This window comes from Plecotus auritus (assembly GCF_963455305.1).
Source record: "Plecotus auritus genome assembly, chromosome: 9".
NCBI classification, from domain to species: Eukaryota; Metazoa; Chordata; class Mammalia; order Chiroptera; family Vespertilionidae; genus Plecotus; species Plecotus auritus.
This window is the reverse complement of record NC_137783.1, coordinates 107,629,530-108,198,175: the sequence shown is the minus strand read 5'-3', so window position 1 is coordinate 108,198,175 and position 568,646 is coordinate 107,629,530. Positions and strand designations below refer to the sequence as shown.

The 568,646-nt window shown below is 49.0% G+C and overlaps 11 protein-coding genes and 2 pseudogenes across 14 annotated transcripts in view; 6 read left to right on the top strand and 7 right to left on the bottom strand.

Annotated features, from left to right (window-relative positions):
• Positions 1-65,912: 65,912 nt before the first annotated feature.
• On the bottom strand, positions 65,913-69,229 carry LOC308233637 (RNA transcription, translation and transport factor protein-like; the record flags this gene model as incomplete). Its single annotated transcript, XM_080640622.1, is given in 4 exon segments — positions 65,913-66,469; positions 66,472-66,631; positions 68,679-68,823; positions 69,174-69,229. Coding segments are annotated over 4 exon segments (918 nt in total).
• Positions 69,230-82,456: 13,227 nt separating this feature from the next.
• LRRC32 (leucine rich repeat containing 32) lies at positions 82,457-96,554 on the bottom strand. Its single transcript, XM_080640892.1, has 3 exons — positions 96,408-96,554; positions 91,770-91,860; positions 82,457-86,439 (listed from the first exon to the last, which is right to left on the bottom strand). Exons 2-3 carry the CDS (start codon positions 91,854-91,856, stop codon positions 84,547-84,549), a joined length of 1,980 nt encoding a protein of 659 aa, XP_080497018.1. The 5' UTR covers positions 91,857-91,860; positions 96,408-96,554; the 3' UTR covers positions 82,457-84,546.
• A 16,562-nt stretch (positions 96,555-113,116) lies between these two features.
• Positions 113,117-144,321, bottom strand: LOC308233636 (guanylate cyclase D-like; the record flags this gene model as incomplete). Its single annotated transcript, XM_080640621.1, has 19 exons — positions 113,117-113,307; positions 117,195-117,280; positions 118,933-119,027; positions 119,858-119,956; positions 120,794-120,968; positions 125,525-125,717; positions 126,158-126,321; positions 127,895-128,043; positions 131,585-131,734; positions 132,020-132,176; positions 132,419-132,595; positions 135,783-135,863; positions 136,301-136,426; positions 136,511-136,607; positions 137,259-137,343; positions 138,187-138,538; positions 140,320-140,615; positions 143,339-144,088; positions 144,312-144,321. 19 exons carry the CDS (start codon positions 144,319-144,321, stop codon positions 113,211-113,213), a joined length of 3,339 nt encoding a protein of 1,112 aa, XP_080496747.1. The 3' UTR covers positions 113,117-113,210.
• Positions 144,322-155,983: 11,662 nt separating this feature from the next.
• Positions 155,984-157,049, top strand: LOC308233302 (sodium/potassium-transporting ATPase subunit beta-3-like; the record flags this gene model as incomplete). Its single annotated transcript, XM_080640224.1, has 1 exon — positions 155,984-157,049. One exon carries the CDS (start codon positions 155,984-155,986, stop codon positions 156,827-156,829), a length of 846 nt encoding a protein of 281 aa, XP_080496350.1. The 3' UTR covers positions 156,830-157,049.
• Positions 157,050-200,726: 43,677 nt separating this feature from the next.
• Positions 200,727-217,611, top strand: TSKU (tsukushi, small leucine rich proteoglycan). The gene is made up of 2 exons (XM_080641241.1): positions 200,727-200,835; positions 213,306-217,611. Exon 2 carries the CDS (start codon positions 213,314-213,316, stop codon positions 214,394-214,396), a length of 1,083 nt encoding a protein of 360 aa, XP_080497367.1. The 5' UTR covers positions 200,727-200,835; positions 213,306-213,313; the 3' UTR covers positions 214,397-217,611.
• A 28,102-nt stretch (positions 217,612-245,713) lies between these two features.
• On the bottom strand, positions 245,714-248,191 carry LOC308233635 (craniofacial development protein 1-like; annotated as a pseudogene). The gene is made up of 2 exons: positions 248,188-248,191; positions 245,714-246,309 (listed from the first exon to the last, which is right to left on the bottom strand). The product of its transcript is annotated as a craniofacial development protein 1-like (transcript).
• An 8,051-nt stretch (positions 248,192-256,242) lies between these two features.
• Positions 256,243-391,956, top strand: ACER3 (alkaline ceramidase 3). 2 transcript variants are annotated; one of them, XM_080641913.1, is made up of 11 exons: positions 256,243-256,446; positions 307,027-307,137; positions 318,593-318,645; positions 329,446-329,498; positions 332,907-332,988; positions 335,298-335,333; positions 342,176-342,234; positions 345,062-345,163; positions 347,847-347,951; positions 352,365-352,410; positions 352,914-357,115. In XM_080641913.1, the coding sequence occupies exons 1-11, from the start codon at positions 256,344-256,346 to the stop codon at positions 352,965-352,967; spliced, it is 804 nt and encodes a 267-aa protein (XP_080498039.1). In that variant the 5' UTR covers positions 256,243-256,343; the 3' UTR covers positions 352,968-357,115. The 2 variants fall into 2 exon arrangements, with proteins under 2 accessions (XP_080498039.1, XP_080498040.1); XM_080641914.1 differs by lacking the exon at positions 352,914-357,115 and adding an exon at positions 391,836-391,956 and having other exon boundaries at positions 256,253-256,446.
• Positions 297,098-297,864, bottom strand: LOC308234069 (N-alpha-acetyltransferase 10-like; the record flags this gene model as incomplete). The annotated part of the gene is made up of 1 exon (XM_080641267.1): positions 297,098-297,864. One exon carries the CDS (start codon positions 297,862-297,864, stop codon positions 297,157-297,159), a length of 708 nt encoding a protein of 235 aa, XP_080497393.1. The 3' UTR covers positions 297,098-297,156.
• Positions 379,330-432,949, top strand: CAPN5 (calpain 5). Its single transcript, XM_080641912.1, has 13 exons — positions 379,330-379,482; positions 397,176-397,411; positions 404,929-405,060; positions 420,098-420,306; positions 420,917-421,109; positions 421,696-421,889; positions 422,504-422,581; positions 425,410-425,605; positions 426,257-426,379; positions 427,485-427,681; positions 428,552-428,667; positions 429,206-429,342; positions 430,247-432,949. Exons 2-13 carry the CDS (start codon positions 397,247-397,249, stop codon positions 430,427-430,429), a joined length of 1,923 nt encoding a protein of 640 aa, XP_080498038.1. The 5' UTR covers positions 379,330-379,482; positions 397,176-397,246; the 3' UTR covers positions 430,430-432,949.
• Positions 392,029-396,237, bottom strand: LOC308233634 (ubiquitin-fold modifier 1-like; annotated as a pseudogene). The gene is made up of 3 exons: positions 396,217-396,237; positions 396,010-396,111; positions 392,029-392,333 (listed from the first exon to the last, which is right to left on the bottom strand). The product of its transcript is annotated as a ubiquitin-fold modifier 1-like (transcript).
• OMP (olfactory marker protein) lies at positions 410,501-410,992 on the top strand (the record flags this gene model as incomplete). Its single annotated transcript, XM_080641350.1, has 1 exon — positions 410,501-410,992. One exon carries the CDS (start codon positions 410,501-410,503, stop codon positions 410,990-410,992), a length of 492 nt encoding a protein of 163 aa, XP_080497476.1.
• A 4,475-nt stretch (positions 432,950-437,424) lies between the features above and the next one.
• On the top strand, positions 437,425-521,859 carry MYO7A (myosin VIIA). Its single transcript, XM_080643048.1, has 49 exons — positions 437,425-437,439; positions 439,406-439,469; positions 455,094-455,207; positions 460,157-460,309; positions 468,213-468,397; positions 468,912-469,033; positions 469,114-469,256; positions 469,515-469,628; positions 470,719-470,872; positions 472,284-472,360; positions 472,937-473,056; positions 473,784-473,926; positions 474,913-475,123; positions 475,640-475,775; positions 478,382-478,488; positions 486,276-486,413; positions 487,678-487,836; positions 488,478-488,570; positions 490,657-490,751; positions 491,875-491,959; positions 492,475-492,693; positions 493,069-493,176; positions 494,011-494,220; positions 494,559-494,762; positions 495,000-495,176; positions 495,665-495,754; positions 497,052-497,179; positions 499,258-499,384; positions 499,774-499,893; positions 501,543-501,716; positions 502,503-502,730; positions 504,004-504,174; positions 505,300-505,417; positions 506,131-506,257; positions 507,348-507,517; positions 508,416-508,606; positions 509,237-509,361; positions 510,353-510,510; positions 511,414-511,567; positions 512,778-512,933; positions 513,440-513,545; positions 514,715-514,828; positions 515,838-515,925; positions 516,110-516,216; positions 518,389-518,574; positions 519,026-519,142; positions 519,590-519,673; positions 520,591-520,710; positions 521,232-521,859. The coding sequence occupies exons 2-49, from the start codon at positions 439,452-439,454 to the stop codon at positions 521,319-521,321; spliced, it is 6,534 nt and encodes a 2,177-aa protein (XP_080499174.1). The 5' UTR covers positions 437,425-437,439; positions 439,406-439,451; the 3' UTR covers positions 521,322-521,859.
• An 11,015-nt stretch (positions 521,860-532,874) lies between these two features.
• Positions 532,875-568,646, bottom strand: part of GDPD4 (glycerophosphodiester phosphodiesterase domain containing 4) — a gene marked incomplete at both ends in the record, with an annotated part of 150,580 nt that continues 114,808 nt past the window's right edge. The window contains 3 exons of the mRNA XM_080640620.1: positions 532,875-533,031; positions 561,381-561,535; positions 562,401-562,622. Of these exons, the coding sequence (XP_080496746.1) occupies positions 532,875-533,031; positions 561,381-561,535; positions 562,401-562,622 (534 nt within the window). The remainder of the gene's footprint in view (positions 533,032-561,380; positions 561,536-562,400; positions 562,623-568,646) is intronic.

The following is a 568,646-nucleotide window of genomic DNA, read 5'->3' as shown; positions in this document are numbered from 1 at the left end:
GTCATTTGGTCGCTTAGGCTTTAATATATATAGACGACTAGAGGCCCGATGCACAAAATTCTTACAGCTGCAGCGGCTTTCTTTGCAGCCCTGGCTTTGTCTAGAACAGGGGTGGGCAAACTTTTTGACTCGAGGGCCACAATGGGTTCTTAAACTGGACAGGAGGGCCGAAACAAAAGCATGGATGGAGTGTTTGTGTGAACTAATATAAATTCAAAGTAAAGGAGCGAGGGGACAGCAAGAGAACCCTCCGCTCTTTAAGCTCTGCGGGCCGGATAGAACAGCCGAACGGGCCGGATCCGGCCCACGGGCCGTAGTTTGCCCATGGCTGGTCTAGAAGGATGTTTGGCTGTCCGGTCTAATTAGCATATTACACTTTTATTATTATAGATACCTGATAGGAATTCCTTATGTACACTATCACAATGTGAGGGTTCCTATGTAATTCCCCACAATGTGCCTGTCAGTGAGTCCTTGAAATTCAACATGCTAGGGAGTTACTCTAAAAAATTCTTTCAGTCTAAAGTGAGAGGTGCTGAGTTTCTCTATTTTTTTATGCCCTTGCATCTCATGGTTTAATATTCAAGATGGTTAGAATTTAGTGAGATCATTGATGATCTTGGTAGGTAGGATTCACTCTCATTCAGTCAACAACATTATATTCGGCTCTGCATGGGATCAGCTGCTTTTCATCTGATGATAGAGTTCACCTGGTTTGTGCTCAACCTACATCCCTCTTACTCTCTGCAGTGTTCCTGAAGCTATCATTCATACTATGGCTTTAACCTCCACCTGTAAATGGGTTAAATCATTGTCTGTATATTTGTTGAACAGTTATTCTGTTCCAGGAACTGTTCTAGCTACTAGGATAGCCAGCAGCAAACAAAATCGGGGTTGTGGGGGGGGGGGGGGGGGGCGGGATTCTGCCCTATGTAGTTTACATTCCAAATGGGCTATAAATATGCATTTAAAAATATATAGTATCTTGGTGAAAATAATGAGAAAAAATAGAGAAGGAGAATATGAAATTTCAGGGTCTTATCTATGTGTGTGTGAAATTTTAGATAGGATAAACAGGGAAGTACTCACGTGAAGGTGACTTGAAAAAAATCTGAAGGAAATGAGCAAGTCAGCCAGGCTGATGTCTCTAGGAAGAGTGTTTGAGGTGGAGGAACAGCAAGTGAAAAGGCCCTGAGATGTGTATCTGCCATGTTCAAAGAACAGTAAGTAAATGGGTTGGTTTTCTTACGTTGAACTATTCTTGCATTCCTGTTATAAATCCCATATGGTTTTGTTGTATAATCCTCTTAATACGCCGTTGGATTCAATTAGCTAGTATTTTGTTGAGCATTCTTGTATCTATATTTATGAAGGATATTGGTCTATAATTTTCTTGTTACGTCTTTGGTATCAGGGTAATGCTGGTCTCATCAAGTGAGTTAAGAAATGTTTCCTCTTATTTTTTGAAAGAATATGTGAAGGATTGGTGTTAATTCTTTAAATGGTGGAATTCACCAGTAAAGCTATCTGGTCCTGGTAATTTTCTTTGTTGGGAGGTTTTGGATTAGTGATTCAATCTTTTTTCTTGTTATAGGTGTGTTGAGATTTTCTATTCTTTTTAAGCCAGTTTAGATAATAGGTATATTTCTAGGAATTTGTCCATTTAGTCTCCATGATCTGATTTGTTGGTGTATAATTGTGTATAGTGTTCTTATAATTTTATTTCTTAAGGAAGCAGTCATATCCCTGCTATGATTTCTGATTTTAGTTATTTGCACCATTTCTCTGTTTTCTTTATCAGTAGCTAGTAGCTAAAGGATTGTCAATTTTATTGATATTTTCCAAGAACTGATTTTTTGTTTCATTGATACTCTATTGTTTTTCTCTTCTCTATTTAATCTATCTCCATTCTATTACTTATTATTTTCTTTCTTTTGCTAGTTTTGGGTTTAGTTTTTCTACTAGTTACTCAAAGTATAAAATTAAGTTATCGATTTGAGATCTTCTTTTCCACTGTAGGTATTTATGCCTATAAATTTCCCTCTGAGCACTGCTTTTTCTGCATTCTATAAATTTAGGTATATTGTGGTTGTAGTTTTTTTCTTTTATCTTAAGATATTTTCTAGTTTCTCTTGTGATTTCTTCTATCTTTGCTTAAGAGTGTCTTACTTAATTTCCACATATTTGTGAATTTTCCAGTTGTACTTCTATTAGTAATTTATATCTTCATTCCATTGTGGATATTCTATCTATAATTGAAAGTGGTATACTGAAGTCTTCACAAGTCTCCACTATATTTCTCCCTTCAATTCTGTTACTATTTGCCCCAAATGTTTTGGGACTCTATTTGGTGCATATATGTTTATAATTGTTACATTTCTTGATGATTTAATTCCTTTTTTTATTGTTCTTCTTTGTCTCCAGTAACAATTTTTGACTTTAAGTATATTTTGTCTGATATTAATACAGTTACCTCAGCTCTCTTTTGGTTACCATTTGCATGGAATGTATTTTTTCATATCTTTACTTGCAACCTGTTTATGTCTTTACATCTAAAATCTCATGGATAGATATTGTATTTTTCATTTTATTTTTAGAATTCAGTCTGCCAACCTCTGCTTTTTTATTAGAGTTTAATTTGTTTACATTTAGTGTAATTACTAATAAAGAAGGATTTACTTCTGCCATTTGGTATTTGTTTTACATACACCTTATAAATTTTTTTAAACCCCATTACAACATTTTTTTGTGTTTAGTTTATTTTTTATTTTTTGTAGTGAAATGTTTTGATCCCCTTCACATTTTCTTAGTGTACATTTTTTAGATATTTAGATATTTTCTTTGTGGCTACCAAAGAGATTACATTGAACATCTTAAATTTATATAAGTCTAGTTTGAATGATACCAACTTAACTTCAATAGCATACAAAACTCTGCTTTTATACAGCTTTGTCCTGTCTTTATGTTGCTGTCATCACAAATTACATATTTAAAGATTATGTGTCCAATAACATAAATTTTATAATTATTTTATGGATTTGTCTTTTAAATTACAAAGGAAATAAAAAGTGGAGTTACAAACCAATGATATGGACTTTTATATTTGTCCATGTAGCTGCCTTTACCTTGAGATCTTTATTTCTTCATGTAGCTTCATAATTTTCTTCAAGGGCTCGCTTTGGCTCTTATTTTAGGCACTATCTACCGGTAGGGAACTTCCTGAGTTTTTGTTTATCTGGGAATGTCTTAATTTCTCCCTCATTTTCAAAGGACAGTTTTGCCAGGTATTGGATTATTGATTGACAATTTTTCTTTCTTTTAGCACTTTAAATATGTCACCCCAGTGCTTTTTGGGCTTTATGGATTCTGGTGAGAGATGGGCTGTTAATCTTTTTGAGGAGTGCTTGTACATGACAAGTTGCTGCCCTCTTGCTTCTTTCACGATTCTCTGTCTTGTCTTGACAGTTTAACTATAATGTGTCTTAGTGTGGATCTTTGAGTTTATTTTAGTTGGAGTTCTTTGAACATCTTGAATGTGTAGAGTCATGTCTTTCCTCAAACTTGGGAGATTTTCAGTTATTATTAAAATATTTCTTTGATGATGTCCCACAGGCTCTATTCATGTTTCTTAATTTTTTTTTCTGCTTCTTAGACTGGATAATTTCAGTTGTCCTATCTTCAAGATCACTGATTCTGTCTTCTGCATGCTCAAATTTTAATTAAATCCCTCATGAGTTTTTAAAATTTTTATTTACCAATATTTCCCATTTCCCCAGCCTCTGGCAACTACCATTTTATTCTTTGCTTCCATGAGTTCAACTTTCTTAGATTTCACCTATATGTGATATCATGCAGTATTTGTCTTTCTGTGTCTAGCTTATTTTACTTATCATGATGTCCTCCAGTTTCATCCATGTTGTTCCAAATGATAGGATTTACTTTTTTAAAAAGGCTGAATAATTGTGTGTGTGTGTGTGTTTCACATTTTTATCCATTCATCTTTGACAGACACTTAGGTTGTTTCCATATCTTAGCTATTGTGAATATTGCTGCTATGAACATGGGAGTGCAGTTATTTCTTTGAGATATTGATCTAATTTTCTTTGGATATACCCAGAAGAGGGATTGCTGGATCCTATGGCATTCTATTTTTAATTTTTTGAGGAAATCCTATACTGGTTTGCCAAGAAATTTTTATTTCAATAATTTTACTTTTCATCTCCAGAATTGCTATTTGGTTCCTTCTTATATTTTATCTTTCACGACATTCTCATTTAGTTCATACATCACTTTCCTTATTCGATTTATCCCTGTTATCCTTTAGTTCTTTATGCATATTTAGGAGTTACTTTAAAGTCTTTCTGTAGAAAGTCCAATGTCTGGGTTTTCTTGGGGACTGTTTCAGTCAATTAATTTTGATCCTTTGAATGGGCCATACTTTTCTGTTTGTTTATGAATTTTTATTGTTGTTGAAAAGTGAAACATTTGAATATTAATGATGTGGTAACTCTGAAAATTAGATTTTCCCTTCCCCTCAGTGTTTGCTGGGGTTAGGTTTTGTTTGGTTGGTTTGGTGTCCTTTGTTTTTTTATATTGTTTAAGGATATAGTGATTTACTAGTATTTGTCTAGTGACTTCTCTTAACTATTTTTTTCCAGAGACTATATTACTTTTCGTGTGTGATCATTGAAGTCTCTGTTCCTCAGCATGCTTTCAGCTATTGTTTTGACAGAGATTTTCTTGAACCTCATAAGTTAACCAAACAAATGAACAAACACACTTTTCATCTTTACAGATTTGCTTTGTGCTATGGCTCTTCTTTAACACTTACCCAGATTTCCACTAAACCTAGGGACCAACCTAAGCTGAAAGCTTGAGGTTATCTTAGTTCTTTTCTAAGCATGTATGTGGCTTTCGAAATTCCTCCTTATACTAGTATATAGGTCCTTTTGAATTCCCCAGTTTCCCGGAGAAACTCCTCAGATTCTCTTCCCAGGCCACCACCTCCTCCTCTTCCCCCTCCTCCCCTCCTCCCCCTCATCCCCTTCCTCTCCCTCTCCCTCCCCCTCTTCTCCTCCTCCTCCTCTTCCTCCACTTCCCCCTCCTCCCCCTCCTCCCTCTCCCCCTCCCCCTCCTCCTCCCCTTCCTCCTCCTCCTCCTCCTCCTTCTCCTTCTTCTTCATTATATATCTTAACCATAATTTTTTACCTCAGGTGTCTGAGGATTGTTAGCCTTACCATGTTTTCAAGAAATGTCTGCTGCTTCTCCATCCTGGGTGAATTCTGATTTAGGTAAGACAAAGACAAGTGCCTTGCATTAGTTCTTCAAATGGCCCTGAGACAGGTTAGAGCAGATGGACACAATAATTTGCAATTAAGGTCTACTATGCTTCTTCCAGAACCAGGGAATAGACCTCACACTGGTGACATGGGCTAACATGTTCAAGACTGTTGACAAGCAGGGTAGGGCAAAGGCTAGTAAAAAATGCCACAAAGCTTTCCTAGTTTTTTCTGTCTCATTTTTTATTGTGATAAAATATACATAGCATAAGATTTACCATTTTAATCATTTTAAGTATACAGTTCAGTGGCATTATGTATATTCATGTTGTTGTACAACTATCACCACTATCCATCTCCAAAACTTTTCATCATTCCAAATTGAAACTCTGTACCTGTTATAAATAGCCTCCATTTCCATCTCCCCCAGCCCCTGTTAACCACCTTACACTTTGGAAGTTTCCATTTTCTTAATTCAACATTTGGTTGTTGCTGTAAACATTTGGAAATGTTCCAGAATTCTGACAAAGTGGATTCTGACAGTTTCTGCTTGTTTTTCAATATTTCTGTGGGAGGATAGGAGCTTGGGGCTGCCTCCACTGCAATTTGTTGACAACACTCGCAACACCAAGGTTTTGTCCTGAGCAACTTAGAAGATTAGAATGGCCATTAACTGAGGTCGGGAAAACTGTGGTAAAAATATAATTCTGAAGGAGGATATCAAGGGCTCAGTTTAGGGTAAATTAAATTCAAGATGCCTATTAGACATCAGGTGGAGAAGTCAAGTAGGTAGGTAGAAAAGAAAAGCGGTCCAAGGTCTCATCCCTGGGCAGGAGTCAGGAAGATGAAGCAGAACCAGAAAAGATGCCGAGAAGGAGTAGCCAGAAGGATGGGAGGTGAAGCTGGAGATTAAGATTGTAGTATCTTGGAAATACTTAAAGAAAGCTACTAAGTAAGATGAAGACTATGGAGTTAGTCAAGTGAAGTCATTGGTGACCCTGGGAAGAGCAGTTTTGGTGGAGTTGGGGACAAAAGCTAGAGGAGAATGTGAGGAGGGAATTGGAGACTGAATACAGATTATCCAATGAGTGGCTGTAAAGAGGAGCAGAGATGTGGAATAGTTGCTGGAAAGGCAAGTGAGATCAAGATGTTTCTGGCCTTTTAAAAAATCATTTAAAGAAATGGGGATTCCCAGAGGCATTGATCCAAAGGAGAGAATAAATTTTACAATGCAGGAGAGGAGAATGCTGGTGCACTGTTTTTGAGTAATGGTATGTATGTGTGTGGAGGGGGGAGGGGGAGCACAAGATTGTGGAAGTGCTGGGTTCATCCACTATAATAGAAGAGAAAGAAGATATGCAGGAGCAGAAGTAGGTAAGTGGTAGAACATTTGCTTCAATTTTATGATGAGTCTCAAATCCATATGTATAATCATTATCTCTCCCCTGACCCAAATCCCACTGCTTGGGACATCTTACTAGTACAAATACTGGATTTCCTACAAGTACTTCAGCTTCAAGTTGTCCCAAACCAAGATCAACTCCTTTTCTTCTAATTCATGCTTTCTACTGTATTACTACCTGTCCATAGTGAGGAGAGGAAGAATCAGGTTTTGAGTGGTGTGGAGGCCTCAAAAAAAGGCAGTCCCAGAGCTGAAGCTGGAAGACCAGTAGACCTCTTTCATGAGCAAGGGGGCAGAAGAATGAAATAGAGTGCCCAAAGATGGGGTGGGGAACTGGGCTTGGGTGTGGGGTGAATAGGGAGCAATGAGCTCAGAGCAGTCACCTGAAAGCTGTTACACACCTAGAGGCCAACAAAGCATTCTGACAGGTCCATGAGTTATCCATAGTTTTATTTTTTTTTTTATTGTTTAAAGTATTACATATAGTAGTACATATATCTCCTTTTTTTCCTCCCATTGACCTTCCCCCAGTCTCCCCTACCCCCTGTCACATGCCTATCCATAGTTTTTGACATGATCCAAAAAGGGCTACTTATCTTGAGTTTTTCTTCCATAGCATTAGATTGTTGTCCTGCTAGAAGAAGAACACTCACAAGCCCTTTCTGTTTCCAAACCTTGCACAGGTTGTTCTCATAGCTCTGTTTATTGACCAAACCCCCTTTCACCCTTCATCTCCAAAGTTACCTCCTGGGATGCTTTCTCAGACTCTTTCCTCCTTATCTCCCATTATGGCTCCCAATTTTTTTCTCCATGAGGGTTTTGCCCTAAGAGTTGGATTCATCTCCATGTTTTTAGAACAGGACTTTCTATGGAGGAAGCATTAACAAACAAGTTTGCTGATCAACTTCAGACCATCCTGGTCCCGGGGCTCTGCCCATAGGTGCACAGATGCTTGTTAACTAAAATGCACAAGCAAATCCCAGAAATAGCCTCCTTATTGCAGGTTATTTTTGGATGAGGATGTTATTGTTGTGAGATGTTTGTGTATCAGCCATTCTAGACTTAGGGGGCAGTGCCCATCTCTGCTGTCATTCTGTCACTTCAAAGTGCAGGAAAGCCATGGGAGGTGATTTTAGAATCTTATTTAAGACCTTTAGGGAATGAGTCATTTTGCACTGACAACTTTTCCGGATTAACATGGTACAAATCAATTAAGCAATAGGATATTGTTGTTATTGTTAATTTGAATCATTTTAGATGATAAACTTCAGAAATTCATTATGCTTTCTTGAACATGATTCTACCATTTCTTATTTCTTTACCATTATTATGGGCATAGTTATAATAACTTCCCAGCTCAGGAATGAAAATACAGAATCTTGCTAAAGGAATAAGAACAGGTTAGTTCATGCTCAGTTTCTCCCCAGAGCAGATCTGGATAAGAGTCCAAAATCTAAAATGGAGGCAGCTGAGCTGTTCCAGGGGCAAGTGAGGAAAAAGAGGCAGGCCCTGACCCCACTGATGGGATCAGTGAGTCTCCAGCTTCAGTGTGCATTCACATCACCAGGGCATTTTGTTAAAATGCAGATTCCAATTCAGTAGATTTGGATTCAATTTTGAGCTGGGATTTGAGTTTTGCATTTTTAACAAGATCCCAGAAGATGCTGGTGCTGCTGGACCACAGACCCTATTTTCAATATCAAGTCTTAGTTGATCTCCTAGAGGCTTTCTTGTGATTGTGCATCAGTTTTATTGGGAAGCTTATCTTTAGCAACTTTCTCTGGGGCGTCTTACAAATACCAGGCCTCTAGTAGGAATAATCCTCCATGTGCACAGTGCTGTGAAGTTTATAGAGAGGTCTCACATTCCCGTTTCTCCTCATTCTCACAATAGTCCTAGGAGGTAAGTTAGCACCATGTTACCTACTGAAAAACCAATTCTTGACATCCCACAGCTCACGAAGGGGCCAAACCCACGCCCATGGTTCCACACTTAGTGTTCTTTTCACTGCTCCTTCCAGTCTCCTCCATCTCTATGTGCTATACACAGCTCTGTGAACTCTTAGTGGTGTGAGAATGCTGGGGGAAATGGTTGCATGTGCATGCTTGTGTGAAAATGAAAGGTGGAGCTGTACAGCTATAGCACATGGGGTCTATGCAGTCTCACATAGGACACCCCGACTGAGAATAACATCTCTCTCCTCAAATCTCCACCCTTAGATGATGTTGCCTGATGTTGTATAGACTAAATAGTGGATCCATCGAAAAGAGAAACATCGATTGGCTGCCTCTTGCACATTCCTTACTGGGAACTGAGCCTGCAACCCAGCATGTGCCCTGGTGACCTCCTGGTTCATGGATTGATGCTCAACCACTGAGCAACACCAGCTGGGCTTACATTTTTAATCCATTTTTAGTTTATTTTAGTGTATGGTGTAAGAAGGTGATCTAGTTTCTTTTTTTTTTTTAATGCATTTTTGTCCTATTTTCCCAACACCATTTGTTGAATAGACTATCTTTACCCCATTGTATGTTCTTGCCTCCTTTGTCAAATATTAATTGACCATAAGGCATGGGTTTATTTCTGGGCTCTCTATTCTGTTCCATTGATCTACATGTCTGTTTTTATGCCAGTACTATGCTGTTTTGATTACTATGGATAGTATGGACATTTTAATTTTTTTTATACTCATCCGAGGGTAAATTTATTTACGAGAGAGAGAGAGAGAGAGAGAGAGAGAGAGAGAGAGAGAGAGAAACATCAATGTGAGAGAGAAACATTGATCGGTTGCATCTCATACACATCCCAACCAGGGATCAAACTAGCAACCTAGGTGTGTGCCCTGATCTGGAATCTAACCCACAACCTTTTGGTGCACAGGACGATGCTCCAACTAACTGAACCACCCACCAGAGCAATAGTATGGATATTTTAATTATGTTAATTCTTCCTATCCATGAACACTGTGTATGCTTCCACTTATTTGTATCTTCTTTCTTCAGTGTCTTATAATTTTCTGAGTACAGGTCTTTTACATCCTTGGTTAAATTTATTTCTATGTATTATTTTTTATGCAGTTGTAAATGGGATTGTTTTCTTAGTTTCCCTTTCTGATAGTTCATTATCCTATCTAATAAAGAGGGAATATGCAAATTGACCATCACAAATATGGCGGTTCCCATAGCCACAAGATGGTGGCACCCAGTCCCCTCAGCCCCGCCACAGCCCCCAGTCCTTTCAGCCCCGCCGACGGGGTGGCAGGTGTGCAGTGTGGCCGGACCTGCCCTCAGCTCCCCCAGACGCCCAGGGCTGACCTGAGACGCAGGCAAGCCTCAGATGTCAGCTGCCCAGCCACCCTGGGTGGGCCTGAAGCACAGGCAAGCCTTGGATGGTGGCTGTCAAGCCGCCCAGGGCTGCCTGAGGCTCAGGTAACCAGGGCCAGCAGAGGCTTGCACTGCTGGCAGTGGCAGCAGCAGAGGTGTGATGGCACGTTGCCTTCCCCTGATTGCCAGGTCACCTCCCACCCCTGAAGGCTCCCGGACTGTGAGAGGGGGCAGGCTGGGCTGAGGGACCACCCCCTCCAGTGCATGAATTTTCATGCACCGGGCCTCTAGTTGATGTATAAAAATGCAACTGATTTCTGGACATTTATTTTGTGTCCTGCTACTTTACTTAATTCATTTATCAGTTCTAGTAGTTTTTTGGTGGAATCTTTGAGGTTCTCTATATACAGTTTAATGTCACCTACCTTCACTCTTTAAAATGCCTTTTGGTGAACAGAAAATCTCTGTGCTTGAACTCTATCATTTACTCTATTTATACTTAATTTAAAAACAGATATATTGAATTTATATCATTTATTTGAACTCTGTTTATTCCATTATTTTTATGTCTGTCACCCCTTTATGCAAATTATTTGGTTCCATTTCATTTCCCCCTCTATTAGTCTGAAAGATATACTCTCTGTTTTTATCTTTTTAGTGATTTCTTTAGAAATTAAAAGATCATCCTGAATTTACCAAAACTCAATGTAGTTAATATGTTTACCCTCTTCTTGAATAATAAAAGTACCATAGGATATAATGTACCTTCCACTCCTGACTTACATGTTATTGTTGTGTATTTTAATGCTATTTTAAAAAAACACACAACCCTTTTTCTTCAGTATAATATAACGCAGGACACTGTACCTTGCAAACATGATGATTCAATAAATTTTCACAAACTGAACACCTCCATGTAAGCAGAACTCAGACCAAGAAAGAGAAGATTGTCAGTACCTTGAAATCCAGCTTGTGCTGCTGCCAGTCATTACCATCCCTTGCCAAAAGTTAATTACTATCTTGATTTCTAACAACATAGTTTTGCCTGCTTTTGTACGTTACAAGAATGGAATCAGACAGTATATACATGTCTGTACCTGGCTTCTTTTGCTCAACATTATGTTGTGAGAGTCATGAAGATTATTGCTGCAGATTATTGCCTTGATCAGATATCTGCTTTGTCTGATATTAATATGACCACTCCATCTTTCTTTTGATTAACGCTTTCATGGTGCACTCTTTTCCATTCTTTTTCTTTTAACCTGTCAGTATCTTTACATTTAGAGTGGGTTTCTTGTAGAAAATGTGTTATTGTCTGGCTTTTTTAATGCAATCTGACAGTTTCTGTCTTCTAATTGGTGTATATAGAACATCAACATTTAATGTAATATATATGCACAGGTGGGATCCAACCAGAGGGAGGGGCCGCAGGTGGTTGGCCGGGCAGCCCTGCCCGCCCCCCATCGAACTCCCGGTGGAGGGGACAATTTGCATATTAGGCTTTTATTATATAGGATGATAGAGTTGAATTTAAATCTACCATCTTGTTATTAGTTTTCTGTTTGTTCCATCTTTTCTTTGTTTCACTTCTCCCTTTTCTGCCTTCATTTGGATTTAGTGTTTTTTAAAATTCAATTTCGACTCTATTATTATTATTACACTTGTTTTTAAAATTTAAATCCTTAGTGGTTTTCCTAGATTTTAAAAATATGTGCTTTAATTTTCCATAGCCTACCCTCAAATAATAAATATTACACGATTTCACCTAAGGTGTAAGAACTTTATAATGGTACTAGAGGCCCAGTACATGAATTCATGCATGAGTGGGGTCCCTTTGGGTGGCCTGCGGAAATCAGGCCCCAGCTCATGCCCCCAGCCTCACAGCCCCGCAGCCCCACCACCCCGCCTGGCACCCCACCTTGGCCTGGCACCACCCCCTCACCTGCTCCACCATCCCGCCTGAGGGGTAATTGATTGGAGCAGGCTACCCCCAAACCCCTCCCCCCATCTGGCTTCCTCAGTGCCTGGGAGCCGGGTGGCGCCCCCCCCCCCCCCACTGGTCGCCATCTGCGGGTGATCGTCGGGGCGATTGGGCCCCCACTCACACCCGCCTTGGCCTGGTGCCACCCACTCACCTGCTCCACCATCCCACCGCGGTCCTGCTCTCATTGGGGCCCATCGGGGCCCGCAGTGCTTCCACTGCTGCCTGCTGCCAGCGCCACATCGCTGATGCCCACCATGTTCCGTGCTGCTCCCTGGTGGTCAGTGAACATCATAGCAAGCAGTCAAACTCCTTGTCTAACTCCCGGTTGAACTACCACCCAAGGGGACAATTTGCATATTAGGCTGCTATTATGTAGGATTCTTTCAATTCCTCTTGCCCATACTTAGTGCTATTATTATCATACATTTTGTTTTTATTTATATCACAAACCCCACAATCCATTATTATTATGTTTGTGGTACACAATTATTTTTAGAGCAATTAAAAATATTTTTATTTTAAAAATATTTCAAGGTACTCATTTTTTTGTATTTATCTAAATTTTTTCCTGGTATCATATTCCTTGTACTTGAACTTCTTTGAACATTTTTTATAGTGTAGGTCTTCTGGCAATAGTGTCTCTCAGCTTTTATTTGTGTGAAAAGCCTTTATTTTGACTTCATTTTTGAAATATATTTTTTACTGGCAAGACTTCTGGGTAACAGTTATTGTTTTCTATTTCAGTGCTTTAAAGGTATTTCTTAATTGCCTTCTGACTTGCATAGTTTCATACAAGAAGTCTGCTGTAGTTCTAATCTTTGTGCCTCTAAATCAGGGGTGGGCAAACTTTTTGACTCGAGGGCCACAATGGGTTCTTAAACTGGACCGGAGGGCGGAACAAAAGCATGGATGGAGTGTTTGTGTGAACTAATATAAATTCAAAGTAAAGGAGCGGAGGGGAGAGCAAGAGAACCCTCCGCTCTTTCGGCTCCACGGGCCGGATAGAACAGTTGAACGGGCCGGATCCGGCCCGCGGGCCGTAGTTTGCCCACGGCTGCTCTAAATAATGTGTATTTACCCCTTCTGGTGTTCTTCAAGATTTTCTATTTATATTTAGTTTTGAATATGATGTATCTAGGGTCTCTGTTTTGTTTTATATTTATTCTTCTCAATTCTATCTTACCTTCTTAGATCTGTGGGTTCATGTGTGGGCTATTGAGGTTATAATTTTTTTCTTTTTTATATAATATTTATTTTCCAATTACAATTGACATACAATATTATATTAGTTTCAGGTGTGCAACCCAGTGAGTAGACATTTATAACTTATGAAATGATTTACCCATCTGACACCATACAGTTATTGCAATGTTATTGACTATGTTTTCTATGCTATACTATTCTATAACTGCCAATGTGTACTTATTTTTTAAAAAATTGTTTTTATTAAATTTAGAGAGAGAGAGAGAGAGAGAGAGAAGCATCAATGTGAGAGAAACATCAATCAGTAGTCTCCCATGTGCACTCCGACTAGGGACCAATCCCATAACCTGGGCATTGAACCAGCAAACTTTCAGTATATGGGACGAGCAATACTCAACTAACTGAGCCACACTTGCCAGGGCCCAATTTGTACTTCTTAACACCTTCACTTTTTCACCCATCCCCCCCAAATCCCTCCCATCTGGCAACCATCAAAATCCTATATAATAAAGAGGTAATATGCAAATTGACCCTCATGCCCTCGCACAAGATGACCGCCCCCATGTGGTCAAATATGGCCACCACAAGATGGCCAACAGGGGAGGGTAGTTGTGGGGGACCAGGCTGGCAGGGGAGGGCAGTTGGGGGTGACCAGGCCAGCAGGGGAGGGCAGTTGGGGGTGACCGGGCCAGCAGGGGAGGGCAGTTGGGGGCAATCAGGCCGGCAGAGGAGCAGTTAGGCATCGATCAGGCTGGCAGGGGAGTGGTTAGGGGGTGATCAGGCTGTCAGGCAGGCGAGCGGTTGGGAGCCAGCAGTCCCAGATTGTGAGAGGGATCCCAGATTGGAGAGGGTGCAGGCTGGGCTGAGGGACACCCCCTCCCCCCCGCAGTGCATGAATTTCGTGCACTGGGCCTCTAGTATATCATAAGTCTGTTTCTATTCTGCTTGTTTCTTTATTTTGCTTTTAAGATTCTACATATAAGTAAAATCATATGGTATTTTGTCTTTCTCTGTCTGACTTATTTCACTCAGCACAATACCCTCTAGGTCCATCCATGTTATTTCAAGTGGCAAGATTTCATTCTTTTTATGGCTGAGTCATATTCCATTGTGTTTATGTACCACTTCTTCTTTATCCATTTATCTATTGATGGACACTTAAGTTTTTTTCCATATCTTGGCTATTGTAAATAATGCTGTAATGAACATATGAATGCATATATCTTTTCAATTTAGCGTTTCTTTGGATAAATACCCAGAAGTGGAATTGCTGGGTGCTTGTCTCTTTTTATAGCCTTTGCTTTAAAGTCTATTTTGTCTGGTATAGATATTGCTACCCCAGCTTTTATTTTCATTTCCATAAAATATATTTTTCCAATCCTTTTACTTTCAGTCTATGTGTGTCTTTCAATTTGAAGTGAATCTCTTGTAGGTGGCATATGTAATGGTCTTGTTTTTCTTATCCATTCATCCACACTATGTCTTTTTAAATAATTTGTTAAATTTTTAATTTTTTAAAATTAGTTTACATTCAGTATTATTTGTATTAGTTTCAGGTGTACAGCATAACACCTTATTTCGTTTGATTGGAACATTTAATCCATTTAAATTTCAAGTAATTGTTTATATGTAATTATTACCATTTTATTATTCATATTTGGACTTCTTTTCTTCTTCGTAAAGATAACTCTTTAACATTTTTTGTAATACTGGTTTGGTGGTGATGAACTTCTTTAGCTTTTACTTGTCTTGGAAACACTTTATCTGTCTTACAATTTTAAATAAATGATAGCTTTGCTGAGTAGGCCTTGCTTTTTATTATTTTGAATATTTTGTACCAATCCTTTCTGGCCTGCAAAGTTTCTGTTGAGAAATCAGCTGACAGTCTTATGGGAATTCCCTTGTAGGTAACTATCTTTCTCTTTCTACTTTTAAGATTCTCTCTTGTCTTTAAACTTTGCTATTTTAACTATGATGTGTCTTGGTGTGGGCCTCTTTGGGTTCATTTTATTTGGGACTCTCTGTACTTCCTGGACTTGTGTGTCTATTTCCTTCACCAGGTTAGGGAAGTTTTCAGTCATTATTTCCTCAAATAAATTTTCAATTCCTTGCTCTCTCTCTCTTCTCCTTCTGAAACCCTATGATTTGGATATTATTACACTTGATGTTGTCCTAGTGGTCCTTTAAACATTTTAAAATTCTTTTTTGTTGTTGTTATTGTTCTGATTGTTTTCTGCTACCTCGTCTTTTAAATTGCTGATTTGATCCTCTGCTTTATTTAATCTACTGTTAATGCCTTTGAGTGTATTCTTTATTTCTAACTGGTTCTTTTTAATGGCTTCTATGTCCTTTTTTATGCTTTTGAAATTCTCATTAAGTTCCTTGAGCATCCTTATAACTATTGTTTTGAGCTCTGTATCTGGTAGTTTGCTTGCCTCCATTTCATTTAGTTCTTTTTCTGGAGGTTTCTCCTGTTCTTTCATTTGGTACTTATTGTTTTGTCTTCCTATTTTGGCTGCCTTTCTGTGTTTGTTTTTATGTGTTAGGTAGATTTGCCATGTCTTTCAGTCTTGGTAGGTTGGCCTTATATAGTAGATTTCTTATAGGGCCTAGTGCAGGGGTGGGCAAACTTTTTGACTCGAGGGCCACAATGGGTTCTTAAACTGGACCGGAGGGCCGGAACAAAAGCAGGGATGGAGCTTTTGTGTGAACTAATATAAATTCAAAGTAAAGGAGCGGAGGGGAGAGCAAGAGAACCCTCTGCTCTTTCGGCTCTGCGGGCCGGATAGAACAGCCGAACGGGCCGGATCCAGCCCGCGGGCTGTAGTTTGCCCATGGCTGGCCTAGTGGCACAGCCTCCCTAATTACCAGAGCCAGGAGTTCCAGGTGTAACCCCTGATTTGGGTTGTGTATACCCTCCTAGATTGAGCCTTGATTGCTGTTGGCACATCAGTGGGATAGATTGACCTCCAGGCTGATTGGCTATGAGGACCAGCCATGACTATAGCAGAAGAGTTGCTCTGCAGGGGCTGACCACAAGGAGCAAAACTCGCTTCAGTGGGGTTCTAGTGCCTGCCTAGTCTTCCTCCTGAGTGTGTTGCTTGTGAGGTGGTTGGGCGATACTCCAACATGGTCTGAAACTGGCCACCAGGTGTGCTGGCACTGGGGCCTTCCAGGAGATGCAGGCCAAGGTCCTCTGCCATCTGTGCCCTGCCTTGGACCAGCCGGCATGAGCTACAAAGCAATCTGAAGATGGCTGCTACTTGTGCTGGGCTTGGAAGTGCCTGGGAGAGGCCAAGCTTCAAACTGAGTCTGGCTGCCACTAGTGCTGGGCCTGGGGCCATGTACGTACACCAAGTCCAGATGCTGTTTGTTTGGGGTTTATAGACCTTTGAGATAATTTAGGAATGAAGATGGGCCATTTGTATGGAAAAGCCACTAGAAGCTGCTTGGGTGGGCTTCCAAATTGAGTGGGGTAGGGTCTCAGGGAATCATCAGAGTGGGGTGACCAGTGTTAGCCAGGCTGATCAAGACTCAGATACAGCACCTGCCTGTGCCTGCCAGGGAAGGGCTCAGCAAAGGAACAACAGCTTCTGCCAGCACTTCTGTCTGGGAGAAAGCTGTCCCTCTAGCCCTCACTCCAAAGCCAGATGATTCAAAACTCCCCTCACCCCACCAAACATGTCTCTAGACCAGGGGTGGGCAAACTTTTTGACTCGAGGGCCACAATGGGTTCTTAAACTGGACCGGAGGGCCAGAACAAAAGCAGGGATGGAGTGTTTGTGTGAACTAATATAAATTCAAAGTAAACATCATTACATAAAAGGGTATGGTCTTTTTTTTTATTTCAATAGTTTTATTCATTTCAAACATTTTAACAAGAAGAATGTAAACACTAATTATTATAATTTGAAACTTCAAAAAATGGAGGAATCATAGCACAATAACATACCTTATATTGAAGATGGCAAAGGCAAAATAAAATTGCCTAACAAAGGAAAGGTACAAAAGCCTTTCAAATTAAACTTAAATATAATAAAATAATTTAAAACTAAAACAAATAGAAAAGAACAAAATGTGTAAACAGTAAATTAAACATTTTCTTTAGTGCAACTTCCAAATTATGCCCGGGACGTAGATGTAGATGGCAATGTAGACTGGGTTGAAAGGTTTTTGGTCTTTAAAACATCAACTTCAGTGGGAACAGTGTTGTTGGTCTCCTTTTTAGCTAATGCTCTGATACTGTGCTCTCCAGGGGTGTGTCTCCCTCCATCACCACGATAACGTGTCTACGCATTCCCAGGGTGATGTCGGGGGACGCGTCTGCGGGCATTACAAGGAGCCTCTGGAAGATTGAGAGGTGGTTCTTTCTACTGAATGGGCGGATATAAATCCGCCCACTCAGAAGAAGGAGCTGTGGCCGTGTTTCCCATGTTAATACTGCTGCTGGTGAAGGAGCGGAGGGGAGAGCAAGAGAACCCTCTGCTCTTTCGGCTCCGCGGGCCGGATAGAACAGCCGGACGGGCCAGATCCGGCCCATGGGCCGTAGTTTGCCCACGGCTGGTCTAGACCTTTCGGGCAGCTGCCCAGTGCTGGAGCTCAGAGTGTGGAGTCTGTCAGAGAGTCTACTAATGAGCCATAAAAGGAATTCTTCATTTTTAGTACTGTAATTTTTATTTCTAGGATGTCCATTAGACTCAGTCTTATAGTTTCATTCCTTTGCTGAAACTCCATCTGCTTTTGATATTGTCCATCTTTTCCACTAGATTCTAAAACATACCGCTTTTAGTTGTTTTAAAGTTCCCTTCTGATAGTTTCAACATCTGGATTATTTCTGATTCTGGTTTTATTGATTGCTTTGTCTCTGACAATGGGCCATTTGTTTCTTGCTTTTTTGATGTCTCTTGTATTTTTTATTGACTATCAGACATTATCTGTAGAACAGTAGAGACTGAGATGAATACAATGTACACCTGAAAACAGGCATATCTCTGGTTCTGTGGAACCTTTAGTGTGTGGGATTGAATTGGGAGTTGGCCGGGGTTTGTTGTTATCGTGGTTACCTTCAGCACATCATAGTTTTCAAGTTCCTCTGGAGTTGCCTTGTGCTTAGGATTGGAACTAGGATGCTGTCGGATTTTTCTCAGGAATTTCTTCTTTTCCTTTAACCATCCTCTTACTCCTTCCCCACAGAAGGACTCACTGTCCACATTCTTGCTCCTCCCCAGTAGTAGACTGACGACTCAGTGCTGTGAGACTCACCAAAGGCGCAGGGAGGTGTTCTTTTTGTTGTGTTCCAGCCTTGGTCTTAGGCTAGCACTGTGCCTGGCCCTCACAGGTGGGAATTTTTCCGCATTCCTGCCCCTCCTTCCCAGGGAAGCCAATGTCTGCCTTCTGTCTGTGGTGCACCTTGCAGCAGATGGGATTTCCTTCCCTCTTCCAGTGGAAAGAGCCCTCTAGTCATCTTAGTTTAGGATGTTGGGCCTGGGACAGTTTCTTGTTCTCTACCAGAATAGAGATATTTTTCTTTTATCCTTCTGTCATCAAGCAGTGGGGTTTTGCCTGTGCCCTTGGGGGCAATAAGGTATGATGCTCTGCCCAAGTAGCTGAAGGGTTTTGTTCCCTATGAGAGAAGGGTCTTGGCAGGCTGACAGTGCTGTGTGCCTTTCCTCTAGTAGTTGCTGAACCTTCCTGCATATCTGAACTCCTGAAGGTGACTCCCAATAGTCTCTCACCCTTCTCCCCATCTTTCTCGTGGCTACCTGGTAGAGGTGCATGAAAGAGAACCTAATGGTGTGTTAAAACTCTATTGAGTCTGAAGCTCTATACTACCATGCTAGGCAACACTTGCCTGTAGGCAGTTATTAAACTCCTAGCTGTTTTCTTCTTGTCTGTGTGAATGGTGGCCAGTGGCTCTTCCTCCTGGGCTCTGTCACAGGTGACCCAACCCCTGGTTTCATCTCTCTTTGGAGGTGCCTGTCCCTCCTGTGGATTCAGGGTACTTAATTGTCCTCCAACCTCAGATTTCTGATGGGTACAAAATCTGGTTTGCAGTTTTCCTGGCCCTTTGTTGTGAGGATGGGAGCAACACTGTTTCTAGTGTTCTATATCTTGGGCAGTAGTGAAAACTCCCTCCTTCATTCTTTTTTTTTTTTTAATTTTCTTTTATATTTTATTGATTTTTTACAGAGAGGAAGGGAGAGGGATAGAGAGTTAGAAACATCGTTGAGAGAGAAACATCGATCAGCTGCCTCCTGCACACCCCCTACTAGGGATGTGCCCGCAACCAAGGTACATGCCCTTGACCGGAATTGAACCCGGGACCTTTCAGTCTGCAGGCCGATGCTCTATCCACTGAGCCAAACTGGTTAGGGCCACTCCTTCATTCTTAATAAAATATATCTCTTTGCTAAATCTTTCCCCTTCCCTGCTGCCCTTCGATTCCGTTCTTCTCTGCATACCCTCCAACTCCATTCTCCAAAGTAAAAGATTATACCTGGCAGTGCAAGACCCTCCTTAGAGGGTAAGGATGGGAAGAAACTGAAGGAGAAAGGCAGAGTCTTGTTAGTGGGCAGGGCTTAGGAGAAGCCTTTCATACTCATCTACACTAATAAAAGAGTAAGATGCAAATTGACCACACATTTGCGATGCCCACCAGCCAATCAGGAGTGAGTATGCAAATTAATCCAACAAAGATGGTGGGTTAATTCGCATACGTAGGCACCAAGTGGCTGGGGGCGGGGCGGAACACAGGTGTTCTGCTCCACCCCAGCTGCTCTGGGCCTCTGGGCAGCGTGGGAAGGTAGAAAGGTGGCTCTGGCTGGAGCGAAGGTGGTGCCAGCAGCCAGGGGAAGGAAGGCCCATTCTTGCATGAATCTTCATGCATTGGGCCTCTAGTATGTTAATAATTTTGTCCTGCCACAGATTTAAAAAGAGTTGTTACTGGGATGGACACAGGTCACTATGCAGGGTCCCTGCCTGCCAAAGGGAATCCTGTGAGTTTCTCCCCTTACCTTCCTCATCGCTGGACGATGGACTAAGTTGATTCACATACTAAAGTACTGAGGAGGAGGGAAGATGAGAAAAAGCTGAATAGTATGGGGTTGGAGGAGTTTTCAGGGTGTTGGAGGAGAGAGAAGCCAAACCAGGCACAGGGTGGATGTGGCTCGGAGAAGGAAGTGGCTCCTGAGAGCTCTGCATAAACTCTGGATTCACATTTCTCATCAAGAACATCAGGTACAGAACGGGTTATTCTATGGCCTTGTCTGTGGAGGTGCACTTCTTAAATGCAATGCCGTGCTGAGACTGAACCACAAGTGCCCGTGGCTTCCCAAGGGTTACACTGCAAGCTGCCTGCACAGGTACCAGCTATGTTAACACTTTATAGATGAAGAACTGGAAGGTCAGAGATGATAGGTGACTTGTCCCAGTCACACAACTAAGAAATGTCAGAGCTTGGACAGAAATCCAGGCAGCTCTGGCTTTTAACCTGAGGTCTTTCAGTCTTGCTGCTCAGTTTTCCTCTGATTAGCCACTGACCCTGAGCGTGTCCCTGCCCCTCTCACACTCCCTGACCCCCAGTCCACAGGACTAGCTAGGCTTTGCCTCAGGGCCGGCCGGCCTGAGCCTGCGCCCTACTCAGCTCTGGCAATTTCAGCCTCTAGAAGCATCTCCCCTGCCCCCATCAGTGAGAAGGAAAGTTCTTTGCTTCCTGACACTCTCCAGACAGCCAGGCCCCAGGGGTTGCAGCCAAGCGGAACCCCTCTGGGTGCCCCCAGCCTGGGCTCAGGGTGTGTTCCCTGTCACAGGCCAGGAATGTGGACATCCAAGCAGCAGCATCAGACACGCTGGCTGTCAGCCGAGCCAGGGCCTCTGATAACTGACAGGAGTGCAAAGAACCACTAGAGAGGAAGGCTGGGTCGAGGGAGCACAGTTCAGAGTCGTCTGAGGTGTGCAGAACTGAGAAGGGCAGCGGGGGATGACAGCCTCGGGTAGTCTACTGTCTAACAGGCCTCAGTTTCCCCATAAGTAGAATGGGGTGAGATTTCTTGTCCTGCCTGCCTCATCAGGCAGCTGTGCGGAAAGCGAATGTGGTTGCTTGTCCTGCCCAGCCCAGTCCACCTCAGAGAACTGCAGGGAAGCCAGGGTCCCGGGAGCACAGCTTACACCTCCAGCTGGTAACAGAGCTGGGAACGGATTCCAGGCCCCTGCCCCCCAACAGGGCCCTCTGCCCCAGTTTCAGTGCTTTCTGTCCTAAACACACCCAGAGAGGGGGGACAGCTTCCTGAGTGGAGGGCCAGGATGAGGCAGAGTTAGTCTAAGGATGGCTCCGGGAGTGCTGGACCCCGGCTCAGTGCCGCCGCTGACTCACTGGGCAGTCCCTCCTTTTGGGGCCTCGGTCCCTGGCGTTGCCGCACACGGCACTTCTCAGACTTTCACGTGCTTGTGAAGCACGGGGTCTTGTTAGTAGGCAGATTCTGAGTTAGCAGGTCTGGAGCAGGGCCTGAGGCTCTGCGTTTCTGACGAGCTTCCAGACTCTGCTGATGCTGCTGGCCCTGGGACCACATTTTCAGAAGAAGGGCCTGGAGGAGCCCTAAGAGCTTCCAGGTCTGGCCCTTGCAGGCTGCTGGGCTCTGGGATGCCTCCTTTTCCTCATCCCAGGGCTGTCCAGAGGTTCTCAAAACCCCTCCTTGGGGGTGTTTCCTCCTCCTCTGGGATTCCCCCCACCACCTGCTCCTGCTCCACCTCCAGGATCCAGAGGTCTCAGGTAGCTCCTTCCTCCTGCTGGGACTTGCTCAGGAACACCCTCCTCCAATTTGCAGGAGACACAGTCCCATCTCCACTGGGGATGCGGGGAGCTCATTGCACAGTTACCCAGCCCCTCAGCACAGGCCAGGGGAGCAGGAGAGAGCAGGGCTCCCAAGAGCCTCCCAGCCCGGGGCCTGGCCCACTGGCTGCTGGGCCCCTGGGCTTCCTGCCCCCCCCCCCCACACCCACCCAACAGCAGCAGCTGCTGGAATGAGATTTATGTGGATGCCATTGGGATTTTGTAAAGAAAAGAGGGTGTGTGTTCATAAGGAAGGAAGAAAACCAACATTTATTAAGGTTCTATTGTGTGGCAGACACATTTGCAAACATCACTTCCACCCAACTCTTAGCCCTGGAAGGAACACTTGCCTTGAAGGTCATGGTGAGGATGAACTAAGACGAAGCCTGTGAAACTCCTGGGTGACTCGTCAATGATTTGAGGAGCAGACAGAGGCCAGCCTGGCTTCAGAGCACAAAGAAAGAGTAGGCTGGGTGAGCAGATGAGGGGTTGTCCAGCTCTGGCGGGGCCTGCAGCCCTCAGGTGCAATTAGACTCTTTGGAGGAGTAGTGCGAGTCTGATAAAGAATTGGGCAAGTTTTGGGCCAAATCAGATTGTCCAGAAGTACAGTTTGGCCATTGAGAGGAGGTGGACAGAAGGGGCACGGCTTGATGTGAGGAGGCTTATGGGGGTCCGAGGAACCTCCCGTGAGGTCCTGTCCACCTCTGGGACCTTGAGCTGGACAGGCTGTGTGGAAGTCTGTTGTTTGTCTATACCCTCAATATATCTTCAGCACATTTGTATCCACTGTTTGAGTGGCCCTGTCAGAATCCCAGACGGGGACAGCCCGACCTCCCCTTTGGCAGATAAGGTCTAAGGAGCACCAAAGGCTTCCTCAAGATCACCCTGGATGAGTCACTGGCTGGGGGTGGAACCAGGCTCCCGTAGGCTGCATTGCTGCCAGGACTATGGGGCCTGGGAGGGAGAGAGGCCGGAAGGCCGGGGTCCAGCCTGGGTCAGCCAGCGTCCATCACCAGGAGCATCACTTGGCTGGCCTGGCTCAAAATAGCTCTCCAGACACAAGGAAATATTTTATCTTACTCTGTTTTCCCACCAAAAAAAATAAATAATAAATAAACATTTCCAAATCTCAATGGGGCCAGACTCCAAAGAGGGGGAAAGGGAACAAGAACATGCCCGGCCCCCCACTGAGAAGTTCTGTTTCTGTCCTTTTAGTTCCTTTCTTGCGGGTCAAGACTTCGCTTCATGACATGAGTGAGGAGACTCCCACGGCTTTCCCAGTGGTGACTGGCTTTCTGTTGGTGTCGGGCTGTCCTTTCCCAGAGGTCAATCATGTCAGACACGGTGCTGCTGGCGGGGCCACTGAGGAGAAATGAAGTACATGACACAGCCCTGCCCTCAAGGGGCTTCCGAGCTCCTGGGTAGCAGGGCTGGGCTTCCCCTCTCCCTGAGAAGCCCTTAGAAACGGGAGGAGAGGACACGAATATTCACTGAGAGCCAACCATGCCTGGTACATTCCAGACACTTCCATAAACATCATTCCATTTGAGCTTCACAACAAGCCTCGAGGTCTATACGATCACTCTCCGGGAGACGAACACTCTCACACCTCAAGAAATGAATGTTTTTCTAATATAATCAAATATCCAATGCGTTGTTTCCCTGGTTGTCTTTTTAATGCGTTTGCTTGAATAAGGATCCAAAACAAGATGCAGGCATTGCCTTTGATTGTTTCTTAAAATTCTTCTTAATTTCGAAACAATCACAAACGCGAAAAGTTGCAAGTACATTACAAAGAACCCTCCTTCCTGTGAACCTTTTGAGAGTGAGCTGCGGTCCCGGTTTCCCATCACCCCCGAATCTGTAACATTTCCTACAAACGAGGACTGTCTTCTCTATAACGACAGTACGACCATGAAAACCAGCAGGTTAACAGAGAGTCATTGCTATCATCTACTCCTTGGACCCCATTCAAGGGGTCAATTGTCCTAATAATGTCTTTTATAGCCTCAGCATCCAATTTCAGACACACGTACTGTATTTAGTTATGGCTCTTTAGATTCCTTCAGTTGGGAAAAGTTTATCAACTTTAACTTGAAAAATATTTTTAATTAAATGTATTGGGGTGACATCGGTTAATAAGATTACATAGGTTTCAAGTGTACAGTTCTATAATACATCATCTGTATATTGCATTGTGTGCTCACCACCTTACTTGACTTTTTAAAGTTTAACAATTTGGAAGTTATTTCGTAGCTAGCTCTCCCTCATTTCGCGTCTGTGTGACGTTTTGGCGTGATGACCCGTCTTTGGCAGGAATATCACGGGAGTGACCCTGAGCTTTCCTTGTTGCCTCAGGCGGTGTTTGATTTTGATCTGCCCCATTGCTGGTGATGATTAAGGTGATGTCTGCCAGTCTTCTCCGTGTGAAATTCTCCTTTTCTCCTTTGTGATTTTACAGAGAGAGTCTTTGAAATGCTGCAAATACACCATTCCTCATCAGACTTTCAATTTATTTATTTGTTTATATCAGTATGAACTTATGGTTTTGTTTTATTCAGTGGGAGTCACTTCAAGCTGGCTCCTGTATCCTTTTGAAAAGCCCCCATCATTCTTTGACTACTTCCTTACTTTCTGGCATAACAAGATGTTCTTGGACATTTCCTGTCCCTATCCTGTAATCAGGCATCTCTAAGGAAATGTAAAATAGTGATATTCTAATTCTATTCTTTGTTTATTAGCTAGAATTCCTTTATTCAAAACAAAAACTTCCCTTGCAGCAAGTACACTGGTTCATTTTCGTGAGGCACAATTTAATTAGGAAGTCAGGATAAATGTCTGAGTCTTTCCTTTGACTTGCCAGTTTTCAGAATAATGAGCTAGTTTCCTAGCATCCTCTAAATGTGATCAAGAAGGGTTTTTAAATTATTATTATGAGCTTATCACTTTTTATGCTTTAAATCTATTTGTTATTATTGTTGTTGATTTTCAAATGATCCCGTCTTTGGTCAATGGGAGCCTGTCTTGGACCTTTTCCTTCCATATGAATCTAAGCATGAGGAAACAGTGAGAAAGGTCATTGGGCATTTTGTTTGAGATTGCACTGAGTCTTCAGATTAATTTGGAGAGAATTGGCGTCTTCAGGATAGTGAGCCTTCCTATTCATGAGAGTGGTGGGCCTCTCTGTTCCTTTAGGTCTCCTCTAATGCCTTCCATTGATGTTTTATTATCAATCTTGCACATCTTTTGTTAGACTTATTAAAATATATTGTGTATTTTTATTGCTAGCACAAATTACCTTTTAAAAGTACAGTTTTCTAATGGAAAAAAATGGAAAAATGGTGGTATATAGAAGTGCAATTGGCTTTTGCATGTTGATTTTACATCAGACAAATTGCTAAACTCTCTAAAATCTAATAGTTTGTAGATTATTTTGCTTTTCTATGTAAAAATTACATTAAATCATAATACAAATCATAACACAGTTTTGTTTCTCCCTTTTCAGTCCTTATAAGTTTATTTCTCTCTCTTTTTTAAAATATATTTTTTTATTGATTTCAGAGAGGAAGGGAGAAGGAGAGAGAGAAAGAAACATCAATGATTAGAGAATCATTGATCGGCTGCTTCGATGCCTTGCCCCTACTGGGATGGAGCCCACAACCTGGGCATGTGCCCTTGACCGGAATTGAACCAGGGGCCCTTCAGTCCATAGGTGGATGCTCTATCCACTGAGACAAACCGGCTAGGGAAAGTTTATTTCTCTTTTGTCTCATTCAATTTTCTGGAGTCACTAGTACCGTGTTGAATAGAAATGGCAATAGCAGGCATCCTTATCCTATTCCTGTTTTTAAAATAAATATTTTTAACATTTCAGATTTTTGTTTTTGTAGATATCAGGTTTAGAATGTTGGTTTATATTACTAATTTGCTAGGAGTTGCATTTTTAACCATGGATGGATATGTTGAATTTTATGTTTTCTATATATTTATTGAAAAAATTCTATTTTTTTCTCTCTTAATCTGTTAATAAGGAGCAGTTCATTGATAGATTTGTTTAATGTTGAGCCCTGTGGTCAGAGAACATGGTTTGTGATGAAACAGAGTCTTTGGAATTTGTCGATACTTGCTTTATAGCGCAGTGTAGTGTCAGTGTGCAAAGGCTGTCCACATGTGCTTCACGCTGGGTTTATTCTTCAGTCATTGGATGCAGGGTTCTGGGTCCATGCATTAGGTCTCTAAAGTCTTACCGATGCTTTTGTGTTTTTTACATAATCTATCAAATCCTGATAGATTTCCTACTAAATATATTATATATGTATATATTACATGTATATATTATACATCTATTATATCTATTAAGTTATGTTATTATGTGCAAATGAGTTAAACAGTTTTATATCTTCCTGGTGAATTGAATCTAATCATTTTGTAATGGCTTAATTTATCTCCAGTAATGCTTTGGTCTTCAAGCCTGTCTTGTCTGATATTAATCTGGCTAGTCCAGATTCCTTTTGGTTAATATTTGTCTGTCCCATCTTTTGACTTTCAACTTTTCTGTGCTCTTTGAGCTAAAGTTTTTACTTACTTTAACAATCTTCTTATTATTGTGATTACTGATGTATTCAATTTATTTCTACCTATAGCACATAGTAAGTGCTTAGGAAATCAGCGATTGTCAACCCTTGGTCTCTTAGAGGCCTGCTGGGTTAGGGGGTAGGATAGAGTAGTGGGGCCTCTTCTCACTATTACCCCTTAGCCTGGGAGACCAACAGGACATGGTTTTTCCTGAGAAAAGCATGGCGTTTCCAGAAAGACTTCACTGAGAAAACCCCAACCTAGTCTGAGGCCACATACCTGTTTCCTAGAAACTAGATGTGAGTGAAACTCGGCCGGTGCCCGAGTCACAGCATTCGTTTCCTGTTTTTCATCCACGAGCTAATAAAGTTATTTCCTTCGTATGCTGCACTGCTGAGCGGGAAGGTCCCGCTGCCTCAGGCTTGAGGCCAGCGTTATCCACCACTCGGCTCCAAGCAGAGGGAGGAAGTGGCCTGGGCTTCCTCTCCGTCAGGATTGTCAACTCTTCTCCCACAGGTGCTTCGAAGGGATGGGGAACCATCTCTACCCTGGCAGTCTCCAAGGCTCTGTCCCCTGGAGCCCTTTGGGATCACCTGACCCATCTGTCTGGTCCTCCTGGAAGTCCCCAGGATGCCCGACCAGCACCTCAAATCCCACATGTCCCACACAGACCCCCTCTTGGCTCCCCATGTTCTTCTGGGTGTTCTCCTGTTCCCCATTTCTGTGGTGCTATCACCGTCCACCTGGCTGCTCAGTCACAGGGCATCACTGTGCCCCCTGCCCAGTCCCTGTAGCCCGTCAGCCAGCCGTCTTGGTCTGGGCTCCCAGCCCATTCACAGCAGTAGGGGACGGGGGGTGGGGGAGAGGCTCTTGTCTGGCCCAGTTCCATCTCCCGCTTACTGGAGGATTCTCCAGGACAGGGGTAGGGTGGATTCATCTCTGTGCCCCAGCATGCAGCACAGAGCGTGGCATGGGAAGACTGCTCAGCAAAGTTTATTGAACAAATGGATGAATAAATGGGCAGACCCCTCTGCAGTCTTCTGTAGGATAACTCCAGGCTACTCCACCTCCCCCAGCCATCCTTCCTGGTTGTGGTTTCCAGAGCCCTTTACCTCCTGCCCCTTCCTCTGAATCTGCTTCCGGCCTCCACTTTCTGCCCCACCTGTGGAATCCAGCTGCGGACACTATCCTGGCCACTGCTCGGGCTTCCTGGCTCCAGCTCTGGGGTGGCATGGTCCTGCACAGCCAATGCTGGCTGTAGATGCCAGGGCTGTTTGACTGAGTCATTTATTCTTTTCTTTTTAAAGTATGTTTTTATTGCTTTTTAGAGAGAGAGGAAAGGAGAGGGAGAGACAGAAACATCGATCGGCTGCCTCATGCTCACCCCCCGCCGAGGACCAAGCCCGCAACCTGGGCAGGTGCCCTGACCAGGAATCGAACCAGTGACCTCCTGGTGCATAGATCAATGCTCCACCACTGAGCAACATTGGCTGGGCCATTTATTCTTATTCATGCAAATGTTCGTGGAGCCCTGAGCATGTGCCATGCACAGTGGATACAGCGCAACAAAGGCAGACAAGGCCACTCCCTTTTTGAGGTTTACTCACCAGAGTGGGGAGCAGAGGACCCAGCAGTATCCAGGCACTAGCGATGTCCAGGTGAGCTGGGCACCTACAGGTGGGTGGCCTCATGGTAATGGGACAGCAGGGCTGTGGGAAGCTTGTGCAGGTAACAGCCCAGGCAGCTGGCCAAGTTGCAGGGCTGAATCTGGCTCCCAGAATGAAGTGTGGCAGAAGGATGGAGGGCAGTGGCCTAGGGGGGCAGGGTCGGCTGCAGACAACCCAAACAGATGGTGGAGTGGGGTGGTCATGGTTTGGGAGTTACGCAGCCCTGACACACTGCGGGAGCTGCTCTCTGAGCCCCAGTTTCCTTTTCTGTGGAATGATGTTAATAATCCTCCCCTCACTAGGGGATGAAATAAATGCAAACCAGGAAGGGCATTTAGCTCCTGGCACTTATGAGGAACTCAAGCCAGAGCCTGGGCAGGTGGGGAGCCATAGTCAGTCCTGGAGCATGGGGCTGGGACCCGCCTTCCCGCCTCTGTTCAGGGGTGGAGGGGGAGGAGTTCAAGAGGATTAGGGTGAGCCCTGTCTGGGTGGCTCAGTTAGTTGGAGCATCATCCCATACACCAAACGGTTATGGGTTCGATTCCCAGTCAGGGCTCATACCTAGATTGCGGGTTTGATCCTCAGTGGGGTCTTGCATGGGAGGCAACTGATTGATGTTTCTCTCTCACATCGATGTTTCTCTCTCTCCCTTCTTCCCTCTCTCTCTAAAAAATCAATAAAAACATATCCTTGGGTGAGGATATTTTTTTTTAAAGAGGATTAAGGTGAGGGTAAGGGGCAGAGGGCGCTGGAAAGATTCAGTTCTGAGCTGGGCAATTTATGGGTATGAATGACATCCTCACAAGCCTAAGGTAGAGCTTGTCTCTTCCCAGGAAACCAAGGCTCTAAGAGGAAGGGACCTGCCACAGGGGAATGGCAGAGCTGGGCTCAAATCCAGGTTTGCAGACCCCTGCTCTCATGCCCCTGGTCTTGCACTGAGGTTGGGGGCTTCTTCAAGGCCCGCACATCCTTTCTCAGAGATTTATGGCCCTGGGTGGGCTGATCTGGTCCTCCCTGCCCTGTCCTGTGCTGCTGCATTTTTTTTTTTTTTTTTACCATTTTATTCATTCCTGACCTGTTCATCTTTGTTTCCCAGGTCAAGTGTGATGCACCCAAAAGTTGCTGGTATTGCTCCCGCATTGGCACAGGCCAGCAGCTCCAGGACACTTCCTAAAGAGCAGTATTGCATGATCAGGAGAATTACAGCACAGCCATAAGAGCAAGATGTTGAGGAGAGGACTCCGACCAGTGGGGAGCGGGGAGAGGGGAGGCCAGGCCTCTAAACCTGCTCTGCTGTGAACTAGCTGCGTGGCCTGGCCAAGTTCTTGCCCCTTCTGGGCCTTGGCTCCCTCCTTGTACAAAACGACACAAAGGGACACAAAGGGACACTTTCTCCCACAGTTCCAAGGCCCCTTCTGTTATCAGCCTCAGCCCTCACCTCCCTGAGCCAGGAGGCTGGGTGAGCAGTTCCCCGTGCTGAGGAGGGGAAGCAGTGCTTCCCAAGGCCCTCTGCTCCCTGAACATTTTGTCTTCTTGTCCACCAGACCCTGAAAGATAGGGCTCCTGGCTTTCTCTCATTCATTCACTCATTCATTCATTCACTCACTCATTCACTCACTCTTGTACTTAATGAGCCCTAGTCTGTGCCAGGCCCTGTGCTGGGCTGGGGACCTGCCTTCCAGGGGCTCCCAGTCTGGTGAACAGTCAAAGCCAGGTAGACGTGGTGGCACCTCGCTGGGCCTGCAGGGACCAGATGAGATCCGGAGCCCTCTGCCCTGCAGAGGGGTGGGGTGGGGTGGGGTGGGGAGTGGCCTGTGGTGTGGACAAGCTGTGGCAAGTGCTCCTCTCCTTCCAGCTCTGTCTCCTCATCTGCAAAGCAGGCGTGGATAACAGCAGCCGCCCCATCGGGCTGTTGCGAGGAGCCAGGGAGGAGGTGCATGTAAAGGACCGAGCACAGCTGCTCAGCAGACTCGGTCTCCTGTGAACAGCTGGGTGGAGTGGCCCCTGCTGGGAAGTGCTGCACTTACGTCCGTCCATCCTGCAGCTGCAGGCTTCCCAGCACCTTTCAGGGGCAAGCACATTTCAGGTGTGGCCTTGCACCCGAATGGGCTGCTCAGTGCTGCGAGGCACTTCTTGAGAACCTGGAGAGATGCTTATCTCCACCGGGCTGCGGTTCTCAGAAGGACCTACTGTTGCTTGAGCATAAACCTTGGGTCGGGGACACAGAACAAGACCCAGGCCCCTCCCCCCAGATCCTTGGTGTCATGGGAAGGAGACAGGTGTGAAACTGCAAGTGTGACCCCAGGGCCATGTCTCCAGCAAGGGTGGGAGGTGCAGAGCTGTGGGAGTGATTCAGTTCATGGATGGAAAAGATTGAAACTGAGGTAACACACTGTTATGGCCAGTTCTGATGTTTATTCTCCCAATACCACCACCGCCACACACACACACATCACATGCACACACACTCACACACACAAACAGGGTTTAGGCATTGTGTCTACAATCCCCATTTTACAGATGTGGAAGCTGAGACTTAGAATAAGTTTTCCACTTGCCAAAGATCCCACTGTTGGTAGGTGGCAAGATCAGGATTTGAATGCCCGTATGTGTGAGCTCAGAGGCCACCACACTCCACTCCACAGTCTTTCTCTCTCCCCTTCTGGGGACAGGCCCTCCCCTCCTTCCCTTTTCACCAGCTCATTCTCTGACCCCCTCTAGGTTTGGCCTGAGGCTCCCTCCCCTTCCCTGTCACAGGCCTCAGGCAGGGACTTCCTGGGCATAATCCCCAGGAACGCGGTAACTTTGTAATCCCCGCTCCTCCCACAGCCACAGCCTGGGAAGGTCTTCCTGCTCAGGTACAGCCCAGGTACACAGGCTCCACCCTGGGGTGTGGGTGGGACAAAGCCTCTTTGTTCCATTGTCTGCCACAGAGGTCCCACCCTGAGCAGCCTGGATTTGGGGAGGGCCAGGGCAGCTGTGCCAGCCGAGCAAGGGTTTGCTGATGAGGCAGTGGAGTCCATGAACCCAGATTTAGTACCAAGATCCTCATCCCACCTTCAAAAATCCCCATGCCGGGGCCGCACCCCAGGCCAGTTCAACCAGGATCATGGGTGGGGCCTGGGCACCAGCATTCTATGAAAGCTCCTCTGGGATTCCATGTGCAGCCAGGTCCATTTTAGTGGCTGTACGTTGGTCCCCACGGTCTGGCGGGGCGCAGAGCCTGGATAGTATTGTGCATGGACCCTCAAACCTGCCCACCACACTGGTTTTGTATTACCTCGTGTTATGGTTGAGTTTTGTCTCCCGCAAATGCCTATGGAGTCTCGATCTGTAGCCCCTCAGAATATGACCTTATGTGGAGACTGGTTGTTTGCGTGGTAGTCAAGGTAAAATGAGCTCATTGGGGTGGGTCCTAATCCAGCATGACTGGTGTCTTTACATAAAGGGAGAATTTGGACCTAGACTTGCACAGGGAAATGCCATGTGAAGATGGAGGCAGAGGCTAAGATGATGCTTCTACGTGCCAAGGACACCAAAGGTTGCCAGCAAGCCACCGGAAGCGAGAGGAGAGGCACGGACCAGATTTGATATATTAGGTTAAACAAATGTGTTATTAAAATTAAGTTCACCTGGTGTGTTTTTCACTCTCATCCTGTGGCAACCGGGGAAATAGAACATAGTCTGTGGCTCACATGGTACTTGATTGGACAGCACTGCTCTGGAACTCAGAAAGGCCATTCCCAGGACATGTTCCTCCTGGTGGCTCCCAGGAAAAGCAGCTTTGGAATTCGCCCTGAATTCCTCTCCACCTCAGCCCCTGAGGAATGTCTGCCTGCAGATGACCTCGGGTTCCGGACCCACAGAGGGAATTCACTCACTTCTCCCCAATTCCCCGCGTGTCACGCAGCCTCCCAGGAAGCTGCCCCAGACAAGGGGCCTGTGTCATCGCGGAAGGGCAGCCGCGAAGCCTGCAGCACCCTGCTCAGCCTGGAGCTGCCCAGCTGGTTAGAACCTCAAGGCTGTGTGGGAACTTCCATGGTGTCACTTTCTCCGTCCCCGCAGGCCCCAGGGATGTGGCTTTTCCTGGACCCAGGCCCTGAGTCAGCTCCAAGGAATCCCCTCTTCTCTCAAGAGGGCTTCGAGGGTGAAGAGCAGGGTCATGTGACACTTAAGAGCATGGCTTTCGGAGCCAGAGAAATCTGGACATGAAACCAGGCTCTGTGTCACACTAGCCACACAGGCAAGTCCCCTCTTCTCTGCACCTCAGTTTCTTCATTTATGAAATGGGCATCACCATTGCACCTGCCTCCCAGAGTTGTTGGGGACTCATGTCATCATCAGCGCACGGTCCCCAGCCCAGCTCCTGGTTTGGAGTGAGTGGGGGTTGTTAGAGGACAGGGAAGTGTGAGGGATGTGGCTTTTGGACACAGCTCTCCTCAGCTAGCCACAGAGAGGAGGCAGGTGCCAAGGGGGCAGGGCCCGGGGTGGGAAGGAGGTGGTTGGACTGTATGTAGTTCCCTTTAGATCTTGGGCTGTATGAAGCCCAGCTGGCCATTTCCAGATGAGGAGATCGAGGCTTAGGAGGTAAAGTGACTTGCGAGGGCGGGTGCTTTGGCTGCCTGTCTCCGAAGCCAGTGCTCTGCCTACCACGCCGCATCATGAAGGCTGAGGCGGTCTCTGGGGGAAGTGGACTCAAGGGATTTTGAGAAGAAATAAGCCAATTGTGGCCCCTTTCCCACTGGTGGTGCTGAGCCTTTGAAAGAAAGTGTTCACAAATCCCATCCTCAAGTGGGTTCCCGAAGCAGACCCTGAGCCACGGACCGAGGTGCAGGTGCTTCATTCGGGAGGTGACCCCAGGAAGCAGGGAGGGAGAGAACCCAAGAAAGAGTGCTTCGATGGGCAGGTCACTGCTGTGGGCACCCTCTGAGCTGGTGTACAGACATGCACCAGGCCTTTAAAGCCGGGAGGCAGGAGCCTGGGGTGTTTGTCCAGCCTCCACCCCTGTGGGTCCAGGATCTCAGGCACAAGTCCTCTGCTGCTGACAGGAGCTCTTGGATAGAGAGAGGGAGGAGAGAAGCTGAGGCTGGGCTGCTATGGGAGAGGCCGTCCACGGGTCAGCCTCAGCCCCCTCCCCAACCCCAGCTGGGGGAGGGGCTCTTTGAAAAAACTTTCAAACTATGTGATGATGCTCATGACAGTTTCAAAAGTATAGATATAGATGACATAGATATATAGATATAGATATAGACATAGATATAGGTATAGGTATACGTATAGGTATAGGTATAGGTATAGGTATAGGTATAGATAGATAGATATGGATGTTAAGAAGTAACCTGAATATCCAGCAAGGGGGGTTGGCTTAGTAAATTATGATGCATCAACACAATAGACTATTCTGCAGCCAATATGAAAAAGTGTTTGGGAGGGGATGGTGAGGAACAAGGGCTAGTGCACACAGTCCCATGTCGATGGTACATCAGTTAGGGGCCCATCCGAGAAGCAGAGCCACAAGTGATGAACATTGAGAGAAGATTGCAAGGAAATGGCTTATAGAGTGTGGGGCTGGCTTGGCAAGTCGGAAGGACTCAGTTTTGGACCAGTCTGAGCTTACCTGAGGCCATGGAGCTGCATCAAGCTGGTACCACTCTAGCCTAAGGCTTGATCCTTTCAGAGCTCCCCCTCCGTCACCTCCTGTGACAACAGACCTCAGGTGGCCAGGGTGGGGGCCACTGTCGCTCCTCTTTTCCACATCCATCACTTCTGGGCTCAGAGCCTGGACTGACACACCGCAGTCCTCTCCCCGGCTCACTCCCAAGCTGGGGCTGGGTGGGAAGGGCTGGGGGGGAGATAAGGCCTGAACACATGGGTCCCATCAGTGACCTCACTCTGACTAGCCATCACTAGACTTTCCCTGGCCTTCAAAGGTCTGGCTGAGGCTGCCCTCACCCCAGATGTGGGATTTATAGAGTCTCCAGTCCCGCCCACCCAGGATGGACCGACGCCAAATAGAAAGTGAGTCAGGCTATGATTGCTTGTGTTACCTTGGGCAAGTCTCTGTCCTTCTCTGGGCTCTCTGGCCGTCCCGAACTCTAACATGGGAAATGTGTGATTATGTCAGCCTCTGTTCGTCTTGGGGTCAGTGTCCAGAGTTGAACTTCCCAAAGCAGAGCTGTGTGGACATAGAGGTTGGGCAGAGAGATACAAGCTGGGGCAAGCTAGCCTGGGGCAGGGGCATTTAGGCCTGCAGTCTGATCTGTCCCTGGCTGCCCCACACCTGTACCTTGTCCTAGGCTGAGCCCACCAGATCCAGGGACCCTGTGGGATCTACCTCTTAGGCATCAGTGCCAAACCCAGGGTTGGCACAAAGGGGGCACTCAGTGAGTAGGGAAGAGAGAGAGGGGGAAAGGAATGGAGAAAGGAAGGGAGGGAATAATGGAGTTAAAAGGGAAAGAGAAAAGAGTAAGACAGAAAAGGGAAAGGAAAGAAGGCATGAAGGAAGGAAGGGAAGGAAAAGGAGAGGAAGTGAGGGAGAAGACGAGGGCGGGAGGGAGTGATCGAGTGGGTGGGAGAAGAGGCCGTGTCCTGAGTCCGTCGTCTGTGTAGTCCAGTTTTGCTGCTGGCTCAGAACACAGAGCTGGAGGGGCAAGCCCAGCCCTTTCCACAGATGCAGGAGGGGAGGGAGGGTGCATGAGGTTGTGTGGTGAACAGAGGCAGGGACAGGACCAAGGCTCATGTCCTGTGCTCCTCCTACCTCCCAGGACCACCGCAGAGAAATGGTTTCCTGGAGCCTGTGGGAAGGTGATTGGGGAGGAGGGGCCAGGGGCTCTAAGGCCCGGTTCCAGAAGGGAGGCAAGAGGAAGGGTGTCCTTGGTAGGTTGTGCAAGGCAGGGGCTGGGCTCTGAAAGGTCAGTGGGCAAGAGCCAGCGTCTCCCTGTGTGACCGTGGCTGCCCCAGGACTGGCTGCAGTGCGATCTGGGCTCGGGAGCTCCCGCTGCTCCGAGACGTCCCATGTCCTGCCAGCCTCCCAGCTCCTCCGGCCTGGCATTTTCTCAGCCTTGTTCTATGCCTGTTGAGGCTGCCCCTCTCCATCCCCTCCTCCTCGCTCCCTCTCTTGCTCTCCTTTGCCATCTCTCCTTCCTCTGTCGAGTCTCCCCAGCTCTCTGCTCCCTCCCAGGGTCCACCCCTCAATGCCTGTCTCTCCCAGCCTGCTCTCTGTCTGTCACTGCATTCGACTGCCTCCCGCTGTCACATCTGCTTTAACTCATTCTGTCTTGCCCCCGCTCTGTCTCAGTGTCTCCCTCTGTCTCTCTGTCACCCTCTGTCTCATACCCCTCTTCCAAGTCACCAAAGGCCCCGCTGGCTGCTGTGAGCCGTGCTCCAGCCCTTCCCCTCGCCTCCCTCCCTGGACTTGCCCACCTCTGGTAACAATTACTCTGGGCTGGAATGGAATCCTTCAGTGCCCTAGACAGACCCACAGGCAGCACATGGGGACCAGATGGCGACAGATTCCTCAAAAAACTAACCACTTTGGGCAAGGGAGCAGGCTCAGGGGAGGCCAAGCCAGCCAAAAAAACAAAGGCCCACAGTCCTGCCAAACCCCACCCAGGAGCCTCTTGGGCTGCGCTAGCCACTAGATCAGGAGGCACAGGGTGGTGGTGGTGCCCAGGGCATGACACCAGGAGCAGCCAAAGGCGGAGGAGCAGAGCCACCAGAATCACGTGGTCCTGCTGCCAACTTCACAGGTCACAGACAACATACCCCTAGGCCCAGCTCCACCTCTTCCTGGCTGTGTGACCTTGAGTAAGTCATTGAACCTCTCAGTGTCTTCACCTGTAAATCAGAAATAATAGTAGTACCTGTCACAAAGGGTTAATGGGAAAATTAATGAGTTAATACATATAATGTACTAGCACAGGGCCTGGCCAGAGCAAAGGTTCAATCAATGGTAAATAATAAATAACCTATAATAATAAAAGTGTAATATGCTAATTAGACCAGATGACCTTCTGGATGAAGCCAGGGCTGCAAAGGAAGCCCAGGTCCCAGGTGCCAGAGGGAAGCCGGTGCTGGCAGCCAGGGGAAGGAAGGCCTACTCTTGCATGAATTTCATGCATTGGGCCTCTAGTCCTATCTAATAAAAGAGTAATATGCAAATTGACCATCACTCCAACACACAAGATGGCCACCCTCATGTAGTCAAAGATGGCTGTCCCCATGTGGACACAAGATGGCTGCCACAAGATGGGAGGGCAGTTGCGGGCGACCAGGCCTGCAGGGGAGGGCAGTTAGGAGGGACCAGGCCTGCAGCGGGGGGGGGGGGGGGGGGGGCAGTTGGGAGGGACCAGGCCTGTAGAGAAGGGCAGTTGGGGGTGATCAGGCCTGCAAGGGAGGGCAGTTGGGGGTGACCATGCTGTTAGGGGAGGGCAGTTGGGGGTGACCGGGCCAGCAGGGTAGGACAGTTGGGGGTGACCAGGCCAGCAGGGGAGGGCAGTTAGGGGTGACCAGGACGGCAGGGGAGGGCAGTTAGGGGCGACCAGTCTGGTAATGGAGTGGTTAGGGGATGATCAGGCTGGCAGGCAGAAGCTGTTAGGGGCAATCAGGCAGGCAGACAGGTGAGCAGTTGGGAGCCAGCAGTCCTGGATTATGAGAGGGATGTCCGACTGCCCGTTTAGGCCCGATTTCACCAGGACATCCCTCAAGGGGTCCCAGATTGGAGAGGGTGCAGGCTGGGCTGAGGGACAGCCCCCCCCCCATGCATGAATTTCATGCACAGGGCCTCTAGTATAATATAATAATAAATAGTAATTATTAATCTTTCTAAAGCATAGCTCAACTCAAACCACTTGCTGTTCAGAAACCTACTATGCCCCCAGTGTCTCCTGTATAAGTCTAAGCCCGCTCCAAAGATCCATTTTCTTCCCTCATCTTCTTCAGCTGAGCACAGCTGGTCTCACCCTCTTAGATCTAAGGCGTTTTGTTCACTGGCCCCTGTGTCTCTGCCCACCCTGGAGCAGCTAATTTTCCCTCTCCTGCTGAGAACTCCTGACCATTACCATCCACCCCCTCAGTGTGGCCTTGCTGCAGGCTCTTTCCATCCAACTCGCTTGGCCATCTCAGGCGGCCATGGCTCTCAGTGTGGCCAGATCCCACGGACGCCCACGTGCAAATCTCCAGGCTGGACCTCTCTCTCGGGCTCCTCACCATCTCCAACTAGTGAACCCCTTGACTTGCACACTTAGCTTGTCTGAACCAAAACTTGTGATGTTCTCTCCAAACTTTATTCTTTTCTGTCTCCCACGGCCCATTGCCCAGACCAGGAACCTTGCAGTCAGTCATTCTTTAGCCCTCACTGTTTCTCACACCCCACATGCAAATGTCAGCAAGTCCAATCAGCTCAGCCTTCAGAAACGCACTCTGATCTGAGCCACAACCCTGCTCTGGGCCACCACCATCTCTCACTGTGGCTCTTTTAACAGCCTCTCGCTGATCCCCACCGAGGCCACCTCTGCCTCCTCCAGGCTCATCTCAACTCAGCAGCCTGTATGACCCCTTTCAGAACTGTACTCTAGAAAGGGTGTCTTTTACTGGGTGTAAATTAGGTATTAATGCTAAAAGAAATGGTACAAAGAAGCAAATGGACCACATCACTCCTCTGCACAAACTTTCCCAATGACTCCCATCTCACTCTTTACAATGGTCTAACTCTATAGGGACCATGTCCGTGTTCTGCAAACTGTGGGCCATGACCCTTTCCTAGGTCAGGAAATCAATTTAAGGATCATGACCAGCATTACTTTATTTATATAAAATAAAATAGAGTGTATACCCATAGTAACTAGGTATGTTTCATGAAATGATTACTTTGGTGTGTTGTTGTTTTTTTTGTATATGTATGTTTGTACTGAATTGCAATATCAGATTTATTTCTTACTGTGGATTATAATCAACAAAATTAAGACACTCCTCAGCCCTGGTACCCTCTTGTTGTATCTCTTTCTTTCCTGCCTCCTCACACTGCTGCAGCCTCACTGACGTTTTTGGCTGTTCCCGTGTCGCTCCTGGCGCCATCCTGCCCCAGGGCCTTTGCTGCAGCTGTTTTCTCTCTCTGGCCTATTCCTCCTCCAGATATTCCCATGGATCTCTCCCACGTCCTCCTGGTCTTGACTCCAATGTCAACCTCCAGAGACAGGCCTTTCAGACTGGCTTTTTAAAAATAGACTCGATTCCAGTGTCCCCGTCATTCCCTCGTCTCACTCTTTTCCTTCATAGCACTTAGGACTACCTGGAATATTTTATTGATTTCTCGACTTCTTTCTGCTGGAAGGTCAGTTCCATGAGGGCAGGGACTGTGTCAGTTTTATCCCGGTGCCTAGAACAGTGCTTGGCACACAGGGGACACTGATTGGCTAAGTTACCACTGAATAATTGCTATCTTTGCCCTGAGGAATACAGTGTGGTTTAGACAGCCTCTCACAGTTCTGTTTAAATGGTAAAGTTCCTGGAAGTCGCCTCCAATCCCTACTGAAAGGAGAGAGGGCCCACCTGAGGATTCACTGGGGTTCAAGGCCTGGGGACACTGCACCGCCTCTGGCCTCCCCGGAACCTCAGTGGGAAGTGGCACCCTCTCCAAGCTCCAGAGCCCCTCTGCTGGAATTCCCTCCCGTCCTGCCGAGATCCCGGTGGCCTGTGCAGAGCCCTTGGGCCTGGGCCCTGCTGAAGTCAACAACATGGAAATGCTGTGGTTGGGATGTTTCCTCCCAGTTGGCAAGCCTGTGGGCTGAGTGCTCCAGCCGAGACAAAACAGAGAAACCTGAACCAGATGGATGGTGAGAGAGCGGCCTCCTCGCGTGGGAGGCTGCCTCGCTGGATTGGAAACCAGCCTCACCATAGCGCCTGTCCCCCAGCCGGCAGCCAGAGAACCCCCCGGGGAGCCCACACCTGCCCCCAGGAGTCCGGCTTTGTGGAGAGGAAGGGGGAAGAGGAGAGGACCAAACCTCCAATAGCTGAGGGACAGAGCCAGTTCTCTCTACCAAAATGAGGGTGAATCACAGGCTCAGAATGCCAGGAGGGTGCATAATCCACTTCTCCATTTCACAGGCAGGGAAACTGAGGGCAGTTAGGGGAGCAACAGCCCCAAAGTCACACAGCAAGCTGAGGCTAGAATCTGCACCCTGCCACCTTCAGCCTGGAGGTTTTAAACGGAGCAGTTGTAGGGTGGGCAGGCCGGCGGGGTGGGGGTTGGGGGGGGGAGGCTGGGGGCAGAGCACTCCCCTGAGCCCATGGCATCGGAAGGCCTCAGGGCCCACGTGGCATTTGAACGAACTCTCTATAGATTTACCGGATTTCAACATATAACACAGGCATTCCTTGGGAGTGGGGGTCAGAGGGGAGGCTGGGTTAAGCCCAGTTTCAGAGGCTCAGAGGTGGGAAGCTCATTTGGGATCCATGTGGAATAGTGTGGCTCATGTCCAGATTGCGTAAGGGTGGGGAGTGGTTGGAGCGGAGGCTCCAGGCCTTGTTTGGCAATCAGTTAGCCTACGAGCACTGGAAGAATTAGGGGCCAAGGACTTCAAGCTTGGAAGAATGAGGGGCCAAGGGAATACAGGGTGTACTACCTGGGAGTTTTCCTTTACCCCTCTCCCCCCTACTCCCATCACTGTCCCTACAGGTGGCTGTCTCTCCTTGCCAAGTACTGGTGCTATTTTAAGATTCGGAACCTGCCAGTTGAGAGGGGCCTGGGCTTGGGGCCCCAGCTCCTGCAGAGAGGCCAAGGGTCTGGGAAGCAGGCGCAGGGCCTGGGAAAACAGGCCATCAAAGCAGCCTGGGCAATTCCCTCTGGCCATGGAGAAGGGAGGGCTGCAGGGTCACAGCGGACGGCTAAATATAGGGACACTAGGAGGTGGAAGTGGTTCCTGCCAGCCGCAGGGGGCCGTGCAGTTCCTTCTCACAGGAGCAGGGATGAGGCTGGCAGGAATGGTGTTTGTGAGAACGAGCTCGGAGAGACAGGCCAGCCTGTGGTGAACTCAGGCTCTTGAAGGACCTCAGTCTGGATTTGGTGTCAAATCTTCGCCCACGGCTGGAGTAGTGACAAGGGTTACCCGCCTGCATAATTACCCTTTCATTCCAACCATTATCCATTGGGCTCCTATTCTGGGCTAGGACTTGTGCTTGGAGCTCAGGCTCAGAAACCTTGCTCTTAGGAGCAAACACTTTTGTGGGCAGACAAACTTGTAAATGGCCAACCACCTTGTGGGTAAATGAAATAAGGACTGACCCTAGAACATCAACCTCTTTCCCACTAGAATGTGAGCGTCCAGAAGGAGGGATTCTTATCTGTTTGGCTCACTGCTATATTCCCAGCAACCCCTAGGTCAGTCCCTGGCATATAGTAGATGCTCACTAAATAGGTGATGAGTAGCTGAATGAATGACTCTACCCAGACAATAAGAACAGGCTTTATGGAGGGGTGGCCTGGGGGTTGGCTCTTGAAGAAATAATAGGTTTTAAAGCCAGTCCACTAGAGATGGGCATATCAGGCAAAAAGACTTGCATTAGAAAGACACAAAAATGTGTGATGTACTCAGGAACATTGGATCTAGTTTTATGTGGGACCCAGGCAGGTGGGAGGAACAGAACCTGACGGGCTGTGAGCATGGCCAACCACCCTGTTGAACAGTCCAGAAGTGTCCAAAATGGGGTGCACAAGGGATCCGTTCATGTAGAAAAAACATTCTAGAACTTTTATTTAGATTTATTTTTATCTTTTTTAAGGAAGGAAGGAAAATTTAAGCTCTACTAATCTACACTAATAAAAGAGAAAGATGCAAATTGACCATACCTTCGCGACACCCACTGGCCAATCAGGAGTGAGTTGCAAATTAACCCAACAAATATGGCGGGTTAATTTGCATACACAGGTGGGCAAGATGCAGGCGTTTCGCATCGTCCCAGCCACTCCGGGCCTCTGGGCAGCGTGGGAAGTCGGAAAGGCGGCTCTGGGCTGGAGCAAAGGCTGTGCCCGCAGCCAGGGTAAGGAAGGCCCATGCTGCATGAATCTTCATGCATCGGGCGTCTAGTTTATATATATAAAAGCCCAGCGACCAGAACGGTGGAATGACCGAATGACCAGTGGTTATGACACACACTGTGGCAGCCAACCAGCCTGATTGCACCCCCACCCCAAGGCTGGCCTGGCTCCCGATCAGCCCCCGACATCCTGATCAGGGGCAGGGCTGGCTGGCCAACCGCCCACGGACCCTCCCCACAGCCAGCCCGGCCAGACCCCACCTCTAGTATTTAATAAATAGACTGACATCAGTGCCCTCACCTTGTCCACACCATGGTAGGTCCTGTGTCCCACATCCCAGGTCTCCTGAGGAAAGAAGCGTGGGTTCCTCCCTGTGGGCTTGGTTGACAACAGTTCCCCCCAACTGCCACCCGCCCTCACCCCCTCCCCTCCCGTGAGGCCTTCAGTTAGCCTGCCACAGGGTTCATCCAGGCACTTTCATTCTATAAAAACAAAGTCTTCAAATGGAGCATTTTTACAAAACTTACTATTGATAGAGGTAGGAGCACATCAATCTTTTTTTTTTTTTTTTTGGTACCATGTAGAAATTTGCTGGTTATAGCTAAATCCTTAAAAGAGTTACCACCTTAAACATGAGTTTTACCTTTTTCTTTTATGAAAAAACAAATGACCCAAACATGCTGACTCTTTCTGTGACAAGGATAACTATCTAGCAGATGCTAAAAAAGGTCGTATAGGTAAAGATGTTGTTTTAAGCTTGAGTAAGAAAGTACTGTTGTGGTTCAGTGGTTGAGCATTGACCAGGAGGTCACAGTTCAATTCCCAGTCAGGGCACATGCCTGGGTTTTGGGATCATTCCCCAGAGCGGGGGCGTGCAGGAGGCAGCCAATCAATGATTCTTCTCATCATTGATGTTTCTATCTCTCCCTCTCCCTTCTTCTTGGAAATCAATAAAAATGTATGTGTGTGTATATATATATGTATGTATGTGTGTATGTATGTGTGTATATATATATATAGTAACCACCTTGGAAAGGAACTCATGTGATAGAGACAGATGTTTTGGAATTATTTTATCACTGAAGTGATTGTTAGAACAACCTGTTACAACTAAACATTTAATAAAATTTTATAACCTTTTAAAAAATCTACATACAGACATGCTCTACTTAACATCATGGCTAAGTTCTGAAAAATGCGTCATTAGGTGATTTCATCATTGAGTGAACATCATAGAGTGCACTGACACAAACCTAGATGGTACTGCCTCACACCTAGGCTAGATGGTATAGCCCATTGCTCCTAGGCTACATACAGGTCTGTACAGCGTGTTAGCGTACCAAACAACATGAGATTAAATCAAGTACAAGAGAAAATGGTGCAATCAGGAGAAGTGGCAAACAGATGTGTGAGACTGCTGCTGGTATAACAGGGCACAGTTTTTTTCTTTGTTTGTTTTGTTTTTTTTATCCTCACCTGAGGAAATTTTCCCATTGATTTTTAAAGAGAGTGGAAGAGACAGGGAATGACAGGGAGAAAGATTGATGTGAGAGAAACACATTGATTGGTTGCCTCCTGCACGCGCCCTGCACCGGGCCGGAGAGGAACCTGCAACCATAGTACGTGCCCTTGACTGGAATTGAACCCAGGACCCTTCAGTCTGCAGACCAACACTCTATCCACTGAGCAACACTGGCTAGGGCAAGGGAATACTGTTTTATAGCAAACTTTTTTTATAAGTAGAAAGAGCAGACTCTAAGAGGATAAAAGTATAGTAAATATATAAACCAGTGACGTAGTTGTTTATCATCATCAAGTCCTACGTACTGTACAGAACTGCATGTGCTGTACTTTTATACAACTGCAGCACAGTAAGTTTGTTCACACCAGCTCCCCCCAAACATGTGAGTAATATGTGCACTATGACATGATGACTCCGACATCACTGGGCAATAGGGGTTTTTCAGCTTCATTATGATGTATGGCACCACCTTCATATAGGCGGTCTGTTGTTAACTGGAAAATCGTTATGAGGCACATGTCTGTAAAGAGTTTAAGTGGGTTTTGAACTCACCTGTCAAAATTATTTTTAAAATAACACTTTCTAATTAGTTTCCAATAACAACTGAGAGAGAGAGAGAGAGAGAGAGAGAGAGAGAGAGAGAGAGATTTGTTGTTTCACTTATTTATGCATTCATTGGTTGCTTTCTTGTATGTGCCCTGACTGGGATTGAACCCTCAACCTTGATATATTGGGACAATGCTCTAACCAAATGAGCTACCCGGCCAGGGTTTGTGAGGTATATTTTCCAACTACAACAGACATTAAATCAGGTGAAAAGGTAAATGGAATTTAGTACCAGATTCTCAAATAAGTGTACCGCATCACTAAAACAAAATTTTATTTAAAAATAAGACATACTTAATCACAATTTTCAGTAATAATGTATTTAGTTAGAGAAAGAAACCTTTTTAAGGACATTTAATAAAAAGAAAACAAACCTTTAAATATAATATTATTTACTCTTTCATTCTTTCTTCAGGTTGTATTTTTGGTATGTATTTTATAATTTATTCAAAATACTTGTATGATGGCATATGTATATAATTTATAAATAAATTCATATATTGGTTGGATTGCATGAACTTTGCTTTTACTGGAGGGAAGGCGAGATTCATTCGTGACTGACGGTGGTGAAGAAGCTGGGGAGGGATTTCCGAGGGAGGGGCTGGATCCATGTGAGGCCACTTTGGAAACTGAAGACCTGAGGTTTCTAGAGGGGAGCCTGGGTCGTGATCCAGGCTGGGCTCAGGAGGGAGCCCGAGCTGGACCTGGGGCTGAGGGCAGGGAGGACTGGGGAGGGGAGAAAGCCAGAGGTTTGGGAGAGGGCAGAGGCTCAGGCTGTGGTGATGGATGGGATGAGGGGGTGAGAAAAGCTCGGGAGGTACCCATGCTGCTGCCTGGGACTCTGGTCCATGTGATGAGGTGGCCATGTAGGGTCCCTGCTGGAGAAATCAGGAGACCAGGACCCAGGGAGAGAGAGCAAAGCCAAGGAATCTACTTCCTCTGCTCTCCCCCAGGCTGAGCCGCCCAAAGGCCCAGACAGGGCCTCCGCCTGCCTTATTCTCCCTCATAGCCTCCCTGAGCCAGGGAGGGCTGCTCCCTAAGTGTCTGTGCCAGCAGCCAGTGGGGAGAGGCCCAAGCACTAGATCCCAGACCACCAGGTCTGGAGGTTGCCCTGGCAACAAGCACTTTGTGATGCTACACAGAGCCAGTGGCCTGTTAGTCAGAGCCATGCAGGAAGGTCCCCTCTACCCCTGGCAGGTCTGGCAGGTCGAATCTGGACACGCCTAGATGTGGTCCCAGGACTGACCATTGTCTGGTTTGGCCCTGGCTATCAGGCCAGGGTAAGAGTAGGGCTCAAAAATCAATCCAGCAGGGATCAGGGCTCAAAAATCAATCTACTGTCCATTAACAAACTGTACTCAGCTAGCAGGCACATCAGGCCCTACCTTGATGGGGGTGGAGGGTCCCTGTGTATCATCTGAGATGGGGTATCAGAGATGCCACCAGCACAGCTAGGACACTGTCTACCGAAGAGACCTCACCCCTTGAAGCAGCCCCCTTGGGAATTTACTGCGCTTATGCCAATGATGTGCCTGGGGTGCCCGCATTTCAGAATTCCCCATGGGGACCACTTCAGAGCCACAGGGAAAAGGCAACCCACTTCAGACTGGGGTGCAATATCAATGTTCTAGTATAGCCTTCCCCTAGGCCTCCGTTTCCCCATGGTACGTCAGCAGGTTGCCCAGGAGACCTGCCCCCTCTCCCTCCTCAGAGCCCAGCTCCCTCACTTGGCCCCTGCAAGCCCCCACTTCATCCCCACTGAGCTTTGCCCGTGTCACTCAGGTCTCCCTGCCACATCACTGTGCACCCTGTTCCAGTTTGCCGCTCTGGCTGTGGGGTCTGTGTTGAAGAGAGAGGCCTTGGCCCAGCCACCTCCCACCCTTTCCTCCCTCCCAAGAACTAGGTTAAAGTGCCCAGGCAGTGGTTGCTTTCCTGCTGTGCTCACGCCCCACCCCTCACAACACACTCACAAATGCCCCCACCTCCACGTCGTTGTCGGAGCAGAGGATCCTAATGACTGGCCTCAGCGGAGCCACTTCCCTCCTGAGTCTCAGTTTCCTCATCGGTGGAGAGAGGGTGGTGAGCGTGACCTCACAGGGAGGCGTGCCTCGGCCGTCAGCGCCCATGCTTCTGATCACATTTAAGGAATTGTTATTTTTATTATTGACGTGGGTGTCTCCTGTTGGCTTTTTTTGGGGCCGTTGGATGAATAATTCAGGCGTGGGTCAGACCCACTTCCCTTGACCCTTCTGTGGGTCGCTTGGGACTGCGAGGGTGGTGTGTGGGAGGCCACGTGCCCTGGGAACCTGCCCCTCAACATGCGGGTCAGGAAGCTGTGTCAACAACAGAGCAGACCTGAATCACTCGGCCCTCCCCGTCCCTCGGGAGCTCTGAGAATAGATCCAGAGCTCTTCCCAGAAGCAGCTAGGACACCAGAAGGGCTGGCCAGCCCCAGCTGGAATCCTGCCTCTGCAGGTGTCTCTGAGCAGGTCACCTGAGCTCCCCGCCACATCCTCATCCCCATCCTCACCTCCCTGGTCTTCCCACCATGAATCTCACCATCCTATGGCAACTATCTTTGTGGGCCTGATGGTTTCCCACTGCCATATTCTTGCTCAAGATGTTCTCTCTACCTGGACTGTCGTCATTCTTCTGGGCCCAGCCAATGCCTCCAGGAAGTACTCCCAGGTTCCTTTGCCTGGAAGGGGTCTTTTGTCAGCACCTTGTAGACGTCATCACTTTAAAGGCCCCAAACAGGAGCTCCACCTTCACACCCAGCTGCTCTCCTTCCTCTATGTTACAGATGAGGAAACTGAGGCTTGGAAAGGTTGAGTGACTTGCCCTGGATAATTTGCATTTAGGATTCAAAGCAAGGTGACATGGCAGACCCTGTCCTCCCCTCACCTCCCCACGTCTACTCTCTTGGTCTTTACTAGACAAAGGAAATCTAAATTAACCCAAAGTGACTCTCCAGTTAACCAGCGACTCCCCCCAGTTCTTTTTCCTCCAATATAGTTCCTAGAACAAAACGCTCCCAGCGAACTCAAAGACGGGGTGGGATGTGAAGTCAGTGTCTTAATTCAGCCCAAATGCTGGAGGTCTGGGTCTTTATGAGCCTGGATCTGTCTAATCACAGAGATGCTCAGCAACTCCTGTGGGGCCCAGCTGACAGCTTCCCCAGCACTGAGGACAGTAATACTAACCACGTTCACACCAGGCTGAGAGGGCCAAGTCTTTGACTCATTTCACCCTCACAACAACCCAGCTATGTGTTATTGTCCTGTGTCACGAGTTGGGGGGACACTGAGGCCCAGAGAGGTTCGTGGTAACTCCGACAGATTTGTCTTCCCCAAAGTTCATGTTCCTCACCCGCAAACTGGGGACCCCGTTGCCCTTCTTTTCCCAGGATAGCCCTTCCAACTGTGGCCAGGGACCTCTGCCTGGGGGACGAATTAGGTATCTTGCCAGGGGGCCTGCCCTGGAGGGCCTTTCCTGGGGCTTTCCCTCCTCCCAAAGGCCATAGAGGTGGGCTGACCCCCAGCACCTGCTGCTCGGGGCCTGCCCCATCATAGTGTCTTTGAAAGCAGCTATTGAAGAGAGAGTCCCAACTCAAGTTAGGAGCCTGGGGTTTGAACTTTTGCTCTGCCACTTATTTGCCTGGGCAACTTCGGGGTTCATCTTGTTCCTCCCAGGGGTAGAAGGAAGAAAGAGCTTTCCCCTTTGGAATGTGCCCTCCCCCTCTCCCAGGCCGCAAGACCCAGACCTCCAGCATTTGGGCTGAATTAAGAGCCTCAGACGTCAGCTGCCTCTGAATCACAGGCTCCTCACAGCCCAGCCGGGGGAGCACGTAGGATCCCATCCCAGATGGTGATTTTCACATTGTGTTCAGCAGGCTCTGGAGGACCTTTGGGGCGCCCAGGAGAGGGGGGCTCTTGGCCCTGCCCTGCCTCTCTCACAGCAGCTCCCTTTATCTGCCTTATCTATTGGGTTCCTCTCATTTCAAGTGAAGAGAGAGTTCTGCATCCAAAGAGAGAAAGGAAGTAAAGCACTCATACTAGTCTATCCGATGGTCTGGCTTTAGAGTCTGGAAAAGTCCCACAGCCAGACAGTGTGAGGGTAGGACCTGCACCCTATTTGCCAGGCTCATTCATTCATGCATGTGCGCCTTCATTACAAATTATTTCAACAAGCAGGTATCGAATGCCCTCCCTGTGCCAGGCCTGAGGATTCCGTGGAAAACAAAATAGGCAGGCTTCCTGTCTTCATGGAGCTTAAAGTATAAGGAGATGACAATGATTTATAAGATCTCATGCATTTACCACCTGCCGTGTACTTTACACATTACCAACTCTGGTGACAAATCTGTGAGGTAAGTAAATCCCCCAGGTGTAGATGAGGAAATTGAGGTACGGAGAAGTGAAACAATAAACCAGGCAGCTAGGATGTGGCAGAGCTGAGACTTGCACCTCAGCTGTCTGGCTTCAGAGTGTGAGCTCATGACTACTACATCATACAGATAAACATAGCTGTTTTACATATACAGTAAGGAGAGGGTCTGCAAAGGCTTCCCCGAGGAAGTGATGCGTGAGCTGAGATGGACGAATGGCATTTACAGGCGATCAGTTTTGACAATGGTGCCACGGACACGCCATGAGAGAGAGGATAGTCTTCTCAACCAGTGGTGCTGGGACAAGTGGATATCCACATGCAGAAGAGTGAAGTTGACCGCTTACCTCACACCATAAACAAAAATTAACTCAAAACTGATCAAAGACCTCAATATAAAAAAATAAAGCTATAAAACTCTTAGAGGAAAACATAGCTGTATATATTTTTGACCTTGGATTAAGCAATGATGTCTTGGAAAAGACACCAAAAGCATTAGCAACAAAAAGAAAATTAGAAATACCAGATATCATCAAAATTAAAAACTTTTATGCTTCAAATAACACAATGAAGAATGGGAAAACATTTCAAATCATATATCTGATGAGGGATTTGTATCTAGGATATAAAAAGAATTCTTATAAATCAATACTATAAAGATAACCCAATTTTAAAGTGGGCATGTCTCTAAAGAAGGTCTACAAATAGCCCGCAAGTCCATGGAAAGATATTCCGACATTTTAACCATCAGAGAAATGCAACTCAAAGCTACAGTGAGATACCACTTTATACTCACTACAATGGCTATTAAGAAAAAAAGATAGCAAAAAGCATTGATGAGGATGTGGAGAGATTACAACCCTAAAACGCTGCTAGTTGCTATGAAAAAGAGGCAGCCTCTGTGGAAAACAGTCTGGCAGTCCCTGGAAAGGTTAAACATAGAGAAACTATGTCACCCAGAAATTTCACTTCTAGAAATAAATATATTCAAGAGAAATGAAAGCACATGTGCACAAAAAAATCTGTACATGAATGTTCACAGGAGCATTATTCATATTAGCTAAAAAGTGAACACAATCCAAATGTCCATCAACTGATGGATGGATAAATAAAATGTGGTATTGTCCATGCGATGGAATATTGCTCAGCAATGAAAAGGAATGAAGTACATATATACAGGCTACAACACGGATGAACTTTGAAAACATCATGCTAAGGAAAAGAAGCCAGTCACAGAAGACCATATATTGTATGATTCTATTTACATGAAATGTCCAGAATAGGCAAATCCATAGAAACAGAAATTAGGTGATTGCCAAATTGGGGGCGGGGCAGTACTCTGATGAGTACAGGTTTTGGGGGGCAGGTGATGCAAATGTTCTAAAATGATTCTGTTATAGTTACCCCTGTGGAGAGTGGCTATAGGTTTGGACAGGTTCAAGCCTCAGACTAATGAGAGGGCGCAGTCCTCTCATAGCAAAGCCACGTGCAAGTCCCAGCTTGGAGGGCAAAGCCCTCCCAGCACAATTATAGCCAAAGGCTATGGTTGTAAGCTTGACCTTATGGTCCGAACCTGTAGTCCCACGTGCTGCCAAAACAAAGCTTGATGGAGTTCAGGTGCATGTAATTGAGTAAATATGAAACCCACAAGAACATTGTAAACATCTTGACCACACCCTTACTTTGCCTCGTGGAATCTGGCTATAAAATAAAGACTTAGGTTGCAGGTTGTGGCACTGTCTCTCCATCCGAGAGCTCCAGCTTTATTCTCTTGTCTGTCTTCTTTAATCCTTCACCGCCCCCTACCCCCCCACACCCCCCGTCAGGTTCACCCCTGGCCGTGCTGAGCACAGCACAACCTCAATCTGTAGATGCACCGAAACCATTGAATTATATACTTTAAACAGGTGTATTGTATGATATATGAATTGTATCTTAGTAAGTCTGTTATGTTTAAAAGATGGAAGGATAAAGAGGCATTACCTATGGATGTGGAAGAGGCTGGGGATTGAAGCATGCCTTCTAAACTAAGGGAACTACCATGCAAAGGCCCTGTGGCTGGGACCCTGGTATGTTTAAGGAAGTAAAGAAGACCTTGTAGCAGGAACCTATAGAACAAAAAGGGAAGAGGGCAGAGAAGCGGCTGGAGGGCCAGTGAGGCCAGGCTACCCAGGGACTTAAGGGCCATAGCAGGGCCTCCAATCCATGTAGCGGCAGAGCAGGGTGAAGCTCTCACCTGGTGCAGGTGATGGCATGAGGCTCACCAAGCTCATGCCATCCTGTCCTGCCCCTCTTCTTGGTCTCTCTCATCTGCCTGGGGGAACCCTCAGACAGCATGTGACTTCTGGAGAAACTGGGGAAATCAAGAGTCAGAAGTCTCTGTGGAGGACAGGCTCTGTGGCACAGTCAAGATGAAATCCCAGCTTTGTTCCTCGCTGTGTGACTCTGGGCCAGTTACTTCCTCCCTCTCAGAGCCTGGATTTCTGTGTCTGTACAGCAGTGGCTCTCCCTGTTCTCCCGTCCTCACAGGGCCATGGTGTGTGTGTGTGTGGAGTGGGGGGGCGGGGGGGGGGGGGCGGGAGGTGGTCCATGTGATGGTATCCAGCGATTTGCAAAGAAAACTAAAAAACCCAGATGAAGGTCATTATCTCTCTGCCACCAGCTGCCTTCTCTCTGAATTCCGGGGTCTGTTGAGAGCCGCCACACCCCCGCTCTGGGGATGATGAGGTTTTACTGAGGAGCTGACTCTAATCCTGAGATTGGAAGGAAATCCTTGGGCCTGCAGGCAGCTCCTCCCAGCTCCAGGGTACTCAGGGGGTCAGGGAGTGGGAGAGCTGGGGGCAGACGGCTGTGTCCTTAGCTTTGGAGCTGACTAATTGAGGGCAGAGGGGCCGGTGAGGCAGGGCTGAGGGTAGATTCCTTAGAGAGGAGCAAAGTCTGGGGCCTTGGTAGCTGGATCTGCTTGCTTCTCTTTGGACAAACATTGAGGCCTTCTGTGCAACCTTAGAGTTCTGGTCTAATACAGGCTCTGGATCTGTGGGGGTGGCTAAGGCCAAGAGTGGAGGAAGCCTTACATAAGGCCATATGGGCAATAAGGGGAAGAGGAAAATGAAAAATCCAGGAAAAGTCAGAAAGAGGAGGAAGAGGCTTGGAGGTCTTCTGGTCCAACCCCCCACACTGCATACACAGAACAGAAGCCCATTGAGCTCACATTGGTAGGCAGTTAGATAGACATGAGCAGAGTAGGGACAATGGGCCAGGTACAGAAGGTCACCCTCGTATGCTAGCAAAGGACAATTGTAGGGTGGGACCTCATCCTCAGAGAGGAGCAAAGGATGATCTTGCCTCCCCTAGCATATCACTGGTCTTGCAGTTTGGACCCCTTAACCTTTCCTCCCTAAAGGCCTCAGCTTCAGGCCCAGAAAAGCAGCAAAACCAGACAAGCGAGGCCACGGCTGACCTCAGGACCAGCTGCATTGAATAATGACCCCCTGCCTTGGTGCTGACCAATCGATCAGTGGAGACCCTGACCCTGAAAGGACACCCCTGGAAAGCTGCTGAATGTTCTATTGAGATCTTCCCCTGGGACCTCCCCTAAAATCTTAAACCCTTAGGAGGGAGGACCCAGGGCACTCTTCCTCCCAGGAGCACACCTGTGCCTTTCTCTTCTGCCGCCCCTCCTTCCAGATGTATTACCATCACCTTCCTCACTGAGGGCCCTTCCTTTATGTTTATAACTTGTTTCTTAAGCCCATTTCTTCTACAAATTACTTCTAACTCTATGATTTCCCAAATGTTCTCTTATAGTTTGAGTCTTGGCTCTGAATTCTTCCCTACCCAGGACTCAAATATTGAGGTTGTTAAACCCAGATTCAGTCTGGCCCCTCTGGTCTAGCACCTGGTGCGGTTCCTGCTGCTCTCAACCAAATCATCCACAGTTGTAGGGACAGGCCAGCCTACAGACAGGGATGGGCCCAGGGACTCATCCTGCTCACGAGATGTCTGTTGCCCCCACCTCTGTGGCCTCTTCTCCTGACACCTTCGAGGGGGACTCCTTGGTATCTTCACAAAGCCTTCCCTACCGTCTCCCCACCCCTGCCTCCCACTTGGGTGCCTGGAGGCTGTGTTCCCATGGTCAGAGCTGAGCCCAGGATGTGGCACCATAGAGCCACACTTTGTGTGTCCCAAACAGAACCTGTCACTGGGCCTGAGGACAACTCCTCACCTTCTAGTTTCTGTCAGTGATGGACACCATCATGTACATTGTGCCCAGGAGAGCCAGACCCCTGAGGTCACCTGCCTCCCTCTTTCCCCTGACAATCACTCGTGTCCCAAGGCCATCCCTTCATCTTTGAAATAGACCCTCCCCACCCACTGCCCTTGACTGGTTTCAGCCTCCTTTTCTCTTACCTGCATCTCCAGACTTGCAACCCCAGTGGCCTCTCAGCCTCTCACCCATGTCCCCACTGCAGTCCAATCTCCCCACAGCAGCTGGAGACACATTTTGAGCACATAGTTCTGATCACACACTTCCTGTCCTCAAACCCTTCCAGGCTCCATAGCACCCTCAAGGGAAAGCCCACGCTCCTCAGCCTGCTGCTCAAGACCCTTCTTCATGTTCCTGCTGTGAGCCCCATGTCCCAGCCAACCCCACAGGAGGCAGACTTCTGGGCTCCCACCTCTGAGCTTCAATCCCCAGCCCCCTCTGCCTAGGGCTCTCTTCTCCTTCTCCCTCTGATCTGCCTGGCAAATACCTACCCATTCTTCAAGGATCACATCCCTTAAAGATTTTCCTACAAGGTTCTCCCTCCTCCACTCCCCTCCTGTACCCGGTCAAACCTTGATCTGAACCCCTGTGACACCAAACATACAGCCTCCTGCCCAGCTTGGGAGCCCCTTAGCCCAGGGAACAGATCTTGGGTTCAGGGAAAAGTTTGAAAGGAAGTCAGAGATGATGGGGAAAGGAAGGAATTTATTTCAGGTGTCAGTTCAATGCCTCCTTCTCTGGGAAGGCCCACAGATGGCTGCATCTCCCTATCACGGCTACCCATGCCCCTTGCTTGCATCTCTGCTGGTGCAGTCTCAGTTACTGGTGTTCACACAGGGTCTGGAATGTCAGCCGAACTCACGGCTGATCATTTAGGACACACCTTGTTTTACAGATGGGGAAATGAGGCGCTACTGAGCATCACTCCACCAGATGGGAGCAGAGCCAGGATTTAAACTGTCCATCTGACCCCCAAACCCCTGCTCTTTCCCTGCTCCCCGCTGCCTGATGTTGACACCTCTGGATCCCAGGTGCATGTCATTGTGAAGGGGCCACAGCAAGACTGGGAGCTCAAAGCCACAGGCCCTGGCACAGCTGGGCAGGCAGGGGGTGAGTAGGGTGGGGGGAAGGGTATGAGGAGGAAGGCAGCAGGGACAGCCTTGGGCTCTGACCCCTTTCTCTCCCTTGTCCTGTCCCAGCTCACTCTAGCTCAGCCAGGAGAGACTGACTGGTCATGAATGGAGCCCTCATCACAGCTCTCTTCATGACTCCAGGGAATCAGGCCTCTCGGTCTTGAATCCCAGCTCTGGGACTTGTGCGTCCCCTCCCTGTGCCTTGGCTTCCTCCTCTGTGAAGGGGAAATATTATCAATGTTACACCACGGGGCTGTGTGGACTTAAACGAGTTTATATGTGTAAATCACTCAGAACCGTGCCTGGTGTGTAGTAAGCGCTCAAAAACAAACTTGTGATTGTTATTATGATTGTTACCTGTTTGTCCATCTTGCCCACCAGACAGTGAACTCCAGAGGGCTGTGCTTTCGGGGTCCCTCTGTACCCCAGTGCCCAGCCCTGTGCCTGGCCCAGCAGGGGCTTCAGTGCACATCCCTGTGAGTGAGGAGAGCCTGTTGGTCATGTGGAGGGACTTGCTCAAGGCCACACAGGCACATCAGCCTGCAGGCCCTGCTTCTCCGTGCTGGGCTCACCCGGGGCATGTTGGCCAACATGACCTTAATAGAAAGGGCTCCTTGAGGCCCCTCCAAACCCAAGTGTGACTTGAAGGGAAAAAACGCCATCCAGTTGTTAGAGGACCCGCAGCCGGTGGTGTCCTGCCGTGTGAAACTGGTGTCCCACGTTACCCACTTGCAGTGCTGCAGGGAGAGAATGGGGGACTGGGGAGAAGGCGCTGACCCCTGCACGTCTGCTTTATGTCACCCTGTGTCTGGCGCATCAGGCGCGTTTACATTCCCGAGTAGTCCAGACAACGGCAGCTGATAAGGACGTCTCTGGTCTGGGAGCCTCTGCAGCGGCTTTATCTCCCTAGTTAGAGCTGGCTGGCCCTGTCTGAACAGGGAGAGTGGCCTGGGTTTCTGAGAATCCATCCTCAGGTGTGGCTGAGCCCTCCTGGCTCTGGTGTGGTTCCCTCTCCCCCTCACCTCTAGCTCCTGCCTGCAGTGCTCTCCACTCCTCCCCTCTGCCCCCTCCGCATTCACCTTTCACTGGGTCCTGCCAGGGCCTGTCCAGTCCCACTCCTCCTGTTCCCATGTCTCAGGTCAATGTGAGAGCAATCTGGGGCCCCACCTGGTCTGCACAGAGCTGGGCTTCTCACACTCAGTGTCCACCAGACCCATCGCTCCCCAGGCTCCCTGAAACCCAGTCCTCCCCTTTCCCTTGACTAAGTCAGAGGCTGGGCCACATCTTTGACCTCTTCCTTTCTCTCCAGTGTCGCCCCCCGCATCCACCTAGGAAGTACTCACTATGTGCCAGGCACTTTACTTCACGAATCCCCAGACTCCTGAGAGGCACTATCAGAACTCCCATTTGGCACAGAGGAAACTGAGAAGCGACAGAGCTGGGCTTTGAACCAGGGCTGTGCAGGTTGGCCTGGAAGGCTCAGCAGTGGACAGAGGGCTGACTCCAGGTTATGCCTGTGGGAGTGGGAGTGGGACACAGGGTGGAGCTTATCCCTACCTGGCTGGGTGACTCAGAGGGCTGCGGGGGAAGGAGGGCTGTTCCTGCTACCTAGAATTATGTACCAAAAACTAAGTGCTTAAAGACATTTGTTTTGTTCTCAAATATGCATTTGGGCAGGACTCAGAGGGGATAGTTCATTCTCTTCCACTTGACACTACCTGGGGTGGTTTGCAGTTTGGGAACTAAAATTATTTAAAGAGTTGTTCATGCATATATCCAGAGGTTGAAGCTGACTATTGGCTGTTGGCCAAAGCACCTACTGTGGTCTCTCCTTATGGCTTGGGCTTCCTCACAATATGGCTGCTGGATTCCAGAGAGAGACAGAGACAGAGAGATAGAGAGACAGGTAGACAGGTGGAAGCTGTATCACCTTTATAGATTTAGCCTGGGAAGTTGTGTAATGTCACGTCGGCCACATTCTGTTCATTGAAGCAGTCACAAAGTTCTGTACAAGTTCACAGGTAGGAGCGATAGACTCATCTCTTGGTGAAGAATGACAAGGTTTCAGTATGTGGACCTGAAAATACTCCTGAGGCCATTTTTTGAAAATATGCCCTATCACAGGGCCTCCCTCTCCTGACCTCTCATCAATAGTTCCACTTCCATGACCTGGCAAGACACTTCCAGAGGCTCAACCAACACTGCCCCTCCCACCCCAACTTTGGAAGCATGGTACTAAGTGGTGGGAGGGGGAGAGACAGTGAATGGCCATTTACTGAGTCCCTCTTGCATGCCAGGCCCTACCCTGGATGTGGCGAGCTGGCACAGCCATGGCATACTCAGCCTCAGGGCGCCTTATGTGCTGCGCCAACTCAGCCAGGTTTGGTGGGCCTGAGAGAGGGCAGTGAAGGACTGAGAAAAGACAGACAAGAGAATAAAAGCTGGGTCTGGGTGGGACGCTGTCCTCTCTAATGGAGAGCTAGCAACAGCGCCATGGACTATAAGCCGTGTCTATTTTATAGCCAGATTCCACGAGGCAAAGTAAGGGCACGGTTGAGATGTTTACAACATTCTCGTGGGTTTCAATCCTACTCAATTACATGCACCTGAACTCTATCAAGCCTACATCACTCAGACACGTGGGGCCATGTGTTCGGACCATAGGTTCAAGCTTACAACTACAGCTCTTGGCTATAATTGTGCTGGGAGGGCTTTGCCCTCCATGCTGGGACTTGCATGTGGCAATGAGAAGACTGTGCCCTCTCATTAGTCCGAGGCTTGAACCTGTGCAAACACTGGAGCCGCTCTCCACACTTGGACACTTCCATGCCTTGTTTCATTCAATCCCCACCATGATCCTATATATGGAAATGAGGCCCCTATGATGTGGGTGAGGAAACTGAGACTGAGAGACATAAGGACTTACCAAGGCCACAAGGAGTCACTAGAGAGGCTAGGATCTGAAGCCAATGTGGTTCTAAAGGTCCTGCTCTCACCTCTGCACCAGCTGTCCCCAGGGTCAAGATAAGGAAGGGATGAGGTATTAACAACGTGGACCTTGGATCAGAACAATTTGGGTTCTGACTGAAGCTCCTTGACCTTAGGCAGGCCACAGGAACCTTGATTTTCATGTCTGTCTAATGGGACATCACAGACTTTAAGAAGCAAACCGATGAAATAAGATAATCTCTGTTACAAGGTTGGCACAGCCTCTAGCGCAGTGGTTCTCAACCTTTCTAATGCCGCGACCCTTTAATACAGTTCCTCATGTTGTGGTGACCCCCAACCATAAAATTATTTTCATTGCTACTTCATAACTGTAATTTTGCTACTGTTATGAATCGTAATGTAAATATCTGTGTTTTCCGATGGTCTTAGGCCAGTGGTCAGCAAACTCATTAGTCAACAGAGCCAAATATCAACAGTACAACGATTGAAATTTCTTTTGAGAGCCAAATTTTTTAAACTTAAACTTCTTCTAACGCCACTTCTTCAAAATAGACTCGCCCAGGCCATGGTATTTTGTGGAAGAGCCACACTCAAGTGTCCAAAGAGCCGCATGTGGCTCACGAGCCACCGTTTGCCCACCACAGTCTTAGGCGACCCTGCTAGCGGTTCTCAACCTGTGGGTTGCGACCCACAGGTTGAGAACTGCTGCTGTAGAGCCTAAGACCATCGGAAAACACAGATATTTACATTACGATTCATAACAGTAGCAAAATTACAGTTATGAAGTAGCAACGAAAATAATTTTATGGTTGGGGTCACCACAACATGAGGAACTGTATTAAAGGGTCGTGGCATTAGAAAGATTGAGAACCACTGCTCTAGTGCATCACACTTGGTACCCAGACCACCAGTCTTCCCTGGACAGGATTTGCTCATCTGTGAGGCAAAGCAAGTCCCTGGGCCTTTTGCCACTCACCAAGGGGGAGCCCCGGTCTCCTATTGGCTATTTTTAGGCTTGTGTGGGCAACCACAGAACCACATGTGGGGTTACCACGGGATGGCCAAGCCTGGAAGAATAAAAAAGTGCTTCCAATGACAGAGGGTGGGCATCTGAGGTTGGGATGGGCCCAGTCTTTCCCAGCATCTCCAGATTGACTTCACACAAATTCAGAAAGCCTCTCCCGGTCTCAGTTTCTGCACCTGTATAATGGGGATAATTGTAAGCACAATAGCCCACATTTGGGGCTGCTTACAGTGAGCCAGCTTCGAATGGAACACCTTCAGGTGTTGATTCATGTGACCTCACATGAAGAGGCCGTGAGAGTAGCTGATGGGATAGAAGTTGCTCACGTAGAAGAGGAGGCAGGAGTGGAGCCAGGACCATTCCTTTGCTCTGTTCTGCTTCCAGCTCTTCCAAACAGACTGGAAGAAGTTCATGAGGATTAGCTGGGATTATGGATGTGGGTATGTTTTTCAAACTACAAACTAGAATGTAAACGGAAAAGGTTCAGGAGCAGTGTAGGCTCAGAGCTTAGAACTATATTCCATGGAGACCCCTCCTACCCCTCCCAACCCCAGCCTTAAGCAGCAGCATTTCCCACTTATTCATCTGCTTTCCATGGAAGGATCCTTAAGATTTTATTTTGGCTCTACTACCAAAAAAAAAAAAAAAAAAAAAAAAAAAAGTTTGGAAACCACTGAGGCATGGACCGAAGACTGGAGGTGACAGTGACATTCCGCAGGGCACACAGTGAGGTCAGAGGCCCCTGATGGCCCAAGCCCTCCACCAGCCTGGTCCACAGCAGTGGACTTGGGATGTCCACACAATTCTCAGAGGAGCCCAAGCCTCAGGCCACCCCGCTTCCTCACTCACATGGGGTTTCAGATGTTCTTACTTTTCAGATCCAGGAAGTCATGTTCCTGGAAGAACCACCAGCCACTGTAGAACTCAGAAGCCCTGTCATTCCCCAAGAGAAAAATAAAGGGCAAGAAGGATGTGCTTCTGTGTGTACATGCCTGCAACCATATGCATCATTCACACTACACATATCTTGTATGTGCACATACATACTTCACACACAGACTGCACACATTTGTAGATCTCCATGCACATGTGTCCACAGGTACCTTACATACATCTCATACCATATTCTTACATTAATATGCGCCTACAGAGAACACAGACACCTTACACCAACATGCACACATATTCTATACACTCATGGATTAACATAAATGCACAACATGTATTTATGCAAAAAACTTAAATGCATATTTACAGTTACACAAATATATACACTTCCACAGATGAAACAGGGACATATACTCAATGTACTTGCATTATGAAAGCTTGTATACAAATGGATGTATACACACATGCCTATACAAACATAAGTATGCATATATACTTCATTTACACATTTACATACATAATAGCAATAAACACGGTCCATAGGTATCTGCATATTCATAACAAAACTGCACATCACAGCTGTTCACACTTGCATGTGGAAACATGTGCACACACCTGTGCATGCACACAAGTTCAGCAATGCTGCACATTGCCAGGACACACTGCCTTTTCCGGCTCCATTGTTGCTGAGCAATCCTACAAAGGTGCAGAAGCACGAACACCTAGTTCCGCTTCACCTGAAAACCCCCAGCCCCTGGGTGTGTGGGAGGGTGAACCAGACGCCCTCCCTGCAGGGGGGACAGTGGAAAGTATGACCCAAGTTGACTTTTGCAATAAGAGCAAAGGTGAGGGGTTTTTCCACCCTGTTACCTCCAAACCTTGAGGACATTCAGGTCTAACATCAGTCTACTACACAATTGACTACCAACGTCTGATCCCACTGTGTGCCAGGTGCTGGGCCAAGGTTAGGGGCAAAGAGGGCAGCAGGACCTGGGCCTGCCCACGGGACTCACAGTCGGGAGGAGGGGTGAAGGATGGATCAGTGAGAAGCTCTTACTCAAGTTTCTAAAAATATATTCCCTTGATGGCCAATTTGCCAAGTGATTAATCTTCAAATGACTGATATGCCAAACATACCAAATTTACCAATTTACTGTTAATTTTTTCTTCCAGTTCAAAAGTATACTGCAGTTTTATTGAATGGATTGAAATTTGTTTTCATTTTGTCTTCATAACAGCATTTTAAGGAATTTCAGATTGTCAAAAGCTAAGGGTTGGGGTGGTTTAGTTTAATAAAGGCACTTAATATTTTTAACTGGAGAGAGATTTCCTGGGGACATCCATCAGGAGCAGGGCATTCTGGGAGTCCTGCCGCATGACAGGCTTTCTGGACTGTTGACCCCAGGTGCCATGTGACCTGTACCTGGGGCTGACTTGTGATCTTGGCCTTGTCCCTTCTCCTCTCTGGGCCTCAGATTCCTCACGGACAAAGAGCTCATGTTCAGGGCCTTGCAGATATTTAATGAGCCCCCCTGGAACTTCCCGTGACCTCAGTCTCCAAGTGTGGCCAGGGGCTGGGCCATGGGCATTGGAGAGGGCACTGACTCTGTTGGGGGCAGCCCTGTTCGGAAATCAAAGTTGTAGCAGCCAACACTCACCCATATTGTGTTGGTGTCTCTCTCTGAACTGTGACATTTCTGGGTCCTGTTCCCAGGCTCAGGCAGAGGGGCCCTGCATGCTCTGAGGGGGGAGCATGGGGCTGCAGAAGGTGGGGCCCAGCTAACTTTCCTTTCCTGGTAACACGCTTGCTAACCTCATTTCCTTTTTCTGAAGGGAAATGCCATTGACATCACATAACTGGATTGTTAGCAAGGCCAGATGAGAACTCATGATCTTGAAGGCAAAAAGGATGCATGCATGGGCTGGGCACAAATCCGTCCGGTGATAGATTTGGGGAACTTCTGATCTGAGGCTCCTACCCCTTGTTCTGAGGTCGGACCCCTCAGTCAGAAAGAGGCAAAGACATGCCCTGGGGTCCGCAGCCAGACAGCAGAGCAGGGGCAGAACCCAGGCCCCTGCCTCCCAGCCAGGGCTCTACATGAAGGGGCGTAACTTGCTCCTCCAACCCTGTCTTCATAATGGCACCAACATCCACCAAACTGCCCAGAAACTGCCCAGCATGGTTGCCTCTCTCACCAGCACTTCCACATCACAGCTACCCATCTCATTCAGTCTCCCGCACGGCATGCTCCAGCTCTGGCCTCCTCGTCTCTCTCCAGAACCCCTGCCCAGGTTCTGCTGAGGTCTCCTCACACCCATCCAAATCTCTGCCTCCAACCTGTCCAGCTGACTGGGTGACATTGCTAAAACACACAGCCTTTAGGGGCTCCTGCCTGGGCAATCGAGGCCCTCAAAGATACTCCCCATCTTATTCTCAGCCACCACCCTGATATGCCCCTTTGTTCACTCAGTGTAGAGATTTTGCCATCCCCAGATGTGGAACTTTCTTACACTTACTCTTCCCTCTACTGGAAACTCCTACCTCTACATGTACATTCCTATCTAAATTCACTCCCAACCAAGGCCCCCTCACTACCTTAGAGGGAACTGGTCTCTTTGGTTGATATGTCTAAGTCCTTCTTCCCACCTCCTTGAGAGCAACAACAACATTCTATTGTGGAAATTTTCAAGCATACAAAAACAAAAAACAAAACAAACAAACAAACAAAAAACCCAGGACAGTACAAAGAACCCTGCATATTCCTCCCCCAGCTTCAGCCTTCACCGACTGAAGCCACTCTTGTTTCACTTACATCCCCCAACTTCTCCTCACTGGGTTATTTGGAGCAACTCCAAAACAGCAAACCATTTTATCCATAAATATTGTTATATGTATTTCTAAAAGATAAAGGCATGACTGGAATACCATTATCATACTTATATTTTAATAATATTTTTATCATCAAATATCCAGTAATGTTGAAATTTCTCCATAATTATCTCATAGATGGTCTTTTTAAAGTTGGTTTGTTCAAAATGAAGATCCAAACAAGATCCATACATTTCACTTAGTTGTTAGCTCTTTTATGTCTCTTTTATTCTATAAGTTTCTCCTTCTCTTTTTATCCCACTATTCATTGAATAAACCGTGTTATTTGTCCCCTGTACTATTCCACTTTCTGGGCTTCTCCTATGGTGTCCCCCATGGTGTTGTTTGACATAGGCTTTGATCCCTTGCCTTTCCTAGAAATTAGTAGTTAGATCTGATTAAATTCAGATTCAAAATTTTGGCAAGAATACTTTATAAGAGGTGTGTGTACTTTCCTCAAAAGGCCCCTAAGGCTTAGTTGTCTGATTTTTGCACTTTTAGAAGCCTTTGAAAACCATTACCTAGACCCACTATTTTGTTGGAGATTTTCAACACAATAATATTTTAATTTTATCACTCCTTCTTCATTTATAGCTGGAATCAGCTATTTCTCCAAGGAGGTATTTAGATACCACAAAACTGAATGCTAGGTGTGCTCAGTGCTATTTGAAAAGCATTTAGGCTTTTCAATGTACAGATCTGGGAAATACTTTCTTTAAAAAAATACCTATACATATATCAGGAGTTCATAGTGATATTTTAAGTAAAAGCTAAGATATAGGGATTTTACTTAAGTTCTTTGATTATATATTTGTATATCTTTTCTCTAATACTGAAAATCTTGCTTCCTAACAATGATGACTGATTTGTTTCCTCGGACTTTCTCTAAACCTCAGAATAACAATACTACCGGTAGTAGTATTTCTAAACATATATGATTGAAAACATTTTACTATTTACTTGCAGATTTTTTGTCTTTAGAATCTACATCCTATGAATGATGTGCAGTCCAGTCACCAGGTTTCTAAATCACTCCAAATAACTCCACTGTGCATGGTGAAGCCATGAAGTCAAAAAACAGATTGAATTATTTAATTTTGCTTTTGCTTTCTTGGGGATTGCTTCTGACTTTTATTTGGGTTTAACTTAGTTTTATTTTTATGTAAAGCATTTACCTGGTTCTAAAATTAATCTACAAAACAAGGTATATTCAGAGAAGTCTAGCTTCTACCCCCATTCCCTTTACCCTATTTCCTCCCTTCTCCAATAGATAACAATTTCAAAGTTTTATTTTTTAAATTTTAACTGACTTCTTAAAATTAAAGAAAATATGTATTCCCTTTCCTTAATAAATGACAGTGCACTATATATATTTTTATTCCACTTTGCTTTTTTATATAACATTGTACCCTGGAAATGATGTCATCACAGCATCTAGATATACTTTTCCTTTTCTATCTGCAAAGTCATCCCTTGTGTGGGCAACTAATCCCCATTGATGGACATTTGAGTGGTTTCTAGGTTTTTTTTTTACTATTACAGATGGTGCTTCCATGAATAGCTTTATGCATACATCTTGTCTTATTTTTGCAGATCAGGATCTTAGAAGTGGGATTGCTGGATCAAAGGGTAAACACATATGTAATTTTCTAGAATTTACTAAATTTCCCTCCACAATTTTGTATTCCCATCAAACAATGTACAAGAGGGCCTGTTTTCCCACAGTCTTGCCAATAGAGTGCATTGTTAAATTTTGGGGTTTCTGCCAAACTGATAGATGAGATATGGGATTGTGGCTCAGTTTTAATTGGGATTTCTCTGGTTTCAAACAAGGTTAAACATCTTTTTATTTGTTTAGATTCTGATTAACTTTTGGATCCATAGTCCTCAGCTGGCACAGATGAGGTCCTTAGGAAAGAGTTCTAGAATGAAGGAAGGAACATATATGAACAAGCAAATTGAGTCTTGAAAGGATGACTGACTTGTTCAAGGCCACATGTCCAGTTGTCAACAGAGTTGGAACTAGAATTGTTCTTTCTCACTGTTGTCTAATTTTTTCCAACTATAAAATAAACAAGTTCATAGTAGACTTTTTCTTTTTGTAATGCTTAGTATAGGTTTTATGGTTTGGGTTTATTTTTTTAAAAAAATCTTTATTGTTGAGAGTATTACAGATGTCCCCTTTTTCCTGCCCCCCCCTTATGCCCCTCCACCCAGTTCCCACCCCACCCACAGATCATCACCACCCTTTTGTTTGTGTCCATGGGTAATGCATATGTGCACATGTTCTTTGGTTAATCTCTTCTCGCCCCCTCCCCTTCCCTCTGAGATTTGTCAGTCTGCTCCATGTATTCATGCCTCTTGGTCTATTTTATTCATCAGTTTATTTGCTCATTAGATTCCTTGTTTGTTTATTTTGATTTTTAGATTCAATTGTTGATAGCTATGTATTTATTGCCATTTTATTGTTCATAATTCTTCTTCTTCCCGAAGCCCCAGGCCTGGCCTGGTTCTCAGAGTCTGTTATCTTGAGTAGAGATACAGTCACACCTAAGTCAGATTGGCAGATGAACTCAGTTGGGTGGGATGGAACCCATGAAGAATCAGACTCTCCTATCATTTGCCCCTGTGGTCTTTGCCCTCACAGGGCTATGGACAGACAACTTGGAACCAACAAGAGGAAACTGCACAGGAGCAAGGTCACATCTGGTGAAGGGTGCTGGCAGGCAGTGATGCTGAGTGGATATTATCCCTGCTTTGGAAGCCCTTTTCATCCAGTGAAGCAGACAGCTGGGATCAGACCCTCCCATCCTAAGAAAGGTTCCGTGATAAACTCAGACACAGTGCCATTCACAGAAGGAGGGACCTGAGAAAGCTGACGGGAGGAGGCATCAATTGAGTTAGTAAGGAATATAGGTCTTACGTGACAGCTGATGTTGGGCAGTGGCCAATCATGAGGGGCCCTTAAGCGAGGTTAGGGATCCTGGATCTTGTCCTATAGGTGATGAAGCAGGTGAGACGGAATTGGGTTGGTATTAAGGACAAGCCTCTGGCTGCTGTGTCAGGAGCAGGATTGCAGATGGGAATTGGACAGACTTTTAGAATGAGGCCAACACCCAGGCAAGAGACCATGAAGCCCGAATCAGAGCAGTGGCCATAGGGATGGAAAAGGAGGATCAAGACAAGAGACACCTAGAATCAGTCCCTAATCAGCGCAGAAAAAGTCATGTCAATTTATGACCTTCTTGTCGTATATGGGAAAGAGTCCTGGACTGGGAGTCAAGGTACCGGGGTTCTAGTCCCAGCTCCATGTGACCCAGGGCAAGCCTTTGCCTACACTGGGCCTCAGTTTTCATTTTAGTACACCAAGGAGGTTGTACTAAATCATCTTCAAGGGCCCTTATGTTCTGAAACCTGTAATCTTAAGACTGCAAAGAGACTAAGGTCCATGTGGGGAGAGAATGGAGAAAAAAAAAAACAGGCTGAGCAAAGAATGCATCTGGGGCTGGGGCCTCAAAAGTCCAGGCTCTCTGTCTCCCTGCCCCATCAATCTTGCAGCATTAATGTCAGTGGGGTGACCTGGGCCCAGGCCAGAGACCAGTTGTGGAAAGGGAGGAATTGTCTGGTTCGAGAAACACAGGAAAGAATGCAGAGCTTCCAAAAAGCTGTGAACAAGTCATCAGCTCTGGCCTGGTGCCCAGAGGTTTCGCAACTGTCCTCCCAGCTTGAATATCAAGAGTGGGCCAACGTGGGGAGGTCAACCCCTGCTCTTCTGTGCATCAGAAACTGCAAGATGACAAGGGGCACTAAAGATACCTTTGGCTGCTAGTAAGAGAACACCCTGGCTCCGATGTCTAAATAAAACAAGGAACTGAATCATCTCCCACCACTGCCTGTCCAGAGTGTGTGTCTCCAGCACCTCCAGCGGGCCCTGCTGTCGTCAGGAACACAGACTTTTCTATTTTTCTCTTGTCTGCAGCTGGTTCCCTTGTGGCCCCATGATGGCTGTCTCTCTCCTCAGGAATGGAAGTCAGCTGCCAGTCAGTGGCAATGGGAGCTACAGGCTTCCATGTGAACAACTGGCGGGTGAGTGCAAGAGAGGACTTCTCTCCCAACCCCAGACTGTAAGCCTTTTGCTTTGGTTCAAATAGGATGACTTGAGTGTTTCCAAACAAAAACAGCCTCTGAGGGGATGCCATGTGCTTACTCGCTAAGACCCCGTGTTAAACCTGGGGGTAGGGAGGATGAGCAGAATTGGGATCCTCTGAGGAAGGAAGAGGTGAACAGATGCTGGATGAGCAGCCAGCATATCCACATGACCATGAGCCTCCATCTCCCATCAGCTCATTGAATCCCCACCCAGCCCTGGGTCAGCGGGACAGCTGTCATCTCTAAATGACCACTGAGGTCGTTGAGGCATCAAGTGGGGTGGCCTGCTTGGGTCACACAGTAGGTAAGTGGCAGAGCCTAAATTGAGAAAAATAAAAACACAGCAGACAGACTGAGCAGGCCTCAAGCTGCCAGCCCTCCAGTCAAGTTCCACCCTCAGGCAGGGGGCCTGCTGTTTCCTCTGGGCTTCCACAGTGCCTGCCCTGCTAGCGGCCCTCTGTCAGAATCACCTGGCAGTGGTGGATGGCCATCTCCCTCTGCAGCCTTAACATGCACTCATTCATTCATCCAACGAGGCTGTCCAAGAGCTTCAGGATAAAGGCCAGGGATGTGGGTTTGAATCCTGACTTTGAGCTTCTGTGTTCTCCTCTGTGAGATGGAACCATGAATCCCACCTTTACCTCTTTTTTTTCCCCGTTTTCTCAAACTTTATTAAAGAAAAAGCAATGATGGTAAATCTCTAGAACAGAGTCAGTTTTCTGGGATTCTTCCCTTGAAAATGTGATGTTTGATTTTGAGATACATACCAGGGTATGCATGGTTCCCAACTGTACTAAATAAGCAAGAAGCTGAAATCCTAAAAGGTTCATCTTCCAACTTTCCCCAGTCTCTGGTCTGTCTTTGGGTCAGCAATAATTGCCTGAACAACTACTATGGTTTCATTAATTTTTCTTTGTAGCTCCCTGAGCTCTTCTATCTGCAGCAATTGCAGAATTTGAGCAGCTTTATTAAGAACTGCATCTCCTGTGTCAAAACCAAGAATATGCTTGTCTAAAGTAACAGGCAATCCCTTTTTTGCTTGATTTGCTTTAGCAACTGCATCCTGTGTCAGGCGCTCCTGGACCAAAATGCAAATTGCCTTAAGCATTACCAGGTAATCATCATGACGTTGAATCTGAAGATGGTTAACCAAAGCCATTGTACCAGCCTTAAAATCAGGATTATTAACAACCAAATTGATCAATGGCTCTGCATTTTTAGCTGCATTGTCAGCATTTTTTGTATTGTCAGATACCGAGTCCTTGTATTTTCCAGCGTTATCTCCATATTCAAGTCCAATGGCTAAACCAAGAAGCCAGTCAATTGCTTCTTGTGGATCTTGAATCTTGAAAGGACAGCTAATATCTGTGACATACTTTTCAAGAACTTGGGCCAGTCATTGCTGTGGATGTTTCTGAAATTACCTCTGTCTTCAATCTTGTAGTGTCTGAGTTTCTGGTCCTCAAGCCAAACAATAAAGTTTCTAAATTCTGTTTCATCTTTGCAGTTGAAGCCAGCTGGACTGTGGTAATCGAGGGCCGTTAGCTTGTGTCAGAACACGGCCCTGGCTTCCCGCGCTGTCCCCTGGGCTTCGGCAGGGAGAGGAGAAGCGAGGAGCGTCTGGCTCCCGGTGATGGGTGAGGGGGCCCCCCACCTTTACCTCTTGATATAACTTGGGGGTTCAAATGAAATGAGGAGATGGAGCTTTACTGATTGTGAAGTGCTGTGGAGCCATCAGGTTTCCCTTCTCCTGGTGGGAAACAGTCATTCCATGAGCCTTATTGGCACTGGATGACTTCAGGCCACAGGCAGCCAGAGGGATCAATGAAACAGCCAGATATAGAGCCATTCAGCTGCAAATGCATAGTTCAAATCCATCAGCTGACAGATGCGGAGATATGTCCTGAGAAGGTCAGTGACATGCTCAAGGTCCCACAAGACTAGAACCCAGTCCCCTGGCTCCCAGCCCTGTCCTCACAGCACCAGGCCACAGGGGTCAACTGAGGTCCACTGCCGGGCCTGAGGGTGGGTGCAGCTGCAACACCACCCGTGCCCGCCTGCACGTCCCCACGTTTCTCGGGGGCCATTCTTTAGGGGTTCACTGAGGCGAGGCCACACTTCCCCTCGGGCGGCTTCCTGTTTTGGCCAAACAATAACTCTCACCGGGACCTGGTGCCAGCTGGCTGCAGCTGTTGCCAAGGCCTTGACTTCTTACATGCAAAGAGGGAGATCCTGGCCCCAGGGATCTGTTGCTGGCTTCCCTGGGTCATGAACCCCACACTCAGATATAGCCTTTGGGCTCCACTGAATTCAGTAATCCTTTTATGGACCGATTACACACATGGGAGCCCCTTCTGTTTGCCAGGCTTGGTCTGAGTACCCAAAACACATTCTACGTTTATCCTCTATGAGGAGGAGACTGTGCTAGGTACCAGTGATGCAGATATGAGTAAGATACACCCTGTAAACTCGCTGCCTGATTCATGGTTTGTCCTCCCAGTGCATTGCAAGAATTTGGAGTTGCTTGTACATGCTCGTTAGTGATCCAGCTCTTTCCTGAGGAACATCTCAGGGCACATGGGGAATGGGTACTAAAGGATGTGGGTAAAAATCATAAAGATGAAAATTTTTTATGGTGACTTTTTAAATAGGTGAGTAAATCAAGATTCAGATATGTAAAGGGAGGGTATGGAGCTGACCCAGGTCCTCAAACTCCAAGCACTGCACACCAAGATGCTGCAAAAGGCATCGAATCCCATGTGAACATTCGAGTGCTGTGGGCGTGCCTATGTGTACATGGGGTGGGGCTGCCTGCTGCTGCATAAAATACATGGGAGTGACAATGAGAGGGAAATACTGAGTAGCTAGCCAGCTAGCCTGTTGTTATTTTCACTCTACAGATGAGGACAATGAAGACGTGACAAAACTCCTTGAACGTCTGGAAAGCAGTGTAGCTGGCACTTTCACCCAGATCCCACAGGGAGCTGCTGTTCTGTCTGTCCTCTGTCCTCTGTCCCCTCTGTGTCCTGAAAGGCTGACTTCTGTGAACCTTTCTGTTAGGTTCAGCCAACAAGAGGCTGTGGCAGGAGACCAGCAAGAGAGGAGAGGTCAAAGCATTTGGTTCCCCTGCTCCTCTCTGTGGGGCCACAGTGCTGGCAGCTGCTACATTCTGATGTTACGGCTCCAAGGGCCAGCCTGGCTCCAGAATGAGCACACCACTGCTGCCTCGGGACCCTGCAGACTTAGGAAGGTAACTGTGTCCTGCTGTTGCCAATGGCGTGTTCCTACCCTTCTGTTGGTTCCCTGCACCGTGCCCCTCTTTTCATTCAGCCCATCACCTCGAGTGGTTCTGTTTCCTGCCGGAATCCTAGCCAGGACTGAGCTGGACCCTCTCCCATCTTGCTGCCTTGCTCTCCATATCCACTGGGATGTCCTCCCCCCACCTCATCCACTCCCGCCAGAGGTAGGGCTGTGACTTGGCAAAGTCCGCTTCCCCCTGGGCCTCCTGAATTGTTTGGGAACTGGTACTGCTGTGAAGACAATGAGAGGGAGGTTTCCAAAGTCTGGGACTGGGTCCCTCCACATCTCCCACCTCCTGGAACAGGCTGGACCTCCCTGGCCCAGGGCCTAGAAGTAGCACAGTGTCCTGCTTGGAAAGGGGGTGGTAGGCCTTGGAAGAGTAGTGGTCTGGACTCGGCTTGTCTGCTTCCACCTCCAAGCTGAGGGTGAAGAAGGTACTGAAGTCAGGGGAGAAGAAGCAGCTGAGGCTCTTCCTGCTGAGCTGCAGGACCCTGAGGTCACCCAAAGCAACCCTCTTGGTTCAGCAGCAGAAATAGGCCCTACTAAGGTCACTAGGTAGATGCCTCTGCTTCAAGCCCAACTGCCCTCCTGAGCACCACACACAGACCTCCACATGCTCCAGAGACCTTTGTAAACCATGAGAGCTGATACCCAACATGTCCCCTTCCTCCCTACTCTTTCCCATGTCCCCTCCATCAGGGAAAGACACCAGAATCCTGGAGTCTGCCCTGACGCTCTCTCTCCCACCTCTCTCGGCCTCCAAACCCTGACTTATCCAGGTTCTCACCAAGTCCTGCAGTTCCACTTTCTGAACTGCCCTGGGTCATCTTCTCTCCAGGCCATCGCCATTTCCCTAGTTGGGGCCTCCAATCTACACTCAGTTATGACAATGGTCTCCTGATTGATCTCCCTGACCCTAGTATAGCTCTGGCCAATCCATCCTCCATTCAGCAGCCCAAGTGGCCCTTCAGAAATACAAATCCAAGCATGTCTCTTCTGTGTTTAAATAGAGCCCAAACTTGCCAACCTCTGAGATATGCCCAGGCCTCCTTCTCCAACTTCACCTCTAAAGCAAGACCCTATTCAATGGTCCATAACCCATTCGGTTTTGCTGGCCTCTTCATGTTTGGCTCTGAGTCCATTCAGAATGGCCTCCTTGGGAAGGGTTCCTCCTCATTCCCACTAGGGCCTGCATTGCTCTCTTAGGGTGGGTTCCTCCAAAAACAGCATGACAAGGCCTTGGTGCAAGTAGTTTACTGAGGAGGTGACTCCAGGAAGGGGAGTAAGGGAATGGGTAGAGTGAGTCATGGAAAAAAGAAAAGCCCATGCCAGGGTGTCTCCACAGCGGGCGGGAGACAGGGTCTTACATCCCACCAGGACCCTGCACACACCTCAAGGAAGCACCCACTTGCAGGATGGGAGACTAGAAGTCCATCTGCTGACTCCCGCCCATCCGGTGAGGGCCTTTACACCTCTTGGCTGCGTTGCCCACCCAGCCAAGCTCTTGTGATGCCGAAGAGCCTGCAGCCCACACAGAAACTCACGGCTCAAGCTTGGGGTAAAGCCCTGGCCATGGGCAGTGACCTGTGGTGAAATCAGATGTGAGTCAATGGATGTGACAATGGCTTCTGAGGCGGTGGCACGGAAACATTCCTTAATCCTTCAGTACATGAGGTGCCCCAAGCTACTGAAGAGGTGGTCAGAGTGCCCCTGAGGAGCTCTGGAAGGAGTTTTGCTGTCAGATTTTCTGAGTCCACATCCCGCTTCGGTTGGTACCTACTGGGGGACCTCGAAGAAGACACATCACCCTTGGCCCACCATGTGACACTCAGCAGTAAAAGAGGGACAATAATTTCTACCATACAAGATGTTTCTGAGAATCAAATGTGCCCTCAGAAATGAATACATATGGAAGTCTGATGCCAAATGCAATGTTATGTCTCCTTCTTTCTTCCTTCACAAAGCTGCTGCTCGAGTCTCCTCCTCGCTCTGCTCCCTCGGGCAGGATTGCCTCATCTCCTCCGTGCTGTGAGGTTTAGCCCATGTGACCCAGGAGCCCTGGCCTCCTGCGGGCAGTGCTGGTTTGACCTTGCCCTGGCTTTGGGCCAGCACACCTGCAATCCCCTCCCCTACTCCACTGTATAGAGCAGAGGTAGCTTTCGTAGGAACACAGAAGATTTAACAGTGCATATCACACAGAGATAGCTTATCTTTTCAAATCCCATGAGCTGCTTCTACGTTTTCCCCGATCCCTCTTCTGACCCAGCTGCCTTCCTCACATGGGTGAATTTAGCTTGAGCCAGCGCCTCCAGTTCTAGCCTTCCATGCTCATCCGTGTCCTTTGGGTTCTGGCCTCTACTCACCTGCTATCGGTTGAGTTTTGTACTTCCCCTGCCCCCACCAAAAAGAAAATTCATATGTTGAAGTCCAAACCACCAGCACCTCAGAGTATGACCTGATTTGGAAATGGGGTGGTGGCAGATGTTAATTAGTTAAGAGGAGATTATACTGAAGTAGGAGGGACCCCTAATCCAACATGATTGGTGCCCTAATAAAAAGGGGCAATTACACAGAGACATATACACAGGAACAACTCCCTGTGAAGACTGGAATTGTGTTGCACAAGCCAGGGAACCTCTAGAGCTAGGAGAAAGGCCAAGAACAGACCCTTCCCTCACACCTTCGGAGGGAGTACAGCCATCCCGACACTTTGACCTTGAACTTCCAGCTTCCAGCAGGAAGACAATATATCTCTATATTTTTAAGCTCTCCACCTCTACCTCAGTTTGTGGTATTTTGTTCTGGCAGCCCTAGCAAACTAATATACCACCTACAGAAGCAACTTTTTAAACTTGTTGCTGCAAATAGCATCTTTCTAGCCTTCCCTTGTAACTCAACCTTTGTGTCCTTGTTTATGTGTGTATATTTCTTCACAGCCTGATGGACTGCGAACCCCTTGGAGACAAGGCCCAAGTCACTCTCACTGTTGTCTCTTCAGGGCTCGGCACAGCACCTAGCCCATAGGAGCCACTCAGCAAAGGTTTGCGGAAGACTTCTTAAAAGAGGTCACTTTGATGCTTGCCTCTGAAGGGTGGTCCAGGTCTGAACAGGCAGAGCTATCAGGGGAAGGCCTTCCGGGGAGGAGAGCGGCATGGACAAAGGCACCTACGCCAGAAAGGGCAATGCGGGGGTGAATGAGCACCCACGGTTGGCTAGGGTGTGAGATACTGGTAGGGGCAGAGGCAGGGTGGGACCTGAGGGTGGGGAAACTTGAATGTTGTCAGTGTTTCAGGGAACGTATTTACCTGGGAGGCAATGGGGCAGTGGGGAGTCTTGAGAAGGAAACAGAACAACAGGTTCTGGGAAGATTCTTCAGCCACAGAACAGCCTGAAGACAGGGAGGCCAAGAAGCCTGTGGTGGAGGCCACAATCAGGTGAGAGCTGAACCCTCAGGGCCATGAGGCTGGAGAGATGAGAGGCATTTAGGAGGAAGAAACACCAGCCCTTAGGAGGAAGAAACGCCAGCCCGGTAACTGAGTTGGAGGTATTTTCCCCTTTGAGGTGCCGGCCTCCAAGCTCCTCCTCCTTCTGAAGATGCCACACTGAGAATTTCCATGATGTCTGCAGTGACATATAAGTCCTCCCGCCCCCAGCCCTCTCTGACAGCTGTCAGTCTTGGTGAAAGAGCAAAAAACAAAAACAAAAAAGAGCCCCCAGGCTACGGAGGTTTCTGGTCACAATTCAAAATGTCAATTCATGGAAGCAGATGACTTTTCACCTTTTTAAATATCATTTATTTTATTTTCAGTCACAAATCATATACATTGGCTGTATAAAAACTCTGAAAATACAGTGTCATTGGATCTCATAAATAAGTGAAAATTGCATTCAGTAAAAAAATGACCCTAGATAATCCCTTTGCTGGGAGGACCTGGGATATTAGGAATTCAAAAGACAGAGATTCCATTGTGTAATATTCTTTACCTTTTGACTGTGACCTCCTTCTCCCTGGAGCACCGAAGGCCAGGGTCTAGTTTAAGTGGGTAAGAGGGCAGAGTTTGGAGGTGGTGGGTGACTGGATTAAATGCTTGCTGGGTAAAGGCCACTCTATGCATAAATCAAAGGAGAAAGTAAAATCCCCTGACATCCTCCCAACTCTATTTTTAGGTGAATATCCTCCTTCCAGTGTATTCCCCCCCCCCCCACACACACACACATACACCCCCAAATGCATGTTAAAAGCTATTCTCAGTGGAGTATGAAGAACTCCTGATGTGGTGATCTGAGAAAGACCCCACATCTGTGGTATTTCTGTCAAAAAAAGGCAGAACCTGCCAGAGGAAATATCAGACAAACTCAGATTGAAAACCAGTTCACAAAACAGGCGCAGACTCATCTAAAGTGTCAATGTCATACAAGACAAGGAGAGACTAGGCACCGTCCCCAACAAAAGAAGACTGGAGACATGATCCTGGAGTGGATCCTGGATCAGGGGGAAACTGCTGTAAAGGACACTGTTGAAGCATTTCAACAATGAAATTTGGATCTGGCCTGAGGACTAGATAATAACAATGTTATTTTCCTGAACTGATAACCCTACTATGGTGTGTGAGAGAATGTCTTTTTTCCCCCTTAGGAAATACATGTTGAAATAGTTGGGTAATGATGCAACATATTCTCAAATAGTTTGGGGGGAAAGTGTGTATATCTAGAGACAGAAGGTGACAACACAAAATGTTAACAATTGCTAACAGTTGGTGAGTCTGGGTGAAGGATATATGGGAGTTATTGTACTATTTTCACAATTCTTCTGACAGTTTGAAATTATTTCAAAACTAGAAGTTTAAAAAAAATCCAGCTGAATTCAAAGAAAACTTCAGTCTCTGGAAAATATATTTGCAAAAGACATATCTGATAAAGGACTGCTCTCACATTGATGTTTCTCTCCCTTCCTCCCTCCCTTCCTCTCTTCTTCTTACTCTCTCTAATAATAATAATAATAATAATAATAATAATAATATCAATGGAAAAAGTATCCTCAGGTGAGGATTAACAACATCAAAATCTTTAGTCTCCTATGAAATGGATGAAAAACAACAATATCAATACCAAGTGTTGGTGAGGATGAGGAGCAACTGGAACTCTTGTACTTTGCTGATGGGAATTAAAAAATGGAGCAATAGCTTTGGACAACAGTTTGGCAGTGTCTTTGAAAGTTAAATGTACACCTGCCACAAGACCCAACACTCCCATTGCCAGGTATTGACCCAAGACTTATGTCAACACCAAAACTTACATGTGAACGTTTTAGCAGTTTTATTTATAATTCCAGCCAAAAAACAACTCAGATGTTTTTCCGTAGGTGACTGTTGAACGAACTGTGGAACATCCACTCAATGGACTACTACTCAGTAATAGGAAGGAGTCATACTGTCAAGTGCATTACACTAAGGGAAAGAGCCCAGACTGAAAAGTCTACGTGCTGTGGGATTTCAGTTACATGGCATTCTGCGAAAGGAAAAAATATAGCGGAAAAACGATTGCTAAGGACTGGGGACAGACAATGGAGTTGACAATAGAGGTTGCGCAAGAGAACTTTTCAGGTGTGGAAACGTTTTACATCTTGACTGTGACGGTGGGTACACAGCTGTATGTGTTTATCAAAACACAGAACTGTACATGAGGGGGGGACTTTACCAAATGGAAATTACATCTCAATTACACAAACAAACCGAGTTTCTCAGAGCTTCTCTTCCCCCACGGCTCTCAGCCAGACGCAGTGCAGAAGCCTGTGGCAGGGAGAGCAAGGATTGTTTGTCTCTCCTTGGGTCTGCGTCCATGTCTTTGATTCAGGCTCAGGGTTCAGTGGGGCTTGGGGAAGGTAAAGGAAAGTGACAGGTCTGTTTGGAGCGGAATCATTGTAAACTGGCATTAGACACCTCTGGGTGACAGATGCCCAAACTCCGGCCCTTGCTCTCATGAGGCAGGCATTTTGGGGTTGTGGAGCCTTCTTTGCGGTCTCATCCTGCTGGTTCCTGGGCTCAGGGGACACACTCCTGGCTGACCACCTGTGCCTGACCCCTCCACTCCAACTGAGAAGTGCTTCCGTAGGCAAAAGGCAGACTGCTTGGACAGGAATCTTTTGGGATGGCTCCTGACCAGGGACCTGGCACTGTGTCCAACTGGTCCTCCTTTGGAAACATTCTTTCCTTTTGCTGCCAAGCTCGCTCTGGAAGCACAGGACGCTCTCACAGCCATCCCTCCCCACCTCGGCTCTCACCACGGCAGCTCCCGCCATCCTCTCATTTTCAGGTCTTTCCATGGGACAAGTGGGCTCAGGCTCTGTGTCCTCTAAGCTCCAGGTCCCTTGGCTTGAGCCGCGTAGGGTGACGCGCAGCGCTTGGACAACTCTCCCCACGGAAAGCCTCAGCACCCATCCTCCTTTGCCAGGTCAGTGCCTGCTTGAGGCTGGAGGCAGGTGACGGGGTGAAGATGTCACAACTGCTGCCCTGCCGGCGTCCTACTGGGTTGCCTCTGGAGCTGCTTTTGAGGCTCTGGGGGAGAGTAGCAATCCTGAGACAGGAAAAGCCCCATCTAGCATCCTATTCCAATAACTAATGTAATTGCAACACAACTGGGATCTTTCACACATTTTATAACCTACCTTTTCACTTCCTATTATGTTTTGGGCATCTTGTCAATAAGTACATCTCTACATTCATGTTATTTTAAATGACTGGTCACATTCCTTTGTCTGGATGTACTATGATTTACTATCAAACCCTGATACCATTTTCAGTTGTTTCTAATTTTAGATTATTCATAATACTAGTAACGCTATAATTGGGCTAAGTCAAGTGAAGCAGGTGAAGCTTTGGCTGCAGAGTCCTTCACGTCCTCAGGACCCTTTCAAATGCCAGGAAGGGTCTAGCAATTTTATATTCACGATTTTGTCTTCTTTTTGTAATTGGGGCCCTCTCAATTATGTAAGCTTCAGGACCCACAAAAGCTGGCTGTGCCCCTGGCTGTGATAAACAGCCTCACACTCAGTTTTCCTATGGCTGCATCTTTATTTCCTAGAAACAGAATTGCTGGGTTAAAGCAAATGCACATTTTTAAGATTCTTGGAACACGCGGCCAAAGAGCCCTCCAGAAACAGTGATCTAATTTGCACATCAATTCTGCCCTAACTGAGAACACCCAAGACTGGGGCGGTTTCTATGGGATTGTGTTTCTCTGTTATTGTGGTTCAGTTGTAGCTGCCATTAGCACCTCCTCCTAATAACGGGGGTCTTGTCCTGAAATCCATGGGACCCCTGGGTAGAATTCTTGGAGTCTGTGAACTTGGATGAGAAAAAAAATGACATCTTTATCTTCATCATTAGCTGCAATTAAAATGTAATAGCTCTTCCGGTCATGAATGTAGGCCACAAATTCCTGTGGTATTACCCGTCCCTGTGACATTAGCAGCCCCATCGCTGACAGGAATCTCAGGTGTTTTTCATGCCTTGTTACAGCCGTTGCAGATCTCTCAAAATATTGTTCATGATCATCAGTGCTTCAAAATTACAATAATTATTAGACCTCCCACTAGATCTCATTATTTAATGTGTTAATAAAAAAAACAACATGTATTACCAAGTCACAATTATTTTTTAAAATATTTTTTATAATTGCTGTCGATATAATTGTCTTCCTTTGTAATCATGTGTACTGTTTGTTTTATAAGTTTGAAAACCTCATTCTGAGAAGGGGCCCATAGGCTTCTGTGGACTGCCAGCGGGTTCACGGCACACTAAAGGTCAGAACCCTGTATGCATGGGACTCTTCATTCACATGTTTTTGAAACTTGTGCATGATATAGAAGGAAAGGAATTAAACTGTCATGACCCCTGCCTGAAGTCAGGCCCAGTGTCAGGTGCTGGGGTACAGAAGACAAAATGCCCCTCTGTCCTTGAGAAGCTCACAGCCTCAGTGGGAGATGCAATTTCATATCTCCTGCCACTCGTTGTCCTGTGGGCTGGGGGCCCAGGTTTTTAGATTTTCCAGAATTTTAAGAAAAATGAGAAATCCAGATTTTATATGTTTCCGGATAAAACAATTCTACCAATTTTTAAATGTTGGCAACTAATCCAGATTTATATAAACTACTGTGTGGGCCAAACAAAGCATGCCTGAAGGCTAAATCTGGCCCATAGGCCACCAGTTTTCAACCTTTGCTCTAGGAGAACGGAATTCCAGTTAGGGTGGAACAAGTTCACTCTGTGGAACAGAGCAACAGGGGTTCTGAGTTCCCCACCCCCACCTCCGCTCGGTTCCTGAAAACCAAGGAGACGAGATTGGAGCCCTGATCTTGGGAAGCGAGGACATGGGAGAAGGAGCTTTTTAGGGGGACAGTGAGGATCCCTTCAACCTAGCTGCAGCCTGGGCAAGGACAGGCCTGGATGGAAGCAGAGACTACTGTGGTGAGGGCATCAAAGGAGCTGTGGCAACAATGAGGCCATTAGAAGATTGTATACCTAGAAAACCTCAGAGCCCCTAGCAGAGAACCAAAAATAAAAAATAAGCGCAAAAACAAAGAAACGAATTTAAAAAAATTTTTTTGAATTAAGAAAAATTGATAAGGTTACTGGATACAAGATAAATATACAAAAGCCAATCACTTTTCTCTAGTTTGACAATAAAAATGTAAAAATGAAAAAGACACAAGTTGCTTGTGGAAATGTAAAACATTAGTGTCTTTTGGAAAGGTAATCTTTATTAAAAGTACACATATTATATATGATATCTATCTATTGACCTAGAATCCCACTTATCAGTGCTCATCTGACAGAAACACAAGTCCCAGAGACTACAGGCATATGAACGAGGGTATTTTTGCAGCATGTTTATAGTTTCAAGAAAATATAACAAACTGAATGTTCATCAATTGATGAATGGCTGAGTAAATTATGGAATATACATACTATGGAATATTATGTACTGTCAAAAATGAATTGAAGCTTTGTCAGTTTGTTTGAGGGATTTTTTGAAGTATTGTTGAATCAAAATAGCAAGAGGCAGGAAAATGTATATAACGTAATCCCATTTCTATAAAACACCGAGACATGCGTATGTGTATTTGTATATAATTTAAATACCTGTCAATGATTACTTGATTATAGAGAAAACACAGAAGGTTAGATATGAGAATGTTAGTAAGTTACCCAGGGTAAAAGCGGGGGGGGGCGGTTGGTGCAAGCTGACATGGGTGGTGCAGGACTGGAGGAGGGAGCCAAGCCCATCCTACCCACCTACCCACCTACCCTACGATTTTTAAAGCAGGGGCCTTTGGAACTGGACCCTTACAACGACTGACTGCTGAGAGCACTTCTTTGGCCATTCCTCCCACCACCCCACCACCATATATGTGGCCTTCCATGTTTTTCTCCATGGTCCTAGAATGGGTAGGCAAGGCACTGAAGAGGGGGAAGGCCAGGAAGGTCCCAGTGTAGGGGCTGTTTTCAGTGTATGGAAATGAACCTCAGGGTCTAGAGTGTTGCTCTTTCTCTCCCTGGCATTTTGGCAAATTCATGGGAGTGAGGGGAAGAGATTAGAAGGAATATTAACTCACATACTCAACGTAAGCCCTCCAGCAGTCTTAGCTTACAGATCACATCCTCGGAGAGGACGTCTCTGAGTCCACCCTTCTCAATTATGTCTCCCTGCTATTTCCTCTCATGGTTCTCATCATAATTTGCCATTTTGTCTTTATTTGAGTGTGTGTATGCGTGTTTAATGTCTATTTCCCCCATAAGCAGTGAGCCAGGAGCAGAGGGATCTTGTGAATACAGCATGGTTGGTAGCAGGGGCTTAAGAAATTTCAGTTGAATTCAGTAATTCACGTATTCTCTTTTTCATTGACTCACTGTTTTATTCATTCCTTTATTCATCTATTCCCTTATTCATTCCAGAAACATGTGCAATTGGCTAATGACTTTTCTCCGGATGTGAGTCTTCAATTTCCTAGGGTGGCTTTTTGGGGGAAGGTGGGAGTAGGGACACGACTGCAGAATTCCAGGAATGCATCCACAATTTGGGAGAGCTGGGCGAGTAGGAAGTTCTCCAGAAAAGAAGGGAAGATCCATGATAGCTGGAAGGTCAAAGCAAAAGGTGCTATAGGGTCAAAGAAGACAAAGTGATGGGATGAAGGCTGAGCATAGGCAGACTCTTCTCTGCCCCACCCTGGATGGAATCGTCCCACTGTCCAACTTGCTCAATGCGTTTGCTCTGTCTGGAGCCGCCTCTCCCATCTTCATAAGCTGAAATCCTACCCTTCCTAGCTGGGCCAGCCCAGATGTCCTCGAAGTCCATCTCACTCCTCCAGCTGGAAGGGCCACTCCCTGCTGCAAACAAATCCCCAAACACAAAATCTGGACCTCCCTCATGGGGCTGACCACTTCCTGCCTGTGCTGTGGTGTGGTCCCCCTCTCTCCCCGCCCCAGGCAGAGGCTCTGTCTGACTGTTCTCAGGGATCCCACCAGAACCCAGCACAGTGTGGATGCTCAAGCCATTCTGGCCCGCTGTGCGTGTGAGCGGCAGTGGTTATGATCCCATTTTAAGGATAGGGAACGGGAGGCACAGACAAGTGGCTTGCCTTGCCTTTGTTCCCAAAGCAATGCTGTAGCAGTGCCTCGATTCAGGCCCGCGTTTCTGATCCCAGAGGCAGGGCTCTTTCCAGGGCAGCTTGGTGGGAGGTGGGAGCAGGGAGGGTGGACTGGGAGCTGGGTCCTGAGAACCAGCAGGCCAGAGAGCTTTGGAGTTCAAATGGCCAAGTTCAGGGAAAGCACAGCTGGGGAGGAGCCAAGGTATTTATTATGCTTGGTCTCCAGCTCCAAACAGAGCTGATGGATGGAGCTGCTCCAGTTCCTATAAACAGCTCGCTCGGGCCTCCCTCCCCTCCACCAACCCTGTTCTCAGCCACCACAGCCTCAACTGCTTCCAGTAAGATGGGGGAGGGGAGAGAGAAGACCAAGGGAGGGAAAGAAGAGGCCAGTGGGGGGAGGGGAAGGAGAAGATAAGACAAGGTCCTAGAGGCAAGAAGAAAGTGGAGGCAAGTGGAGGGAGGAGAGAAGATTGTTTCTTTGCCACACCACTGGCCGCTGCTGCTTCTGGGCAGCCACACTCTGCATCCCCCTCTGAGGCCCCTGTGTCCCCTGGGTCTGTCTGAGAAGCCTATCTCCCCATTCTCTGTCTGAGGGCTGATCTTAAGTCTTGGAGAGCAGGGGCCATCCATTGAGGAAAACTTTTCTGAACTCACCTCCAGGGACAGGGAAAGGACTCCGGTAGGACCTCCCTCCAGGAGAGCCCAGCCTGGCGGCCTTTCTGGCAGCCGTCCCAGTGCTGTGGCTTTGAGCGGTGGGAGGACGGCAATCAGGGTAGTCTCCCCGGAGGAGGTGACTCGGGCAGTGTTTGAAAAAGGAGGAGTTCGGCAGGTGGGGTCAGGATGGCTGAGACATTTCGGGTGGAGGAAGTGGGAGAGAGTGTGGTGTTTGGGGAGGACCTGCCTAATGTTGAGATTGCTGGCTCTGGAGTGGGGCAGCCTGGGTTTACGTTTCAGTTTGGGCACTTCTTAGCTGTGGGAACTTGAGTCTCTGTTTCTCTAAAGGGAGGATAATAATAAGAGCAATCTCTTCAAATATTGTTAGAAAATCATACGACAATGTCCATCAAGTGCTCAGAGCAGCACTCGCCCGGAAGTGCTCGGTGTCAGCTCTGAACACAGGCAGGAGGTGGCCGGAGAGAGATGGGGCTGGAGGGCCTCAGGGAGCTGGCCTGGGAGCTGCCTAAAAGGCAGGGGCACAGAACTCCGACAGTGGATCCCTGGTCCTGGGGGTGTGCCAGGACAGAGGACTGAGTTGGTAAGGCAGCTTTGGGCCATGGGTGCCGCCCACCTCCCCTCCCACCTGGCTTACAAGCCTGGCTCCTGCTGAATGCCATAACAGCTCACTGAGCTACGTGAGCCTGGTGGCCTGACTCCACAGCCTGTCTATGACTGGGCGGGCGAGGACCTCCCCTCTCCCTGGCCCGTGCCGGATGCTCTGATGACCTAGTTGGCAGCTATGTCCACGTTTGGCTGAAAACAGGAATTTCTGCCTCACTGGGGGGTCTTGACCAGGTGAGCAAACACCCCTGTTTGCCAGGAAAAGGGATCAGGGGCCTGATGGGCTCCTGGCTGGATGGGAGGCCCGTAAAGCCTTGGGCTGAGTTCAGCCCCTGCTACTGCCTTCCCTTAGGCCTTCATTGATCACCTACTGTGTGCCAGGGTGTTGATTCACATGCTCTCTCACTGCCCAGCCCCATCGATGAAATAAGCATGTAAACTTTTCCTTTGGAGAGTAAGTACTGGGAGCGGAGTTGGGAGGTAAGAGGTCACAGACCAGAGAAGCTGGGTTGGAGAAATCTTCAGGATGTTGGGGTGTGTGTGGGGGAAGGAGGGGGGAGGCGGAGGTTAGAGCATCATTAAGCTGGAACTTGGGGGAGGGGAGGCTGGCACCTGCAAAGAGGCAGCATCTGGGTGTCAGGGGAAGTAGGGGCCACAGGAGGACAAGCACAGGGGGCTGAAAAGTGTGTGTGTGGGAGCCACTCCATACTTTCTAGACTGCCTCAGAGCCCTTTGCTGGCCCCGTAACTATGAAAGGTGCTCTTGCCTCCTCTCCCAGACCTCCCAGCCCCCACCCTGATCCTCCAACTCCCTTCCAGAACCCAGGAGAGCTCTTCTTCGGGACCCTCCTGGCTCTTTTTCCAAGGCCACCCGTGAACTGAAGCCCAGCTGCTCACTCTCGTTCTCCAGCCGTGGGGCGACCTTCAGTTCTCTAGCTGGTAGGCTTCTGGGCATCAGGGTATCAGGGCTGCATGCTCAGAAGGGGCTGGGCTGAGATAGAGATGTGGCATGGTCAGAGCTCTGGGATGGCTCTGGCAGTGGGGCGATGACATGCCCGAGGGAAGAAGGCCTGGGACAGGAGTGCCGGTAGTTGTTGTTCAGATGGCCCCAGGCAGATGAGCCTGAAAACAAGTGGCCTGAGAGGAATGTGAAAACCGGGGAAGTACTAGTACCTAGATGCTGGGAGCGTGTGCCAAGGGAGGGCATGGGTGATGGGGAGGATAGGGGTGGGAGCCCCTGCAGCGGAGAGGTCAAGGGGGTACGGACTGAAAAGTGCACTGAGTTTGGCAAACTCTTGGTGACCTTAGCCAGGGCAGGTGGAGCTCTGAGGAGCTGAAGGCAGCCTGGGTGGGTTGAAAATGTGTGTGTGTGCGGGGGGGGGGGGGGGGGGGGGGGAGGAAAGAGAAGCTACTTTACCAAGAAGTTTACCCATGAAGTAGGAGAAGAAAGGGGAAAGTGGTTTGAGGATCTTTTCACTATTTTTATTTTTTTAATCCTCACCCAAGGATATTTTTCCCATTGATTTCTAGAGAGAAGGGAAAGGAGGGAGGAGGGGGGTGGATAGAGAGGGAAACATCGACATGAGACAGACACATTAATCGGTTGCCTCCCACATGCGCCCCTACTGGGGCTGGGGAACTTGCAACCAAGGTAGGTGCCCTTGACCGTAAATCGAATCCGGTACACTTCGGTCCACAGCCCGATACTAACCACTGAGCAACTGGCCTGGGCTCTTTTCACTGTTTTTAAAATGAGCACCACTTGAGCTTAGCTGGTCTGAGAGGAAGAAGCAACTAGAGAGGAAAGTGAGGGAGCAAATGAGAGAGGAGGGATGAGGACCACAAGGTGGGGCAGAGGGGATGAGCTCAGAGAAAGGGCCTGAGAGAGTGCAACTGCTGAAAGCCACCATCTCCCCAGTGGTGGTGGGAGCAGGGTTTGTTGAAGGTGAAGGGACATGATGCGGCTGAGGCCCCGAGGTCCTGGGTGGTGATGACCAGAGCCTCAGTCTTCCACCTACAGGTCCCATCTCCCAGGGGTTTGCCATGAGGGTTCAAAGACATAATGGGAGTAGAGGATGGCAGGGTTGGAGTAGATGCAATGGTGCAGATGACCTGAAGCAAGGAGGAGGCTGGCAGGCCGCACTGTCTCCAAAATTATTTTTTAATACATTCATGTGGGTTATACAAAGAGCTAGTCCCAGGGCCTGGGCTGTGGCCTGGCTCCTGGGAGGTGAGAGCAGCATTGTGTAGTGTTTTCAAAGATCAGGCGTGGAGGGGCTCGCACCTGCCCCAAGCCTGAGAAAGAGTGTGTGCCGTGAGCACCTGTAGTCACAATTCCAATCAGGACTGGGCGCTGAGCTGCCCCTTAGGCCCCCAGGGCCCCAGATGGTGCCAGGACATCAAGTTCCAGCCCTGGCTTTGCCATTGACTTCCTGAGTCCTTGATCCCTCTCTGGGCCTCAGTTTTTTCATCTGTAAAATGGGGCAGAGAGAATGGAGTTTTCATTGTCTCACACTTTACCCAGCACCATCCTGAGCCAGACCACGGCCAAGCACAGGCGGGAGGTGAAGACAACAGCACAGCGTCCTGGGCTGGTCCCAGGACAGCCCATGGTTCCGTGGGTATGAGGGACAAGGGGTTAGATCTGGATTTTTTTAACCCACTTTTCTAAGAGGGGTGGATCCCTGTATGAGGAGGACCCAAAAGAGCGGTTGGAGCATTATCTTGTGATGTGACACCTGAGAGAGAAGAAAACCACTCAGGTCCAACCCCCCAACCCACCCCCTGAGACCCCTAATGAGGTTTGAATCCACCTTTTTTCCACAGGCTCTGCCACTGACTTGTGCATCTCTGAGCAAGTCCTTTTCTCTTCCTAAGCCTCAGTTTCCCTATCTGTGTAAGGGGGAGGTGGGACTCAATGGTCTCACATAGACTTTGCTCAATGGAAAATGGGAATGCAAGAGCAAAAAGAGAAAAAGAACCCACACCAGTCTGCAAAGGAGGGAATGAGGGGAAACTGAGGCAGAGGAGGAGAGGGCCTGTGGCCGCCTGTCTTCTCTCTGCCTGCCTGGGAAAGTGGAGGGAGAGGAGCTGGTGGGATATACAGTGCAGGATGCTCCCAGGCCCTGTGCCAGCAATGGGGGCCACTTCCTATCCCCCTGACAGCCTGCAGCCCCGCAGTGGCAAAGCTCAGTCCCCGGAGTCAGGATGATGTGATTCTGAATCTCAGTACGGCATTTTGTAACTGGGACACCCTGCAGGGAGGCTTGGAGCCTCTTTTATAAACTGGGATTACATACCAGCCTCAGAAGGTTGTCATAAAGAGGCAGATGCAGGCTTGGGTTTGTTACAGCTGCCAAGCCTGGGGCAAAACAGAACCAGAGACCTCAGGCCTTCACTCCTGGGATGGAGTAGGGAGTGGAGGCCACGGCAGTATCGGGGCCAGTGTGCAACACCAGAGAGCCAGGTGGGCAAAAAGTCTGTCCAGAGCAGGAAATGACGGTCCAGTGCTGGCCGGAGCCCAGGGCAACAGCCCGTGAACCGGACCTGCTGCAGCCGCCACAGCCTGCTTATAGTGCTGGACCCAAGGCACACTCATGTGGCTCCAGTTCTCTTCCAGTTACAAGTTCGTCATCTTCCAGAGAGGCTGAAAGTCATTATCAGAAGATGTGACAAACAGTCTGCTTGGAAAGGTCTCAGACAAATCCTCCTGGTCTTTCTCTTCCCTGGCCCTGGCCTGGTGGGGCAGGACTCCCCCCATCCCCCGGGCACCCTCCTCCCCCTCCAGCACTCAGCTCGGTGCTGGCGAGCTTTGGAGCCCTGGGCTCCACACTCTGTGTGGTCGCTGAACAGCTCTGTGATGCCATCCCCACCCCAACTGGGAGATGCTTGCTGTGTCTCCTTCACCAGCGTCCTCAGTGCCCAGCGCAGGGTGTGGCACAAAACAGATGTCTGGTGAAGATTTGTTGATCTGATGGGTCATCCTCATTCTTTGTCACTCCCAATACAGCTCAGCGTCCAGCTTCCACAGCTGGACCACATGTGAGGCCTGGGAAGTGCGTCACCTACCGATGCAGCAGGATGCGGGGAAAAGAAGCCTGGGCTGGGATTTAGAGACCAGGGTTCTGGGACCCTGGCTCACTGTGTGGCTTTGGGTTAGACCTCACCCTCCTCTGTGCCTCGGGCTCCCCGCTGTCCTGGAAGGGGGTCCCGCTGAGCTCTCCTGCAGCCTGGCTGCTCTAGGCTTTGTACTGTTGGTTGAACTTCTGCTGGCGGACACAGCAACAGGTGGCCAGCATGGTGAGGACAATGGCAGAGACAAGTGTGAAGGTGAGGATGATGATGAGGTTGACATTCTTGAGCCCCCCCTTCTCACAGTCCTCAGGACGCACGTGGCTAAGGAACACCTCCTCCTGGGAGTCGAAGCGGCAGATCAGGTCCTGGGTGGCATCCACGTCCACACGGCCCTGGTGCAGCTGGGCCGCCAGCCAGCCATTGCCGCAGCAGCTGAGCGGATTCCCCTGCAGGTAGAGGCGCCGCAGGCTGGTCTCCAGGCCGCCCATGGCACTGCTGGGCAGCAGGCTGAAGCTGTTGTTCCTCAGGTCCAGCACCTCCAGAGACACGGCCTGCGTCCAGGCCGGCAGGCGGCTCAGGCGGTTCTCGGCGAGATTGAGCTGCTTGAGGCAGCTGAAGCAGGGCAAGTCTACCTGCAGGACCTCCAGCCCATTGCCCTGCAGGGCCAGGACCTCCAAGGAGGCCTCCAGGCCCGCCAAGGCCCCTGTGGCCACATCCAGGCCTGGGTTGGAAGAGAGGTCCAGCTCCGTTAGTGGTGTGTGGAGGAAAGCACCTGCCCAGAGCATCTCCAACTCGTTGTCCACCAAGTTTAGGCTGCGGAGGGAGGAGATGTCAGAGAAATCCACACAGCCGGAGGGTCCAGGCCCACCTGGCCCCCCACATGGAGTGACCCGGTTCCCCTGCAGGTTGAGCCTCTGCAAGTTAGCCAGGCCAGCGAAGGTGTATGGGGGTAGGTTCTGCAGGGCATTGTGCTGCAGGAGCAGCGTCCGCAGAGATCCCAGGGCTCTGGTGCCCAGCTCCAGTGTCTCCAGCGCATTGTGGCTGATGTCCAGGAGCACCAGGCAGGGCAGGGAGCCCGCACTCTGAGCCTCAAAGGCCTGCAAGCAGTTTCGGCTGAGGTTCAGGAAACGCAGGGAGGTCAGGTGCTCCAGAAAGCCCTCGGGGACAAGCTCAATCTCATTGTAGCTCAAATCCAGATTCAAGAGCTGGGAGAGGGGGTGGGTGCTGGCATTCCGGCTGGGGTTCGAGAGGGGCGAGGCTGACCAGCCCTCAGAAGGTGCATGGATGGCCTTGCCACCCTGGGGTGGCCCCGCAGGGAGACTGATGAGGTTGTTGGACACGTTCAGGTAGATGAGTCTCGGGAGTGCAGCCAAGTCGGGGAAGTGGAGCAGTTTGTTTTCCCGCAGGTCGAGCCAGGTGAGCTGGTACCCGGCCTGGGGCTCAGGAGCCATCTGAAAGGCCTCGATGCTGTTGCAGCTCAGGTCCAGCACCCGCAGCTGCTGGAGGCTGAAGTCGGAGATGCAGGTGAGGGAGTTCCTGGAGAGGTTAAGGTGGGTCAGGTGGGGCATGGCCTCGAAAGCGCCGTCCTCAATGTCCATCAGCACGTTGCTGTGTAGGTCCAGCCGCTCAAGTGCAGGTGTGCCCCAGAAGGTCTGGCGGGCAAGGCGGGTCAGGCTGTTCTCCGCCAGTGCAAGGGTGCGCAGGGCTGGCGCCTCCCCCAGCAGCTGCTCCACAAGGCCGCTGTACAAGCTGTTCCCAGACAGGTCCAGAGACTTCACGTGCAGCAGGGGACCCAGACCCCCAGTGCTCAGTGCCAGGCGGTTGTGGGACAGGTTGAGGTGCTCCAGATGGGACAGGGTCTGGAAGACACCTGGCTGGAGGAAGCTGATCTCATTGGAGCTCAGGTCCAGGTGACGAAGTGCTGTGTAGAGGCTGAGGGGCGAGGCTAGGATACTCTGAAGCTGGTTTCCAGATAGGTCAAGGGCCTCCATGTCCCGCGGGAGCGCTGAGGGGACTTGCACCAGGCCAAGGAACTGGCAGAAGACCTCCTTGTTCACCTGGGGAGGGGGAGGCAGAGAGAGAGCAGGCATTAATAGGTGCAGTAGGAGCTGGAATCAGACACGTGCCTCTAGGAAGGATGACTTGAGCTCCCACCAGGCTTGGCTGGCCTTCTTTCTTGGCCTCCCAGGATGCTCCACGTTCCTCCATCCCAGCCTAATCACCCCATGTCTGGATGACCCCCATCCTCCTCCTTGCCCCTGCCTCTGGCACCCAGTACAGCACTGGCATCAGAGAGGGACTCAAGGAAGCTTTGATGGGTAGACATAGAGGTGATAGAAAGTTAGAAGGACAAATGACCAGACAAAAAATCCTGTACTAATCATTAACCCATTTTACAGGAAACTGAGCCACAGATCATCTAGATCAGTGGTTCTCAACCTTTCTAATGCCGTGACCCTTTAATACAGTTCCTCGTGTTGTGGTGATCCCCAAACATAAAATTATTTTCGTTGCTACTTCATAACTGTAATTTTGCTACTGTTAATGAATTGTAATGTAAATATCTGTGTTTTCCGATGGTCTTAGGCTCTACAGCAGTGGTTCTCAACCTGTGGGTCGCGACCCACAGGTTGAGAACCGCTAGCAGGGTCGCCTAAGACCATCGGAAAACACAGATATTTACATTACGATTCATTAACAGTAGCAAAATTACAGTTATGAAGTAGCAACGAAAATAATTTTATGTTTGGGGATCACCACAACACGAGGAACTGTATTAAAGGGTCGCGGCATTAGAAAGGTTGAGAACCACTGATCTAGAGCAAGCATGTCAAACTTGCGGCCGGCAGGCTGCAAGCCTTGTTTAAATAAACGAGGCACATGCGGCCCGGCAGCCGCGAGTTTGACATGCTTGATCTAGAGTGACCCAGGGCCATGAGGAACGGAGCCAAGCTGGGACCCAGGCCTCCTGGTTCCACACCCTGGCTTCCTTCTATGGGCCCGGGTCGTTACGTTGACCCAGCTGGTGTTAGACTAGACTAACCCACTTTGGGGGAGTTGTTTCCAAAAGGAAAAAATGCAGTTTGTCCTCTTGTCATCAGTTTTTAGCTTCCTGCTCTCAGATCTCATTCAAGCCCTCATCCTGTGGGGCACAGCTCTGGGTCCCAGAGCCTGCTTCCTCAGGGACACTCCCCAGGAGTGCCCTTTCTGCTGCTGCTACCCATCCCCACCCCTGTCAGTGGCTTTGCTTCCCATGGCCTGGTCCTGATCTGGTCCTGGAGATGGGGTGAGAGTAAGGGGCAAGGGAAAAGATGTCTAGGGTCCCAACCCACGTTCTTTGATGACAACACTATGATTTTGTGGTGCGTGCCCCATCAAGTCACATGACCACTCTGGTTTCTTATCCAGAAAGTAACTCATCCTTCCCTAGCACCCACTCAGCATCTGAGATGTTTTGGCATTTTCAGACCCATGGTCTCACTGGGTCTTCACAATAGCCTGCCCGTCAATAGGATCACCCCTATTTAAGAAAACCAAGCCCAGAGAGGGTAAGGAAGGTTTCAGGATCACCCAGCTGCTGAGGAACAGAGCTGGGTTTAAACCTAGATATTTCAACAACTAAAGGCCCCACTTTTGTCCTTCTATCTCATGTGCTTTCTGAGGCCAGAACTCTTTCCATGTAAATGCTGTCTTCCTCTCCTCTCTTCTAGCATACCAGGAACCCCAGCCTTTCTCAGCTGGTCTGACTTCTACCACCTCCCAGCTCAGGCCCACTCCTGCCCCAGCTTCTGTCTTCATGGACCCTTCTGATCCACCCACCAACCAGATGCCTGGCAATTGCTCTCAAATTCCACTCAGACAGTGTTGCCTTCTGTTTACAGTAAACCCCTCCAGGGCAAACTCCAGGACTCTCAGCAGGTTCAAAGCTGTTTGTGGCCCTTGAGGAACTGTCCCCTCTCCTCCCAGCCCACTCCAGCCCAGCCCACAGTGACCATATCTGACCACTGACCATGTGCCCTCCAAGCCTTAGCTCTGGGTCTCCTCCTTCCTGTTCCCTGTGCTGGTTATGTCGTTCCCAACAAAATCTGCATGGGGAACTCTGCATGCTGAGTCCAGGATCTCCTCTGCCAGGAAGCCTTCCCTGATTCCTGGCCAGGTTGGGGCCTCTTCTGGGTTTTCTTACAGCCTCTGTGCTTCCTGTCATAGCTTTGGCCCCTGAATTGTGCCTATCTGTGTGGGGACCTGCTAGACAGTGAGCTCAGAGCAAACAGGGCCCATTTTGGTTGATGTGGATGCCTTGGACCTGGCCCACAGAAGGTGCTCACTAAATTTTTTTAATGAATGAAGGAGTCATAGACATCATTGGTTTAGTAAAGGTCTGAGGGATTGAGTCCATCGCCTTTCTAAAAAGAAAGTAAAGGGATGATCCATATGTTCAGACTAAAGTCAAAGACTGTTAGAGCATAAAGGGTCCAGCCCATCCAATTCCAAGATGGGGAGACTGAGCTTGAAGAAGGCAGTGACCTGCACATGGTTGTGGTGAGTCAGTAGCGAAGCCAGCAGGGCAGGAACACCAGCCCCGGGGCTCCCTGCCTGGCCCAGCAGTCAGCTTCCTCTCAAGATCACCAAGGTGAGGAGGGGGAGGAATGGACTGCCCTCCAACAGGCACCTGTGTGCCTCTTCCTACTCTATGCAGCTCAGTCACCAGCCTGCACAGCGGCCCAGGGATGCCCTGAGGTTGGGCACCCATGTGAACCAGAAACCATCCTGGCCACCTGGCCAGTCTTGCCTGGCTCCTTGCCCTTTTCTCCCTTCCAACCTCGCGGCCAGCTGGGGCCACCAGGCATGGCCCCTCATCCTGTCCTCAGCTCCCGGACCACCCTTATTAAAGAAGTCACAGCAAAAGGAACATTAACACAATGACCGCCACTAACCATGGAGCGCCAGCTGTGTGCCAGGCTTGTACTGGATGCATAGATCCCTTGCCTCATTCCATCTTCTAAGGCATATTTACCTCCTTGTACCCTCTAAGGAAACTGAGGCTCAGAGGAGGGAGGTGGCTTCCCCAAATCATATAGTCAGAGGCTCAAAACTACCATTGGGAATTCCTTTTCCTACTGCCAGCCAAGTTTGACCACTGCGCCCTCAGCTGATTGAGTACTCAGGTTGAGTCCTTCAGCAGAGTAAATACTAGTAACACCAGTTACCACTTCCTGAGCATTTACCATGTGGGGGGCACTGTCCTATGCATCACATGTTATCCTACGGGCAAGCCCACACCCCATTTCACCCCTGAATTCTCAAAGGCTCCCTGGGCCACCAGCCCCTGAGAGTTGAGTCAGGACACAGGCTGGCCAAGCCCAGAGCCCAAGACTTGCTTTCTGCCCGGGTGCCCAGGACCCCTGCCAGAGGCCCAGAGGCGGCGCCTGCAGGCAGTGCTGCACCACCGCCTGCTCTGCAGTTCAGTCGGAAGGAGCCTGAAGGCCAGTGCCGCCCGCAGCACTCCACTTCAGGGTGCCCCCCACTGCCCGAGCTCTGAGCCCCCAGCAACACCGACTTACTTGGGAAAGGGTCTTGGAGGAGTCAGCCCTTAGCCAAATTCGGAGCTGCCTTTGACAACACTCTACCCATGCTCTCTGTGACGCCAGGAAGTCACTGCCCAAGTTTTCTTGGTTTTTGTTTGTTTGTTTTTTAGGAGGGAAGAGGACTTGCCACCCAACTCCATTTTACCACCTGCACAGCGGGAAGCAGGGCAGCAAGAGTCACTCGCGGTGGGCAGCATAAGCCCCGGGAGCTGGGTTCGAACACTGCTCTACTCCTTCCTGTCTGCATAACCCTGGTAGCCACCGCTCTTCTCCTGGCCTCGGTTTCCTCTGCGGAAAGAGGAATCTGGGCAGGAGAAAGGGAGAGAACGTCCTCCGCATGCAGCAGGCATCTTGCGAGCCCTCGGCATGTGAAAATTTAAAAAACTTTTTTTTTTATTATCTTAAAAATCATCATTGCCCTGACCGGTTTGGCTCAGTGGATAGAGCGTCGGCCTGCGGACTGAAGGGTCTCAGGTTCGATTCCGGTCAAGGGCATGTACCTTGGTTGCGGGCACATCCCCAGTAGGAGGTGTGCAAGAGGCAGCTGATCGATGTTTCTCTCCCATCGATGTTTCTAACTCTCTATCCCTCTTCCTTCCTCTCTGTAACAAATCAATAAAATATATTTAAAAAAAAAATCATCATGACTCCTTCTGTGGTAGTCCAGAAAGCACCTTTTTGCCTATTATCTCATCTCTCCCCAATCCAAAGCTCACCCAGTTCCCCTTCCTGCTGGGTGGCCAGGGCCTTCCCTTCTCTGAGCCTGTCTCCCCAGGCAGAATGTGGGGCTGCATTTGGTGGCATCTGTGGCCTTCTCTGCCTATGATTCTGGGTTCTGGGAACCTCAGGAGGGCTCTAAAGAGCAAGAAGTAAGGCAGCAGGACACTGCAACCCCAGGGAAGGGCTGCCTGGCCTGGCTGCCAGCACCTGCAGCCTCCAGGAGCAGGTGGCCAATCTGTGTCATAAGCTTCCAGTCCCAGATCCAAGTGAGGCTGCCACAGGGCCTGTCCTTTTCCCAGGGCAAGCTCCTGCCTTGAGCTCTGTGACTGCCCAGCTTTACAAGCAGACCTGGGTGGTCTCTTTTCCCTGTACCCCACAGGGTGACAATAACTTCAGGGCTAGTCTCCCAGCAAGGGGCATGAAAAAGGAACAAAGTGAATGAAACCGGGCCCCTGCCCTCGGGAAGTTCTGGGTCTGGCGGTGAGACAGGCTTAGGCCCACTTGCGATGCGAACTATACCATGTGCTCAATATTGAGATGGAGGGAAGCTTGGGGCTGGGGAGGACCAGCGAAGGGAGCAAACAGAAACGGGTCAGCCTGGGAGGAATCGGAAGAGGCTTCCTGAAGGGGGCAGCATTTGACCTGGGCAGTGATGAGTGAGGCTTCCCAGCAGGGATGTGGCAGATGGACCCAAGTCAAGGAGCCCAGGGACCCAAAACAGAAGAGCCCTTCCCAGCTGACTGACCCCAAATTCTTTATCACCCTGTGGGGGCAGAGGGAATAGAGTCCAATATTGGCCCCAGTGGTCCCAGTTGAATGACCTTGGACAAGTCACTTAACCTCTCCAAGTCTTAGCTTCCAATTCTATAAAATGGGAATAATGGTACTTACCTGGCAGGATTAATAGTAAATAAGGTATTTAAACATTCTAGCAGATGCTAATCAAATGCAAGGTTTAAATGCATTCCCTTTCCTTTTCTGACTCCTCTAATTTTGGCTTCTGGAGCTGGGACGATAGAGCACCCTAGGGCTGGGTGGGGGTGGGGTGCGGGAGCTTACCCTGCCTGGGCAGGGCTTCTTACCATCTTACAGGGCACCTTGTCTCCCTGTTGGGAGGTAGCCAGGCCCAGGGTCAGCACGGCCAGGAGCAGCAGGATCTGGTGGCTCATGGCTCTGCATAGGGCAGGGAGGAAAGGGGACATTGTAAAACCCAGGCTCCTTCCCACGGCCAGCCCACACCCTCCCACCCTGTCCTCAGGGAACCCCAGACCACAGCTGTATCTGAAATTAAGGTGTAGCCCATCACAGAGGGCCTCCAATGCTACGCCAAGGAGCTAGGCCATGCCCCCAGGAAGAGTTTTTAAACAGTGGGCGACATTGTCAGATTTGGGTTTCAGAAGACTCCACCTGGTGGAAGACAATCTGGAGGAGGTGAGCAGGAGGCAGAGGGACTCTAAGGGCTGCCCTGAGCCAACCTCAGGGCTGGGGTGAGGTGAGGTGGGGAGCTGGGCCTCTGACTCCCTTTCTACCCAAGCCACGAGCAGGTCACCCCTTCGTAGCTCCTCAGACCCCAAATGGAATTACATACACACAAATTACACACACACACACACACACACACACACGGACCTTTATTTTGCTCTTTTTCTTTTGATTTTCTGATTCTTGAGCCCCTGCCATTGTTTGATGGCTGGGCCTGGAGCCTTGACAGGAAGCCCCACCGGAGGCTTGCCCTGGCCCCAGCATTATGGCTGTGAACTTCCCCAGGAGCAGGCTGCCAGGCCCTTTACTTTCACTGAAGCCACCACCCGTGCCAAGGCAGGGGGACACGCAGGCCTGTTGGACCTGCCCTTCCCTTTATGAGCAGCCAGGGTGCCCCCAGCAGGGTGGAATCTCAGTGCTTCTAGGAGCTCACTCACTGAAGACCTGGGTCAGGGGCTAGGAACACACAGCTCAATCTGTCAATTTCATTCATTCATTCACACTTTTATTGAATGCCCCCTCACATCTAGCTCTGTGCTAGGAACTGGGAACACAAATAAATGCACAGAAGTGGCCATAATACATACAGAACATTAAGAAGGAGGGATACATAAAGTCCTCCAAGAGCACTGGACTCAGAGTCACCCATATCCAACTGTTCCCTCTGATTCCTCCACTAACCTGCTGTGTGACCTTGTGCAAATCATTTCACCTCTCTGAGTCTCAGTTTCCTTTTCTGGGGTTAATGCTGACTTCACCAAGTTTTCTAAGATCTAATGATATATATTCTACTTAGGGAGCCCTTATTATGTACCAGGCATGCTTCTCCACACTTCACATGTATTAACTCATTTAATCCTCACCATAATTCAAAGACTTGGCTCCATGACTAGCAGTCCCATTTTACAGACAGGAAAACTGAGACCCAGAGAGATTAAGTAACATATTCAAGGTCTCACAGATAACAAGTCTGGCTCCTAGGTCTGTGCTCTTAACCTCTACACTATATGGTCTCCAAAAAGGCCTCAATAAATGGCTGCTGAGTTGTAAACTCTGAGGGTGCTTTAGGAGAAGACACATTTATAGGACCTTTGAGGGCTGGGTCTTTACTATTAGACCCAATTAGCGTCCTTACAATGAATTTTAAATGAAGGTGGCTGCTCTGAGTTCCTTTATTGTTCAAATGTGGTCTTTTAAACCTGTTCCCTGGATTCCCCTAGGCCATGGGCCTCTGCCCCCACAAATGCTCGCTCTTCTCACCTGCTTTATGGGGCAGGCTTTTACAGGAAATTTTGTTCTGCTGTTTAAAAAGCAGAACATCACCACCCATCCGAAAGCTGGTATACGCAGAATTGAGTGGAAACCCCTCAGGGGGCCTTTGAGGCCCTTGGGGAGTATGCCTTGTGGCCAGCTCTTCTCTCCAACTTCATTTCTCACCGTCCCCTCTCCCACTCTGGGTTCTGGAAGCCTCCTATTTCCTTCAGGTCTCAGAGCCCCTTTCACTGCTCCAAACCTTCACTCCCTCCCCTTTCTTGTGCTGAATTCCTCCTCCTCCTTTGGTTCTCAGCTTAGATGTCACCTCCTCCAAGGAGCCTTCTCTGGTTTCCCAAGTCTGGGCTATGTGTTCGGCTCTTCCTCCAGATTCCCACAGCCCCTGAGCTTCCAGTGAGCACAGCACTGGGCACTCTAGGATTACCCCCTCCCACACATTCCTAAGGGAAGTGCCCCTGGGACAGAGGGGGCTCACAGGACAGGCCAGGGAAGGCACTGAGAACTGACAGGCGGAGTCTCAGTGACATGGCGACACTGGCGAGAGCAGTTGCTCTCCTTGACTCTCCCTTCACCTCCCTGCCACACTCCTTCTCCCTGTCAGTGGGTTCTGTCTGTTCTCTGAGGAAACCCCCAGACCTGCCCACCTCCCTCCTCCATCATTGCCACAAACAGAGTCACCACCATGACCCTGGGCCTCCACCACAGCAACACCTTACTTCCACCCTGACCCCTACACATAGCCACCAGAGGTGTCGTTAAATCATAGATCAGATCATGAATCTCGCTGCCTAAAAACCTCCAGTATAATCCAGGCTTTATACCTCTCCTCTCTGACTCCATCTACCATTTGCCCTTCCCTCACCAAATCCTAGTGTTTGCCATTCTTCTCACCATTCCTCAAACACCACAAGTGCATTCCTACCCCAGGGCCTTTGCCCTGCTGCTCCCTCCACCTGGAATGCTCTTCCCCAGACCCTCACATGGTTTATTGCTTTCATCACATTGATCATTTCCTGATCATTAATTTTTTATTCTATGAGGACAGGAGTCTATCAAGTGGTGCTCACCAACGATCTATTGAACAAATGGCAGAGTGAGGGGTAGAAGCTCTACTGAAATGGGCTGAGGGGTAAGTGTGAGGTGAGGACAAGGAAGGGCCTGGCTCTGTATAGAACTGGAAGGCATTGCCGCCCAAAGGGGCCCTCATTTTCCCCTCCTCTGCCTGCCAAATCTCACCCTGCCCCCAAGGTGGGCATCAGAGCATCCAGCAGAGACAATCCCTGTACCAATGGAACTCGGGCCTGGCATCTGACAGAAGGGGGCCCCTCAGCAGTGGGCATCCATCAGCAGTGCCCAGAACAAAGTGTGTAGAATTTGAGGGCAACTCAGTCTCAAGAGGGAAGGCTGGGGTCACTTAGACCGAGGCTGACATCTAGACAACTGCTCCCCAGCCAGTTCTGGGGCAAGTCCCTTAACCCTTCAGTGCCTCAGTGTCCCATCAGTAGGGCAAGTAGCCTGGTTCCTATTCTACCGCTTGCTACTCCAACTATTGTGACGAGCAAGCTGATAATGCCTGTGATAATGTCCTGGACAGATTGTCTTTTTCAGCTGGGACAATGACCGGCAGAGCTAAACAGCCTAGGCGAGGTATGCTGAGAATGGAGACCTCAAGCTTGCAGACTTAGAAGCATAGGCAAGAGGAGGAGGCAAGAGATATCTTAGGATTCTGACCAGGAGGGGAAATGTTAAAGAATGTGTGTGTGTGTGTGTGTGTGTGTGTGTGTGTGTGTGTGTGTGAAGAAAGAGAGAGGGTGAGGGGAATGAGGTGGGACAATGCCTACTATCATAAATAAGCCCATCCTTACCATTTAAGGATGTTAGACATTCTTCTAAGTACCTGACCTATATTATCTCACTTAATTCTCACAACAAACCAGTAGTTATTATAATTTCTATTGTACAGATGAGAAAACCGAGGCTCAGAAAGATGAAATGATTTACCCAATAGTTACCCAGCCCATAAGTATTTTAGGATTTAGCCCACGTCTACATGACCCGAATGCTGTTTTTTTCCAGCAGGTGCTGAACTGCCTGGCCTCTTTATAACTGTCCTCAATTTGCCTATGAGGAAAACGAGGATCAGAGAGGTGACTTACCCAAAGTCACACAGTCAGTTAATAGAGTGAGGATAAGAATCCAGTCTGTCTGCTTCCAAAGCTAATGTTCCACTGCACCAGGCCAAGATCTCCCTCTCTAATCCCCTCTAATGACAGCTTCCCCCCAACATCCACAAGCTGACAGGCTCACAGTGCTGGTCCCTGCGACTCCCCCTTCTCTGCTCATCGGGGATCACTGGCAGAGTGGGGTCCTGAGAGAGCTGCTCTGGAAGCCCCTACTCAGCAGTGAATCATTAAGGGCAGACATGTGCATCCCACGGAGGAATTAGACCTTAACCCAAAGGAATGTGGCTGTGATGAGGGAATTTCAGGCAGCTCAGGGTGGGGGTAGGGGTCCCTCACATCTTACCACCCATGAAGAAGGCTGCTTCAGAGACCCTTGAAGAGAGGTGAGTGTCCCCCTTCTCCCCTCACCTCAGGTAGGCAGGCTATCTGGTGCGGTGGGATGGGAAGCCCCATGCCCAGCCACAGAGCAGAGGATGGTAGGAGACCTGGATTCAAATCCTAGTCTGCCCTTAACTAACTGTATGTTCCCGCCAAGTGCTGGCCTTTCTGCCCTTGTTTTCCCATCTGTCAAATGGGTACAGGTCTCACTCTTTTGCGGGAAAGATCTGTTGAGTTAGCAGCCTGGGAGACCTCGGGGAGGGTCAACCCTGGCTCCACGTGTGAGGTGGAGGACGGAGGCGGGAGGAGGACCCAGCCCAGTTCCAGGTCCTCTGCTCTAGAGGGGCGCGGGACAGGCGGTTCCCCAGAGGGCGGGCCGGCCCCCGCTCGCCCGGAGGCTCCTACCTGGCTCAGCGCGGCCGCCGCTCCTTTCCCGCGCAGACCCGGCACATTTTGCGCAAACCAGCTCCCGGGTCCCACCCCGCGCCAGACCCCCGGGTCACGGCCCGAGGAGGCGCCCGGCAGATCCACTGCCCCACGGGAGCCGAACCCGCGAGGGGCGGCTCGGGCTCCAATTTAAATACCTCTCCCGTCCCACCACGCCTCCTTTCGGGTAAGCCGCGGGGTCCTAGCGCCGGCCGGTGTTCCCAAGAGGGAGTGAAGCATCTTCTTGATGCTGAAAGCCCGGCCGGGAAGCGGCGGGTTGTAGGGGCGGGATGAAAGGGGCCGGAGGGAGAGGGGTCGCCGAGGAAGCCCAGTGCCAGCGAGGCCAGCCCTGGGCCGCCGCACGTGCAGTTCGTGGCCCCGTGGGGTCTGGAGGGGCGGGCGGCTCTAGGAGCTGCAGGTCCGCAGAGGAAATCCTGCCTGGTCCCGAGTTCCCCGCTGCCGGCGCCGCGGCACTTAGGATGGGGCGGGAGGGGGGGCTGGGGGCGAACAGGAGAAGTGACCGCGGGTTTGAACGCGGAAGGAAATGACCCTTCGCTGGCCCTGGGGCGGCCACCGAGGGGATTCCCCCACCGTGGCTATCTCCTCTAGACAGTCCAGGCAAGTCACTTCCCCCTCTGGATGTGGTCTAGTATCCAGACTTGTCACCGACCCTTAAGCAGCCCTATGAACCGGTCCCATCCAAGTTTTCAGCTTTCAAATTGTGAAACTGAGGTTAGGGATGGGGACAACGAGTATAAATAAAAACCAGTGGTCTGCGTTTGCTAAGAGCCCATTTATATTTGGGAAACCGAGTCTCAGAAAGGTTGCATGGCATATCCAAAGTCATGCAGTCTATAAGAGACAGGGATGTGAGCCCACTGTGTCCACAAAGCTAAATCCGGGCCAAGCTGAGTGCCCCTCTGTAGGCACCATTTTGCTCAGGTTAAAATGCTGTGCAAAGTAGCATGGTGGTATTACCGACCTTTACATCAGAGATTGAGGCAAATCTTCCCCCGAGCCACCGCTCTTCTAGATGCCTTGATCCTACCAAGTCACGGGGATGGTGGTGCCCTGCTGGAGGTGCCCTGCTGGAGGTGGACTCCGGGATGAGGGTGTTGAGGGAGGAGGGTCAGGGCTTTCCTTAGAGTCTGGTTTCCCAGGGTAGAAGGGAATTCCTCTTCCAAGCTGTTTCTCTTTCCTGATAGAGTGGCACAGGGTGCCCATTTTACAGATGGGAAAGCGGCCACCCAACGTTTGTGGTAAATCAGGGTGACGCTGGGCTTAGAGCTGGGTTCCCTGCATGCTTGATGGCTGCTGCCTCCCCTTTCTCCCATCTGGCTCACTGTGGGGATGGGCCTGGGCAGAGGGGACAGCCCAGAGGAGACGAGCTAAGATAGCTGGTGGCCCAGGGCCTACCCTAGCCTCCGAGGAGATGGGGAAAGTTTCCTAAGGCGGGAACTGAGCTGCAATGAAGATACGGGTAGGGAAGGTTGCAGGCTGTGGGCAGGGTGTCCAGACCTCCACCTTCCCTCCCAGCCACCTGGGGCCTCAGATTTTTGCTCATGGAGGCCCCAGCTGGTGATCCCAACGCTTTCTCTGGGCTCTAGTGCTCACCTGGTCAAATGGAAGCTCCGTTTCCCTGTCTGTAAAGTGGGGAAGATAGTAGCTCCCTCTCTGGGTTGGTGCCAGAACTAAGTGTAGTGGACCCAGCCTGGGCCTGCACCCAGTGGGCGTTAGGTAACTTCTCATTGTCTTGGTGGTGATTGGTGATATCTCTGCCATACCCTGCAGGCTTCCTTTTCCAGATCCCTATCCAAGAGGCCAGCCAATGTCCAGGAAGTGATTGCTAGCAGTTCTCCAATATGGGCAGAACATGGCTGAGTTGGATTTAGGCAGTTCCTGGCTCTTCCACCTGACCTGAACCCCACCCCCCACCCCCGACCCCAGGCTAGCTGAGCACTGCTGCACCCTTTCCTGAGCTGCTGCCAAGCAGCAGATGCTGGGCTGGCACAAACTCTGATGGGGCTGGAGTAGGGCAGGGCTGGAGCCATGGCCGGCTGGGGAGAACAGCCTGCCTCCCCACACAACCCCAAAGGCTGCGGTTGTGGTTAGTTCGCCGGTTTCTACCTCACTCAGTGTCCAGATCTGGAGTTAGACACAGATGGGCAACCAAGTGTGCCCACCTGCTGCAGATGCCTCTTGGGACCAGGGGGAGCGAAAGGCTGGGAACCCCACGTGCTCAGCACCCCTTCCTTCACCTCTTCACTTTCAGCAGTCATGTTGCTGTGTGATTTTTGGCAGGTTGCCTGATCTTTCTGACCTCTGTTTGCTGCTCTGCAAAGTGACACTAATATTAGCACCGGCATCCTGGCTTGCTGTGAAGATCAAATGCAACAACATGTGTAAAGTGGTTCACTGAGGGCCTGGCCCATGGTCCTTCCTCAGGCTTGTCCCAGGGAACTGGTGGACTTACCCTATGGAGCTCCCCGTCCAGATGGGAGGCAGAGGAGGACATAGGATGATTGAGGCCTCGAAGGCCAAGTTTGGGATTCGGAGCTTGATCTGAAGGAAGAGAAGTGGGAACTGAGCAGACGGGATTTGCCTGGCAGCCATGTGAAAGGTAGCTTTCTTTAAATGCCACCAAGGCCAACCTTCTGTCCAATGTTGCCTACTTAGCTCCTACTCACACACCTCCAGAACAGGGAGTTCTGCTGGACAGCCCATCAGTGGGCAGCTCAGTCTTCAGCGTGTTGGTATTTTTGTAGATATGCTACCAGTCCCATATGCATCTACCAGTGCAAATAGAAGACACATCTTTTCCTGTGTCCTTAGGAGTACCATCTTGAGGTGAGAAAACCCTTTCAGGCACCAAGTCAGGCGCAAAGCCTCCTGAGAAGGTTTCACCTCAGGTCAGAATGAAACAGAAGGATCCCAGTGGCCCAGGGGATTGGGTGGCCCAGGCAGGCAATGATGTGCATATCCTGTGTGACCTTGGACAAGTTGCTAACTGTAGAACTGGAGTGAGAAGGATGGTGGCGCCCCAGACCCCAATTTAGTTTCCAGTACTCATTGCTGAATACCCATCGTGGGCCAGTCCTTCATCTCATGTGGGAAAGCAGGGTAAAGACAGCCACAGACAGCATTCCAGTTAGGTGCTTTATTCTCAATTATTAAGAAACAGAGGCTCAGAGAAGTTAGGTAACTGGTCCAAGCCATCCAGCTTTGGAACCAGGAATTGAACCCAAATCTCCAGACTCCCAGTCCAGATCTCAGTGCAAGGATGTGGCTGTCCTCACTCCTTGCCCCTGCCAGCACCTCTGTGGGCCCCCAGGAGTCAGGAAGTTCCCTCATCAGCCCCTATTGCGGCCCTGCCTTTTGGGGCAAAAACCCTGGGTTCCCCGGTTCTTCTGCCCACCCGCCCTTGCTCCCTAGGGAAACTGGGCTCAGACCTTACCAGCGATGGGCCACTTCCTGGAGGGACCGTAGGAAAGGAGAGCAAATGCTTCTGGGCATCAGCTGTGGGGAGTTTGTGGGCCAAAAGCCAACATTGGGCGCTTGGGAAACAAACATAAGGGGCAGGTGGTGCGTCCCTTGCTCTGAAGAATAGCTGAAGTGTAAAATGGGATTAATGAGGGCTTTCCAGGACTGGGCCTGGTGCCAGGTACTTTACTTGAATTATCTCCTTCTTGCGGCCATCCACGAAGAGGGGACTCTCATGGCCTGTCTTTTATAGAAGAGGGACTGAGGCTCGGAGGGATGGTGACTTGTGCATAGTCACACAGCTACCAGATGGGGAAGGACAGGACACAGCAGCCATGCCCATCCAAGTCCTCAGGCTTCAAGACCCTCATGCATGGCCAGCAACTGGCTTGGCTGGTATTCTGTTCTCACTGGAGGTACAGGTCACCCCCTCCCTGTGGCACTCAGAGCAACCAGTGCAGGGGAAGCAGGTGCTGGTGAGGCCCCATGTGCCCCAGCTGCCACATCAGAGGCTTTCAGCTCTGACTCTGGTCAGTGCGAACGGAGGCTGAGGGCCTGGAGGCTCCCAGAGGCCCCAAGGGAGAGCGGGGATGTTAGGTGAGAAAACCTGAGACTGGGTGAAGCAGGCAGGGCAGGATCAGAAGCGTTTCCACACTTTAAGTATGCCGTGTCATGCACCGTGAAACCACAGCTCTCTGCAGCGCCCAGGCTGCTGGGAACCTGAGGGTTTGTCCCTGTGAGTCCTCCGTTTTAACCATTTGAAGGTTAAACCCGACGTACCCTTTTCTTGATGATTCAGAGTTGTTGGTATGGGCTTTGGTGAGGCCCATGATGTCATAAAGTGTCATCTTCATGTTAACAACAGCTACAGGGACAAGCCCAGGGCACGATAGCAGTAGACATATGAGTGCCCCTGATTGAAGGCAGCACTCATTAGAGGAAGGCCTGCCACAAGGGAGCTGGTGGCCGTGGACCAGGCATTTTCCTCAGGCTGGCAGGCTCAGTTCTCATCTGTAAAACTGGGCAGTCATTTTGCCACTTCAAGGGGGTTTTGAGATGATGACACTGGAAACCTGAATGGATAGGGGTTGGGTCAGTATGAGTATTGCTATCGTCGTCCTCATGTGGAAGGTGGTTTGACTGAAGGGACAGAAGGAGCACTCAGTGATGGGAGACAATGACTGAGAGGGGGCTGAGTTGGAGGGACTCTGTCACTGCAGGCTCAGTGGTCCCAGAGCAGAGGTGGGTCCCCGGCTCCTTGGGGGAATGGTTGTGGTCCAGACAGGCCATCCCATGGTGAGGGTACCTTGCCTCCGGAGGTTCCCTGGAGGTCCATTTCCAACTTCCTAACCTTTCCAAACTTCAGGTTCTTTGCTATGCGGAGCTCCAAGCCACCATGGGCTCCTGTCTTTATCTGGGTGGTTAAAGCCCTGAGGGCTGGCAGAGCTTCCAGAAACAGACGTATGTGTACCTAGGTGATCCCCACAGATAATGGTCACCCCTTAAAGTGTCAGAGGATTCCCTCCCCCTACTTTCTCTCACTTGCCTCACACAGCAAGCTCCTCCGGGTTCTCGCTCAGGTCCTCTCCAACTTTGGAGAGTATCAGAACCCCAAGGGTGTTGAAACAGACTGCCTGCTGGGAGTTGTATTTTCGTCCTTTTGGAGTGGGCTGAGGAGGGGCCTGAGGAGGGCAGAGTCAATGGAGACCAGCAGCCCAGGTTTCAGAGAGGGACGTACCCGGGTTCTCATCCTCTCTGTACTGCCCACTGCTGTGTGGCTTTGAGTTGGTGGCCTGGCCTCTCTGAACCCATTCTGTCTCTGTCAAGTGGAGCAATGATGGACGATTAGGGCTGCTTGAAGAGTGAGCTTCTTGTGTCAAGTACCCGCCCGCCCGCCCATGGCACTCACCCAGTCCGGTGGCAGGGCTTGTGATTCCTGGCGGGGTTATTGTTCGCATTTTTGGCAGCAGCTCTATCTTCTTTGTGCTGATTTAGTTCAAGGAGGGGAGGAAAGTGGTTTGTGAAGCTCCCCCTGGCTGTGCTCAGGGGGTGTGGGGAGGGGACCTGCCGTGACTGCCTTTCAAGGGCAGTGAGAGTGGGCAGCATTCCCATTCTGCAGGGGGACAGGTGGGGTCCCCAGAGGATAGATGAGGGGGCAGAGGCCCAGGCACACCCAGCTTAACTGGGACCATCCTCTTTAGCACTGGCCACTGTGACCCAATGTCCCACTCATGTTGCCTTCCTCCTCCTGGCCTGGGGCCTTCCTAGAAAATGTCAGATACTGGCCTTTGGGGGAATTAAGTGGGGCAGGAGCTAGCTCAGGTCACACAGCCAGGAGATGTCCAAGTGGGAGCTGCAACTCTGCCCCTCTCTGCTGTGTTGGGCTGTCATGCCTCCCCCATGATATCCCTACACACAGGCGCTTCCTCCATGGACACAATACACCTGCAACAGTGTGCTCCCCCGAATACACACATACATGCACACACCCTTCATATATATCCTCAGACAGCACAGGCCACAGGGGCACAGTTCATGAAAACAAGCATGCATCAACCTCACACAAAAATTTCACACAGGCACACATGCTATCCACAGACATTTCAAACATCTCACAGAGACACCCTCAAAGAGGCCACACATAGATGCACACACCCTCACAAATTCAACTCTCATATATGCAGCACAGAACATAGCATGCACATTGAACATACATGTGCACACAGAATATATATATGTGGTGTCCCAAAAAATGTATATACACTTTGAATAATTATTAATTCCAATTCCAATTGAGCTATCAGCTGTTAAAGTGTATGTGTATATATATATATATATATATATATATATATATATATATATATATTATATTTTTTGGGGGGGGGCACCATAATGTACTTATATATATATATACTAGAGGCCCAGTGCACAAAATTCATGCACTCAGGGGTGGGGTGTCCCTCAGCCCAGCTTGAGCCCTCTTGCAGTCCGAGAGCCCTCAGGGGATCTCCAACTGCTGGCTCAGGCCCTCTCCCTGCATCCTTAGCACTGCGGTGGAGGCAGGAAAGGGTCCCGCCACCGCTGCTGCACTTGCCAGCCATGAGCCTGACTTTGGCTTCTGGCTGAGCAGCGCTCCCCCTGTGGGAGCACACTGATCACCAGGGGGCAGCTCCTGTGTTGAGTGTTGGTCTATTTGCATATTAGCCTTTTATTATATAGGATATATATCCCACCAAACACCACAGTCACAAACACTCCACACACATGACAAACACATCATATCACATATATACAGCAACAACTTAAAAGTCTCAGGCACCCAAACCCAGCACACACACATCAGACATAGTGCACAGATCAGTGTGCTGTGTGTGTGGACGTACACATGCACAGACACACATGCACATGTGTGCTTGCCCATGGGAGCTAGGCTGTGATCTTGCATTGCTCATGACTCTAACTTTCTCAGAAGCAGACTACACACATGAGTCGGGAGACTTTCACTAGGGCTGATTTCCTGGGGTGTGAAAGGGGAGAAGGGGAAAGGGTTTGACAGACCACTGTGCCTCCCAGGGATCCCATGATTAATCCTGATGGGATGCTGTGAGCTCAGAATCCCAGGAGCCTGGAGGCTGGGCAGGAGCCCCAGGGTGCAGAGGGCTGGATCGTGTCTTCTGAGGATTGGGTGCCCAGCTGTGTCCCCATAGCCAGCCCCTGTCTCTACATCTGGAAGCTTGGGAATGGGCATTCAGCCTTCCAGACTGCTGCTCTCTGGCCTCTTCTGGGCTGTGTGGCTTCTGCCTGCTTGCCTTCCCTCCCCTCTGTGTGCAGGAGACCTGGGTTTGAGGCCTGAACTAGACCCCTAAACCCAACTTCACCTCTGCCTGCATCAGAGCCCACCAGGCCTGGGGTTGGGCTTCCTTCCTGCTGGAGAGGCTGCCTCTTGGGAAAGCTTCTGGGCAGTCCCTCTCCCTACAAGCTCTCCTATCAGCATGGACACTCCCATTTTACAGACTCCTTCCAGGCCTCCCAGGTCCCCAGCCAGCTACTGCCCTGCCCTCTTGTCTTCTCCTAGCCAGACCTGTCAAAGTTGTCACCTACTCTTCTGTCTCTATTCCCCTCCACTCTCCTCACTTCTTCTTCCACTTGTCTCCAGCCCCATCATTCAACCAGCTCATCCCTGGCCTGTGTGTCTGGAACAACAATGGACAGACACGCTCCCAACCCCAGCTGTCTTGGTCACTTGGCTGCATTCTTCACAGCTGCTCACTCCCTCCTTCCTGAATTGTCTTCTTCTCTTGGTACCTGTAATACCCTCTCCTGGTTCACTTCCCATCTCTCCAGCATTTCCTCCTGGATCCTTGTGCTGCCCCCCCTTCCTCCTCTTCCTCCACCTGATCTTTGATGTAGAAGCTCTCCCTCCCCCCTTGGCTTTGGCTTCTTTCTCTCCTCCCCCTCCCTCAGGAGAACTTCCTGCCCCAGGGTCTCCCTTTCCTGTTCATCCATCCAGTCATTCATCCTCCACATGGTGGCCAGATGGACTCTCTCCAAACAGATTCGACTAGGTCACTCCCCTGCTTAAAACGCTTTGATGGCCCTGGGGTTCCAAGCATATGTCACATTTCCCATTTTCCTGTCTATTTCACTACTCAGGGGGGCCAGACTACATATCATGCACCCACATACATCCTCCATCATCCCTCTCTCCTTCCTGCTCTCTCCCAACTGTGCTCAGTTATCTCTGTCAAACTCCCTCTCCTCTCTTATTCTCTTTGTCTCTGTCTCTCTCTTCATTTAGAGTTGCTAGAGGTGAGGGCTGTAGGAAATAATTGATGAGACTCCCATAAGGGAGTACCCTTAAAGGCATTCTGTCCAGTGCCTAAAAGACCTGCACGAAGCTCGTTGAAAAGCCCTGGATGGCCAGAGTTAATTGGCTTCCTTGCTCTCCCACTGCCCTACTTTCACTGCAAGTTATGACCTTGACCTCTGTTCACAACACACTCTGAGGTCTGCTCCATTCAGCTCCTCCATCTGCCAGCTGGACACCTGGCTGTTGGCCTTGGCTTTCCCCCGGCGCCACCTCCCCTGCCTGTTCCTCCGGACCTCACCCTAGAACTCACCCCATTTCCTTTGGCGGTCCCACCCTGTGACTGGTGCCTGAGTCTGTTGCTGCATCTGCGTCACCGTTTTCCATGTAGTGTGTGGCTGTGGCCCACAAGGCAGCCAGGGTGGCACATGGTGGGGGCTTGGGAGTGAAGGTCCAGTTCTGCCACTGGCTTGCTGGGTAACTTTGGACTGAGTCTCAGTAGCTTCATTGAAAATATGAGAGAATAATGTCTACCACATATGCGTGTGGTGAGGATTAAAGTTCAGATATTTCATCCATCCATCCATCCATCCATCCATCAGTTCCCACTTTTCAATGTAATAAAAGCCCTTCCATGGGTTGCCTGCAGGAAGAGCCTTGGAGACAATAGCCTGGGAAAGCCTGAATTGGCCTTTAAAAGGCCCCTGAGCCTTAACTTGATCTTGTAGTTGCTCTTTGGGTAACTATCAATGAAGTAGGAAGCTGAGACTGGGTCTGATTGGTTTGGGACAACAGGGGTTCGGGAGGTAAGCAAATGGTGAGGAAGAGAAGGGGGGCTGCCAGGGAGGGGACTGTGAGGCAGGACTGGGGGCTTTGGAGGAGTCCATGAAGCTTGGCTGCACTCTCTTCTCTGGTTCCCAGGAAAGCTCCAGCGAACTCTCCATTTCTCATAGATATACCGGGAAGTTGGGTCTGGTTTGCGGGCTCAAGGTGGACACACGGGGAACAAAGACTGGCCCCACTGCTTAGCTTCCTCCAGGCCATGAACATAACGACAATTCCTGAAATGAGCCAAGTGGATATTACAATTTTCCTCCAGCTGAAAAGATTCTGCACCTGCTCACCATGGTGACAGGAGAAGGTTATACAATCTCCAGGTTACTGGTTCCAGGTCTTGTGGGGGGGGGGGGGCGGGAGGGGGTTATTATAACTGCTAATAGGTATATTTTCATACCTGGGGTCTGAGCAATTTGAGAGGACAAAATGGGGCTAGGCATGGGGGTGGGAAAGGGCTGGATGGTAGGGATATGGGGGATGGAAGGTCTGTTGGCAGGAGCATCATGACGAAGGGCCCTGGCCACTAGCACTTGAAAGCGTGCTAAGCAGAAAAGTGACATGGTGAGGTCTGCGCCGCAGGTAGGCAGGATGGCATGAGCCAGTTGGGGAATGGAGGCAGTAGAGCAGCACGGAGGCCAGGCCTGCACTGTCACTGAGCACCCGGCGGTGGGGCCTGGACAAAGGCAGAGACTGTGGTGGTAGGTGGGATGGACATGGGGGTTGATTGGGGTGAGGGAGAAGGTCGTGGGAAGGACAGGGAAGTGAGGGTGATCACTCCTGGTTCTGGCCAGGACAGGGCAGAGTTCAGTCAGGTAAGCAGTGGCTCATTGGGGAGGTGCTTGACAGGCAGCCAGACGCTGAGCCTGGAGCCCAGAAGGAAGGTCTAAGAGAGCAATGGAGGAGAACTGCCAGCAAGAGCCTCATTTTCCTGGCTGTGCCCGGGGACTATTACACCTGCCTCCTAGGAGGAGGTGTGGTAGGCCAAGGGAGCTAAGGTCCAGGAGAGCACTGAATAAGACAGTGTCACCTCAGTGCTGTTTAATCAGAAATGCAAATTGCTGGAGACTGCACAAACCTCGGACACATCAGACCTGGGCCAGCCTTACGGATGGGGACAGGGCACTGAGATCTGCTGTCCTTAGTCTGTCAGTCATTGGGGGTATTCCCAAGCAAGACTTCTCTGTGGGCTGGGGAACCATCCTCCCTCTCCAGTGGGACCCAGGGAGCCCCAGGTCAGGGGAGGGGCCAGGAATCTCAAGGTTGCTGAGGGCTTCGGGTTCTCTCTGGAACAGCTTGCCTGCCCCCTAGTGGACTTCTGAAGCGTCTCAAAGACTCATGGGAACCCAGGGCAGGAGTGTTGCGCAGGCAAATCAAGGGGAAGAGTAGCCATAAGAGGCAGCTTGGCAAGCCCTTGGGAAAGAACTGGGGCTTTGGTGACCTACTGCCCCAGAGGGACTCAGTAGCAATGAGATGATGACACCACTTCCTAGGGCTGTGTGGACGGCTCCCTGAGACAACGGACATGCAGCATGCTCAGTACACGTGTGGCCCTTTCCTCCTGTTCTGTGTCACTTCACCTTCCCCGTGAGAGTGAAGATGTAGCTCTAACGGTCTTGGAGCAAAACTGAGTTTTCATGCATTCATGTCGGTGAATTTCCTTAAAGTAAGCTTCACCTGCCACCACGGTGGCCTCCTCACCTCCCCTGCCTGCTTTTATTTCTTCTCCCACCAGGATCACCCAGCCCTGCCCTCAGGTAAGCCCAAGTCTGCTACACAGGGTGGCCAGGAGGCTGAGGAGCCAGACAGGGAGGTGCTCCTCCCACAGCACTTGGGAGAGGAAGGGAGGGTTTCAGGGAAGGCTTCCTGGAGGAGGCAGCAAAGAAGCAGTAGGGTGAGGAGAAGTTAGCCAGAAGGGGTGGGAAGCACAGAGGGTGGGGAAGAGCGCCCAGGCTGGTATAGGGGTTGGGGGTTGGCAGTAGAGTGTCCATAGCACCGGAGGGTGCCAGCAAGGGGAGAAAGAGCAGCCAGGAAAGCCACAGGCTGACACCTGGCAAACAGGATCCCAACTAAGCATTAGATTAAGCAAGCCCAGATGCAGAGAACAGCAGAGGAGAAACTAGGCAGGAGACCTCAGGGGCAGAGATGGCTCGTTAAAAGCCTTTGGGCTAACTAGTTCATTAGCTTGTTCATTCATCCATTCACCCTCCCAATGCTCACTTCTTCACGGGCATGGGAATGAAGCAATGAACTAGTTAAGGCTGCTGCCATGAAGGGAGAGCCAAGTGTGGCAACAAGTACATACAAGGAGCCGTTGGAAAGGGGTTTCGGAAGGAGGTGCCTTTTGGGGTGGACTTTGAAGGATGTGTAGGAGTTCGCCAAATGTTGAAAAAGGGATACGGTCATCTAGGTAGGGGAACAGCAAGAGCAAGGTGTGGCACCACGAGGGGCCTGGGGAAGAGTGCGCAGTCTGTCCTGGCCGGAGAGCTGGCTGTGCAGGGGGCGGCTGAGGTGAGGGCAGTGTGTATAGGGCTTGGAATGCCAAGTTAAAGTATTTGGACTTTCCTAAGGAGTCCATCCCCAATGGTGCCTGAAGAACCACGATCAAGCAAGTCCAGATCACCTGGCTCGGGGAGGACCTTCTGGAGCCCCGTGGCCCCCTCTGTCATTGCAAGAACCCCGTCCCCTCGAGATGCCTGGAGTGTTCTGTTGCTGGGAACCATCCCAAAGGGACAGGAGGGTGATCTCAGGGTGGCAGGGGAAGGCAGGGGGACTTCATAGGGACCAGCTGTCACTGACTCATCATGAAAGTCATGACATGAGGGCCCCATCTCTGGGGTTCCACCTGGGCATGTGCCCGGAAGCCCCATGCAAATGCTGGGCTGGCTCCTCATGAGAGGAACCAGCTCTGAGAGCCCCTCAGCCTCACCTGTCCTCACCCCGGTTTGCAGAAGAGAAAGCTGTGTGCCCCTGAGGCCATACCTTCTGGGAGCCTCCAGAGACCCCTGCCATTTCTCTGGGCTGTTGTAGCACTGGGCAGCCCCCGCAGAGCAGGAGGCAGAGAGAGGCCGGCACGGACCAGTCCCTTCCCTTTCTGAGCCTCCGTTTCCTCGTCTAGAAAGTGGGCAAATAACTCCTGTCTCAGAGGGTGCTGTGGTTGAGGTCATATGAGTGGGAGCTCCCGGCAGGGCTCTGTCCCACAGCAGGCAGTGGGGTAACGTGGAATACCAGTAAACGAGCCGAAAGCCTCCCAGGACAGAGGAGACCAGCCCTGACCCTGGCAAGGGTACAACACAGGAGTCAGGCGGGCCTTGCTCTCCGGACAACTTGTTCGCAGCTGATGTAGCTCTAACGGTCTTGGAGCAAAACTGAGTTTTCATGCATTCATGTCGGTGAATTTCCTTAAAGTAAGCTTCACCTGCCACCACGGTGGCCTCCTCACCTCCCCTGCCCGCTTTTATTTCTTCTCCCACCAGAATCACCCAGCCCTGCCCTCAGGTAAGCCCAAGTCTGCTACACAGGGTGGCCAGGAGGCTGAGGAGCCAGACAGGGAGGTGCCCCTCCCACAGCACTTGGGAGAGGAAGGGAGGGTTTCAGGGAAGGCTTCCTGGAGGAGGCAGCAAAGAAGCAGAGGGTCTGTAGGGTGAGGAGAAGTTAGCCAGAAGGGGTGGGAAGCACAGGGGGTGGGGAAGAGTGCCCAGGCTGGTATAGGAGTTGGGTGTTGGCGGTAGAGTGAGGTAATATGAGTGGAAGCTCCAGGCAGGAGTGGCTCCATACAACCCTCCCTTCCTCTCCCAAGTGCTGTGGGAGGGGCACCTCCCTGTCTGGCTCCTCAGCCTCCTGGCCACCCTGTGTAGCAGACTTGGGCTTACCTGAGGGCAGGGCTGGGTGATCCTGGTGGGAGAAGAAATAAAACCATGCAGGGGAGGTGAGGAGGCCACCGTGGTGGCAGGTGAAGCTTACTTTAAGGAAATTCACCGACATGAATGCATGAAAACTCAGTTTTGCTCCAAGACCGTTAGAGCTACATCAGCTGCGAACAAGTTGTCCGGAGAGCAAGGCCCGCCTGACTCCTGTGTTGTACCCTTGCCAGGGTCAGGGCTGGTCTCCTCTGTCCTGGGAGGCTTTCGGCTCGTTTACTGGTATTCCACGTTACCCCACTGCCTGCTGTGGGACAGAGCCCTGCCGGGAGCTCCCACTCATATGACCTCAACCACAGCACCCTCTGAGACAGGAGTTATTTGCCCACTTTCTAGACGAGGAAACGGAGGCTCAGAGAGGGAAGGGACTGGGTCCTGGTTTGCATTCTGGCCCGTGAAGAAGTGAGCATTGGGAGGGTGAATGGATGAACAAGCTAATGAACTAGTTAGCCCCGTGGTCGGCAAACTGCGGCTCACGAGCCACATGCGGCTCTTTGGCCCCTTGAGTGTGGCTCTTCCACAAAATACCACGGCCTGGGCGAGTCTATTTTGAAGAAGTGGTGTTAGAAGAAGTTTAAGTTAAAAAAATTTGTCTCTCAAAAGAAATTTCAATCGTTGTACTGTTGATATTTGGCTCTGTTGACTAATGAGTTTGCCGACCACTGAGTTAGCCCAAAGGCTTTTAACGAGCCATCTCTGCCCCTGAGGTCTCCTGCCTAGTTTCTCCTCTGCTCTTCTCTGCATCTGGGCTTGCTTAATCTAATGCTTAGTTGGGATCCTGTTTGCCAGGTGTTCGCAGCTGATACTTTAACTTGGCATTCCAAGCCCTACACACGCTGCCCTCACCTCACCTGCCCCTGCACAGCCAGCTCTCTGGCCAGGACAGACTGCACACTCTTCCCCAGGCCCCTCGTGGTGCCACACCTTGCTCTTGCTGTTACCCTACCTAGATGACCATATCCCTTTTTCAACATTTGGTGAACTCCTAAGGTGTGGTGGTCTATTCACATTCAGTGTGTCATCTTTGAAGCCAGAGCTCCCTCCTGGAGCCCAAGTTCTGCCCTGGGGGTCTGAGCAGGGGCATCTGAGAACAAAGCTGCTTCCATCCTTCTCAGAGGGCACAAGAGTAAGGAGACCCTTGGCTGGATGCAGACACACGACATACAACCCACACACGGACAAAGCATGCACTTGGATACACACCACACATGCGGACACACACGGTGTGCACAGACACCAAGATAAGGAGAGCCACCACTGCTCCCGGAATGGTGCCCAGACATAATTGACACACACACAGCTAGAGCAGCACACGTGCAGACACACCAAAGCCCATAGATGCACAAGTGCATATACACGACTCACACAGACACATAAATGCACATATACACAGACGGACAGCAGGCATACAGACATTCACAGCTATGCACAGGTACACTGTCACTTGTCACTCAGGGTGACATCCACATGGCCTTCACACAGGTTGTCACATATACACTGAGTGGCCAGATTATTGTGATCTCTGAACACATAATAATCTGGCCACTCAGTGTGTGTGTGTGTGTATATATATATATATATATATATATATATATATATATATATATTAGAGGCCCGGTGCATGAATTTGTGTATGGGTGGGGTCCAGCCAGCCTAGCCAGGGGGAGGGGACATGGGCAGTTGGCCGGCCTGCCTGCTGGTCGAACTCCTGGTCGAGGGAACAATTTGCATATTAGCCTTTTATTATATAGGATATACACTAAGTGGCCAGATTATTATGCGTTCAGAGATCATAATAATCTGGCCACTCGGTGTATATGCACCGTAAGTCGTGGCTGCAGCACACTCCTCAGTTGGGAGCATGCATACACAGCTGTTGCTGCCTTCAACATAACCGCAGCACGGGAGGCAGGCAGGGCAGGGTCTGGTCCTTGTGCAGTGAGGAGCTGAGGTCTTAGAGAGGCCCACTGACAGGCTCATGGTAGGATAGCTGGGTCCTGGTTTGCATTCTGGCCTCCTGTGTCTGCCCACCAGGCTGGGCCTCCATTACCCAAAGTGTGCTATGGACCCTCACGCCCAGAGGGGCCTCACCGTCACCCAGAGCAGCCGCTGCTTTTACTGATGGAGCGACCGAGGCCCGAGAGAAAATCGACAAGCCTGAAGTGCGCCACAGGGAGGTCAGTGGACGAACCGGGGTCATGCTTCTGTTCCCCACCCCATGGCCGCAGCACAGACACGGCTGTGTGCGTGTCCCGCAGCCCGCAGGTGCAGACCCTCCCTTCTCGGTGCTCCCGCAGGCTCGCTCGGGACCAGACCCACGGGTGTTTCCGCGGTCCTCTGCGTTAATTCTCACGGTGGCATGGAAGCTAAGCATGACGGGCCTCGTTTGGCACTTGAGAAAACTGAGGCATAAAAAGGTTAGGTCCAGGCCTAGCCAATTTGCTCAATGGTTAGGGCATTGGCCCATGGACTGTAGGGACACCGGTTCGATTCCTGTCAAGGGCATGTGCCTGGGTTGCAGGCTCCGTCCCTGACCGCTTCACGCAGGTAGAGGCGCATGCAGGAGACACCGGTCAATGTGTCTCTCTTGTGAAGATTAACAACAGCAAAGTAGCAAAGTTTTGCAGGTAGGGACGGGCAGTGGCATCTCCCATAACCAAGTCCAGCACTTTCACACAGCGGCGCACGGCTCCAAACACATCATCCATATCCCTTTCCCATTGCCGTTCTCTTACACGCGCGCACACACACACACACACACACACACACAGCCTGGTCTCTGTGAGCACAGCCTGTGGGCAGAACATTTTCCCAACAACTCCCAAGGGGTCTTTTGAAGAAGGACCAGTTTGTTTAGGGCTGAACCTGTCTCCTGGCCTCCCCCTGTTCTTTCCCCCCCGACCAGGGAAATGAATTCCACATGTGCCTGGTCTGCCTGAGGGTTTTGGTGAATACTCTTTGATGTTGGAAGCCAGTTTAATGAGTTGGCTGTGGGTTTGTTTGTTTTTTCTGTAAGACAGAAGTCTCATTTTCCTAAGAATCAAGGCATTATCACTCCCCGTTCCTCCCCAGCAGAGTGCTCACAGATGACCAAAGCCTGGACTCCTGGCACAGTGCTCACAGATGACCTAAGGATTAGACCAGCTTGGGAAAGACAGGCAGGGAAGGAGGCAGCATTTGCTATGGGCCGAGACCTGCATTAGGAACAAGGCTCGTGTGGGCCCTGTCCACTCCCATTTGAGAGATGACAAAACGAAGGCTCCGAGAAGAGATGCAATGTGAGTAGGTGGCCCTGCTGAACCTGGAGCCTCATCGGCCTCGCACCAGTGCCCGGCACCTGTCTTGCTTTCACTCATGCCACCGGGGAAATGACCTCCTCCCTGTGTGCCTGGGCCCCATGGCTGCACCGAGGAGCAGCGTTCTTGGTGTGAGGGATAATGAGCTCTGTAATAACGAGCTCTTAGACTCAAAACCATTTGTCGAGAACAAAGCCCTGCCTGAAAGGAAGGGAATATTTCTATTTTTATTGCTTTTGTGTCAAGAGGCAAGTTTACCGGTAGAATTCACACTGGAACACATCAATTAATATCGCTCTAGGGCACTTACTAATGAGCACTCAGTTGGCTGCTAGGGGGCTCAGCAAGGGAATTCTTTGAGGGGAGTGAAGCAGAGAGAGGGGTTGGGGGTGTCTAGGCTGGTGCAGACCCCTGTCCCACGCTGTCCCTCTCCTCGGGGCCTGGCCTAGGCCTTCCCTGAGCTCGAAGGTCCAGCTGAGCACTGGCGGACTTTGGCAAAAGCCGCCCTGATTTCTTGGTTTATGAGGTCCTTCCAGGGATCCCTGGGGAAAGAGGAGAAACACGAATAAGAAAAGCCCAGAACAACAGTGAGGGAGTAAGCGCCCACACCGCTTCCAAGGAGCCCCTTTCCCTTCCTTGGGGTCGCCTGGGCCCTGCACTGGCCCGGCCGTGGCTTACCAGTGCCCAACCCATTGGACCTTTAGGGGACCAAGGCTCAGCGAGAGGCAGTGCTGCTGGCTCATCTGCACGTGTGGCTTCAGTCCAGAGGTCTCTCAGGAGACGGGGAGCCAGCCCCAGCTCTGTCCCTTACTTAGGGACATGACCTTGGGAGGCCAGAAGGGTGAGGGGCTCTGTGACTCGCTGACAATTACGCGAGTCCAGATAGGGGCACAGGACCCCCACTCCACACACACTCATTTTCTCGTTCACTTCCCGCAGGTGCCTACAGGAGGGTAGAGTGGGGTTATTGCCTTTGCACAGAGAAGCGAGCAAGGCTCTGAGTGACTCACCACAACCTGGCAGGGGATGCTTTTGAGCCTGGTTAGCAGGAGCGGAGGGGAGTGAAGGGGCCACTGTATGGACCGTTTCTGTGACACATGACATCAGGCACGTTTGCGGGCCCTGCTTCCTGGGGCGTGGCTACACCAAGACATGGAGGGGCATTTCACCTCCTTCCCCTGATCCCCACCAGTCTCCCAAACACCCCTAAATAGAAGGATGAATAATGTATGCAGATATGACAAATACAGAAAGTGGAGATAAAAGCACCTTCAGAAAATTTGACTTAAAAAAAATCAAGCTATAGCACGCAGTTCAAGTACAATTTGGTAACTGCCTTCTAAATGCAACTCTTAAGACAAGTTCCCATCCAACTGGCATCCTAGCCCTTCCTGTAGAGATTCCGTGTCTGTGCGTCTGTCTGTGATCTCATCTCAAGCAGGCCGATAGGCATGCGGTGGTGTTTGTATGTGTGTATGTGCCTGATGCCCACGATGAGTGTAGTGTGTGTGCACATGTGTGTGCACATGTGTGTGCACTTGTGTGTGTGCATGCGTGCACAGTCTCCTGTGTGCCCATGTGCTGGGTGTGAGCCCGTGGGCCTAGGTTGGTGTGGCATTCTCCCCTGCCTGCCGGGAGGCCTGGGAGAATCTCTACTCTCCTCCCGCCCTAAGCCAAGGAGATGGAAACGTTTCTGGCACTTTCTAAAGTTTCTGTCGGGGAATGGAAAAGTCATCAGTTGAGGGAGCTCGGAATGACAAGTGGCTGCCAGACCTGCCGGTTCCCACTCCTGGTCAGGGTGGGTTGGGGAGGCTGGGAGCTGGCTGCTCAGCCTGCATGACCAGGGGAAAGGCCGGAGCTCTAGAGCTGGGCGCCGGGCACTGGGGGCTGTGCCGGCACATGGAGGCAGGCTATCCGGGCTGGTCCATGCAGGGGAAAGTTCCATAAACGTGTCAACAGGAAATACCAGGGAGTACCGAGTGCTATGGGACGCAATGCTGGGAGATGGGGGAGAGGGTGACAGCAGGGATCTGTTTGCCGTGTGTGACGAGAGCTGACTCAGGCAAGAGGCAGCGTCAGAGCCGAGACCTGCAGGATAGGAAGGGACCAGGCCAGGGCGTTCCAGGGACAGGGGTGGGAAGAGCTCAGGGTTGTTTAAGGAACAGTGAGAAGGCCCCGAACAGGTGGCCTGGCAGCAGAAGGTGGGTGGTGAGATGAGGCCAAGGGGAGGGAGACACAGGCCGCAGGGAGTGGAGCTTCCTGGGTTTGAGCCTCAGAGGCATAGGAGGCCCCAGAGGGTTAAACAGGGAACTCTCATATCGATCGTATTTGTTTTCTCTTTAAAAGATCACTCTGGGGGAGACGGATGGAGGGGCCCGGTGGATGAGGGGAAATGGCGAGGAGCCCTGCAGGGGCCAGAAGAGAGGCATGGAGTGGGGAGCTGGCAGCTGGGGGTGTGATGGAGGCAGAGTTGTGGGATTGCTGGGATTCAGGACAGCGGGACCTCGCCCGGCGTTCTGAGGGAGGATGGCAGGGCCGTCCAGGAGAAGAGAATTCTGGAGAAGGGCCCAGCTGCCAGGTGGACCCCGAGGTCTGAGAGGCCATGAGGGCTCTGGAAGGAATCAACGAGGGGCAGTGAGCTGCCTGGTCCTGGAGCTCAGAGGGGCGCTGGGGCTATCCTCGTCATCTGGACGGGACAGACGGCCCCAGGGAAGCGCCTGTGCACCCTGGCATTGAAGGGTTGGGGAGCGGTGCCGGAGCCCGGAGCCCGGGAGGATGTGTTGCAGAGGACGGGAGCACAGCGGAGTGCGGAGGAGGCGGGAGCCCGTTTCTAGGAAGGGGGAGGACAAAGGGGAAATGTCAGTGAGAACTAAAACTGCCCACAGATCTAGTGACATCGGTGGAGGTGACCTTCACAGAGCTTCTGGGTGGGGGGGGACGGGGGTGGAAGTCAGACTGCAGGGGCTGGGCGGGGAGTGGGAGGTGAGGAAGTGAGGTCATCATCAGCAGACAGACCTTCTGAGAAGTGCAGCTCCGAGTGGAGGCCAGAAGTGGGGTGGGAACGGAGGCCTGTGAGGTCAGAGGACGGCTTGCCCTTCGAGGGGCAGAGAGGTGAGTGGGAACAGAGGACCTAGATGGAGGGCAAAGGGCACACAGGGCCACACCCCGCTCCTGGGGGTGGGTGAGCCAAGGCTGCTGCGGCACATGGAAAGGCACAGCGAGGACAGGGACCCGCCCAAGGCCACACTAACAGTCCAGTCCCGGACCCATCCTCACACCACGCTGCCGCCCCAGCAAGCCGTCCCCACAGAGAGAGCCTGCAGACCTGACTGCCCGGGCTTGGAGGCCTTTCTGTAAATGTAAGCTGGCTCTGCACGCAGGAGGCTGGCGTGCCCTTGTAAAGTGGGCACATCTATGCTCTGTACACCTGCCAGCTTCTGCGTACGTCAGTGTGTGCCCATCCACGCGCTGCCCCTGCCCTGCCTCACTGGACCCCACTGGGGAGGGTGCTCAGAGTTGGATGGGGTCAGTTCCCGTCCTCTAGTTCCTGGGGGTCCTGAGGCCTGGGGGTGCCCTGATGGCAGGGTGGAAAGGAAATGGCCACTGCAACCGGCTCCCTGCCGGTCACCCTGTCCACATCCATCCGCCCGCTTGCAGGACACCCAGCCTGGGCTGCTCGAGTGCTGGCCCTTTCCCAGGAAGCCCAGGTGTGTCCCACACATTTCTCATCTCTGAGAGATGGAAGGGGGCAGCCTGGAAGAGCTGACGAGCCAGCGGGAAGTGCTGACAAAGGAAAAACTCTGGTTGGGGAGCTGTGATGAGGTCATGCTGGGGACCCTGGTAGACTCTGCCCATCCCCAGGCTCAGCCGCCCCACTGGCGGGATGACCTGTGGGCCCACAGGGGACCTTCTTATTTATAGGAAACTATAATTCTCAGCAATTGGCAACCCCTGTGATGCTTGCCCTCCAGTCTCCACAGAAATCATCTGAATGGCGATGAGTGCCTGACGCATTGCCCATGCCCAGCTCAGAACGGGACGATTCTACCTGCTCAGCGACAAGAGAAAGGTTAGCTAGTCCTGGCACTCCCACAGGTGGCAGTCCCGCTGCTGTCAGTACGAGTGTGTTTATAACGTGCTCTGAACCACCAGAGGACCTGGGGACGTGAGCTGACAGCACAGATCCGAGTGAGGAGTCATCGAGGCAGCGTGATCTCGTCTGCCACAGCACCTTAGGTACAGGCAGCAGGACTGTGCCAACGTGTTAGCAGCGCTGTCTTGCAGGAGTGGAAGATGGCGACTATGTAATCGTTAAAGAATTCTGTATTTTCCAAGTTTCACACACTAAGCAGGTAAGACCTTGATAATCAGAAAAGTAAGAAATACCAAATTTCGCACACAAACTTCTGGGGAAATTCCTCTTACTCACTCAGGTTTGATGTCCAGAGGTGTGGGGAGGCGTCTGGGGAAGCCTGCCTTCCCCGCCAGCCAATAGGTCTCCTCCACGCCCTTGCCCTGGAGGAGACAGAAAAGAGGGCTGAGCCACCTCCTCCAGCGGAGAGCAAGGCAGAGAGAGGCTCCCACTCCCAGCAGCTTGATGGAGGGCAGCCTGGAGCCTGGAGCCTGGAGGCAGACCATCTGGGTCCAAATCCTGGCTCTTTCACTTGCTAGCTGTGTGATTTTGGCCGACTTACTTCACCCCTCTGTGCCTCGGTTGCCCTAACACCTCATAAAGTTGCTGTGTGGATGAAATGAGTTAATATTTATCTGTCAGAAAAGCAAATGATAAGTCGTGAATTCTATGACCCAGCAGATCTGGAATGCTAAGATACCAGGCTCCTATGACCCGGGATTCTCCCCCAACTACTGAAGGACCTGGTGGCCTCCCCTGGGATGGGGATGCCACTGCCTGGAGGTTAGGAGGGGGGCATGAGGGGCACTGGGGTCAGGGCTAGCTGGTCTAGAGGTTCCATACCCCACCCTGGCACAGAGAAGGATATTGCCCCTTGGAGCCCCCAGGCCAGCCCGAAGAACCTGAGGGTGGCTTGCTGCCCTCCGTATTCCCTCTCGGCATCCCCTTCTATCATCAGTGCCTCTATTCCTCAGGACACCCAGTGTCCATTCCGCCAAACAAGACACACCTACCCCGACTTACTCCAGCTCACTCTCCCATCACCTCAGCCTCCAGGGCAAAGGATTCCACATAGTCAGCCCTCTCAGGCTGTGTGACCATGGACAAGTCACTGCGCCTCTCTGAGCTGCACCCTCCTACTCTAACATTCCACAGCATAATGCAGTGACTCCCCTGGAGCACCCCATTTCTGAGGCCTAGTTGCAGCCCTGGGGGTTTAAATGCCTAGGCTGCTCTAGTCTCCCCACCAGGCCTGACTGTGGCTTAGGAATTGGGGAGAAGAGAGGAGGTGGGGTAGGAAGAAAAATCATTCATAGGAATGCTGTACCATTTCATGAACATTAACATTAAAAAAGAATGCAGAGGTTACAGAGTTGTCTCTGCCTTTGAGGTGCTCGTGGGCAAGGTCAACACAATATCACACCTACGACAGCAGAGGGCTGGTCTTTAGACTGGTGGGTGCACAGGCAAGGTCTGATAGTTACTGCTGTGGGAAAGGAAGAAGAGCGTTCCTGGATCAGGCCAGGCTTCAGTGAGAGGTGATGTCTATGTTAGGGTTCTGAGGGATGAGTAGGAGCCCAACAGTGCTATGGAGAAAGCACTGGCTTTGAGCCACCAGACCTGGGATCCAAGCTATGAGACTTTGGACAAGTCACTTTGGCTCTCTAATTTAATTTCCTCAACTACAAAATGGGGACATTGATCCCCCTTTCATTCTTGCTGTGAGCAACAATACGTAAATGTATGTTGTGCACCAGCATGCTGCCCAGGTAGATCATCTATAGAAGTAACGTCCTTGCTCTAGTCCTTCTCATGAGGAGACAAATGAGGGAGTGGCTCAAGGAAGAAATGTTTCCTTAGAATTTGGGGAGTGGAGAGAACATGTGAAGGTGATCAGCCCCGTCCCAGCACCAGGCAGGCATTTCCTTCAGCCACATCAGTCAGATGAGATGCCCCCCTGCTCCCCGCCCCTGCTGCCCACAGAAACGGGACCGTTGGGAACAATTCTCACCAATACATGGAAATAGTTTCTTACCTTCAGCTCGGTCTGGCCTCTGATGTCAATTTTGTAGCCTTCGTCCAGGCTGAGCAGTGTCTGGACAGTGCTTCCACTGACATGAATTCTGTAAGCTGAGAAGAAAGGTAGGAATCCATGTCACCACCTGGTGGCAGCATACCTAGTGTCCGGTGAAATCATTGCGTGCCTGTTCTAGCCAGTAATACCCACAATTCTGATTCCTGCGATTACCTTTGCCTGGCTCTTTTGTCCCTTTAGTGGGTAGTTGGTCCCTAAAATAGAGGCCTCAAAGCAAAGCACATTACATAGATTGAGTGTTAAGAGGAACCCAAGATGAAGTCAGAACCTCTAAGAACATAATTTCCACAGGTAGGGAAGTCTGTGAAGCGGAGGCAGAGCATATAAGCAGTTTTTGGGGTGTTTTTTTTTCTTTCAAAATCAGGACTCCGCAGTAGGGCCGCCACGTCTGGTTATGAGGATGGGCACTGACTGGTCCTACGGAGCACACAGGCTGCATGGCCAGGGCTAGGGCTGTTCTAACCAAACCGCAGAGTGGCTCCTGCCGCCAGCAAGAACCTGCAATGGCGTTTTAACAATGAGAAGGGGTCTCCTCATGGTAAAAATGGGGGAACCAAGACCCAGAGGAAGAGCATTTTGCTCAAGGACCCGAAGCAAACCAGTTGCAGTCAGGGCTAGGGCCTAGGTTTCCTACCTCTTCAATCATTTTATCTGCTAATTTTCTCATGAGGTCATCACAAAAACCTCGTGGAAAATTAAAAGAACCGGTGACACGCGTCATCCCCTTACAGTGGCTTTACAAACAACGAGGGTACGCTGCCACCAGGTGGTGATTTGGTTACTAAGCACTGTTTCCAACAGCCAGGCTGCAGCGGTCATTGAGACAGAGTCCTTGCTTGGCAGGATAGAAATAGGGGACACTCACGTAGCCCCGTGGACTCCATCCGAGATGCAGTGTTAACAGTGTCCCCAAAGAGGCAGTACCGCGGCATGGTGAGACCCACGACCCCCGCTACACAGGGCCCTGAAACCCAAATGCATGTCGTGAGCTGCAGCAGGTCCTGGATCACAGAGAAGTCCCTACGACAGTCTTTCCCTTCCCTTCCTCGACTGTCATCCCCACCCCACATTCTGGACTCCAGCTGGGGGAGGGCGGGGGAGGATGAAGCTATCCGGAGAGGAGATGACATCTGTGTCAAGCTCTGGGGTGGGGATAGGGGGACACAGATACATGGAAGCCAGACTCTGAGCTCGGGGAGCTCCCAGCTCGGTGTGGGGAGATGAGTGAACTGTGATCAATGCTGTGAAAAGGAAGCACCAGGACTGCCAACCCAGAGAGGGAACTCTAACCCAGAGAGGGAACTCTGACCCAGGCCAGGGGACTTCCTAGAGGAGGTGGTACACGAGCTGTCTTGACGGATGAGAGAATGAGTCAGCAGGGAACAGCAGGTGCCAAGGAGGAAGGAATGGGGGCATGAGAAGGAGATGTCAGAGACACTGAGGTCTCTCCCAGACCCATCCCATTTAGTTGTTTGCATGACCACAGAAGGTCTCTGTCCTGCCTCTTCCATCAGACTATCAGCTCCTCAGCATGGACTTAGATGCTCTGGACAGATGCTGAGACCAAAAAAATAAAAATTAAAATTAAAAAAAAATGTGAATCTAAATGTGTATTCTGTGATTTATAACATTCTAGAACCTTAAAATAATAGAAGGGAAAAAAGAAATGTGAATTTTCTCTATTATAGAGTTTTAGAATCTCTGAATTCCAGAAGCACCTCATTGGGGTTGCCTCAGCCAGTACGCCAGGCAGGGTTGGGAGACTGTCTGGCCCATCACCCCCACGGCTCCCAGCCCATACCTGAGTGTAGGCCAGCCCTGATGCAAATGGGCACGTCGGGCGCATGCCTCATCCGGAAGTCGCCCACAGAGCTGAGGATATCCAGGGCCATGTTGGCAATCTCAGCCGCGTGGCGGCTCCCGTTGCGCCGGGGTAGCCCCGATGCTACCATGTAGGCGTCCCCGATGGTCTCTACCTAGAAATCACAGCCTTCACACTCCAGCCTGAGAACATGCTCTCCCCAGTCTGCCCACATCCCACACCAGGCTGCCTCTTGGGAGCCCATGATGACCCCTCTGGTCTGTGGCCCTTGGGGCCATCTCTGCCTCTCCTTCCAGACACTCTAGCACTCTTGGGTCTGCATGTTTCAGATCGCCTTTGTCTGAATTGCAGGACACCAGGCCTGTCCCATCTCCCCTGACTCCAGGCCATGAGCCCCTCGGTGGCAGAGCTGGGTGCCCCTCTGCTCAGTGCCACAGTGGCATATCAGGGCTTGGTCTGGAGAAGAGCAAGTGTACATTGAATATTATCCTATTTTCTAAACCCATCAGCCTTCCAACATGTTCTGAAAAGGATGTCGATTTTGGAATCAGATAGATGTGGGTTCAAACCCTGGTCCTGCTATTTACCTTGGGCAGACCCCTTCACCTCTGTGAGCCTGTTTCCTCTCGTGTGCAATGAATATTAAAGATAAAGTATTCAAAGAATCAGGCTCATCAAGGATGCTCAATAATGGAGACTTCCGTCTCCATCATCATCATCATCATCATCATCATCTCCTTGGCTAATGAGTTTGGAGAAGATAGTATCATAGAATCTCAGAAATGGGAGGGATTTTAAAGTCTACCTATTCTTTTGAGGAGTGAGGCATTGCCTGCTGTGTGGCATTTCCCTCTGGTCCTGCCCTGCACCTGGTTAGCTCATGTGTCTGGGCTGAGTCCTGTCTCCCATAGGCAGCCCAGGAGACCTGCTGCTTGATGGGTCCCCCACCCCCCACCAGCCCTCCAAGTGTGCAGCTGCGATTCAGGGACAGTGCACCTGCTCTGGGGACCCAGCATGGCCTCAGACGGGTGATCCAAGGCCCTGACTGGGGAAGAGGAGCAGTAGAAAGCCCCATGTTGACCACCAGACCACATTCTCCAAACTGCTAAAGCTGACCTCTAGCCCTCCACCTGCCTGCGGCTGACCGGAAGGGAGAGTGTGGTGTAATCAGCAATTACTCTACAGCCCCAGCGACAGAATGATGACCGGGCACAGGCTTGCTCTCTAGGAACTCAGACTCATAAAGATGATCTCGCAAAGACTTAGTTAGATCTTAGGTCATGGCTGCAAGGGAGGGCCATGAGTACATAGTTGTGGTCCTTTTAAAGATGGCGGAACACAGCCGGGGGAGAGAGCAAAAGTTTCCATACTAACAAACAGATGTGAATGCTAACTCCACCCCTGACTTGCTGAGGGACCTTGGGCAAGTCACTTGCCTCTCTGAGCCTATGTTCTCATCTGTACAGTAGGGAGAATGATCCGTCCCTCTGGGGAACACTGCAAGGATTAAATGAGAGGCCCTGTGACAATCCCTAGGCAGGGCCAGCCCTCTGTAGATGCTTAACTGTTCCCAGGCTATGCTTTCAGGGAGAGGCTTCGTGGCTGCACCTCCAGTGCTACAGGCTACATTGTGTTGGTGAATGAATGACATAACTTAGTCCGCAGAACAATTGTAAACCATAGACACTTTCATGTCTGTTTATAAATGGGAGCTTGAGGTTCAGAGTGGTGAAGTGATTTGTCCAGGGTCACTCGGCAGGCAGTATGGCTGGGGCCAGACTCACCCCCTGGGGCAGCCCACATGGGCTCTGCTCTGGAGTTCTGTCTGTAAAAGTGCTCACTCAGCGCGTGCGGGGAGGGAATCACAGACCCCCATGGAACCAGGAAATGATTGCCTGGCTGCCTCCCAACCCAGACCGGATTAAAGAGCAGTAACCAGATCCTGCTGGGGGGCGAGGGGAAACCAAGGCAGATGGCGTGAGTGATGAGAGACGGGCTCGTACATCGTGAGGAATGGGCCTCCTGTTCCCCCACATCTGGAGGGGTGTGCGGGCCTTGTTTTATGTCATTTCACTCTGCCAGAAAGATGCAGACCTCTTGGCCAGAGTTCAGAGTAGATCAGAAGGCATGATTCAGAGCTGGGAGGGACACATGTGTGAGATGAGATTAGCAGGGGAGAAAGAGACAGGCCGGGGTGACTCAGGGCAGATCAAAGCTGCAGGGCTCAGCAAGGCCAGACAGATGAGATGAGGAATCTTTCCCTGGGGCCGTGGGCCAGGGCAGCTCTGGAGGCAAGAGGGGAATTCAGCCAGCACAGGAGATGACACCTCAGCATCACAACTGGGACTGGAGCATGAGTGTGAGGTCCTGAACAGGGAACAGGAGGGAAGCTGCATCCTCGGAATGTCCATGGCTCCGGTCTCCACATCCAGGTTGGGCAGTGTGGTGCAGTGGACAGAGCCAGGTGGTGGTAGTGGGGGTGGACATTGCAGATTCCTGTTCTGGATCTGCCACCTACCAGCTGCATGACCTCAGGCAAGTCACTTCTACTCCAGGCCTCAGTGAGCGACTCATCCAGCTAACACATATTTCCTGAGGGCCTAGCACGTGCTGGACATTGCCAGGCACTGGGGACAGAGGGGTTTAGGTTGGAACCATGAAGTGTGGCAGACAACATACAAGGGTAGTTATGACAGCATCACACAGGAGCTCCTAACCATGTCTGGAATGACAAGGAAGCTAACCCGAGACCAGGATGACCAGAGGGAGCCAGGCAAAGAGGAGGGAGACCAGCGTTCCAGGACAAGGGAACAGCATGTGCAAAGGCCTTGTGGCTAGAGACAGCAAAGCATGCGTGAGGAATATAGAGGGCTGTGGAGGTGGAGTGACCAGAGATGCAGCCGGGGAGGTAGGCGGATCAGCTCCCGGAGGACCTTGTGGGCCACCAGGAACATCCATTTCACAGGGGTGGGAGCCCCACTAAAAGGGGGTTTGGGGACTAGAATACCCAGGCTCAAATTTCAGCGTCATATCCCACTGGGAATATGTAACTAGACAAGCCATTTAATCATCTCATTTTCCTCATCTGTAAAATAGGGGTACCAGTACTTACCTCACAGATTATTATGATGGCTAAGTGGATTAATACATATAAAGTACTTAGAACAGTGTCCAGTATACAGTGAGCACTCAATAATTACCGGTCATTGTTGTCTGGGATACTGTACATGATGCTGTCAGCAGACTGCCTGGCACCCCAAGCACTTAGTTCTCTCCCCTGAAGCTTCCTGTCCAAGCAGCCTTTCCACTCTGGCTTCAGCCCCAAGGCCCGCCTGCCCCATCCCTGTGTCCTTGGAGAGCTATGGCTGGAAGGGATCTGGGGAGTCACAAAGGAAGGCTAAGGCCAGTGGAGCTTGAGTATGGCCCTTTCCTGGAACCTCCCTCCCCACCTCCATTGCTGTGTCTAAAGCTGAGCCATGACCCCCAGCAACTGGATCTGAATAAAGGGCAGGGTAGGGCTGGGAAAGTCCCCCCAGCAGGCCCAGAGGGCCAGGAAGCTATCCCCAGTTTACAGAGCCCTTCTAGTAGGATCCAACCATTATCTGTGAATCCCTGCCCCCGCCCCCCTTTCTGGGACTGGAGTCATTATTTCTGTTTTACAGATAAAGAGCAGGGGCCCAGAGAGGGGAAGCCATTTGCCCAAAGCCACATGAAGCTGGGGACCAGGCTGGAATTTGAAGCCAGGATCAAGGGGTGCACAGATCATGAAGGGTTTTGACAGGCCTGCTAAGGCCCCCGCTGCCCTTCCCAGGGACCCCACCCATCCACATACTCCCACCACAGACCCCTTCGTGTCCAGCCATCACAACCCAGTCAGCGTCCTTCACGCTCACCAGGCCCACTCTCTCAAGCCTCACGCTGCAGTACGCATTCCCCCATTGTGACAGGAGCCACCACACCCAGAGTGAGCAAAGGTAGGAAGACAGCACTTCCTCCAGGAAGCCTTTCTTGCTCTTTATTCTGCATGTCTACCCCCGGCTGGCTGGAAACCTTCTCGGCCTTCACTGCCTCCCGATCATCACTTTCCCTGTGGGTTGGGTTGCCTTCGTCATTTACCTACAGCACCAAGTGCTCCCTGAAGACAGGCATGAAGCTGACTCCTCGTCTGCCCTTGCCCAGCTAGCCTGATGGAGGCTGAGAGGCCATGGAGACCAGAACCAAGTTGTCCCAGCCAAGGCTCCAGAGATGTGATAGAGCCTAACCAAGATCAACAGAGCTTCCTGTCTCATCCACAGCTGACCACAGATGTATGACTGAGTCTATCTGAGTCCAGAGAACTTTCCAGCTCACCTATAGGTTTGTGAGCAATCTACCTAGTAAAAGAATAACATGCTAATTGACGTACGTTCATGACAACCACCAGCCAATCAGGAGTGAGTATGCAAATCAACCCAACAAAGATGGAAGGTTACTTTGCATATGCAGGTGCCGAGCAGCTGTGGGGGGGGGGGGGGCATTCTTGCACGAATCTTCATGCATCAGGCCTCTAGTAATAAATATTTATCGTTTCACACACCTAGGTTTGGGGGTTGTGACACAGCATTAGCAACCTGATAAAAACACATGAAGAAATGACTGGAAGCAAATGTGTGACATCAACATAGTGGTAAAGGAAGGAGAGATGGAATGCCAGCCTCCTAGTACTCTCACCTTGTACACATCGTGGTTGCCCAGAACGGCATCGAACAGCGTGTAGAGGTCATTGAGCAGGCCCACCACCTCCATGGGCTCACTCAGGGCTGAGATGGTGGTGAAACCCACAATGTCACTGAAGTATATGGTGACGTGGTCAAAGTACTCCGGCTCCACAGTCAGCCCAGTTTTCAGAGCTTCGGCCACAGACCTGGAGGGATGGGACGGATCAGAGTCACAAGGTAGAAGGATCCCCTTCCCTCAGTTTGGAGGTAAGGGGGGGATATTTTGGAGGAAATCCTGGGTTGAATGTTAGGAGATCTGGGACAGATCTGCTGATGTTCTGGCTGCCCTCCAGCAAATGCCTGTATCTCTCTGGACACGACTTTCTCTAAAGTGAGTCGGGGACATTATACCCTCTCCTTGGCTCCCAAGAGAGTGAGGTAACAGAAATTCCAAACCCGGGTGCCCAGCACAGTGCCTAGCTCATGTAAGGGCTCTAAGAACATACGTTGGATAAATACCTGGTAAACAATGAATGAATTGAATGAATTCATGGAACCCAGATTTACTGAGCACCTACTGTGTTCCAGTCCCACGCTCAGAGCCACCGAGTCTAGAAGCACTACCAGGTCCTAAGGGGCCACTCACGGAGGGAGCATCTGAGAGAGCAGCCGTTCCGTCTTCTGCCTCTCCAGCTCCAGCTCCTCAGTCCGCGCCTGGACCAGATCCTCCAGGTTCTGGGAATACTTCTCCAACCTCCGCAGCATAGAGTCGGCAACGCTGGTCTTCTTGCCTTGGTTGATGCTTTTGAACTGAAGATGGAATAAAATTCCCAATTTATCCATGAAGGTCAGCACACTCAGCCCATAGCTTGTTCACAGTCTGGTTCACAGGAATGAGCCAGACACAGTCCCTGCCTGGAGGAAATGGACTGGTGGGGACCAGATATGGAATAGACAGGGGGTGGCAGCTCTGCTGAGGGAAAACACAGATGGCTGGGGGGGGCGCTGGGTTAGTTCTGTGTGAGGTGGGCAGAAAGGACTTTACAAAGGAGCCCAGGCTCAGCACAACATTACCGTTAACAAAACCTGGCCCTGCATCATTGGTTCTTACAACAACCCTGTGGAAAAGGCACTCTTTGTTCTTCTCAAAGATGGATGACAGATGGATGGATGGATGGATGGATGGATGGATGGATGGATACTAGATAGATGGGTGGATATGATGTATGAATGGATAAGTGGATAAATACATGGGTAGATAGATAGGTAGAAAGAATATATATAGCTTATTTATATAATAATCTGTTTCTACCTCTCGATTTCTCTCTATGCTCCAAAAAAATTTAAGTACTAAGAAAAATAAAGCAATGCCACAAAATAAAATAATAAATATATAAGGATACTGGGAACAAACAAGAATAACGTTGTGTTTTTTTTTTTTTTTAAACTATTTAGCATTGAGGTCTGTGTGCAAAATGCATACTAGAATTTGGTCCCAAGTTTAGATATGAGCTTCCTAGCAGCAAGGCCAAGAGGGAAATGTAGATGACATGATCCGTGGAGTCCACGAGACAATGAGGCATTAAACTGGTCTCAAGAGAAACACGCCTGCTGCTGCCCTGAGCAGAGAGCAGTACCTCCCTTAGGTCTCCTGTGAGGACAGCCGTGTGTGGTTACAAACCGTGCGGCCAACAGCCTCACAGCCTCTCCTTGACAGTGTTCTGCTGTGGCTGGGGCGTGGGGGCTGGGAAGGGGAGGCACAAAGGTATCACCTCAGGCTTGATGGGTTGGTCCTGTGGGAGCCATTAGCCGGTTCAGGCAGGCCCACACACGCCACTGCCCCACAGGCTCGTACAGACTTGCCTCACCCCTCCTTCTGCAGTCCCCAGGGCAGGCCTGGGGGCCCCAGTGCCCCTCACATCCCCCACTCACTCGGCAGGGAACCAGTGCTGCCACCACAGCCACAAACAGCCTCTCTGCCCCATGCCAGGAGGCCCAGGATAGGGTCGGGGTTCTCAGTGCCAGCTCTGCAGACAGATGAACCTGGGCTTGGCCTCCAGCCCCACCTTTCACTCCCTCAGTTACCTTGGGCAAGTCCCCTCACCTCTCTGTGCCTCGGTTTCTCTCTGTAAAGCCCAGATAATAACAATGCTTCTTCGGAGAACGATAACGAGGACTAAATGAAGTAAGCGGAGCACAGCGTGGGGCGTGGTGCTCAGGAAGGCACTCAGAGGCGGTACCTCAGGCCCCTCTCAGGGTTACTGTGCTGGCCTATTGCCCCTTTTCAGGGCCCCAGGGATAGTGTAGGGTTTCCACTGGGCAAAGTGAGGTACATTGATCAGCCATTTCTTGTGAGCACTCGGCTCCTCCCGGGAGCACCGACCTGCGTGTAGATCTGGTCCAGGCTGGGTCTGTCCTCCGGAGCCTCCTCCCAGCACTGCTCCATCAGCTGGATGCACTCGGGCGGCCCGTGGTCAGGGGACACCCGTGGCCGGCACAGGGGAGGGGGCGATGCCACCTTTCTGATGATTTCTGCAACAAACACCATGTGGTGGTGGCCCCGAGGTCCCCAGGAGGGCTGTGGGAGGGGCCTGGGGCCTGAGAGGGAGAGCAGGGTAGGCCTGTGCGGCAATGTGAATGGGGCCTTGAAGGTGCTCCTTGGCCCCTGCTCTGGGCCCCGAGGCATGGTGGTCGGTGGACCCAGGACTCTTGCTTCCCTGGGCCCGCCCTGGGTGTGGCTAGGGAAAGGGTCTCAGAGAAAGGGCCTACTTTGGAGTGGGCTTTAAATTCCTGGTCTGCCACCACCTGTCTGTGAGATGGTGGACGGGCAGTGACGTGTCTGAGCCTCCGTCGCCCCATCTGTGAAATGAGCGTAATAAACTGCCCTCTTGAGAGGGGTGCTGAGGGAGGAGATGGTAGAGGTTAGGTGCCAGGCACCCAGCAGGCTCTCCCCACCCCCAGATGCTGAATCAAGTGTTGCTGCTCTGTTGCCAGTGATGGTCACCGGCTCTTTTCACCAGCCCTGCCTCCTGGAGACTCTCTGGTGCCAACTCCCCACAAGTGCAAAGCAAAACCGTATCTTCATCATCATCACCGCCGTCATCACCATCATTTTCCCAAGACGACCCTGCCGTGGACCTTCCTGTCCCCCCTCCATGTGACAAGACCGCCAGACTAAGTTGAGGTCAGATGGATTGGTGTTCTAGCTCTGGCTCTGCCCCTTGGCATCACTCTGTGCCTTGGTTTCTCCACCTGACGATGGATGGAAAGAACCTCAGGAAGCTGCTGGGGAGCCCGGGGAGCTGAGAAATTCAAGGACGCTGGGAGGGAGAGGGGCTGAGCACACATTCAGGCTGTCAGCGGGTCAGGAGGGAATGTCGACATTATCCGTTTACATTCTCTACAAGTTACATCACCGCTCTGAGCCTCGGTTTCCTCACCGGTATTTCCTCACCAGTAAAAGGGGCAGAATAACGGCACAGACCTGCCAGGGCTGTTTCCAGGCAGCGCTGATTAATCTCCTCTGAGGAGACCCTCCTCCCCTGGAGGGAGGAGGGCATCCTGGGAGCCAGGGAGGAGAAGCGTCTTTCTGGATTTCACTCCCCTTCCCATCTCTTTGTTGGCCTCCTTGTTGAGGGGAATGCCTGCATCACTGTCCCATTTCACAGACAGAGAAACTGAGGTTCCTAAGTCGACCACAGCCACAGGGCCGCTAAAACGTAGACTCTAGAACTGGGCCGGATCTCCTCCCAACCTGGGCGATTTCCTCGATCCGCCCAGAGGTTCGCAGCCTGCGGCTCAGACCCGAGGGCCTCTGAGTGAAGGGTCTGGCAGCTGGATGTGCTTACAAAGGGGTGTGAGCAGATGGAACCCATCGTTCATCGTGCGCGCACACATACAACACATTTTCAAAAGTATTCAGCTGGTGCTGTGATGACTAACATACAAATCCATTTCAAAGTGTGGCTGAGTTCAGAGCAGATTTTGTCTTTGGGTATTCTCTCAGGCAGCGGATATTAAAAGTCAAATAGGAGCATGTGAGGCTCCAGCCTTTTCTGAGCTTGGAACGAAGTCCTCCTAGGCCAGTGGTCGGCAAACTCATTAGTCAGCAGAGCCAAATATCAACAGTACAACGATTGAAATTTCTTTTGAGAGACAAATTTTTTAAACTTAAACTTCTTCTAACGCCACTTCTTCAAAATAGACTCGCCCAGGCCGTGGTATTTTGTGGAAGAGCCACACTCAAGGGGCCAAAGAGCCGCATGTGGCTCGTGAGCCGCAGTTTGCTGACCACGGTCCTAGGCGAACCTGCTGGGAACCACTGGCCCAGGCCCGGCCCGCTGTCCTCACCCCATGCGTCACCATGACTGATGGGCCCTGCTGCACATCCAGTTCCGTGGGGAGATGCTCCGTGGATGTGGATGGCACCGAGAGATTTCAGGGCAAAAGCACTGAGTGTGGGTCAGGGAACTTTTGCTCAAATCCCAGACCCACTGCTTCCCACTGAGGAGTCTCCTCTCTGAGCCTCACTTAACTCTCTCTGAAAAGAGTGCACTTACCCACCTCCCAAGTGCCCCACACATACAGGATCTTAAAAAGATGCTATTTCTAACAGGGTCTGTGTCCAAGTGGGAGAATCAGGAGAGAACCTGAGAGCCTCAGTAGCACAACCCTAAAACTACCCAGGAAGGTTTTTACTGGGAGCCCACAGGGAGCCAGGCACTTTGTCTAAAGTATTTCACTGAATCCTCACAACTACTCTGGGAGGCAGGCATGACGGTCCCATTTTACAGAGGAGGAAACCGAGGCTCAGAGTCTGAAAGGGATTTACTCATTGTCATGAGGTGAATTGGTATGGAGCTGGGCTTAGGTGGGTGAACCCTAACATTTTATGCCTGTGTTCTTAACATTTTACTCCCTATGATCAGGAAAAGCACCCCAGGAAGTAGCAGACCCTGGTCTCACAGCCCAACCCAAGGGTGGCCATGGGGTTCCAAGCCTGGTCCCTGCACCTAAGGCAGATGGAGCCCCGGCCTGAAGGGTCCTGCACTGGCAGCATGGCTTGGGGGTCCCATCTGGCTGGTCTTCCCTCTATCAGTGCAGATGGGGCGGGGGAGGGAGGACAGCTGAGGAATGTTGAACAAATGGCCTGATGAACCCCCCTCCTTCCCACTCCTCCACCTCATAAGTTTGGGGCCTGGAATGCTCATTATTCACTGAGCAGCGCTTTGGTGCAGAAAGGAAGTGGGCCAGCCTCCTTGTGAGTCACAGATTATCCACTGGGGAACGGGGGTGGGGAATGGGTGAGGAGGGGACAGGATGGTGGGCTCGGCTCCACCACTGCCCTGCATTTCAGGCTGAGATGCCAGGGTCCCTGTGGGGACAGGTCCTGGGACTGGGTGGGAAGAGCAGCCTGGAGTCCAGGAAGCCCTGACAGAGAACATGGAACGAGAGGAAACATTTCTGAAGTTTGGCCCTGGCACTGGGGTCAGAGGTGAGAAAATGTCTAAGACCAGGTGACAGTGGGAAAGGTGTGATGATTCTCCTGTACACCCCAAAGTGTGGGCACAGAGATGCTCTGGAAGGAGCCCCACCCAGCAGAGAACCAAGCCCCCAAGACTGAGCAGCCTGGCCACATCAGACATGGGCCAGATGTCTGGCACATCTTAAGTTTGATTCCCGTTCTAAAGGGGAGAAAGCTGAGGCTCAGAGAGGGTGAGTGATCTGTGTCAGGACACACAGTAAGGAAATGCTACAGCTGGGGAAGAACCGAGGTCTGCATGGACACAAAGTGTGTGCTGAGCAGCGGGGTGCTCCGCCTGAGCATCTGCACACTCAGCAATGACCCTGGGAGAGGCTGGAAGGGTTGGGGCTTTCCCCAGAAACCAGTGTCTTTAGCCCCGGAACTGGTCAGCTGCCATTTTGGCAGAGTTGCTGAAGGCTGCCTGGCTTAAGCCAAAGAAACCCAACAGCTTGTGGTCAAACAGGCAAGTGTGTCTGTGTGGTTACTTTCAGGCCCGAATTTCGTGATGTCACGGAGCTCCCTGACCACGTGGGGAGGGGGGTGCTGTACCTTCTGCCAAGAGCCCCGAGGAGCTGTAAGGTGGGCCTCGAGTCAGAACCTCCTGCAGGATAATGCCAAGGCTGAAGACGTCTCCTTTGAGGGTGCCCCGCCCGGTCCCCCTGGGCCCCCGCAGCAGCTCCGGAGCTGTCCACAGCAGGTCTGCAATCACAGGGCAGGGCCACACCATGTCACCCTCTAACCACTCACGCTGGGCTGAGCTGGGCAGCCATTTCCCACATGTGGTGTCACCACCTTCTCCCTTCAGCCCCAGGAGGATCTGGGTTCCTCCCCATTCACAGTGAGGGGCCCGAGGCTCAGGGAGGACAGCCGCCAGGTCTCCCGACACAGAGTGCTGGAGGACTGGAGAGCTCGCCCTCTCCCCTGCCTCACAAGCACCCGATTTAAACAGAGGCCTCAGAACCAACTGCCCACCCCTGAGCTGACCTTCCGGGGCGGGCCACGGGCAGGGAGCCCGCCGAGCACCCAGGAGCCCTGCATAGCCGTGGTCAGTGACCTTCAGCACAAAGCGCTCATCCACCACACAGTTTCGGGACTTGAGGCGGCCGTGCGGGAAATGTTGATGATGCAGATACCGCACGCCCTGGGGTGGACATAATGGGGGTCCATTAGGCCTTTGGTGAGTGAAGGGGACCCTGGTCCTCTCAGAATTCCCACGGACCCCAGAAACCCTTCCTGCCTCCCTCACCCTTTGCCACACTATTTAGACTTGTCTCAGACAAAGTAAAGAGAGCCCGGGGCCTGGGAAGTCTGAGCATCTTGTCTCCTTCCCCTCCCCATTGCCCCACCCAACCCCCCAGTTCCAGGCGCAGGGGAGGTTCTCACACGAATCAAATCCAGCAGCAGGGAGGCCTGGAAGGTCCAGTCCAGCCTCAGAGCCTCATTCTGCAGCAGGTCCTCCAGGCTGCCCCGGGCACAGTGCTCCAGCACCAGGGCACTCACCCCAGGGGCCACAAAGAGCCCCAGGCAGATGGCAACGTTCTCATGCCGCAGCTCTCGCATCTGCCAGGGCAATGAGCATCGTGGGGCCCCCAGGGTTGGACCAGGTGAAATCCACAACTCTCAGCACATCAGCACAGGGCTGAGCATAGAGAGGCATCAGACATGTTGGATGGGTAGATGGATGATGGATGCATGATAAGCGGAGGATAAATGGATGGGTGGGTGGATGGATGGATGGATGGATGGATGGATGGATGGATGAGTAAGTGAGTGAAAACACAATAGATGAATAAGTGAATGAGCTTTAACCAGTTCCACAGTACAGGGATCTAAGCCTGTTTCCCAACCTAAGTGGCACCATGATCCTGAAAACCCCAAGACTCAGTGACTGATAAGGAGGAGGAGAGGTGCAGAAGGGATCAGGGCCAAGCAGAAAGCAGCCTCCCTGATGGCTGCCCAACAGTCCAACCTGCGATGCTAGCATTTGTTCAAGCAAAAAAGGTGGAACTCTTGCCTAGGAAGGCCCTCCTCACAAAAACAGTTCAAGGGTCAACTAAGAGACGGAGCGCTGAACACTCTCCCCCTTAGAGATTCACAGGCATATTACCATGCTAGAGGCCTGATGCATGAAATTCATGCAAGGGGCTCAGCACTTGCAGCTGCGGCTTCATCCAGAAGGTGGTTCGGTTGTCAGTCTAATTAGCATAGTATGCTTTTACTAGAGGCCCAGTGCACAAAATTCGTGCACAGGGGAGTGTGTCCCTCAGCCCAGCCTGCACCTTCTCCAATCTGGGACCCCTCGAGGGTCTCACAATCCAGGACTGCTGGCTCCCAACTGCTCACCTGCCTGCCTTCCTGATTGCCCCTAACTGCTTCTGCCTGCCAGCCTGATCACCCCCTAACCACTCCCCTGCCAGCCTGATTGATGCCTAACTGCTCCCCTGACAGCCTGTTTGCCCCTAACTGCCCTCCCCTGCAGGCCTGCCTGGTCACCCCTAGCTGCCCTCCCCTGCAGGCCTGGTCACCCCTAACTGTCCTCCCCTGCAGGCCTGGTCCCTCCCAACTGCCCTCCCCTACTGGCCTGATTGCCCACAACTGTCCTCCCTTGCAGGCCTGGGTCCCCCCCAACTGCCCTCCCCTGCTGGCCATCTTGTGGTGGCCATCTTGTGTCCACATGGGGGCAGCCATCTTGTGTCTTGGAGTGATTGTCAATTTGCATATTACTCTTTTATTAGATAGAAGGATAGAGGCCTGGTGCACGAGTGAGGGCCAGCTGGTTTGCCCTGAAGGGTGTCCAGGATCAGGGTGGGGGTTCCCTTGGGGTGTGGGGTGGCCTGGGCGAGGGGCCTGTGGTGGTTTGCAGGCTGGCCACGCCCCCTGGCGACCCAAGCGGAGGCCCTAGTATCTGGGATTTATTTATCTTCTATAATTGAAACTTCGTAGCCTTGAGCAGAGCCAAGCCTCCTGCTCGCTCTGTGGATGCAACCATTTTTGTTGGGATTTGTTTATCTTCTATAATTGAAACTTTGTAGCCTTGAGTGGAGTCCAGGGCTGGCCAGGGTGTGCGGAAAGCTTAGCTTCCTCCATTGCCGGGGAAACCCAAGCCTCCTGCTCGCTCCGTGGCTGCAGCCATCTTGGTTGGGTTAATTTGCATACTCGCTCCTGATTGGCTGGTGGGCATGGCTTGTGGGTGTAACGGAGGCACGGTCAATTTTCATATTACTCTTTTATTAGATAGGATTATTATAGATGTGGGGAGGTAAGAATGGCCTCAGATTCTTTGACACCCCTACCATCAAAGGTGGGGCCTCTGTGCCCTTCCCTTGAGTATGAGTGGGCTCTGTGACACTGTGACCAATAGGACATGGTGGAAATGGTCCGGAGAGTTTCAGGTCTGGGTCTTAGAACAGTGGTCGGCAAACTGCGGCTTGCGAGCCACATGCAGCTCTTTGGCCCCTTGAGTGTGGTTCTTCCACAAAATACCACGGCCTGAGCGAGTCTATTTTGAAGAAGTGGCATTAGAAGAAGTTTAAGTTTAAAAAATTTGTCTCTCAAAAGAAATTTCAATCGTTGTACTGTTGATATTTGGCTCTGTTGACTAATGAGTTTGCCAACCACTGTCTTAGAAGACTGACAGCTTCTATTTCCTGTCTGTTGGAGCCCCGAATGACCACAAGAAGTCCTCTACCCAGAGTCACCATGCAAGAGAGACCATATGGAGAGGCCCTAGGAAAATTGTTTAGCCAAGCCCTGCCCAAATTTCCTACCCACAAAATTGTAAGATATTATAAAATAATCTGGGGGATTATTTTAGTTGTTGCTTTAAGCCAGTAAATTTGGGGCTAAATTGTTCCCCAGGCAAAGATAGCAAGAACAGCATGTTAAAAATCCTGAGAAGTCCTATCGCTAACCCAAGCAATTTCCAAACTCATTTGACCACAATCGAGCCTTTTCTTCTAGGAAACATCTATGTACATTGGTTACAAGATGCCCACTGAAATGCCTAACCTCCAGCCACTTAGTCTCTACAAACCTAATTTCAGATGTTGGGAATAATAATAAAATCCATAATTTATCAAAGCTGTACCACTTGGCAGGACATGGCTAGGTTTTTTCATAAATTCTCTCCCATCTTCAGAGTTCCCCTGGGGTGGTTTTATTAGCTCCATTCAACAAGAAAGCTAAGTGTCCTGTGAGGGCAGGATTCCACCTGGGATCTTCCCAACTCAGATCCTGGGCTCCTCCTCCATCCCCCAGCCTCTCAGGATGGTGATAATCTCAGGGGTGAAGGGACTTATATGATTAGTGATGATAAGTGACTGGAAGGGATCCTGTCTCTTCTCCATGGCTGTATCCTCCAAACCCAGAACACAGCTTGGCAGAGTGGGTGCTCAATAAATAGTGAATAAATGGGTGGGTGGGTGGAGGGACAGCAGGTGCAGGATGAGGCCCTTGGATGGTGCTGAATACACACAGGTGGTGATACTGATGGGAATGTGGCTCTGGTGGTCATGGTGACGATCACATTAAGGTGGTGACATGACTTTGGGATGTTGGTGTGTAATGATGACAGTGAGGGTGTATAACTGTGATGGACGTGGTGGCCAGATGGTGGCGATTGTGCTAATAGGAGGACTTCCTTTCTAAGGCGAGAAGCTGCCACATTGAGTAGGGACCAATCCAGACCAACAGGGCCTCCTGACGGCACCCCGCCCCAGCCCACCCTCCAGGCCCTCTGCAGCCCTACCTGTCTCAGGAGGCGGAGGCAGCTGGGCCGCAGCTCTGGGGCCATGCCAGCTTCCAACATCTTCAGCCGCACCCACTCCCCCTGCTCAAGGAGGAACAAGAGTTCAGCTGCTGCCGATTCCCAGCTGTGTGACCCCGGGCGGACCCTCAGCCTCTCTCAGCCTCAGCTTTTCCCCATAAATGAGTTCTCTCTGTGTGCTCCGAGGCCAGGGGACACAAAAGTTGGACTTGGGCTGTGGCCCTGGGAAAGAGCCAGGGGCCCGGCTTGGCGGACAGACTCAAGTTCCCGTCCTAACTCCACCACTTTCAAGTTCTGTGACCTTGGGCAGGTGACTTCCGATCTCTGAGCTTCACGTTTCAATTCTGATGCCCACCCCATGCAAGGCGGACAAGATGGTGGCTATCAAGGCGTTAGCTCCTGGCCCCAAGGTCAGTTTTACTCTGCAGGGCCTCAGACACCCCAAACCCTGGAGTGTGACCCAGGGACTCCAGGGCAGGGGCAGAGGCAGAGGCTCCCACCTGGTACAGGGCCACATTGGTAGGCTCCTGGGGGCTCCTTGCTGACCCCTGGGCCACCGACCTCAGGCTCCCACCATCTGCCGCACTTCTTGATTCACTCGCACTATCCCTATCGGTATGCAGCCTCTGGAGGGGGCAGGCACGGTCAAAAGCTTAGACAGGGCCTCAGTCCCCTGCTTGCACACCCAGCCCAGCTCCTGGCCCACCCACCCGACCGCTCAGTGGTGGATGGATGAAGGCGAGCTCCTGGGCTGTCAGCAGGATCCGGTGAGGCCCCCACACCAGCTGCAGCTGCCGGACGCCCAGTCTGGAAGGGAGAGAAAATGCAGGGCAGAGGGGCTGGCACAAATGTCAATCTGGCCCCTTTGACCTGCCTCTGACCCAGAGCCCTCACCTATCCTCTCTCCATTTCTTTTCCTGCCTCCCCAGCAGTCCCACCAAGCAGTGCCCACCTCAGAGGCCCTCAGCCCGGCTCAGAGCTGGACTCCCAGCCTGATGTGCCTGCTGGTCTCAGCCTCAGTGTTCCCATGTTGCCTGGAGGCCTCAGGGGCAGCCAGAGCCTGGGGTGAGGCCTGGGAGAGGAGGGCTGCTCCTTCCTGGGTGTGGCTGAGGCTCAGGGAACAGACATCTTGAGACCCAGATAGAACTGTTTACAAAGCTGAAGGTCGTCCTGGCCAAGCCCACTGCACAGATGCTTGGCTGAAACTCGAGGAGGATGGGGTCTCATGTGAGGCCCAGGCTTCTTCCCCAAGTCTCCCACGGGCCTCCTCAGGAGATACCCCGGCCTCACAGAGTCTGACAGAGGCTCTAGGATGGACAGGAGTGCAGGACCATCCTGAGGTCCTGGGAACAGACGATGGGAAAGCCCCTGCAGATTGCCAGGGCTCTGCCCGCAGGAGAGAGGCCCTGAGGGGCTAGGGGCGCAGAGGGGCATGCTGGCTCAGGCACACAGTCTCACCTGATGAGGCAAGTGAGGGCCCCACCCGCTAGCACCACGACACAGGCCAGGGCCAGAGTGAGGAAGCTGCCTGGGGGCTGCGTACCTGGGGGAGGTGAGGGCAGACGTGAGTCCTAACAATAACAACCGCACAAGGAGTACAGCCCCCCACTCAGCTCCCGCACCTGCTTCTTGGCCCCCTCTGGGAAATGGGGACACCAACCTCTGCCCACCCCCTCCCAGGGGTGAGGTTCAGAATGGCCCCCAATTAGGAAATTCCTATCTGTGGCCAGATCATCACACACAGATATTGATTCCAGTATTGCTGTCTGGGTTCTCATCTCAGGCTCCCTGCCTTGGCCAGGAGGACCCTGCTCAGACCCCATCATAGTCCTGATCACACTATGGCCTTTTGTCTGCCAGATTCAGGTCTCTTTTCACTAGACTGAGAGCAGCTGGACAGCAGAGCCTGTGTCTCAGTCATCTCAACGTCCCTGGCTGCTAACACAGGGCCTGGACACGGCAGGTGCTGGATTAAAACTGTGTATCCCTGTCCATTGTTATCCTACTTCTTACATGCCCTTCACAATGGGCCACTCACTACTTGTTCTGGCGGTCAGTGCCATTGTCATTCACTTTGACTGTCAGAAGAGTCCTCCTTACACTGAATCCAAATCTCGAGCTTTGATGTCAGGAGTCGAATGAGAAGCAGCTGCCTGGGACCACGTGCTCTGGGAGTGTTTTAGCCCTACTCAGCAGAGCGGAGGCCTTGCTAACCTTCCCTGCACCTCACAACTGGTGGTTCAATCTTCTCAACAGAGTGCCAAGTCTCTTCTTTGTACCTGTTCCTGCACCTCGTGGGACTGACTTGACTGTCCACATGGAGAGCCTTAATGAGTGACGGACGGACGGACGGACGGACGGACGGATGGATGGATGGGTGAATTACCTCTGACGCAGAGTGCATTGGGGTCAAACCAGCAGCTGGAGTCACGTGCCGGAGGGGCCCCTCCTGGAAAGTGGATGGCCCTGCCCAGGGGCTGCACCTGCCACGTGCCTGTGTCCAGGATGTGGGTGGGGACCAACTGGCTCTCCTGACCATCTGTGTCCAAAATGACGTACTGAGCCAGCCTCCTGCCCTTCTCATCTGTCCGGATCCTCTGGCTAAAGCCAGCCACATCCAGAGCCCCTGTGTGGGCCCCTAGGTGGCCCGAGGGCCCTGCCCCATGGCTCCCAGAGTGGTTCAGGGCATGGGCCAGCAGGACCACAGCATCATAGATGGTCCCAAAGAGCGGGGACACCTGTGGAAGAGAAGGTCCCTCAACCCCATTACCCCTGGCACAGGCTCCCAGAAATGTCTGAGCCCTGGCCCTCCTGCCAGCAGCCATCGCTAAGATTATCACCCCCTAACCATCACCCCCCAACATACTTCTCTTTTTGATCCCACCATCACCTCAGTCCCCACTCAGCAGCCTCACAATCCCCATTACTGCCACCATCATGGCCACCAACACCATAGCTCTGGCGTCTCACAGGCATCTCAGATCTACCTAATAAGCCCCAAACAAAACTCCTGGCCCTGCAAGGTCCCGCCTGGTTCCACCACACCAAACCCGTCCCCTGCCCCCGCCCCCCGACTTGTTTTAGGAAATGGAACTGCCACCTGCCTGGTGTCTCAAACCTCAGCTTGATTCCCGACTCCTCTCTTTCTCACTTCCAGTTCATCATCACATCTTTTTGGCTTTATTTCAGACTTTATTCCGAACTCAACTGACTGCCACCTAGGTCTGTGTTACCCTCACTGCTCACCTGGACCACACAGGAGCTTCCCAAGGGCCTCCTTGCTTTTTAGCCCTCTTCCGGCCATTTCCCATAAAGCAGTCAAAGTGATTTTTAAAAAGACAAATAAAATAATTCCTTACTTAAAGCCCACTGATGGTTTTTCTTTGTTAAGTTCAGGCTCCTAACCCTGGCCTAGAATGACCCTCATGATGAGACCCAAGCTCATCTCGGATCCCTCTCCCCATCACTCAGGACAGTCCAGCCACTCCTTCTACCTGCTCCTCTGGCTTTGAAGCGCATGCTGCCCTGGGGCCTTTGCACTTGCTGTTTTCCCCTACCTGGCTGCTCTTCATCCAGAGCTTCACCTGGCTGCCTCCTTATCACTCAGCACTCAGCTCAAGTGCCACCTTCTCAGCGGGCTTCCCTGCCCATCCTATCTCTTGTTGCCCACTATCCATGCCAGCCACTCTCTGTCACTTTACCCTGTTTTATCTTATTGGCAACATTATCACTATAAAATTTTGTCATCAGGTTGCTCGGTTATTGTCTATCTCACACCAACAGAATGGAAGCTGCTTGAAAGCGTCTTGTCCATCATTGTGTCCCTGCCACCTGGCACAGTGGCACATGAGAAGGACTCACTTCACATTTGTCAGATGAATCACTGGTTTAATGACCCTTCATCAGCATCCGAATCTCTGTCAACACCTCTAGACACCACTGTCTTCTTATATCAAAAAGCAGAGCCACCTGAGTCTTATGAGCCCAAGCCGAGCCACAGCCACATCCCCCACCCAATACTCCTCAGATTCACCATGGTGACTCCAGAAAACCTTCCCACTCTCCAACACTGCCAGCACTCTCTCCTTCTCATCGGCACAATTTGCTAGAGAGATACAGAGAAAGGAGAGGAAGAACGTCTGCAAGAGAAAGAGCAGCTGGGCCAGAAATGACAAATAGAGGAATTGAGTCAGAGATTTAAAAAATAGAAGCAAAAGAGACTCAAGAGGAGAACTGAGCCAGCAGGCCAAAAGAGTGAATAATATGAGAAAGGACACACACACACACACACACACACACACACACACACACACACACTATGAAAGGAAGAGAGTATTCCAGGGACCAGAGAAAGACCCTTTGTCAAATAAGGGATGGGTCCTGTGCCCACAGAGGAGGTGGGACTGACAGGCCAGGTGGGCAGCTGGCCAAAGCCAGGAAGGCCTGCATGGGGAGGAGTGCGTGCACAACTGCCCCCAGCCCCGTGCTCTGAATCCGGTGAGGGTCTGCACTGACCTACCTGCTGTGGATCCAGGTGGGCGGCTCCTTCTTCACTGGCCTGGGCAGCTTTGATGACCTTGTCCACGGGGCCAGACTCCAGGGTGACGCTGAGCACTGCATCATAGACCTCCCGAAGGGGCCCACCCTGGCCAAGCGCTGGGTAGGAGCGGTTTCGGTAGGGCAAGGCGAAGAGCATGGTGTCGTAGGGCAGGAAGACCAGCCTCCCGTCTGCCAGGCCCTGGGCCCACGCTTGTCTCAGAAGGGCCATCTGTTCAGAGCCTCCCAGGAGCGCCGAGTGCATGCACAGCACCACGACTGGAGGCAGACGTGGCAGGCTCACTTTTACATGCCTTCCTTAAAGCCCAGAAGTCAGTGGCCCAGAGCTCTTAGGTCCACCCCCACCCTCTGCCAAGCACCGCCCCGCCCTCCCCCCCCCCCCCCCCACTTCTCCATCAGTCTGGGGAAAGGAGAAATATCCCTTCTATCTGCTCCCTCTGTAACCATAACATCCAGGACCACCCAATCTCACCTGAGAATAGCTCCCTTCTAGCCTGCACACCCAATCATCATGACCCACTTCCCACCCTCCCTGTGCCCTGCTGTCTCTGACAATTGCTAACGTATACTGACAGCTTTCTCTGTGTTAGCCTAAAGTACTTTTGCAAACATTTAGTCCTTTGATATTACAACAGTACTAAGAAGTATGTTTATCATTATCTCTACTTTCAGATAGGAAACCAAGGCTCAAAAAGGTTAAGGAATGGTCCCAGGTTCCTGTTGCAATCCCTTTCTCCAAAGAATCCAGGAGCATGGAGCCACCAAGGAAGGTCGATGGCCTCCTTGCTGGGGCCTGGGGACCCCTGTCATGTGGAAGGAAGTCAGAGCCTGAAGCCCAGCCTCTCTCTGGTGAGCCCTGGGTGGCCATGCTATGTGGACATGGGCAGGAGCCACCCCATCGTGGCCTCAGAATTGTAGGAAAGATCCTCTGAGAGAGACCCACCAGGACTGAAGGGAAACAGAACCAGGGCTTCCTTTGTCCCTTTTCCTCTGCCTGGCTTCTGTTCCACTTCCCATCAAACCTCCCCTCTCCCTTACTTGGAGTTGGAGCTGTTCTATATTTGGCCACACGAGGGAGCTAATGCACAAAACCGGGGAGGTTCATGGGTAAAAGCCTACATTGATTGTAAGCAGTGCTCTCTTTCTCTCCTCTTCACAACCCATGAAGTAAGGACTTTTATTAGGAACATATCATTGATGAGGAAATTATAGCACAGAGAGGTTTAGTGACTTGCCTGAGGTCACACAGCTGGTAGGAAGTGGGTCAAGTGTGGGATCCTGGCTATCTGAGTCCAGAGAATGTGCCCCTAACCACTCTGCATCCTGGCTCCAGAAAGTCAGCACAGTGGCTGGAATGCCAAGTGTCGGAGAGGGCGTCTGATGAGTTTTCCCCCACTGACGGCCACCATGTTCCAGCCACACAGAGGTGAACTGCTCATTCTCCCAGTCCCGTTAACACACTGCCACCATTGCTTTGCACTAGCTGACCCCTCTGCTTGGAATGCCTTCCCCCTCACCCCCTCCTGCAATCAACTTCTCATTTTCAGGCTCTGCCCTAATGTCCCCTCCTCTGTGAAGCCCTGCCCACCCCCAAGTAGATCAGCTCCCCCAGCCTCTGGGCTTCTCTGTTGTCTAAATACACATCTGTCTCCTGCCAGACTCCAGCTCCAAACCGCTGGGACCCAGCCAGTTCCTCCCCGATCCCCAGAGCCGAGCCAGGGTCAGGGGCAGAGCCGTGCTCAGTGAGGCTTGGGTGAATGTTTACAAAGCACTGTTTACATACATCTACTCCTTGGGAGGCGTTTCCTCATTCTCCTTTCACTCCTGAAAACCAGGCTCAGAGAAGTGAGGCCACGCCCCAGGGGCAGCGGGAACACGGGGCCAGGTCCCTTGCTCCTCTCTGCTCTAAGTCACTACCAGCCACGGGAGCTCGGGGGCTGCCAGCCCGCCCCTCCTCCCTGGAACTGGCCTCCGTGCCCCCAGATCTAGAACTTGGTGGTTGGTCCCCGTGGTTTTCAAACTGTGCCCAGTGGTAACAAATACATTTTACACTGTGTGCTCTTAACCTGCGTATATAAAACTTGAGTACACTCACAAAACTGAGAGGTTTCCAAGAGCGAGACTTCATCCTGCTGTCTGCAATGCACTCTCACCCTCACTACTTTTATTCCATTTTATTTTATTCTATTCTGTTTCATTCTTCTCTGTCACTTTCGATTTCATTCTCTTTCTTATTGTTGTAATGCTGGTCTGATTCACTAAGTTAGCTTATGGACCCAAACGGCCCACAGTGTGAAAACCCCCAGTCTAGATGAACTCTAAGGTCCCTTCTGCCTTCCAGGTGACAACTCTCCCTATACCCCGTTCTGCCATGCATCTCCCTGGCTAACTACTTCCTTAAAGACAGGTCAAGTGTCACCTCCTCCAAGAAGCCTCCTCCGATCCTCCAGGGCCCAGCCCCGTGCCCCCTCTGATCCTCCCGGGCCTCTGCTTCTTGGGATGACTTGACCTCTCTGTCATAAGCACCTCCCTGTTCAGCACCCTGCAACCCAGCACCCAGCACGGCAGGAGCTTCGTAAATTCAGGAAGCGATCAATCAATCAATCCATGAAAATTCTGAGTCTAATTCCAAGAAACAAAGACTGGCTCCCACGCCCTCCCTGGGGCTCCCTTCCTTTGCTCTCATCCTCTTCTCTGCACCAGGCAAGGGCTAAGACAGCCCTGGGCTCCCACTCCACGGCTGATGTTTGAATCAGAACTCAAACTCTGCTGAACTCCTTGCCAGCTGTGTGACTTGGGCGTGTTACTTCTCTCCTCTGAGCTGCAAAGCGCAGGCCTCAGCAGGACTAGCTCACAGGGCTTCTGGGAGGTTGAACGCGGGGTCAAGTGCTCAGCCCATTGTCTGATGTGGAGGAAACTCCCCATCAGCGGCCACATGGAGTCCAGGCTGCCCACGGGAGGGAGGCACCGCGTACACTTACCTTTCAGGCTGTCCAGGCCACGCAGCTGCTTCAGCACCTCTGTGGCCCCCTGCTCCCCGGGTCCCAGAGACGTCACCAGCACCACAGGCAACCCGTGTGCCCTGAGGGTCACGGCCACCTGCCGGGCTGTCGCTGACCAGGCGTCCTGGCGGGAGGACACGATGGCCACACGAGCCCAGCCGAAGTGTTTCATGACGGACAGCAGCACATGGGCGGCCGACGGCAACGTGGGCACCAGCTCACCTCCTCCCAGAGGAGCCTCGCATGCCCAGGAGAAGAGGGTCTTGCCCCAGCCGTGGGCCAGCAGGGCTGCCGCTGGGCAGTAACCAGGGTTGACAGGGCCCACAAAAGCAGCTACGGTGTTCTGGTGGACCAGAAACGTGGCCAGGGCGTGAGGGGTGTCACAGCCCGTGGGAAGGACCACGGAAGCCAGCCGCGAGCCCAGCATCAGTGAGGAGTCCTGGTTGGCTCGGTCCACAGCCAGCTGGGCGGCCTCTCTGGGGAGAGCCTGGGCAAAGATGGGGTCACAGTCCCAGGGACCCAGCACCCCCAGGGTAAACGTCCCCACCCCCCAGGCCAGATTGGGGAGGGAGCCAGCCCACAGCAGGGCACCCCAAAGAACCACAGAGAAAAGCGGCAGGGAAGGGGCTCTCCTCGGACGGATGAAAGTGGACTCCCACAGATCCTGGCAAGTCTTCCCGGGTGGCAGCCTCCAGTACCAACCTTCAGAGTACAAGCCCCCGTGCGGCCCTGGGAAAGAGGATAACGACAAGGTCTCCAGCATTTTCTGCCAGCACTTTCGACATAATTTGGAGGCACCCTCCCTCCAGAAAATCAGCCTCCTCATTAGTAAAACAAGGGATTTGGACCCATGATGTTGGGAGACCCCCATGATGCCCACGCCTGGACCTGGGCTGGCGCTCGGTGGCTCAGCGTGTGGGCTCTGGAGCTGGAGCTGGCCAGACTCACTCACTGCTTCCCATCCTCGTGGCCCTACACCAGTCTCTGAAGTTTTCCAGCCCCATTTTCCTCTTCGGTAAAACGTGGATAATGAAAGCTACTTGAAAGGTAGGGGAGGGTGGGGGGAAGGGGGAGAGATCAACCAAAGGACTTGTATGCATGCATATAAGCCTAACCAATGGACACAGACAACAGGGTGGGTGAGGGCATGAATGAGTGGGGGGAGGGGGAGTGGGAAGGTAATGGGGGGATGAGGACACATATGTAATACCTTAATCAATAAAGAAATTAAAATAAAATAAAAAGAAGAAAGAAAGAAAGAAAGCTACTTGATGGAGTTACTGTGGACATAATGTGAAACACTTATCACAGTCCCTGGAACTCAGAGGTTCTGTAAATCCTACCTCTGTCCAACTATTGCTATTATTTCTTCCTGCACTCGCCCTCCAAGGTGGGCCAACTTCTCCTGGTGCCCCAGAGCCTCCCCTGCCTCTTACCCTCAAGCCCAGCACTGTTGCACAGCACCTGACCCTGCTGGAACCCATGGGTCCCACAGTGTAAGCAGGGCCTGGGGACAGGTAGCGCCCCCGTCGCCTGTCTGTGGCTAGAGGGCTCACAATGCATGTGCACCGTTCCCGCTCTGGCCCCCACACAGCCCTGTGCAGACAGAGGACTTTCTATCCTTACTGTACAGGTGAGGAAACACAGGGGAACTGAGTGGAGGGCTTCTGGACTGGGGGACTCCCCACTCCATCCTACTGTGCCAGGACCTCGATGCCATCCTGCAGCTCGGCAACTCCTGCCCGGCCTCTGCCTGCATCCCTAGCATTGCCCTTCTCCACCCACAGGACTCAACCAAGTCCTCCCACACTGTTCATGCAGCCAGCAGCCTTCCACTGTGGGCACCCCAGGAAGGCATGAGATCCATCCTCACCCTTCAGAAGCTGCCAGGCTGGTAGGGAGGCGGGTCCCAGCCAGGACCAGAGATGACCACAGTACGGGCGGTAGGCAGGGCCAGTGGGGAGGCTCTGAGGGCCTCCTGAGGAGGCTCAGGGAGGGCTTCCCAGGGGAGGCCCAACTGGAATTAGCTGACCCCGGGAAGCGTAGAGCGAGAGAGTAAGAGTAAACCCTCCCGATGCCAACAGTGATGGATGGCCTCTGCAGAGTAGCTCCTTAGAAATTACGTTCAGAGCAGAGGAATCAGAAGGGCCTTGGATGAATACATCCTACTTTTATCACTCACTAGCTCCTAACCGTAGGCAAGACGCTTAACGTCTCTGAGCCTCAGCGTCCTCATCTGTAACATGGAGCTGAGAACAGCCACCTGGTCGTGTGTGTGAAGACTGCAATGTGGAGAGCACAGTGGGGCTACTCGCTGCGGTAAGTAGGTAAGTGAGCAGCACTTACTGAAGGGAGGTAAGTAGGTACGTGCTAAACGGCACAGTTATCACCGGCATCGCTATCTGTGGGTCTGTGTGGGGAGGCAGGTGCACTGCGGTGTAGAGAGCTGGCTGGAAGGTGGGCATCTGAGTTTCAGCCCCAGTCCTGCCTCTGCCCCACTCAAAGCCTCGGCCTCTCAGCTGTAAAGAAGCCCGTTTGCAGAGCTGGCCAACTGTGGCTCCTTCGGGTCTGTGATACCAGGGTTCACCCAGCTAAGGGCTCAGTGACTTGGGAGGACGGCTGCTCTCCCGCCAGCCTCTGAGGAGCCCTCTGCACCCTCCCTCCTCTTCTGCCATGATGCTCCACGTGGTCTCCTAGCATCCCGGCCTCAGGACGAGTCCCTGAGAGGAGCTGAGCTTGTTCTGGACTCACAGAGAGCTAATCATTCCCGGGTGGGAATGTAAGCGTATGTGGCTGATACTAATGACAGCCACCTCGCCCTCAATTTGTACTTTCCAAAGCACTTTTGACCCACTGCTTTGCCTGTATTCCCTGAGGCCCTGAGTAGAGGCAAAATGACTGAGTGGGACAGTGACTGAGATCTCTCCAAAAGTTAGGGCTGAGCTGAAATAGGGTTTAGGTTGCCATGGCCCAGGCAAAGGCAAAAATCACCTCTTTTTATTGATTACCTCGAACATCGAAACTGAAATATCCTGGGAGAGCTAACCATCTAAACCCAGTCCTCTGTGTAAGGTGGGGAAACTGAGGCACGGAAAGGAGGAATAAGAAGGGCCTCCCCTAGGTCCCACAAAGCAGCAGCAGGCTCCCCTGGCCCCACTGTCCTGCTGACAACTCTCAGTGTCTGGGAATTCTGCATCTGATGGCCTGTAGGGACACACAGAAGGCTGAGGCCTGTGGCAGGGTCAGCCGGCTTGGGGGGGGTGCGTGGGGAAGGGGAAGGGGCAGTCAGAGCAGGAGCCAGCATTAACTGCAGCTCTGCTGCTGATTTGTGGGATGGAGTTCACATTTCTTCCTATGCCTCTGTTTTTCCATTTGTACTGGGTGGGCTTAACTTCAATGTTTAGGTCTCCAAAGATCCTTCAGCTCTGATGTGTGGGTTGTTAATAAATATCAAGAAATAGGTCTCTGAGGCTGGCCATGTCCCCTCTCCCAGGAGTATGTGGGCTGCCAGTGCTCCCACCTCCAGCACAATGGGCTAATGCACACCTTCCTGGAGAGATATCACTTGCATTTTTAACCACAGATTGTTTGGCTCATAGAGCCAAGTTCAAGGAGTTAGTCAACTCCATACTCTCATAACCCAAAAAGATGAAGATGCCTTTAACTACATTAACAGATAAACACCACCCCCCCCAAACCCCTGCGCAATAGGGAAGATGATAGGAACCCAGGGAATGAGGATGGGGGATTCCTGTCAGAGTCAAGGCTCCTTCCATCTCTGTACCCAAGGGTCACCCTCCTGACCCCCACCCTGGCCCTTCTTGCCTTCCTCGGAACAAGATCCCTGAAGACCCACCTGCCATTCTGTGCTGTTGGGGCTGACTCCTTGCCTCTTTGGGGCTCTTAGGCTCCTGCAACAGGGTCCTCGATGTCAAGCTCTTCAAACAGGCTCAGGGCTTGGAAGCCCCCATTGTCACGACAGCCTGTGTGTCACCATTCCTGCTGCCATAGGCTGCCAGTGACTCCTGCCTGAGGGCTTTATATATGGCTCATATTCCCTTACTGCCCCCCTCAGGAACCTGAAGAAGCCACTTGGAAAATTTGATCTGTTCAGTCTCCAGGCCTCTGGGGAACCAAGCCAGAAAGGAAGGAGGGAATGAAGGAGAGAGGACCTGAGGGAGGAAGGGAGGGAAAGAAGGAGGGAGGCAGGGAGGGAAGAAGGGAGGGAGGAAAGGAGGGAGGAAGGAAAGGAGGGAGGGGAGATGTCTTCAGCACTCCGGACAGCTCCAGACCTGGCTGGGACTCCCAGGAGGAAGGATGAGCCAGCACCAAAGAACCCAGCATTTCGCTTATACCACATGATCTCACTCATTTATGGATAATAAAGAACATTATAAACTGTTGAACAAAAATAGACAGAGGCAAAGAAGCATAGAACAGACTGTCAAACTACAGCGGGAAGGCAGGGGAGGGTTGTGGGGGGGGCAGTAAGAGATCAACCGAAGGACTTGTATGCATACATATAAGCACAACCAACAGACTCAAGACACTGGGGGTAGGGGGACAGGGCAAGTGCCGGGGGGGTAGGGGAGGCTGGGGGGAGGTCAGTGGGGAAAAAAAGAGACATATGTACTACCATTTATAATACCTTAAACAATAAAATAAAATAAAAAATTTTAAAAAAGAACCCAGCATTATTGAACACCCACTATGTGCCAACACTATTTATACAACCCACTGAGACAGGTATTATTATTACTGTATTCCCACTTTATAGATAAGGAAAGTACAACCCAGAGAGGTTAGGTAATTTGACCAAGGTCACAGAGCTAGTAAGTGGAGGGGTGATTATAGATCCAGGTTTCTGCTCATCATGACACATTGATTCTTTGGGAATTATCATGAAGGCTTTCCTATCTTCCCTTTTAGGGTGGATCCTTATGGGTAGATAGACACCACTCTCCAGTGGACTGTCAGCCCTTCCTCCCCCACCTGCTCTCTTCTACTTAGGTGAAATCAGCTTTCACTAAGTACAATAAGCATTTGCCAAGTGGTAGGCTCATACATACCCCCTCTCCCTTAACCCTTACAACAACCTTGTGACGTGAGTGTTATATTTTGCCTTCTTCACCTCACTTTATCCATTTAGCAATATTTACTGAGCACCAACTATGTTTCAGGCACTGTTCACTTGAGCTACATCAACAACAAAACAAAAAACCCCAAAGTTTTTGCCCCATACAGAGCTAGCTTTATAGCAGAAGTAGAGAGTGATGTGTGTGTCAACAAGCAATACACACGATAAGTAAGTAGATTTATCTTTTATGTTGGAAAGTGATTGGTGGCATAAAAAAGAAAAAGCAAAGACTTGTAATAATGTCATATTATAATCCATATAAGTGTTTTCCATAATTCTACAGAAACTTTATAATTATAATTTAACTAGAGGCCCGTTGCATGAAGATTCGTGCAATAGGCCTTCCTTCCCCTGGCTGCCCAGCACCAGTTTTCCTCCGGCATCCGGGACAGCGGAACCAAGCCATCAGCCCTCTGGCCGCAGCGGAGCCTTCAGTCTTCAGTCTTCAGTCTTCGCTCCGTGCCTGTGTATGCAAATTAACCCACCATTTTGTTGTGTTAATTTGCATACTCACTCCTGATTGGCTGGTGGGCGTGATAGAGGTAAGAGTAATTTGCATCTTTCTCTTTTATTAGTGTAGATGGTCAAGAAACACATTGAGTGGATGTGTCATAACTTAGAAATTATATTTTTGTTGGATATTTCTCTTCAGCCCTTATTTTATGCTGGAAAGATTTTAGAGTCTCTGTTGATGTGCCTGTTTTCTCTCAGATTATTCCCTGACCTTCCCAAACCCTACTGGGCTCCCAAAAGGGAGGTTAGGAAGGGACCTGTGTCCTGCAGGTGCTAACCCTGAAAACTTTACTAGTACTTCCTGGTATGCCCTGCCACTGGCTTCTGGCCAGGTTCAGCCAATTGGACACACTCTCAGGAGATTGGAGGACAAGAAAAGGGAGAAGCCAGGAGATCTCTCTCTCTCTCTCTCTCTCTCTCTCTCTCTGTGCGCATGCGCGCACGAGCACCTTGGACAATGTGCCAACAAAGTCTGGGTCTCCTCTCTGGTTCTGGCCTCTTCAGATATCTCTTCCTATGTGGCCCCAATGTCTAGAATCAGGTACCACCACCTCCTTCGTCCCTTTGTCCTTCCCCAGCAGGAGTGGGAGAAACTTCCTGCTGTTACCGATCTCTGAATGGCTTCCAATCCCAACACCTTTGCCATCACTTCCCCATTCTAATTTCCCACTATTGAACTACTGGTGAGGACTCTGTCTTCCAGAATGTACCCTGACTAATACCCTACATATCTGATTTGTTTGCAATTTCTCACCATTGCAAACAACTTTTTAATAGATACCATACTTTTGTAATCTTTTGATTTTTTTTCTTAGGATAAATCCTCAGAAATAGCCATACTGAATCAAAGAAGAGAAATGTTATTAAGGCTTTTGTTGCATATAGTTTCATATTGCAAGTTCCAAAAAATCTATTGGATCAAGATATTCTTTAGATAATGGAGATATTTTAACATGAACTGAGCATTAGCTATATGGATTACTTTTAAGTTTTTTGGGTATGATAATGGCAAGGTGGTTATGTAAAAAATTAGACATTTTTTTGAAGTAAGCATACTTGAATGTGTGTAAGGGAAAATGCCAAGATGTCTGGGGTTTGTTTGAAATTATTATACAAAAAAGAGGGAAGGATAAATGAAGTATGGAAAGAATCTAGGCCATGGTTGTAGTTGGGTTCATTGTACTATTCATCCTACTTTTGTGTATGTTTGAAAACTTTCATAATAAAATAGCATTAATACCCATTAAAAATGTACAAGTTTCTCCAACCAGCGTGGCTCAGTGGTTGAATGTTGACCTATGAACCAGGAGGTCACAGTTCAATTCCTGGTCAGGGCACATGCCTGGGTTGCAGGCTCAATCCCCAGTGTGGAGGGGTGCAGGAGACAGCCAATCAATGATTCTCTCATCATTGATGCTTCTATCTCTCTCTCTTCCTCTTTCTGAAATCAATCAAAAATACATATTTTTTTAAATGTAAAAATTTCACCATATCCTCCTCAGCATTTAGTATTCTGATTATTTCTACTTTAACTAGCATTTTAAGATATCATGCATTGCATTAGTTTTCCATGTTGTATAACAACTTACCACAATACTTAGCGACTTAAACAACATACATCTTAGTCTCTGTAGGTCAGAAGTCTGCGCACAGCTTAATTGGAACCTCTATTTAGGGTCTAACAGGCTGTGATCAAGGCACCAGTCGGGATAAGTCCTCATCTGGAGGTTCAAGTAGGGAAGGATCCACTTCCAAACTCCCTCAGGTTGTTGGCAGTAGGATTCCTGGCAGCCCACTTCATCAACGCCAGCAACAGAGCCAGAACCTAGTAACCTCCTGGGTGGGCTGGATGCTTCCCTTTTCCAAGAGAACAGTCACCTGGTAAATGACCACAGGACCCCTTGGAGGAAGATGTATGACATACTCTTTCCTCAAACGGACCCAGGATGACGCTCAGTCCAGAGCTCTGAGCCTGAGAGCTGCTCAGTCTGGGACCTGGGTCTAAGGCAATGCACCCACACGGTGATGACTCCAGGTCTCCACCCAGCAGACCTAGGCGTTTTCTTCCTGTGTGTGTCTAGCAGCACCTTGGAAGGCTTCCATGCACTTCCCCGGGAGACCCTGTGGTTAGTCAGCCACCCCCACAGATCCCTAACACACCCCAAGAACCAAGAACCACTCCACATCTGTGGCTTATTTGGTCATTGTGTTCATCTTGTTTCTGACGGTTAAGTGCTGCCATCTATCTGGGCTCCCATTATCCACACGGAGATCATGAACTTGGATTACAACTCCCCCTCCCCAGCCCCCCGGCCACCTCTGGCTTACAGAGGACAAGCATCATAGAGTCCTTCAAGGGTGGTGAGGTACCCCCACCGCCATGAATGTGTTCCTTAATGCGTTGGCGAAGGGCGTGTCCTCGGCTTCTTCCAGGGCTGTGAGCAGATTGCATGTAACAGATGCACTCCAACGTGTCCACTTTCCTGAGACTCAGACTCTCCTCCACAGCGTTCCAAGGACATTCTGGCATTTCAATGTCATTTAGTGAGGCAAGGGACCCCGGTGATATCGCTTATGCAGAGCAGCCTCCTGGGGCCCAGAAGGGGTGGGTAAAGGCAGGGAGAGGATCTGGTGGGCAAATGGAAGACATTGGCACAATTTTTCCCTGAGAGAGTCCATGGGAAGGCAGCCTTCGTCCATTTAGGCCTTGACAAAGAGGAGGTTTTCCCAGGAGCAGCTCGGGAGGTCACCTAAGGAGAAAGGGGTAACACAAGCAAATGTGCAGACCGGAGAGTGTCAGGCACATCTGGACGTTGGCTGTGTGCCTGGAGGGAAAGGGTCAGGGTCAACCCATGCAGCTGACAGGCAGGCCTAGGGTCAAACCGGGGCTCAAGTCCCTTCACCTGGAAGACACCCTACTTCTGAAGTCTGTCCATCTTCCTGGCTTGGCGTCTCCCACGTTGGCACCTGGAGACCTCAGCAGACTCGACTCACAGGGGTCCATCCAGGGCTGACACCCCCCGCTGGAGCCCCACTCACTCTATCCTGCCATCCACCCAGTAGCCATGGCCTTTCAGGTCCAGCTCTTGCCAGGGCTCATCTGACCAAACCTAGCCTTTAACCAACTTGTCCCGGAGCCCCATCCCTGCAATCAGACATGCTTCTGTGTCTGAGGGGGCCATGGTCTGGCGTTCGCCTCCACAGAGAAGGTCCTGGTAGAAGCACAGGTGTGCACGGAGCCAGAAGAAGTCTTTATCCAGCAGAGGGCACCAAGGCCCCAATAATTGGCCTAGAATAGAGTTTCTTGGCAGTAGAAAGCTGCCTGCAGGAGGGCGCACCTGCAGCCAGCACCGGGCCTGGCTGTAGCTTGTTGGCAGCTCTGGTGAGTGAAAGAATCAAAGACACAGAGGACCGGGTCAGAGTCTGTGAGGAGCAGGGGGAGAGGGGAGAAGCACAGGCTTAGAGACAGACCCAGCTACCCTGCCTCCAGGAACAGGGGAGCCTCGGGGAGGGTACTTCATAGCCCAGATCCCTGTTCCCTTTTGTAAAATGGAGAAATAAGTATACCTCCTGGTCTTGTCACGAGGATTAAAGGAGAGGCCCTCAACACTCACAGGTGAGGCATTCATGGCTCAGATGGGTTTGGATGACTTTCAAGTACAAGGTGGGAAGTAAAGGGGCCTCTAAAGTCCCTAATGGGGTTTCTAGGTGAATAGACAGTTAGGATACAAGTGGTTCTGGGGAATGAAGGCAGGTCTGGGCCAGTGTGGGAGTTCTGTGGGGGCAGCTGCTCAGCGGCGGGGAAGGTTCTTGGAGACAGAATTCAGTGAGCTCATCCTGCCACCTTGGGTGGATACCAAATACCCACCTCACAGCCCACCCAGGAGCTGCAAGTGCCCCTTCTTCATGTGGGAAATTAACATTTTTAAGGTGGAACTTGATGTTCACCTCCTCCGGCCACTAGGTGTGAATTTGCCGTCTGAACGAAGTGTTTCAGGAGGCTGCGCTTTTCCTGCTGCGTTCATGTCATGTGCTACTGTCATTCCTGATCTCTGCCAGGGATTCATCACAGGGACCAGGTCTGATAAAACGGCCTCGGAATGAGCTTGTGGGCAGGCAGCAGCCTGCAGAAAGCTAAGCCCAGTTCCACACACTTTAAAAAAAAAACAAGCAAACAAACAAACAAACAAAAAACAACAGAAAACCAACGTTTTCTGGAGCAAGTGGCCTTGCTGGGCTGCGGGAGTGTCCGGCCCAGAACACAAAGGAGCCAGTGGGCCTCACATGGAAAGCTGGCCCCCTGGCCTGGGCTGTGGCCTTGAGCCTGAGGAGGAAGCTTGTCCACACCACAGTGTCCCTATTTCAGAAGGTGGCGTGCGCGGGCCAGGCCTCGAGAATGGGAGAGGACCAAAGAGGTTTACTCTTTTTCCACTCAGAAGGTGGTGACTGGGACCTGCCACGGAGCTGCAGGCTAATGCAGGTCGAGCAAGCCCAGGCCCAAGCGTGGGCTGCCAGGGCCCAAGGCTACCTTTGGGCTTCAGCAGCCCCCAGTGCTGGGCACAGTGTGGAGTGGCACCTGCAGGGTCTGCTCTTCCACCAGCAGCACATGCCCACTCCCCTGTCCCAGCTCGAGCAGCATCTGGGCACTCATTCTAATAAACTTACTCTGGGCACCTCCCATTCATTAGTCCAGTTTGTTGACATTCGCCTCTTCATTCATCTGTGACTTCAACAGTTTCTGATCCCCCTACTCTATGTCGCTCTGTTGCTAGTTCCCAGGAAGACAGGCGACTAGGCCAAGGCCCCGGCTGTAGCCCAGGGAGGGAAGGAGAAGGTTGCAACCCAGTGGAAGGTGGCGGCACAAAAGGCGGTGGGAACAACTCGCTTTGGAATGGATTCCGTGGTCTGGTGAACCTCAGCCCCTCCCTTCCTCAAGCGTGTGTGGCTGATGAGCTGGCCTGCCGTTTCATCCCACTCTCAGCAAAATGACGGAGCAGAGAGAAGCCACACTGGGCAGCTGGCGAGACCCACCAGCTGACAGATACAGGAGTACATGGGAGCATCTAGGAAACCTTGAGCAGCAGCATGATGAGGAAGTGAGCCAGGCTTGTCAGGCAGGTCCTGGTCAGCACCCTGGAGGGCATGGGCCTGGGAGTTTGCAGCCCGAAGCACTGTCGAAGTATTGTCCATGCCCCCAGGGCCCCAGGCAGGGCAGGCCCGGCACAGTGTCTGTAGAACTAACTCGGGGCAGGGAGCAGGACCACGTGCACAGAGCCAACACTAGGCCCTGGAGGCCTGAAGCGCCCACTCTGACTCGATGTCAAGGGGTCTGGGCAGTGAGTCAAGCAGAAGGCTGCTCCTTCCTATACCATCAGACCACCAGCTGGGCATCTCCAAACAGACACTGCCACTCCTCGCTCTGACATCTGAGGCCTTCTGGCTTCCTTTAAGGGTGTAATACCTGTAATGGGGCCTGCCCTCTGACCCTGAGTGCCACACCCCCTCACCCCTGATATGCAGATCCGAGCCTTTCGTCAGAAATATGACTGTAGCCTGGCCCCCACTGGGATATCAGACCCGACCACATTCAGTTCTCCTGTTCCTTCTCCAGGACTTGAGCCGGCTGCCAATGGTCAGCTCCCACAGGCTCGCTCAGCGTCTCCTCCCACTGTCAAATGGCCACTATTGAGTTTTCACGGTGGGTAACGGACAATGTGGGCAGGTCAGATGTGTGTGGGTTGTAAATTCTGCCTCTGACTGACTGGCCTGTGACCTTGGGAGCCTGTCTTTTTACTGTGGAATGGAGGACCGTTGTGCCAGCCTCCAGGGTTGCTGTGAGGTGTGTGTGGGGTGACAGGTGCTCCTGGCACTGGCAGGGAGTTGCCCAGTAAATGAATGTTAAATCTAGATTCTGCAAAGCATAGGGCCAGACTGCAAGGTGCAGAACCTGTGGGTTTGATGGAAACGAAGCCAGATCCTAATCCACGGATGGGTCAGAATTCTCTCTTCCTACTGAGTCTTGATCCAAGTCCACGTGGAGAACATTCCAAAGGCTGGAAACTGGCAATTAAGGCCAGAGTAGCCTCCAAAGAGAGGAAGCAGTTTTTAGATGAACCTGAGTGCCAGCAGCATTTCCCAATGACAGGTGATTGCCAGTGCTCACAGCCTGGCTCTGTGTGTGTATGTGTGTATGTGTGTGTGCGTGCGTGTGCGTGTGTGTGTGTGTACAGGCACGGGTGCATGCAAACATGGGATGAGGTTGCTTGTGCAGCTGGTGCCCGCTCCCTGGGTTGGGCTTTGGCAGAATGGGATACCGCATCTGAGTGAGAGCTGCGTCTGATCTTCTGAGCTTCTTTGAGACAGAGGCAGCCAACTGGACCCAGCATGCCTCCTGGAGCCAGTCTCGCAGCTGCTGTTTCCATTACAGGGAGGAACCTGGCTCTGGTAGGGGCTCCCAGCTCCCAGCCCCAGGCCCGGGCACGAATGAGAAAGTGGACTCTGGGCAGGACTAGGAAAGGGTGGGGACCCAGAAACATTGACTCAGGAATAGGCTGAGAAAGCAACGTTGGGCAAGGAATCCAGGAGCGGTTGTCAAGTAGTAATGGGATAAGAAGGAGACAGAATTCAGAACAAATTTCTCATAGATGGGGAAGAAGTAGAAAACCAGGGAGGACAGAGAGAGACAGAGACTGTAGAGTCGGAAGCAATGGAAACAAAGAAAGGGAGAAAGAGAGAAATAGGTTCCAGAAAGAAAAGTTAAGATAGGAAGTAGATGTTCAGAAAGGGAAATAAAGTCATAGAAAGAGGAAGGAGCGGTTCGAGTGCCCGTGGCAGTGAGGAGGTGTCCTTGCCGTTCCACCTTCTGCCACCGTCGCCAGGCTGCGCTGCTGGAGCCAGGGACGCCCCTCCACGCTCCTCACCGCCTCCACCCCCGTGGCAGCCAGCCGCTCCCCTCACCCTCGGGCGCGCACACCATGACGAAGAAAGACAAGAAGTCCTTCAACCAGAGCCTGGCCGAGTGGAAGCTCTTCATCTACAACCCGACCACCGGAGAGTTCCTGGGGCACACCGCCAAGAGCAGGGGTTTGATCTTGCTCTTCTACCTAGTTTTTTATGGGTTCCTGGCTGCACTCTTCACATTCACAATGTGGGCTATGCTTCAGACTCTGAATGATGAAGTTCCAAAATATCGAGACCAGATTTCTAGTTCAGGACTTACGGTTTTTCCAAAATCAGTGACAGCATTGGAATATTCATTTAGTGTGTCTGAACCAGAGTCCTATAAAGGGTATATTGAAGACCTTAAGAAGTTTCTAAAGCCATATGCTTCGGAAGCACAGAAGAATCTCAAAAACTGCCATGATGATGGAGTCCTCTTTGAACAGAAGGGCCCAGTTTATGAAGCATGTCAGTTTCCTCTTACCTTACTTGAAGCATGCAGTGGGGAGAATGATCCTGACTTCGGCTACTCCCAAGGACACCCTTGTATTCTTGTGAAAATGAACAGAATAATTGGATTAAAGCCTCAAGGAAAACCAGCGATAAAATGCACTGGTAATTCTAAGGGTGAAAACACAACTCTACTAGCTTATCCTCCTGAGGGAAACATAGACTTAAAATGTTTACCATATTATGGGAAAAAACTGCATGAGAGTTATCTACAGCCATTAGTTGCTGTCCAGCTCAACTATACTGCTAGCAGAACCCCAAAAGAAGTAACAGTCGAGTGCAAGATTGTTGGATCAAAAAACCTGAAAAACAATGATGACTGTGACAAATTTTTAGGACGAGTTGCTTTCAAAATCACAATGCGTGCATAGTAGGAGTTAGAATATGTCCACAGAGTAAATGTTGTGTTGTCTGTCTTTATTTTGCATCAGCCGGACCTGACATTCTAGAATTAGGAGACCACCTGAGAGAGGTGGGGTGGTACATGACGCTGCGGTAACATTGTAATGTGCTTCCCGGTCGTAGTGTTCGGTGTCCTCTGAAGTAACTGCCTGTTGCCTCTGCTGCCTTTGGAACCATTGTACAGTCGTCAGACGGGGACTGTGAACACCTGATTCTGAACATGTGGGTCTTGTCCTATTTTTTTTATGTGGTTTAATTGCCAAGTGTCTAAAGCTTAATGTGCTGTGCCATGTAAATATTTTATAGATTTAACACTGGTTAACTGTCATATATTGATGCCAACCGAGTTTTAGGGGTAAAATGGTACCTGACCGACATGAAGTGACTTTATAGCTGCAAGAAATGTGTGGGGAGAAGTTCTGTGTGTGAGGAGGAAAAAAGAAAATAAAAGCGGATTTGAAAGGTTAAAAAAAAGAGGAAGGAGGGAGACTAAAGAGAATCAGAGGCAGAGGGGAAGAGTATATGATATGGCAGACAAGGAGCACAAGAGAGGGGCAAATAAAAGGCCGGTGCCAGAGTCAGGAGCTAGGAGTGCGCAGAGCCAGCAGGGGCTTTGGACTCTACCACCATCAACCCTCTCCCATTTTACAGATGAGAAAACTGAGGCCCAGCAAATCAGTAGCAGAACCAGGCTTAGATTACAGGCAACAAAGATAGTGAAAGGAGAAAGAAACTTGGCGAAAAGTTGAGAGAAAGCCCCAAACGGGAGAGGAGCCGGAAGGGATGAGGAAGAGGGCCAGCACCTGGCCCATAGGTAGGGTGTTGTGGCAGGGAGACCCAGAGCAGAGAACACCCGGCCTCTCCCTAAGCTGGGGATCTGGCATTGCCACAGGCCTGAGAACCTCTACCTGATCCAGGTCATGGTCACAGGCAGAGCAACTGAAGTGTGGTGTAGGCTGAACAAAAATGAACACAGTGATTTTCATTTCCACATGCTCTTATCGATCCTAGTGATTTGGCTCCTCCGGTTAAACAGTAAATCCAGAGGAAGCACACTGGAGGAGGGCACGCTGGCAGGCTTAAGAGACGTGAGCTGACAGCGAAGAAGGAAATGGCGTAATTTGGACAACAGATACCAGAAGTCACCATGATTCTTAGGGAAGTAAGGAAGTGCTCAAACAATGGTGGGGTATATAAGAAGGACACAGAAGTCTCTGGTCAAATCTGGAACGATTTGTGCATCAAAATAAATAGTGACAGTAACAGATTATAACTCACTGAATAAAATAAGAGACCATGAATCCAAACTGTCAGGGAGGGAGGGAAGGAGGAGGAGTGAGGGAGGATTTGATGAGGAATGGAATGTTTATATGGTTTCAAAATATTTCCCCACATAATACTTATTCATTACACATGAAAAATGAATAATTTTCTGTAGTCTTTTTCCTGTGAAGAAGCTTGGAAAGTTGAGGACTTCCTGGGGCACAGTTGCCAAACCACCCCTGAATTGCATTCTCCAGATTGTATGGGAGAAAGACTAACTCCTCTTACGTTTAAGCCACTATTATTTGGGGGTTTCTGCCATTCACAGCCAAATCTTGTCTTAACTAATATCCAACAATAGCAGATTAAGGGAGAAAAGCCATAGTTTTATCTTGGATGAAAAAGAAATAGAGTCAATAAATTTCCTTGTTCATTTGTGATTTTTTAAAAACTTGATATATGAGAGCTGCGTTGCAGGTGAAGAGTGGACAGTTCACTGAAAACGGTGCTGACACTTCTGGTTATCCTGAAAAAAAAAATGAAATGTGATCTGCACCTTACACCGTACACAAAAGCCAGTTCCAGATGGAGCAAGGACTGAAACGTGAAGGCCAATGTTCTTGTGAATGTTAGGAGAAAATACAGGAACATTCCTTTATGAACTCAAGATTGGGAAGGACTTCCTAAAAGATACATTAAAAATGCAAACATAAAGGGAAAGAAACGTGCAATAAATTTGACTACTGTGGAGTTTAGAACTTCTCTTCATCAAAAAGTGCCATAAAGAAAGTGAAAACACAAGCTGCACAGTGGTTTGTACAGCCAATCGCATTTCCCAAAGATGAGGCAACAGCACCTCCATCCCAGGGCGCTTTTAGAACCTTGCCACGCCCCATCAAGAAGTGGAGTTTGTACCCTCTTTCCCCGTGGACCCGGCAGGTCCCTGTGACTGCCTTGACCAATAGGGTACAGCCAAAGCGATGCGATGGGACTTCCAAGGCTCGGTCATAAAATGCCATACAGGTCAACCTCCATCCCCTCTCTGGCCTTCTCCCCCACCCCATGCCCACCCCCTAGCACTGGGCAGGTGACACAGCTGCTTTCTGGTTCCGACCCTGGCTTCACCACATCTAATAGGATAGTGTTTACTTGGGCTTGACTTCTCCAGCGGTCCCAGCACACCTCCCCGCCCCGCCCCCCCCCCACCCCCACCCCCACTGCCCCCAGGATCACCTGGCCTGGAGACCTACTTTGGTCTTACCTGGGAGCAGACACTTTCACAGTCTCCAACCTCACAGGCACAGAAAACAGAAATCAAAGACATAGTCAACATCCTTTTGTGCTGCAGAGTCGGGGACAGGGTGGCCCGGGGCCACCTGCCTGGGTACCTCAGAGTGGGGAGCCTGGCCCCGGTAGCTGCCTGGTGCTGTCCTCCCGTGTGATGCCAGGAAGGGTCGACTGAGGTTGGGACTTGGAGAGTTTGAGCCCTGAGGTGCTGTGTGACTGAGCACGCCACTTTGTTCTCTGGGACTCAGGTCCCTCAGCACCACGTTCTTGTGGTTCTCATTTCATACAGCCACTGCCTCACAGGGGGCCTAACGTATGGAGCAGGTGCTCCCTAAAGGGAGCGGAAGGAATGCCCTCTTCCCCTACTCCCCACATCGATCCTGGCCAGCGAACTCCTATTCACCCATCAACACCCATCCTGTTCATCACCCCTGCAGGAAGTATACCTTGACTCATCGAGCGACTCAGGGTCTCCATGCTGCCCTCCACCACAGGACTGAACTCTGTCTCCCACCCAGGCACCTGAGGGTGAGCCCTCTGAGAGCAGGAATCATGTCTGAAGCACCTGTGTGTCCCAGGACCCAGCCCAGGGCCTGGCACAAAGCAGGCACCAGGAAATGGCTGCTGAACGACTGCTCTAAGGAGCATATAATGACATTTGTTCCTGTAAGAGGACACAGAAGGGTCTGCTCTGGCCGAAGGCCACGCAGCGTGTTGCCAGCAGAGTCCGAGAGAGTCACGGGGCTGCTGGGGAAAGTCACCAGTTTCCAGGCAGCTGCCTTCTCAGCTGGTCTCATGATACACATGAGTCCCTCCTTTATTCACTTAGTTCCCAACATTGGCAATGTTCCAACATTGGCATGCTTGTTGATCGGGTAAGATCGTCAGACATATATGGGGAGATTAGCTGGCATCAATGCTGATTTACATACATCTTCAGACCCTTCCTGCCTGAGTCGGAGCCACAGGGTAAGCTCTCACTCGTCTGCATGTGGATTGTCCACGGCCGCTGTGGACTCGGGGTGGCCTCCCCCTCTCATCAGAGGCTAAGGACCCTACTTTCCCGTGCAGCCTGAACCAAATAAAGTCTGATGTCCTGAGGCTTCCTCACGCACCTCTGGCCTGTTTCAATCCAGTCTTATAAAATTGTATGGCGTCTACATCAAATCGTATACTAGTCAATGGAAGGCTAAAGGCAATTGTAAAAATGATGATGTAGAAGGATATTTAATATAATGACAGGGAAAGATGGTTACAGGATTTTAAGTTTAAAACTAGAGCCTAAAAATTGGTATTTATAGATAAGAGCGTATGCGTGATTATGCATGTATGTGAGTATATGGAATGAATTCCAATTACAGGCCACTCAGACTCAGCAGTGCAAAACAAAGTGGTTGCTTCATTTCCCCCCCCCCTAATTTAATGTCTACTGCGAACCCCCGTTTTATGAGATGAAAACTTAATCTCAGTCATTTGTGGATCCCCCACCCACACAACCCACCCCATCTCCTTTACCTGGTTCTTATAGGTAGGTCCCGTTCTTACAAGTGTCGGCGATCTGTCCACAACGGTGTCCCCTGAGACCTCCCATCAGCTTGTCTGAGCCCCGGCTGCCAGTCCTCAGTGGGTGCTGCCTGGTCAGGCCTTGCCCTTCAGTTCCAGGCAGCTTTCTTGGCCACTGCACAGCCCCTGTGGTAGCAGAAAAAAAAAAATTCCTCTCCCTGCAAACATAGTCACTGTCTAATAATCCCCTGGGACCTGTGATACTACTTTATACAGCAGGAGATGAAATGGCAAAATAGGTGATGCAGATACAGATCTTGAGAGGAGTTTATCCTGGATCATCCAGATGGGTCCTCACTGCGGTCACACGCATCCTCATAAGAGAGAGGCGGAGGCAGAGTGGACAGACACGAAAGATGCAGCCACAAGCTAACGAATGCCAACGCCACCAGAAGCTGGAAAAGCAAGGAGAATGCTCTCCCCGAGAGCCTCAGAGGGAACATGGCCCGGCAGAAACTCGATTTCAGGTCAGTGAAGCTGATGTCAGACCTCAGGCCTCCAGATCAGTGGAAGAATAAATGTCTGTTGTTTTAAGCCAGCAAGTGTGTGGCAGTGTGTGGCAGCAGCCACAGGAAACTGATACAGCTACACAGCAGGTGCACTTTTGACCTGTGAGTGAGCCAAGGGGACCCCGGGGAGCTTTCCATAATGCCCTACCACACACACACCCTTGGGGCCAGGCCCTCCCTCTTTCACCTCCAAGTTTCTTCTGGGGCATTCTGCCAGGTTCCCTCGGCCCCTCTGCTTGGATTTCTGCAACCATCTCTGCTCTGCTACCCAGAGCCTTGGCCAGAAGTCAAGTGTCTTGGCCTCCTCTCAGCTCATGGAGTCCCACAACACTCCTCTGCCGCCCTGGGGCTGGTCCAGCACACTGGCTTTCTGGGGGGAAAGCAAGGTAAGGTGGGGGAGTGTGGGTGGATGATACTGAGCCCCTTCTTAGCACCCCCAATTCTTCACCTTCCCTCCACCTCTCTCCTCTCCATTAGAACATTCCTTGTCTGGTCTGGAATCTAACTCTTCAACAATTTTTTCAAATGTGTTGCTTACACTCAAACCTCAAAAGCCAACTGTTTTCTGCCTTTATTATCTGTGTTCCACCATGGTACGCAGGTACAATTCCCTGGCAGCCTGGGCAAGGACATGACGGAGTAAAAGTCGTTATCTTTGAACTTGTATGCATGTATGCATAACCCATGGGCACAGACAATAGTGTGGTGAAGGCCTGGGGCGATGGGCGGGTGTGGACTAGAAGGGATCAATGGGGAAAAGGGGGGAACATCTGTATACCTTCAACAACAAAGTTTTTTTTTGAAGTCGTTATCTTCGGGTCACATATATTTTCTTCCTGGTACTTTACATGCCCATTTCGCAAAATATCTAACATTAGCATGTATTATTTTTGTAATCTGTTATATTAAGGAAATTATTTAAAGCATGTAACATTTAAAGTGGCTTTTTTTAAAGTAGGCATGGAAAGGAACAAGCACAAGAACAAAGCTGCAACTGCCTCCAGATCGATGCCTTGGCTCCGGGTGGACACCCGCTTTGCTTTCAGCTTCCCAACAAGCAGTAAGCATGAGAAATGCCTCCACCGTGTTCGTGAGATTGAAACGAACCAACTGCTCAGAAAGACTGCTATTCTTAGGCCTCAAAGCAGACGGGAGTTTCGGCCAAGGATCGGTTAGACACAGAGTCTTACTCTGCTTTTTTACAGAGAGGAAACTGAAGCTGAGTGGTAAAATGTCTTGCCCAGCAATGCAGCTACAAAGCGATGGACCTGGATTTAAACCCATAGAACAGTCATGCAGGGCGATCCTTTTAAAAGATATGTCAAATCACATCATGCCTCCGCTCAAAATCTCCAGTGGCTTCTTAATTTATTCAGGGCAGACGTCCTTCCAATGGCCTCTGAGGCCCCGGTGCACTGACCCAGTAACACTCTGGACCCGTCTTGTAATGTTCCCTCTTCCCCTTCTCCACCTAACAGGTCAGGCCAGCTCACCTAGGGCCTTTGTCCTGGCTGTTCTCCTGGCCAGGAACATGCCTCCCACAGATATGTCAATATGGTGAACTCCCTCACCCCTTTCAACCTTGGCTCAAAGGCCCACACTGACCTCCCTATTTAAATTGCAACCGACTCTCCTCCCCCCACACTCCCCCTTGTTACTGCACTATTTTCATTCATAGCACTTGTCACCTGCTAACACCTACTGTCTGCTGCTTGTCAGCTGTTCCCTCTGCTAGAAGACAAGCTCCATGAGCACAGAATTTGTGACTCTTGTTTACTGATGTTACCTAAGTGCCATTGACAGAACCTGACATATGGTAGATGCTCACTAAATCAGTTTTTGAGTGGTTGAATGATGCTTAGAGAATGCTGCCTGGCACGTAGCAAATCCTCAGAGGATGTGGCTTAATTTATCTTATGATGGTCAGGGCCATGGCCACTTCCCTTGGTGCATGTTGTGTTGTGTTGGGTCCTGTATTAAGCAGTGGGCATGGGAACAACTCTGTCCTCAAAGACTTCCCATTCTGAAGGTGCACACATGCCAACTAACATAAGGGGAATAACAAGACAAATGTTTTATTGGAGAAAGAAAGAAAGTGTCATGATAAGGGAGAACTTGTGGGCCAAAATCATGTTGGACACTCTCATATGTGTTTTCTCACTAAATGCTCATAAGACCTACAGGTAGGTACAGACAGCCCTATTTTACAAATGAGTAAACTGAGGCTCAGTGAGTCAGGTAACTTGCCCAAGGTCAGGCTAGTGAGTGAGTCATCCTGACATAGAGAAATCTTAGGGGGTTGCAATAGAGCTGGCAGCTGAAAGGTGAGCAGGAGAGTAACAGAAAGAGAAGGCTGGACTGCACATCTCAGGGGGCAGGGACGGTGGGAGCCAAGGCACAGATGGGTTGGTGTGGGGGAAGAAAAAAACTTTCCCCTACCCTTCAAGGTTCTTTCTGAAAATTAAATCTACATGAGCAAGATTAACAAGAGAAAATAACCAAATTTAATTACATATGCATGTATGGAAACCCTACATACATGAGAAGGTCAGAGATAGCCCCCCTCCACCACCACCACATATATGACAGGTTCATAGACAGAAAGTATATGTGGAATTCTGAGCTAAGTATATGTGGAATAGTTGCCTTGGGGCTTCAGAGGCAAGGAAGTCCATTGCAGGATGAGCAGATGTTCAGTAATTAGATGTTTCCTTGCTCTATAGGTAGGTCATAAGAGGTTATTTCTGGTGATAACTCTTATTATGGGCAAGGCCCCTAATTTAGACTCTTTAAGGGAGAGGCAAACATTTCTTGTGAGCCCACAGGGTCTCAATTGCCTTCAGCTCAAAATAATTCACATGCCAAAGTGCACATCTTGGGGAAGCCAGTTCTGTACCCTTTCAGTAGCACGTGGGACGTGTTCAAGGGCAGCCAGAATCAGGCAAGTGCAGATCTGGCTGCCTTGCCACTGTGGTCTATGCTCAGGTGGGACAGGGTTCTGGTGCCCAGCCTGAAGATAGGTGTATCCAGTCTCACTATCGACATGGGATGAAGCCTGTAGTCATGGAAATAGCCTCCCCCCTGGGCCTCTGCCCTCACTGGCAGGACTGGCCCCCAGACCCTTGCCTCCTTGGGTCTGCCCCCAGGCTGTAGTGTCCCTGGATTTGGAGCTCTGGTTCCTCAGCAGCCATTTGGTCAAGAGCCTGCCAAAACAACTTTCAGCATCTTCACTCAGTCTGCTTTGAGCACAAGGGCCTCCAAAAGGTAAGCCAGGCCCTTTGTTCATGCTCTTAGCACTGTGAGCTTAACTGGGGCAACAGGCCTATGTTGTATAAGGATTGGCCTTACACACTGAGTTTTCCACTTTAATTCTTGTGCTACGATTATTATAATGTATATAAAGGCTAAGATTTGTTGAACACTAAGTATGCACTTTTGCATTCCTTGTTTAATTTCATCCTTCTAACACCCTTGCAAGGTAAAAAATATCTCTCCATTTTTTTCAGGGCCACAGTTGATCAGTGACTGAGATTCAGTCATTCATCCCCTCATCCCTTCGTCTACTCTTCAACCCTTTTTGAGCATCTCTCCTCCCAGCCCCTGCACCAGCCTCAGAAGGTATAAATGGGATTTTAACACAGAGCCCCTGACCCCAAGCTCATTTCTTTGTCAGACATTTATATTCCATGTCCAGTAGCATTTATTGTTATCATGAGCCTTCCATGTTGGATGCTTTATCTATGTCTTCACAGGTAATTTTCATAACAGCACACCTGGAGGGAACTGGTTGTCCCGTCCTACAGGAAAGAACACAGAGGCTCAGAAAGCGGAAGTGATTTGCCTAAGACTGCCCCACCGGTAAGGGGCAGAGCCCAGGATCCAACCGGGTGGAATCTTCCATGTTTAATTCCCACATCAGTTTTCACATTCCAGTCTCACCATCTCTGTCTCATGTTTGTTCTTGGGCTCTTACATCCCTCTGTCTGGGCCTTGGGGTCTAATTCCTCTCAACTGAAGCAGTCCTGCTATCAAACAGCCCAGCTCCCAGCAGGCTCTGTGGGAAGAAGCCAGCAGAGGAAAGCAGCCCCCTCAGGGAGCCATGAGTGCTGCCCTTGCTTGGGGAGACCACTGGGGCAGTCAGGGACAGAAAGGGGGTCAGGCTGCTTCACACAGGGTGGGGGCAGGGTCTCTCCAGGCCAGAATGGCCAGACAACCCTGGCCATGGGTCACGATACCTCCCTCCTCTTCTTCAAAAAGGCAATGCTAGGATGTGTGAGCCCTGCATGCCCCCTAGACTGTGCTGGGGCCAGTGGCTGTCCCGGAGCACCCTCCCAGCAGAGGATTGTGGGTGGGGATTCAGGCTGGCCAGGGCTGGGGCAGAGGAGTCAGGAGCCAGGAAGGGGCTCTGGGAGAAATTGAGAGCAGCCCTCAGCCAGTTGGGGAGGCTAAGGCCTGTGGAGGGACAAAAGGCCACTAGGGGTCTGGAGAGAAGAAATAGGAGAAAAGAACACAGACAACCAAAGACACAGAGAGAGGGACAGGAAAGGTGTGAACGGAAAAGGAGTTCTACAGAAAGTAACCTCACAGGGTAATCTGATCATAAATTCCTAACTGGGCAGGACGTGGTGGGTAGTCACATCCCAGACCTATAACTTCTTTGATAAAAGGCTTATCTTTGTCTTTAGCAAGCCCTGTCCATTGATTGTTTCTGTACATCAAGGTTAACACACCTTTGACATGCCTCTTTCCAGACCCCTCAGGAGAAATCACCCTCAATTATCAGAGGGAAAGGGGGTGGGGGAGGTAGAAAGGGGATAGGAGGGATGAATGGTGATGGAAGGTGACTTGACTTGGGGTGGTGAACACACAATACAGTATACGGATGACGTATTATAGAACTATACACCCGAAACCTATATAATTTTATTAACCAATGCCACCCCAATAAATTCAATAAAAAAATTTTTAACAAAGAAAAACCACTCTCAAGAAAGCACATGATCTTGTTAACTATGCTGTGCTCTAATCCCCACCTCGCTCTCTCCCCGCTTCATGGAATCTTCCCTACGTTCTCTCCTTAATTCCAAATGCACAAAAGAAGCTGCAAACTGCCATCCTGAGAAGCACATGTTGCCATCTGTTAAGATCTTGCTTCCAGGCATATCCTCTGTTTGGCTCAAATAAACTTTAATTAAAAATTCTCTACAGGTTTGGATGTTCTTACGTCAATAAAGCAAAGAAAGGTACAAAGAGCAAGTAGAGATAAAGGCAGGGAGAGAAAAAAAAAAGGCCAGAGGCACAGCGGCCAAGAGACAGACACACAGAGGGAGAGGGGAGGGGGCACAGACTGGAGGGAGAATGGCACAGAGAAAGAGGAAGAGTCTAAGAAGAGGAGAGGGACACACACCCCCCTCCCCCCCCCCCCCCTGCCAGGGCAGAGAGAAGCTTCGGGCAGCTCCTCGGAGGGGGCTGGGCTGCTGCCTGCTGGACTCCGGGAAAGAGGCAGAAACCACACCCATCTGGAAGCGTCAGGGTCCCTCAAGGAGGAGGGTGTGGGGAGGAACCCAGACGTGAGCCGTGTCTGGAAAGAGGAAGCGGCAGGATTTTGCGAAGGCCTGCATTGGAGGGGGCAGGGCAGTTGCACAGACAGGGTTCTCTAGCCTGGATTTCTCAGTGGCAGACAGAACATAACACCGGAAGTTTTGGGCTCCCCGGGCAAGAGCGGACTGGGTGGGTGAGGTTGTCAGAGAGAAGCCCAGCTCCTCCACCCTCCCCTCTTTGAAGATGGAAAACAGGCCCAGGGAGGGGGAAATGACTAGCTCGAGGTCATGTGGTGTCAGGTCTACCATAAACGCAGCCCCTCTCACGCATGGATTCATTTATTCACTCCTTTATTCAGCAAGCACTGACTGAGCAGCTGCCATGTGCTGAGTACTGTGCTAGGTGCTGAGGGTACAGTGAAGCCCAGTCGATGGCCTCTGCCCCCCAGCGCTCACCGTCTGATGGGGGAGGCAAGCATGACAACACAGTGAGCTAAATGCTGTGATAAAGGAAAGCTCGGGGGTGTGGAAGCCAGTCTGGGGGTTCAAGGGCAGCTCCCTGAGGAGGAAATCAGGGCTAAATTGAGAAGCAAATAGGAGCTAAGGGGAGGGAAGGGAGCACATGCCAGGCCGAGGACTGGACTCAACAAAGTGCACCTCATCAGGGCCCCAGAACTTGGCTCCAACGCAGAAGGAAGCAGTAATGTTTGTTTCTTACTCAACTGACTTTCCTTTCAAACCACTCCTCCCTTGGCTAGCAGGAAAGGTCACATAATGTCATCTAATGTGGTTTAAAGCTTGGTCTGACCTGGTCATTTGGACAGTCTGGCTAGGGAAGATTGAGTCTGTCTGGTATAAAAATGCTCTGCTCCTCGGGTAGCTGCTACCTCCACCTGCCTCCCCAGGTGTGTATGTGTGGAGGGCCTTTCATGGGAGCCACCAGGCAGGGACAGGATTGCCCTGAGGAGGCGGGAGCCGTCCGGATCCCTCCAGGGTGATCCTGTACCTGCCTGGTTGCTGAGCTTCTCACGCGAGGTCTTGAGCTCGTGCGTTCAACCCAGGACACGCCTCACCTGGCCACACCTTGGCTCAGGATGCCTGCAGAACCACATCAGCCTCCTGCCAATGGGCTCCCCTCCGCCTTTGTCTTAACCCTCCTGCTTTATTAGCTCCTGGCTCTCAATTCAGCCTCCAGGCCCCTTAGAACGCAGGACAGCCCGGGGAAGCAAACACTCGGCCTCTTTCTCTTGGACCACCTACAAGTCCAAGTTTGCAAGTCTACACGTCCCTGTGGTTGGTTGGTATTTCATAGGGTGAATGTACCATCCCTTTTTCTTGTACATTTTCCTCCAATGTTTACTCTTATGAGCAGCCCTGTAATACACCTCTTTGTACCTTCCTCTTGGTGCACAGCTGCAGGTGTTTCTCCGGGGTAGATACTAGGAGACGAATTGCTGGGTCAAATACACCAAAGTGTGTGTAGTTTAAATTCGGATAGAGTCTGCCAGTTGGCTGCCAAAACGGCTTTACCAACTTGCATTGCCAGAAACTCTTATTAGCATTTAATATCATCAATAATTTTCAGAATCTGTTAATCTTACAGGCAAAATTAATTTCCCGATCAATGTTCATTTTAAACTTTCTTTCCCTGAGGAGCAGCAAGGTGGGCACCTCTGCATGAGGAAATCCTTTTTCTTTCTCTGTGACTCTCCTGTTTACTTTGTCCAGTTTTCTATCGGCTTGTCTGACTTTTCTTATTGATTTGCAGTTCTTTCTATTTCCTAGACATCGATTTCTTCTCATACATGTGGCAAATACTTCTCTTGATTTGTCCTTTGCATTTTAACCTTAGAATGTCTTTTGTTACAAAGAAGTTTCTAATTGAAGTTGCTCAAATGTAGCAAACTGATCTTTAGGACTGTTAGCTTTTAAAAAAAATTAAAAATAAAAATTTGCTCAGGTCTCCAATCTGGTCTCTCTTTCCTGGGGAGGGACCTCCTGAATTGTCCCCCACACAAAGGACAGACAGTCCAGTTTTCCCAGCAGTGTCAGAGCATCTGTCTCCAGCAGCCTCTGCCCCCACGGCCCCTGCCTACCACCCAGCACCTCCACACAGACAGCTGGCCCCCACGATCTGCAGCAGGAGCACGGCCCTCTGCCAGGCCACATGTCCCTCCAAAGGGCCAGTCTGCCACTGCCTCGCCATGCTCAGATCATCGCACACACATCTGGGGCCCATGCCTGGCAGGTCCCTGTGCTGGGCCCCTGGCCACAGGCGGTTCTAGCAAAACAAGGTTTGGCCTGCAATTGTACCTTTTTCTCCTCCGGGATCTGGCAGCTTTTCCTTTCTAACCCACAAAACATGCTAATTACACTCTAATTACACTCCCTCTCCCTGACCACGCTGCTGGTCCCACCCAGGGCCGGCTTTTCCTCCATACCTCCTTCCCCACTCCTGTGAAAGGGTGGTTGTGTTTCCCAGAGTGGGGCACAGAGGAATGCTCCAGCCCACCTCGCAGCCCCTCACACAGGGCAGCCTCAGCCCACAGTGTGGCAACTCTTAGGGGCCCTTTCTCAATTTTCAAACCCAGGAAACCCCAGAGCCAGGCATTCAGGTTGCTTCCAGTGTCTGCCTTCTCAGCAACCCTGCCCCACTGCCCCTCTCCCCACAAAACCTCTCATTTTCCTAGGACGGCCCGGGGAGGGAGCGTCCCTAAAATGAGGGTTCTAAGAAAGGCCACACTTGGGGATTCCAAAGTTATTGCCCACCTATAACTTCTCTCACTAAAGAAAATATAACTTAATTCCTTATAGGACACTCCCTGTGGCCCTCTGAACTGTAGGGTGCCCACTGAGCTGCGCCTAGACATTCGGAGTAGCACCCGTCAGCCACTGTGCCTGCACTGTCACATATGTGAACTCCATTCCGTTGTGCAGGAACTGCCCCTCCCCCCTCTGCTTCCCAAAAGTAGTTCTGTTGTGTGTGAGGGAGTAAGGGAGCCACCACGATAGGACGGAGTTTTCTCCTGGCTGTATGGCCTTTAGCAAGCTATCTCCCCCTCTTGCAGCGTCTGCTTTTTTTCCTCCATAAAGTGGGACAACGAGGAAGGGGAACTGAGTTACACACGAAGGACCAAGTGCAGTGTCCAGGCAAGCTCTGCTCTTTCCTTCTTCCACGCTTGGTCCTCCCCACCCCCTCTCCCGCCAGAGGCCAGGTCCTCTGTTGGACGGATCCAACGATGGCCTTTGCTGTGAGATCTAAGGGCCATGTTTGCTTCGGGTGACACAGAATTTATCCTGGGCCTCTGTCATTAGTCTCCCCCTTCCCTTTCAGCCTGCGGGGCCTCTCACCCCCAGACACCCAAAGACCCTGGAATTCTAACTGGGGTCTGTTGGCTCCAAGTTGCTGAACTGGCCCACCAAGCAGGCTGACTGCCGACTCCTCCTTTGAAACATGCACCTCGACTCAAAGGCTGAAGGCCAGTAGCACGTGACGGTCTTTGTTCAATGTTCTCGGATTTTTTAAATTTTGATGAGGTTCCTTGTGTGGGTGCACGTTCTCACATGCAAAACTCGTTCTCGCTATGCTCACAGTCAAGCCCACAGTCACACATAGTCATAGCCAAGAATATATAATCCAAGCCGTCACCTGCTGCCAACTGAGTAGGGGGTGCGGTTGGCAGCGGCTGGGCAGGATACAGAACTCCGTGACAAGGGAGAGGTCATAAGTCTGCACAAGTGGGGTTCTGGCTCAGCTCCCTCTCCAAAAAGGGAGTGACACTTCCAGTTGGAATGGGCTTTGATGCTCCTGCCATCAGAGCAAAATAGAAGGTGCTCTCCTGGCAGGACCCCTGACACAGGCTCAGGTTGGAGAGAGGGATGGGCCTCGTCAGCCATGCTCATGGGTGCACAGGTGCAAACTTGAGGCTTCACTTCTGCTGCTGATGGAAATGACTCTGGTCAGTTCAGGGTCCACTCAGACAATGCAGGGCTTCCCCCCGGCCCTCCTATCTAGGGTGCTGGAGTTCTGGAGGTGGGTAGGGTGCATAGTGCCAGGGCAATGGCAAGGGCCACCTGTTCTTGGTCACTCTCATTCCATAATGTCAATCCTCCACTGCCCTCTCATTCCCACTGGTGGCTCTAGTCACCAACATCTCCCCCCAATGGCCTCTGTTGAAGGGCCCACATCCCCATCTGATGGTACCTATGCTCACATCTGCCATCTGCCAAGGACCCCTGACTGGGCCTGGTGTTCTGGAGGCTCGTGCATATCACGAAGACAGAAATACAGATATAGATATGTATAGTCTTATAAGAAATTATTTTGGAAGCCCACTAAATGATTGAGCAAACAACAACAAAAAAACAGAGAAGGAAGTAAGGGACCAGTGGCCCCCATCCCCACCAGGCAAGAGACTCCAGGGCTGAGAATGCTCAGTGGACGAGCATCAGGCACTCCTGTGTTGGACACACTGAGATGTCAGGAGGCAAAAGAGCATCAGAGAAGTGAACCCCTCGCCCCCTCACACATCCAGGCAGACTCTCAGCTGCTCCCAGCATGCCTGGGCCCTTTGGAGCGGCACTACTAGCACCAGTAACTTCACAGCAAGTGAAGCACCCAGAAGTAATGAGATTGGAGGGGTTTCAGCACAGTAATTAAATCAGGGCCAAGGGGAGCAGGTGCTAATTGAGTGCAGGGAAGTGAGGCGGCAACCTCAAGGTTCTGAAGGGAAACAGAAGTACAGAGGCATTCATACATTTGTGTGGGCCTGTCCAAAGCTCTGGGGATGGTGTGGGGAAAGGGACAGGAGTCCACAGCTGTGGCCTCTTCCCAGAATCAGCCAACCTCAGAACTGGAGGTCCCAGCAGCCTCTGTACAGCTAAGGAGGCAGTCCCAGAGGGAGACAGAGCTCCTTCAAGGGCTCATAGCTGAGCTGGAGTAGAAGCCAGGTCTTGTGATCAATGAGCTCTGCCTACCTCCCTGTGTACCCAGGAGTCCTACAAGTTATGGGGCTGTGACTTGCTCTCACATGGCTGGGCTTTGTTTCCTCAACATAAGATAATGATGTTAATGAGACCAAGGCACCGAGCCTCACCTTGGCCCTGGCTACAGCTCCCATCCCCAAAAGACAAATATAACCTAAGAATAATTGGTGAGGAGGAGGAGGAGGAGGAGGAGGGGAATGAGGAAGAGGAGGAGGATTGGTCGAATTAGCAAAGTTAGCAAATAGATTTTCTGCTGGTTAGACTGCTTCCATCTCATCTGACCTCCCTTCCCCTGGACCTACACACTATTGCCTTGAATAGTATCCTCATACCAATAGCAGAGCCTCACACTGCACAGTGCCAGGAGAGACATGTTAGGTGGATGGGTGATGTCTTCCCTTTGCCCCTCTAGATCGGTTGTCCACCTTTCAGCACCCTGCTCCGTGCCCCAGATGCTGACCTGAAGGGACTGCATCAACTACTCCAGTGCCTCTTGGCTTCTGGTGGGGTCTGAACAAAGGGGAGCCCAGCAGGAGATGGAAGAATGAGAGAGGAAGGGAAGGAGCCAGAGTACTTATTCCCCAGGCCCCCTCTCTGAGTGCTGCCTCAGACTGCTGCATCTGGACAAAGGGCACGGCTCCTGCCAGGCCCCTCCCACATGACTCTCTCCCTCCAGGTTCCATTAACGTCTCCTCCCCTCACCCCTTCAGGTTCTAGGTAATATCAGCTTTGCTTTTCCTGACTCTAGGACGTTGCAGGATCCTGTGTGGTTTCCCTTCACACCACCCCCTCCCCAGTTTTATGCATAATCCCTGTGGTAAGCCCTCTTAGAACTCCTAATTAAATGAGAATCTGTTTTCTACTGGGGTCCTGTCTAATACAAATGGGTAATTGGTTGGATGGATGGAACTAGTATAATGTAGTAGTTAGTCCAAGTTTTGTTGCCTGATTTGTTTCTTAGCTGTCTGAACTTGGACAAGTTATATAGTATCTCTAAGATTTTGTTTTCTCAGCTGTAAGATGGGAATTAAAGTAGTAATTTATTCCCAGGGCTGTTGTGAGGATCAAATGTGAGAATAAATACAAAGAATTGAGCATCTTGCTTGGCACACAGTAAGTGCTCAATAAATGGTCATAGTTGCTACTGTGGCTGGCCAGTCAGATGGTTACGTGAAGGCCCATAATGCCTCCCTCATGAGCCACCTCAAGTTCATGAACCAAGAGGTCAACCCAGGTCATGATATACAAGGCATATAAGCTCTTTCCCTGGGGACCACCAGACTGCCCTCCCTCCCCCCAGCCTGGCTGTGGAAGCACTGGCTTTTTTCTCACTCCTCCCCTCTGAGCTGAGTGCAGGGGGTGGGTACCTGAGATTGGCAGGCAGACAGACAGCTCTGTCTCCAGCTGGTCATGACCATGGGCTTGGTCTTCTTTCTCTAGAGTGGGGGTGGAGGAACATGACTGAGTACTTGGTGGCATCAGTGACTGTGGCAGTTCAGGGGAAGCCTCTACACTGCAGCCCCCTAGCAAGCTTCCAACTCTGACCTTTCAGAAGATCCAATAAAGGTCAAGAGCAGTGGGCCTTCTGTTGAGGGGCATCTTAGGCTGCAAAGCCCAGTGAGGCTGGGAGGGATTTCCCAGAATCTCTCCCTTCAGAGACCTGAGGCCTGGGCAGGAAGGACTCCTAGTCACCAGGAAGGCAGCCTCCCGCCCCACAAGGAGCAGCCCTAGTGCCTGCAAGCCATGCCCTCCCAGTCCAACCACATGTGCTCCCTTCTGCCCCACAGTCAGTGAGGTTCCCTGAAGCCCTCTCTGAACCAAGGGCCACCACAGGCCCTGGGAGCACATACGAGGCAGACGTGGTCCCAGCCTTCGTGCACATCACACAGCCAGAGCTGGCCACAGTGAGGCATAGCTGAGCTCCATCCCTCCCTTTATAGATGTGAACAGTGCGTCCAGAGAGGGCAGAGACCTGCCCAAGGCCACCCAGCGCTTTGGGACAGAACCTGTTCCTCCCAGCCCCCAGGCCAGTGTCGTTCCACTCCTGAGTTAGCATGAGTTTCAGGACAGGCAACTGTACAAAGTGGCTTTTGGCTTGAGGTCAGGGAATCTAGGGACTTTGGAAACGGACCTGAATTCACAGCCTGGCCCCACCACTGACTTGCTGGAAGGCATTGGCAAGTTACCGGAACACCTCTCAGCCTCCATTTCTTCAGCTTTGAAATCGGAATAATAACCTTCCTTGCAGAGAAGACAGAACATCCTGTGTTGTGCCTGAATAACATGCATTAGGTTGAACCATCAGAAATTGTTGGTTTTTCAAATAACGGTTTCACCTAATAATATTCATTGTATTAGTATTAGCATAGTCATCATTAACTGTGTACTCTGGTACATATTACTTTATCTCTGTCTCCTCATGCCCAGAAATGGCACATCGTGGGTGTTCACTGAAGCTTAGTGTCCCCCATCTCATTCCCCTTCTCATGCAGTCACTTCTTCTGCGGCCAAAAAGGAACCTGACCTCTTTGCTGAGAACCATGGTCCCGTGGGGACGAAGAGGAAATTGTGACAGAAATGGGAAAAGAGAAAGGAGCTAGCTTCTATAATCATCTTCTCAGAAAAGTTGTAAAAGTCCTGGCCAGTGTGTCTCAGTTTGTTGGGCGTTGTCCTGGACACTGAAAAGTTGCTGGTTCGATTCCCAGTCAGGGCACATGCATGGGTTGTGGGCTTGATCCCCAGGAGGGGGGATGCAGGAGGCAGCCGATTGATGTTTCTCTCACATACTGATGTTTCTCTCTCTCTCCTTCTCCCTTCCTCTCTCTCTAAAAATCAATAAAAATATATTTTTTAAAAGTTTTAAAAATTAAAAGAAGTGAAAAAAGAAAAAACAAGTCATGCTTTTGGAAACCTGATCCAGTACAATGCTAGTAAGTCATGCCTGGGACTTTGGTGGGCTTGGGGATAGGAGACCAAAGTTCTGCAGACGGGGCCTCTCTCTTTTCCATTTTCCCTGCCAGCACTCTCCCGGGGTCCCTGAGCAGGACTTAACAAGAAAGTCAGTTCAATGTGTTCTGGGCCACAGCTGAGCAAACAACCCAAAATGTTCTTTTAGCAGCTGGATGCCACATGGAGCCATAGCAGAACTGAAGAAGGCAGATGTGAGAAGGCCGCGCACCTCGGAGTCCAGCCTCCTTCCCCGGCTTGGGTGTCTGTCAAACACTGAGTGCAGAGGCTGGTGCTTTCCAGGGATGGAGATGCCACCTTCCCCTAATTCCCCCTGCAGGGCTTTCTCTCATGTCCAACTGCAGCCCTTCCTTTATCCAATAATCAATAGCCCCTGATAGCCCTAATTGGTTTGGCTCAGTGGATAGAGCGTCGGCCTGCGGACTGAAAGGTCCCAGGTTCGATTCCAGTCAAGGGCATGTACCTTGGTTGCAGGCACATCCCCAGTGGGAGGGGTGCAGGAGGCAGCTGATCGATGTTTCTCTCTCATCGATGTTTCTAACTCTCTATCCCTCTCCCTTCCTCTCTGTAAAAAATCAATAAAATATATTTTTTTTAAAAAAATAGCCCCTGCTAGCATAGCTGTGCCGGCCTCGGGACACAGGGACAAACAGAGCAGCCTTGGAGACTCCCTAGTCTGTCTCACTGTTTAGCACCCACATCCTCCACCAGCCTGGGCCCAGGTGAGGGCAGGGCCGGGGGCACAGGTCACATGGGCGGTACTTCCTAAATAGTTGTTCAATAGTAAATAAAGGATGAACAAATGAATAACATTTTCTGTAACAAGATGCTCACTGCTTCACAAGTTGCTCTTTTTCCTGAACAAATCAGGCCTGAGGTGGTGGGCCCTGGAGGAGGCAGGGACAGCCGAGTCCCCAGGTCTCCTGCCACTCCCCATGAGCAAGACCATGAGCCTTCCTTCACACTGGGCTCCAAATCAGGAGCTGGGGGATCCCCAGGTCAGGAAATTCCCTCCTGTCTGGCCCTGGGCTTATCCCACTCCACCCTGCCTCTCCCACAGGCCTGGACATTCTCAGCACCATTTCTTGGAAGGAGACAATGGCTGGTGATAGAAGTTCTGGAATTCAGCACCGGAAATGGTAATTTGAACAAGAGGAAAGAATGCTGACTAAAGAGATAAGAATCTTGTGCCTGGCCGGTGCTGCTCAGTTAATTGAGCGTCATCCCAAGCACCAGAAGGTTGCTGGTTCAATTCCCAGTCAGGGCACATGTCCGGGTTGCAGCCCAATCCCCAGTGGGTGCCATGCAGGAGGCAGCCGATGGAAGTTTCTCTCTCATCAGTGTTTCTACCTCTCTCTTCCTCTCTCTGAATTCAATAAAAACATATTTTAAAAAACAACAACACAAGAATTCTGGGTTCTGATCCCCATAGGCATAGGACGCAGGATCAGATGGACGTGGTTCAACTGCAGCCCTGAGGCTTAGGAGCTGCCTGGTTCCTGGCGAGACACTCACTCCCCTCACTGAGCCCTGGTTTCCTCTTTCAAGAAGAGATTCTAATATCTGCCTCAGCAGATCCCTGGGAGGATTTTGTGAGGAGCACAGGTATTCAGCGGGCATACAAAGATGCTAACTTACTGCTTGGTCAATAGCTCCTGCTCAGAGTCCCCCTCAGGGCCCCTCACATCCAGCACCCCAACCCACATCATGTTCCAGCAACTAAAAGATGAACATCTAGGGGTCTCCAGGACCCTGGTGACCCTTCTGATTGGCTAGTGCCCGTATGCATCTAATGGCTATGCAGAAATGCTTTGTAAACTGCCCGCAGTGGTGAACCCCCAGAGCCACACCTCCCACTCAGATCCCTCTCCTGATCCTGGATACTCACCCTGCCTCCTGGGCTCCACCTGGATGTCTCATAAGCATGGCATGCTGTCCACTCCCAAACAGAGCTGAGCCCTGCTCAAGCCATCCCAGGAACTGGTTCCACCTCTGCCCAACTGCTCCAGGTGGCTTCCATTGCCAGTCTATACCCTGTCAGGCAATTCTGTGTCCTCTAAGTTCCCCAGATCCATCCCTCCTTCCCCGTCCCCACCTACCTTGTATCCTCATCATTCTTCTGCTAAATCAGAACAACCTCCTCACTGGCCTCTGAGCTCCAGCCTCTCCCTCTCTTTCATTCTCATATGGTGGGCAGAGCTACCTTCCAAAAGCAGGGGTCTCTCTTTGACCCCTCCATGAGATGGCAACCATCGTTGACAGTTTTCAATGATGACTGTCACAGGCTGGGGTTCTTAGGCAAGGAGATTCTCAGATGAAGACTTGCTGGCAGAACGTTTATTGGGGATTGACCTCAAGATCAATATCTGTGGGGGAGTGAGTGACACAGGACTGGGCAGTGGGATGACTGGGGCTGTGAAGCAGACTACAAAGGCCTCAGCCCACCTCTCGGGGAGCTCTGGAGCTGAAATGACTCTTCATAGTTGTCCCAAGTTGGGGTAAGGAGGCTGGTTCTTAATAACCCCATGGAGAGCAATCATTGGATGCGGGCTTGTCCAGGGAAGGGGAGTGACATTAGATGGGAGCCTCTCTTCAGACGAAGGCAATGGCAGGAACAGAGTTTCACCTGCGGACTGTCAGCCAGTCAAGGGACCAGTGCTCCAGTCTGAGGGGAGAGGCCTGGGCAGCTGGGCAGTGTACCACAGGGCCCACTACAAAGGTGTTTTGAATTGAGTAGATCCTCAGGGCTGTTTGTTTCATGGTGAAAAGAATAAGTCGCCATTGCTTTCAAGATACATGTTGAGTGTCTTATTTAGCACACAAGCTCTGCACAATCTGCCCCCAACATCCTCTCCATCCCACTCTCATCTCTCACCCCTCCCCACCTGCTTCCAACTTTCCACCCGTTCTGTGCTTCTTGCAGTTTCCCAAGCTCAGCCTGCTATTTCACACCTCCCCGCTTTTGCACACATTATTTCATCTGCCTGGAATGCCTTTAAATGGGAAAAGAAGTCCTAGTCTCTTCTTCCAGCCCATTCCTACTCACGCATCAAGACTCGGGCCTCCCCTGGGAAACCGATTACCAATTCCTCCAAACCGGGTGCTCCCACATGCCCTGGGTGCAGGTGCTGGGTGCTAATCTGCATGAGATCTTCATCCAGGCTCAGATCCACAGGGCCCGGGGCCACGAGGGCCCTCATTTGCTCAGGATGCATTTCTGGAACCGGAGTAGGAGGGTCTCGGGCATGGTAGCCAGGGAGAAGCATTCCGTGCAAAGCCTGGAAGCAGAAAGTACACACATGCTGGGAGAGGGTGCGGCGGTGTCTCATGCTGTCTGACGTAACTGTTGTCGCGCTTCTCCCTCACTATCATCATTATCTTGTCATCAAGGCCACATTGTTGAGTGCTTACTACATACCAGGCTCTCTACCAAGTGCTTTATGGACACACTTCTCTTTCATTCTTATTTTATCCTCACTATCAATAACCCCCAATAGTGGGTACTATTATTATCAACACTTTAGAGATATGGAAACTGAAGTTCAAGAAGGTTAAGAGCTCTGACCAAGGTCATGCGGCTGGAGAATGGCCTGTCTGACCTAAGGACACTATGCACCTCATCAGCAGGCTGCTGAGCCACACTGACCTCATCCTCGCCCGCTCCTCCCATCGCATCACTGACTGCAGAGCTCCTTTCCTCAGTGAAAGAACATCCCACTGAGGATGCAGGGTGGGCTCAGCTGCTGCCCCCCAGAGACCTGCGAGGGACCTTGGGAGGGGTTTGGGGGAGGACATTCAGAATCACGTCTGCTCTTCTAGTTCAGACCAAAACTGTGTTGATTCAGCTTCAGTTATGAGTGTTGCTTGGAGAGCTTGTCCCTTCTGCCTGTCTGCCAATAGGCAATTCTGGAGCCTTGAAGGGGAAGAGACCCATCCCAGAACCAACCAGCCTGGACTTGGGGCTGCTGTAGCTAAGGCCATCAGTAAGGGGAAACCTGAGGGTGCTGGGGAAACCCCTCCTCACCCACACAAAGGCCTACCTCCCAAGGCTGCTGGCAATGCCTGAGATCCCTCTGCAGTGATGAGCACCCTGGCCCTCCCTAAGGTCCAAAGTCTCCACCCCAGCTACTTGGCTCTCTCACCTTATAAAATGCACAAGCAGCCAGGGTCTGGCTCAGGGAGGAACAGACCCCAAATCAGGCCATGACAGAGACAGATGGACACATAAGAGGCAGCATAGCCTAGAGAGAGGCTTTTAGCCAGAATAGTTTAAATCTGGCTCCAAAAGTACTGACCATGTGAACTTTGGGAGGATACCTGATTGCTCTGGGCCTCAGTTTTTTCATTTAAAAAATAGATTAAGAGTTACTATCCGGCAGGGTTGTTGTGGGGATTCAATGAGATGGATAATGAGGGTATTTGAGATGCAACAGAGCCTGGTGCCCAGAAGGAGATGGAGATGGCAGCTGATACTATTAGTCATTATGGGGTCAGACAGAGCTAGTGATTGGGCACATTGCTCTAGTCCTTGCTGGACAACATAGAAAGTTCCTGGCCTGGCACTTAAGACACCCGTCCTGTATATAACAAAGAAAAAACACACAAAACATTAATTCAAAAGAATACATGCACCCCTGTGTTCATGCAGTGTCATTTACAATAGCCAAGATAAGGAAGCAATCCAAGTGCCCATCAATAAACGAGTGGATTAAAAAGCTGTGGTAGCCCTGGCCGCTTTGGCTCAGTGGATAGAGCGTCGACCTGCAGACTCAAGGGTCCCAGGTTTGATTCCGGTCAAGGGCATGTACCTTGGTTGCGGGCACATCCCCAATAGGGGATGCAGGAGGCAGCTGATTGATGTTTCTCTCTCATCAATGTTTCTAACTCTCTATCCCTCTCCCTTCCTCTCTGTAAAAAATCCATAAAATATATTTAAAAAAAATAAAAATGAAAAGCTGCGGTACATATATATAATGCAATATTACTCTGCCGTAGAAAAGAATGCATTCTTACCATTTGTCACAGCATGAATGGACCTAGAAGGTATTAGGCTAAATGAAATAAGTCAGTCAGAGAAAGACAAATGCTATATGATTTCAGTTACATGTGGAACGGGCGTCCTCAAACTATGGCCCGCGGGCCATATGCAGCCTGCCAAATACATTTATCCGGCCCACCAGGTGCCGTTGCCTGTCTTGCTTAGCAGCCAACTCGTCCCGGGCCCACAGTGCGCATAGGAATTTGTTCATAGTGTGTTTTTTTAAACTATAGTTCAGCCCTCCAACGGTCTGAGGAACAGTGAACTGGCCCCCTGTTTAAAAAGTGTGAGGCCCCCTGTTGTGGAATCTAAAGAACAAAATAAACAAACAAAACAGAAACAGACTCATAAATACAGAGAACAGACTGATGGTTGCAAGAGGGGTGGGGATTAGAGGACTGGGTGAAAAAGGTGAAGGGATTAAAAAGTACAGACTGGGGGATGTAGATTACAGCATAGAAAATATCCATATATATAAAAAGCCAGGGGCCATGATGACCTAAACAACCAGACTACCGAACAGCAGGCTGTGTGGGGCAACCAGGCCAGCAGGGGGGGCAGTGAGGTGTGACCAGGCCAGTGGGGGGGGGACAGTTGGGGGCGACCAGGCTGGTGAGGGACAGTTAGGGGCGACCAGGCAGACAGGGGAGGCAGTGAGGGGCAACTAGGCTGGCAGTCGGGGGAAGTTAGGGGTGACCAGGCCAGCAGGAGGGTCAGTTAGGGGCAACCAGGCCAGCAGAAGGGGCAGTTAGGGACAACCATGCCAGAAAGGGGGGGGAAGGGGGGGGCAGTGAGGGGTGACCAGGCCAGTGGGGGGGCAGTTAGGAGCAACCAGGCTGGCAGGGGGGGCAGTTAGGGGTGATCAGGCCAGCAGGCAGAGGCGGTTAGGGGTGATCAGGCAGGCAGGCAGGCAGGGTGAGCGGTTAGGAGCCAGCAGTCCAGGATTGTGAGAGGGATGTCTGACTGCTGGTTTAGGCCCGATCCTGGGGATTGCACCTAAACTGGTAGTCAGACATCCTCCAAGGGGTCCTGGATTGGAGAGGGTGCAGGCTGGGCTGAGGGGACCCACCCCCCGTGCACGAATTTTGTGCACCAGGCCTCTAGTCTATAATAATAAAAGCATAATATGCTAATTAGACCAGACATCTTTCCGATGACCTTTTGGACAAAGTTGAGGCTGTGAGGAAAGCCCGGGTCCCAGGTGCCAGAGGGAAGCTGGTACTGGCAGCCGGGGGAAGGAAGGCCTACTCTTGCACGAATTTCGTGCATCGGGTCTCTAGCAGTCAATAAATAACTATGCATGCTTCCCGATGAGTACTGAAAATATTATGGGGAACACTTGGTAAAGTATATGATTGTCTAATCACTGTGCTATATACCTGACACTAGTACAAAATAATACTGAATGTAAACTGTACTTGAAAAGTAAAATTTAAAAAGAATGGTAATATAAAAAAAGATACCCACCCTGCCTTTGCACCTCCCTCACTCCTGCTTTGCTCCAGCAGTTCCAGCATTCTCTCTCATACCCTAAGCCAGTGGTTGGCAAACTCATTAGTCAACAGAGCCAAATATCAACAGTACAACGATTGAAATTTCTTTTGAGAGACAAATTTTTTAAACTTAAACTTCTTCTAATGCCACTTCTTCAAAATAGACTTGCCCAGGCCGTGGTATTTTGTGGAAGAGCCACACTCAAGGGGCCAAAGAGCCGCATGTGGCTCGCGAGCCGCGGTTTGCCGACCACTGCCCTAAGCTTTTACTGAAATCACACGTCACTATGTATTTACTGGTCTTTCTCCCAGCTTGACAATGATCCCCTGAAGAACCAGGACTATTTCTGGTTCCTCCTTGTCCCTGGAGGCCAGCACAAGGTCTGGCCAGGATGCCTGGTGCCTAGGTTTTTTGAACTGTATGGAGCTCTGTGGCTTCTGAAGGCAGAACGGACCCCAGTGGTGCAGTGATGCAGGAAGGAATGTACAGTGTGAGGAAGGCATTTCTGCTAGAGCTGTCCAAAGGTAGGAGGAAGGTGTGGTTGGTTTCCTGGAAGCATTCAGGCAGAACCCGAGCTAGTGTTTGGCAGTGGTGTGATCACCAAGGCCCTACTGGATCCACAGAATCTATGAGCCTCGGGAGAATGTCCGAGTTGGAAAACCATTCAGAGACTCTCATGTCCAACCTCCTCAACATACAGATGGGGAGACTGAGGCACAAAAGGGGAACAGACTTGCCCAAGGTGAGCTAATGCCAAATCCGGATGAGGAGCACGTCTCCTGGCTCTGCAGAAAGAGGTCAGGTACTGCTATGGCCGTTTCACAAAAGAGGAGATGGAGGCCCGGAAAGAGGCGGAGCCGTGCTGAGGTCGCCAAGAGAGTCTGTGGCAGACCAGAATCCATCTCTGGCTTCAAGGCTCCCCCCCCCCCACCCACCCACCACCACCCGGCTGCCTCGGCTGAAAGCTTTCTAGCTACAGGAGTAGGTAAGAGCCAGAAGCCTAATCTCCACCCCTAGTGAGGCTAGAATGAGTCACACTTCCTGGGGCCATTGGTCAGTGTCTCCAGGCTGGAAAAGCCACCTCACATGCCCCTGGCTCAATCCACCAAAACTCTGAGAGGGGAGGCCCCCAGGCACCCACTGTGAGTGCCAGGAGGAAACTGGGCTGGGAAAGGGGGCGGCTGGCCCAAGACCCCACTGCCACCCTGGTCTGGCAGGGCAATGCTTGGCCACAAATCCTTTCTCTCTCGAAAGAGAGAGGAGGAGGGAGGGAGGGAGGGAGGGAGAGAGAGAGCGCCAGCTCAGAGAGAAGGTTGCACTAACCTGGGAAAGGCCAGCAGCAGGGAGGAGGCATCTGGGACCACTGAGCAGGCAGCTGCATCGCTGGCAGCACTAGCTCTCAGCCTCCGAACCCTGAAGCTGCCTTCCCATCAGCCCCCTGCTGTTCCCTCCCGTGTCCCCTCCCTCCCACCCCCAGAATCCATCTTCTCAGCTGCCGTCCTGCCTCTACAGCCTCAGAGCCCTCTAACTCCACGTGGTCTCTCATGGCTCAGTGCCTTTGCACATGTTGTTCTCTGTCTGGAGTACTGCCCCCCCCCCCTCCAACCCTTGTCCCTCTAACTCCTGCTCATCTTATACTTCTTTTCTGAGGCGTCTCTGAGAGGCCTCCCAGGCCCTTCCACCCGGCCTGCTGCTCCCTGAAGTGGATCACTTGCCACCTGCTCTGTCTCCCTCAGCCCAGGTGCCTCCTTCCCTCTGTCACAGCACAGTTCACACCAATGGTCACTGTCTGTGTCTATGTCTGTGTCTATGTCTGTGTCTGTGTCTGTGTCTGTGTCTGTGTCTGTGTCTGTGTCTGTGTCTGTGTCTGTGTCTGTGTCTGCCTCCCCCACCACAATGGAAGCCTCTAGAAAACAGGGTTGAATTCTGACTTAGGCAACAGTCCCAAATGCAGCAAAGGGCTGACCACAAAGGATCAACTTATTCATTCATTCATTCATTCATTCATTCACTGCACGAATAATGACCAAACACTGACTATAAGCCAGAGTTCTAGGTGCAAGGGAAAAAGCAGGTGACAACACAGACAAGTCCCTAATCCAAATGATGACAGGGTGCTATGAAAAAAATAAACGAGTGTTGATTCAACCAGAAACTACAAATAGGGAGACGGTGGTTTCAGACAGGTACAGTGGGTTGGGGGGAGGTAAATTCCAGACCCCCTGCCCCTACCCCTGCCCACAGGTCTCTCTATTCTACTCCCTCTCAAGGGCTGCCAGGCACTGAGGTAGGAGGCATGTGAGCAGGAAGCCTTGCCCCTCCCCCTGGAAGTGCCAGATGTCTCCCCCACCCACAGACACATTGCCTGGCTCTCCAGGAATTTGATTCAGCAACAGTTACTGAGCAGTTAGTTATAAAACAGTCACAATAGCTGCCAATCATGGCAGGCCTGAGAGTTCGGGGGCAGAGGTGGCCTCGCTCTCTCAGAGAGTGTCCACAGCCTGGCCAGGTGGGGAACTGCCCAGGGTCACACAGCTGGTCCCTGGTCCAGCTGAGATTTGAGCCTAGGTCTAGCGACTCATGGGTCCATGCACTTCCCACCACACCCCACAGCCTCCTGAAGCCTCAGAGGGCAAACACATAGTCCCAGTGGCAGAAAGAGCCAGGGCCTGAGTCTGGATTCCAAGGTCCTAATATCAACTCGGGTTTGCTGAGTCAGGAGAAGTCCCTTAGCTTCTCGGGGCCTCCGTTTCTCTTTGTGTCAAGAGGGGCCCATGAGCCCAGTCCATCTGAAAGGGTTGCTATGAGCATCAGATGAGATCGGTACATACGTATTTTGGAAAATACCACCATGACACACAGTCAGCCCCTCTGCCCCTGAGATCCCCCAGGCCACCCTCACTATCCCTCCAACTCTGCCCTGGTGTTGGGGCCTAAGCCAAGTGGGCCGAACACCCATGGCAGGTTTACTGCTGACCATGGGCAGAGCCTCTGTGAACCCTGATCACCTCACAGCCTGGCAGACAGAAAGCCAGCATCAAGGCCAGGGATGGAGCTGAGGACAGGATTGCCAGTCTGAGAGAGGTGAGGGCTGGGTCAAGGGTCAGGAGTCCTGCAGGTTCATACTGAAACAGAATGACTCAGTAATATCTCTACTCCCCTGCTGCTGTCCCCATGCTTAGAGGGGGGAGGGACTACTATGAGCTGATGCCTTTTCAGACATTATCTCACTTAATCTACTCTGCAAAGCATGTCGCATACTGAGTGTATGAGTCTGCTCAGGCTGCCATAACAAAGTTCCACAGACTGGGTGGCTCAAACAACACACATTTATTTTCTCACAGTTCTGCAGGCTAGAAGTTTGAGATTAAGGTGTTACACAGCAGGGCTGGTTTCTTCCTTGTTTGGAGATGGCCATCTTCAGGTTCACATAGCGCTCTTTCTCTGTGTCTGTGTCCAAATCTCCTCTTCCTAGAAGCGTTGCATTAGGCATCACCCACATGACCTGGTCTTTCCAAAGACCCCCATCTCCAAATACAGTCACATTCTGAGGTTCTGGGGGTTAGGACTCCCACATATAGATTTGGGGGAGATTCAATTCAGCCCATAACAGTAAGTAAGTGACAGAGCCAGACTTTGAAATTAGATCTTTCTGGCTCAAAAACCTACCCTTTTTCTATCATATCACATTACCCTCTCCGTCTCCCCTGAACCTAAACATTTCTCATTGCCCTGCTACAGGGGAGCTAAGATGTTCTGAGTGTCTACTACACACAAGGTGCTTTGACCCATTATTTCATTTAATATAACAACCCTGTGAAATGGGCACCTTGAAGAAACCGAAGCTGAGGGAAGGGAAGTGGCCTGAGGGCACACAGAAAGTTAGTGGCCAAGGCAGAGCATGCACTGACCAGTCTGACCAGGGTACGCTGCACAGCAGTATGGCGGCATGGCCAAATGGATGTTGACACTCCTGGCTGGGACACAGGGCTGCCGGGCATTGGCCACTGAATTGTTTGAGTACCTGGGCAGAATGGGGAGCACTTGGGGGCATTAAGGGAAATGGCTATTTACCAACCAACATAAAGTATATCAATCTTCCTACAACCAGTAAAGCAGTTCTGATGCATACAGTCTAAACACCGGCTGTGTTCGCCTCCTTTAATCATTCCTTTGGGGGCATGGCTAAACACCAGAATTAGCTGGTGGGAGTAGAAAAACTATTAGGAACTTCTCCTGATCTAGAAGGTGCTTGATAACAAAGGGTTTCCTTCCTTTGGAAAGAGAAGACAGTCTAAGGAGTTATAACTCAGAACAGAGGGACCAGGCTGGAAGGGGCCTGGCTGACCATACTGTCCGTGCCCCTTCCTGCACAGACAGGGAGACTGGAACCCAAGGTTAAGAATTTGTCCAGCAGGGATGCCCATTCTCACCACTCCTGTTCGACATAGTACTGGAAGTATTAGCCATTGCAATTAGACAAGAAGAAGAAATAAAAGGCATCCAAATTGGAAAAGAAGAAGTAAAGCTGTCCTTATTTGCAGATGACATGATATTGTACATAAAAAACCCGAAAGACTCCATCAAAAAACTAACAGACTTAATAAATGAATTCGGCAATGCAGCAGGATACAAAATTAACTCCAAGAAACCTATGGCATTTCTATACACCAATAGTGAACTTACAGAAAGAGAGACTAAAAAAGCAATCCCATTTACCATCGCACCAAAAAAAAAAAAAAAATAAGATACCTAGGAATAAACTTAACCAAGGAGGTAAAAGACCTAGACGTGGAAAACCACAGGACACTGAAAAAAGAGATAGAGGAAGACGTAAACACATGGAAGAACATACCATGTTCACGGATTGGGAGAATCAACATCATTAAAATGTCCATACTACCCAAAGCAATCTATAGATTCAATGCACTCCCCATTAAAATACCAACAGCATATTTCACAGACCTAGAAAGAACTCTCCAAAAATTCATCTGGAATAAAAAAAGACACCAAATAGCCACAGCAATCCTGAGAAAGAAGAATAAAGTAGGACGGGTCTCAATACCAGATTTCAAGCTGTATTACAAAGCCAATGTTCTCAAAACAGCCTGGTACTGGCACAAGAACAGACATATAGACCAATGGAATAGAATAGAGAATCCAGATATTGACCCAAACCACTATATGCAATTAATATTTGACAAAGGAGGCATGAACATACAATGGAGTCAAGACAGTCTCTTCAATAAATGGTGTTGGGAAAATTGGACAGATACAAAAAAAAAAAAATGAAACTAGATCACCAACTTACACCATACACAAAAATAAACTCAAAATGGATACAGGACTTAAACATAAGATGGGAAACCATAAAAATACTAGAGGAATCCACAGGCAGCAAAATCTCAGACATATGCCGAAAGAACTTCTTCACTGATACTGCCCCTAGGGCAATGGAAGCCAAAGAGAAAATAAATGGGACTACATCAAAATAAAAAGCTCTTGCACAGCAAAAGAAACCATCAACAAAACAACAAGAAAGCCCACTGTATGGGAGAACATATTTGCAAATGTTATCACTGATAAAGGTTTAATCTCCAACATCTACAGGCAGCTTATACAACTTAATAAAAGGAAGATAAATGATCCAATAAAAAAATGGGCAACGGACCTAAATAGAATCTTTTCAAAAGAAGACAGAAGGAAGGCCAAGAGACACATGAAAACATGCTCAAGCCCTGACCGGTTTGGCTCAGTGGATAGAGCGTCAGCCTGCGGACTGAAGGGTCCCGGGTTCGATTCCGGTCAAGGGCATGTACCTGGGTTGCAGGCACATCCCCAGTGGGAGGTGTGCAGGAGGCAGCTGATCGATGTTTCTCTCTCATCGATATTTCTAACTATCTATCCTCTCCCTTTCCTCTCTGTAAGAAATCAATAAAATATATTAAAAAAAAAACAAAACATGCTCAAAGTCACTAATTATCCGAGAGATGCAAATCAAAACAACAATGCGATACCATCTCACACCTGTCAGAATGGCTATCATCAACAAATCAACAAACGACAAGTGTTGGCGAGGATGCGGAGAAAAAGGAACCCTCGTGCACTGCTGGTGGGAATGCAGACTGGTGCAGCCACTGTGGAGAACAGTATGGAGTTTCCTCAAAAAACTGAAAATGGAACTCCAATTTGACCCAGTGATCCCACTCCTAGGAATATATCCTAAGAAACTAGAAACACCAATCAGAAAGGATATATGCACCCCTATGTTCATAGCAGCACAATTTACAATAGCTAAGATTTGGAAACAGCCTAGGTGCCAGTCAGCAGATGACTGGATCAGAAAACTATGGTACATCTACACAATGGAATACTATGCTGCCATAAAAAAGAAGGAATTCTTACCATTTGTAGCAACCTAGATGGAATTAGAGAACATTATGCTAAGTGAAATAAGCCAGTCAATGAAAGAAAAATACCACATGATCTCACTCATTTGTGGATAATAAAAAACATTATAAACTGATGAACAAAAAGATAGATACAGAGGCAGTAAAGCATCAAACAGACTGTCAAATTACAGCGGGAAGGTTAGGAGAGGTGGGGGAAATAAGAGATCAACCCAAGGACTTTATGCATGCATGTAAGAATAACCAACGGATGCAAAACATTGGGGGGTGAGGGCATGTATGGGAGTGGGGGGGGGCAATGGTAAGATATGTACACATATAATACCTTAATAAAAAAAAAAAAAAGAAATGAAAAAAAAATTTGTCCAGGTTTTTACAGTGAAGAGAACCAGAGTTAGGGCTTACTACATTGGCCCAAATGCCCAGATTTCTCCAGAACCAGCCTTCCATGCCTGCTTATTGCCTCACCTCATGAGGGTGACCTTTGAGTTCAACAGCCCTTGGGTGTGCTGGTTTCTCCCGGAGTGCCCTCACTTGACCTGAGCTGAGGTAGGCTGAGTGAGGCTGGCAGCTGTCCCTGGAGGAGATGCCTCATCCACCTGCCTGTCCAAGGCCAGGTCAGCTGACCATGCTGTCAACCACAGGGCCTGGGTGGGCCACTATCCATGAGTGAGAGAACAGGGACCTCATGGCATAATTGGAATTCCCTCCACCCTGACTCCCACATAAGTGAAGCTGTTGAGAGACACAGACTCTCTGAAACCAGAGGGCCTGGGTTCAGGTCTTAGCTCCCTCACTTACTAACTCCATGAGTCAAGTTAGTTAATAGCTCTATGCCTCAGCTTCCCTTTCTGTAAAATAGGGTTGACAACAGTGGTGCCTTTTACACAGACTTGTGAGGATTAAATGAGATAAGGCAAAAACCGTACCTGGCCCATGGGAAGTTTCAGGGAAGCTGTTAACTTTAAGTTGTATTTACTGGGCTACTGTCTCAGGTGCCAAAAGCACAACTAACTTCAAGTCCCAGCTCTGCCTCTTTCTCACTGGGTGGCCTTGGATAACCAACCACTTTCCCACTTTGAGGCTCCATCTATAAAATGAGGGTATCAGCCCTACCTCCCAGGTCACTGTGAGCAACAAAGGTGATAATGGTATGAGCCCTGGGAAATGCTCTTCAAATGTTTAACTCCTGTGACTAGCACAAACATGAAAATAAAAGCATGTTGACAGACAAGTACCTTTTTTTCTTTTTGGTACAGGTCCCTTGCAGCTCAGCCACAGGCAGTTCATTGACCTTCCTCCTTTGCGCAATAGTCCCAGAGATATCTGTTCTGATAGCACAATGCTGTAGCTGATGAACTTTCTTCACCTACCTGGCAGGGCACCTGATTATGCCATGCACTGGCCTTGGGCATACACCCTTATACAACTACACACTCGGTCCTGCCCTGCTCTTTCACCCTCTCCTCTTCCTCCTTCGCTTACCTCCCTCCCTCTTAACCTCTTACGCTCTACTTCATGCCTCCTAAACTGAGACCATCCTGTTTCCTCCTGTCAGGCCCTGGTTTTCAGGACAGACTTAGACCTTCTAGCTCCTAGGCCTTTCACTGAAGACACCGGATTTCAATCTGTGGGGATGGGGGAGTGGTTATAATGAACAGTGGACTCAGCCAGAGCAAAGGTTTAGAGGATGGAAAGGCCTGAAGTGTCTGGGTTCCTGTCACCTAGTGGAGGTGATCATTCGCTGTGTATGGAGGTGGGCAGATGATGGTGGGAGATGAGGCTGGACAGGCCGGTGGGACCTCACCCCATGGCCCCTCAAGAACATTGAGAGGTTGAGACTGGCAGAGGCAGGGGGCAAAGTCCTGATGGTCAGTGTGCTTGCTGGTCCCTCCAAGTGGGACCACAGCCCACTTGGAGGGACCAGCAAGGCCCATCATGGGGTGTGACACAGGGGACCTCTCAGCAGATGAGCTAAAGTTGAACCAGCTCTGAGTGAAACTGAGCACTGAGGAGCGTGGCCAAGTGCTCAAGGGCTCTCAGGTCCCATGGCCTGAGGTTTAAATCTCCGTTTAGCCACTTGTAAGCCATACAACCACTTCCCCTCTCCGAGCCTCGGTTTCCCCAACTACAAAATCAGACTAATAATTGCACCTACTCTGTTGTGAGCATTCACACCGATGATGACAGCAATACAACATTTAGCACAGTGCCTGGCACACAGCAGGAGCTCGATAAATACTAGTCTCTTCCCTTGCCCTCCACTCCATTATGCTCTGGGTTCAGCTCTTAGGCAGGTGTGTGAGCTGAGTCACCCTATTGTGCAATAGGGCTTTCCTGAACACGTACTTCTAAAATGCTTATTGTAAGAGGTTATTATTATGGATAGTAGTAAATACTTTCAGAGCAATTATTATGTGTCCCGAATTGTGTGAACCACTTAAGTGATGCCATTAAATCCCTTCCATCACCTTCTAAGGTAATAATTTTTTTCATTTTGCAGAAAAGAAAATGGAGTCTTTAGGGGCTTAAAGGAAGTGGCAGAGCCAAAATTTAACCCCAGCTCTGCGTTGTCTAAGAGTGGAACATTTCCCTACTTCTTCTTGCTGTTCCCACCATATTTGTTAGCCTGTCCATTTCCCCAGCAGCCGCCCTGCTTCTTCACTTCCCAGACCATGAGGCAGTGCCCAAGGGAGGTGGTATGAGGCAGCAGAAATAGCATGAGACCAGGTTCAAGTTCTGGCTCTTCCACTTGTGAGCTGAGTCACTTAGAGCAAGTTGTTCTACCTCTCTGAGCCTTGGTTTCCTCATCTAGACAGCAGAGATAACAAGTCATGGATGTATGTGCTCAGCCCAGAGCCTGACCTAAATGCCTCTTTCCTTCTCTGCCTCTCTCACAGGCGTGTGAGAACCACCTTGAGCACTTTCCCTTGCTGTGGTATATAAGGAGTAATTAACCAGAACTCTGTTTAGCTGGTGGCCCAGGAACGTAATGGTCCATTTGAAGAATGGACCCTGAGCATCAGTGTCTTCAGCATTGTTCCTGTGGTTCCAGACCAAAGCAAATGCCTCCAGACAGTCTAACAGCCGTGGGCAAACTACGGCCTGCGGGCCGGATCCGGCTATTCTATCCGGTTCTCTTGCTCTCCCCTCCACTCCTTTACTTTGAATTTATATTAGTTCACACAAACACTCCATCCATGCTTTTGTTCCAGCCCTCCGGTCCAGTTTAAGAACCCATTGTGGCCCTTGAGTCAAAAAGTTTGCCCACCCCTGGTAGAACTAGGGAGGTTGGGAATTTAAGAAGAAGCCTGACTTGGAGCCCAAAGGAGTGGATTCCAGCTGTAGCTCTGCCCCAACATGCTGTGTCACCTGAACAAGCCCTACTCTCTCTGAGCCTCATTTCTCCACCTGAGGAATCCAGGCTTCTAAGCCAGCCGTGGGCAAACTACGGCCCGCGGGCTGGATCCGGCCTGTTCGGCTGTTCTATCCAGCCCAAGGAGCCGAAAGAGCGGAGGGTTCTCTTGCTCTCCCCTCCGCTCCTTTACTTTGAATTTATATTAGTTCACACAAACACTCCATCCATGCTTTTGTTCTGGCCCTCCGGTCCAGTTTAAGAACCCATTGTGGCCCTCGAGTCAAAAAGTTTGCCCACCCCTGTTCTAAGCAGTTCAGCCTGTGCTGATTGTAGAGAATCCCTCCTGAAGGTTGCTTGTCCTGGCCCCCAGGCTTGAACCCAGTCCGGGCCAGGACAGAGGCTCTGTCCTCTGGGCCCTCAGGAACACAGGCCCCAATGCACAGTCAGGTTAGGTAAAGTAGCCAGCAAAGGTCGCCCAGTCAGAGCCTTGGGAGGGTGTTTATTACAGACTCACTGGGGTCAGACAGCTGCCTTCCCTATCAAAGAGGAAGCAAGATGTGCATGGCTGTGGGGACAAGGAAGAAGGTCTTGGACAGCTGGGTGGGTGGTGGTACCTTTCCCTAAGATGAGGACTCAGGAGAGGTGGGTTTGAATGAGAACTAAATCTTGATTCAGGCGAATGGGGTAGAAGGCCAGTGGGACTCTCCCAAGTAGAGATGATGAGCAGGCCGGTGGCTGTGATGAGAGTTGTCCATTAGTCAGCATGGCAAACAACTGAGGACATGGGACTTGGTGGGTGAGCAATCTCAGGAACCGACTGCTGAGGGAGAAGGGTAGGGGTGCAGAGCAGAGCCTGGGGAGCAGTCATGTGTGGGTGGGGGACCAAAAAGGAGCAGCCTGTGACATGGAAGAAAATGAGGAAGGAAGCGAGGAGAGTCAGCCATGCAAATATCTCATGGTGAGGGCTGGTGAACCATTGCTGACAGCTTAGCAGTAGCAAAGGCCATTTTATGGTTTTCTAGAGGGGATGAATGGAAAGTGGGAACAAGGAACCTAGACTGTCACTTAACAAGTTTAACTGATATAAGGCAAGAATGCAGCAAATGCTCAGTAAATGTTTCTAAGTGAATATAACAGAGAAAGGGTTGAGGGTGGGGGCGAAGCAGCAGTGAGTACAGAGCAACTAGGCTGGAGGAGGTATTCGCTTGTTCTTTTAGCTTGTTACGTTTGAACATGGGAGATACTGAAACAGAGATTCTCAAACTTCCCATTGTGACCTGTTAGTGGGACATAAAATCAATTTTCAGTGTTGTGACCACTACTGTTATTCTTTATGGAATAGAATAAGATAGAGAAGAAAATAGCAGAGTATATTACCTATGGTAAGGGTAAGTATTGGTCTGTCAAGCTTTTGTTTCAGCTATATGTATATGTATATGTATATGTATATGTATATGTATACGTATATATACCTACGTCCCAGGTTGTCTGATAATATCCATTTCTTACTATGGGATATCATTTTAAAAAATCTGAAGACCTTTTGAAAGAACGTGTTTGCTCAAGGACTAGAACGATTTGATTCTAATGTTCTCTGAGAGTCAGCTGCTGTGAGGGTGGCATTCTGTAGCTCTGTTTGTCCTGGGACAAAAGGTTATATAAATTGAGCACACAGCCCTTTGCACGCAATAACGTAATCATACACCCTATGCCTGATAACAAAGTTCCCTGAGTTCATTGTCCCTCAAGGACTAGACTAGTCAGAAAGGCTTCTGCCCCACAGTGTAAATAAGACATCGTCACTAATAGAGGGCGCTGCAGCGAGGGGCCAAGGAGACAGTGGTTGGACAGACTTTGTCAGCTAGAAATGGGCCTGAAAATATATTGTTATTAATAAGCTGTTCTTGTCCACGTCAATTGGGGACAAAGCCAGGACTGGAATCCCATGTCCTGACTTCCAGTCAGGGGTCCTTTGCTTCTTGCAGAGTGTGGTGGTCGGATACAATCTATTTTTGTCAGGAAGTCAAGACAAAAAAGGAAAGAGGGGAGGGTCCAAGTAATTGATAAGGACTAAGAGGTTAAAAGGTAAGAGAGAGAGAGAGAGAGAGAGAGAGAGAGAGAGAGAGAGAGAGAAGGCTACAGACAGATGGGGAAAGGAGTGAGTAGTGGTGCCTGAGGGGAAGAGGCAGAAAGCTAGAGAGAGTTGTCAGGCCTTAGAAAGGTAACAAGAGAGGGACAAGGCCTCCCAGAGCCCTCCCTCCTCCCTGGGCATCCTTCTCTGGAGCTCTCTCAGATAAACATCTTATGGTGCAGAGACCATCGTTCATCACAGAGGCATCCTCACTGTTCCACAGAAGCACAGAGAAAGGACCTGCACTGGTAGAGTTAAGGGTTGGGAGGCTTCTTCGAAGAAATGATACTGAGCTGAATTTTGAATAGTAAGTAAGAGATGGGGTGGGATAAGGGGCACTTCTGTAGAGGGGACAGGAGGAACAAAGACATGGAGGAAGCCAGAAACTACCAGAATCTGCGGGGGAATCCCAGCAGCTGGGAATGTTGGCGCATCAAGCTGCAGCAAGAGGCAGGGCTGGAGAGGGGGCTGCATGGAGACACAAGCCAAGTGCTTCCAGGCTCATAGGAAGAGAAAGTGTGAGAAATGGAGGAGGCAGCGGGCTTGGAAGACAGCAAGGACTGCAGCTGGTAGACTGGGCTGAGAAAGCATTCAGACAGGGGGAAAGCATGGAGGTGGACAGTGGGAGAGAAATATTTAGAGAAGCATTGGTTTGGCAGGAGGGGAGGAGTGTTCATCACGCAGTGACTGCTGAGACACCAGCAAAGCCCATGCACAGAATTCCACCCTGCCGAGGAATGGCTAGATTTATCTCAAAGAGCCAGTTTTAAGTTCTAGCTGTATCAGCCCTGATGAATCACTTCTAAGTCTCAGTTTCCACATCTGTGAAATGAAGGTGATAAGTGACTACCTAAGGCATTTGCTCAGAGGTTTGAAAATGAGAGTGTGTCGGGAAGTATTTTGCAAACCCTAAGGCATTCTGCCAACCCCCAAACGGACAGTGGGATCACCACAGGAGCTTTTCAAAAACACAGCACACAGTGGGTCCACCAGATCTACAGAATCAGAAGGAGGCTTGGGCAGGCATGCTTTTTCTTCTGGTTCTTTTTTTTTTTTTTTTTCTATTATTTCCTCCCGTGGTCCTGATTCTCTGTTTACTTTAGAGCTGCCAGCTGGGAAGAAGAAAATGCAGCAAGAACAATAGAGATCCTCTGGGTTCCCTGGAAATACATTGGATTTGGAGGGTTTTCTGCTCAGGGCTTGACAGCTAGGATAAGAAAGGAAAAAGAAAGACCTCTTTGCTTTCTCAAAACATGTGACATGAGCCAGGCAGCCCAAGGGACTGATGGTGCCTTTAACCTTCAGTCCAGAGAGTCCTGAGAGAAAAGAGGCCCTCAACTGGTCATCCTCAGATGCAGTAAGGTGGTCAAGTAAATCAATTAAAAGCCCACAGTACCCTACAGCTTACAACATATTTGTATTAATTTATTTGATCCTCCCTTTATCCCTGTGTGATGGGGCTTCTTACTTATTTCCATTTTACAGTTAAGGAAACTGAGACACAGGAGAGGAAGTGAGTAGGCCCAAGTCCATAGGTAGCCGGGGATAGAGCAATGACTTGCACCTGGACTCCCTATCCCATTCTGCTTCTTGTGTTGATTGGAAGGTAGTAGAAAGAGCAGTGGAGCTCTGTTGTTCTGCAAAGTGCTTGCAGTCCCAGACAGATTTCATGCCTTCTCTGGGCCTCACCACTATCAATCTAGGGCGGCCGTGGGCAAACTACGGCCCGCGGGCCGGATCCGGCTGTTCTATCCGGTTCTCTTGCTCTCCCCTCCGCTCCTTTACTTTGAATTTATATTAGTTCACACAAACACTCCATCCATGCTTTTGTTCCGGCCCTCCGGTCCAGTTTAAGAACCCATTGTGGCCCTCGAGTCAAAAAGTTTGCCCACCCCTGTAGGGTGATTATCTTAGGGATTAAATGATGTCATGACCTTAGAAGTATCCAACACAGTCCGTGGCATGGGATAAGGAACAGGATAACCCAAGAAGGTGAAGAGAATGGGGAATGCGATAATGCATATGTACAAAGGGTGTGGCAACATAATAGGAGGGACCTACTTTGCCAGAATCATGGGGGGAATCACTTATCACCTTCATTTCACAGATGTGAAAACTGAGACTTAGAAGTGATTCATCAGTCCTGGGAGAGGAGAATTTGGGCAGAGATTTGAGGAATGCAGAGGCACTTCCCTCCCTTACCTTCCTCCCCCTCGTTCCATGTGACTAGAGGACTAGAGCACTAGAGCTTGGGATAAAAGAGGATGGTTAGAAATGAGGCCTAAGAGGTGGAGATTGTGGGGGCTAAAAAAAACTAATACTTTTCTTCACACCTTCTAAGTCCTTCTAGCTGGGCTAATCAAATGAACAGTGACAGATTGGGTATATATGACACTTTGGACAGAGGAGAAAGGGGAGGGATTGAGTCTCAGATTTCAGAAGTGAGAATGGGCGATTTACAGGTAGTTGAGAAAGAGCAGGACACACAGGGCGGGCAAATTCCTGCTGGACTACTCAGAAGAAAATGGGACACAGTATCTAGCTAACAGGCCCCTGCCTAAAGCCACCATATTTACCAGATTTAATTCCAGTGAGGCTAAGCATCCTAAGGTTTCCTTTCCTACTATGTGTACCGATTAATAATGCGGATCTTTTTCAATAGATGGAGTTAACATATGTTGATATATATGCGATTTGATATGTATGCTGTTTTGTTGTATTGACAACAAGCTTCAGAACTTCATATGTCCAATTTTCTGAAGGTGTTAACATCATAGATATTTTTATGCTTAAAAATGTCGAATTTCGTGCCAAAGAAAGAATTTCGTGCATTTGTAGGAAGTTTTAATTCATTACTTTATTTTGAAGAAAAGTGCTGCTGAAAGTTATTGTATACTTTGGGAAGCTTGTGGTGAACATGCTGCATCTCAAGATACTTGTGAACGCTGCTTTAAACGCTTTAAAAGTGATGATTTAGATGTGAAAGACAAAGAACATCCAGGTCAACTGAAAAAGTTTGAAGACCAACAATTACAAACATTATTGGATGAAGATGTGTGTCAAAAACAACTTGCAGAAAAATTAAACGTTGCTCAGCAAACAATTTCCGATCGTTTACAAGCAATGGGAAAGACTTTAAAGGAAGGAAAATGGGTGCCACATCAACTGAACGAAAGATAAATGGGAAACAGAAAAGTCATCAATAAAATGTTGTTTAAACGGCACGAAAGAAGGTCTTTTTTGCATCGAATTGTGACTGGCGATGAAAAGTGGATTTATTTTGAGAATCCCAAATGCACAAAATCATGGGTTGACCAGGTCAGCCATCAACATTGACTGCAAGGCCAAATCGCTTCAGAAAGAAGACAATGCTCTGCGTTTGGTGTGATCAGGAAGGTGTGGTATATTATGCGCTTCTAAAACCAGGTGAAACTGTTAATACTGATCGCTGCCGACAACAAATAATCAATTTGAACCACGCTTTGATCGTAAAACAACCAGAATGTGCCCGAAGACATGGCAAAGTAATTTTGCTTCATGATAACGCACCATCACACACTCCAAAACCAGTTAAAGACACCTTAAAAGATCTTGCCTGGGAAGTATTAACCCACCTGCAGTATTCACCAGACCTTGCTCCTTCAGATTACCACTTGTTCCGATCCATGGCACACGCACTTTCTAAGCAGCACTTCAAAACGTACGGAGAAGTGGAAAATTGGGTCTCTGAATGGTTTGCCTCAAAACAAGAAAAGTTCTATTGGGACAGTATCCACAAATTCCCTGAAAGATGGGGGAAATGTGTAGCTAGCGATGGACATTACTTTGAATAAAGCACTTTTGATGTTTCTCTTGAAATTATGTTTTCTTTTATTACAAAATCCGCATTATTAACCGGTTAATAGTCTGTAATATTAACCAGTTAATAATTAATTCGCATTTTTAACCAGTTAAGAGTTAATCTGCATTTTTAACTGGTTAAGAATTAATCTTCATTTTTAATCATTTAATAATTAATCTGCAATATTAACTGGTTAAGAGTTAATCTGCATTTTTAACCAGTTAAGAGTTAATCTGCATTTTTAACCAGTTAAGAATTAATCCACAATATTAATGCGTTAATAGTTAATCCATATTTTTAACCAGTTAATAGTTAATTTGCATTATTAACTGGTTAATATGGATTTTGTAATCAAAGAAAACACGATAATTTCAAGAGAAACATCAAAAGTGCTTTATTCAAAGTAATGTCCATTGCTAGCTACACATTTCCCTCATCTTTCAGGTAATTTGTGGATACTGTCCCAATAGAACTTTTCTTGTTTTAAGGCAAACCATTCAGAGACCCAATTTTCCACTTCTTCATATGTTTTGAAGTGCTGCTCAGAAAGTGCGTGTGCCATCGATTGGAACAAATGGTAATCTGAAGGAGCACTACAACAAAATAACATACATATCAAATCACATATATATCAAAATATGTGTAGCTCCATCTATTGAAAAAAATCCACATTATTAACCGGTGCACCTAGTAAAGGAGGTTTTTCTGTCTGAATCTCTTGGGCAGGTAAGGGGGGAGGGTCTAAGTTTCTTTCAGTGTCTTTTGTTTCTTAATAACCAGCTTAAAATCAATATCCCAAAAGGCAAAACTTTAGGTCCCCTTCAAGGTGAAGGAGGCATATCGAATGGGCCTTGAGTTTGAATTTAGTTACTGAAAGAAAGGTTTTAAGCAGGTGTCATGGTCCATTTTGTAGGTTTGCAGTTTAGAAAAAGCCTTTTTTTTGGGGGGGGGGGGCTACAGTGTGACATCAGACAGGAGGGGGAACCTAGAGGCAGAGAAACCCTGGACTGAGGCATAGTACAGGGGGCAGGTAGGGCTGATAGAGATTCCCCACCTGAAGCCCCCCAGAAGCCACCACAGTTAGAGAAGATCAGGGATTGGATGAAAGTGAAGTGCTCAGAACCTGCCCCAGCCACCGTGTGAAGAGTTGCTTGTCATGCTTATGGTAACTAAGAGCACCTTTGGGGGGGCTTAGAGCCTCCCGCCCAGCTGGTTCAACCTTGCATACTAAGGGCAGTGGGAGCTAGCTTGTCCACTTCTGTACCCCGCCCCGCCCCTCTGGGATGCTGAAGTGAGCTCACTCCACTGCACCACATCAAAGGGGGAGCCTGAAAGTCTCTAGGCCAGGCCAATGGGGGGTTCCTTTGAAAGTCCCTCTGCAACGGGAGGGGAGGAAGCGCCTCTCAGAGAAGTTAGGTAACTTCTCTAAGGTTACTAAGAGCTGGTAAGTGGCAGGGCTGGAGCCTGACCCCTGCTCAAGCTCGGGGTCCTCATCAAACACTGTTTTTTGTTGTTTTGGGGGTCTCTCTCTCTTCCAGGCAGGGAGAGGAGTGCAGGAAGGGCTCTGAGCCTCAGTATGCACCCAGAACACTAAGGGCTGCAGAATTGACTCTCAGCAGCCCGTTTACATCTGGATTGTGAGATGAGTGGGTGTAAGAGTCTATGGTACAATTTCTAGGACTGTTTGATGAGAAGTCTGAGTGGGGTGCCCCCCACTAGCCTCACGGGTCTGGAAACGGGGATTCTAATTGGAAGAGAACAATAGGCAGAGAGTGGGGGAGTTCTCCCTGTCCCACACTGACAAGGCCAGGCTCCCAGCCTTCCCCCTTTCTGTTTTACAGGTAAGGAAACTGAGGCTCAGGGCACCTCCCTGCTGGCAGGGTCCACAGGGCTCAGCCCAGTGAGTGGAGTCACCTGCCTCCAGCCCACAGAGACTGACTGCAGGGGGAGGACTTGCAGGGGCACTTTGTTTTCTGGGCAGCAGATTTTATTTTGCTGCCCTGAAGCCTGGGGTAGTGGCCTCTACTTCCTCCTTCCTTATCTTTCCACTTGCCTCCCTCCTTCCCCAGGCAGACAGGCAAACACAAACACACAAGCAAAAGCAACATTTTAAAAATACATTTTTATTGATTTTCAGAGAGAGAGGAAGGGAAGGTGGGGGGAGAGAGAGAAACATTGATGGGAGAGTGAAACACTGATCGACTGCCTCCCACATGCCCCATACGGGTGATTGAGCCCGAAACCCCGGGCATGTACCCTGACCGGGAATTAAACCAGCAATCCTTCAGTGCAGGGGATGATTTACAACCAACTGAGCCACACCGGCCAGGGCCCAAGCAACATTTTTAATTTTTTAAAAAGTAATAAGGAAAGAAGGAGCTAAAAGACTGGGCGTGTAAGTGTGGGCCACTGCAGGGGGATCATGCATGGTCCAATCTCTCCACAGCAGGAGAGTTCTTGGGAGGTCCAGAGTTCAAGGCTAAAGCATTCCTCAACAATGCCCTCCCCCCCCCCCCCCACTATGCCTGTAGTGTGCCTTAAAACTACCCCTCCCTCCTCCAGTCTGTAGACTGGGAGACGCAGACCACCCCCACCCACCTGCCCTTGTAAGGAATGCATCCAGCAGATAATTTTTTTAAAGTTTTTTGGATGCTTTCCTGCCCTTCTTACCATAAAGTGGAGTGAGAGAGGGTGAGCTGCAGAGGAAAGAATAGACTTAAACCGCTGCCTAGTCACACAAGCAGTTTCCCTCAGAATCCCAACCAGAAGTTCCATGGTTCCCTCCAGGAAAAAAAAAAGAAAGAAAGAAAAAAAAAAAAAAAAAGTCTGTTGCTTTCTCTCTTCTCTCCAGCCAGGCTTTCTGCCTCAGTCGGGCTCTCTTCCCTGTGCTTCTCTGCGGGTTCGCCTTTCAGCCGGTCTCTCCGCTTCGGATTCTTTCTTGGTCAGCCTCTCACAAACGTCTCTGGACCCCTTTCACCCGTTAAAAAGAAAAAAAAAAGAAAAAAAAGCGGGGGGGGGGGGAGGAGGGAGGATAAACTCTAGAAGAGGGAAGCCTTACCTACCCAATCTCTTTCTTACCAATTCCCTCCTCCATCCCATCGCCCCCTAACCCCAACCCTCCCCCCCCGCCCCCCCCCCCCCCCCCCCCCACACACACACAAACACTCTCTAGCGACCTCCAGATGTTCCCGACCCTGCGGGCCATCTGCGGAGATTGCTGGTGCGCTCCGAGAGGGGGGCAGGGATTCGGGTTCCTGGAAGCTGGGAGCAAAGCCGACCACAGTGGGCGGGCACTACGTACGCACTTTGGAGACGCTCCCTAGGGTGGAACCCGGGCTCGGCGCGGGCTCCGCGGGCGAACCGGAGACGGGGAGCGCTCCAGGAAAGGCCTGCACTTTGGCAACACTCCCTAAGTCTCGCGGCCGCCGGCTGGAGCCGCCACTGGGCGTCGGGCGGGCGGAGGGTTCGCCCAGCGGCGGGCGGGGACCGGGGGGCGGGACGCGCGGCGCAGAGAAAAGCGCCGGCCGAGGGCCCGCGGCGGGGCCGCCTGGGTGAACGTGCCGAGGCGGCTGCGACGCAGGCTTCCAGGTGGGTGCGGGTCCCCGGGTGGAAGCGGGAGCCCGCGATGCGGGCCAAAGTCTGGAGCCCCCAACCCCAACCTGGCCGCTCCATCCGGCGGGCGGCGGCGCTGGACACCAGGGCGGGGATCGGGGCCTCTTAACTTTTCCTGGACCCGGGGTGTCGGCAGCGGCGGCCGGCCGCCCGGGCTCGGCGGGAGTGGGGAGCCCAGACCCAGGGGAGAGGGCTTCAGAGAGACAAAGGCTCGGGCCGGGGGCGTGGGCCCGCGCTCCGGGGTCTTTGTGCGGACACGTGCAACTCGCGTTTGCGGGCCTTTGTGGATTGGAGTCTGGGGACCTGCATCTGCCTGTGCTTTTGTGTGTTCGTGGCTTTGCGTGACCGTGTCGCGCCTGTGTCCAGGTTTCGTGGGCCCGCGCTTGGTGGTGGGTGTTGGTGGGCGCATCCTTGAGTGTCCGCGTACGTGGTCTGTGCCTGTCGACGTGTCTGGTTCGGGTGTCTGTGGAGAGTGCGCGCGCGGAGCCAGACACCGCCCCCAACTCCGCGCTCCCCTGCTGTCCGCGGGGGCCCCGACTTGGCTTCAAACTTTTCTCCCGGTTCCTCGGGCAACAGCTCCGTCCTCCTCTCCGCCCAAGCTGGGCGGGGGCGCTGGCAGCCCTCCCCTCTTTCTTCTGGGGTCGGTAGAGCCTGGGCGTGAGGAACGTGCGGGACACCAGTGCGGAACCGGCGAGGGGGAGAGAGGGAAGCGCGGGCCTGGGGTCCCGGCCGGGAGCTGAGGAGGGGAGGGGAGAAGAAAGGAGAGGGCAGCCGCTGTGGCCCGCCCCGCGCTCCACGGAGAGTGTGTGTGTGAGCGAGAGAGACGTGTCTGCCGGGCAGAGAAAGCAGCCCCAGCCCGGGCTTTGAGATCCGCTCTCCGTTTGCATCCTGCCCCGAGGCAGGAGGACCAGCCTTCGAATCCCGAATCCCGAGGTGAGAAGGTGAGGTGAGAAGGTGAGGTGAGAAGGTGACGGCTTCTCGAGATCCGAGATCTGGCCCTGCCCGAGGCCCTGGCTCCAAGACCTCCAGTTGAACTGTGGGGAGTTAGGAACCCTGCACGTACTGGTTCCGAATGGGTCCGCCGCTGGCCCACAGTACGGCACTGGGCAAGTTGGTCAGCTTGTTATGGATGACGGTGAGAGCACTCCCTGTGGTGCCCAACATTTGGTCGGGATAACTAGCAAAGCCTCAGGGCCGTGCCATCCCCTTGGCCTGGGCGAGGAGGTGTCCCAGGAACCTCTCCCATCTTCCTCCCTTCGTGCTCTACCCTTCGGAGAAGTCCAGGCTTGCAGAGCCCAAGTCAGACCTCAGAGGGAAGGCTCAGGCGCGGAGCCTGCTATGCTTTTGATCCTGGGTGGCAAAGATAACCCTAACACTTTCCCACCCCCAACTCTGCCCCAGATCTTAAACCTAGAATTTTTGTCCGATGCTGCAGACATAAAGGAGGGGCACAAGCCACTCTCATGGGAAGAAGGCCACTGTGGGCACTTTCCTTTCCCGCTCTGAGCCTCAGTTTCTCCTCTGGAAAGAGGTGTTGACAGCCTCTCTCCTCCCTTCCTGTCTGGCTAACTGGTGGAGACCCCAGAACCTGGAAATACTTTGATGTTTCTTGTCACACATACCTTCATTCTGACATGAACAATTCCCAGGCATGAATTTGCTCTTTTGAAGGGGGGAGAGAGGAGGTGGCTTAGGGAGGGATAGAGTGAGGTAGGCCAGGAGCCCCTGGACCCCAGGAACCAAAGGCTGGAATGCAACAAACTGGGGAAGCCAGGTGAATGCTAGTACACCCTGGAGGTAGTAGGAGGTGTCTCCCACATAGAGTACCATACTGCACAACTCTGTGTGTTCTGATAACAGCACAGAGGTGGCCAACATGAGGGGTGGAGGGGGGAGGCGGTGTTAGAGGGGGGTCAGAATTCAACTTGAGGCTGGGAGGAAAGGCAGGGGGCAAATCCTACAGGGATTTGAACCTGTAGGCAGTAGAGAGCTGCTGGAGGGTTTAAGCAGGCATGACAGGATGGGATTGGTAATTCTAAGAAACCTTCCTTTGGCTTGTTGGTGATGCTGGAGACTGGGAGACCAATCTGGAGGCTGTTGAGAGCTCCAGCCCCTTAGAGTCAGAAGGACCTGGATTTACTCCCCCATTGTTTCCTAGCTCTGTGGCCTTGGGCAAGTAACTTGACCTTTCTGGTTATCAGTCTTCTCAGCCATCAAATGAGGACAAGAATTCCTGTCTCACTGATCTGTTGTGAATGTGAACTAGGATAATGAATTACATGTGCTAATAAAATGAGAAGAGGTTTGTAGTCTGTATTACATTATGCAGATATTTGTTGAATTGCACTGATAGGAGAAGGCAGAGACAGCATCTACTCTGGTCCTACACCTGATTTCACCACCTGGTGAAGCCCTTAGTACCCTGCACGCTTGGGTGAATTGTTAGCCTCTCCAAGCAGAGGGAAGCTTTCTGTCCAGGGTATTTCATTTTCCTGGTTTATCCCCCTTCACATGGCCAGGCCCATGCAGGAGAGGAGCTGGACACAGTCACATTCGGAGATGGCTGCAGACAAGAAGTGTGTAGTATCTTGACAGATGGCTCAGGGGCCATGGAAACCCAGGGCAAGGTGACCTTTTGCCAGATGAGGGCAGATTAAATTGAGAAGGCCTCATAGAGGAGGTGGCTTTGGAATCCCATGTGTGAGTGTTTGCATGGCGGACAAAGAAAAGAAGGCCATCTCTGGCATCTTCCTCAGAGGAAACCGCCTCTGTAAAGGTGTGGGGCCCTGGAAACAAGATATGCCTCTAGACTGATAAGCTCTCTTTGTGGAATGGGTTTTAAACAGGGAGCAGTGGTAGGGTCCTAATCTTCTGTTGGGATTGTACTCTGGTGCCCAGCAAGGCTGACCACTGGAGGCAGGAGGCCAGGAAGAAGGCTGTTGCAACAGTCCAGGCCTGGAGGCCTCCTCAGCCCGACTTGGGCAGGGTAGGTGATTGCCTGGCTTGGGAGTGAGGGAGGTGGAAGACACTGACCCACCCACCCGGGGATAGTTGCTGATTCTCATTTTGTCCTTATTCTGTCACAGGAAACACAACTTCTTCAGCCTTCTTTGACCTCTGAGACCTTTCCAAACCCTTACGAATTTCCTGGTAGAAACCAGAGGGGCCCAGGAAAGGTGCATTGAGAAAGAATCCAAGGCCTCAGGGAATGCATTTTGGATTCTTGTCTATCCTTTGCTTCTGCCTGGCCTTCAGATCTGCTGGTGTCACAACTTCTTTTTCTTTCTTGGTCCCAGAAATCACCGATTAGGGAGCAAGAATCCACATTCAGTGAGCACCAATGTGTGCCAGACCCCAAGCTGAGTCTTCACTCTCTCTTTTGTCATCATCCCAGTGACCTGCTGGGAGCCGTGCTAGGATTCTTACCACGTCACAGATGAAGACTCAGACTCAGGGGTGAGGACACACCCAAGCCTCATGGTGGGTGAGGCACTGTGGGGTTGAAGCCTTTTCTGCCTGGCTGTAAAACCCATTCCCTGTGCCCTAGACTGCCTCCCCATATGTCTACATGCTGCCTCAGACCGCAGGGAACTTGAAAAGTTTCAGAAAGAAGACACACAAAAGAAGAAAATAGCATTAGGAACCTTGCCCATTTCCCTGTAGATTATCCTCCTTAGGGGAGGTTGCTGGACCTCCAGGGCCCACTTGCACTGGGGATGATGTCACGGAGGAGGCCAGGCTCTGAGTGTCAGATTACCTGGATCCTGAGTCCAGCCCCTGGCCTCCCTGGCAGTGTGACTGAACAGATCACTGAACCTCCCTGTGATATAGATAGGATGCCACCTAACCTGCTGATTTTGCAGGGTGACTGAACAGATAACAGTTGGGGAGGCACTAGAAAAGCTGAGAGGTGTCCGTAGGCGAGGTGGTAGTATTCATATAGTTCCCACTGTGTGCCAAGCCCAGTACTCAGCCCCAAGGACATCAAAATGGATCTAAGCCCATCCCTGCACACAGGAGAACAGACAGGTGCATGTAGTCCAGCATGATCAGTTGCCGTCATCCACACGGGCCCATTTATACCTTGAGGCACGTGGTGTAAGAATCACTGGATTTGGAGCTGAGGTCTCTGGGGTTGGGACCTGTTCCTCTACTACCCAACTGCCAGGAATCCCAACCGTCAGAGGTTGTGGTGAGGCAGACACGAGGTGCTGGTGTAGAAGTGCGTAGTGAGCTGATATGTTTGTACAGATGGGCAGCATTAGTGGTTCTGTTGGGAGAGCCAGCCCTCAAGGCTCCAGGAGTTGGCCCTGAAATTCTTTTTGCCTTGAGTTTCTAGAGCTGACTAAATGGTTGGGGAACAGGACGTTAATGGAAGTTTCACTGGGGATTTCATTGGCGTCAGCTTGAGTGAGCTCGGGAGGAAGGGAGGAGGATGGGAGGCAGATAGGCACTGAGGAGCAGCTGGGGTCGGTGCTGGGGCTCTGGTCCAGCCTGAAGTTCAGCTCCCTGCCCAACTCGTTTCTGTGCCAGGGGCTCCCTCTTAAAGCTGTGGTGAGGAGCTGGCAAATCTATGGGCCAGAGATGCTGTGTTGCAGCGCCAGAGGCAGGCAGCTGGGACCAAGGGGACCGAGCCAGAACTCCTAACCCCAGAGAGGTCGTCTCAGAGAAGGGAGCTTGGGGCCTTGCCAGCAGACATCAACACAGTGACTGAGAACGCTGGCACAACAGTTACAGACCTGCCGGGTGCCTGGCACTGAGTTGGGTTCTTGGGTACGGAGGACCATAAAGAAAAATGACCCTGCCATTGTCCTCAGGAAGCTTAGTAATCACTGTCCACCGTACTCAGAGCCCTTCACATGTGGTAGGTAGTGAGCTGAATGCTTCACGCGCTGTGCCCTCCTGCCTCACCAACCCTGCGTGGCGGTCCCTACTAAGGACGTGAGACTGAACCAGATTGAGACTTTTCTGAAGCCAGTAGATACAGAGCTGCATTCAGATCTGAGTCCAGCAGTTGACTCTTAACTGCTGGGCTCTTTGTTTATCCAGCAGTGTTGGCTGCCAGGCCTGGCTCTGGCCTCAGGTGGGGGAAGGGATGAACAGGTGAAGAAGGCAGAGTCACTGCTCCAAGCTGCTCACACTTCAAGTCAAGAAACGGGCAGCTAAATAACTAATGACAGAGAATTTGCTCAGTGTGTGTCTGAGAGGTGTGCTCAAAGTGTGGTCGTCACAGGCCCGGGAAACAAGGAAGGGAGGGGAGGGGTGGCCTGGAAGCCTGAGTGGACAGAACGGGCTTTGTTCCACTGGCAGGGCCAGGACAGGCTGGGTGGATGCATATGATACTGGCAGCAGTGTGAGGCATCAGGACCTAGGTCCTGAGTCCATTTCCCTGCCATCACTGCCCCTCTCTGTGCCTCAGTTGCTCCCTGAGGGGCCTTCTAGCTCCCCAGCCCTAGGTCTAGGGCAGTGAAAGCAAAGGCTGACTTGTTCAGTGGCTGTCACCATCACAGTAGGTTCAACTGAAGATGGGGGCTCCGCCAGGGGAGTAGTTTAGGTGGGGACAACTTGTGCTGTCTCCATGCTAGAGAGAACTTTTTAATTTTTTTCTGATGGTAAAAGTAGAAGTCAAGAGGTTTTTGAGAAGCAAAGTGATGTAGCCAGACTTGTAGAGGCTCTCTAGCAAGGAAGGCCGGGAGTGTCACAGTGGGAGACTGGCCTGGAGCCTGTTAGGGCCACACCATTACTCTTTTGACCTCACAAACCATCAGCAAACTTTCCTTAGTCACAGTGGGGCCCAACAAGGAATAATTAGTGGTCCCTACCCAGAGGGACCCCTAAACCAAGGGTGGGTACAATTTCTAAACCTTGTCTTCTTGCTCCTGTGTTCTGTAACCTGGCTGATCAGTGAGTGGATTTTTATCCACATGTCGGGTTTGGAAAAGAAATGATGTATCTGGGCCAAAGATCCCTTTGGTGACCACCTGTCTGCCTTTTCTCTGCTCCAGACAGCAGATCATAGCTCCCAGAGGGAGGCAGAATTAATAATGTTACACAGGTGCCAAAACCGAGGCTCAAGGAAATAAAGAAAACTGCAAAGGTCATGCAGATAGTGGTGGACCTGGGCCTGGAGTCCTGGTCTGGGTCCAAGGCAAGTGTTAGTGATCTTGTCATGAGTTGTTATCCTGTCCCCACTGCTGGTGAGTAAACCCTATGAGGACTTGGTATCCCCACCCCACCCCAACTTACACCTCACGCAGTACTTAATAGAGATTTAGTAAATGCTTTTGTTAAATTTCGAAATCCTGAAACACGAGAGCTAGATTGTCTAAACCTAACCTCTTATGTGGAGCTGGAGAAGCTGAGGCTCAGCGAGGGGGTCAGGGGGGATTTGTCTGAACATGTGAACAGGCCATGCAGAGCAGGGACTAAGACTGGGGCTCATGACTGTCCTCCAGAACCTGCCTTGTCACTATTCACAGTTGCCCAGTTGCTTCCTCTTCTCCCACCCCAGCCCCAGAGAATGGTGAAGGAGGTAAGGGGTGGTGCATGGGTGCCCTTTCTGGAGGACTCCTTTACCATACAGCCTAGGAGAAACACAGGCACCCATTGACTGCACATCTGTCAGTGTCCTGGCTATTGACTGCACATCTGTCAGTGTCCTGGCCCTGTGATCTCCAGTCCTCAGCAGTCCCTTGAGGAAGGGATTGGTGTCTCCGTTTTGGATGAGGAAATGGGCTAAGGGAAACTTGCCAAAGTTTCCCAGTTTAGCAGGTGACTCCTATTCCATGTTTTCACTCCTTCAAATCAGAGAACTGATCCAAGAATGACAGTTTTCATCTCCAGGGCAAACGCTAATCAATGGGTAGAGAGACCATGTTGAGAAGAGCTCTGAGGCCCTGTGCAGATTTCCTAGGGAGTGGTGCTGTGATTGATTGATTATGTCTGCAGGGGATATGGGTACAGGTAGAGTGAAAAGGCACAGTCTTTCCATGATGTGTCTTCCACCCGTTGGGGTCTCATTTCCCTATAGGAGTGTTTAGCTTCTTAGTCTGATCTTCCCAACCAGCCATTCTGAGACCAGTGGGACCCTCATTACCATCTCAGATTCACGACTGAAGGAACTGGTCCAGAGAAGGAAAGTGACTTTCCCAGTTAGCACTGCAAGGTGTCCAAGGCCCCTTGCTCTCTGTGAAGGTTTTTCCTCTCCATGGAGCTGAGGCTGGTGGGTTTTGTCAAGAGGAACTCACATTACTCATCCTTTCCCAGACCCGCAGCCTGTTGAGAAATAGCATAGTGTGGCCTGCTGGAAAGAATGACTCCACGAGGGCGCTGAAGAGAGCTTTGACATGCTTGCTACAGAAAGGGGGAAGAGATGGGCCAGGCCCACCTGCTGAGCCCCGCCCCACCAGCTCCCTGTCTGGAGGAAGGCAGGGGAAGGACTCCTTCCCCTGTACTGGGGTCCCCGCTAGGTGCCTTTACTTCTACCATTTTGTTTCTTCTTCATGACAGAAACTCAGGAATCTGGATTCCTCGCTTTCTTCTATATCCAACCCACTAGCAAATTCCATCAGCTCCACATTCAAAGTACACCCAGATTCGACCACTTTTCACCCCCTCCAGTGGGTCCCTTTGTATCTGTCCTTCACATATGAGGTCGCTGTTAATATCCCATTTTACCGACGAGACTGAGGCTCAGAGATTGTGGCTACCCAAGATTAGAGAAAGCAGAGATGGCCATGAGGCAGTCCTATTAGGATATATATATATAATTTTTTTTATTTTTTTAGTATAAGAGACGATATGAGGAGGGATGTAGAGATTAAGACATGTTTAAATCACTCAGAGTTCTATCTAAAGAAAACCACTGTTGTGTTGATATATTTTCTTTTGGCCTTTCTAAAATTAGGATTTGGGTTGGGTTTTTTTAATGCATAGTTATAGTTTTCCTAGACATGTAATTTATCCTTATGATACCTAACATTATGGCATCAGCCCCCTCCATGAGGTTGCAAACTCTCCTGAGCATTATTTTTACCAACTCCTTAAGATCCCTAGGAGAGTCAACAGCCATCATGAGTGGCCAGGGAAGCTCTGGGCCTGGAGTCAGGAGGCCACTGGGGGTCTGTGGACAAGTGATTGCACACTCGCTTCGTCCTCCCAGCATCAAATCAGCAAAGGCCCCTTTGAACTATAAAGGGCTAGACCCTGGCAGGAATTTCCTTATGTTCCCTCAGTCTCCTTCTGGGAAGTCCTGCCCTCCCAGTGGCTCCTGAGCCTTTTGCTAAGAGGCTTCCTGCAGCAGTGCCAGAGCCTAGCATCTCTGAGGCAATCCCATGAAGGCGTTCCTGTATGTTACCCCAAAGGGGCCATTTCCTCTGAGCAGAACAGGTGCCCTGACTTTCAGAGACCACCCGCCCACACCTCCGCCTTTGCCCACTTCTGGGCCCACAGTTGTGAGGCCTCTCAGGGATTTCTCCCTTCTCTTTTCCCAACAGCCTGGGACACCCCTGAGAGGCCTCTGAGCTCTGCTGTGACCTCAGGAAAGCCCCAGAGCCATTGATACTAAAAAGCTTGGCACCTACCTCATCACAGCAGTCAGTTGCGGGTAGAGCTCGGCCCTAGGACTCTGGACACCTACCCCTTCTTTTCCCAGCAACACGCAGAAGTATACGTTCCATGAACCAAACCATTTACGAGGTTACAAAGGCCCAACTTCCGTTCCCAGCTCCACCACCTCCCTTTTCTCATCCTTGCTTCTTCCGCTCTAAAATGGACATAAGACTGCTGACCTCCTCGAGGGACTGAGGGTTGTATGGGAGAACATGTGTCCAGCACTAGCACATAGTGAGGTCTGGCTCTGACTGCCAATGTCAGCGCTTTCCAAGTGAACGTCCAGGCCTGGCACAGAACAGGGGCCCAGGGAGAGGTGTCCACTGTGCAGGGCTGCTCAAGAACTGTCCAGGACGCCCTTAGAGTGTCCCCAGCAGTTATCTGCTAGGTCTCATTTACAACCCTGCTCCTTTTATATCAGCTGCCCTTCCCGATGCCTCAGTCCCATTTCTATAGTGACCCAGCGATGACCACTTTGCATGCATGCATAGCTCTTGACAGTTTGGATTGCACTTCAGTGAGAGCCAATCAACTTAGGTGAGGAGGGCAGGAGAAGAATTACTGCTTTGTGGTTCCCAGGACCAGGCTGAGGCCCGGAGAGGGTGGTGAGAGGCCCCCTCTGTGGAGGGGTAGGGTTTGGGCTGTGTCTGAGCTCCCGGTTACATAAGCAGGAACTCACGAGAGGCCATTTGGCATTTAATAGGCACCTTGTATAATCACCTTTGGGAACCAAAGGGTAATCTCAGGGTATTTTCTTGTGCCTGTGTTGTTTGTTTAAACCCCAGGAAGGGTGGATATGAGCAGATCAGCTTAGTAGGGAAGGTGGGGCCCTGAGTGGTAATGAACCCCTGTGGTAAAGCTCACACAGGAGAACAAAAGGTGACTGAAGCAAATTAATTCTTTTCCTTTTGGTTCCAGACATTGGAGCACTCTATCCTCCCTCAGTTGGGACCAAGCCCAGGATGCACCTGGGCTGGGTTTAATCCTCAAATTGGACTCTATAATAGAAAGGGGTGGGGAAGGAGGAGTCCCCATAGGGGAGCAACGGAGGAGAGCCCCACTTCTTCCTGCCCCCATGCAGAGCCAGTGGGGATCAAGTAGCTACCCCTTTAAAGTTTCATGGAGGGCTGGTAATACTATCGTGCTGCTCCCTCCCCACCCACCCCAGTTTAGAAGGTGGGCAGGTCCCTGGTCCATCCCTCCCTGAAGGCCAGTGGAAGAGATGGTGGCGGTAAGAAAGAGCAGGGAGCAAAGTAGAGCTACCCCAGATGAAGAGACCTGCTGGAGTGAGGCTCCATGCCTTCCGTCTCCCAGGCTGAGGGGTTGCTGTGTGGTGGGATGGGCTAACCACAGACTGTCCAGTTAGGCGCTTTCACTGCTCGGCCCTCTTCCTCATTCCCCCACGACCACCACCACTGAACTGCAGTGGGCACGCACAGAGGCTTTGGCAGACAGGTGTGCGTGGGTGTGAGGACTGAATGTAAGAGTGTACATGTAGTGCCTGGCACCCGTGGCAGCTGCGCTCTAATTGTACAGGGACAGAAACAAGCCAGGAGAGGGACGTGGCTTGTATCGTAACGTGTGGCTTGTATCATAACATATGTCTGGGAAAGGCCCTCGTGGATCTTGTCTGTCCCTGACAGCCCTGCCAGAGGCAGCAGGTGAAAATAGAGGAATTGGAACTGAACAGACCTGGGTTCCAATCCTGCCCTGCTTTTTACTAGTTTGGGGTAAACCCTTTTCCTGTCTGAGCCTCTATTTCTTCATCTGTATAATGGGGGAACCAGCCCAGCTGCCTAGGTTAAGGGAAGAGCCAAAGAGGGGTAATAGCTGTATCAGCTGGGGGTAGGGGCTTGGGACGGGTATTCCCAGAGCCCGTCTGGAAGTCTTTACAATTGAATTTGTTATATAGATAGTTAGGTAAACATGAGCAGAGCAAGGACGATGGGCCACGTACAGAAACTCACCAGGGCAGAAATTATCTAACGATGAGACCTCCATTCTTGTCTTCTTGAAGGAAATATTTCAATCAAGAGACAAAGTGTAGCAAAGTGAGTGAGAATTTATTGGCCGCAGCAAAAATATATTTAGGACAGTGAAACAAGGAAGGGCGTAGAAGCAGCAACAGGAGAGTCTAGGCTGGGTTGGTTTGGCTCACTGAGAGGTCCGAGGAAAAAGGGGCTTGGAGAGGGGTTCAGGGAGTTAGTCCAGGACGAGCTGCTGCCGCCCACTGCTCCCCTGATTGCAAGTCTCATGGGGTCCCTTAGTGGAAAGAAGGGGGGAGGAAATGGTGCAGGCATGCTCCCCTGGCGGGGAGTGGCGTACCCTGGGTTCTTCATTCCGAATGTGTTGATACCTCTCCTGCAGGTGGAAATCTTAGGGGAGGAATAAACCTTAGCTTTCCAGGTGTGCTCTTTCAGGGTCATGGTCTCCACTGATTGGTGGGTGTCAAGGCAGGGGGCCACTAGTCAATGTAGCTGGTCCTGAGGCAGCCACGGTGTCACTTGTCTAGTTTTGCTGCTTTTCTGGGCCTGGAGCTGAAATACAACTGAGGCCTAGATGTTATCTTAGGGAGGAGAAGGCCAGGGGGTCTCTAAACCACAGGACCAGCGATGTGCTAGGGGAGGAAGGTTACCCTGGGGACGAGGTTCTTATTTTACTAGTTTTGCCCCTTGCTAGGCATCTGGGCTTTCTACCCTGGTGAGCTTCTGTACCTGGTCCGGCGTCCTTGCTCTGCTCTTGCCTGCCTAACTATCTATATAACAGAATGAAGGCTCCTGCCTCTGGGGGATAGGCCAGGTGAGGGGGCTTAGGACTGTAGACTCATCCATCATCACCCACAAAAGAGGTGAGGTGGGGCCAGTCCCTGCAGGGAGAGGCTTCCATTTGGGAGGCTGGTGTGTGGGTCTTGGGCATGGCTCAGCCACTGCCAAACCGTGAGAGTGAGCCATGCTTCCTCTGCTCCATCTAGCTCCCCTCCCATGCGTGGCTTTCTGAACCTCTCTAAGTCTCAATACCCTCTTCATGAAGCGATGACAATTTTTGTGGTTGTGAGGGTCAAGCCAGTCTGTGTGGCAGCTAGCACAGCACCGGGCACATGTTCAGCACAGGTGAATGGAATACCCAGACCCTAACCCTGAGCTGTGAGCCCCTCCCTATAGGGCCTGGATTGAGACCAGCCCAGGGCCCTGGAATATCCAAGCAAAGATCCATCTAGTCCAGTGGGTTTCCAGCTGGGCTCCTTAACCTCCTACGGCAAAGATGGTGAGCAGGCATGGAGGGCTCTACGCCCCAACCCTCACTTCAGCCAGAACAGGCCCACTTTCATCTGATAATGTTTAAGAAAGAGTTCTGCTGCTTGCAGTTTAAAATCCACCAATCTGGTCCAGCCAGCATGGCTCAGTGGTTGAGCGTCGACCTAGGAACCAGGAGGTCATGGTTCCATTCCTGGTCAGGGCACATGCCCAGGTTGTGGGCTCCATCCACAGTAGGGGGCATGCAGGAGGCAGCCAGTCAATGATTCTCTCTCATCATTGATGTTTCTATCTCTCCCTCTCCCTTCCTCTCTGAAATCAGTAACAATATATATTTTTTTAAAAATTCACGAATCCGGCCTAACCCCCTTTACCATACAGATGGGAAGAGCGAGGCCTGAGAGGAACAGGGACAAGTAATTATATGAGGAGTATTCAGGGAAAGAATCCTGGGAGGTCAGGGTGCTGGTGGTAACTTTCGGCTATGCCTAGACACATTGGCTGGTGTCTTATGGGGCCGGGTTAGTACCACCTGGTATGGGGTTGCCTGCTGTCAACCCTCACCTATGGCTCTCTTTCTAGCCCTGACCATGCTGTGGCCCCTGCTGCTGCCCCTGCTGCTGTTGCTGGCCGCGAGCTGGGTCCAGACGACCCGGCCATGCTTCCCCGGGTGCCAGTGTGAGGTGGAGACCTTCGGCCTCTTTGACAGCTTCAGCCTGACACGAGTGGATTGCAGCGGCCTTGGCCCCCACATCGTGCCTGTGCCCATCCCTCTGGACACAGCCCACCTGGACCTGTCCTCCAACCGGCTGGAGACTGTGAACGAGTCGGTGTTGGCAGGGCCAGGCTATACCACGCTGGCCGGCCTGGATCTCAGCCACAACCTGCTCACCAGCATCTCGCCCACCGCCTTCTCCCGCCTTCGCTATCTGGAGTCACTTGACCTCAGCCATAATGGCCTGGCAGCCCTTCCTGCAGACAGCTTCACCAGCTCGCCCCTGAGTGACGTGAACCTCAGCTACAACCGGCTCCGTGAGGTCCCAGTGTCCGCCTTCACTACCCACGGCCAGGGCAGAGCGCTGCACGTGGACCTCTCCCACAATCGCATCCACCGCCTCGTGCCCCACCCCGCTGGGGCCAGCCTGCCCACGCCTACCATCCAGAGCCTGAACCTGGCCTGGAACCGGCTCCGCACTGTGCCCAACCTCCGGGACTTGCCCCTGCGTTACCTGAGCCTGGATGGGAACCCGCTGGCTGCCATCGGCCCAGGTGCCTTCACAGGACTGGCTGGCCTGACACACCTGTCGCTGGGCAGCCTGCAGGGTCTCCCCCAACTGGCACCCTATGGTTTTCATGAGTTGCACAGCCTGCAGGTCCTAGACCTGTCAGGCAACCCCAAGCTCAAGTGGGCAGGAGCTGAGGTATTCTCAGGCCTGGCCTCCCTGCAGGAGCTGGACCTGTCAGGCACAAGCCTGGTGCCCCTGCCCGAGACGCTGCTCCTCCACCTCCCAGCGCTGCAGAGTGTCAGTGTGGGCCAGAGCATGCAGTGCCGGCGCCCGGTACGGGAGGGTGCCTACCCCCGGCAGCCTGGCTCCAGCCCCAAGGTGGCTCTGCACTGCATAGACACTGGGGAACCAGCCTCCAGGGCTTCCAGGGGCCTCGGCACCTTGTGACAAATGTTGTGGCCCCAGGCCACACGACAGACTGCTGCCCGGGCTGACTCGGGTCCTGGGTAATTTATATTTTAATGTGCCAATGCCAGTGGGGACTCGGCAGGCCTATATGGCAGCAGCATCGAAAGACAGCTGTGGACTGAGAAGAGGCTTTGGACCTGGGACAACACCCAGGAGGAAAGTCTTGCCCTTTGTCTGTATTGCCCCCCAAACCATAAGCAGAGGGTCTTTGATGCCAAACTATACAGCTGCCCCCTGCTGTCCTTCCCTACTCGACCCCAAAGTGCCTTCCCTCAGGCCTGGGCCAACCTGACTATGACTGAAGGAAGGTCAGAGGTCAGGTCCATGGCTGAGTGTCCCCTTGGGCCCATGGTCCAGCCACTCAGGGGCATGGGTTTCTTTTGCTCTGGGCACATGGGGCCCATCTTATCCTTTTCTGTTCCCCTAGAGCCCTGGGTAGAACTTTAGTTCAGAAAGGACTGGGGGGTGGGGGAGGATCAAGCCTGCCTCCTCATGTGGCAGGTGGGAGAACTGAGGCCCAGAGAAAGAAAATGGGTAATCGGAGGTACTGCAGCGGCAGAGGCATGACTGCCTCCCAGCCAGACCCCTTTGCACTTCGCTGTCTTCTCTCAATCATGGCCTCCCTCTCCCCTTTCTGGGCTCCCCTTTGCTGCCAAGACCCACATCTTACCATTGGCACCCATTTCCTGTCATCCCGGGGAGGTAGGACTCTGGGCCCACTGACCAGCTGTGATGCACGGGCTGTCACTTCACCTCTCAGAGCTTCTGGAAGCGTCAGGCATGCCAGTCCCAGCCCTGCCAGCTTCCCACTCTGGTGGGGTCCCCTAGCATCAAGACTGGAAATGTACCCATTGATCCTGAGGCACTGCTTCCAGATGCTCCCCCAAGATGTTGATGCCGTCCTGGAGCCCCACCTGCCACAAGCCAGGACGGGCCTCCCAGATTCAGCCCCCACTGGCCCACAGCCCACAGCCCACCTCCCCTACTGAGAGTGCAGCAGAAGGAGGCAGGCAGTTCGCACCCAGTTTTATGTTCTCCCACCAGGGTGGCATCTCGGCCTCCCAGCCCTGGCTCTTTCCTTAGTGCTCATTTTATAGACGTTGTTGCCTTTTTTATGGACTGTCACTTTTAACCAGTTCCCCACCCCCACCCCTGCTGGCCGGGGATGCAAAGTGTCATTTGTAAAAGAAAAAAAGTTGCATTTGTTCACTTTTGTAATAGTGTGTCCTGGGGGTATGTTGGGGAAGGAGGTGTTGGGTGGAAGCCAGCCATCCGTGGCCATGTGGGCAACAGGGGGCTGGTCCCACAAAGACACCGCAGGACAGTCAGAGATCTGTCCCCCACCAGCCCCACCCAGCACCTAACTAGTCCTTGGTTTAATAAACGTTAGGAAGAGTCCCTCTTTCCATCACTTGACCAGTATCTACTCATATTCCCTGAGCAGTGTGTTCTTGAAAAGCCCAATAGGGGAGAGAGGTGACATGGGGGGGATTACGCGGGGGTGGATTGCACCTACAGCAGCTTGCACCCTGTCCACCTTCCTTATCTCCCCTCTCCCATGAACTCACACGCCTCTGCCTTTGCTCAGACTGTTACTCTGGGCCCTTGCCCTTGCCCTCATCTCTACCTCTCAACTCCTCACACTAATAGACCCAGTTCCTATCTCACCTCCTTCAGAAGTTCCCCCTGAGGTCCCTCCACCTCCCTCTGAGTTCTGACAGTACTTTGTTCCTTCCTGTCATTTCACTGCTGTGGTAGCCTACCTCCTCTGTACACTTCCAGTGACGGGAGCTCATGTCCAGCTCATCGAGTGACTCTGCTTTCAGCAAATTCTTCCTTCTAATTGGCCAAGGTCTGCAGGAATATCCATCACCATCATCCCCAACAATCACAGGTCACCCCATCTCCGCCCTAAGGAGTCTCACATTCTCTGGTTCCCTGGGGTGGGAGGGGGTAAAAGGACACAGAGGACACCTAATAAACAGCACAGGGAGCTGTGAGCCCTGTGGATGGGTCAGGAAGGCTTCCTGGAGGAGACCCATCCATCCACACAGCTGAGCAGGACGCGTGGGCCTGAAAGAAGGGCTGGCGCTTGGAAGGGGTTATAGGTGTGCAATGGCACAGAACCCAGAACATGCAGGTCACAGGTATGGGTGGGGAGCTTGCCCATCACCCCCCCCCCCCCCCGCCCGCTGCCTCAAACACACACAGGAGCCCAAGCTGGCACCATGGTCAATATGAGAAAGGGCTGAGGCGTGAGAGGGGGTGTTGTGAGAGTAAGACCCTGGCCCTTAGAGTCCTCCGATTGGTCCTCCACCCCTTCTGCATTCCCTGGATTAGAGAGATTTCAGATGCAGGGTCGGGGAAAGATCTCTGGGGCTTTCACCCAATGGGTCTGGGCCCTCCCAAAGCCCTGCTTGAGGAAGGAGCCCTTGAGAGAGGGACATGGAACATAGGGGTCTTAGAGATGGGGACAAAGGGGTGCTGAAGGCAGAAGGGGGATGCTGGGGCTCCCGCAGGAGAAGAGCACTGAGGCAGGTCATCTCCGCCCTGAGACAGCTGTCGTGGGAGGGTGCAGATGCCACCACATTGTGCAGGGTCCTCCTTCCTGTGGGGTCATTATCCTGTAACCCCAGCCCTGGCCTCTGGCCTGTCTTAGGGCGGGTCAGAAGCCCCACAGGCGTCCCGGGGACCCCTCCAGAGGCTCCCGGCCCGCAACGCCACCTTGTGGTTGTGCGTGGCCAGACACCCCAGGTCCGGGCAGTCCTGGGAGCAAGGCCAAAGTGGGCCTGTGCAGTTTGTGCAGCCTGCCTCACCTTCCCCTAGCTAGACTGTTTTCATCCTGCCATTTCTGCCCTCCTGGAATCCTGGGGTTAAGAATGGGGTCGTTCAGCATGGAGGGACCTGGGGAGTATTATGCTAAATGAAATAAACCAGTCAGAGAAAGACACGTATCACATTATCTCGTATGTGGAATCTAATGAACAAAATAAACTGACGAATGAAGTGGATCCAGAGACATGGAATCTCAGAGGGGAGGGGAAGTGACCAACCAAAGAATATGCATATATGCATAACCCATGGACACAGACAATAAGGTGGTGAAGGCCTCGGGTGGGGTGTGGGGGCAGGCTAGAAGGGGTCAATGGGGGAAATAAGGGGACATATGTAATACTTTCAACAATAAAGATTTTAAAAATAAATAAAGCTACAAAGAAAAGAATGGGGTCATTAAAATCTTACAGAATTATAGAGATAAGTGCAAAGATTCCATCGGAGTTCACAGAAAAGGGTAACATCCTGGGTCCATCACAAACCAGTTGTGTGGCTTTGACCAAGTCACCTTACCTGTATGGGCCTGGAAAACGGGGATGAAAATGTCTCCCTCCACAGATTGTATAAAGAGTAAATCAAGTGACATTTGTAAAGAACTGAGCTCAATGCCTGGCACAAAACAGATACTCCCTAAATGCTTGTTCTGGAACTCCCTCATTCAATCATAGGGTCATGAATTAGATTACAGAACTGTGTAGTCTTAGACTCACATTTTGATAACCGACTAGGAACTGGACAATTTCATAAAAGTTTAAAATTTAGAATTGCAGAACAATAATCCACAGGATCTTTGCTCTGTGTGCCTAACATGGAATGGGCCTTTAATGCACATGTCACTTGAGTTTTAGAGATGGCCAAACAACTACGATACAGTTTGCCATCATGGTATAGGCTGGGTGACAAGCATTTCCTTGCATGTCATTAGTAATACAGCTGCCATTTACTGGGCGCATGTTTCTCCAACTTTGTGTACATACTATCATTTCCTCCTCCTGATGACTGCCATCAGGATTATTGTCAACAGACGAGGAAACCAGCCTGGGCCTGGCTTCATCTGTCAGATGGTGCATCCCTCGCACTTGCCTGTCCTACCTCAGTGGCCCGGCCTGTAGTGCACAGCCCACCTATCAGAGAGGACAGAGATTCTCTGTGAAACCAAAAAACACTGGGATTCCATTTATGTTGCTGTTGAAAACAAATTGGGGAAGTTATGCAGCTTTGAATATCTCTAATCAGATCATTATTTCTAGATCCTAGAGCATAAAAAGCCAAAGATCAAAGTCCTTGCCCTCCTAGCCCCATTTCACAGATGGGGAGAGTGAGGCCCAGAGAGGGGCAGCCTGCGTGTGCATGGCAGGTGGCCAGGACTCTCAGTTTCAGAACTGGCTGCATAATTTGTGGGACCCAGTATAAAATGAATATGTGGGGCCTCTTGTTCAAAAATGATTAAGAATTTCAAAATGGCAAGAGCTGAGCATTAAATCAAGTACAGGACCCCTCTAAGGTCCCGCTGCCCATGGAGCCGCCCCTGGTGTGCTTAAATCACACCATTTACAGAGACAGAAGGGACAATCACCCAGACAGTGTTGGGCAGAGCAGCAGATGAGAGCTTGTGGATCTGTGTGTAGCCCAATCCTTCTGTAGCTCAGGGAGCCGATTAGACTCTTTAAAACCCAGGAGTTTTCCTCCATGGGTGTTACCACACCACCTCCTGATTTTCCCGAAATTGCCATGGTCAACAGGCTTTCAGAGAGGGGGCAGATGAGATATAAGAACTACTTGTCTCTAAGCCAGCTCATAGAACGTTTCTCTGAACAAGACTGCCAGAACTCTACCCTCTGCTCATACTTAATGTCCACCAGACAGTAGAGTCCATCATAGGCTAATAGGACTTTGCCCATCGAAGCTTAATGTTCCGTGTTGGTTAATGTCTGCTAGGGAGCAAATGTCCATTGATAACCAATGTTTATCAATACCTCATGTCCATGGGGGCGGGGGGGGGGAGCAGGCGGGGAGAGGTCAATGGGGGGAAAAGGAGACATACGCAATGTGTCAACAATAAAGAATTTTAAAAAGAATACCTCCTGTCCATCAATGACAGCTCTCGTCAATGGCAGATATCCACAAAGGGAAAGTGTCCAGTGGTGGCAATGTCCACTACTGCTCAATACGGACCAATGCCCAGTGTTCACAGGTGGCTTATTGCAATTACCATCGCTCTGTGCATCGATACCTAACATCAGTCTATAGCTCAACATACAGCAACAGCAAATAGCTACCCAGTTAAGTCCTACGCCTTGCGTTTGCTCTTCTCTTTTATTTATTTAAGTGCCAGTAGTTGTATTTATGGGGATTATTGTGTTTCTTGAGTTAGGCAGGAAATTCTCCCTGTGTTTACTGTTTAATTCCACAAGCTATTTATATTATCTTTTACACACCCATTAGTCAAAATATTCTGAGTTAGAGATGCCAACATACATTTCTGTTTCTTGATATAGACTCCTGGGTATATATAGCATGTATAGTTAATTATTATATACACAATTCAGGAAAACAGAGAAAAATAAACTGGTTTGAGGACCGAAGTGTCAACCCTGAAACAATTTTCTAAATAGATGGTTCTTAGAAGCAGCAGTTTTTCCAAAGCGGAGTGATGGTTCGTGGCATCCGCCCATTTGCTCAGGCAAAGAATTGACAAAGAGCCCTACTTTGTGCTGAAAAAAGCCGGGCTCCCTAATTAGGTTAAGGCACATACAACACATGGGCTTCTTAAGGCAACATAACTAGTGGTTAAGACGTAGGCTCCCAAGGGAGGCTGCCTGAGCTCAAAGCCCCCCGTCTGCTGCTTATGGCTACATGGCCTGGGGTAAGCCACTCAACCTCTCTGAGCCTCAGCTTCCACATCTGTAAAATGGAGAGAGCAGCTACCTCTCAGAGTCATGGGGAATGTAAGTCAATGCACATAAAACACTTAGAAGAGTGCCTGGCATATAAGTGCCACATAATAAATAATACAAAAACATTTTTTGGAAAATTCTTTTGTCAAACTGATAAGCATTCTCAGGCAGGGTTTCTTCAGCAGCCACCAGCTCTCAGCAGGTGACTCCAGCCAAGTTGTTATGCTTAGAAATGTGTCTGAGAAGAGTTTCTACCCTCCATCCCGTACATGCCTCACCGTTACAGCTTCCTTCCGACCCGACACTTGAAGGACACAGTGCTTAGGAAATACCCTCAGGGCCCTCTTCCGCAGGCCTGGCAGCCCCAGACGGAATGGCCAGCCTGCTGTGGTCTGCGATGCAGGGAAAACCTTCCCCTCGCCCTGTCACTCTCCTCGACAGCCTCGCTCTGTTTGAAGTTCCACCTCTCCTCTTTGGCTCAACCTGTGATTGTTGCCTGATGTCCTTGCTAGATAGGCAGGGGCCCAGGACACCAAGAGCGTGATTGGAGGACAGAGACAAGTGTCTGTGTGGCAGTGGGGCATCCATTCACTAACTAATGAGGAGCCTGGCCACTTTCTCCAAGTGTGATAGCCCCTAAAAAAGATTTTAAGGTGCTATGTTGATAGGACACTTGTTAAGAATATGATGGCAGCAGGGAGACTGTGAGACCCACAGAGAAGGTGGCTGACAGGTATGATCTCTTACATACGCTGCCTTCTCCACCATCCCGTGTGATATCCTGTTAGCCTGGTGGCTCTCAGTGACCCCCACCTCCTAGTGTTGTCACCCTGCGCAGAGCTTTCCTCTTGAGTCGGGCCTGGGCCTGTGATCCGCTTTAATCAACCCAACATAACAGACGTGGCTCTGAGCCAGCTCCACACCTAAGTCTTGAGAAGGCCTGGCCGCTTTCACTTTTGCGATCGGACGCTGCCATGTAGGAGTCTGGCGAGATCACGTGGGGAACCTGGGGTGAGGCCAGTCACGAGTAGGGCTAGCTAGTGAGAGCTGCTCACCTCAGGCTCTCGGGAGACAGAAAAGCTCAACCAGCTGGCACCCAAGAGAGCTCAGACCCTGGGCCGACCCACCAGCTTAGCGCACGGGAGTGACCATGACAAAACCAGCAGAAGGCACAGCCAGCCGACCCAGCGTCGACTGCACCATCATGAGCAACTGAAACCGTCATTGTGCTAAGGCTTTGGAGCGGCTTCTTACGTGCTAACAGACAACCAAAGCCGCCTGGTCGCCAGCCCCAGGTCCTCCCCGCCCTGTTGCCCTTGTCCCACCCTCTCTGGCTCCTCTCCTAAAAGAACTGCTAACTTTGCGTTGGGGCGTGAGCAGCTGAAAATTCAAAATTTAAAGAAGATGCCAAACGGCAAAGCCAGACAGCCAGAGCGTCCTTGAAGACAGCCAGTCCCAAGGGACCGGGCAGAGAGGCACCGTCGAAAGGAAACACATGTCCTCAGTGTTTTCAAGTTTATGAGATGCTACCTGCCCATGAGTCCGGCTCTCTTATGTTTGTCTCACAGCCACCCAGCAGGCTTGGCCTGTCCCCTCTCCCCCCAGGCCCCTCCCTCAGCTCAGGCAAATGACTTGCAGGTCCCTGGACAGACCCACCTCCCTGCTGCAGCTGGGAACTGGAGGAACAAAGACCTAAACCCTCTGTCCTGCTAAGGTGCCTTCTTCCCACAGGGACTTGCATGAGGGGAGCTGAGGCCCATGGGGAGGCCAGTCCCTGGATGGGGCTGGTGAGAACTGCTCGGAGGAGAGGAGACCAGAGGGCAGCTGGTCTGGAACACAGGGCACCCCCCGCTGATCCTGGGAAAGGCTTGGGTTTTGGATGCTTCCCGCAGACTGTGGACAAAGTCGTACTTAGCTCAAGCTTTAAAAATACTCTCCCTACACAGACACAAACACTGTAATTCCCTTGAATTGCTCCACCTTCCAGTGAAATCTGACAGCGTGTGCAGACACGTGAGAGGGGGTGGGGACCAGGATGGGTGCTGGGAGGGAGTGCGTCTCCCATCCCTAGCAGACCTCTCAGGAGCGACTCCACAGACCCTCCCCTTGCTAGCCGTTCTAAAGGAAGGTGACCCTCAAAGGAGCAAGGGTGGGGGCAGTGAATGCTTCCCAGTTCCCACACCCTCCAGCCTGACCACCTCCTACTTATCCTTCCTGTCTCAGCCTCGGTGCCACCTCCTCTGGAAGGCGTCCCGACCTCCCCCATCCTACCCCAGGCAAGGTTAGATGTGCTAACCCAGTACCTTCGTCTTCCCACAGGCACACTCATCACATTTATTTTCTGTTTATTTTTCCAGCCTCCACTTTACACTGAGGGCAAAAACTGTGCCTCCCTTGCTCCCCAGAGGGTCCCCAGTATTCAGCTAGTGCTAGGAACACACTTAGTTGTCAATACACACCTGATAAAAGGATAAATGGGGCCTGTTACATCCATGTTACCGATGGTTAAAGGAAGGCCCAGAGAGGTTAAGTGACTTTCCTAAGGCTGCACAGCAAGCTCATGCCAGAAACCAGGTCTTCCAGTTCCTCTGTGATAAGAACCTCCCTTTCCTGCTCCTCCTTTCTTCCTCAGACAGCAGGTGTGTGCATTGGCAAGTCTGAAGCTGGGATAGGGCAGGAGTCCCCCCCTTACCCCATCCCCACGCCGTGAAATTCCACCTCTTCCTCTCCAGCTCCTTGGTAGAGACCTACCTCTGCTCTGACTTCCTCCCAGTGAAGTCTGTGCCCCGTCTCAATAGCAGCCCAATAGCAGCCTCACTGGTTGTGAGGGGTGGTCCTACCTCGGAGCCCGCTGCCCCAGCTGTAAGATGAGTCAGCCTGGGAGATGGCGAGGCTTTTTCGGAGTGTCTGTGAATGCCTATGAAAAAGACTAAAGAAGACTAGCGTGCCAGCTCTGTGCTGCTTGCGGCGTGGCACACAGCACAAACCTTCACAAAGCATCATTTCTTTTTCAAATGCCCAGCCAGTGTGGCTCAGTGGTTGAGCATAGACCTAAGAACCAGTAGGTCATGGTTCAATTCCTGGTCAGGGCACATGACCGGGTTATGGGCTCTATCCCCAATAGGGGGCATGCAGGAGGCAGCCAATCGATGATTCTCTCTCATCATTGATGCTTCTATCTCTTCTTCTCCCTCTCTGAAATAAAATAATAAACAAACAAACAAATAAATAAACAATGTACCAGAATTTTAGTTCAAGGATACATGAGTTTTTAACTTTCATGTGTGTGAACACATGCCCAAGGATGGCGGTGGTGGTAGTTTTCAGGTTTTAAAACCAAACAAAGCCACAGGATTCTACTACATAATCAAGTGTGGGCAAGACTTTAAAGTTCACACATCTTACATTTCATATCCACACCTAATTTGTTCTTCACAACTCTCAGGAGGAAAGCGGGAGCGGGGGAGGGGTACGAATATGATTACTTGGCTGTTAGTCCTGCCCAAAGAGCTTGGTTAGCCCTGGCAGGAAGCTAAATCATTTGGAGCCCATGCTCTAGGCGGTGGGGGTGAGAGAGATGGCAAGAATAATAGAATCTGGGACAAAGGCAACAGGATACTGAGAGGGTGACTCAAGGATTAGGGCAGCCCAGGGGGTGAGCCCTTCGCCCTCATGGCTCACTTCTAAGCCTTGTGTTTGTCAGAAAGACACCACAGTCCTGGCCAAGGGCACCAGAGGAGGGCCAAACACAGTCCGCGCCCCAGCATCTCCCTGTGGACTAAAATACAAGGTGGCAAGTGGCCACTGTGGCTGGGCTGGTACTTGAGTTCCAAACTGAGAAAACATGGGAGAACTGAGTTACCGGGGAGCTTGGAGTCAGGTCTGTGACCTGTCACAGCGCTGTGCCCACAGAGGGTGCTGCCTGTGACGCTCCCCTTTCCTTCCCAGCCATTGACACTTTTCTTCCCTCAGGTTCCTGGAGTTGATGCTCTAGCCCAAATCTGGGGCTTGTGGGGTGGGGCATGGCAGGGGAAGAGTGGTCCCCACAGTTGAGAGCAGAGAGCAAACTCAGAGAAGTAAACGTGTAAATGAGCAGTGGTTTTGAGCAGACACCAAGGACTTCATTGCCTGTACATTTTTCCCTCTGATAAAATAACTCCCAATCTTTGTATTTTACAGAATGTCAAAACTAACATTTATTCAGGTGGTTTTAAAAAATTCAACGAATAGTCAATGCTTTTATTGACTTACTTCCTTCTCACTATACAAAAAGATGATTGACAGATGAGAAACGTGACATTAAATAATTTGCCCGAGGTTTCACAGCAGGTAAGCGAGAGAGTACAGGATTTATTTATTTATTTAAATATATGTTTTTATTGATTTGAGAAAGGAATGGAGAAGGAGAGAGAGAGATAGAAACATCAATGATGAGAGAGAATCATTGATTGGCTGCCTCCTGCACACCCCCTACTGGGGATTGCCCACAACCCAGGCATGTGCCCTGACTGGGGATCGAACCTGGGACCCTTCGGTCCGCAAGTTGATGCTCTATCCACTGAGCCAAACCAGATAGGGCGAGAGTACAGGTTTTAAAAGCAAGTCTGTCTGATTGCAGAGCCCATAAATAAACTGTTAAGTCATAGAATGGAAAGTGGAATGCTAACCTTACAGAATCAGGAACAGAGAATTCTAGATCTCAGCCTCCTTGGCTCTTCGCTCAGAGAAGCCAAGGCGGGGGGTTGGTGGGGACCTTGGAAGGGACTTGATGTCCTGCAGACCAGTGGTCCAACGGCTTTGATGGGGGCTCCAACCCAGTCCACCAGCCTCTGAGCAGGTCCATCAGGAGCCGCTTCTAGTCAGCACTGCTTGGCTGCTCTCCTGGCCAAGGTTACTCTGGGTTGAGAGGTTCCTCAGAGAAAGGCTCCGTAGGCCCACGTCTTCATTCCCCCTTCTCGGGTAACCTGCTCAAGGTCACCCTGTTGAGTGGGTCTGGATTTGAACTTGGATCCTTCTTGTCCAGGTCTCCTCCCTGCCCCTCATGGGGCCCTGCTCAGCACAAGGTAAACCCAAGACTGTCTCCCGAGTCACTGCTCAGGGCAGATGAGACTGCATAGTCCCACCCAGGTCTGTGGTTTTTCTTTGGTTTTCTTTTGTTAATCCTCCTCATCAAGGATATTTTTTCCATTGATTCTTTAGAGAGAGTAGACGGTAGGTAGGGAGGGTGGAGGGAGAGAAACATTGATGTGAGAGAGACACATTGATTGGTTGCCTCCTGCATGCACCTCAACCAGGGCCAGAGATCGAACCTGCAACCCAGGTACCTATGTGCCCTTCACTGGGAATGGAACCCATGACCCATGGATGCGGGGTGGCGTTGGGGGCACGACACTCTAACCACTGAGAACCACTGGCCAGGGCAAGTCTGTGGCTTTTTTTAAAAAACAGGGACCTTAGAGGTTTAACTAAAAATATTTGGTTATGTGGAGATAACGAGGCACAAAAGTAGGTCAGCAGGAAAAATATTTTGCCTCTCAAATTAGGGTAGCAAGGAAAGTTGGGGCACCTTGCATTCCAACTGCTCCAGCCACTTTCTAGCTGCATCACCCCAGACAAGGCATTTACCCCCTGAGATTTCATTTCCTTCAATGGACAATGGGGACATTTACACCACACTCAGAGCCGCATCACATGACCTGGCACACACAGGCGCTCAGGTAGCAAATAGTGTAAGCTCCTTCCTCCACTCCCCAAGGCTGGATTCGGGGCGAAAATCCCAGGACAAGGCCTTGGGTCAGTTTTGACTGAGCAGTACTGGTGCCATGCTAGTACTTAGAGCCTGGTGCCCTCTATGCCATTAGGGCTAATCTGGACTAAGAGGATTAGGGCATTATTTCATTGACAATTAGCTATGGGCACTGGTGAAACAAAGTACACAAATATAAACTGGAGCCAGAAATTACAGAAGAAAAGGAACTAAAAATAACAATAAATTGAGTAATGCCTATCTGTCATCTAAACAGCATGTGATGTTTCAAAGCAATTGCTTATCCATGATCTTCACAAAATCTTGTGAGGAGCTAGGATGGCACTGTTAACTCTCTTTACAAAAGAGGAAACCGAGGGTCAGAGACGAGGTATATGGTTTGTTCAGGGCCAGGCATCCAGTGACAGAGGGCAGAGTCAGCTCTGATCCTGGTCCCCTGGTCTGGCAGGAATGGAAGAGGGAGGGAAGGGGATCTGAGAAGAGATTAACAAAAGAATTTACATGCATATATGCATAGCCCATGGACAAACAATAATGTGAAGCCTGGAAAGGGGGAGGGAGCAACGTAGAGGGGGTCAACTGGGAAAAAAAGGGGACATCTATAATACTTTCAATAATAAAGATATATATTTTTAAAAGGCACATGAGCCAACTGAAAGAGTTCCCAATGGTTAAAGCTGGAACAATTTTAGTAACAAAATAAAGTAATATTGGATTATAAAACAAAACAAAACACACAACAGTGACAACACCAAATACTGGGGAGAATATGGAGAAACTGAATCGCAAAAGGGAGCAGCTACTCTGGAAACGGCTTGACAGTTTGTTAAAAAAAACAAACAATACACTTACCATATGACCCAGCAATCTCATTCCTGGGCATTTATCCTAGAGAAATGAAAACTATGTTCACACAAAACCTATACACAAATATTCATAGTAGTAATTTGTAATAGTCGTAAGATGGAAAAAAACTTAAATGGTCTTCAACAAGTGAATGATTAAACAAACTGAGAGTGTGGAAGGGAGGGAGAGAGGGGGGAAGGAAGAGAAAAAGAAAGAGAAAGAAAAAAAGAGAAAGAGAAAGAGAGAGAGAGAGAGAGAGAGAAAGAGAGAGAGAGAGAGAGGAAGAGGAAGAGGAAGAGGAAGAGGAAGAGGAAGAGGAAAAGAAAGAGAAAGAAAGGGGTCTCAGATCACTTTAAACATCAATAGCTCCTGTACCACCTGTTATCCAAGGTCTCTGACTTTTCTACGCCCTTTTTAAAATCTCTGATATTACTGGGTCTTCCCAGTAGCCCTGACATAGTTTAGGATAGGGACCTGCACCCTGGTAGGCAAACGAGGAAGCTGAGGTCCTCAGGGGAGAAGTGACTTGCTCAAGGTCACCTCAGAACCCTTTGTGAGACCAGGAATTTTTTCCTTCCTGGCTGACATTCTCTCTTCCCCGCGGTGCTATGGCTCCCAGAAGAGCCCAGAGCAGGTCTGGCACTGAGATCTCTCCATGTCTCCTTTCCACTCCCTCCTCCTGAAAGGGCCCCCCGGTGGTCCCCAATGTCCAGGTAGCTCCGGCATGCCAGCAGAGCCAACAGAGTGCTGTACCATCGCAGACACCCAGGAACCACCTATTGAAACTACTGCAGACCTTAGAGACGCCACTCAGCTCCTCTGGGTTTCGGGATCTGGAACTAGCCAATTAGAAGCTTGGGGTTCTCGCCCTAGGAACTAGGACAGGGACAGGACTGTTGTCTCCCAGGTCCTACAACCCTATTCAAGTCTATCTTCTTCTGTGAAATGTCTGCTCGCAGTGGTGGTGGTTGTTGTTTTTGCCCATTCGGAGTATTTGTTCTTTTTACTGTTGAGATTTGAGAGTTCTTTTTTTATTTTTTTATTGATTTCAGAGAGGAAGGGAGAGATAGGAACATCCATGATGAGAGAGAATCATTGATCGGCTGCCTCCTGCACGCCCCCTACTGGGGATCGCGCCCGCAACCCAGGCATGTGCCCTTGACCGGAATCGAACCCAGGACCCTTCAGTACACAGGCCCAGGCTCTATCCACTGAGCCAAACCAGCTAGGGCAAGAGTTATTTATATATTCTAGATTTTGCTAGTTTTACCTGTACTCGTGTGTGTGTGTGTGTGTGTGTGTGTGTGTGTGTGTGTAGTTCTATGCAATATTATTGCTGGTATATATACTAGTAGATTCATGTAACCACTACCACAATAGAAATACACAATGATTCCATTACCACAAGCTCCCTCCTGCTACCCCTTCATAACCACACCCACTACTCTCCCCTTACTCCTCCCCTTGGCAACCACTAACCTGTTCACCATCTCTACAATTTTGTTATTTCAAGAATATTTATAAATAGAATAATACAGCATGTAGCCTTTTGGGGTTGCCCTTATACCTCAACCTAATTCCCTTGAAATCCACCCAAATAGTTGCACATATCAATAATTTGTTCCTTTTAGTTGCTATGTAGTATTCCACGGTATGGCTATAACAAATTAAATTGCAAATGATAAGGAAGCTCAGGGCATTGTGAGAGAATCCAGAGAAATGGAATCTACTCAGTCTTTGTGAAACAAGGATGGAGGAAGTAACTTTGGGCTGGGATTTGAAGAAGGAATGAGACTTTGCCCTGGTGGGCAAGATGGGAAAGGGCATAGCCTATTTACAAAGCCAAGGCGTGGATGTGAACAAGTGCCTCCCCCTCGTGGTCCAAGAGGAGCTTTCTAAAGATTCATGCAAAGACTGAAAAAGAATTCCTGTGAAGTCAGGGCCTGGGGAAAAGCTGGGTTTGTTTGGAATGCTCTGGGGAGAGAACAGGAAGCAGAGAACAGAGAGGCTGGAGTAAAAGGCCTTTCAGGTGTTTCTAAAGTCTGCGTTAACCCCGATTAGAAGGAAAACATAAGGGCATTTTCCCTCTGTGCCCAAGAGGCAGTGTCAAATCTCAGGACTAACGAAGGGTCTTGAGCAGAAGTGACAGGACTCCAGAGCTCACAAGTGGGGTCTGTGTGCCACTGCAGGCGCCTCAGCCATGCAGGGCCTTTCTGGCCCTGAGAACCTCATCTTCCCAGAATCAAGCTGTTAGCATCCGTTTGTGAGCTTCACCTGGGAGGGCTTGAGCCTCACTCCTCCCGCCAGAGTGAGGGCCTGTGAAAGAGGGTGTGGGCAGGCCGCTGAGCTCCCCCCAGCAGAGCCAGCCAAGCCTGTCCTGACCCCCAGGACTCCCAACAGGTGTCCAGGCAATTCAGAAGTCCTTTCTCGTTCTGGTGCCCTGTCACCAATTTCTCCCCTAAAACACAGGTACAGTGATCCCCCTTAAACACAGTTTTCCTCCTCTGCCAAGACTAGGAGCTTTTGGCCTCTTTCTCTGACCTCATGAACAGCAGGTGAGTAAACTGAGTATTACCCTGATTTTAAGATAATTGGGCATGGAGAGGAGGAATTGAGGGGAGTCTCTAGTAGGCCCAGCTTCTATGATGGTCTAAGGAACAAGGAGGTCTGAGCAAGGGCAGAGGGTCAGAGGGGAAGAGACCACTTGGTGACTGATTAGATGTGGAAATGAGAGACAGGGAGCGGTCAGGGTTGACTTCTGAGTTCTGATGGCAAGTTGGTGGTGGAAAGGCACAAGGAAAAGGCAGGGGAGAGGGCTGCAGAGTGAGTTAGCAGGAAATGGCCATCATCTCCTTTGAAAATTCACCTTTTGTGTAGTAAGGAAAACATTCTAAATAACTTAGATGTCAATAGAAAGGTAAGTTAAATAACGTGTTACATTACATTAGACAATATTATGAAATATTAGAGGGGAAATAGCCACAATAATTTATGCTTTGAAAGAGTGTCATAATAAAGGATTGAAGAATAATCCTATTTTTGTAAAGAAAATAGATGTATGTGTCTGTATCTGAATTTTTAAAAACTGAAATCATAAACATCAACATGCTAAAAGTGGTTATCTCCCAATGATGAATTTTTACTATCTTCTTTGTGTATTTTCCCCATCCTTTCATAAGGAAAAATAAATGTTACTTATCTATGTCCTCTGCTATGAAGAAGTACGAAGTCTGGACTGGTAGAGCAATGCCAGAGGGTCAGAAGATACTTCTGCCCCAATGTGTGTGCCCCCACGCTGGCTGTTCAGTCCTTGGAGCCCAGACAGCAGCTGAGTATCTGCTGCTCTGAGTGACACGATCCCTCCTGATTCTTGGGTCCTGGTCCAGGTGGGACAGAGGCCACCATAAATTTCATCAATATCTCTGGCCTAGGAGGGCCTTGGAAGTTCACTCCAGGTGGGTTGAGGCTGACCTGCCAAGGCCAAGAGTGTGGAAGAGGAGAAGGACAAAGGAAAGGTGCTCTGAGCTGGTCCAGGGGGCGCATGATAGACGTGCAATAAAAATGTACAGAATGAATTAAGGAAGGGGCAAGATCAATTTTATGAATCTTTTCGGTACATTGGGAACTGTTTTTTTCAAATGACAAGTGAATTGAACAGAATTATAACGAAATTAATCCCAACACCAATGCGACTCACTGTGTGTCAGCTGCCCCAGAAAGCAGAGCTCAGTCCTCATGAGATCCGGTGAGCAAGAGGCACCACTGACCCCTGGAGATCCAGCTGAGTTTTGCTCTTCCCTGGGCAGGGCCCAGTTCATAGTGGCAGCTCAATTGTAATCCACTAAGTGAAGAGAGGGGGATGGAAGCAGAGGCCTCGCTAGCTGTGTTTTGTCACCCCTCTGAGCTCTTTGATGTTTTCTACAGAAGTTCTGCACCCACAGGATGTCCTTGTACACTTGACTGAAGTTGACAGAAAGTCCCTGTCCTTTTCCGAGTGAGAGCATTAATTATGTTCTCTGATCCCAGAATGGCAGCTCATTGTTTTTCCTTCTTTTCCTGAAAATCTATTAATGTAGGAGCATCTGAGGGATTTCAAGGTTGGTCATGACCTTGACTGCTTCTCCAGCTGATCTGTCTGGGGAGCCCTCCGGCATTCATTGGTGTTTCACAGGCTCACGTGAGCCTTCCAAAAAACACCATGATATCTAAACCAATTCCCATCTTCTGAGGAGATGTGGTTGCCGCTTGCTGGCAATTACTCTTTGTCCTGTCTCCCTCTGTTCTGCACCCCTGTAATTTCTGCCCCTTAGCACTGCCAGAGGTTTAGAATCAAACCCTGAGACATGCACTTATGAAGGTCAGAGCTGGAGGGGTCTGGGAGAACATTGGGTTCAATCCTCTCATGTGCAAATTCATTTCAGTTCTTTTCATCTATCATTACCGAGCGGCTCCTCTGTGCCAGGCTCAATGCCAGGTCCTGGGGGCACAGAGCTAGCACTCCTCAATTTCCCTAGCAGCCCTTGAAGAATTTGCTCACAGTCTGAGGATAGGAACAAACTGTAATTTTACCAAATTTATTCAGAAAGATACGACTTCAATAGATATAGTCCAGGAGTGAAGAGCATGGACTAGGAGACAGAATGGCCAGCAGGACTTGGTGAGGTCAAAGAAGGCATCATAAGTGGAGGTGGCATTTGAAATTTAAAGCAGGACATTGTAAGGATAATAGTCAAGGGTGTGTCAGGCAGACGAGGGAGTAACAGACGCTTTCAGTAAAAACAGTGGCCTAATGGTGCAGAGCTTGAGCTCTGGGATCAGAATGGCTGAGTTTGAATCCCCCTCTCACCGGCTGTGTGACTCTCGTCAAGTTTTTCACCCTCTCTCAGCTCAGCTTCCTCATCTGTGAAGTCGACAGACCCCTGGAAGCAAGGCTGTCACTCGCAGTCATGCAGTATGTCACAGCACCCTTCTAAGCATGTGCCCTTCACCGCTAGGAGTTGTATGTTAGTTATGACAGCTTTCTGGTGGAAGACAGTCAAGTGCTTGTTTACTCACACTATCAGGACAGTGTGTGACTGATGGAAGTGAAGTGTGTTGAGGAAGGGTACCTTTTCCTCATTTGCACAAAGGCACCAAGTGGGCTGCAGGTGCCCTGCTATCCATGGTGTCATGTCTTTCATTCTCCTTTCAAGAGTGAAGTTCTTTCTAACAGGCAGGGGTCAGAGGAGCTCCAGTCTTCTTGCCTCTCTTGAGACAACCACCCAGAAGCACTCCTGGCTGTGTGGGGCCACCGTCCACTGGGCTACAGTCTCTGCCTAGGGGTCTGCGCTGTTGCCCAACTCCCCACCACCCTTCTGCACAGAAGCCCTGGGGGAGATGGGAAGGAATACGGCTCATTTCCCCTCACTGTTTTGTCCCTTTGGTCCCTAAAATTACACACCCAACCAGGCAGGGGGTAAACACTTCTGCACAGAAGGATTGGGACAATCCTAAAAGCTCTGCACTATCTGAAGAGATGTTAAAGCTCTCATTCTCTTGACATTTCCCAGCATAGGAAGAGAAACCTTTGCCAGATATCTGTGCTTTTGAATCTGTGTTTTTAGACCCATTGAGGCTTAGAAACTTCTACTCCTTGGTTCTCTCCCTCAAATAAAGGAAGGACTCAGACTGACCATTCTAGTAAGACTTTTATTAAGTTCTTTAATTTTCCTTATGATGTATGTGTGTGCGTAGTATGCGCATGTGATGTATATGCATGGGTATGCTGTGTATGGTGTGGTGTGTGTATGTATATGTTGTGTGTGTGTTGTATGTGCATGTGTATATTGTGTCTGTTGGGTGTGAGTGTGCGCATGTATGTGTGATATGTGTGCATGTGGGGTGTATATATTGGTAGGGCAGCAGGCAGGCAGGGGGAAGGTGGATAAGTTTTCACACTACACACCAAAATGATAAAAGTGCTTATCTCAGCCCAGCTGGTGTGGCCCAGTGGTTGAGCATCGACCTATGAACCAGGAGGTCATGGTTCGATTCCCTGTCAGAGCACATGCCCAGATTTCAGGCTCGATCCCCCATAGGAGGTGTGCAGGAGTCAGCCGATTGATGATTCTCTCTCATCATTAATGTTTCTATCTCTCTCTCTCCCTTCCTCTCTCTGAAATCAATAAAAACATATTAAAAAGTTTTTAAAGTGCTTATCTCTGGGTAGTGAGATTAATAACTATTTTCCTTAGCCTTCTCTATTTTTTTCAACTTCTCATCAAAGAACATTTGAGTTACGTAATGAAAAGGAAAAAGTTGTAAAGGAATTCACTGTATGTCATTATCATTCATCTTGAGTTCTTCATCCCAGCAAAGCCTGGCGTGTCAGTGGGAGAGCACTCCAGACTGCTTCCAGGAGCTGTGCTGCTCACAGGATCCATCTGGGACACGGGCTCCACCCTGTTCTGCCATCCAGGGCTCGCCCAGATGGCCCAGCAGGGCCTTGGCAGGGTCCTGAGCATTTGATTCCCAGGGCTCCAGGCAGCTTTGGAGCTGGGTCCCCGCCAAGGTGGAAACCAGGTGCAGAGTCCAGCTCTGGAGAGAGGCCTGGTGGGAGCGAGGCTGGCACCACAGTCCTATCCAAGAGAGCTGCCATCGCTCCTCACTTCTTTTTGAGGATATTTTTTCCATTGATTTCTCTTTTTTTAAGAGAGTGGAAGGGAGGAAAAGAGGGAAAGGGGGGAGGGGGAGGAGGGAGGAGAGAGAGAAAAGACAGAGAGAGAGAGAGAAAGAGAGAGAGAGAAACATCAATGTGAGAGAGACTTATCAATTTGTTGCCTCCAAGAAGTGCCCCGACCAGTTCTGGGGATTTAACCTGCAACCCAGGTATGTGCCCTTGATCGGGAATTGAACCCGAGACCCTTCAGTGTGCAGCATCAGCCAGGGCAGCTCCTCACTTCTAAGACATGCATTATTCTCCTCACTTTGTTTCTTCGAAATCCGGATATATCTGGAAATTGGCATGTGCATTTAGTGAGGTGATGTTTCTTGTTTTCCTGAAAAGCTCTTACTAAATTAGCATATTATACACAGAATGGAGCACAGTGCCAGGCTTAAAGTAGATGCCAATGCCAATAAATGTCTGTTAATAAATGAATGCATATATGAAAAGGGGGAAATGATACCTCCCTTTTTATAAGAGCAATGTGCCTCCCACTCACCCCACAATAAATGAGGTTTGTTTGGCCGTCTCCCTTGGGCTTGCTTAGTTTGGCACAGCTCCCCTGGGAACCTCGCAGAGACACAGTCATCTGTGAGCCCTGCCCGAGGGGACACTCCTTTTCCCCCAGGTCTTTCACACACAGCATCCTCCACCTTCTCCCAGGAGCATGAGAAAGTTCCTGCTCGGAGCACACAGTTGACGCCCAGTGGTGGGTGCCACAGCGCCACGGCCTCCTCCCGTCTGTGGTGTGTGCCCATTCCTGTCCAGAGCCAGGCTTTTCCTTCAGGAACATCTGTGCTCATCGGAGGTAAGGGATGAACTGAGTGGCCACAGTCTAACCAGATTTTAGCAGGCCCCTCCCACTCCTATTCCAGAGCAAAGGAATGACAGTATTTAAAGGTATATTGGACTGAACCTTTCTAATGTAACATTCCAGGTGTGAAGTGTTTCATCACTGCAAAACCAAACAAAACTAAACCGATTTTGAATTATTTTCCTCTTGGCCTGAGAAGGGAGTGACTGAGTTCTGTGTCCAAAGGTGTGTGGCATCTAGCTCTGTGGTCTCTAAGTGGGTCCTCTTGGTGGGCTGGCCACCTCTACCCCCATTCTCTGGCTGCTGTTGTTCTCCCCTCCCCTACCCTAATCCCCTTATTAGGTGCAAGTGGACAGGAGGAGAGATAAGGGACAGACAGAGTCTAACAACTGGTACAGAGAAACTTGGCATTGGAGCCTTCTTCAAGAGAGCTGTGTGAAATTGTTGGCATTTGTCTAGTGTGTGTGTGTGTGTGTGTGTGTGTGTGTGTGGCAGCGGGGGTGGGGGGGATTCTGTGGGTCCCTCAAAGCCCTTTTTCATCCATTGGGGTGTCCCTCGACTTGGCTTTGCCTTCTTTGGCTAAAAGCTATATCTGTTCTCTCAGCTCAGCTCCTGTTCGTCCCTCCTGAGGGGTCACCTGCCCTTCTAGGTGGTCCTCTTAATCTAGGTCCTCTCCTTGGGGTACACATCTGGCCCATGGACAACCCCAGGCATCCTTGTCCTGCCAGAATCAGGGCTGTTTCCAAAGCACTCCATCTCATGACTTAGCCACCAGTGGGCGCTCTAGGCAAGCATCTCGCCCATAAACACAGGTGTGTGTCAGAGGCCACGGGGTGTGTGGATGGTTTCCTGGAAGACTCCCTCAATTGGGTTAAGTAAGAAAGAAACTCTCCTTTACCCTTCCCACATGGGGGTTGGGATGGGGCCCAGGCAGGGACAGAGATGGACAATACTGTCTGCTCTCCAATGAAGCCCTCATCACCCCCTTCTTTATCTGGCAAAGTCTCAGCCTCCTGTGCATTCTCACAGTGAGAGTCTTAGACTCAGTAAATTCCCTGTAGGGGTCTGCCCTTGGTCTTTGGTTCCTTCTGGACACTGAGACAAACAGGAAGTGGCCTTAGCCCCTTCATGCTCCATTGATTCCAGCACAGCTTAGAGTCCCAGGAGTCAATAGGATGTGGATTTGGATCCCCGCCCTTTAATTAACAAGCCCCTGGGGCAAGTTGCTGAATTTCACTTGGCCTCAGGTTCTTCACTTGCAACCTTGGTTTAAAAATCCTTTCCAGCCCTAACCGGTTTGGTTCAGTGGATAGATCGTTGGCCTGCAGACTGAAAGGTCCCAGGTTCAATTCTTGTCAAGGGCATATACCTTGGTTGCGGGCACATCCCCAGTAGGAGGTGTGCAGGAGGCAGCTGATCAATGTTTCTCTCTCATTGATGTTTCTAATTCTCTATTCCTCTCCCTACCTCTCTGTAAAAAAATCAATAAAATATATTTTTAAAAAAATCTTTTCCAGAGGGAAGGGGCTGGGGGTCCTAATATATGTTAACAGGAGAAGATTTGACTTTGGCCAGTGAGCATATGGTGCAATATACAGATCTTGTAACATAGAAGCCCACACCTGAAATCTATATATTCATGTTGACCAATGTCACCCCAGTAAATTTAATTAAAAAAATTTTTTTTAATCCTTATTTCATAGGGCTTGGGAGAACTGTAGAGAGAGGATATTGCAGGGCCTTTGGCACAGTGCCTGGCTCATAATAAATGCTCACTACACGGGGATCATTATTTACATGGTCCTGCTCCGATGTGAGCTTCTGCTCTGGGCCTTGGATTTCAAGGCTGTTCTGCAGTGGGATAACCCCTCCATTCTGATGCCAGTATAGTTTGGCTTCCTGAGGCAGGCGGGGTTGGGGGGGACCACAGGTGATATCTTCACGCAGGGCCAGGTGCCTTGTCACTTCTCAGGTAGGCGACCTTGAACATCTCTGAGTTCCGGGCTCCTTTCCTGAAAAGTGGAGATACCATCAAACTGTATGGGAACTAAACCCTCCTCGGCCTCACCTCTCTGTTGTGAGGATGAATTAGGTGGCACATGGCAGGTGTCTGGCACAACAAGGCTTGTGGCCTGAGAGCGCTCAGCAGTGGTTAATTCCTTCCCCTCCTCCTCTGAGAGGGAGCCTCTGCGTGGGGTGATGTCTATCACCTACACGTCTCAATCCACGAAACGGTGGTGGTGGTTGAAGAAAAGAGTGGGCAAGAGTGTCCCTCGTAAAGGGGTGCATGCACAGTGGAGGGTGAGTCGCCTCTGGCCACTAGCAGGAAGAAAGGAGAGGCCCGGAGTGCTGTGACAACTTCCTGAAGAAAAGCCATGTTAAGTGTACCTCCCCTAGGAAGACACAAACCTCTCCGTGCTGCTGAAATGTGTTTCTTTTATAGGAATAGCTCGCACACAAGTGGTGAAGAGGCGCACTGTCCATATGAAAAAGAAGTCGTGTTGATTCATATGCAATATATTCCAGTATGCTTGTGTTTTGAATTAGGAACACACTTTCTCACAACTAAAGAGGAAGCTGTAGCCATTTACGAAGACCTCACAGGAATGCTGAAAATCCTGTAGAAGCAGTTTTCTTTGGTGCAAGTTGTCACTGATTTAGTGGCTTCAAGAACCACTAGCCTTTCCGCTACGTTAGGCTCTCTGGGGAAGCAGGGCCTGCAGATGAAGAAGTTGTGGAGATACTTCCTCTAGTATTTATGAAAAAAAAAAAAATTAGTTTTTGAAGAAGTCTAAACCTTAGATCAGATTTTTCACTTCGATAAATCCAGCCTCTGGTAGACGCGATTGCTATAAAGGTCATGCTTCTGGAAGGAAGTACAAAACCTCAGGTTTAAGGTTGCTAGGGGAAGTGACCATGAGGCTGGGCATTAAAGCTGATGGCCATTAGCCCTGGTGCTGTTTTTGTTCGAGTTCTGCTTTCAAAGACCCATTGGTTTTAAGTGATCCGCCCAAAACTTATTTTTAGTTAAACCCTATAATTTTTACACTGAGAGATTTTGCAAAAGGGTTTTTTCAACTTTGTTTTATTTTGAGGTTCATACATATAGCATTATGGCAAAAATGCCTACATCAGGATCCCTTGGCAAATCAAGATTACCCAAACATCCACGAAGCAAAAATTAAAGTGTTTGGGAGTAGTTCATTTCACCTCAACCACATGTTTTCCAGATTTGGTGAAAACCATGTTATCAGAACAAGAGATAGGGTTTTGAGGCCATGGTAAGGAGCTTAGATAGCTAGATAAAGTCATTGGCGGAAGGTAAGCTCAGTAATGACATTCAATCTTAGAGATGATAGGAGCCTTAGAGACACTCTGACCCAAGCACCTCCTATCGGTCCAGCTGAAATGGCCTGTCCAGAGACCAAACAAGGTCAGTTAGTGGTGAAGCCAACAGTTAATGGAACACTAGTGTCCCTACTCCCCAGAATGTTAAAACGGAGTTCTTAGCCAAACAGTGACACCAGGCTGTAATGCAACCACCCAGGCCACCACTGGTTCTCTCTCCTGATCAGCGGCACCAGTCTTCCCTGTCTTCTGACTCCCACCTTTCCCCTCCTAAGGTTTTTTGTGTACACAGCAGGCAGAGTGAACATGGTAAAACTTAGTTCAGATCATGTTGCACCTCTGCTCAAACCCTCTGATGGCTTCCCTGTACTTCACTGAACCTGTTGATTGTTTTGTTGCCCCCGCCCCAGACTTGAGGGCAGGCCTTTGTCTTGGATATTCTTGGATCTTCCCTCTGCGGCACATAGGATTTGGCACGCAAAAGGAGCTCCAATAACTCTTGAATGAATAAACATCTGCAAATAAGCAGATTAGGTGATTTTATTTACATCTACGTATGAGAGTCTATCTGGTTACTATTTATGAATAACACATTGGTTAAGAGCATGGACTTTGAGCCAGACTGCCCAGGTTCAAATCCTATCTCTTCCACTTACCAGTGGTTTGACTTTGGATAAACTATTAGCCCCTTTGTGTCTCAGTTTTCTTGTCTATATAATGGGGGTAATAATAGTATCTAACTCACGGGTTTTGCAAGTATTAAATTAGTTCATATACATAAAGTGCCTGGACCAATTCCTGGTACCTCTCCACTATTGGTTATTGATATCATTACTGATATCTACATGTGCAATGAGGAAAATGAATGCTAGAATGGTCTGGATGGCTTCAATGGAGACTCTTGGTTTAGGAGACAAAGCACTGTCTTTGGAGGATTCCCTTAATTTGCTGGTACTACAACCTTGGGCAAGTTCACTTCACCCTTCGGAGTCTCTTTGCATATCTGAAAAATGAAGATAACCTACCCCATTTGACTATACTTTTGAGCTTAAGTGAGATCATGTATATCAAGTTTCTGGCACAGTACCTGGCACTTAATCCAAAGGCAACAAATGTTTCCTTCCTCTCTTCTCCCAGCTAGCCTGTGAGCTTGCCAAGCATGAGATCCTGTTAACTGTACCTGAATCTGCCCACACCCTCTGGGTCCAGCATGGAATCTGGCCCTGTGAATGGACAATAAACAGTGAACAGACAATGAACACATGTGGACCTTAAATAGGCTGCCATCACAAAATTTCACACACGTGCCCTCCGTTTTGGGGTTTTTTTCCAGCTAAAAATATTGTCCAGCATCATCTTCTCTCATGGTAGCTATGCCAATGACCACCTACTGATCTCTCAGGGAAAGGCTTGTCCCTCCAGCTGAACATGGTACCAGATTTGTCTTTCTAAAGCACAGCTCAGACCATGCCCTTCACCTTGCCCAGAAGCCTCTGTGACCCACCCCACCCCTGCTCCTTAGGCTGGTGTTTGAGACTCACCACAATCCACCCCTGGCTGCCCTTGCATGTCGTCACTTTCCCCCTCTAACACACATACCATACACACACACACACACACACACACACACACACACACACACACGCACAGGAACACCAGACTGAACCACAGTTCCTTGGACCTTAACATTGCTGTACTCTTGTGCACACTGTTCCCAGTGTCTGGAGTAGCCTCCCAAAGCATCACACACCCAAACCCCAAGGTCGCACTCTAATGCCACCTCTCCACCCGGCCTCAGCCAATTCCGCAAGGTGAGAGTGTCCCTCCTGCGCCTAAGTTCCCACAGTGCTTCAGGGCACTGCTCCTTGCACACTTGCCGCTGGGGAACTGTATTGTATCTGTGTACATAAGCCGAGTGGGCACTCTATCGACGTGATGAACACATGGGTGTTGGCAGCCCACTGTCCGGGTAGGGCTGTGTCGCATTCATCTCTGTACCTCTCTTCTCACGTCGGTACATTTCTTTCTTGAACACAGCGGGAGCATAACACATATTTACAGATGAGTCATCTAGCCTTGTCCACTCTAGTGTGCAAAGGGGTCTTGAATCAGTCTCTTGTTCCTCAGCTCCTCTACGTCAGACCTCATCCTCTCACTGTTACAGCAGCCGCCTAGCAGTCTCTCTTTTTTCCTTCTGAGCCCCACACAGACTACCAGTGACCTTTCTACAGCAAAAGGTCACTACTGAAAACCTTTCCTCTACCGAAAATCTTCCAATAGCTCCCCATCACCACGGGATAACGCCTCAGCTGCGTTCCTCTTCAGCTTCATCTTCAGCTCCCCCACGTCCCCCCTGCCCCACACATACTCCCTTGCACTCCTTCAGAGCTACTTGTGTTACCATGACAACTCTGTGTTGTTTCAGGCCTCTGCGTTTTGGCATATACTGTTCCCTCTTCTTTAAATGACACTTCACCTCCACTCTCCATCCCCCATCACCTGATGAACAGCTGCCCATAACTAATACCCAGTTCTGACGAAAGCTTCCTCTGTGGAGGGGATGGTTGAGCGCATGCATGCCCACCCTCTGACTAACCATCCACCCCACAAACACAGGGCACTCACTGCGCACTAGCCATGCCCTCTAGGCAGCTGCAGTACTGGCCAGATTCTTGTGATTGCAGTCCTCACCCTGTTCTGACATGTGAACTACGCTCCCACCTGCCTCACTTCCCTGGAGCCCTTAGGTCTGGGCTGCTCCTGGCTCTCGTCACTGAATGCCTCTGCTCACTGAGCACTCACAGTACCAGCATATGCGGGTGACCATTAGATGAGCTACACTGGGTGCTGGAGAGCGGAGGGTTGGAAGTCAAGTGGGGAACAGGGCAGGATAACTGTGACGTCTCTTGCATCTTATTTTAGAGTCCAGATCCTGCTTATCAAAAGCAAAATGATGCTTCAGCTTTGACTGCCCTGGGGCTCTTGCTCAGGCTTCTAGTGAGTGATGGTCAGTAGCAATGGCCTCAGGAAATTCCCTTTAGCCCCCAAAACGCTGGGTCAGTGAACAGGTTATACAGGCTGCGGATAGCCCAGCACAGTGCGAAATGTGTCTTTGTTACCTTCAGGATGGCAGCAAATAAGTAAATTCTGGTCTTAGCGACAACTCTTCAGACCCTCAACTGTGTCTTTCTTCTCTTTAACAGGGATGCTTGGCACTGAGGACAGAGAGAGAAATTGGACTGCTCCTGCCCTGGAAAGGCGTCTTGTCTGGGGAAGCAGGCCATGTGCTCCAATGCACTTCCCTCAACGAATAAGTCACCACGTGGCTAAGTTCCAAAGAGCACGTCCCTGAAGGATGAAGGAGCACGACGCATTCCAGGAATGAAAATAAGACAGGTGGGGAGCACCTGGACATCAGGGAAAAGACCCCAAGGTGAACCTGAAGAGGTCTTGCAAGGTGGAGGTAGAGGGTGGGGCACAGCCTTAGAACTACAGTGACAGCAAACATCTGTGTGGCACTCACACTGTGCCAGGCACTGTCCTAGATGTTTTACTAGTATATGGTTTCACTCCAATAACCTATGAGGTTAATAACTGTGATTATTATCCTATGAGCCATGGGAGGTCATTAAATGGTGTCAAGCAGGGAAAAGAGATCAGACTTACGTATGAGAATTTCTCCTCTGGCTCCTGTGTGGAACACCGATGGGGGTCAGAGGGGATACCGAGAGAGCCATTAACAGGCCTCCAGAGTAGTGGTCTGGGGCTAGATGTCAGGAGCTTGGACTTGATGGGTGGCTATGGGGGTGGAGAGAAGTGGGCATATCGGAGGGTTATTCAGGGGGAGAGTTGGCAGAACTGCTCAGCAGTTCAAGACTCAGCCCAGGGCACCAATAAACATCCCCTCCTCCAGGCTTGCCCACGCCTTCCTTCCTTCTGATGGCCCTGATCCTACCCAACACCAGACTGTTGTGAGATGGTCTCTCAGAAGGGAAACTCACCCTCTGACTCATTCTCTAAGCAAAGAGCTCCTCTTGGGACTTCTGCTATCCCAATCAAGCCTTCCCTTCCCCCACTATCCTGTTCTTCACAGCATCCCACCAGTTCCCCTCTCCCAACATCATTTATCTCTATCCACTTCCACTCTATCCCTAAAACCCACCATTGTCCATGCTTCAAGTTGAGGCTAACCATCCGCTGAGTTAAAACCAAGAGCCAAGGACCTTCATCTCCCACCCACGCTTCTTCCCACTTTCCCTGTCTCTCAGTCTCTTGCACTCAGGCAGGCACCTTCCCTCCCCACCCTGAGCACCCACAGCTCTGCCCTCCTCGGATGACCCTGGTTACTCTGCCTAGGCTGCAGCACATCACTCTCCCAGATGGGAGCTCTTTGAGTAAAGGTCGGGGTCAATCGTGTCTATGTCCACAGCAGTTTCAGAACTTCTCTAATGGTATTGAGCACCTTCTATCTCATGTTATAAAGGACCTGTTTTATTCTCCTTTATCTCCCCGGGGCCCAACTCAGGGCCCAACTTGCGCTAAGTGAGGAACAAATAATTAATGAAAAGATTGATTTCCCTCCAAATCACTTCCCATGCTGTGCTTGGATTAATTTCAGTTAATGTTTACAGATCTGCTTTAAAGTACCAAATACTGTACAAAGCCCTCCTGCTCTGGGCAAGCTAAGCTGCTCCCCCCATGTCATCTCTCCAGGCCCAAGCAAAGGGCCTACTCTGCATCTGGGCAGGCTTCTTCAGAGACATCTTAAAATTCTAGCCCGTAACAAGCACTAGCATTCACATAGCTCTTCCAAGTTTAAGCAGACTGTGGGGCCCATGTGATCTGTCCATCCACAGTGCTTTGGGTGTCACGATCCCCATTTTCCAAGGTCCAGAGATATCAAGTGATTGGCCCTGGTTCACACAGGAAGTCTCCAAAATTGAATCCAACTTTTCTAACTCAAGAGCTCTTGCCTTTCTACTACATCAAGCCGTCTCCCCCAGGCAGCCTCCATCAAGGCAATGGAAATTGACAAGGCAGCATGGCATAATGGGAAAGAATGTCGGTTTCGGGTAAGTCAGCCTTTGAGTCATTTGAATCTGAGCTCCATCACTTAGTAACTGTGTGACCTCAAGTTGATCATTTGATTAACACTGAGGGTTTCATCTGCAAATGGGGCAGTAACACTTAACGCACAAAAGTATGAGGCTTCAATTGAGGGGGAAAACGTGTGTATAAACTGCCTTGCATGCAATCAGGGCTCAATAAATGTTAGTCCCTTATCTGGCCCCACTATGCCTGTCTGGTTCAGTGTTTCTCAAGATCTGACCCCTGGACCATCTACCTCACAATGATCCAGGCTGCTTGTTCGGCATGCAGGGTCCTGGATCCCCAGCAAGTCTGATCCTGTAGGTTTCTGGCGGAACATCAGAAGTAGTATTTCTGACATTCTCATAAGTTTGAGAGCTACTGATTTTGTTGGTGAGGAAGCCAAATAAACAGATGGCTACAATGCAGAATGATGAGTTACAATGGCAGGTCCGAGAAGAGTTTCTAGAGAAAGCCTGGACTGACGTGAGACCTGAAAGATAAGAAAAAGTCAGCTAAGGAAGCAGGAAGGGAAGAGAAGATTCCAGTTGAAGGGAAAATATTCACAAAAGCCCAGCAGTGAGAGAAGTGGCTCTTTCAGGGAAGAATACAGTGACGAGAGTGTGGAATTCAGAAAGAGACCTAAGAGGTGGGCAGGGGCCAGGTCACAAAGAGCCTTGTCGGTCATGTCAGGGAGTTTGAACTTGTCGGTCGTGTCAGGGAGTTTGAACTTGTTGGTCATGTCAGGGAGTTTGAACTTGTCGGTTGTGTCAGGGCATTTGAACTTTATCCTACAGATAGTGGAAAAATCACTGAAATTTGTTTATACTTAGAGGAGAGCATTAGATAGTTTGAATTTTAGAAAGAGCCCTGTGCCCTAGCTGGTTTGGCTCAGTGGATTTAGCGTTGGCCCACAGACTGAAGGGTTCCGGGTTTGATTCCAGTCAAGGGCATGTACCTCAGTTGCAGGCTCCATCCCTGGTCAGGATTGGTGTGGGAGACAATCAATCAATGTGTCTCTCTCATATTGATGTTTCTTTCTCTCTCTGTTTCTCCCACACACACACACCCTTTCCATTCTCTCTAAAAATCAATGGAAAAACATCCTCAAGTGAGGATTAACAACAACAAAAATGCAAAAACAAACAAACAGATAAAAAGAAAAAGCCCTCTGGCAGCCATGTGTAAAGAATAGGTTGTGGGATTGGGACAGGGCAAAATTTCCTTAGAGGTATGAGGTTGTACAAAGGCAATGATGACCTAGACTGAGACAATGGCAGTAAGAGAAGGAAGGAAATGCACAGAGAAGAATCTGCAGACTGATACTAATTGGATAGGGCTGGATGGGGACTGGAAAGAGTCAGGCTTCTTTCTTTAGCAAATTGGGTCAATGGTTGTGAATTTCACTGTAGTTAAAATTGAAAAAAAAAATAACTGAAAGAGAAACCAGTGTGGAGGGAAAATGATGAGATCATTTTAGGATATACTGAAGTTGAGATTTTTTATGATATATTACTGTCCAGAAGATAGTTGGAAATGCAAGTCCGTGGAATAGTCTGCTAGTTGCTCATTCAATATCCTCTCTTCCTTCCTTCCTAACAGAAGCCAACTTTGGGACAGTGATGTGCCCAGTTAAAATATCCACCCTCCTAAGCTCTCTTGCCAGTCTTCCCTCACTCTCTATGGTTGGTCATGTGACCTGGTTCTGACCAATAAGCAATAAGTGGACATCACTGGGTGGAGTTTCCAGAGAAGTTGTTATTTTCCTGATAACAATTGACAGGCCCAGCTGGCGTTTGACTTTTACCCTTATCCTTTTATCTTTTTCCTGCATAAACAGTGTTGTGATGCTTAGATAAGATGTAGACATTTTGTGACCATGAGGATATAGGCCCTATGCTACAGGGTGCAGAGCAGAAAGACAGAAGGATTCTGGCGTGGTGGAGCTGTTGTGTGGCTCAGGGCTGGCTACCATCTGAGAAAAATAAATCCTAATTTAGTTAAGCCACTGGGATTGGTTTTCTGTCACCTGCAGCAGAACATGATCCTAACTGATTCAAGGGCTAAAGCTCTGGAGACAGATCTGGGTTAGAGATAGAGATCTGGGTCAGCATTCAGCCGTGGGCAAACTACGGCCCGCGGGCCGGATCCGGCTGTCCTATCCGGTTCTCTTGCTCTCCCCTCCGCTCCTTTACTTTGAATTTATATTAGTTCACACAAACACTCCATCCATGCTTTTGTTCCGGCCCTCCGGTCCAGTTTAAGAACCCATTGTGGCCCTCGAGTCAAAAAGTTTGCCCACCCCTGAATGGTACTTGAAAGCATTTGAGTGGATACAAGCAGACCAGGCACCCTAATATGTGCACATGTAAACAGTTCTTGTGAGCTAAAGGACAGGGAGGGCTTGGTTTGTAGGCAATGCTGAAAAGAGGAATTCCTGTTCACAGGGCAAGTGTCTTTAGGTTACTTTTTTATTGTTGATGTTTCCATAGCAACATCCAGTACAAAACAACCAATTTAGGGCTATTCAATTAATACTCAACCTCATGGAATTTATTTTGTTACAACTTTCCAGGTGCTTAACCAAGAGCTGATGACTCTGGTCATATGTTTGGTGACTTAACCTCCCAGGGGGTAGCATGTTTGGGGCTCAGGAGCTGACTTGGTAAACCTCAGCTCTCTTGTTTCCCATGAGGCAAGTGCCCCTGGAGTCCCTCCCAGGAAGGCCAGTGCAAGGACCTCACAGGACCTGAGTTGCAATTGGACCTGTCTGTCCTATTTTTTTTATATTATATTCTTTTTAAAATTTTCCTTTAAGTTATTTTTTATGCACTATAATAATTTTTATTCTATTAGAGGATGATTGCAAACCACAGCTTAAAAAGTTCGGGGCCAGGCCTGGAGAGCTCTGTTCACAGTACTCTGGTCCTTCCACAGCTGCGTTTGTTGGTGTTTCTAACATTTCCACTGTGGTAGTGGCACTCAATCCTTTCCCTTCTTAGGTTTCTCTGTAGCTACTACATAACTTCTGCCACCCTGACAGGGCAAAGAGTGATGGCAAAGTTGAAGGGACATTAGCCTGTGGTTTTTCTTTCTCATTTTGCTTGAAGAAGGATTTGGCCTCTTTAGATGTAGCATCCACTGCCTTAGTCACCCTAACTTCTTCACCAGCAACATCAAACACCTTGGTGATTTTAACTTTTTCTGTTTCTTTAGGTTTCTCTAGCTCTTCTGCTTAGACCAACAATTTATTTGAACTCGTCTCTTTAGTCTCCTCTCTTTTTCTAATGTGTGGACTTGGGGTCACTTTTGATTTTGGTCCCACATCATTGAGGAAGTTCATCCACAATTCATCCTCCTTCCTCTTCCTTGCATCCTCTGACCCAGTGCCTTCTTCCTCCTCTGTAGCCCTGTCTTCCTCCTCACTGCTGCTTCCTCCAGATTCCCCGCTGACATCCTCCTCTTCCTCTTCTAAGGAGAGGCCACCTTGTTTTCTCTTCCCGAAGGCATGTAGTCCTCCCTTGGAGGTGGAGAAGTCTTTGGAGTCAAATTCCTCCATGTCGTTGCCACATGGGGTGGGCCAAGCCACAGGACCTGAGCAGCAGACCCCCAGGAAAGCTTTAGGGAGAGACCATAACACTCTAAATTACTTTTTATTTTATTTTTTAATTATTTTTTATTTTATTTTTTAATTATAAGTGACATACAATATTATATTTGTTGCAGGTATACAACATAATGATTAGATATTTATATAACTTACGAAGTGATCACCCAGGTAAGTTTAGTACCCATCTGACATTATGTATAGTTATTACAATACTAGAGGCCCGGTGCACGAAATTCGTGCACGGGGGAGTGTGTCCCTCAGCCCAGCCTGCACCCTCTCCAATCTGGGACCCCTCAAGGGATGTCCGACTGCCCATTTAGGCCCGGGCCATCCCTATCACAATCCAGGACTGCTGGCTCCCAACTGCTCGCCTGCCTGCCTTCCTGATTGCCCCTAACCACTTCTGCCTGCCAGCCTGATCACCCCCTAACCACTCCCCTGCCAGCCTGATTGATGTCTAAGTGCTCCCCTGCCAGCCTGTTTGCCCCTAACTACCCTCCCCTGCCGGCCTGGTCACCACTAACTGCCCTCCCCTGTAGGCCCGGTCACTCCTAACTGCCCTCCCCTGCAGGCCTGGTCCCCCCCAACTGCCCTCCCCTGCTGGCCATCTTGTGGCGGCCATCTTTTGTCCACATGGGGGCAGGATCTTTGACCACATGGGGGCAGCCATCTTGTGTGTTGGAGTGATGGTCAATCTGCATATTACTCTTTTATTACATAGGATAGAGGTGTGGTGCACGGGTGGAAGCTAGCTGGTTTGCTCTGAAGGGTGTCCCGGATCAGGGTGGGAGTTCCTTTGGGGTGTAAGGTGGCCTGAGCAAGGGGCCTGTGGTGGTTTGCAGGCCAGCCACGCCCCCAGGTGACCCAAGTGGAGGCCCTGAAATCTGGGATTTATTTATCTTCTATAATTGAAACTTTGTAGCCTTTAGTGGAGGCCTGGGCCTGCCAGGGTGTGCAGAAAGCTTAGCTTCCTCCATTGCCGGGAAAACCCAAGCCTCCTGCTCACTCTGAGGCTGCATCCATCTTGGATGGGTTAATTTGCATACTCGCTCCTGATTGGCTGGTGGGCGTGGCTTGTGGGTGTAGTGGAGTGGTGGTTAATTTGCATAGTACTCTTTTATTAGATAGGATTATTGACTATATTCCCTGTGCTATAATTTATATCCCTGTAACTGTCCTATCTTTTGCCAAGAGTATATGCCTGGCAATTTTCCCAATTCCTCTCTCCTCTCCATCCTACTCACTACAAAAAAAAAAAAAAAAAAAGAAAGAAAAAAAAAAAAGCCAAAACCCAAAATCTATTTTCCTTAATACATGGAAACATGTCATTCCTTTCATAAACACTTTTATTTTCTCTAGGATAAAGCCCAAACACCTGTTACAACATATTAAGCCCTGATCTTTCCACCCTAGGTCCCTGATAATTGTCCTTGCCTCTTACCCTTCTCTCCACACAGTCAGCCACTCCAAATGCCTCATTCTGCCCACATTTCTCTTCCCTTTCAAGCTCTTCCAAGCTGTTTCCTTGCTCAATAATGCTCTCTCTGTCTCCTGCTCTGACTGCCTACTCCTGTCCACCCACTACAGCCAGATTAATTTTCTGGTCTTCCAGCAGCTGGAAATGGCTGGAAACCCAGGAGTGGTCCACCTCCTCCTTACCCTTAATTCCTTCCCCAATCTCTTTCCAAATCCTATTGATTCTACCCTCTAAACATCTGTAACTTTGTCTCCTTTCCATTACTACTTTTACTAACAATATCACTGCAAGTTTCTTCCATTACTACTTTTACTAACAATATCACAGCCTCGTGTCTTCAGTCCTTCTTAATTCAATCAAGCTGTCTTCCCCTCTGCAAATGTACCCATGGTGATCTCCTCCTTAACATCTCTGAGGTCCTTAACGGTATTGTCCTTACAGATCTCTTAAGTCTATTTCCTACTAGAGGCCTGGTGCACGAAATTCATGCACTGGTAGGGTCCCTAGGCCTGGTTAGCAATCAGGGCCAATCGGGGCCTTCTGGCTGCCGGCCTGGGCCTGCCTTCATTCCGTGATGCCCTGGTGGTCAGCACACATCACAGTGAGTGATCGAACTCCCGGTCTCCGGGTCAAACTTCTGAGGGGACACTTTGCATATTAGCCTTTTATATATATAGATACTTCAGATGTAGAGAGAAATCAAACCCAGTGTTGACCCATAGTCCTCTCTTTCCTGCACAGCCCCTTCTTCTGAGCTCATTCAGGGACAGCTTAGGACAGTATTTAAGAATGTGGCCTCTGGTACCAGATTTCCTGGATTCCAGCCTCTGCTCAACTGCTTATTAGCAGGGTGCCCTCAGGCAAAATATTTAATCTCACCTGTCAGTTTCAACTTTGGTAGCCCCCATGCACAGGGCTGTTAGATTATAAAAGGTAATACTGAAGAGTACTCAGAACAGTGTCAGGAATAGCGTAAATATTGTGTGTTAGCTGTTATAAGTGACTGTTACATTTCATTTTGATCCTTGAAATGTGTCTGTTTTGTCCTCTTCTTTTGTCTAGATTAGTGCAGAAGACAAGGCAGCAGATGCTTGTGGCTAGGGTATGGGGAGCAGGGGAGGGCTTGAGGGAAATGCTGGGAGACTAGGGACCAAAGAAGCTATCTATCCCAGGAAGTGTGAAATTGACCTTTTGTTTTCTGTAATCCAAGTTTCATTTTAGTTTAGAAAACATAACTGATGGGAAAATCAGGCTCAAATATTCCCCACCATCTACCCTAAGCATGGTGGACACCATGATTTCCTGTGCTTTATCAAGGAGTCTTTTTCCTCCATTCTAAGTGACAATAATACCATGATACCATAAGAAGTATTGATCTTATTTCATTTCCCAGGTACTGTATTTTGCAATTAATTTTTTCATTTAATCCTACAGAAGTGGGTACTACTGCTTCCCCATTTTAGAGATGGGAAAATTGAGGCTGAGGGAGGTTAACACCCAAATCATAGCTTATTAAGAGGTTTTCTTTCTTGCCCAATAACTATCAGAGCTGATCCTATTAACTGCTAAGTCAGATTGCTTCATAAAAGTGGATTTGTTACTTAATCAGAGAAATGTCTATAGATTTGCTTATATGCAAGGCCCAGTGCTGGGCACTGGGAACATAGAGATAAACATGGGTGATTCTTTTTCTCCAGGAAGTCATAGTTGCGTTGTGGGTACACTCTGGTCAGTAGACAGTGAGGCAGAATGTGGGAAATGCACAAGGTGCTAGGGAGCAAAGAGACGGAAGCACTAACTGCTTAAAGAGTGTGCTTGGGTCCGGCTACAGAGGTGGCAACTGAATCTCAAAGTCTGGGGTTGGGAGTGATAATTACTCTATAATGTTTCTGTAAGCATCAGCAGGTGCATAAAACATTTATTCTTTAAATGCTTTTCATGTATAGTAAGTAAAAACAGGAAAATACAAAGTAATCAGTATTTTTAACTCTGTTTAACTGTATTTTAATAAAACACACACAGAGAAAAATGTTTGGCCAGTTATACATCAAAATATTATTAGTGGCTACCTCTGAGAGATAATATTTCAGGCGATTCTTTCTGTATGTTTTATTGTGGATTATATTTTTATTGTATAAATACATTTTATATTGTGAAGCATAATTTTATTGTGCAAATGTAAATTGGTAAAAACACTTTAGAAAACTATTTGGCATTATCTCATACATTTGAAAAATATGCATATTCTTCCATTCATAGGTAATATGCTAAAGAAACCATTGCAAATGCTTAACAGATTGGTAAAAAATGAATATTCAGGATAGTATTGGTTATAATAGCAACAATTCAAAACTATATCCATTTCAGGGAAATGGATTAATACATTGTGGTATTGCCCTAACCGGTTTGGCTCAGTGGATAGAGCGTTGGCCTGTGGACTGAAGGATCCCAGGTTCGAGTCCGGTCAAGGGCATATACCTTGGTTGCGGGCACATCCCCAGTATGGGGTATAGAGGAGGCAGCTGATCAATGTTTCTCTCTCATCGATGTTTCTAACTCTCTATCCTTCTCCCTTCCTTCCTGTAAAAAAAAAAAAAAATCAATAAAATATATTAAAAAATACATTGTGGTATTGTCATACAATAGGAGACATTATAAAAGAGTAAAAATGAAGAAACTATAGCTTTATGCAGCAACATGAATTGAATCTTAAAAGTATAATGTTGAGCTAAAAAAAAAAAGCTAGACTCAGAAGAATAGTTACTATATGAGTCCACTTATATAAAATGCAAAAAGCATGCAAAATCTATGTTCAGGAATACATTCATGTGATATTTTATAGGAAGGTAAAGAAATGATAAAGACAAAATTCAGGAAGGTAGCTACTTATGGAGGGAGGGAAGGGATGAGATTGGAGGACACACAGGTGCTTAAGGAATTGGTCAAGTTCTATTAATCTGGGTGGTGGCTATATCAGGATTCATTTCATTATTATTCTTGATACTTTAGATATATAACATTTTATATATTATATATTTCATAATAAAACTTTTATCATTTATATTTTTTAATTTTCCATATGAATATGTATTGCTTCTTATATTAAACTGAGAAAGTAACAAATGTAATAACATTTTAAAAATCGTTTTCCTCTTGTACCTTTTCTCACCCTGCCTTTTTATATCATTCATTCGTATTCATTGAGGGCTTTATCTGTACCAGCCATGCTGTATGTTAGGGGTACAGTAGTGTCACATGGTTCCTGTACTCATGGAGCTTGCCCTCATGGTTGCTCCCTCTATTCCTATAAAATTTTCAGTTAGGCTTCATTGTCAGTATCTTATAAATTTACTAGTAGCCCTGCGCATGAATCCATGGGCCAGTAGCTCTCTGTGGGGCCTGGCCGCTCCGCGGCCCAGAGGCCCATCCACAGCCAGACGGGGACGAAGCAAGCATTCTGCCAGGCTGCTCACACTGCCCGCTCTCAGTAGCCACCCCCCGGGACTGGGGGACTGAAAGGATTGGGCACCACCATCTTGTGGCTATGGGCGTTGCCATTTTGTGATGGAGTGACAGTTAATTTGCATATTACCCTTTTATTAGATAGGATTAGCAATTTTTCTTGATGTAGCTGTTGAGCAGCTGTGCTCTGAAGCTAGATTGCCTAAATTCAAATCGTGGCTCTCCTATTAACTACTTATATACATTTAGGTGAGTAACTTTCTCTCTTTGGATTTTAATGCCCCTTGCCATGAAATGGGAGAAAGAATAGTATCTACCTTTTAGGAATGTTGTAAAATTTAACTGAGTTAAGATATATAAAGAACCCAGAACAGGGCCTGGCCATGGTAAATGTTCAGTAAATGTTACCTATTACTATTATTATTATTGCTCTATAAGAATTCCCTGAGCACAAATTCTGTGTCAAGTCCAAGTGAGGGACATGTGATACAGAGATAGAATGAGACAGGGTCTGGAAGACCAACTCCTAAACAGACTGTTATGAAATGTGAGAGGAGCTATGGTGGAGGGAAATCAGGGGCTACAGGAGCATGGAGGGGCCCAAACACAGCCTAGGAGTCTGGGGGCTCTTCCCAGAGAGGCTTGGTGTGGTGTCACCCAGGTTGTGGCCTGTTGCACTTGGGGGACACTCTAATATCCCCCACAGATAGGGCTTAGGAAGTGTTGATAGGCTGCCAAGAATGTGCTGATTGTAAGAGAGGCCAGAAGGTAACTGGTAGATGATAAGATCACTTAATCGGTGGTGAGCCTGCATATTTGGTTTTTATGGTTTCAAATTTTTCTTTGCAGATATGAAATACTACAACACATTACATGTGGGAGAAGTGGATTAAAGCTTGGATTTCTTTTGTTGTGGGAACTAGTAAAAAGGGCTTTCAATAGGAATCTGGTTGAAAGCTTTCAATATTTGGGTTCTCATTTGTTAGTTGAAAAATAAATATAGGCATTGGAAATAACCTATATACCCAGTAGTAAAGGAATAGTAACATGAATATGTAATAATTAAATTTTGGCATATCTATAAAATTGAATATATTACTATTTAGATATTTACAAGGATTTTTTTAATGGTATGTGAAATGCTTATGAAAGAACATGAAGTATAAAGGCAATATGAGCATTATCATGTAAAAAATATAGAGATAAAATGCTGGAAGAAAATAGACTTAAATGTTGACAATGGTTATTGCTGGTTCATGGGATTATGAGTGATTTCCTTTTTTTGTTTTTGTTTTTTTACCCTTTTTTGGGGTGTTGTCTAAATTTTCCAACATAAACATGTATTATTGCTTTTTTAAAATAACAGCTTTATTAAGATATAATTCACATATCAGTGAGAACATTTTGTGTTCAATTTAAAGTACACAATTCAATGGGGTTTTTTGGGTATGTGCTTTTTTTTTTTTTTTTTTTTTGTATATTCACAGAGTTGTGCAACCATTAACCACAGTCTAATTTCAGGACACTTTCACCATCCCAAAAGAAACCATGTCACCATTAGCAGGCATTCCTACTCCCTCTCTCAACCAATCACTAATTTACTTTCTATCTCTATAAATTTGCCTATTCTGGATGTTTTATGTAAATTGAGTCATTGGCTTCTTTGATGCAGGGTAATGCTTCAAGGTTCATCATGTTGTATCATGTATCAGTATTTCATTTCTTTTTATTGCCAAATAATACTCCATTATGACTATTCCACATTTTATGAATTAATTCATTAGTTGATGGAATTCGGTTTGTTTCCACTCTTTGGCAATTATGAATAATGCTGCTGCGAGCATCCTTGTACAATTTTTTGTGGGCATGTGTTTTCAATTCTCTTGGTAAATACCTAGGAACAGAATTGTTAGGTCATATGGTAACTTTGCTTAGCATTCTGAGGAACTGCCAAACTATTTCCCAAAGTGGCTGCAGCATTTTGCAGTCCAGCAATGCATGAGGATTCCAATTTTTCCACATCTTTGTCAACACTTGCTGTTATTTTTCTTTGATTATAGCCATCCTAGTGTGTGAGAAGTAGAATCTCATTGTGGTTTTGATTTGCATTTCTCTAATGACAAACATGAATCTCCTTTCATGTGGTTTTTGGAGAAATGTCTATTCAGATGTTTTGCCCACTTTTTAATTGTGTTGTGTTTTTATTGAAATGTAAGAGTTCTTTATATATTCTGAATATTAGACTTCTGATCAGAAATATGATTTGCAAGTGTTTTCTCCCATTTTTAGGTTGTCCTTTCACTTTCTTGATGATACAACTATAATTTAAAAATTTTTAATTTTGATGAAGTTCAATTTACCTATATTTGTTGTTATTAGGGGTGCTTTTGGCATTCCATATAAGCAAAGATTTACTTTTATGTAAACTTCTAAGAGTTTTATGGTTTTAGCTCTTACATGTAAATCTATGATCCATTTTGGGTTAAATTTTGTTCATTGTGGCAGGAAGGAGTCTAATTTCATTCTTTTGCATGTGGATATCCAGTTGTCAGAGCAGCATCATTTGTTGAAAAGACAATTCTTTCCCTCTTGAATGGTCTTGGCATCGTTGTTGAAAATCAATTGACAGTAAATATTTCTGGAGTCTCAATTCTACTCCATTGGCCTACATGTTTATTCTCATGCCAGTACTACGCTGTCTTGATTAGTGTAGTGTTTGTAGTAAGTGTAAAAATCCGGAAGTGTGAGTTCTTCAACTTTGTTCTTTTGCAATATAGTTTTGGCTATTTTTGGGTCCCTATGTTTCCAAGCTTTGCTTTTATAGTCACAGGGGAAAAGTTTTTTTTGTTGTTTTTTTTTTTAGAAAAGAGAAAAAGGAAGATATATTTTGCTGAAGAAACTGTGAAGTTCACTTTGTGCTTTCTGAGTAGTACTATGCAGTGCATCTTTTCTTTGGGGCAGGGGGATTTTTTTCTCTACTAAATTTCGTTCTGGTCATAGCAGACTTTTTTTTTTTCACTATTCAGCAATGTACAGGGTATTGATTTAGTCAAGGTCTCATTTTCTGTTTCGAATCACTTGGCTGGGTTAGAGGTTCTTCCACAAATGGGCTCCCATAGCACCCTAATTTTGGGTTTGTTCCTAGCAAAGTACTAGTATTACCACACTCTTTGTTGTGGTCTCTACAGTATTTTCATTTCAATCTCATCAGCAAATCACTTTTGAGTATGTATTCCTGCATATTCATTTTGAGTATATAAATATGGGTATTTATTCACTTGTAAAACATATATACTGATTATATATATTAAAAACAAACTAAACAGAAATTTTATTTTTTTAAAATATATATTTATTTCAGAGAGGAAGACAGATAGGAACATCAATGATGAGAGAGAATCATTGATCGGCTGCCTCCTGCATGCCCCACTGGGGATCAAGCCCACAACTCGGGCATGTGCCCTTGACTGGAATCGAACCCAGGACCCTTCAGTCTGCAGGCCAACACTCTCTCTACTGCGTGAAACCAGCTATGGCTAAACAGAAATTTTAGAGGATGATATCAATGTGATTAGAAAACATTTTCCCACATCTCAGTGGATTTTATCCGTCTGGAGACTGGCCTCTTGCATCCTTCCTATTTACCTCCTTGTGTTCCCAACACCAGCCAAGAGCTGGGTACCTAGCAGAAGCTCAATGCCTGCTGCTCAAAATAAAAATTTCAGATATCCTACTATTTTTATTAAACCACACCACTTCCATTCCTAGGTTTTGCTCCCAGTTATAAAGGTTCTGCATCTATCATCTGCTAAGGTCACTTTATGAAGTGGCTGTGGGCTCCTCATCTCTCCTTGTTTTCTCTTTTACCTTTGATTATACCTATCTGACTTATTTCCTTGGAAAATAGCACTTACATAATCCTTAACTATACTCTTTATATCAAACTGCCTGGCCAGGCAGAGTCCTGGGTGCTAGGACCATAAAGAACAGAAAACAAGCTCTCTAATCTGGGTGAACCATGGGAGGAAGTGAACAAAGGGCAAGGGAGCTCTTGGGGGTGAGAGTCAGGGTGGGCTTCAAGAAGCTGGATTTTGAAGGGCCAGTGGAATTTAGCCAAATGGAGAAGAGAGGAAGGCGGTCCCAGCTGAACCGCAGGAACAAAGGCAGGAGGATGGGAGTTACCTTCCAAGCTAGGGACAGTTGGTGTAGCTGAACCCAAGGGGTAGGGGCATTTGCATTTGTTTTTAAGAGATCCCTCTAGCAACTCAGTAATTGAGTCTTGCGGCTGGAGGTAGGGGAGGCTGTTGGTTGCCTGGAGAGTATGGCACACTTATAATTAGAGGATAGAAACCTCTGGCTTGGAATCTCCAAACCGAAGCAGGTAAATTCTTCATGCTTTGGGCCACATTCTCTGTTAGGATCTCAAAGCCCATTTTATTTTATTTTTTCCCAGCCCAGGGTTGTTGTTGCCCTTCCCCTTTGTTTTCCAAGAGACACTTACTTATATGACTTCAACGGAAAATCAGTGTATTTCTGCGGAACCTCGGGGGCTAGGAGTGTTGTGTTTCTGGGCTCCTTTCAGGCCTGCGGCCACAGTAAGATACTGAGGTGCATTTCTGCACAGGTTTTATCAAGCTGGGGCTTGATGGAAGGCTTCTCTCACCTCCGTCCCAATTAAATCAAACCACACACAGAGATGGAGGTTCAGACACATCCTGACAAAAAACCGCCTCCAGCATCTGAGGAACCCCGAACCTACAGCCAAGGGCGTGTCGAGGCGGGGCAGGCTGTCACGTCACCGCCACCTGCCTTTCGCGGTCACACCCTTTCCTGGGGAAGGAGGGGACAGGATAACCCCGGCGCCCTCGGGTAGGGGTTCTGGCGCTGGCGGGGCGGGGCGGCTTCGCGGCGCCAGGGGGCGGGGCCTCCCTGCGGGACTGTGTGAGTGACGGCGCCGGGCCCCGCCCCTCGGGGAGGAGGGCGGGGCTCGGGGAGCGCGCGAGCGGGGCGGGAGCAGGCCTGGGAGTCCGGGGAGTCGAGAGCAGCGAGCGGAGCGCCAGGGCGGCGGCGACGCGCGTGATGGCTCCGGTCGCGGACCGTCAGGGCTACTGGGGCCCTACGACCTCCACGCTGGACTGGTGCGAGGAGAACTACGCGGTGACCTGGTACATCGCCGAGTTCTGTGAGTGCGGTACCTCCCCGGCCCCCGCCTGAGGCGGGCGGGGGAGAGGGCGCGGGGCTGAGGGGGAGACGCCGTTTGAGGAAGGGTGAGGGCGGACCTGGCCGCCGGGGAGGCAGCAGGCCCGACCCCGGGGGGTGGAGTGGTTAGCCCGGGCCGGGGCAGGAACGAAAAAGCTGCGGATGAAGAGAGAGGGTAGGGAGCCAGTGTGTCGCCGAGGAGTGCTGGGGTCTGGACGGCTTGGGGGGTGGGGGCAACACCTGCTCCCACTGTGGCTGCCACCGCCGTCGGGGCAAGGCAGAGGGGAAAAGATCTTCGTTTACCCTCCCCTCCCCCATACGTGAGAACCCTAAAGTCTTTGCTTTCCTCTTTCTCTGTATATATTAGACCTCTTCGGTCACCTCCAGCAAACGGTTTTCCAGGGTCAGGCCCCCACCCCCGTCCCCTGCCACCTAGGATATCTTCAAGTACCAGAGATCCTCTGCCCTTTGAGGACAACTGTCCAACTATCTCCTCGCACCAGAAGTAGAAGGCAGAGCACCCAGTTAGTCTGGACCTTCCTGCTGGTGCCAGGCTCCCGGGAGCACAAGGGACCACGTCGCTTCCACTCCACCTCCTGTCCGACAGCCTAAGGGTTAGAGGTCATCTGGGGACACTATTTCCACTGATTGCACTTTCTGAGGACTCGGGGGCAGCATATTCCTTGGGCTGCTGCCCCTGACAGGCACCACTGGCCCCTCGGGCTTTTTTCTGTGTGTGAGTGTGTGTGAGTGTTTCCCCAGATAGTTATTCCTGCCAGGCTAGGAGGGCACCGGAAAAATCTGCTACTAATTTTTCTTTTGTTTACTTTGGTCATGTTTTGAGAGCACAGTGTTTGATACTTCTTCAGTCACCTGCTTCTGGTAGGTACAGAGAATATATTTTGGCTATTACTTCCTTCTTTTCATTTGATTCCCTTTTTCAGGACATGAAGCAAAGTCTTTTTAGCTAACCTTCCCCATTGTTGGGTGCTTCTCCCAGGCATGTGTGTTTGGCTTGTAGAAGAGAGGCAAGGGCTTCATGCCAGCTCATTCTACTTAATTCTGTTCCCAGTAAGTTAAAAGAAAAAAAAAGAGAGAAAGAAAGAAAGAAAGAGCAAAAGGAAGAAAGAGAGGAAAAGAAAAGAAAAGAGAACTCTTGCTGCAGTTTTTCAGGACTTAGTACCATTCCCTTTATACCAGGATTTAGGCTGAGAATTTTCCTGAACTGCTGGTTTAAATTAATATTTTTTACTTAATAGCGAAAGAATATGGGCAAAGGGATCATTTGCAGTGTAAGTGCTTAGCGGTCTAAATGTTGGCAAGGGAAGGGCTTTACCGATTTGTTGTTAGATAATGTTGGCAAGCCCATACCTGGTCCAGAGGAGGCCCACCAGGGAAGGGACGTAAAACCGTGCTTCCTGAACTGGAAATGGAAGAGAAACTCAAGGGTCTTCAAATGTTGGATGAGCTGTCATATAGCGCGTTAAACTTTCTGTATTTCCCTGTAATGTGGAATTAGCACCTGTGAGTGGAAACTACTGTAAGGGGAGAGATTTTGCTCCAACCTAAGGCAACTGTTTATCTAAGGATAGGATCTTGGAATGGGTTGGTTGCCTTGTAAGGTAGAAGGCTTTCTGTCACTGAAAGTGTTTAAAACAGACATTGCTCCACTAACTCATGTGAATATTTTAGGCGGAATTGTTTAGTAGAGAAAAGGGGTTGGCTTTAGTTGGCCTTTAGGTTCTTTGCATCTTTATGGGTAAATATAGGTAATAATGACTCTCAGTTTAGAACCAAGGGTTGGAATCAAAAGAGAAAACTGACAGTTAAGTCATGTGAGCTATGAGAGAGCAAGATACTACAGTTCTGGCAGATAGCTCTAGGAAATGGGAAATGGCCTTAGTTCTTAGTTTCCTCAGAAGAGGAAACTCTGAGCAGACTGCAGAGAGGGTTTTGACATAGGAATCAAGGGTTGCAAGAAGAGAATGAGTGAATGTTGGCCACCCTTTGCACATGTGCCTTGGGAGAAAAAATGATCTTGAGGAAGTTGAGGTCAAGTGGTGGTTATGGATCATGTGTTGGAGTAAGAGAATTTGATATTTGAAAATATACTGATTAGTAATGATGTTTTTAAAAGAAATACAACTTTGTCATTATTCTAATATTTACATTAATGATAGGAATATTAAGGATAATAATTGTGATAATAGCTATATCTAAGTGCCTCCTATATACCACACTTTCCTAAGCACTTCATATATGTTATCTCTTTTGAACTTTGCCAAAATTCCAAAAAGAAGGTATTATTATCCTCATTTCACCGATTAAGAAATTGAAGCTCTAAGAAGTAACTTATCTAAGGTTGCAAAAGTGGTGTAGAGGTAGTATTCAAGTTGAGTACTATGCCATATTACTTCTATCGCATTCATTGGTTTGTCCCCACATACAAGGGATGAGGACAAGCATAAAATAGTATACTATCACAAAGGACAGACTGAATAACTGTTTAAGAAGCCTATCTTTCAGGATTGGGGTGTGTGTATTTTGGATAACATAAAGATGAGTTGGGGGAATTGCATGTTCAGATATGGCAACGGTTCTCAAAAGCTATCTTCTTAACATCAGCCAAGTTAAATTCAAATTTGTTTTCTGTTTGAGCAGATTGTAAGGACCAGGGGAAAGGCAGAGGGTTTCTCTGTAGTTGTGAAATAATGAGCACCTTGCTGTGCCAGAAGTTATAGGTACAGACAGTCCTCACTGTGCAATGTAGTGCGGGGCAACATAAAAGACCATGCAAGTTAAAACTGGCAAAATTAATGGGAAAATTTATGATTGTTCTGTGACCTTTAAAACTGTTGTTAAACAACAAAATAAACTGACAAAATAGGACTATAGACATGGAAGCATGGAACAGATTGTTGTAACAGATCTCAGAGGGAGGCAGGAAGAGAGGGTGAGAAGAGATTAATCAAAGAACTTATATGCATATATGCATAGTCCATGGACACAGACAATAGACAGGGGAAGGACGGGGGTGGGGTGGGAGCCAGGTGGAGGGGAGCAAAAGAGTGAAAATGGGGGACATCTGTAATACTATCAATAAAATAAATAAAGATGTCAAATATTGTAAACCTTTTTTATTGATTATATAGAGAAATGAAAAAGTAAATTAATATTTATTTATTATACTATAGTTTAAAATAATGAGAATTAAAATGTTTTATTTTTTTTGTAAAAGAACTTATCAAGAGGAGTTTGAACAGTGCCTGCCCTCTTGTCTTATAACTCGTGATTTGGAATGAGTATGTTTTTCTTTGCCTTAGTGAATTGTCATAGTATTTTCTCTCAGAACTTTGAAAATATTATTCCAATGTGTGCTGGCTTTTATTGTTGCTGATGAGAAGTCCTCCAATAGCCTAATTGTTGTTCCTTTATAGTTTATTTTGTCAAATTCACCAACAGAATTCAAAAGAAGTGACTTGGTTAATCACTGATGGTGATGTGCTTCTATTATTTACATAGTGATTTGTGGACTGAAGAGCTGGTTGCAACATTTGTAGTATATTTAATTACTCACTGTTAATATACTGTGGTAACTGAAATATGTGCATTTTAGAACCTTGTAAAGTGAAGACTGCTTGTGCATTTCTAATCCTTAGAACATTCCTAGTAGGTAATAAGTAGGTAGTGTTATTCCCATTTTTTAGATGAGGACACCAAATCTTAGAGAAGTTAAGTAACCTGCTCAGCATCATAAGTTATAAATGGCAGAACTTATATTCAAATATAGGTCTGACAGCTCTTTCTACCAAGACATACAGTCTACAGGAAGTGGAATTTCAGGTGCTATTGGTTTCATTGAAGAAATATTACCTAAAGGGAAATGGAAGTGAATTCTATGCTTTAATTGAATTGCCTAGTGAAAAATTTTTCTGAATGTTTTGTTTATTCAGCAAGTACTTGTTGAACACCTTTTTGGTCACTGACTCAGAATACAAAACTATGTGAAGACTGTCTCTCTATTAAAGGTAGCTAACAAGCCAGTGGGTGTGTGAACAGATAAGTTCAACTAGGCATTTCCTATTTTCAAGGGAAATGCATTACTAAAAATATATTTGAAAGAAGAATGTCCAAGAATTGGCATATCATGAAGGAGGGTTTATTTATCATAAAGCTAAAATTTAAAAAATTTTTTTGTTGTTAATCCTCATCAGAGGATATTTTTCCATTGATTTTTAGAGAGAGTAGAAGGGAAGGAGAGAGACAGAGAGAGAAACATCGATGTGACAGAGACACATCGATCAGCCTGCAGGCCAACTGAGCCAAACTGGCTAGGGCTAAAATTTATTTTTTTAATTTCTATTTATGGGTTTATAGGGGTTACAAAAGCTAGGTAGGTGCTGTCCCTTCTCACAGATTTGCTGCCCCTCTTCCCATCCTATTCACAGGAATTGGGCAGAAGAAAAGTAGGGCAACCCTTACTCTTTAGATCTTTGTTATGGGATTTATTTAGATTTAGGGTAAGGGGGTCTTTCTTTCCTTGCCACTGTAGTGCAAGACCAGAGATGCTTTAGCCAGTTGCCTCTGCCATACACATATGCCATTCAAGGCATCTAGCTTCTTGGAGTTCATTGCTGCTTTTCTTTTTCTTTCCTTCTTTCCAGGCCCCTTTCCACTGTCTTCTCTGTAGCCTCAAGTAAGTGAGCATAGTTCAGGCTTCTTTTGGTCCTGGGGTCCCATGGGCTGGCAGAGGAGACATCCTGTCTATATAAGAAAGACCCTCTTTTTTCCCGAGGTTATTGACAGGCAAGCAACACTGCCTCTGACTTACAGTTCAAAAGCATCATAAGTCAATTGAAGAATGAAGGCCAAATGAAGGGCCAAATTCAGTGCACAAAAGGGTTTAAATTTAATGTTTATAAGTCAAAGACTGTCAGTTGTTTCAAGTGCAATGATGGACATCTGTATGTGGTTCTTTAGAATGCAGGGAAAGGATGCTTATTAAAACTTAAAGCATAAAGGCTTTACAGTGTCAGTGGTGGAAGAATTACCACACCAGCTGTTTATTGATTAATTTGGAAAAATATACACAGAATTTACCATCTTAACCATTTTTAAGTCTTAAAAATGGTTAAGTATATTCACATTGTTGTGCAGCCAGTCTCTAGAACTCTTTTCATCTTGCAGAACTGAAACTCTACAGCCATTAAACAACTCCCCATTCCCTTATCACCCTCAGACTCTGGCAACCACTCTTCTACTTTCTGTCTCTGACTATCTAGGGTACCTCAGATAATGGAATTATACAGTATTTGTCTTTTTTTGTGACTGGCTTATTTCACTTAGCATAATGTTCTTGTGGTTCATCATGTTGTAGCATATGTTAGGATTTCCTTCTTTTCAAAATTTTATTTTCAATTTTCCATTCTATGTATATATGTATGTGTATATATACACACATACCACATGTTGCTTATCCATCCCTCTGTTGGTGGATACGTGGGTTGCTTCTATCTCTTGGCTATTGTGAATAGTGCTGCCATGATAGGGGTGTACAGATATCTCTTTGAGACCCCAAATTGAAATTACTGGATCATATGGTAACATAGCAGCTATTTAACCTTTTCATTAGAAAGAAGCCTTTTACTACTTTCTTTCTTAGAACACATGAATTTATTATTCTTACATAAATTGTAATTTATTATTTTTATATACATTATAATTATTAATATATTTTAATTAATTAAATATATTCATTTAAATTAAAGGCATATGTAACTGTCAGAGGAGATGTAGTTACTGTTATCACCCTATGCTGATCTATATGAGATGTAGTCACTGATTACTTTAATGTATTGATATAATTGATATAAATCCAAAGCAGAACCACATAATATCTTCATTGCATCCTTATTCATGGATAAACATGATTTTGGAAATATTGAAAATAGGCAATAGAAATAATTATAGCCAACATTGGGGGGTACTTAATATGTAAAGCTCTATGTGTGTATTATCTCTTAAGAACCTTTATAATCCTTAAAACAACCCTTTTCAGTTAGATTCTGTTAGTAGTCCTATTTTGTAGATGTGGAAATTTAGGGCACAGAGTGGTTAAATAATTTGTTCAGTTTTCCACTTAGCAAGAGGGAGGCAAAGTGAGGATTTGAGTTCACACAATCTGACTCTGGAGTGCATTCTTTTTTGTCTCTCTGTTTTACTTTTCAAATTAGCTTTGTTAGGTATAATTTACTTATGATAAAATGCATCCTTTTTAAGTGTATAGTTGGAAAAGTTTTGACAGGTGTACACATCTGTGCAGTCATCCTAGTAAAGATGTAGACTGTTTCTATCACCTGAAAAAGTTACCTAGCAGAGCACTCATTTGTGACCATATGGTATACTGCTTGATCTCTGAGGTAGGTACTAATTCTAATTTTGCTGTTGAAGACTTTGAAATTTAGGAAGGTTAAGGAACTTCCCCCAGGTTACACACTATTAAGTGGCAGAGAGTAAGTGACCCAGGCCATTTGATTCCAAAGCTATGTTCTTGACTACCATACTATCTTCTTTCCCTCCATTACCACTTTTTCAGATCCTAGTGGGTGCAGGGGCCTCAGGTTGGGAATAGTGGTTTAATCTCATTTTACTTATAAGGAGAAAGACCTTGAGAATTGAAATGATTTACTCAAGATTATGTTGCAAATTAGTGGTGAAATTATATTGTTAATGAATTACCAGATCACAGGACTTGCTCAGAAGCAAAAGAGCTCCTAATGAACTATTTTTTTATGGTGAAGATCTCTAACATATATAGAATGCTTTGCAGCAGTGGTTCTCAGACTTTAATGTGCTTGTGATTTATCTAGAGATCTTATTAAAAGGTGCATTCTGATTCATTAGGTCTGGAATGTGGCTTTAGATTTTGCATTTCTTAAAAGCTATCAAGTGATTCCAGAGCTGCTGGTCTGGAGACTATACTTAGAGAAGCAAGGCTTTACAGTTCAAAAAGCACTTTTAACTCTTATATTCTTATAAGGTGTAGATATTATCCCTGTTTGCATGTAAGGAAACCAAATTCAAAAGGATAATGACTTGTTCAGACTCACAGGGATGGTACTGGAACCTAGGCTTCTAACTTTGAAAACCAAGTTAGGTGTTCATTCCCTACCTCACACAGCAATAGGCTGAAAACACTGCATGTGAAGCAAGGCTTGAAAATGATTATCCTGGGTAATGAGCAAAATTAGAACTTAAAATTGAACTACTTTTAAAAAATTATTAATTGATTTTAGAGAGAGAGGAAAGGGGAGAGAGAGAGAGAGGGAGGGAGGGAGAAATCAATTTGTTGTTCTACTTATTTATGCGTTCATTGGTTGATTCTTGTACTAGTATGTGCTCAGGGATAGAACCCACGACCTTGGTGTATCGGGAAAACATTATAACCAACTGAGCTATGCTGCCAGGATGTAACTACTTTTTCATTTCAGAAAGTTTTCACTTACCTTTAGACTGAAGTCTATAGTTTAGTAGTTAGAGTTTAGTAATACTTGAAGGCTAAGTACATTTTGAAGTCTAATCGTGACTTAGCATTTACCCAGGTCATCCAAGATATTAACTAGGAAGAATTGTCATTTGGTAGCACATATTGGAAGAAATTATTGACTTTTGAAAAATAAAACAGTAGTTAACAGGTGGGTAAATAAGGAAACAAATACCTCATGGTAATTTGGGGAACTTTATTGAGCTGGAATACATAGAATAATAGACATTTATGAAAGTCTTACCCAGTGCATTATCATTTGAGGTTAAAGTTATAAGTTGTTTCTTCGATTTTGGGTTCTACCCTTGTCCCTTTGTCAACTGTTTCCCAGTCAGTGGGAAAAAATCTCACCTGGAGACTTAGGTAGTGCAAATGAGCATTTTAAAAGAAGTAAAGGTATTGAAGAAACATATTAGGACCCTGAAAAATGGTCCCCAAAAGAGACAGCAAAAGTAGTTTATGGTGACAAGGAAGTCCTACATGTTTTACTGTGGGGAAAGTACATGGTATAATGACTTGGAGTCAGAATCAAGGATTCTATCTGAACTTTGTTCCATTGAATCTTGTGACTTTGAGCAAATCACTTAATCATTCTTTGTATCAGTTTATTTTCTTTAAAATTAGAATAATAATATTTGGTAGGGTCATGAGAACTAAATGGCATGATATATGTGACAGCACAGTCAGGTGCAGTGCCTGGCAAATACTAGGTGCTCAGTAAATATTAGTTGAATTGGAATAAAAATAAGTTTTTAAAAAATAAGTCATGCTCTGTTATAGCTGTGGTCTCCTTATCTGCTTAATGTGTGAAGTTGGCTAGGCTGTAGTATCCAGTCATTTAATCAAATACTAATCTAGGTGTTTTGTGAAGCTATTTTGTAAATGGTTAAGATCTACAGTCAGTTGATTTTAACTAAAGATTACTCTCAAAAATGTGGTTGGACTTCATTCAGTCAGTTGGAAGGCCTTAAGAGCAAACACTGAGCTTCAGAGCGGGTAGGGTGGGGAGATTAAACCTTTATTTGGGAGGTCTCTTACTTGACTCCTCACCTTAGTAGATCTTCCTTGCCTTCTCCTTTCTTTCTTCTCTTTCATATGTTTGAATATATTGTGAATATACCAGCATTTTTAGGTGTTTTCAGTGGGAAGGTCATTTGGAGTGTCTAGTGTGCCACACAATCTTCACCTAATTGCTTGTGCACTGTTCCCTTTGTCATTTGTAGCTACCTACATTCTCTCAGTCAGTGTATACCTCTTTAAATCTTGATAACTCATTACAGAATTAGGTTCTTCTTCTGTTTTCATTTGAAGACTTTCTATTGACTGAGGGATAAAGGCCAAATTCTAAATGTGGCATGAAAATCCCTTTTAAAAAAAATGAATATTTTCACACATACACCAAAGTTTGAAGAATTTTGCAGTCAATAACTGTTTACTCACTACCTGGATTCTACCATTAACATTTTACTGTATCTATTTTATCACTTTTTCTGTCCATTTATCTATTCCTCTCTCCATCTAGCACTTCACTTTATTTATTTTTATACATTTCAAAGTAAATTTCAGACATTTGTATACTTTCCCCTAAGAACTGCAGCATATCACTAAAGTTCAATTACTTGTTTTTCCCTTTTGATGTAAAATTTATATTTAGTATAATAGACAAATCTTAAGTGTATATTTGCTGAATTCTGAGAAATGCATGCATCTGTAACCAAAATCCCTGTCAAGATATGGAACTTCACCATCAAAAAGGAAAGTTCCTCAGGCCCCCTCCCTGTTAATCTCCACCTCCACTTTCCACCTTGTCCCCAGGGGCAAAAATGTTCAGATTTTTTCCCAACACCATAGATTAGATTTGCCTATTCTAGAACTGCATGTAAGTGGAGTCATATAGTATTAACTATTCGGTGTAAGCCTTTTTTCCTCAGCATAATGTTTTTGAGATTCATCTATGTCATTGCATATATTAGTGATTCCTTTCTATTGTTGAATAGTATTCCATTGTATGAATATACCACAGTTTGTTTATTTTGCTGTTGATGATACCTGGCTGTGTTCAGGTTTTGGCAATCCTAATATATAAAAACTCTGAGTTGTAACGACCATTTACAACCGGAGGCTGACCAACCGGAAGTCAGTGCTGGCCCTTCCCCCAAGCAAGCAGTAAGGGGCAATTAGGCAAGCAGGCAGAGGGGTTAGGGGTGATCAGGTAGGCAGACGGCCCCTCGCCTGGCTGGCCCCACTCCCAAGCAAGCTGATAGGGGCAATCAGGCAGGCAGGCAGAGTGGTTAGGGGAGATCAGGTAGGCAGATGGCCCCACCCCAATAAAGCAGTTAGGGGCAATCAGGCAGGCAGGCAAGTGGTTAGGGGAGATCAGGTAGGCAGGCCAGGGGTTAGGGGTGATCAGATAGGCAGGCAAGTGGTTAGGGGAGATCAGGTAAGCAGGCCAGGGGTTAGGGGTGATCAAGTAGGCAGGCAAGTGGTTAGGGGAGATCAGGTAGGCAGACAACCCCTCGCAGGGCTGGCCCCGCCCCCCAGCAAAGAAAGAGGGAGGTCCAGGCCAGCCAAGCCATTGCACCCCAGCCTGTTGCCTGCAGAGGGAGGCCACCGGTGGCAGGGGAGGGGGAGCAGTGCTGCATAGATGGCAAGCAGTGGCAGCAGCGGGGGTTAGGCCAGCTGCCTGCAGCCCGGGGAAGGAAAGCCCCGATAGGCCCTGATCTCAGGCCAGGCCTAGGGACCCTACCTGAGGGGTCCCAGATTGTGAGAGGGTGCAGGCCGGGCTAAGGGACCCCCCCCCCCCCTTAGTGCACAAATTTTTGTGCACCGGGCCTCTAATTATAAATAAAGCTGTTATGAACAGAGCTGTTATGAACATTTGTTTTCATTTCTCATAGGGTAAGTACCTAGGGTTGGAATAAGTGGGTCACAGAATAGAAAACTGCCAGATCTTTTCCCAAAGTGGTTGTACTATTTACATTCATAGCGTTTGAGCCACATTCTGGCCAACATTTGATGTCAGTCTTTTTAATTTTTGCCTTTCTGGTGGATATGTAGTTGTAGCTCATTATGTATCCAATTTATTCTAAAGTCTTCAGTCTTTCTTCCTTCTTTTCCTTGTACTCCCTAATTTCACGACTTAAACTGGATTCCTGCTAATACAGGTTATTTATGTAAATACTTATATAAGTATTAATGAGTATAGTATTAATTGTATACTACTAGTAATAAATTATTTTTTAAAGACATTCAGTTTTGAGGTGGTGTTATTCAGCAATAGATAACTGAACCAGTGTCTGAAGTTGAGTTTTGAGCAATTTTGATTTCCTGTGGTTTAATCTCAAGAATATACCAAATTACACCATACCTTATTATTCTTAGAAGATAATAAGGTTATGTTTCTCCTATGTGAATATTTCGAAGAATTTTATGAGCATAATTTTATTATCCCTATACTGTCCTCCTGAGACTCAATGAAAGTAAGTACTTCAAGGTTGAAATATTTTAGTTGCAGAGCTAGAAAAATCTTTGATTCATTATAGGTGTGTACTCTTGCTCTTAAAGATCTTTAACTTTTCAGAGTAAGGTGCTTTTAACAGCTAGTGGATAGACTGGATAGAGCCTGAAAACAAAACAGAATGCCAAAATTATGCATGTCAAAATCTAGGTACTGCTCTTATGTTTTGATGGCTGATATTCACTTATTTATTCATTCACACAAAATGATAAAGATTCTAGATAAGATAGTGTTCCCAAAATGAAATATTACCTGCCAAGTAGCAGTTATACCACCCCCCCCCTCACTGTTCTCTCTCTCTCTTTTTTAAAGCAGACAAGAGGGCATGTCTACTTTGTTGTCTGATCCCTTTGATCACTGGAGTTGATTCAATTAGTCTTGCTAATCAGATCTATGTTCTTTGTTCTTTCACTACTCTAGGAATGTCAGACCTAAAGCCTGGCAATTGAAGAGAATTATGACCTTGATAAAGAAAGACTATTCTTTGGTTAAGATCGGTCATTAAATAAACATTTATCCCCTGTGTACCCTTCCCTGATCCCATCTTTTTCCTTTTTCTTCAGAGATAACTACTATCCTTAATTTAGTGTTTATCATTTCCTAGATTTTTACCACTTATGCATTCTTTTTAAAAATATATTTATTGATTTTTAGAGAGAGTAACATCTATTTGTTGTTCTACTTATTTATGCATTCATTGGTTGATTCTTGTATGTGCCCTGACCGGGGATTGAATTCACAACCTTGGCATACTGGGGATGACACTAATCAACTAAGCTACCTGGCCAGGGCCACCACTTACGCATTCTTAAAAATATACTGTTTAATACTATGCTGCGGTAAAAAAGAAGGAATTCTTACCATTTGCAACAGCATGGATGGAACTGGAGAGCATTATGCTAAGGAAAATGAGCCAGTCAGAGAAAGATAAATATCACATGATCTCCCTTATTTATGGAATATAATGAACAACATAAACTGATGAACAAAAATAGATCCAGAGTCAGAGAAGCATGGTTGGGGGTCACCACAACATGAGGAACTGTATTAAAGGGTTGTGGCATTAAAAAGGTTGGGAACCACTGCCTTAATCAATAAAGAAAAAAATAAATATTGGAGAGCTGGTTTCTGCCTGATCCCCGCAGGTAGCCCAAGGAACCCCACCTTCCGGAAGGACCCCACTCACTCTGCAGATGCCCTTGGAGCCTCAGCGCTGCCCCGGGTGTGGCGGGTCAGGGAAGGACTGGGGGAGGTTGGCTCAGGGCATGTCTGGCCCATCTAGCCCAATCCCGCCCCACCGGCCACCTTCTAATTAATTTATTTTCAATGTGCACGAATCCGTGCACCAGGGCACTAGTTATGAATAAAGCTGCTATGAACATCCTTATGCAAGTCTTTTTGTAAACATATGTTTTCATCTTTCTTGGGTAAATTCCTAGGAGTGGAATTGCCAAGTCATAGGATTAGTTTATATTTAGTATTATAAGTAACTGCAAGACTTTCCCAAAGTGATGTACCATTTTTCATCTTCATCATGGAAGCTTTGGGCATTCCACATCCTCAGCAACATTTGGTATTGTCATTCTTTTTAATTTTATTCATTCTGGACTCATGGTAGTTTTAATTACCATTTGCTTGATAACTAAAGATGTTGAGCACATTTTCATATGCTTCTTAGCCATTTGAATGTCTTTTTTTTTTTTTTGGTGATGTGTTTTTTCAATTCTTTTGCCCATTTTTAAAAAATGGTTGTTTTGCCCGGGCCATCGTGGGTCAGTTGTTGAGTGTCGACCAATGAACCAGAAGGTCATGGATTGATTCCTGATCAGGGCACAAGCCCAGTAGAAAGCATGCAGGAGGCAGCCGATCAATGATTCTCTCTCATCATTGATGTTTCTCTCTCTCTCTCTGTCTCCCTTCATCTCTGAAATAAATTTTAAAAAAATTGTCTAATGTTTTCTTTTATTATTAGTGAGTTGTAGATGTTTCTCTCTCTTAAATATTCTGGACATAAGTCCTTTTTTTAGATGGATGTTTTGGACTATTTTCTTCATGTCTGTGGTTTGCCTATTCATTTTCTTATAGGTGTCTTTTAATGAGGAGGTGTTCTAAATGTTGATGGAGTTTAATTTGTCAGCCTTTTCTTTTATGGAAATTGCCTTCCTTATCCTCTCTAAAAACCTGTCTATTCTCAGGTTTTGAAGATATTCTTCCATGTTCTCTTCTCTTTCTCTCTCTCTCTCAAATCAATAAAAACATATCCTCAGGTGAGGATTAATATCTATTGGGGTTTTTTTGCCTGGCATATTTTCCCCCAGGCTTTAAGTTTCAGCTATAATGTGCCTTTATATTTTAGGTGTTTATCTTGTAAATAGCAGATAGCTATTCTTGTTACTTAAAATTCAGTCTCTTTCTCTGTCTTTCTACTACATTAATTGTGATTACTGATACATTTTTATTTATTTCCACCCTTTTTAATGCTTTTTATTTATCCTACATTTATAAGAAATTTTCTTCCCTATATTTCTTACCTTCGCTTGGCATTGATAGGTTTTCTTTCATTTCTTTCTTCTCTCTACTGGTTTGAAAGCCAGTAGTTTGCTTTTAAATGTTTGAATTCTTGAAACATCTTTTACACATGTACTGCCCATTGGATCCTAACTATTGGACTAAAGCTTAAGATTTTAGAGCTACATCTGGGGTTTTCATGAAGTGTTATCCTTCCTATTTGTCCCCCCATACCATGGTTAATGGGCATAAAAAGACTCATGGAACCCCCCTTCAGGCTTTCTCACTACTGTCCCATTAAGTGTAATAAATCTTTGAGATAGTGGTGAGTTATGGTAACTTTGCTAAAGGAGATCCCCCGCAACCTCCCCCACACACACACACACAGTACACACTAATTCTGGCTTTTTCTGAATAGAAGGCTGGCTTGACCCTGTGGTAGACTGCTATACTCTCCTGTTCGAAAACATTTTGCCTTCAGGACTCCTATCTACTCTTAAAAATTGAGAAGCCCCAAAGAGCTTTTATGTGTTTTATCTATTGGTATTTACCATATGAGAAATTAAAGCTGAAAAAAATATTTTAAATATTTGTTTTAACTCATTTAAAATAATCTATTACATGTTAACATAAATAATATAATTTTATGGAAAATATTCAGAACAAACAAAATTTTATGGAAAATAACCAAAACAAAAAAATTTAATGATATGAGTGGTATTGTTTACATTTTGGAGGTCTCTTTAATGTCTGGCTTGATAGGAATCATCTGGATGCTCACATCTGCTTCTGCATTTAATCTATTGTAATATGTTGGTTTGATTGAAATGTATAAAGATAATCAGGTTTGCCCTAGCCAGTTTGGCTCAGTGGATAGAGCGTCAGCCTGCAGACTGAAGGGTTCCAGGTTGAATTCTGGTCAAGAGCAGGTACCTAGGTTTCAGGTTCCATCCCCGGCCCTGATCGAGGCACGTGCGGGAGGCAACCAATTGATGTCTCTCACATTGATGTTTCTCTCTCTCTCTCTCTGTCTCTCCCCCTCCCTTTCACTTTCTCTAAAAAGAAAGAGAGAGAGGGGAAGGGAAGGGAAGGGAAGGGAAGGGAAGGGAAGGGAAGGGAAGGGAAGGGAAGGGAAGGGAAGGGAAGGAAAGAAATCAGGCTTTTAGTCAGATAGTTGGAAAAGGGAGAATTATTTTAATAATCGCCTTTTCAGAAAATTGTTAATGTTCTTTTTTGATAGTATATCAAAAATTTACATGCTAACTGGTTTTGCTCACTGGATAGAGCGTCAGCCTGTGGACTGAAAGGTCGCAGGTTCGATTCCGGTCAAGGGCATGTACCTTGGTTGTGGGCACATCCCCAGAAGGAGGTGTGCAGAAGGCAGCTGATCGATGTTTCTCTCTCATTGATGTTTCTAACTCTCTATCCCTCTCCCTTCCTCTCTGTAAAGAAATCAATAACATATATTTTAAAAAAAACATCTAAGTTAAAAAAATTTACAAGTGGCAGTCTTAGAATTGATTGAAATGTGGAACCTGAGACATTTATCAGTGAACTTTTTGTACTATGTTATATTAAAACTAGAGGCCCGGTGCACGAAATTCGTGCATGGGGTAGGGGGTTGTTCCTCAGCCCAGCCTGCACCCTCTCCAATCTGGGACCCCTCGAGGGATGTCCGACTGCCCGGGATCGGGCCTAAACAGGCAGTCGGACATCCCTCTCACAATCCAGGACTGCTGGCTCCCAACTGCTTGCCTGCCTGCCTTCTTGATTGCCCCTAACCACTTCTGCCTGCCAGCCTGATCACCCCCTAACCACTCCCCTGCCAGCCTCATTGATGCCTAACTGCTCCCCTGCCAGCCTGTTTGCCCCTAACTTCCCTCCCCTGCAGGCCTGGTCACCCCTAACTGCCCTCCCCTGCAGTCCTGGTCCCCCCCAACTGCTCTCCCCTGCAGGCCTGGGTGCCACCCAACTGCCCTCCCCTGCAGGCCTGGTCACCCCTAACTGCCCTCCCCTGCAGGCCTGGGTCCCTCCCAACTGCCTTTCCCTGCAGGCCTGGTCGCCCCCAACTTCCCTCCTCTGCTGGCTTGGTCACCCCTAACTGCCCTCCCCTGCAGGCTTGATCACCCCCATCTGCCCTCCCTTGAAAGCCTGGTCCCTCCCAACTGCCCTCCCCTGCTGGCCTTATCGCCCACAACTGCCCTCCCCTGCTGGCCATCTTGTGGTGGCCATCTTGTGTCCACATGGGGGCAGGATCTTTGACCACATGGGGGCAGCCATCTTGTGTGTTGGAGTGATGGTCAATCTGCATATTACTCTTTTATTAGATAGGATAGAGGCCTGGTGCATGGGTGGGGGCCAGCTGGTTTGCCCTGAAGGGTGTCCCAGATCAGGGTGGGGGTTCCCTTGGGGCGTGGGGCGGCCTGGGCGAGGGGCCTGTGGTGGTTTGCAGGCTGGCCACGCCCCCTGGCGACCGAAGTGGAGGCCCTGGTATCTGGGGTTTATTTATCTTCTACAATTGAAACTTTGTAGCCTGGAGCAGAGCCAAGCCTTCTGCTTGCTCCGTGGTGGCAGCCATTTCTGTTGGGATTTATGTATCTTCTATAATTGAAACTTTGTAGCCTTAAGCGAGGCCTGGGCTGGCCAGGGTGTGCGGAAAGCTTGGCTTCCTCCATCGCCCAGGGCAACCCTAGCCTCCTGCTCTTTCCAGCTCCATGGCTGCCGCCATTTCTGTTTGGGTTTATGTATCTTCTATCATTGAAACTTTGTAGCCTTGAGTGGAGGCCTAGGCCAGCAAGGGCAGGTGGAAAGCTTGGCTTCCTCCATCACCAGGGAAACCCAAGCCTCCCTCCTGCTCTCTGTGGCCACAGCCATCTTGGTTGGGTTTATTTGCATATTCACTCATGATTGGCTGGTGGGCGTGGCTTGTGGGCATGGCTTGTGGTTGTAGCGGAGTGATGGTTAATTTGCATATTACTCTTTTATTTTATAGGATTTATTGGTCTGTCTTGCACTTTCAATAGATTTCTGCCCATACACAATTTTATAGTATCATGCATCAATCATATGGGAAATATTGGTTCACTGTTGAAGCAGTCTTCTAGATGTTGACATATTTGTGTAATATCAAGAGATTACATTTATTAATACAGCACCTCTGATTTCATCAGAAAAGTCTTTAAGTATTGGGGAAGCTGTCAAACTCACAGGTAGATGCAGGTTTTTAAAAATTCTAAATTTTGCTCAGAAGCTTGGATTTTATTATTGATAAAAATACTGTCAGTTATTTTTCTTAAAGTGGCAGTCTCACTTTACTCTGGAAACATCTTCCAAATGCCCAAAATGAATAATCAGTTCTTTTAAGTAAAAATGACATTTCATGGAAAAAACAGCTAGTTGAGATCACAACTCAAAACAGTCACACAAATGCTTTTCCTTGAGACAACTGTCATACTTCCGTATATAGAAGTTCTTCGTGAAAATTCCCATTTCATTACAAAGAATATTAGAAGATATGCACTCAAGAGTTGAGATTTAATACAATTAGTCATTTTTATTTTCATCAAAATAAAAGGCATTGTTAAAAAACTTTAAATAAAATACTTCATCAAAGGCATTGTTAGTTGGCTTTTAAAAAAAAACCCTGACTGTATGGTGGTGGGAAAGAATACAATGACTATAGTGTAGTTTGGTTGTTATTGCCCTGATTCTTGCAAAGGTGCCAGCAATTGTACCCACCATCGGCTTTTATGCCATCAGTGCAAATGTCAATGCCGTGAATAAGGTAAATAACTCTCAGTATTACAAAAATAATGTTGAACTCATGGAGCCCGGAAAGCGTCCACAGACCACAGTTGGAGAACGGTTGCTCTAAACTACTAAAAAAGATTTGTTCATCGCACACAGTATTTAACATACAGCTTTTTGGAGTCTGCCACTTTTTACAGAGGTTTTAGTGGAGTATAGTTTAGCAGGAAATAAAATATAATTTATTAGTTAGTTCAGAAAATGGGCCCTACTTGATGGGGGGCACAGACGTGTTTAAAATCCTCATTGGTGACCTCCTTATCACTGCTAAGAAGTTTTATGTACTTTCTCTTCTATTTAACAACTCTTTCAACAGTTAGATCTGATGAAATTCCTATGTTCTATGCAGTCAGGAAGATTTAAATTCTGAGAGCTCATGCCAAGATTTCAAGGAAGAACCACTGACTGTTAAAGAATATATAGATTTCCAGAGGGAAATTAGTTTATTTTGTGGCCTAACAGCTAATATTTATTGGTACTGTATTTACTACGTGCCAGCCAACATGCTAAGCACCTATCCTATCTAATAAAAGAGTAATATGCAAATTGACCATCACTCCAACACACAAGATGGCTGCCCCTGTGTGGTCCAAGATGGCTTCCCCTATGTGGACCCAAGATAGCCACCACAAGATGGCCAGCAGGGGAGGGCAGTTGGGAGGGACCAGGCCTGCAAGGGAGGGGAGTTGGGGGCGATCAAGCCTGCAGGGGAGGGCAGTTAGGGGTGACCAGGCCGGCAGAGGAGGGAAGTTGGGGGCGACTGGGTCTGCAGGGAAGGGCAGTTGGGGGGGACCCAGGCCTGCAGGGGAGAGAAGTTGTGGGGGGGACCAGGCCTGCAGGGGAGGGCAGTTGGGGGTAACCAGGCCTGCAGCGGAGGGCAGTTAGGGATGACCAGGCCTGCAGGGGAGGGCAGTTAGGGGTGACCAGGTCTTCAGGGGAGGGCAGTTAGGGGTGACCAGGCCTGCAGGGGAGGGCAGTTAGGGGCAATCAGGCTGGCAGGGAAGTGGTTAGGGGGTGATCATGCTGGCAGGCAGAAGCGGTTAGGGGCAATCAGGAAGGCAGGCAGGCGAGCAGTTGGGAGCCAGCAGTCCTGGATTGTGAGAGGGATGTCCGACTGCCTGTTTAGGCCCAATTCTACCTGGATCGGGCCTAAACGGGCAGTCAGACATCCCTCAAGGGGTCCCAGATTGGAGAGGGTGCAGGCTGGGCTGAAGGACACACACACCCCCCCACCCCGTGCACAAATTTCGTGCACCGGGCCTCTAGTTTAATTATAATGAAAAATCTGTGTAGGGAATATTTATGATGATGGCACTGCATATTTCAAGTTATTCCCTTCTTCTATGGAGAGGAAACAGGTAACTTTCTTAACACTCTGACATTTTATTAGTTTTCAGATGAATAATCCTATATAATAAAAGGCTAATATGCAAATGGACCGAACAGCAGAACGAACAGTCACTATGACACGCACTGACCACCAGGGGGCAAATGCTCAATGCAGGAGCTGTCCCTGGTGGTCAGTGTGCTCCCTCAGGGGGAGTGCTCAGCCAGAAGCCAGGCTCATGGCTGGCTAGCGCAGCAGCGGTGGTGGGAGCCTCTTCCGCCTCTGCAGCAGCGCTAAGCCATCAGTCAGACATCCCCTGGGGACTCCCGGACTGTGAGAGGGTGCAGTCCGGGCTGAGGGATCCCCGCCCCCCCCCCTCCCGAGTGCACGAATTTTGTGCACCGGGCCTCTAGTAATTACATATTTGCATACTTTTGGTTGCCTTTTGTATAACCAATTGGGAATTCATCATAGAAAAGTCTCTTAAATTAGTCAAATTATTTTACCCCTTCTACCATATCCAATCATCAGGCTTATCATAAAGTTACTTGTCATTTTTTAAAAATTAATCCTCACCCAAGGATAGGCTTCCATTGATTTCAGAGAGAGAAGAAGGGAGAAAGGGAGAGAGGGAAGGAAAAACATTGATTGGCTGCCTCTTGTATGTACACAAAATGGGGATCAAACCAGAAATCTGGGTATGTGCCCTGACCAGGAATTGAACTGGAGACCCTATGGTGCGTGGAAGATGCTCCAATCAACTAAGCCACACTGGCCAGGGCAAAGTTACTTGTCTTTTTATCATTCCTCTGCCTCATTTGCTCTCCATTTGCTTCCTGGGATGGAATTAAAACTTTTTACAGTTTGGTAGGGAGATCACAGATATACTATTTATGTTTATCTTAGTTTCATTTTATCTTAGTAGCTTTATCTCCTGAGACAACTTGCTCCCTAGATATAAGTTACTTCTCATGCTTTCCTAGACATACTATGTTCTTTATTGCTTTTGCACATGTCTGTATTATTTGTGCCCTGAGTACTGTTCTCTGCACGAAGTCCTAGTCACACTTAAGGCACACTCAAATATTTTCTCTTCTGTGAAATTTTCATGAATTATACTAAGCCAAGGGTTAATTAGTTGATACCCTTTTCTGTCATTCTCTATTTATGGTAAGTTGTGTGTTTTTAGAAAATTAATGTTATGTTTATATAGGTTTCCCATATAAACACAAACTTTCTCATTTTTCTTATTAGAAAGTAATTACTTTCATATTATAGAACATTTTGAACCATTCAGCAAATATTGACATTACTTTCAGTATGCCAGGCATAATACTAAGTCTGGGATAAAGAGTGGTAAAATCTTCATGGAGCTCATAGTTTAGACTTGGGGAAGTACTTAAACAAATAATTCAACTCTTCAAAATTTTGTGAAGGAAAAATATAGAAAATACAAAGAAGCAGAAATGATGCCCTAACTGGTTTGGCTCAGTGTTTCTAGTTCTCTCTTCCTCTCTGTAAAAAATCAATAAAATATATATTTTTAAAAAAACTAAAAAAACAACAAAGAAGCAGAAATGAAAAGTACCAGTAATTACTCTCTCCAGAATCCTAATAAAAGAGTAATATGCAGCCCTGGCTGGTTTGGCTCAGTGGATAGAGTGTCGGCCTGCAGACTGAAGGGTCTCAGGTTCGATGCCGGTCAAGGGCATGTACCTTGGTTGCTGGCACATCCCCAGTAGGGGGCGTGCAGGAAGCAGCTGATTGATGTTTCTCTCTCATCGATGTTTCTAACTCTCTATCCCTCTCCCTTCCTCTCTGTAAAAAAAAAAAAAGAGAGAGAGAGAGAGAGAGAGAGAGAGAGAAATATGCAAATTAACCATCACTCTGCTACACCCTCAAGCCATGCCCACCAGTCACGCCCACCAGCCAATCAGGAGCGAGTATGCAAATTAACCCAACCAAGATGGCTGCAGCCAAGGAGAGAGCAGCAGGGAGGCTTGGGTTTCCCCGGCAATGGAGGAAGCCAAGCTTTCTGCACACCCTGGCTGGTCCTCTCCAGGCTACAAAGTTTCAATTATAGAAGGTAAATAAATCCCAACAAAAATGGAGGCAGCCATGGAGCTGAAGAGAGCAGGAGGCTAGGGTTGCCCCTGGTGATGGAGGAAGCCAAGCTTCTGAAGCCCTGGCCTGCCTTGGCCTCCGCTACAAAGTTTCAATTATAGAAGATAAATAAATCCCAACAGAAATGGCTGGTCCACGGAGTGAGCAGAAGGCTTGGCTCTGCTCCAGGCTACAAAGTTTCAATTGTAGAAGATAAATAAATCCCAGATACCAGGGCCTCCGCTTGGGTTGCCGGGGGGCGTGGCTGGCCTGCAAACCACCACAGGCCCCTCGCTCAGGCCGCCCCACGCCCCAAGGGAACCCCCACCCTGATCCGGGACACCCTTCAGAGCAAACGAGCTGGCCACTACCCATGCACCAGGCCTCTGTCCTATCTAATAAAAGAGTAATATGCAGATTGACCATCACTCCAACACACAAGATGGCTGCCCCCATGTGGTCAAAGATCCTGCCCCCATGTGAACACAAGATGGCCACCACAAGATAGCCAGCAGGGGAGGGCAGTTGGGAGGGACCAGGCCTGCATGGGAGGGCAGTTGGGGGCGATCAAGCCTGCAGGGGAGGGCAGTTAGGGGTGACCAGGCCAGCAGAGGAGGGAAGTTGGGGGTGCCCAAGCCTGCAGGGAAGGGCAGTTAGGGGGGACCCAGGCCTGCAGGGGAGAGAAGTTGTGGGGGGGACCAGGCCTGCAGGGGAGGGCAGTTAGGGACAAGCAAGCTGGCAGGGGAGCAGTTAGGCATCAATCAAGCTGGCAGTGGAGTGGTTAGGGGGTGATCAGGCTGGCAGGCAGAAGTGGTTAGGGGCAATCAGGAAGGCAGGCAGGTGAGCACTTGGGAGCCAGCAGTCCTGGATTATGAGAGGGATGTCCGACTGCCCGTTTAGGATCGGGCCTAAACGGGCAGTCGCACATCCCTCATGGGGTCCCAGATTGGAGAGGGTGCAGGCTGGGCTGAGAAACACCCTACCCCCCCCCCCTTTGTGCACGAATTTGGTGCACTGGGCCTCTAGTTATATTATAAAATGAAATTGGTAAAAATGAGACCCAGCCCAAACAGGTCCATGAAGCACAATTAAATGGCACAAATAGGTGGCTTAGATTCCATGGTACCAGTTCTTTTTTTCTTTTTTTAAAATATATTTTATTGGTTTTTTACAGAGAGGAAAGGAGAGGGATAGAGAGTTAGAAACATCGATGAATGAGAAACATTGATCAGCTGTCTCCTGCACACTCCCCACTGGGGATGTGCCCGCAACCAAGGTACATGCCCTTGACTGGAATCGAACTTGGGACCCTTCAGTCCCCAGGCCTACATTCTATCCACTGAGGCAAACCGTTTAGGGCCCATGGTACCAGCTCTTACTGTATCACCACTTCACCCTCAACCCATACCTGCAGCCTCGTGGAAAATTTCTTATGATCAGTTAGTTATTTACAATATATCCTCTGACTGTTCTCTTTCTATATTTATACATATATATATATATATATATATATATATATATATATATATATATCATATATTATACTTTTATTGTTTTCAGAGAGGAAAGGAGAGGGAGAGAGATGGAAACATCAATGATGAAAGAAAATCATTGATTGGCTGCCTCCATACTGGGGATCAAGCCCACAACCCAGGCATGTGCCTTGACTGGGAATTGAACCGTGACCTCCTGGTTCATAGGTCGATGCTCAACCACTGAGCCACGTCAGCCAGCCTATACATATATATTTTTAAAATAAAATATCATTATTCATTATGCAATATTTTGTGACCTGATTTTCTTACTTAATGAATATAGTGAACATTTCCATGTCTTTAAAAAGTGATTTAGAAGGTAAGCTTTAAAAAATTCTATGTAAGAGCTTATCTTTAAATATATATATATATAGATAGATAGAGACAGATATAAAACATTTATCCTACATTTATCAGGAGTAAAACAATATTTGTTGATATCCCTCGTGTAAAATGATATATTTAGCATGCATTATTCTTTTACTTCTCATTTTACTTTTTTTTTTTTTTTTTTTAAATATATTTTATTGATATTTCACAGAGAGGAAGGGAGAGGGATAGAGAGCTAGAAACATCGATCAGCTGCCTCCTGCACACCCCCCACTGGGGATGTGCCCGCAACCAATGTACATGCCCTTGACCGGAATTGAACCCGGGACCTTTCAGTCCGCAGGCCGACGCTCTATCCACTGAGCCAAACCGGTTTCGGCTCATTTTACTTTTTATCGTACAAGTCAAAGTAAGATAGTCTGCAACATGGCAGTGATAGTGAGGATGAATGTAAGGGAACTCTGCTCCAGTGAGCATTTCCATCCCTTGTCTATTGACCTTCTACCTCCTGGGATAGCTCAGGACCCCTTTCCATCACTATCCTCCTCCTTTTCTTCTCCCCAACTAGGAAGATTCTTCTATATGCATATAAGGCATAAAGCAATACACTTGTATAAATGTACATAAAGAAGGATGTACACTGAAATATTGTTTAATAGAAAAATATAGGAAACAACCTAGACTGTCCATTGGTATGGGAATAAATAAATATAATTTGGTATATTCCTGTGAGAGCAGTTGAAAGGAATCCAGGGGTGGGCAAACTTTTTTTTTGTTGTTGTTTGTTTGTTTGTTTTTAAATAAATCTTTATTCAGATTATTACAATTGTTTCTCCTTTTCCCCCCCACAGCTCCCCTCCACCCGGTTCCCACCCCACCTTCTGCCCTTACCTCCCCCCCACTGTCCTCATCCATAGGTGTATGATTTTTGTCCAGTCTCTTCCTGAACGCCCCCATACCCCTTTCCCCCTGAGAATTATCAGTCCACTCCCTTTCTATGCCCCTGATTCTATTATATTCACCAGATTATTCTGTTCCTCAGGTTTTTAATTCACTTGATTTTTAGGTTCACTTGTTGATAGATATGTATTTGTTGTTCATAATTTTTATCTTTACTTTTTTCTTCTTCCTCCTCTTCTTAAAGAATACCCTTCAGCATTTCATATAATCCTGGTTTGGTGGTGATGAACTCCTTTAGCTTTTTCTTATCTGTGAAGCTCTTTATCTGACCTTCCATTCTGAATGATAGCTTTGCTGGGTAGAGTAATCTTGGTTGTAGGTTCTTGCTATTCATCACTTTGAAAATTTCTTGCCACTCCCGTCTGGCCTGCATAGTTTCTGTTGAGAAATCAGCTGACAATCATATGGGTGCTGCCTTGTAGGTAATTAACTGTTTTTCTCTTGCTGCTTTTAATATTCTCTCTTTGTCTTTTGCTCTTGGCATTTTAATTATGATGTGTCTTGGTGTGGTCCTCTTTGGATTCCTTTTGTTTGGGGTTCTGTGCGCTTCCTGGACTTGAAAGTCTATTTCTTTCACCAGGTGGGGGAAGTTTTCAGTCATTATTTCTTCAAATAGGTTTTCAGTATCTTGCTCTCTCTCTTCTTCTGGCACCCCCATAATTCTGATGTTGGTACGCTTGAAAATTTGACCATCACTCCAACACAGAGTCTTCGTACACTATCTTCAACTTTTTGGATTTTTTTTTTTTTTTTGCTTTTTCGGTTGAGTGTTTTTTGCTTCTTTGTATTTCAATTCTTTGACTTGATTCTTGTGTTCCTCTAGTCTGTTGTTGGGTCTCTGTATAATATTTTTTATTTCTGTCAGTGTATGTTTAATTTCTAGTTGGTCCTTTTTCATATCTTCAAGGGTCTCATTATATTTATCGGCCTTTTCTAGGATATTCTTGAAAAGCCTTATAACCGTGGTTTTGAATTCTATATCCAGTCGTTTGTTTTCCTCCATTTCTTTCGTTTGTGATCTGTTTCTTTGACGCCACATTTTCACTGCTTCCCTGAGTTGGTAGGGTAGATTTGTGTGCTAGGTTTCCCAAATGGCCCAATGGGTTGGCCTCCCCAGTTAACCTGAGGTGGACACTCTTGGTGCACCCCTTTGTGGACTGTGTGTACAGCCTTGTTGTAGTTAAGTCTTGATTGTTGTTGGTATCACTGGGAGGAATTGACCTCTAGGCCAGTTGGCTGTAAGGATCAGCTGTGTATACGCTGGGAGAAGTTTGGTGCTGGAGACAGCCTTATAGGATTAGACTTGCCAAATTGCAATAGCCTCTGTGCTCAGCTTGGATGGGGTGGAGTCCCAGGGCGGAGCAGACAGTCTTGGCTTCCAGTCAGCCTTGCCCTTGCGCTTGTACGACTCCAGACCTCTGACTTCCCCGGCTCCCGAGTCTCTGCCCGAGAGTCCAGATTCCCCCCACAAGAGCGTGGGTCCCAGGGGCTCGCCTGGAACTGGGGTTCAGTGCAGTCAGAACTGGGGCTCAGTGCAGTCAGGAGCTTCTGACTCCCTTCCACTAGGGAAAGCCTGTGGCAACCTCCGCAGCCTTTGTGCGCACTGGCACGTGCGCGCCTCCAGACCTCTGCCTTCCCCGGCTCCCGAGTCTCCGCCCGAGAGTCCAGATTCCCCCCGTAAGAGCGTGGGTCCCCAGGGGCTCGCCTGGAACTGGGGTTCAGTGCAGTCAGAACTGGGGTTCAGTGCAGTCAGGAGCTTCGGACTCCCTTCTGCTAGGGAAAGCCTGTGGCAACCTCCGCAGCCTTTGTGCACACTGGCGCGCGCGCCTCCAGTCCCCTGCTCGCCAGGGTTTCCCCGAGTCTCCCCCGGGTCTCTGAGTCTCCGGGTGCCTTTCTCTCTACCTGACAGTCCAGACTCCCCCTGTATGAGCCTGGGTCCATGGGGTTTCGCCCGGGACTGGGGTTCAGTGCAGTCAGAACTGGGGTTCAGTGCAGTCAGGGGCTTCCTTCCCCCTTCCGCCAGCGAAAGTCAGCCAGGCTCTCAGCCACCCTTCCTCTCTGCGCGCACAAAGACCCTTTGCCATACCTCCAATTCTCTGTGAACTTTTCTCTTTCCTTCTCGTTGTAGAATTTTCACTCAGCCAGCTTTCCTGTGGTTCTGGATGGTGTCCGTTCTGTCTTTTAGTTGTAGTTTTTAAATTGTTGTGCGAGGCAGCAGTTTAGGTGCTTACCTATGCCGCCATCTTGGTTTCTCCCTGGTGGGCAAACTTTTTGACTCGAGGGCCACAATGGGTTCTTAAACTGGACCGGAGGGCTGGAACAAAAGCATGGACGGAGTGTTTGTGTGAACTAATATAAATTCAAAGTAAAGGAGCGAAGGGGAGAGCAAGAGAACCATTCGCTCTTTCGGCTCCGTGGGCCGGATAGAACAGCCAAACGGGCTGGATCCAGCCCAGGGGTCGTAGTTTGCCCACGGCTGAACTAGACTATCTATCTGATGGATCTCTCAGTTATAATTTTTATTGATAAATACTATTTGAAGATGCCCCAGCCAGGTGGCTCAGTTGGTTGGAGTATTGTCCTGTACACCTAAAAGGTTGTGGGTTCAATTCCTGGTCAGGGCACATACCTGGACTGTGGGTTCCATCCCTGGTCAGGATATATACGAAAGGCAACCAATTGATATTTCTCTCTCACATCAATGTTTCTCTTTCTCTTTCCCTTTTGCACTCCCTAAAATCAATAAACATATCCTCAAGTGAGGATTAAAAAAATCCAAACTGAAAAGTGATATTTACAGAGTTATACTATTTAGATTTTTTAAAAAAAACACAACCAAAAATACAGAAAAGCAAAACTTTGTTTATGGACCCATATGTGTAAAATAATTTTTTAATGAATTACAACGATGCATACAAATTAACACTAACCATTACCTCTGAAAATGTGTGAAGGGTAATTGGACTGGAGAGATGGGTGACCTTGACTTTATCTGTAATAATATTTCTTTTATTAAAATAAAAGGCTTGACAGAGGTTTAAAATGTAAACAGTGATCAGTTCTGAGGAGTGGATGTTTGTTACATTGTTCAAACAACAGTGATGTTGTATAGCCTCTGGTACTATATATATATATATATATATATATATATATATATATATACACACACACACACACACACACACACACACACACACGTATATGTATATGTGTGTGTGTGTATATACACACACACATACACACATGTATATGTATATGTATATGTATATGTATATATATATATTTTTTTTATACCAAGCAACTTACAGGGCTGCTGCTTTCCAAAATAGATATTTAATGAATTTCAGTTCTTCCCATTTTCTTCACCCATTCCTACAGAAAGAGTGGATCAATAACATACTACACACTCAGTTTAATATCCTAGTTATTTAAAGCTTCTCCAGCAATTTTAAAGACCCCCCTAAATGATAATATATTCTGAAGTACATATTCAGGAAACAAACATTCTTTATGATAGATTGGGCCAGAAACTAGTCTTTACAAGAAATACCAGTGATCCCAGAAACCAGTTTTTATGAGAAATACCAATGATCCCTGTTTAGCAACTTTTGTGTTGCTATTTGATTTTTACTTCTGTACTTGAAAGTCTTCTGTAGATTATAACTCACTAGACACTATTTCAAATGAATTAAAATGAATTTATTGTGAGACCTTTGTTATTTAGCTAATTTGTTCCTAGTACACATGCTATTGGTGTGATTATATCTGTTTCTGTGGTTGCCTCTTTTATATTGTTTAGCTTAAGTAGATAAGGCATTTATCTATATTCTGATTTAGTGAAAAAAATACTATCTGTTCAAGGCAATCTGTGCTAAGTGCCAGATGAGAGGTTAGAACATTAAGTGCTGTCAGAAGAGGGATCCCAGCGGTTGCTCAGTGGTTGAGCATCAAACCATGAACCAGGAGGTCACATGCCCTGGTTGCAGGCTCGATCCCCAGTGTGGGATGTGCAGGAGGCAGCCTATCAATGTTTCTCTCATCGATGTTTCTATCTCTCTATCTTTCTCCCTTCCTCTCTCTAAAATAAATAATATTCTTTTTGAAAGAAGGAGTGATCATTTTTAGTAGGGTGATTAGGCAAAATTTACCTAATTGAGTTGGGCCCTGAAAGTTTCAATAAAAAGTGAAAGGAAGTAGGTATTATCAAAGTAATCATTTTCAGATTTTGTTATTTCCATAATGCCTCTTCATCTGGTGCATAGTTTGGAAACTTCCCCCTTTTGACCTCTGTATAAATCTAAAGTCTTCATAATACTTCTCCAGGGAGTTCAAGACCATCTTACTTCCCTTGCTTTTCTGAGTCTTCTCCATCGCGTTTATCTATTAACTGTTAATCTCACTGTTCAGCTTTCATCCTTGAACCTTTTCCAAAGCAGCATTATATTCACATAATGCTCTTTTTTCTGTGAGTCTTTCCCCTCCTCTATAATTTCCATCTTGTTAGGCTAGAGTTTACCGAGAACATAACTGATAATGGAGCTCCCAGGACCTTTTATCTCTTTACCACTATGTACTTGACCTTTCATCCCAAACCTAAAATTATACATCATTTTGAATTTAATATGAACACTTCCATTTTTACAATATGTAGTTTTAAAATATTTTGTTACAACTTACATGCAATAAAGTGAAACTTGTATGTTTTTTAAAATAATGTAAAAAAAGTTTTCATAAATTAAATATTTTTGAAGCCAATATATGTATGCCAAAGAAAATAGAGTGACTCCTAGATTAGTAGTGATAAAAATCCTTCTTAAGGCATAATTCAAGTGCTACCTCCTTACTAAACACCCTCTTGGGTTCCCTCCTCACCGCCCCCCCGCCGCACCCCCAACTATGTTGTTTGTGCTGTTTGGTCCTGCCATTCTCCCTTGCTAGTTGTTTATCTGTCTATCTTTCCTACGAAATTGTATATATTCTTTCTTAGGACAGAAATCAGTGTTATTTACTTACTAACCTTTCTTCCCATTTCCCACCTCAGTGCTTTGCCCATAGAAAATACTAATATTTGTCAAATTAAACTGAATTTGTGTTTATCACTTTTTAAAGTAAGACAGTAGCTCCTGGAATAATGTTGCTTCATTCAACATTGTTTCATTATAATGTTGATGAAGGAAAAAAAATCGATTCCAAGCCAGGGCCACTGTCTGTGTGGAGTTTGCATAGTCTCCCCATGTTTGCGTGTTTCTCAGGGTATTCTGGTCTCCTCCCATAACCCAAAGATGTGCATGTTAGGTTAACTAGTGTGTGTCTACATTGTCCCAGTCTGAGTGAGCGTGTGTGTGGGTGTGAGTGGCCCTGTGATGGAAGGGTTGGTTACTACCTTGCACTCTAACCTGCCAGAAGAGGCTCTGGTCACCCATAACTCTGAACTGGTATAATTGGGTTGGGAAAGAATTATCTTACTTGGTTTTATTTATCTTTCTTAAATGTATGTATAGCTCACATTTATTTCAATTTCAATGTTAGAAGTGTTTTGGGTCTTTACCTAGAAGTTTTGTGTTGTTTTTGTGACCAGAAATATGCCACGGGAACTTAACTCTTGCTTATAGAAACTAGCCTGTGCTAAAATTGGTTCATTTATATGTTGTATTACTTAAAGTCGCACTTTCCATGAACCCATCAATGGTGTTGAGAACCAACTTACTGTACCTGTATTGGTTTCCTGTTTTTATTTTTATATCAGCCCTACTTAACTACTAAGTAGTAGAGTACCGAGTACTATAACACACATTTATGTGATTTTAAAAAAACTTTGGATGAACCAAAGTATCCAAAAACTTTGTTATTGTCTGGAGTGGAAGGCAAACTTTCTCCCTTCTGACAACTGTTCTTGAGTTAGTCCAGGTACAAGAACTTTTTCCAGGCAGCACTTTCCAGGTAGCACTTAATTCTTAACGTTGCTAGATTATGGAAGTTCCTGTATAATGCTCGATTGATCTTTCTCATATCAGAGTGATCTTTATGTGTATTACTAGAGACCCGGTGTACAAAATTCGTGCACGGGGTGGGGGGTGTCCCTCAGCCCAGCCTGCACTCTCTCCAATCTGGGACCCCTCGAGGGATGTCCAACTGCCCATTTAAGCCCGATCCTGGTGGGATCAGGCCTAAACAGGCAGTCAGACATCCCTCTCACAATCCAGGACTGCTGGCTCCCAGCTGCTCGCCTGCCTGCCTTCCTGATTGCCCCTAACCACTTCTGCCTGCCAGCCTGATCACCCCCTAACCACTTCCCTGCCAGCCTGATTGATGCCTAACTGCTCCCCTGCCAGCCTGTTTTCCCCTAACTGCCCTCCCTTGCAGGCCTGGTCACCCCTAACTGCCCTTTCCTGCAGGCCTGGTTCCTCCCAACTGCCCTCCCCTGCTGGCCATCTTGTGGTGGCCATCTTGTGTCCAAATGGGGGCAGGATCTTTGACCACATGGGGGCAGCCATTTTGTGTGTTGGAGTGATGGTCAATCTGCATATTACTCTTTTATTAGATAGGACAGAGGCCTGGTGCATGGGTGGGGGCCAGCTGGTTTGCTCTGAAGGGTGTTCCGGATCAGGGTGGCGGTTCCCTTGGGGTGTGGGGCGGCCTGGGCAAGGGGCCTGTGGTGGTTTGCAGGCCAGCCACGCCCCCTGGCGACACAAGCGGAGGCCCTGGTATCTGGGGTTTATTTATCTTCTATAATTGAAACTTTGTAGCCTGGAGCGAAGCCAAGCCTTCTGCTTGCTCAGTGGCGGCAGCCATTTCTGTTGGGACGTATGTATCTTCTATAATTGAAACTTTGTAGCCTTAAACGGAGGCCTGGGCGGGCCAGGGTGTGCAGAAAGCTTGGCTTCCTCCATTGCCAGGGAAACCCAAGCCTCCCTCCTGCTCTCTGTGGCCGTAGCCATCTTGGTTGGGTTTATTTGCATATTTGCTCCTGATTGGCTGGTGGGCGTGGCTTGTGGGTGTAGCAGAGTGATGGTTAAATTGCATATTACTCTTTTATTAGGATTTGGTCATATTTATTGTTTTCATCATATTTAATTATTTAAATATTTTAAATATTATTTGGTTTCTTTCTCCATTTTACAAATCAGGAAACTAAGGCTTAATTATAAAGTTGCCAAATTTATACAGCTAGGAAGTGGTAGTAGGTATGAACAAAATATTGCCTACTATAAATTGAGGAGATTAAGTTAAATGATTTCCCTGTCTTCTTCTGAAGTTCTGGGGTCTTTAACAGTTTTGAACATTTGCCTAGGTAGTAAAATATTTGAAAAATGCTGTGGGGAAGTGCTGAGTTTCTTTAAGACTCAAACCAGTTACTATTTTCATTTGGCTCATTGGCTCGCTGTGTGCAGGAGGGCTCCTCATGAAACAATATATAGATCACTTTTTTTTTTTAGCTTCACCAGGTTTTAATGCTTCTATTTTTTAATCCTTAGCTCTGGGAGGTGGTTATACAATTGTAAATACAACTGAGCTCTAAATTGTCTACCCAGTTGCCCCTGGGCTCTGTATATTCTGCCAAGGTTGAGAGAACTAAGACTCTTGAACACACTGGCTCCACCTACTGTCAGGCTGAGGCAAACATCTTGCCACTGTATCTTCATTCAGAGTTGTTTGAAATCTATTCTTTTGCACATTGTCATTTCCCCCTTTCTTTCCTATACTTTTTAAAAAAGGAAAAGCAACATTTTATTAATGCATATTTACTGTATAATTATTATACCCACATAAAAATTAAAGCACAGTGTTAAATATTATGTGAAAAGTAATCTCTACAAATTTATCTAATACTAGAGGCCCAGTGCACGAAATTTGTGCACGGGTGCGGACCCTAGGCCTGGCTGGTGATAGAAGCGCAATGTCTGGCGTGGAAGGGCAGGTCCCAGCTGACCTTTGGGCCCTGGGAAGCACCCAGGCCCCCATGCGCCCCCCCTCTGCCTGAGTCATGGCGCCCAAGTCCCCACGCAAAGATGCGGTCAGTGCAGCTGGACGCCGCAGGCCGGGATGCAGTGTGGGCCTCTGGGCTGCTCAGCAACACTGCACAGAAGCTGGGCGGGCAGTGTGCTCTCTCCCGGCCGGCCTCTCAGACTGGCTCCTGCACGAACCAACGGGGAGCCTGACCGGCCCCTGTGGTCCCCGTGGCTCCCTGCCGCTGGGGCCTGGCTCACTGGAAGAAGCCATGCAGGTGTGGGGCAGGCTCCTTGCTGATGCCCAGTACCTAAGCACGGGGGCTTCCCCGGCACGCAAGCCCTGGCATCCCAGGGCAGGGTAGCAGGGGGAGTGAGATCAAGCTCAGCGGACACCCTGCATTCTCACTGCACTTCCATCCACGTCATCCTCGCCCCAGGTAGCTGGTGAGATGTCGCAGCCCCCTGCCCCAGGTGCCGCAGGAGATTGGTTGCCACCACCCACCCCAGTTCCCTGTCCCAGGCTGAGGCCCGGCCCCGATTGGGCCATCAGGGCCTGCTGGCCACTGGTCACCATCTGCAGGGGGATCAGTCAGGGCCAAGCCCCCCAACCCAGCTCCCTCAGCGCCTGGGAGCCAGGCAGTGGCCCCGCCCCCTGCCGCCTCCACGGGTCACTGTCTATGGGGCATTTGGGCCCTGCTCACACCTGCCTTGGCCTGGAGCTGCCCCTCCACCATCCTGCTGTGGTCCCGCGCTCGTCGGGGCCCATCGGGCTGGCAGCACCTCCACTGCTACCTGCTGCCAATGCCACATCACCAACATCCGCCATGTTCCGTATCAGCCCCTGCTGGTCAGCGCATGTCATAGTGAGCAGTCGAACTCCCGGTTGAGGGGACAATTTGCATATTAGGCTTTTATTATATAGGACTAGAGGCCTGGTGCACAAAATTCATGCACGGAGGGGTCTCCTCAGCCCAGCCTGCACCCTCTCCAATCCTGGACCCCTCGGGGGATGTCTGACTGCCGGTTTAGGCCCGATCTCCAGGATTGGGCCTAAACCGGCAGTCAGACATCCCTCTCACAATCTGGGATCATTGACTCCTAACTACTTACCTGCCTGCCTGTCTGATCACCCCTAACTGCCCCCCCCCCCCCCGCTGGCCTGGTTGTCCCTTACTACCCCCCCCCCCCCGATTGTCTGGTCACCCCAAACTGCACCCCCACTGGCCTGGTCACCCCTAACTGCCCCTCTTGCAGGCCTGGTCACCCCTCACTGCCCCCCCTGCCAGCCTGGTCACCCCACACAGCCTGCTGCTCAGTCGTTTGGCTGTCTCTCACTAACCCCCCTGCCGGCCTGGTTGCCCCACACAGCCTGCTTCTCGGTCATTTGGCCACCCCTCACTAACTCCCCTGCTGGCCTAGTTTCCCCATGCAGCCTGTTCAGTTGTCTGTTCGGTTGTGATGGTTGCTTAGGCTTTTATATATATAGATGATAAATAAATATCAGTACAAAATTACAAAATAAAAACTGCACTGAGAAAATAAGAAAGAATTTGACAAAACACCATTGTAAAAATAACAAAATATTGTTCTGAATTGCTATAATAAAACTAAACTCATGTAGAATAGGCATTTTGCAACATTAACCATTGATGCATGAGAGTCATAACATATAATAGATATTAAAAAACCATTATCAGTAAATCACAATAAAAATAAATCAAACATGTTAGAAACCCATAAAAAATCCAGAGGGTAAATAAGGAAACAATTATAAACAGTTATAACCCGTGGAATTTTAAAGATTTCTTCCTTCAGAACAAATGAAAGAACCTTTATTCCAGAAGGAGTACATAATATGAGAATTAGAAAAGATGTTAAAAATCATTGACCTTTGCAATATCCAATTCAGATAAACACATACTATAGCAAGACTAAGAATTGGGGAAGGCAATCAAAAATTCAAATTATGATTTCATGCCTGCGGTTAAGTAATAGCCATAAAGAGCACAATTTCCTAACTATGGAGCAACCTTTAATTATGCAATTCTTCAGTCACAAAGTACATGTACTACAGAGTATGTGCTTTGAACATTTATTAACTGAGGTCTGAGCCAACATTGGTATAGGACAAATTACAAAGTGAGTACAGACAAAATATAATACAGGCAAAGGTCAATCACATATTAAACATAAGAGAAAGTTTAAAATCTTATTAAACAAAGGTAAGCTTTCAGTCCTTACTATATGCCATACAATGTTCTAAACCCTCTAACACCAGTAATATATTGAAATATTCTTGAGGTAAATTATCACAACTTTTCAGATAAAAACAATAGGCTCAGGGGTTTGTATATAATGCTAGTTCAAACAGAAAATAAATTTGACAGTCAAGATTTGAACCTGGGCCTACAGGCTCAGCTCACATGTTCTTAAGCACTAAACACCACTGCCCACTCAAGAAGTGAGTACAAAAATCACAGCAAAACCCAGCATATATGGAGAAATGCTTCTAGAAAATTACAGGAGTGGTGCTGTGTTACTAACAGTGTTACTGTAAAATGGCATCTGAATTATCACTCATTGAGTGTGTTGATTTACAGTGACTGGACCATGATGCTGTCTTGAGCAAGCTGTTCTTGGGTCTTGATACAGTGTGAGGGAAGGGGTGAGTGTAGGGGACTCAGAAAACTTGGATATCCAGGAGCTAAAAATTAATGTTAAAAAAGTAACAGTGTGCTGCATCCAGATTGATAAATAATCTGAGGAAAGACAGAAGAACAAAGCTTTTGCTTCCACATTTATAAAAATACTAGAGGCCTGGTGCACGAAAATTCATGCACTGGGAGGGGGGCGTCCTTCAGCCCAGCCTGCCCCCTCTCACAGTCCGGGAGCCCTCAGGGGTGGGAGGCGACTCGGCGATCAGGGGAAGGCGACGCCCCATCACACCTCTGCTGCTGCCACTGCCAGCAGTGCAAGCCTCGGCCGGCCTTGGTTACCTGAGCCTCGGGTAGCCCTGGGCAGCTGGGCAGCTGCCATCAGAGGCTTGCCTGCACCTCGGGCCGGTCCTGGGCGGCTGGGGAGCTGAAGGGACTGGGGGACTCCGGAGGCAGGTATATGGAGTGGCCAGGCCCACCTAGGCCACCCCATGCTGCGTGCCTGCCACCCCGGCAGGGCTGAGGGGACTGGGCCGCCATCTTGTGGCTGTGGGTGCTGCCATCTTTGAGGGCGTGGCAGTCAATTAGCATATTCCCTCCTTATTGGTTGTGGGTGCTGCCATCTTTGCAATGGCGTGAGGGTCAATTAGCATATTCCCTCTATTAGGTAGGATAAGTGTGCTAGGACAGAAAAGTCCTTCTCTTAGAAAAAAGATAAACTGATTTAGAATGTTGTACAATGGTGATCCATTCTGAGAGAACTATAACATGGGTATGGGGGAAATGGAAGAGATTTTAAAAAAGAGTCAGTGTGATAATGGTGGAAGGAACATAGGTTTAACTCTATTGTAATATTTGCCCCCAAATGTATCAAATTTAATACTCTTAAATTTCTATTTGTAGGCATATACTCAAGAGAGTTTTACTACATATTCTAGGAAACATGTATAGAATGTTGTTAAGAAGTATAAAAAGCATAATTCTAGAAATGGACATGACGAGGAGAATAGATGAATTCAGTCTGTCCATATATGTGCAGATACAATGAAACTGTCAAGAACACAGTAATGGAGGCTTACCATGAGTCCAAGATGATGAATCCCTGTTGGGGAGGACAAAGAGTTTGTTGGAGGGAGTTTGTTAGCAGCAGGCCTTTGTCAATGTCTAAACTTTGGGGGACATGTGATTATAAAACAGTAGATCCTTGGATTACGTCGGAGATCTGTTTCTTTTTTTTTTTTTTTTTTTTTAAATATATTTTATTGATATTTTACAGAGAGGAAGGGAGAGGGATAGAGAGTTAGAAACATCAATGAGAGAGAAACATCGATCAGCTGCCTCCTGCACACCTCCCACTGGGGATGTGCCCGCAACCAAGGTACATGCTCTTGACCGGAATCAAACCCGGGACCCTTCAGTCCGCAGGCCGACGCTCTATCCACTGAGCCAAACCGGTTTCGGCGGAGATCTGTTTCTATGGCGCGACGTAATACGATTTTTGCCATAAGTCGGAACCCACCTACATAAGCACCTACATCACTCACATGGAGCACATACACAGCAGTAATGAAATGAAACAGTAAAAAAAAATTTAAAAGAAAGATAACTATTCCTGACCTTTGCTTGCGGTAAATAAATAATAAAAAACATAAAGCACATATGTACATATGTCAAAATGATGGAACTTTTTTTTTTTTTTTAAATATATTTTATTGATATTTCACAGAGAGGAAGGGAGAGGGATAGAGAGCTAGAAACATCGATGAGAGAGAGACATCGATCAGCTGCCTCCTGCACACCCCCCACTGGGGATGTGCCCGCAACCAAGGTACATGCCCTTGACCGGAATCGAACCCGGGACCCTTCAGTCCACAGGCCAACGCTCTATCCACTGAGCCAAACCGGTTTTGGCGGAACTTTTTTTTTATAAATACTGTAAATGGGAGATGGCGACGTAACCATGAAACGACGTACGTCAAGCCCGACGTAACCTGAGGACTGCCTGTAGTTAAAAGAAAATAACAGACCAACTGAATTATCAATTTCACAATATATTTTAAAAATAGAAATTTATCACTTTTGGCATGTTAACCTTTTTGAGGCCAAATGTCCTTGTTTGTTGCCTATAATAATAAAAGCGTAATATGCAAATGGACCAAATGACCAAACAGCAGAACGACCGTCCAGACGACCTTCCAGACAACCACGCTATGACACGCACTGGCGCCAGGCCAGCCAAGGCAGGTGCAATGCGATTGGTTGGGCGGCCCCGCCATCGCCCCACGATTGCCCCACAGAGGGAGGCCCAGGCCACCCTCTGCAGGGCGATCAATGGAGGGGCTTCACAATTGATTGCCCCACAGAGGGAGTCCCAGGCTACCCTCTACGTGGCAATCAATCATGGAGCCCCAGCCAGGTGGGCGGGGCCTCCCTCTGTGGGGCGATTGATCTGGGGGCCCCACGATCAATTGCCCCACAGAGGGAGGTCCAGGCCACTGACCAGCGATGCTGTGGTGGGTGTGCCAGGCCAGCCAGCAATTGCCCCACAGAGGGAGGCCCAGGCCAGCCAAGCTATCACACCCCATGCCTGTCACCTGCAGAGGGAGGCAACTGGTGGCAGGGGAGGAGGGGCAGCGCCATACAGATGGCAAGCAGTGGCAGTGGGGCCAGCTGCTGGCAGCCAGGGGAAGGAAAGCCCCAATAGGCCCTGATCACCAGCCAGGCTTAGGGACCCTACCTGAGGGGTCCCAAATTGTGAGAGGGCACAGGCCAGGCTGAGGGACACCACCACCTCCATGCATGAATTTCGTGCACCGGGCCTCTAGTATAAAAATAATAGTGTTGCTTTTTCTGGCCTCCTCTAATTATCTGAAATCATGTATCTGGATCTCTTAACACAATCGCTTGCATAAAGAGACATGAGGTGAGGAATGTTCTTACTCTGTAGACTAGTGGATATATAATGTTATTATGAATCAGTGGAAATTAATATGTACTTATCCAAAGTTAATAAATTTTGACCTCATAACAATCATCAGAACAAAGGCCACCTCAAGGGCAAAATAACATAATGACACACAACAGGGAATGGATTCTACTGAAAGGCATTGTTAGTAGCAGGTGGTTGTAGAAACAACTTTTGGCACTGCCATGGAGAAGGTTGATGGGCAGGGGTGTGGTCAGCAACATAAACAGTTGACTGTAGCCAGAGAATAAGAGAGCACTGGGATGTGGGTCAACCATGTGAAGTTTTTATGGACTCCAGTTTAAAAGATGAGATGCAAAGCAGCCTTTAAGTGTTAACTGAAGAATGTCATTTCACCCGGGGAGAGAAGATTCCTATAGTTCTTCAATATCATGTTCCTGGACAGAGTTCTCTGAGCAGGGTCCAGGCATTCCCACTCCTCCTGAGAGGATTCGATGGCTACACTCCTGGTAAAGAGTCTTTTTTGGCTCTTCTTTCCTCTTCCTCTAGGCCTCTTTCTCAGGTGAGATCAATCCTGAGTGTGTGATGTTCAACTCTATTCACTTCCAGGTCTCCTATACTTTTGATACTAGAGTTTTCTTTTTGCTTGCAAGAGGTGACTTTACATATTAACAAATCTTGAAGTTACTGAACTGTTGTCAACCTTCTTACCAATAAATTGTATTTGGTGTATAAAAATCATAGTTTTCAGATTTTTGGAAATCCCTAAGTCAATATACAAGTAGGATTTCTCTCTTGGGAAAAAAAGGTTTCTTAACATTAATGTTTTAGTACACTATTGTGTGAGATATGAATGAACCTCTAGTTTTTATTTTCAGAAAAAAAACCAAACCTGTTTTAATTGAATTTTCTGGGATCACCTCAAACTCTTAGTAGAGGTAATTTAACCTTTATTTTTCTACCATTCATTTATATTATTATTATTATTTCTTTTTAATTCTCACCTGAGGATATACTTAGAAAGAGAAAGGTGGGGTGGGGGGACTTGGGGAGAGAGAGAGAGAAAAACATCGATGTGAGAGAGAAACATTGATCAGTTGCCTCCCATACACGCTAACTGGGGATGGAACCCACAACCTAGGTATGTACCCTGACCAGGAATTGAACCCGAAACCTTTTGGTGTACAGGGCGACACTCCAACCAACTGAGCCACTCAGCCAAGGCCATTTATATTATTAATATTTTAATTTTAAATCATAAAACAATATAACTACATTATATATAGAAAATATGGGGAAAAAGAACAGGAAAAAAAATCCATTATTTCACCATCTTAAAATTCCCATTCTTGTCATTTTGGTGTTTGGGGAACCCTCACCAAGCATAGTTTTACCCAGCCATGATTGGTGGAAACCTAGTTTTGTAATTGTGCTAATTATCAAATTTTTTTACACCTCAGCTTCAAATTCACTATTGCATGCTCTGAGAAAATGGACCTGGGCCCTTAAAATGTTGCCTTTGACAAGCTGGCAGGATATTAAACTTTGTCAGTGGACACAAGAGAGGAAGGGGTTTTTCTTCCTGGTATGGTGTTCTGGCTTTACCAGTGCCTGGGTCTGCAGTGTGCAAGTGACTTATCCAGCATCTGTCTCATACAATGCTTGAGGCTTCTCCCAATGGCCAGATCCTGAAGCTGGGTCAGCTTCTCCAGGCCAGCTCCTGGCAGAGTATTGCAATCAGTAGTCCCCTTCCTCTATGTCATCAGCTTTCCCTGGCACCCAGGGAAAAGTAGATTAAGAATAAATTCCAAACCCGGGGTGGGAATGGCTGGGGGGAGCGGTCAATTGGGGGGAAAGGAGACATATATAAAACTTTAGACAATAAAAAAAATTATTAAATAAAGTAAAGAATAAATTCCGAAGAGTGAATTTTCAATAAAGTGTATAGGTGTAGTGCCCCAGCAATTTCTCTGCTTTTTGGTGAGCTATGGTCATGCACTGTCCAACAAGATCTAGATCAAAAATTGCACAAGACCCAGACCTGCAGGAAATTGCGCAAGACCCAGGACCCCAGACCCCGCCATGGGACTCCCCTGAGTCCTGCCGTGCCACGAGACCCAGAGTCAAGTCCCCGCCCACCTATATGTGCCTCACCATGCACGCAGCCCTGCCCACCCACATGTGCCTTGCTGCGCACACCTCCTGGTGACTGGTCTTTGGTTGTTACGGTGTTAGGGCCACTGGGTTTTTATAATATAGATGATTCTTTATAGTAAACTTTTCCTGTTCAAATTACTCTGTCATTTATCTCTCACTAGAGGCCTGGTGCACTAATTTGTGCACTGTTGGGGTCCGGCAGGCCTGCCCTGATCGGGGCTGATCGGGCCGGGACAGCTGGGAGGAGGGGGCCACGGGCAGTTGGCCGGCCAGCCCCACGCCCTGGTTGAACTCCCAGTCAAGGGGACAATTTGCATATTAGCCTTTTATTATATAGGATGATTGGACCCTGACCAATACTTTTTAACCAAAATTTTTCATTCTGTGATCATTTTCTGTGCATGTTCAGTAAAGTCAAATTAGTTAACATTTATATATCACCTTATTTACAAAGCAATTTCATATCTATTATTCTGTATATCAGCTTTTTATAAAACAGTTCGTTTTTTTTCTTCTTGACTTTATAGTCTTAGTTTGACTCTGTAGTCTTCTTGACTTTTTAGTTTTTTTGCCTTTGTGGTTAATTCTTTTCATGGCCTATTTAAAACTTGTTGCCACTCGAACATCATGAAGATGTTCTCCCATGTTTTCTTCTAACAGTTATATTGTTTTACCTTTTACCATTAGATCCACAGCACATCTGGAATTTATTTTTTATAAAAAGTGTGAGCTTGGTATTCAGATTCATTTTTCCCTATGTAATTATCTAGTTCCAAAAGACCATCTTTTTTTTTTTATAATATATTTTTATTTCAGAGAGGAAGGGAGAGGGAGAGAGAGATAGAAACATCAATGATGAGAGAGAATCATTGATTGGCTGCCTCCTGCACGCCACCTACTAGGATCAAGCCGGCAACCTGGGCATGTGCCCTTGACTGGAATCAAACCTGGGACACTTCAGTCCGTAGGCCGACACTCTATCCACTGAGCCAAACTGGCTATGGCAAGGCCATCTTCTTTATACTATACTACAGGGCCATGTTTTTCATAAATCAGATGAATAAATGTTAGTTTGTTCTTGGAATGTTTTTTTTTAAATATGTTTTTATTGATTTCAGAGACAGGAAGGGAGAGGGAGAGAGAGATAGAAACATCAATGATGAGAATCATTGACCAGGGAGCAAGCTCGAAACCCAGGCATATGCCCTGACCGAGAATTGAACCGTGACCTCCTGGTTCATTGGTCAATGCTCAACCCCTGAGCACACTAGGCTGTTCTTGGAATCTTTGTTTTTTCCTTCCCCCACCCTGGGTGAAGTTTATTGTGAAACCTCAGGTGAGGAAGGGAGGGGCAGGCCAGGGCAGGGAGAGGAGGCTCTAGGAAGCTGAGTCGGAGGCCTCTGAGCTGTCCTTGACGTCGGTGCTCTCTGTGGTCTCGCTGACCTCGCTGAGGTCCTTGCTGTCACCACCGCTGTCCTCAGCAGCCAGGCCCTTCTCCTCACGACCGGGCTCTCCTGAGCTGGGCAGTGAGTTGCCCTTGCCCTCCGCCTTGTTCTCGATGGCGCCCAGCACTGTGTGCCTGCCCTTTTCCTTCAGCTCCAGGTGCCGCCTCAGCTCATCGGCCATCTGGGTGAGATCCCACTTCACGGCATATGCATCTTCCCCATCTGCATAGTATTTGGGTTCCACTTCACTGATCTGAAAGTTGAGGGTGTTGGAATAGAGGTGCAGGGCGGCCCGGTTACTCTTCCTGACATGCAGGGAGACGTATTTGGCATTGAAGTTCTCGATCATGGCTCGGGAGGCCTGGTCCATCAGCTTCTGAGCCAGGCCAAGGCGCCGGTGGGAACGCTTCACAGCCAGTGAAGTGATATGTCCGTGAGGCACATCATCTGGGTCCTCTTCCATTTTGGCCAGGACAGACCCCACAATCTTCCCATTCTCATCCTCAGCGATGTAAGAGAGCTGGGGCCAGGAGAAGCCATGGTAGAAGTAGTACTTCATTTGGTAGTTCTCTGGCAGGCACAGCAGGTTGCAGTGCTGCATGTTCATCAGGTCCTCTGGCCTTGCATTGAGGATGTTCATGATGGCGATGAGAATGGCGGCTCCCAGCGGATCGTGAACGCGCAGTCAGCTGCTCTGGCTGGACCCGGGCTGGGGCTCGGGCTGGAGCGGGGGCCAGGTTCGGGTTCGCGGACTGTTCTTGGAATCTTAACTGTTCTATTTTTCTATTTGTCTATCATTGAAAATAGGCCTTGATATCTAATAGTGTAAATCAAGCATGTCAAATTTGTAGCTGATGCCGGCTGCGAGTTTGACATGTTTGGTGTAAATACTTCAGTTTTGTTGTTTTCTTGGCCTTTTTAATTTTCATGTAAAGTTTAAATCAGCTTATCAATTTGTACCCAAAAAACCTGTTGGGAGTTTTATTAGTCTTGCACATCTTTTGCTAGGTTTGTACCTGGGTATATGATGTGTTTTGATGCTATTGTAAGTTATATCTGTAGCTCCACAGCTGCAGTTACAGGTTCAAACTGCAGTCTTACTTGGGAGTCAAAAATGTATTTAATCTATGTTTACTCAGCTTTATAGAGAGATACATTAGTTGTAGCATCTTTATCTGACCTGGATGCCCACTAACTACCCAAATCCCCTGTCTCCAGGTCATTTGAAATGTATTTCTGATTTCTATAGTATGGATATATCAGCTGAATTTAATATTATATGTACCTTTGGGCATGTTTTAATTCCTTTATCTCATTCATCAGTAAAGGTTTTCATTAGTTTGAATCCTAGGGCTCTCCTGAATGGTACGATATTCTACAGGTTTACTTAAAGCTATAGATAACTGTTGTTTAATCTGTCTAGCTCTACACCTTATGTTTTCACACTCCACCTAGGAAGATTATTTTGCTATTTGTGCAAATTGAAATACTCTCTGATATCATTTTTAAAATATTAATAAGGACTTTTTTGTGTAAACATTGTGCTAGTGCATTTAGGGGAAGGAACATTGGCTGTAAGGACAGAGAGCTGTAAGAACTTGAGTAAATTATATAATCTCTCAGCCTGATTTTATTATTTGTATAATAATACTTCACAAAGTTGTTGTGAAGAGCAAATAAGTTAGCACATGTATAATGTGAGGTCTAGTACCTGATACTTAATAGGCTATCAGTAGATGTTAGTTCTTTCTCTCCTTTCAGAATCTGGCTCAAATCTTATCACATCTATGAAACTATCCTCAACTATTTTATCCCCTTTCTTAAAAGGTTCTTTAACTTTTTATTTTATCAAAGTAATAGATTAAAAGGTAGATTAAAAAAACCAGCTAGTGTTAAGACTTGTAGCAAAATCAGAAAGCAGTGCTTTCCCTAACTCTTTCCTTTCTATCTCTAATTCTACTCCCCAGAGGCAAAACTTAAAAACAAACAAAAAACAGCTTTATTGAGGTATAGTTGACATACAATAGAATGCAGAATTTAAAGTGTACAAATTGAGTTTTGATGTGTGTATACACATGTGAAACCATTACTGCAATCCAAGATAGTGAACATATCTGTCACTTCCAGGTTTTCTCATGTCCCTTTATAAGTCCTCCTTCTCCATCCCACTGTCTCTTCTTCCTGAGCCCTGTCCCACAACCACTGATCTATTTTATGCCACTATAAGTTAGTTTGTATTTTCTAGACTTTTATATGAACTGCTTTAATCTGTCTGCTAATTCTGAAATCTGTGTCAGTTCTGGATTGGTTTCAATTGATTATTTTTCTCATTATAGGTTGTGTTTTTCTTCTTTGTATACCTGATAATCTTTGATTGGATGCCAGACATTGTGTGTTTTACTTTATTGGATGCTGCAGTGAACATGGAGTTGCAGATCTTTGAGATACTATTTTTTTATTTTTATATTTTAGTATTGTGCATGAAAACAGACTAATTCTTTCTTTTTCTTTTTTTTCTCTATGGATTAAGGTATTACATATGTGTTCTTATCCCCCTGACTGCCCCCCCCACCTCCCCACTCATGCCCTCACCCCCCTGTTGTCTGTGTCCATTGGTTAGGCTTATATGCATGCATACAAGTCCTTTGGTTGATCTCTTCCCCTTATCTCCACCTTCCCCTACCTTCCCTCTGAGGTTTGACTGTCTGATCGATGCTTCTCTGACTCTGGATCTGTTTTTGTTTATCAGTTTATGTTGTTCATTATAGTCCATAAATGAGTGAGATCATGTGATATTTATCTTTCTCCAACTGGCTCATTTCCCTTAGCATAATGCTCTCCAGTTCCATCCATGCTGTTGCAAATGGTAAGAATTCCTTCTTTTTTACCGCAGAGTAGTATTCCATTGTGTAGATGTACCACAGTTTTTTAATCCACTCATCTGCTGATGGGCACTTAGGCTGTTTCCAAATCTTAGCTATGGTGAATTGTGCCTCTATGAACATAGGGGTGCATATATCCTTTCTGATTGGTGTTTCTAGTTTCTTGGGATATATTCCTAGAAGTGGGATTACTGGGTCAAATGGCAGTTCCATTTTTAGTTTTTTGAGGAAACGCCATACTGTTCTCCACAGTGGCTGCACCAGTCTGCATTCCCACCAGCAGTGCACGAGGGTTCCTTTTTCTCCTCATCCTTGCCAGCACTTGTCGTTTGTTGATTTGTTGATGATAGCCATCTGACAGGTGTGAGATGGTACTGCATTGTTGTTTTGATTTGCATCTCTCGGATAATTAGTGACTTTGAGCATGTTTTCATATGTCTCTTTGCCTTCCTTCTGTCTTCTTTCAGAAAGTATCTATTTAGGTCCATTGCCCATTTTTTGATTGGGTTGTTTATCTTCCTTTTGTTAAGTTGTATGAGTTCCTTGTAAACGTTGGAGATTAAACCCTTATTGGAGATAACATTGGCAAATATGTTCTCCCATGCAGTGGGCTTTCTTGTTGTTTTGTTGATTGTTTCTTTCCTGTGCAAAAGCTTTTTATTTTGATGTAGTCCCATTTGTTTATTTTCTTTTTAGTTTCCATTGCTCTAGGAGCGGTATTGGTGAAGAAATTGTTTTGGCATATGTCTGACATTTTGCTCCATGTGTATTCCTCTAGTATTTTTATGGTTTCCTGTCTTATGTTTAAGTCCTTTATCCATTTTGAGTTTATTTTTGTGTATGGTGTAAGTTGGTGGTCTAGTTTCATTTTTTTTGCATGTATCTGTTCAATTTTCCCAGCACCATTTATTGAAGAGACTGTCTTGACTCCATTGTATGTTCATGCCTCCTTTGTCAAATATTAATTGAGCATAGTGGTTTGGGTCAATTTCTGGGTTCTCTAGTCTATTCCATTGGTCTATATGTCCTTGTGCCAGTACCAGGCTGTTTTGAGAACATTGACTTTGTAATACAGCTTGATATCTGGTATTGAAATCCCACCTACTTTGTTCTTCTTTCTCAGGATTGCTGCAGCTATTCGGGGTCTTTTTTTTTTATTATAGATGAATTTTTTGAGAGTTCATTCTAGGTCTGTGAAATATGTTGTTGGAATTTTAATGGGGAGTGCATTGAATCTATATATTGCTTTGGGTAGTATGGACATTTTAATGATGTTGGTTCTACCAATCCATGAACATGGTATGTTCTTCCATCTGTTTATGTCTTCCTCTGTCTCTTTTTTCAGTGTCCTGTAGTTTTCCGCTTACAGGTCTTTTACCTCCTTAGTTAAGTTTATTCCTAAGTATCTTAATTTTTTTGGTGCGATGGTAAATGGGAGACCAAAAAAAGCAATACAAAAGATCAATGAAACCAAGAGCTGATTCTTTGAAAGGATAAACAAGATTGATGAACCTCTAGCCAGGCTCACCAAGAAGCAAAGAGAGAGGACCCAAATAAACAAAATCAGAAATGAAATAGGCGAAATAACAACAGACCCCATAGAAATACAAAGGATTGTTAAAAAGTGCTATGAACAACTCTATTCCAACAAACTAGACAACCTGGAGGAAATGGACATATTCCTTGAAAAATAAAACCTTCCAAAACTCAATCAGGAAGAATCTAAAAATCTCAATAGGCCGATAACTATGGAAGAAATTGAAGCAGTCATCAAAAAGCTTCCAGCAAACAAAAGCCCGTGGACAGATGGATTCACAGGGGAGTTTTACCAAACATTCAAGGAAGAACTAAAACCTATCCTCCTCAGACTATTCCAAAAAATTCAAGAGAAAGGAACACTTCCAAACTCATTCTGTGAAGGCAGCATTACCCTAATACCAAAACCAGATAAGGACAACACAATGAAAGAGAATTACAGGCCAATATCCCTCATGAACATAGATGCCAAAATCCTCAACAAAATTCTAGCAAATCGGATCCAGCATTACATCAGAAAGATCATACATCATGACCAAGTAGGCTTTATCCTGGGGATGCAAGGATGGTACAATATCCGCAAATCAATAAACATGATACATCACATAAACAAATTGAGAGATAAAAATCACATAGTCATATCAATTGATGCAGAAAAAGCATTTGACAAAATCCAGCACCCTTTCTTGATAAAAACTCTCAGCAAGGTGGGAATAGAAGGATCATACCTCAACATAATAAAAGCCATATATGATAAACCCACAGCCAACATCATACTCAATGGGCAAAAACTAAAACCATTTCCCCTAAGAACAGGAACAAGACAGGGATGCCCACTCTCACCACTCCTGTTCGACATAGTACTGGTAGTACTAGCCATTGCGATCAGACAAGAAGAAGAAATAAAAAGCATCCAAATTGGAAAAGAAGAAGCAAAATTGTCCTTATTCGCAGATGACATGATACTGTACATAGAAAACCCTAAAGACTCCATAAAAAAATTATTAGACTTAATAAATGAATTCGGCAATGTAGCAGGATACAAAATTAACACCAAGAAATCTATGGCATTTCTATATACCAATAGTGAACTTACAGAAAGAGAGACTAAAAAAGCAATCCCATAGAGTATTAAATTTGACAGTAAAATAATAATCACGTTTTCAGATTAATTTAAATAGGCTAATTCAAATAAGTGAATATTCAAGAAAATTTAGTTGTACTAGACAAAAAGCTGTTCTTAAAGTGTTAACTAAAATTTCTATTGGTAGTTCATCTCATGGTAAAATTCCTGAACATGCAATGAAACTAAAGCAGTCATATTTTTGTGCAAAAAATTAAAATTTAAAGTTATCAAGACTGCATTATAAAATTTACAAAAGCCTCCATTAATCAAAAAAGGGGGGATAGTAGGGTAATATCATGTAAGGAAAAATATCCTATAAGTAAATTACATCTAGAAAATTTTTACTTTACAAAATTAATTTTTATTTGTAATGCTAACAGCAAGACACCCATGAAAAACACACATGGTGTCTAAATAAGACAAAGGAAAATCGTTTGGGCAAAAATAAAAAGGATCCCAAATCAATTATATAGAAAAGATTCCTTTATTAACTTTCGGTCGAGAATATGTTTGTATATTTTCAGAAAACAACTCCAAGACCATGTGGATTCCTGCAACAGAGAGGAATTGACAGGTCTGCTCCAACCACGAAGACAAGAGGAGAAACAGTCCAGAGATGGGAGACGCTGACGACGCCTTGCCACGCTAGCAGTCAGAAGCTGTGTGACGCAGCAGCGTGCCTAGGACCAAACCAGAGAGGGTTGGACCTGCATTGCCACCATGTGCCCACCATCCAGATATCATTGCTGACATGTACACATAAGGAACTGTTTGACATTGAAACGGGGAATCAGAACTGTTGGACATTGAAATAGGAACTCAAACATTTTTTGTTATTATATGTTTATTTCTAGTCTGCAGTGGCAAGATTTTTTAAAGGAAAGAAAAGGGGGAAAAATAGATACAGAAGCAAAGAAGCATTGAACAGACTGTCAAACTACAGCAGGAAGGCAGAGGAGGTTTTGGGGTAGGGGGCTGTAAGAGATCAACTGAAGGACTTGTACGCATGCATATAAGCATAACCAATGGATAAAAGACACTGCGGGGGGGGGCAGGTAAAGGCATGTACTGGGGGGAAGGGGAGGGTGGAGGGAGGTCAATGGGGGAAAAAAGAGACATATGTACTACTATTTTTAATACTTCAAACAATTAAAAAAAATAAAAAATAAAATAAAAATAAAAAAGCAATCCCATTTACCATTGCACCAAAAAAATTAAGATACCTAGGAATAAACTTAACTTAAGGAGATCCTATTTTCACTTCCTTTGGATATATACCAAGAGGTGGAATTGCTTAATTAGATTGTAGTTCCATTTTTAATTTTTTTAGGAACCTCCAAACTGTTTTCCATAGTGACTGTCCCTCTTTACATTCCCATCAACAATGCACAATGATTCCACTTTCTCTACACCCTTGCCATCATTTGATGTTGGGTGCATGTATATTTACAATCGCTATATTCTCTTGATGAATTGACCCTTCATTGTTACATAATGATCTTTGCCTCTTGGCTTAAAGTCTGATAAAAAGAGTAGCTATCCTTGCTCTCTTTTGATTTTTTTCACTTGCGTAGAATATCTTTTTTCATCACTTCACTTTGAGCCTATGTGTGTCCTTGAAGCTGAAGTGAATCTCTTGGAGACTTGAACCATTTACATTTAGAGTAATTATTATTTTTTTAACATATCTTTATTGATTTCAAAGAGGAAGGGAGAGGGAAAGAGAGATAGAAACATTAATGGTGAAGGAGTATCATTGATTGGCTGCCTCCTGCACGTCCCCTATTGGGGATCAAGCCCACAACCTAGGCATGTGCCCTTGACCAGAATCAGTCCACAGGCTGACGCTCTATCCACTGAGCCAAACTAGCTAGGGCTAGAGTAATTATTATTTTTTTTAAAAAAAATATATTTTATTGATATTTTACAGAGAGGAAGGGAGAGGGATAGAGAGCTAGAAACATCAATGAGAGAGAAACATCGATCAGCTGCCTCCTGCACACCTCCCACTGGGGAGGTGCCCACAACCAAGGCACATGCCCTTGACCGGAATCGAACCCGGGACCCTTCAGTCCGCAGGCCGACGCTCTATCCACTGAGCCAAACCGGTTTCGGCTAGAGTAATTATTAATAGCCTACTGTGGATTACTAATGCCTTTCTGGCTGTTTTGTAGTTCTCTTGTTCCTTTCTTTCTCTCCTGCTGTGTTCCTTTGTGAATTTATGATTTTCTGTAGTGGTAGGCTTAATTTTTTTGGTATCTCTTAATTTTTTTGGTATCTCCTATAGGTTTTTACTTTGTGGTTGCCATGAGGCTTACATATAACAGTCTCTTCACGCTGATAGTTTCTCATACTAAAACTCTACCTTTTATTCTCCCATTTTAGGTTTTTGATAATACAGTTTACCTGTTTTTTATTGTGTATTCATTCACAAATTATTGTAGCTTTACTTATTTTTAATATTTTTTTCCTTTTACCTGTATTGCTAGAGTGACTACTAGTATACACCATCATATTACAGTTCTGAATTTGGCTATATATTTGCCTTTACCAGTGTGTTGTATATTTTCATGTTAGTAAATAATATTCTTTCAAATCAGCTTGAAGATCCTTGTTTTCTATCTGTTTATAGCTATAAATTTTCCCTTTAGCACTGCTTTTGTTGCATTTCACTAGTGTTATGTTGTGTGTTCATTTTAATTAATCTCTAAGTATTTTCTAATTTCCCTTGAGATTTCTTCTTTGATCTGTTGGTTGTTTTTTAATTTCCATAAGTTTGTGAAAATTTCCAGTTTTTCTTCTGTTATTTATTTCTAACTTCATTTTATTGTGGTTGGAGGAGATACTTTATATAATATCTATTTTTTAAGCCTCTTGAGACTTAATTTATGGCCTAATATATGATCTACTTTGGGAAATGTTCCATGTGCACTTGAGAAGAATTTATATGCTATTGTTGTAGTGTAGAGTGTTCTGTATATGTCCATTAACTGGTATATGTCTTACTTAATATCAGCTCCAATGTTGAAATTCATTTATTTGAAATTTTGAATGTATTGTGCCATTTTATTCTACCCAGAATAAATTTATAAAATAGTTTAGCTATTTATTTCCCCATTTTACTATTTATTTCTGCTGTTGGGTTTTTTTTTGTTTGTTTGTTTCTTTGCTATCGTTTGAGTTTTGTTTTTATAAAGATAAGAGCTGGGAGGTCATGATTCGATTCCCAGTCAGGGCATATGCCCTGGCTGGTGTGGCTCAATTGGGTGAGCATCGTCATTGGTTCAATTCCTGGTCATAGCATATGCCCAGGTTTCAGGTTTATTCCCTGGTCAGGGTACACACGGGAAGCAGCTGTTCATCGATGTTTCTCTCCTCTCTCTCCCTCTCCCTTCCTGTTTCTCTCTAAAATCAATTTTAAAAAACATATTTAAAAAAGAAAACAAAAACAAAGATCAGATTAAGATTCGTTGCCTTTCATGTTTTATTAGAAACTAAAAACATTACTACAAAAATGAAATTTTAAAAAGAAGTGCAAAGTGCAAATCCTCATTTGTTAGTATTTGATTGAGCAGACAAAATTAGCACAATCCTGTATTTCATCTTGTCATACTGTATCCATGGACCCTCTCCATGGCATGGTGTAGGCTGCCTTCTCCAACCCATTTTCTGCTGTATCTTTGAGGTTTTTTCTGAGACACTTTTTCGTTTTACCTTTAGAATTTACGATTTTCTTTGGTAGATGTTCATGTTGACAATTCTTAGTTTCATTTGTCTGAAGGTATCTTTATTTTACTTGGGTTCTTTTTGTTTGTTTGTTTTTATTTTGTTAATCCTCACTTTTGGATATTTTTTTTCTTGATCTTTTAGAGAGAGTGGGAAAGAGAGGGAAAGATAGAGAGAAATGTTGATGTGAGAGAACCACATCGATTGGTTGCCTCCTGCACACATCCCCACCAGGGCCCAGGCTGGGAAGGAGACTACAACCAAGGTATGTGCCCTTGACTGAAATCGAACCTGGGACCCTTTGGTCCATAGGTCGACACTCAATCCACTGAGCCAAACTGGCCAGGGCCTACTTGGGTTCTTAAAAGAAATTTTTGTTGAGTAGAAAATTTTCTTTTAGCACCTTGTAAATATCATTCCACCATCTTTCTGAGAAGTTATCTCTTTAATGTTTGTTAATAATGACCAAGTGAATATATCTTTATTTAAAGTAGTATTGGTTAACTTATCTTCTCGTGCTTTTCTTCTATAGGGAATACAGTGAGTAACCTGATTATGATTATACCTCCAATTTTTGGTGCAATTCAGAGTGTTAGAGATGGACTGGAAAAGCGGTACATTGCTGCTTATTTAGCACTCACAGGTATGTATCACACTTCATCTAAAAATAATATACAGTGTTCAGGCTGTTTTTCTCATTCATTCCTAATATTGGTTCTCTCTCTCAATTTTGTGTTGTTTATTAAATTGTTATGAATTAAAACTCCATAAATCTTGCCAGTGGATTGAATGTGTTTTTTTAAAATCACAAAATATTTCAAGCATACAGAAAAGAATAGAAAAAATATAACAAATATATCCATGTCTCTTATTATGGAGCTTTGTCAGATTTTAGCATTTTGCAATATTTGTTTCAGATCTTACTTTTTCTTTTTAAAAGAAATAAACTACAAACTATAGATAAAATTGAAGCTTCCTTTGTTTTCCTACCTGATTTTATTCCCTTCATTCTCCCACCTCAACTTTCAGAGTTAACCACTATACTGAATTTGATTATCATTTTTCCATGCTTTTGTATTTATACTACATTTATGTGTATTGTTAAAAGTATATACTAGTATAGTACTAGGGGCCCAGTGCACGAAATTGTGCACCTTGAGAGGAACTGTGGGCTGCGAGGCTGCAGTGGGCACAGGGGCGGGTCTTGGCCCATCCTCCATGCCCCCACCTGGCCCCTCCCACCGTGGTCCCTGGTTTCCTGTCTGCCTGCAGCCCCGCTCCCACTGCTGCCGCTCCCAAGCGCTGATGGCACCGGCCCTACTCGCACCTGCTGATGGTGTGGAGCGATTGGGGCTGGTGCCAGCAGTGGGTGCAAGCGGGGCCGGTGCCATCAGCAGGTGCAAGTGGTGGCTGCTGCACCGATTGCCCCTCAGGAGCAGGGGGAGGTGGAGAAGCCCTCAGGGACAATTGGGGCCGGCAGCCTCCGCTCGCACCTGTTGGTGGCACTGAGTGATTGGGGCTAGTGTCGGGCGCTGGCAGCAGGTGCGAGCGGGGCCGGCACTGGCAGCAAGTGTGAGCGCCGGGTGGGACTGCGGTGCAAGGGAGCAAAGAATTTTCAGTAACCACTAGAGGCTCGCCTTGATGACAGTGACTGGCGCCCCACCTTGGTCTGGTAATTCCCGCTCACCTGCCCCACCATCCTGCTATGGCCAACGCCCACCATGTTCCATGCACACCCCCTGGTGGTCAGCGCATGTCATAACAACTGGTTGTGCAGTTGTTCCGCTGTTCGGTCTATTTGCATATTAGGGTTTATATATAGAGATAGTTTGCATATTTTTAGACTTTTTTTAAAGGACACTGTATTGTATGTATCTAGCCATCTGCAACACTCATATTCCTCTGCTTTCTGTGAGGCAGGGACTGTGTCTTAGTTGTATCCCTATTATTTGGCAATTTAGTGGTCCTCAATAAATGTTGCATAGATGCATGAACGAACTTTACTAGAACTCAAGATGTGAAAATCACTGTCATGTTATTGCATTATCATCATAAAGACAAAAATAGCAAAGAACATGGATTCTATTCTAGTTTTTTTTTTATATAACTTTCTAAGCTAAAAACAATTTTTTTTGTTTTAGCACAAGATAGATGTTATTTATATATGAGCATAAACACTTCTAAATACCACAAAACTGTAAGCTATAGTGTATCATGTCAGATTCTACCATAACTAGATTAGTAATTAGATGTGAGAGACTTTGATTTCTGAATCTGTTTGTCTATGCATGATATTTTAAGAAAGTTACTTGATTTTTCTTCAAAAGGAAGACTTGTCCACAAACTTAGCACTTTGCTTATTTCCTGGGGTGTGTTAAGAATGTTTATAAAATACCAATAATCATAATCAGTAATAACAATAGGAATAAAAAGATCTGAGGGATTTCCAGGTTGCTTTAGAATAATGGTGGCCTCTTATGTTTGAATTTGTCCACTCATTTCCCCAGAAAACCAAACAGGTTATGAAATAGTGTAATTTTTTTAAAATAATGTAAATAAAGCCATACTTAACCCACACTTCCAGCCTTAGAAGAAAAAGAATACTGTGAACTTCAATTTGTTTTTTAATACAAAATAAACACCACATTCCAACAGAACTACATCTGATGTTTTAGACTTGGGGAGGTTTGAAAAACTATGTGGAAAAGAGGGAGAGAAGTTGGGGGCCTAAATTTGACACAAACACCAATAGAAAGAGAAAGCTTCACAATACTAGTAAATACAAAATTTCTGAAAGCAATTTTGTATTTACCAAAATACCATAGATCACAGTACTGGCTAACGGTAAAGGACTTGAAAGTATGTGAAACCTATGGTGGCTGTTTAGGAAAGTTATCATGGTACATTATCTGCTTACAAGCAAATCTATGATGAAAAAAAAGAAACAAACGAAGCAAACCACCGTGGACCTATTTCCTCAAGAAGGACCTCAGGCAGGTCCTTTAGTAGGTATTCCAGAAGGTATTCTTATCATAGGATATGACAGCTCCATGCACTTTATTGCCCTTAAAGACCTTGCAGTGGGACAAGATGTGGAGGTGGAGCTGGAAGACGGTGGTATTGATGACACTGATACTGTGTAGGTCTAGGCTAATGTGTATATTTGTGTCTTAGTCTTGACCAAAATTTTAAAAAGTAAAAATAAAAGGTGTTTAAAATAGAAAAAGCTTATAGAATAAAGATGTAAAGAAATAAGTGTTGTGTACAGCTGTGCTTTAAGCTAAATGTTAATACAAAAGAGTTGAAATTTTAAAAATATTAAAAAGTTTATAAAGTAAAAAAGGTATAGGAAGCCCAGGTTAATTTATATTAAAGAAGAAAGATATACTGTATTTTATTGTTTCTTTTCTCCGTTTAGTTACACAAATACCATTGTGTTAAAATTGCCTACAGTATTCAGTACAGTTACCTGCTGTATAAGTTCGTAGCCTAGGAGCAATAAGCTATACCATCTAGCCTAGGTGGGTAGTAGGCTATACCACCTAAGTTTGTATAAAGGGCATTCTGTGATATTCGTACAAAGACAAAATTGCCTAACAACACATTTCTCAGAACATATCCCCATTGTTAGGTGGCACATGACTGAAATCATTGTGATTTAAGCCAGTAATTTAAAACCACATTATATAAAATAGAACCAAGCCAAAAGAAACCTTTCCCATGAGATTTAATTTTTCTCTTTACTTTCAAAATCACAAATTGTGATTTATCTTATTCCTTTAAAATAGAAATATGTTCACTTATTCTTTACAAGTGAAGAAGCATAGTGTGTGAAAACAAAAATGACAAAGCCCTTGTCCCCAGAGAGCTTATGTTACATTGAGGACAAATGAACTTCAAATAAACAAAACCTCTTTGTAGTTGTATAAATGTATGTGTTGTGCAATTAAATGATAGATATTGGCAACAAGAAAAATAAAATGAGTTCTAAAATAGTAAAAAAAAAAAAAAAAGTAGAGCAAGAAAAAGTCTATTAAAAGACTTTTATTGTTCGGCTGGTGTGGCTCAGTGGTTGAGCATCAATCCATGCACCATGAGGTCACCAGTTCGATTCCCAGTCAGGGCACACATCCAAGTTGTGGACTCAGTCCCCAGTGAGGGGCATGCAGGAGGCAGCCAATGTTGATGTTTCTCTCATCGATGTTTTCTATCTCTCCCTCTTCCTTTCTCTTTTAAAATCCATAAAAAAAAAAAATTTAAAGATCTTTATTATCTCTTTCTAAGTCCAATGCTAAAATAGAAAGTTGCTGAAGTAGAAATGTCAGAAACAGAAAGTCATTTCCCCAAAGTCATTTGCTTGGACATGCCTTAAGTTTAGGTGATCATATCTATAGTCTGTCACTGCCAGACTAAAAGTCATCTGAAATTATCTTAAGAACATTATGCCTCTTGTCAAGGGGAAAATGAGTATACTTCAAATAAGCTAACCTACTCTCAAAATCTAATGATTCTGTTCTCTATGTACATGAATTTTTTCATAGCTTGAGTTAGGGACTAGAAAATAAAATTTGTTGATACCTATTGTATACCAGGTACATGCTAGGTAATCCTCAAGTAACCTTTCATGATAAACGTTGTTATTCTTATTTTATAGCTGAGGTAACTGAGTCTCAGAGAGATTTAAGCAACTTGCTCAAGTTGATAAGTAATAAGTGATAGGCTTGGGATTCTATTTAAGGTCTCATTCTAAAACCTTTGTACACTCTCCACAGTGTGGTTAGTCAAAATCAGAACATATCTTTATTTTATTGTAACCTTGAAAACTTTGACTGATAACATGCCAAAATATTTGAATCAATAGGTTCCAACTCAGTGAAATTCTATTATATGCTTGAGAGACTCTTAAAACTGCAATCAAGTGCTGTGAATATGAATGTTTAATTAGAAGATGCAGATGGGACATTGACCTCTTCCAATTCCGTTACTATTTTGACTGCCTCAGTTTTCACTTCAGCCATGGCCACCTGCTCCTATTATTTGTTTTTTGGAATGTGCTGGATAATTCCTACAAATGTGAATTTTATTTTAACTTTGATGCCTCCATGTTTTTAAGGGAAACATCATTGTGAAATGTTGGCTAACAGTCACCCTTATATTAATGAAGTGTTTTGTTCTCCATGTGACTGAATCCATCAGTTTGCATGCAAGAGAAAGAAGAGAAAAATACTTAGATTCCTTTTTTAAGTATCTCCAGAATTTCTAATTTGTATAATTTAAGGATCAATGAATGTTGTTTGTTTTCACATATTTTACATTTGTTCCTTTGGCTTAAATAACTCAACTTCCCCGTTTCTGAATTTTTTTAATTTGTGCCAATATGGATAACATTTCAGAAAATATGCACCTGTTGATAAATTGTAGCCTGTCAGTGGTGAAAATTGGTTTTTACCAATTTTCTCCAGCCAGGCATGCCTCTTTCAATTCAACCATTTTTTAAATGAAATAACCTATTTGGAAATCTATATTTCTTGGCAGGTTAGTCCTAATCTGGATTCTCTGCCTTATCAGCCTCATCTTCAACAACTCTCCCACATATACATTACACTTTAGCTATGTCAAACTATTTGCCGTTTTTAGTGTCATACATATGTTTACATCTCTGCCTTTAGCGTCTTGTCTAGTAAGTTCACCATGTCTGTCATTCAGGACTCAGTTTAAGTGTTATTTCCTCTAGAAAGCCTTCCTTTAAACCTTCTTCAACTCCCTGATAGAATTAGATGACCCTTTTCTGTATTCCCAGTCAATACATATACAGGCAGTCCTCGGGTTACATCGGATTCGACGTACGTCATTTTGTGGTTACATCGCTATCTCCCATTTATTAATAAAAAAAAAAGTTCCATCATTTCGACGTATGTACATATGTGCTTTATGTTTTTTATTATTTATTTACCACAAGTAAAGGTCAGGAATTGTTATTTTTCTTTTAATTTTTTTTTACTGTTTCACTTCATTACTGCTGTGTATGTGCTCCATGTGAGTGACGTAGGTGCTTATGTAGGTGGGTTCTGACTTACGGCGAAAATCGCATTATGTCACACCATAGGAACGGGTCTCCGACGTAACCCGTATCTCTACTGTATCTCTATTGCTGCACTTAATACACTATATCCTAATTATCTGTTTACTTTCTGACTTTCCCCTAATATTCTTTAGCAGTTAAGGGGGAAAGTGACAGAATATGAGGTTGAAGAGATTTAGGAAGGGGCCAGATCATACAGGGCCTTACCATGGGCCCTGTAGGTATACAATTTATAAATAAATTATAGGTGTACAATTTATAAATTTATATACATTTATGGAGTTGTTAAGATGTTTTTTTGCTATCAAGGTTGGGAGACTACTTCTATAGACATTACTCTGCCTTATAACCAGAGTGATATAATTTAAAATGCAAAATTCATTATGTATCCTTCAGTATCCATGGGGGTTTGGTTCCAGGGCCCCCTCAGATACCAAAACCTGAGGATGCTTAAGTCTCTAATATAAAAAGGCATTAATATTTGCATGTAACCTATGCACATCCTCCTGTATACTTTTTTCCCCAATTACAGTTTACCTTTAACATTATTTTGTACTAGAGGCCCGATGTACAAAGATTCATGCAAGAATGGGCTTTCCTTCCCCTGGCTGCCGGCACTGCCTTCACTCTGGCCGGAGCCGCCTTTCCACCTTCCCACACTGCCCAGAGGCCTGGACTGGCTGGGGCGGTGCAGAATGCCTGCGTCGTTGCCATGGCGATGACGCAAGCATCCCGCCCCCGGCTGCTTGGTGCATGCATATGCAAATCAATCCACAATCTTTGTTGGGTTAATTTGCATACTCACTCCTGATTGGCTGGTGGGCATCGTGAAGGTACGGTCAATTTGCATCTTACTCTTTTATTAGTGTAGATTGATTTATGCTAACTATCATCTGAACCTTTAGTGAGTTGTAATCTTTGCTGGTAGGGGGTCTTAACATTCAATTTGTAAAAACAAAACAAAACAAAACAAAAAAAAACAATGTCTGTGTAGGGCAACTGTGGAGGGCAATAAAGTGCAATACAAGAAAACGAGGTCTATCTGTACATGAATATTCACAATAGCATTATTCATAATAGCCAAAATGTGGGAAAATCCTAAATGTCTGTCTGAAGCAGCTCAGGCTATCATAACAAAATACCATAGACTGGGTGGCTTGAATAACAGGCATTTATTTCTCACAGTTCTGGAGGCTGGAAAGTCCAAGATTAAGGTGCTGGTCTGTTCAGTTCCTGTTGAGAGCCCTCTTCTTAGCTTGCAGATGAACACCTCCTCCCTGTGTCTCCACATGGCCAATATTTTTTTAACATGGCCTATTTTTGTTGCATCCAGGTGGAGAGAGAGTGAGGTCATGTCCCTTCCTCTTCTTATAAGGATATTAATTCTATCATGGGGCCCCACCCTCATGACCTCATCTAAACCTACTTACCTCCCAAAGGATTCACCCCCAAACACTATTCATGTTGGGGGTTAGGGCTTCAACAAATGAATTTGGGGGGACACAAACATGCAACTTATAACAATGTCAATAAACTGATGAATAGATAAATACAATGGAGTATGTCTATACCATGGACTAATATCTATATATATAAAAGCCTAAGCGACCGAATGATCAAACAACCAGTTGACCAGTCGCTATGACATGCACTGACCACCAGGGGGAAGATGCTCAATGAAGGAGCTACCCCCTGGTGGTCAGTGCGCTCCCACAGCGGGAGCACCGCTCAGCCAACCAATGGGTGCCAGATGCAGGGCTCACGGCTTGTGTGTGCTGCTATGGCGGTGCGAGCCTCTCCCAATTGGGACTGATTGGGTGCAAGCCCACGGCAGGTGTAGCGGGGCAGGATGAGCGGGAGCTACAGGCAGGAGCGGCAGGTGGCGTTGGACTGCCTGTTTCCGCCCGATCCCCGCAGGCCACGTCAAGGGACCCCACTGGTGCACGAATCCGTGCACTGGGCCTCTAGTTCATTCATAAAAGGAATGAGTTAATGATACATGCTGTAACATGAGTGAACCTTGGAAATATTATGCTAAGTGAAAGAAAGCAAACAGAAAAACCTACAAATTATGTGATTCCATTTATATAAAAAGTCCAGAACAGGCAAATCTGTAGAGAGAGAAAATAAATTAATGGTTGTCTGGAGCTTAAGGAGTTGGAAGATTTCAGGAGAAATGGATAGTGGCTACTAATAGATATTAGGTTTCTGTTTGGGGCGATGAAAATATTCTAAAATTAGATAATGACCGTGGTTGCACAACTATATAAACACTAGAGGCCCGGTGCATGAAATTCGTGCACGGAGGGGGGTGTCCCTCAGCCCAGCCTGCACCCTCTCCAATCTGGGATCCCTCTCACAATCCAGGACCTAAATGGGCAGTTGGACATCCCTCTCACAATCCAGGACTATTGGCTCCCAACTGCTCGCCTGCCTGCCTTCCTGATTGCCCCTAACCACTTCTACCTGCCAGCTTGATCACCCCCTAACCACTCCCCTGATAGCCTGATAGATGCCTAACTGCTCCCCTGCCAGCCTGCTTGCCCCTAAGTGCCCTCCCCTGCAGGCCTGGACCCCCCCAACTGCTCTCCCCTGCAGGCCTGGTCCCCTCCCCCAACTGCTCTCCCCTGCAGGCCCGGTCGCCCCCAACTTTCCTCCTCTGCCAACCTGGTCACCCCTAACTGCCCTCCCCTGCAGGCTTGATCGCCCCCAACTGCCCTCCCTTGCAGGCCTGGTCCCTCCCAACTGCCCTCCCCTGCAAGCCATCTTGTGGCAGCCATCTTGTGTCCACCTGGGGGCAGCCATCTTTGACCACAAGGGGGCAGCCATTTTGTGTGTTGGAGTGTTGGTCAATTTGCATATTACTCTTTTATTAGATAGGATATATATAACAATATAACTATGCACTTTAAATAAATTAATTTTGTAGTGTGTGAATTATATCTCCATCAAGCTGATAAACATTAGCAAATATTGGTGGTTTGCTTTGCCCTGATTGGGTAGCTCAGTTGGTTAGAGCATCGTCCCCATATGCCAAGGTTGTGGGTTTGATCCCCAGTCAGGGCACATACAAGAATCAACCAATGAATGCATAAATAAGTGAAACAAATTCATGATTTTTTTCTCTCTCTCTAAAAATCCATTTTAAAAAAGATGCGACAGGTGCTTTGCTTTAAAGTGGCAAAATATAAAATACTAAAGGCCCAGTGCACGAAATTCATGCACAGGTTGGGTCCCTAGGCCTGGCCAGCGATCAGGGTCTTCCTTCCGGCTGCCAGATGAGGCCTCCCTTCGTTCGTGCCGCCCCCTGGTGGTCAGTGCACGTCATAGTGAGTGATCGAACTCCTGGTCTCCTGGTTGAACTCCCGAGGGGACAATCTGCATATTAGGCTTTTATGTATATAGATTGTGTGGAGTCAAGGATGCTGTTCTATTACATTTCTTTGCATTCTAAATAGGTTGTTGAAAAGATATAAATCATAAAGGGATCTTTAAAAATCAGATTTTTAGTGTTCTATGTATAAACAGTACCAAGAGAACATTTCAGAGGGTTTGGATACAAATGTTCCTTGAGTGAAGCATGATTAAGTGGCCAGTCTCCCTTTTAGGATGAATGGTCATCCCACTTCATTTTTATTTTTTTACTTCATGAGTATATTGTGCGACTTTAAATAACACACAGGGTTTATTTTTCCCCCTTACATTAATTTATCTATCTTTGCATCTTCTAATTTCTCCTTTTGAAAAAAGACACCAACCATCCTGCTTCCTTATTTCTTTAGTAAAACAAGTGCAATAACTTTTTTACTTATCTCATTTTGAGCAGTAAAAAATAATGTAATCATGTATATAGTGTGTTGTTTTTAAAAAGCAAGAGTAACAAAAAGTTTGAAATTTTTCTCAAGTGGCTTTGTGCAAATTATATGGTGACACCCCCATTTACCATGTCTGTTGGGCTAACTCCTATACATCCTTAAGATGAACTCCTCTGGAATCATTCTTGCATTCTCTGACTTCCTTCATAAGTGCCCCTCTTCTGTGTTCCCATGGTACTCTATGCTATCTTCTTATCATAGCTCTGTGTACTGGCATCTTCTGTTTATCAGCTTGTGCCCTCCGTTAGACTATATGCCTTATTAAGGCCAAGGACTGGATTTTATCTTTCTACCTCAACATCTGTAACTGACTTTGGCAAATAGGAGGTGCTCAGTAAATGCTTGTTGAACTGAATGTAATGAATCACACTAAAGCCCAATTATCAGATGTGATAGGAGCTGATATTTGTTTGGTTGATTTTTAAAAAGTCAAATCATATAATTATTTTAAAAGTATACACACACACACACACACACACACACACACACACACACACACACTAGAGGCCCGGTGCACGAAATTCATGCTCGGGGAGGGGGGGTGTCCCTCAGCCCAGCCTGCACCCTCTCCAATCTGGGACCCCTCAAGGGATGTCCGACTGCCCGTTTAACGGGCAGTCGGACATCCCTCTCACAATCCAGGACTGCTGGCTCCCAACTGCTCGCCTGCTTGCCTTACTGATTGCCCCTAACCGCTTCTGCCTGCCAGCCTGATCACCCCCTAACCACTCCCCTGCCAGCCTCATTGATGCCTAACTGCTCCCCTGCCAGCCTGTTTGCCCCTAACTGCCCTCCCCTGCAGGCCTGGTCACCCCTAACTGCCCTCCCCTGCAGGCCTGGTACCCTCCAACTGCTCTCCCCTGCAGGCCTGGGTCCCCCCCAACTGCCCTTCCCTGCAGACCCAGTCACCCCCAACTTCTCTCCTCTGCTGGCCTGGTCACCCCTCACTGCCCTCCCCTGCAGGCTTGATTGCTCCCAACTGCCCTCCCTTGCAGGCCTGGTCCCTCCCAACTGCCCTCCCCTGCTGGCCATCTTGTGGTGGCCATCTTGTGTCCACATGGGGGCAGGATCTTTGACCACATGGGGGCAGCCATCTTGTGTGTTGGAGTGATGGTCAATCTGCATATTACTCTTTTATTAGATAGGATATCCTAAATGTTTATTTTAATTAAAGCATAGTTGTATAATCTTTGACAATTATTTTATATAGGGTATGACTTTTGAATATGGGATTGTAATTATAGCTCTACTTATTCTTTCTTGGATTAAAAAACAACAAATTTTAAAACTCTAAAATGAAAGCAGTTTACTTAAAATAGAGGCACTTGGAAAGAACTTTGAGAAATGAATACAGAATCTTTAGATTTTTATTATTTTTCCAATCTGTAACAGATACCTTACCCACACCTAATTCAACAGCAATTTTTATTAGCAACTCAATTTTATTGAGTATATTTTAAGCATTTAAAATAGTTTTTGTAGAAACAGCAGCTCTCTTTTGGCAGTCATAGTTTTGATAACTAAATACAGTGGCATTTACAGGTTTGGGAATAAACATAATTGACTGGCTTTTAGTAAGCATACATTTCAGCTATTTGGATCAGATGTGCAAGGAAGTACTAAAGAGTATATATTTAATATATTTTACAGATAGAACAGAGAATGTTGATTACATTTGTAAATTGTTTACTGGAGGGAATTGACTGTATTTTTTTCCTATACCAAAATTTTATTAATTATAGATCTTATGCAGAGTCTGCTATGTCCTGCCACAAGATTTCATAAACTTTGCTCTTCTTAAAACTCAGTGCCTTGAGCCCAGCCAGTGTGGCTCAGTGGTTGAGCATTGACCTATGAACCAGGAGGTCACGATTCCATTCTGATTCCTGGTCAGGACCAGGCCTAGGTTGCGGGATTGATCCCCAGTAGCAGGTGTGCGGAAGGCAGCTGATAAATGATTCTCTCTCATCATTGATGTTTCTATCTCTTTCTCCCTCTCCCTCCCTCTCTGAAATCAATAGAAATATATTTTTAAAAACACACACTCAGTGCTTTGAAATGTCTTATTGCCTTCTTAAGTCACTATGGCCACTTCCAAAGAATGTAATGATAATTGTTTTGTTTGTTTGTTTTATTTTCAGTGGTAGGAATGGGATCCTGGTGCTTCCACATGACTCTGAAATATGAAATGCAGGTCAGTAATGACAAAATTGACTAAATGCTTGTTTCTTCTAATCCAGAAACACTTCCAATTTGAGAAAAGAGCATGTTACTAAAAGATAGTTGAAACAAGAGACTTGGGAGGGGGTGGGAATAGAGATTAGTAATCTCTGGAGATTTTACTTAAGGCCAAAGTATCCAGATGCACTAAGTGAAGTAAAGAGGCAAGCAAATAAGTTGTCCATGACAAGTGAAGATTATAACTTTTTAACCACCTCTGTGTAGGTATGTACAATTTTAGAGTAGAGTCCCATGGAGACATCTTAAAAAGACATAATCAGTTCATCAAAATAATATAGTTTTATTCTTAGATGCCTGCATTTCCTCATGTCTCTCTCTTACAGAGTTCATTTGAATGGTCTGGTCCCTCTCACTAGCAAGGTTTTAGAGCTATGCAAGGATTTTTATTTACTGCCCTTGCTCTAAGGAAGCCATATATCTAGTCCTCAATCTTTTGACACCTCTCTTCTCCACCACTAACCCCAAAAGTTCTAGAACAGCACTGTCCAGTAGAAATATAATGTGAGCTACATATATAATTTAAAAAATTTGAGGGGGCACATCAATAAAAATCACATCCTATCTAATAAAAGGGTAATATGCAAATTAATCATCACTCCATCACAAAGATGGCGGTGCCCATAGCCACAAGATGGCGGCGCCCAGTCCTCTCAGCCCCGCTGGAGTACCCCAATCCCAGGGCGGCGGCCGCTGAGAGTGGGCAGCGTGAACGGCCTGGTGGAATGCTTGCTTCATCGCCACGGTGACAAGACAAGCATTCCACCCGGCCGTGGAGGGCCTCTGGGCAGCGGGCATGGAACAGCCTGTGGGGAGGGAATGCTTGCGTCGTCGCCCTGGTGATGAGGCAAGCATTCTGCGCCCAGCTGCGGAGGGCCTCTGGCCAGGGAGGGAAGTTGGGGACCAGGAGGCCGGCCGGGGAGGGCAGTTGGGGGCCATGAGGCGAGATGGGGAGGGCAGTTGGGGACCATGAGGCGAGATGGGGAGGGCAGTTGGGGGCCATGAGGCCGGCCAGGGAGGGCAGTTGGGGGCCATGAGGCTGGCAGGGGAGGGCATTTGGAGGCAAGCAGTACAGTGGTGGGGGGGGCAGTTGGGGGTGAGCAGGCTGGCAGGTAGAGTGGTTAGGGGCGATCAGGCAGGCAGGCAGGTGAGCGGTTAGGAGTCAGCGGACCTGGATTGCAAGAGGGATGTCTGACTGCTGGTTTAGGCCTGATCCCACAGGGACATCCCCTGGCAGTCGGACATCCTCCAAGGGGTCCCAGATTGGAGAGGGTGCAGGCCGGGCTGAAGGACACTCCCCCACCCCGTGCACGAATTTCGTGCACCGGACCACTAGTTTAAAAAGAAATGAAATTAATTTTAATATATTTTATTTAACCCAATATCTCCAAAGTATTACTTCAACCTGTAATTAATATTAAAATGTCATAATGAAATGCTTCACATCCTGAAATCAAATATATATTTCATGCTTGCAGTAGATCTTCACTTAGATTAGGTTTCTTTTAAGTGCTCAGTATCCACATAAAATAAAGCTATGGCTACTGTATTGGAGAGTGTTAATTCTAGAAGGATCTGTACATACAATAGTCTACAAATTATTAATTATAGCTGCATTAAATGTATAACACATATTTATAAGAAAGTGTCATGTGTGCTATATATGCCATGCTTGACTTGGAGAATTTACAGATTATGATACACTGGTCTGACCTAATCAAGCATAGAAAACATTTCGTAACACTTTCTAGCTGGGAAAACATGATATAATATTAAAACTATTTTTAATAAAGTATAAACTATTTATGGTAAGATGGTATAGCTTGGAAAGGATCTATAAAAGTTAGACATTCAAACAGAATCTAATTTGAGGACATTTTCATCACCCCAAAGAAAAACCTATTAGCAGTCACTCCATACTACTCCCTCCACATAGCCCCTGACAACCACGGATTTGCCTGTGCTGAATATTTCATCACAATGAATTATACAATAGGTAACCTTTTGTGTCTATCTTCTTTTAGATAGGCCAAATAATATTCCATTATCTGGATATACCACATTTTGCTTATCTATTTATCAATTAATGGGTATTTGTGTTATTTCCATTTTTGGGGTTTCATGCATAATGTTGCTATGAACATTCATGTACAGGTTTTTATGGATATATGTTTTTAATTCTCCTGCGTATATACTTAGCAGTAGAATTGCTGGGTCACTGGTAACCCTATGCTTAACCTTTTGAGGAGCTGCCAGATTGTTTTACAAAGTGGCCGCACCTTTTTACATTCCCACCAGCCATTTCTTCATATCCTTGCTATTGCCCATCCTTTTGATTATATCCATTCATGGGTGTGAAGTGGTATCTCACTGTGGTTTTGGTTTGCATTTCCCTAATGACTAATGATTTTGAGCATCTTTTCATGGGCTTATTGATTATCCATATATCTTCTTAAGAGAATATCTACTCAGATCCTTTGCTCATTTTTTTTTTACTTTATCTTGTTCTTTTTTTTAAATTTAATAAATCTTTATTGTTCAGATTATTACAATTGTTTATCCTTTTTCCCCCCATAGCTCCCCTCCACCCGGTTCCCACCCCACCCTTTGCCCTTACCTCCCCCTATAATGTCCTCATCCATAGGTGTATGATTTTTGTCCAGTCTCTTCCTGCACCCCTCATACCTCTTTCCCCCTGAGAATTATCAGTCCACTCCCTTTCTATGCCCCTGATTCTATTATATTCACCACATTATTCTGTTCCTCAGATTTTTAATTCACGTGATTTTTAGGTTCACTTGTTGATAGATATGTATTTGTTGTTCATAATTTTTCTCTTTACTTTTTACTTCTTCCTCTTCTTAAAGAACACCTTTCAGCATTTCATATAATACTGGTTTGGTGGTGATGAACTCCTTTAGCTTTTTCTTATCTGTGAAGCTCTTTATCTGACCTTCAATTCTGAATGATAGCTTTGCTGGGTAGAGTAGTCTTGGTTGTAGGTTCTTGCTATTCATCACTTTGAATATTTCTTGCCACTCCTGTCTGGCCTGCATAGTTTCTGTTGAGAAGTCAGCTGACAATCGTATGGGTGCTCTCTTGTAGGTAATTAGCTGTTTTTCTCTTGCTGCTTTTAATATTCTCTCTTTGTCTTTTGCTCTTGGCATTTTAATTATGATGTGTCTTGGTGTGGTCCTCTTTGGATTCCTTTTGTTTGGGGTTCTGCGTGCTTCCTGGACTTGTAAGTCTATTTCTTTCACCAGGTGGGGGAATTTTTCGGTCATTATTTCTTCAAATAGGTTTTCAGTATCTTGCTCTCTCTCTTCTTCTGGCACCCCCATAATTCTGATGTTGGTACGCTTGAAGTTGTCCCAGAGGCTTCTTACACTATCTTCAACTTTTTGGATTCTTTTTTCTTTTTGCTTTTCCAGTTGAGTGTTTTTTGCTTCTTTGTATTTCAAATCTTTGACTTGATTCTTGCGTTCCTCTAGTCTGCTGTTGGGTTTCTGTGTAATATTTTTTATTTCAGTCAGTGTATGTTTAATTTCTAGTTGGTCCTTTTTCATATCTTCGAGGGTCTCGTTATATTTATCGGCCTTTTCTAGGATATTCTTGAAAAGCCTTATAACCGTGGTTTTGAATTCTATATCCAGTCATTTGTTTTCCTCCATTTCTTTCGTTTGTGATCTGTTTCTTCGTCTCCCCATTTTTCACTGCTTCCCTGAGTTGGTAGGGTAGCTTTGTGTGCTAGGTTTCCTATATGGCCCAGTGGGTCGGCCTACCCAGTTAACCTGAGGTAGACACTCTTGGTGCACCCCTTTGTGGACTGTGTGTACAGCCTTGTTGTAGTTAAGTCTTGATTGTTGTTGGTATCACTGTTAGGAATTGACCTGCAGTCCAGTTGGCTGTGAGGATCAGCTGTGTCTACACTGGGAGATTTTCGGTGCTGGAGACAGCCTTATAGGATTAGCCTTGCCAGATTGCAAAAGCCTCTGTCCTCAGCTTGGAAGGGGTGGAGTCTCAGGGCGGAGCAGACAGTCTTGGCTTCCCGTCAGCCCTGCCCTTGCGTGCAAGTCTCCAGACCTCTGCCTTCCGCAGTTCCCGAGTTTCTGCCTTACAGTCCAGATTTCCCCTGTAAGAGCGTGGGTCCCCAGGGGCTCTCCTGGAACTGCGGTTCAGTGCAGTCGGAACGGGGGTTCAGTGCAGTCAGGAGCTTCCGACTCCCTTCCTCTAGGGATAACCTGTGGTAACCTCCACAGTCAGTCTTTGTGCGCACTCGCGCCTCCAGACCCCTGCTGCCGTGGCTCCCCTGAGTCTCCAAGTCTCCGAGTCTCCCTGTGCCTTTCTCTCTACCTGACAGTCCAGACTCCCCCTGTATGAGCCTGGGTCCACAGGGTTTCTCCTGGAACTGAGGTTCAGTGCAGTCGGAACTGGGGTTTAGTGCAGTTGGGGGCTTCCTTCCCCCTCCCGCCAGAGAAAGCCAGCCAGCCACTTCGCCGCCCTTCCTCTCTGCGTGCGCATGTCTCCGTACCTCAGCCTTTTGCCATTCCTTCTCCGTGAGCTTTCCTATTTCCTTCTAGTTGTAGAATTTCCACTCAGCCAGCTTTCCTGTGGTTCTGGATGGTGTCCGTTCTGTCTTTTAGTTGTAGTTTTGAAATTGTTGTGCGGGGCAGCAGTTTAGGTGCTTACCTATGCCGCCATCTTGGTTTCTCTCTCCCTTTGCTCATTTTTTAATAGGGTTATTTGCTTATTTTCATTGAATTGTAAGAGTTCTTTATCTGTTCTTGATACTAGACCAGCCGTGGGCAAACTACGGCCCGCGGGCCGGATCCGGCCCGTTCGGCTGTTCTATCCGGCCTGCGGAGCCGAAAGAGCGGAGGGTTCTCTTGCTCTCCCCTCCGCTCCTTTACTTTGAATTTATATTAGTTCACACAAACACTCCATCCATGCTTTTGTTCCGGCCCTCCGGTCCAGTTTAAGAACCCATTGTGGCCCTCGAGTCAAAAAGTTTGCCCACCCCTGTACTAGACCCTTATCAAATATTCCATTCTGTTGGGGTTTTTTTTTTCATTTTCTTAATAGTATTCTTTGAAGCAAAAAAGTTTTCAATTTTTCTGAAGCCCATTTTACCTATTTATTTCATATATATATATATATATATATATATATATACATACATACATATATATATATATATATATATATATATATATGGAGAAACAACTGGATGAATGTGTTAAGATGTCAGACAAGACTAGGCATTTGAGTGAGGGGAAGGATAGGCTCCCCTACTTGTGTTGATCAGATTGTGACAAGATATTGCATTCAATTCTGAGGACTAACCTAGCATGTGTTCAAATGAAAGGCACCAGAATGGTGAAAGAACTAAAAACCTGAGGGGAAGGAACTGGGAATACAATCATGTGCTGCTTAACATCGGAATACGGTCTAAGAAATGTGTCACTAGGCAATTTCATTGGTGTGCAAGCATCACAGAGTGTACTTACTAGTATACAAACCTAGATGGTATTGCCTACTACTGAAATTGTATGTGCTAAACTTTTATACTACTGGCAGTACAATAGGTTTGTTTACATCAACATCATCACGAACATGTGAGTAATGTATGCACTAAGACATTACGTTGGCTACAATATCACTAGGTGATAGGAATTTTTAATCTTTTATTATAATCTTATGGGACCACTGTCGTATATGAGTTCCATGATTGAATGAAATATCATTATATGTTGCATGACTATATTTCGTTGGAAGAAGAGAAGACATGCTCAGTGACCCACACTCAGCTCTAAACACCATACTCTCTATTCTATGCATTTGTTCATGTCTGGGCCTGTTATATTTCCCTCTCTCCCATGGACAATTCCTGTTTGTTCTTTAAAGTCTAGGCAAGGTGGCAGCCCCTCCAGGAAGCCATCCATGACCCCAGAGCAGGATAGGCACCCTTCATATGTTCTTCCATTACACTCTGCAATTCTCTATTACTGCTGTTATCAATATTTTATAAATATATTTATGCATCTGATTTCTCTATCAGAATGTGAGTTACCTAAGAGCAGGGACTCTCTCTGGTTGACCTTGGTGCATTCCAGATTATATCATGGGGCTGCCACAAAGCACTAAATAAATGTTTTTTGAATCAGTGTTTAAGGGTTGACATTTTGAAGAGTATTAGGCTTATTCTGTGTGGTCCTAGGGATATTAAAGATAAAGAGACATTTTGCTCAGCATAGGGAAGAATTGTCTGAGCCAGTAGATGGCAAAAACTACCTTTGAGATCTTGAGTCCTCTGTCCTCAGAGGGGCCCTAACATAAGCCGGACAAACACTTTTATTAGTTCAAAATTCTTTATTTGGTACCTGGGAAACAGGTATGCATAGGTAAAGATACTGTTTTTTTCCTCAAGGAGTCTAGGGTCTAGGAATAAAGATAATATGCTAGTGAATGAAGTGATAAAGGTACATATAGGGCCCTATGGAAATAGAAAGAGAAATTAATTATTTAAGGTAGAAAGATTAGAGATTGGGTTTCACAAGGATGACTCAGACACATGTTTGAATTGCATTGTCAAAGATGAATAGGAATTTACCAAGCCAACTAGAACCCGTAGGGATGTGAAAGTATGGCTGGCATCTCAGGGCACTTCAAGTAGTACTTTATGGTTGTAATGGAATAAGAGTATGTGGTGAGGATGGTGATAGTGCTACCAGTAATAACAGCTAACATTTGTTAAATTGTTGAGTACCTGCTCTTGGGCAGGCATTGAAATATATGGCAGGAGATGTGGTTTGGGAAACTAACCAGAGGACAGATCTAAGCCTCCTGGACTTTATCCCTGTGAACCATTAATGGATTTTGAGCAGAGGTGAGACACACTTTGATTTGCATATAAACTTAATTATTGGCAAGGTTATTAGCAGGGTAACAAAGCATTTGGATAGACAAGCTGGCCTTTGATCCTGAGACCTTTGATTCTATGCTATATTGTTACTAATACTACTTTATCAACTTCATTGACAAATTACACAAATTTCTTATTTTCTTCACCTTTTGGACTACAAAGTTGTGGTTTTACATGCTTGTCTAACTGGACAGAGATCACATAAACCATTTTTCCAGTGATTGAGGAGGAGGGAAGAATCATCAATATTGAAGGACTTCTTCATCTCTTTAATCTAAACATTAAGTAATCTTGAATGTTTCTTGCTGGCTCCCTGTGTGGTCTCCTTTCAGGATAAATTTGACTCAGCTACCTTAGGTCATCATTTGTTATACACAATCACTGAAATAAAGTAAGAAATGTTGTGTTGCCACTTACCTGACTCTGGTGATCAGTAAACTATTCTGCCAGCCTGAATTTAGCTTGGTGTAGCTATAGAGATATGGGAGGCCCAGCTCTGCCTAAAGTGAGCTCAAGCAAATATTGACAGTTCTGTCTTAAGAATGATTTAGAGCTTGAATAGTATTTTCTTTAGATTTATTATTCCTAGGTGGCTACTTGGGTTCCAGTTCTGATTCTACCCCTTTACTGGCTATTTGAGCATAATATGCCACTTAATCTTGCTGAGCCTTAATTTTCTCATCTATCTAATAGGTCTAATACTACCTGTAAGAGTATTATGAGGATGAATTGACTGGCATATGTGAAAGTGCCAATATAAGATCTGGTAAATAAGTTTAACAAATACTAGTTTCCTTCCTTTTTCTTCAGCCAGTCAGAACATCTGAAGCCCATTGCATGAAGAGATTCGTGCAATAGGCCTTCCTTCCCTTGGCTTCCAGCACCGGTTTTCCTCTGGCACCCGGGACCCAGGCCTTCACTCCGGCCAGAGTCTGCCTTCTTAGTCTTTGCTGCAGACTCAGGCTGGAGTCTGCCATCTTCATCTTCACTGCTTCACTGCAGACTCCAGCTGAAGTCTGCTGTCTTCATCTTTGCTGCAGACTGCCGTCTTCGTCTTTGCTGCAGACTGCTGGAGTCTGCCATCTTCGCTGCAGACTGCCGTCTTCATCTTTGCTGCAGACTCTGGCTGGAGTCTGCAGTCTTGTCTTCGCTGCGGCACTCCGCTCCTGCAGATCTCTTCGCCCCCCCCCCCACCCCCGCCTGTCCTCCCTCTCATAGCAGGCGTCCTGCCCCGCCCAGCTACTCTGCGCCTGGAGCAGCTGGGCAGTCACCATCTTTGGCCTTCTAAATTGCATACTCACTCTGATTGGCTGTGGTCATAGCGGAGGTACAGTCAATTTACATGTTTGTCTATTATTAGGCAAGATTGTTAGTGATTCATTCCTTTGAGTACTATTAAGTTATGTGTGCCCTTGTGAATGGTAACATTTTAAGCTATTACTTACTCCTTTTTCATCATTGATGTATCACATTCTTGTGGCAACCAGCCAAGAGCAATACATTTGGGGGTGGGATTAAGGAAAATATTAGAGAAGGGGTAGGGACAACCAGGAATGACCATGGCCTTCAAATTTAAATAATCAAATTTTAATATTAGAAGATATTTTTAAATTTTAGTCCAATATATAAATTTTATCAATGAAAAATAGTCCAAGAGCAGGGAGGTGACTTGACTAAAGTTACACAGAAAGAAAAAGACAAGATTAGGACCCAATTTTATTTTTTATTATTTTGTTTTCTTTGTCTTAGCACTGTGTCTTACATTTATGGCAGTAGGAGTATAAAGGCTTTAAGTTTTTAGAAGTCTTCTCCCAGACTTTTTTCATTTATTTACTCATTCAACTCATTCTTTTTTGTTTTCATTTACTGAAATATACAGTTATTGATAATCTTGGGGACGGTAAAATTAAAGGTAATGTCTTAATTTTTTCTGCTTTTTCCAAGTATTCTGTACTGAGCATATAATATATTTTTATATTAGAAAAAATAAATGCTAGTAAAAAATGAATGTATTCATCTATTTCTCATAAGTAAAAATAAATTTACTTATCCTAGAAAATAAAACCAAAGAAAAATGTTTACTCACCTAAAATTTTATTTATAATGCGAAAACAAAAATAGCTTAAATATTAGGTAATAAAGTAAGCTAATTCAGACTTTATAATGTAAACAACAGATATTCTAGGTATAAATACTACCTTTCTTTTTCCTTTCTTCCCTATTTTAGTGAATGGAACCATCTTACACCGAAAGCCCAAGCCAAAAACCCGTGACACATCTTTAATTTCTACTTTCTCACCTCTACAACCACTAAAACCCCTTGATTCAACTTTCATAATAACTCTTGGATATATCTACCTCTGGCTATCTCTACCACTACCTTAATCCATCATCTCCAACCCAAATTGGTGTTTCTGCCTTCCCTATCTGTTTGTCACAGTGGAACAGAAGTACTCTTGCTACAAACAAACTAATTGTTTTCATGTGTTGAGCAATATTTGCTAGGCTTTGTACAAGTGCTGGGCATGAGATACATAAAATATAGTCCCTGCTCTCCCAGCATGTCACTTTTTATAGTTCAAGCTCATAAATTTGAACCACAGGCTTTGTGATCTGGCCCCTGCCTACCTCTGCAGACTCATCTTCAGATCCACAACCCACCCCACTCTGGAACTCAGTGCTCTTTTACTAGCAATAATTTTGCTAGTTATGGTTTTGAAATAAGACTTCTATTTATATCGCCCAGATTTTAAAGTCCGTGCTATTTTAACATATGCTCAGTTTAATTTAGTTCTTAAAAAAAATAAATAAACAAGTAGCCAACACCTGGAGTCTAGACCTTTCTTTCAGCTACATATTTGTATTTATAGTTGCCTGATTGGTATTTTCACCTGGCTGTCTCACAGGTACCTTAAACTCAACATGTTGAAAACTGTTCTTGTAACTTTCTGTTTTCACAATTTCAGTAAACTGTACTACCATCATCTGAAGTGTTTAGGCAAAACATTGGGGAGTCATCCTTGGCAGTTTCTTTTCCCTCACAGTGAGCTTTGTATAAAATCAATCACAAATCCCTGTTTATTTTACTTCTTAAATATTTCTCAAGCCTGTTTACTTACATCTATTCCCAATTCTGCTACCTTAATCCAAGTAGCAATTTTCCTTAGCCTGGACTGCTGTAACTTCTTGGCTAGTCCTTTCACGTCTATGCTTTCTCTCTTCAGAATACTCTCCATACAGGATTGGTTTTAGGATAGGTTTAAGGATTAGCAATAACCTATCTATATAAGACTCAGCTTAGTGTCTCACTTGTAATTTAATACATAATAGCTATTATTATTATTATTGCTAATAACATTATCTTTCAGAGGCATAGGTTACTTAGATTAACTAAATGACTTTCCCAACCATTAATACTTCTTCTTATGTATATTAGTGGACATTTTATCCATCTTAAGTGCTATAGAAAAGGGCAGAAATGCAAAAGAATACTGATAGGACCCATAGACCTCTAGATGGTGAACATCATACTTTCCTGCAAGTATGATATTATAGTTTGTGATACCAAATGATCTGAGCTGCCCAGTACGTCCTGCATTCTACTTAGCTATGTACATTAGGACAGATAGATGGATGGATACACTTGTTCATTCAAAAACAATAAACTAAAATAAACATACTCAGGGTAAATTAGATAATAATAAATATATAAAAGAATCAATAAAAGACATGAGATAATGAGGTGACCATTTAATCATAAAATTTTACTTTATTTGCATAATAGTTGCAACTCTACAGTATTCACATCCTATTATCTGTCTTTGTTTCTTATAGCTATTGGATGAACTCCCAATGATTTACAGCAGTTGTATATTTGTGTACTGCATGTAAGTATTTAAGTTTAAAATTTAGTTATTTCATATATTTTAAAATTCATATTGGCCTCATAGCGAATTAAGTTATATAACTAACTCAGTTAATATTACTGAGAGATTATAATAGTGTAAAAGATTATAATATTTGTGATCTTAATGTAGAGTATAATCTCTGGGAAGTTACAATAATGTTGTTTATTAACTTTTGTGATATCAATACCCTATAGCCAATTTAGGTAGACTATTACTTAAATTTGCACATAACTTACATAATTTGCCTTTCCTTGAGTTATAAATGTATACGTGTTTAGGTAAAGATTTTACATATTATGCCATAAAAATAATATTTATCTATTTTGTACAAGATAAATGCGTATTGTCCCTATATTATAGATGATGAAGTGAAGCACAGAGAGGTTTAGTAACTTGTCTAAGTATATGTTGACCTAGAAACGTCCAAGTCTGTAGAAAGTTTTTATAAGAGTTTGAGCCAAAACTGAGGACAGTTGCTGGGAAGCAAGATCTCAAATGCTATAGAGAATGACAGTTTTACAGTTTATTTTATGCATTTGGAATTGAGGGAACTAAAGAAGATTACAGGAAGGTGGGAGAAAGCAAGGCAGGGATTGGATTATGGCAGTGGTCGGCAAACTGCGGCTCTCGAGCCACATGCGGCTCTTTGGCCCCTTGAGTGTGGCTCTTCCACAAAATACCTCGTGCAGGTGTGCACGTACAGTGCGATTGAAACTTCGTGGCCCATGCGCAGAAGTCGGTTTTCGGCTCTCAAAAGAAATTTCAATCGTTGTACTGTTGATATTTGGCTCTGTTGACTAATGAGTTTGCCGACCACTGGATTATAGGATAGTTAAGATGATGTGCTTTCTTAAAGGTGGTTAGGCTTATTTCAAAGGTGTGTTAACCTAGATGCACAGAAACAATGGACAGGGCTTGTTTAAGGCAAAGATAAACCCTTTACTAAAAAGTTATATGCCTGGGGCGTTACTATCCACCATGACCTGATCACTTAGGAGTTTATGATCAAATCATCTGGGAAGGTACTTTCTGTAGAGCCCCTTGTTAGTCCACAGATATAAAGCAGAATTTATGCTTAGGTGACTTACCTAAGGTCATGTAGTTAGTAAGTGTCAGAGTTGGAAACTGAACTACAAGTTTAGTAACCTTGTTACTGGAAAGGGGACCTGGCCCTAAGCAGATCTGCCTAGGGCAAACCAGTAGTGTGTGGGTTCTTAACTTCGTGCAGGAAAAATTTCACAAAATGAGTCCAGGTGAATTTTAGAGGACATTTACTAAAACTGGGGACAGTGAGACAAGAAAGGTCTGGGAAATGAGCCGAGGCTGGTCTGCTTTGGCTCACTAAGAAGTCAGAAAAAGGGGGCCTGGGTGTCAGGTTCAAGGGATTTGCCCAGGATGAACTGCCACTGCCCAGTGTTGCCCTAGTTGCAAGCCTTGTGGGGTCCCTTACAACTTAGGAGATGCATGCCTGTGGGGAAAGAATGGGATGGGGGCGGCATGGGCATGTTCCTGCGAGGAAGAGCATGTGCTGGACCTTTATTTTGAGGGATTTTAAAGGCTGGGTGATTAGGGGGATCTCAGTAGGATATTCATCAGCTTTATGCTGATGTACCAAAGTGAGATTTATTCTCTTAATTTCATCTGTCCTTGGGTGTGGTTAGCAAATGGCACTAAATGGATTTCTGCTGTCTCCCTGAGTAGGGTGATTTAAGCCAGTGGTCACCAATCAGTGGTCCGAGGACCACTGGTGGTTCGTGAGGTCTGAAAGGTTGGCGACCACTGGTTTAAGCTATTTACCCTCTGGTTGGGAAGGAGAAGTTCAAACCATTTGCTCTTAAATGCCCTTAAAAGTGATGGGAGTCGTTTCAAGGCAAACCATTTGCTCTTAAATGCCCTTGATTTAGGGAATATGGGATTTACTAGGTGGCTGCAAACTGCTTGGGATCTAGGTTTCCTAAATGGCTGCAAACTGCTGTTTAACTATCTCAGTTTCCTATTCCACCCATCCTGGCTTTATAGCTTGTTTCAACCTTACCTTCTAAATATATGTTGTGTTCCCAAGCACTAATACTTAACACGTCTCTGAGCCCCTGAGCCCTGTATGTGATGGTTGGCTGATTCTTCTCAATATGGTCATCATTGCTAGCTCAATAATATCTTCTAAAGATATGTAAAATTCAGAACAATTTAAAAACATATTATTTTAAAAGTTCTGAAATTTTTTTCTGTAAAGGGCCAGACAGTAACTATTTTTGGCTTTGTGTGCCTGTAGTCTGTTGCACCCCTTCAACTTTGCTGTTGCAGCATGGAAGATATGTAAACAAATGGATGTGACTATGTTCCAGTAAAATTTTATTTACAAAAAAACAAGCTTAGGCTGAGAAATTGCCCTGATCTAGAAAAATACTTTCAGATGAGCTCTTTTTACTAAGTCATCAAGTTCCAGAATTTAAAGACAAAAGAGATCTTATAAGTCATCTGTACCACCACCTTTCTTTACAGAGAAGGAAATAGGAGTTGGGTCCAGTTCCCACAGCCAATTAATTGATTAGTGAACTGAGAGAAGTCTCCTACTGTTTGTATTAAAACATGGGTTCAAAGGTTGGATACTTAACTGATGGCCATATATTTGTTTATATATCCTTACTTACTGAATATTTCCTCTGTCAGATACTATCCCAGTGACTAGATATATGAAATTCACAAGGAATTCACAGTCTAGTTGGGAGACAGATAAGTAAAAAGATGATTATAATATAGTGATATTTTCTATAATAGTATGTTATTCCTGGATCGTTAGTTGAAAGATATAGGAACCTACTCAAGCTAGTGTGAGTTACGAGAGATTTACTTATTGTAAGGACATGAGGAAATGATGTAGGACCCAACGTCAGGAGGTAGAGCCTCATTAAACTGGAAGGACAGCTTCTCTCTCTCCCTCCCTCTTTTCTCCATTCCTTCCTCTCAACATGACTTCAAGTCTTTATGTCTGCTTTATTTTCCCCTCCCTGCAGACCACTTCTCTGCTCATTCATCTATTGAGCATTCAGTTTGGCTGCCCAGTTGTCAGCATCAGACTTGGAATGCCTACCTATGGCTTTATACTTTGACTCTCCACACTTGACTGATTTGGTCTCCAGCTTCCAAACACCAAATTTTCAGGGGTGAGCCTCTCATTGGTCCAGTTAAAATAAGGTGCCTACTCCTGTTCCCCCAACCTCTTGGAGGCTGTAGACTGTTGAAGTTCTCTGAGATGAGAGTATGGATGGGAAGAAACGATGGGCATCACTAGACCCAGAAGATTGTGTGTAAGTGGTCAAACAGCATTCTGTTTCTTTTTCTAGTTATATACTCTAAAGCAGTTTTCTTTTTCTCTCTCTTTTTAAGGTTTGAATGTTTCAAGACCAAGAATTCAGTAAACTACCATCTGCTTTTTACCTTAGTTCTATTCAGTTTAATAGTAACCACAGTAAGTCATATTTTGTTTCTAACAGATTGAGCACGTGAACTAGCCTTTTATAGAGTTTGGCACATTTTGCTTCCAGTGTTTGATTCATGCTGTTCAAACTGAAATGTTTCTAGAGAAAACTCACAGTTACTGCTTCTTTGTTTCCCATTTAAGTGTTATTTCTCAACAAAAAGTTGAAACAACTTTTTAAAACTCTGGTTTTAAAAAATGGGGAAAAATCAAAAGGTTAATATTTAGTAGAAATGAGGAGAAATGAACTTCTTCTTATGGATGGATATATTGTCTCCTGTTTGTTAAAAAAAAGAGAGAGAGAGATTCGCTCTGCTCTGTTGAGCCTAATATGACTATTTTTTAACCTTTTCCTAATAAGTTGAGATAGCTGGTCACTTCTGAGCCTACCTAAGTGTCTTTTTTCCTCAAATGAATTGAATTTTGTATAAAGATATACTCATTTCAACAAACTTGTATTACAAACCTATCATATCAGGCAGTAGAAAATAGAAAGATGACTGAGAAGCAGTTGCTTTGCTTGAGGAGTACATTCTAATACAGAAGTCAAACGTGTAAATGAAGAAGTGCTTCAAAAGATAATAACTGCAATAACAGAGGTAAAAACTAGTCATTCAAGGATGAGATGAAGGAGTATCAATGACGATTCCTAGAGTGGGTCAAGGAAAGCTCCATAGAGAAGGCATTTAAGCTGAGTTTTAACTGATGAGTAGGAGTTCGCCAGGCCCTTGGGCAAGAGTGTGGTGAAGCATTTCTAATAGACTATTACACTGTCCATAGGCATAAAACCATGTGTACATGGACTGTGAGGGTGCAGAGGAAGGTGAGTGGTTGCTGAACAGAGAAAGGATCAGAAAAGGCTTCAAGAAAGAGGTATAGTTGGAACTGAATCTAGAAAGATGAGTGTTTGCCAGCAGGGGAGGATTTCTGAACAAAGTGGAGAGCAGCCATGTTTAAAGATACAGAAGCAAGAAACTAGCACATTTGGGGAAGCACTGTACTTTCTGGAGCCTAGAATAAAAAAGAGACAAGAGGAGAGCAGTGAAGCCAAACAAAGTCAGGAGTGCGATCATTGAAGACTTTGAAATTTGGACTTTGTCTTGTAAGTGATGGGAGTCATTTCAAGGTTACTATTTGAATTTTGATTCTCTCTACCATGTCATTTTAAAGGTGTACTCCTATAATGCGGCAAGTGCAAGCTAAATCTTGAATAGGCACTGAATTTAACCACCCATATGACAATGGAGCCTAAAACTAGAGTTTGTGTAACTGGGAACACATCTGGGCAAGTGACTTAGAAGTTTTGGGAAGCAGAAACACAAGAAATTTGTTTTATTAATCCTCACCCAAGGATATTTTTCCATTAATTTTTACAGAGTGGAAGAAAGGGGGCAGGGAGTGGGGAACAGAGAGAAACACTGAAGTGAGAGAGACAAATGGATTGGTTGCCTCCCGCAGGTGTCCTGACCAGGGCTGGGGATCAAGCCTGCAACCAAAGCATATGCCCTTGTTCAGAATCAAACCCGGGACCCTTCAGCCCACAGGCTGATGCTCTATGCACTAAGCCAAACTGGCTGGGGCAGAGATTTTTTTTTAATGTTTTCACTTTTTGAGCACCTACTATGCTAGTCACTTTTATGCCCTTTTTAAAAGATATTTTATTGGTTCTTAGGGAGAGAGAAACTTCAATGTGAGCGCGGGATATTGATAGGCTGCCTCTTGCATGCCCCCTACGAGGGATTGAACCAGCAACCCCTTTGGTGCATGGGATGATGCACACCGGCCAGGGCACTTTCATGTATTTTAGCTTCTTCTTTGTCACCAATATTATTCCCATTATCAAGATAAGGAAAAATTAGTCTTTTGGTTGTGATGCCACTTACTCAAAGCCTGTAGCAAGTAAGTGGCAGTCTGAAATTTAATTTGTGTCTCTACCTCTAAGGCTAGTGTTCTTTATACTGTAGAACATATCTGCTACAGGGTTGTAGGCATAACCTCTTCAGCTGTCATAAATATCCATGCATCTTTGCCCCTCCTTGATGCTGATGCAGAGGCCAAGAGACCAGAGACATCCACAACAATTTTGAAACATGTAGTTTACCATGGGAGAGACCCACCTGTAGGGACTAGCCCTCCTATGGCATTGCCACTTAATCTGATTGGTTTTATATGGCTGGAGTCAGATCTGAATAGCAGGACTAGGGAAGCAGGAGAGGTTTGGAATTTGCAGAATTGTTGTAATACGTTTTCTTCTCCCCTTCATCATGCATTTCATTCACATATGTTTTAATATTTTGCAGGTTTACCTTAAGGTAAAGGAGCCTGTATTCCATCAGGTAATTCTTAAAAATTATTACACATTTGATTGATTAACAATACTTGCCTGCTTTGTGTGTTCCTTTTCTGATAAATAATATGCAGATACAGAGGTTGCAAACTCAAGTGCCTACAAGAGCCAGCTGTAGCTAACGGGAATCTACCTGGAACAGTCAATGCCCAGGCCCACCTGGCTTTTGGTAGTCAGTAATGCAGGTTCAACATTGCTCATATAAGGAGAAAAAAAGAGGAAGCCTTATGCACATACATATATAAAGGACATTATTTTCTAGAAAAGATAGAGTGAAAAGTCCTTGAATATTTTCCTCCTAATATATATTACTAGGAGCCCAGGGCACGAAATCGCGTGGCCCCGCCCACCCACCCGCAGCCCTGCCTTGACACCCGAAACTCTCCACACAGAGCTCCAGCATGCCTGGCCCAGCTCCCAACCCCTCTGGCCTTCTCTGGCCGCTTCAAGCCCTGCCCTCAGTCCCTTGAGTCACCTCGGCCTGGTCCCGCCTTCTCCGGGAGCCTCCCTGCCTCCTTCCATCTCTGGAGCAACGTGACAGCTCCGCCCATCATGGCGCCAGAGGAGAGCTTGGAAGCCTCCCGGCTGCTGCGCTGTGCTCCTTCCCCTGGCAGGTGGGTGGCGGGGCGCTCTGAGTGTGAGCGGTGGGTGGCAAAGGACTGATGAGAAGGCACTAGGGCTCTCACCCTCGCCCTCCCCAGCACGGGTTGGTCATGCCTCCTCTGGGAGCCTCCCCGCTTCAGCCCCGTCTCCCGAGCCTGCGCAGGCAGCCTCCTGTGATAGGTCGTTACACGTTACAGCGTCCCAACCATTAGCATATTAGCTCTTTATTATTATGATAAGTTTTTTGAGGTAGAAGGTTATTTAAATTGAGGGAAGCAAACACAGGAAACTGCTGGAGGAAATAATGATTTAAGAGCATCCCATAATGAAACCAGAATGAAATAAAGTAGCAGACCCTAACTAAAGAGAGCTATTGTTTATTGAGTGCCACCATGTGCCTGGTACTATGCTCATTGCTACACAGACTAATCTCCCAGCAGTCCTGCAAATTAGGGCTTATTATCCACGTTAGAAGGAAAATGAGCTCACAAATATTAAGTAATTTGCCCCCAGGTTACATAGTTATTAAGAGGCAGAGCCAAGGTTATAATCTAGATTTGTTTGACTACTGTCACCATTCTTTTAACAAACTAACAAGTAAAAATAAATAAGCACACATTTCAGGAGTGTCAGAAGCTTTGTAGTTTTAGATTATTTTGTGCTTATGTAATAAGTAAATATACCTATAACTTTTTAAACTGAAGCTAGACAATAATCATCTAACTGAAATCTGTTTTTAATTTTTATTTATTTAAACAGAGATATTGGATTATATACATTTATTTATTTATGTGTAAACAGAGAGGGAGGGAGGGATGGAAGAGATCAGTTTGTTGTTCCACTTATTTATGCATTGGTTGATTCTAATATGCCCCCTGACCAGGGATCAAATCTGCAACTGGAGTATTGGGATGACACTAATCAACAGAGCTGCCAGGCCAGGGCTGAAATCTGTTTTTTAAATAAATTCCAAAACCACATCATTCTGCCTTGCTTTTCTACAGGCCAGCTGAAAATAGACATAGTAGATATTACAGGAGAGGATGCCCTCAACTCACTTCCCTGTTTATTATAGCTTGAAGTGATGTCATTGTTTAGAAAGATTTATTGACACTGTAGAAAATGAATAAGTAAGTTTATATTAAAAATAGTTCCATTTTTATAATATTTTTGTTTGCCTTTATAAGAAAGAAAAATCAACCACAAAAAAACAAAATTTGGAAATTTGAGGTTAATTTTTGTAAGTTTATGACCAATTTTCCATTTTATATTTTAGATCTATTTGACATTATGTTTATGTAATAACAGTAACAAAATCTATATATATAAAAGGCTAAGCCACCATCCAACCGGTAGCTATGACGTGCAATGACCACCAAGGGGCAGATGCTCTGACCGGTAGCTATGATATGCACTGACCTACAGGGGGCAGACTCTCAATGCAGGAGCTGCCAAGCTGCAGTGACTTAGCAGCTGCAGTTCTCGGGTGACGCACCCCAGAACTAGAGAGGAGGGAGCCTGATTCCAGGGTGCGTAACCCGAGAACCACCCTCTCACAATCTGGGACCCCTCGGGGGATGTTGGAGAGCCAGTTTCAGCTCGATCCCTGCAGGCCAGGCCTAGGGACCCCACCTGCCAGAGGGACCCGCTTACTCCACAGATGCCCTTTAAGCCATGGTGCTACCCCAGGTGCGGCCGGCCCGGGCGGGACCACAGGAGGTTGGCTCCAGGGTGTGTCCGACCCGTCTCGCCCAGTCCCGCCCCATCAGCCACCTTCTAATTAATTTCCTTTCAATGTGCATGAATCCGTGCACCAGGGCACTAGTATTCATATAATATCTCATGCTGTAATTTCCACATGTTTTTCCAGTAATAAATATTTTCTTCACTGTGTAGAGTGGTAATGTTTGCTGATAGGAAGGGAGACAGAATGAAAGCTTATAGCTATGGCTTATATCCTAGGCTTAGAGATTAGAAATCAGGCTGGAAAAAATAAAATAAAATAAAAATGAGGATGGAGAAGTGAAGAAGTAGGGGAATGCTAGTGTGAAGTGGCTAAATAACCTGAAGTAGAATACATTCATTCATTCAACAGATGTCCACTTCCACTGTGTACTTTCTCAGTACCAAATTCTGAGCTGTAAGTTGTAATTAAAGAGGCATAAAAGTAAGACTTTAAGATCTAACTTTACTGGTTTGGCTCAGTGGACAGAGCGTCGGCTTGCGGACTGAAAGGTACCGGGTTCGATTCCAGTCAAGAGCACATGCCTGGGTTGTGGGCTCGATCCCTACTAGGGGGCGTGCAGAAGGCAGCCAATCAATGACTCTCATCACTGATATTTCTATCGCTTCCTCTCCCTTTCTTTCTAAAAGCAATAAAAATACATTAAAAAAAACAAGACTTTAAGATCTAAAGTCAGACAGACTTGGATTCCAATCTAGTCTTTCCACTTACTAGCTGTATACCTTGGATAAATTACTTAACTTCCTTGAGCTTTTTAAGGGCCAGGTGCTGTACTAGGCACAAGAGATATATTAATAAATGAAATAGCCAAAACCGGTTTGGCTCAGTGGATGGAGCGTCGGCCTGTGGACTGAAGGGTCCCGGGTTCGATTCCGGTCAAGGGCACGTACCTTGGTTGCGGGCACATCCCCAGTGGGAGGTGTGCAGGAGGCAGCTGATCGATGTTTCTCTCTCATTGATGTTTCTAACTCTCTATCGTTCTCCCTTCCTCTCTGTAAAATATCAATAAAATATATTTTAAAAAATAAAATAAAATAAAATAAAAAAATAAATGAAATAAAGAGGTCCCTGCTCTTAAGGAGTTTATTATGCCACCTAAAATTGGTATAAAGTTATCTGAGGATTAAATGAGATAATGCATATAAAAAACCCTTAGCACATAGTAAGCACTCAGTAAGCATCCTATATAATAAAGAGGTAATGTACAAATTGACCCTCACACCCTCACATCATCACAAGATGGCCGCCCCCATGTCGTCACAAGATGGCCACCACAAGTTGGCCGCCCCACATTGTCACAAGAGGGCCACTCCCATGTCATTGCAATATGGCCGCCACAAGATGGCCAACCCCATGTTGTCACAAGATGGCTGGCAGGGGAGGGCAGTTGGGGGGGACCAGGCCTCCAGGGGAGGGCAGTTGGGGGGGACCAGGCCTCCAGGGGAGGGCAGTTGGGGGCAATCAGACCGGCAGGGGAGGGCAGTTGGGGGCGATCGGGCCAGCAGGGGAGCAGTTACGTGTCAATCAGACTGTCAGGGGAGCGGTTAGGGGGTGATCAAGCTGGCAGGCAGAAGCGGTATGGGCAATCAGACAGGCAGGCAGGCAGGTGAGTGGTTAGGAACCAGCAGTCCTGGATTGTGAGAGGGATCCCAGATTGGAGAGGGTGCAGGCTGGGCTGAGGGACACCCCCCGCCCCCCGTCCCAGTGTACCAATTTCATGCACCGGGCCTCTAGTTAACTAATATTATTATACCAAGGCAAATAAGATATGGCTGCTGGTCTCAAGGTGCTCACTGTCTGGTCAGGAAAATAGACTTGTAAAAAAAAATTGTAACATATGTCTTATAAGGGCACGTACCTGGGTTGCAGGATTCCCTCTCCAGTTGATGTGTCTTTCTCTCTTACCCACCCTTCCTTCCACTCTCTCTGAAAATCAATGGAAAGAAATATCCTCAGTGAGGATTAACAAACAAACAAACAAAAGTGCATCTACTGCATGTAGCTAAATTATTACTTACTCCAGTATTAAAAAACAGGTTAGGGAAAAATGACCCACTATTGCTGTTGAAAACCTTTTTTAAAGAGGCCTCTACCTCAAATATCTAATCTAGAATATCCTGTGCTGATCTGTTAAGTAATTTTAATCAAAACTATCTATACTTATGGCTTAAAAAAATCTATCCCTATTTATTTTCTGGGTATCATTTGTAAAAGAAAACTTTTCTAAGATTTGAGTTTGGAGTATTGTTTTTATTCTTTGATATAACTGTTGATGTGTTTTGTTTTGTTTTGTTGTTTTTTTAGAAAAAGCTCTGCTTTTATTGAAACAACATTTACAAATAATTCATGTGGCTTCCGTGTCTCGCTCCCACTGCTCCCAGCTCATAGGCCGCATTATATTTTTTATTGATTTCATAGGGGAAGGAAGGGGAAGAGAGAGATGGAAACATCAATGACAAGAGAGAATCATTGATCGGCTGCGTCCTGCACACCCCCTACTAGGGATCGAGCCCACATCCAGGGCATGTGCCCTGACTGGGAATCAAACTGTGACCTCCTGGTTCATAGGTTGACTCTCAACCACTGAATCATGCTGGCTGGGTTGTTTTGGAATTTTTAAGTAGAAAATTGTTTTGGAGTTTGTGACAAGATTTACAATAACTTTCAAGTTCTTAAAAATAATGGAAAAGGAGGGAAAAGCAACATTGTCCAATCTAAAGGAGCTCTGGCTTGAGAGTTTGGAATCTTGATTTCTTACCACTCTGATTTCTTGCCACTTTATTATCCATGGACAAATTTCTGATGTGCCTATTATTCAATTTCTTTATCTATAAAATGTTCAGAAAAAGAAGTCTTTTTTCACAAGGATAATATAAAAATAATGTAAGTTAAAATCATAAGGCAATAAACAATAGTGATACTCAAAGTACATATTGAGATATAAGGTGACATAGATAAAATTTTGCCTGTAATAATCACAGAAAGCTTCTGAAAGGGGATATTTGAGTTGGGCCTAGAGAGATAAATAGTGACATACTATTAGAGAGAAGGAGCTAATAAACATTTTAAAAGTATCTGCCACAACCAGGATGATGGTCTTGCTAATCAGATTAGCTTCCCAGAGAGAGAAAATCCTGATGCCAGTTCTACTACTGTATTAAATATAAGGTGATCCAGACATCTCCAAAAGAGAGCCAAATGCTTTTATTTAATTTGATAGCCTTGCAAAGTGTAAAATACACAAATCACATAGCCACCACATTCACTATATACACCAATATATCTTAAATAAGGAAATAAGAAAAAGTGTATATGAGAATAGATTAAAAGAACATTTAAGAAGTTAGTTAACCCTCTTTAAGCAGCTAATTAACAAATCAGTACTCGAGTATCTCAGTGAGATCTCATCTAATGTCTCAGAGAGTACTATTACTTAAACTCTTCCTGCCAAAGTGGATGTCTCCTACGGATTGGTTCTAGACAGGAACTTAAGCAGATTTATTTAAATTTTATATTCCATTTATGCCACTTAATTACAAATTAGAGATGTAAATAAACTACTGTGTAAGCACACTTAGAAAAGAAGCTTACATTTTTTAATATCTCTTATGTACTAAGTATTATATATTCTTTCATATACTTTATATGGACTGACTTACCTATTACCATAAAAATATCAACAAACCTGTATAGATATTATCATCTTTATTTTGTAGGTGAGATAGTAGAGTTAGAGGTTAAGTAATCTGACCAATTTTTTTTCTATGTTTTTATTGATTTTAGAGAGAGAGAGGATGGGAGGGGGAGAGAGAAAAAAACTGATGTGAGAGAAACATCAATCGGCTGCCTCCTGTGCGCCTCCTTCTGGAGATTGAGCCAGCAACCTGGGAAGTAGAATCCGTTGCTCAAAGTGAAACTAAAGAGAAGGGAAGGATCGAATGTGAGGCAAAATTATAGCATCTGTTCAGGTTTTGGCAGATATATTTTTTTAAATATATTTTATTAATATTTTACAGAGAGGAAGGGAGAGGGATAGAGAGCTAGAAACATCGATGAGAGAGAGACATTGATCAGCTGCCTCCTGCACACCTCCCACTGGGGATGTGCCCGCAACCAAGGTACATGCCCTTGACCGGAATCGAACCCAGGACCCTTCAGTCCGCAGGCCGACGCTCTATCCACTGAGCCAAACCGGTTTCGGCAGGTTTTGGCAGATATTTAAAATTTCACATAACATAAGAACTAAAATAGACACAGAACTTCTGATGCTCGTTATTCACAAACAGGCTCTTAAGTTTTCCTCAAAGGTTAGCATGACTCTTAATTATATAATTATATATTCTTAAAAATTCTGTTCTTTAAAATGTAATAAAAGATAATAAATGTTTACATTTAATTGGGAGGGCTACTTTTGTAGGCAAAATATACTTTCTTTGCCAAAGAATAATGATTTTAGTAACATCATTTTTTCCTTTCTTATTTAGGTCATGTATGGAATGTTGGTCTTCACATTAGTACTTCGATCCATTTATATTGTTACATGGTAAGTAGTTTGGATCGTCACACTATAATTAGAGTACATTCAGGCAATAAATCTATTGCCTAAATTGAAATAATACATAAAACCCAATTCCAACAGGGATATTGAATGAAAACTATATAACCCAACATTCATTATGGTATAATTACAAGGAATACTAGTTCTTTAAGCAAGTTGTTAATAGGCGCCATGTGAAAACAAGAGTTTCAAATTTAAAGAAATTTGAGGGGCCCTAACTGGTTTGGTTCAGTGGATAGAGCATCGGCCTGCGGACTGCAGGGTCCCAGGTTCGATTCCAGTCAAGGGCATGTACCTTGGTTGCGGGCACATCCCCAGTAGGGGGTGTGCAGGAGGCAGCTGATCGATGTCTCTCTCTCATCCGATGTTTCTAACTCTCTATCCCTCCCCCTTCCTCTCTGTAAAAAATCAATAACATATATTTTTAAAAAAAGAAATTTGACGAAATCGATATATGATGGCCTCCTTTTGTTTATAATGTACAAGTATACTAAAGCTTTTTAAAATTAATAGAGTAAAAAATGAGAAACTGATTCTGAAATTTACATAGGAAGGCAAAGGATCTAGAATAGCCAAAACATTTTTGAAAAAGAACAGTAAAGTTAGAGGACTTACACTACTTGTTTTGCTCTGTGCCACACTAAGACAATGTGGTATTACTGGTAAGAATGAAATATAAATAAATGGAACATCCAAAAATAGGCCCATTCTAAAATAGACCTACGTATCCATACTGACCTAATTTTAAATAAGCATCTAAGGTTTTTCTGTGAGGAAAAGGTCATCTTTTCAAATTGTGCTGTACAGTTTAATAGTCTTATTTTTAAAATTAACTTAAACTCACACCATTACAAAAATTTACTAGAAGTGAATCAAATTCCTAAATGTAAAAATTAAAATTAAAACACTTATAGAAGAAAATAGAGCAGAAGTTTTTGCAGGCTTGCTTAAGCAAAGAGTTATTAAATAGGACACAAAAAGAGCAAACTATAATGAAAATATTGATAAATTGAACTTCATCAAAATAACAAACTTTTGTTCTTCAAAAGACACTGTTAAGAAAATGAAGGGCAAGTCCCAGAGTTGGAGAAAATACATGCAAAATATATATCCAACTGTAGGTATTTCTCTCTTTCTGCGTCCAGCGCGGCTAGAGAGCGGGTCCAGTTCCTGAGTAGGAGCGGCTGGGGATTGAGAAATAAAAGAAAGAGACAAGACACAGAGATAGAAGGAAAAAGTTGGGACCGGGTGGGACCACCGTCCTCTTCTGATGGAGAGACAGGGACCCAGAGCCAATCCAGCAAGTTTATTTTATATCCCAAATACCAGGAAGTTTCACCAAAAGGTCAAGACAAAAGGAGATTATTTGCATTCTTGAGTAGGCCCTGAGCATTCCTGGTGCTAGGCTGGATTTAGATATCAAAACCACTTCCCCACATCATGGGCTGAAATGAAGGTCAAGCTGACAACACCCTTGCCCTTTTGGCAAGGCGTGTTCCCAGGGCATGGTTTGCCCATGCCACTGGGTTCAGCTGACAATAATTAAGGAATGCCCATGTGCCTTCCCAGGGAGCCCTCTATATCCAACAAAAGATTTACACTTAGAATATATAAAGAACTCTTACAATGCAATAATACAGCAAACAACAATTTTTTAAATGGACAAAGATCAGCAAACTATCAAATAAGTTAGATGGTTGGCATACACACAGGTGAAAGGATGTTCAACGACATTAGCCATTAAAGAAATGCAAATTAAAACCACACTGCTGATGGGAATGTAAAATCACTTAGGAAAACACAATCACTTAGGAAAGCAGTTTAGCAGAGTCTTAGAAAATTGAGCATTCACCTGCCATTCTTCTCCTAACTTTTTACCCAAGAGAAATGAAAGCGTATGTCCATAAAAAGTCTTATTTATGAATGGTAGTAGCTGCTTTGTATGGCAAAGAAGACTGAAAACACCAATGTCCACCAATATTTGGACTGATAAACAAATTGTGATATATCTATATAGCGGAATACTACTTAGGAATAAAAGGAACTGAAGTATTGATATATATAACTACATGGATGAATTTCAAAATAGTTATGCCAAGTGGAAAAAACACATACAATAAAGCAGATATGCTGTATTATTCCATTTATACAACATTATAAAAAATGCAAACTCTGCTTTTAGAAGTGATGGATATATTTATTATCTTGAGTGTGTTGTTGGTTTCATGGATACATATGAATATATTCATCAAATGTACACTTTAAATATATGCATTTTAATGTAAGTCAATGAAACCTCATTGCAGCTATAAAATATACATATAAGCTGCTATTATTTTGAGTAACTCATCAAGCTTCAGTTTTCTTACTGGTGAAGTAAAAAGAATAATGCCTGCTTCATAGGGTTTATTTGAAGATTTAATTTGTGTGTACCTGTGTGTGTGTGTGTGTGTGTGTGTGTGTGAGTGTGTGTGTGTGTGTAGTGTGTTAATTTACTATAGTGCCTGACACAGAGCAGGTGACTCAATGTTAATTATGTTCCACCACTCCCCTTGCACTTCCATGGGACTGATAAAGTTACTGGGGGCTTTTACATTACCTTCTTGATATACCTAGCCAAGTCTTAGAAGCACATTCTCTCTCAGTACCTTTTAATGGCTAAATGTAATAGGCAAATTTATTAGATAATTTAATAGATAGGTTTGCTTTTAATATTAACAAAAATCTTTCCTTCTCATGAAAGTGATTACTTCAAGCTCTGATCATGACAAGACACAGCAAAATTTCATTGTGCTTTTTAATTTTTCCACAGGGTTTATCCATGGCTTAGAGGACTGGGTTATACATCTTTGGGTATATTTTTATTGGGATTTTTATTATGGAACGTAGATAACATCTTTTGTGATTCACTGAGGTAAGATACATTTTCAGTCTTTGAGAAATATTTTTGGAAGCAATCTATTAAGCAGAATTTCATAGGCGTATAGAATTATTAGTGCCCTGAAGTGAATTTTTGCCATTATTGAAATTAAAAAGGTATGAAAAATATAATAAAGTAAACTTCTAGGAAGACTTTTTTAAAAATTTAGACCTAAGAATATTTTGTAATATCTGTAGAGATTTTTAATCAAATGTTGACTAAGTCTTTGAAATCTGCCTAATTTGCTTTACTGAATAAATAAGAGTGATTTAAAATAGGATATGAAATACATGTATATAATTTTGTACTTTGACATGCTTAATGCTATTGTCTAAGAAAGGCAAGTGTTCCTTTTTTTCACTTTGTCAGCAATTATGTATTGACTGGAGTTTAAATCTTGGGTCTCTGGACCCTAGTCTGTTACTAAAACACTATCTTTCTGGGCCTCAATTTCCATTAAAATTAACATGTTAAATAAATTAAAATAGTAGATCCTTCCAACTCAAAATTCACAGTTTTGCCAAAACACAGAGGACTGTGTTGAACAGCACCACAGAGAGGCAATCAGCAAAATTCAGACTGTGGGAAATTTACAGGATGAATGACCTGATCTCAGCAGAGGGGAGAAAAAAAAAAGGAAAAGAAACATATAGATTAAAAGAGATTTATGAGATATATCAACCAAATGCAATGTGTTGGATTTTGATGCAAACAACACCACTTTAAAAAAAAAAGTTTATGAGATGATTGGAACTTTGATTGGTATTTGAATGTTTGATTATATTAATGGATTATCTCATATAATAAAAAGGTAATATGCAAATTGACCCTCACACAGCTGCCCCCTGGTGGTCAGTGCACTCCCACAGGGGGAGCTCGGCTCAGCCACAAGCCAAGCTGATGGCTACGAGCACAGCCTTGGTGGCGGGAGCCTCTCCTACCTCCTCTGCAGTGCTAAGGATATCTGATATCCCTGTAGGGAGCAGGCCTAAGCCGGCAGGTGGATATCCCCTGAGGGGTCCTGGACTGTGAGAGGGCGGGCTGAGGGATGCCCCCAAGTACACGAATTTTCATGCACCGAGCCTCTAGTTGTTAATATTTTAGGTATGCAATGGTATGGTTATGTTGTAAAGAGGTTTTAATCTTTAAGAAATACATACTGAAATATTTATAGATAAAATGATACAATATCTGGGATTTACTTCAAATAATATGGGGTGGTGGGGAGAAGTGGATAAGATAATACAAGATTGTTGTAACCATAAGTTATAATTATTGGAGGTCAATGGGTACATTCTTATTTTGCCTATTTTTGCACATTGGAAATTCCCCATAATAAAAAGTAAATGTTAAAATAAGTAAAATAGTTAAAATAAGTAAAATATGTAAAGAAGTTAAATAAGTAAATGTAGACTTTAATGTACAGAAGCAAACAAGTAATACACCTTGCTTTGAAAACAAAGATCTAATTGAGTAGTTCTGAATCAGTAATACCCATCAGAAACCCCATTAGAGCTGGTAATTGTCTCAAAATTAGATGGTAATTGTCTCAAAACTTCATGGAATATCTAGAAAAATAATTTGATGTTTCATGTTTATTTTTTCCCTCTAATAAATGAGAATATTAATATAGTACACACTTAATCAAAAGATCTAGAATTTTAGCCCGACCAGCGTGGCTTAATGGTTGAGCGTAGACCTATGAACCAGGAGGTCACGGTTTGATTCTGTTCAATTCTCGGTCAGGGCACATGCCCCAGTTGGAGGGGGTGGAGGGAGGCATGCAGGAGGCAGTTGATCAATGATTTTCTCTCATCATTGATGTTTTTCTCTCCCTCTCCTTTCCTCTCTGAAATCAATAAAAATATATATTTAAAAAATCTAGAATTTTAGACTTGGCTATGCCACTAGCAGAGTGACTTGGGCAATTCAATTAATATCTCTAATGGAAGGAGACTTGACTTGGGGTGTGAACACATAATACAATATGGATGATATATGATAGAATTGTGTACTGAAACCTATGTAATTTTATTAACCAATGTCACCCCAATAAATTCAATAAAGAAGGGAGGAAATCTCTTTGAATTTCTAATCTGTAAAGCAAAGCTAATAATAGCTACCTCAGAGACTTACTATGAAGTGAAATAATAGATACCAAAGGACTTTATAGACTGTGTGGTACACTTCTAAGGTGATGGTTGTATGCAGGACATAGGAAAAGCATGTATCTAGTTCCTTAAGTGCATGCTAGGTAGACCTGTTTCTGGGAAACATTGTCCTATAAGGTATTAATAAGATAATACCTAAATAAAAGGTTCCAGGGGTAAGTAGGTTACCTGAAAAAAAAATGGAAGTGAACTCTATAAGTTAGGGTAGAACTTTTCAGAGTTTTTAATCTGTTAATATGCATCACAGATCTCTAAGAGAACAATAAATTATGTACTATTTCCCACATTTATTTTGACCACAGGGTCATTTCTTCAGAACTTTTGCTAGGAATACTATTCCTGAAAAATACACTTTGCAAAACAATATGGCAGATTGCAGCAGACTTGAGGAAATTAAGTAACTACCATTTTTTAGAATGGCAGTTCAAAATGCTCTAAGACTGTCAGCATTAGTTGCTAAATATTTTTAAAAATTAACATGGTGATTTTTCCCCCTCTCCTCACAGGAACTTTCGAAAGAAGGTACCACCTATCGTAGGTGTTACCACACAATTTCATGCATGGTGGCATATTTTAACTGGCCTTGGTTCTTATCTTCACATCCTTTTCAGGTAGGAAATAGACTTTTAAAACCTAGTTTTAGAGTGTGTGTGTGTGTTTTTTTTTCTGTATTCTTTAAATAAGATGGTGTGTTTATAAAATGTTGGAGACAGAATCAGGAACTTAGGATCCAGCTTTGACTCTCCCACTGGGTGACCTTAAGCAAGTCCCTTCCCTTCTAAAGCTTAGTTTTCTCATCCTTAAAGTAAGACAGTTGTATTAATTAACCTCTGATGCATGATCTACATTTTAATGCAAGTAGGATATAAACTTTTTTTAGTACAAGTAGTATATAAATATTTCAATTTCTTATTGATCAGCATTAAAAAATAAACTTTGAAAGAAAAGCACCCAGATCCCCTGAGTAGGGGACTGGAAAAGTGAGTATCTGAAGTCCCCTGCTTAATAAATTGGTTGCCACTTTGCTTTCCCTGCTCTCCTAATGAAGAGTCTATTGGAGGTCAGCCATTAACAACAATGGAATCAGAATTCTCCCTGATCACCCTATTCAAATAATACTTCCATATCACTCTCCCTCCCCTTATCAGGTTGTGTTTATAACCTTTAAAGTATTTATAACCAGTTAGACATTTATTTAATTGTTTACCTCTTCCAACTAGACTGTTAATTCCTTGAGAGCAACTGGGACTTTATCTTATTCACTGCAACTCTCCCAAGTGGATAGAATGATGCCTGTCACATAGTAAGCACCCAGTATATATTGTTAATTAATTTAATGAATGGTTATGTACGTATTGATCTCTTTACTAGGGGATCAGGCTATGTTTAATTTCAAATTCTATTCAAGAATTAAGAGAGCTGAAATATTTGTAGGCAGGGGAAGAACTTTTTCCTTTAAACCAATGTGAAAATTTACTTAAGTGAAATTTTTAGAATACCTCTTCAAAATAACATTTGCATTTTAACCTATCTGGAGATCAACTTGTTTAGGCAACCAGAATTATCTAAAATTTAACTACCTGAGAATTACATATTTAAAAAAAAAAAAAACTTCTGAGCAGCTAAATAGGAACACTGAGCTTAACCATGGAAGAGATCTTTAAACTCTGTCTACAAGTATGTTTATTTTACTTTTTGCAACTTCTTACTGCATTGGTTATTTGGATTCTTAGTCCATAGTACATGGGAAATACCTAATTTAAAAGGGAAGGGATATGGGAGAAAATGCTTGGGGAAATTGACATGATAGAAAAGGAAAAACAAGAATAACTATAAAGTGAACCCAATAATTAAAAAACTAGCACCTTAACACTGCACAAGAAATCCCAAGGTGGCTCATTTGGTTGGGCGTTGTCTCATACACCAAAAGGTTGTGGGTTTAATTCCAAACCAGGGTACCTACCTAGGTTGTGTTCTCTTCACCTCTCTCTCTCTCTCTTTCTCTTTCTAAATCAATAAACATATCCTTGGATAAGGATTTTTTAAAAAAATTTTAAAAGAGACCTGTAAAATATCACATATTAGAATTATCAATGATTATAAAAATAATGCAATTTCTATGCTTGAAAAAATAAATCAAAGTTAAAAATAAGTTCAAGGAAAAAGAAACTTTTCAAACAAGTTTTTTAAAGAACCAAATAGAATCTCTAGAAATGAAAACTATAGTAACCAAAATGCTAAACTCACTGTACGGAAATAATAACAGATTAAACTCAATTGAAGAAAGAATTAGTAAAGTGGAAAATAGATCAGGAAAAAATTACTTAAATGCAGCAGAGACAAAAAATATGGAATTGAGGTTAAGAGAAATGGAAGATAAAGTAAGAGGGTCTAACATTTGTTTAATTGGAGTTCCAGGAAAAAAAAAAGTAGGGGGGACGGCGACAGCCGCATATTTCAGTTACTAATGTTACACAACCCCAAACTTACCAGTTTAAAATAAACCAGTGTATTTTGCTCACAATTGTCTTGAATTTGGGTCTTGAACTTGGAATGGCTTAGCCAGGCAGTCCTCACGTGGAGCCTCTCATAGGGTTGGTGTCAGATGTCAGCTCAGGCTGCAGACATCTGAAGGCTCCCGCTGGAATAGAAGTACAAGAGGGCTCACTTATGTGGGGTGTCATTTGATACTGTCTGTTGCCTTGGAGCTGTGGCTATAAACTAGAGCTGCCTTCATGGGCGACTTCATTCTCAGTGTAATCAACCTTCATACCTGGCAGAAGACTTCTCCCAGAGGGAACATCTCAAGAGAACCAGGCAAAAGTAGCAGGGCCTTTCATAACCTAGTCTCAGAGTTCATATGGTGTCACTTCCACCTTACTCTGCTGGTCAAAGTCACTGATTTAAATAGGAGGGACATAGATCCTATCTCTTGAGGGGAAGAGTGTTGAAGAATTTAGGGTCTCCAAACTCAAGTCTGAAGAGGAGGCACTGCTCAGCTGGTCCTGGTTTCTGAGCTCAGAGGAGAGACCCCAGGCCTCTGAAGAAGGGACTGCTGCTACAAAGTGCTGCTGCCACAGTGAGAAAGTGTTGTTGGGATGCTGTTCATAGGAACCACAAGTCAACAGCCCCTCATGAAAATAAAACAGGATGGAAGAAGTCCCTTCTTTCTCCTCCGGCTTTGCAGTATCTCTTGAATGCCCTCTTTTAACAGAGCCTATGAGGGAACATTTGTCAATGCAGAAGTGCGGTTTATAGTCTTAGCTCCTGAATGACAAAAAGAATATAGAAGGGTGGATTTGGAGCTGAGGTATAATAACTGATATAGCTGGTAACATTTAACAAGAAGAAAAGAGGAAAACCATAAATAACCAGTATCAGAAGTGTAAAAGGAAACATCATTACAGATGCTGTAAATATGAGAAGATAAGATTTTTTTAACAACGTAATGTAATAGGTGCTTTTGTTTATGTTTGAAATTTTCCATAATAAACAGTTTGAATTTTAAGCTCAGAACCTCATCTGGGCTAGGCACTTGATGTATATACCTCCTTTAATCCTTTTGACAGTACTATAAGGCACGTATTATTTTATACTTGAGGAAAGACAAGCTCAGAAAAGTCAAGTACTTCACACATGATCTTAGTGTCATTGCCTGGATTTGAGCCCAGAGTTTTTCTGTCTCCCCATAACAACCTAGGAAACTTTGGAAAGCACCTAATATAACTTCTTCGTTTGATGGTGAAGCAAACTGAGGCAGCAAGGTTACTTGTTCAAGGTCAAGGTCACTGGACAGTTAGAATATAATGTATTGCTAACGGTTAGACAGAACCTGAATTCAAGTCCCGTTTCTAGCATTTACTAGCTGTGGCACATTAAAAGGAATATTTGACCTTTCTGAGATCATTTCTCATATGCAAAACAGGAATAATAATGCCCACCTAGTAGGTTGTTTAAGAATGAAATGTGTAGAAAGCTCTCCGTCCAGTGCTTGCCCCACTAGTGTAGCTACTTAAAAAGTTGGCAATGGTGGAAGTAAGAGCAAGGGTTGGAATCCAGGGCTTCTCTGCCCCAGTCCAGGACTCTTTCCTAAAGAAAAGGGAAAAGATGGCAGCTTTCTTTTAGAGATTAACATCCAAAAAACTGTCAGAGGGGTTATATTTTAAGACAGTAGAGTATTCTTCATAATATTTGATGTTCTTCGTTACAGTTCTGGCTTGGGGTACAGTGACACTATAGCCACATTAAATTACATAAATTCAACTATACATGCTCTTTCACCTTTTCTTCCCTTGTTTAAAAGATAAAATTTTTCACACTATAAAATTATGTCTTGCATATGCACACATGATAGTCTGTATATTACTATTGAAATACATTTAAATAGTGTACTATGCAAAAAAACTATGTATGCTGTATGTTATGGAAAGTTTAATGAAATTTTTAGGGGTAAATTTAACTTTACCTTTGCTGTATGTACTGATTTTAGACTCTGATATCTTCAGAGGTGACTCATTTTAAAGAATATTATGAAAAGGGCTCCATTGCCTTTCTGTTTATTTTATACCTGTATTGGAATCCTGTAGAGCTGATATAACCATTTTCAAAATATTATAAGAATACTCTACGTTAGCCCTGGCCGGTTTTCTCAGTGGTTAGTGTGTCGACCTGCCCACCAAAGGGTCTCGGGTTAGATTCCCAGTCAAGGGCAAGATGACACTGGCAATTGTGATATGAATCCTATAAAGCATGAATGAAATGCTCCCTATTAAACTGCAAACATCCTGCAGTCACAGTCTGAGAGCTGATCATTTCTCTGTCTCCCCTAGCTTCTTGCCAAGTGCTCTGCACAGAGTAGTGCTCAAAAAAAAAAAAAAAAAAATGGTTGCTAAAAGAACAAAAGATACACCAACGTTGCTTGTTCTTTATATATACATAGGCACTATGGTTAAATTTGTCAGTATGCCAGTTTGCATGGATTAAAAATCAGCCTGAAGAGCTTTCTTCCTCCCCTTTTCTTTCAGTATATATACAAGAACACTTTACCTGAGATACAGGCCAAAAGTGAAGGTAAGTCTACTTCATAGAGTGAGTGTGTTGGGAGACTGTATAGTGAGAAGATGGGATGGAGGAAGTGGGTGGGATGGAGAGGTAATGGAGTGAGTACACGCTTTGGAACCAGATGCTCTTGAATTTTAATTCTCCCACTTACTGCTCTGTGACCTTGGGCAAGATTCTTCCTTTTAAGACTTAGTTCTTCAACAATAAAATGGACCTGTTAATAGCTACATTGCAAAGTTGTTTTAAGGATCTTAGATGACTTTAATGCCCAGCTCCATGCTTGACAAGATAGATGTTTACTACATGTAAATAAATTAAATAAACATAGTTTCTGAGATCTGTTGCAAGCCTGGAAAAAATATGCTGTCCTCAGGTACTATTAGCAGGATAATCACGAGCAAACCTACCAAGCACTACAGTCATAGCCCACGGGTTCTTTCTCATTTTTCAGGGGTGATATATATGGAACACTTTTATCTTCTTTCATTTTGTTCCAACTTGTTTCCAAACAGTTTCTCTTCGGAATCTGGCCAGTGATCCTGTTTGAGCCTCTCAGAAAGCATTGATGAATTATTCCTTCAAGAAAACAAAAAAGCACCTACCATAGGCCCAGCCAAATGAATAAGGAAATCCTTAAAGATCTACATGTTCAAATATATCAGGACTATTACAGCTAACGAGTGGCTTTCTGACTAACGCTGTCAGCCACACAGAGAATGAGGAATGGGGCTTGTTGGATGTTTAGCTTATGTCATTATCTCATTTGTCCTCCTCCTCACCCTAAGATGTTTAAAAAGAAACATACACGATATATCTATATATACTTGAATGCCAGGAAAATTGGGATTTTCATAATAGGTTAACAGTTTGTGCTTATAATAGGAAATTTACCATTTCCTCTTTTTTGACAAGGGTTGCATGTGAACTATACTTTTCTTAATATTTGGTTAAATAATGAAAACAGCTAGACTGGCAAACCCCATGTCCAGATGGCCAGCTATAAGCCAGCCCTTAGCTGAGTCAGCCTTGATTTATATTTTTGTCAAAGTAACCTCATGAATGGTTTTCCAAGGTTAAAAAAGAAGAAGAAAAAGAGCTATCAGTGGGGTTCTGGTAGTTTTTCACTGCTGCCTCTGTGCTACACAGAGTGTGTCATGAGCAAGCTCAGACCTGCCATTGGGTTATCATATCCCAGCTCTGGCTTGTCTGTGTGTAGCCACAGCCAGTCAGAGTAGGAGGGTCATCTTGCAACCTTTATGAAGGCTCTGAGGACACTTACACAATGTTGTATCCCCAGACAGTTACAGGTGGTTGTTCAGTTTCCTTTGTTACTGTTTTTATGTCTAGGCAAACATGATTGGTGGTATGGTCTACCCGTATTCCATCCTCCTAGCATAATTTATGTGAAGTTACCAGTGAATGTCATTATACTCTGACTTTTTAAATTATGCAATATTTTCCAGTTTTCAGATAGGCCATGGTTATGCCCAGAGAAATGTGTTGGGTTAACTAGAGCCAAATGATCAGGATCCTATTTACATAAAGCTTATTAGAATACCTGCTCCTTCATTTTCAGGTTTGAGAACAGCTCTAACTTACTTGAACTTGTAACAGAACTCCCAAAAGTTAAAGTGCTGAAATCTCATTGTAAAGCAGCCAGTTCTAATGTGGATTTGAATTATAACCTATTGTATCACTTTTCACAGACATAACACCTGTCTGGATTTTAAAATTCTATTTGATCCCCTTTATTCATATATCACCATATTTGTAGTCTACAACATTTAGCTTTTTTATGACTTTTTCTTGCTTATTCATTGTTATAAAATCCAGTGTTTTTATCACATGGTTTCATTATCCCAGATGAAATCCTGAGCTACAGCTTCAAAAGGAAACATTTTCTTATGCAAAGGTATTAAACACTTCTGTCATTTTTCCAGTATTCAGTAAGTAGCCTTAGTACAAATTTAAAACCAATGCAAATGTTATCCTTTTTCTTCACCTACTGGCCTTAGTTTTAGTCCAAATGCTATCTTCCTTATCATGCCATTAGGCAGATAATTCCACCTACTTTTATGACCCTCTAGCTAGAAAAACACTTGCCAAAATATAAATGTAACACAACTTTGGTCGTGCCTTAGGAAAACATGAAACTAAACAGTTCCAGCACACAGCCCATAAGACTGTTATTTCTTTTTCCGTAAGATTCTGACTTCTGGCTCCATCTCATGTGCAGCTAGCTAGGCTATCAGCTATCTTACATTGTTTAATGACTTCCATTTGTTCCACACCATTGCCTTTTGTACTTTTCCTTCAAGATCTACTTCTGCGTAAAGAATCTATGTGAAACAGAGGCACATCCTTAATGATAATGCTGCTAAACGCTGGGAGATGGAGGTGCTGCAGTATTAAAGTCAGATTAAGGGTATCGGGAGCACACCCTGAGAGGGGCCCTTCAGAGCAGTTTGTTGAATGAGCATTTCAACCATCAATTGTTGAATAAAGTTGTCTAGCACCTCACTGGAGAAGCACACCAGTGGGCGACTTGTAACATTATGGCCAGTTTTTCAAAGACCTTTGTTTCTACTATGAAGACAGCCCTGAAATATTTCACATGTGTTTAGCAAAGAGGGGACTAAATCCAGTCTCTTTCATTTTCCAAGTTAGTTTTTGCCCCACGTGGCTCTCTTTTTAGCAGCCTAGGTATTAGCATACTCAAGACATTGTATCTGTGCCACAGATAGTATTTGGAAATACTACTGACCTTCAGGATATTTGCTCAATCGTTTTATGTCAATGGCTTTTTTCCTTCTAGGATTCTGGGTGGGCATTACAGGGTTGGCTTACTACCCTGCTCCCTCCCCTTTATTTTCTTAGAAGACTTCCTGTTGACTAGAGTGTACAGAAAGTAACAAAAACAAACCTGTTTCCTACTGAGCAAATAATGGTTTGTTTGCATATCACCTGATGTGAAAGGTGCTCATCTGTGAGCCCTACAGCACATTATATTTTAGAAAACAATATTTTATGAGGATGTGAAAGAGGCAGTTTGCTTGCACATTTTAATATTTTTCTTATGCTGCCATTTTCACTTCAGAAAATTGAAAGCAATTAGACTTTTTTTTTCTTTTTTTTTTTAAGGGATAACTAGGTGAAAGGTGGTTGTGTTCATCAGATTGGTCATTCTGCCTACTCCTCCCTACCTTGGTACTTTCATGAAACACTGCCACCACCTGAAGTAATCTCTTTAATCTTTGTGATATTATATAAATTGATCATTAACAGGAGAAACATTGGTGTGAATAATCTACAAATGAAGACCCCAAACAGTGGTATTTGGTTTAGCAGAATTCTATAAAAAACCTTCCTGCAAAATTTCCAGGACTGTTAATCTGGCCTTTTCCTACAGTAAAAATGTTTTTCTTATACTAAGAAGAAGAGGTGTGAGTCAGCAAAAGTCAAAAGACCCAAATTTCAGGTATACAGTACATGAAAGTCTTTAAATGCCTGCAGAAACGAAGTTCTATTTTAATGCAAACATCTTCTGAATTTAGCCAGTGCCCCTAAAAGTGTCTAATAATTTACTTTAAGGTTTTCTTGTGAGTTTTATGGGTTCCATATTACTTTGCTTTTGAAAAAAAAAATTACTTGTTGCTAAGTGTGCAGTTTTAGCTCTCAATTCCACATTTACATGCCTGAAGAAACTCCTTTAACCCATGGTTTATGATGTGCTGCTGGATAAACATTTGTGTAAAACTGAAGTTTCAATGAGAACCAATTATATTGGAATTTGCAGCTATATGGCGATTTGCAGATCTACCTCTGTCTTACATCTTACATCATATCAGTGCCATAATATAATTAGTTTGATCACTTTGTCTTGTTTTTTTTTGTGTTTTTTTGTTTTGTTTTTAGTGTCTAAAATTACAGCTTGTTCACTGTGCTGTAAACATTTGGAAATAATGACCAAAATTTGGCTAACAGTAGTTAAGTCCATGGGGCGGGGGAGCTGTAAAATGGAGAAGAAAAAAGAAGAAGAAAAAAAGAATGGTCATCAACTATTTAACTGGAAAAATTCAATGCTGCTTTTTAAATTGTTACACTTTCTTCAAGAAGGAGACTTTAATTTTAATGTTTAACTGTGGTTGCTGGATAGGAATAAGTTGCCAGGATTGCTGAGGTTATGTGAGCAGGCTCCTGGTCTCAGTTCCTCCTGCTGGAGGGGGAAAAGGCAGGCTCTTGTTCACATACCTACAGGGGAGTTAAGAGAAAAATGTGACTCCAGGCAGAATTTGGGACTTAATAAGGAAAGGGGAGGGGGAGAAATGGCACTTTTAGGAAGACAGATGACTTTTAGGAAAGATAATGGGCCCTTAAGAGAATAGATGGAAGACAAGATAGTTTTGTGGCAATGTCTGTTCAGGCGTGGTACGAAATGAGAGGGTTTATGACAGTTGAGTTCTTTTGGAAGGTTCTATTTATAGTCAGATAAAGGAACTTCAGGAAAAAAAGGACTTCTTTCTACGTCTGCTGATTCCCAAATGCCTTCAGCTCAAAATAATTACTATGCCACAGTGGTGTCGTCTGCACCCCTCTTCCCGTCTAAAACCTCCCAAGAAGTTTAACAGACCAGAAGCTGAGTTGGTGGCTGTGGAGCGATCTGTGTTAGAGGTTGGAAGGTTAGAGATCTGCAAAGGAAAAGACATAGATTTACAGAGAAACAAAAGGAAAAACAAAAATTAGTAGTTGTAGCAGATTATAAACTCAGTTTTTGAGTCCAGAGGGGCAGTCCAAGGATTTCTAGATGTTGGTCTTGCTGTGTCTTTAGATGGTGGAGTAACATGGTAGTGGCAGTCTCAAACTCATGGTATTTCCTGCAGCTCACAGAACCATGTTCTGGTGAACGTCCTGAGTGGCGTGGACTGTTGTAGTGATAAATCCTTTAAAGTTATAGCAAGTCGTCCAGCTTCAGCTCTCAGGGCTTCAGGAAAAAGGCAGTTTTAATTGTTAGTAATGCCAAGTCAAGAAGAAAATTGGAAATATTAATTACTGACAAAATGCACAAGATAGCAAGAGCCTGCTCACAAACAGGTGAAAACAACTCAAAGAGAATGAACAGGGCTAGAATCTAGCTTTCCACTAAAACACAATTTCTCTCTATAATCACCCTCATTTTTATCAGAGATAACCAGGGTAAGACTATTTTTGTTTGCAAAACAAGTCTAGTCTCACCAAACTTGCCTGATTATTTAAGTGCAACAAGAATAATAATTGATGAAATAAGCCTTTTAAAGTTTGTTTTGCTGGAATTTTTATTGGGAATCTCAGATTGGAATTTTTAAAGCCTCAAAACTAGGAAGCCAAGCCAAGAACTCACCATCAGATTTCACATGCAGTACTTGCAGATTTAGATTAATTCCACCTTCTCAGGGTCCCCAAAATATTCTGAGCTTCCTGGGCCTGCCATGAAGTGGCCCTCCTTACTCGCCTGTAAGGGTGGGAGCCCTGTAAGGGTGCCAGGCCAGTTTTCCAGGAGAGTTTTGTAAGCAACCTTAGTTCCTTAAAACTAGTTATATCCTCTTCTCTGCACATCTTCTCAAATATGATATTCTAGTCAAAGCCTTGGTAATATAACCAGTGTTTCTGATTGTGTCCTGTTACAAGGAGAATAAATTCTTACTGAACATATTCAAATAACTATATTGCCATAAAAATAAGAATATTCAATAAAACTTGCCAAATTTTGGAGGGATCAGACAAAGAGAAAAGATGAATGTTTCATTTTTGTTTACAAAGATATAATCTAAATTCTGTAAGTTAAGATAGCTTAAGAGTAAAGGGGTTCTTTAAATCTGGAAAATCGGACATTAAAGAACCAGCAGTACTCCAAGCAAAAATAAAATCATAGAAGAAATCATAAGTATTCTTTATCAGTCTACTCAGTCTCATGTGATAAATCCAGGTCTTTCTTAATTTGGGCTTAGCAGATTTATGAACCCATGAGCTTCTCCATTAGTTATAGAAATAATTATTCAGTTTAGCGGTGTGATCTAAAAGTTATATGAGCAATGACATCAGAAGCCTGTACCTCAGCGTACCTGCTATAGTCTCTGAGACAGTCTTTTTTTGTTGAAGATGAAGCCTATAGCTGATTACAAGTTTTCAGAAAAATAGAGTAAAATAATACCTGTGAATGACAAAAGGTTTAAAATGACCATGGTTAAAGACCTGATGAGAATTCATTATAACATAATTGACAAGAAAAGGATTTTTTAAATTTTATTTTATTGATTTCAGAGAGAGGAAGGGAGCGGGAGAGAGTTAGAAACATCAATGATGAGAGAGAATCATTGATTGGCTGCCTCCTGCGTGCTCCCTACTGGGGATCAAGCCTGTAGCCCAGGCATGTGCCCTGACCAGGAATTGAACTGTGACCTCCTGGTTCATGTGTCGTTGCTCAACCACTGAGCCATGCTGGCCTGGCTTGACCAGGAAATTTGGTTGTTTCTGTAACATTCAGCATTTTAAGATAACTGGAGTCATGACTGATCACATTATGCCAGGATATATCATGGACAGCTATGACATTGAAAAGGTTCTAGAAATTTCATACAATTTCTGAACAACTTATATTAATATATACTCATACAAATATAGGCTAGGGAAGGTTAAGCATTACTTCTTATTTGACAGTGCTTGCTATGTAATTTAACATATCAAATAAACCTAGTTAGTTTAGAGCTTTTTACACATGAAAGAACAGATTTTTGGAGATTTTTCAGGGACTCTCTGGGTAATCTCAAAGTCAGAAGTCTAAAATGACTCATTTAGAATTTGATTTGGGCAAGTTGTCAAAAGGTTTGAACTCTTAATTAAATAAGGTCACGGGTCACTGTGAAACAATGCTTTATTACCCATGTAACCAAAATGACAATAATTATAGTCTCTTATTAAGAACAGACCAAAAGCAACTTTGTTCTTTTAATAGGAAATTTCAACTGCTAGTTTTGCATCCATACAATATTGAGCTCATTTAAATAAATAAAAAAATATATAAATGCATTCCATCTTAGCCAGCCTGACCACATGAATAAGATGTTCTTCCCTTCTCCCCTCTCTCCACCCCTTCCTCCCCCTCCCCCACCTTCTGCAGACCCTTTACCACTTTGTGTAGCCATCAAGTTTTTGTCTTCAATGTCCCCTTTCTCATCTGGAGCAACCTTTAAGCAGCCTCTAAGCAGCTACTTTAGGACAAAATCAGTCTCCTTTTTTCTTTAACAAAAGTATGTCTTTCATTCCTTTCAGACCTTTCAAGATTGCTTCCCTTCTTTATTGTTTCTAGTATTTTAATTTACTTATATTGAGTAGAATTCTTAACCCTTAGTAACCTTAATTTCCAGTGAAAACGAGGAGGTAGACGATTATAAACTGGCACAGATCAGCACTCTGAGTAGATTAGTAAATGTATTAATACACCACCTCAATTTCTTTATAGTGTTAGTGGCCAAACAGCACCAGAATGTTACCGTTGATTAGATCTGGATTCAGCAACCTCAGTACTTCATTTCTGGCTAAGAAAAAATTCAGAGCCAAGACTCCAATACAAGCAAAAGTTTATTTAGAAAGTCACAGAGGTAGAAGTGAGCCATCTGCCCTGCATGGTTCAGGAAACAAGTTATAGAAGCAAAAGAAGAGCCATTGGAACTTAAGCAAAAGAAAGGCAGAGAAAATATGCCTGGGGGAAAGAGAGGGAGAAAGGCTAGGGTGTGCTCCAGAGCAGCGTCGCCAACCGGTGGTTCCTGGACCAGTGGCCTCTGAGGTCCAAAAGGTTCGTGACTGCTGCTCCAAGAGAAAGGGAGGGACAAAAGGGGGTGAGGAAGGCCAGGGCATGGTCAGGAGAGAGAAAGAGCATGCACTGGGTCCTCTGTCCTGAGGGTTTTTATCTGCTTTGGACCATAAACTTTCACCTTGGATAATGAAACCTTGACATCATTGCGGGAAAAGTGGATAACATAAAGGGTAACAAATTTCATCAAACATCAGCTTTTATCTAGTAGGCAGTCAGAGCAGCTAAGGAGAAGGCAGATCACTAAAGAATTTAAATAGAATTTCTGCTGTGTATACACACAGCCATTTGGAGAAGCAATACTGACCCCCATTCTAATACACTTTAAATAGCTAGTATTTTTTCACAAGACCTTCAAAGTACCTGTTTTGGTTGGTAATTAGTGTGGAAAATTATCACAGGAATATATCCTACTAGAAAAACCCTAAAACCTGACTCAAGAAATTCAATTTGGCATGTGAGTGACCTAAAATCGCCCCTATCTGGTTAGCTCAGCAGCTAGCAATATTTAATAACACCCACAGATCACAGTTTGCTCTGCTCACAGTTCCTTTCAACCCTCATTAACAAGACCTCTTCATTGCTTTAAAGAGCACAAGAAACTAGATTCAGTCATTAGTAATTTAAATAGTCACAGAGTTGTCGTAAAGCTTCTCAAACTTCTGGCCATGTCAGATCTGTAGGTCATCACTTTTAAACAGAGTTTGCAGGTTGTGGCAGGGCACATTTATTAGAGAAATCTTTAAGCACATAGTATGGTTCCCTACAGATACTCATTCTGAGATCATCTGCACCTAGGAGAAAATGATTTACAAAATGTTGTATGATATCAAATGGCTGTAGATCAGGGGTAGGCAAAACTACAACCCTGCCCTAGCCATTTTGGCTCAGTGGATAGAGCGTCAGCCTGCGGACTGAAAGGTCCTGGGTTCAATTCCAGTCAAAGGCACATGACCGGGTTGTGGGCTCAATCCCCAGAAGGAGATGTGAAGGAGGCAGCTGATCAATGATTCTCCCTCATCATTGATGTTTCTATCTCTCTCTCCCTCTCCTTTCCTCTCTGAAATCATTAAAAATATATTTAAAAACAAACAGAAAAACAACCAAACAAAAACAAACACCACAGCCCACAAGCCAAAGCCAGGTTGTATGGGCTGCAAAGTAAGAATGACTTTTACATTGTAGAGGTGTTGTTTACACATGCAAATGAAAAAGACCTGCAAAGCCTCCCAAGTTTCCCTGCTCTGGTTCTGGGAGACCGTCAACAAATGGCCCCATCATGGAAGCCCCGCAGTCCTTCTTGCTGCCTTCTCTGCAAGGTGATACAGTGTGCGTTTGTCAGAATGAAATGTTTTATACATGTAAGACATCTCTCACTTCTTTGTTGAGTGTAATTATAAGATTTGTGTTTAAATATTTACATATAAAATTATTTCTTATCAGTTTTTCTAGAATGGCAGCAGTTTGCTGCAAAGTGCCTAAACCTTTGAAAAAATTATGATTTTGTTTTTATTATAAAGGGAGTTCTGTTCCATACTGTAAAGTCCAAAAATACTAATTGCATTCATTTTTGAGTTAACTTTCAGAAAGTTGAGATCTTTAGATCATCTTTTTTTATCATGCCATATAAAATGTGTCATATTGCAAAGGAACTAATAAGCTATATTGTAGTCATGTACACTTTTTTTTTTTCAAAAGGAAAAGTTCAAAATCCTTTCCACAATTAGTCCTTATTTCTTTTTGGTTCCTCTTTGTAGCACTAAGTTGTTTAATACCAATTAATACATGAGACTATTTTAAGAAATAGATATTATCATCAATTTCTGTAGAATGTACTGATTGGGCATTATTTACTGTCAAGCATTACCATACTTTTAACATTTCTAAGTCATTTATCAATGTGACCAACTGATAAACTATTCAAGTTAATATATGGTTTCCTATTTTAATTTTGGTGTAGTCTGCTAGCATTTATTTAATAAACATAAGTTGTACTGAATCTATAAGAAACTAACCATTTTCAGGTGATCTCGGATCTGCTTATTCACTTTTCCCATTTGATTTGCCAATCCACAATAATTTTTCTAGAAGATAGTGGAATTATGTATATTTATCTAATCTGCTATAATCTAAGCTATACTTTGGCATTAAATTACCCTTCTATGGGTGACAGTATAAGTGATACTGTTTCGAATAAAAGTTCTGGTAATGTTTTATCCCTGGTTTATATGTAATATATCTATACATTTCTATAAAGTCAGGGCCACCCTGGTTAGTTGCACAGTTTGTGTACTGCACAAAGGCACTCGGTGGGAGAGGGAGGTCATGGAAGCTGAAATCTAACCTCTGCTCAGCTGGTCAAGGTAAGCACCTGGTAGGGTTGTATCATAGGACACACCTTATTCCCATTTCCAAGGGAAGGAGGCCATATAGGCCAGCAGTGGTCCTGAGCATGGGAAAGGATGCTTAATAATTATGCTAGGATTTTTGTCATTAGTCTTAAACTATACTGTGGTACCTTTGGACTCTAAGCCTGGGGAATTTACAAGGCTAACAACAGAAAGAAGAAGAAGAATATGCAAAAGAGGTGGATATGACCTGCAAAGCCTCAGAGGTTCACTCTCTGGTTCTGGGAGTTTGCCTCCCTTCTTTAGACCTTCAGCACACGAGCTTCATAGTGAAGTCTGGTGGCTTTCCTGCAGCAGGCACCAGAGGTGTGGGCATGGTTCATTCCCAGGTCTGGAGCATTCAGCAGTCAGAAGTCCAGGTGAGAAACTGCTTGGTGGTTCTTATCTGGTGCATTGTCCCAGGAGAAAGGCACTGTGTGTGCAATAGAAGCTTCAATACACTGCCCTCAATGTGAAATCTGTAGGTCCAAGAGGGAGCAGAGATAGCTTGGGCAGGTTCCTGTGGAGAAGCCGAATTAAAACATAAGGACAGGTGGTTCCTTGAGTCTATTGGAAAGAGACAACCTGGGATAGAAGTCAAGAGACAAAATCAGATAAGAATAAAAATCTCTCCAGTTCAGAGTATCTAACGTCCGGAGGAATTGTCCCAGGTAAAGAGGGTTATTGCAGTGCCGCTTTTAAAGGCCTGTAGTCTTGAAAGATGAAAGATGTCACTGAACAAATCAATGTAAATCTAGAGAACTTTCACTTTGCAGGAGCCAAGAGAATAATTATTTGCCAGTGCAGAGCTGTATCTTTCAAGCTGTTGCCCAGGGTTCTTAGAGCTGCAACCGTAAGACTTGCCCTTTGGTCTGAGCTTCTGGCTGCTTTGGATGGAGCCAGTGGCTGCTGGCAACTTGGCCAATTTCCTGGGAGATGGTCATCCAGTCGCTCTCCTCGGAGCCTCTGAGGCCTTGCGTATGGTTGTGCCACTGCAGCTTCTTATAGAGAATTGATTGTCCTTTCATTCTCTTCCCTGTGATCAGCCCAGCAGAACTGAACAGATACAGTTGTCTCCACTGGATGTTTATCCACAGGTCCTCTAGATGTTGATCGGTTAAGAAAAGGAAGGCGATTTATTTTTTTAATATATTTTATTGATTTTTTACAGAGAGGAAGGAAGAGGGATAGAGAGTTAGAAACATCGATGAGAGAGAAACTGATCAGCTGCCTCCTGCACACCTCCTACTGGGGATGTGCCCACAACCAAGGTACGTGCTCTTGACCAGAATCAAACCTGGGACACTTGAGTCCACAGGCTGACGCTTTATCCACTGAGCCAAACCGGTTAGGGCAAGGAAGGCGATTTAGCCTCACCATGTGCACCCATGTGCACCTTGAGCTCCCAAGGAGGGAGGGCAGTGTGGGCGGAGCAGACTAGAGTCATGTGAGGAGAGACTGGAGTTTGTGGCTCTGGGGAGAGAGCTGAAGGGACAGCCACCAGGACCCCTGTGCTGAGTCACACCACAGATGCCATCTTTCATGGGTGGAGCACTCCCCTCTTTACCCAAACCACAGCTTTTATTTTTTAAAATATATTTTTATTGATTTCAGAGAGGAAGAGAGAGGTAGAGAGAGATAGAAACATCAATAATGAGAATCATTGATTGGCTGCCTCCTGCATGCCCCACATTGGGGATCAACCCGCAACCTAAACTGTGACTTCCTGGTTCATAGGTCAATGTTCAAACACTGAGTCACGCTGGCGGGGCCCAAACCACAGCTTTTAAATATGAGTTCTCCTAGCCAACCTGCTGGAATGGGTAGTTTCCATCACTGCTGACCATATGGTAGGTTTTTCAACTAGTCCCTCCTCTGTGTTTCAGAGAGGGGCAGCCTTGCCTGGATCAACCCTTGCCTGACAGAGAACACAAGTGAATTTGCAAAGCATTTGGAATTGGGCTTTGTAAATGGGATGACTGCAGAGGAGTTAGGATTGCTTTAATTCCACCTATGAACCAGATACGCCTTTGTAAAGGGATCCTCCCACACACTCCCTCCACACGGGCGGGCATTATTGGATGCAGTGAATTTTATTGTTTTTCACTCTAGGCGTGGCTCTGGCATGTCTGAGATTTTTATTTTTATTTTTTTCACTTTTTCCTCTTGCTTCAGCCCTGGCCTGGAATGTAGATTGGTTCTACCTAGGGGAGAGAGAGAGAAGGACCTGTCTCAGTAGGGTGGCCTCGTCCCCAAACAGGGCTTGATTTTCAAAGGAAAATGTGGAGAAAGCATAAAAAGAGGAAGGATTCATTTCTTGAGCCCTACTATATGGGAACTATATGGCACCGTGCCACCCATTCAACAAACTTGGGATGCTGTGTCACGTTAGGTGCCCGGGCCCGGCTATAATACTTTTTATAGTATAACTCGGGACATGCCTCCTGGTGGTCTTGTGGTAGGCAACTGTTTACAATCAATACTTTCACCAGTTTGATATGTATCTCGCTTGTCATGCCATTCCAGGCATTAGTTACTAACAAAAATATTTATGGCTACATTTTAAGGAACACAGATAATCATCAACTGGAAGGCTTTGATGTGCTTGCTAAGGACAGTGAGGTTGGTCAAAGGTCACAGCATGAAACTTAAAAATGAATTTAAATCCGGGACACAGAGGTGGAGTTGGTTTTGTTCCCATCTACACCTGTGCACACCCACATCCCAAAAATGAGCATGGGAGATGAACTAGTGTGTCTGTGTTGTGCGGGTCTGAGTGGGGTGGGGGTGGGAGGGGTGGCCTTGCGATGGAAGAGCATCCTTTCCAGGGTTGGTCTCTGCCCTGTGCCCTGAGCTGCCAGAAGAGGTTCCAGTCACCATAACCCTGAACTGGGATAAGCTGGTTGGAAAAGAATGATCTTATTTTTATTCAACTTTTTTTTTTAATTTTTATTTATTTTATTTTTTTAATAAATCTTTATTCAGATTATTACAATTGTTTCTCCTTTTTCCCCCCATAGCTCCCCTCCACCCAGTTCCCACCCCACCTTCTGCCCTTACCTCCCCCCACTGTCCTCGTCCATAGGTGTATGATTTTTGTCCAGTCTCTTCATGAACCCTCCATACCCCTTTCCCCCTGAGAATTATCATTCCACTCCCTTTCTATGCCCCTGATTCTATTATATTCACCAGATTATTCTGTTCCTCAGGTTTTTAATTCACTTGATTTTTAGGTTCACTTGTTGATAGATATGTATTTGTTGTTCATAATTTTTATCTTTACTTTTTTCTTCTTCCTCTTCTTTAAGAATACCTTTCAGCATTTCATATAATACTGGTTTGGTGGTGATGAACTCCTTTAGCTTTTTCTTATCTGTGAAGCTCTTTATCTGCCCTTAAATTCTGAATGATAGCTTTGCTGGGTAGAGTAATCTTGGTTGTAGGTTCTTGCTATTCATCACATTGAAAATTTCTTGCCACTCCCATCTGGCCTGCATAGTTTCTGTTGAGAAATCAGCTGACAGTCGTATGGGTGCTCCCTTGTAGGTAATTAACTGTTTTTCTCTTGCTGCTTTTAATATTCTCTCTTTGTCTTTTGCTCTTGGCATTTTAATTATGATGTGTCTTGGTGTGGTCCTCTTTGGATTCCTTTTGTTTGGGGTTCTGTGCGCTTCCTGGACTTGTAAGTCTATTTCTTTCACCAGGTGGGGGAAGTTTTCGGTCATTATTTCTTCAAATAGGTTTTCAGTATCTTGCTCTCTCTCTTCTTCTGGCACCCCCATAATTCTGATGTTGGTACACTTGAAGTTGTCCCAGAGTCTTCTTACACTATCTTCAACTTTTTGGATTTATTTTTTGCTTTTTGCTTTTTCGGTTGCGTGTTTTTTGCTTCTTTGTATTTCAATTCTTTGACTTGATTCTTGTGTTCCTCTTGTCTGTTTTTGGGTCTCTGTATAATATTTTTTATTTCAGTCAGTGTATGTTTAATTTCTAGTTGGTCTTTTTTCATATCTTCGAGGGTCTCGTTATATTTATCGGCTTTTTCTAGGGTATTCTTGAAAAGCCTTATAGCCGTGGTTTTGAATTCTATATCCAGTCGTTTGTTTTCCTCCATTTTTTTAGTTTGTGATCTGTTTCTTTGATGCCGCATTTTCACTGCTTCCCTGAGTTGGTAGGGTAGATTTGTGTGCTAGGTTTCCTACATGGCCCAGTGGGTCAGCCTCCCCAGTTAACCTGAGGTGGACACTCTTGGTGCACCCCTTTGTGGACTGTGTGTACAGCCTTGTTGTAATTAAGTCTTGATTGTTGTTGGTATCACTGGGAGGAATTGACCTCCAGGCCAGTTGGCTGTAAGGATCAGCTGTGTCTATGCTGGGAGAAGTTCAGTGCTGGAGACAGCCTTATAGGATTAGACTTGCCAAATTGCAATAGCCTCTGTGCTCAGCCTGGATGGGGTGGAGTCTCAGGGCGGAGCAGACAGTCTTGGCTTCCCGTCAGCCTTGCCCTTGCGCGCACGCACGCGCCTTCAGACCTCTGCCTTCCCCGGCTCCCGAGTCTCTACCCGAGAGTCCAGACTCCCCCCACAAGAACTTGGGTCCCCAGGGGCTCGCCTGGAACCGAGGTTCAGTGCAGTCAGAACTGGGGCCCAGTGCAGTCAGGAGCCTCCGACTCCCTTCCACTAGGGAAAGCTTGTGGCAACCTCAGCAGCCTTTGTGCACACTGGCACATGCGCGCCTTCAGACCTCTGTCTTCCCCAGCTCCCGAGTCTCCGCCCGAGAGTCCAGACTCCCCCCGTAAGAGCGTGTGTCCCCATGGGCTCACCCAGAACTGGGGTTCAGTGCAGTCAGAACTGGGGTTCAGTGCGGTCGGGGGCTTCCTTCCCCCTTCCGCCAGAGAAAGTCAGCCGGCTCTCAGCCGCCCTTCCCTCTGCGCGCACAAAGACCCTTTGCCGTACCTCCAATTCTCTGTGAGCTTTTCTCTTTCCTTCTAGTTGTAGAATTTTCCCTCAGCCAGTTTTCCTGTGGTTCTGGATGGTGTCCGTTCTGTCTTTTAGTTGTAGTTTTTAAATTGTTGTGCGAGGCAGCAGTTTAGGTGTTTACCTATGCCGCCATCTTGGTTTCTCCCTTATTCATCTTTCTTAAACGTATGTGTAGCTCACATTTATTTCAACTTTAATATTAGAAATGTTTGGGGCCTTTACTTAGAAGTTTGGTGATTTTTTTTTTGTGACCAGAAATAGGCCGTAGGAACTTAACTCTTGTTTTAACAACTAGCCTGTGGCGACATTGGTTTCGTTAAACATTGCTTCACGTAAGTTTGCAGTTTCTAAGAACCCTTTGATGCTGTTCAGTAAAGACTTGCTGTGTCCTGGCAGAGAGCTGAAGGATAATAAAACTGGATCTGGAGCTCAGCTGAGAGATCTAGGCTGAAGATACAAATTTGAGAATCAAAGTAAAAGTAGTAGTGGAAGCCATGGGAGTGGATGAGATTAGAGAAGAAGAGGGTCTCTGACTGAGTCCTAGAAACCAACCATTTAAGGGTTAAGTAGACGAATGTTGAAGGGCAAGGGCACCTTCCACAAAGGAGAAGCACTAGTCACTCGTGAGGACACCTGGACCTGTGAAGCCAGTGGAAGCCAGCAGCTGGGCTGGACACGGCTGTGGCTCTTGGCAGGGTCCTTCATGTGGCCTGGGGAGTGGCGGGCAGTAACCTGACCCAACACTGCACTGGGGCAGCAGGCTCCTCGCTGAGGCCATTGGCTAGAGTCCTAACCGGTGCTACCTTCTTTATGTCCTTGTTGGTGTCTAAAGACCTGGCTTAGGATGCTGGTTCTCCACTGAAAAACTGTGGGGTAGTGGCCAAGTCACTTCGCTGTAAATGTTGAATTCTACGTCAGCAAAACATAGGCTTGTCTTCGGGTGAGCACCTGGCATAGCGTGAGTCTTATTAGATGGGTGTTCCGAAGAGGCCCCTTCCTGTGAGAGTAGGTGTGCCTGCTCTGGGCCTGCCTGGGTACCTCAGCGCTTCTGGGCAAACCTGAGAGGTCAACCCTGCTCCTCGATCCCTCCCCCTCTGACCCATTCCTTCGGGAACAAGGGGCCACCCAACTCTCCACCCCTTCCTGGTCGCCAGGTGCTGCCTGTGCCCACAGAACCTGTTTCTCTTGGGGTGGGGACAGGTTCCTCGGCGTGACCCCACCCACAGTTTTTCAGACGAGGGTGTGGCAGAATAAGCCCTGACCAGGCCGAGACCTTTCACACCACATTACAACACCTGCCCGCTGTTCAGAGGAGGGCTGAGAAGGAGTTAGGATTGCTTTATTTCCACCTCTGAACAGTGCACAACTTTCTAACGCCACCCTGCCACACCCCCACTACATTCATCTCACTAAGTCCTCCCTGGCCATTCCAGAACCTTCCTAGAGAGGTCATAGCTGTCTGTCCTAAAGTCTGTTCATTTTATTCCAATAAACTTACCCCGTTAACTTTCTTCCCACTTCAGTTCATCCCTAAAACTCTAAAAAGACCTCTCTGCCAAAGAGAACAGATGCGTTTTCAGGGGGCTCGACGATGTCATCCTGCTGGCCTGGACAGGTACCTGCCCTGCCATGCCCTGGGCTCTCAGCCGTGACGGGGATGGGGGCTGCCCAGTCTGGGGAGGAATATGGTCAGGTCCCTCCATGGGCTGCACCCTGGCCCCTATTTGCCTGGTTTTAATTGGTGCTTTCATCTTTCAGTCATTTATCTTCCCACTGTTCACTTCCCTTCTCATGCTTATTCCTCACTCTCTCATCCAAACATCCCCACCCCGGGCTCATCTGAATCAGCAAGAAGGACGAAGAGCCTGAGAGGGAACATTCTCATAGAATACCCAGGAAGGTACCATCCCTATATTTCAGCAGCCCCTCTCCTGCTCAGGCCTGGGCCTCGCCTCTCTCCCCTGGATCCCTGTCCCACCCGCTCTGGGCCCCCTGCCTCTAGTCTTGCCATCTCCAGCATTTATACCACCAGGTATGGCATTCAAGGCCTTTGTCAGGGTACCTCTATCTTTGCACCTTCAACTCCCAATACTTCCCCCTCCAACCACATTAAACCTGGAATGTATCCCAGACATGTCCTATTTAGTCCCAGAGACCCCACCTCCCTACACCCCTCCTTGCCTGCAGGGACAACATACCTTCTCAACACCCATGTGGTAGGCTACAAATGGCCACACGTTTTTGGAGCTCCTCCTCACCTGTTGCTTCTGGGCTGCTCTTGTGACTTGCTTAAACCAGCAGGATGTGATGGAAGTGACATGATGCAGCTCCCAGCTTACACACTGGCTGAATAGAGCCGCATTCTTAAGGACCCTTGTGATCACAGTGAGCCCACCAAGAAGATCTAGGATTATCTTCCTTCCTAAGGTCAGCTGATCAGCAGCCTTCATTCCATCCATAACCTTAACTCCCCTTTCCCATGTAACCTAGCATGTCATAAATCCCAGGGATTATGGTGTGGATATCTTTTGGAGGCCATTATTCTACTTGCAACAATGTGCAATGAATATTTGTTGAATGAATGAACAATCCTATATAATAAAACCCTAATATGCAAATCACCCAAATGGCAGAATGACCGGTCGCTATGATGTGCACTGACCACCAGGGGGCAGACGCTCAATGCGGGGGCAGCTCCTATGTTGAGTGTCTGCCCCCTGAGAGGGGGGCTATCGGCAGCAGCAGCAATCGGGAGCGGGGTCGGCCAGCGGGTTACACCAGGCCACCAGCCAAGGCGGGTGCCAGCAGGGGCCTCCTGATCGCTCCGCCCGCCAGTCCCACAGATGGCCCTGATCACCGGCCAGGCCTAGGGACCCTACCCTATATATTGGGAACAGTCTCTTAGATTTAAAAATTAAAATCTGACAAGGTTACTCTAACACTGAAAAAAAAGGATGATGCGGCGATGACATGCGTGGACTCTGGCTTGCACATTTTGTGGTCAGCCCTGATTCTGACACTTATAACTGGGTGACAAACCCAATTACTTCTCTCTGCTTCAGTTTTTCCACCCATAAGATGGGGAAAATGGTACTACTGCCTCAGAAGGATCATGTTATGTACTACTTTTTATAGTCGGGGCAAAAAAATGTAGCTGCCCATACAACAGCAAGATGCCTTTCACCTGTATGAAAACTATGGTCACTGGTGCATGCAGCGTCCCGGATTGTGAGAGGGATGTCCGACTGCCAGTTTAGGCCCGACATCCCCTGAGGGGTCCCGGATTGTGAGAGGATGCAGGCCGGGCTGAGGGACTCCCCCCCACACACCCCCTGTGCATAAATTTCATGCACTGGGCCTCTAGTAATAAAATAAAGGACAGACATTAATGAATGAACAAATGTGCTCCCTTCACGCAGCCCTCTGGACTGTGGACTCTCATTCTGGACAACAGAGAATTATTAGCCCCGAATTCCCTGTCCCCTAGCTGCCATTTCTCAAGTGCTTGCAATAGACAAGAAAACAAGAATGCTGAGGTCCGGAGAGGACACCTCCCTGTCATCCACAAAGTTAGTTCTGCACTTTGACAACTTCTTCCCACTTGACAGGCAGGTGGATTATCCCCAACTCTGTAGACAAAAAGATTATGATTCAGGAGCCCCACAGCTCAAAAGGATCAGAACGGCACAGTTACAGGCGTGTTGCATCATTGTTGGTCCTGGTCACCCATCTCTGAAGCTGGGCTGCTCGCCTTACCTCTTGGTGTCACCTAGCTTCCCCCTGCCTGGCTCTGGCTGCACTCACCCAGTCCAGCTCATCACGCTGTTGTGCCCTGTGACGGCCAGGGGGCGTGCCTCTCAAATAGTTTCCAAGCGAAGGCCAAGGGCGGGTCCCCTAGTCAGTGTAAATCTGAGCTCAGGGAGCCTGTGTGTCCTCCTCCCTTTCCCCGCAAGCGGCCAGTGTAACTGACCAGGGCCTCATGAGCAAGAAAAATGATGGGCCTGTCTCACGCAAATGCAAGTGCAAAATCCTACACGAAATGCTAGCAGACGGAAGATGGAATGTGGCAATATGTAAAAAGAATAATGCGTCAGCAGCTTATGAGTTCATCCCAGAAACTCCAGGTGGGTTTAGCATTAGAAAAGCAATCAGAATATATGACAATCTGTCAGTGTGGCACATCACATCAAGAGAAATTTGAGTATCTCAGATGTGGAAAAAAAATGTAATAAAATTCAATATCCATTTATGATTTTAAAGAAAATCTTAGTAAAAGGTGAAGAAAAAAAACATTTGAAAGAATTTCCTTTAAGATTTGAAACAAAACTAGATGTTCACCACTTCTGTTCACATTGTCCAGGCCTTGAGAGCACAGCAAGGCAAGACCAAGATTCAAAAAATGCGACCTGAAAAAAAAAAGAAAACTAACAAAACCTTACAGGTTTGCAGTCCTGTCAGATCCAAATTTCCCCTTTCTCTAACAAATTAATTATTAGATAATATAAAATGCCCACACATATATTCTCAAAAAATGAATATAGTTCTTTAATTATAATATAAAGTATTAATAAAAGAAAAATACTTAAAAACAAAATATGAATTTTGATGTGTTTATTCTTGAGCACAAAATACTCCCTTACAAATATCCAAATCTCTCACTAGGGGGCAGCACACCTCACTGAAAACCATTAGTCTACATAGAAAACCTACCAAACACACACACACACACACACACACACACACACACACACACACACACAAATCCTACATATAATTGATTAAATTCATTTTAAAGAATGTATCAAGTTTTCCAGTATAAAATCAATATTCAAAATCCAGTTTAATTTCTATATAATAGTAACAAGCAGTCAGGAAAAGTCATTTTTAAAGCATTTATAAGAGAAATAAAAAGGTACCTAAGACTGAATCTAAAAGATATGCAAGAAAATAATAAAAAAATATTTAAAGATATTATTTTAAACATATAAATTAATGTAGAGTGATATTGTGTTAATAAGGTACCTGTAAGCCCCTGACTTCCTTGGGTCCTCACCCCAACCAGGGAACAGGGATTATGATCATAACCATTGGCCAAATGTGGAGACTGAGGCTCAGGTGAGTGAGTGTTCTGCCAAAGGCCACATGAGTCTTTTGGGCCCAGGCCTTCTCCAAGCCATGCCTGGGCCCTGACCCCTTCCCCTAGGCCTGATGTCCACCACACCTGGAGTCCGAAGGATGCAGCTGAACAAGGCCAGAGGTCAGGTCTCTGGGCTCCTGAGAGAAGGAGGCAGATAGCAATTTGGATGTAGCCAAACACACACACACACACACACACACACACACACACACACACTACTATTCATGCCTTGAGCCCCGTCCATCTCAGTGGCACTTGAGGCAGGAGATAAGGGTGAAGCTAAAGGTAAGGCCCCCACCTCAATATTTCCACCTCAATGCCCTACCTACCCTCTCCCTCAAACCCAGAAGACAGTAAATAGTGCCTGTGGAGAGACAGGAAGTCGGAGCCTGGAAGCCCTGAGAGATGATGCCCTCCTTGTGCACCCCCCCCCCCCACCCCGTGGTGGGGGAAGTGGGCTCAGAGAGGAACAGTGGCCTGCCCAGCATCCCACAGCAGGTCTGTGGCAGAGTGAAGCCAGCTCAGCATCCCACAGCAGGTCTGGGGCAGAGTGAGGTGGCCAGGCCTGAAGCCAGCTCAGCATCCAGCCCTGGGGGAGACTGTTTGTCTGACCCTGGACCCCTGAGTTCAGTCAGACAGGCCTGCGTTCACCTGCACCAAGAATGACGCTGCCGACTGATCAGAGCCCGTACTGTGGGCCACAGAAGAGGGCCCCCAGCCTAGTCTGGAGCAGCTGTTCAAACGGTGAACTGAGACTCATAAGAGGGTCATGAATTCAATTCAGAGTCTGAAACCCACATTTGAAAAATTTAAAGAGAACAAAATGGAAATATGGAGTGAATCACACATAGTAAAGATAGAGGATTGATATAAAATGTGATTCTAATTGTGGTTGTGGTTTTTAAAAAATGGCAGCAGCCCTTAACAACAGGTTGCCAGATTCAAAATCAACATATAAAAACCAACATTTCTCTACACCAGGCATAGCCAGCTGGGAAATGTCATTTTCATAAAAGGTGGAATGTTTTGTATGATGGCTAGAACTTACTTTCCAGTGGTTCAGGGGGGCGGAAAAGAAGTGTATGTGTGAATGTATGTGAAAGAGAGAATTCACCAATGTTAAAAACTGGTGAATTCAAATAAAAGGTATAAGGGTGTTCATTCTTTCCACTTTTCTCTCAGTTTGACATTAAAAAAAAAAAAAGTTGGGATAAAATACCACTTACAATAGCAATAAAAATTATAAAGTATATAGAAATTAAGTACAAGGCCTCCATGGGAAAAAAATTAAACTCTAATAAAGAACATAGATAATGACCTGAATAGAAAGATGTTCTTGTATGGAACTACATAGTATCAGAAAGTGTCATTAATCTTTAACCTCAATGCAGCCCTCATCAAAATTCCATCTGGATTTTTTTAAGGAACTCAATAAGCTAAAATGTAAACAAATAGCTACGTCACTTAAAAATTAAGCGTTAGAGATGACATTTGCCTTACTGCATATGACCACAAAGCCATGGCGATACAAACAGCGTGGTGCTGGGACAGACTGATAAAGAGGTGACAGTTCAGAGGCAGCTCTGCAGGTGGGGACCTGACGTGGAGGACAGATGCAGATATGTAGCTGGTGGTGCATCTCACTCTGCCTCAGTCACCTGGGTCTTTACTTAACGCTGCATTTAAGAATGAGCTCTCTCTGGGTTAGAGCCCTAAATTTGATATGTAAACTATGAAAATAACGTAAGAGGCCTAGCCATTTTGACTCAGTGATTAGAGCATTAGAGTCCTTGGGTTTGATTCCAGTCAAGGCCCCATCAGTGTTTCTCTCTCTCTTTCTCTCTCCCCTACTCCCCCTTTCTCCTTCCCTCCCCCCTTTCTTCCACTCTCTTTAAAAATTAATGGAAAAAATATCGGGTGAGGATTAATAACAATAACAACAACAAAACCCAGCAGAAAAGTGGGCAAAGAAGGAACATCCAAGTCCAGAAGAGCAAACTCTGAAGTTTAATAGCACACGAGGAGGTCTTCTAAATTATTAATGATCACAACAAAAAACAAATTAAAACAAGGAGATAGCTTCTGGCTGGGTACCTCAGTTGGTTAGAGCAGTTGTCCTTATATGCCAAGGTTGTAGGCTTGATCCTTGGTCAGGGCACATACAAGAATCAACCAACCGGTGAGTAAATGGATAGGTGGAACAACAAACCAATCTCTCTCTCTCTCTCTCTCTCTCTCTCTCTCTCTCTCTCTCTCTCCATTCTTCTGTCTCTAAAATCAATCCATTTTTTAAAAAGAGAGATAACTACATTTATCCTATAAAATAAAGAGGTAATATGCAAATTGACCATCACTCCAACACACAAGATGGCCGCCCCCATGTGATCAAAGATTGCTGCCACAAGATGGCTGGCAGGGGAGGGCAGTTGTGGGTGATCAGGCCAGCAGGGGAGGGCAGTTGGGAGGGACCAGGCCTGAAAGGGAGGGTAGTTGGGGGGGGGGGGACCAGGCCTGCAGGGGAGGGCAGTTGGGGGGGACCAGGCCTGCAGGGGAGGGCAGTTGGGGGGGACCAGGCCTGCAGGGGAGGGCAGTTGGGGGGGTGGGGACCAGGCCTGCAGGGGAGGGCAGTTGGGGGCAACCAGGCTTGCAAAAGAGAGCAGTTGGGGGGGGGGACCAGGCCTGCAGGGGAGGGCAGTTGGAGGGGGACCAGGCCTGCAGGGGAGGGCAGTTGGGGGCAACCAGGCCAGCAGGAAAGGGCTGGGGGGGGGGGACCAGGCCTGCAGGGGAGGACAGTTAGGGGTGACCAGGTTGGCAGGGAGGGCAGTTAGGGGTGACCAGGCCGGCAGGGGAGCAGTTAGGTGTCAATCAGGCTGGCAGGGGAATGATTAGGGGGTGATCAGGCAGGCAGGCAATCGGTTGGGAGCCAGTAGTCCTGGATTGTGAGAGGGATGGCAGTCGGACATCCCTAGAGGGGTCCCAGATTGGAGAGGGTTCAGGCTGGGCTGTGAGACACACCCCTCCCCCCCTGCACGAATTTCGTGCATTGGGCCTCTAGTAGACAAATTAAAGAAAACTCTGGAGTCCCATGTGACCCTCCCATTTGTGAACTCTCAGGAGAATACCATAGCAACCCCGCCAACCTGAAAGTTCTATGTGTCTGACTGGCCTCCTCTAGATGGTCTAGATGGGAGTGGGGGGACTGGTCAGCGTGGTCACTTGAATATTCCACCCAGACCTTAGGTGTTCTTAGAGTTCTCAAATAAGAGATTGACAATGAGATCTGCTGGGTCTTTAAGGAAATTATTATTATTTTAAGAGTTTCACAGGGGCAGCCGGGTTACCTACAGGAGCAGTGGAGACAGGGGTTTCAGGCCTGGAGCAGAGAAGATTCTGTCTCTTGCAGAACCAGGAAGAGGGGGTGGGTCAGCTCTAGTGGCAAACGGCCTCCCCTTCCCCGTGGAGTGGAAAGGGCTGCCCTGGGAGGGAATGAGCTCCCCGTCACAGGGGAGTGCAGGTTGGACAGTCAGTCAAGGAGCCCACAGAGGTGTCTTCCCTGGGGGAGAGGAGAGGAAGAGGAGGAGGGAGGGGAAGGGCACAAGGATGGAGTCAGACAGGGCAGCATGGATCCCAGTTCTGCCACTTCCTAATTGTGTGCCCCAGGGCATCTCCCTGAGGCTCAATGCTGTTACCAACAAAATGGGGCCAATGAGGCTCCTGGAGAGGGCGGGAAAGCACCTGCATGTGATGGCACCATTAGATGACTCGGTTTATGAGACCAGCCAGCAGGGTCCTGGCGCCAGAGCTTCAAGAGAGCCCCTCCCTTCCCCAAACTTGTCAGGAGGCCAGGCTCTTCCTGGAAACCTCCCCATCCCTTGAAACTAGAGCAGCGTCGTGCTGCCCCTGCCCCACCAGGCTGGGTGCCCTGGACAGGTCACTGTCTCTCTCTAGGCCTCTTTCTTCATCTGCCAGGGCTGGGCTCTGTGTTGAACCTCCCAGTTCTAACATGCTGGGATGGCTGGGCACCCAACTAGCCACATGTGCACGTCTCTGCTACTGGGGACCCAGTGTCTTCACAAAATGAGGGGGTTGGGCTAGATCAAAATAACACTGGCTAAGGGACGCTGAACACCTAGTCAGAACCAGGGAGCGCTCTAGGGCTTTACATGACCCCACAAGGACCCTGTTAACATAAAAACATTCAAACCTGTGAAGAATTTTTGTGAATTTATTTGAGCCAATCTGTCGACAATTGCTGGGAAGCAGAACCTCAACAGATTGAGATAATGCTCCAGAGAATGGCAGCTTACATCTGTATTTATACATTGCAGCCAAAGGAAGGGACATAGGGGGGTTACATGAAATCCACTGGTGATAGACTAGAGAGGCGGGAGAAAACAAAGGGAGGGCAACCCCTGGGATTGGATAAAAAGTGAAATGATGGACACATACTTAGGTGGGTGCAGGAACAATTAACATGATAATGAAGGAATGTGTGGTATCTGTCCTGGCGCCCAGCACATTAGGCTGTGTCCCAAGGGGTCCAGAAAAAAGGGAAGTTACAAGTTACCCAGACACTTCAAGGGTATGTTATCACAGATGCAAAAAGACAGATAGGCTCAGTTAAGGTCAAGGTTGGCCTTGTCAGTGAAGATATGGCCTAGGAGGTGACTACCACCATAACTGCTTTTAGTTAAAGTTTAATTTCAGACCATCCTTTGTGGTTACTTTAGGTCTCTGAGTTTGCAAGAGGGCCATGCAGGCCTCCCCTGAGCTTGTCAGGTTAGCGTGTGGCCCCTTTTGTCCACAACCCCATGGTGTGGTGCTATAACACTGATTTTACAGGTGAGGTGACTGGGGCACAGACAGGTTGGGTCACTTGCCCAAGGTCGCACAGCTAATATGAGCCCAGGCAGTGAGTCCAGAGTCCATGCTTGCAACCACCACATGTCACCCCTCCTGAGGCTCCAACACTGAAATACGGAAGGGGCCTGTGCCATTTCGAGGGCTGAGGCACACGTTTTCTCAGACATGCCCCCAGCTTCACTTTGAACACATGGGAGTTGCCCAGCCCAGAAGTAACGCTGCTCAACACCTATATGATGGGGCTCTCCTGGGCCCCACAACCTGCCTACACTGATCATCACACACTTCGGCTGGACGCCCATTTTACAGCCAAGAAAGCAAGGCTTGGAAAGGACAGAGGATTACACAGCCAGTCACTGGCAGAGTGAGCTGGGGCCCAGAGCTGCCTGGCGTCTCCAAGCACTGTCTCCCCTAGAAGGAACCTCAGCCTGGCGCTCCGGAGACTGCCACCAACTCCCGAGGCAGCATGAGGGTAGGGCCCTGGAAGAGACACAGCGGCCAGGTGGGAATGCTGAAGGCGTGGTGGGCTGGAGGGGGAGACCTGGCATGAGAGCTGAGGCCTGATACCAGGACATGTGTGTGGAGAGGGAAAGAACAGCCTTTCAGACAGGGGGCAGGCCCATCAGCAAGGTCTGAGGGTGGCAGAGCCCAGTGCTGGAGAGCAGCACGGAGGGTCTGGGGAGGCGGCAGCCCAGGGTACAGGCCGGGGAATATGGTGGAGAGTCAGACAGGGCACAGACTTGGAGCACTGCCGAGCGTGGTGGGCCATGGCTGTGTATCTGAGGCTCCCCTGGCTGAATCGGAGGCTCCTGAGGGGCTGGAGCCACACCAGGAGAAAGTCCGGGGAAGCCTGGACAGAGGCTGCGAGGTGGTGGAAGCGGCCCCTTACTCTGAGTGACTGGGAGGTGGATGAAATCATGAACCCAGACTGGGAGCACTGCGGGGGAGATGAGTGGGCCTGAGTGTCTCCACCTGCGAAAGGGCTGATACAGGCCTCGATGAGCAGATCACAGCGTGTCTGCCCTGTGGTCCCAGAGCAGTGAGGAGGAAGCCCCGAGCCCCTACTGTGTGCCAGAATGGGTCATTCAGAAACCTTTTCAGCCTTATTCCTGAAACAAGACCCTCGTACCGCCGTCCTATCACAGGACTGAAAATACTCAGTGCGGGCCTGGAACCAGTTTTCCCCATCAGATAAGTCCCTCTTAGCGCCTCCAGGGGTCTGGGTAACCCCTCCTCCACCCCGAGCCATGGGGTGGATATGGACATGGAGATGGGCGCTCGCCTCTTCAAGTCTTTCTTTTCCAGCCCCCTGCCGTGGTCCTTGCCGGGCTCACTGTACGAGATGCGTGCCCAGAGCTCGGCGGCCTGCATGCCTTCTGCGGGGCTGGCACGGAATCCTCGGCCACCTGCGGACCTGGGCTCGGCACTGGGAGGCTCCCGAAGATTATTCCACAGCAGACAGAGCGAGGTTGGAAGGGAGGACGAGAGAACGGGGCCCGATCGAGCCAGGAGGGGTTAGGCTGAGTCGCACGGGCCACCAAACCCCTTCCTATTTCGCAGCGGGAACTCTGCAGCTGCCTCCCAGCGGGTTCGCCCTACAGCGCGGCGCCAGTTCGCATGCGCAGCAATCAGGGTCCTCCCGCCCCATTGGAGACCACGCCTCTATCCCCAAATGGGCGGAGGCCGGGGGGCGGGGCGGGGCGGGGTGGGCCGCAGGCAGGGAGTCCCAGCTCCAGCCCCTGCGTTTGCCAGCCCCACCTGATCCCCGGCCGGAACCGAAGGCTACTGCCCGGGCCCGTCGAGCCTCCGCTCCGGTGCCCGCGCGGTGCCTGCATCCCGGAGTCCGGCTCGACCGGTGGCGGCGCTGCAGGTAGGAGGCGCTGCGCAGAGGGAGGCGTGTGCGAGCGCGCGCGTGTTCCTATGTGTGTTTCGGGTGTGTGTGCGGGTGCAGTGCTGGCCAGTGCGTGCCCTGTGAGCACCGATCGGTGGGGGTGTGCACATTCCGCACACCGGGGAGAAAGGGGGTGAGCGCTGGCTTTCAGCCCCGAGTACGGCAGCTTGGAGGACCCGACGGGGCCCCCCAGTGTTCGTCCCCACCCAATCCTCCATCCCGCAGCTAGGGCCCCACCCCCCACCCCCCGGAGTTCCGGGGCAAGTTTCCTAGTTCTGACGCTCTGGGGTTGAACCCAGGGGCTTGACCATCTGTTCCTCGCAATTTTCCTTTCAGCCCTCCACCCATCAATTCCACAACCCCTCCTGGGTGTCCTGCCTTCCTCCCATCCCCCGTCCTGGGAGGCTTGAAAAAGGGGGCAGAGTAGATTCTCTTCTAGACCCTCCTTCGTTTGTGGAACTGGGGCCTTCTCCCCCCTCCCCCCGCTGCTGGGTTTGGGTGTGGTGTGAGGGGCGGGGGAGGGGCGGGGAGAGCTGGGAGAGAGTGGATCTTGGGCTTCTCTGATCCTTCTTGGGCCCTTCAGATTTGGGGGTCTGAGGAGACCCGCCTGGGGTCCATAGATGAAGAAGGATAGATCGTTAGCAGGTGCCAAGTTCTCTCCAGGCTTCCTTCCATGTGGTGGGATTTCCCCTCCCCCTCCACACACACACCTCACCCCACAGGAATGAGGAGAGAGGGCACCTGAGGGGTGAAGTGAGCTGCTCTCAGGGGTGCTGAGCCAGAATTTGAACCTGGGTTGCCTGGCTCTCAAGCCAGAAACTTCTCCCTGCACCTGCCATGGTAGAGAGAGAAGTGCCAGGGGCAACTACTCCTGGGATACCAGGGATGGAGACATCTGAGTGCACTTCCTGGAAGAGAGGGATTGGAGGGTGGAGTTCAGCCTAGCTTGGAGTGTGAGGCCTCCTGGGGGGACCACTGTGTTCAGCTGCAAGGATGAACACCCCCCACCCCCAGGGTCTTTGGGCCTGGTACTTGCTCCACTCCCCAAAGTCCTGGGGTGGGGGTGGGAGGCCTGGCTGCTTTCCCTGGCAGAGGGAGGAGTAGGGTGGACCCAGCTGCTGCTGCTTCAGGCCAGAGCTGGGTGCCAGGGCAAAGGTGCTCAGGCGGGGTTATGCCCTGAGGAGCAGCTCTACTGAGGAGTGACGCAGATGGGTCCACAGATAAGCCCTTGCCCAGAGTTACATCCTTGTTGGGAGCCAAGGTGGGAGGCCAGCCCCTGCCTGGGTGCTGGGGGAGATTTCACTTTAGATACTTGGGTGTTGGGTCTCCAGGGATGAAAAGTTCACCAAGCAGAAGAGAGGGCAGGACACTGCAGGCCCAGGGGGCAGATGGGTAAAGGCCTGGAGGTGTGAAACTGAATGAGAGTCTGGGCTGGGCATTAACTAGTCAGATGTGTGTGAGAAAGGTCATCTCTGGCTGCTGTGGTGGGTGGGTCGCTACGGAGGGCAGTGAGGTGGAGGCCAGAGCTCCCTAACTCCCCACCCCCCACTTCCCCACTGGCGGGCATCTGCTGCGGGTTCCCAGAACAGGGGTGGGGTAAATGGGGGTCGCTCAGGGACTGCACCTGTCCCCAGCCTGGGAAGGATGGGTGGGGGAGCCCTGTCTGAGATGGAGTGGGCCTGGGCGATGTTGACAAGGTAGGGCTTGGACACCGGTTGTGAGAGGCCTGCGGGCTTTGGGGGTGACATCCAGACTCTGCTCCCAGACCAGTGCGCTCTGGCTGCTTCGGCCTCTGCTTTTCCCGCGGGCTTTCAGGACAGCCCAGACGCTCGGTCCAGAGGGCACAGGGAACCTCTGCGTGACCCCCCTACCGGTGTCTACGTTACTCCTGCCGAAACTGGCTCTGTGCATGACCTTGAGGCAGGGGACCTCCCTGTGAGTCTGTTTCTTAATGTGCGAAATGGGAATAAATGCTGCACAGTTGCAGGGGTTCAGGGAATGACGAGTACGTTTAAAAGTGTCACGAGGGCCCAGCCTGCATGGCTCAGTGGTTGAGCGTCAACAGTTCAATTTCCAGTCAGGGCATGTGCCCAGGTTTGGGGCTTGATCCCCAGGGTGGGGTGTGCAGAAGGCAGCTGATCAATGATTCTATCTCCTCATTGATGTTTCTATCTCTCTCTCTCCCTCTCCCTTCCTCTCTGAAAGCCAATAAAAACATATATTTAAAAAAGTGTCACTGAAGCCCTGGCTGATTTTGCTCAGTGGTTAGAGCATCGGCTTATGGACCGAAGGGTTGTGGGTTCGATTCTTGGTCAAAGGCACATACCTTAGTTGTGGGTCTGATCCCAGGCCCTGGTTGGGGTGAGTGTAGGAGGCAGCCAATCGATGTGTCTCTCTTACGTTTCTCTCTCCCCCCACCTTCCACTCTGAAAAATGAATGGAAAAAATATCCTAAAAAAAGTGTCCCTGAAGTGCTTTACTAGTACATGGTGTTTGGTAGTCATTATAATTAATCGTACCAGTAATAACAATCAGCATCAGTCTCTTCTTCCCGGGAGGTGGGGCGGTGCAGAGGAAGGAGGGGCCGAATTTGGGAGAAGAAGGCTGAAAGGAAATGGGGTCCCCCATTGAAGTGGAAGCCCCTCTTGGTGTCAGTGGGTGTGACCCCCTCAGACCCCTTGAGTGGGTGGTCTCTCTCTGCGCCTCCCTAAAGCTCCTAACCCCTAAATGTCATAACACAAAGCTCAGCAGCCGGCCTTGGCTCCCCCGGCTGCAGAGGGCAGGTCTGCAAACCTCCCGGCCCCCTTCTGCTCCCCTGCCATCTGGGGCCTGGGCAGATGTGGAAGTCTGTCTGTCTGTCTGTAGCTGGTCTTCTCACCTGGCCTCCTGCCTTTCATGCCCCATTTCCTCAAGTGTTGTGAGCACCTTTAGGAGTCCGCCCCCCCCCCCCCCGCCCCCCTAAGACTTCTTCCTTTCTCCATGCTTCACCTTTCCTGCTCAAAACATGCCTTGGCTGGCAGTGGTCCCTCCAGCCTCTTCTACCCCCTCCTCCCTCCCCCCTCCTCCCTCCCCCCCTTCCCCCCGCCCCGCTCCGGCTTGATGTGACACCCTGGGCTTATCTTGCTTGGTTCTGGCCTAGCTACCAACTTCCCTTTGACCTCAGGCCTTGCCTTTCCCTGCTAATCCAGGAGGTTTTAAGGAGCCAGCCTCAGGCTTGGGCTGGGGAAGTTGTAGAATGCGAGCATTTGCAATGACCCGAGTTACTGCTTCCCATTCTAATTGCTCAGGGATGTGTTTCTAGGGTTAGCTTTCCCGGGGCAAGGGGTGTGAAGGTGCCCGTGGCTGAGGCTGTGGTGGCCTGTGGACATGGCATATGGTCAGTTGTGGGAAGAGGGGCTGGTGGCCAGAGCAGACAAATCCCACCATTGGTACCTGGTGACCGTCCCTGTCCGGTGTCAGGGTGTGCCCAGTAATGGCCACAGGATCTTGAGGCCTGGGGACAAAAGGCAGAGGCCTGCTCTGCCTGCCCCTGCCCCAGTCACCACCCCCACGCCCCACCCGCTGTGTAACTTCTGCCAGTCAGGTAAGTGGGACCCAACCAGTTTGTTACTAATAATAGCAACTAAGACACTGAACTTGGGGGTGACTTTGTTTTACACTGGAGCAGTTCAAGGTGTAATAACTTCATCCTCACTCGCTCACCCACTTCCTTGAGCAGGAGGGAGGAGTGAGGCCACGCTTCCACCCACCCTTCCTCACGGACGGACATTGGAGTTCTCCGTTGCTGCTCTGACAAATCAACACAGACTGCGTGGTTTTAAAACAACACACATGCATCCTCCTACAGTCCTGGAGCTCAGAAGTCTGAAATGGGTCTTATGGGGCTAAAATCAAGGTGTCGGCAGCTGTTCCTCCTGGATGCTCGGGGGAGAGCTGTTCCTTGCCTCTCCCAGCTTCTGGTGGCTGCTGGCAGCCCCGAAACCTCATCCCCCAGCTCCTCTACTTCCCTCTTGTGGAATCAAATCTCCCTGTGCCTCCTTCTTATAAGAACACTTGTGACTACATTGAGGGCCCACCTGGATAATACAGGATTAGCTGCCCATCTCAAAATCCCTAATGACATCTGCAAGGTCCCTTTTGCCATATAAGGTAGCATTCACTGTTGCGGGATTAGGATGTTAATAACTTTGGGGGCCCTTATTGTACCTACCACAGGATCCAACCACAGTGTCACTGCAGGCTCCTTCCCCAGGGCCCCACAGCTGCTGGCTTCTTCCCCAGGCAGTCACTCTCCATGTCTGTCTCCCCCAAGCCTGGGAGCCACTGTGGGCAGGGCCTGGGCCTGCTGCACCTCCGGCCCCAGAGCCCAGCCTGAGACTGTGGTAGCCAGAGCTCAGGGGTATTTGGAAGAGAGGAACGTCTCCATGGGCTGCCCCAGTGACCAGACCCAGCCTTGCACTTGAGTTTGTTAGGCCTTTAATGAGCCCATTCATTCTATAAACCCAGTGCTGGGCAGGGGAGATCACCCTCTGTGGGTTGGCTGGCATTTTACAGATGAGAAGTCTGAGGCACACGGTTACTGTTCTGCCTCACCCTGGGCCTGTGTCCCCCTCTGGGGGTGAGGATGTGGATGGGCCATTCTGAAGCTCTGAGGCTGCCCGGGCACGGGGAGGAGGAGGCATTGGCATGAAGGCCACCTCGGGCAGGAGGAGGACGTGACGCCGAGCAGGGCCAGAGCCTGGAAGCTCTGCCAGCACACCCGTGCACGGAGACGTGGTGGCCATCCTAGCAGGTGACGAGCCGTCTGGGGCCTCCGAGGAAGACCCTCCACCTCCAGCCCAACTTGCAAAGAGCCCCTGGCTTGTATGCAGCAGACCCTGCCATGTGGGTCTGCATTACATCCCCACAACCAAGGCCATGCCATATGGAGCCCTGCCTCTCTCTCAGGGGCCATTTTTACAGCCAGATCTCTCTGCCTGTGTCCTGGCGTCCTCTCCATCCCACCTTCTTGTGGGCCGTCCAGTAGCGCAGCTCACACTCCCGCACAGTCCCCAGTCCTTAGCCTGGCTCTCAGGCTGCTGCAACCCGGCTGTGGCAGTGTTTCTGGGGTAGCCCCCCTTCCTTCTCTCTCCCCTGCACCCTGGCCCCCAGCCTTGCGGAAGTGGTTTCTTCCTCCCGGAGTGTTCAGTTCATCTCCTGAAATTGCAGTACACCCTTTGAGATCCCACTTAGATGCCATCTCCTCCATGCAGCCTCCCCTGCCCCATTTGAATGGTATGGAAATGGCTCTCTCTCCTCTACCAGGCTGACCTCCAGGGCAGAGCCCTGTCCGGCTCCTCGCTGCCCCGGAGCAGGCTTGAGTGAAGGAGCAGGACTCCCAGAGGCTGGCTAACGCACAACTGTCTGCGTGAGTGGCGGGCCAGGCAGAGCAGAGGTTTGACCTGAGATCGGCTCCTGGCTCTGCCCTTCATGCACCTTTTCCCTCTCTGAGACGCTGGATCTCATCTGTGCAGTGAGAACAGTGCAGCTCCTTTTTGAGGTTGTGCAGGGGCTTGGCCTAGGAACCCAGCCTCCGTTTCCCAGCCTGAGAAATGGGCCCCCTTTCACTAGATTTCCAACCTTGAGACTTAGAGGCGGGGGTGCCAGGGGCAGAGACTGCCCATGAGGGAAGCAGGAAAAGAGGCTGTCCTGGTGACAACCCCTGCAGAGGGGAAAAGAGCTGGAAGTGTTCCCTTCCTCAGTTCCATGGTGAGAACCTACAGGCCAGAGAGGGTAGGAGGTTGCCTGGAGTCACACAGCACCATGGAGCGGAGATGGCTTCTGTGACCTGATCAAGTCTCATTGTGTGGGGTTGTTTTCCCTGTGGGAGTAGCAACACCTGCCACCTGAAGCTCCATGCTACCCCCACTGCCCTCGAGACTGAGAAAAGCCCCGCCGGACGCGCTCAGCAGCCCCTGCCCCTCCCTGCTGCCCCTGCCCCTCCCTCGGCACATTCTCCGCAGGATGTGGTGCTGGGCTGGGCGCCTGTGGCAGGGCAATCGCTGCCCTGGGTTTCTGTGACGGGACTTTCAGTGCCCACACCAGCCAGATGGGCTGCTCACCCCACCCCGCGCGGGGCTGAGCCTTAGCCGCCCCCTGCGCAGGGAAGCCCCAGCCTCCAGGAACACGGCCAAGTTCCCCGCTTTTTTCTGCCGTCACTGGAGCACGCTTGTGGAGGTTTGTCTCTCAGGTACTCCCCCAATTACCCCGCCTCCCCAACACCCTGGGGTGGGACCCAAATCCCAATGAAGAACAGCTGTGGGGCCGAAGCCTAGGGACTCAGCCTGGCCACACAGCAAGCTAAGCTGGAGGCTGGGTTTTCCCTCCAAGCGCTGCCAGGGGGACACCAGTGCCTCAGGACCACTGCCCCAGGACCCTGCACCCCAAACCTCTGGCCTGCCCTCCCTTTGCGACTCCCAGCAGGAGAGCTGCTTGTCGTTTATGTGCTAGAAAGATTACTGCATCTGGGTGGAGAACGGATTGGACGCAGACAGAAGCGATAAGGGGAGGGGAGGGGAGGTAGAAGAAAGACAGGATTTCCCAGCCCTGGTGCCAGCCTGCTCCGCGTTGGCTGGACTGACTCACTGGGCCTGGCCTCTAGCTCTGCCGACGGAGCCGGTGCCCAGCGCCTAGAACACGGAACCCGGAACCCGGTGGCCCCAGCCCCGCTCTCCCTCCGCATTCTCCTCCCCAGCCCTGCCATCCCTCCCTCAGTACACAGTGAGTGGGGTCCTGAGAGGCCAAAATGTCCCCACCCTAGAAGAGAGGTACACATTAAGCTTGTTATTGTAGTGGTGGCTTGTGGGACAAGAGGAGGATGGGATAAAGAGAATGAATACATTGACAAAAACACAAACACCCAAATAACCAGGAAGTCACCGAACTCTGGGGCTCTGCTCTTTCCAGGTCCCCACCCCTGGCATCCCGCCTTCCCGGCTGTTACTCAGGGCTCTGCCCCCTCCCCTCCGACCATTGTGTCCCCTGCCTGCTCTCCCTGGGACCCTGGCACAGCCTTCAAGCCCGCTCAGGTTCCATCTTCAAGACCACCCCCTCTCCCCGCCGCTCTAACCCTGCCTGCCACACGCCTTTCTCCTCGGAGCACTGGCCTCTGGCTTAGCTCCTGGTCCGCGTCTGTCAGGCTGGGCTCCTCCTGTCCTGGGCTGCCTTAAGGACCTGACCCCTCCTGTCGGCTCGGGCCAGCCTAGAATGGGTGTCAGAGAAGACGTGCCCCCTGGATTATAAGACACAGCTACTCAGCCCTTTCCTTACCATGTGGCATAGAGAGGGGGTCCTGTGCCCTGGAGTGGGGTGCAGTGGAGTGGAGTGGATTGGCAGGCATTGGTGTGGGGCATCCCTGGCTCCCCCACTATTGCTGGATGGTACCCACTCTGCTGGTCCCCTGCCTGCTAGACAGCGGGCACTGCTGTGGGGATGGGGAATTGTGGTCCAGAGGAGGCCTTGCTTCCTTCTCCCTTTCATCCCCACAAGGGCTGGCCACAAGCAGGGCTGAGTCTCCTGCCCACAGAGCTCTGGACCGTGTCTGCTCACCACTCCCACGTGAGCCTCCCAGGCCCAGCTCTACAGCCTTCCCCCCGGCCTTTCCGCTCCGTCTTTCCTTTTCTAGTGCATTCTCCATGTGGCAGCAGGGGGATCCCAAGTCCCTCCCCTACTCAGCACCCTTCCCCAGCTCTCCGTCACCTCGGGACCAGGCCCGATGCTTGCGCCCGCACCCCAGGATCTCTGACTGGGACCCTGTGCCCCTCCCCACCCCACCTCCACTCTGTCAGCTCAGCTCCTCTCAGGGCTGAGAGTGTCTCCTGGGGAGGGTCCCTGGGTGGCTGGCACCCCCTCTCAGAAGCAGAGGGAACCTTGGAAGGAGGCATGTGATGGGTGGGGTAAGGGGGCACCCCCTTCACCTGTGGGACCCTCTCTTGGACTTGAGCACTCCAAGGGTGAAAGAAAGCTGCAGTGTTCCGAGAGATGGAGGCGACTTGCAGAAGGCCCACAGCCTGTGTGTGCACGGCCAGGCCAGGGCTCCTTCCCTCCAGGTGTGTGATGTCCAGCCAGAACTGGTGAAGTCGCGTCTCCAGATTCAGCCAATTTTTCTGTCCAGGGCCCTGCACAGACTTTTCAAAAACCTTTCATTGAAGCATAAAGAACGGTTCATACACCACAGGTGCGCAGCTCAGTGACACACCTGCGTAGCCACCTCTCAGATCAAGGAGCCCTGTGCCCAGAACCCAGGAGCCCTCTCGTTCCTTTCCCCCAGAGGTGGCTCTTCCTTGCCTCCTCTTCACGGAGGCAGGTTCTGCCTGCTTTCCAATTTTGTATAAATGGAATCGCAGGTTAGCTTGTCTTTTTTAATATTACGCTCATGAGATCCATCCATGGAGTTTCATACAATAGTTCGCTCATTTTTGTTACTGTGTAACAGTCCATGATAACAGCATATTTATCCTTTCTTCTCTTGCACTTCTGGGCTGTTTCCCGTTTTCAGGTATAACAAATACTACTGTGATAAAATTCTTGTACATGTATTCTGGTGAATACGTGCATGCGTTTCTGCTCAATATGCACGTAGGAGTAGACTCACTGAAGGACAGAGTATGTGTTTGTTCAGCTTTGGTTGATATGGTCAAACGCTTTTGCAAAGTGGTTGTATCAATGTACACGCTCACCACCAATGTAGATCTATTTGGGGGAGTGTGTGTGTGTGTGTGTGTGTGTGTGTGTGTTTCATTTTAGCCATTCTAGGCGGGGGATGTAGTGGAATCTCATCGCATTTTTTTTTTTTTTTTTTTTAGAGGACGTTTATGAAAGTTGAGGACAATGAAACAAGGAAGGGCTGGGGAAATGAGCCCAGGCTGCTCGGCTTTGGTTCACTAAGACGTCAGAACAAAGGGGCCTGGGGACAGGTTCAGGGAGTTTGTCTGGGATGAACTGCTGCTGCTCGTTGCTGCCCTGGTTGTAAGCCTTGTCTCTCAGCGTATTTTTCATGTGTACTTATGTTCTTGTTGATTAGTGAAATCAAGCACGTTTTCTTTTCATTTATTGGCCATCTGAACATGCTCTTTTTCTTTCTTCAGAAAGCTTCATCGCCTTACTTTTCAGTTGGATTCATACTGCATGTGGAATTGCTTTGGTGTATGGTGTGAGGTAGGGGTCAAGGGGAAGCTTTTCCCACATGGATAGCCACTTGACCCAGCACCTTTCATGGAAAAGACCACCTTTCCCCCGGTGCCCTGTGGTGTCACCTTTGTCATACATCGGGTGTCTATGTCCTAGCGGCCTCGTCGGGGCTTTCTGTTCTGTCCCCTACCCTTCGCCCATTTCACACCGTGTCAATTGCCAGAGCTTTGTGGTAGGTCTGGTCAACTGTGAGTGTGAGTCCTCCAGCTGTTCTTCAGATGGTCTTGGCGACTCATGGCGCTCCGTGTGCTGGCTCCATTATCCCCCCTCCTGGAGGAGATCCCCAAGGCTCAGAGAGGCCAGGCGACTTGCCCCTGCCACACAGCCCTTACTCTGCAGCACCCTGCCCTCTGACACTTGCTGTAATGCTAAGGTTCCCGCCTACACCACTAGGAACTCAATAGTTTTTTTAAATCAACTTCCTTTTTTTTTTATTTCTTAAAGCAGTGGTCGGCAAACTCATTAGTCAGCAGAGCGGCAAACCACGGCTCGTGAGCCTCATGTGGCTCGCGAGCTGCAGTTTGCCGACCACTGTCTTAAAGGAAACAGTGTCTACTGTAAATGGGAAGTCAGCGTTACCCTCCAGTACTACTGGGTAACTGGAAGAATCTTAAAAATCAAGTAAAAACAATAGAGAAATCCATCCCTTTCCAGGCAGGTGCTGTGGCTCTGAGCCTGAGGCCAGCTTCTCCCTTGTTAGAGGAGGTGGGCAGGGGCTGTGCGGGGTTGAAGACCTGCTGGACCACACTGAGCTCTCCTTGAGAGAGAGATGGCAGAGGAACCACTTTCTGACGCCTTTATTGCCATGTACGCCCTAAATGGTAACAGTATGAATGCAGGGCCCTGCTTCGGGAAGCCCTGGTGTGATTCGGAGCCTGGAAGTTGGGATTCAGCTAACAAGCCACAGATTTTTTTTTTTTTTATGTGTGCTGATTAAATGCTTGAATCATAAAATAAGAGTAGAAAATATGGTGTATGGTATAACAAAATGTGTTTTTATAAGATATTCTGGGCCAATCATGCATTTAAATACCTCAAGACATTCTGTACAAAGAACTTACAGATCCTATTTATTTCTTTAATAACAAAATGTCTAGTCCTTTAAGAACATGCTTTTAAGAACATAACTACAATAAAATTTTCAAAACCAAAAATTAAAATAATATTTTTTATTCATTAAAATATTAAACAAATGACTTTATGGGACAGGACACCATAAACTTGTTTCTGTAACACAGCAGGCAGGGTGTGCGCTAGAAACAGAAGAGGGGAAGCTAAGTCAAACAAAAATAATCCAGGGAGTGGGTAGTCCTCCATTTCTGGTTAGCCGAGGCTTAGTATTGTTAAGCGGGGGAGGGGCGGGGAGGTCTTTGAGCATCAAATTTTGTTTATAAAAATAAAAACTTCGCCCTAGCCAGTTTGGCTCAGTGGATAGAGTGTTGGCCTGTGGACTGAAAGGCCCCGGGTTCGATTCCAGTCAAGGGCACATGCCTGGCTTGTGGGCTCGATCCCCAGTAGGGGAGTGTGCAGGAGGCAGCCAGCCAATCGATTCTCTCTCATCACTGATGTTTCTATCTCTCTCTCCCTCTCCCTTCCTTTCTGAAGTCAATAAAAATATATTTAAAAATAAATAAAAAAATAATAAAAGCTTCCCCAAACACCAGAAGTATGCCTTCCTACCTCAGCAAAGATTTTTTTTCCCTTTTTACAATTTAGAATTCCGCTGTTCATTTATCAAATATATGGACAATACCTGGTTAATTTCTTGAACTACCAGTGTCACCCTTCAGATTATGGTTTTGTTGCATTTCCGTATACTCCCCCCACCCCCCCCCCCCACCCCAACCCCCTTGTGATGAATGTAGGGCCTGTGATAGGAAAGTTACTGAAACATGCTTAGATAAAAATTGATCTCAGAGATACTTCATTCATAAATAATTCAGCAAGTGTTTATTGAAAGCCTACGACACTTCCAGGTCTAGGAAGAGCAGGACGGACCGGAGGCCTGCCCCAGCGAGCTCACCATCTAGAACGCGGCAGATCGAGCACTGGTTCCAAGTCACTGCGCGCCTTCATTACATTTGTAAAGATTTGCGTAGATATTGATGTCCTCTGTGAGGGCAAAGCAAACGTCCCTTATGCACATCATTCTTCAGGTTCTCATGAAGGGGATTTTGAAATCTGCCTGTTGAGGGGGAACTTTGCTCCTATTGCCTTGTGCTCCTTCCGACAAGCATCCCCTTCCGTACCCCCAGCGCAGCCTCCGTGCTTCGCCTGTCTGCCTGGCTTTTTCTGTGGCACTTTGCTACAGCTTGCTGCTCCCCTTCACTGCTGTTTTTTGTTTCTTTGCTTCTTACTAGAAGCCTGGTCACCTGGGCTTCCCCATCTTCCCTTCACTGGCTTCTCCTTCACTTACTAATCTTAACACTTTCTTAAATGTTGGGCCTTCAGGGAGTGCAGTTAATCAGCATTTCCGATGAGCATTTCCTTGAGCGCTGGTGTGAACTTCCGATCTTCTTTACGATACTCTCTTCCTGAATGCGATTTAGAAATATTATTCTCAAAAAAATAATGTTTCTTGAGAATTCCCGTTTTGAAGGCTGTATGGAAAAAGAGTAACCGGTGAAGGAATGCATAACGCAGCAAGGGGCGTTTCTACTTTATCTCCAGTTCTTACCATTGCAAGTATCGGATTCTGCAAGGTCATCGTTAAAATGCTTTGGTGTGGGATGTCAATTTTACACATAAGCACTAAATCTAAAAATTTAATTTGGGGCTCCTTGATACTAAATTAAATTTTATATGAACACACGATGCTTGGAACTTAAAAAAACTCACCTATGTGATAAAAAGTTAAGGCAGTTAAGTATGCATTGATATGCCTATATCCTTGTCATAAATGAAATGTAATTAAGAATTCAACTGTTTTTGAGTCTGCCAGTCAGATGCTGTCAAGCAAACTGCCATGTATAATCCACAATCCTTTTACAGTTTTAACTTACAGGCAAATAGGGAGATGCAATACTTTTTCCAAATGTTCTCAGAAAGGCTTATCAGAAGCACCCCCAGTAATGAAACACAGTTGGATGATCCATTTCCTGCAGGTGAACTGGCCGCACGTGCCGTGAGGTAGCCATGAAAGACGGCATCTTCTGGGGACATGGTGCATACCTTCCATGCATACGTGTTCCGTCTTCACATGAAATGTGGGAAGAAAGAGAAGGGACCGACAGTCACCTTTCATTATTTCATCAGGTATTGGTGTTTTCATTGCCTCATTTCCGTGTTACCACACCACTACCAATATTGATTTTGAAAGGTAACCCTGTCTTCCAAGTGGCAGATAGTAACAACTCCAACACGATCTTTAGGAACGATGTGCCCTCCAAGCCATGCGTTAGAAAAACATTGCCAGCGGCCTGCAGGATTTATTCCTTTTCCGTCACTGCAGCTGGGGCTGCAGAAACTTTAAATTGTTCTACGGCAGACGTTTAAGACGGCCGTGAAAGGCGTGCTTTCTGGAACACCGAGGACTTTGTACACAGCCTCGGGTCGGACGTCAGCGTGATCTTGAAGGAAACCTTCGACGTGGTGGAGCTGGTCTGGACAGGGAAGGCCAACGAGCCGCAGATTTTGGACACGTTTCTGGATGTTCTCTCTCCTGTTTCTTCCCGGCTTTGGCATTGTACTGTCCAGGGGTGGCTCCTTGGAGTCAGCTCCCTCCTGCAGCTGCTCAGCGTGGCCTGCTGCAAGATGCGCCCTCTCTCTGCCCGTCCGTCTGAACCACTTCCACGGTGACAGACAGGCTACAGCCCCCTGTGGGGGGGCGGGGTGCTCCACGTTTCCAAGGCGAGGACAGAGACCCCTGTAGGGCAGGCCTGTGGCAGAGGCCACTCTCTTACCCTGCCACTTTACAAGCTGGAATCAGGTGGGGCTGATGGCCGCTCAGAGGGCTTAGTGACTTGCCCCAGGACACACAGCTCTAAGTGGTGTAGGCAGGACTTGAACTCAGGTCTGACTGACCTGCTGGAAGACTGGGTTCTCTGAGCTGCCTGGCAAGTCCTTGTTCTGACCCAGCTCAGTTCCCCCGTGCTCGGTCCATAGGGCCCCACTGTGCTAGCTGGGTCTGAATGTCTTTGCGCTTTCCTCTGTGAGCCTTCTCTCTCTCTCTCTCTCTCTCTCTCTCTCTCTCTCTCTCTCTCTCTCTCTCATATATATATATTTTTATTGATTTCAGAGAGGGAGGGAGAGGGAGAAAGAGATGGAAACACCAATGATGAGATAGAATCATTGATTGGCTGCCTCCTGCATGCCCCACACTGGGGATCGGGCCTGCAACCTGGGCATGTGCCCTGACCTGGAATTGAACTGTGACCTCCTGGTTCACAAGTCAATGTTCAACCACGGAGCCACGCCAGCCGGGCCGTGAGCCTTCTCTTGAGTTGTTCTCTCCTAAAGGACACCTGACTCCTGGGGCCAGGCCTTTGTGTCCCTCTTGCTGGAACCTCTGAAATGACACATTTTTCATTTTGCTTATATTCATGAAGTTCGTTGGTGACTGAAACCCTGAATTGTAACCCTCCTGCCCGGAGTCTGGAAACGTTGCAGATGTCCCCAGACATTGACACTGACGTCCCCGGGGCACAGTGCATTAGCGTGTACAAAACGCTGTTCCGTGCTGCGGTGTCTCATTTGATCCTCCCAGAGGCCCTGGCACATTATCTCTTCCTTCCAGACTAGGGCCGTGCAGGCCAGCGAGGTCACGTGGCCTGTGCAGGATCCCACAGCTTATAGGGACACGGGGGAACTAAAGCCCAGTCTCCATCAGGAGCTGGAGAGAGGCTGGGCCGCTGCTGAGAGCACCCAGCCATCAGGAGCGGAGGGAAGGGGAGAGGCCTGGCCCGGGATAGGGTGGGCCCTGTCTTCAGGAGACCTGAGAGCTGGTGCTGCTCTGACGTGGAAAGCTGATCCCCCGGGAGTCCCTCCACCCTGTGAGCCTGCTTTCCCATCAGTGAAGGAATTCCTCCTGTGTCACCTGTGTTGGTTCATTCAGTGCAAAGTTACTAAATGTGCCCCGCGATGTTGGGGCCTGGGATACAGGCAGGAGCTGGGCAGGGCCCCTGCCTTGCAGGCGCGCAGGCTGGGCTGGAGAGATGGACAAGCCACACGAAGATGGGGTACCACACAAGGAGCCTGTCTCAGGGGTTCCAGGATGGCGGAGGGAGGAGCAGTGTCGGAGGCAGGTGGGAGGTACGTAGCTGAGTCTTTCAGGTGACGGGTCCTCCAGGCATGGTCGTGTGGCAGGAGCAGTATGTGCAGAGGCGCTGAGTGAACAGCACTGGGGGGCTGGAAGGAGCTCGCACCACTGGACTTAGGTGGGGCATGGCAGAGGGTGGGTGAGATTGGCAGGGGCGGAGGGATGAGGGCAGGCAGGAGGAAGGGCCGTGGGGAAGCTGGGGCTGTCCTGCTGGTGCCTGGCTCACACCGAAGGCAGGCAGTCCGCGGCCCCGGCAGGTCCGGCAGTTTCGTGGCCTTCTGTGCTTATGCCTGGAACTGCAGGGAGAGGGCAAAGTTCAGGGGCTGGTGGCTCTGTGACCCCAGGGGTATTGACTCAATGGATGGAGTGGGAAATGACCCTGGGGCAAATGCAGGGTGCGGAGGGTAGTCAGCATGAGGTGCAGCCTGTGCAGAGGCCGGGCCACACGCGCCGGCATAAGTAGGCCAGGGGTGAGGCAGGAGAGGTGGCTGGACTAGGTCAGACTCAGCAGCCAGGGCTGGCCCAGGTTCGCCCAGGCCCCGGCCCAGCTGAGCTTTCCCCTTTCCTCCCCTCCCCCACCTCCCCACTTCCCTGTCCTCCCCAGGAGCAAACCTTCCCAGCAGTGTTGGCTGCTGTGTAGCCTGGAGGGCCGCCAGAACCCTCATCCTCCGGCAGCCTGGCTGTGTGACCCCCGCCAGCTCACCCCGCTCCCTGGGCCCTTTGGGCTCTGAGCACTGGAACTGCTAGAGCTGATTTCTGGGCTCCTGCTTTCAGTTTCTTTGATCTCATTCTTGCAGCTTAAATTGCTTCCTGAGAGGCCCTGTAGAAACTGGAAGCCACCTTGCTAATGACTCTCCGGGTGGCTGTGTGCCAGAGGCCCGGGGACTGGCGCCCCAGGCTCCCCCCTCTCCTTCCTTCAGGCCTCCAAGCTGGGAGGCTGGATGGGAGCCGGTGCAGTTATTGGCCTTCCTGGGCAGAGGAATGGCCAGAGAGGTTAAGTGGCTAGCCTGAGGTCACACAGCAGTGGAGCAAGCCGTCCCAGAAGATGAAATGGCTGGGGGTCCAGTGCAGAAGACAAACCAGTTCTCAGCCCCTACGCAGGGAAGCAGGGACCACAGGCCCTCCGGCTCTCCGTGTTGTCCATCATGTTCCACACTCCTTGCCCATTCTCACCTCCTTTCCTTCCTGCTTCTCCCTTCCCTGTGATCCCCTTTTCCCTTCCTGGGAGGCTGGCACAGCCAGGGTGTGTGTGGGGTGAGCCCTGCCCTGCCTGGGACTCAGCCCTTCCTCCTGCCTCGTGGGGTCACCAGGCCAAGGTGGAGGCACCCAAGCCAGAGGATATGGCTTTGAGTCAGACTCTGCCATGGAACGTGGGCACGTCACCTCCCCTCATGAGCCTCCGTTCTCTTGTCTGAAAAATGGAAACCATAAAAGGCCTGCCCAGCACTGTTTGCAAATGCCATACACACACCTCTGGCCAGGCAGTTTGCACGTGGGAGGTGCCAGGGAATGGGGCTCTCTCTCGGAAATGAGAGGTGGCCTGCCCACTCCCCTTCCCCTTCCTCTCCCCCCGGCCCACTAAGCAGTCTCCTTGGCCTTTGGTTAATTATATCACCCCATTATTGAAGCAGTTATTGTTCCCATTGTGAAGATAGTAAAATGGGGACTCAGAGAGGTTGAGTGACTTGTTTAAAGCCACGCAGCACGTGAGTAGTCCAATTGGGACTGGCACCCACATCAGTCTTGCTCTCAAACTTGTGTTTGCCCCAGAAGCCAGCCTTCCTTGCCTCAGTTTCCCTCAGCTGCCCTGGAAGTTGGAAGCTGTGTGTCTGTGGGGTTGCAGTGTTGCCCCGGGCAGGTCCAGGATGAGTAGGCTAGGGGAGTGTGGAGCTCTGCCAGCAGCCCAGGTGGAGTCTGAGATACCGGGACGTACATGGGCTGTCAGTGGCGTGCCTGGCTCTCTGAGCATCTGTCAGGGTGTCTGATGTGTCAGGGCCCACCCGCTGGCTGTTGCTCCTCACCCTGCCCTCCCCTCCCGGAGGCCTTGCCATGTCGGCCCAGTCCGTGTCCCTCATGTTCGGTTGGGACATGGCTACGAGGTTCAGGGCGCTGGGCTGGTCCACCTGGACTCAGGGGGCTGAAGGGAGGATGACGTGTGCAGCCACCTCCTGTGCCAGGCTCTGTGCCAGCGGCTGTGCGTGCAGGGGGACCAGACCAAGTGCACTCACCTGCTGGGCTTCCGGTCTCATGGTGCTTGTGGTCCTGTTCCCTGGCTGGGGAGTCTGGGGAGGTGTGTGGGGAGATGAGGAGTTGGGTTTGGGATTGGGACCGGTAAGGGGCCCTTGGCTCTCATAGGGTGTGGGCCAGCCAGGGGCCCAGAAAAGGCGTCCAGACTGAACACAGGGGTCTCTAGCTCGGGAGGCAGGAGTGAGCAGGCAGACCACTGGGGTCCCTAGTGGGGGAGGAAATGTCAGAGATGGGGGAGGGGCCCCCGAAGCCCAGGAGGAGGGGCTGCTGAGGAGTGTGAGACACTGAGATCTGAGAGGCTGTTCTGGGAGAGTCAGACTTTGGAGACTGGGAGATCATGTGATGGGGTGGGGGGCCTTCAGGGGAATTAGGCCATGGGATGAAGGAGCAATGAGAACTAAAGACATTTATTCCGGAAGTGCTGGAGGGAGGGGCAAGAGGGAATGAATGTGAATGATGGCTGGATGGGGCCTGGGTCAAGGTTTTTCCCCATAGGGCAGAATTGTGCCACTCTAGACGAAGGGGCGAGGGTCCAGAGGAGGGACTTGGAGACAATGCTGCTATTTTCTGGGGGTGTGCACCAGCCAGGGAGTCTAGGGAAGGCGGGTGAAACGGAGGAAGTGGGGTGGGTGCCGCTGGCAGCCCGAGCACCACGTGGTTGTGCCTTGGCCTGCTGGCCTGCTGGCCTGGTCTCACCTCGAAGCATCAGAAACGAGAGAATTCAGGCTTCGGAGTCAGGCCAGTTGGCTCCTGTTCCTGCTCTGTGTGTACTTGCTGTGTGACCCTGGGCAGGTCTCTCTCCCTGTCTGAGCCTTCGTTCCTGGCCAATGGGAGTGAGGATGCCCACTTACAGGGCTGCAGGGAGGGGCAGATGGGGATCACCTGACTCAGGGCCTCCATTCCTCAGAAACTAACGATCTTCTCACCTCTGCCCTCCCAGGTGCCCCAGGGGCCGCCCACGCAGCCCTCTGCTGCCTTGTCTTGGCCTCCCCTCCCGGGGCAGCGGCCACCATGTTCTCCTGCGTGAAGCCCTACGAAGAACAGAACTACTCAGTGCTGAAGCGGGCCTGCCGGCGCGGGAAGGTGCTCTTTGAAGACCCCAATTTCCCAGCCACCGACGACTCGCTGTACTACAAGGGCACCCCGGGGCCTGGCGTCAGGTGGAAGCGGCCCAAGGTCAGTGTCTGGTCTGCACTGGAGCCGGGCCAGCAGGCTGGGACCCACCCAGGGTGCAGGGCACGGGGGGTGGGGGTGGGGTCATCCCGAGGCCCCAGGTGGCTGAGAAAGTGGAGGGGCTGATGCTGGGCCCTCCTGCTGTGGGGTTGATGTGGGTGGGGGAAGGGGTGCCAGGAGAATGGGCCCTAATCCCCACTGCCCTGCCAGGACTCACCCCCTCTCTGGGCCTCCGCTTCCTCTGCCCTGTCATCCTCCCAGGGTCACTGTTGGGATGAAAATGAGGTGCTGGGACCTTTCTTAGTGAAATTCAAGCACAAGTGACATTTAAGTCCCATTCAAGAGCAAGGCATAAACTTGGCTGATTATGTTCATAATGACTTTGAAATAGTCATTTGCTGTAAATGGCAAGTACTTATTATGATGATTAATCAATAATAATAACAGTAGTAAAAACTAATAGCCCCTCCTTGGGTGGTTGTGAGCAGTAATAGACGGTGCCTGGAGCCTGGAGCCTGGCGCCCAGTCCAGGCGGCTCTTACCCTCACTCTTGGGGATGGCGAGTGACGTGGCATCTGGCCGGCTGCTTCAGGGCCTGGCCTCTAGCTGAGGCTAGACCAGCCGTGGGCAAACTACGGCCCGTGGGCTGAATCCGGCCCGTTCGGCTGTTCTATCCTGCCCGCGGAGCCGAAAGAGCCGAGGGTTCTCTTGCTCTCCCCTCCGCTCCTTCACCAGCAGCAGTGTTAACATGGCAACGTCGGGAAACACGGCCGCAGCTCCTTCTTCTGAGTGGGCGGATTTATATTCGCCCCTTCAGTAGAAGGAACATCCTCTCAATCTTCCAGAGGCTCCTTGTAATGCCCGCAGACGCGTCCCCCGACATCACCCTGGGAATGCGTAGACACGTTATCGTGGTGATGTAGGGAGACACGCCCCTGGAGAGCACAGTATCAGAGCATTAGCTAAAAAGGAGACCAACAACACTGTTCCCACTGAAGCTGATGTTTTAAAGACCAAAAACCTTTCAACCCAGTCTACATTGCCATCTACATCTACGTCCCGGGCATAATTTGGAAGTTGCACTAAAGAAAATGTTTAATTTACTGTTTACACATTTTGTTCTTTTCTATTTGTTTTAGTTTTAAATTACTTTATTATATTTAAGTTTAATTTGAAAGGCTTTTGTACCTTTCCTTTGTTAGGCAATTTTATTTTGCCTTTGCCATCTTCAATATAAGGTATGTTATTGTGCTATGATTCCTCCATTTTTTGAAGTTTCAAATTATAATAATTAGTGTTTACATTCTTCTTGTTAAAATGTTTGAAATGAATAAAACTATTGAAATAAAAAAAAAAAAAGACCGTACCCTTTTATGTAATGATGTTTACTTTGAATTTATATTAGTTCACACAAACACTCCATCCATGCTTTTGTTCCGGCCCTCCGGTCCGGTTTAAGAACCCATTGTGGCCCTCGAGTCAAAAAGTTTGCCCACCCCTGGGCTAGAACGTGGTTAGTGGAAGTGTTTGGCCTCCTGGCTTGATTTCATCCTCTTTAACCTCGATTCCTGAGTGTGAGGTGCCTAGGTGATGGGGAGGCTGCTGGAGGTCACCTGTGAGAGTGGGTCCCACAGGAAGGACTAGTGCAGGAGACTGAGCCGGGCCGGAGGGCTTGGGGCCAGGAGGAAACTCCGCTGCCCAATGATCAGAGAAGGCGTTTGCCAGGAAGGGCTGCGCAGGCCGAAGGCACGGTGTGAAGACACGGGCTTGGAACGCTCCGGCGCACCTGGGACGTGGCAGTGCCTCGGGGCTCGGCTTGTGGAGGGCAGTGAGGGAGGCGGAGGCTGGGGGCCTGGTCCTCAGTGCGGTGTGCTGAGGTGGCGGGCCATCAAAGGGGAGACGCTCTGTGGGGCTGCGGGTCAGATTAGCACTGGAAAGTTCCCTCTGAGCACCTGCACGTTTGGGGAAATGAAGTTTAATTTTCACGTTCCTCTCCTAGAATGTGATCTCCAGTCCATGCTAACTCAAAAAATCCTGTGTATTTCCTTAGACCAGTGGTCGGCAAACTGCCGCTCTGTTGACTAATAAGTTTGCCGACCACTGCCTTACGGAGTAAGGAAGGGAAACTGAGGCTGAGAGGGGAAGGTGGGTGCCCAGAGTGTCCAGCGAGCCATCAGCAGAGCTGGGCAGGGACCCAGGAGTCCTGCCTTCCCAGGCCCCCCCTCACCCCGCCCCCCCACAACAGACAAAGGGTCCGTGCTGCCTTTGTCTCAGCCCCGTGAGCCACACTAGAATCTCTGGCCCCCGTCTTGGTTCTCCAGAACTCCCAGCAGCCTCCTGGCTCGGCCACAAGATTCCTGCCTCTTGGGCAACCGCTCCCACGCCTTTCTCTCTCCTTTGTCTGCTGGTGGGGAAGGAGGCCGGCCTCAAAGGGCCTTTGTGAGGCCTTGGGTGAGAGGAGGAGGGGGAGACACTCGAGCTCTCTGCCCTCCGCTCACTCCACCCTTTGCTGCCCCGTCCTGACCCTTTCCTGCCCTCCTGCCGTCACCCGGACATTTCGGTCCATGGCTGTGAAGGAGTCTGGTGAGGCCTGGCTGGGGAAGTTTTGGCTTGGTGCCCCGAGGGGAGGAAATGCCGGGCGGGCAGGCTCAGCATCCCTCTGCTGTGTGACCCCAGCGGAGTATCTGCCCTCTCTGGGCCGCTTTCCTTCCCGGCCACACCGCCTCCTCTTTCACCCCCTTCCTCACTGGGCTTGGTGCCTGGTCCTTCCCAGACCCTGAAAGAGAAAGAGCAGAACCACCTGGGTGTGCAGGCTGGTGCAGGCACGTGGAGGTCGGCGTGGAGTGGGACGTGTCTGAGCGGGGCCCGGCCTTGGTCGGATCAGCCCCAGGCCAGGCCTGGCTGAGCGGTGCTGGAGGGGATGAGACCATGGGGACCAGGGTGTGATGGGCCATCCGTGTGTCAGCAGTGCCTGTGTCCCGGCAGGCTCTCACCCCACTGACAGGATGGGGGTTGCTGGGGCAGGAAGCTGGGCCAGGCTTGCCTCAGGCGGGTGGGGTGAGATGGCCCAGCAGGGTGACCATTAGCTCCCTGCTGCTTGGCCCTTGGCCAGATGATTGCAGCTGCCGTGGAATCCCACTTCCTGGTCCTGTGACCTGACTGTTTACAAAAAGAGCAAAAGCCCCTTTCCCAACAGCCCAGGGGAGGCCCTTCTTCACGCTCACGCACCCCCAGCGCCTCCTCTGCCGGTCGCGGGCATTGCGGCCTCTGTGTTCTTGGAGGAGCTCCTCAGCCAGCCTCCTGCCTGCCAGCCCCCCTCTGCCTTTCTCCCAGATCCGAGTGAAGTGGCTGGTTTTCGGCCAGATGGACTGGGCCTTACGGGAGGTGTCACCTTGAGCAAGTCCCTTCCCCTCCCTGGGCCTCAGTTGCCTCATCTGTAAACGGGAGAGTAATTCTCACTGATCGTGATTTCTGGAAGGTGACATGACTTGCAGCGTCTGTGGGGTCAGACACCTGGGGGGCAGATGACAAACTGGCTCCCTTCCCTCCCCCACCTGCCAGCCCTGTGATGGGGACCCAGGCTGGCCCTGCCTGAAAGGGCCCATCTCTACTGGGCTCTACAGGTGCGGCCTGGTCCTTTCAGTCCCCATCCAGGGTGTCCTCACCCAGGGCACCTGACTTGGACGCTCCTCCTCCTCCTTCTCCTCCTCCTCTTCCCAGATTCATTGTTTCTTTGTTACTTGGAGTTCAGTGAGCACCTGCTGGCCTCCCCCAAGGGACAGGCTGGGGAGATGAGAGGAGAAGGGGAGGTCAGCTTGTGACTCGGGGAATCCCCATGTAAAGGGGGGGGTGCTTCTTTCTCTCTCAGGCCCAGAGCCTTTAGTAGAGGCCCCTTCTCATCCCTGAGGAGGCAGAGTGCCCCCCACTCTCTAGCTAACACTCTGCCTCCCCCATCTCTGCAGGGAAGCCTGCAGGCACCTTGGTGGGACCAAGAAGGGCACTGGTAGGGGTTCTACAAACAGGTATTAGTTTTGGAACCTCCCAGAATTCTCCAAGGTGGCCTGCTGGTGCCCAGCCCCATGCCGGGCTCCTGCCCATCATATCAGCACCTGGAGAACCCCACTCCCTGGCCGTGCTGAACAGTAGTCCCTTTATGCCATGAAGTAGGCGGTTCGCACCAAGGCCAGCCACCTGGGCCTCTGCCCTGCCCAGGGATGATCCCCTTCGTGCCATACGGGCATGGGATTGCTGTGGGAGCATGGGGTGGGGAGGCAAGTCTGTTGCAGGGATGGGGGGGGCGCGGGGAGGGACAAGCTACAAACCCTGAGAACACTGCCCTGGTTTCCTGCCCCAGGCAGAGGTCCAGCTGCCTTCCTCAGCTGGTTGCCCACTTGTCAGGTTGATTCCTGCTGTGTTCTTAGATTCGAGGGGAGGTGACTGGGGGAGGTGAATGCCTGTGGAGGGAAGGGAGGAGCCGTGGAGGTGCCCTAGGTCCGCTGTCTGCTGCATTCCTGTGTGTGCACCGGGCCTGGAAGCCGGAAGTTCTTGTTGCGCCGCTGAGGGAGGTGGTTATGGGCAGTGACCTGTGTCGGTGGAACTGGTCTAACGTGTTGGGAAGGACTGAGAGGTAACCGCAGGTGCAGAAGGCGGTGCCCCAGAGAGAGCCCGGCTAGCCCAGGGCTCACAGCACGTGTCTGTCCGGTCCAGTCCTGCACACCTTCCCTCCAGGGCTCCCGCCTGAGCCCAGCGATGGAAGGGAGCACAGGTGGCCGGGAGCCTGGGGGAGGATGGTGACAAAGGTGGGGGCTGTCTTGAGGCTGTGGCACAATTGTGTTTGGGGGGATTTGGAATCCTCATTCCCATCCGGAGCCTCCCTGCCCACCAGTGCTTTCCATGCCTGCTCTGTGGCAGCCTCCTCTGACCTCTGGGTTCGGCTGTCACAGCTGTGCTCACGTCGAGGGTGACAGTCAGGTTCCTCCTCGTCAAGGGCCCTGCGTGTGGGCTGGGGCCTCCCTGTCCAGCTCTGTGTCTGTGCCTAGCTGATGGCCCAGGGCAGGAGGAAGGACAAACACTGTCCTTGGGCAGCCTGGCCCTGTGGTGGTGAGGGTGGGGGTCTGGGCTGCCCCTGACCCCTTGGTCTCATTGTCATATAGTGAGACCCCCTCTAAGCTAGGCTAAGGACATGTGCAGGGGGACCATTGATGGAAGGGTGGCGTTGTCACCTGCAGGCTCTGGAGCTGTCTGCCTGAGCTGGACTCTCAGTTCACCTCTTCCTGTGTGGCTCGGAGCAGTGACTTAACCTCTCTGTGCCTTGGTTTCCTCATCTGTGAAGTGGAGATGCCAACAGGCCCCTCTCGCCAGGTTGTTTTGAGCAGGTTCCCAGTCATTGTGAGCACTTTCTGTGATTGCTCCATTCAGGTGCCCGAGATGGCCTCTGGGACCCAGGTGCTGCCACCTTCAAGTGGTTTCTCTGGGTGAGAGCTGGCGAACCGAACTCTCCCAGCAGGGGGAGCACTCCTGGACCTCCGCCTCCTCTCTGCTCCCTCCCAGGCTTGTGGATTTGCCCCAGACCCCCCCTCCCCCTTTCTGCTACAGCGAGTCAGGGCGATGCTGGGCCTGGAACCCAGGCCTCCTGACTCCTGAGCGCGCTCTCTCTCTCTCTCTCTCTCTCTCTCTCTCTCTCTCTCTCTCTCTCTCTCCCCAGAAAAGTCTGGAGCCAGAGCCCTGTTCTGGGGTGGCAGGGCCAGGCTGAGACCGTTTGTTGCTCTGTGGGGAGGAGAGTTCTGCGTGGGGAGCCCAGCAGACCTGGGTTCTGTCCCATTGGTTCACGTACTTGGCTCGTGACTTGAGCATCACCGTCTCCTCCTGGGCCTCAGTGTCCTCCTCTGTGGAATGGGCAGTCGTGTCTCTGTCCAGGGCACTGGCTGGAGGATCTGACGGGGAGGAGCGCCTGAGGAGTCACCTCTGCTGCAGGCCCTGGAGACACCAGGCTGCAGTTGTCTCTTCCCGTGTGGGCTGTGGCTGCCGTCATCCAGATAGGAAGCCCCCCTCCACCCCTGTCCTGCTGGCCCTTCTGGACCCCAGGGAGCAGGGCTCAGCGTGCTGCCTGGGAGAGAAGATAAGGAGGCAGCGGGAAGGGAGGGAAGGGAGGTGAGACTTCCGGATGGCTGCCTCACTGGGTTCCTACGACCTGGGGCAACATTCCTGCCGTCTGTGCTCTGGGAAAGCCGCCTTGCAGCTGGTCCCTGAACTGGTCACTCTGATGCCAGGGACCAGTTCATATCCCCACTCATATCCTCAGAGGAGTTCATCTGAAGCCACTCATATCCTCAGAGGAGTTATGGCCCTCTATCTGGCCATGCAAAGCACCCCTCTTCCCAGGCAGAGGTGGCAACAGGGCTCCCCAACACCTTAGTGGGAAGGGATAGCCCTTTGCCCCATTTCCCCCTACCTCCTTTGCACAGGGCAGGAAACAGGGGCTCAGAGAGGTTGAGCCACTGGCCCAAAGTTGCACAGCCAATGGTAAATAAGTGTGGGGGGGGGGGGGGCAAGAATTTGAATTCTGACTTCCTGACTCTGGAACCCTCTGCTGGCTGATGTCGGTAGGACTTCAGTAGCTCTGTTGTGGTTGAACTAGCTCCAGAGTTCACCTGCTGAAGTGGAGGCAGGCCCATGCTGTGTGGGGGGCATGGTTCCACTTCCCCGGGCCACAGTGTGCTCATCTGCAAAATGAGCACAATCCCCGCCTCTAAGGGTCATGGGAGGACTGATCACAGTGCCAGCAGGGTGCCTGGCACGGGGAAGGTCTGTCTTAGTGTTTACCTCCCACCACCGCCCGCTTGGCCAGCCCTCGTTGGGGAGCATGCACTCCCTGTAAGCCCTGTGGGGGTGAAGATGCTGATGGGTAGGAGGGTGGGCCTGAGGTGGGCTCTGGGAGCTCTGTGGGAGTCTGCTCAGCTCTGTTTGGCCTTTGCTTGCTGTGTGCCCTTGACAAGTCGCTGCCCCTCTCTGAGCCTTCATTCCTCATCTGTAAAATGGAATGACCATGTCACACTCCTGAGGCAGAGTGAGGGTCAGACAAAACAGCCCGAGGCTGTGCCCACAGCGGGCATGTTGCGTCACGTCACGTCAGCTCCTGCTTCTCCCGCCCTCTGCACTCATCACATGTACTCTTGGTGTGTTCCCCCCGTGCCCTCACCCGGCTTCATGACTGTGGGCATGTGAGGGCTGCCGGTGCTGGAGGAGGACGTGCTGGTCAGGGAAGACACGGGGCAGGAGAAAGGTGGTGGCCCAGGGTCCAGCCCCCGAAGTCCTTCCACAGTGTTCATTCATTGTGGAGCCTTTGGCAGCGAACAGAGTTCTTCAACCAGGGGAAGGGAGAAGGGCCTTCCAGGGAGCACTGGGGGAAGGTGGTTTGGGGAAACCCACTGGCCATGCGGGGGCGGGAGGGGGGGCAGCCTGCAGGGGGAGACAGGTGAATCTTACACTAACTCTGAGGCCTCCTCTCGGCTTCCCCGCAGGACATCTGTGAGGACCCCCGCCTCTTTGTGGACGGCATCAGCTCCCACGACCTGCACCAGGGCCAGGTGGGCAACTGCTGGTTTGTGGCAGCCTGCTCATCGCTCGCCTCCCGAGAGTCACTGTGGCAAAAGGTGAGGCCTGGGGTGGGGCGGGGGTAGCTGGGGAAAGGGAGCTCAGCCTGGGTCCTCACTGATCTGCAGTGAGAGGTGCAGCCGGGACATGCAGGTGAGACTTTATGGGGGTTTGTTCCTGGGGCGGGGTGGGAGGTGACCCCGGGCTCTCCAGCGTCGGCTGAGTGTTAGACCGCCTTCCCCTCACCTGCCAGTCTAAGATCCCCGGGCAGCTGCTGGGAATCTGCTCCCACAGGGATTCTGATGTGTCTCCTCCCCACTCTGGGGCCCACAGTGTCCCTGGGCCATTTGGCAGAACATGTACTTGAGAAATGTGGAAGCTGCCTGAATCATGTGCCGTGGGGAGAGCCCACTACCTGGGGCTCAGGAGACCCCTGCCAGTACTTGCTGTGAGATACATCCAGCCGTGTCCTTCTCTGGGCCTCAGTTGTCTCACTTGTTCAGGGGGAGTGATCCATGATTCATGGTTCCAAGCTGCTGATGTTTGGACCAGTGTCAGAGGGTTTAGGTTGGAAAACATGAGCGCTGGTCCTTACACTTCGCCCTCTGGTGGCAGCAGTCGGCAGTGCAGCCCTTAAGCCCGCCTCCTCTCCAGGGGAGGCCTGGAAGCTGGAGTAGAGGCGGGGCTTGTGCTCTCTAAAGAATCATCAACAGGGACTGCATCCTGGGGTCCCATGCCAGCAAATACAAGTCATTGCCTCTTTCTCCTCCCTGCCCTTTCTGCTCTTCCTGGAGGGGCGAGCGGCAGGGCATAAGAGCACCGGGCATCTCAGTCTTACAAGCTCAGGTGCGAGCCTCAGGCTCACCATTTGGCCTGATGAAGTCAGGTTACGGGTAGCTCCCTCTCGGGGAGGCCTTGTGCAGTGCTCTGTGAACGGTGGCTGCATTACCAGTGTTAGGACAATTAATATCCATAGCTTATCTGGGAATTGTTACCCATACAGTCAGGAGCAGAGTGAGTTTGTTCTCATCCCCTGAGATGTCCCTCAGCCATCAGAGGGAGCTGAGCCTTCCGCTGAGGCTGGGACTGGTGGGGCCCTGCTGTCATGTCTTCTGAATGGAGTGTGACTCCCCACAGCCACCCCAGGGCGGGCATCCCCAGAGCCTGGCCCCTGGTGGTCCTGTGGGGATAGGGTGGCTTCGGGCTGTAGGGCCCTTGCAAAGGCCACTGGTTCAGCCCACAGACATGGGTGCTCTTGGGGTGCCAGAGAGCCACATGTGGGATCGTTGCCTTTATGGGCCTCAAGGCCTAGAGAGGGTTGGGCCCTGCACTATTCTCGCGGGTAGTGCTGTCCTCAGGGCTCCAACCACCTTTTCTGATCCCAGAACAAGGTCCCCCTGCCTCTGAGCCCCACCCTCCGCTCCATCAGGACTAGTCTGGGGATGGAGGTGGCCCACGGGATTCCTATAGTGCTGGCCTCGCACTTCCCACCCTGCCCTGTCATTGCTGGGCCCAGCTACTGGCCTGCAGCCCCACAGCCGTCCTTGCTGCCGTGGGCATCCTGGGGCCTTCCCTGGGGACGGTGCCTGACCTGTTGTGTCCCCCTGGGGAGTGGGCTGTGGTCATCTGCAGGGAGGAGCCTCAGCTTGCTCCTGCCCTGGGCTCTGGTGCAGCTGCTCATCTCAGGAGTGGGAAAGGGGCCCAGAACCTGAGGGGCGGCCTGTCACTAATGTTGTGTGACTGTGCAGACCTGTGTTTGTCTCCGGCCAGAGGTTCCTCCTGCAGAGGTTGGGGCACCTGGCCTGGCTGGAGGCTCCGAGGGCCGGGAGGCTGATGTCCTGGACCTCATGTCCCAGGGCTGTGGCTGGTGGGGTGTTCGGGACTAATTGCTCTCTGCCTCCTGGAGCCATGGGGCCAGCCCTGGGTCCGGGGAGGAGAGATGAGGCCCTGGGGAGCTCATTACGGTGCCTTCCCTCCCTCTGGTCCCTGCTGACGGGGCCCTGTTTGTTGTCACCCCTCACCTCTGGGCCTGTTGCCCTGCAGGGCCTCGCCTGCCCCACCCTGTTTTCTCCACAGAATGGGTGGGGTGGCTGCTCAGCCTGACCTGCACCCATGCTTCCCCCACCCACCTCATTCTGGGGCTGCTGAGCCTCTGATGCGGGCTGACCACGCCCTCGATGCACATGCCCCCTTCTCCGGGATGCCAGGCCGTTCCCCCAGTTCTTGATGAAGCCTGAGGCACAATGATTGGAAGCCAGCCAGGCCTGGGTTTCAATCCGACGGGGTCTCTTGCTAGTCATGTGACCTTGGGCAGGTCTTGTTCCTTCTCTTGGCCTCAGTGTAAACCTGACCTTTCCAGTCTTCGGGGTTGTGGGATAATTAAAGGACCTGTGTGTGTGTGTGTTGGGGGAGGGGGCGCGCGGGGAGGATAGGTTAAGCCCATGGCATAAGGGGCCATTTGCATGCGTTAAACCCCCTCCTGTCCCTCCTCTGCGCTCTCACCTATTTCTCTGTTCTGCGGGACAACTCTTGGCAGCGAGACTCCCCCACATGGGATCCCTTGTGGGGGCATTATGTCCTCCCAACCTTGACTATACATTCCTTGGGGCCAGGGCATGGACTTTGGGGGGACCACAAGTCAGGATGTGACAGTGGGGTGCAGCATGTACCATCCCCTCCCCCGGAGCCTGGCGAAGCCTAGGGCATGAGGGCAGGCCTAGTCCCTGATCTGAGCCATGAGGTGCCAGGGCCCAGGAGGCAGCTGTGCCCCGGCCACAGGAAGCCGCAGTAAGGGCATTCCCAGTAAGAGCAGTCCCTGATGTCTGAGAGTGGGTGCAGGACCGGGCTGTCTTTTGGTTCCATTTAAATGGTTTCCATCCCACCCCTGCCCCTGTTGTATGAGCAGTTCATCCACCACATGTTAATTAAGCACCGACTATGCCCCAGCACCAGGGACAGAAGATTTGAAAAAATACAAAGTTACTGAAGGTTTCTTTATCTAGAAACAACCAGGGTTAAGGTTTTCTGTATTTCCTTCTAGGCTTTTTCTATTTGGGGTTAAAGAGGTATTTATTTGTTTTGTTTTTAAATACACATTTTTGCAACCACACGTGCAAGTTTGGAACTTTTCTCCTCTTTGTCATTCCTACGACCAGCCTTGGGTGGGGCCTCTCAAGGCGTCTGGTGGCTGAGCAGAGGTCTGTGGGCGGCAGTGCCCAGTCCACCTGCACTCTCCAGTCTCCCCTTCCTTCCTCTGGCCTTCCCTTCCTGACTTCCCTGGCTCTCACGGGCCCCTCCCTCTTTCCCTGTCTGTCTGTGTGGTCCAAGTCCTGCTTCCACCTCAGCCTCCTCCTGCAGGTCTGTAACCCTCTGCCCAGGCCGAGGCCACGCTCTCCCTGGGGTCCTGTGGCCCATGGATCCCCATCAGTAGAAGCTGAACACTTGCCCCCATGCCCTGCAGGTTCAGAGAGGGTGGGCCTTCTCTGCTCTCAGGGCCGCCTCCAGCCCAGACCCTCCCCATGTAAACCCCTACAGGCTCATGCCATTCTCCCCGCCCCCCCAGCCCAGCCCATCTTATTGCCATCCCCTGCCAACCAGCTACCATGGCCTCCTGCCCAGGCACCAAGGCCTTGGTACCTCCGATTTCCCAGCCTTTCCCACCCTATCCATCCACAGTCCTGCCGTGTCCCCGGGATTACTGTGCCCCTGTGCTGACACCCTACCCCCGTCACCCCAGCCTCCGTTCTTGATAACCTGTCCATCAGCCTTCACCATCAGAGCCCTTGATCTCCCGTTGCCATGGCGGCCACAGCCTGTACCTGGACCTGTTCTCCCTGCAGGTCTTCAGCGGAAGGATCCATCTCTCTGGCCTCCCTTTCCAGGCATCCCCCTCACTCCTCCGCCCCAACAAGCACTCCTGTCCCTAAACCACATTTTTGACCATGTACTCTCTTCCCATCTGTCCATCTCCTTTTTGTTGTCCTTGGTTTTGGGCCCTGTGGTCCAGCACATCACCTGTTCCCTCACCATCCATCCATCCGTTCATTCGTTCATTCATTCAGCAAGCACTTTCTGAGGGCCTGCTCTGCGGCGGGCCCTGCTAGGTGCTGGCCCAGAGTGATGGCCCAGGCAGACATGGCCCCTGCCCTCTCGGGGCTTATGGTCTAGTGGAAGGACAGACAAAAACCAAGCACATGTCCAACTAAAAAGCCAAGCTTAGTGCTGGGAGGGGAGAAACAGCGCCCCTTACGAAGGAAAGAGAAGCCCCTCCCCATAGTAACTCCTCAGCCCGCGATCCCACCGACTGACTTGGCCTCCGTCTAGCCAGACTGTGCTTGGTCCCCTAGACCCTCGGATTGTTTCCAAGTGTGCCACGTGGGCCCAGGCCTCTGTCCTCTCTTCTGGGTGGCATATCAGGGCAGCAGCTCGCCTCCCCCACCCCCAGCTACACTCACACACTCCAGTTCTTCCTTTTGCCCACATGTCAAGGCTAAGCCCCTGGCTCCACCTCAGGCACAGGGGGTATAGGTGTTTGTCAGTTCTTCCCCTGCCTCAGGCTTCCTGGGGAACGGAGGGTCGGTACAGGCGGAACCAGGGGTGAGATTCTAGTAGGAGGGAAACCTGGGCATGTGGCTGCCATGTGCAGGGCTGAGGCAGGACCCGAGCACAGGAACCGTCCAGGTCAGTGATTCTCCGAGCACAAACCCCGACCAGCGGCAGCAGCCGTGAGACATGCCAACGGCCAGGCCCCAGCAGAGATCTGTTAAGTCAGAAACTCTGGGTCTCGAGTCCTGCAGTGGTCCTGATGCTCAGTAGAGCTTGAGGACATGGGTCTCGGTGAGAGACGGTGGCTGGGCCGGGGCCCTGGCAGAGGGTATGGTGGGGGAGGCTCTCGGGGCATCTGGGAGGCAGAATCGCGAGGCCTTGGTGATTGGGTGTGAGGCTGAGGAGTATGCTGAGTCAAGGATGGCCCCTAGGTTTGGCTTGGGTGACTTCAGATCTCAAATCAGCGGGCACTCTGGTCCTGTTGCCCCACCCTCCTGCCGGGGGTCTTCCACGCTTGTCGTGCGTGCCTCCAGTGAGCCCCTGCTCCCCCCCCCACCCCGCCGCCCGCCTCACTGCCCTGATTCTGTGCTCCCTTCTTCACAAACAAGCCGCTCCCAGCCCATCGTGGTAGTCAGGGAGGTTGCCACAGCAATTGACATCAGCGATCTGGTCCCCGAGGAGCCTATCACCCTCCTGCCGCCTGCAGTGCCTCCATTACTGCTTCTTCGAAGAGTGGAGAGGAGGCATTGGGGGACTCCCGCCCTCATACACCCCCCATTTTGAGGACTGGGTGGAGCTGGGAAGGCCCAGTGGCCGAGAGGGGAGAGGAGGAGCGGGGAGGGGGGGAGGAAAGGTAGGCGGGCCCCTCCTTGGTGGCCTCTTGCCTGGGCAGGGAGGCCCCAGCCCACTCGGCTCCTGGACCGCGGCAGAGGCAGCAGCAGCAGCACCTGGGCCATGGCAGAGGACGGGCCGAAGCAGCCACAGATCAGCATGCCGCTGGTCCCAGATGAGACCCTGACCAAGCAGATGCGGCTGCGTGTGGAGAGCCTGAAGCAGCGCGGGGAGAAGCGCCAGGACGGGGAGAAGCTGCTGCGGCCGGCGGAGTTCGTGTACCGCCTCGACTTCATCCAGCAGCAGAAGCTGCAGTTTGAGCGCTGGGACGTCCTGCTGGACAAGCCGGGCAAGGTCACCATCACGGGCACCTCCCAGAACTGGACGCCTGACCTCACCAACCTCATGACGCGCCAGCTGCTGGAACCCGCTGCCATCTTCTGGCGCATGGGAGACTCGGATGCCGTGGATTGGAACGAGGCCGACGCTCAGGAGTTCGGGGAGCGCCTGTCGGAACTGGCCAAGATCCGCAAGGTCATGTACTTCCTCATCACCTTCGGCGAGGGCATGGAGCCGGCCAACCTCAAGGCCTCCGTGGTCTTTAACCAGCTCTGAGGCAGCTGCTCACGGCTGCCCCCGGCTCTCGCCCACCTGCCCTGCCCCCTGCGCCTGCCCCCACATGTGTATTTGGGGACCCGTTTCTAGTTGCTGTGCTCAGCTTGTCCAGGACCCCCAGGCCTGTGTCCTTCCTCCTCTCCTTGCCTGGTGCCGGCGCTCCTGCCCAGGGAGGAAGATGCGAAGGCTCTGTAGTCTAGAAGCTGAACTGGCTGCCGCTGCTTGTGCTGTAGACTCGGAGGCCAGGCCGGGCCTAGTGCGGGAAGATGGAGCGTCCGTGGGCACCTGCTTTCTCTGTGCCTCACTGTCGGGAGAGAGACTGAGGGAGACCAAGAGAGAGACAGACACAGACAGGGATCCAAAGAACCAGCCATCGGCTTCCTCTGCAGATGGGGAGTCAGAGACGGCAGAGGCTCCTTGGGGAATCCAGCAAACAGGCATTTGCTGCCCGTCCGGCCACATCCAGGAAGGCGCTGCTCCTGGCATGGGCCTGGTGTGAGCACCTCGGGGGCCCTCAGGACGTTTGGCCAGTGAGGACTGGCTGGCACGCTGGAGGCTATGCAGGCCAACCTTCTTGCTCTTCTGAGAATGACTTCAGGAGGGAGAAGTGAAGGAGCATAAAAGTCATGTAGAGATGTACCTATCTATATATATACGTATACACTGAGAGGGAGCATGCTACCTTCATATGGGTATAGTCTAGAGTCTACGCCTGCCCTGTGATCAAACCTGACTTGAGATGATCTATGATAGAACTGCCCAGCCGGTTCACGCCTGGCCCGTAGCAGGGGCTTGGTCAGCATGACCTTAGGGCGGGGGCTTCCTGAGCTGGGAGGCTCTGAGGTTCATACAGTGAAGGGGAACAGTGTAGTCTAGGGGTTTCCCTCTGTCCGGGGGAGCTGGGTGGAGGGGTCCAGAGCCCTGGAGCTGGGGTGGTAGGTTCTGGGGCCTTGGGTGTGCCCAGCTCACTGGCCAGAGGAGGTGAGTGTGCCACCTGTGTGCCATCTCTGGCATCTTTAGTGGAGCTGAGGGGTGGGGGCAGCCTGCTAGGGCAGTTGTGATGGCCGATGGTCAGAAGCGGGCTGCAGGGGGCCGTGTGCTGTGATGGGAGGACACCAGCCTCAGGGGTCACTGGGCACAATCCACCCACCACACAGGGAACCCGAAACACCATTATCAGCAGACTCAGCTCCGCTCCCCAAGCCTCACGCGCCGGCACAGGCCCAGTGAGCCCCCTGTGAAGGAGGGGCCTGACTCTCCTGGCGTCAGCTGGGGGCACCTCAGGAAGTGCCCCCAACACCCTGCCGCAGGCCAGTGCTGGCTTTTGTCAGGGACGTGCCCGTGACATTTCCCTCACAAAGCGGAGCCATCGGGGGTCGCAGGTCCTGGGAACAGATGCACTGAGAGATGGAGGTCAGAGCCATCCCCACTGGCCAGGGCTGCTGGCAGGTGGGCCCCCACTTTGGAGGTGTGGGTGGAAGCTGGGGCTGCTGGTAGGCGGGCCCCCACTTTGGAGGTGTGGGTGGAAGCCGGGGCTGCTGGTAGGCGGGCCCCCACTTTGGAGGTGTGGGTGGAAGCCGGGGCTGCTGGTAGGTGGGCCCCCACTTTGGAGGTGTGGGTGGAAGTCTGATTCTTCAGGTGGGAGACTGGCTGTGGTGTAGGCTGTGGTCCTTCCTCACTCAGCTCTAGGCTGTTTGGGATGTGCTGAAAGTCCTGGCATTGCCTGCTTTGCTTCCCCACTGACTATTGGGGGAGGCCAGGCCCCTGGGGCTGGCCCTGTCCCCTGACGCTTTGCTTGCCCTCTTCTGCAGCTCTGGGGACCCTCTTTTGCAGACTGACTGCCTGTACCCCTACCCTGCCCTGTGCGTGGCCCCAATAAAGCCTGTGAGCCCTGCCTCTGTGGTGTGCAGTCTCTCGCCAGGAGCCACCCTCCCCTCAGGAGCTCTGCCTTAGCCCCGTCCCCTCACAGCCCAGAGCGCCCCTCCCCAGGCTTCTCCCACACTCCCGACTCCCCCTCCTGCTGCTTCCTGAGATGAGGCCCAGAGTGGTCAGGTGACTGGCCCATGGTCAGGCAGCAGGAAGGAATTTAGAACCAGGTCTCCTGACTCCCACCCGGGAACCAAGGCCCCTGATGGCATTTTCTCCAGTGGCCCCAGACCAGCCTCTGTATGGGGCATGCAAGCTGTGCTGAGGCCACGAGGAGGCGCCATCTGGTCTTCAGGGGCCCAGAGGGGATGGGTGGGATGCACCAAGCTGTGCTCAACCTGGTAGGCAGGCTGGGTGGATGCAGATGGGACAGGGGAGTAGCTAGGGGGTGGGGTTAGGCCTGTGCCCAGGTTTCACCCGACCTTGTCACCAGTTTGCCGCCTGTCCTCAGGCAGCTCCCAGCCTCAGCCTCTCTGGAGGGGGCAAGCTGCTTCTGTGAAGTCCCTTCCGCCCTGCCTGTGACCAGGTAAGACTGGTATTTCACATCCCCAGTGTCCATCCGACCCATCCTCAGAGCTCTGTCCCTTGCCGTCTCTAGCTCACTACATTCTGGGGCAGAGACAGAGGCCCAAAGGAGGAAGCAGCCGGCCCCGCAGCACGGAGGGCGGGGGCCAGGCTCTGGGTCTGTGGCCTTTGCCTCCATGACACTGGCCCCTGGGATGAGCAGAGGCGATGCCTCCACCTACCGAGGGCCCAGTCTCGGGCGAGGCTAGTTCCTTCCCAGAGGCCAAGGTCAGACGCCGCTCCAGAGCCCACACTGGGGGTTTTGCTTGCGAACAACCCCCTGCTTCGAAATGCTCCCCCCAGCCAGGTCTCACATCCCTGTTGTCCACCCCACAGCCCTCCGTAGAGCTCCGGCACACACCTGCACGAGTCCAGGTCAGCCCTGCCCAGCAGGATTTGAGCCCAGCCACTTGGGTTCACAGGGAAAATCCTGGGAGCATCCAAGGGCCGGGGACACCAGGGGGCGCTGTGGTGTACCCATTAGTGGGGTTCAGCGGTTTCTGAATGATTCTGCAGTGAGTGCGGGTTAATGGGGTCCCCTGGGTGTGAGGGGAGCTCCAAACCCCACACAGTTTTTACCTCGCTGCCTGGTCAGGCCAAGTGAGTGCCTCGACCCCGTGGGCCTCCCTTTTCCCATCCGCACAGGGGGCTGTTGGGAGGTTTGCCTTTCTCCTCTGCGGGGGAAGGGGGGAAGTTGACGGGTCACCTCGGCTCCCTCCCACCCCCGAGGTTTGTGAATTGTGTGCGTGCACCACACGCTCCCTACACCAACAGGGATGACCCTTCAGGTGTGCACAGCCCTCCACGTTTACGCAGCACCTCCCAGGCCACCATCCACCTCAGTTCCCACAAGTCCCGGAGGAAGGGTAGGTAGGTGCGGACACCAGAAAGGTGGTCTAGTCCAAACTCAGGTCCCTGCCAGGCACCGCAGCTGGTGATTGTCCCCTAGTGTGTTCCAGGTCCCTGGTCAGCCAGGGCCTCGCAGAAGCCGGCGCCTGGGGCTTGTCCTCTCAGGAAGACTCAGCCAGCGGTGGAGCTGGGCCAGGCCCTGCGCTGGGTGCTGGGGATCCTGGCATGAGTGAGGCACGCCCTGCCCTCCAGGAGCTCCCCTCAGGGAGCAGGGAAGGAGGAGGAGCTGCCCAGCGGTGCCCAAGGGGAGTGTGAGGTCAGGAGGCCCCACCAGGTGCGGCTCAGCTACCCCCGAGGGGCAGGGAACAGGGCGGGTGCCTGCAGGGAGCCACACATGCATAGCTGAGGTGGCTATGCCTCACAGGGTGGGGACTCTGGGGGGCCCCAGGGAGGTAGTGTTCAGGGGTGAGATTGAGAGAGTCAGCACAGCCGCCCCTCAAAGGCTTTGCATGCCCGGCCAGGGAGCCGGTGTCCCCGGTGAGGGGGCATTTCACCTTAGTCAGCCAACAAGAGAGAGTCAGCCCAATGAGCTTCCTGTACCCATCCCGCTGCTTCAACAGTTGTCAACTCAAGGCCCATCCCTTTTCCTCTCCACCCTTCCCCCGAGGCAACATCTATGCATATAAAAGCCTAAGCACCCATTAGGACCGGACGACCAGCTGGTAGCTATGAGGTGCACTGACCACCAGGGGGCAGACGCTCAACACAGGAGCTGCCCCCTGGTGGTCAGTGTGCTCCCACAGCCAACCTCCCACGGCCAGCCAACCTCCTGTGGTCCCTAACCCCAGCCGCCCCGATCGGCCCCAGTCGCCAGCCAGGCCTAAGGACCCACCCATGCACGAATTCGTGCACCGGGCCTCTAGTATCATTATATTTCTGGATGCATTTATGAATGATAACGACTTGTTTCAAATAAAACAAAGAACCCTCACAGTAATAATATAACACAACTAAATTTTACACTAATTTTTAAATTTCATCAAGTATCCAGGAAATCTTCTGATGTGCAATCTGTGCCATAAATGTGTGTGTGTCACAGTGTGTTCGAATGAGACCCGAGGTCCATCACTGCCCAGTGGTGCCCAAGGGCAGTGTGAGGTCAGGAGGCTGCTCCCACTTCACCGCTCAGTGTCTTCCTTGCAGACGGTTTGCTGAAGAGCCGCTGTCCCGTGCCGTGTCCAGCGGCAGCAGGGCCCCTTTGTCTGCAGTTTCGCTTTCTGCCGTTTCAGTTACCCATGGTCAACCGTGGCCCGAAAATATTAAATGGAAAACTCCAGAAATAAACAGTTCACAAGTTTTAAATTGTACGTTGTTCTGAGTAGCGTGATGAGCTCTTATGCTGTCCCCTCCCTCCTGCCTGGACGCGAGTCATCCCTCTGTCCCGTGTAGCCTCGCGGGGTAAGCGGCCCATCCGTTAGTCGCTTAGCGGCGTCTCGGTTATCAGGTCAACTGTCCCAGCATCAAAGTGCTTGTCTCTTAATGGAGCCTGATGTATAAGTTGAGCTTTATCGTAGGTGTGCATGTAAAGGAAAAAATAACACAGGAAAAATAGAGTTTACAGTCACTAAGTATAAACTTTTCCAAATTAATATCTTACTCTGCATGATTTACAACTTGAGCTTTATCATAGGTACGTGTCCAGGAAAAAACAGAATAGATAGGGTTTGGCACTAGCTTCGGCTTCAGACATCCACTGGGGTCTTGGAATGTACCCTGTGAGGAGGCTAAGGCCGGGGGCGGTGGGTGGGGGGGGCTCCTCTATCTGGATTTGCTGGCTTTGTTTTCACGGTGTCGTTTAACACGTTCTCGGTGCCCAGGACTTAGCTCCAGAGGCTTGATAAGGGTCAGACTCAAATTCTATTAGGCACAACTGCTTCACAGGTGGTGGTCGCTCTGTTGTGTGATGTGAGAAGCCATGATTTCATGAATCCAGTGGTTGCAAAACAGTGGGCGTCTAATACTCTCATGTCTTTCTCATCTCTTAGCTGGAATTCATCTCCAGATATAAACCTCCCTTCATGTGCTCTTGGTCCCCTCTGAGGTACAGTTTGTACAAATCTCCCATTCTTTCCCTTAATTTTCCAGGCTCAAAAACATGAGTTGATTCCCTGCCATCCTCCGGTAGTGACTAATTGTTTGTGTTTCATCATGAGCTCATGGATGTGAATGTATCTGACGTGTTTTCATCCACCGAAGTTGTTATCCTTATTGCTGCTCAGATTGGCCCGTCGTTGGAGCCTCTTCAAGTCGGTCCGGAATCCTTTGATGTGGCTCCAGGGCCTTTGGTTTTTCTCCCCCTTGATTTCGGGCTTGATCTGATGTTGTCAGGAAGGGAGTTGAGTTTATGTGCCTGTGAAGTGCCCTTCCCGGACAGTCTTATCCCCCTGGCATGGCACCCCAGCAGACAACAGAGCAGGGGAGCGGGGGAGGCTGGCGTGGGGCCCACCCCCTGCCTGATCCAGGGGCTGTGATGCAGAAGCGGGAAGGAGGCCCAAGGGATCCCTGACTCCAGGTCTCTAGGCCCTGGAGCCTTATTAGATGCTTCTTGAACCGCAGAGGGCTCAGAGCCAAGCCCTGGCTTTGGCTAATGATCCTCCCGCTGCCCCAGCAGGCCCTCCCAGTGCCCTGTGAGGGCTCTTCTTCCTCCCTCCTCAGCCCCCCTCCACGTCCCCCCCTTCGTGTCCCCTCCCCCATTCCCACGCCGTCCAGAGCTTTCAGAGCGGGGAGAAGCTGAGCAGTGTGTAGTGGCCAGGCCAGTGTTCTCAGCTTTGGACTCCCCATCGCTCCGTGCCCTTGGGCCTCAGTCTTCCTGCCTGTGTAGTGGGGATGACACCCCACCCTGCATGTGCCCTATTTTGTGCACAACTTTCTGTCCTGAGAGTAAAGCAGGAGAGAGTGCTGAGGGTCAGTCGGGAGCTCTTAGTTAGAAAGGACACAGAGGCACTCGAAGGGGAGGAAGGAGGCAGGAGGGATTGGCCCAGACAGTATCAGGCCCCCGCTGGGTTCCAGACGCTGCGCCAGGCTCCGAAGCCCTGAGTGTGAATCCTGCCTCCCTCACTGTGCCCCTGGGCAGCCTCTGCCAGCATTTCTGTACGTTGTCCCAGAAGACAGCAGCGAGGGGCAGGGTGATGGACAAACAGCGGGCCCTGCGCCTGGCACCGGGCAGTCCTGGCACCTCCCGGGCTCCATCACGACCGTGGTGCCTCTCACTGTGCTTAGCATTTTCATTTTCTTGGTCTTGAATGTCCCACGAGGGAGCGTTTCTCTTTCCCAACATCCCTGTTGATGGTAGGAGGCATATAAACAAAAACATCTTTAATGAGTGTGGGGGCTGGGGAATGGCTTTTGGCTGAAGTCTCCGTGCTCAGGCCCGCCCAGGCCCTGGGGGTTACAGCCTCCTGATGCATGTCTGGCTCCCCAGCCTGGATGCCTGCGTGTCCGCCCCGATCCTGGGAGTGGTTTTCTTCTAGAAGGAACTGCACATGGTCCCGATGGTGCTCGGCCTCTCTAGTCTCCTGTTTGGCAGGGCCAGCAGGTCCCCTGACTCTGCAGGATAAAGGGTTTTCCCTTTCCCGCCCACCTCCTGATGCCCATGTTGCCACTGTTTGTCCTCGTCTGTGAGGGGACATTCACGGCCAGTTCTCAGGACACGTTCTCAGAAGCTGCTGCTGCCCCCCAGGCCGGGCCCTCCACCCCTTCCCTCCAAGGCCCTAATGTACCCTGTGTGCTGCCTCTCTCACAAGACTGGGAGCTTCCTGAGGGCAGGGACCGTGTCTGATTCAGCCGGGTCCCCGGTGGCAGCACAGGGCCCGGCAAAGAGCAGTCCTCCCTGATGAAGAACACGTATATTTTCTAGCTGTGTGACCCTGAACAAGACAGTTGCCCTCTCTGAGGCTTGATTTTTTCATCTGTAAAGTAGGGATGAATAATTGGAATCTACTCACGGGCTTATTGTGGGAATGAAACTGACATAACTCACGGCACTCATGGGCTTGCTACCTGACATTTCCAAGATGCTCCATCATAATAATTGTTATTGGAATCCCATGTAATGCCCGTGAATTTATTCATTCAGTCAACACATGTTTATCAAGCGCCCTCTCTGGACCAGGATCTGGGCTAGGTGCTGGGGGATAGCGGTGACCAAAGACTGAAGTGTCCCTGCCTTCAGAGAGCTGACATTCCAGGGACAGGATCAGAACTGTTCATGCCATCACAGACTTGTTTAATTATAACTGGAATAAGTACCAGAAACCATGAGACTGATGGACAGGGGTCCTGGCCTCGTCTGAAGAGTCCAAGAGGGCTTCCTGGAGGAGGAGGGTGGGCCCTAAAGGACAAGTGAGAGTCAGCTGGAGGAAGAACAGAGAATGATCCTGGAGCAGGGAGTGGGTGGGGGTTGGGGTCGGGTAGAGAAACCAGCCTGGGAGGTGGTGGAGTGGGCGGAGCACCTTAGGTGTTTTTCCAGGGACGTGCTGATCAGAAAGCTCACTCTGCTATCTGTGTGGGGTGAAGGCAGAGGTGGCTGCTGATGCTGCTAGTGTCCCAGACGAGGAGATGGGAGACTGGAAGCAGGGAGGTGCTGGGGGAAGGACAGAGGAGACGGATTTTAGCAGAATGTAGGAGCTAGGATTGGCCTGATTGGATGGAGAGGGGGAAGAGCCAGCATGGTTGCCAGCTCCTGTCGCAGGCTGGGGGTGGGGATGTGGGGGGGGGGGGGAGTTGTGGCACCATTCACCAGGTAGGAACTGGGGTGGATATTGAAGCATCCATCTTATATAAAAACTGCTGTTTGAAATTTTAACCCTGCTATTTTGGCTTCTGTAAACGCTTGCTTGCTTAAATAATAAGGAAAATAAGACTACTCCCATTCCAGAGAGGCTGTGGACTATGCCCCAGACAGAGTTGTCAGTGCTGACACCAGGCCAGGCCTTGAGATATGGTCTCATGGCCCCTTCCCAGCACGTAGGCCTTCTTTCCCAGAAGGCCCGGAAGTCTCATTCCAAATTTGGGAGACAAAAGAGCTAGGAAAAGTATAAATAGAAAAGGTTTCGCCAAAACCGGTTTGGCTCAGTGGATAGAGCGTCAGCCTGCGGACTGAAAGGTCCCAGGTTCGATTCCGGTCACGGGCATGTAAGTTGGTTGCGGGCACATCCCCAGTAGGAGGTGTGCAAGAGGCAGCTGATCGATGTTTCTCTCTCATCGATGTTTCTGACTATCTATCCCTCTTCCTTCCTCTCTGTAAAAAATCAATAAAATATATTTAAAAAAAAAAAAAAAAAGAAAAAGAAAAGGTTTCCTCCACGGGGGGAGAGGGGGGGCGCCAGAATTTGAAAGGCACATTTTTATCTGGGCCTGTGCATAATAAAATGTAACTCCCTTTCTCTAAGCGTCACTTGTTTTTTTTCCCAGTCTTCTGTAACAATATGAGATGTTTCTGCGGGGGGAGGAAGCAGATAGAGGCACGAGGAAGGGAGGGGAAGCTCATAGGATCTTAGAATGACAGAGCTGGAAGGGACTGAGGGAGCCTCCAGCCACTGCAGAGATGGGGAAGGATGTACCCAAGTCCCACACTGTTCATGGCAGAGGTGGGCATCGAACCCAGTATTCCTTTCCATTGGATTCCCTGGAAGCATGCCCCCCCCCCATTTCCTCAGGAAGCCAGATGTGACCTCAGTGTGTCCCCATCATGTCGCCCACCTCCAGGTCATCCCAGACTGGAAGGAGCAGGAGTGGGACCCCGAGAAGCCCGATGCCTACGCGGGCATCTTCCACTTCCATTTCTGGCGCTTTGGGGAGTGGGTGGATGTGGTCATCGACGACCGGCTGCCCACAGTCAACAACCAGCTCATCTACTGCCACTCCAACTCCCCAAACGAGTTCTGGTGTGCCCTGGTGGAGAAGGCCTATGCCAAGTAGGTACCGGCAGGGGGCAGGAGGGCAGGTGGCCAGGCCGGGGTGGCACTGCTGCTGGGCTCCACATGGGTTCCTTTAGCCAGGGCTCCTGGCGCAGAGAGGGCAGGGGCTGGTGCAAAGTCACACAGCATGCTCAGGGCCCAGGCGCCCAGGGCATGGCCAGCTGAGCCTACGCTGGGTGAGGTGGAGGCCTGGACTGAAGGCCCTCTGGGTACCTGGTTGTCAAGTCCCCACAACCAACCCACATCGGGAGGAATAGTTACTCCCACTTACACCTGAGAAGACTGAGGCCCAAAATGGCTTCCTGCCAGTGGCCGGGCAGAGCCAGCACTCACATTCAGGTCAGTGGATCTTTCCCAAAGATCCAGGTTGCTGAGTCCTCCCCGGAGGCCTTGCTGGGGATGTGGTAAATTTCTGGAGATGGGCTGCTAAGTCTAAGGGAAATGTGAGTGATAAGGTGGTGTGTCTCCGTGGGACAAACGTTGGCTCTGCTGTGTGACCGAAGCAGTTTGCTTGACTTCTCTGAGTCTCAAAATCTCCCCTGTAATGTGAAGGATTTAGCGTGGCTGGGGAGCATGAGCTGGGAATTCTTTCCACGTTGCTCCCCAGGCTGGCGGGCTGTTACCAGGCCCTGGATGGAGGCAACACGGCGGATGCGCTGGTGGACTTCACAGGTGGCGTTTCTGAGCCCATCGACCTGACCGAGGGTGACTTTGCCAATGACGAAGCCAAGAGGAACGCACTCTTTGAGCGCATGCTGAAGGTGCACAGCCGGGGAGGCCTCATCAGCGCCTCCATCAAGGTAAGAACACTGAGCCAGCCCCAGAGGTGGCCCCTCCCCTTTACCAACTCGAATAGGGGTGGGGGGTGGCTGTGGTGTCCCAGGCAGAGCCCCTGCCTGGGTTGGTTCATAAATCCAGACTCTTAGGCTCATGGGGGAAGGGAGCAGTTGGAGGGTGCAAGCCCCGCCCCAGTGCCGGGCAGCACAAGCCGCCTGCCCCCGCCCCCTACGCTATGAAATGCCTTGCCGGCACTGTTTGACCAACACCCTTTTTCCTGGCCCCCTCATATTGGGGTGAGTGGTGTCTATACTTCTGAGGTTCCTCAGTCAAAATTTGGGGCATCACAAACTATGAGGTAACTGGGAGAGGGGAGGGAGCCTGCTGCCTGCTGGCACAGGCCTGGGCGTGTGGTCTCATTTCATTGGCTGCTCATGCTTCCTTGGGAAAGCTGAGACTCAGGGAAGGCAGAATTTGAATCCAGGTTTGGCTGACCCAGTGGTGTGGGGCTGCCATCCTCTCCCCGTTCTGAGGGGGCGCTGGGCCCCTGGCTCCACCTGCAGCCTGACAGGGCCCCGCCTCTCTGAGCCACCTCACCCTCCTCCGCAGGCCGTGACAGCGGCAGACATGGAGGTCCGCCTGGCATGTGGCCTGGTGAAAGGCCACGCCTATGCCATCACCGACGTGCGCAAGGTGCGCTTGGGCCACGGCCTGCTGGCCTTTTTCAAGTCCGAGAAGCTGGACATGATCCGCCTGCGCAACCCCTGGGGCGAGCGAGAGTGGAACGGGCCGTGGAGCGACACGTGAGGCCTGGGGTGGGAGTGCAGGCACAGGGGGAGGAGAGGCAGTTGCGGTGGGGTGGGGGGGGGGAGGGGGCCTTGGTATGAGGGCTTGGACGAGGACAGACGGGCTTCCTGGAGGAGGTTGGTCCAGGGCTGGGTCTTGAGGATTTGGGAGTTAGATGGCATTAGGAGGAGACGACTTTAGAGTGGGCACCTGGGGGTGGATTCAGCATGCGCAAAGGCCTGGAGCTGGGGACATAGAGACCAATCTGGCCAGTGAGGGGGGAGGAAGCAGAGAGGGAGGCCACCAGGGGTGAGCATGGGGGTGACCGCTCTGTGCTTGGTGAAGAGAGACCAGGCCCCCAGTAAAGGAGCCCCTCCATGGAGGGTCTTGTCCCCCTGTACCCGCAGCCTGCAGCTCTGCTCCCTGACCTCCAGGCCCTGCCCACGTTAGCTGTGGAAGTGGGCAGACAGGCGTCGTAGAGAGGGGCTGGGCATAGCCCCAGGTGCCCACCCACACCCACCTGATGGAGGCCTGCTGCACACATCCCTCGTCCTCCTTGCCCTTGCCAGGGGGCCCGGTGGGGTCCCTCCACTTACTCTCTCCTCTTCCCTTCCCCTGTGCCGCACCCCAGCTCAGAGGAGTGGCGGAAGGTGAGCAAGAGCGAGCGGGAGAAGATGGGTGTGACTGTGCAGGATGATGGCGAGTTCTGGTGAGTGTGCTCTTGCCCCAGGTGGACGTCTGGGGCTGAGGGAGGACCTCCCGTGTGCTGGGCAGGGACGCCAAGGGGAGGTAGGAGCCAGGGCTCCAGCAAATGCCACACCCTCCACCTGCCGTGCGGCCTTGGACAAGTCACGCTGTCCCTCTGGGCCTGTTTCCTGCTCTGTAAGAGGAGTGGGGCAGCCCTGTCTTCTCCACAGTGCCCCCGCCCACCTCAGGGCCCCTAGGCTGCTGGGGCACCAGGCTGAGGCCCTCAGCACCTCAACAGGAGGCCAGTAGGTGGGGGATCGGCCAGAGGGCAGGGGCCATGCTGGCAGCCTGCTTGCCCAGCGCAGTTAGGGAAGAAGAGAGGCCTCACAGGGAGGGGGCTGCCTCCTAAGCTGAGACTCTGCGTGCAGAGGAGCCGTTGTTGGTCAGGGAGAGAGACCCACCCCAGAGGCAAGAGTGCACACTTAGATTTTTGGAAGAGTAAGTTTAGGGAGGCATGTGGGGTGGGGGGGTGGGCTGGGAAGATGGCTGCAGCATCGCTTAGAGTCCAGTGATTCCTGCACTCATTCATCCTACATCCATCCACTTATCCTGCATTCATTCATTCCTGCATCCACCCATCCTGCATTCACTCATCCTGCATCCACCCATCCTGCATCCACCCATCCTGCATTCATTCATCCTGCATCCACCCATCCTGCATTCATTCATTCCTGCATCCATTCATCCTGCATCCACCCATCCTACATTCATTCATTCATTCATTCCTGCACTCATTCATCCTGTATCCACCCATCCTGCATTCATTCATTCCTGCATCCACTTATCCTGCATCCACCCATCCTGCATTCATTCATTCCTGCATCCACTTATCCTGCATCCACCCATCCTGCATTCATTCATTCCTGCATCCACTTATCCTGCATCCACCCATCCTGCATCCACTTATCCTGCATCCACCCATCCTGCATACACCCATCCTACATTCATTCATTCATTCATTCCTGCACTCATTCATCCTGCATCCACTCATCCTGCATTCATTCATTCCTGCATCCATTCATCTTGCATCCACCCATCCTACATTCATTCATTCATTCATTCATTCCTGCACTCATTCATCCTGCATCCACCCATCCTGCATCCACCCATCCTGCATCCACCCATCCTGCATCCACCCATCCCACATCCACTCATCCTGCATCCACTCATCCTGAATTCACCCATCCCACATCCACTCATCCTGCATCCACCCATCCTGCATCCACTCATCCTGCATCCACTCATCCTGCATCCACTCATCCTGCATCCACCCATCCTGCACTCACCCATCCTGCATCCACTCATCCTCCATCCACCCATCCTGCATCCACCCATCCTGCATTCATTCCTTCCTGCACTCACCCATCCTGCATCCACTCATCCTCCATCCACTCATCCTGCATCCACTCATCCTACACCCACCCATCCTGCATCCACCTATTCTGCATTCATTCCTTCCTGCACTCACCCATCCTGCATCCACTCATCCTCCATCCACTCATCCTCCATCCACTCATCCTGCATCCACTCATCCTCCATCCACTCATCCTGCATCCACTCATCCCGCATCCACTCATCCTGCATCCACTCATCCTGCATCCACCCATCCTGCATCCACTCCCCTCTGCATCCTTCAGCCTGTATTTAGTCCTGACTGTGTGCCAGACTCAGTGTCACTCTTCAGCAGGACATTTGACTCAGAGACTCAGCCATTTCCTGGAGGGGTACTGGGCACCTTGTGTGTAGTGGATGCTGTGAGGGCCCAGGCAGGCCCAGAGGCAGATGGAGTGACCGTGGTACCCAGTGAGGACCCCTCCTGCGGTGTCAGGGGAGCCCCTGCAGGAGGCCCCTCAGGTCCCCTGGTCTGAGCTCCTGTGGATGAGATCCTCTGTGCCCAGTTTGGCTCAGGGATCAGTTGAGTTAAAACATAGTAATAGAAACTCCTCATTAGTGTAAGGGGCTTCTTTCCAAGGCCTTTCTCATATATGTTCACACATGGTGCCTATACACTGAGTGGCCAGATTATTATGATCTCTGAATGCACTCAGTGTATATCCTATATAATAAAAGGCTAATATGCAAATTGTCCTCTCAACCAGGAGTTCAACCAGCAGGCAGGCCAGCCAACCGCCCATGTCCCCTCCCCCTAGCCCCCTCCCATGCACGAATTCATGCACCAGGCCTCTAATACACACACACACACACACACACTGAGTGGCCAGATTATTATGCGTTCAGAGATCATAATAATATGGCCACTCAGTGTATGTGCATGTGCTTATATATGCCTACTTGAAGGGGATGGGCACTTCCCCTCCCCCACCCAGGCTCTGGAGTGTGTGCAGCACGCAGTGACCATGGCAACATCCTGGCCTCTGCAGCACGCTTACCAAGGGGTTCCCGCCATCAGTTTATTCAGGCCCCACAACAGCCGTGGAAGATAATGGATGGAAAAGTGCTTTATAAGCTGTAGAGCGCTACCCATATTCATTCTTGATACTATTAATAATTGTAACAGCCAGCCTTTGCAATTGCCTCTGTCTGCCAGGAGTCGTACAACATGCTTTTGTTGCACTAGTTAATTCCTACACTCGCTCTGTGAGATGGCCGCTGTTGTTCGATCCAGTCCCAAGTTACAAATCGGGAAACTGAGGCCAAAAGAGATGTGAAGGGTCTGTGTGACGCCATGTCCATGCTCACTGTTGTGTGAGTCATGGTTCAGAGCATGCAGGGCGAGCAGATGGTGGGCCGGATGGGGGACCTGCCTGACTCAGCCCCTTGCCACGCCAGGATGACCTTCCAGGACGTGTGCCAATACTTCACCGACATCATCAAGTGCCGCCTGCTCAACACGTCTTACCTGAGCATCCACAAGACCTGGGAGGAGGCCCGGCTGCGCGGGGCCTGGACGCGGCACGAGGACCCGTGGCAGAACCGCAGTGGGGGCTGCATCAACCACAAGGACACCTTCTTCCAGAACCCACAGGTGAGCGGTGGTGGGGGCCCTCGGCACCTCCTGCCAGGGACGCCTGCATCACCTCGGTCGTCCCTGTCCCTCTGTGGGCCTCAGCACACCCGTCCCTACACGGGGGCTGGATGGCATGTCTGGGTGGTCGTGTAGTCCCCACAGCTGGCAGAACCGAGGGAAAGGCTCTGAGGACTGAGGGTCTTGTCCAGAGTTACAGGGACATTTAGAGGCTGAACCGGGGCTCAAACCCCTTATTTCCACACACACAGTACTCGCCTTCTGGGTGAGCTTGGCCAGGCCGCTCCTCCGCGGCACCTCTCCCCTGCAGCCTCCTCTGTCATGCCCCTCCTACTGCTTAGTCCTCATGCTTGGTGTGTCCTTTTTATTTTTATTTTTTGGTGCCAAAACCTGGGATCCAAGGTGTGTCTTTATTGAGCACCAACTGCATGCGTCTCCGAGCTGAGCATGCGTGATCTCATCAAGTCCTCCACCCCTCATGCACTGTAGGCATTTTAGGCCCATCTTTCAGGTGAGGGACTGAGGCTCAGAGAGGTGATGTGACTTGCCACGCTCACCCAGCTGTGGGCTGTGGGCTGAGCTTCCGGGAGCCAGCGAGCCCATTACCAGCCTGGCCTCACCGGTGTCTTCCCTCCTCGGCCATGCCTGCAGTACATCTTTGATGTCAAGAAGGCGGAAGATGAAGTGCTGATCTCCATCCAGCAGCGGCCTAAGCAGTCCACCCGTCGGGACGGCAAGGGCGAAAACCTGGCCATCGGCTTCGACATCTACAAGGTGAGGTCAGCTCTGGCTGAGGAGAGTGAGGGAGCTGGCGTCTGGGCCGCCGGCACCAGGGGAAGAACACCTTGCTCACCGACATCATCCCTGTCACCCTGACCACGTTGGCTGACGCCAGGGGCATGCTGTGGCATCCGTCCTGGTTGCAGGACCCACCGAGGCCCAGCCTGCCTGGGATTGGCTCCCAGGGGAGCACTCAGCCTGATTTCTTCCTGCCCGAGACCCATGGGCCTGGGCTGCTTGGTGGGTGGGGAAGGGGAGGACTTTGGTGGGTGGGGCCAGGCTCCGGGAGCCCCCTGCTGCCCCCTCCCTCGGGGCTCTGGGTCCCGCTGACTTGGAGGCTTTGCTGGGCACAGGGAGGAGGCCCCCTGAGCAGAGCCAAGCAGGCTCACCAGTGGCCACTCCTCCGGGGCCGGGACCCGGGTACCTTCCACGTAGCGTGACGCTCAGTGCGTGATGACACTCAGCGTAGAGCCAGACGCCGAGAACCTGGTGACACCACGTGGATGTGCTGGGCGCGTGGCCTGAGTCGAGTCCCTGGCATTTGACATGCTGGTCATGACAGCCCGTTCATGCCGTTGTGTCGGTCCATTCACTGTGTGCTGATGTGCCGTGACTGACGTGACGTGTCTGACCCCCACTGACGCGCCTGAAGCTTATCGTGGCACGTATTCCAGCGATGGCCTAGCTTGTCCGACCAGCTGGCGCTGTCACTTCATGGACACCAGCTGTGACCTGGGCAGATAGTGATGGTCAGAATCCCCACAGACGTTGTTATCGGGAATTCCTATTACCCCCACCTCACATCCCATACCATTCAGCCATCTAAAGTGTGCAGTGATTTTGGTGTGTCCATAGAGCTCTGCAACCGTCACCACATCAATTTTAGAACATTTCATCACCCACACCCTTTAGTCACTGTCACCCAGTCCCATGCACCCCACCCCACGAGAGACACTCGTCTGCTCTGTCTCTGTAGCTTTGCCTGTTCTGGGCATTCCATGACGTGGCTCTATTACTCTTTTGCACGGTGGTGAGGGAGCGCTGTGAGATGTGGGGTGCGGTGGAGCCGGGGGCTCCGTGTGACCTCCACTGCCTGCAGGTGGAGGAGAACCGCCAGTACCGCATGCACAGCCTGCAGCACAGAGCCGCCAGCTCCATCTACATCAACTCACGCAGTGTCTTCCTGCGTACGGACCAGCGGGCGGGGCGCTACGTCATCATCCCCACCACCTTCGAGCCAGGCCACACTGGCGAGTTCCTGCTCCGAGTCTTCACCGACGTGCCCTCCAACTGCCGGTGCGCAGGGCCTGGCTCGGGCCCAGGGTGGTGGGCGGGTGGGGTGGGGCCGAGGTCCACACCAGGCTGGCCCAGAATCTGACTCAAAGTTGCTCAGTGTCTGCCCAGCCGTAGAGCCCAGGCCTCCAGCCACCCCAGCGCCTGTCTCCTTCCTCTCCCTTCCCCTGCTCCCTGTCCCAGCCTCTCTCAGCCACCTAATGGCACAGCTCCTCATCTGAGCATAGCTCTTCACAGTTTACACAGAAGCTCTCACTCGTTCCATCTGCTTTTCTCCAACCCGGAATAGGAGGCCTGACCCCTTCGTGTTATGGATCAGAATCGGGGATTGAGGTTGGGGATGTTTTCCAAGATCTCGCGTTGGGCTCGGTAGACTGCTAACACCGTTCCATCCCTGCAGGGGTGCAGCCCCTGTGGGCCCCACACTGCCCTCCACCTAGGTAGGCAGCCCAGGTTCGGTGCTGCCTGCCCACATCCCACGCCCGGGGGCCAGCTCGTGTGGTGGGCCCAGTGGGCCTTGATCCTGCCAGCCTGGGCTCCCCCAGCTGGTGGGCAGGCCCCTTCCCTGCTGAGCCTGATGCTTCCCAATCTGTAAAATGGGCATAATAGTCACTTACCTTCTGGGGCTTTGTGGGGATTAGAAATAATTCCTATAACATCCCAACAGAGGGCTTGGCACACAGTAGGTGCTCAATAAATTGCTTTTCCCTTGGGGAAGGATGGGGCGGGCACCCTTGGGTGGGGATAGAGCAGCAGGAAGCCCAGGGAGTTTGCCCAGGACGAGTCTCCCCTCCCCACTTCTTGAACCCCCTTGTCTTCCATCTTCCTGACCCCACTCCGTGACCTCCCGCCTCTTTGCTCTGCTCTGTCCAGGGAGCTGTGCCTGGACGAGCCGCCCCGCTCTTGCTGGAGCTCCCTGTGCGGCTACCCACAGCTGGTGACCCAGGTGCACGTCCTAGGGGCTGCTGGTCTCAAGGACTCCCCGACAGGTGCGCTGGATCGAGGAAAGCCCTCCACCCTCCTCCCCTGGGAGTTGCCCCATGTCTCCTCCCCTCCCCTGCTGAAGACGCCCAGCCTCCTGAGCTCCCTGCCCTCGATCACTGAATGAGCAAACCTTTCCTGACATCCACTCAGGCCCTGCCCTGGGAGGAAGCTGGGTGCATAGAGAGAAACACTCTGCCTCCTGCTCTTGGGAGGCCTCCAGTGAGGTGGGGCACTGGGCTCGGGAACAGGCAGCTGGGAGGGAGAGCTTCCTGAAGGGAGTGGCCTTTCTCCAGGCCGAGGGGGTGTTAAGGTGCGAAGCCTGGTGAAATGGACTAGGGCGGAAGGACGCTCTGGACAGAACAACATGGGTAAAGGCCTGGAGGCCAGAGATGAGCGGTGTGTCCCCTCCTGGTCTGCCTCCTCTTGAATACATGAGCCCAGGCTTCTGCTCTGGGGAAAGGACCTCACCCCCAAGATATCTGTTCCCCCCAGGCCCTACCCCAGCCCCCCATCCTCACCCCATCACCCCCTCCACCTTTCTAGGGGCTAACTCTTATGTGATCATCAAGTGTGAGGGGCACAAAGTCCGCTCAGCCATGCAGAAGGGTACCTCGACGCCTGAGTACGATGTGAAAGGCATCTTCTACCGCAAAAAGTCAGGCCAGCCCATCACTGTCCAGGTGAGCCCACAGGTCCTGGGGCCCCTCCTGTGCCCCTATCCAGACACTTCCCTGTTCAGAGGGGCTGAGCCTGGGGTGGCAGAGCCTTTGACGGGACCCAGGAATGCTCGGTTCTGGGTCCCACTCTGTCCCCGGCACAGTGTGGCCCTGGGAATTCTCTCGCCTGCCCCTCCTGGTGCTCCAGCGTTCCCTCGCCGGGGTGGGGAGTTAGGTCAGCTGCTGTGATTCTGAGCCCCAGCAGAGTCTGGCCAGGGACAGTGGTCTTCTCTGCCGATTTTGCCCCAAAGTGGGAGTGGTTCCTTAAACTCCCCTGCAGGGGGGCTTACCTGGAAACGTGGCACGGAAGCGGCAGGTGGCAGGTCAGAGGGCAGGGGTCAGAAAGCCAGGTCCCTGTGCCTGGGCTTCCTTGTCCTCCTAGGCCAAGGTGGCCAGTGATGACCATTCTGAGCTCATTAGCAGGAAGCTCTCTATCCCCCGGGCCCAGGCCAGCATCTCTGCGGTGAGAAACCATCTGTAAAAATGAACACTTAGGCACCCCCGCAGGGGAGTCACCCCCGCAGGGGAGGCACTGCAGGTTTTCCGAACCCCAAATCCAACACAGACCTATAGATGTTGGGGCAAGAAAGACCAAAGGGGCCACTCATATTAAAGATGGGGACAACAGGCAGGGGGTGGGTATATCACTCTTCAAGGTCACACAGACTTCAAGGTCACACAGAGCTAATAGTAACAAACTTAACTTTATATGTGGAAGGGGCTTGGACAGAGGCGGGGAAGCCGAAGAAAAGGGCTTCATGGGGAGGCAGAGGCAATGAAGGACGGGATCGAGGCCCTGCCAAAACTGCCAGCAGCCCCCACGGCCCTATCCTTGGAGATGGCCCCCATGTTCCTCTGTCTCCTCCAGATCTGGAACCACCGAGTCCTGAAGGATGAGTTCCTGGGCCAGGTGCAGCTGAAGGCTGACCCCGATGACCTCCAGGCCCTGCACACCCTCCACCTCCGGGACCGAGACAGCCGGCAGCCCAGCGACCTGCCAGGCACCATTGCCGTGCGCATCCTCAGCAGCGCCTCCCTCACGGCTGTCTGATGCCTTTCTGCCTCCCTGGCCCCCACAATTCTCACCGCCACCTGCATGTCCCCGGCCAGGGCTTAGCCTGGGAGCTAGGACACTGGGGTCCTTTTCCCAACTTCCCCCTGACTCCCTCTGTGAGCTTGGGAGGTCTCTGCCCCTCTCTGGGCCTCCGTGTCCTGAGGACCCCACAGCGTTCCTTCCTCACGGAGACGTCTTCTTGCCTGAGATTTAAATAGCCCTCCTTTCCCCAGCTGTCCCTACTGCTAAGGGACTTGATCCGTTGAAAATGTTTCCCCCAGGCCCTGCTGTCAGCCCACGGAGTGCCAAGATGTTACTTGTTTACACACAAACTGCCACACCCCCAAGCCCCACTCTCGCCCCTCCTTTCCTGCACCTGCCCCAGTGTCCCGGACGTCGCTTTCTCTGTCACTAAACTTGACTTCCTAGCCACCTTGAAAGGGCTCTTGGCCCTTGCTGGGTTCCTGCTCCGGCTGGAATTTGGGAAACATGCAGGTGACATCTGTTCATTTTTGAATTCCATGCACCTGCCCATCCATTCATTTCTTCAACAGAGATTTGCCAAGTGAGTAAGCGACCCCATGAGACCCCAGGGGGAGCTGGGCCCCTGCCCCCGGCTCCGGGAGACCTGGCGTCAACGCTGGGCCACAGCTCTGCTCCGAGGTCCCCTCTGGCAAGTGGTTGGATGCCCAGAGAGCTGCAGCTACCATCTCACCCCATGTTGATCTCATCCCCGGCCTCTGGTTTAAGGCCCCCCGAGAAGTTTCGTCAGCGATGGAAAGGAAGGGCGTCTTCCTGTCTCCACAGCCCTGGTCCCAGAAGGCGTGTGCCCAGTTTGGTGGCCAGGGGCCAGGCGGGTAGGGAGGACATGTGGACGCAAGGGGGAGGGACATATTCTCAGGACCCCCTTTGCTGCAAGCACTGGAATTTCCTGGGAGAAGGGGCTCCGGGTTGTTGGCATCAGGGCTTGGCAGGAGAGAGGGAAACCCATCACCAGACCAGAGGCTCGCCGCCAACATTCCCCCTAAAATGCAGCCAGGGAGGCCACAGCCCTCTTCTTGCTGCCCAGACCAAAATGTTCCTTTTAGTCCTCAACATTTTATATTCTTTTGTTTTAAAACTCTCAGTTTTAACCAGGGGTTTTAAAAGGAAAACTGAAAGCCGGTGAGCCCCTTTTCTCTTCTTACACTCCAGTTCTTGTGGTCCTCTGATTTTATTTTTATTGATTTTTTTTTTTTTTTTAGAGAGAGAGGAAGGGAGAGGGATAGAGGGATAGAAACATCATCGATCGGCTGCCTCCTGCACGCCCCCTACTGGGGATCAAGCCTGGGCATGTGTCCTGACTAGGAATTGAACCAGTGACCTCTTGATTCCTGGGTCGACGTCCAACCATTGAGCAACACCGGCTGGGCTGATTTTATTTTGATTCCACCTGGGGAGGGATAAGGAGAAGCCAGACCTTCTCAGAAGGGGTCTGGAGGTGGATAAAGAAGAGGGTGTGTTGTACTTTGATGTTTTGCAAGTTGGCAACAATCGTGCAGGCGCTGTACCCGCTTAGGGTCTCTCTTAACCCTTCTCGGGCTCCAGACTAGGCAACGTAAATAAAAACGTTCAGCTGGCTCAAGAACAGGCATTCCTGTGGGCTTGCTGGGAAGTTCGGAAACCTGAATTCCCGGCCCCTGTGTCCTGGCTGGAGGCGCTGCATTCTTGACTTTGCCTCCTCACCCTGTGGCCAGCTCTGCTCCTGTGTCGGGGCCACAGGCCAAGTGAGGGCTACGAACTGCACAACAAGGAGGACAAGGTCTCCTGGGAAAGCTGCAACTTCCTCTCGAGAACCTGGGCCTGTGGCCAGGACCCTACCGATGACCAGGAGCAAATCATTCAACCTCCTGTGCCTCGATGGCCCCTTCTGCAACGCGGGGCCAGTGATTCCTGTTTGCCAGCACTCTCACTAACAAGTGCTGAATAAGGGCAAAACCACACCCTTTCTCTGTGTCTCTGTATGCGTGCACACTGTACACTCTCATGTAATCACTTTTCAATGTCTATTTCAAATGAACACTCCTGAGTCAGGGTGAAGAAGCAAGGGCCGGAGAAGCCAACGTGGGGCTTCTGGGACTGACATGTGGGTCTGTTCTCAACTATGTCCATCTGGGCCTTGGGTCAAACCAGGACCATCTGGCAGGCCTGTGGGCTCCAGCCCTGCCCTTGCTTTCTGCTCCTCGGGGTGGGCCAGGCTGGATCCTGGATGTGTGGAGGACCCTGGTTCCCGGAAGTCTTGGGGATGGGGCAGGTGAGGTTGGAGTTCTGGGTTGGGAATGGAGGGTGAGTGGGGAGAACAGTTGCTCTGTGCACCGGATGCACCCTCAGTCCACAGGGGCCTGTCTCCGTTTGCAGATGGGCCGGGCCTCCGGTCCACACCACCCCATCTGGACTTCACTCCCCTCAGGGCCCACTGTGGGGCCAAGGAGACCTGTTCTGTTCTCAGAATAAACATGACCACAATCTCAGAAAGACCATCCTGTGTTAGTCTGTCCCTCTGGGGGTTAGGGATAATGGAGGGAATATTTCTCAGGCCCTGGTGCCTGTCCTCTGGTCAGAGACAACGGGAGGGAGGCCTGGGCGTTCTAGATGAGGCTGGACCCCGCTGCCTGCCCATTGCAGCTCTGAGCTGAGATCTCTGGGCTCATTCAGCTATTCCCTCAGCTGGCCCTGTCCCAAGGCACTAGGGATGCAGGGGACCAGCCACAGTCCCTGTGCGAGTGGGAAGACCAACAGAGATATTCTGATCTGGACCAGCATCCCACGGAGAGTTCCTGGTAAGGTGGTGTGGGAGTTGCAGGGGCAGGAAGGTTAGCCCTGCTCCAATTGTGAGAGTGAGGGAGCAGCCGCATAAAGGGCTTCAGACAGAGGAGACGGGCTTATGAGGGTGCAGGTGGATGTGGGCAGACCAGAGCAAGCAGCTTGAGCCCAGGAAGCCAGGGGTGGTGGGGAGAAACAGGACAGATTGTGGAGGTAGAGTGGACAGAACTCAGTGCTTGGGTTGGGGTGAAGAGTGAGAAACACAAATGAATTAAGGCCAATCCCTAGATTTCCCCAATGGACCATGGAGAAAAGACATTATGGGAGGATCCAAGATGGCGGCGTAGGTAAACACCTAAACTGCTGCCTCGCACAACAATTTCAAAACTACAACTAAAAGACAAAACGTCTATCACCCAGAACCACGGGAAAGCGGGCTGAGTGGAAGTTCTACAACTAGAAGGAAAGAGAAAAGAGCATTGAGATGTGCACAAGTGCTGAAAAGCTGAGGTACGGAAGCACACGAATAGGTCTGGCGGTGGGCGACTGGGAGTGCTGCTTTTTTCAACCCGAAGGGAGACAAGCTCCCGATTATTCCGAACTCCAGTTTCTGGGGAGAAGTGGGGGACCCAAACTCCTATGAGCAGAAGCTGGACTGTCTGCCATCGGGTGGGAAAGTGAGGGTGGCTTGCTTGCAGGATTGCATGCAAGAATAATTGTTTACTGCGCTGGGGCGCGGGGCGCGGGGACACGGTTGGAGACACAGAGCCGGCTGACTAGCAGCCATGGCTGTTTGCCACGCCCTAGCCTAGTGACGCCCTGAGACCCCGCCCCACACAACCTACAAACCCACCCAAGCTCCAAGCAGCGGCTTTTGCATATGAATGGCCTGCCCTATCGCAGCTTAACCTAGCAAACTTGCAGCCCGGGTCAGACAGCTCCAAAACCTCCAAACCCCAAGCAAAGAGGAGAAAACTGTAGTTCTCGCTGTAGCTCCTGCTGGGTGGCCTCAGACAGTAGCTGACCTGCACCCCATTGGAGATCCAGAAGCCAGTGTACCTAGTGGTCAGTGTGAGACACCAGATTTCAACTCCTCACATCCATAAATGACACATTCAAGAGGCAGACTCAGTGAGCACCAAAGCCCCACTGAAACAAGTCCTGCACCATAAGCGTGTCTCCAGCGCAGCAGTTCTTCCATTATAGACACAGCAGGTCCTCACAGCCAGTTGGCCTGGAGGTCAATTCCTCCCAGTGTACCAACAGCAATCAAGGCTTAACTACACCAAGACTTTGCGCTCAGCCCACAAAGGGGTGTACCAAAGGCGTCCACCTCAGGTGATTGGGGAGGCTGAGCTACTGGCCCCTATAGGTCACCTACCACACAAAGCCACTCCATCAACACAGGGAAGCAGCAAAATGTGGAGACAAAGAAACATGTCACGAATGAAAGAAATGGAGGAAAGCAAACTACTGGATGACATAGAGTTCGGAACCACATTTATAAGGTTACTCAAGAATCTTCTAAAAACTGCTGAGGAACTTAGTGAGACCTTTAAGGATCTTAATGAGAATGCCAAAAAAAAAAAAAAAATGGAAAAGGACCAGTCAGAAATTAAGCATACACTGTCTAAAATAAAGAATATACAGAAACTCAACTGTGGATCAACATACCCCAAGAATCAAACCAAAGATCTGAAATATGAGGAAACAAAAAACACCCAACCAGAAAAACAAAAAGAAAAAAGAATCCAAAAATATGAAGATAGTGTAAGGAGCCTCTGGGACAACTTCAAGCATACCAACATCAGAATTATGGGGGTACTCGAAGAAGAGAGAGAGCAAGATACTGAAAACCTATTTGAAGAAATAATGACAGAAAACTTCCCCCACCTGGTGAAAGAAATAGACTTACAAGTCCAGGAAGTGCAGAGAACCCCAAACAAAAGGAATCCAAAGAGGACCACACCAAGACACATCATAATTAAAATGCCAAGAGCAAAAGACAAAGAGAGAATCTTGAAAGCAGCAAGAGAAAAACAGTTACCTACAAGGGAGTACCCATACGACTGTCAGCTGATTTCTCGGCAGAAACTATGCAGGCCAGAAGGGAGTGGCAAGAAATATTCAAAGTGATGAACAGCAAGAACCTACAACCAAAATTACTCTACCCAGCAAAGCTATCATTCAGAGTTGAAGGTCAGATAAAGAGCTTCACAGACAAGAAAAAGCTAAAGGAGTTCATCACCACCAAACCAGGATTACATGAAATGCTGAAGGGTATTCTTTAAGAAGAGGAAGAAGAAGAAAAAGGTAAAGATAAAAATTATGAACAACAAAATGACATCAAATACATACCTACCAACAAGTGAATCTAAAAATCAAGTGAATAAAAAATCTGAAGAACAGAATGGACTGGTGAATATAATAGAATCAGGGACATAGAAAGGGAGTGGACTGACAATTCTCAGGGGGAAGGGGGTGTGAGGGGTGCGGGAAGAGATTGGACAAAAATCTTACACCTATGGATGAAGACAGTGGCGGGGGAAAGGGCATGGGGTGGGGTGGGAAATCGGGTGGAGGGGAGCTATGGGGGGAAAAAAAGAGGAACACCTGTAATAATCTGAACAATAAAGATTTATTTAAAAAAAAAAAAAAGACATTATGAATTTTGTGCCCACCTCAGCACAGAGCCTGGCCCTTAGCAGGCATCTGGCTGTTAGGGCATCTGGAGATCACCCCTCCCCAGCTCCCCACCACTCCTTGCCCACCCCTCACAGCTCACACCCTATGCCTAAGGCTTAGGGGGCCCAGTTTTCCCATCTGTGTAGGGCTGACGCACTTGCCTGCCCAGCCTGGCTCAGTGGATCGGTGATGGAGGAGTGGTAGGTACCGAGTGTAGGAGTGGGGACCATGTTCCAGAGCAGTTGCTGCGAGGGCCACCTGGCCAAGCACACTGCGGCATCCAGGGGTCTTCGGGGTCAGGACTGTTGTGTCAGAGGAAGTCCTGGCCTCTGCAGCGGCTGAGTCCCCCATGTCGCTTCTCCAGTCAGAGCTGGATGCTCAGCCTGGCTCCCAAGGGGGCGCCATTGGCAGCCATGCCTGTGCCCAGCAGGTGGCGCACTTGGACCACTGGATCCTGGTGGATGGGCACCCCATCTTTGGAGTGGTCCCGGCCTGCCAGCCTTGCCCCAGTTACAGAGGCTGGGGATCCAAAGAGCGCCTCCCTCCGCCCAGGCCGAGAGCTGCCCCTGAAGAGGCCCGCACTGATGGGGCAGCTGCCGGGTGGCTGCAGGCAAAGGGTGGTGGTGAGGAAGTGCAGGACTCAGCCGAGTCCCCTGTCACTGTCCAGTGCTACCAATACATCCGTGGGCTCCTCCTTATTTATCTGCCCCGCCGCCCCCCACTTTAAAATCACACAGTTCACCTTGCTCTGCATGTATCCTGGCTACGTGCTGGGCTGAGAAAGATTCCTGCATGATCACAGATAACATTCTGCCCCTCCTCCCCAGCAGCTGCGGGCAGTGGTGAGGTGAGGAGCTTCAGGGGGACACATCTGAGGGGAGCCCTCAGGGAGGGGCCGGGGGCGAGACTGTGTGCATAGGATGAGGGAGAAAGGGCTAATGTGGGGTTTGCATTTATTTCCTCTCAGAGTCTCTAACAGCCATTATGGAAGACAAAACAGGCTTGGCGGAGGGAGGGAGGCAGGGGCCAGGACTCAGCAAATCCTGCCCCGTGCTGAGGGCAGGTGGTGTTACTGCTAATGATAGAAGGCACCTGAGGCCGGGATGAGTGGTCACAGCCCGGGTCCAAGCTGGTCCCAGCATGGCCGAGAGAGACCCCTTGCCCTGCCTCCCTCTGGGCAGCCAGCACTCTGCACAGGGCCCTGGGCAGCACAGCCCGCCCCCCACGCTGATGTCATGGCACCCAGGCCTCAGAGGCCCCTCGGACTCCGCCTCCTGGGGGAAGGCTCTGGAGAGAGGAGGAGAGGGCAGCAGTGCGGCTGGACAGCCGACCTGGGCAGGAAAGAGAGGGAGAGACTGGGAGGGAGAGAGGGTCACATATTGAAAAACCGAAAGACCCAGAGAGGCCCCCAGAGCAAGTTTTGGAGCAAGACAGAGGAAGAGGGGACGTGTCTACAGATTGCCGCAGACCTTTGACCCCAGCTTCCCCAGCCCTCCGTGCAGGTGGCAGCTGGGAGCCTGGTAAGCATGGGCTGCCCCTGTCCTGGGCATTGGGAGGAGGGTTTGCTGGACTTCAGAGGGTGTCCTGGGCTTGGGCCACCCTGGATGGAGCCCCTGTGACCACAGTCATTTGCTCCTGGTCTGGGCCTCCTGCCACCTTTGGGGGCTCAGCCACAGCAGCCATCACATGAAAGTGCCCCGAGCCTGGTGAGATGGAGGCTTAGATCCTGGAAACGGGAAGAGCCAGGAGCATGGTGCTCATTGAATTGTCTCTGACCAGGGAGCAGCCATGCTGGGGGAGGGAGAGAGAGAGAGAGAGAGAGAGCGAGAGAGAGAGAGAGAGAGAGAGAGAGAGGGCTCTATTCCTGTCTCTGTCTCCTTTGGCCTTTCTCCTACATTTTATCTCTTTCTTTATCTCTCTCCTCAGATAAGTCACTTCCTTCCTCTGAGTTCCCATCTGTGAAATGGGACTATGAAGCCACCAGCCAGGGTTGCTGTGAGGATGAAGTAAACCAGGGATGGCATAGAAATAGAAAAGCAGCTCTATGTTCCCTGCTCTCAATTTGCAAAGCAATTAACTTGAACACAGACTAGTTATTTTTTTTAGAAGAAAAAAAAAAGTTGATCTTATAGTTTTTTTCCTTGTGGGTGGCCCTTAACATCTCTGCCCTCATCCAAGGCCCTGAGTCTTAATGAAAACCCTGGTTCTGCCCCCTGGCTCTCGGGCTCATGCTGGCTCAGGGTGCTAGCATGCAGCCAGGCTTCCTCTTCAGACTAATGCCCCGTGGCGGCTGCCTGGTGGCCTTGCTGAATCTCTTCCCTGCCAGACACCCAGGCCTAGTGCCTGTCTCTGGGAGGACTGTGTGCCCGCTGGGTCCCAGAGCTCCAGGGCAGGGGTCAGGGCTCGGGTGTCAGGAGTGTCATGGGCAGAGGATCAAATGCCCCGGTGCCTCTGAATGGGCCTTGTGAAAAATTGATGCTCATCCTGGGGGCAGGTAGGGGGCTGGAGGGCCGCGTACCAGGGCCTGTGGGCTGGGCTGCCTTGAATCACCACACTCAGTCCCACAAGTCCTTCCTGAGTCATCTCCGGGCCTGGCCCTGTGCTGTGTGAGGAGATGGCTGAACCCACGTCCTGCTCTGGGTCAACTCTCCGATTTTGGGGTCAGAGGTGGGGACAGACCCCAACCAGATAACATAATACATATAATCAGGGATGGATAAAGGGAAATATCAGGACTCTCCACAGCCTGTGGGTGGTCAGGGAAGGCTTCCCAGAGGAGGCCACATCTGAACTAAGCACAGGAATTTACTAGTCAGAATTCCAGGTGGAGGAGCCAGTATATGCCAAGGCCAGGAGGTAAGAAACGGGCTGGTGCATTTCAGGAATAGTGAGTGCTGAGGACGGTCCCAGGGCAGGGCCGGGGAAGGAAGCAAACGGATGACAGACATCAGCAGGAGCCACATGGTGCTGGGCCTTAAAAGCCAGACTGGGGGGCTTGGAGCCTCCATCCTGAAGGCAGGAGCTCTGGAGGGATTGAGGCAGGTCAGCCCATGACCCTCCCCTTGGGCCAGGCTGTCCCTGTCACTCACACTCCTGGGGCAGCCCTCAGCTGGGAGGCCTGAGACCAAGTCCTCATCCTAACTTGCCCTGTCCGGCTGTGTGAACTTAGGCAGGTCTTGGTCCCTCTCTGGGCCCCTTTGCCCCAATGTCCAGGTAAGGGGTGCAGACTTGCTACTTCCTAGGAGCCTTCTGAAATCTCTGAATAACTGACCCAGAGTGGAGCTCAGCTGCTCGGTACAATAGAGCTGTGATGGTGGCTGAGGCTCGGGTCACACAGCCTGGGCTGCAACCCGAGGGAGAGAGCCAGGAGGGTTCCCCAGAGGCAGGAGGAGGCTGTGGCATTGGGAGGAGCCCAGAGGACCCCTGCCAGGTGCAAGGCTGACACCGCTGGCCTGCTCAGAAGTTTGACATGATCTCTCCCTGCAGAACTGTGTCTGGCCAGGTGGGCAGCAGGAGCGTCTGACAAAGGACAATGGTGATTCTTCAGCAGGTGAGTGCTCTCTGCACCCCACTGGCCTTCATCCTTCTGTGCCAGGAATAACCCTGTTGGGTGGCTCATCTTACCTATCCCACATTCTCTCGTGCATATGCTTCACTGTGGCACACCCTTCCCCATCCTTGCTTTCAGAAAACTCCTATCTATGCTTCAAAACCCAGCTGTGAAACTTTCCCTGACTGTCAGGCCCAGTCTAGAATTACTCCCTCTGATTTGTCTTTTGGGACTTCCCTTTCTCACTGGGTAGAAGTTATTTATTTACATGCATCTCTGAATCGCCAGATATTCCAGGCAGTGGAACAGCATGTGCAAAGGTCCAATATGGGAAAGCCCTTGGGGGAAGGGAAGAGGAACTTAGCAAGTTTACGGATGCCAGACTAGGAAGGACCTTGACCCTGACTGGGAGCGGTGAGTTGAAGATGCCATGGCCCGAGCTGGAGCCCCCGGGGGTAATATGGGGAAGAAGCAGAGGTGCTGTCTCCAGCTGAGTCCTTCAGCCCTGCTTCCTTCCCAGGGCTACAGTGGCCCCTGACCCCTAGCTCTTCCCCGTGATCAGCCTGAGGCTCTAATGAGCTCCTGGTCTCCAGAGCCAGGAATGTGGGCCCTGAGCCAGATGGGCCTGGCCCCAGGCCTTAGGGCTGGTGGCGGGGTGTCCTCTGGAACCATCAGAGGCCAGCGGGCAGCCTGTTCTGAGGCTGTGTGCTTTTGTGTGAGCTGTGGGCTGGGTGTGTGAGAAGCAGGCATCCGGGCAGAATCAGGATAGACAGTCTTGTGTCCTGGGACTGAAGACCCTCTCTGAAGCCCCTTGGTCCCGTGGCCCGAGAGTCTGTTCAAAGGCCCATCAGGGACAGCCAGGACCAATAAAAGAAGAAAAGTCACTGTCTCTGAGTGTTTGCAGTGTGCCAGGGCCTGTGCTACAGCTAGGGCTGGGTGGGTGGGGGCACGCACAGCCCCCAGAGGGAGAGCTTGGGCCACCCTCAGCCCTCCAAGGGTGTTTGCCCTCAGGGGTCTCTGAGGCAGACCTCTGGCTGACTGTCCCCTCCGAGCACTGGCCCACCTCACCCCGCCGGCAGCCTCTGCTGGGAGCAGGTGTCTGCAGGTGAACATCGGCTTTGCCCACCCCTCACACAGCAAGGTATTCGTTTGGTCCTAGAAATGGTCCCAACTCTGGGGAGCCAGCCAGCTACACAGACAGTGCCACAGGCAGAGCCCACCCACCCGGGCTCCGTCTTCAGCCTTCCTGAGCCTCAGTTTCCCCATCTGCAAAACAAGGACAAAACCCTCCTTTCCTGGGACGGTTGTTGGGAAGGTAACATGCCCTGAGGGATTCGATCAAAGCCTGCTTCTTTCACCTGCCTCTGTGTCCCCTTTTCCTGGCTGACTTCCCCTCAGGCCTCCCCGTGGTCATGCCTCCCTTTGGGAGCCTTCCCTGCTCTGCTCCTGGTAGAGTCCTGTCACTCCACCTTCTTCCCCTGCTCATGGGGGGCGTGAGGCTCCTGCTCCCACTGTCTCCTCAGCCCGGCCCAGACCATTCACAGATGGAGCTCTGTGCTGAGTGAGTGAATGTCACTACACCCTCATTTGGTCCGAGGGGCTAGGGCAGACAATGGAACCTGCTTTAAAAGGAGGCTGAGAGTGAAATGGCCTAGTGCATGCACACTGCTCAACCCCATGCTGGACGGCTCATGGAAGTTAGCTGTGTGACCACGACGACCAATAAAATCACATTGGTAGTATTCCTGTGCGAGAATTCTCCATCTGTTCTCTCTCACACTTTATTTAGGATAAAAATCTCAGGAAACCTCAAAGGGGATGATGCTTCTCTCCCAGGTGTAGAGCGTCCCCATGTGGAGACACTCAGTTGCAGAGATCCACACACCTTTCCGAACCCCACAGGGTATCAGGCACAGGGAACACTTCCATAATCCAAAACATGAAAGAGTCTTTTCATTTGTTGGGAGTTCTGATTCTTCAAAGGTAGCCTCCACATTGGTCCCTGGGCACTCTCTATACATGACCTGTTTTATTGCCATAGGGCTGTGAGGTAGGGATCTGCATGCTCATCACAGGTGAAGAAACTGATGCCCAGAGCAAGTAATTTAGACGTAAGCTGTGCATGTCCACACAGGCCAGGGAGCCATGATGGTGAAGGGGCAGCTATGCAGGGCACAGGGAGGTGACATAGGAGCAGGCACAGGAAGGAGGTCAGACTGCCCCTGCTAGGTGGCATCTACAAAGCATGGGCTCTTTCCTAGGGGCCCTGGGGCAGTCTGGGCACACCTATTGTGTTGACAGCTTCTAGCGTGGGGTGGGGGTGCCTGGAGATTCCTATCTTGCCCAAAGCTACCTCCTCCAGCCAAGTTCTCACTCACCCACCCAGCAAAGTGGCACTGAGCCTCTTCTCTGTACCAGGCTGGGCACAAAGGATGCAGAGATAAACTGACTGCTCCCAGCCCTCGAGGAGTTACCAGACTAAAGTGGGAGAAGCACAGCAAGGATGCCTATGACTGGAACTGTGATAGCAGGAGTCCCAGGGGTGGAGTGGGCTGGGAGGGAGCCTGGGAATGGGGGAGGCTTCTGCCCTGCCTGCAGTGGTAATGGGATGTTGGGGAAGGCTCTAAGACTTTTGTGATAGTCCCTCACATATCGATAGGGGACTGAGGTGTCTGGAGGAGGGACTTGTCCCAGGTAGCAAGGTCAGCTGGTGCTTGCAAGAACCCAGGGATCCGTGGTGCACATGACCCCCTTCTTCAGAGACCTCAGTGAGGGCTGTGCCTCAGTGGGATATGATTTCCGGCTCCATGGTGGGGCCAGCATAGGGACTGGATGTACTTTGCTCAGCATCCTGGGCAAAGGGGATTTTGAAGATAAATTTGTGGGCTGTTGATAACAGTTGGATTGACCCATTTATCTTACCTAATAATAGAGAAATATGTAAATTGACCGTACCTCCACTACGCTCACAGCCAATCAGAGTGAGTATGCAAATTAACCCAACAAATATGGCGGTTAATTTGCATACATACCTGGGTCCCAGGAACCTCCTCGGCACCCAGGTCACTCCCAGCTGGCCATCGGAGGGGCGGGGGGTCCCCTTCCCAAGCCAAAAGCCTGGGGCGGAGGCTTTAGGCTTGGGAAGGGGCTGAGCTTGCGATCGGAGGGAAGTGGAAAAAAATCAATGGAAACATATCCTCAGGTGAGGATGAAAAGAAAAATAAACAAATGTCATATCCTATGAAAGACACATCTTGAAAATGCTTAAAGAAAGTTGTCATTTTTTCATGGTGAAGGGACTGGAGTCCATGTTGATGAAAATACCCTGGCAGCTGTGGTGACGGGCAGTGGCTGCAGCAGCGAGGTGATGGGGCTGGCGCCTTCCCCTGATCAGCCCGGTCGCCTCCCTCAAAGGGAGGCCAGACTGGGGCTTAGGTCTGCTCCCAACGGGGAGCAGGCCTAAGCCATCAGTAGGACATCCCCTGAGGGCTCCCAGTATGTGAGAGGGGGCAGGCTAGGCTGAGGGACCCCTCCCCAGTGCACGAATTTCATGCACTGGGCCCCTAGTTAAAATAGAATGTCCTTTGTCTCTTGTAACACTTTTGACTTAAAATACATTTGGCCTGATATTAGCATAGCCATCCCAGATCTTCTTTGGTTATTATTTGCATGGAATATATTTTTCTGCCCTTTCACTTTCAACACATTTGTATCTTTGGATCAAAAGTGAGTCTCTTGTAGATAGCATATAAATGGATCTTATTTTTAAACCTATTCTGCTAACCTCAACCTTTTGAGAGTTTAGTTCATTTCCATCTATTTCTGCCACTTTGCTATTTTTAATAGGTCATATCTTTCCCCCCTCAGTTCCTCTATTACTGCCTTCCTTTGTGTTTAATTGATCTCTCCCACAACAGTGTACTGTTTTGATTCTCTTCTCATTTCTTCTTCTGTATATATACACTTTTTTAGTGGTTACCTTGGGCTTTGCAAATAATGTCTTACATTTATAACAATCTAGTGGGACTTAACACCAACTTAGCTTTAATCCTATCTAATAAAAGAGTAATATGCAAATTGACCATACCTCGGCTACACCCACAAGCCACGCCCACCAGCCAATACAGGAGCGAGTATGCAAATTAACCCAACCAAGATGGCTGCAGCCACGGAGAGAGCAGTAGGCTTGGGTTTCCCCAGCAATGGAGGAAGCCAAGCTTTCTGCCTGCCCTGGCCTGCCTTGGCCTCCGCTTAAGGCTACAAAGTTTCAATTATAGAAGATAAATAAATCCCAACAAAAATGGCAGCAGACACAGAGCTGGAAAGAGCAGGAAGCTTGAGTTGCCCCCAGCAATGGAGGAAGCCAAGTTTCCTCAGCCCTGGCCTGCCTTGGCCTCCGCTTAAGGCTACAAAATTTCAATTACAGAAGATAAATAAATCCCAACAAAAATGGCTGCGGCCATGGAGTGAGCAGGAGGCTTGGCTCTGCTCAAGGCTACAAAGTTTCAATTATAGAAGATAAATAAATCCCAGATACCAGGGCCTCCACTTGGGTCACCAGAGGGCGTGGCCGGCCTGCAAACCACCACAGGCCCCTCACCCAGGCCACCCCACACCCCAAGGGAACCCCCACCCTGATCCAGGACACCCTTCAGGGCAAACCAGCCGGCCCCCACCCGTGCACCAGGCCTCTATCCTATCTAATAAAAGAATAATATGCAAATTGACCGTCACTCCAGCACACAAGATGGCTACCTCCATGTGGTCAAAGATGACTGCCCCATGTGGACACAAGATGGCCACCACAAGATGGCCAGCAGGGGAGGGCAGTTGGGAGGGACCAGGCCTGCAAGGGAGGGCAGTTAGGGGTGACCAGGCCTGCAGGGGAGGGCAGTTAGGGGCAATCAGGCCAGCAGGGGAGGGCAGTTAGGGGCTAACAGGCTGGCAGGGAGTGGTTAGGGGGTGATCAGGCTGGCAGGCAGAAGCGGTTAGGGGCAATCAGGAAGGCAGGTAGGCAAGCAGTTAGGAGCCAGCAGTCCTGGATTGTGAGAGGGATGTCCGACTGCCCATTTTAGGCCTACCGGGATCGGGCCTAAACGGGCAGTCGAATATCCCTCGAGGGCTCCCAGATTGGAGAAGGTGCAGGCTGGGCTGAGGGACACACACCCCCGTGTACGAATTTCGTGCACCGGGCCTCTAGTAGTATATAAAAACTTTGCTCCTATACAGCTCCATCCCTCTCTTTGTATTGTCATTATCAGAAATTACATTTCTGTACACTGTGTGCCCATTAACATAGATTTGTAATTGTTGTTTTATGCTTTTGTCTTTCAAATTCTATTGGGAAAAAGAGGAGTTACAAACCAAAAATAACAATAATCTGGCTTATAATTACTTTTGTGGTTACTTTTACCAAGCTTCTTTATTTTTTGTGGCTTTGAATTACTGTCTAGTGCTCTTTAATTTTAGTTGACTACTTTTAGCATATCTTTTTTTTAAATATATTTTATTGATTTTTTACAGATAGGAAGGGAGAGGGATAGAGAGTTAGAAACATTGATGAGAGAGAAACATCGATCAGCTGCCTCCTGCACACTCCCCACTGGGGATGTGCCTGCAACCAAGGTACATGCCCTTGACTGGAATCGAACCTGGGACCCTTGAGTCTGCAGGCTGATGCTCTATCCACTGAGCCAAACCGGTCAGGGCACTTTTAGCATATCTTGTAAGGCAAGTCAACAAATGACAAACTGAGCTTTAGTTTGTCTGGAAATGTCTTAGTTTGTCTTTCATTTTTGAAGAATGATTTTGCCAGATATAGAATTCTTGTTTGACAACTTATTTGCCTTTCACTGCTTTAAATATGTTGCCCTACTGCCTTCTGGCTTTTATGGTTTCTGATGAGAAACTGGTTATTAATCATATTGAAGATCCTTTGTGTAGACAAGCCACTTCTCTCTCACTGCTTTTAAGATTCTCTCTTTGTCTTCACAGTTTAATTATAATGGGTTTCAGGGTGGATCTTTTAAAGTTTATCCTACTTGGAATTTATTGAGCTTTTTGTATGTATAGATTCGTATCTTTCATCAAGTTTGGGCAGTTTTGTGTCAGTATTTCTTCAAATATTCTTTCTGCCTCCCTCCCCCTCTCCTTTTGGGCTCCCGTTATGCATGAGTTGGTCCATTTGATGGTGTCCCACAGGTTTCTTAGTCTCTGCTCATTTTTCTTAATTTTTTTTCTTTCTGCACCCCAGACTGGATAATCTCAATTAACCTATCTTTAAGTTTGCTGATTCTTCATTTTGCCTCTTTATATCTGCTGTTGAACCCCTCTAGTTATTGTACTTTACAATTCCAGAATTTCTACTTGGTCCCTTTTTATAATTTCTGTCTCTTTATTGACATCCTCTTTATGGTGAGATGTTCTTTCCTTCAATTCTTTGAGCATACTTAAGACAATTGATTAAAGTTTTTCCTATTAAGTCCAAAGTCTGGGTGTCCTCAGCGAAAGTTTCTATTAAGTTCCTTTTTTTCCTGTGAATGAGGCATCCTTTCTCTGCATTCCTCTTAATTTGTTGTTGTAAACTGGACGTTTTGAATATCGTAATGTGACAACTCTGGAAGTTAGAATCTCCCCAGGGTTTGTTGTTGCTGCCTGTTGTGAGTTGTAGTTTTGTTTAGTGGGTTTTCTAAACTATTTTTGCGAAGAATGTATTCTTTGTTGTGTGTGGTCACTAGTCTCTAACACCCTGGAGCCCAAACAAAACAAATCAAACCTCCTGGTCTTTGCAGATGGGCTCTCTGTGTGGGTTGGGGCATGCCTTCAATGCTCAGTCAACTCTGCCTTAGCCTTCACTTTCTGTCTGCATAGAATTTGAAGGTCAGTTGGAGGTGAGAGCTTATGATCTTGATCTTTTTCTGAACATTTGTCCAACCCTGGGCATGTATGTGGTCTTTTAGATTCCCCAATATATGCAGGAGTTTTTCAAAGCCTCTATTCCCCGAAGCAACTCACTCCCTGCTTTTCCTCCAGGCTTTCTAGAGTGTCTCCTATTTGTTTTAACTGATTATTTTTGTCCCCAACAGCAGTGGGTAGTTCATTTGCCCTTGGATATTTTTGACTAATGCCCTCTGTATCTTCTTGTTTGCCCTGGGGGAGTTCCAAGTTAGAAAAAGAAAGGCAAGCCCTTTGCGTTATTCCTCCAGTGAACCCCTAGACAGGTTAAAATAACCACAGTTCTTCAATAACAAGGTGTGTTCTGCTCCCTCTGGCCCCAAGAACCCACACCAAGATTGCCAGCAAGGTGTAGGTAGGTGGGGGATGAGTAGGTTAAAACACCACAAAGGTCTCCTGCTGGGTTCCATCACCTATCTCATCATTAAATGCTCATTTTGTTACTGCAAACTTTTGAATATTTTCTAGAGTTTCAGTAAAGTTGATTCTGGTAGTTTTTGCCATTTTTTTTGGGGGGGGGGATGGTGTAGCTATAAAGAGGTTCTTGGAGTTCCCTACTCTGCCATCTTCGCTGACACTACTTGTTGACGACAATTGGCACAGTTATTTTCTGAAAGCTTTTGTCCCAACTTACTATATATCCTTGCATAGGTCCCTGAACTTCCTCTGAACCTCAGTCTCCCCATCTATAAAATGGGTGGCCAGAGTTGGATTGGATGAAGGTATGGGGGTGGGGTGGGGTGGTGAGGGCAGCACCAGAGGTCTGTGTGAGGCACCAAGGGAGTACAGAAAGGAAGATATTGGGGAGGGGGGTGTGGGGACCAGGGGACACATGACTCAGTGCAGCCTTGGTGGCTTGGTGGGGGCAGGAAGAGGACAGTGGGGTGAAGCATTCCTGGCAGAAAGCTCAGCATAAGCAAAGGTGGAAGGCCCTGTCCCAGGTGATGAGCCTGGAGAAACAGTGAGCCCTGGTTCTGGCAGAGGATCTGGTGTGATGCCAGAGTGGGTCATGGGGGCATTAGACTTGCCTCCCAGACCTGGTACACAGGCCACCTGCAGGCAAGGGGCCTATTCCAGGCTTCAGCTCAGGGTGGCCTGGGTGCAGAGGACTGAGGGGCTGAGCAGTGGGTCTGGTCTGGTAGGTGCCCGGCTTTCAGCACTTTGCGGGTCTCTTGTCCAGGGGCCCTCTCCCCTAGACCTGTTTATACCATCTCTTCCTTCTTCCGTCTGCTTCTCTGTGCTTTGCTGTTTCCCTCTTCTGAGCTGCCTATCCCTCATGTCTGCTTTAAAAAATCACAACACCCAGTTGCCATCCCCTAACACAGTGGTCGGCAAACTCATTAGTCAACAGAGCCAAATATCAACAGCACAATGATTGAAATTTTTTTTGAGAGCCAAATTTTTTAAACTTAAACTTCTTCTAATGCCCCTTCTTCAAAATAGACTCGCCCAGGCTGTGGTATTTTGTGGAAGAGCCACACTCAAGGGGCCAAAGAGCCGCGTGTGGCTCGCGAGCCGCAGTTTGCCGACCACTGCCCTAACATGACTTGCTCAGTTAATAATCAACATTTATACAGCACATTTGTTCTCACGGGCACCAATCTGAGTGAGTTACGCACATTCACCTATTTCATCCTGCCATTCCACAGACGAGGAAACAAAGGCACATAGAGGTTGAGGAACTTGCTCAAGGTCACACAGCTTAAACTCGCCCAGCCTGGATTTAACCTAAGCCGTCTGTCTCCAGAGTCCAACCTCTTAGTGGCCATGCCATCCTGTCTCTCCAGGCTGATTCGTCCCTTATCTGGGGGTACCATTCTTATCCGTGTCTGGCTCTGCCTACCCCCTCACCCCTGGGCTGGGAGCTCTGAGGACAGTGGCCCCTAAGCTTTAGTCTGAGCCTAGTTGGTTAAATGGACAGATGGAAGGATGCCCGAAAGCCCACCACTAGCAGCCCCCTGTGGTGGGGGTCTGATTCCTGTTCCCATGGACTCCCCGGGTGGGCACGTGTGGGCTTGAGGGTGAGAAGGAGCCTGCCTGAGCACAGGAGCCCTGAGAGGGCTCAGGAAGTGGTGGGGATCACGGCGGTCAGTCCGATTTGTGCTAGGTGGCAAAGCACCGTGTTCCCGGGGCTGGGACAGGGATTTGGGGTGGAAGGAAGCCTGGGTCCAGTGGGGCAGCTCTGAGCTCTGTGTGGGGCATCACTGTCTCCTTCCTGGCCAGTCCCCCTACACCTCCACCCCCACCCCGGCCATGGTTTGCTTGTCTGTGGTGGGAGCAGTTGGGCTTCCAGAATTCCAAACAAGGTCAAGGGCCGAAAATGGGAACAAGAGGCTTTGAAGAGAGAAGAGAAAGGAGGAGGAAAGAAGGGAGGAAGCTAGAGATAAGTAGGGAGAGGGGAGGAGGTGGGGGTAGATGGAGAGTCAGAGGGCCTGGGCATTCCACACCCTCTGGGTGGAACCATGACCACTGCCTCATGGCCCAGCATAGAACCAAGCCAGGTACCCAGGCCTGTGCTGCTGCTAAGACACAGGAGCCGGGCTTGGTACCCACTGTGGGTGAGTTCTAAGCCACTAGGGGTTGCCTGATGTACTCAGGAACCAGGGGACCCCCTACCCCAGGCCTCAGGGCCTCCTCTGCAGACTGGAGATCACGGGCTGGTGGCCGCAGAGGCTGGGTGAGGACCAGAGACAGACTCTTCCGGGACTTTCTCCAATGTCCCCCAAAGCCCCTGCCTCCCAACAGCCCCGGATTTCTATCTGCCCTCACTTCCCAGAGGCAGCCAGTGAGCTAGAAAGATCTTTGATGCATTTTCCCTTTAGCCTTTTAAAAATATATTTTTACTGATATCAGAAAGGAAGGGAGAGGGAGAGAGAGATAGAAACATCAACAGTGAGAGAGAATCATTGATCAGCTGCCTCCTGCACACCGTCCAATGGGGATGGAGCCTGCCACCTGGACATGTGCCCTGACGGGGAATCCAACCGTGACCTCCTGGTTCGTAGGTCGAAGCTCAACCACGGAGCCACGCCACTCCAGGTTCCCTTTAGTCTTAAAAGTTCGCGAAGTTTATTGTATTCTTCTCCATAACAGCCCCACGTTTCTTTTCGTAGCAAACATACTGATTTTCTCCAAAACTGCAGGCAAGGCGAGGTTCCAGGTGCCTCATTGACGCTGAGGCCGGCAGCTCGGTGGCCACCTGCTGTGGTCCCTATGAAGCTGGCTGCGAATCCCCGACCATTTGGGGGTGTTCAGGGTCCCGCGGGCGCCCCCTCCCCGCTCCTTGCCCACAGGCGTCACCTAAGCCGCCGTTGCCATGGGCCCGTGGCAGATGGCCCGGTTTAGGGTTCCCCGAGGGCGGCGCGCACCGGATTAGGTGAATTAGGGAGCCTGAGCCGTGCCGCTGCCGGAGCCGCCGCCAGACCCTCGCGCTATGGAGCCCCCCGCCCACCCCGAGGACCCCGCGGATCCCGCGGACCCCGCGGACCCTGCCAACCCCTCCGCCTCTGACGAGGCGCGCGCCAAGCAGCCCGGCAAGTGGGCGCTGGTGCGCAGCCTGAACCAGGCGCTGAAGACCTACGCGGTCATGCCGGTGAGGCCCGGCGGGAGCGGGAGGGTGGCCTCGGGTCCGCTCCCCGGCCTCAGCCTCCCTGTCTGTCAGGCGCCAGGGAGGACCATAGGGTCGCAAAGCCTCGGGTGCACGCAGATGGGGACGGGGCAGGGGGCGGGGGGGGGGGGGGTGGGTTGCGGTGCTGCGTTTGGTCCCTGACTCACAGCGAGTGGGCCCCTCCCTGGGCGGAGAGCGTTTGCATTTACACAGGGGGGTGGGCCTGGGCGGAAGAGGGTCCCGAGCAGGTGCCCCAGGGCCTTGGTAGACATTCGTGGACTGGCTGGCCCGCTGCGTCTCTATCACCAAGGTTTGCAACTGGACACTTCCTTACGCACAGGCACCTGGACACGTCGGTTGGCTCACCTTTCCCACCTTTGAAAATTGGGACTAATAAAACCAGTGTCTTAGAGCCATTATGAGGATGGGGGGTGGGGGGAGGGAGAAGTCCTGAAACAGACTCCTTTTCATTCCACAAACGGGGAGTGAGCCCCAGGCCCTGCCCCAGAGGAGGGAAGAGGCAGAAGGGACTGAGGCCCCTGAAGAGAAATGAAGCTCCTGCCTGGGCGGAAAGGTGGGAGACGGCCAGGACAGCTGGCATCTGCGTGGCTCTGTCACCCTCACAGGCACTGCCCTCGTCCCACTTTAAGGCTGGTGAACACTGAGGCCCAGAGCGTCTGAAAGACAGCCAAAGTCACATAGTGTTGGTGGCAGAACTGGGACCTGAACCCACTCTCTTATCTACGTGTTCAGTGTGGACGTCCCCTGCTTCCCTAAGGGGCCCCACCAGGGTTTTGGGGTACCCACTCTGGGGCTGGGAGACCCTCTGCTCCAGCCCCTTATTCATAGCAGAGAAGCTGGAACGTGTCCTGAGTCACACAGCCACACTGAGGTGTGTCACACCGCAAGTGGGGTTTTCGGTTCAAGGTGAGGTCCCCAGTGGGGTGCCTCCTGGAGGGGTGGCAGGAATGGGGCCAGATGCAGTCATGGGGTCTCCTGGAGTCTGGCCATGGGGATGGGAGCGTCTGGCGGGGTTAACCTGGAGTTCAGTGTCCCTTCTCTTCTGACCTCCAAGGACTTTCCCTGGGACCAGGGGCCTTTCCCCCTAAGGGTTCTCAGGCCCCAGATTTCTCCCTGAAGCCTCTTAGCTGCCATGTTAGCCTCTTTTCCCAAGTTCAAACATAAGCAGAGACACGTAAGTCACTGTCCTCCTGGATCAGGCCTTGGTTAGGAGGCTCTAGTCCCTTGTCTTTGCTGTGTGGCCCCAAGCTCCTTGCTCAGCCTCTCTGAGCCTCCATCTCCTGCTGACACCAGGTCTTTCATTTTGGTTTTCTGTTCCCTGAGTGGGATGCATTTTCTGTGTGCCAGACTCCGAGCTGGGTTGGGGGTGCAGGTGACTCAGCTAGCCTCACCCTCTGTCTGCTCCCCGCCCAACCTTTTAGATGACTTGGGGCCCATGAGTCATCTGTGGGCAGAGACCCTATCAGTGCTCTGCATTCTGCTCACAGAGCTGGTTCCAGGCTGGGCCCAGGACATGTCGGGAAAGAGCACTGGGTTTGGAGTTGGTCAGGCTAGGCTTCATTTCTGGCTCTGCCGCGAAACGGCCGTGTGAACTTGAGCACGTTTCTTGACGTCCTTGAGGAGATAAGTGGAGGTAGAATCTTCTGTTTAAAGGTTATCATGAGGTTCCATGAAACAGGTTCAGGGAAACATCTGACTCACTACCTGGACCATTGTGGGGGTCATTGTGAGTCAGCACAGAGCAGTGTCCTGGGGCCACAGCCGGCCTCCAGGAGTCAGTCTCTCTCTCTCTCCCTCTCTCTCTCTCTCTCTCTCTCTCTCTTTCTCTCTCTCTCTCTCTCACACACACACACACACACACACACACACACTGCACACCCTCCTCTCTAACCCATGCTCATACCCCCTCTCACGTATATGCGTATGTGTGCCCCTCTCTCTATTTCTATCTCTGTCTCTCGGAGAGACAAATTTTGCTTTTCTGGGTTTGACCCTGGGAAGTCGCAGGTGAAGACTCAGACCCAGCCCCGCAGGCCAGTGGGGAATGGACTCAGGGGGTAATGACCCAGCGTGGTGCTTGCTGCACCAAGCGATGCCTTCATTCACCACAGAGCAAACCACGCCTTTCTCCTGCTTCAAACCTCCCACTGGCTTCTTGGCATACTGAAAAGCCCAGCGCCTGTCCAGGGCTTTCAGGCCCGTGGGACCGGGCGCCTGCTCAGGTCCCCTCCGATGGCTCCGGCTCAGGGCCGCCACGACTGTTCCAGGCACTCTGCCACGTCACTGCTCTGTCCCCAGAGCATGGACCAGGACTGGCCCACAGCTGGCTCTCTGCAAATATGTGCTGAATTAATGAATGCACTCTTCAGGAGTTGGGGAGGAGGAAGAGAAGGAAAGTAGGGAGGTGCGGAGGGGCCAAGGAGAGTTGCTGTTTGTTCTGGACCTGGACAGACAGGAGGGTGGTGGGTAGGTGAAGAAGAACAGCCTGAGCGGGGAGGGGGGGGGCGGGGGGGAATGGGGATGTGTGTCAGGTGGCCCCAGGGCTAGCACTCAGGAAGCACAGCTTGGGCTCGGGACTAGAGCAGACATGAGGGTTACATGGGGCAGTTTCTGGAAGCAGCCACGTAGGCCGGGCACACAGTAGATGCTCAGTAAACACGGAAGTTCTCCTCCCCTCCCAGAGGCTCTCCAATTATGTTGACTTTTTTTCTGGGAAAAAGCTTGGGTTTGGACTAAGCCTGTCTCTAACATGCGCTAACCTCCCACAAAGCAAAGACCCCCAGGGGCAGCTGTGGCTGAAAAATAGTTGTTTCCAGTGGGAACAGGAAGGGGTTGGAACAGTGCTGAGTTGACCTTGGGACTCACTGAGCCCACCTCTCACTGAGACGTGTGGAAACGGAGGCTCTGAGTGGTTGGCGACTGGTCCAAGGCCAAGCAGGTCCTGCAACCCAGTCTCCTGACTCATAGCCCAGAGCTCTTTCCCCTGGCCATTCCCATGGGCTAATTTCATTGTGAATCAGTTTTTATCCGCTGTTAGGTTTCTACCTGCTGTTTGATAGTAAGTTATTGTATGTTTTTATTAGGATGTCTACCTCCTGGAGAATGTGGGAATCACCAAAAAGAATATTCTTATTAGGATTAGAATAAAATCCAAACTTTTTATTTAATTTATTTATTTTTTTATTGTCTAAAGTTTTACATATGTCTCCTTTTCTCCCAATTGACCCACCCCCAGCTATTCCCACCCCGGGCAAGCCCCCACGGCCCCAGTGTCTGTGTCCATTGGTTATGCTAATATGCATGCATACAAGTCCTTTGGTTGCTCTCTAACCCCCCTCCCCCCACCATTTGTCTCTGGATCTATTCTTGTTCATCAAATTATGTTGATCATTATATCCCACAAATGAGTGAGATCATGTGGTATTTCTTTTTCTCCGACTGGCTTATTTTGCTCAGCATAATGCTCTCCAGTTCCATCCATGCTGCTGCAAATGGTAAAAGTTCCTTCTTTTTTATAGCAGCGTAGTATTCCATTGTGTAGATGTACCATGGTTTTTTAATCCACTCATCTGCTGATGGGCACTTAGGCTGTTTCCAAATCTTAGCTATGGTGAATTGTGCTGCTATGAACACAGGGGTGCATATATCCTTTCTGATGGGTGTTTCTGGTTTCTTGGGATATATTCCCAGAAGTGGGATCAGTGGGTCAAATGGCAGTTCCATTTTTAGGTTTTTGAGGAAACTTCATACTGTTCTCCACAGTGGCTGCACCAGTCTGCATCCCACCAGCAGTGCATGAGGGTTCCTTTTTCTCTGCATCCTCGCCAGCTCTTGACGTTTGTTGATTTGTTGATGATAGCCATTCTGACAGGTGTGAGGTGGTACCGCATTGTTGTTTTGATTAAAACCCAAACTTGTACTTGCAGGCCAATGAGAGCCCCTCTTCCCTGGAGCATGCCCACTTCTGTGACTGACCTCTCTCTCCTCAGGTCCTGACACAATGGCCTCCTTACAGTTCCTTCCTGCCCCGGGGCCTTTGCACGTGTCATTTCCTCTGCCCAGATTTCTGTCCTTGTTCTTTCCTTGTCTGGCTGCTTCTCACCCTTCGGGTCTCAGCTCAGAGATTTCCTGCACAGAGTGGCTTCCCTGGCTACTGCATCTACGGTTGGCCACTCAGCCGTTCTCCACCATGGTGCTTATCTCCATCACAGCCCTCACCACGATTCAACGTGCTCGTGTTCTGTGTCCTCCCAACCGGAGTGTGGACTCCATGTCGCTGCTCGATCCCAGCATTTCGCTCATTCAGTGCCTTGTATTCAGCAGGTGCTCCATACGTGCTTGTTGAACGCATCATGGCTGAAAGTGGTTGCTCGAACTCCTTTTCTCTGACTCTGGGTTTTACATTTGGCTTCCATGGGCCCTATTGAGAGCCAGGCCCTATGGCAGATGCTTCAGAGGACACAAACATGACACTCCCCCACCCCCCTGAGGGTCAGGGCTCTACCCACAAGCCAGGAGACAGTGCAACTGAACTCATATCCCAGGGCCCAGCCCAGAGCGCTGCCACTCTGAGGAACCCTTAACTACAACTATGAGAATCGACCTAGTTCGGGGGTCCTGTGGGGCTCCTTTAGGACAGAGGAGACGTGGTTTGGGTGCCTTGGTGTTTCTGCCCAAACCTCAGCGAGTCCACTGTACATGTGTGAGGTGTAGAGCCTTGGAGAGCCGGGCTTGGGACAGGCCTGGGGTCGAAGCTGCCCAGCTGTGTGATCTCGGCTCTTCTCTCCGAGCCTCTGCTTACTCATCTGTAAAATCAGGGCACGAATGGCTGCTACAGAGGAGGGGGTGATGACATTGCATAAATGCCCAGCCCAGGGCTGGCCCCAAATGGCTTTCAGCAAGTGCAAGTACCCTTTTCTTCCCTTTCCTGTGGTTGGCACAAACGCCTCTGGTGGTGGTAGGGATGGGACACAGGGTTGCTTGGAAGGGGTGCCCGAGCCTCATCCCTGCTCACCTGGCCTGGGACTGTCTCTCACCCACAGGGGGACTATGTCTGGATGGACCTGAGATCCGGGCAGGAGTTCGATGTGCCCATCGGGGCGGTGGTGAAGCTCTGTGATTCTGGGCAGATCCAGGTGGTGGACGATGAGGGCAATGTGAGTAGTCCCCTATCTCCCCCCATTTCCATGCCTTGGGGAGGACACAGGCTGACAGGTGACCTGAGGTAGATGCCAAGCAGTGACCCCCCTCAAGGGGGTAGAGGTGGTGCCTGTGCCCTCACTGTCACCTCTCACTGCACCCCCCCCCACAATGGAGTTCTCCTCTTCTGCCCCAGGCTACCTGTTCTATGTCCACAAGCATAGTCCATTCTTCCTACTCTTAGAGATAGGTGTCTGTGTGGGCATGTGTATATGTACGGTGAGGCAGTGGGTGCCACCAGGCTGGGAGCTCTTCTGACACCAGTGTGCTTTGGGGTCAGACAGACTAGGTTCCTAGTCCATCCTGCCCACTTACTAGCTGTGCAAGCTTTGCCAAGTCTTTTTTCCTCCTGAGCCTCACTGTTTTCTTCTGAAAAAATGGGGATAATAGGAACTATGTCACAGGGTGTTGACCCACAAATGAGATCACACCTGGAGAACACCCCAGGAAAGCGAGAGCTTGAAAACGCCCTTGGTCTCGCTCTATTGGGTTACGGCATCCTGTGAATTCATTGTCCACCTGACTTCCCCTGGGAATCAGCCTAACAGGTTAACCCTTTATCTCCCGTGTCTCCTCTGTCTCCTGAAGGGAAGGGACACGGGAAGTGTGTGTTGGTAGGTAGTGAGACTGGGGTTTTGAGGAAGAAAGGAAAGGTGTGAGGAAGGTGCATGGTCTGGACGAGGGCTCCGAGGGGAAGCCTCTGAACACGTGTGCATGTGTATTGCACGTGTGTATGTGCATGGGGACATGCAGATGTGGTGCAGAGAACAGGTGGCTGCTTAGCAGGGACATGAGGGACTCAGAGAGATTCAGTTCCACCATAATGTGCGTTGCACTCAGTGCTATGCCCAGCGCTGGTGACACAGAGATGGGACTGAGTCCTTGTCTTAGCCTCCTAGTTTGATGGGGGAGAAGGAGGGGACAGCAACTTGGAGCAGAAGGCTCTGCTGGGGAGAGGGGAGGGCTCAGGACGCTGGAGGCCTTGTAGTGAACATGGAGGGAGAGGGGCGTCACTGTTACCCCTGCAGCTCCCGGGACATCCCCATCAGGGTCTGCACAGCCCTTTGACCCCGTTCTGTCTGTGGGTCCTCACGGCATCTGCGACAGGCAAAGTGGGCAGCCACTGTTACCCAGGGACGCTGCGGCAAAGAGAGGAGCCACGGAACTAGTCACGCAGCTGCAGGTAATGGTGCTGGGGTGAGGACCCAGGCCCCCTGGCCTCTGTGCACTCCATTCCCCTCCCAACATCTCAGCGGCACCTTGGGGCTCAGGTTCCACTGACCACCTTTTGTCCCCTGGGGTTGGGAGTGCCTGCAATGTCATTCCCAAGGCTCCAGTTCTCAGACTCTCCGGGAAGCCACAGAAGGGGGGCTGGCGGCACAGATAGGCCCAGGAACCTGCCTGCAGCCTTCGGGGTGGGGCCCAGGGACTCTGCCTATAGGCTTGAGTTTCAGCCGGGTCATGTTGCATGTCAGATGGTGTCCCGTAACTGTGTCACCAGATCTCAGAGGTCCCCTCCCACCCGCCCCCACTAAGGCCCTGAGAGTGGGGGCTGCATGACTGGCTGACGTGGAGCAGGATGGGGAGGATGGGTTTGCCTCAGTGGAATCGGGTGCCTGGGCTCTGGCCTCCTCGTTCACCAGCCTTTCTCACTCTCATGCACTCCTCACCCCTCCAGGGCCTCCCTTTTATTCCTCTGTCATCCCACAGACTTCTTCAACTTGAGGGTAGGGACCAAGTGACTCAATCCAGTTCTTCAGAGCTCAACAAAGGGTCTGCCCAGAAAACGTTCTCCAGAGGCTTGCTGAATGAATGAATAAGTGATGAGTGGAAGGCCATGGTTCCAGTCCTCTTTGGAATCCTGACACTCTGCCTTTGCCCAAGCCCTTCCCATGGCCAGATGCGCCTCCTCCGTTCCTCTCAGAGCCTGTGGTCCCTCTCTCTCTGAGCTCAGTGCCAGGCAGCTCTTTTCCAAATGTGCCGCAGTCCCTGCACATGGCCATGATCTCTCCCTCTCCCTGCCCCTCTCTCTTCAGGGCCAGGCCTTGGTTTCTGCCCTGGTTACACTTTGGTCCGTGTTGTAGGTGGACATTGATCTGAGGGTGCTGCCTCAGCTGGAAAGCGGTGAGGAGAGGCTCAGCTCTGCTGCTGGACTGGACAGGCCACTGTCCCTCTGGAGCAGGACTCCTCGCTGTAAACCAGCGGCTGGCCACTCTGTCCTGAGGAATTATAATACCCAGCGCTGGCTGAGGAATGCCCTGGCTCCTTTGTAGATCTCGCAGGAGTAAAACAAAGGCCGGCCTTCATTGTATCAATGAATCCTCCCAACATCCCCAAGAAGAAGGGACTGTCACTCTAATTCCCACTTCGTAGGTGAGGGCGTGGAGGCTCGGAAGCAGTGACATGCCCAGGGTTACAGGGTCACACAGGGGCTGAGTCGCCTCTTCTCTCTGTGCTGAATGGTTGGGGGAGTAATTATGGGCCCAGAGTTGGGGTCGAGTGGGGAAGGCAGACAGCTTGCCCGGGAGTCCTCTCTCTCTGGCCCGGTCAGTGAGAGGGGACCAGGCAGAGGGAATTTTCCACCTGGATCAGCTTTTATGAGGAACAGGGTGCCTGGGGGAGAGGAATGTTCCACTTGGGACTGGAAAGTCCAGGCGCGTTCTTCGATCTCACCGCCCGGCCCATTCATGCCTCGGGGAGAGCTGCGTGAGGGCCTGACCTGGATTGAATTGCTCCTGGCCCAGGAGCTGCCTTGAAATGCCAGGGAAACTGGAGTGGTGGGCAATGGCTGGCCCGGCCCTGCGCCCCCTGAGGGCCTTGTGCAGGCCACCACCCTGCTCTGGTCCTGGTCTCCCATGTGAAGCGAGGGGGTTGGGAGAGGAGACCTCTGGGGTCTCCCCGTGACCAGGACTTCTGCTTCTAATTCAGACCTGGTCCGCTGTGGCCACCAGCTGTCACCTGGCCCAGTAGAGAGTCCCTGCCATGGTCCCTGTAGGAGGCACCGAGGAAGGGACACTGCAGACAGGGAGCCTGGCCCTCAAGAGCGCCCAGCCTTGGGGCAAGTTGGGAGGTCGGGGACAGAGCTGCACTCAGACAGTGGCAACCCAGGTGACCACTGCCTTGCAGTGGGAGACCAGGCCACGTGGGAACCCAGAGGAGGACCTGGGGGTGGGGCACAGGTGGAGCATGTGAGGGTGGGCAGCCGTGTCATGGAGGCTTTGGAAATTGAGGAACATCTGAGCTGAGCCTCAAAGACTGATGGAAAGAAGGCAGAGGGGACAGCACGAGCCAGTCTCAGAGGTGTTTGGGGATGTGGACACCAGCCTCCCCTGGCCTGGAAGTACTGAGGTAACGCTGGCCCTTGAACGCCAGGCTGAGGAACACGAGTGGGGGGGAGTCAGAGAAGCGCCGAAAGCAGGCTGAAAGCCCCAGAGTGGTGGGATCAGACTGGTGCCTGAGGAAACACCAGGGGTGGGGGTGGGAGGGAAGGGCTGGAGGTGAGGTGGAGGACAGCAGGGGCAGGGACCAGGTGAGAGCTGGTGTTCCGGAACAGCGTAGGGGCTTGAGGCTGGCGAGGAGGGCGCTTTAGAGGATTGAATGGGTAGGAGTGGTGACCAGTTGGATTGGGGTGAGATAGGATGGCAGGGGGTGGGGGATGCCCAGATTCCTGCTAGCATCTAGCCGCAGGGGCTGGTTCTCCTGGAGGGGACCTGGAGGAGAATCGTGATATGGCCATCACACCTGCTCAGCAAGTCGGAGGCTTGAGCTGGAAGGTGGCGGAGGGTCCTCTTCACCCCCTCCCCAAAGTCAGGTTTCTGCCAGGTCCTGAGGCTCCCAGGGCTCTGGCATTTGGGAGGAGGGAGGGGGCCCCAGAAGTCTGTGGGGGCTTAACTCAGGCTGTGGCCACACCCCAGAGCACAGGTCAGACTCACTTCCCTGGAGGGCTGGGATTGTGAGGAGAAGGTGCTGCAGACTAGGGGGAGCGGGGGGAGGAGGGGAGGAAGGCTGGGGGGAACGGGGGTGGGGAGGGGGGAGGCTTCGAGCGCTGGGAGGAAACCTGGGCTTTGCAAGTTTGTTGGGAGTCAATGCTGTTGGCCAGATGCTCCACCGTCTGCCACCCGGTGGCAGCAGGGAATATTGCAGGGAAGAGGAGGGGGAGCTAGAGGGCAGCCTCTGTCCTAGTTTCTGCTTCAGCTCAGTAGTGAAAGCGCCCCCGCTCGCTCCATGTGCATCAGGCCTGTGAAATACACCCCCAATGGGTCCACTTCTCCCCGTCTCCCCGGCTGCCGCCCTCCTCCACCCTCAGAGCCTGTGCTTTTGCCGTTCCCTGGACCTGGGATTTCCTCTCGTGGGGACTCGCACATCTTACAGGGTCCCTTTCTTATCATTCAGCTCTGAGCTTAGCTGTCTCCTCCTCTGAGAGGCGGCCCCTGGCCACATTGTCTAAAGTCGCTCCCCTGGTGGCTCTCCATGCTCTGTTCTGTTGCTTTACCTCTGGAACTCTCTGAAAGTACCTTTTGTGCATTTGTTTACTGGAGTCTAGATTGGAAGCCAAGGCTTACTCCAAGTATTACACTTTTCATTCCATCCCGCAAAGTACTGGGGGACCCTCACCACCTTTATGACAAGCTTATGGGGCCACAGTCTCTGGCCTGCCTTCCTCTTAGGTCTGTCGAGAGAACCCCTAAGAGGAGGAGGAGAAGCCCCTGGGGGTTGGGGGTGAGCAGTCCCATCCTCATAAACTCGAACCTGTTAGTACCAATGGCGTTTGGCTGCGGAAGAGAACAGAACCCTTAGCAGGGTCGCACGGACTGGGGGTTCCCTTCCGTCCAGGGCCCTTCCCCCAGCTGAGCGCAGCCTGGGATTCAGGAGCGCACCCTGACATAAGCCTCTGTGCCTCTCGCAGGAACACTGGATCACCCCGCAGAAGGCCACGCACATCAAGCCCATGCACCCCACGTCGGTCCACGGCGTGGAGGACATGATCCGCCTGGGGGACCTCAATGAGGCTGGCATCCTGCGCAACCTGCTCATCCGCTACCGGGACCACCTCATCTATGTGAGTGCCGCCCGCCCGCTGCCCCGGCCCGGTGCTGCCCAGGGGCCCAGCCTCCTGAGACTGCCAGGCCTGCTGCTGGCCACGGGCCAGGGACCCCTCTGCCTGTGTGCCTGGGGCTGGCTCAGCCTCTCTATGGGGCCGTGTGGTCTGTGGTTGGGGAAGGAGGCTGTTTGCACCACAGTTCATGTGCCTCCGTAGGTCTTGAAACCACCGGGAAGCCAGGGCAGAGCTGGTGACAGGCTCAGTGCTTTGCCCAGAGACAGGGAGCTGCTGCCCCGCCCACCCAGGTTTGCTGTGGGGTCAGGCCTGTATTGGGTCCACAAGGTCAAGAGAGGAGGGGTTGGGAGTCCATATCCTCAGGCAGGGGATGGAGGAGGGAGCGTGCTCATTGACTTCCCTCCCCCAAACCGCCATATTACACCCAGTCATACACACACCCCACACTCCACCTGGAAACTCAAGACAAATGAAGACAGTCTCACCCAGACAGGACTGAGCTGATCCCAAGAGGAGGGGAGGCCCATGGGCGTTGAGGGTGGGCATTACCCATCAGAACAAGAAGGCCCCACGGAGATCATTTAATTAGAGTTTCTCACACTTTTTGACCCAGGAACCTTTTATGCTCTTAAAAATTATTGAAGAGACAGAGCCGGTTTGGCTGAGTAGATAGAGTGTCGGCCTGTGGACCAAAGGGTCCCAGGTTCAATTCTGGCCAAGGGCACATATCTTGGTTGCAGGCTCCTCCCCAGCCCAGGCACTGGTCAGGCCTCCTGCAGGAGGCAACTAATCAATGTGTTTCTCTCACATCAATGTTTCTCTCTGTCTTCCCCTCTTTCTTCCCCTCTCCCTAAAAAATCAATGGAAAAATATCCTTGGGTTAGGATTAACAAAGCAAAACAAAGCCAAAAAAAATTATTGAGGACCCCAAAGTGTGTTTATGTGAGTAATGTCTATTGATATTTACCGAATTAGAAATTAAAACTGGGAAACTTCAAACATTTTATTAATTCATTTAAAAATAACCATAAAAATCCATTATAAGATAACATATTTTTATGAAAAAGAACTATATTTGCAAAAAAAAGTAATGAGTGACATTGTTTTACAATATTTTCAAATATCCTTAATGTCTGGCTTTAATAGAAGACAACTGGATTCTCATATCTGCTCTGCATCCAGGCTGATGTTTTAGTTAAAGTACATGAAGGAAATCTGGCCTCACTGATATGTAGGTGGAAAAGAAAGACCTTGTGGACTTTCTAAAAGTGTCTGGGGACCGTCAGAGGTCTTTGGGCCACACTTACAACTGCGGATCGACTCCAATAGTCCCATTTTACAGACAGGAAAACTGACACTCCACGAGGTTTAGCCAGGCCCCTAGCTGTGTACTGGGGTCACTGCATGGCTCTGACCCAGCCCCTCCCTCAAGCAGCTCAGAGGTGAAGGTAACTGTGGGTGTGCAGCAACAGGGAGAGAGCGGAGGGAGCCCCCGAGGCCAGTGTCCAGGCCCTGGGCAGGCTGGTATGGAGGGCATGCTCAGGGGGCTGTGGGGTGACCAGTGCCTGGGAGAAGTGCAGAGAAGGTTCCGAGGGATTTGCAGGAGGGAGGTGTCACTCCCAGCTCGGGGAGAGTGGCGGGGCTCCCGGAGGGGGGTGAGGCTGGCTGGTCGAGATGGCATTCGGGGAAGGGCACTGCACGCCTAGAAGGCGGAGGCAGGACCATGCCCAGTGAGTGAGCGGCACGAGTCGCTCAGGTTGTCAGGACCATGAAGGGGAGCCAGGGGTTGTCCCTGAGGAATCACAGCAAGGAGCTCTCCGGGCAAGGGGCCGTCCCCTCAGAAGCCCTGGCACTGTGGGGGGCCCTCTGCCACCCTCCCCGCGCTGGTGCCTCTGGGGCTCCCGAGGAGAGGCTGTGGCTGGGCCCTTGGCGTCCACGCCTTGCGCAGGCACAGCAAGCGGCTATCACAGGGAGCCCTTTGCACTGACAGGCGTGGGGCTAGAATTCGAGTCAAGGCCAGACATTCCCCCTGAGGGCCCACTGGTGTCTGCACCCCAGTCGTTGGCAGTGCCCCCCTTGTTCCTCTCCCTGGATGGCAGGTGGACACTGTGGGGTCCAGGGCTCTCCGTGGCCACCCCCTCAGGCTGAGTGGAGGCTGGCACTGGGTCTGGATGCAGCAGGGAGGCGCCCACCTGCCTGAGGTCACTGCCAGAGCCATTTCCTGACCCACCCTCCTGCCAGGAGGCTGGGCCCCTCCCAGGGAGGAGCTGAGGGAGGTGGGAGGGGCTCCACTTTGGACCCTGCAGACCATGGCTGAGAATCACTCTGAGGCTCGGAGGTGGTCATTTTACACACAGTTTGGTGATTTTGCAGACAAACTGGTTGCTCACTTGGGAGGGAGTTGGCTAGTAGACTGAATCAAGAAAATAGGCGAAAACGGGATTTCTAAGGGCTGCGCTGGGTGGGAAACGTCAGAGAGCCCCAGATCAGTGAATCCTGTTTGTGATTGGCTGGCAGCTGGCGGAGAAAGCAGCTGGACATTGTGTCCTTCAGTAGACTGACTAGGGGTCAAAGAAAACAATCCCAGAGGTTACAGATTCTCCAGAAAATCCCGGGACCTGCACCATTTGCCTCATTGGAAGAGTCACTAGTAACCTTTCTGACCCCTTTCCTGGGTGAGGAGATGGGGGCAGGGAGGGGCTAGGGGACGGAGCCGCCTTCCTTCAGAGGTCTGGTCAGAAAACCAAGCCATGGCCCCTGGACGGCCCCAGCCTTCTTGCCACAGGCCCCAGATTCTGGGTGTCTGGGAAGTCGTGCTCAAGAACTGTACGGTTCAAGGGAGTTTCCTGGACTTGGTGGCTCCACGGCTCTGTGACTGGGTGGGTGATGGAGGAGGAGAGCAGGGCTCCGAAGAAGCAGCTGGGCCGTTGTCCCACTCAGAAACCGTACCTGTCCCTCACCATGGCAACCCCTGGTCACTTCATGGCTTGGGTTACCCTGGGCACAGTCCCGCACACCCAGGATTTCCTCAGATTACCGCACCGCTCACAGCCATGAGCGGGGGACACCCTGTCCCTGACTGTCTGCCCTGGGCTTGCCTGCTCCAGCTGGCCTGCCCCCAGGAGCCCGAGGGACAGATAGTCCCCAGGCCACAAGTCAGCCCAGGCCCCCCAGTAGGAGAGGGCCCTCCGAGGACACCTAGCAATCTCTCATTGGGTGACCCAGAGGCCGGGGCTGTCCCTGGGTTCTGCAGGGAACAGGTGGCAGGGCTGACAGGGACCCAGGACGTCCTGAAGTTGAACAGAGGTCTGGGAGGCCTGGACCCAGGTCTTGGCAAGCGGCCTTTGCGAAGTCTCTGCCACTCTGGTCACAGCCTTCCCTCTGGTGCAATGAGGAGACTCTTGGGTGGGCACTCTGTGACTCTGGGGAGCTATGTGTGCCCCAGGATGTGTTTTGGTATTCATGGTCTGCTAAGGTAGAGGCTGCAGGCTGGCAGGCCTGAGGGCTTCCTGGAGGAGGTGGAGCTTGAGGTAAAATGGATTCCTGCCACATCTCCTGGGGGGTATCTCTGGCCCCAGGGAGGCCCCCTGATCTTCCGCTGGGGACCTGGAGGCCCCTAGGGACCTTGTGTGCTGTGTTGGGGCTTGGAAATAGTCCTTATCTGTCCTCCAGCCCGGCTCATGGCCCCATAGGGCAGGTTTTATTACTGGAGACTTTGAGCAAGAGGTCTGCGCTGGGCAAGTGGGCATTCACTGTCTGCTGACTGTGGACTCTTGGAGAAAGAGGGCCAGAGGGCTTGGGAAGCAGTGCTGAGAGTCTTGGGGGATGGATGGGCACTGAGGCCCAGAGGGGAGCAGGCAGGCCTGGTCTCAAGCTAGCAGTGGCGAGCCTCTTGCTTCTTCTACCCCACCACCCCCCACTGCCAGCTCCACACTCCCGCCGGTGCATCCTGAGATTTGGGGAAGTCCAGGTGGGAAAGTGAGAGCTGGGGCTCTGGGCCCCCATCCCTTGCTCATCCCACTCCCTGCTTATCTGCTGTGTGATCTCGAAGTCCCTCTCCTTCTTGGAGGCTCAGTTCTCCCTTCTGAGAGGGAACGTGACCGCACTTCTCAGCGGCCTTCTGCGGAGGTGAGGGGAGATGATGTGGAAGCTGCGAAGTCCTGCGCCCAGCGGGGACCTTCCCGTCAGGTGGGGTGTCCTTGCCCTTCTGCGGGGGAGGGTCCTCTCACTGAAGGAAGAGGCCTTGTTTTTATTATTTATTTTGAAATGGGGATACGTGCTACAGATTAGAACGTTTTCCTTTGGCCACACAGAGAACCACTGCCATTAATTTCCAATCTATCCTCCAGCATACACAGGGGACTGGTGCCAGCACCACCAGTCAATACCCAAATCCATGGATGCTCAAATCCCTCATAGGAAAAGGTGTGGCATTTGCATATAACCCAGGCACCCCCTCCTGTATACTTTAAATCAGCGGTCGCCAACCTTTCGGACCTCACGGACCACTGGTTGGCGACCGCTGCTTTAAATAATCTCTAATATACCTAATACAATGTAAATAGTTGTTATTGTTTAGGGAATAATGACAAGGAAAAAAGTCTATACATGTTCAGCTCAGACCCAGCCATCATTGGCCAACTACATAGTATGTCAGCAACAACGTAACTTTTTCTGAATATTTTTGACTCATGGTTGGTTGAATCCATAGATGGGGAATCTGCGGATATACAGGGCTGACTGTATATGTGCATCCTATATGATAAAACCCTAACATGCAAATTGACTGAACAGCAAAACGACCAGCAGAATGACTGGTGGAACGACCGGTCGCTATGACGCGCACTGACTGCCAGGGGGCAGATGCTCAATGCAGGAGCTGCCCCCTGGTGGTCAGTGTGCTCCCACAGGGGGGCGCTGCGCAGCCAGAGGCCGGGCTCACAGCTGGTGAGCACAGTGGCAGTGGTGGGAGCCTCTCCCGCCTCCGCTGCAGGTGGGTGGTAAGGAGCAAGGGGATCCGGGACTGTGAAAGCCCTGGACTGCAGACTGCGAGAGGGATGTCTGACTGCCGGCTTAGGCGGACACCCCCGAGGGGTCCCGGACTGTGAGATGGTGCAGGCCAGGCTGAGGGATCTCCCCCACAGTGCATGAATTTTGTGCACCGGGCCTCTAGTATCCTATCTAATAAAAGGGTAGTATGCAAATTAACCATCACTCTGTCACAAATATGGCGGTGCCCATAGCCACAAGATGGCGGTGCCCAGTCCCCTCAGCCCCGCCAGAGTCCCCCAATCCTGGCGGAGGCGGCCACTGAGAGTGGGCAGCATGAGCGGCCTGGTGGAATGCTTGCTTTGTTGAAGCAAGCGTCCTGCCTCAACTGCGGAGAGCTTCTGGGCAATGGGTGCGGAGCGGCCAGGCTCCGCAGAGAGCAGAGAACCATGGGGAGTGGGCCTAAGCCATCAGGGCTCCTGGATTGGAGAGGGCTCCCCTGAGGGCTCCCAGATTAGAGAGGGTGCAGGTCGGGCTGAGGGACCTACACCCCCCCATGTACAAATTTCATGCACCGGGCCTCTAGTATATATATGTATATGTATATGTATATGTATATGTATATGTATATGTATATGTATATATATGATATAAAATAATGTGTATATACAATTAAAAATGTTTGTCTGTGATGGTAACATTGCCCCATACTGTTCCATGCTTTTCCACTGGCCACATGTCTGGGCCATCCTTCCCATCAGCGTTGGTAGGGCTGCCTCAGTGTTGCTGACAGGCCTGTCCTCTGAGCTCCCTTCCGTGCTTTTTCCTGGGCAGCAGGGACGTGCTCCACCCGTTAGTGCAGTCACTCTTTCAGTCAGTCAGGAGCATTTGCTGAGTGTGCTGCGTGCTGTGCGGGGTGTAGAGGAGAGCGAACCAGAACCGTAGAGGAGTCGGGTGGGCCCAGGGAAGTCCCGGTGTGAGCTGTGCTGGAGACACAGGCGGTGCCGGCTTCCTGCAGGCACCTCAGCTTGGACTGGAAGGATGAGCAGCAGTTCGCTGGGTGAAGGAGAGGGGATGGAGTGTGGGGCTTCCAACTGAGGTGTTTGATATGGAGGGCGCCTCTGGCTGTGGGATGGGGCTGGTGAGGGCCAGGCTCGGGGTCTTGTGGGCAGGGACAGGAGATGGACTTTGTCCCGAGGCTGTGGGAAGCTGCCTGAGGTTTTTCAGGAGGGGATGACATGCTCAGATTGTTTAAAAGCTGACCCTGCTCGCAATGGACAGCGTGGAACCGGGAGCCCAGTGGGGAGGTGCTTGGCCTGCAGGGGGGTGGCCATGCGGACAGAGAGAGGTGGGCTGTATGCAGGAGCGAGAGGTGTGGAGGGAGCTCCGGGCCTGCTCTGCCTGGTGAAGGGTGGTGGTGGCATGTTGGCAGAGCGGGGAGGCTGAGGAGGAGCCGCTTGGAAGGGAGAGGAGGTCTGGTCTGGACAGGCCGGTGGACATCAGTGGGGACACCCGGGAGGCCGGGGACTGAGGGCCTGGTGCTCAGGAGGGCCCAGTGGAGAGGCCATGGGAGCGCTGGTGGGAGGAGCGGGCGGGGCCCGGCCCCAGGAAGGTGCCCAGCAAGCCCGGGGCCTCTGCCATTGCCCCGCCCCACCTGGTCACGGACCCGGCTCTCAGACCACCTCTGTCCGGCTCCCCGTTGACTGAAATTAGGTCTGAAATACCGTCTCTGCCTGCGGCCTCTGCCACAGCCATCCCTCTCCCCACAGCTACAGGGTGGCCTTTCTCCCAAATGTCATGCCCTTTCATGCTTCCATGCCCGATTCTCACTGAGAGACCTGCTCCCCCCTCACCTCCTACCTTGAGGAATTCACGGGGGTCCTCCAGCTCCCAGAGCCCCAGGCTTCCCCTCCCCGGCCCCCAGGGTGGGGCTGTCAGCCTCCCCGCGTGCCCCAGAGAAGGGCTCTTGAATGACTGCATGGAGCCAGCCTCATGCCACAGGTGATCAGGGGCCAGGCGGGTGAGCATCGTGTTTTAAGGGGGCACAAGGAGAAAGGAAGGTGGCGCTTATGGGCAGCCGCTCTGCACCAGGTTATGCCCTTTGGTCTTTGCAGCAGCCTGGGAGGTAGATGTTAACCACACCTCTTTAAAGTCGGGTTGGGGTGGGAGGGGCAGGAGAAGGGCGAAGTAACCCTGGGTGCGTCACTGTGTCCTGGTGGCTTGGTGTCCCCTGAGTGGCAGGGCCAGGCCCACAGCAGAACATTTTGCACAGGTGGCCATGCTGTGCACTAAGTGGGGAGCCCACAGCGAGAGGCCCGGAAGACTCTCTGAGGGGCACCTGGCCCCTGAGCCTCCACTGCCCAGGATGTCTGGAGATGCCCTGTCCCCAAGCTCAGGAGCAGTGCTGCAGGGACCTGGCCCACCCAGCCCAACCACACCCCTAGCCCCTTCAGCTCCTGTGGCCTTGTTCCACTCCCTCTGTTCTAGAAAGGTCCATTTTAGAATTCCACTCTAAAAGTGCGGGCTGCAGGGCTGGGGGGCAAAGGTGGGAGCCAGCATTTGAGGAGTCCCTACAGTGTGCTATGAATGTTCTTTCATTTCCATAAACAGTTGATCTGTGCCCATTTTACAGATGAAGATAAAGAAATCAAGGCTCAGAGACCCTTTCTCCCTCTCTCCTCACTTCTTTCCTCCTTTCATCAAATGTCCCTGACACTTCCTCTGAGCCAGGCCCAGTGCTGGTCTGAAGACCCTCCCCCAGATCATAGGGAGGCAGGATTCTGACACCAGAGCCATGTGGCTCCAAAGCCAGTGCTGTCCCTTCCGGAGGGATGGAGCAGACAGAACCTGAGAGCCTTCTGGAGTCAGAGCCTCCCACATGGGCCGCGGTGAGCTCCTTGGTCTTCGTTATCCACAGACATACACGGGCTCCATCCTGGTGGCTGTGAACCCCTACCAGCTGCTCTCCATCTACTCGCCAGAGCACATCCGCCAGTACACCAACAAGAAGATTGGGGAGATGCCCCCGCACATCTTTGCCATTGCCGACAATTGCTACTTCAACATGAAACGAAACAGCCGTGACCAGTGCTGCATCATCAGGTGGGCGGCCCAGCACCAGTGTGGAGGTCCAGGCTTAACCCCTAGAGCACTAGCTATGTGCTCCTGCTAATGTCTCATAGTATAGAGAATCACCTCCCCTTTCCCAGGTCTTAGATCTCTATTAATGCAACCAAAGTTCATGTTAGCTTTTGAGGCCAACCTTATTTACTGCTGGCTCCTATTAAGTTATGGTCAGTTGAAAGCTCAGGATCCTGTTTTTTCTTGGGCAGAGGGTAAAAGGACAAAGCACGGTCCAGCGTCTAATGCGTGCCATGCTATATGGCAAGTTGGGAGGGAGGGGTGTGCATGTCTGAACGAAGGGGAAGGAAAGTAACCTCTGGTGCGGCAGAGCAATGAACTCCTCTAGCCTTCCCAGCCCTGGAAGGTCTATATTGTCAGCCCGTTACACAGACGGGAGAGGGCTCGTGGGGGAAGCAGCTTGGGCTGCAGCGCTATGAGGAGGGGGACAACACAGACTGTGACAGGCGTGCCTCTCTCTGGGTGTCCTCTGTAGCGGGGAGTCTGGGGCAGGGAAGACGGAGAGCACGAAGCTGATCCTGCAGTTCCTGGCGGCCATCAGTGGGCAGCACTCGTGGATCGAGCAGCAGGTGCTGGAGGCCACCCCCATCCTGGAAGGTAGGGCCAGGGGCCTCAGGGAAGGGCTGGGTGGCTGGGTGGGGGCTGACCTTGCCCGTGACCCTCTATCCACCCTGAAGCATTCGGGAATGCCAAGACCATTCGCAACGACAACTCAAGCCGCTTCGGGAAGTACATTGACATCCACTTCAACAAGCGGGGTGCCATCGAGGGCGCCAAGATCGAGCAGTACCTGCTGGAGAAGTCGCGCGTCTGTCGCCAGGTGGGCCCAGGCCCGGGGCCAGAGCCGTCCCTCACAGAACCCTAGCCACAGTGCTGCGTGGGCTTTACACACCGAATAGCCTCAGTTGTCCCCAGGCTGCTGCCTGCGTGCGTGCCCGGAATCCACCATGGATCCACCATGGGAGCTTCTTCATAGAAGCCACTTGTTCAGACAGCCAGCCACGTGGCCAGGCTTCCTGATTGATTCCTGGCAGCCTCCTCCGTGCTCCTGCCCCCAACACCTGTGCCCCGTTTTCAGGCGCCTGACGAGAGGAACTACCACGTGTTCTACTGCATGCTGGAGGGCATGAGCGAGGACCAGAAGCGGAAGCTGGGCCTGGGCCAGGCCACCGACTACAACTACTTGGCTATGGTGAGGCCCGGGTGGGGCATCCGGGGAGGGGGACAGCCATCCCAGTGAGGTCGGGGTCAGCCCACCCAGCTCTAGGCCGGGTGGGTGGGAATTTCCACGTGGGCTTTTTCCCATCCTCTCGCCTGCCCCAGCCCCAGCCCACCCTGGACTTGTGTGTGCCCTAGGCCTGTTCCCCACTTGGGTACACACCCGCTTGCACACATCTAGACAAATTCTCCCCACAGACACACTTAAATGTGTGTAGACGTGCCAGACCCAGGGACACACACACACACACACACACACACCCATGTGTGCATGCACACGAACCCGCCTGTACACATATACTGAATTAGTGTAGTTTTAAAGACTTGAAGGCTGGGGCCTCTGCCAGGTGCCCAGGAGTGCAGGATGCAGGGCGCTGTGCTTCATACCTGAGGACTCGCTGATTACAGGGCTCTGGTGCCAGCCTCTTGCTGCCGGCAGGCCACCAAGGAGAAGTGGACCAGGCCATTGCCACCACACAGCAGGCTGGCTTGGGGGGCACCAGCTTCCTTAGTCCCGGGGAGACCCTATGGCTGGTTGCCTGGAGATGGGCTGAGCCATGTGAGCACAAGTGTGAGCAATGGCACCTGAGGGATGTGGGACAACGAAGGTGCATGTATGTGTGTTGTAGGTGTAACACATGCATACACACACACACACACACACACACACACACACACGGGTCTTACAGGCACACACCATGGAGCAGGCCCTGCCAATGCTCCTTCCACCCCAGGCTGCACCAGGTGAGGGGTTCAAGTCCCTGAGGGTGGGTGTCCATGGGTGGAGGGGAGCATGGCAGGGCCTTGGTGCTGTGCCTGCCAGGCAGGGTGACGGGCCAGGCCTGGCGTCGGTGACCCAGCCCCTCTTACTCATGGGAAAGGGGCATCCAGGGTTCCAGACGAAGGAGACGTGTTCCTGAGCCGCCCACGTGGGAGCTTTCTAGCCTTCCTGAGAGTCACGGTGCCCGTTAGGTGAGGTCGGTGCCCGGAGCCAGGCTGCTAGGCTGGGCAGTGAGGGCCCCCTGATGCCCCCCTTCACCCACTCTCCCCCTCCTGCCCACCAGGGTAACTGCATAACCTGCGAGGGCCGCGAGGACAGCCAGGAGTATGCCAACATCCGCTCCGCCATGAAGGTGCTCATGTTCACTGACACAGAGAACTGGGAGATCTCGAAGCTCCTGGCCTCCATCCTGCACCTCGGCAACCTGCAGTACGAGGGTGAGGGGCCTCAGAGGTACCCCAGTCCCCCAACCCTGTGCTGGATCCTAGAGCAGCATGACACCTAGCCGTCCAGGGGGTGCTGGTGGCTCCGATTGTGTCTCAGCATGTACCTTCTTTGGGAGAATTCACCTGTGGGCAATTCGAACAGGTCCCCTAGCCTCAGGTGTGGCTTAACTGTGCTGAAATTTCCCTATAGAGATGTACGGATAAAGTGTAATGGGGGATGACTATTGGCCCTTTACATACACACACACACACACACACACACACACACACACACACACACACACATATATATTTCAGAGAGGAAGGGAGAGAGAGAGAGAGAGAGAGAAACATCAATGACGAGAGAGAATCATTGATCAGCTGCCTCCTGCACACACCCTACTGGAGATTGAGCTCGAAACCCAGGCATGTGCCCTTGACCGGAATCGAACCTGGGACCCTTCAGTCTGCAGGCCAACGTTCTATCCACTGAGCCAAACCAGCTAAGGCATTATTGGCCCTTTAAAACCACTTCCAAATTTGGTTTCTTCTTTAAGGTCAGGTGTCTTAGAGAGGGAGTAAATTTTTGAATTAATTCATACTAAGGTATGAGTGATTAAATAGCCATCTTCAGAAAAGGGGAAAGCTAGAAAAGAGATATGTTCACTCATCTAACACTCCCTGGTCACCTACTATGTGCCAGGCTGGGAGATGGTCCTCTAAGGTAGGCACCGAGTTCCATTTTGCTCATGCCCTTGGTACCCAACATGGTCCCTCGACTGAGTAAGAGCTCGCGCTTAAGTCGAAACGGACCCTCTTGGAAAGTGTTTGGTGAATGAATGAAGAATCCCAGCTCTGAGACGCTCACAGTCTAGTGAATCTTAAAAGACTAAGAGAATGCATAAATACGTGGAAAAACAAATCGATGTTCCTCTCTCTCTCTCAAAATCAATTCTTTAAAAAAAGACTAAGAGATGAAGAAAGAGTACCCCGGCAGAAGGAGGAGTTCATGCAAAGGCTCTGAGGCCTGAGGAAGCATCTGGGGAAGGACCGAGTATCAGGCACTGACTAAGCCAAGCATGTTCACAGAACCTGTCTCAGAGGAGCCACAGATGTTCTGGGAGTCTAGAGTGAAGGCTGGGGGGCCGGGGGAGGCATGACTGCCAGTGTCTGATACCCGGGTGCCAGGCGTAGAGCCAGGTGTTGGATACACACGGTTTCTAAGCTCATGGTGCCCATAGTTCATGATGAGAACGTTCATCCAACGTACATTGACCAGAGAAGCTTTAAATCAGAGTATGGTGTCCTCCGTGGACAGGGCGGCCGCCTGAGCACAGGCATGGCATTCGGCCCCCTTAGACTGTCCCCTTGCCCCCGTGCCCACCCTCCCCTGCCTGATGCTGTGCCCTCTTGCTGCTGACAGCCAGGACATTTGAAAACCTGGATGCGTGCGAGGTACTCTTCTCCCCGTCCCTGGCCACAGCTGCATCCTTGCTTGAGGTCAGTGCCTGGTCTTCTGTCCCCTAGGCTGTTTCTGTTTCTCTCAGAGGGACAGTTTTGACTTCAGGTCAAGGACCTGGGACCGCTGCTTGGGAAAGTTCTAGAAATTCAACACGGAGAACCCACGGTGCACAGGGTCTGTGCTGGGCACGGGTCCCTCGGAGGAGTAGAGCCCAGAACCTGTCTTAGCCCAGCCAGTCCTGGGAGCAGCAGGGACTTAGGGGACCAGGGTTGGGGGCCCCGAGTGAATCAGCTTGCCATTTAGCAAACGCTGGGCTCGGCCCTGGGTTGGAAGATGGTGATGAATAAAGCCAGAGTAAGAGCCAGTCCTGGGAAGGGCAGGGAACATGCCGGAGGCAGGCAGGGCCGTCAGAGAGCAGGTCCCTCCCGGCAGCATTGGGGTGGGTTGGCGGTTGGGGAGGATTGTCTGTGGGGCCTGGGAAGGGCATTCTTAGTGGAGGGAACAGTCTGAGTGAGGCCTGGTTGTGAAGAGGGAGGGGTTCTGGGTGCGGAGGGAGTTCTAGGGAGGGACTGGCTGGCAGGTGTCTGGGTGAGCTCCCGATGTCGCCCCACCAGGTGAACCCCCCAGACCTGATGAACTGCCTGACCAGCCGCACCCTCATCACCCGCGGCGAGACGGTGTCCACCCCGCTCAGCAGGGAGCAGGCGCTGGATGTCCGTGATGCCTTTGTCAAGGTGGGCTTGTGGAGTGGCCCCTGCTCTTCCCGCCCCTCCGGAGGACGGGGTGTGGATGGGCAGGAGCTGAGGGGTCCACAGAGCTGGTGGGCCTCTGGGCCATGACCCCGACCTGCCCTTGGACCCAGGCTCCAGCCACTGGCTGCCTTGGGCTGAGTCCCACAAGTGGCTGGGAGTTGTGTCCCCCAGAGGCCCTGCTAGCTCTGGTCCCCTCAGGCCCTCCGCCCTGGCCTGCTTTGATCTCTAGCCCCTTGGCCCTCATGCTGGGGCATATTCTTTGGACATTCTCTCTGCTGTGCTGCTCTCCGCCAGGGGCACCCTCTCTGGTCTCTTCAAAGAACACAACAAAGAAAGGCTGGGCTGGGTGGGCAGGGTGCCAAATCCTGCCCGATTCCACAGTCACACTTGCTGTCCCTGCTCTAGGCCCTGTGCTGGGCTCTGGGACCCTCAAGGCATCCTGAGCCGATGGGGAGACAGAGATGGATGGAGAAATGGGAGTCAAAAAAGGGGTCCCCAAACCCTGAGGTCAGGGAGGGTTTCCTGGGGAGCTTTGGAAAACGAGTAGGAATTGTCCAAGCAGAAAAGGGTGCTCCGGGCAGGGGAACAGCTTGAGTAAAGGCGTGGGAGTTTCAGAGCTTGCTACCCCGCGGAAGGGCCCAGGAGCGAGGCCTGTATCCCTGGGAGGCGGTGGCTGGGCCGGGGCTGATGCAGCCGCCCTGCCTCTCAGGGGATCTACGGGCGGCTCTTCGTGTGGATCGTAGACAAGATCAATGCCGCGATTTACAAGCCCCCCTCCCAGGACGTGAAGAACTCTCGCCGGTCCATCGGCCTCCTGGACATCTTTGGGTTCGAGAACTTTGCTGTGAACAGGTAACGATGGGGCTCTGCCCTGTGGGACTTATCTCCCACAACCCGGACAGGAAGGTCACGTCTCTCCCTTTAGACTGCATTAGTCGACCCCACACACACCCTGCCAGGCTGCTGGGAAATTTGACTCCAGTCGTCCCTGTGGGCCCTCTCCCCTTCCTCCCATCCCCTCCAGTCCCCGGGCCAGCTGAGGCCAGCGAGGAGGGGGTGGTGGTGGGGAGGGGGGAGGCTCTTATATTGTCAAGGACACTCCAGGCCCTGATGCCCATTGGCCTGTGCCCAGCTGCAAGGTGCCTGGAAGCAAGTGAGGCTGGGCCTGAGCCAGGGTTGAGATGGGGGTCTTGGCCACACTTGGAGGCCCACACTCTTGGGGGCCATGTGGGCAGACGGATGGAACAGGCCCAGGTGGCAGGAAGCCGGCCCTGCCCTACTTCCTAGCTGCAAGACCCCTGGCAAGTCACTTCAATTCCTGTGATGTTTGGATGACTCGAAGCCCTTCCCACACCCCGCGAAATGCCCACATTGAATTCACAGAGTGTCACCCGGAGGGCGCTGAGTTGGTGGCTCAGAGATGTCAGCTGTCAAGGCTCTGTTTCCAAATCTCACCAGCCCCCTCCTCAGTCTGCCGACACTTTGGACCGCTCCTCCTGGGCCACTTCCCCAGCCTCGGCTCTTCCCCTCCAGGTGCTCTGCCTGGGGCTGGAGCCCACCTGCCCGCCCTCCCCAGGGCCTGGCCATGCAGGGGAAGAGTCCTGAGCCCCGGGCCCTGGCTTTAACTCTCCCTCTGACTCACTGAGTGACCTTGGTGTGTGTGGGGGGGGTGCTTTGCTCTCGCTGGGCCTTGGTGTCCTCTCCTGCACATGAGGGGGGTGGACATGACAGTCACGGGCCCCCGCAGATGTGGAGGCAGACCTGGGCCCCCAAGTGGTGGAGCAGGGCCTGAGAGACACCCCGTTGTCCCTGTGTCCACTGTGCACCCCCCTCCCCAGCTTTGAGCAGCTCTGCATCAACTTCGCCAACGAGCACCTGCAGCAGTTCTTCGTGCGGCACGTGTTCAAGCTGGAGCAGGAGGAGTACGACCTGGAGAGCATTGACTGGCTGCACATCGAGTTCACCGACAACCAAGAGGCCCTGGACATGATCGCCAACAAGCCCATGAACATCATCTCCCTCATCGACGAGGAGAGCAAGTTCCCCAAGGTGGGCCTGCGGGGGGCAAGGGGGTGCACCCTCCACACCCAGCCCCTGCTTTCCTCACCTGCAAAATGGGGCTAATGACACCCGCTCTCCGGGTGGCTCTGGGCCAATTCCAGCGCATTCACCTGGCATTGGGAAATCAGTACAATCCACTGGGTCCTGCACCAGACGCCGAAGGTCTAAGCATGAAGCTGGCACAGAATCGGTGCTCCAGACACGGACTAGGCCTGGAGTGGGCTGGGACTGTGCCCAGGGTTTTACTCCTGGGAGTAGATTTTCTAAGCTGGAATGTACTCTCATGGTTGTGTTGATCCACTTCACCCACTTAACCGATGGGGAAGTGGAGGCTCAGAGAGCTCCTCTGTGGGCTATAAATAAAGGGAGGAAAGCTCTTGAGAAAGACAGGAGAGGGGGTGCAAAGACGGGCAGGACAGGCAGTGGGGCCTGGTGGAGAGTGGGGAGAGTGGATGGTGGGGCGAGTGGGCGAGGAGGCCCGACAGCTGCCCTCGGTTCCCACAGGGCACGGACACCACCATGTTGCATAAGTTGAACTCGCAGCATAAGCTCAACGCCAACTATATTCCTCCCAAGAACAACCACGAGACCCAGTTCGGCATCAACCACTTTGCTGGTGTCGTCTACTATGAGACTCAAGGTACAGGTGGCCTGGCCAGGGCTGTCTCCTTGTCTGTGCCCCTCCCTCCTTCACCCTTCTCCTGCCTAGGACAGAGACACAAGGGCCTGGAATGCAGAGTGGAAATGGTGGGATCAGTGCTTTTTTTAGTTTTGTTTTAGAGATTTTAAAGTGTTGTAGTAAAACATATAAAATTTACTATGTTAACAACTTTTAGTCTATGATTCAGTGGCATTAAGTTGTTCACAATATAGTGCAACCAACCATCATCGCTATCCGTTTCCAGAACCTATTCATCACCCCAAATAGGAGCTCTGTACCTGCTGACAGTAACTCCCCACCCTCTTCCTCCAGCCTCTGACAGCCTCGATCCTACTTTCTGTCTATTTACATATTTGACTATTTGAAGCCCTTCATGGAAGTGGAATCGTACAATATTTGTCCTTTTGTGTTTGGCTTATTTCACTTAGCATAAGGTCGGCAAGGTTGATGGCTGTTAGAGCATGTGTCCTTTTTGGTTATCATTTCATCAGTTGATGGACATTTGAGTCGTCTCCATGTTGTGGCTATTGCAAATAGTGCTGCTGTGAATGTGGTGTACAAGTATCTGAGTCCCTGCTTTCAGTCTTTGGGGTGGGCTCAATGCTGTCTGTGCATATGGGAAACAGGCTTATAAGGGGGATTCACTGTTCTTACAAGACGTAGCCCATTGGATGCAAAGCCAGGCCTAGAACCAGCCCACTTACCCACCAAGACTCTTTCAGCAAAAAGACCACGAGTGAGCTTTGAAGGGGATGCTCTTCTTCCCTCCTGGGACATGCAGTTGGGTTCATTTTCAAGCTAGACGTCAAGAAGAGGGTCAGAACACAGTCAAGTTACTCCACTTGGAATTCTTACAGGGTCTGCCAAAAGCCTGCAGAGGGCCCTAGCCTGCCCCGCTGTGAAGGGCCAGCCTTGAATGGGTCTCAGTTGTGGGATGTGTGTACATGGAGCTCTGGCCATTCAGCCCCAAAGGGTCCCACCCACAGCCCAAGCCATTGAAATTCAAAACAAATAAGTATAGTCATCGGGTTAGCACGTCCTTGTGGAGTTGGTCCAGAGGCAGTAGAGTGTATCATGAGCCACGCTGCAGGGGTGAGATCCGAAGGCTGCTCAGCCCTCCTTAGAATATGAAATGTGCGATCCCACCGGGCTGGTAGAGAGAAGGAAGCCAACGTCACGTGTGAAGGACTCTTGGACAAACCAACGGGTCTGTTGTTTGGAGTAACAGAGGACTGCATTTTTCAGTTCAGTGCCACCAACATTCCCTGAGCATCTGTTACGTGCCAGGCTTCCTGCTGTTGCTGAGGATGCAGCAGTGAAGACCGAGGGAACTTTACAGGAAGTTATAGGATTACAGAATGTTAGGTCTGGAGGGGACACGGGGGCCATCTACTTCTGTGGATTTGCAAGCTGAGGTCCAGAGAGTGAAAGGACTTGCCTAAGATCACTAACCAGGTTTGGGCTGCTTTAAGCAGTTCTGCCAGCACTTTCTGGTTCGCGAAGTCCTGTTTTAACCCGGCATTTCGTTTATAACGTGGATGGTGATAGGTGATCTAAAGAGAAGCAGCAGCCTTTGAGTACTGTCTTTCCCGTCGGACAGACGAGGAAGCTCAGGCCCAGAGGGGACCTTCCCAGGGTCACAGCGCTTTAGTTAGAGCCCTACAATCCATGCCACCCCCAGAGCCCACCCTTCCACTGCTGAGTGCTCCTGCAGCTCACGCCTCCTCAGATGCCCGGAGGGCAGCCAGCACTGGCCTCTGTACCATCTGCCAGCCCGCGCAGCCCGAGTCCTGCGGGGAGAGGGTGCTGCCTCTCTGCAGGGTCCCTCCTCCTCAGCCCTGGGCACCTGTCTCCTGCCCCCCCCAGCACCCCACCCCCATTAACCAGCTCCTAACTCCCCAATAACTGGGCACGGCAGTGGGGGTCTATGTGGTGCAGGGAAGCCTCGTTGGCCCGCACCAGTGGTCTGCGTTTGAGTCTTAACTCTGCCTGTGACCTGCTGTGTGATGTTAGGCACCTTGCTTAGCTTCTCTGAACATCGATTCACTGCCTTGTGGGATGAGAAGGAATTCCTGCTTGTCCCACACCTCCTGGGTGTGGGGGTAGCTGTGAGCATCGGAGCTGTGAGGGGACTTTGGAAACATAAGGCAAGCTATTTTGAGTTAATTTCTGTACTATTAGCTGGTACCAGATCAACACGTAGTCTCTCCCAGGTGACACTTACCAAGTGCTTTTGACACCTTTGTTTAAAAGCCTAAGGCTGGCATTTTAGGCCTTGGGGTTCACTCAGGAAGGTGCCCACTCCGTGCCGGGGACAGACCTCCTGCCCTCTCTCTGACCAGCCTGAAGCGGGGCTGTGTGGTTGGGGAGATGGAGCTCCAGTTCAGGCTCTGCCCTCACTCTCTCTGTGACCTTGGGCCAGTGGCTGTCCTCTCCAGGCCTCAGTGTCCCCACTGAAACATGGGTGTGGGTAGACTGGGTGAATTTTGAGGATCCTCTGGCCTTGCATTTGGGGCGGGGCTGAGTCTTGTCAGGCGGTGGCAGCCGGAGCCGGTGAGGTGTGACTACTCTTTGCCGCTGCCCAGGCTTCCTGGAGAAGAACCGGGATACCCTGCACGGAGACATCATCCAGCTGGTCCACTCCTCCAGGAACAAGTTCATCAAGCAGATCTTCCAGGCCGATGTCGCCATGGTAACGTCGGGGCAGGGCTTCCATGGGGCGGGGAGGGTCCCCAGGCGCCAGGCCGGTCTCTAGGCACCCTTGTCCCAACAGCTTCAGAGCGTCCCAGCTGCAGAGCATCCTATACTTCTAGGAGGGGTTAGGGGCCCTCCAAGACCCTCCCATCTGGTCCTCCTATACTGACGGGGAGGGTATGAGGGGCGTGCAAGACCCAGAGAAGGGTCACGTGAGAGGTCACAGAGCAGAGCCTGATCAGGACTCGGTTTACCATGGGGGTGCCCCCTCCCCCCTGGACCTCCTACTGCTAACAGGGAGCAGGGCAGAGGGATCAGGTCCAGCCTCAAGGCCGTAGGTAGGTGTGGGCATTCAGAGAATGGCACAAAGGATAGATCTGCACCAGCCCTGGAGAATTTCCCACCTCCGTCTCCCCTTTGTCCCTAGAGTGGGAGGCTGGTGGGCTTCTCCCTGCAGGATCATATGGCTTTTGTTTCATATTTCCTCCTGTCCCGTGGCTTCTTTGGGGGGGGGGGCACAGAGAGGCTCACAGGGCGGGCAGGCCGCTGCCCCCTTGGTGCCCATCCACGTGCCTCAGATGTCCCCAGCCCCAAGGAGCCCAGACCTCTGCCCTGAGGGTCCTCCTCTCTCCCTGGTGGGTTTTGCCCTCGGTTCTCTGACCCACCCCGTTCTCCTTGCCCCTCCCCCATCTCGCCCTGCACTGTGGTTCCTGCTATAGTTTCTCTGTGGTTACTCATCGGGCACTCTCCGCCAGTCAGCAGCTTCTGCGAAGGTAAAAGCCCCCGAGGCCTCGGTGGCCCCTGGGCCTAGGCTGTGTCCTTGGTCCCCATGGCACCAAGGTTTGGGGAGAGGGCTGGCTTTTCTTTTTCTTTCTTTCTTTTTTGAGTGTGTTTTTTGTGGAGTGGTTTGTGGCGTGGTTTTCGTTTTGGTTTTTGAGTGTGTGTACTACAGACAACTCAGTTTCTTAAAGAAGGAAACTGAGTCCTAGAAAAAGAGGCAAGACTTGCCCAGCTACCCCGTGAGCCAGGGGCAGAGCCGAGACCAAACCCGAGTCTCCCAAGTCCTCTGCCCCCTGAGCCTCTTCGAGGCATCAAGGCAGCTCCTCCCCAGGCCCTGCACTCGGTCGGGTCCTCGGTGACCTTGTGCGGCAGGAGGGGCAGGTGGTGTTTCCTGCATTTTGCGGATAGAAAGCTCAGAGATGGGGTGTGACCCACCCTAAGTCAGCATCCTGGGGAGCTGGCCCTAGAAGGCCTCACCCGGACCTGCTGGGCTCAGGAACAGCACCCCTGCTGCGTCCTGACCACCTCCTTCAGGTCGCGGCTCCCAGGGCCCTTTAGGGGCCAAACGTGCTGGGTCCCCTTAGCGGCGGCAGAGCGCTGCCATCCCCTTCGCCTCCCTTTTCTCTTCTGAACCCTCAGTCTCCTCTGTCTAATCCTGACATGATCCCACACTTGGTCTAAATGCCGAGTCCCTCTTCCTTCCTGAGTGTCTGGCGCCCCCTGCTGCCCAGTGCCTCACCGAGTTCTGAAACAGTTGGCGAAAGCCACTGCTGCGGAGTGGGGCAGGGGCAGGGCGCCTCTGTCCTCCGCCCCCGGAGCAGCCCTGAACCCCACCCCGTGTGGCTCGGTCAGGTAACCGGGTGAATGTAGGGCCACCACCAGGAGGGAGCCCCAGACTCCTGAAGCACCAGCTCCCAGCACTCCACCCCGAATCCACCCGTCACAGGGTCACACTGATGAGAGAGGTGGGCCTGTAGGCTCTCCTGAATTCTTTCCTTTCGTCCTTTCCATTCTTTCCTCTCAGCCCACCCCTGCCAGGTCCACCCACTCCTCCTGGTCTTGCATAGTCTGGAATGCCACCGAACCCTGTCTTTTCTCCCACCCCTTCTCCTCTCACCCCAAATTACGATTGCCCCGTGTGACAGCAAAAGAAGCTGGGGCCCAGAGAGGCCTAGCTGCTTGCTTGCGCTCACACAGCTTGTGACACACAGGGGTTCGATCCAGGTCTGGATCAGCGACTTGTCCAAGGTCACATCCAAGCGAGGGCTAGTGGGGCTTTTCAAGTCCCCGCTCTTTTCACTGCACGATGCTGACTCTGTGAGCGTCACCCCAGAGAAGGAAGATGCTCTGTCCCTGCTGGAAACGCCACGGCTCTGTTAGAGCCCATGGAAACCAGCTGGGTGGAGTGGGAAGTCGGTTTATTCCACACAGTGTACTGGCTGCAGTGCTTTCTCGGGGCGGAAGCCCAGACGCCTTGTCCAGGGATCTGAACGCATGTCCCGTGCAGGCCCACCCCCCGTAACTCCCAGCCCTGCTTCTTGTGTCTCCTCCCCAGGTGGCCCGGCGGCCCCACCCAGCCATTGCTGCTGGGGAGATCAGCTGAGCACCCAGATTAATGTCTAACCCCAGTCACATGTCCCGGGGCCCTGAGTCCACAGGACGCTTTGTTCACTCTCCTGCCTGCAACTTCCCAGCCCCGTTCCCCTCACACTCAGGTGCCTGCCCCTTAGATCCCTTCTGTGGAATCACTTAACATTGACTTTTGGACTTTTCACTCCTGCCTTTACCCTAGCCCTCCCTGCACCCGCCCAGATGCCATTCCCAAATATCTTCAGGTTATCCCCAAGACAAGGAATATCAGGAAGGGCCACCTTTCCCTTCACTGATATGAAGCCAAATCGGAAACCCAGGTGGCCAGGGGAGTGACGGTAGAGCCTGCTCCATAGCCTCATTCACTCCGTGATCCAGTCATAACTACTGATTGTGTCCATTATATGCCAGACACTGTCCTACATGTTGATGACATAGTAGTGAACAAAGCAGGGGGGAAATGTCCTGTCTGCATGAAACTTACATTCTAGCAGAAGGGGAAATAGTTAATCAGTTAATAATAAGTAAAGTATATAGCATGTCAGGTGGGGCTATATGATATGGAGAAAGATTAAGGAGTGGGGAATGCCGGTGGTGGGGCGTTGCAATGTTGAATAGGGGGCATCAGGAAAGGCCTATGGAGGTGTCAATAAGGGGGGGGGGTGCGGGGGGGAGGGGGAGGAGCCCGCCACGTGCATCGTGGAGGAAAAGCAGGCAGGGAGAGGGATCCGCAGGTGCAACGCCCTCAGGTGCTCCTCACGCCTAAGCCTGCCGGTGCCTTGTGGGAAGAGCGCTGGCTGGAGGGAGCGAGTGGGCGGTGGAGGGCGAGCAGTTACAGGGGCCGGGTCTTGCGGGCTGTCAGGCTGTTGTGTCCACAGCAGAGTGGAGGCGGTGTGGAGAGGTGGGGGAACAGAGCAGCTTGGAGGTTCTTGCAGTGATCCGAGAGAGCACGCTGGTGGCTTGGACCGGGCTGACAGTGAGGAAGTGGGAGGGACGCAGTCCTGGGCCTCTTTCAGAGGGGGAGCCGAGAAGGTGCTGACCTGCTGGGAGTGAGGAGTTAGGGATGGCTACCAGGTTTTTGGCCCGAGCAATTGGAGGTGGACAACTCCTGGGAACCCTCGGACCAGGTCAGCACCACTGCAGATCAGCTGTGCTGTGGGCCGGTACCATGCCAGGCCCTGGGCACAGCAGTAAGAGGCAGGCCCACCTGTCCGCACGCAGCCTACAGCTCAGGAAACACAGACTAAGGTAGTTCCAGTGTGGTCAAAACCAAAGAAAGCTGTGTGTTATGTGTGTGGTTGCGTATATGTGCGCTCTGTGTGTTGCATGTATGTGCTGTGTGTTCTGAAGTTGTGCACTCTGTGTGTTGTATGTGTGTGCTATATGTTCTGTAAGTTGTGTGCCTGTGTTGTGTACGCTGTGTGTTCTGTGAGCTGTGTGTTGTGTATGCTGTGTGTGTTCTGTGAGCTGTGTGTTTGTATGCTGTGTGTGTTCTGTGAGCTGTGTGTTGTGTATGCTGTGTATGTTCTGTGAGCTGTGTGTTGAGTATGCTGTGTATGTTCTGTGAGCTGTGTGTTGAGTATGCTGTGTGTGTTCTGTGAGCTGTGTGTTGTATATGCTGTATGTGTGTTCTGTGAGCTGTGTGTTGAGTATGCTGTGTGTGTGTGTGTGTGTGTGTTCTGTGAGCTGTGTGTTGAGTTTGCTGTGTGTGTTGTGTGAGCTGTGCGTTGTGTATGCTGTGTGTGTGTTCTGTGAGCTGTGTGTTGTGTATGCTGTGTGTGTGTTCTGTGAGCTGTGCGTTGTGTATGCTGTGTGTGTTCTGTGAGCTGTGTTGAGTATGCTGTGTGTGTGTTCTGTGAGCTGTGTGTTGTATATGCTGTATGTGTGTTCTGTGAGCTGTGTGTTGAGTATGCTGTGTGTGTGTGTTCTGTGAGCTGTGTGTTGAGTTTGCTGTGTGTGTTCTGTGAGCTGTGTGTTGAGTATGCTGTGTGTGTGTTCTGTGAGCTGTGTGTTGTATATGCTGTATGTGTGTTCTGTGAGCTGTGTGTTGTATATGCTGTGTGTGTTCTGTGAGCTGTGTGTTGAGTATGCTGTGTGTGTTCTGTGAGCTGTGTGTTGTATATGCTGTATGTGTGTTCTGTGAGCTGTGTGTTGTATATGCTGTGTGTGTTCTGTGAGCTGTGTGTTGTGTATGCTGTGTGTGTTCTGTGAGCTGTGTGTTGAGTATGCTGTATGTGTTCTGTGAGCTGTGTGTTGTATATGCTGTATGTGTGTTCTGTGAGCTGTGTGTTGAATATGCTGTATGTGTGTTCTGTGAGCTGTGTGTTGTGTATGCTATATGTGTTCTGTGAGCTGTGTGTTGTATATGCTGTGTGTGTGTTCTGTGAGTTGTGTGTTGTATATGCTGTATGTGTGTTCTGTGAGCTGTGTGTTGTGTATGCTGTGTGTGTTCTGTGAGCTGTGTGTTGAGTATGCTGTGTGTGTGTTCTGTGAGCTGTGTGTTGTGTATGCTGTATGTGTGTTCTGTGAGCTGTGTGTTGTATATGCTGTGTGTGTTCTGTGAGCTGTGTGTTGAGTATGCTGTATGTGTTCTGTGAGCTGTGTGTTGTATATGCTGTGTGTGTTCTGTGAGCTGTGTGTTGTATATGCTGTGTGTGTGTTCTGTGAGCTGTGTGTTGTGTATGCTGTGTGTGTGTTCTGTGAGCTGTGTGTTGTGTATGCTGTGTGTGTGTTCTGTGAGCTGTGTGTTGTGTATGCTGTGTGTGTGTTCTGTGAGCTGTGTGTTGTGTATGCTGTGTGTGTGTTCTGTGAGCTGTGTGTTGTGTATGCTGTGTGTGTTCTGTGAGCTGTGTGTTGAGTGTGCTGTGTGTGTTCTGTGAGCTGTGTGTTGAGTATGCTGTGTGTGTGTTCTGTGAGCTGTGTGTTGTATATGCTGTATGTGTGTTCTGTGAGCTGTGTGTTGTATATGCTGTGTGTGTTCTGTGAGCTGTGTGTTGAGTATGCTGTGTGTGTTCTGTGAGCTGTGTGTTGAGTATGCTGTGTGTGTGTTCTGTGAGCTGTGTGTTGTGTATGCTGTATGTGTGTTCTGTGAGCTGTGTGTTGTATATGCTGTGTGTGTTCTGTGAGCTGTGTGTTGAGTATGCTGTGTGTGTGTTCTGTGAGCTGTGTGTTGTGTATGCTGTGTGTGTGTTCTGTGAGCTGTGTGTTGTATATGCTGTATGTGTGTTCTGTGAGCTGTGTGTTGTATATGCTGTGTGTGTTCTGTGAGCTGTGTGTTGAGTATGCTGTGTGTGTTCTGTGAGCTGTGTGTTGTATATGCTGTATGTGTGTTCTGTGAGCTGTGTGTTGTGTATGCTGTGTGTGTTCTGTGAGCTGTGTGTTGTGTATGCTGTGTGTGTTCTGTGAGCTGTGTGTTGAGTATGCTGTATGTGTTCTGTGAGCTGTGTGTTGTATATGCTGTGTGTGTTCTGTGAGCTGTGTGTTGTATATGCTGTATGTGTGTTCTGTGAGCTGTGTGTTGTGTATGCTATATGTGTTCTGTGAGCTGTGTGTTGTATATGCTGTGTGTGTGTTCTGTGAGTTGTGTGTTGTATATGCTGTATGTGTGTTCTGTGAGCTGTGTGTTGTATATGCTGTATGTGTTCTGTGAGCTGTGTGTTGTATATGCTGTATGTGTGTTCTGTGAGCTGTGTGTTGTGTATGCTGTGTGTGTGTTCTGTGAGCTGTGTGTTGTGTATGCTGTGTGTGTGTTCTGTGAGCTGTGTGTTGTGTATGCTGTGTGTGTTCTGTGAGCTGTGTTTTGAGTGTGCTGTGTGTGTTCTGTGAGCTGTGTGTTGAGTATGCTGTATGTGTTCTGTGAGCTGTGTGTTGTGTATGCTGTGTGTGTTCTGTGAGCTGTGTGTTGAGTATGCTGTGTGTGTGTTCTGTGAGCTGTGTGTTGTGTATGCTGTGTGTGTGTTCTGTGAGCTGTGTGTTGTGTATGCTGTGTGTGTGTTCTGTGAGCTGTGTGTTGAGTATGCTGTCTGTCTGTGTGCGCTGTGTATGAGCGTCTGTATCTGTGCTGTGTGTGCTTAGGGCAAGGGCTCCCACACAGGCTGGGCACAGCCCTACCAGGACAGCTCTCCGTCCCATTGCTGCTGCCGGGCCAGGGTTGGGGGCAGCCAGCCTGACATTCACCCACCCCCTGCAAACACCCCCAGCTTCCTTTGGCAAACCTTAGGATATGCTCCAAATAAAACTAAAAGGGAAAACACTGCACATTTCAGACCAGCAAGTGTTTGCTGTTTCTTGGCAGGTTCGTTTCAGTCTGGGCTCACGGTCTGTGGGTTCAACGCCTCTGCCTCCCACCCACACCTCACATGTCTGTATCTGCACCCCTGGTTTTGGGCGCTACAGGAGATCAGCTAAATTTATGCCTCATGTGTAGCATAAAATCTTACAATGATAATCAAATTCATTCATAAGAAATCCTCACCCAACAGAAGTTGCCAGCAAAACAATAACATCAAAATGCTTTGGAATAGAATCTGGGTTCTATGGTCAGTGTCTGGGTATCAGTCTGAGACGGTCCGCTTCCTGTTTGTTTGCTGTCCGGCCTCCTCACCCCCCCCCCCACCATTTCACCATATTCTGAGAGGGGCTCCACCAGGGCAGGGAGGTGCCGGGGTCCCTGGTGGGCTCCCCAGGGAGACTGGCTGGTGGAGCACAGAGCCGTGGGCCTCGGGCCACGCAGTGGGAGGCCAGCTGTGTGCCTTCTTAGGAGGCTGACCCAGGCCTGCTCGGCCAGCCAGCTGCTGAACCGCTAATCCCACAGGAAGGGGAGGGCACAGGCAGCACCGCCCCCCCCACTCCGCCCATCCCAGGTTCCCCGGTTGCTGTTCACGTCCACTGTGCCCACTCCCATCGCAGCCTGTCAGCCTGATAGAGAAGGAGGCTCAGCGCTGTTATGTGACCTGCTCAAGACCACACGGGAGGTGGTGGGCCGGGGTTTGAGTGCAGGTCCTCTAACCTGTCTCTAGGAATGACCCCTCTACCCCCTTACCCGTGCTCTAAGGGAGCACGTTTGGCCCTCATTTATTCCTGGAGAGGGAGACCGGAGACAGAGGGGGGCTGTGCCTTGCCTAGAACCCTCCAGCACACCAGGGATGGCCCCCCACCTTCTGTCCCACCTGGCTCAGGTCCCAGAGGCTCCCTGGAGGGGGCATGCCTGGGTCCAAGCTTCAGCTCAGACCAGACAGGTCACAGGGAAACCCCAAGTGCCCGGGCAGCCTGCTTCGCTGCGCTGTCCTCCCTTCGGCCCTGAGCCCGCTGACCTCCCACCGTCCCTTCCCTTCCCTTCCCTCCCTTCCCTTCCCTTCCCGGAGTGCTGGCAGGACACAGGTCAGCCCCTCCCATCGCTGTGGTCCGTCCCCCCAGGGCGCGGAGACCAGGAAGCGCTCGCCCACGCTCAGCAGCCAGTTCAAGCGGTCGCTGGAGCTGCTGATGCGCACCCTGGGTGCCTGCCAGCCCTTCTTCGTGCGCTGCATCAAGCCCAACGAGTTCAAGAAGCCCATGGTGAGCCGCCCTGGCTGGGGGCCAGCCTGGAGCCAGCCTGGGAGGGGGCGATGGAGGGGCTGGGCTGTGGGGGGCAGGGTGGGGACTGGGAGATGTGAGACTGAGGCTCAGGGAGGCGAAGGGGCTGTGGCTGCAGAGCCCAAATCCTCACTGGGCGCCCCTGTCCCCCCAGGGCTCTGGATGTGTTGTTCACCACATGCTCCTCCTAGACTCTGAGGCTGGGGTGGGGGTGGGTGGGACAGAAGGTGGGGGGCCATCACTGGGCCAGGGAAAGTGCTTGGAGGGAGAGGAAACAGGTGGCGGAAGGAAGCCAGTTGTCCGCACGCGTGCTGGCCCCGCCCCCTGCCTGGACACATTCCCCGGAGTGCGCTGACCGGTCCCCCTGGGGCTCAGGGCCAGGTCTGCAGGGGTGCAAGCTCCCCACCTAAAGCAGGAGGAATGAGGCCAGGGCCCTGCCAGGCAGCTGGGTACCATCTCTCCCACTCTCAGATGCCCAGGGACCCTTCTCTGGGCCCCGACCTCAGCATCTGTGGCCTGGACCTTGACAGCAGGACATTCTCACTGCCCTCTGCCTTCCTGCCCCCGCCTCCCTGCCCAGGCCCCTCCACTGCAGTGAGAGACAGGAGTGTCACACGCACACCTAACCGCTCACTGCCTGCTGCCCCCTGGCCAGGCCCCTGAGGGCCTCCTCAGCCCCTCCAGGAGCCCCAGGCCGGCCCTGCCTGCTGCCGTCACAAAAACAACTTTGTGCCAATTAGACAAATGTATGCCTTTCTTAAGGCACTTTACTGTCAGCAGCCAGAAAGTTGTCTAAATAATGACCAATCTGCAATGGCCGTGATATGAAGGGCAACCCCTGGGATTGTGCCAGGCACCTCACACCTGCACAGCCACAGTCCCTGTGAAGTCCCCCGACATGTCCTGCCCTTTCAGGCTTCCACACCTCTGCACATGCTCGCCCTGCCCCTCCAGTGTTCTCCAGGGTTGGAGCGAAGATGGCCTCCTCCATGCAGCCCCTCCGGATGTCCCGGGGGGATTAAGCCATCTCTCCTCTATGCCCCCGAGCACCAGCTCGCCCCCGTGAGGATCTCATTTCTTGCTGCTGTGTGGGTTTGAACTGCAGACCAGGTTCAGTCCCACCTTTGCTCCTCATCTGCGGTGTGGCCTCAGCCTCTCCGGGCCTATGTCTGGGGCCGGGGACACGCGGAGCAGGGCTGGCCTCCCAACAGGAGCCGCCAGCACTGACGCCCTTGGCTCTGGGCAGCTGTTCGACCGGCACCTGTGCGTGCGCCAGCTGCGGTACTCCGGGATGATGGAGACCATTCGCATCCGCCGAGCCGGCTACCCCATCCGCTACAGCTTCGTGGAGTTCGTGGAGCGGTACCGAGTGCTGCTGCCGGGCGTGAAGCCGGCCTACAAGCAGGTACAGAGCTGGGGCACAGGCGGCAGGAGGAAAGGTCCCAGCTCTGGGCTGGGCAAGGGCCCATTTTCTCCCTGAGACAGTGTGCTCGACGGAACGTCAGCTTGCCACCTGAGGTACGGCTGGGAACACTGGGGTCAGGTTGTGGAGTGCAGCGAGGGCTGATGGTGGGCGTGGACTTCACAGGTGGGTGTAATGGATGAGACCAGGGCTACCAAGTGGGCGAGAGGGTGTTGTTTTTTAAATATGTTTTTTATTGATTTTATTTATTTTTTTAAGAGAGAAAGGGAGAGGGAGCAAGGAATAGAAACATCAATGATGAGAAAGAATCATTGATCCACTGCCTCCTGCATGCCCCACAACCCTGGCATGTGCCCTGACCGGGAATCGAACCGGCGACGTCTTGGGTCATGGGTCGACACAACCACTGAGCCACTCCAGCCAGGCAGATGTGGGAGAGGGTCCTGCAGTCACCTGCCGAGCTAAGCAGAAAAGTGAGGGTCGGAGAAGGCAGGGCCTGCTTGGGTCACACAGTGAGTTGGGGCGGAGCTGGAGCAAGAGCCTGGCCTCCCAGCCTTGGGAGGCGCACAGAGGTGGCCTTTCCCGCTCTCCATTCCCTGGTGCCCCCCTGCCCCCCGCTCCAGGACGACCTTCGGGGGACCTGCCAGCGCATGGCTGAGGCTGTGCTGGGCACGCACGACGACTGGCAGATTGGCAAAACCAAGATCTTTCTGAAGGTGAGAAAGGCTCCAAGCCCCACTGCCTTGGGGGCTGTGGACTCCTGTCATGGTGGGAACGGGCGCTAGGGGGCCTCTTGGGAGAAGCTGGCATCAGATGGGGTGGGGGCTGGGCCTGTGCATCCTCCCATCCTGCTATCTGTGATAGGATGAGTGGGCGTGTGGGCGGGAAATGAGGCCTTCTTGGTAGGGGAGGGGCAACTGGTATTGAGCCTAGCTGTGACCTGGGGATGGGGTCAGAGCACTGACCCTGGGTGAGAAAATAGAAGACCAAAGTGGGCTCATGGGTTCAATGCTGACCCGGCGGCTGTCTTCCCTGGGACTCTGGGCAGGCCACTGGCCCTTGCTGAGCCTCATTTCCCCATAAAATAGGATGTGCCTGGAGGGGATTTCTCGAGTGTGTCTTTAGGTCCTCTCCTGTGGTTGCCTGCCAGGCAGGGCTCACCCCCGGCTCTGCTGGGTGCCACCCCCTCACTCTCTAGTGTCCCTAGTTCCTACCCTCCCTGAGCACAAACCTGGACCTCTCTGGCTCCCACCGCAGCCTGGGCGGGGCACCAGAGCCCAGCCTTTGGGGAGGGGGCAGAGCTGGGAGCAGGAAGCTAGGTCGTGGGGCCTCCTGGCCTTGGAGCAGAGCTTGCTGGGTGTTGGGGGTGGCGGGGCCGCTGCCGCAGGGACAGTGTGAGCTCCCAGCACACAGGCTTCCTCATTTCCATTTCCGTTGCATTCGCTTTCTGGCTGTCTGGGGTGACAGGGCAGGGCTCCTTCCTCTGGTACCGGGTGGGGCCTGGGCTGTGCAGGACATCTGGGTGGAGGGAAGGAAGGAGCCAGCCCGGAGCTGGAGGGAGCCCCGGGCTCCAGTGCAATTCCTTCCTGGCTGAGGGGCCATGGCCAGTCCCTTCATCTCCCCGAGCCTTCATTTCCTCGTTGGAAAAATGTGTGCACCGTGCCCTGCATCCACAGCTGCCCAGACTCCGGTGGGGCTTTTCGTCCATGATCTTATGTAGTCGTCACAGCAGCCAGTGAGGTAGGATCATTATGCCCATGTCAGAGGCTCAGAGAGAAGAAGTGAGATGCCCGAGGTCAGGCCCCGGGCTTCCAGCCAGGCTTGGTCTGATGCCCGGCCACGTAGGTAAGGGAGGGAGGGCACGCAGCACGGTGGCGCCGAGTGCCAGGCAGCTCTGAGGACCATCACTGTCCCAGCCTCACCTCTTGGGCTCTTCAGAAACCAGCAGTGGTTTCCAGTCTCAGTGTCCACTTCTCACTCATTCATTCAGAAAGGCTGGCTGAGCAGCTCCTCTGTGCTGAGCTCTCGCCACAAGAGATGTGGCCTGTGATTATCTGGTGGATGTGGCTCCCCCACAGAGACCCAGCACAGGGCCCTGTCTGCCTGGCTCCCTGAGGACCCACTCCAGCACCTAGCACGGTGCCAGCAATGGAGACGGTGGCGGAAGGCCTTGCGCACCTTCATTTTAAAGGCATTGAATGAATGATGAGATTTTGTTTAACCAGAGCGAAGGTTGGGGGTGTGGGGGGAGGAGGGGTCAGGCCTGGAGAACTTGGCAGGGCCTGGATCATGGCGGGCCTGAGTGCCAGGGGAGACCAGGCTTGTCCCTGAGAGTCATGGGCATCACTGTCAGATCACCTGACAGTTGTTTCAGGAGGGCCCCTGCTTAGGGAGGGCCAAGGGGAGCGACAGAGGCCAGGAGACTGGTTAGGAGGCTGCTGCCAAGATCCTAGAGGGTGGCTTGGCCCAGGTCAGAGGCTGATATGACAGAGACATCTGGGAAAGCACGGCTTGGGCAGAAAAGGCCATAGGGATGAAGCCGCTGTGTGTGCCCATTGCACCCTCTGACTCCACCCAGTCAAATTAGGCTCCTCCTGCTCCATTTGTCCCACCCAGAGCTCTGGGAAACAGCCACAAGTACCCCTCTCTGTCCTGTGGCTGTGAGAGGCTGCCCCACGGAGCAGAGCAGGGCTGGGAGCCTGTGCGGCCCAGCCAAGCCCCAGGCCTGGAGTCCAAGAGAAGGAAGAGAGAGGCTTCACTTGGATTCATGGGGGGCCGCTGCTCAGGAGCTCTTCCCCCCAGGACCACCATGACATGCTGCTGGAGGTGGAGCGGGACAAGGCCATTACCGACAGAGTCATCCTCCTCCAGAAGGTTATCCGGGGATTCAAAGACAGGTACGTGCCAGGACCAGCTCCTCCCCATGAGAGCCCCCCCGCCCCCAACACACACACTTTGCTCACCTCTTTTCCTCTAACTGGAGCACTAAAAATAAGCATGCACACCCATAAATGAGTATACACATACATAGCACATGGGTGAACACACAGACACATGATTTACACAGGCACACACATGTGGATTCAGGGGGCACACACATTTGGACGCTCTGTGGTCTCAAATGCCTGATAAAATTTCTCAAAGAGGAAATTTGAGATTTTATAAATTACAAATTTTATAAATTACAAAGTGTGTTCCTTATTCCAAATAAGGGACATGAATAGCTGTGACAATTCACAAATCAGCAGGACTGACTCTGGAGCGTGATTCAGGCTTCACAAAAACCCCACAACCTGCCCCTTTTGCAATTCATCTGGTCACTCCCTCCTCTGCATCCATCCATCCATCCACCCACCCACCCACCTGTCTGTTCATCTATATGTCTGCCCACCCAGCTGTCTGTTTCCTTCCTCAGTTGCTCACGCTCATGTGTGCCTCCAGGCATTGGCGTGCTGGCTCACTCACACATGGCCGTATTAATTTTTCACTCCTCATTTATTTATTACTACATTCAGCAGACACCTGCTGTTTGATGTGTCCTCCATCAGGTCACAGGTGACTGTCATCCTGGAGAAGCCATCTAGAGTGTGCAGGGGGACAGCATTGCGCTCACTCAGTCAGACAACGTGGACTCCAGTCCAACCTCACTGAGTCTCAGTTTTCTCATCTATAAAATGGGGAAATTTGATAGTAGTGAGTGATGTTCACACTGTTAAAATATTCTAATCTTTAATATTATTTACTTATTATTCATACATTTATTTATTCATTCAATGAACACATTTGGAAAATCTCCTTATTGGGTTCATGTGACAAGCCTGTGAGCAGGCAGGGCAGGTATCATTCTACCCACGTCACAGATGAGGAAGCTGAGGCAGAGAGGTGAACCCTGTTGCCCCAGGTCATTTATCCAGGAGACACAGAGCTGGGACTAGCCCTGCTGTCCTGATTCCAAACCCCACCTGCACCCTGCTGCCCTGGGCACTACGTCTCTGCTTTGAGGATCTCCTGCTGTTTCAGGTCCAACTTCCTGAAGCTGAAGAACGCTGCCACCCTGATCCAGAGGCACTGGCGGGGCCACAACTGCAGGAGGAACTGTGGGCTGGTGAGCCTCCCCAAGGGGCTGCTCCTGGCCCCACCGGCCTTTGAACCTGCCCGGCAGCAGGATGAACCTGTGCCCCAGACCCGTGGCCTCCTGCCACCGCCCCAGCTGCCCCTACCATTTCTCCAGCCGAAGTCCAAGTCTGGTCCTCGTGCCTTTTCCCATCTGGTCAGCGATGTTTAGGCTTTTCTTCTGGAATGTTTCAATGAGAGTGAGCACTAGGTCATTAGAGACCTCCGAGGGGGCCCGAGGAGGTGTGTCCCACTGACCTCAGGGGAGCAACTGGGCTGCAGCCTGGGGTTGGGCTGGGGGCAGACAGGAAGGCGAGCAGCTCCTGGTCTGCGGATGGGGAGTCAAGGGCACTGCTGGGGAACTCCCGCCTGCGCCTGCGAGGAGGCAGAGCCCTCTGGGAGCCCCAGTCCGGGGAGGTGAGGGGTGTTGCTTCGGGGCATGCAGTGGGGGAGGGGCCCACGGCAGGGCCGTCCGGGATCAGGGCTCTGAGGCGGCTGTCCTTGCAGATGCGGCTGGGCTTCCTGCGGCTGCAGGCCCTGCACCGCTCCCGGAAGCTGCACCAGCAGTACCGCCTGGCCCGCCGGCGCATCATCCAGTTCCAGGCCCGCTGCCGGGCCTACCTGGTGCGCAAGGCCTTCCGCCACCGCCTCTGGGCCGTGCTCACCGTGCAGGCCTACGCTCGGGGCATGATCGCCCGCAGGCTGCACCGGCGCCTCAGGGCCGAGGTGAGCAGTCCCACCCTGTGAGCGGCCCTGCTCCACCGCATGGGGACAAATCACCCGCACTTGTTGGCTGAGACCTAGGGCTGGGCCTCCCCTGAGGAATGACAACACTGAGACCAGACCCCTCACGTTCATCCTCCCAGCCAAGGATAAATCTTGGGGAGGTGCCGGGGAACCTGGTTTGGTTTGGGGATCAATGGTGTCAAACCTACTCCCCAGCCCCCCAGTCGTGTGACCTGGGGAATTTCTCAGAGGCCTCCGTTTCCCCATCTGCCAAATGATTTGGCAAAGTCGCTCCCAGGCCCAGAGCTCAGTCAGTGAGGTGGGGCAGAGTGGGTGGAAGCAAGGGGCCAGCAACATAGGGCTCTCCCTCCTCAGTACCGGCGGCGCCTGGAGGCTGAGAAAATGCGGCTGGCGGAGGAGGAGAAGCTGCGGAAGGAGATGAGCGCCAAGAAGGCCAAGGAGGAGGCCGAACGCAAGCATCAGGTGAGCGGGGACTGTCCCAGCGCTTCGATGTCCATTCACGGGTCGACAGCCTTCACCGGACACTGGCTGTCCAGCTCTGTCCTTTACTCCCTTCCTCACGTGTGCTCTGGTGTGTCCTGGCCCAGGACAGAGGTGGGAGGGCTGTGGCTCCGGAAAGCGCGGGTCCATGCCCTCAGGAGCACCTTTTCTAGCGGGGAGACGACACCTCCGTAAAAGCCCGCGCCAGGGTCAGAGCACCCAGCATGGGCCACCAGCCACATGTGGTGACTGAGCTTTAGAGATGACACAGCAGCCTGAGCATAAAGTACACACGGGGTTTTGAAGGCAGTGAGGGAAAAGGGCTATAGACGATCTCCGTACTATTTTAAAATATTACATGTTGAGATGACATTTTGGAAAGATTGGGTTAAATAAAATATATGATTAAATCAATTTCACGTATTTCCTGAGACTGTTTTAAGTGTAGCCGCTCCATGCATGGCTCCCACGATCTTCCTGTGGGACAGCGCTGGTCTACAGCCTTGAGCCACTGCGATGGGGTTTTGGGTGGTGTGGTCCCCTCCAGCTGGGGAGGCCTGGGCAGGCTTCCTGGGGAGGTGTTCTAGCTGAGCCCTGGAGGCAGGTGGCCTTACTGTCTGGGCATCTATCTGCACAGGCTCGGAGGGCCGATGGGAGTGAGGCCCGGGGTGGGGAAGCCTGAGGCCGGTCCCTCCCAGTGGTCAGGAGGCCCAGGGGGAGATGGGACTGTGGCCTGGGTGTTGCAGAGGCCCTGGGGCTCCCCAGGGAGGGCTTGTTCTCAGAAGCTATCTCCTCTGCATCACCCCCAACCCCCAGGAGCGCCTGGCCCAGCTGGCCCGCGAGGACGCCGAGCGGGAGCTGAAGGAGAAGGAGGAGGCCCGGCGGAAGAAGGAGCTCCTGGAGCAGATGGAGAGGGCCCGTCACGAGCCCGTCAATCACTCCGACATGGTGGACAAGATGTTCGGCTTCCTGGGGACTTCGGGCGGCCTGCCAGGCCAGGAGGGCCAGGCCCCCAGTGGCTTTGAGGTACGAGGCTGGGAACAGGGGCTGGCGACAGGCCTCCGTGGGGTGACTGCGCCCCCCTGCATTGAAGACCACCTGGTCCCCTCTGAGCAGAGGGCAGCAGCGATGACCCGGGTTGGGGGCCATCGGGCCCAGGCCCTGTCCAGCCGCCAGCCTGCCATAGCTCAGGCACTGTCCCTCTCCAGGGCCACTCACAAGCTTGTATTCATTCATGCATTGAGGTCTCCCCATGCGCCAGGTTCTAAGTCGTGAACAGGAAGGCACAGCACACCTCACAGGGCAGGTGGGGGCTGCAGCCAGCTGAGTCTGCCCCCACAGCAGGGACCCTCTCGTCTCCTCAGGACCTGGAGCGCGGGCGGAGGGAGATGGTGGAGGAGGACCTGGACGCGGCCCTGCCCCTGCCCGACGAGGACGAGGAGGACCTCTCTGAGTACAAATTCGCCAAGTTCTCTGCCACCTACTTCCAGGGCACGACCACGCACACCTACACCCGGCGGCCACTCAAGCAGCCGCTGCTGTACCACGATGATGAGGGCGACCAGCTGGTGAGGGCTGGCACTGTGGGTGCCGAGAGCAGGTCCCTGGTGGGCGGGGACCAGGGCTGACTTTACCCGCCGCCAGCCTGGGGCCAGGCCACCTGGACAAGATCCTAGGCACATCCAAATGCCCTCAGCACAGTGGCCTCCTGTGGGCTTCTCCAGCCCCTCCCCAGCCCCCGTGGACGCTGATGGCTGTAGCGATATCCTGCCCTGGGCTCTCTGACTGCTGTGGCTCTCCCCCAGGCGGCCCTGGCTGTGTGGATCACCATCCTCCGGTTCATGGGGGACCTCCCTGAGCCCAAGTACCACACAGCCATGAGTGACGGCAGCGAGAAGATCCCCGTGATGACCAAGATTTATGAGACCCTCGGCAAGAAGACGTACAAGAGGGAGCTGCAGGCGCTGCAGGGCGAGGGCGAGGTGAGGCCCCGGGGCCCTCCAGGCAGTGTCCCTCCCGCCAGTGGGCACGGCTGTCCAGTCTCCCTAGCCTCAGGGCTCTCAGTAGAGGAGGGTCCTAAAATTCGCCTCTGCCTCACCTCCCGGACCCGTGCTCTCCTCTGTCTACCCCGGGAACAAGTGTCTGAGTGTTTTGTAAACTGTCAGGCGTTGACCACGAGTGAGTGAGGCCACGTGGCAGAGCAGCCGGCCTTCATAGTCAGGCCCGGCGCCATGGAGACTCACCGAGGGCCGCTGGGCGGGTCACTACACTTCCCCAGCCTCAGTTTCCCGTCTGGCGGCAGTAGGGGCCGTGTGGGGGTGAGAGTGGAGGTGTCAGCGTGGGGTTTGCCTCATAAGCATTAGTGTGGAGGTGAGACACTCCTCCAGCCACAGCCCCACGATCAACTGCGCTGGTCATTACTTTGGCCCACTCGCTTGACCCCTGACCCCTGGCCCCCATTGTCCTGAAGGCCCAGCTCCCCGAGGGGCAGAAGAAGAGCAGCATGAGGCACAAGCTGGTGCACTTGACCCTGAAGAAGAAGTCGAAGCTGACAGAGGAGGTGAGTGCAGACCCGGGCTGCCTTAGGGTCCCGCTGGGATGGGAGCAGGAGTCGATGCTGCCTGTCCTCAGGGCGCTGGGATCGCAGGCGACAGGACAGCGTAGGGGGTGATCGGGGAGACGGGAATAGGGCAGTGAGGTCGGGCTGGGGCCAGGTCAGGGAGGGCTTCCCAGACGAGGGGATCTGAAGGCGGGGGAGGGCTGGATGGAGAGGCAGCTGGTGAGGGAGGACATGCCCTGCCACAGCGTTTGCTCTCGGGACCTTTCTGTGGGATGAGAGCCACGGGGCACCGACGCTATTGATTTGTTTGCGCTCAGAGGCTTAGTCACCTTGCCTTTCCTGAGAGCCGTCGCTGCCCTGTGCTCAGGTTGTTCGGCCTGGGCGGGCAGACGGCCACAAACCCGGGCGTTTACAGCGCGGGGCGGGCTCCCCCATGCCCTACATCTGCACACACCAGTGCTTCTCCCTCAAATCCCCCTCCTCTTCTCTGCCGGGGGTGACCTCCTCCAGGAAGCCTCGTGGGACCCCTCCACAGCCACCAGGCTCCTCCTCGGGGCTTCCACGCTGCCTTTGCCTCCGTCCTTGTCCTGTTCCCCATCTGAGGCTCAAATCCAGCCTCACAGTCATGGAGCCCTACATCCAAATCCCCCCTTTGCCCCTGGGTATCTGAGGCACCCGCTCTGTGGGTCCCTGGGAGGGCCAGTGCAAGACCACAACTGTGGGTGCTCAGTAGCTGTGAGGACCCCCCACACCCCCTGCGTCTGGAGGGCACATTCTCACTGCTCACCTCTCACTCACCCCTCACCTGGGCAGGGTGCAGGGCAAGTGCTGTGGGCTGTGTGAGACCAGGGAGAAGAACCCAGGTTGGGCGGGGCCAGGGCATTGGTGACAGGTGATGGTGACTGGGGAGTTGGAACTGGGAGATGCTCTGGGTGTCAGAGTTGTGTGGGAGCCCTGGAGAGAGAGGGGTCCTGCCAAGAGTTGGAGGAGCAGATCCCTGTCCTGACTGGTAGGGAGTCAGGTGGGGTGTCAGGGAGGCTGCAGAGGAGCCTTAACCCCGGAAGTGGGTGCCAGCAGGCCAGTGCTCCTGGCCTGGTGGGCTGGTCATGGACCCAGCGTCTGTTCTGCATGGGGTGGGGTGGGGCAGGATGGGGGCATGACTTGTGGAGCCAGCTCTTCTGGCCACTCCCAGGATTCTGCTCTTGTGGGGACAGGGCAGTGGGCAGACTCAGGCAGGAGGCAGGATCCCTCACTCCTCCTGGCCCAGGTCAAGCCCTGTCCCCTCCCTGTGGCCCAGGTGACCAAGAGGCTGCACGACGGGGAGTCCACGGTGCAGGGCAACAGCATGCTGGAGGACCGGCCCACCTCCAACCTGGAGAAGCTGCACTTCATCATCGGAAACGGCATCCTGCGTCCAGCGCTCCGGTCAGCGCCCGAGGGCAGGGGCGCAGGGAGGGGCGGCTGCTGGGCGGCAGCGCTGGGTGTGGCCTGGGAAGGCTGCTGTGGCTGAGCTGTGGCTCTGTCACCTTAGCCAACAGGCCTGGGGTTAGCCTGCTGCCTGCTGGTCATGTGGCCTCGGTAGAGTTAGTTCCCCTCTGAAAGCCTCCGTTTCTTCCTCAGTAAAGGGGGAGGGGGTAAGTGGACCTGCCTCAGAGGCTTGGGCGCAGATCAGTCTTAGGAAGGTGGTACCCGGGAGGCTCTCAGTAAGTGGTAGCTGTTGTTATCACGCCCTGGCATGCATCTTCCGCTTTCACCGCATCCCTGCCAGCTCAGGCCTGGCAGTGCCCCTGTCCCCGCCCAGGCCCGGGAGGCTCACCTCAGGTCCCTGGGGGTTGGGGGAGGAGCGGGATGATGGAGGCGTCCCCAAGAGCAATGAAGGAATCAACTCAGCTGGGTCAGTGGAGGGGAACTGGCCTTTTCTGAGGACTCACAGGACAGTTGGGCAGGGAGCTGATCCCGTGCACCTGTGTATGCTGGCTGGGAGGACAGCAGGGCGGGGGCATGGGGCCGTGAGCTCCACTTCACCCAAAGGAAAACTGAGGTCCAGAGAGGGCAGAGGCTCCCCCAGGAGTCACTAGCCTCCCGGACCTTCTGCCTTCCCTCCAGGCCTCCTCTCCAGGCCGACACCACCTCGAAGAGATGGTCACAGGACCCAGGGCCACCCGCCTCCAGGGAAAAGGGGCGAGAATTTGTGGCCCAGTTGTCTCAAGAGTAGACCTACAGTGGTTACTTCTAGAGAACACAGTGGCAAGAGCCCTGGGCAGGAGTTGGAAGGCTGGGGTATTGACTCCCCGAAGGACCCCAGCTGGCCCTTCCCTTTTCTCGGCCCAGGTGTCCCGTAGGTCCACAAAGTAATGGGGGTCAAGGACTCCCAGCTGCAGGTGATGAAGTTTTCATGGGTTCCTGACAAGATGGAAAAGATAAGGGTGTTTCTAGAACTAAACTTGATTTATTTGAAGGCCTGCTCTTTGTTCTGAGACTTCAGCTCTCCTGCTTTTTGAATATGAAAATTACCTTGGTTCTATGAAATAACTGTGATCTAGATAATGGGCAGGTTGTGTGTGTGTAGGGGGGTGTGTTTTAAATGGCCTTATTTGTCACGACGAAGAGTAAGCAACCACCAGAATTTACTTTGAAGTTGCACTGGTTTGTTAACTCTCAAAATTGGGAGCCACTGAATTAGATAGTCTCCCCTTTTACCTAGGCCTGCCTTTCTGAGAGGGAAAAGAGCCGTGAGTGCCCCCTGGTGGTCACATCATCATCGCGGGCCTGCTCCTGGCCCTGAGCAGGCAGGCAGTGTCTTCACTGCCGCTAGCACTGAGTGACAGGTGATGGTGACTGAGGGTTTTTGTGCTAGGTGCCGGATAAGCCTCGGCTCATTTTCCTGCACAGCAACTCTGTAAGGAAGGTACTATCGTTTCCCTTTAAAGTGAGAGCAAAAACCTACCTTCATTGCTTTAATCTGATTACAAAAGCAATGCATGACCACTTAAATATTCTAACGTTACAGAGATGTATCAAGAGGTCAAAGTTGCTCATTCTGCCCCGCAGAGCGAGTCCCCAGGTGTTTTTGCTGTTTCTATCCTGCCAGTTGCCATAAGTAGAAATTGCACCTGCTCTCATGACCGTGGGCTGGGCTCAGAAAGGTGAACTCTCCTGCCTGGGCCACCCAGCTGGTGAGGGACGAGGCTGGGGTAGGGCCTGCGCACCTCATCAGAGTGGTCACCAGTGGCTGTGGTCGCTGTGCCCCAGAGCAGGGTATGCGCCCCCCTCAGGATCACAGGGCCCCGTCCATGGAGTTAGGAAGGGCTTCGTGCCTGGTGAGCCAGTCTCCAAAGCAGACCCTCTTCCCCAGGGTCCGGCCCGGCCGTCCTCACCTGGCCCCACTCTGCCTCTGCTTGGATAGCCTTGGTCAAGTAGCAGAGGAAGGCCTGGGTATCCCACCTGCTGTGGGTGGGACGTCCCCTCTGAGCCGTCTCCCTTCCTGCCTCCCCACCTGCCAGGGATGAGATCTACTGCCAGATCAGCAAGCAGCTCACCCACAACCCCTCCAAGAGCAGCTACGCCCGGGGCTGGATCCTCTTGTCTCTCTGTGTGGGCTGCTTCGCCCCCTCTGAGAAGTTCGTGAAGGTAGGGCGGGCGCCTGGCCTCCCAGGGGGGAAGGGGAGCTGGGAGAGAGCAGGGGAAGGAGTGCTGAGGGGTCATCTCACCTGGGCCTCACAGCTGCCACCCGGCCCCTCTTCCTGTCCCCTCCTCCCAGGCACCTAGAACTTCACGCCCATCCTCCCCTCAACCAGTGTTATGTGTGAGGAGGCTGCGTCTGACAGCACCTCCTGGCCCCTCTCCATACTGTGTCCGAGCAGGCACTTTAGTTCCTCTCAGGCCTCTTTCTTGCCTGCTCCTTGGTGCCAGGCCTTGGGTGCGGGTGGAGGGATTGGAGGCAAGAGACCCAGCAAGGCTGCCCTGATGGCCCAGGCGGGAGCCAGAGTGGGGCCCCTCAGCTGGTCCTCTGTCTGCAGTTCCTGCGGAACTTCATCCACGGGGGACCGCCTGGCTACGCCCCGTACTGTGAGGAGCGGCTCCGGAGGACCTTCGTCAATGGGACACGGACACAGCCGCCCAGCTGGCTGGAGCTGCAGGTGCACCCCGCCCCACCAGGCGTGCTCATGTGCGTGCGTGCGTGCGTGCGTGTGTGTGTGTGTGTGTATGTGTCTCCGGTGTGTGTGTGTGTGTCTCCAGTGTGTGTGTGTGTGTGTGTGTATGTGTCTCCAGTGTGTGTGTGTGTGTCTCCAGTGTGTGTGTGTGTGTATGTGTCTCCAGTGTGTGTGTGTGTGTCTCCAGTGTGTGTGTGTGTGTCTCCAGTGTGTGTGTGTGTGTGTGTGTGTGTATGTCTGTCTCCAGGGTGTGTGTGTGTGTGTGTGTGTGTGTGTCTCCGGGGTGTGTGTGTGTGTCTCCGGTGTGTGTGTGTGTGTGTGTGTGCCTCCAGGGTGTGTGTATGTGTCTCTGGTGTGTGTGTGTCTCCAGTGTGTGTGTGTGTGTGTGTGTATGTGTATGTGTCTCCGGTGTGTGTGTGTGTGTGTGTGTGTGTGTGTCTGTCTGTCTCCAGGGTGTGTGTGTGTGTGTGTATGTGTCTCCGGTGTGTGTGTATGTCTCCGGTGTGTGTGTGTGTGTGTGTGTGTGTGTGTGTGTGCCTCCAGGGTGTGTGTGTGTGTGTGTGTATGTGCCTCCGGGGTGTGTGTGTGTGTGTGTGTGTGTGTGTCTGTCTGTCTGTCTCCAGGGTGTGTGTGTGTGTGTATGTGTCTCCGGTGTGTGTGTATGTCTCCGGTGTGTGTGTGTGTGTGTGTGCGCCTCCATGGTGTGTGTGTGTGTGTGTATGTGCCTCCAGGGTGTGTGTGTGTGTGTGTGTGTCTCCAGGGTGTGTGTGTGTGTGTGTGTGTGTGAATGTGTCTCCAGGGTGTGTGTGTGTGTGTGTGTCTGTCTGTCTCCAGGGTGTGTGTGTGTGTGTGTGTATGTGCCTCCGGGGTGTGTGTGTGTGTGTGTGTGTGTGTCTCCAGGGTGTGTGTGTGTGTATGTGTCTCCGGTGTGTGTGTGTGTGTGTGTGTGTGTGTGTGTGTGAATGTGTCTCCAGGGTGTGTGTGTGTGTCTGTCTGTCTCCAGGGTGTGTGTGTGTGTGTATGTGCCTCCGGGGTGTGTGTGTGTGTGTGTGTGTGTGTGTGTCTCCAGGGTGTGTGTGTGTGTGTGTCTCCGGTGTGTGTGTGTGTGTGTCTCCGGTGTGTGTGTGTGTGTGTGTGTGTGTGTGTGTCCGGTGCCCAGAAAAGCCCCTGCTTTGGGATTCTGGGTTCTTCACCCTTAAGTTCTGGAATCCCAGGCCTATTGGAACAGAACCCCGGGTGGAGGATCGACTCCCATCCATTGGCTTTATGGTCCAAGTGCTTTAGGCAGGGCTTCCCTGTGCCTCAGTGGCTTCACTGGCCGTAACGGTGCTCATTTCACAGGGCCCTGTGAGGGCTTGGGACATGAGGGCAGAAGCCCCTGGTGTGTGGCAATGCCTAACCTCCCGGCCCCAGGGACCTGGCTCAGGGACCCTAATGTTCCCATCAAGTTGAGGAGCACCGCAGGGCTCCCTGGGCACCTGTGACCCGGGACAGACAATGTCTCGGTGAGGTGCTAGGATCTGGGGGCTGTGGGGGAAACTCCAACCTCCTAGGCAGCAGGGAGCCAGGAGCCCAGAGGGGTCAGGTGGTCTGAAGTGGAAGGATTCCCACAAACCCTCTTCGGTCACTTTCAGGCCACCAAGTCCAAGAAGCCCATTATGTTGCCTGTGACATTCATGGATGGGACCACCAAGACCCTGCTGACGGACTCGGCCACCACGGCCAAGGAGCTCTGCAACGCGCTGGCCGACAAGATCTCACTCAAGGACCGCTTCGGGTTCTCCCTCTACATTGCCCTGTTTGATAAGGTATGGCTGGCCCTGCGGTGGCACCGCCCTGGGCTGCCCACAGGTTCCCGGCTCAGTGCTGCCACCTACTGGCCACCTTGCACAGTTACTTATTTCCAGGCCTTGGTTTTCTCTGCTAGCTGGTGGTACCTCTAGCTCCGGCCAATTCTTCAGGATTGTGGAGCCCTCCTAAGCCCCTAAAGAAAACAGTGTTGAACCCAGAACTCACTTCAGTCATATGTAGCAAGTCCCCCTCTGGTGCCGGAGACACGTGGTTCTCCAAGACTCATTTTCTCACCTACAAATGCAGATATAACTCCTCATCAAGTTGCTGTGGTCATTTTCCTTTCACTCTTAGTGGCCACCCGTCACATCTAGGCCAGGAGCCTTCTCTGTGGCGCTGGGCCTGGGGGTGGCTGATTTTACCTGCACACCCAGCAACATCACACACAGCAGAGGTGCCCCACCCTGCAGGTCTGGGACAGAACCACGTGTCCGACACAATTTATCTGGATTTTTCTGCCGTACAGACGGATACTCTTGTGTTTTCAGTGGCCATTTGTGTATCCGAGTGCCACAAAAGGCTTACTCTAGGAAATGGGAACTCTGTGGCTGTGCCGGCTCAGAGCCCATGTCTGGGGTGCAGGGGTCCCGCGCTGGCCTGCCTCCAGGTGACCTGGGCACCTCCCTGCCTCTCTCTGAGCCTGGGTCTGGCACCCAAGAGCAGTTGGCACAGTTGATGGCTCTTTGTAGTCCTTCCTGCTTGCTCCCCTTTCCCCTGGGTGAGCTCCAGCCCTCTGCCCACAGGTGTCCTCCCTGGGCAGTGGCAGTGACCACGTCATGGATGCCATCTCCCAGTGCGAGCAGTATGCCAAGGAGCAGGGTGCCCAGGAGCGCAATGCCCCGTGGCGGCTCTTCTTCCGCAAAGAGGTCTTCACGCCCTGGCACAACCCCTCAGAAGACAACGTGGCCACCAATCTCATCTACCAGCAGGTGGTGCGAGGGGTCAAGTTTGGGGAGTACAGGTGTGAGAAGGTGAGTGCGAGCGAATCTTCCGAGTGTCCCGGCTGAGCTTGCTTGGCTCACAGCCACCTGTTTTCTGAATTCAGATTCGGGCTGAGTGTGACTGTCTGGGACCCGCCACTAGCTAATGCGGAGGTCAGCCTGATGGAGGGCGGGCGGGCTCCTCCTGGATTTAACGCTGCCTGCAGGAGCCGGGGCTTTGAAGCACAGCCCGGATTCCGCCGGTGCAAGGTCCCTGCACCGCTGTGGTGACTGCCTCACACTTGCTGTACCAAGTTCGTCTAGGAAACTCCGCTCGCTGGAGGATCGAGAGAGCCACTCATGAGAACAGAGTGTGCACACGTGTAAACTCCTGTCTCCTTCTGCGGACAGGAGTGGCGTAGTTTTGTTTTTGATGACGGTGATGATGGCTCCCGTGGCACCTGTGATTCCGTTGGTGATTGTGGTGGAGGAAGGAGGATGGAGATGATGGAAATGAAGGGGATGGTTGGTGGTGGTGGCGAGGGTAGAAGTAGTGATGGTGTAGGTGTAGGTGTGAGAAGAGTGACGATGATGATGATGGTGTTGGTGATATGGTGGTGGTGAGTTGATATTCAGGCAGAATGTATCAGTACAGCCATGTCTTTTGTTAAAATCCTGAAATACTTTGAACTAGTTGGAAAATATCCACTGCCTTTGAAGCACCCAAGAGCCTTTCTTTACTGCCCCTGCTGCCAGAGCCTGGGGAACCCCAGGCAGGCATCACGGGGGCTGCCGAGCGCCAACCACGGGCAGAGAAGGGAAAACTGCCCAGTGGCCAGCTGGCTCTCTGACGCCTCCACACCGTGGCCTGTGGGCTGTTCAGTGCTCTGACTGTCCCGGGGCGTGGTGATGGTGATGGAGTTAGTAACGGTGATACACGCCCGTCACTCCCTCAGTCTCCAGCGGTACCCAGGTCCTCCAGGGCAGTCCCTGCCTGCTCTGTTGTTTGCCAGCCCCAGTTGTTATCTTACTGGGATGAGGATGTAGTGGCTGACCCATGACCAATGGGCTGGCTGGTCTCTCTGGGTCAGCTCGGTACCTCTGGTGCTGAGAGGACCTAGGAGAAGGCAAGCATGTGGCTCTTCCCTTAAGAAGCTCATGGTTCCACCAACCAGACAAGAGCTCCGGGCGAATCGGGGAGAGCGCAGGGTGCAAAGGCCAGGGGCTGAGGGCCCAGGAGGCGGGGGCCTGGGCTTCGGTCCTCGGCAAGGGCTTCCCGGAGGGCGTGTGAATGAGGCCTCCACACCCCCCAACCCCAACTCAGGAGGACGACCTGGCCGAGCTGGCCTCCCAGCAGTACTTTGTGGACTACGGCTCCGAGATGATTCTGGAGCGCCTCCTGAACCTCGTGCCCACCTACATCCCTGACCGCGAGATCACGCCCCTGAAGACGCTCGAGAAGTGGGCCCAGCTGGCCATTGCTGCTCACAAGAAGGTAGGAGGGCTGGAGGCTCTTGGAAGAGGGAGTCCTGAGGACCGAGGCCAGGAAGTAGCACCTGGGGAATCGAAGGCTTCACAGCTCTCACCTGACACGTCCGCCCACAGGCTGCAGGGCCTCCTTGCTTCCCAGCGGCCTGCCTCCTCCACCACGCACATCGTGTCTCTCCTGTCTCTGTCATCCACTCTGGCCTGGGTTCCAGGGATACGAGATGGCTCCCGTCCAGCTCTGTGGCCCCATGAGGGAAGCCGTGGTGCAGGTGGTGGGGGTCCCAGTCCTGGCCTTGCACAGGCGCTCACTAGAGCCACAGCTCGGTGGTGCTGGTGCGTGTTGGGGAGCTTCTAGGAAGGTCACCCTCCGTTCTGCCTGCAAGAGCTCTGGCCCACCTTTCTGCCTGGGGAGCTTTAGCGGTAGGCCCCCTCGGGCCCCTTGCCGGAGGCCCCAGGCCCATAACCTGCCCCGAGTAGCTCCCTTTCAGGCAAAGGGGCTGCCCAAGTAGAGCGGGGTGGTCTGCTGGAGAGGGGGTGGGAAACCCAGGCTGCCGGAGGGGACCCCAGGCCTCCCCACCTCCAGGCCCTGGTTGTGTAAAAGCAGAATTACCTTTGCACACAGTTGCCAGAGGGCTTCATAGACCAGCGGTCTCTCAGCCCCTCACCACTTTCCACCCTGCCTCCCCCTGAAGCCCCCTGTACCCCCTCTACATCTAGGGGGGGCTCAGCCCCGAGTCCCTCCCTCCCCTCCAGAAAAGACACGTGTTCTCCCTCCATCCCTCCGTCTCTATCCTTGGCCACCTCCTCTCCATCACCCCTCACCCCCATCAGCCGCTGGAGCCCGTCCATTCCCTGCACCTGCCCTGGCTGCAGCTGTGGGCTTTTCTGTCACTCTGGTGCATTGGGAGCTCCCTGCAGGCGGGACCCACGTTTCCGTGGCAAGTGCTGAGGTGGATGGAGTGAGAGGAGGGCAGGTGATGGGGTGGCTGGGGCTGATGGGATGGGTGAGGCCATGAAGCACAGGAGGCACCGCAGCCCTGGGCCACTCCCGGCCTGGGGACAGGGACATCGGAGTTCCAGCCGAGCACAGGCGATGTCTCACTGTCCCCTGTCCTTGTCTGTCCCCCTCCAGGGGATTTATGCCCAGAGGCGAACCGATTCCCAGAAGGTCAAGGAGGATGTGGTCAATTACGCCCGCTTCAAGTGGCCCTTGCTCTTCTCCAGGTTTTACGAAGCCTACAAATTCTCAGGTACCCGCAGCCCTCCTGCCTCCACCCCCTCTTCCACCCTCACTGCGGCCCACGCCAGGGAGAGGCCTGAAACGGGTGCCCCGTCAGCCAGGCTCCTGCCTGCGGGGCTGCTGGTCTCTCCAGGCCAGTGCCCTGCGTGGGTCCCACCTCCCACAGTCCACTTGGGCTCTGTGTCACACAGTAGGTGCTCAGCGGCATAGTGGGTTGAACAACTGAATGGGTATGGAGATCGTTAGAGCCCCTGCAGGAGAGGGGGCCCCAGAGCAAGGGCTGGCTGACTCCAAGAAGCTGAGAGTGGCTGTGGCCAGCACCACCCCAGGCTATCAGCTCAGCCATCCTCGGGCTGTCATTTGGGGGCACCTGCTCCGTGCCAGGCCCCGGGCTTCACAGAATCACCAGTTATCAGGCTGGAGGGAACCTTGGGGCTCGGTGAGTCCAACCCTCGCCACATCCCACCTCACCGCAGGGTGGGGACTTGTCCACAGCTGCAGGAAGACCTGTGGCACGGGCTCACACCCAGGGCCCTGGTCCCAGCACCCTCCCCCCACCGCACGCTGGGCTTTGGCTTCCAGGGAGGCTGTGCTCTGAGGCTCAGTTTTCATTTCTGTAAAACGGAAATCAATATACTCCCTGCCCGGGGGTTGTGAGGATTGGGCAGGGCTGGGCCCAGGAGAGGGGAGGCCTCCCTCTCAGAGCCTCGGTCTCTGCCCCAGGCCCCAGCCTTCCTAAAAACGACGTCATTGTGGCCGTCAACTGGACGGGCGTCTACTTCGTGGATGAGCAGGAGCAGGTGCTTCTGGAGCTGTCCTTCCCTGAGATCATGGCCGTGTCCAGCAGTAGGTCAGTCCCACCCCCCGCACCCCACCTTCTGCAGAGCAGGGAGCAGTCGAAGCTGCGCAAAGACCCGACAGGGTCCTGATTCAGCTCTGTCTGAACGGAGGAGGGGCAGAGGGACGCACACAGATGGGAAGGAGAGGTCTCCCAGCGCGCTCTTGCGGGTCACGGCCTTTGCGGGGAGTCTCCACCTCACAGAGGACCCTCCGAGGTGCGGAGCCTGCAGGGCCTCCCTGGTCATGTGTAACGAGTAGTTGGTGTGTTACTGTGCGGACTCCGCAGGCCCCTCCCTCCTAATGGGGATGGGGAGGGAGGTCGTTACGGCCCTTTAATGGTTGGTTGTTCTGAGATGGGTGTGAGTGGTTAGGACAGTCAGGGGCAGTCACGCGTGTACAGAAAGATCCTGGTCTGAGGTTGAGGGGCCTGGATGGGACTCACCTCCACATCCTCATCCCTAAAATAGAGGTCGTAACACTTTCCTTCAATAACTGTGCTGGCAACAATCAGAGGGAGAGCGCGCTGTAAACTGAAAAGTGCGGTGCACGTGGGAGCGAGGGCGGGTGGGTTCCTGGGGTAGACTGGTGTTCTCTGGGCTGTGTCGCTGTGGGCAGGGTTGGGCACGGCCAGCTCTGAGCAGCCACGTGCCAGGCACACAGGATGCAGCGGTGACTGGAGAGTCCTCCCCACTTGAAGCTCCAGTCGAGAGGGGAGATGGATATTGAACAGGTCATGTTGAAGCAGGACCAGTGTCATGAGGGCTGTGGGAGGGCAAGGAAGGCTTCCTGGAGGAAGGGGTATCTGGGCTGAGACTAGAGGGTGAGCAGGAATTAGACAACAAAAGGGACAGGGGCTGGGCTGCTGCAGGCCGGGCCATGTCTGACGCAGGCTGAGCTGTGTCTGACCTGGGCGGCACCTCACCTGGCTAGGCCAGCCTCTCCCTGGCCGGGCCACGTCTGACTGCACTGGCCTTGGTCTCCTTCAGGGAGTGCCGCGTCTTGCTCTCGCTGGGCTGCTCTGAACTGGGCTGTGCTTCGTGTCACCCGGGCTGGGCAGGACTGACCTCGGCTGGGCCCTGTTCTCCGTGTTGGTCCTGCAGGGGAGCCAAACTGACAGCCCCCAGCTTCACGCTGGCCACCATCAAGGGGGATGAGTACACCTTCACCTCCAGCAATGCCGAGGACATCCGTGACCTAGTGGTCACCTTTCTGGAGGGGCTCCGGAAGAGGTCTAAGTACGTGGTGGCCCTGCAGGACAACCCCAACCCTGGTGAGTGGCTCCTGGCGTGGGCTGCCAGGCACTGGGGTCAGGGGCGTCAGGCAGATCACCCTCCTTGGCCTTGGCCTTGGCCTTGGCCTGGCTGCTACCCATCCTTCCCCAGATACCCTTGGCTCTGACGGAACCAAACAGCCGAACTCGGTGCCTTCCGTCTGCGCTCTGTGGGGACTCTTCCTCTCCCTCCCTCCTTTCCTGGTCTGAATACTTAACCCTGTCACCTCCTCCAGGGGAGTCAGGGGTTCCTCCTCGATGTGTCCAAACGCCCCCATCTCCAGATGATGACAGCATCCCCTCACTGAGCATCCCCGGAGCCTCCTAGGCCCTGGGCAGAGCAGTGGAAAGACAGAGGGGCAAGGGGCCCTGGGCCCACCCTCAATGGGGGCAGGGGTAGGGGCAGGGGCAGACCGTGCAGTGCCTATGCCTGTGCAGTGACCAGGGAGCCAGAGGCTGAGGGAGCCCAGAAGAGCGGCCCCAGGCAGCGGGGGGTGCGGGAGGAAAACGGGTGTGAGTGCTTGAGGCAGAGAGCAGATCACAGGCCAAGCACAGGGGCTGGGAACCGCAGAGTTTGGTTTGGCTGGAATGAGGGAAGGAGAGGAAGGGGCACGGGGGTGGAAGATGTCAGGAAGGCAGCCCCCAACAGGCCTAGAGCATGTCAGGGAGTGTGGGCTTTCTGCTAAGGGCAGTGGGGAGCCACAGAAGGCTTTGGAGCAGGAGACTGACCCACTCTGATGGCCATGTCTGAGTGGAGGCGGGGTGGCCAGTGAGCAGACATGACAGAGCCTCAGTTCCTCAGCGTGAGGAGCAGCTTATAGGGCATCAACCCAAATAAAGATGTTTTAACCCAGAGTCTCTCTCTGCCCCCCTGTGGCCCCTCACCGCGGCCCCCCAGCGGGCGAGGAGTCGGGCTTCCTCAGCTTTGCGAAGGGAGACCTCATCATCCTGGACCACGACACAGGAGAGCAGGTCATGAACTCCGGCTGGGCCAACGGCATCAATGAGCGGACCAAGCAGCGTGGGGACTTCCCCACCGACTGCGTGTATGTCATGCCCACGGTCACCATGCCGCTGCGGGAGATTGTGGTATGTGGACGGGGCGCTCCCGAACCCCTCCTTGTCTTCTTTCCACGCCTGAGGGAGGGATTACAATAGACACATGGCCTGCAGCTTCCGTGAAGATGACCTGGGGGTCCCATGGGACCACAGACTTAAAGCTGGGGCAGCTGTCACCCCTGGAGAAGGGCCTGAAAGTGCATCAGTGAGGAAGTGCCCAGGGGCAGGGCGTCGGGAGAGAGGAGGAGCGGGAGGACGCCACCTGGCTCTGAGCGGAAGGGCAGTGAGGGCAGAGCTGGGGAGGGAGGCCCTGGTTCTTTGGCTCCCCTTGAGCGCAGCACTGAGAACTCAGAGCTCAGCTTCTCCAAGCAGCTCCCCGGGCAGGGGCAGGGGAGAGGGGCCCGGGGCAGGACCCTGTCCAGCCTTTCTGACTGACGACCTGGTTCAGACCCAGGGCACCGAGGGAAGGGTCCTGAGCCAGCAGCATGGAGGCAGCAGCTTCAGAGCTGCAAGGAGCAAAGGGGCTCCCAGGCTCAGAATGGGCACAGGGCCCCCCGAGTGGCCGTCTCCCTGCCCCCAGGAGAAGGCTCTGGGCTTTGCCGTGTGATCCCAGGAGCCCCAGGTGGAGAGCTGACCTCAGCCCCACCCCTCGGTCTCTAGGCCCTGGTCACCATGACCCCTGACCAGAGGCAGGACGTGATCCGGCTCTTGCAGCTGCGAGCACCGGAGCCTGAAGTGCGCGCCAAGCCCTACACGCTGGAGGAGTTCTCCTATGACTACTTCAGGTGACGGGGCAGGGGAGAGGGCCCGGGGCAGGGACAGGGGAGAGGGGACCGGGGCAGGGACAGGGGAGAGGGGCCCGGGGCAGGGACAGGGGAGAGGGCCCGGGGCAGGGGCAGGGGAGAGGGCCCGGGGCAGGGACAGGGGAGAGGGGCCCGGGGCAGGGACAGGGGAGAGGGGCCCGGGGCAGGGACAGGGGAGAGGGGCCCGGGGCAGGGACAGGGAAGAGGGGCCCGGGGCAGGGGCAGGGGAGAGGGGCCCGGGGCAGGGGCAGGGGAGAGGGCCCCGGGGCAGGGGTAGGGGAGAGGGCCCCGGGGCAGGGGCAGGGGAGAGGGGCCCGGGGCAGGGGCAGGGGAGAGGGGCCCGGGGCAGGGGCAGGTGAGAGGGCCCGGGGCAGGGGCAGGGGAGAGGACTTCTGCGACTCTGGTGGGGGCATCACAAAGAAACCCCATCTCTGAGCAGGGCCTGGGTTAGAGGGAGCCAGGGGCCCGTTTTTGTCCTTCGAGTGACCCTTCTAGTGTGTGTCATCTTTTCCTTCCTTCATCTAAGAGATGGCGACTGTGCCCACCCCAGGCAGGACCCTGGGCACTCATGACTCGCAGTCCTGGTGGGGAGATGGGCACACAACCAGGAGCTGGGATTCTGTGTGCCCAGCCTTATGGTGGGGCTGCTGGGGGCAGAGGCGAGGCTTCCTGGAGGAGGTGGCCTCTCACTGAGCTGTGTAGGGGTGACTCGGATAGAGCCGTGCCAGGGCGGAGCAGAGAGGAGCAGGAGTGAGGAGGTGGGGAGGGTGGCAGGGCTGTCTGGGGCACAGATGTCAGAACCTTCGTTTTCCAGCAGAGAAGGTGAGGTCCGGGGCTGGCACCTGCCCCAGGTCACAGGGCAGCAGGGAAGAGCAGGGCCTGTTCCTGACCCCTGACCTCCAGCAATGGGGTGGATGGGGGTGGGTCTCACAATTTGGCGACTGTTAGTGCTGACCGTTCCTGTGCCGGCCAGGCCCCCACCCAAGCACACACTGAGCCGGGTGATGGTGTCCAAGGCCCGAGGGAAGGACCGGCTGTGGAGCCACACGCGGGAGCCGCTGAAGCAGGCGCTGCTCAAGAAGATCCTGGGCAGCGAGGAGCTCTCGCAGGAAGCCTGCATGGCCTTCATCGGTATCCGCACCGATGGGATGGGGACTCGGGAAGGGGACTGCAGGGCAGCGTGGGGCCGGGCCTCTGCCTCTAGGGTTTCCATCTAGACACCTGCTTCCCTCTGGGGTTCAGCTGGGTCCTGGGCAGATGTGGAGGGATGCTGATGGAGCACCTCCATCCATGTGCCGGCACCTTACAGTATGCAAGGAGCCACCTCTCGTCTCACCCATCATCTCTTCTGCCCTGTTATTCAGTCGACAGTACTCTTGCCACGTGCTGGGCCAGGCATTGAGACACAGTGGTGACCAGACCCAGTCCCGGGCCTCAGGGAAGACCGGGATCAGTGCTATGATGGGGTTGGCAGCACGGTGACCTGGGCCAGCCTTGGAGGAGGGCAGGGAGGGCTTCCTGTAGGAAGTGGTTTCTTGGCTGATACCTGAAAACTGAGTAGGACTTACTTAGCCAGTCAAAGGGGAGATAGGTGGGGAGTGTTCCAGGCACAAGGAGCAGCCTGCACACAGGCCCTGAGGCAGCACAGAGCAGGGTGTTGCCAGGGCACGCAATAATCAGCACGCTGGAGGGCAGGTCCAAGAAGGGAAGAAAGATGTGGGCTGGCTCATGAAGGGTTCGCGTCCTGTGAAGAAGCGTGGACTGTGTCCCGAGGCCATGGGGGCCCCTGGGCAGGGCTGGCACAGATTAGTGAGTTGGACAGTGTGTCCTGGTGCTGCGAGCACTTTGGAAATAGGGTTGGGGCCTGAGGAGGCAGCCACAGGAGTTGCGGGGAGAGAGTGGGCGGTGGACAAGGACTGCTGGGTGGGAAAACAATGCCCATTTCCTAAGTGAGTAGCCCGAGGCCCAGGGCCTCCTAGCTCCTGGCCCAGTGCCACCCCCTCGGCCACAAGCCCTTCCTTGACGGCCCCCCAGCCATGCTCAAGTACATGGGCGACTATCCATCCAAGAGGATGCGCTCTGTCAACGAGCTCACCGACCAGATCTTTGAGGGCGCCCTGAAGGCCGAGCCCCTCAAGGATGAGGTATATGTGCAGGTCCTGAAGCAGCTGACCGACAACCACATCAGGTGAGCCTGGGGCTGTGGGCAGGTAAGGGGACAGGCCCATCCCTAGCGCTCCCAGCTGCATGGAATCCTAAAGGTCATGCACCCATTGTGATGGGGGGCCCCTGCCCTCGCTCCCTCCCTTCCTCACTCAGAGCAGGGAGCCACCCTCAGACTCATGTCCTAGCTCTGCCTCAGGTGGGTCAAGAACCAAGAGGTGGCGGCTGTGCCCTCTGAGTCTGTCCTCCAAGTTTAACAGGCCCAGCTCCTCCTAATTCCTGCCACTCCCTGCTTGAGCCTCCTCTGGATCCTCCTGCCCAGCCCAGACTCTGCTGTCAGCTGCAGGTTCAGCTCATGAGCAAATGCCCCATCTCTGGTTCGGGCTGAGCTAGGTATCAGTTGGAAGCTCTGGCTTAAAACTCTCATGGGCTAAAGATGTTGGGTCCCAGAGGATATCACCTTCTTCTCCCTGCTAGGCCATACAACTGCAGGAAGGGGAGTGAGGCACATGTTAGTCTCAGAGCCTGGGAGAAGCCCTACCACCTCCCCTTATGCCCAGACCCCCAACTCCCTCCCCGGCAGTGTCACTTCTACATCTCTTACTCAAGAGCCATACATCAAATCTTTTCACACGGACACACCTCTGTATGTGCCATAATCACAGCCTGGAAAACTTTTCCTCTCCTTTGCATATCAGAATTTTTCTCATCCTTGAAAGCTGAGAGCAAATGCCACCTCCTCCTAGGAGCCCTCCAGGATTCTCTCCCCCGCCCCCGCGACCCCGTCAGACACAGGAGCTCAGAATGGTGTCTGAGGGAGCCCGACGGCTGTTCTAACTTTGTGCTATTCAAAGAGTAGGGGAGTTACAGAGCTTCTGCCAGAACAAATCACACACTTCTTCCTTCATAGGAAAGTCTTGCTAGAAAAAAAAAACAAAAAAACTTAGTTGAACCAAAGTACTTGGTGACACAGCTGATTTTCATTCTGGCATGAGCATGTTATCTCCCTGTGGCTGTAACTGTGGCCCCTCACGGTTCAGCTGACTCTACTTTGAGTAGCACTAATTGGGTCTAGCTGTCAGGGAGGTGGGTCCATTGGTCCTCAGACAGGGGTGGGGTTCAGGCCCGGCGTGTGCTGCTGTGGTGAGGAGCTGAGGGGTGTGCAGCCCTGGGTGGTGCTCAGACTCCGTGGTGGGCCCGTGGTACCCTGCTGGACACCACCCCTCTTCCTGCAGGTACAGCGAGGAGCGGGGCTGGGAGCTGCTCTGGCTGTGCACGGGCCTCTTCCCCCCCAGCAACATCCTCCTGCCCCACGTGCAGCGCTTCCTGCAGTCCCGGAAGCACTGCCCACTGGCCATCGACTGCCTGCAGCGGCTGCAGAAAGCCTTGAGGTACAGCAGCCCCAAGGGGCGGAGGCAGCTGGCATGGAGCTTGGGGACAGGCACTGGGATGGGCTCCCGGCCACACCAGGTTTGCAGGACGAGCCCCTTTGGGGTGAGGAAATGACCACCCAACCATAGTGACCATCCCGGGGGTACCACAGCGGTCAGTTCGACAGAGGTTGCAGCACCCCTTCCAGACCCAGTTTGAGTTTGGTTGCTCAGAAGGGCTTGGCTCATACCGTCAAGTCTGTCAGGGAGGCAGATGTCTGACCGCACTCCATACTCTGAAAGCCCACCCTTCCCTTCCCTTCCCTTCATTCGGTCCCCTCCACGGCACTATGTGGTGGGCACTGGTACCCCATTGTACAGATGGGCAACCGGAGGCTCTGAGAGGTTAAGTGACTGTCACCTGGTAAGACGGGGTGGACAGGGATTGAAGTGGGTGTTCCGGCTCCAAAAGTTCCCTCCGTTCCTCGCTGGCCCCTGACTGTGTCCCCTCCACCCCCGGCTTTTAGAAATGGGTCCCGGAAGTACCCCCCACACCTGGTGGAGGTGGAGGCCATCCAGCACAAAACCACCCAGATATTCCACAAGGTCTACTTTCCCGACGACACCGACGAGGTGAGGGCCACTGGCAGCTTGGTTCATGGACGGCTCCAAAACACCTTCATGAATGCCCTCAGGGGCACAGGGAGCAGCCCGAGGCCTCCCCTCCGCCATCCCCACGTTTGCCCCTTCTTCCCGCCCCTCGTGGAGTCAGAGCTCAGTCAGGCGGCCACAGACGCCCTGGTCAGGAGCCCCAGGTTCTGGTCCAACCTTCCGCCTGTGAGCAGCTTCCTTGAGAAGGTCCCCCTCCCGCCTGCTGAGGAGGCCCTGCCTTGGAACCAAGTGCCTTCTCCCTCGAGCTGAGCTCCGTAAGGTGCCCCCTCCCTAGGGCCAGCTCTGTTCCCATGGCCCTGGGCCCACTTTCCTCAGACCTTCCTCCCTCCCTCCCCCCACTGGCCTGATTGGGGGTCCCCACCACCCTGGCTGGTCCCCTTGTCCAAAGGTCCCTTTAGTCTGTGTCTTCCTGTCCCGCCCATTCGGCCAGGCTGCCTCCTGGTGTCGACTGCTGACCCATCTCAGCACAGCGTCTCGTTCAGATCAATGAGTCCAACATTGAAACTTTCGTCTGAAAAGCAATTTTAAAACTTGTCTAGAGACTAGAGACTCAGAAATGCCACAACAGGATGCCAGACACAAGGATAAAACTCTCTAAGACCCTTTTCTGTCCCCTCCAGCGGAAGGTCACAGGAGGCCCCTCCCCATCACACTCCTCCCTCCATCTAAACTTCCCCAGACTCTGCAGTCCAGAGTCTCTTGACTCAGGGTGTCTGTGGCCGCCTGACTGAGCTCTGACTCCAGGAGGGGCCGGAGGAAGGGGCAAACGGGGGGATGGCAGAGGGGAGGCCTCGGGCCCCAGCCCACTCTGGGCTGCTTCCCCTTCTTTTTTCCTCCCCCCTTTTCTGAAATTTGCTCTCCTCCTCCTCCTCCTCCTGTCTCTCTCCTTTCAGTTGCCCCACCCCCTGCCCCTGTCCTCTGTGCTCCCTCCACCATCACTCAGGCTTGCTCAGCAGGCCCAGGGCCCTGAGGCCAAGGCTGAGTCCTGCTCAGGGGAGGACATGATCTGGGAAGACCCAGACAGGAGTTAGTTGCCTTGTTCTTTTCTTAAATGCTGTGCCTAGCTCTGGACCCAGGGGGTCAGTCTAGTTGGAGGCACAGCCAGAGGCAAGTGAGTCCCCCTCCCCCAGGCCTTTGAGGTGGAGTCCAGCACCAAGGCCAAGGACTTCTGCCAGAACATTGCCGCCCGGCTGCTCCTCAAGTCCTCGGAGGGCTTCAGCCTCTTTGTCAAAATTGCAGACAAGGTGGGTGGTGAGTCATTGCCTGCTGTCGGTCTGTCTGTCGGTTGGGACATTTGCTGAATCCATAGCAGCTCGTGGGGCAGGAGCGGGAGGAGACAAAGGAGGGAGGTTAGAGAGAGGAAGAGAGAGGTGCTTTTGTATGTGGCATCGCACTGTGCCCGTCTCCTTCTTGCATCCCCGTGTGCCCCCTTACAGGCACCGGAATCTTTCCTCTGAGGCACGGCACAGCATGGCCTCACACCAGGCCCCTCCCCTCACCCCAGCACACATGTACTTCCAGATTTGACTTTGACCGCTCCCTCAGCTGCCGGCTGAGGCCAATTAATCCTTGAAATGACCCTTGAAGAGAGGGCAGTCATCCCCACCTGACAGGTCACAAAGCCTGGGCTGAGAAAGGTTACCTTATCTAAGGTCACACGGAAGGGGCTAGATCTAGGTGGTCTGCCTCCAAAGCATAGGCCTCTGCCACCGTCCCACGTTGCTCCCCACTTCTCTGTGCACGGGGTCAAAGCCCCTTCCCCTGGGAAGGCCTCCCTGACCTGACCAGCTCGGGTAGACAGGTGCTCCCTCCCATTTGCTCCAGCTCCCGGTGCATCCATGTCTGTCTCCTCACTTCGTGACTGTCCCTGTGCCTGACACTGGGGATGCAGAGGGATCTCGGTGAGGTCTTGGACCCAGGATCGCGTAGAGCCTGCGGGAGGAGCTGGATGTGGATGCCGGGGAATGTGCAAGGCAGGGCCTGGGCCTCGGTCTCAGCCTTTTCCCCGGGACCCGGGCAGTGTTCAGTAGATATTTGCTGAATGACAGAATGGCGTGACTGTCCCTCTGCGCAGGCTGTGTTCTGGAGACACTCAGCAGGCACGGTCAGGCAGGGTGAGGCTGGTACACGGACACCCCTTCTGGCTGCCAGAGGGAGTCTGTGGAGAAGGGGCCACCAGGTCCTGGGGTGGGGAAGTCAGAAGACAGTATTGCTCCAGCTAAAACGCGGGGACTAGAATGGCCATGTCCTTAGGTCATCAGCGTGCCTGAGAATGACTTCTTCTTTGACTTTGTCCGACACCTGACAGACTGGATAAAGAAGGCACGGCCCGTCAAGGATGGTAACGTGAGGCTGGGTCCTGGGTGTATCCGAGGCCCAGCACAGGGCGGGGGCTGGCTCAGTGTCATACCTGGAGGCCCACCTCCGAGGCACCCGCGCGAGGGCCTCCTCCGGGGCTGGTGCTGGGCATGGGCACGTCTTGTACTGGGACCCTTTGGGTGACACCCGGCTGCCCTCTGCTGCAGGAATCCTGCCCTCACTCACCTACCAGGTGTTCTTCATGAAGAAGCTGTGGACCACCACGGTGCCGGGGAAGGACCCCATGGCGGATTCCATCTTCCACTATTACCAGGTGAGCGGCCAGCGCCGCAGGCGGCTACTGCCTCCACGTGCTGCGTGCGGCCTGTGCGCTGTGGAGCGGAGACCCGCTGTCCTTGCCCGGCGGGCTGTACCGGCACAGCCTTGGAGAGAGATTTGTCACGCTCTCTCTTCTGGGATGGCCTTCTCTCCGGTCTTTTCCTCTTTACCTGCTGAGCTTTTGGATGTGAATTCAGTCATTGGGTGTGTCTTTTTTTCAATTACACTTTACATTCAGTATTATTTTGTATTAGCTTCAGGTGTACAGCATGGTGGTTAGTCATATACTTTACAGTGTTCCGTCCAGTATTTTCAGCACCCACTGGCAGCATGCCCAGTTATCACAATGTTCTTGACTGTATTTCCTATCTGTACTTTAGACTCCTGTGACTATTCTGTAACTGCCCATCTGTGCTTCTCAGTCCCTTCACCTTTTTCACCGTCCTGTAATCCCCCACCCTTCTTGCAATCATTAGTCTGTTCTCTGTATTTATGAGTCTGTTTCTATTGGTTTATTTTGTTCTTAGATTCCACATGTAAGTGAAATCATATGGTATTTGTCTTTCTCTGACTGCCTTATTTCACTTAGTATAATACCCTCATTCATGCTGTCGCAAATGTGTGGGGTTTTTGGACCAAGTAATATTCCATTGTGTATATGTACTACAGCTTTTTTATCCAATCGTCTGTTGATGGGCACGTGGGTTGCTTTCATAACTTGCTTATTGTAAATAACACTGCAGTGAACATAGGGGTGCATATATTCTTTCAAATTAGTGTTTTGGGTTTCTTTGGTATATACCCAGAAGTAAAATTGCTGGTCATAAGGCAGTTCTATTGTTAATTTCTCCATGCTGTTTTCCATGAATCATCTTAAGGGAAGTCTTCCCTGTCCCTGAGACTCTATCAAGTCACTTCGTCCTATGTTCTCATAGCACTGGGAATATTTCCTTCAAAGATTGGAACTGTACATTGATTTGATGTGATAATTAATGTCTGTTCTTTCTTTGACTATAAGTTCAGTGAGAGTAAGGAGGATATATGTTGTTGCTTATAGGGCTTGGCTCATAGTTGATGCTCAATAGATGTTGGCTTGATGGATTGGGTGAATAGGTGACTCTGAATGAATGGGAGGATGGAAGGTAAATGAATTTTTGAATTGGATATCGGTGAGTGGATGGGTGAATGGGTAAGTGGTAGGAGGGTTGGTAGGTGGATGGATGAACAAATAGGGAAATGGATGGGAAACAGATGTGTGGGTAGACCCATATGGCTATCAGGGGTCCTCAAACTTTTTAAACAGGGGGCCAGTTCACTGTCCCTCAGACCGTTGGAGGGCCGGACTATAGTTTAAAAAAAAAACTATGAACAAATTCCTATGCGCACTGCGGACCCGGGACGAGTCGGCTGCTAAGCAGGACAGGCAGCGGCACCCGGCGGGCCGGATAAATGTCCTCGGCGGGCCGCATGTGGCCTGTAGGCCGTAGTTTGAGGATGCCTGGGCTAGGTAGATGGATGGATGAATGGGTATAGATGGGCAGGTAGGTGGTAGAGTAGATGAATGTATGAGTGAGTACGTGAAAAGGTGGGTGGACCATCACTGACTCGGGTTTCTGATTTGCCCTGTGTCCTCAGGCCAGCCTCCATTTCCCTGTGCTTTAAACAAGAGAGCTGTAAGGCTCCAGGAGCCTGTGGGTGGTGCTGGCCCTTTAGAGGATTCATCTTTGCTTTTGAGTTACCCGTCACCCTCAGTTACTCTGGCTCTGGGTCTGGAAGTTCAAGACGGGGAATGGGCTGGTGCTGCTGATGAAACCAGCCAGTCTAAAGGGATCAGTGGAAGGAGGCCGGCGGCCTGAGAGGCTTTTCCCACAGAAGGACAGGCCTGGGCGGTCTGGGGAATCGTCTCAGGTTCACCCTCTGGTCGCTCTGAGTTTCTGCATTTTTGAAATGGGACTGCTCACCTCGCTGGACTGTTATGAGGGGCAATGACATACTATTCACATGCAGCTGTTTTGAACTGCAATGTGCTGAATCTGTGCGGGCATAATCGCTGTTGTCCCGCACTGTGCCATCTCCCCTTAAGAAGGCTGGAGAAGCGGGTGGACCTGGCCTCAGGGTGGTAGGGAAGGAGTCCCTGCCTCCCTGTGACCTGCTCTGTCTCTGGCAGGAGTTGCCCAAGTATCTCCGAGGCTACCACAAGTGCACGCGGGAGGAGGTGCTGCAGCTGGGGGCGCTGATCTACAGGGTCAAGTTCGAAGAAGACAAGTCCTACTTCCCCAGTATCCCAAAGCTGCTGCGGGAGCTGGTGCCCCAGGACCTCATCCGGCAGGTCTCACCTGATGACTGGAAGCGGGTGAGCATGGGGGAGGTAGTGGGAATAAGGTCCCCCACAATGGGTCTCTGGGCACCCTAGGGGCCAAGGGGCAGCCAACAGCCCAGGGAAGCGTCTCCTGTGGCCCCACGTGTGATAGGGTCACTCCCCCTCCCCCATTCCCTCTCCACTTGCTTTAGTCTCCAGTCTTTCAGGCAAAGGAGTCAGGCAAAGGCCAATTTGCCATACTTTTCCCTGTCCTTGATACCGTGGTTACTGTGATGACTGTGGTGTCTGGGCTTTACTTGATTGCTACTATTTGGCCTGCTTGCTTGGGAGGAAGGGCAGGAATCCATTGACTGGGACAAGGAGACAGCTCCTCACGGCTCCAGGACCCCATCCTATGCCTGGCCCTCCAAGGCCCATGACAGCTGCTGACAGAGCAGATGGGGCAGGAGGGAGGGGAGAGGACTGACCGAGCCTCCCCCTGCAGTCCATCGTCGCCTACTTCAATAAGCATGCGGGGAAGTCCAAGGAGGAGGCCAAGCTGGCCTTCCTGAAGGTCATCTTCAAGTGGCCCACCTTTGGCTCAGCCTTCTTCGAGGTGAAGGTACGCTGTGGGCGGTTTCTCAGAGAGGAGGGAGGAGGGGGCTGGGGAGGGGGCCAAGAAGACAGAGACTCCTCCCCATGATTGTGGGGAGCAGCGGCAGCCTCTGCTGCCTGCCCTGGCCTGGAAAGGAGGAAAGCCTAGGACCTGTCTCAGCCAGGTGTCTTGGCTAAGTGCTGAGCCCTGGACTCGGTCCTGGGGCACAGAGGGACAAGGCCTCAGCCTGGCAGGGGAAGCAGATGTGTAAACAGGCCAGAATCTCGGAGGATAATCTGTGGGGCGCTCTTATCAAGGTGGCATGGCAGGACTGCCAGCACCCTGCCCCCCTGGCACGGAGTTTGCAGGAGAGGTCAACTTAATCGCAGCTGGAGCGTCTTTATTCTGCCCCAAATGCACACAGCTTTTCCTGCTCTGGGTCCCCACCTGATGGTTTTTTACTTTCTTTACTAGCAAACTACGGAGCCAAACTTCCCAGAGATCCTCTTAATTGCCATCAACAAGTATGGGGTCAGCCTCATCGATCCCAGGACCAAGGTGAGCAGAGACAGGGCAGAGCAGGCAGGAGCAGGCTGTTCTATCTGCATCCCTATGAAAGCCCCTGCCAGCCTCCACCCTCACGTCACCTGCCCTCTTGGCCACACATCTTGAGAGGCCGTCTACTTCCTGACCCTCATCTGCTCCATCCAAACGGCTCTGCTGGAGTTACTAACACCTTGTTACTAAGCCAGGGGACTCCTCTTAGTGCTTGCCTTTCAGCATCATTGGACGCTACCTACCATTCCTACATGCTCTCTGCCTGTCTTGGGCAGCATGGCAGGCTATGCTGGGGTAACTAATGCTCGTATTTATGGGCCCAGCAGCCCTCACCCAGGGGACCAGGAAGCACACCCTACCACGTGCATAGGAGGACAGCTGCGCTGCGGGTGCCAGTGACCCCCGTCTTCCTCTCGGCTCCATGTGCCCCGTTTGCCTGGTTTTCCTCTCAGACCCATCTGTGGGCTTCCTCTCTATTCAGCCCATAGCACTGCGTTCCCCAAGGTTCCGTCCTGTCCTCTTTTCTTTTTAATCTTTATTGTTGAAAGTATTACATATGTCCTCCTTTTTCCCTTCTAGCCCGCCCCCGCCGACTTCTGTCTCTTTCCTCAGATTTTTCCTGGACTCTCTCACCCAGGACCACAGTTTCAGTTCCTTTAGGCCTCCGACATTTCCACTTCCAGTCCCACATCCCAGCAGTCTCCTGACTCCCTTGGGTGTCCTGCCTGCTGGTCCCAACCAAGGCATGGAGCAGGAAGGCACCTGCCTCCACAGCGCCATGGCAGAGCTAGTCTCCCTCCTGCTTGTTTCCCCAGGGCCCGAGGCCCTTCCTCTGGGTGGTGTCTGTGGGCTGGAGCTGAAAAGAGTGAGGCCAGAGGGTCCAGGTTGTGCAGCTTCAGACTTTTTGCTCCCCCCAGGACATCTTGACCACGCACCCCTTCACCAAGATCTCCAACTGGAGCAGCGGCAACACCTACTTCCACATCACCATTGGGAACCTGGTGCGCGGGAGCAAGCTGCTCTGTGAGACGTCACTGGTGAGAGCTCCTTTCGGGCCTGGCGGGCGCCCCTGCTGCCGCAGCTTCAGCCACTCTCCGGGCCTGGGGCCAGGATCAAGAGTCAGGTTGGGGCCAAGGTCAGGTCATTTTGAGGCTCAGCTTTAGGTGAAGAGGCTTAAACGGGGGCTGAGGAACAGACCCCTCCTGCAATGACTATTGTTTGAGTGCCTTTAGTACCTGGGGATTGAGCCTTCAACTCTGAGTTAAACAGTAAAACCATTAGCAATGAGGCCTTTAGAGTCATTCTTGGAGATAGGCTTCCAGGATGCGAAGGGCCCACAAGCTAAGTAGGCCTTCATGTGGGGTCATACAGCTTAGAACCGTAGACATCTACCTGGATGAATCCAACCCCTCCACTGTGCAGCTGGGGAGACCGAATCCAGAGTGGACCGAGAGTTGCCTTGTCCAGGATTCTGCCTACTGCACTTCTCCGGGAGCTGTGTGTGGGTGGGCTGGCCCTGTTCTTTGCACTCTGTTCATCATCTTGCCACTGTTTCCAGGGCTACAAGATGGATGACCTCCTGACTTCCTATATCAGCCAGATGCTCACAGCCATGAGCAAACAGCGGGGCTCCAGGAGTGGCAAGTGAACAGTGTGGAGGTGGCACTGGCTCTGTGCCTGCGCCTCAGGCGGCAGCTGGGGGAAGACCTTTGCCATTGGGCAGGGAAGCTGGGCTGGCCAGCCACCAGTGACAGCACCAGTTTGGACTCTGGTCCTCCTTCCAGTGAGGTGGCCTTGCTGGGGTGCAGAGCACCCTTCCACCACCCCTAACGTCCGCGGGTAGGATTTGGCCCTGGCTGCGGCCTTCCCGGTTGTAGGAGCCTGTGCTCCGTGCATGCTTCTCTCATCCCAGACCAGCCCGGCCATGTGACTTCCTTTGGCTTTCTGTGCACCACTGGGACCGGGAATCAAGAGGACACCCTAGTTCATCCTGGGAGCAGCCAGACCAAACCAACCGAATCAAGACTATTCTGACACCTAAGGACTGAACTGCTCAAATTCCCATAAGTCCAGGACCCTCAGCTGGGGTGGAGGAGACGGACCACTTTTCTATATTGCAGTGTGAGTGCTGAGCCCCTGCTTTCCTGATAAACTCAGGTCCATAAAGCACGTGTTCCACCTTCTGGCCCAAGAGTATCTCTTGAGGGAATGGGAAGAGGAGGAGGGAAAGAGTCTGGGGACAGGGCCCTGCTGGCTGTGTAAATCTCTCCTTGGTCTATGTGTACAGGGCCAAGCTGGTCTGGGCTTGGGGGTAGGGGTGTCTGAGCCCAAGGTGTGCTTGAAAGAGACTTAAAGGGACTGGCTGAGACAAGGGCAGATAGCAGAGAAACGCTGGGCCTCAGCCAGGGAGGTGAGGATCTAAGTGTGCATGGGCAGGAGGTTAAGGAGGGACTGGCTTCTGAGCCTTCACCAGGGCCAGTGGAGCCAGAGTGGCCCCAGAATCCTGCTAGAAACATCTCCTTGGTTCATCAAGAAATCACTGAGAACCCCAAGAATAATGTCTTTTTGGGTTAAATCCCTACATCTAGTGGGTGCCTGTAAAACGCTACTTTGTCACCAGGATGGAACCACCAAGTTTGGCCATGACCTGGGCAGGTCTGGGGCTGGGGGCTCAGACAGGAAAGGTGTAATTTGGGGCTGTGGCCGGGATCAATGCCTAGAGAGGTAATAGGGGAGAATCCCCTTGCAGTGGGTGTGTTTGTGATCTGCCTCAGGGTCCCCCTGAAACTTCAGCAGAGCCAAGTCCTGCTTGCCCTCACACACCCAGGTGTTTAGCGTCTAGGTGCCCAACCGACCCACAGGGAGTACTATTCCTGTTCTCCACAGCTGCCTGTGGGAGAGGGAGGGGTGGTTGTGGAAACGGAGGCCCCAAACCATACCCCTGCCTTCTGGGATGGTCATGTTGCTGTCCTAGGCTGCCCTGGCCCCCAGTGGTTACCTGCCTCCACAGTCAGTACAGGATAAGCCTGGGCCTGGGGGAAGGTGCTGCAGCAGTCTACTCCTACACTACCATCGTATAGATGGGGCTACTGAGGCCCAGAGCAGCGTGAATAGGTGATGGTCACCTAGTGGAACTCAATTCACTGCTTCTAACATTGGGATCCCAGACAGAAGGGGCTCCCTGCTTGCTCTAAGTTGTAGTTTCCCTTCAAGGACAAAGGCCATTGGATGCGCATGGAATTATGCCCATCTTTGCATTGGGGAATCAGCCAACAGCAGACTATTAGGAAGCATCATCCCACTTCACACTAGATCACAAAGAGTGCATGTGGATAAAATCTTTGCCCCTAACATGCCCAGGCCACCTCTCATTTTCTGACCCAGGATGGTATCCCTGTTGCACTCATCCCCTAGTCTTTGTCAGCCTGAGTAATCTCAGAAGGGTCCAAAGAGTACATACTCCACTTACCTTCTGTATTCCTGAAAGGTTGCCTTTATTTACATGCCGAAGTTCACCACAGCCGCTCCATTAGCAGGGACTACTATGAAGGGTTAGGATGAGAAAACCCCCGTAGCATCCAGGGAAGAATGCGCTCCAGCTCCAAGACCACAACAGTTGTTTTCCCTCTTGCCTAAACCCTGGAGCTGCATCCTTTATAGAAAGGCCAGACCATTCGTTCTCCATTGAGTTTCCAATGCTCTTCTGCACTCCTTTCTTGACCACTCCCCACCATCACCACCCTTAGGCACAGAGAGGAAGAAGTAGAAGGGGGCAAGATGTGGCTAATTCTTTGAAGAGAGCCCAAAGGAGAAGGACATGTTGGATGTGGTGGAAAACGTCGGAAAACAGGATTCTTGGGAGTATTCAATTGTGGGAGTCTTTTTGGGTTGTTTCAGGGTAAGGGACGTGTATGAAGGAAACGGCTGGTTCCTTTGCCTTCTGGCACTGCAGTTTGGAGGGTGGCCTCTCTGTTGGCCTCCTAGGTGAGTGCTGGGGTGGATTCAAAGGCCTTCTCGGTGGGCACCAGTTGTCTAAGGTCATCTGTAGCAGGCGTGGTGGCTTCCTGGACTGACTATGGTTCAGTGTCTTTTATCTTGGTTAAACCTGGGGAGGGGCTGCTGGAGGCTCAGGGCTTTCCCCAACTTGGGAAGGAGATGGCATGGTTACAGCATAATCTTCTCCTTTCTCACTTTTTCTCCTATTGAATCTTCTACTTCCAGTATCTGTGGGATAGAAAAGACAAACACACAGAGTTCTCAAATGTCACTTCTCCAATCCGTTAGTCATGTAGTGAAATCCTTGTTATATTTAAAATGTTAGTCTCTCACTTACCATCTCAGGTTCTTTTCCCCTAGTTCTCCCTATCCCAGACTTTGTGCAAACTTTATCATGGTCATTCAACTCAGCATGCTGCTGGAATTGAAGAGTGTATTGTGTGAGGTCCCAGCTCCCCAGGGAAGGCCTCAGAAGACAGAAAGTAACATTCTCTTAAAGTTCATGCACTTCACAACCATTGCTTTAAAAAATGAACACAAGAAAAAAGAGAGATAAATAAATAATGAACACTCCTCTATTAGGAGCTTTTTATGGTCCGAGACTTTGTCTTGCTTGCCAATAGATACACAGTGTTGTCACATAGTAAGTACTCAAAAAACAATTTTTATCTAGCTAATAGAAAAAATAGAAGGTGGAGATATCTTCTAGCAACGGAGCCGGGAATTTGACGCTTACCAAAGACAAAAACTGGATAATATACAAAACCAAGAAAATATCTTAAATGATATAAAAATTTACAATAAGGGGAGGAACTGTGGAGCCAAAATCTAGAAGTGAGAATCCAAAGTGGTAAGCCCAGAACTCAGTTATTTTTTTTACCCTGAATGTAATTTCAATCTTGAAGAAATAGCTGCACACATGAGCTTTATCTTCAATCAGGAGGAAGGGGATTTTTTATTGCTCTTGAGTGGAATTTGTAGGTCAACTGAATTTTAGAACAACAAATACCTAGGCTATTAGGTTTTCTAATTCATGAATGTGGTGTATTGCTCCATTTATTTGGGTCTTCTTTCTCTCAGCAAACATTCGTAGTTTTCAGGTTTTATGTTGTTATAAATGGTATTTAGATTTTTAAAAATTTACCAATTATTCATTGGTAATATAAAAACTTACAATTAATTTCTCTGCCTATTGACCTTATATCCTGAGCGACTACTTAACCCACTTATTATTTTCAATAGGTTTGTTTGATTCCTTAGAGTTTAAGTAATATCTGCAAATCAGAAGTTTTATTTATTCCTTTATAGCTGTCATTTATCTTATTAAACTGGCTATGATTTACAGCACAATGCTGAATAGAAGTTGTGAGAGCAGACATCCTTGCCTTATTTCTGATCTTACAGGGATAATATTCATTGCTTCCCCATTAAAAATGATATCGGCAGTAGGTTTTTTGTACATATATTTTATCAGATTGAGGAAGTTTAATCCCTATTCCTACTTTGCCCAGACATTTATTATAAAGGGGTGTTGACTTTTGTCAAATATGCTTTTTCCATTTTATTTTAATATGAGATTATATTAGTTTTTAAATGATATCTCCATCTTGCATTACCGGTGTAAACCTTACTTGCTCATGATGTATTATCCTGTTTACATGGATTGACTCAATTTGCTAATATTTTGTTAAGGATTTTTATGTCTAAGTTTGTAGATGATATTGATCTGTAAATTTTGTTCTTGTAATGTCTTTGTGAAGTTTTATATGAGGACTTTTCTGGCTTTAAAAATCAGCTGGGAAGTGTTATTTCCTCTTTCTTCTTTTTTTTTTTTTGAGTTGGCATAATATTGGTATCATTTATTTCTTTATTTTAGTTAATCCTCACCAGAGGATATTTTTTCCCCACTGATTTTTAGAGAGTGGAAGGGAGGGGGCGGGGAGAGAGAGACAAACAGTGATGTGAAAGAGAGACATTGACTGGTTGCTTTCAGCATGTGCCCTGACCAGGGCAGGGGATTGAACCTGCAACCCAGGTACATAACTCTAGACTGGGAATCAAACCTGAGACCCTTCCGTGCGCAGGCCGACACTCTAACCACTGAACAGCACCAGCCAAGGCTATTAGTATATTTCTTAAATATTTGAATAACCAGTGAAATTCTTTGGGCCCAAACTTTTCTTTCTAGTGAAGTTTTTGATATATGAATTTGATTTTGGTAGTGGATTATTACAGATTTCTATTTCTTTTTCTGTAGGGTCTGATAAGCTATATTTTAAGGAATTGTTCCCTTCATTTTGGTTGTCAAATTTAATGACATAATAATGTTCATAATTTTCCTTTTTATGGCTAGCATCTAGGGATATACTCTTTTATTCATCATTCATTATATTGGCAACCTCTTTCTCTTCCCCCTCCCCCCACACACACATCTTGCTAAGAGTTTATCAATATTATTAAACTTTTCAGAGTACTAACTTTGCACTGTTTTTCATTTCCTTTGTATCTTTCCTATTTTATCGATTGCTGCTATATTTAGTATTTCTTTTACTTAGGAAAAATGTACTCTTCTTTTTATAGATTCTTAAGGTAGAAACTTAATCCGTATTAAACCTTTATTCCTTCTAACTTTTAAATTTTCCTGTAAGTCCTGCTGTTGTATATGCATTATCCTTTACTTAAAAATATATAATGTCTAAGTTCCCTTGTGATTTACTCCTAAATCAATGGAGTGTTTAAAAATACATTAATTTCCATATTTAGAGGCTAATCTAGATATTTTATTAATATTTAAGTTTGTAGTGGTACCAGAATATACTGTGTTAAGATCCAAATCTTTGAAATTTATTTATTGAGACTTGTTTTATGGCTTGTCATCTGGTCTATTTTGATAAATATGCCACGTACATTTGAAAATATGGTATATTCTTCCAGTTGTTGGGAATTTTGTTTTATGTCAATGTGACTGAAATTGTTGTTCAGATTTCTATAACCCTTCTGATTTTATTTTTTTTGTGTGTATGCTTATTTCAAGTACTGAGAGACTACTTATAAAATCTCTAATTATTATTTCTCTTTCACTTTTTGTTTCATGTGGTTTGGAGCTCTGATATTAAGTGCATACACCATTTTATTTATAATGGCTTCCTGATATACAGACCTTTTCATCATTATGAAATCTTTGTTTCCAGTAATGTTCCATGTTTTGAAGTCTATATTTTTCTGATATTTCTTACTAGAGGCCTGGTGCACAAATTCCTGCACGGGTGGGGTCCCTCAGCCTGGCTGGCAATCAGGGCCGATCATCTGATCAGGGACCCTGATCAGGGAGGGACCTTGGGAGGTTGGCCAGCCATGGGAGGTTGGCTGTGGGAGCACACTGACCACTAGGGGGCAGCTCCTGCATTGAGCATCTGCCCCCTGGTGGTCAGTGAACATCACAGCAACTGGTCATTCAGTCAACCGGTTGTAATGGTCCCTTAGGCTTTTATATATATAGATAGATGCAGATTGTTTGCATGATATATCATTTTCCCCATCCTTTTACTTTGTGTCTTTGATTTTAAGTATTTCTTTTGTAGACCACATATGGTTGGGACTTGCTTTTTTTCTATTTGACAAGCTCTACTTTTGAGTATTTGGTCCATTTATATTTAATTAATAAAATGGTTGCATTTATGACTACCATGTTTCAACTTGTCTATTTTTTTCTGTTATTTTGCTTCCTTTGTTCTCTTTTTTCTGAATCCATCTGCCATGAAATATATTATTCTGCTAGCTTTGAAAAAGTAAGCTGCTTATGTTGTGAGAGGGCCATATGACTAGGACCTGAAGGTGAACTCCAGGAGTCCAGAGAAAAACCCTGTCATCAGTGATCAAGAAAACAGGGACAGTTACAGTCCTACAATTCTAAGGAACTAAATTCGGCCAAAAAACAGTAAGAATGAAAGAGTAATCTTAAGTCTCAGCCAGGCAAACTCCTTGATTTTAGTCTGGTGAGACTCTAAACAGAGTACCCAGCTAACCCATGCCTAAACTCCTGGCTCATAATTAAATTACTGAAAACCAGTAACAAAAGAAATAATCATAAAAAGCAATCAGAAGGGGACTTCTCTAATACTTTCAACAATAAAGATAAAATTTTTAAAAAGCAGAAAAAAGACATATTAGAAGTAGAGGAACAAAGATAAGAAAATTAAAAACCTATTTTTATCTTGGAAGACTTTCCATAAGAAACTATATACTAGTAAGCCCTAGCCGATTTGGCTCAGTGGATAGAGCGTTGGCCTGTGGACCGAAGGGTCTCAGGTTCAATTCCAGTCAAGAGCATGTACTTCGGTTGCAGGCTCCTCCCCAGCCAGGCCCTAGTCGGGCTCATCCAGGAGGCAACCAATCGATGTGTTTCTCTCACATAGATGTTTCTGTCTCTCACTCTCTCTTCCATTCTCTCTAAAATCAATGGGAAAATATCCTCAGGGAAGGATTAACAACAACAAAAAAAGAAACTATATAAGACAGAAGACAAAGGACTGACTTCTTTAAAGTGCTGAAAAATATATCCTAAAGCAAGAAAGGTGCTGAATATCTTCTGGTGGCAGCAGCCATACATGCCCATCCTGGTGGTGGCTATGGTGTAAGATGTGACACTGTGCTTAGTACTGGAGGCTCTATTCCCCTCAACCTGAATGGACCTAGACTGAGGTTTTGGGTTCTGTCTAGTCTTCCTTGTTCCTTCCAGGATTCTAAACTTGGTCTTGAACATTCTAGGTTTTTCTTGGAAGTACTCAAACAGCCTTTTGATACCTTTTCTTTATGCTTAGATCACACTAAACTGGTTTATGCAATAGGCAACTAAAAACTCTTAAACTGAAATACTCAACTTATTTTCTATTCACCTTCTCTATATCATTTTAACATGAAGGGTGTTGGAGTCAAGTTAACTGAGTACTTTTTCTAAGGCATTATAGCCACTTCCTTCATTCAATGTATACATATCTTCAAATTTTCCTTCAAAACCACTCCCATCCATGATTTCCTCACCATTTCCATGTTCTTTTCATTTTTTGGCTCCATTAGTTATGGGCTGAATTGTGTGCCCCCAAATTCACATGTTGAAGCCTTAACCCCAGTGCCTCAAAATCTAAACTATACTTGGAGATAGAGGTTTTAAAGAGTTTATTAAAATAAGGCCATTAGGGTGGGCAATAATCCAATCTGCCTGAAGAAGAGAAAATTTGGAGACAAACAGAGGCACTAAAGATGTGTGTGCGCACAGAGGAAAGGCTGTGTGAGGATACAGCAAGAAGGTGGCTATCTGCAAGCCAAGGACGGGGGCTCAGAAGAAACCAAACCTGCTGACACACTGATCTTGAAGTTCTAGCCTCTATACATGGGAGAAAATAAAGTTTTGTCGCTTAAGCCACCAGCTTATGATATTTTGTTATGGCAGCCTTAACAAAAAACTACTGAAAATCATAAGGTATCTTGAATACAGCCCTCAGACTTCTTAACAGCCAGTAGAGTGATCTTCTTAAGATTCATATAATTCAGAGTTACTTGAGAATTCTCTTCCCCTCAAGAGATTTGGACAATCTTGGTTTGAACCTTCAGTTTCACAGTATAAATGACTTCCATTTAATTTATTCAAATTTCTAAATGTATTTTTTTAGAGTCCCTGTGGATCCATTCCTGACTCTAAGTATTGTATTGTTCATAGCATCTCAGGATTTTCACCATCATCTACAAGAAATTAAATTAATTCATGATTTTGTGACTGCTTTACTTAAGGTTCCAGGAACTGTGAAAGAAAATAGTATCATGTACTGCACAGTCCTCTGCCTTCTAGTTGGTTTTTCCTTTGACATTGAACTGGCTTCCCAAACCAATAACACTGTGATTATCGCTATAACTTTTTGAAAGTTAAATCTAGCTTCCCCTTCTCTTACTAGATCTATCTCCCTTCCTCAGCACCTAAGTTCTTCTGCTTAATAATAAATTATTCTGTTGTTCCATCCCTTCTACACAGAAACCTAGCATATTGCTCCCTTGTTTGAAACTCATTTGCCATGTACTAACTGCTTATATTCAGAGCCTAGACCAGCCTTGGGCAAACTACTGCCCGCGGGCCAGATCCGGCTGTTCTATCCGGTTCTCTTGCTCTCCCCTCCGCTCCTTTACTTTGAATTTATATTAGTTCACACAAACACTCCATCCATGCTTTTGTTCCGGCCCTCCGGTCCAGTTTAAGAACCCATTGTGGCCCTCGAGTCAAAAAGTTTGCCCACCCCTGGCCTAGACTCTAGTCCAGCATTGCAGTATCTCTGCTGTGTTCTCCCCACCCTCCAACACACATTACCCACAACTGTTCTGGATGTGGGTGTCTGAACCACTGGTGTCAATAGCTCTACTTTTGTTTGTTTCTTCACTGTTCTCTGTGGGCCAACCCTCTGCTCTCTGGAGCCAACCTCCATTTTTTCAATTATCTTCAGCGCCTCGCAGGGTGCTTGGCACAAAGTGAGAACTCAAGAACTGTGCGATGAATAGATATGAAGAAATAAAAAATAAATACCATGTTCAACACCTTCCTATGGGGTCTCTGCTTAGAGAATGAAGTCCAAAATGAGCCTGATGTCAAGGGCCCTCCAGAATCTGTGCCCAGCTACACTTCTCAATTTTCCCTGGTCCCCACCCCTCCATATCCGACTCCCTCAGCACTTGTCAGTGACATGAAAAGCAGACCCCATGTCCTGGGGTAATGGGTAGTAGTGGGGTAGGCCCCCAACTTTACCTGTGTAACTGCTGGTGCTTTCAAAGACTTGTTCTCTTAGGTTCTCTCTCCACCTGGAAGGAAGCAGACTATCCATGAATCTTGGATAACAATATAATAATCCAAAAATAACAATAATCCAAGGTAGTGGCCATAAATCACAATAACCCATGGCAGTAGTCAAAAAAGAACGATAATCCAAGGCAGTAGCCAGAAAAGAAACGTTATCCAGTAAAATTCTCACTTCAGCAGAGGGTTTGTAGTTTTCCCTTTGAAGGATAACTCACAAATGAAGAAATGGTGGGCATGATTAGGTCTACACAACCATGGTCTCCTCTAGCTAAAATTCTTCTAGTTGGGCATTTCCTCTCCCACCTTGAAACTTGTAACCATGTAGCATTATCCCTGCACGGATTCCAACATGTCATTTTCTTAGATGAAGATTATGGCCTAGAAAAGGACAATGATTTTCCCAGGGTCACCCTGCACCTAAGGGGAAAATCCAGGCTTTCAGGTTTGTGAACTTGCTGTTTACACAGCGTCCTGCTATGTCCAGTTTTGTGGAAGGTGGAAAGGTGTTCATGACAACCTTCAGCTCCCATCAGTCCTTATCCTTAGAATATTGTCTTGTGCTGAGGTGGAAGGGGTGTGATGAGCTGCAGGCAGCATGAGAAGAAATGAAGGGTTCAGATTACTAACCCTGTCTTCCTGAGAACTTGTCATGAGAGATGGATTATAGGAAAAGTGTTTAACTGTTTTTTCTCAACTTCTCAAAGGAACCATTTGTACTTTTATTTTGGGAAAAATTCATTTAAAATCACAAAATATGCTTACCAATGAAAATAAAATATGGCGAAAATGAAAACTGCAGAAATACAATCCAGGAGAACCCACAGGAACACATAGTACTTTGGTGTCTGCAAAGTAGAAAACAAACTACAGTCCACGAACTATTGGAAGGGATTTTAGATCAGATGGGCCAAGCCCCTTGCTCTGCTGCCAGGGCTGGGGATGGAGTGGAGGGGAACAAACCAGGCGGAGGAAGCTGTTTGATGTGGTGATCTCACACACTGAGAATACCTGCTGCTAGCAGATATTCCAGCACACTATTGGGTAGCAGCTATACTTACTTCCATCAGAGCATTTACCACCCTTTATTCTATCTGGTCCCAAAAGGGGAGTGGCTCTACAAGGGATGAAACGTCACACTCTTCATTTCCCTTGATGCTCAACACAGAGGCCTGAGGGAGTCCCAGAGAAATCACAAGGCAAGTCTGCTCTGGACCCAGGACCGCAGCCCACGTTCTCGAGTCCCAGCTCTCTGTGTTTCCATGGCACGGCTTCCCAAGCCTGGCTGTGCACCCAAATCCACCTGGGCAGCTTTCAGTAGTACAGGTTACTGAGTCTCCCTACAGACCTCAGGAATTAGAACTCCTGCATTTTTATCAAGTTCCCAGGTGATACTGAAGCACCTCGTCTGTGAGCCAGCAGTTAGGGATCTTTGTTTTATATCATGATGCTTCAAGTAAGTAGGTTGAAATTATAATTCTTCCTTACCTAACATGTCCCCTGCTCCACACTCCTTTCCGGAATCATCTCATCCCAGAGCTCCAGCTCCTAGGGCCTCTTGTGTGAGTTTTCTAATTCCCTGGTTTGATCCTCCCTTTCTTCCTCCACTGATCCCCCTCCACTTTTACTTCATGCTACTGAGGCTGGCACTTTTTATTCTTTGTTAGGCCATTCTCCACCCTATCCCAAGGTCTTTCCTTGTATTGAATAATGATATTAATAAAAACACTAATGATCATGATAATAATAAGAACTAACAATTAATGAACATTTACAGGAGCTAAGGAAGTGTTCTAAGCACTTTAAGGATATTTTCACATCTAATTTTCACAACAGCCCTACTAGACAGGTGTAGTAGAAGCTCTTAACTAACTTCCACTTAACTGAGGCTCTTAACGCCTTCTGGGAACCAGACTGACTGATGCACTGGCCTACTCCAGGATGTCCACCCCATGAGCATCACCAAGCAAAACCAAGAATAAGTTGTTCTTGTGCCTCAAATGGCTTAGAACAGTTGTATTTATTGTTTTAATTGTGCACTATAATAAAATGTTACTTAAATCTGTAAAATCTGAGTGAAAATAAAAGTATTCAATGTGACTTTGCTATTCCTCCCCAACAAGAGGTGAAGTCTGTTTCTGCCCTCATCCACCTTGAATTTGGACTTGACCATGTGATTTTCTTTGGCCAATAGAACATTTCCAAGTTCACAGTTGGATCTGTGTGATAGAAAGGAGAAAGCCACAGCTCCAAAATCATAAATGTCTCTGCTCTTAAGTAGCTCCCTAGGCAACTACACAGTGGGCAATATACAGGTGGGATAGGGACATGAAATCCTTCTATACCAGCTTTGGAAGAACAATCTCGAAGTCAGCTCACCATGGAGTAGTACGGGTAATTTATCTGCCTCAGGAGCACAATGTTGTCTGTGGTCACCGAGTTAATCCTGGAGCACCAGGCCAATGAGAAGACCCAAGGCTCATTGACAATATATAAGTTGATGATGATGTTAGCTGCTTTATAATCACTGGAACAAAAACAGAACCCATAGAAGATTTAGATTTAATCTTCCCCTCATCATCTAAAAAGGGAAAAGCTACCAGTTTTGTGAAAGGCTGCTGCTTAAATCACCAGAAGCAGCTGGTCCTTAAACAACTTATGATATGACATGCAGAATGGGCTCCTGTAGGAATGAGATAAAAGAATGGATTCAATACCTCTACTCCTGCACCAACAGTGGTATGTTAGTAAACTGCATGGCCTAAGGGAAAGCAAAGAAAGAAAAAAGAAATACTCCATCCATAGCCAATTTCAAACTACCACTGGTAAAAACAGGTTTGCATAGTTTCTGAATATTTAATATTAGGCTCCCAAAAGCTGATATGAGTCAGTTCCAGCACACTATTGGGTAGCAGCTATACTTACTTCCATCAGAGCATTTACCACCCTTTATTCTATCTGCTCTCTTAATGGTCTTCTTTACTTGAGTGTAAGCAAATTAAAGGCAGAAACAGTACCTAGCATAAGACTTGCCTTCATAAATAGTAATTGAAGGAATGAATAAATGAATTCCAATTTGGTTAATATTTAAAATTCAAATATAAAGATTTTTTTTTATAAACATTGAGTAGAGGGAATGAAACCCAATTTCTCCCAATACACTAAATGCCAGAAGATACTTGTGCACTGTCTTCAGAAAAAGGAAGAAAATAATTAGAGGAATATCTAGTAATTCTAATCAGGTTGTCATTTTCAGGGATTAAACTTCTCAGAAAATACACCATGTATAGCACATTGAAAACAAATCCATACAGCCTGGGCCTGAATCTCACCTCTGTCATATATCAGCTTGGCGAGTTCTGTAAAATAAAAACAATACCACCACATTGCAGGAATGTTTGTCAATTATTACCCAATGTGTGTCTAACACAATGCTACATATCACCTAAAGATAAATAAAAAATAGAAGAAAATAGTAGTTAAAAGCTGCCTTTTTATTTCTTTTGAAACCAACACACAAAAATCAATCACATTTTCATTTGGTAATAATGAACAGATAGAAACTCAAATTAAAAACACAGTGCCATTAATAATCACTGCAAAGAAAATTAAATAGTTATCTTAACAAAGTAAGTACAGGATCTGTAAGTTGAAAACTATAAAATATTGATGAAAGTAATCAAAGCATATTTAAATAAATGGAGAGACATGTATTCATGGATTGAAAGACTCAACATCATAAAGATGTCAATTCTCTTCAAATTGATCCACAGGCTTAATGCGATTCCCATCAAAATCCCAACAAGTTTATTTGTACAATTCGGACAGCTGGTTCTGAAATTTATATGTAAAGGCTCAACCTCCAAGTAGCTAAACAATCTTGAAAAAGAAGATAATAAATTGAAAGATAATCACCCTACCCAATATTAAAGGTTACTATAGAGCTATAGTAATTAAGAGAGTATGGTATTAGAGAAGTGATAAACACATAGTTCAGTGGAACATAGTTTAATACCCAGAAACAGACTCACACAAATATGCCCAAATGATTTTTGATAAAGGTGAAAAAGTAATTCAATGAAATAAGGAGGTTTTGGGGGGAAAAAAAGGTGGCGTAATAGACAGACGTGTTCTGAGCCTTGTCCTGGAGCAGAAAGAAAGAACAGCTGAGGGTCGCATGAGGAGTGTTTGTTGGCAAGTTATGGGACAGCGAAACTCCAGGAGAAGGTGGGGGACTGCTAGATGGGGTTCCCCTGACCGGGAAGCCCCCACTTCAGCTAGGTCCCCTCCCGGAGCTACGGGTTCGGACACGGAGTCTGCGCCATCCTGAAAGGGAAAGTGGAGCTTATCGGAAGCCTGAAAATCCACAACTGCAGCATCCACGGAACAGCTGCGAGCCCCAGAACACCGGTCCCCAATTGGCGCAAACACGCAGATTCAGAGGAGCTCTACATGCCACCAAGGAAAGGTCAGATTTCGCCTGGGATAAGGAGAGAGAGAACTACATAACCAGACATCTGGAAAAGAGAGACCATGGGGAGACAAAGAAACAGCTCGCATATGAAAGAAAAGCAGGCATCACCAGAAAAGGAAGTAAATGAAATGGAGGCAAGCAACCTTCCAGAGAAAGAATTCAGAGAAATGGTCATAAGGTGGATGAAAAGAATGGAAGACAAATTCGACAATATGAGTAAGAACCAAGAGGAAATGAAGAAGAACCAAGAAGAAATGAAAAATGACATCGCTGCTGTAAAGAACTCAATAGAAAGCATCAAGAGTAGACTAGAAGAAGCAGAGGACCACATCAGTGAGCTAGAAGACAAGATGGGAAAAAATACCCAAGTAGAGCAGCTTCTGGAAAAAAAATTAAAAAGCAGGAGGAGAGCCTAAGGGAACTTTGGGACAACACAAAACAAAACAACATCTACATAATAGGGGTTCCAGAAGGAAAGGAAACTGAGCAAGGAATAGAAAACCTGTTTGAAGAAATAATGACAGAAAACTTCCCTGATATAGGGAAGAAAAAACCCACACAAATCCAAGAAGCTCACAGAGTCCCAAGCAAAATGAACTCCAAAAGACCGACGCCAAGGCACATTATAATTAAATTGGCAAACACCAATGACAAAATAAGAATCTTAAAAGCGGCAAGAGAGAGACAGAAAGTTACATACAAAGGAACCCCCATCAGACTAGCTACTTGATTTCTCAACAGAAACAAATCAGGCCAGAAGAGAATGGAATGAAATATACAAAGTCATGCAAAGGAAGGGTCTGAATCCAAGAATACTGTATCCAGTAAGGCTATCAATCAAAATTGAAGGTGAAATCAGGAGCTTCACAGACAAAAAAGGACTAAGGGAATTTATTACCACCAAACCAGCAATGCAAGAAATGCTAAAGGGTCTGCTGTAAAATAAGAAATAGGAAGCGAAGAATAAACTCAAAATGGATACAGGACTTAAAGAATAAAAATGGTGACAAATAAGTACCTATCAATAATAACTTTAATGTAAACAGATTAAATGCCCCAATCAAAAGACATAGGGTAACAGACTGGATAAGAAAACAAGACCCATATATCTGCTGTCTACCAGAAAAAAAGACGCACACAGACTGAGGGTGAAGGGATGGAAAAAGGTCTTCCAGGCAAATAGAAATGAAAAAAAAGCTGGGGTAGCAATACTTATATCTGACAAATTAGATCTCAAAGTGAAGGACATAACAGAGATAAGGAAGGCCACTTCATAATACTAAAGGGAGCAATCCGACAAGAAGAAATAACTCTGGTAAACATATACGCACGCACCCAATACAGGAGCACCCAAATACATAAAAAATCTCCTGGAGGATATCAAGGGAGAGATTGACAGCAATACAATCATAGTAGGAGACTTTAATACCCCACTATCACCACTGGACAAATCCTCTAAACAAAAAATCAGCAAAGAAACATCAATCCTAAATGACTCACTAGACCAGATGGAATTGACATCTTCAGAACATTTCACCCCAAAGCCACAGAATATACATTCTTCTCAAGTGCACATGGGTCATTTTCGAAGATAGAACATATGATGGGACATAGGCAAAGTCTTTTCAAATTCAAGAAGATAGAAATCATATCAAGCATCTTCTCAGACCACAGTGGCATAAAACTGGAAATCAACTACAATAAAAACAATCCAAAGAAATCAAACACATGGAGACTAAACAGCATGCTATTAAACAAGGACTGGGTTACCAGAGAGATCAAGGAAGAAATAAAAAACATCATGGCAACAAATGACAATGAAAACACAACAATCCAAAATCAATGGGACACAGCGAAAGCAGTCTTGAGAGGGAAGTTCATAGCTCTACAAGCCTACTGGAAAAAACAAGAAACAATGGTAATAAATTACCTAACCCTACAACTCAAAGAGTTAGAAAAAGAGCAACAAGAAAAGCCCAGTGTAAGCCGAAGGAAGGAAATAATAAAGATCAGAGCGGAGATAAACGACAGAGAGACCAAAGAAATGATACAAAAGATCAACAAAACCAAGAGCTGGTTCTTTGAAAGGATAAACAAGATTGATGAACCTCTAGCCAGGCTCACCAAGAAGCAAAGAGAGAGGACCCAAATAAACAAAATCAGAAATGAAAGAGGTGAAATAATAACAGATCCCACCGAAATAAAAAGGATTGTTAAAAAATACTACGAACAACTCTATTCCAACAAACTGGACAACCTGGAGGAAATGGACATATTCCTAAAAAATATAACCTTCCAAAACTCAATCAGGAAGAATCTAAACAGCTCAATATGCCAGTAACTATGGAAGAAATTGAAGCAGTCATCAAAAAAGCTTCCGGCAAACAAAAGCCCGGGGTCAGACGGCTTCACAGGAGAGTTTTACCAAACATTCAAGGAAGAACTAAAACCTATCCTCCTCAGACTATTCCAAAAAATTCAAGAGGAAGGAACACTTACAAGCTCCTTCTATGAAGCCAGCATCACCCTAATACCAAAACCAGATAAAGACAACCCAATGAAAGAGAATTACAGGCCAATATCCCTCATGAACGTAGATGCCAAAATCCTCAACAAAATTCTAGCAAATCAGATCCAGCAGTACATCAGAAAGATCATACACCATGACAAAGTAGGATTTATCCCAAGAATGCAAGGATGGTACAATATCCGCAAATCAATTAATGTGATACATCACATAAACAAATTGAGAGATAAAAATCACATAGTCATATCAATTGATGCAAAAAAAGCATTTGACCAAATCCAACACCCTTTCTTGATAAAAACTCTCAACAAGGTGGGAATAGAAGGATCATACCTCAACAAAATAAAAGCCATATATGATAAACCCACAGCTAACATCATACTCAATGGGCAAAAACTAAAACCATTTCCCCTAAGAACAGGAACAAGACAGGGATGCCCACTCTCACCACTCCTGTTTGACATAGTACTGGAAGTATTAGCCATTGCAATTAGACAAGAAGAAGAAATAAAAGGCATCCAAATTGGAAAAGAAGAAGTAAAGCTGTCCTTATTTGCAGATGACATGATATTGTACATAAAAAACCCAAAAGACTCCATCAAAAAACTAACAGACTTAATAAATGAATTCGGCAATGTAGCAGGATACAAAATTAACGCCAAGAAATCTATGGCATTTCTGTACACCAATAGTGAACTTACAGAAAGAGAGACTAAAAAAGCAATCCCATTTACCATCACACCAAAAAAATTAAGATACCTAGGAATAAACTTAACCAAGGAGGTAAAAGACCTATACGTGGAAAACTACAGGACACTGAAAAAAGAGATAGAGGAAGATGTAAACAGATGGAAGAACATACTATGTTCATGGATTGGTAGAATCAACATCATTAAAATGTCCATATTACCCAAAGCAATCTATAGATTCAATGCACTCCCCATTAAAATACCAACGGCATATTTTACAGACCTAGAAAGAACTCTCCAAAAATTCATCTGGAATAAAAAAAGACCCCGAATAGCCACAGCAATCCTGAGAAAGAAGAATAAAGTAGGATAGATCTCAATACCAGATTTCAAGCTGTATTACAAAGCCACTGTTCTCAAAACAGCTTGGTACTGGCACAAGAACAGACATATAGACCAATGGAATAGAATAGAGAATCCAGATATCAACCCAAACCACTATACACAATTAATATTTGACAAAGGCGGCATGAACATACAATGGAGTCAAGACAGTCACTTCAATAAATGGTGTTGGGAAAATTGGACAGATACATGCAAAAAAATGAAACTAGATCACCAACTTACACCATACAAAAAAATAAACTCAAAATGGATACAGGACTTAAACATAAGATGGGAAACCATAAAAATACTAGAGGAATCTACAGGCAGCAAAATCTCAGACATATGCCGAAAGAACTTCTTCACTGATACTGCCCCTAGGGCAATGGAAGCCAAAGAGAAAATAAACAAATGGGACTACATCAAAATAAAAAGCTTTTGCACAGCAAAAGAAACCATCAAGAAAACAACAAGAAAGCCCACTGTATGGGAGAACATATTTGCAAATGTTATCACTGATAAAGGTTTAATCTCCAACATCTATAGGCAGCTTATACAACTTAATAAAAGGAAGATAAATGATCCAATAAAAATAATGGGCAACGGACCTAAATAGAATCTTTTTGAAAGAAGACAGAAGGAAGGCCAAGAGACACATGACAACATGCTCAAAGTCACTAATTATCCGAGAGATGCAAATCAAAACGACAATGCGATACCATCTCACACCTGTCAGAATGGCTATCATCAACCAATCAACAAACGACAAGTGTTGGCGAGGATGCGGAGAAAAAGGAACCCTCGTGCACTGCGGTGGGAATGCAGACTGGTACAGCCACTGTGGAGAACAGTATGGAGTTTCCTCAAAAAACTGAAAATGGAACTCCCATTTGACCCAGTAATCCCACTCCTAGGAATATATCCTAAGAAACTAGAAACACCAATCAGAAAGGATATATGCACCCCTATGTTCATAGCAGCACAATTTACAATAGCTAAGATTTGGAAACAGCCTAGGTGCCCGTCAGCAGATGACTGGATCAGAAAACTATGGTACATCTACACAATGGAATACTATGCTGCCATAAAAAAGAAGGAATTATTACCATTTGTAGGCACCTGGATGGAATTAGAGAACATTATGCTAAGTGAAATAAGCCAGTCAATGAAAGAAAAATACCACATGATCTCACTCATTTGTGGATAATAAAAAACATTTTAAACTGATGAACAAAAAGATAGATACAGAGGCAGTAAAGCATCAAACAGACTGTCAAATTACAGCGGGAAGGTTAGGAAGAGGTGGGGGAAATAAGAGATCAACTGAAGGACTTATATGCATGCATATTAAGAGTAACCAATGGATGCAAAACATTGGGGGGTGAGGGCATGTATGGAAGTGGGGGGGGCAATGGTAAGATATGTACACATATAATACCTTAATAAAAATATATATATATAAATAAATAAGGAGGTTTTTGTTTTTTTTAATGGTGCTAGAGCAATTGGACAAGCATAGGCAGAAAGAAAGAAGATCCTTGACCTAAACACACAATTTATATAAAAATTAACTCAAAATGGATGAGACTTAAATATATAAAAATATAAAACTTGCAGGAAAAAAAGAGGAGAAAATCTTTGATATCTAAGGGCTAGACAAACAGTTCTCAGACTTGACACTTAAAACACGATCCATGCCCTAACCAGTGGTCGGCAAACGGCGGCTCGTGAGCCACATGCGGCTCGCGAGCCGCGGTTTGCCACTCTGTTGACTAATGAGTTTGTCGACCACTGACCTAGACTCTCGATTCCAATAATTACAGGCTGTTGTTCCTTGTGATTAAGCCCCTATCTCAGTGGTCGGCAAACTCATTAGTCAACAGAGCGGCAAACCGTGGCTCGCGAGCCTCATGTGGCTAGCGAGCCACAGTTTGCCAACCACTGCCCTAACTGGTTTGGCTCAGAGGATAGAGTGTTGGCCTGCGGACTGAAAGGTCCTAGGTTCGATTCCAGTCAAGGGCATGTACCTTGGTTGTGGGCACATCCCCATTGGGAGGTGTGCAGGAGGTAACTGATCAATGTTTCTAACTCTCTATCCCTCTCCCTTTCTCTCTGTAAAAAATAAAATATATTAAAAAAAAACATGATCCATAAAAGGGAAAAATGATATTGCACCTCATCAAAATTAAAAATGTTTTACTCAGTTGAAAACCCTGTTGAGAGGATCTCAGACTAGCCACAGACTTGGGCAAAATATTTGCAAACCACATATCCAACGAAAGACTAGTATCTATAATATATAAAAGAACTCTCAAAAGTAAAAACAAAACAAAAATCAAGCAATCAATTAGAGAAGATATGAAGAGACAGAAGAGGATATACCAGTGGTGAATAGGCACATGATAAGATGTTCATTAACCATCAGAGAATAAAAATTAAACCATGACTAGTACACACTTCACTACACACCTATCAAAAAGGCTACAATAAAAAGTAGTGGTAATGCCAAATATTAGCAAGGATGCAGACTCAGAAGCATCAGATATTGCTGGTAGGAATGTAAAATGATATAGCCCCTTTGAAAAAATTCAAGTTTCTTTTAAAACTAAAGAATTACCATACCCCTGAAATTATATTCTTGGGCATTTATCCATAGAAATAAAAACTTGTGTACACAGGAGGAATTCTGAGAAGATGGTAGAGAAGGAAGCATCAGGAATCTGTCTCGCCACCTAACAACAACTGTGTTGGCAGAATCTGGAACTGTGTGTAGTCTATTGAAGGCTTGCATCTTCCAGAGGAAGTTCTGGATGGTAAGTCATCATTAACTTTGATTAATTTAATCACTTAGCACTTTGGCACTTACCCATCCCCCATACCCTAGACCCGTGGTCGGCAAACTGCGGCTCGCGAGCCACATACGGCTCTTTGGCCCCTTGAGTGTTGCTCTTCCACAAAATACCACAGCCTGGGCGAGTCTAATTTGAAGAAGTGGCGTTAGAAGAAGTTTAAGTTTAAAAATTTTGGCTCTCAAAAGAAATTTCAATCGTTGTACTGTTGATATTTGGCTCTGTTGACTAATGAGTTTGCCGACCACTGCCCTAGACTCATGGCAAACAAATTCCCGCAGCAGCCAAGGTTGGCAGGTCTGTGATATGATCACTGATTGATGCTTCTGATGAGAGAGGTGTGACAAAGAGGAGAGAAGCCCTAGTTGTTGCACCTCCCTCCACTGTTACAAACCCTTCCCTGTCCAGCTGAGGTGACTTTCAGGGGATTTACAGGACCAGTGATCTTTCTTCCCTACATTTCATTTTTCTCTTTTTCTGGTTTTGGAACCCAAATATTAAATACTAGGGCATTCAAAAGCAACTGCATATATAGGGAAAATTAGAAAGTGATTGTGTATATCCAGAGAAAGGCAGAGAAGAGACCTGAGAAGACTTTAAGTTTATATCTTAGGCTGATCCTTGGCACAGACAACCAATCAATAAACAAATGTATACATAATAAAAAAACAGAAACCCTGAGGAAGGGGGAGAATCTAGGGAAGGGGGAGAATCTGGAGTTACCAGGTTATTAGATTCAAATGTTCCCGGTTCGATTCCCAGTCAGGACACATGCCTGGGTTGTGGGCTCGACCCCCAGTGTGGTGTGTGCAGGAAGCAGCCAATCAATGATTCTCTCTCATTATTGATGTTTCTATCTCTCTCTCCCTTTCTCTATGAAATCAATAAAAATATATAAATAAAAAGAAAATAAAGTAGGGAGAAGAATCTATTCAAGGGGAAAAAATTCAGTAAAAACTGTCCTTAAAAAGACTTGATGGCAGATATATTAGACAATGACTTTAAAACAACCATCTTAAAGATAATTAAAGAACTAAAGAAGATGTGGATAAAGTAAAAAAAAAAAATAAACAAAATGAAAATATTAATAAAAGGACAAAAAACCTAAAAAGAAACCAAAAATAAATTCTGGATCTGAAAATACAGTAATTGAAATAAAAACTTGACTATTAGCATTCAAAGGCAAATATAGCAGTCAGAATAAAGAATCAGCAAATTTTATGACAGGACATAGAAGTTAATGAGCCTGAAAAAAAAGATTAAAGAAAAGTGAGCAGAGTCTGCAAGATCTGTTGTACATCATTAAACGAACCAATACATGAATTGTTATAGTCTCTGAAGGAGAAGAGAGAAAGGAGCAGAGAAAATATCTGAAGAAATAATGGCTGAAAACTTTCTAAGTTTGATGAAAGACATGAATATAAACATTTAAGAAGTTCAATGAATTCCAACTGAGTTAAATTCAAAGAGATCCACACGGAGACACATTTTAAACAAACTTTCAAAAGGCAAAGACAAAGAGAGAATTTTAAAAGCACTAATAGAGAAGTGACCTGTCACATACAAAGGGTCCACAATAAATATCCGATCATAAACTTTGAAGGCCAGAAGGCAGTGCACCCACATATTTAGTGTTTAAAAAAAAAACTGTCAACCAAGAATCCTATATCCAGTAAAACTGTTCTTCAAAACTGAGGGAAAATTTGATAAATTCCTGATAGACTAAATCTGAGAACACTAGATCCTAGTTCATGGACACTAGGTCTGCCCTACAAGAAAAGATCAAGGGAGTCCTGCAAGGTGAAATGAAAAAGACACTAGATAGTTATTGTTTTGTATCATTTGCTAAAAAGGGTTACATAAGAGAACTATGAACAATTGTTCCCAAAAAATTGGATAACCTAGATGAAATGGACAAAATCCTAGAAACACAAAATCTACCAAGACTGAAACCAGAATAACTGGAAAACGTGAAAAAGAGATTGAATCATTAACCAAAAATAGAAGTCTTAGAACTGATGACTTCACTGGTGAATTCCACCTAACATTTAAAGAGGAACTAATAATAACCCATTAGGATTGCTATGTCAAAAAACAAATCAACAAGAATGTGAAGGATGTGGAATAATTGGAACCCTTGTGCACTGTTGATACAGCAGTTGTGGGAAACAACATGTCAGTTCCTCAAACAATTAGAATTACTATATGATCCAGCAAATCTACTTCTGGATATACAGTCATGTCTTGGAGATATGATAGGTTAACTTCCAAACCACCACAATTAAGTGAAAATCTCAACAAAGCAGGTTATACGAATTTTTGGTTTCCATGTGCACATAAAAGTTATGTTTACATCATACTGTAGTTTATTAACAGCACAACAGCATATTGCCTAAAATAATAATATACATACCTTAATTTAAAAATACTTTACTGCTTAGCCCTAACTGGTTTCACTGTGGGTAAAATGAGTTCAATTCCAGTCAAGGGCACATGCCCAGTTTGCTAGATCCTCAATAGGGGGCATGCAGAAGGCAGCCTATCAATGATTCTCTCTCTCTCCCCCTCTCCCTTCCTGTCTGAAATCAAGAAAATATATTTAAAAATATATCTAAAAATAAATAAATAAAATTTTTTTTACTGCTTAAAAAACGCTGACCATCATCTAAGCTTTCATCAGGTTGTAATCTTTTTGCTGGTGGATAGTCTTGCTTTGATGTTGATGGCTGCTGATTGATCAGGGTGGTGTTTCCCAAAGGTTGGGGTGGCTGGGCAATTTCTTAAAATAAGACAACAATAAAATTTGCCCCACAACTGACTCTTTCTTTCACAAATGATTTCGCTGTAGCATGCAATACTATTTTATAGCATTTTACATACAGTGAAAGTTCTTTTAAAGTTGTAGTCAAGCCCTAACCGGTTTGACTCAGTGGATAGAGCGTCACCCTGCAAACTGAAAAGTCCCAGGTTCGATTCTGGTCAAGGGCATGTACCTTGGTTGCAGGCACATCCCTAGTAGGAGGTATGCAGGAGGCAGCTGATTGATGTTTCTCTCTATCCCTCTCTCTTCCACTCTGTAAAAAATCAATAAAATATATATATTTTAAAAATTGTCAATCCTCTCAAACTCTGCTACTGCTTTATCAACTAAGTTTATGTAATTTCTTTTTTATTTTTTTAAAGATATATTTTATTGATTTTTTACAGAGAAGAAGTGAGAGGGATGGAGAGTTAGAAACATCAATGAGAGAGAAACATCGATCAGCTGCCTCCTGCGCACCTCCCACTGGGGATGTGCCTGCAACCAAGGTACATGCCCTTGACCGGAATCGAACCTGGGACCCTTCAGTCCACAGGCCAACGCTATATCCACTGAGCCAAACCGGTTATGGCATTTATGTAATTTTTTACTTGTTTATTTGAGCCAAACTGTTGACAACTGCCAGGAAACAAAATTTCAAAGCATTGAGATAATGATCCCAAGTCTATGTAATTTTATATATCCTTGCTTGTCATTCAACAATATTCACAGCATCTTCAGCAGGAATAGATTTCATCTCTAGAAACCACTTTGGTCATCTGTAAGAAATAACTCCTCATCTCTTAAAGTTTTATGAGATTACACCAATTTAGTCACATCTTCAGGCTCCACTTCTAATTATAATTCTCTTTCTATTTCCATCACATCTGCAGTTACTTCTTCCATGGAAGTCCTAAACCACTTACCCCAAGTCATCTATGAGAATTAGAATAAACTTCTTCCAGTCTCCTGTTAATGTTGATATTTTGACCTCGTCCTATGAATCACAAAAGTTCTGAATCTAGAATAGTAGCTCCTTTACAGAAGGTTTTCAATTTACTTTGCCCAAATCCATAAGAGGAATCACTAGCTATGGCAGCTAGAGCCTCATGAAATGTATGTCTTACATAATAAGACTTAAAGGTCAAAATTACTCCTTGATACATGGGCTGTAGAATGGATGTTGTGTTAGCGGCATGAAAACAACATTAATCTCATTGTACATCTCCATCAGAGCTCTTGGGTAACCAGATGCATTGTCAATGAGCAGTAATATTTTGAAAGGGATCTTTTGTGCTGAGCAGATATCTTAACAGTAGGTTTAAAATATCCAGTAAACCATATTGTAAACAGATGTGCTGTTATCCAGGCTTTGTTGTTCCATTTATAGGGCACAGGCAGAGTAAATTTAGCACAATTCTTAAGGGCCATAGGATTTTCAGAATGGTAAATGAGTATTGGCTTCAACATAAATTCACCAGGGCATTAGTTCCTAACAAGCGGGTCAGCCTGTCCTTTGAAGCTTTGAGACCAAGCATTGAGTTCTCCTTTCTAAGCTGTAAAATATCCTGGATGGAATTTTATTCCAATTCTAGAGGCCCGGTGCATAAATTCATGCACAGGTGGGGGTCCCTCAGCCTGGCTGGCAATTGAGGCCAATAGGGGCCCATCTGGCCAGCCGGCCCGGGGCGGGGGGGGGGGGGGGCGCGGGTGGCTGGCCATGGAAGGTTGACTGCGGGAGGTTGGCTGTGGAAGCACACTGATCACCAAGGGGCAGCTCCTGCATTGAGCGTCTGCCCCCTGGTGGTCAGTGCACATCACAGCAACCAGTCCACCCGTTGTTCAGTGGACCAGTGGTAACTGTCCATTATGCTTTTATATATATAGATAAATCTGTTTCATCTACACTAAAAATCTGTTGTTTAGTGTGGCCACCTTTATTATCTCAGCTAGATCTTCTGGATAACTTGGTATAGCTTCGACATCAACACTTGCTGCTTCACCTTGCACTTTTATGTTATGGAGATGGTTTCTTTCCTTAAACCTTATCAACCAATCTCTGCTAGCTTTCAACTTTGCTTCTGCTGTTTTCTCATCTTTCTCAGCCTTCAAAGAATTAAACATAGTCCTTGTTCTGGATTAGGCATGGTTTATGGAACTGTTGTGGCTGAACTGATCTTCTATCCAGAACACTAAAAATTTCTCCATATCAATAATAAGGGTGTTTTGCTTTCTTATCCTTTGTGTGTTCATTTTCCCTTCAAGAACGTTTCCTTTGCATTTACAACTTAGCTAACCGTTTGGCACAAGAGGCCAAGCTTTTGGCCTATCTTGGCTTTCAACATGCCTTCCTGACTAAACTTTGTCATTTCTAGCTTTTGATTTAAAGTGAGAGACATTTGCCCTAGCTGGTTTGGCTCAGTGGATAGAGCATTGGACAGTAGACTGGAAGGTCCCAGTTTCAATTCCAGTCAAGGAAGGGCACATGCTTGGGTTGCAGGCTCGATCCCCAGTAGGGGGCATGCAGGAGGCAGCTGATCAATGATACTCTCTCATCATTGATGTTTCTATCTCCCTCTCCCTCTCCCTTCCTCTCTGAAATCAATAAAAATATATTTAAAAAATAAAGTGAGAGACATTTGGTTGTTCCTTTCATTTGAACATTTATGGTAGAGGCTATTGTAGGGTTAATAATGGACCAAACATTCCCATTAAAAGACAGAGATTGTCTAACTAAATATAAAAGCAAGAACCAATAACATTCTTTTTACAAGAGATGAATGGACTTTAAAGATGCAAAGCAGTTGAAAGATAAATGACAGAAAAAATAAGTATAATACCAACAGTAATTATAAGAGAGCTAGTGTGGTAATATTAATAAAAGAAAAAGTAATCTTTAAATAAGAATGATTAGCAGACACAATGGACATTTCATAATGAAAGTGTCAATTCACCAAGAAGACCTAACAATTCTAAATGCATATGCACCCTAATAAAAGAGTTTTAAAACATAAGAAGCCCAATACAACAACAGAGCTAAAAAGAAAGATATACAAATCAACAATCATAGTTGGAAACATTAACACTCCTTTCTCAGTAACTGATAGATGAGGCATAGTCATTCACTTCTCTTTGACTGGTGAGTTTGCTCCCAGAAGAAGGCAGAAGATTTGGTGTAATCTTCTTGTCAACATGATAACTACATCTTTTGTAAATATAATAATGACATTTACTAGGAAGAGAAATAAATCTATACTAGGGGCCCAGTGCACAAATTCGTGCACTTTGAAAGGAACCGTGGGTGCGAAACTGCAGCAGGCACAGGGATGGGTCTCGGCCCATCCTCTGCGCCCCCACCTGGCCCCTCCCACCGTGGCCCAGTCCTCTGTCTGCCAGCAGCCCCACTCCTGCCGCCACTCTCACGTGCTTATGGCGCAGGCCTCTCTAGCACCCGCTGACGGTGCAGAGCAATTGGGGCAGGCGCCAGCAGTGAGTGCATGCAGGGCCAGTGCCATCAGCGGGTGCGAGCAGCGGCTGCTGTCCCGATTGCTCCTCAGGAGCAGGGGGAGGTGGAGAAGCCCTCAGGGGCGATCAGGGCTGGCAGCCGCTTGCACCCCCGATGGTGCCGAGTGATCAGGACCAGCGCCAGGCACCAGCAGCGGGTGTGAGTGGTGGCTCCAGTGCTGGCTGTGGGTGTGATTGGGGCTGGCACTGGCAGTGGGTGCGAGTGGCAGTTCCTGCACCAGCAGCAGGTGTGAACACCAGGCAGGACTGCGGCACATGAAAGCAAAGAATTTTCAGTAACCATCAGAGGCTCATCCCGATGACAGCGACTGGCGCCCGCCTTGGTCTGGCGCCCCCACTCACCTGCTGCACCATCCCATAATGACCGACACCCGCCATGTTCCGCGCACACCCCCTGGTGGCCGGCACACGTCACAGCAACCGGTTGTTCAGTTGTTCCAGTTCTTCCACCATTTGGTTTATTTGCATATTAGCCTTTTATTATATAGGATATAACTATATCTATCTATCTATACTGGTATGTATATACATACATATATATATAAATTTATTTCAGAGAGGAAGGGTGAGGGAGAGAGAGAGAGAAACATCAATAATGAGAGCTAATCATCTATCGGCTGCTTCCTGCATGCCCCCTACTGGGGATCAAGCCCACAACCCGGGCATGTTCCCTGACCAGGAATCAAACTGTGACCTCCTGGTTCATAGGTCAACCTTCCAACCACTGAGTCCCACCAACCAGGCAGAAAGAGAAGCTTTATGTATAGAAAATATTAGTTAAAGGATGCTCCTTGTTAAGTATTTCTTTATTACATACTAGAGGCCCAGTACACGAAATTTGTGCATGACGGCAGGGGCGGGGTGTTCCACAGCCCAGCCTGCACCCTCTCCAATCTGGGATCCCTCTCACAATCCGGGACTGCTGGCTCCCAACCACTTGCCTGCCTGCCTGATTGCCCCTAACCGCTTCTGCCTGCCAGCCTGATCACCCCCTAACCACTCCCCTGCCAGCCTGATCGACGCCTAACTGCTCCCCTGCCGGCAAGATTGCCCCTAACTGCCCTCCCCTGCCAGCCTGGTCACCCCTAACTGCCCTCCCCTCCAGGCCTGGTTGCCCCCAACTGCTCTCCCCTGCTGGCCCGGTCACCCCTAACTGCCTTCCCTTGCCAGCCTGGTCACCCCTAACTGTCCTCCCCTCCAGGCCTGGTTGCCCCCAACTGCTCTCCCCTGCTGGCCCGGTCACCCCTAACTGCCTTCCCCTGCCGGCCTGGTCACCCCCAACTGTCCTCCCCTGCAGGCCTTGTCCCTCCCACTGCCCTCCCCTGCAGGCCTGGTTGCTTCCAACTGCCCTCCCCTGCCAGCCCAGTCACCCTTAACTGCCCTCCCCTGCAGGCCTGGTCACCCCCAACTGCCCTCCTCTGCCGGCCCGGTCCCCCCCGAACTGTCCTCCTCTGCAGGCCTGGTCCCCTCAAACTGCCCTCCCCAGCAGGCCTGGTCGCCCCCAACTGCCCTCCCTTGCAGGCCTGGTCCCTCCCAACTGCTCTCCCCTGCAGGCCTGATCGCCCACAACTGCCCTCTCCTGCTGGCCATCTTTTGGCAGCCATCTTGTGTCCACATGGGGGCAGCCATCTTGTGCACTGGAATAATGGTCAATTTGCGTATTACCTCTTTATTAGATAGGATTTAGTGAGTAAATATAGAATGTGGATTTATGAGGCATGGGTCCCTGGAGGAGGTCACATAAGCTATACCACTCCCTGGGAGTATTAAATGGAGATGTTTTGTAACTCAAATGTGCCTCTTCTATGTGAAATATTACTGTGGACCTTAAAGTATGTATGTATCCAATAAATGAAGACACCAGTGGAGCTGGAGTCAATGTCTCTGACTTCTGGTCTGAGCCTCTTAACTGCCCACTTATCTTTGAGATTAATAAGAAATATTGATAGTAGGCAATTTCTCTGAGATGTGTCAGTTTGATCTGCAACTTAATCCCTTGTGTTAACATAATAGAAAAAAAAAACAAGGAAAAATTCACTATGAAATGTTTGAAAAGACTCAACCAACTTAAACTAATTGACATTTATAGAATACTACATCCAGCAACTGAAGAGAGAACATTATTTTAGATAGTCATGGGAAATTCAGCAAGATAAATGACAGAATGGGCCATAAAACAAGTTTAAATACATTAAAAAGTACTGAAATCATACAGAGTTATTCTCTCATCACAATGAATTTAAATTAGAAATCAAGAGGAACACTTTAAATTATTTAAAAAGTACACTTCTAAATAATCTATGAGTAAGATGGAAATTAAGGAGAATTTAAATTTTTTAAATTGGATTATAATAAAGACAATATATCAAAATTATTTGTGGGGTGCTATTAAAATATTGTTTACAGGGAAATTTATAGCTTTAAGACTTAAAGTTTAAGTGGTTACATTGAACAGGAGATCTAAAATCTCTCACCGGAGAAAGAAGATGGCTGCCGATGGGAAGGCAGACTGCAAGATACTGTGTAAGTGAGAAAACAAAGGGAGAGTGTGTGGTCGCATGGGGAGAATTTGTTGGTGATTTGAGGGACAGCTATACTCCAGGAGACAGTGGAGGACTGCTGGATGGGGCTCCCCTGACCAGGCAGCCCCCACTGCTGCTGGGTTCCCTCCTAGAGCGACTGGATCGGACACGGAGACCGTGCCATCTTGAAGGGGAAAGTGGATGTTATTGGAAGCCTGAAAATCTACAACTACGGCTCCCACCGAACAGCTGCGAACCCCAGAGCACCGGTCCCCAAGTGGTGCAAACACACGGATTCAGAGGAGCTCTACACTGCACCACGGAAAGGTCAGATTTCGCCTGGGATAAGGTGAGGTCTCTGGTCCTGGCAGGAGAGAGAAATGTGAGCACAGTGGGAGCTGGAGACCTGGGGAAGTCTGCGCCTAGGAAAATCTGTGGCTGTTGGGGCTGGCATGATCTGTGAATGTGGAAGGGGGTCCGCAGAGCTGCTAACAGAAGGGAACTCTAAAAAGCAACCCATTTTGATCTGGGCGCAAAAGGACAGCCTAAAAATTTTAAAAGTGTGGCCGGCTGCTTAGACCCAAGGGGAAAAAAGACTGCACAGACTTGCGCACAGCCCTGGAGTTCCCACACTTACTCTGGCTCTTTTTTTTTTTCTTTTCCTCTTTAAATCCTTGCTTCTGATTACTAAGCCCAATACATAGGATCACCCAATTGGGGTTGCTCTAAGAGACTGCAGGGGAAAGTTGTTTTTCTGGAACCTGGGGATCAGAGTGGGGAATAACCATCAGAGAACCAGCTCTGGGGCAACCCACTCCACCAAACCAGTATTAAGTGCCACAGGGAAAACAAATCTAAACACTAGCTAGAGAGGACCTATAGACCCAGAAGTCAATCCGGAAACACTGCCACCCAGGGGATGAATCACAAATTGACTCTTGTGTAAAAACAAATAAAGGAAAATATGAAATAGAGACGTACTGCCTGCTTAAAAATCAGGACTGGCTTACAACACTGAGGAGCAGTGGAACACAGGGAACTTCAAAACTGTCCTGACTAGGAAACAAGCATGCCAAACAGAACAGTAGAGGAAGTGAATGACCTTCACTACTGCACATTTTTATTTTTTCATCTTTTACTTAAGAAACTAAATTTTTTTTCTTTTTTCCTCACTTGATTTTACCTTTTTAATTAATTTTTATTTTCAATCAGTATTATTACTACTACTATTTTACCTTATTTTTTTTAAAAAAGTGTCATTTTATTTTCTCTTGATTTTACTTTGGGATTAGTGTTCTACATTCTATTTTCATCATTTCATTTTTCTCTATCTCAACTTAACCTTTATGCCAACACTATCTTCCTCACTTTCCCCCTTTTGTTGTCCTGCTTCTCTTACCCTATTCCTGCTTTAGATTTTCCCTATTCCTTTTTTTACCCCGTTAAAATTTCACCCTACTTATATATCTAATTTCCAATCCCCTGCTCCAAGTCCATACACACCTCTCTCTTCTCTTTCTTCACTATTGAAATTTTTTTCTCTCTGTCCTTTTGTTGTTGTTTGCTTGATTGTTGATTATATCGATTTTTTTATGCTTGTTTGTGAGATTGTTTTTCTTTTTCTTTTTTTTTGTTTTGTTTGTTTTTTTTGCTTCTGTTTTCCCTCGCCTCACTTGATATTAGTTGTTCTTTGTAGTTTGTATTCATCTCCAGGTATTTGATGCTGGCATTTGTTGGGATTAGTGGCTGTTCAATTGAAGTTTTCTCCCCATATATATAGTTTTTTCCCCTCTTCTTTCTTATTCTCTCCTTTACTTATTTTCCTTTTCCCAATTTTATTTTTGCACTCTTTTTTTTTCTTTTTTTCCCCCTCTTCTTCTTTCTTTCTTATTCTCTAATTTGCCTTTCTCTGGTGGTCACCTTTATCTGGGATTATTAATATTGTGAATACATTTGTGTTCAGTGCCCTGTGCATTGTACCTGGTTGTGTTGTATTTTGTGCCTTTAGATCAATGCAGGAGAGAGAGAACTACATAACCAGACACCCGGAAAAGAGACATCATGGGGAGACAAAAAAACAGCCCGCATATGAAAGAAAAGCAGGCATCACCAGAAAAGGAAGTAAACGAAATGGAGGCAAGCAACCTGTCAGAGAAAGAATTCAGAGAAATGGTCATAAGGTGGATGAAAAGAATGGAAGACAAATTCGACAATTTGTGTAAGAACCAAGAGGAAATGAAGAAAAACAAAGAAGAAATGAAAAATGACATCGCTGCTGTAAAGAACTCAATAGAAAGCATCAAGAATAGACTAGAAGAAGCAGAGGACCGCATCAGTGAGCTAGAAGACAGGGTAGGAAAAAATTCCCAAATAGAGCAGCTTCTAGGAAAAAAATTAAAAAGGAGGAGGAGAGCCTAAGGGAACTTTGGGACAACACAAAACAAAACAACATCCACATAATAGGGGTTCCAGAAGGAGAGGAAACTGAACAAGGAATAGAAAACCTGTTTGAAGAAATAATGACAGAAAACTTCCCTGATATAGGGAAGAAAAAACCCACACAAATCCAAGAAGCTCCCAGAGTCCGAAGCAAAATGAACCGCAAAGACTGACACCAAGGCACATTACAATTAAATTGGCAAACACCAACGACAAAGTAAGAATCTTAAAAGCGGCCAGAGAGAGACAGAAAGTTACCTACAAAGGATACCCATCAGGCTAGTGACTGATTTCTCAAAAGAAACACATCAGGCCAGAAGGGAATGGAATGAAATATACAAAGTCATGCAAAGGAAGGGTCTGAATCCAAGAATACTGTCCCCAGAAAGGCTATCAATCAAAATTGAAGGTGAAATCAGGAGCTCCACAGACAAAAAAGGACTAAGGGAATTTATTACCACCAAACCAGCAATGCAAGAAATGCTAAAGGGTCTGTTGTAAAAAAACAAAACAAAAACAAAACAGAAATAGGAAGAAAAGAAGGAACACAGGGGTAAAGAATAAAAATGGCAACAAACAAGGACCTATAAATAATAACTTTAAATGTAAATGGATTAAATGCCCCAATCAAAAGACACAGGGTAACAGATTGGATAAGAAAACATGACCCATATATCTGCTGTCTACAAGAAACCCAACTCAGAAAAAAAGACGCACACAGACTGAGGGTGAAGGGATGGAAAAAGGTTTTTCAGGCGAATGGAAATAAAAAGAAAAGATTGGGTAGCAATACTTATTTCTGACAAATTAGATCTCAAAGTGAAGGACATAAAAAGAGATAAGGAAGGCCACTTCATAATACTAAAGGGAGCAATCCGACAAGAAGAAATAACTCTGGTAAACATATATGCACCCAATACAGGAGCACCCAAATACATAAAAAATCTCCTGGAGGATATCAAGGGAGAGACTGACAGCAATACAATCATAGTAGGATACTTTAATACCCCACTATCACCATTGGAAAAATCCTCTAAACAAAAAATCAGCAAAGAAACATCAATCCTAAATGACTCACTAGACCAGATGGAATTAATCGACATCTTCAGAACATTTCACCCCAAAGCCACAGAATATACATTCTTCTCAAGTGCACATGGGTCATTTTCGAAGATAGACCATATGATGGGACATAGGCAAAGTCTCTTCAAATTCAAGAAGATAGAAATCATATCAAGCATCTTCTCTGACCACAGTGGCATAAAACTGGAAATCAACTACAATAAAAACAATCCAAAAAAATCAAACACATGGAGACTAAACAGCATGCTATTAAACAAGGACTGGGTTACCAGAGAGATCAAGGAAGAAATAAAAAACATCATGGCAACAAATGACAATGAAAACACAACAATCCAAAATCAATGGGACACAGCGAAAGCAGTCTTGAGAGGGAAGTTCATAGCTCTACAAGCCTACTGGAAAAAAACAAAAAACGATGGTAATAAATTACCTAACCCTACAACTCAAAGAGTTAGAAAGAGAGCAACAAGAAAAGCCCAGTGTAAGCAGAAGGAAGGAAATAATAAAGATCAGAGCGGAGATAAACGACAGAGAGACCAAAGAAACGATACAAAAGATCAACAAAACCAAGAGCTGGTTCTTTGAAAGGATAAACAAGATTGATGAACCTCTTGCCAGGCTCACCAAGAGGCAAAGAGAGAGGACCCAAATAAACAAAATCAGAAATGAAAGAGGAGAAATAACAACAGACCCCACCGAAATACAAAGGATTGTTAAAAAATACTATGAATAACTCTATTCCAACAAACTGGACAACCTGGAGGAAATGGACATATTCCTAGAAAAATACAACCTCCCAAAACTCAATCAGGAAGAATCTAAACACCTCAATAAGCCAATAACTATGGAAGAAATTGAAGCAGTCATCAAAAAGCTTCCCTGCAAACAAAAGCCCGGGGCCAGATGGCTTCACAGGAGAGTTTTACCAAACATTCAAGGAAGAACTAAAACCTATCCTCCTCAGACTATTCCAAAAAATTCAAGAGGAAGGAACACTTACAAGCTCCTTCTATGAAGCCAGCATCACCCTAATACCAAAACCAGATAAAGACAACCCAATGAAAGAGAATTACAGGCCAATATCCCTCATGAACATAGGTGCCAAAATCCTCAACAAAATTCTAGCAAATCGGATCCAGCAGTACATCAGAAAGATCATACACCATGACCAAGTAGGATTTATCCCAGGAATGCAAGGATGGTACAATATCCACAAATCAATTAATGTGATACATCACATAAACAAATTGAGAGATAAAAATCACATAGTCATATCAATTGATGCAGAAAAAGCATTTGACAAAATCCAACACCCTTTCTTGATAAACACTCTCAGCAAGGTGGGAATAGAAGGATCATACCTCAACATAATAAAAGCCATATATGATAAACGCACAGCCAACATCATACTCAATGGGCAAAAACTAAAACAATTTCTCCTAAGAACAGGAACAAGACAGGGATGCCCACTCTCACCACTCCTGTTCTACATAGTACTGGAAGTATTAGCCATTGCGATTAGACAAGAAGAAGAAATAAAAGGCATCCAAATTGGAAAAGAAGAAGTAAAGCTGTACTTATTTGCAGATGACATGATATTGTACATAAAAAACCCAAAAGACTCCATCAAAAAACTAACAGACTTAATAAATGAATTTGGCAATGTAGCAGGATACAAAATTAATGCCAAGAAATCTATGGCATTTCTGTACACCAATAGTGAACTTACAAAAAGAGAGACTAAAAAAGCAATCCCATTTACCATCACACCAAAAAAATTAAGATACCTAGGAATAAACTTAACTAAGGAGGTAAAAGACCTATACGTGGAAAACTACAGGACACTGAAAAAAGAGATAGAGGAAGATGTAAACAGATGGAAGAACATACCATGTTCATGGATTGGTAGAATGAACATCATTAAAATGTCCATATTACCCATAGCAATCTATGGATTCAATGCACTCCCCATTAAAATACCAATGGCATATTTCACAGACCTAGAAAGAACTCTCCAAAAATTCATCTGGAATAAAAAAAGACCCGGAATAGCCACAGCAATCCTGAAAAAGAAGAATAAAGTAGGATGGATCTCAATACCAGATTTCAAGCTGTATTACAAAGCCACTGTTCTCAAAACAGCCTGGTACTGGCACATGAACAGATATATAGACCAATGGAATAGAATAGAGAACCCAGATATCAACCCAAACCACTATGCTCAATATTTGACAAAGGCGGCATGAACATACAATGGAGTCAAGACAGTCTCTTCAATAAATGGTGTTGGGAAAATTGGACTGATACATGCAAAAAAATGAAACTAGACCATCAACTTATACCATACACAAAAAAAACCTCAAAATGGATACAGGACTTAAATATGGGAAACCATAAAAATACTAGAGGAATCCACAGGCAGAGAAATCTCAGATATATGCCAAAGCAATTTCTTCACCGATACTGCTCCTAGGGCAATGGAAACTAAAGAGAAAGTAAACAAATGGACTCCATCAAAATATAAAGCTTTTGCACAGCAAAAGAAACCATCAGCAAAACAACAAGAAAGCCCACTGTGGGAGAACATATTTGCAAATGTTACCACTGATAAAAGTTTAATCTCCAACATCTACAGGGAACTTATACAACTTAATAAAAGGAAGATAAATGATCCAATAAAAAAATGGGCAATGGTCCTAAATAGAATCTTTTCAAAAGAAGACAGAAGGAAGGCCAAGAGACATGAAAACATGCTCAAAGTCACTAATTATCGGAGAGATGCAAATCAAAACGACAATGCGGTACTATCTCACACATGTCAGAATGGCATTCATCAACTAACCAACAAACGACAAGTGCTGGAGAGGATGCGGAGAAAAAGGGGCCCTCATGCACTGCTGGTATGAATGCAGACTGGTGCAGCCACTGTGGAGAATGGTATGGAGTTTCCTCAAAAATCTAAAAATGGAACTCCCATTTGACCCAGTAATTCCACTTCCAGGAATATATCCCAAGAAACTAGAAACACCAATCAGAAAGGATATATGCACCCCTATGTTCATAGCAGCACAATTTACAATAGCTAATATTTGGAAACAGCCTGAGTGCCCATCAGCAGATGAGTGGATTAGAAAACTATGGTACATCTACACAATGGAATACTACGCTGCTATAAAAAAGAAGGAGTTCCTACCATTTGCAACAACATGGATGGAGATGGAGAGCATTATGTTAAGTGAAATAAGCCAGTCAATGAAAGAAAAATACCACATGATCTCACTCATTTATGGAAAATAAAGAACATTATAACCTGATGAACAAAAAGATAGATATAGAGGCAGTAAAGCACCGAACAGACTGTCAAATTACAGCGGGAAGGCTGGGGAGTGTTGGGGAGGGGGCGGGGGAAGAGATCAACCAAAGGACTTGTATGCATGCATATAAGCACACCAATGGACACAAGACACTGGGGGGGGGGTGGGATGAGAGCATGCGACAGGAGAAAGGGGAGGCTGGGGAAGGTCAATGGGGAAAAAAAGGAGATATATGTACTACTATATGTAATACTTTAAACAATAAAAATAAACAAACAAACAAACAAACAAATAAATAAAATCACCTAATTTTCTATCTAGGTAAAGAAGCTACCTAATAAAAGAAAATCAAATTAAACCTAAAATAAATCAAAGAGAGACAACAATAAAGGTAAGAGTAGAAATCAATAAACAGGAAAACAAATATGCAAGAAAAAACTAACAAAGCCAAAATTTGGTGTTTTGAAATGATAAATAAAATTCATAACCCCCTAGCAAGATTGTCCAAGAAAAAGAGGGAAGTAAACATTTCCAATATCAGAATTAGAGGTGATAGTTGTACAGTGCTGTGAATGTGTTAATGTCACTGAACTGTTCACTTTAAAATAGTTACTTTTATGAAATATCACCTTAATAAATTAGCTTTTAAAATTAAAAATTTTCAAAAAACACTTAAAAATCCCACATCACAAATAAAACAAAGGGCATCTCTATACACATTAATAAAATTTGGTTAAAATAATGTATTTAAACCAATCTGTCAAAATGGCAAGGTCACCATGTCATGTTACAGTGGTCTGAGGGACTAGAAAGTGAGCACTGATCACGGAGAATGTATTGAAAATGTGATCATAATCCCAAATATTCTGGTCATAAACATTATACAAATAAATGAAAGTACAATTGCTTAATTTCTTAAAATTTAGTGGTCCTTGAGGGGAGTAGCTTGAAATAAAGTCCAACTCATGAGTTTATCATCATCAGCTTTGTAGTATATCTATATAGAAAAAGCCCCATATTCTTCTTACTAGAATATATGCTTTCCTTAAGACAAAAGATGATGCCTTGCTTATGTTAACTTTTCAGAATAGGAGTCAGTATATGAGCCTTCTTAATTCTGATGCCAATTGAAACTATACTCATGTAACTCTGGCCAATGTGTAAATTTAAAGGCACAGTGGTCAAATAATTTGGACTCTGGAATCTGTCAGACCTATATTTACTCAGTTTGGTCCCCTACTGACCAACTGTATGAACTTTTCCTCTTTAGAGACAAGTTTCCTCACCTGCAAAATGGGGATCAAGATAATGTCCAGGACACAGCATGTAAGGATGATAAAGGTAAAGCTAACATTGTGTTCTTACATTTGCCCAGCATTTTGCCATATGCATAATAAGAATTCTCATTTAATAATTTAACAATTCAATCAGGTTATTGTTATTCTCAATTTACAAATGAGAAAACTGACAATTAGAAACTTGCTCAAAGTCCTATGATGAATAGGTTAGGATTTGAAAAAGAGCCTGTGGTCTACCAAACACAGAACATGAACATATAAATGCTCAATAAGTAGAAGCTATTAAAATTCTTTCTCAACTACTAGATTAATCTAAATTATGATTAGAAGAAAAGCAAATAATCTCAGAGCCATTTTCTCTTTTTAAAAAGTTAAAATTGCCCTACCTGGTTTGGCTCAGTGGATAGAGTGTTGGCCTGAGGACTGAAGGGTCCTGGGTTCGATTCTGGTCAAGGGCACATGCCCGGGCTGTGGGCTTGATCCCCAGTATGAGGCATGCAGGAGGCAGCCAATCAATGATTATCTCTCATCATTGATGTTTCTATCGTTCTCCCCCTCTCCCTTCTGCTCTGAAATCAATAAAAATATATTTTTAAAAAGTTAAAATTATAGAAATACATTCAAAATAGAGGACTATTTGGGCAAAGAGAAATACCCTAATTAGGAAATAAATGTAACAAAACTTCCAATGCTTAAAAAGAGACATATTTTATGCTAAACCACCCCATGGCCAAGAGGCAGGAAAAGCAGGAACAGGAACAGAGATGCATCCCACAAGTTAGTTCATGGTTTGAGATGCAGAAAGTTATCTAGGGGAATTTTTACTAAGGAGATTTTGGGTATATATAATAACATCTCCAAGGAAAACTTTATCTCTGAAACATTTAGAATTATCTGAAAAAAAATATTTTTAAATATAAGAAAAAGGGGATATGGGTTAAATTAATCAGTGATTAATAACAGTTAAGTTTGAAAAAGTGATCATTTTATTCCAGGTGCTTTTAATTCTTAAAACTGTCTTGAACCATCTATCCTATATAATAAAGAGCTAATATGCAAATGGTTGTCATGCCCTCACACCATCACACCTTAAACGCTCAGACACTTAACACTGGGGAGAGAGGAATGGGGACCAGCCAGGCACAAATGAGCTCACGAGAGAGGAATGGGGACAACCAGGCTGCGGCCTGGGAGATGGACAAGCCGCACACCCATGGTCCCCGGGAGAGGAACAAGCCGCCTGCCCTGCGGTCCTGGGTGCCAGCAGATGCATCTACACCTGCGGCCCGGGAGAGGAACAAGCCGCCCACCCCACAGTCCTGGGCACTAGCGCCTGTGGCTGTGGTCCGGGAGAAGGACAAGCTGCCCGCCCACGGTCCCAGGCGCCTGCCACTGCGGCCCGGGCAAAGCCACCTGCCCACAGTCCCCTGTGGCTGTGACCAGCCCGGGCAAAGCCAGCCCGGGTCTTGGGTGCCTGCAACCAGCTGGAGAAGAAAATCCAGGATACAGGCAAGGCAGAGGCAGTTAGGGGTGATCAGGCCAGCAGGGGAGCAGTTAGGGGTGATCAGGCTGGTAGGGGAACAGCTAGGAGCATCAGGCAGGTAGGCAGAGGCAGAGGTGGTTAGGGGCAATCAGGCAGGCAGGCAGAGGGGTTAGGGGCGATCAGGGAGGCAGGCAGGTTAGTGTTTAGAAGCCAGCAGTCCTGGATTGTGAGAGGCAGTTGGACATCCCCTGAGGGGTCACGGGTTGGAGAGGGTGCAGGCCAGGTTGAGAGACGCCCTCCATGCACAAATTTCATGCACCGGGCCTCTAGTAGCTACCTAATAAAAGAGTAACATGCTAATTGACTGTACCTTCACGATGCCCACCAGCCAATCAGGAGTATGCAAATTAACCCAACATGGGTGAATTTGCATATGCAGGCACCAAGTGACTGGGGGTGGGGCAGGAAGCTTGGCATTCCGCACCACCCCAGCTGCTCTGGGCCTCTGGGCAGTGTGGGAAGGCGGAAAGGCGGCTCCAGCCAGAGCGAAGGTGGTGCCGGCAGCCAGAGAAAGAAAGGCCTATTCCTGCACAAATCTTTGTGCATGGGGCTTCTAATATATATATAAAAGCCTAAGCAACCAAATGACTGAATGACTGAATGACCAGTCGACCAGTCACTATGATGCTCACTGACCACCAATGGGCAGACGCTCAATGCAGGAGCTGCCCTCTGGTGGTCAGTGTGACCAACAGGCGCCAGACACAGGGTTCAGACTGGAGATGCAGCCTGGAGATGGCAGCAGATGAGCCTACTGAGCGGCTGTGGCGATAGGCACAGCGGGGCCTGGATGAGCAGGAGCGGCAGGCAGGAGCAACAGGCGGCATTGGACTCCTGGTTTCGGCCAGATCCCCGCAGGCTACACCGAGGGACCCCACCAGTGCACAAATCCATGCACCAGGCCTCTAGTATATTGATAAATGTGGTGGTTAACAATTTTAGTTTCTTCTCATGCTTGGCTGCTTTAAGTTTTTAAAATAATGATGTAGTAATGTTCTTAATTATGCCTTTTAGAAATCTGGCTATCTGGATAACAAAGCTATTCATTAGATACTGCAATCCTTCTGGTAATGGCTGGAGGAAATAAACACCTCTCAGAGTTCTGACTTTTCAACAGTCACCTTATATAAAAACAAAAAATGCCAAGCATACAAGAATGTGTGTTCACTGATGAGAGATTGAAGCACAAAGAAGAGGCTAAAGACTATGTTCCAGGGATATAATCTATACATGATAAATATTGGTTGGTAGAGGTGGGGAGGAAGAAACGGAGGGAAGAGCAAGAAGAGGAGAATATGGGATTCCAAAATGATAGCCACACACAGAATCCTGAGATGGGAAGGGAAAAGAAGCTAAGAAGTGTGGTTAGAATGCAGGTTTTGTGCAAGTAAAGCAGTACATGCCTGGAGAGGTGTGGTCAAACACTTACCTCAACCCGTTGTGGAACAACCTCTTGTAGTCAACATTTATTATACTGATATTTTCTTTTTTAAGTTCACCAATGGGATCTAACCGGCCCACATGCTGAAAATTGGGAGCTTTCCATCTCACATACCCCCTATCAAAACCAGGCAACCAATAAACCTGTAAGAAAAAACAGGAAAATTTTCAGTGGAAAATCAGCTGTCTAGGTACAAGCAGTTCCCTGTACAATAGATGAAGCCCCATTCCAGCACTGGTGACAGTCTATAGGGAGCAGAGGGAGATTCTAGCCCTTGGCCTGATGTAGTCTGATAAACTCTCACAATGGAGCTTTCACCAGGGTTGTTCTGCAGTTGAATTTTCTCAGGTAACATCATGGGTCAAGGGCCCATTATGTCACACTAACCAAAGTGGAGGAGGGGTTGGAAGGTGTGGATGAGAGGTGGGAACCATAAACATCTCCTCTGGCTGATGATGCTAAACATTATCTTTAAGAGGGCTCATTATGACTCATCTGCAAATAATTCCATTGGTAAAAAGACCCATTTTTCTCTGATTCAAAGCACTCTTCCATATTCTGAGAATTTAAGAGATTTGGAATAATTGACTACCCCAATGCAGAGAGTTCCTTCTGAAAAACATGATGAGCAAATCAATGCTCAAGTAAGATCCAGCTTATTCATCATTAATAGAAGCCAAGTCCTCAATGCATTAGTGTACTCAGGCCCTTTCTAATAGTTCTGCCTTGGTGAATGGTACAGGTCACAACAGATAGTCATTACACTGCTGATATTTCATTTGGTTTGGAATGGCAACAAACCTCAATGTTTTCCCCCAGTGAAATAAATATAAGTGAGTCATTCTTAGGTTGTTTCATGTTATGTATAAGCAGTAATCTCCATTTCTAAAGGGAGCAAATTTAAGGATCCCAGAGAAGATCTATAAGATAGGGTAAGTTCAACTGCTATACTCCTGGGACATGCTACCCACCTCCCAACCTCTACCATAAATACTGAGATAGACATACCATACGTTGCTCAATTTTAGAGTCAAGAATCACATCTACTACACGACGTACATATGTATTTCTGAGAGGATGTTTTGGTGGAGGGCCATTAAGATCAAATATCACATATTTATTTGTCTTCCGTGCAATTTCCAAATAATCACTTAGTTTTGGAATCCTCTGATTTTTTGCCTTTTCTTTATCAGCCTTTGATAAGGGTTTCATATTGTAAAATGGCTTCTTCTAAAAATAAATACATCAGAGAATACATTGGCTCCTATCAAAAGCATTTTCCAATTTTCCTGCTATATGGCCCTACCTCCATGTTGCTCTAGTATCATTCAACGCCAGGCCCTCTGAAATACTGGTATGTCAGCAGGAAATAAACGACTGAGATAAGAGTTGCCAAGGAGAAAAATAAAATATAGACTCCAGCTCAGCTGGTGTGACGTAGTGGTTGAACATCGACCCATTAACGAAGAGGTCCCTGGTTCAATTCCTGATCAGGGCACATGACCCAGTTCCAAGCTTGATCCCCGGTGGGGGGCATGCAGGAGGCAGCTGATCGATGATGAATATTTAAAAAATAGATACTCCATAGCTAATTATGGTATTTGGAATATTTTTATCTATATCAAAGACCCTTTTATATTTGCACTGAAAGACCTTCATGTTCCTGTCTTAACCTTCTTTTTCAGACTTTTTTTCTATAACTCAAGATATCCCTTTTTAGTTGCCCTGGCTTCCAACATTTGCTCTCACTGTTCTAGAAATAGGCTTTGGGCCCTAGCTGGTTTGGCTCAGTGGATAGAGCATCGGCCTGTGAACTGAAGGGTCCCGGGTTTTATTCCAGTCAAGGGCACGTACCTTGGTTGCTGGCTCAATCCCCAGTAGGGGCTGTGCAGGAAGCAGCCATGATGCTCCTCTCTCATCAATGTTTTCTCTCTCTATCCCTCTCCCTTCCTCTCTCTCTCAAAATCAATAAAAACATTAAAAAAAAAGAAAGAAATAGGTGTTGGCTACACACTGAATTGGAGTCAATACCAGCTCTTATTTCTCATTTGCCTTCTTTGTCATATCCATTAAAAAATCCTACCCTCAACCTGCAAAGCCCAGTTCAAATGCTACCTCCTTCATGAAGCCTTCAATATTCCTGAACTAAAAAGATTTTAATAGTGTTAAAGTTCAATGGCCCATTTTTGTGCCCTTGTATTTGTATGCCTCATTCTGCCTTCTATAGTTACCTGTGGATATCTTAGACCAGATTCAAAACCTGACTTCATATGCTTCTCTTGCTGTGTAATTGGTAGAACCATTTAAATTCTCCAAGTCTTCATTGCCCAAACTATAAAGTAGGGGATGGGGGTGGGAGGATAACCTATCTACTTCTCAAGATTATTCTGAAGATTAAATAGGATAAAATATGTACAGGGTCTAGGAGCATGTCCAGTACATAGAAAAGTGCACAATTCACTTAGTTCCCTTACTCTCTACTGCCTCAACTGGAATGTAACTCCCTCACAGGAGAATCTGTCCATTTTTCTGTGCAATACACAGCATTTCATCCTATACCTCAGTCTATACATGTACTAGCTATTTTAAATATAACAGATGGTTGCTTTTATTGTCATTTACCAATTGTAGATTATTTGTGGGTGAAGTCAGTGAAGCAAGCAGTAGCCACCTCACATTTTTGTAACTCAAATAATCTCTCTCTCTGCAAAACTTTATCTTCATTCTCATTCTCACCGTTTTTATTTCTTTTTCTTTCCTTGACCTCTTTAAAAAGCCACCCTTTCTCACTTTTTTCTCAGGAAATATACAATCACATTTCACAATATCCCCATGCTAGACTGTAAGGCAGATCACAGAAGCTGAATTAAACATAGTCTATATCTGAGCGGAGGTCTACCATGATTGTTTTCTTCAGTCTCAGAAAAAAGAAATTTGCTTTAGGATTCAAGATTTTGTTTGACTCTACACCTGATCTAGACCAACTGACTAATTTAAATATTAAAATAACAGTATGGCATAGACCAAGATGGGATTTAAATGACTAAACTGTGCATACTTTTTTTAACTGCGTTTGAATGGGAAAAAGAATAGGAAATGCACTCTAGGAAGACATTTATGAAGCCTTTCCTTTAAGAATAAATTAGATGAAATTTCAAAATAGCAAAAATAATAAAGAGTAAGCAACAGGAGAGTTTTAAATTAGATTCCAGTAAGCTTTAAATATTACTATGGGGTAGAACTAACAGCTGAAATAAATCAAGCCTCTTTTTTTATACATAAAATAGGCGACTTAGTCAGAAAAATAAATAGGAATGGGACAATGCCTGTTTAGACTATCTCCAATTTGTGGGTGAACGTTTTTAAAAGCCTAGAAAATAACAAGATAAAAATGAAAACAAATTTCCAGTTCTCCACATAAAATACCTGGTTCCTCAATTAAAAACAATACTAAAAGTTCTTTGGTTCTCTAGGCCTATGCTTAGAATAATTGCAAGTAGAAGGTCCAGTGGACAATCCAATGTGTCATATTGATTAAAAATTAGGACAATTATCCAAAATCTGCCAAATTACACTACTTAAAGGAAAACATTACCATTCAATCGGCAACTTTTGAGAACTATCTGTAAATATAGATGAAGAATAATATAAGTATTTTCTTGTTGATACATTTGCCACCACCTTTTAAAAAATTTTTTTATTAATCCAGAAAATCAGATTGTTCAGAGCACTAAAACCATTGAAGTAGTGGGAATTTCTAACAATCCCAAGTCCTTTATATTTCCCAACCTATAACTGTTATTTTGAGACCACTGTCAGAAACACTCCTTTCTTCTCCATGGTACTTTCCTATAAATTTCATCATTAGAAATCTACTTTGTAAAAAACACCACCAGAGAACGAAAAAGCGGCAGCTGAATAGACAGATGTGTCATGCACCTTGTCCTGGAGCCAGACTGGAAATACAACTAAATCGGAGAACAGCCACCTGGCATTAACAAATTAGACACAGCTAAGGAGACAATTTTCAACAAGGAAGGGCAGAGGATGCCTGGAGAGTGGTAGGAATCGAATGTGGGCTTAAGAGGAGAGGCTGGCCAGCTGGCTGAGAGGGCGAGGAGGAAGCTGTGTTGCACCAGAGCCGCATCCTTTGGAGACAGGTGTAACATCCAACTGAAAAGGAAAAGCCACAGGGCTGCTGGCTGCTGGGGAATCTGGACCCAAGACCACAACCTCAAAAGGCTGCACCTCAAAAGGTGGCCCGAAAGGCAGCCCGAGAGAAACATGCAGTTTCATTGTTGTTTTGTCTTTGTTTTTATTCTCTAAACCCAGAACACAGCGCTCTTCCATTGCAAACACTCACCCGAGGCTTTGACGCAGGGAGAGAGGCACAGACTTGAGGTGCCTGAGAAGAGGCTGGGGAGGGAAGCAGGGCAGGGAGACATGACCAGGAGTCCTGCATTGGGACACTTAAGGTTCTGAACCAAAGCGGCCATTTCTCCCCAGAAGAGCTAGCCCCTCCCAGTAACCTCAAGGCAGGTAATACAGCCAGCCTATCACACCCTGCATTTTGAGTTTTACAGAGGAAAAAAAGGTAGAGGCCAAGCTTACAGGTCTGAATAGTCCCGAGAGCCCTCAGTGACTGCATTGGAAGAGGGGTCGTCTGCCCTACTATTCTGGAACCAGACTGATAAAAACTCCAGATTTCCAGCCAACACCACTGGTCTCAATACAAGGATCTCTGACCAACCAAGGCCAGAGTAATATTTTGGGCCACTCCCGGAATAGTAGCTCTGGGTCAGGAATAAAACATCCATCTTATTCCCTGAAAGTGAAACAGCATCAACCCCACCTAAAGCCCTGTCAAAAACAGATGCTTGAGTGATTAAGACAGACAACTGGCAGACAGGCAAAGAGGGAAGAGTGGTCCCGCATATTTGCAGCCAAGGCCTGTAGAGACAGACATGAGCAGAGGACCTGTGGATCGCTTGGAGCTTCAAGCAGGGTGCTAAAAGCCAAAAGACAGTGCCTTACAGTGGCCAGCACCTAAGTACATAACAGGAAGCTCAGAATTAGCAGACAGAACAGATGAGTGGAGTCCTAAACCAACTCCCATGGGGCATTGAAACTCAGCTGAAGCAAACAACACTTCACTTTTTTTGTATTATTAAAAACTTAAAAATTTTTAATTTTTTATTTTATCTTATTTTTTTTGCACCTTTTTCTTCCTCACTTCTATTTTTTTCTCCCATTTTTTCTCCTTTCTCTATTTTAGTTTTCCTCTTTCCTTTCTTTTTTCCCCTTTTTAAAAATGGATCTTCTTTACCTGCTTTACGGTTATTATTCTAGTCTCTGTTGGTTTATTAATATATCTAATTTCCTCTTTCCTGCTCCTACTCCATTTCCCCTTCTCTTTTCTTTTTCTTCACTACTCAATTTTTATTTTTTATTTTTTCTTGCTCTTTTCTTCTCCCAATTTTTTAACTTGTTTCACAAACTAAATTTAGGCTTATCTGCTCTCTATTCTTTAAAAAAAATTTTTTTTAAATTTTTTTATTGTTTCTTCTTGTCTTCTCACTTCTTTTCTCCCTCTTCTATGCTAAACCATGGTCCTGCCCCTATTCATCCAATTCCTTAACCTTATTTTCTCTATTTAAGCTTTCCATCTACAAATTCTGCCCCCCACCCCCACTTTTTTTCTGGGTGTTTTTTGTTTGTGCTTTTGGTTTATTTGTTTGTTTTGTTGTGTTTTCTCCCCATATTCATTCTTTCTTTTTTCCCCTTGCTAACATTCTTGCTCTCTTTTCTATTTCCCAATTCTCTTTTCTCTGGTGATCAGTTTTATTGGGGCTACAGGTGTCTTGTGTTCTGTTCCTACTGTGTCGTGTCTTGTCATGTTGTATTTTGTTCTGTTCAGTCATCGCCTCCACAATGGTTGGCACGATGTGGTAGGGAGTGAGGCACATAATCAGACATCCAGAGAGGAGACTCCATCCACGAATGGGACAATAACATTCAAGACCCAAGTACATCAGGAGAACCCAAATATCTCAAGTAGGGGGCCCGGCCCAGGAGACCTGAAAGTGTGCACCACTGGGTCTCAAAAAACATCTACTGAGGAAAACCAAGATGGCAGCATAGGTAAGCACCTAAACTGCTGCCCCGCACAATTTCAAAACTACAACTAAAAGACAGAACAGACACCATCCAGAACCACAGGAAAGCTGGCTGAGTGGAAATTCTACAACTAGAAGGAAAGAGGAAAGCTCACGGAGAAGGAGCGGCAAAGAGCTGAGGTAAGAAGACGCGTGTGCAGAGAGGAAGGGCGGTGGAGTGCCTGGCTGGCTTTCTCTGGCGGGAGGGGGAAGGAAGCCCCCAACTGCACTGAACCCCAGTTCCGACTGCACTGATCCTCAGTTCCAGGCGAAAACCCAAGGACCTAGGCTCATACAGGGGGAATTTGGACTGTCAGGTAGAGAGAAAGGCACACAGAGACTCGGAGACCCGGGGGAGCCGCAGCGGCAGGGGTCTGGAGGCGCGAGTGCGCACAAAGACTGACTGTGAAGGTTACCACAGGCTATCCCTAGTGGAAGGGAGTCAGAAGCTCCTGACTGCACTGAACCCCAGTTCCAACTGCACTGATCCGCAGTTCCGGGTGAGCCCCTGGGGACCAACGCTCTTACAGGGGAAATCTGGACTGTAAGCGGAAACTTGGGAACCGCAGAAGGCAGAGGTCTGGAGACTCGTGCGCAAGGGCAGGGCTGACGGGAAGCCAAGACTGTCTGCTCCACCCTGAGACTCCACCCCTTCCAACCTGAGCACAGAGGCTTTTGCAATCTGGCAAGGCTAATCCTATAAGGCTGTCTCCAGCACCTAAAATCTCCCAGTATAGACACAGCTGATCCTCACAGCCAACTGGCCTGCAGGTCAATTCCTCCCAGTGATACCAACAACAATCAAGACTTAACTACAACAAGGCTGTACACACAGTCCACAAAGGGGTGCACCAAGAGTGTCCACTTCAGGTAACTGGGGAGGCCGACCCACAGGGCCATATTGGAAACCTAGCACACAAAGCTACCCTACCAACTCAGGGAAGCAGTGAAAAATGGGGGGACAAAGAAACAGATCACAAACGAAAGAAATGGAGGAAAACAAACAACTGGATATAGAATTCAAAACCACGGTTATAAGGCTTTTCAAGAATATCCTAGAAAAGGCCGATAAATATAACGAGACCCTCGAAGATATGAA

Coding starts and splice junctions, on each gene's coding strand:
- LRRC32 (XM_080640892.1), bottom strand. CDS start 91,856: ATGAGCCACCAGATCCTGCTGCTCCTGGCCGTGCTGACCCTGGGCCTG. Junction 86,440..91,769: donor ACAAGGTGCCCTGTAAGATG/GTAAGAAGCCCT, acceptor CCCCCTCCCCAG/GTGAACAAGGAGGTCTTCTG.
- TSKU (XM_080641241.1), top strand. CDS start 213,314: ATGCTGTGGCCCCTGCTGCTGCCCCTGCTGCTGTTGCTGGCCGCGAGC.
- ACER3 (XM_080641913.1), top strand. CDS start 256,344: ATGGCTCCGGTCGCGGACCGTCAGGGCTACTGGGGCCCTACGACCTCC. Junction 329,499..332,906: donor TGTATATTTGTGTACTGCAT/GTAAGTATTTAA, acceptor TCTCTTTTTAAG/GTTTGAATGTTTCAAGACCA. Junction 335,334..342,175: donor AGGAGCCTGTATTCCATCAG/GTAATTCTTAAA, acceptor TTTCTTATTTAG/GTCATGTATGGAATGTTGGT.
- CAPN5 (XM_080641912.1), top strand. CDS start 397,247: ATGTTCTCCTGCGTGAAGCCCTACGAAGAACAGAACTACTCAGTGCTG. Junction 405,061..420,097: donor GAGAGTCACTGTGGCAAAAG/GTGAGGCCTGGG, acceptor GCCCACCTCCAG/GTCATCCCAGACTGGAAGGA. Junction 426,380..427,484: donor TCGGCTTCGACATCTACAAG/GTGAGGTCAGCT, acceptor CACTGCCTGCAG/GTGGAGGAGAACCGCCAGTA.
- MYO7A (XM_080643048.1), top strand. Junction 478,489..486,275: donor TCCAGGCCGATGTCGCCATG/GTAACGTCGGGG, acceptor CCGTCCCCCCAG/GGCGCGGAGACCAGGAAGCG. Junction 494,221..494,558: donor AGGCCCCCAGTGGCTTTGAG/GTACGAGGCTGG, acceptor TCGTCTCCTCAG/GACCTGGAGCGCGGGCGGAG.